The 440,000-nt window shown below is 38.4% G+C and overlaps 32 protein-coding genes, 7 long non-coding RNA genes and 10 pseudogenes across 79 annotated transcripts in view; 30 read left to right on the top strand and 19 right to left on the bottom strand.

The window, feature by feature from the left end:
- LOC111329993 (uncharacterized) overlaps positions 1-17,163 on the top strand; it is a 17,274-nt gene extending 111 nt beyond the window's left edge. The window contains exons 1-11 of the mRNA XM_088746842.1: positions 1-73; positions 2,153-2,217; positions 2,775-3,008; positions 3,552-3,796; positions 8,072-8,088; positions 12,731-12,792; positions 13,132-13,365; positions 14,146-14,404; positions 14,789-14,841; positions 15,239-15,469; positions 15,774-17,163. The exon at positions 1-73 is cut by the window's left edge and continues 111 nt beyond it. Of these exons, the coding sequence (XP_088602968.1) occupies positions 16-73; positions 2,153-2,217; positions 2,775-3,008; positions 3,552-3,796; positions 8,072-8,088; positions 12,731-12,792; positions 13,132-13,365; positions 14,146-14,404; positions 14,789-14,841; positions 15,239-15,469; positions 15,774-16,103 (1,788 nt within the window). The 5' untranslated portion in view covers positions 1-15 and the 3' untranslated portion in view covers positions 16,104-17,163. The remainder of the gene's footprint in view (positions 74-2,152; positions 2,218-2,774; positions 3,009-3,551; positions 3,797-8,071; positions 8,089-12,730; positions 12,793-13,131; positions 13,366-14,145; positions 14,405-14,788; positions 14,842-15,238; positions 15,470-15,773) is intronic.
- Positions 17,164-17,889: 726 nt separating this feature from the next.
- On the top strand, positions 17,890-21,040 carry LOC111329986 (Golgi-associated plant pathogenesis-related protein 1). Its single transcript, XM_022934764.2, has 4 exons — positions 17,890-18,249; positions 19,656-19,717; positions 20,133-20,366; positions 20,463-21,040. The coding sequence occupies exons 1-4, from the start codon at positions 18,177-18,179 to the stop codon at positions 20,799-20,801; spliced, it is 708 nt and encodes a 235-aa protein (XP_022790499.1). The 5' UTR covers positions 17,890-18,176; the 3' UTR covers positions 20,802-21,040.
- Positions 21,041-30,819: 9,779 nt separating this feature from the next.
- LOC111330010 (somatostatin receptor type 5-like) lies at positions 30,820-32,747 on the top strand. The gene has a single exon (XM_022934789.2). It carries the CDS (start codon positions 31,010-31,012, stop codon positions 32,036-32,038), a length of 1,029 nt encoding a protein of 342 aa, XP_022790524.1. The 5' UTR covers positions 30,820-31,009; the 3' UTR covers positions 32,039-32,747.
- Positions 32,748-42,293: 9,546 nt separating this feature from the next.
- LOC111330009 (nematocyst expressed protein 6-like) lies at positions 42,294-50,984 on the bottom strand. 5 transcript variants are annotated; one of them, XM_088746854.1, is made up of 12 exons: positions 49,799-49,832; positions 49,463-49,669; positions 49,164-49,284; positions 48,556-48,618; positions 47,176-47,300; positions 46,353-46,571; positions 45,677-45,709; positions 45,179-45,223; positions 45,029-45,073; positions 44,529-44,597; positions 44,178-44,221; positions 42,295-43,379 (listed from the first exon to the last, which is right to left on the bottom strand). In XM_088746854.1, the coding sequence occupies exons 1-12, from the start codon at positions 49,815-49,817 to the stop codon at positions 43,353-43,355; spliced, it is 1,017 nt and encodes a 338-aa protein (XP_088602980.1). In that variant the 5' UTR covers positions 49,818-49,832; the 3' UTR covers positions 42,295-43,352. The 5 variants fall into 5 exon arrangements, with proteins under 5 accessions (XP_088602981.1, XP_088602980.1, XP_088602978.1 ...); XM_088746851.1 differs by lacking the exon at positions 49,799-49,832 and adding an exon at positions 50,523-50,984 and having other exon boundaries at positions 42,296-43,379; XM_088746855.1 differs by lacking the exon at positions 49,799-49,832 and having other exon boundaries at positions 42,294-43,379; positions 49,388-49,526.
- Positions 50,985-53,409: 2,425 nt separating this feature from the next.
- On the top strand, positions 53,410-55,760 carry LOC148741815 (uncharacterized; annotated as a pseudogene). Its single transcript, XR_015993477.1, has 3 exons — positions 53,410-53,477; positions 53,899-54,040; positions 54,167-55,760. The product of XR_015993477.1 is annotated as an uncharacterized LOC148741815 (transcript).
- Positions 55,761-57,435: 1,675 nt separating this feature from the next.
- On the top strand, positions 57,436-60,483 carry LOC111330001 (uncharacterized). The gene is made up of 2 exons (XM_022934781.2): positions 57,436-57,871; positions 58,797-60,483. The coding sequence occupies exon 2, from the start codon at positions 58,874-58,876 to the stop codon at positions 59,555-59,557; it is 684 nt and encodes a 227-aa protein (XP_022790516.1). The 5' UTR covers positions 57,436-57,871; positions 58,797-58,873; the 3' UTR covers positions 59,558-60,483.
- Positions 60,484-66,739: 6,256 nt separating this feature from the next.
- LOC148741816 (uncharacterized) lies at positions 66,740-87,360 on the top strand. Of its 3 annotated transcripts, XM_088746850.1 has the most exons (11): positions 66,740-67,131; positions 69,672-69,783; positions 81,710-82,915; positions 83,210-83,487; positions 83,771-83,860; positions 84,042-84,161; positions 84,293-84,437; positions 84,705-84,837; positions 85,395-85,519; positions 85,986-86,102; positions 86,637-87,360. In XM_088746850.1, the coding sequence occupies exons 3-11, from the start codon at positions 81,766-81,768 to the stop codon at positions 86,744-86,746; spliced, it is 2,268 nt and encodes a 755-aa protein (XP_088602976.1). In that variant the 5' UTR covers positions 66,740-67,131; positions 69,672-69,783; positions 81,710-81,765; the 3' UTR covers positions 86,747-87,360. The 3 variants fall into 3 exon arrangements, with proteins under 3 accessions (XP_088602976.1, XP_088602974.1, XP_088602975.1); XM_088746848.1 differs by lacking the exon at positions 69,672-69,783 and having other exon boundaries at positions 66,886-67,131; XM_088746849.1 differs by lacking the exons at positions 66,740-67,131; positions 69,672-69,783 and adding an exon at positions 79,168-79,349.
- LOC148741817 (uncharacterized) lies at positions 71,593-78,184 on the bottom strand. Of its 3 annotated transcripts, none has more exons than XM_088746846.1 (2): positions 77,188-78,184; positions 71,593-77,074 (listed from the first exon to the last, which is right to left on the bottom strand). In XM_088746846.1, exon 2 carries the CDS (start codon positions 76,922-76,924, stop codon positions 72,518-72,520), a length of 4,407 nt encoding a protein of 1,468 aa, XP_088602972.1. In that variant the 5' UTR covers positions 76,925-77,074; positions 77,188-78,184; the 3' UTR covers positions 71,593-72,517. The 3 variants fall into 3 exon arrangements, with proteins under 3 accessions (XP_088602972.1, XP_088602973.1, XP_088602971.1); XM_088746847.1 differs by having other exon boundaries at positions 71,593-74,450; positions 75,105-78,184; XM_088746845.1 differs by having other exon boundaries at positions 71,593-72,943; positions 73,088-78,184.
- A 1,567-nt stretch (positions 87,361-88,927) lies between the features above and the next one.
- Positions 88,928-91,088, bottom strand: LOC148741818 (nematocyst expressed protein 6-like; annotated as a pseudogene). Its single transcript, XR_015993504.1, has 4 exons — positions 90,930-91,088; positions 90,097-90,367; positions 89,789-89,909; positions 88,928-89,261 (listed from the first exon to the last, which is right to left on the bottom strand). The product of XR_015993504.1 is annotated as a nematocyst expressed protein 6-like (transcript).
- Positions 91,089-92,598: 1,510 nt separating this feature from the next.
- On the top strand, positions 92,599-96,155 carry LOC148741819 (uncharacterized; annotated as a pseudogene). The gene is made up of 2 exons (XR_015995984.1): positions 92,599-93,445; positions 94,371-96,155. The product of XR_015995984.1 is annotated as an uncharacterized LOC148741819 (transcript).
- Positions 96,156-102,425: 6,270 nt separating this feature from the next.
- LOC148741820 (uncharacterized) lies at positions 102,426-139,286 on the top strand. Of its 4 annotated transcripts, none has more exons than XM_088746859.1 (10): positions 102,426-102,565; positions 111,015-112,220; positions 112,515-112,792; positions 113,076-113,165; positions 113,347-113,466; positions 113,598-113,742; positions 114,010-114,142; positions 114,701-114,825; positions 115,297-115,413; positions 115,949-116,676. In XM_088746859.1, the coding sequence occupies exons 1-10, from the start codon at positions 102,499-102,501 to the stop codon at positions 116,056-116,058; spliced, it is 2,391 nt and encodes a 796-aa protein (XP_088602985.1). In that variant the 5' UTR covers positions 102,426-102,498; the 3' UTR covers positions 116,059-116,676. The 4 variants fall into 4 exon arrangements, with proteins under 4 accessions (XP_088602985.1, XP_088602986.1, XP_088602987.1 ...); XM_088746860.1 differs by lacking the exons at positions 111,015-112,220; positions 112,515-112,792; positions 113,076-113,165; ... (4 more) ...; positions 115,297-115,413; positions 115,949-116,676 and adding exons at positions 133,634-134,839; positions 135,126-135,403; positions 135,688-135,777; ... (4 more) ...; positions 137,913-138,029; positions 138,564-139,286 and having other exon boundaries at positions 102,436-102,565; XM_088746861.1 differs by lacking the exon at positions 102,426-102,565 and adding an exon at positions 108,708-108,857.
- On the bottom strand, positions 107,213-109,755 carry LOC148741821 (uncharacterized). Its single transcript, XR_015995985.1, has 2 exons — positions 109,581-109,755; positions 107,213-107,628 (listed from the first exon to the last, which is right to left on the bottom strand). It is a non-coding gene; the product is annotated as an uncharacterized LOC148741821 (long non-coding RNA).
- Positions 116,213-120,313, bottom strand: LOC148741822 (nematocyst expressed protein 6-like; annotated as a pseudogene).
- On the top strand, positions 122,400-125,844 carry LOC148741823 (uncharacterized). 2 transcript variants are annotated; one of them, XM_088746857.1, is made up of 3 exons: positions 122,400-122,596; positions 122,713-122,763; positions 123,688-125,844. In XM_088746857.1, exon 3 carries the CDS (start codon positions 123,761-123,763, stop codon positions 124,442-124,444), a length of 684 nt encoding a protein of 227 aa, XP_088602983.1. In that variant the 5' UTR covers positions 122,400-122,596; positions 122,713-122,763; positions 123,688-123,760; the 3' UTR covers positions 124,445-125,844. The 2 variants fall into 2 exon arrangements, with proteins under 2 accessions (XP_088602983.1, XP_088602982.1); XM_088746856.1 differs by having other exon boundaries at positions 122,400-122,763.
- On the bottom strand, positions 139,265-143,606 carry LOC148741824 (nematocyst expressed protein 6-like; annotated as a pseudogene).
- Positions 143,607-146,056: 2,450 nt separating this feature from the next.
- On the top strand, positions 146,057-148,427 carry LOC148741825 (uncharacterized; annotated as a pseudogene). The gene is made up of 2 exons (XR_015995986.1): positions 146,057-146,501; positions 147,426-148,427. The product of XR_015995986.1 is annotated as an uncharacterized LOC148741825 (transcript).
- Positions 148,428-155,701: 7,274 nt separating this feature from the next.
- On the top strand, positions 155,702-169,466 carry LOC111329994 (uncharacterized). Of its 2 annotated transcripts, none has more exons than XM_088746866.1 (10): positions 155,702-155,861; positions 163,631-164,836; positions 165,131-165,408; positions 165,692-165,781; positions 165,976-166,095; positions 166,227-166,371; positions 166,640-166,772; positions 167,336-167,460; positions 167,927-168,043; positions 168,578-169,466. In XM_088746866.1, the coding sequence occupies exons 1-10, from the start codon at positions 155,795-155,797 to the stop codon at positions 168,685-168,687; spliced, it is 2,391 nt and encodes a 796-aa protein (XP_088602992.1). In that variant the 5' UTR covers positions 155,702-155,794; the 3' UTR covers positions 168,688-169,466. The 2 variants fall into 2 exon arrangements, with proteins under 2 accessions (XP_088602992.1, XP_088602993.1); XM_088746867.1 differs by lacking the exon at positions 155,702-155,861 and adding an exon at positions 161,125-161,275.
- Positions 169,441-174,124, bottom strand: LOC148741826 (nematocyst expressed protein 6-like; annotated as a pseudogene).
- A 1,053-nt stretch (positions 174,125-175,177) lies between these two features.
- On the top strand, positions 175,178-179,047 carry LOC148741827 (uncharacterized). 3 transcript variants are annotated; one of them, XM_088746864.1, is made up of 3 exons: positions 175,179-175,370; positions 175,484-175,534; positions 176,458-179,047. In XM_088746864.1, the coding sequence occupies exon 3, from the start codon at positions 176,531-176,533 to the stop codon at positions 177,212-177,214; it is 684 nt and encodes a 227-aa protein (XP_088602990.1). In that variant the 5' UTR covers positions 175,179-175,370; positions 175,484-175,534; positions 176,458-176,530; the 3' UTR covers positions 177,215-179,047. The 3 variants fall into 3 exon arrangements, with proteins under 3 accessions (XP_088602989.1, XP_088602990.1, XP_088602988.1); XM_088746863.1 differs by having other exon boundaries at positions 175,178-175,559; XM_088746862.1 differs by lacking the exons at positions 175,179-175,370; positions 175,484-175,534 and adding an exon at positions 175,927-176,159.
- Positions 179,048-181,691: 2,644 nt separating this feature from the next.
- Positions 181,692-184,908, bottom strand: LOC148741828 (uncharacterized). Its single transcript, XR_015991277.1, has 3 exons — positions 184,182-184,908; positions 182,889-183,133; positions 181,692-182,666 (listed from the first exon to the last, which is right to left on the bottom strand). It is a non-coding gene; the product is annotated as an uncharacterized LOC148741828 (long non-coding RNA).
- Positions 184,909-186,035: 1,127 nt separating this feature from the next.
- On the top strand, positions 186,036-193,779 carry LOC148741829 (uncharacterized). Its single transcript, XM_088739866.1, has 11 exons — positions 186,036-186,125; positions 186,377-187,610; positions 187,897-188,072; positions 189,783-189,893; positions 190,178-190,267; positions 190,462-190,581; positions 190,713-190,857; positions 191,125-191,257; positions 191,814-191,938; positions 192,405-192,521; positions 193,056-193,779. Exons 1-11 carry the CDS (start codon positions 186,036-186,038, stop codon positions 193,163-193,165), a joined length of 2,451 nt encoding a protein of 816 aa, XP_088595992.1. The 3' UTR covers positions 193,166-193,779.
- Positions 193,780-199,132: 5,353 nt separating this feature from the next.
- On the top strand, positions 199,133-202,571 carry LOC148741830 (uncharacterized). The gene is made up of 2 exons (XM_088746865.1): positions 199,133-199,861; positions 200,786-202,571. Exon 2 carries the CDS (start codon positions 200,859-200,861, stop codon positions 201,540-201,542), a length of 684 nt encoding a protein of 227 aa, XP_088602991.1. The 5' UTR covers positions 199,133-199,861; positions 200,786-200,858; the 3' UTR covers positions 201,543-202,571.
- A 6,456-nt stretch (positions 202,572-209,027) lies between these two features.
- LOC111345088 (uncharacterized) lies at positions 209,028-224,450 on the top strand. Of its 3 annotated transcripts, XM_088746873.1 has the most exons (11): positions 216,433-216,630; positions 217,704-217,863; positions 218,121-219,326; positions 219,626-219,903; positions 220,186-220,275; positions 220,470-220,589; positions 220,721-220,865; positions 221,134-221,266; positions 222,500-222,624; positions 223,117-223,233; positions 223,769-224,450. In XM_088746873.1, exons 3-11 carry the CDS (start codon positions 218,177-218,179, stop codon positions 223,876-223,878), a joined length of 2,268 nt encoding a protein of 755 aa, XP_088602999.1. In that variant the 5' UTR covers positions 216,433-216,630; positions 217,704-217,863; positions 218,121-218,176; the 3' UTR covers positions 223,879-224,450. The 3 variants fall into 3 exon arrangements, with proteins under 3 accessions (XP_088602998.1, XP_088602997.1, XP_088602999.1); XM_088746872.1 differs by lacking the exons at positions 216,433-216,630; positions 217,704-217,863 and adding an exon at positions 209,028-209,185; XM_088746871.1 differs by lacking the exon at positions 217,704-217,863 and having other exon boundaries at positions 216,432-216,630.
- Positions 213,367-217,681, bottom strand: LOC148741831 (uncharacterized). Of its 2 annotated transcripts, none has more exons than XR_015995991.1 (3): positions 217,301-217,681; positions 214,556-214,843; positions 213,367-214,379 (listed from the first exon to the last, which is right to left on the bottom strand). It is a non-coding gene; the product is annotated as an uncharacterized LOC148741831 (long non-coding RNA). The 2 variants fall into 2 exon arrangements; XR_015995990.1 differs by having other exon boundaries at positions 217,278-217,681.
- Positions 224,451-225,750: 1,300 nt separating the features above from the next.
- Positions 225,751-228,260, top strand: LOC148741832 (uncharacterized; annotated as a pseudogene).
- Positions 228,261-230,514: 2,254 nt separating this feature from the next.
- On the bottom strand, positions 230,515-235,816 carry LOC148741833 (uncharacterized). The gene is made up of 2 exons (XR_015995993.1): positions 233,811-235,816; positions 230,515-233,287 (listed from the first exon to the last, which is right to left on the bottom strand). It is a non-coding gene; the product is annotated as an uncharacterized LOC148741833 (long non-coding RNA).
- On the top strand, positions 232,924-251,492 carry LOC111345086 (uncharacterized). Of its 3 annotated transcripts, none has more exons than XM_022952345.2 (10): positions 232,930-233,131; positions 235,795-237,000; positions 237,267-237,544; positions 237,818-237,907; positions 238,107-238,226; positions 238,356-238,500; positions 238,770-238,902; positions 246,500-246,624; positions 249,941-250,057; positions 250,609-251,492. In XM_022952345.2, the coding sequence occupies exons 1-10, from the start codon at positions 232,978-232,980 to the stop codon at positions 250,716-250,718; spliced, it is 2,478 nt and encodes an 825-aa protein (XP_022808080.2). In that variant the 5' UTR covers positions 232,930-232,977; the 3' UTR covers positions 250,719-251,492. The 3 variants fall into 3 exon arrangements, 2 of the variants coding, with proteins under 2 accessions (XP_022808080.2, XP_088602996.1); XM_088746870.1 differs by lacking the exon at positions 232,930-233,131 and having other exon boundaries at positions 236,257-236,459; positions 236,681-237,000; XR_015995987.1 differs by lacking the exons at positions 249,941-250,057; positions 250,609-251,492 and adding an exon at positions 243,673-243,881 and having other exon boundaries at positions 232,924-233,131; positions 246,500-246,539.
- On the top strand, positions 238,910-243,004 carry LOC148741834 (uncharacterized; annotated as a pseudogene). Its single transcript, XR_015995988.1, has 3 exons — positions 238,910-239,935; positions 240,295-240,480; positions 241,349-243,004. The product of XR_015995988.1 is annotated as an uncharacterized LOC148741834 (transcript).
- On the top strand, positions 241,970-243,004 carry LOC148741835 (uncharacterized). The gene has a single exon (XM_088746882.1). The coding sequence runs from the start codon at positions 241,970-241,972 to the stop codon at positions 242,609-242,611; it is 642 nt and encodes a 213-aa protein (XP_088603008.1). The 3' UTR covers positions 242,612-243,004.
- Positions 242,681-245,624, bottom strand: LOC148741836 (uncharacterized). Its single transcript, XM_088746883.1, has 2 exons — positions 244,483-245,624; positions 242,681-244,259 (listed from the first exon to the last, which is right to left on the bottom strand). Exons 1-2 carry the CDS (start codon positions 244,775-244,777, stop codon positions 244,096-244,098), a joined length of 459 nt encoding a protein of 152 aa, XP_088603009.1. The 5' UTR covers positions 244,778-245,624; the 3' UTR covers positions 242,681-244,095.
- Positions 251,493-251,549: 57 nt separating the features above from the next.
- Positions 251,550-279,687, top strand: LOC111345087 (uncharacterized). 3 transcript variants are annotated; one of them, XM_022952347.2, is made up of 10 exons: positions 251,550-251,751; positions 269,852-271,078; positions 271,726-272,006; positions 272,146-272,235; positions 272,595-272,714; positions 273,011-273,155; positions 274,025-274,157; positions 274,846-274,970; positions 276,547-276,627; positions 276,740-279,687. In XM_022952347.2, exons 1-10 carry the CDS (start codon positions 251,694-251,696, stop codon positions 276,886-276,888), a joined length of 2,409 nt encoding a protein of 802 aa, XP_022808082.1. In that variant the 5' UTR covers positions 251,550-251,693; the 3' UTR covers positions 276,889-279,687. The 3 variants fall into 3 exon arrangements, with proteins under 3 accessions (XP_022808082.1, XP_022808083.1, XP_022808084.1); XM_022952348.2 differs by having other exon boundaries at positions 276,770-279,687; XM_022952349.2 differs by having other exon boundaries at positions 276,800-279,687.
- On the top strand, positions 251,772-256,582 carry LOC148741837 (uncharacterized). The gene is made up of 2 exons (XM_088746877.1): positions 251,772-254,359; positions 254,511-256,582. The coding sequence occupies exon 2, from the start codon at positions 254,623-254,625 to the stop codon at positions 256,270-256,272; it is 1,650 nt and encodes a 549-aa protein (XP_088603003.1). The 5' UTR covers positions 251,772-254,359; positions 254,511-254,622; the 3' UTR covers positions 256,273-256,582.
- On the top strand, positions 260,581-264,992 carry LOC111341247 (uncharacterized). 2 transcript variants are annotated; one of them, XM_088746868.1, is made up of 4 exons: positions 260,581-260,748; positions 261,180-262,194; positions 262,686-262,889; positions 263,327-264,992. In XM_088746868.1, the coding sequence occupies exons 1-4, from the start codon at positions 260,581-260,583 to the stop codon at positions 264,817-264,819; spliced, it is 2,880 nt and encodes a 959-aa protein (XP_088602994.1). In that variant the 3' UTR covers positions 264,820-264,992. The 2 variants fall into 2 exon arrangements, with proteins under 2 accessions (XP_088602994.1, XP_088602995.1); XM_088746869.1 differs by having other exon boundaries at positions 262,776-262,889.
- Positions 265,241-268,014, top strand: LOC148741838 (putative serine/threonine-protein kinase DDB_G0281745). The gene is made up of 2 exons (XM_088746884.1): positions 265,241-265,783; positions 266,504-268,014. Exons 1-2 carry the CDS (start codon positions 265,475-265,477, stop codon positions 267,326-267,328), a joined length of 1,134 nt encoding a protein of 377 aa, XP_088603010.1. The 5' UTR covers positions 265,241-265,474; the 3' UTR covers positions 267,329-268,014.
- On the bottom strand, positions 266,604-268,720 carry LOC148741839 (uncharacterized). The gene is made up of 2 exons (XR_015995989.1): positions 268,179-268,720; positions 266,604-267,855 (listed from the first exon to the last, which is right to left on the bottom strand). It is a non-coding gene; the product is annotated as an uncharacterized LOC148741839 (long non-coding RNA).
- Positions 279,688-283,544: 3,857 nt separating the features above from the next.
- Positions 283,545-286,595, bottom strand: LOC148741840 (uncharacterized). The gene is made up of 2 exons (XR_015995992.1): positions 286,381-286,595; positions 283,545-284,691 (listed from the first exon to the last, which is right to left on the bottom strand). It is a non-coding gene; the product is annotated as an uncharacterized LOC148741840 (long non-coding RNA).
- A 2,051-nt stretch (positions 286,596-288,646) lies between these two features.
- Positions 288,647-309,202, top strand: LOC111345091 (organic cation transporter-like protein). Of its 5 annotated transcripts, none has more exons than XM_022952352.2 (10): positions 288,647-288,796; positions 303,074-303,396; positions 303,736-303,964; positions 304,379-304,577; positions 304,997-305,206; positions 305,470-305,604; positions 306,246-306,340; positions 307,141-307,252; positions 307,633-307,705; positions 308,070-309,202. In XM_022952352.2, exons 2-10 carry the CDS (start codon positions 303,109-303,111, stop codon positions 308,298-308,300), a joined length of 1,572 nt encoding a protein of 523 aa, XP_022808087.1. In that variant the 5' UTR covers positions 288,647-288,796; positions 303,074-303,108; the 3' UTR covers positions 308,301-309,202. The 5 variants fall into 5 exon arrangements, with proteins under 5 accessions (XP_022808087.1, XP_088603005.1, XP_088603004.1 ...); XM_088746879.1 differs by lacking the exon at positions 288,647-288,796 and adding an exon at positions 294,328-294,466; XM_088746878.1 differs by lacking the exon at positions 288,647-288,796 and adding an exon at positions 295,544-295,564.
- A 659-nt stretch (positions 309,203-309,861) lies between these two features.
- Positions 309,862-328,534, bottom strand: LOC111320592 (DNA-directed RNA polymerase II subunit RPB2). The gene is made up of 23 exons (XM_022923251.2): positions 328,372-328,534; positions 328,030-328,256; positions 327,255-327,367; positions 326,245-326,788; positions 325,462-325,658; positions 321,172-321,291; positions 320,978-321,041; positions 320,368-320,774; positions 319,811-319,922; positions 319,259-319,413; positions 317,569-317,767; positions 316,739-316,907; positions 316,070-316,166; positions 315,486-315,580; positions 314,338-314,459; positions 314,113-314,193; positions 313,940-313,987; positions 313,610-313,699; positions 312,983-313,090; positions 312,705-312,818; positions 312,140-312,300; positions 311,282-311,477; positions 309,862-311,012 (listed from the first exon to the last, which is right to left on the bottom strand). The coding sequence occupies exons 1-23, from the start codon at positions 328,388-328,390 to the stop codon at positions 310,911-310,913; spliced, it is 3,540 nt and encodes a 1,179-aa protein (XP_022778986.1). The 5' UTR covers positions 328,391-328,534; the 3' UTR covers positions 309,862-310,910.
- A 23-nt stretch (positions 328,535-328,557) lies between these two features.
- LOC111320656 (uncharacterized) lies at positions 328,558-334,890 on the top strand. The gene is made up of 2 exons (XM_022923310.2): positions 328,558-328,711; positions 331,548-334,890. The coding sequence occupies exon 2, from the start codon at positions 331,574-331,576 to the stop codon at positions 332,876-332,878; it is 1,305 nt and encodes a 434-aa protein (XP_022779045.1). The 5' UTR covers positions 328,558-328,711; positions 331,548-331,573; the 3' UTR covers positions 332,879-334,890.
- A 1,110-nt stretch (positions 334,891-336,000) lies between these two features.
- LOC111320667 (uncharacterized) lies at positions 336,001-339,859 on the bottom strand. Of its 3 annotated transcripts, none has more exons than XM_022923328.2 (4): positions 339,720-339,859; positions 339,503-339,587; positions 338,266-338,306; positions 336,001-336,921 (listed from the first exon to the last, which is right to left on the bottom strand). In XM_022923328.2, the coding sequence occupies exons 1-4, from the start codon at positions 339,738-339,740 to the stop codon at positions 336,181-336,183; spliced, it is 888 nt and encodes a 295-aa protein (XP_022779063.1). In that variant the 5' UTR covers positions 339,741-339,859; the 3' UTR covers positions 336,001-336,180. The 3 variants fall into 3 exon arrangements, with proteins under 3 accessions (XP_022779063.1, XP_088603007.1, XP_022779064.1); XM_088746881.1 differs by having other exon boundaries at positions 338,899-339,587; positions 339,720-339,783; XM_022923329.2 differs by having other exon boundaries at positions 338,266-339,199; positions 339,720-339,772.
- On the top strand, positions 339,834-353,589 carry LOC111320644 (uncharacterized). The gene is made up of 3 exons (XR_002693885.2): positions 339,834-339,970; positions 340,687-340,766; positions 353,000-353,589. It is a non-coding gene; the product is annotated as an uncharacterized LOC111320644 (long non-coding RNA).
- LOC111320642 (SCO-spondin) lies at positions 340,637-355,459 on the bottom strand. 3 transcript variants are annotated; one of them, XM_022923297.2, is made up of 2 exons: positions 355,111-355,459; positions 340,637-345,895 (listed from the first exon to the last, which is right to left on the bottom strand). In XM_022923297.2, exon 2 carries the CDS (start codon positions 345,813-345,815, stop codon positions 341,454-341,456), a length of 4,362 nt encoding a protein of 1,453 aa, XP_022779032.1. In that variant the 5' UTR covers positions 345,816-345,895; positions 355,111-355,459; the 3' UTR covers positions 340,637-341,453. The 3 variants fall into 3 exon arrangements, with proteins under 3 accessions (XP_022779032.1, XP_022779031.1, XP_022779030.1); XM_022923296.2 differs by lacking the exon at positions 355,111-355,459 and adding an exon at positions 351,948-352,074; XM_022923295.2 differs by lacking the exon at positions 355,111-355,459 and adding an exon at positions 346,485-346,610.
- Positions 355,460-357,268: 1,809 nt separating this feature from the next.
- Positions 357,269-362,240, bottom strand: LOC111320680 (RING finger protein 37). Of its 2 annotated transcripts, none has more exons than XM_088746875.1 (3): positions 360,914-362,240; positions 359,412-359,613; positions 357,269-358,198 (listed from the first exon to the last, which is right to left on the bottom strand). In XM_088746875.1, the coding sequence occupies exons 1-3, from the start codon at positions 362,198-362,200 to the stop codon at positions 357,939-357,941; spliced, it is 1,749 nt and encodes a 582-aa protein (XP_088603001.1). In that variant the 5' UTR covers positions 362,201-362,240; the 3' UTR covers positions 357,269-357,938. The 2 variants fall into 2 exon arrangements, with proteins under 2 accessions (XP_088603001.1, XP_022779076.1); XM_022923341.2 differs by having other exon boundaries at positions 359,412-359,564; positions 360,823-362,239.
- Positions 362,241-362,254: 14 nt separating this feature from the next.
- Positions 362,255-364,370, top strand: LOC111320655 (F-box only protein 22). Its single transcript, XM_022923309.2, has 2 exons — positions 362,255-362,923; positions 363,528-364,370. The coding sequence occupies exons 1-2, from the start codon at positions 362,285-362,287 to the stop codon at positions 363,963-363,965; spliced, it is 1,077 nt and encodes a 358-aa protein (XP_022779044.1). The 5' UTR covers positions 362,255-362,284; the 3' UTR covers positions 363,966-364,370.
- A 1,103-nt stretch (positions 364,371-365,473) lies between these two features.
- On the top strand, positions 365,474-367,880 carry LOC111320649 (RING finger and CHY zinc finger domain-containing protein 1 pseudogene; annotated as a pseudogene).
- Positions 367,881-371,257: 3,377 nt separating this feature from the next.
- LOC111320638 (uncharacterized) lies at positions 371,258-379,670 on the top strand. The gene is made up of 4 exons (XM_022923287.2): positions 371,258-372,287; positions 372,951-373,198; positions 374,766-374,891; positions 376,976-379,670. Exons 1-4 carry the CDS (start codon positions 371,261-371,263, stop codon positions 379,283-379,285), a joined length of 3,711 nt encoding a protein of 1,236 aa, XP_022779022.2. The 5' UTR covers positions 371,258-371,260; the 3' UTR covers positions 379,286-379,670.
- On the bottom strand, positions 379,573-387,731 carry LOC111320639 (uncharacterized). Its single transcript, XM_022923290.2, has 5 exons — positions 387,545-387,731; positions 386,589-387,421; positions 383,669-383,916; positions 383,063-383,188; positions 379,573-382,477 (listed from the first exon to the last, which is right to left on the bottom strand). Exons 2-5 carry the CDS (start codon positions 387,202-387,204, stop codon positions 380,990-380,992), a joined length of 2,478 nt encoding a protein of 825 aa, XP_022779025.1. The 5' UTR covers positions 387,205-387,421; positions 387,545-387,731; the 3' UTR covers positions 379,573-380,989.
- A 217-nt stretch (positions 387,732-387,948) lies between these two features.
- LOC111320652 (putative ATP-dependent RNA helicase DDX56) lies at positions 387,949-407,282 on the top strand. Of its 2 annotated transcripts, none has more exons than XM_088746876.1 (26): positions 387,949-388,132; positions 388,347-388,388; positions 388,513-388,589; positions 392,220-392,262; positions 392,359-392,442; positions 392,793-392,863; positions 393,162-393,234; positions 393,860-393,957; positions 396,876-396,927; positions 397,415-397,453; positions 397,818-397,882; positions 398,709-398,759; positions 398,874-398,927; positions 399,093-399,164; positions 400,643-400,734; positions 401,189-401,210; positions 401,727-401,776; positions 402,159-402,225; positions 402,902-403,005; positions 403,125-403,198; positions 403,564-403,594; positions 403,918-403,976; positions 405,003-405,108; positions 405,191-405,288; positions 406,011-406,073; positions 406,635-407,282. In XM_088746876.1, the coding sequence occupies exons 4-26, from the start codon at positions 392,233-392,235 to the stop codon at positions 406,659-406,661; spliced, it is 1,482 nt and encodes a 493-aa protein (XP_088603002.1). In that variant the 5' UTR covers positions 387,949-388,132; positions 388,347-388,388; positions 388,513-388,589; positions 392,220-392,232; the 3' UTR covers positions 406,662-407,282. The 2 variants fall into 2 exon arrangements, with proteins under 2 accessions (XP_088603002.1, XP_022779041.1); XM_022923306.2 differs by lacking the exon at positions 387,949-388,132 and adding an exon at positions 388,172-388,268.
- An 11,064-nt stretch (positions 407,283-418,346) lies between these two features.
- On the bottom strand, positions 418,347-431,595 carry LOC111320585 (alpha-L-fucosidase-like). Of its 3 annotated transcripts, XM_088746886.1 has the most exons (10): positions 431,500-431,580; positions 426,528-426,654; positions 425,792-426,148; positions 424,556-424,662; positions 424,349-424,479; positions 422,613-422,743; positions 421,908-422,008; positions 420,394-420,526; positions 419,996-420,166; positions 418,347-419,516 (listed from the first exon to the last, which is right to left on the bottom strand). In XM_088746886.1, exons 3-10 carry the CDS (start codon positions 426,127-426,129, stop codon positions 419,273-419,275), a joined length of 1,356 nt encoding a protein of 451 aa, XP_088603012.1. In that variant the 5' UTR covers positions 426,130-426,148; positions 426,528-426,654; positions 431,500-431,580; the 3' UTR covers positions 418,347-419,272. The 3 variants fall into 3 exon arrangements, with proteins under 3 accessions (XP_088603012.1, XP_088603011.1, XP_088603013.1); XM_088746885.1 differs by lacking the exon at positions 426,528-426,654 and having other exon boundaries at positions 431,500-431,595; XM_088746887.1 differs by lacking the exons at positions 426,528-426,654; positions 431,500-431,580 and adding an exon at positions 430,934-430,956.
- Between the last annotated feature and the right edge of the window lie 8,405 nt (positions 431,596-440,000).

The following is a 440,000-nucleotide window of genomic DNA, read 5'->3' on the forward strand; positions in this document are numbered from 1 at the left end:
TCCTGATAATCAACAATGGAGATTCACAACGTTATGCTTCTCTTTATGGCAGCTGGCTTGACAACAACCACAGGTATGCCCGAAAATTTCATGCGTTACCTATTCTGCGTTATGTTATCAAATGACTTAAATATAATTCGCTGATCGACAAAAAAATGCTCAACGAAAATTTTATTTGTGACGTATTCTACGTTATGTTTTCAAACGACTTCAATATAATTCGCTGATGACAAATGAAATGCCCGACGAAAATGTGAGATTGACTATCAGACCGTCTCGATTTTATGGGTCGCTGTGCGGCTAAATTGCTGAGGAAGTAACTATACTAGTAGTTCAAACAGGTGACCACCTTTAGTCTTCGCTGAGATTTCGATGCCGCGGGCTTTCGATCTGTGATGTGTTTTTATCGAAAGTACCGAATGTGTACATGGCTTCCAATAAAATTTTACATGAACTGTCTAATCTGGCAGGAAACCGAATGACCTGGAATCATTTGCATCATTAAGTGAAAGCGATCGACAGAACTCGAAAAAAAGCCTTTAGAGGTAGCCTATTTTGTCTGGGAACTTTTCAATTCATTGCAACCCACAAATTAAGAAAATATTTTTGTTTGACTGGTGATCAAACACAAGAAAAATAAAGAAAATGTTTAAGTCGTGTTATGGTTGAGTAGGCAACTGAATATTTAATGTGAGCATGAACAATAATGATAATAGAGTCTTTATTCCATCATAAGATAAAACTACATATCTTATGTTACATTGAATCCGAAAAAACTACAATAGAGATCTACATACACATTATGAATTAAAAAGTATGTCATTACAATAAATGGAGCTTAATAATCAACCTATTTACAAAGGTGTTCATAAAGCGCTGTGTATTAATTTTCGGGCGTGCGCAGCCTTTTTCCTAAGATTGTGTACATAGGTCTTCTGGAAAACATTTACATATACGGAAACATTTGGTAGAAACATTAATTCTGTCTAAAATAAGCTACTGTGACATTGTTTTTTATCCACCACCAAAGTTCCTCTCAGCTAGACTACAAAGGCTCCAGTTCGCTATGACTAGTTTCATCACTTGTAAATATGTAAACAGTATATCTACCATTTCGGATCTTGGCTGGCTACCTATCCTGGAGCTAAGGGACTACTCACTACTAAAGACTATTTTTAAAGCGCTGTATTCTGATAACTGGCCCTCCCATTTAAATTTGCAAATCGTTAAACCCGTTAGGCATCTCCGTTCCAGTGTTGCTCCAAGGCTTTATGTTCCATTTGTACAGGGCACCTTTCAGCATTCAGCAGCCATGATTTTTAACGAATTGCCAGCAAATATAAGGAATTGCACAGATTTTAAAGAATACTGCAGGCTCTGCAAGGCGTTCTTGAAGGCGCGCGCTTTGTCTTCCTTGTAAAGATATAGAAACAACCACCACCACCAACCAATATATTCTGCATATTTACTTTCATGTATAGTTTTTATTACAATTTAGTTAGTCATTATAAATTAGTTTTAATATTAAATTTTAGTATCGTAGGCCTTCACAGATGAAGAGCCACACCTTTTTATATGGATATACTGTGAATAAACCGTTATTATTATTATTATAATTATAATTAAAACGTTCTTGATAAAAACTGGAAATGAGATAAAACGGCGTTTATGACATCGGTCTAAAATATTTTGTGCAACCGTAAGATCGGACTCAGATGCCATAGACTGAAAGCGCATAGCTAAAATTAGGCAAAACAATGGATGTAAACAGATGATCAATCTCTGCCTGAGAGTACTGTTCCTTTCTTAATATTCGTAGGACGTGTAAACACTTGTTTGCTTTGACAAGCTTAGTTCTTACATGCTCGTCAAATTTTCCGTCACTCTGCAAAGTCACTCCTAGTAAAACGAAGCCATTACATTGGGGAATATTCAGGGCCGTAACTAGCATGAGGCAAGACGAGGAAATTGCCTCGTCTTGATTTTGGCCTTTTTTAAATTTTTTTTCTTGAAGATTGACTTTTCTGAAGAAAAATGCCACGAAAAATTCTTGAAAGAGCATCAAGTTTTAAATTAGTTTCCATAGATTACAGTATCTATAGTCATTATTATTGTTTGAGCGTCACTCATATACAAAACTGTTTCATTGCAGCCAGCACAATGCCATTTAAAGATCAGTGCCTGTACTGGCACAACTATTTCCGCGCACTTCATCAGGTAAATGCACTTCCCTGAGCATATTCAACATACTCGCTCCAAAGTGTGTCTGTCGTTCCTCAGTCAGTTTTGAAGTCCCAAAAGTAGAGAACGAATTTTTCACGAACCGCCATTTGCCACCATCATAGATAGTCCCCTGCTACCTTTGACATTGGAGCACCTCCGATTAAAGTTTCCACTAAGGAGATGACATGTAGATCTCTCGTCCTCTCCATAGACCTCATGTTAAACTCAAGAGCCCGCTTCAGAAGGGTTTTGAAGAGGGAGGGAGGGGTAGAGATCCTAGGACGAATGTGAATCCCTCCCCCTGGCTGCCCCTCTTTGTCAAAGACAGTACACAATGACGAGAAAACCTTTTCAACGCCCATTACCAATCGGGATCGATTCTGGAAAATCCCGCAGCTCTGAAGCTTAATAATTTGCAGAAATGTAATAATTCCTAAAGTTCCCCATTGTGAAATACATTTTGTGTAAACCTTATCCATAAAACCGCCTTATTAATTTGAGACTCATGGACCAAGCATTTTTTCACAAATGGTCTATGTATATCTTAACAGGTTCCCCCTGTTACGTGGTCAACGGATCTTCAAAAGGAAGCGGAAGACTGGGTAAAGTATCTTGCAGAAAACAACAAATTTCACCACAGTAAAAAGAATCCTGGGAACTTGTACTTGTCAGCAAACAAACCTAAGGAGTATTGTACTGATGCTATTCAGTGGTTCCATTCGGAGGAGAAGTTTTATGATTACAGCAATCCCAAATACTACAAAGCAGCTGGACATTTTACGCAGGTACGCTCTGGAGCCAATGATATACTAGTAGAAATACAGAGGTATTCGAGGCTTCATTTGTAATGTGATGCAGTGAAGTCAAAATAAAGTTGCATACTATATGGAAGTTGTAAAGTGCGTCTGGAGAGTTGTGCAGAAACCCTCTACTTTCGAAAATAGGTATTTCTTTCTTAGCTCAGCTACTTCCCTATGTTATATCAGGTTTGTTTTTCTTTAAAACGTTTTCATTTTGATCTGGAATTCTTGTTTACCAAGCTTTTCTTTTGGGAAAAGGGATTATGTGCAATGCAAATCATAATCGGAATCACTCCAAGGAACAGGGGGGAGGAAAACGGGGAGGGGGCATATGCGCATGTGCTATTCAAATAAAGAACATTCTCGTGTGAACAGGTGGATCTACGGGATCTTTCTTTCAAGGTAAAAATTAGGCATACGCCAAAATTGCCGTTGCTTGCATCAGTTTCCCGCTGAAAATGATTGTTTCTTATCAGAAATATATATTTATACGTATACTTGTTTAATTTTTTGTTTGCCATTTGTCAGGTGATATGGAAAAACTCAAGAGAAATTGGAGCTGCTTGGGCTATTCGAAAAGACAAGAGGCTTGTTATATCAATCAAGTACAGAACAGGAGGTAATGTCATTGGCTATTTTGGTAAAAATGTGTTTCCTCCAACCGCTGCTCTCCAGGGAAAGGAATGGACGCGGCTTCCGAAGTTTACTAGGTGTCCGAGTTTGATGCCCACAACTCCGCCAGACGCAGTGATCGCGGCATCAGAAAGGACCATGTCAAATATTGTTAACTTTACTGGTTCTCTTGTCCTTGCAGTGTTAATTTCTTGATATTCTTTATACTTTGTAAACGGGTGTGCAGATGGATAGGTACCCCAGTTTCAAGTACTTTTAGTTGGTAACCCTGTGATTTTGGATAGATGGTTTACGAGTAACACATCCCCGTGTAATGAACTGTTATTTATGCAATTCAACTATCCTTCGGTATATAAAAAAACTTTACAACGCCAGGTAGCCACTGTAAACGAAATATTTTAAGTTCTAAGTTCCTGATCGAAAATTATGCAAAGATGCTGAAATGCGTATGCAAGGCCGAACAAGATTCAGTAATACAAATATTGTTCACATCTAAACACAAAAAAATCACATGTTCCATATAAATGTGAATCATGTTGATATGGTATGGATAAACACAAGGTGAACACAGTTCAGTAGAACGACTCATAAATGAGATTCGCAAGTACAATGATTTAAAACGACTTCCACGGCGCGCTACGGTAATTTTCTTGCAATAAAGTCAGGTGTTGGGGAAAAAACCTGTAACTTAAAAGAAAATTTAAGGCTTTGTGCATGAAGATACTGCTTGGGAATATTTTCAGCCGTCTGTTCCAACGTGTAATGCGAAGGAACCTTAAAACATTAGGATGGAGAAAACTCGGCGCGGATTGAAAACGAAAAACTTGAGAACTTGAGGCTTAGCTTTGCTTTATTCATTCTCAAACAGCGGGGTAGCGTCCTTGAGGAATGTTGACCAACAAATGTTGACTAATCTCGTGTCATGCATGGCCATGTACAAATTAAACACAATAAACAAGTGATGCACTGTTCCGATGTACAGGAAAAACTGGATACATCGGGAAGTACATTTTTACTGGACGTTTATGATGATATTTGAAAAGCTCCATTACATGTAAAGAGATGAAAAAAAAATACATCTTTATAATGGATCAATAAATTAATTTTCATTGATACACAGATTTTGTGTGATTGATGAGATGGACGTAAATGAAGTGACCAGCTCTTCCACTTCCGGGGTGTTCATCAATTTCCCTTTCCCAAAATTTCAAGGCTGTCATACACCTCACGCACTCATGCTCCTACGCATCCCCCTCCATTCTTCACAGTATTACGTCACCAATGTAATATGTATCGTTCTAAAAATTGATTGGCCTATATATTTCGCTGGTAACTGTACATATGTTATGGTCTGATCTAGTGCCTAATGCTGCAGCCTATCACGTTCAAATACATTCCGCCTTAAACATAAGCCAGAAATCATGGTAATGTTCTTACCAGGTCATCCTAAAATTCTTTGACCGGATTCAAACAACAGCTACAACATGTATATCGGGCTGAAGAACAAGCACAGGGCCACTCAACACCAACTGACTGTCTTTGTAACTAAGAGAGGGCACGGTTAGTGCTGACGGTTTTAAGGTGGCGCTCCTGTATAATGTAGTAAATTTGAAAGATTCAATGTGGTTTAAGGTGATTTTTTATTGCATTGCGCATCCTGTACTGCGCATAAAAATCGCGTAATCGGGCAAATAAGCGCGCGCGCATTCTAAGAACGTGGTAATGTTTTTTAATCAATAGCTCAGGTAAAAAGTGATGGTCTTTAGCTCTTGAACTAGCTCGGTGACCTATATTTTTTATTGCATAATTCTGGTCAACCAATTATCCCCTTTACATCGGAGAAATTAAAAAAAGTCCTCAAAGGGAAAAAAAAAAGGGAAAGTGTGTACGAAGCCCGTTACTCTATGATTCGAAGTATGACCTTGAAAGCAACGACTCGAGGAACGTTTTGAGTCAAAGTCGTTTAAAATTCCTTCATTTTCCACAAATTATATATCAAATTGTTTCATACCCTCAAGACTTTCGACTTATCAAGTTTTTTTCAAAGGTTACTTTAAAATCCTTGCTCGTAATTATATTAGTGCCAGTGCAAGCATAAATGGGGCAAAACTGGCCCGTCATATCTCTTAAACAAGCACCGTTTACCATTTTTTATTGTATTTTTCGAAACAGGCATTGTTAGGAAACATTAAAGAAAAGTTGAAAAAAAGTTTTCGATAACTTTTTTTCCAAGACCTAGAGATATATTATCAATCAGCACTTTATTCGGGTCTAGGTGAATCAGTGCTATATTGCCGATGCGAGCGCAAAGCTGGGCTTAAGGTGTTCAAATGACTGGGGGAGGTTGGACCGAGGCAGCTCATTTTTGAGACGCGAATAGTGGTAAGAGGTCGAGTGATTTTTTTTTTCCGCGGTGCTCGCTGAAATATTTCTTCTTTCGCTAACCAAGTCTTTCTCGCTGATCGAGTAACGCCAAAGATCGTTATAAGTTGTTGTATTCGCTCTTTGGCTACTGTTCGCGTCTTAGTGAGGTCTGCGCTCATGCGCTAAATAGATAATTGAATTGAATTTTTTGCTGTCGGCCATCCCTTTTAATACGCCAAGTAGTATTAGGACCCAATAATACTTCTTTTCTTCAAATCGTTCCAGGGTAGGTAAGATCTAACTGTGATAATGACCTTCGCCGTCAAGAGTTATGAAGAAGTTGGTTCAAATTGTTGGAAAGTTTTTTGAAAACAATTCCACAAACATAATTCGTCGAACACATCGTTCTATGTCCCAAATACTTTGTGCGGATTGAATTATTACTAATCCAACATTCGGATTGTTAAAACTTTATTAACAGTATTGATCCTATTAGAACTTTATAAGCCTGCTTCCCGAACTGACTAATATCAAAAATTGCCTTTATCCAAAGCAATAATAAACAATTATAGCCCACAGAGGTGAATTTGACCTCGGTGCTCATACAAATCCTTCACTGGATATGTTTGGGGTAACATTTTCACCTACCATGATAAATCTGAACTGAACCATAAAATCAGTACAACTATGGTCCTCCCTATGCGGAATATTTGTTAGTGGGGTGTACTCTGTCCGGCGTCCCCTTCCCCTCGCTAAATTGAAAAAAAATTTCGGGTACACCTTACGATTTGTGCTTTCCCCGAATAGTTTGACCACTCGCTAGTGGCAGAAACGTTGAAAAATTAGCTTCTTGCTACTATTATTTTGTTCTTCGTATCGCCGGATAGCTTAGCTTCCCTCTATCTGTTTAAGAGTTCTGCATTTGGCACCATGTTCAGATTGTATCATGTTCAGATTGTATCATCGGTGCGACTAATTATTAGTCGGAGATTTACTCCTATTTTCCATTTTTTTTTTTCTACACTTATCCAATTCCTCGATAATGTCAAGAACGTTGAGCTCTTTGTTCATATTGACACGCTTCATAACTATGATAAGGGGGGCTTAACTTTCTTTATTGCTTTTTAAGAGTATTAATATTCTCCACGAGCATTCTCATTCAAGAGATTAATTAAAATCTTTGCATGAAATGTTGCAACACTTGTCTGCACCAGTCGTACATGAGACTTAGATGTCACGAGTAATTTTTGCGGTGTCTTCGCTCCGAAAGTTATCTTACGGTTCTGCCAAAACGCGTAACCTGAAAGGCCACACGCACATATCAAATTGGATACTTAAATCATTCCGGCTTTTCTTTGGCGAAATATAATGTACAAAGTACTAACAAGCGCTATATAATGGTATCTAATTGCCCTGTACAAAACCTTCGTTCATTTTTCTAAGACGATTTTTACAGATGAGTTTCTAAGAATATTTAAGCTGCAGATTTAATTTTTTAGGGTCTTATACTTTTTATAACAGGAGGAACTGAGTACAGTATTGATACAGTCAACAAAGTCTCGCCATACCGTGATTTCAACGTCAATTACTGCAGTCCGGCACTATATTATTTCCCATGCCGGGGATTGGACACGTTCTTTTAGTTTAGTTGATGGAGGGGGCAACTAGATGCCATACTTGTACCATATGGTAAATGCGTGCGTATCTTAGTGGTAAGGACACTTTTTAACTTTATATATCTTCTTATCAATACTGGATTGTCATGCCCAGGCTTGACCCTTTCCCAAGATGCATAATCAAGTTCCTTATTTGCAGAGTTATTTGTTATTTAACATACACTAAATCGTGGAAATGCGAAACCATATCTTTCCTTCTGCTTTCGAGCATTTTGGGACTAAAACAATCCAACAAAGACCCATCAAGCCCGCAAAGGCGTTCTCAGCTTATTGTAGTGTCCAACATACCCCCGGGTATATTTCCGGTCACACGTTATTGTTAATATATAACCTTTCTACAAATCTGCTTGAAACTTAATGTGATATGCATACAAGGATCGAATTAACTTGCGGTGACATCTCGCTCAATATTATTCCTGACGCAGCTGCGGCATTCATTCGGACGTTTCAGTCGTCGTTCAGTCATACAAACAAGAAACCGATGAAGATATTACAGGTCATAAGTGTGGTGATTCCGTTTACAGGCCTCTTGACTTTATGTTCAGGTATTTATCTGTCCTTTACGTTTCTTGTGTACGTGTGTACATTGTGTCTGTATAAAATATATGACATAAGTACATGATACTATCAGAAAGGATACGAAAGTGGTAGCGAGTAGTTAATCTGGAAGATTGGATACTTTTTAACGGAAAAATGATTGAATATAGCAAGAATCTTCTCTTCAGTTCAAACTAAGTGGAATCATGTCGGCGATTTCCGCATGATATGGTAATTTGCATGAGTAGAAAAACAAAAGTCTTGCACGATTGGTGAGCGAAGTGCAACAGCTGCGTGGAAAGCCACTAAAATTCGCTGCGATAAAATTTATAATACTTTGATTAGGCTGTACTAAGAGAAGGAGTCAGTCTTTGGTCTCAAAATCCAAGAGCAAAAATTCATCCGAAATAAATCCGTTTTAACATAGTGATTACTCCAAATCACAGGTCACCGCAATAAGACGTAATTACTCACGAGAGAGATGAAGCAGGCGATAGAAACAAATAATTTGAATCATTGCGCGCAAAATGAACCGCAATTGAACTTTTGTTTCTCTTTTAAGAATAGAGATTCGCTTGACTGATTTTAATTCCGTTGCCAACACTTAGGAGAGTTCAATATAGACTGCAAGCTCCGGTATTTTTCAAAGTAAGTTTTATGTCTGCAAAGCATCGTGGGTATCCGTATTTATTTTCTCGAAACCTGACTGGCATGCCGTGTATGGAAGAACTTGCAAATGCAAACTATGCTTGATATAAATTATCACAAGGGTCCTCTCCATTTTATTTGCTTGTCCATACACGTTATACTTTGTCTTTGAGTCTTTCGTGCTTTCTTTCTTCGATGAGATACAAATGATTGACAGTATGCTCGTTCTGAGGCAATGTGTGTAAATAATGGTGTTCCTAAGTTCATCATTTCATCATGTTAAGTCCATTTTACTTGCTAATAGTATCTCTTTGCTCATTTCGTGAGTCTAAACTGAGAGATAAATTCCATTGAACTTTTTCCCTCAGGTATGTTTGACCTTCTGAAACTGAATAAGACTCGTTTGACACCTATATTAAACTCGATGACACTTCGAGTACATAAGTGCGACTGGGTGAAATATCTCGGCCATAACGTTGTATAAAGACTGATAGGGTGAAGTTTTTTCTCTAAATATGAACGCATTTTTGTGCCAGTCTGTCAGAAAATGTATCAACACAGACAGAGCAGAGTTGATTACCTTAGCCTAATCCCATTTCCTCCACTAAAACTATTGTTACCCGTACTTGAGTCTGTTCCCCATTGTGGAGCCGTTCTAAGATTTTGACGAGATCATAACTTTAAGCATTGTAAATGAAACCCCGGTTGATCGTCTTTGCCGTTCACATTTGTTTTTCAATCAAATGCTTGCTATTTGTAAGCAAGTAAGTAAACCTAAACTTTTTCTTAGAAAAAAACCTTTTATGGATTAAACGTTTTGAAAATTAATGAAAAGCCTAATTGGCTCAGACCTGTTTAGGAGGATTTCATCATGTGCAGGTATATTCTTGCTAAGACTTCAAAGTGATCCTGATAAGCCTATGTGAAACAATTGTCTGTGTTGCAAAGACGAAATTCTGAATAACCAGGAGGACACCTTCCTATTAAACTTCTTTAGATCAGATCGGTCTATTATTATTTGATCTACTAGCTTTAGACAGAGCAAAAACTTGAACCCTATGTTCAATGGACCCCTGCCGAGTCGTGTTATAACTTTCTGGTGTACTTAGCATTAACAGCTTTGAGGGTTTAAGTCAGTAACACAGAGTAACACAGAAGAATGAGCTAAACGAATCAAAACGAAGAGGGAAATATTAGGTTGTAGGTCTCATCCTGAACAATTCCACCCAACGAGACGAACTCGACGTAGAGTTGTGGTTTTGTCAAACAAAGATTAAAGGGGGTAAGTTTCTAAAATAAACTGTGGTGCTGCGTCGGTAGGAGTAATTAGGTAATTTTGGTTTCATTAACTGAGTTTATAAAGTAAATTGGCCACCGTAAAGAGTTTCAAAGCTGACGTTTCGAGCGTTAGCCCTTCGTCAGACTGCGTATTGGGCTAAAACAGAAAGTGCGAGGATTCCATTTACGGTGGCCAATTTACATTATAACTCAGTAGATAAAACCATAAATAAAGGTTTGTCGTCTTAGCAAATGTATCCTGCCTTTTGAGGAAGTCGTTGAAAAAATTAATTTCGAATTCTGTTGTGACGCTATCAGGGCCTCCTGAGAACGTCCTTCTTGCTAGAGGAACCGAATTTCTCTGAGTTTCAGGTGACGAAATTCGAGATAAATTTTATTCTTATGTACGCAGTTGATTTTGGTCGATGATAACAAGTCTAATGGTTCACCACGTCTCAATGCAATTGTTTATTCTTAGATAACATTTTTTCTGCTCGGTGTTCATACATGTAAGTTATCTCATGAAAACAATGCTGTGAATATTCCTTGATGAGACGTGATAAAAGTGGTTTACAGCATAGTTATGGTAAACATATTTGATCTAACCAAGTCCTTGACCTCTTGCTGACTAAACTTATAGTGAAAAAAAAAAAGGGAATCAATTCATTAAAAAGAAAGGTTTCATATACTTAATGCATGAGAAAACGGTAAAAGAACTGAAGCGGAAAGTGTGACATTCGGTTTCCTTTATCCCAGAACCTGATGAATCGACAAGTGGTATAATCTAGTAAAGATCACAAGATCAGTTTGAGTCAAGTTTCTAGTGTCATAGTATGTCATCATCTGCCGATGGAAGTACGTCACTAAGGCCTAAATTAAGTTTTGGTAAAAGCTTTAACAACCAGACTGAAATCGATACGTTCAAACTTGAATCGGGAGCGTGAGAGAAAGGGCTCTTAGATTTCTTGCATAAATTTATCGGCCCAAAAAGGGGTCTGTACGATTCAACATGTTGGGTGAGGCCATGCAAAATATTTTATTAGTGACCTCCTTAGCTGCCATTCTGCCAATAGCAACAGGTATGTGTGAGTAATATCTTGTGCATCGTCGTTATTTTCTACTCTGGCCGGCTTGTCTGCAACTCATATAAGATCTTTCTCAAGACATTATTCCGAATTAGAGTTTTGCTTCGTCGGCGTTCAGTAAATTATATCAAAGTTGACTAAACAATCTAAGATTGGAAACAGAATGGAAGAGTAATTATAGATTTTCTGCATCAAGTGAAGCATCGCTACCAGTGCAAAAATGCGTATACGGCTGCGTGAGTTCCTTGAAGGTACAACAAGGGAAGCTCGAAAGTAAAGCCGCTTGACAGTCGTTTTTTCAATCTTTCCTACGGATTATTATTTCTAGACCTCAACCCTTTCATGACAAGTTATAAATTAGTTATGAAGGCTGTAGACTTCTGATTGTGCAATACAACGACATTTTCCTCAGCTTCGACTCACCCAGTTTAAAGAGTCACCTATAATTTGCCTCTGTGTCTATGATTTCCACTCTTTGAAACAATAAAAGAGAGGGGTCGGATAATTTCCATTGGCAAGAGTTTGCAATTGTGTTTACTCCGTACCGTTTCCTATATCAATGGAATCGGAAACCAAACAAATAAGTGCTGAGCTGATTTGAACTTGGTTAATCCTTTGAAATATGCTGAGATAATTCTTGTCGGTCACCTATGTTGAGCCGGACAGGAAGTTTTTACAACCCGTGTAAGACTTAGCGTACAGTCAGAGTCACAACGATAGGCTAATGATGTGCTTTTGCTCAACCTGTTTGACTGTGTCTGCTGATTTTATTGTTATGTTTACTTCTTCTGTTTACTTACTTCGAGGAATGTTTTTTTTTCTTACTTTCACCTTAACTCGGAAGATCTTATTCAAAGACCAAATCACTCCCAGCAGTACGGAGAAATTGAGAGTTGCGCCTTTGGCTATCATTTCTCTGATTTCGTGAGGTGGTGTTTTTGTGTTCATTCTAAATAACTTAAGTCTTAGTCGACTTAAGAGCGAAGGGGTTAAAAAAATACAAACGAGGATAATGAACAGAAATGACACACTTCGTTGTTTGAATTCTTCTTTTTATAAATCAATAAAGAATAACTATCTTATGAACCTTACAGTTGCTATTATTCAAAATGATTGGGTTAAAAAAACTTATATTACCTAGAAAGCGAACCAATCAGATACAAGGCTTATCGTAACTTTTCACGAGTCAGGCGTTCTCCACCCTTTCACAGTTAACTCTTTCTAGTTTTGTTGGCCCGGCCATTCTTTTTCACTGTTGTCTTCGTATGTTTTGACTGGCTACTGTGATATTTTCTTTGGTCTCAAGTTCGTACTCGTTAGGATTAAAAGGTTTTTAGAGAACCAAAGTTGCTTCGTAAAGTTTGAGAACAATAGAAAAGGTTTCGGGACAATTAATTTCATTAAAATTTAAATAGGGACGCCTCTTTTCTAACTGTGTTTTCTTTGCTGATTTGTTATATCAATTTCATAACAACCATGATTGCAGAAGCGATGACATTTAAAGAGCAGTGTATTTATTGGCACAACTATTTTCGGACACTTCATCAGGTAAGTAAATATACAGAGGGAACTAGATTGACATGTGAATGACATTTAGTACAATCATTTTCTGATTTGAGTCAATTCCTTTACCATCAGAAGTTTGACCCTTGTAATTACTGTTTCAAATATGATCACGCAGGTGTTCATAGGAGTCAGTTTTCGAATTGCAGTTTCATCGCTTCATACAAAACGACATAATAAGCTAAATCACAACAATAAATGACGTAAAACAAAAAATCCGGAGGTAAAGGGTCATTAGACAAGAAATAACGCAATATTCAATTCTTAAAGGCTTATTGAACACTGACAAATGCCTTTTCAAGTGAAACGTTTGGACTGTTTTAGGTTCAGAATGTCACGTGGTCGATGAGTCTGCAAAAAGAAGCGGAAGACTGGGTGAAGTATCTTGCAGAAAACAACAAATTTCACCACAGTAGAAAGAATCCTGGGAACTTGTACTTGTCAGCATACAAACCTAAGGAGTATTGTACTGATGCTATTCAGTGGTTCCACTGGGAAGAGAAGTTTTATAATTATAGCAATCCCAAATTCTACAAGGCAGCTGGACATTTTACACAGGTGATTCAAGGGCAGGGGAGAAAATGAGTCAAAACAGCCGAAATGTTTCCAATTTCTACGCCCTGGATGGCCCACTTCGTTCAGTTGGTCTCTCGGATATTTGTTTTCTGACAATAAGAGCGTGATGAATGTCTTACCCTGAAGACTTTGAGTGGTCGGGGAAAGCTTTTTGTAAAGCCTATCCAAATTTTTGTTTCCTATATCAATCTTCCTTTAGAACCTCTTTAGTTTTATCCATGATAGAAAACTAGCCCCACTTCGTTCAGTTGATCACTCAGATCATGATTTGTTTTCTGACGATAACAACGTGACGGATATAGTGCCCTGAAGACTGAAGAGTGGTCACGGAAAGCTTTCTGAACTGAATGCTTATCCACATTTTGTTTTCTATATCATTCTTCCTGTAGAGCCTCTTTTGTTTTATCCAACAGAAAACTAGCTCCTTTCGATTTGTTGTCGTAGCACGAGTGGATCTAAGCTAAGATGTGAGAAACACAGTCATTTTTCTCGAAGATACCGGACTGGCAGAAAGTGTCCTTCTGCCCGTTTTACAAAAAAATAGTAAAGTGAAAAAGAAGTTACGATTATTTTTAACAAGGAATTCGTACCAAAAGAACTGACTCTGATTGTGTCTATTTTGAGGATGCATTCGGTTACATGTGTTTGTACAGGGATAGATCAATATTGCAGCCAGCACACCTCTCTGAGGCCCTTTGCTTGGTTATCATAATTAAATATGTTTTACTGTTTAACCTTGACATCTTGCTTGTCATATTTCAGCTAATTTGGATGAACTCAAAGGAAATCGGAGCTGCTTGGGCCATTCGAAAAGACAAAAGACTTGTTATATCGATCAAGTACAGAACAGGCGGTAATTTCATCGGCTACTTTCGTAAAAATGTCAAACCACCAACAGCAGCTATTCTACCTAACTGGCCGCATACTCCTCCTAAATTTACCAGATGTCCGATTGGAACTACACCGGAACCTACCCCCCAACCGACTACCACAGCCACTCCTGCCAAGCCTTATACAGGAGGTAATGCATGATGATTATTCATATCACGAGTATAACAAGCGCAGTTATGTAACATAATCTAAGTAGGATTATTCCAAAACTGACGTCAATTTTGAGTCAATGTTTTTCAAAGTCTCTCTATTCCCCTCTAACCAATCTCACAGTTTACCATCACTGACTCTTTACCTTATAAGTGTTCATGGCAGCCGATCCCTTCAGGCTTACTGCTCGCTTTACGCATGCGATGTTCTTCTCCTTTTTAACTCAGCTTACGTGGCACGCATTTATTTCCAGTGTGGCTGTCTCTATACAGGAGCGCGCATAATTAACTTTGGGTTGAAGGACACCTCAAAATGACTTTCGAATTGTGTTCCGGTCTAACATTCATTTTCTCTACTATTCTAGCATTTAGAGATCAGTGCCTTTACTGGCACAATTACTTCCGGGCACTTCATGAGGTAAATATATGTTATTATATAAAGCGAATTTTCCAAGAAGAAAACAGTTAATAGCATTAGGACTAATATATAGATTTAGCCAAGCCTAAAAGCGGAGCTCCCAAGTTCGTAATATTAATGATAACATAAAAGATGTGCATTTGCCAAGACTCGCCTGAGACACCCCTCCCTTCGTTTTGATAGTCACACCTACCCTACACGTGCAATCTGAAGGCACATGCGTACGTACGCACGGTCAGTCACGTGAGAAACAAACGAAAAGAGGTTATTGACTGCAGTCCACTTAGAAGTGGTGATTATTTTTATCGTAATTCATAAATCTGGTGCAATAGATTTTGTTATCACCCAATTACAACGCGTTCATAAACTTTGCCATTTTGTGTTTCAAATGTTTAAGGTTCCTTTCGTCACTTGGTCGTTAAGCCTTGAAAAAGAGGCTAAGGACTGGGTTAAGTATCTAGCAGATAACAACAAGCTTGAGTTCAAGAATAATTCTGGCAACTTGTATTTGTCCACGGAAGAACCGAGAGAGTACTGTAGTCAAGCCATATGGTGGTTCCATAGCCAAGAGAGGTATTATGATTACATTAATCCTCGTTACGTCAAAGCAGCACGAAACTTTACTCAGGTGAGTCAATAATAATAAAAAAAAGGGTTTCGAATCGCATTTTTATGATCCAAACGTCTCCCTATCCATGACCGTGTCAAACCCAATGACGTCAAGGCAATTTTTTTTACTTTCATAAAATATTGATAGCAAGTATGATTTGGCAACCTGTGTCTGAGAATAAGTCACACCCTGGAATGTGAAAAAAACATTTATTTTGATACGAAGAACACCTCAGCTCCTCGCCTCTCGCTTCCAGCATCATCATATTCATAAACCATAGCCTAAACAGCATTACTCAACTCTTGTCTTAATTGAATTTTAGCTTATTTGGAAAAGCACGAAACAAATCGGCGCTGCCTGGGCGATCCGCAAGGACGGAAAGCTTATTGTGGCTATCATGTACGACTTGGACGGCGGGAACGAGAAGGGTAATTTTGAAGAGAATGTTTTCCCTCCCATTGCGGAAACTTTGGGGCCAGCTTGGTTGAGGGCCCCTCCTAAATTTTCGAGGTGTCCAAGAGGAAACATTGTGACTCGTCCCACTAATGAGTCAGTTATCTCAACAAGACCACAAGTGAGAGCAGCGGCGAGAAGATCTTGCATTAGCTTGGACCTCTTCATTGCATTTGTCATAGTTGCGACCTATTTTTGATAAACGGAAACAAATTCAGCGGAATATCTAAAAAGGTTTCCCTTTTGCCCACTACTGAAGACTTCAGTGCCTACAAATACGAATCGAATTTTATCTTAAAAACTGACGGTTCTCCAAGTTTTGTGGTGGAGTTGTTTGTTTTCGAAGGAGAGCAGAAGCAGAGCCAATCTGCAGATTCCTGACTCGGAAATATTGAGCTTCCATTGTAAATATTAGTTAGTTGCCGGTGAATATTTCGGCTATTTATTGAAAATGACACTGAATGTGAGGTGTACGAATGCGATTTTTAATACTGGTAATGATTGGCCTCGGTACATGCATGTCCCATTTTCCCCTATGGTAAATTATTAATGTAAAGTGATAATTACAATTGTATAATTATAACTATTAAAGTCGATATGCGTTGCACCACAAGAGATACGATAAAAAGACTGATTTGCTAGCTCGAGTAAGGTATCCTAGCGAAATACTCTTGTGTGAATAACTACCAAAATTTGTCGGTAAGGGGAGGGGGGGGAAGGGGAGTTGTGGGATCCATTCTTCCGTGAAAGGACTTTCAAGTAAACTCACAACAAGAGCACAATTATTGCAAAATCACAATTCTGGAATAGGAAGGACCAGTGATTAACCTTTTAACTTCTATGATCTGACTATTAATTTTCCCTGTAGCTGCTCCACATTTCCTTTTAAATTAATTACGAGAATTTAGTGTTGATCAAGATAACAACTACTACCTGATAAGTTTTGAGTACTCTCATTACCTTAATACTGGATTATGTGAGGAGATTATAGGGAGAAGTTACATGTTAATCACTTCTGGAAGGGTTGACGTAGCAAAAAGTGTTTTAAAGAGAAAGCACTTGTGCGTTTTCTTTTCAGTATGACGTGGACAAATACAAATAAAAGTGTAACGACCGTCAAGTGATGGGAATATTCTATCAAACAGTAATTACAGTGATTTTCTTAACAAGTAAGATGATAAAGAACACTTAGGATGACTTAAACCTACTTTGTAAATTATGATGAAATATCAAGCAATAAAATTTATACTAATTAAAAATATTTGTTCCAAATTAAGCCGGATGATCAAAGTGTCTAAAACTTTGACGTTTGTACATAGATGTGCTTGACGTGCGAGGGACCCTGATTGGAAGGCTTTCACAAATACTCCGAATATGCACCTTTTACAAAGAGTGCTGGAGGTGTTTGTTTACTCTTAAAGCATATGCTCCTCCTTATTTGATATACGCCCTGTGTATATGCCATATTTGGATCTGGAAGAAACAGGGATGGTTACTAACTTCCTCCCCTATACTCATATTTTAAAATGTAGCAGAACATCAGTGACGTGTAAGAAACAATGCGTAGCATATTCAATTGTCGAAATTTTGTGGAGGTTGTCCCTCCAGAATTACCCTTCTTTCCAAATTCTGACTTTTATCATGGACCGCAGTGTGTCAATTTACATCTCGGTCATGGATCTAACGTCCCACTCTTAACCGCCTACAGTCCTGTAGGTATCTCAAGACTCCGTGGGAACCCAATTGTCTTATCCCACTTAATTAACAAACTGCTGAGTATTTTATCTCCGGTTTCCTCCCCTTCGCGTTAGATAAAGGGAGATATGCATTAGCCACAACTCTTTCGGGTACTTAGCGACTACATCTTTGATCGTGAAGGAGGGTGCGGTGGAGTTTTTTCAAAGAATAAACGCCATTTGATTACAGAGCTGGCAGAACTTGCTGCATCTTGTACCGCTACATCTTTGGCATTATAATCTACTGGTTATGAAGTGACGCTGGGGAGGAGTGTGGACGTGATTGTAACCAATCGTCGCATCAGTTTCTAAATGTCGAAAACTCAGAAAGCACTCTTGACAACATTCCAATGTCAACACTGAAACAAAATAACAAAACGTAATGAAAGTGACTTTAACAAAAGCTTGATAAAACGGACGTGTGTAAATTAGCAAATTAATTATTGTCGAGCTATCAGTTTCAGCATGTCTTAATTACCACTAACTAAGAACAGAGAGAGGAACACAGATTTTTGCGCAGGGCGATAACCGCACATATGATAACTTCGAGTCGGCGTTTTGGTTTTCTTTGTAGCCTGGTGGTATCTTCATCTGTGTTTACGAATGTAGGTGAGTGATATGGCACATTTACGTCAATTTTTATCAGTTCAAAGGATTACGTATTAAAGTAGCTTGACGACACTGTTGAGAAGTCTCCAGGAATGTATCAATAAAGTAACGTACAGAACAGTTGATCGACTGCATTACTGAGTAAGCAGTAAGGCTGGAAATCTAACTGTAAAAGTATACTAAGCCATAGCTATATATTCAAAACTTGTGGTTTTAAATATAGCATTTTTAATGGACTGTTAATGAATGGAATAATTTACCGAATCCGTAGAGAGTCAAAAAGTATTTCAGCCTTTATAAGGAATGCTTTAAGTTTTATCAATGATAGTTAGAACTTTTGTATTTATATTTCTATATAGTTATAATTTTCGTACACCTTAATTAGTGGGACATCCTTAGCGTGGTGCGTCAACGCTCTAGGTTGACTCCTTCTCTAAAACGTTTCTTAATTGTGGTGATAAATTTAATTTCATCTATTGTAGATATCTTTTGTAATCTTACGGAGTGAATCTGAAATGAATGAAATACTCAGGATTGATTAGGTTATCAGGTATTTATAGTGTCCGCTTGGAATTAAAAGCTAACTGAAGAAAACATTCGTATCACTGTTTTCGATCCATCAAATATTTTTTTCGTAATTTGCATTTTTAAGATTACTATTTTGACTCAAAACAAAGAAATTCATCTTAAAAAGAGTAAACAAGCTTAAATTATGTCCAACAGATTGACTCTCTAATTACATGTTTTGACACTTAATTAACTCCCTGCTTCGCATAGGCAAATAGGTCCAAAATCTCTTAAACTGTCTCTTTCTCAAGAACATTGAGAAGCTTCATAAGAGGATGTAAGAGATATTCATAGCCCTTGCTTAAATTTTCTTACATCAACTGAATTCAAACACTTAAAGCCGCCAGAGTCAATAAAGGAACAAATTCCACAATTGTCAAAGTCTGATTCATTCAGAAAGCATCTTGACTGGTTTGGCAACTGCACCCGGCTTCTTTAAGAAGACGGGCGTGTCATGCACGCTTTTTCTATTTTTCTGATCCAAAGCAACAGTCTTGGAGATCTTTGTTGTGAATCGAATACCCTTTTTTTCTTTATTGCAGACGGAAATAAGAGTTTCTACGATGAATGGATGTGGTTGCCGTCACTCAAACAACTTTCACTCAGTCAATCAGTTGATCAGACCATCAGTCAAAGAGTCAGTTTGACAGACAAAAGCTCATTTAGTCAGTCAGTCAGTCAGTCAGTTTTTCTCACAACCATTTAATATCCACAAATTCATCCATCCGTTAATTCATTCAATTATTTATTTACAGTGATTTAATCAATCATTTGATTGATCAATCAGTCATTGTCTTGACCGGTGATAATCTTTTTTTATACAATTAATTTGTACACAGGCTCTTTGAACTGCAGACAACAGTCGCTGCTATGGCATAATTACTACAGAAGAATTCACCAGGTTAGCGCTACTGTTCACGATTAAGGTTTCTGTATAAATTGGCAACTCGCCTATTTCTGGAAACGGTGGATGGACTTGGGAGGGCAAGGGAAAAACTCGGACAGGGGACACAAGTGTTCCCCCACGAACCCTTAACACCCTAGCATCAGTATGCATATTCTCCATACTGTTCTCTATGCATTTTCTAAGGTACTGAAATGGACAATTTGTCTAACATTCTGAAGAGTTTTTTTTAACTGATGATCATTTCCTCTGATTTAGTTAACCTTAATGTTTGATTCAGGGGTGATATTGTAAGGAGAAATTAGATGCTAGTCACTCTTAGGAGTCAAAGTGATTTATAAAACTACGCTAACTCAACCTAATCCCAATCATGGGCTGTTGTTCTGACATATTACTGATTTTTTCCCATTAGGTACCTAATGTATCATGGTCATGGGGTTTGAGGAAAAAGGCTAAGGACTGGGCGGATTATTTGGCCGAAAAAAATTTATTCGTTCACGAAAAAAAGGATCCAGGAAATCTTTTCTTGTCTGCAGGAAAACCTGCTGAGCCCTGTACCGCTGCGGTGAAAGCATTTTACACTGAGGAGAAATTGTACGATTACAGGAAGCCGGAGCAATTTAAAGGCGCTGGACACTTTACTCAGGTAAAAATGAACCAGTTGCGTAAGAGTGTTTTAGACCGTTTCTGCTCAGTGGCGGCTGTACTATACATCTGTTATTGTATTTCTCGTTTATCTTAGGTTGTTTGGAAAAACACAAAGTACATCGGCGCTTTCTACAAAACTAGAAGTGACGGCAAAACTGTTGTGGTGATGAAATATTCTCCCGGTGGTAATGTTCGAGGTTACTTTGCTAAAAATGTCTTTCCTCCGAGAAAACCGATCATCGTGACAAGCCCTTGGAAGTTCACTGGCGTGACAACAGCAGATCGGACTTCAACTGGTAACGCAACATTCAGAAATCTCACAACACTGGAACCGAAACGAGACGTCACAGCAGGTGCTACAAGTCTCAGAGTCTGGATAGGGATGCACTTCGCCTTTCAGTGCTTTTTTGTGGGTTTCCGATTCCTGTGTTAGATCACTAGAGGCGAATATGATAACGGATAATAAATTAAACATGGAGTCGTGTTTTCTATTGGTAGAATGATTCCAGTTAGGTCCGAGGGGTACTGGAATAGAACGAAAATAATCAACTGTACTACATGTGAAATAATTGATAAATCTGAAAATATCTCCATTCCTGATTCAAAGATGTAAAAATAAATGAACTCAGAAACAATTTTTTAAGTAAAATAAAAACCTTACATAGTACAATAGTACATGTATCCTGAACCCGTTCGGCCAACCTTGAAGATTAGTAGAGGACGTACAAGATAGCACTGTGATCAAGATAGCATGAAACAGAATTTTAAAAAAATCTGTGCGAGATTTTCAGCAAATGCATCTTTTCGGACGCGACTTTAAGGGTAAAAATGTTCGATAAAACTTCTCACCAGTAACTAGTGCACAACCTCGTTCCCAGGGCCTTTTCCCTTAGCTGGGGGTGGGGCCCACAACTAAGGGAAAAGGTCCGTGTTGTCAAAAAAGCTATCGTTCAGTTTGGTTCGCTTTGTGGTATTTTTGTGGTTTTCCCGGATTTCGGCCACTGTCTATATCTTACACCGCCTCTATTCTTGCAACTGTCCCGTTTAATCGCTTTAAAATGTCTTCTTGTTTCATATGAAAACGCTCTGAATCAATTTGCTTGCGGCCGTCGACTATCAACTCATTCGATCTGGTCAATTCCTCCAGGGTTGAAGTAAGCAAAGAAAGAGAGCGCCTAAATCATCCAAAACTGAATCAAAGTCACTTCGTTCCAGTTTACCAAACTTTTTTCCCACGAAGCACTTGCTCACAATGTTATGTAGTTCAGAAACTTTCTCCTCCTGTCTCCGGCTTTGTTCTTCTTCTTCCGAGAAAACTGCAATATAATCGTTTTCTTTGGGACTAAAGTTCTCTCGAATATACTCTCTATAGCGCCTCACTCTCTTCTCTGAAACGTCCATCTCCAAATCTTGAAGAAGTCGAGCCCGCTGTAGGGCAGCTGTCGCGTTTGCGTTGTCGTAAACCCTTCGGAACGTGTTGAACCACAGGCAGCCCAAGCTCACTACTAGAAAAGCGGACGTGACTCTTACCGTGTTGCGCAACGTTATATAGTTATAAAGGTTTGTATGGGATGTCACCGGTTTGCCTTAAAAGAGAGGAAAACATGTCTTGTTTTGAAATAAAATGGACTTACCTTACTGCCTTGTTGTTTTCTTTGTTGATTCCTAGCGTCTCAGGCCATTTTGAAGCGTTTTCGGCGAGTTAGCGCTATCTTGGTGTTCAACTATATTGGTGGATTCAACGTGTCCGTGGATTCTCCGAACCCGTCTAATTAACGCGCTTAAAATCACGTTAGTTATTGCGGCAAAAAAAGGAAAAAAAGCCCTAATACGCAAGAATAAGAGACCTCTCATTATTTATGTTTTCTAATGATTTGTCCTCATGGGTTCTCAATTTTTTATCATAGTCCCCTCTTTATGCTCTGTGTATGGCAACGATTGACCCTCCCTCCTTCTTTCCCCATGAAAATTGTGTGATCCGCTTTAAATACTCCAGCCTTTCCCCAACCCCTCCCCAGGCGATAATTAGTTGCTGGCGAGCCCTAGCGAGGCAGTGGCCTATTCTTTACAATAGCGAGAAAAAAACCAAAATTTTTCGGATGTAAGATCGGAAACATGCACTATCGATTGCGTTTTTTTCTATCCAAGGTGCTAGTGATGACATCACATAAAATGCAAGCGGAAATATCTATCGATTTCGAGCAATAGCTGTGTAGAGCCGTCCCGCTCTGCTAGAAATCAAGAACACGATAAACGAGATCAGTTTTTAATAGAGCTGTCTTTAATTGCTTGTGGAAGTATTCATCAAACTCATGAACAGTTTAGTGATGACTCTCGAGGAAAACAAGATATTTTTATGTGTTTGGCTGCTCTAACATGTGAGAAATTTTTGGCGATTCACGAATGGAGGTGCCAAGATATCGATCAAGTCCTACTTCATGGAGATCATTTTTTTTCCTCAGTGCATTCAGCAGCAGTGAAGTGTTAGGCAAAAATGCTTCCATTCGGAGTAAACTGCCGACTGCAGCTTGCTGGTCTCGGGAGAAAAGAGAGGAAGGTGTGAAGCCAACCTGCTTTATGCAAAAAGCGACTTCGGTACTGCAGGCAAATCATTCACAGTATTCTCAGCCCGTTGAGGCGTTAAATTAGATCGTTGGGTCAAACTCTCTGCCCGTAAATAATTCGACCATTGAGTTACATTTGCCCGCTGAGGCGAAAGAAAAGCTTGCAATCATCGCTCGTTGAAGCTAACCGTTCAACAAAATGTTAATCGTTCGTTAAAGCTAACCATTCAACTGCAAACATAAATGACTGTCTGGGCTTTGAGACAAATTCTGAGCCGATTTCATTAATGAAATTGGTCAGTCCAATTGTTTATCAACCTTCAAGTCAAAAGAAAACTTCTCGAGCACGACCGATTAAATTGTCGTTTGCTGTTGTTGTTTCACAAAAGCCCTTTAAAACTAAACTAGTTCGAAAAATCCTAATTCCGCTCTTTTAAAAAGCCACATCAACCCGTAACATACCGTTTATTTCAAATCGTATTATCAGTATTTCCTTCAAGCTCTGACGCCAGCTCTAACTTTCACATTGAAATTGCTAGTAACTAGTCCTTAAACGTTTACTTTTGAAGCCGGCAACAAAGCACCTCAAAACACCTGCAGTGGAGTACGGAGTTTGTAGTCTCTAGCATCGATATCAGCACCACAAACAAGCAGAATCTTTACACACTGAACGGCCTCATTCTTCGCGGCATAATGTAACGGAGTCTGGTCCTCACCTGTAGTCTTCATATCAATATCAGCACCATTATCGATAAGAAATCTGACCTTCTTAGTATAATCAGCCGAGGCTGCCACATGTAGAGGTGTTCTACCATAATCATCGGTTTTGTTGATGTCAGCCCCTGAAAACGAACGCTAATTTGTTACTGACTAAGAATATTATGATAAAACATTGGTTGCGAGCTTAGTTTCATCAATTTTTACAAGACAAAAGCGCAGCCCTTAGAGTATTAAAACAGGGGGAGTGTATCAAAGCCCTAATGTGCATACATACCACTTGAAGGCACAAGTGCGCGCCACCTGGAACAGAGTTGCGCATAATTACTCAGTGGGGGGTATTACAAGATAGGGTTTCTAGAGGAGTCGTTTCTTGCGTTAGCCCTTCGTCAGAGCGAACGAGGGGCTAACACTGAAGAGCTAATGAAACCAAATACTCAAAATAAGAATTAATAAATACATTGGCGATGACTCCCTGGCGGATGTTACTAAAAGTGGTAACGGTGAACGGGGAACGGGGAACGGGAAACGGAAAACAGGAAAAGGGAAACGGAGAACGGGAAACGGGAAACGGGAAACGGGAAACGGGAAACGGGGAACGGGTGTACAGCGGTAACCCACCTGAGAATTCAAAATGGCGGAGTAAACAATGTTTACAAACACTGATTTTATCGCTAGGTCACCGCTTGCAGCGAAATTAGACGACTCACTTCTATTTAACTATTGCCCAGGCGAAGCCACGAAGCCTAGTATTCCGAGGCGAGAATTCTAAGTCAACGTTTCTGCAATGGCTGCTACCATTTGTTCTGACGTCTCTCTTCGTTTTTCCTTCCTGAAATCTGCATCTTTTGGCAGAGTTTGGGTATGTTGGTTGTTTGCATTGCCCAACAGCATTTTTTGCAGATAAGTAGCAAGGAGGTAATATCTTAGATTAACAGAAATGAGCTAGGAAACATAATAACCAGCCTAGTTACTAAAATTACTACATGCAGATATCTGCTTACCTTACCGCAAAATAACATCAGGAACATATCTTTGTATCGACCCATAAATTTCCATGTAAACAATAGAGAAATCAAACATTGACAGAACTTTTAATAACATTTAATTTAACAGGAAAACATCATTTATGTCTTCAAGAATGTAGGTGTATGAATTCACATTCATGCTAATGCTTACAATAATATTTACACTGTATTGATCTTATTCAAGAGAAAGTGATTCCCATAATGGGCGTGAAAGTCATTCAGCTGTTTGCTTTACAACATTATTGACATTGCTAGGTTGTAACGGTGAAGATATTGGAGGTAAACTTCACTACCTTGCAGTACAATTACTCTATGAATATAAGAATAAATGTCGCGAGCTTGTAGTTCTGAGTTGACTGTTCAAATGTTGTGCATGAATTGTAAGATACTCACCTCTCCGAGGATTAGATTTCTATGAAACCTGCAATGTGTGCCAGACAAAAACTAAATTTATGAGGCATTCAACATTTCAAAGTAAAATCCTTCAATAAAACCTACACTTACCGTCCATGCTTTTTACTCTGACGATCGCGTTCGAAGAGCACGTATTACTAAATGCCAGACCCTTTCAGTTCCCTTTACTCCGCCATTTTGAATTCTCAGGCGGGTTACCGCTGTACACCCGTTCCCCGTTCCCCGTTCCCCGTTCCCCGTTCCCCGTTCCCGTTCCCCGTTCCCCGTTCCCCGTTCCCCGTTCCCCGTTCCCCGTTCCCCGTTCCCCGTTCCCCGTTCCCCGTTCCCCGTTCCCCGTTCCCCGTTCCCCGTTCCCCGTTGGGAACAGTGCCAAACTGCCGAGGGTCGACCTTAGCGAGTACAGCTGGTTTAACATAACGATCAACCACAAAGTCCTCAGCCAACTTGGAAAAGAACAGGTGTAAGTGAAATTGGTCTCAGGTGTTTGTTAACGTCATAAACAGGGGTCTGCTTAGGAATAGGGACGACGTTGGCGAGCTTCCAGGACTGGGGGAGACGAGCCTCCAAGTATGAGCTATTAAGAATATCAGTAACCACAGGAGCCAATAGATCCGCGTTCTCTTTCAGAAGCCAGGCGGGCACGCCGTCAGGCCCAGAAGCTTTGGCAGGATTAAGAGCGATGAGCTTCTTCAAGACACTGAACTCAGTAACCTTTGGCGTGTCGGTGTATTGCACAGCAAACGAGAATCCAGAATCCAATGGAGTAAAAGAGTTCATTGGAGCAAGAAAGGCATTGTTAATGACTTTAGCAAGGGCCGAACGACTAGAGTCAGGCCCTGTATCAATATGCTTCAGGACAGAGGTAGGATCTGTGCGCGTAGCTGATTGCATCCCACCAAGTGATTTAACTTCTTTCCACCACCTACGCGGTTCGTAATCCCTCAAATGTTCGACTTTGGACTCATAGTATTTAGCACGACAAGACTTCCGCAAGCGATTAACACGGTTCCGAAGGCGGCGGAAGCAATCTTTATCGCCACGAGCAAGGGCTATTTGACGCTCGTGAATTAAAGATTTCAATTGTTTGCTAATCCATGGTGGTTCGTTGGCAATGATCGTCTTGGATTTAAGGGGGAGAACAGAATCCAAGCCCGTCTTGATTATGGTTTCAAGCGCGAGTGTTTTCTCTTCGCATGACTCTTTGCATCTTACCAGACGACCAAGGTCGACTTCATCGAGGTAAGTCCACATGGCCAGACGACTTGTTGTCCGCAAGTCTCTGGATTTCAGCAGGATTTTGTTCCTCGGACCATGCCATCTAGCCAGAGGCTGTACTTCCACAGTATCGTGGTCTGAGAGCCCAAAAGGAGGAAAATTTTTGGGCACATCGTAAAAGGCGCCGAGATTGGTGAAGACAAGATCTAATTTACTTTGCCCACGAGTTGGAAAGGGGACAATTTTGCGGAGATCGAAGGCGTTCCTCACACGAGAGCAATTTAACTTGTTAAAATCCCCCAAAAGAAAGAGGCCACAGTCAGGAAAAATGGCTTCGATTTTTGATAGTGACTCGTACAGGTAATTTAAAATCAAGGAGTCGGTTGCACTCGGCGGATGATAAATAGTTCCAACAATAATAGATGTTATGCCCCTAGGCTGAGCCATTTGGGGTGGATTTTAACCCATAAAACTTCAAAATTCTCGTCCATAAGGTCGGATAGAACATCAAATCGGATAGAATCGTGGAAGTACATACAAATGCCTCCATGATCACTAGTTACCCGGTCTCTGCGGATGATATTGTAGCCCGGAACCAACACGAAATTTTCATCAATGTGGTTTTTGAGCCATGTTTCTGTGATGCAAATGAAGTCCAGATTTGCATTGAAAATGGTCACTCGAACTTCGTCAATCTTTGGTGAGAGAGACATAACATTTGAGAGAATAAAAGCCGGCACAAACGAGTAAGCAGAGCCAGATTCCAAGGGGGCTTCGAGACGAATAACCTTGCAGTTAGCAGGAATATGTCCCGAACTGGAAGCCGTGAATTTAGTTTTACGGCTCACTGGTCTTGACTTTGTAATGGTGGTTATAATATGGCGCTTGTAAGTTTCTCGTTCTTTAACTTGCTTGCCTGCTCGCTTTCCTCGGTAACGGGGCCAAACTTTCTCCTCTAGAACATCATTGTTAGGAAAAGATGAGGCTTGCATCATGTCGATGAGGTAAAATAGCAAAATAAAGATAAACAGTTTAAAAATATGTGGAGAGAAGAGTTTTAAACTTCCACCCCAGAAAGAACCTCCCCCGCTACCCCCTTCAGAAGAATTGAAAAAGACTCACGACCCCGAAAGCCATACCTCAGTTGGTGTCACATACCTTTTTAGGCGAAATTGAGGGAGTAACCGGGTTCTCTCCGGAGAATATCGCCAAATTGTGTTTATAAAACAGGCTAACTACCTATCAAATTGTCTCTCCTTAAGAAATGGGTTAAGGAATGACCGCGAGCAGTCCGTGCCGAAGAAAAGTAGAGATGGCATTTTCATCACCCCTGAGATGTAGCTGCTAACGCTGCGGAGAGAGCATCACACTCAACACATTTTTTGCGACTTCGACGAAGCCTGCCGGGATTGTTATTACGTGATAGCTGATGTTTGGCAAAACTACAAATGCTGTGAATTCGCTTCTAGAGCTGAAACGTGTCTCGTTATATAAGAATCTGGTTAGTTTGTTAATTAAAGGGGAAAGGGCATTACCGGTAAACTTAAGTAAAGAAAAAAGAGGATGTAAGAAGCCTAAAAAGGGCCCGCCAACAGAAAAATATTCTTTTGAGCTTTTTAAATAATACGGAAATGTTTGTCTATGCTACAGCTTATCTATTAATGAAGGAATCAACCAGACGAAAAGGCATTAGACGGGCCATTCCATATCTAACAAATGCACTACAATTCAAGCTTTGTATACTCTTGTTACGGGAAATTTAGTGATTTTTCCATGTGTTTTGGAACATATTTACCCGTAACCCACAACCCTTAGACTTTCACATTTAACCATTTCCAATTTATGCAAGTTCTCTCTTATAGTACTTCAAAAATAAAAAAAAAAAGCCCTAGTAGAATAGTCAACTGATAAATTTTGCTTTGTTACTTACCTTTATTGTACACCTCTGTGTCGGTACTGAGTTGACCATAAATATTGAAATCGCAGGTAAATATAAGTGTTAATGATCTTTCTGGAAAATTGGTTCTTACGGTCATTTGGCAGCTGAGTTTGTGCTCGTAAGTTCGCTTTCCTTTATTTTCCTAGCTGTTCCACCACAATTGAGATAGGTATTTTTAATTTCTGAGGTTTGAATTTTGACTTAAAGGTTGCTCTTTTTAATGGCCAAGAGCCTTCTGTACCTTCTACCTTGGTTTTGAAATTCTTTCCGTCGTAGAAACAGCTGGAACATTTAAGTAGGAATAACTTCCAAAGAGACACTTTTCCGCTCTTTTGTGACACTATTAAAATATTCTCGATAGTACTTACGGAAGAACATTTTAAAGCTTTTTTTATTTCATTTTGCGCTTACATTCTGCGATTACGAAGCCGAGTATACTAGCAATCATGTCGGTTGTCGGCATGAACTGAAATAAAGTTACTGTTGAAAAAAAAAAATTTTTCCGGCACTCATCCCAGCCATGGAGATAAATTTTCATGTCTTCTTTGACGTGTCTAATGATCACATGGACATTTTTTCTTTCTATTTGATGTGAATACTGTTTTTCTGAAGAACTGTGTTAAAAAAATTTCCGATACAATAAAAGAAGCAACCGCAAGAAAAACAAAAACTGCAATACTTGTTTACATAAGCATGGTACAGTTTAATGAAGAATAACTGCGCATCATGACCAAAGAACAGAACATGTAATTGCTCATCACAAAGAGCACTGGGGGAGCCCCGTTTTCGACTCAAAATTTAGGATGTTGTGAGATACAGAAAGAAATGCAAAAGTTTGACTGCGGCTGGCATCAAGGCAGGTTCTATTTCAGAGTATGGTAACGTTTTACTGTGCGCAGTTAAGGGTTATTATGATTGATTTTCACCGTTTTCTCGAATAAATACTCGAGTTCCGTCTGATATACAGGTCTTTTTCCCAACTAGCGATTGATAGGGTACTATTTACCTTATTGCTACTTATTTCGCGGGTACTTAATTTCGCAATTTAATTTTTGCGAGACGGTATTTCGCGGGTTTTTTTTTCTCGATTTCATGCCGCAAATGTGAAAAAAAAAAAAAAAAAAAAAAGGCCTTAAATTTCGCGATTTAAACTTTCTCAATTTCATTTCATTTTTCAAAATGTCTTCGTTATTTTTTGACGACTGTATGAAAGGACCTTGCACCAATCTAGCCGGGATTCAAATAAAAATGGTAACTGGATTCTCTAGCTTTGCTCGATGTGCGAAATGTGTGCAAATTAACGTCATTTCACAACAGAAAATACAAAATAAAACCGTTACCAGCTATAAAGACCAGTTTGTAATCTGTGTACTTGTCGAAAACATCCGGTATATGTTGTTCAAGTTACTACGTGTTAATCATTTTTTTCGTTATAGGGACCAAGTTTCGCGAGGGTTTTAATGCGTGGGTCTTTAATTTCGCAGGTTTCTTTATTATCGTAGAAACGCTAATTTAAAGACCCGCGAAATTAAATAACAACAAGGGAATACAGGAGTGTTATTATATTTTTACGGGCAATCTAGGACATTGTGCAGAGCCAAATATTGCTTGACCAAACCAGGTGTTTTTAGCTACTAAATTTATAAAAGACGCAGCTTAGAGCTAATTTCCTTACTTTACCTCAACAATTTAAGCATATTTCCGAAAATGAAAAACCCGCTTCCGAAATACGGCAGAACGTTATAATGCTTCATTAACGTTGACTTATTCGGTCTGATTTTCCTACTTCAATTTTTAGCAAAAAATAAAATAACACACACATATATCTTAAAATTGTTGATGTTTTCTCTAGAAGCTGGCATCAATTATATTTCTTCTTACTCAAACTGCAAAGCGCATCTGTTATTTATACAAAGTTTAGCCGTTGCTCAACAAAATTGCGTCCTAAGCCATCTCAGTGTCAAGAGGACCAAAAGCTATTAGTAAAATTTCGATTATCTAATTCAATCAACCCTCTTGTAGAGAATACTTGAGGCCCACGGCTTGCGTAAATCCGCGGTTTGGGTTAGACCTTGGGTAAATAACCGGCCCATTCTTTCCATGGTATACGCGAAGACAACGAAAACTTGTTAAAAAAGCATAACTAAGTTCATTAACGATATATGGACACGGGGTTGAGCGATTATGATTTTGTTTTTCCCCTCGCACTGTCACCTGCGTTTATATGTTAATGACTGTATTAGAAAGGCTGTCACTTGTAAAGAACAAAATGCAAATGTTTCTATCAGAAAACACAAAGGTTCATGTTTAATATCTTACATGTACTTTGCCGTCATTGCTGAGTTGTAAGTTTATGAAGATATTGAGTGGGTAAGAAAGAAAAAACACTGAATAAAACTCTAAAGGATTTTCGAAATTAAAAAAGAGGATGTTCCGATGATTGCGTATTATCCAAGCTGCTAAATGGTGTTTTTCAGAAGGTAAACATGACGGGAAGGCAGAAGTAAATGAAATCACTGACGTCATAACCAGTGTTGTGTGATATTTTATATTACTAATTTAACCCACAGCGGCGTTAATTTAACGCAAAACGAAAGCTGTTTTGGCAGAGGCTGAGTGAGAGTGAAACGTAAGGTCATCATTAAGACTTAAAAAAGTTTGGACCGGCCATATTCAAAGTGTTCTATTCAACGCTTCGAAATATCAAACTACGGGGAGCTGTCATTTCTTTAAATATTTCTTTAGTCACTGCTTGTTAAGGAAAATGCCGGGGAACTTTTCTGCTCACACGAGCCTCTACAGTTCAGCATCATCTTTCAATGTAACGTTGGTTGTTCTTTACGTAACGATAGTACTTGTAGGCTTGATAGGGAACAGTTTAGTCGTCGCCATAGTATTTAAAACAAGGTCTATGTTCACTTCGACAAATATTTTACTGGCCAATGTTGCTGTTGCCGACATCGTGTCTCTGTTGTGGTGTCCGATTCCTCTGATAGCAGGCCTTTGCAAAGTACGAATATCTCCAGAAACTGCACACTATCTGTGTAAATTTTTCACAAGCTACTCAGTTACCGGTTTGACTGTTTCAGTGACATATCAGAGTTTGGTGGTGTTGGCTGTGGAGAGGTACCATGCGATTGTTAAACCATTCAGCAATACACTCATGCTAACTAATCATCGTATGTTCTGTGCTCTTTTAGCTATCTGGATCGTAGCTATCATTTGTTCCCTGCCTGGATTTATTTTCAGCGAGTACGATGAAAAGCTTGGACGGTGCCTGGATCCCTGGACTCTTGAGAAAGCTGGCACGTTGAGGTGGATCGCCATCACAACTCTCACTGCATCTGTTTTCTTCTTTGGTGCTTTGTTTTACTGCTATTTTCAGATTTTAAGAGGAATCTTTGTGAATAAAACTGTTTGCTCAACAGAGGTTGCCTCAATGAGGCAATCTAACTTGAAAGACAAGCGAAGACTTGCTATAATTTCCTTGACTGTAACGGTGGCATACCACTTGTGTTATCTGCCTTTCTTGATTTTTGAGCTGTACATAACCTTTCAAAGTCAACTGAAAATATTGGAGAACTACGAAGAGCTGTATAAAGTATATCGAATAGTTGGGTTTATCATGTACGTGAACTCAATGCTGAATCCGTTTGTTTATGGCTTTCAGAGTTCGAATTACCGAAATAATTTCAGAAGACTTTTCTTCAGAGGATCTCCCAGGGTAGATGTCAGAATGACTTCGAATTTCGGGCAAAACCCGCCTTCGACGGTGTTTTCCGCAGAAAAATGATTCATTCTCCTCCTTAAAAAGGCTTTGATCGACCACAACATCTTAATGACTGAGTTGCGAAAACTAGAGGTTGATCCAGCGCTCATCAGTTGGATCGCGACGTCAGGCTAACCGACAGACAGCAAGCTGTAAGAATAGGTACAACACTATCAGATTGGAAATTCCTCAAGGGAGGTGTGCCGCAGGGAACTAAATTACGAGTGATACTTTTCACAATAATGACAAACAATCTTTTAGCTGATTGGCACTTGAGAGTCAAGTTTGTGAATGACACGTCTGCCATAGAAATACTACCCAGGAACTCTATCAGTCTGCTCAATACGATCGTTTCTTGTATCTTTACAGAAACGTTACTACCTGTAGAACGAAGCGCACCGAAGACTTTTTAACTTTTAAGTATTTTTAACAAATGTGATGTATGTTCCGTGTGGTGTATATAACTTGTACTTAATGTATACAGAAATGTACATAGTCGTTGTTATTAAGTTTTCATTGTATCATAACTCGTTAATTCAGTAAGTTACTGCAAGAGAGTTTAATAAACTATTATTATTATTATTATTATCATTATTATTATTATTATCAATGCATACGAAAGAAAGCTTTTGCATCACTATTGTTATCTTGTTATATATGGCCTCGAAAATGACCTGACTGATTCAAAGGAAATTAAAAGCGTGCATGAACTGCCTGTTGGATCTACAAAGCATCCACGCCTTACAGAATTTCAGCTTAATTCGTGATACTGCCGGCCAGTGAGTTCAAAGATAATTACTATAACGGAAAACAGCAACAGCAGCTAGATGGTTGAACATTTTCTGAAGCCAGTTAGACCAAGTAGCAAGATAGATCAAATCGAAACCAGTCCTTCAAAGGAAAGATGATGTAAACCTGACCTGTTGTTGTTATGAATTGCCGAACAAATTTAGAAAGTGACGGAATAGGTGTGTTGAAGGCATTGACGCATCAAAAACGTTTGTCATAGGCCATTCACGTATACACAGCTGCCTGATCAACCTATGAGAATTCAAAACTTCAGTCGTTGAACGCCTTCAAAATTTCAATACGACGCCAAAGGAGCCTTTGAGCTCTTGACGTAAGGGTTTCGTAAATTCAAATACATTTTTCTTTCAAGTTGATTCGTGAGAAGATCGTGCACTGTATAGGCTCCATGTGAGAGTGTAGTGAATAAAAGTTAAATTCAGTAATAGTAGGAATATCATTGTTATGCTCTTAATGAGTGTTTATTTATCGACTGGGCACAGAAGACATACGATGTTTATGAAGGCATTAATAGTTATCGATTTATGCCAATCAAGGCCCTGACATTTTTGGCGCAAGTTCTAATATCATGCAAAGAAATCCTCTTCGCAAAATAAAATAACTGCCTAAATACACGCTGATGAACTGAGAATAGATTAGAAATGGTTAGCGTGCAGCGTGCAACCATCGAGTTATAGATGCACGCGGGAGGTTGCTATGCACGAAAGAAGCGTAAGAGTCATACGAGGCGATAGCCGAGTGCGACTCTAGCTTCTTGAGTACTTAGCAAACCTCCCAATTGCATCCATAACTCGATGGTTGCACGCTGCACTCTAACCATTTCTTTTATAACATTGAGACTTTCAAACACCTTTCATTTTGGGTATGAATATTTAATTGTCACCGGCAACCAGCTGATTAAGCTCCTGCTCGCTCAAGTTCGCAAAACTCGAGCTCTAAGCTGGAGCTCGAAGTTCGGCAGCTCACAAGAATTATCATCCTTATCTTCGGAAAAATCGCCAAATTTGTCCATATTTCACGAGTTAAATACACACAAAAAACAGGAATTATGTTGTGTGTAGTGGCAACATGACGAAAAAGTTGCCATGAAAAAAAAAAGCAAAACAAGCTGACGTCAGCGTGCAACCCACGGGCAAATAGATCGAGCGTATGAGCGAATCAGAGCGCGCGCTTTTTTAAAGCCATGTTATAATATATTTTTTCTCGACACGTGCACAAGTATTTATTTGCCGGGAACGCCTTGATCGACCTGATTTAACTTACTTAAGTTTTATCCCTTAAAAGAGAAAAAACACATAATTTTTGTAACAAGTAACACTGGAAAGCAATCGCTAAACGCAATTGATTACGTAATTGATTGCTAAAGTAGTCAACTGCAGCTGCAGTATGATATTACTCGGGGGCTAATACTCGCCAAGTCACGTAATAAAAAATATGCTAAATTTGGCCACTAGAGGGCAGATTTCTAAGATCGACTTATGACTTAATCCCACCAACCCAAAGGTATTCGAACGTGCAAATAAGACACAGATTTGATCTTGTAAATATTGATCATCATCAGCATCATATGATAGAGCGACATCTACTCTTAGTATCTGATAGGAAACATTAAGTTATTGCATTTTTATCTCTGCCCCTCTCAGTAATCAGGCTGAGAAAACAAATAATTGTGAATTCAATATCGGGACAATTGTGTGGGCAGCGCACGTGAGTTGAATTTCATTCATGGTTAAAGTTAACAGATTTAGCGTATGATTCTCCTATATAATTCGAGGATGCTGTGTGCTGCGAGAGACATCCCCTTTTGCACGTTCTCGAAATAATTTTATTCATTCATTCATCTCATCTATTATTAACTCTGTTCCCACGTTTCAGGTTTCCTTTGAATTCACTTGCGTCTAAGAAAGGAAGGCAATAAGGAGTTAGTAAACAGCTTGGAGATACTCAGATAGGGTCCCCCCTATAAAATACTTGTTAAAGTAAATGAAAGAGATCAAAATGGACAAGAATGCTATCATCACATATTGGAAAAACAATACAATAGTAAAGAGTGGCTTATCTTTCTATAGCTCTATTCTAGTGGGCTGCCATTATCAATGGGTGGGAAAATATGATAATGCAAAAGGGGGAAGACCTCGTCAAAAAGCCATTTAAGCCAAATAAAATGAAAGAAAAATCCCGAAAGAAATTTAAATGTTAGATAGGCTTTCCTCCCTCGAAAAAGTCGTCGGTATTTTTTTCTGTTTAGTGTTCTAACCTACGTATATCTATATTTAAATTAAAGAAATGGACAGGATATCGATGATTACCCTGAATGATTTTATGAAAAAGAAAATTTATCGCAGCAATTTGGATGAGCCATTAAATCTAAAACCTAGTTCTCCCAAAGTAAAATGACAGAACGAAGAGGTATGAAAAAGGTTACGAGGAGAGATTAGTCACCTGATTCGGCCCAGAGAATCAATTTCGCGCTCTAGTTACCAATAAACAGGGACTGGCCTGGCCGCCTGTCTTACGGTTTTAGAAATACAAACTTAGACAGTTCGGCAAAGATCTATCAAGATGGAACTGTTCTTCCCGCACCCTCCCGATGCTACCAACCAATCATATAACAGGGACATATAAAAATAAAGTTCAAGCTAAAGCCTCAACAGGCAGTTTATATTCATCCACTGCCATAACCTTCAAGACTGACCTGTGTTGTGCTTGTTGTTTTGTCATTACCGGGATTCTTGCAGACTACAAGCAGAAAAAAGAGTGTTTAACCATGATTTACCTTCCAGGATCCAATTGGTAACTCTCTAGTATTACTTTTATTCGACAATGGGACAAGGTAATTTGCTGTTGCATCAACATAACACCATTAAGCTGACAAGCTTGTCTGTTCTCATAACCTGATTTCAAACAAAACAGTGGAATCGCGAGGAGAAGATGCATGTCAATCACCTCTGGGAGTTAGACTCCGGGGTTAAGAAAAGTAGAAGATAAGAATCCCGGACCGGATCCAAGGAGGAATTATACAAATAATCAAATCTTCTCCGCTTACTTGTGATGATTTTTCGTAATCTTCCAAACTTTTCTTCTTTTGTGACACAAATACCCTTGGGTCGACCACCTTCAAAATGCCATGAGAGGAGTAGAGTTAGTTTTCAATTTTTCATGTTGTTCGACAATTGTAGTTTTCTCGTGTCGATGGAACTGAAAGGTTGTGGTTCGTTCAACTTATATCCCTACTGAGCTGCATAAAAAAACGAACCAGAGCTTTAAATTCGTGACCATGCTCAGAAATCTCAAATTGTGTGATCGAAAAAATAAAGTTAATAATTTTCCATACCAATTCTTGACAGAAAAAGACACAACATTTATATATTATCATCAATTATACTAGTTATTTGCTGGCGTAACACCAGCATCTCTCCAGAGTAGCTTCACGCCAGGGTTGATGTACCGACAAAGTCACGTGAACTTACCATCGTAGCCGTACATAAGTTTTGCTTGCTTTATGTCACCTTTACTGGGGCTTTTACGCCGACCAATTTCTGCATTGGGATCCTTAGCCTCTATCGTCATAACACCAGGGCGATTATTGCCGGAGAACTTGGAATAGTGCATGATCGATCCGTAGTCATATGGCTGCCCTCGACTGTCGATTATATTTTCTTCAGTCTTTGCAAAGTTTCTGTCTGCTCCTAAAGGGAACCAAGAAAATGGACCATGTCGTTGTATTGATTAACACAATAAGTATTAGAACAGCGCGCAGCTGCAGTTTTCTCTATATTGATTTGATGACATCTCCGTCCGCCAACTCCTCTCTAGCATGTGCTCCAGTTTAGACTTAGCAAATCATACTGAGGTATGGATGGAAATTTATCACAGCTTTACGATTACATTGTACCTCGACCTTATTATGACTTTTTGTAGAATAGATGTAACTGTTGGTTCAAAATCCATCACGAAAACTGATACAGAAAACCTCATATAACGTGGCTCGCTCACTCAATTGAACACAATTCAACGCGCTCTGTGCTAAGTTGTTCCTTCTGATCTGTTTGACGATATACGTGTTTCGGTTTTTTTTCACATCAAGGAAAAAATAGAAACTGAGGCGAAAATTAATCTTGGCGACCTATAAAATCAAATCATTTTACCGCTGTGTTTATTGTAAAGGCAAATGTGTCCGGTACGAGCGTACAGTTATCATGAAAAATGGAAATGCAAAATGGAATCTTTTCCTTAATTACGAACCCATTTTCTCCACATAAAGTCATAATACGTATGTATGTATGTATGTATGTATGTCCGCTGACCAGTAGTCATCCCTGTCAGGTCGATTCTGTTCATGAAAAAATCCGATGGCGTGTCCTAACTCGTGAGTGATTGATCCTTGCACACAGGGAGGATCCCTTTAACAATTTTAAAACCATATTCTAGTTTGAACATTTTACTTTTCTTCAAAACTTATCAGTCAGGGTTACGCAAGTTAATTTATAGTGTTGCGGGCAATTGCGTTTTTTCCGTGAATTGAGAGTTATGATCTCAAACTCCACTTCCTTCAAATATGAAGCGAGGAAGATTTCTGGGCATCACAATTAACTCTTTCTCACAAACTAAGTTAAACGTTTCAAACTCGGGCCCCGAAAGTTTCAATACCCAAGGTAACCTGTTTTTATTTTATTTTCTCCCTGACAAAAAAATCCCGTTTTGACGTCTCCATACCTTTCCCTCACATTTCTAGATTCTATCAATTAATTTCATATTGATTTCAGTGAATTTTTAAGTCCATTTAGTACATGCTAAAACTCCGTAAAATCGAGTGAACTCAGTAGCCCCTCCGGCTACTGCGATGATCCAAAGCAAATCATGCGCAGAGACTAACAAACAATCAGAGCTCTCAGCCGATCGTCCTTTTTACAGTTGTGGGCTTGGTGGCCAAGCCTTTGAACAGGAGTGAGGCTAAGGGTGACTCTGTTAAGATAGAGACCTGTATCTAGTTAGCATGATAACAAAGAAATTTGCATTTGAAAAGCAGCAACATCTCTATCATAACAAGGTCACCCTTGGCCTCACTCCTGTTGAAAGGCTTGGCCACAAAGCCCACAAGTGTAAAAAGGACTATTGAAATGCTGTATGTTGAACCAGAAACCGGAAGTACTGATTTAATAACGGGGAAATTAACCCTCTAACTCGCAAGATCAAATTGTTAATTCTCTCATCTAGCTGCTACACATTTCCTTGTGAGTTACCCATGAGAATTTGGTGTTAGATAGCGATAACAACTTCTACCTGATAAGTTTAAGTACTCTCATTACCTGTTTGCCTGATAAAGTATGGATATTATAGGGAGAAGTTTCCTGTTAATCACTTCTAGGAGTTAAGGTTGAGATGATGATCAACGAATGTAGAATGGCAAAAACAGACTCTGTAGTTTTGATCCCAGTCTCTGTATGAGGGACTGAAAGTCAGCGAAGCAGTCTTTCCGTAAATTTTTCATGAGCGAGAGTGTAGTAAGTGTTTCTTCTATGTGATACGCGGATAAACAATACATAAAATTGCTAAGAAGTTCCAATCAGACTTAGCTCAACTAGGGGAAATGGAAACTTAGCACGATCTCCTTTCAATATTAATTGGACCTGTTTAGAGGGATTTATCTAAATCGCAAATATCAGTTACATAATGTGGATACATCTTAATTACGCACGCCTCTTTTTAATTTACTCCGTAAACCGTCCAATGGAGACTTCCTGACGTCCACCCACGTGACCAACATAAGATCAGCAGCTATTGAAAGTAAAGAATACAACGAGAAATTACAATTTTAATTTACTGTTTATCCATTAAACGATAGGTTCTTTTACTTCAAGTTGTAAATACATACATACATACGTTACTTGACCACTCCCGGCATGGGGGCTTTTTAAGGCCAACTCCAATCCATCCCACCCCAGGGGAGGACATCCACTACACAGTAATCGCGTGCGTAGGAAATTAACTTCTCCTACCCCTAACCCTGCAGGAGACGGGCCTACGGTTTATTCGTCCTTATCCGAGAAGACTATAATATCTATCCATTTTTTGATTATAGAAAGGTAGCAAATTCTCCTCACTTATTTTAAGACCATGAGTATCGGTCCGGCCGGAGCTCGAACCCTCGACCTCCCGCACAGCACAATCCGGCGCTCTAAGCAATTGAGCCAATCGGGAGGCGGTAAATAACAATATTTTGAAAAGAAATATACTCAAACTGTCAAAAGTAGCGGTTATGTCTTGAGCTACTTTCGTAATGATAATTTCACCCTCCACTTACCCAGTCTTGTAAACAAACTCGATGTATCCACTCTCTTGCCCTCTCTTTTTAAATTGGAGACAGGGAACATGATCTTCCCAATACTTTATCGAGTTTCTCATCAGTTGCCTTCCTCTATCGTCTGTTTATTTGACGGAAACTGTAAACAAAGCCAAATATTAGAATGATTCATGTGTTAAATGACGTAAAAGGCAACGCGAAGGACAAAAAGGTTTCGTCTACGATTCATTACCGCAAATGCAACCATGAATACATGTATGAGGCTTTAGACTAGAGTCTGAAGAAAGAAAAGTAAATGATCAGGTACCGATTTATGGATTTATTTCAAACGGTATAATTCCGTTTGGCCAGAGTTGATGTATATTCCTTATGGCGCCTCTTGTTTGAGCTTCTTGGTTCCAGTCTGCTACCTTGTTGAAGATTGGTCGTGACAGCTTAAGAATGTGGACCTGTTGTTTAGTTAATGCCATGTCCCCCTCGTACAGTTCGGGTACATCATCTTTGTAGTCGGGTACTGAAAAATAAACATCAATGAGATGCTGCATTTTTTTTTAAATAAGACACCCAAACTAATTTCCCTGAATTTTTAGTTAATTGACTGCAGCTCAAGTTTGCGACTTGTACTTAATGTTGGAAAACAAACAAACAAACTCCTCTACAGCTTGTGAGTGATGAAGAGAAACGCACTGAATAACTGAAACTTGGGAGTGTACTACGAAGAAAAAAACTAAGGTTACTTCATTTAGATTGGAGAAGAGGATAAATATTCGGGTGACTTGCTTATTTATTCCACCATTTGACCTTTTGGATTACAATAAGCAACCGTTATTAATGGGTTGGTCGGGTAATATTGGATATCGACCCATAGTTTGGTTCGATTTAATTTCGACTTAATCATTCTCTGTTATCGCTGAGGAAGATCTTTACGAAATTATTAGCACATGCATGCAATAATATTGCGGTTTTTAACGGAAATGAAAGCTTAAAATTGGAATCTTTGAAAAGCTCCTTTTACCTCACCAGCCACCTGTTCTTTTAAATAATAGGACGATCTTTTTTCTATCCTTGCGGGACAGTTTTCGTCAACAATACCATTCGTCTGGCCAAAATTACTTGTAGTTCGAAGGGTTATCTTAGGAACTTAAGAGAAAACTGTTATCATAACTTGAAATTTGGCGTTCATTTCAATGATTTTCTGTCACGTACCGGAGTGGAAGCTGTCGCCTGCCAAGCACACCGAAAGACTTGTCTCTGTTATTTTGTTTTATATACATTGTTAGTGTTATTTCTTGTTGATTCCATTGATAATACAGTAAACAGAAAAAAGGAACAAATAGGGAAAACAAAGACAAACCTTTCGGCCGAGCGTGTGCAAGGAATATCCCTAGAGGTAGCATCAGCCATTGCTTTAAAAGCAAAAGCCATCTCGCTTATCTTAACGTCATGCAAAATTCATGCCTTTAAATTTAACACCGTTACCTTTTTAGCCGAGTATCACGAGGAAAGGTCAAGATCAGAACTTGACTTGGGAAATGAGGCCCTATCCGCACTAGCAGACAAAACTAAAATTGTGCGGACAAAATCAAAGGACAAATTTTGTACTGACAAAATTTTGTCGCCTCTGTTGCATCCGCACTGAAAAAGGCGATACTGTTAAATCTGTCAAATTCGGTTAACAGCCAAAAATAGCACTGATACTGTAATTCACTGTGATTTTATTTAATTTAGCTTTTCCTTTCCCTTTGCCTTGAGTGGGCTCTTCTGAATCTTGTGCCACATCTACTGTTTCATGGTGGGACTCATGAAATGGCGACCGGAAAATCACTCCACCGTTGTATCGTGCCCGGCTGCATCCAGCGCCTGACCTGCTCATAAGACTGGCCGCTATAATTTGCCTATGGATCCAAACTCCAATTACCAGGATTCATCTTAAGTTGTTTGAAGTTGTAAAATCCGCGAGTTTCCCAAGGAATGACAATTGCTGCAATCTTTTGGTAAACTGAACTTAGTTCAATTACCACTGGTGGCGTACACGGGAAACAGATCGACAATTTTAGCATGGTTTTTGTTTATTTAGTCGATTTTGCCAAGGTTTTACCCGGGACAAATTTTTTCGGCGGTGCGTTTGAAAATTTGTCCGCTTCGGCCAAAATTTGTCAAGTCGCGACAAACCATCTGACATTTGTAAAGTGTTGACGACAGAAAATTTGTTTAAATAAACGTATGTCTGCACATCTTATTACTTTAAAGAGCATCATGATAGATGTGTATTGTGTGTTACATAAAGGAATTATCTGAGTGCTTTATTGCTAGTATCTATTTGACCTTTAGGACTAACCCTTTTTTTTAGATAACCGTGGCACATTTACATTGTCGATTCTGACCCCCGGGTCTCAGTAACCTATATTTTTCCGGCCACTAATCTGTTGTGGTTTACGATATAATTCGACAGCAATCCATGTTTTTTTCTGGCATCCCCTATATGTAGTCTTCTTCGCAGCCGTTGTTTGGGCTCGTTACGCAACGCTCACTCACCCACCAGCCACTGGTGGGGGAGGGAGCGCTGCGTGACGAGCCCAAACAACGGCAGCGAAGGAGACTACTCCATATGAAGACTCATTAAAAACCTACCGACCCCTACAGACTCAACTTCCATGAAAGCGTGTATCACTCTCTTAAGATGTGGTTGCTGATTCACCTTTCTCAGTACCGTACATTTGAACGTATGATAGATTGTAAAACAACATGAAATTACTATGCATTGAAAGAATTGTACCATATTAACGAAAGCGTTACTAGGGTAAGAAAACAGGAAAATATCTTATTTTTCAATAACGTGATCTAATTTTCTGTAGCCGGTATTCATGTACACTCTCAGTGAAACATTGTCGACTTTATCGCATCCTTTTATGGATTTAAGGGAAGTTCCACTCAGGGGCTTATTTGTGACTAGCAAACGTCTCCCTTGAAGTTTAACGGGACATCTTTTCACAGTGGGGATTAAAGTTTTTTGACTCATAGCTGGTGGTTAGGTTGATCTGCAGTGATGCAAAGGAATTCCGAAGATTTCCGCCGTTTTTTCGTGCTCCATTCGGATTGAAAAGGTCCTTGAGCACGATGAAGGGCGGTCTTTCCGCGAGAATCTAAGATTACGAAGACTTCTTTTATAACATTGAGACTTTCAAACATCTTTCATTTTGGGTATGAATATTTAATTGTCACCGGCAACCAGCTGATTAAGCTCCTGCTCGCTCAAGTTCGCAAAACTCGAGCTCTAAGCTGGAGGCCCGACAAAAACATTGAGTTCGAAGTTCGGCGGCTCACAAGTATTATCATCCTTATCTTCGGAAAAATCGCCAAATTTGTCCATATTTCACGAGTAAAATACCCACAAAAAACAGGATTTATGTTGTGTGTAGTGGTAACATGACGAAAAAGTTGCCATGAAAAAAAAAAGCAAAACAAGCTGACGTCAGCGTGCAACACACGGGCAAATGGATCGAGCGTATGAGCCAATCAGAGCGCGCGCTTTTTTAAAGCCATGTTATAATATATTTTTTCTCGACACGTGCACAAGTATTTATTTGCCGGGAACGCCTTGATCGACCTGATTTAACTTACTAAAGTTTTATCCCTTAAAAGAGAAAAAACATAATTTGTGTAACAAGTAACACTGGGAAGCAATCGCTAAACGCAATTGATTACGTATTTGATTGCTAAAGTAGTCAACTGCAGCTGCAGTATGATATTACTCGGGGGCTAATACTCGCCAAGTCACGTAATAAAAAATATGCTAACTTTGGCCACTAGAGGGCAGACTTTTAAGATCGACTTATGATTTAATCCCACCAACCCATAGGTATTCGAACGTGCAAATAAGACACAGATTTGATCTCGTAAATATTGATCATCATCAGCATCATATGATTGAGCGATATCTACTCTTAGTATCTGATAGGAAACATTAAGTTATTGCATTTTTATCTCTGCCCCTCTCAGTAACCAGGCTGAGAAAACAAATAATTGTGAATTCAATATCGGGACAATTGTGTGGGCAGCGCACGTGAATAGAATCTCATTCATGGTTAAAGTTAACAGATTTAGCGTATGATTCTCCTATATAATTCGAGGATGCTGTGTGCTGCGAGAGACATCCCCTTTTGCACGTTCTCGAAATGATTTTATTCATTCATTCATCTCATCTATTATTAACTCTATTCCCACGTTTCAGGTTTCCTTTGAATTCACTTGCGTCTAAGAAAGGAAGGCAATAAGGAGTTAGTAAACAGCTTGGAAACACTCAGATAGGGTCCCCCATACAAAATACTTGTTAAAGTAAATGAAAGAGATCAAAATGGAAAAGAATTCTATCATCACATATTGGAAAAACAATACAATAGTAAAGAGTGGCTTATCTTTCTATAGCTCTATTCTAGTGGGCTGCCATTATCAATGGGTGGAAAAATATGATAATGGAAAAGGGGGAAGACCTCGTCAAAAAGCCATTTAAGTCAAATAAAATGAAAGAAAAATCCCGAAAGAAATTTAAATGTTAGATAGGCTTTCCTCCCTCGAAAAAGTCGTCGGTATTTTTTTCTGTTTAGTGTTCTAACCTACGTATATCTATATTTAAATTAAAGAAATGGACAGGATATCGATGATTTCCCTGAATGATTTTTATGAAAAAGAAAATTTATCGCAGCAATTTGGATGAGCCATTAAATCTAGAACCTAGTTCTCCCAAAGTAAAATGACAGAACGAAGAGGTATGAAAAAGGTTACGAGAAGAGATTAGTCACCTGATTCGGCCCAGAGAATCAATTTGGCGCTCTAGTTACCAATAAACAGGGACTGGCCTGGCCGCCTGTCTTACGGTTTTAGAAATACAAACTTAGACAGTTCGGCAAAGATCTATCAAGATGGAACTGTTCTTCCCGCACCCTTCCGACGCTACCAACCAATCATATAACAGGGACATTTAAAAATAAAGTTCAAGCTAAAGCCTCAACAGGCAGTTTATATTCATCCACTGCCATAACCTTCAAGACTGACCTGTGTTGTGCTTGTTGTTTTGTCATTACCGGGATTCTTGCAGACTACAAGCAGAAAAAAGAGTGTTTTACCATGATTTACCTTCCAGGATCCAATTGGTAACTCTCTAGTACTACTTTTATTCGACAATGGGACAAGGTAATTTGGTGTTGGATCAACATAACACCATTAAGCTGACAAGCTTGTCTGTTCTCATAACCTGATTTCAAACAAAACAGTGGAATCGCGAGGAGAAGATGCATGTCAATCACCTCTGGGAGTTAGACTCCGGGGTTAAGAAAAGTAGAAGATAAGAATCCCGGACCGGATCCAAGGAGGAATTATACAAATAATCAAATCTTCTCCGCTTACTTGTGATGATTTTTCGTAATCTTCCAAACTTTTCTTCTTTTGTGACACAAATACCCTTGGGTCGACCACCTTCAAAATGCCATGAGAGGAGTAGAGTTAGTTTTCAATTTTTCATGTTGTCCGACAATTATAGTTTTCTCGTGTCGAGGGAACTGAAAGGTTGTGGTTCGTTCAACTTATATCCCTGAGCTGCTTTTTGGTAATTACTCTTCTCGCCGTTTTCGAATATCAACGGTTTTTCATTTCGCTATCTGATTGGTTAAAAGGGTCCCAAGTCTTCTAGACCAATTGGAAAGCAAGGTAAGACATGCAAAACCAGTGCAATTCAGGATTACTTTCACTAATCAATTAGAAATTTCACCGATTGTGACAGCGATGAAAGATACCCAAAGCCCCCTCAGACCTCCTCGAAACCTCACTAGACATCCCAAGTTAGTTTTTATTGTTTTTAGCGGATGTCCGACATGAAAGCCAATTACTTGAAATCGTTACAAACTAACCAGGTTGGGGAAGGCCAAGGCCGGGAGATGGAGATTGTGGTGCCGCTGTGAAAAGATGAGAAAAATAATTATCAAGCCACGTCTGTTACATCAAGCATTGAGTGGATGTCCGACATGAAAGCCGATTACTTGAGAACGTTACATACTAACCAGGTTGGGGAAGGCCAAGGCCGGGAGATGGAGATTGTGGTGCCCCTGTGAAAAAATGAGAAAAGAATTTATTGAGCCATGTCTGTTGCATCGAGCATTGAGTGGATGTTCGACATGAAAGCCAATTACTTGAAATCATTACAAACTAACTAGGTCGGGGACGGCCAAAGCCAGGAGATTGAAATGAAGGTGAAAAAATGAGAAAAGAATCATAATTGAGCCACGTCCGTTGCACTGAGCTAACGAGACACTGAATCTAATCCGTTCTTAGAATTTTCCATTCTTCTTACAGCGACATGCGACTCGGATGAAGCTATTACCCTGCAACCGCGTTGCTAACCCTTACACCCAGACAGAAAGATACACCCAGTCAAAACCAATTTCAATCTCAATGTAACGCGGCAAGGTGACGAAAACTTTTCATTCACTTAAGGTTGAATTGATTTAAGAGGGGATTACTCTAAAAATCTAGGTGAGATACTCAAGCTTGTAACTGACCCGGCTCAGGTACCGTATTTCCAGCCTTAATTCCTGTAAAAACAGAATTAAAGGTGAAGTCAGCAATATATATGTGAAACGTTAAAAGCGAGCAAATTAAGTAGACAAAGGCGAGCTAAATCCGTCAAAACTATATATAGTTATTACTTAATTGTAACGATGACCGCTCGCATGGGGCGTAAATATAAATTTTTAATGGAAACAGGAGGGATAGTTTCAGACGCTAACGTTGCACCTACAACAGAGTGTACCAATGGTTTATTGTGAATTACACATAGACATAGGCTCACGTGGGAAGTACATGTACAGGTACGAGTGACTCGAATTTCCAATTCTTGTGCTCTTTAATGCAGCATAGGCAAATTCAACGCTTGACTCTATAAACTTTCGCGCTACATCGACAGAAATTAAAAATATAATGACTAATGAACTTACGAGGAAGTAATCGTAAAAAAAACCAACCAGAGCTTTAAATTCGTGACCATGCTCAGAAATCTCAAATCGTGTGACCGAAAAAACAAAGTTATTAATTTTCCATACCAATTCTTGACAGAAAAAGACACAACATTTATATATCATCATCAATTATACTAGGTATTTGCTGGCGTAACACCAACATCTCTCCAGAGTAGCTTCACGCCAGGGTTGATGTACCGACAAAGTCACGTGAACTTACCATCGCAGCCGTACATAAGCTTTGCTTGCTTTATGTCACCTTTACTGGGGCTTTTACGCTGACCAATTTCTGCATTGGGATCCTTAGCCTCTATCGTCATAACACCAGGGCGATTATTCCCGGAGAACTTGGAATAGTGCATGATCGATCCGTAGTCATATGGCTGCCCTCGACTGTCGATTATATTTTCTTCAGTCTTTGCAAAGTTTCTGTCTGCTCCTAAAGGGAAACAAGAAAATGGACCATGTCGTTGTATTGATTAACACAATAAGTATTAGAACAGCGCGCAGCTGCAGTTTTCTCTATATTAATTTGATGACATCTCCGTCCGCCAACTCCTCTCTAGCATGTGCTCCAGTTTAGACTTAACAAATCATACTGAGGTATGGATGGAAATTTATCACAGCTTTACGATTACATTGTACCTCGACCTTATTATGACTTTTTGTAGAATAGATGTAACTGTTGGTTCAAAATCCATCATGAAAACTGATACAGAAAACTTCATATAACGTGGCTCGCTCACTCAATTGAACACAATTCAACGCGCTTTGTGCTAAATTGTTCCTTCTGATCTGTTTGAGGTTATGCGTTTTCGGTTTTTATTCACATCAAGGAAAAAATAGAAACTGAGGCGAAAATTAATCTTGGCGACCTGTAAAATCAAATCATTTTACCATTGTGTTTATTGTAAAGGCAAATATGTCTGTACGAGCGTACAGTTATCATGAAAAATGGAAATGCAAAATGGAATCTTTTCCTTAATTATGAACCCATTTTCTCCACATAAAGTCATACAATGATTAAACTTGTTCATACTGACCACTCACGATATTTTCCCAGTTGATTTTAACGTAGTCATCCCTGTCAGGTCGATTCTGTTCATGGAAAAATCCGATGGCGTGTCCTAACTCGTGAGTGATTGATCCTTGCACACAGGGAGGATCCCTTTAACAATTTTAAAACCATATTCTGGTTTGAACATTTTACTTTTCTTCAAAACTTATCAGTCAGGGTTACAGAAGCTAATTCATAGTGTTGGGGGTAATTTCGTTGTTTCCGTAAATTGAGAGTTATGATCTTCAAACTGCAGTTCCTTCAAATATGAAGCAAGGAAGATTTCTGGGCATCACAAATAACTCTTTCTCACAAACTCAGTTAAACGTTTCAAACTCGGGCCTCGTAAGTCTCAATACCCAGGGCAACCTATTTTATTTTATTTTCTCCCTGAGAAAAAAATTCTCGTTTTGACGTCTCCATACCTTTCCCTCACATTTCTAGATTCTATCAATTAATTTCATATTGATTTCAGTGAATTTTTATGTCCATTTAGTACATGCTAAAACTCCGTAAAATTGAGTGAACTCAGTAGCTCCTCCGTCTACTGCGATGATCCAAAGCAAATCATGCGCAGAGACTAACAAACAATCAGAGCTCTCAGCCGATCGGTTTGCAATAGTCCTTTTTACAGTTTTGGGCTTGGTGGCCAAGCCTTTGAACAGGAGTGAGGCTAAGGGTGACCTTGTTGTGATAGAGACCTGTATCTAGTTAGCATGATAACAAAGAAGTTTGCATTTGAAAAGCAGCAACATCTCTATCATAACAAGGTCACCCTTAGCCTCACTCCTGTTCATAGGCTTCGCCACCAAGCCCACAAGTGTAAAAAGGACTATTGAGATGCTCTGTGCTGAACCAGAAACCGGAAGTACTGATTTAATAACAGAAAATTAACCCTCTAACTCGCAAGATCAAATTGATAACAACTTCTACCTGATAAGTTTGAGTATTCTCATTACCTGTTTGCCTGATAAAGTATGGATATTATAGGGAGAAGTTTCGTGTTAATCACTTCTAGGAGTTAAAGGTTGAGATGATGATCAACGAATGTAGAATGGCAAAAACAGACACTGTAGTTTTGATCCCAGTCTCAGTATGAGGGGCTGAAAGTCAGCGAAGCAGTGTGTCCGTAAATTTTTCATGAGCGAGAGTGTAGTAAGTGTTTCCTCTATGTGTTACGCGGATAAACAATACATAAAATTGCTAATGAGTTCCCATCAGACTTAACTGAACTAGGGGAAAAGGAAACTTAGCACGATCTCCTTTCAATATTAATTGAACCTGTTTAGAGGGATTTATGTAAATCGCAAACATTAGTTACATAATGTGGATACATCTTAATTACGCACGCCTCTTTATAACTTACTCTGTGAACCGTCCAATGGAGACTTCCTGACGTCCACCAACGTGACCAACATAAGACCAGCAGCTATTGAAAGTAAAGAAAACAACGTGAAATTACAATTTTAATTTACTGTTTATCCATTAAACGATAGGTTCTTTTACTTCAAGTTGTAAATACATACATACATACGTTACTTGACCACTCCCGGCATGGGGGCTTTTCAAGGCCAACTCCAACCCATCCCACCCCAGGGGAGGACATCCACTACACAGTAATCGCGTGCGTGGGAAATTAACTTCTCCTACCCCTAACCCTGCAGGAGACGGGCCTACGGTTTATTCGTCCTTATCCGAGAAGACTATAATATCTATCCATTTTTTGATTATAGAGAGGTAGCAAATTCCCCTCACTTATTTTAAGACCATGAGTATCGGTCCGGCCGGAGCTCGAACCCTCGACCTCCCGCACAGCACAATCCGGCGCTCTAAGCAATTGAGCCAACCGGGAGGCGGTTAGCCAACCGGGAGGCGGTAAATAACAATATTTTGAGAAGAAATATACTCAAACTGTCAAAAGTAGCGGCTATGCCTTAAGCTACTTTCGTAATGTTAATTTCACCCTCCACTTACCCCGTCTTGTAAACAAACTCGATGTATCCACTCTCTTGCCCTCTCTTTTTAAATTGGAGACAGGGAACATGATCTTCCCAATCTTTCATCGAGTTTCTGATCAGTTGCCTTCCTCTGTCGTCTGTGTATTTGAAGAAAAAATGTAAACTAAGCCAAATATTAGAATGATTCATGAAGTAAAAGGCGACGCGAAGGACAAAAAGGTTTCGGCTACGATTCATTACCTCAAATGCAACTATGAATACATGTATGAGGCTCTAGACTTGAGTCTGAAGAAAGAAAAGTAAATGATCAGGTACCGATTTGTGGATTTATTTCAAACGGTATAATTCCGTTTGGCCAGAGTTGACGTATATTCCTTATGGCGCCTCTTGTTTGAGCTTCTTGGTTCCAGTCTGCTGCCTTGTTGAAGGTTGGTCGTGACAGCTTAAGAATGTGGACCTGTTGTTTAGTTAATGCCATGTCCCCCTCGTACAGTTCGGGTACATCATCTTTGTAGTCGGGTACTGAAAAATAAACATGAATGAGATGCTGCAGTTTTTTTCTAATAAGACACCCAAACTGATTTCCCTGAATTTTTAGTCAATTGACTGCAGCTCAAGTTTGCAACTTGTACTTAATGTTGGAAAACAAACCAAAAAACAAACCGCTCATCTACGGCTTGTGAGTGATGAAGGAAAACGCACTGAATAAGTGAAAATTGGGAGTGTACTACAAAGAAAAAAACTAAGGTTACTTCATTTAGATTGGAGAAGAGGATAAATATTCGGGTGACTTGCTTATTTATTCAACCATTTGACCTTTTCGATTGCAACAAGCAACCGTTATTAATGCGTTGGTCGGGTAACATTGGATATCGACCTATAGTTTGGTTCGATTTAATTTCGACTTAAATCATTCTCTGTTATCGCTGAGGAAGATCTATATACGAAATCATTTAGCACATGCATGCAGTAATTGTGCGTTTTTTTTACGGAAATAAAAGCTGAAAATTGGAATCTTTGAAATACTCCTTTTACCTCACCAGCCACCTGTTGTTTTAAATAATAGGACGATCTTTTTTTCTATCCTTGCGGGACAGTTTTCGTCAATAATACCATTCGTCTGGCCAAAATTACTTGTAGTTCGAAGGGTTATCTTAGGAACTTAAGAAAAAACTGTTATCATAACTTGAAATGTGGCGTTCATTTCAATGATTTTCTGTCACGTACTGAGTGGAAGCTGTCGCCTGCCGAGCACACCTTAAGACTTGTCTCTGTTATTTTGTTTTATATACATTGTTAGTGTTATTTCTTGTTGATTCTATTGATAATACAGTAAACAGAAAAAAAGGAGCAAATAGGGAAAACAAAGACAAACCTTTCGGCCGAGCGTGTGCAAGGAATATCCCTAGAGGTAGTATCAGCCATTGCTTTAAAAGCAAAGCCATCTCGCCTTATCTCAACGTCATGCAAAATTCATGCCTTTAAATTTAACACCGTAACCTTTTTAGCCGACTTTCACGAGGAAAGGTCAAGATCAGAACTTGACTTGGGAAATAAGGCCCTATCCGCACTAGCAGACAAAACTAAACTTTTGCGGACAAAATCAAAGGACAAATTTTGTACTGGCAAAATTTTGTCTCCTCTGTTGCATCCGCACTGAAAAAGGAGATACTGTTAAGGTGGCTCGTACCAGTTTTCATCTTTTTCATGGTTTGTAACTTTGAAAGAACACAACAGAAAGACTGACCAAGGCCAGTTGAACACTTTTACGGGGTTGAATTACATAATAATTGGTTATCCAAAAATAAGTGTCATTTCGTCACTAGCAGTTTCCATGGCAACGCTTTGATAGGCTTATTCAGACGCATTTTTTAGCTTGTGGCTCAAATAATTCGAAAACTAACCCGCTGACCCCCTGATTTTTTTCAGTGATTGCTTTTGGCACTTGAAAAGGAAAATGCACAAAGATTTTTAAAAAATTCTACGAAGCGGAATTTCAGAAAATCTACAAAAAGAGCAATTTTCACACATCGCAAATTTCCTTCCGTAGAATTTTCTTTTTTTTTTTTCTGATGATTCCTTTCGATGTTATTATCATATTGGAACAATAAAAAGAAGAGGTCACCTGACTTGTTTTCATGCAATAGCTCTCGTGAGTTTAGCAATTTCCACGCGCGTTCTCGCGCATTTAAAAATCTGGATTCTATAAGATCGACATTTGCTCATGGTCTGTTTTAGTCACCGCTGACAATTGCGTGTGCTCGCGCGAGCACCTACGATCTGATGTTTACAGACGTTTACTGCTAAGAAAATCATTAAACAGCCGTCAAAGACAGCCTCCCGAGCTCATCTTAAAAATCCTACACATGACTTCTGGCTATATCATATTATTTTCCTTGAAGTTTCAAAGTCTTCTTCCACTTCAGGTAGATTATCCTTCACTTGAGTTCCTCTTTTTCGCCGTCGCAAGATTTCATATCGGTTGAATATTTCTTTTAAATGTGAAGTGAAGCAACCTTTACTTCTCCGAAAATCGTCTTCGTTATCTTAGTTTCTATCTCCTGCATTCACAGTGGCCGCTCAACACATCAAATACAAGCTCTTAGGTAAACTTCTCACAAAAGTAGAAAAAATTCCACACGCCGCTATCTTTGTTTTGAATTTTCATCTTTTGATCTCGCTCTTCTTTCGCACGTTTCTCTCGCGCGCGTCACGCAAGAGTAACCTTTTCCCCGCGCGAGGAAACTGGTGCGAGCCACCTTAAATCTGTCAAGTTCGGTTAACAGCCAAAAATAGCACTGATACTGTAATCCACTGTGATTTTATTTGATTTAGCTTTTCCTTTCCCCTTGCCTTGAGTGGACACTTCTGAATCTTGTGCCACATCTACTGTTTCCGAGATAATGCAAGTTACCAGACCATCAAGGTACCCAAATTGTGTACCGTTCCAACAGATTTGCACCCTGAATGACACATACAAATATTCCTTCTACCCCAGAACTATCAGAACTTGGAACAATATGAACTTACCTCAAATCCCTAACTCTCTAGATGATTTCAAGGCAATGTGTCCTTTTATATTTAAAGACAGTGGAGCTTTTATTTATGCGGTGTATATTAATTTTAATTATTTATTTTAGAAATATTTTTGTGTTATAATCAATGTTATTATTTAATGTTATTGTCATCACTATTTTAATACTTTTAAATATACTTATAAGTTATATACTGTAAAAACTCCTCGTATAGTTTTAACTGTTTTAGGAGTAAACCTATTAAAGCATTAAAGCATTCATTGTTGGACTGATGAAGTGGCGACCGGAAAATCACTCCACCGTTCTATCGTGCCCGGCTGCATCCAGCGCCTGACCAGCTCATAAGACTGGCCGCTATAATTTGCCTATGGATCCAAACTCCAATTACCAGGATTCATCTTAAGTTGTTTGAAGTTGTAAAATCCGCGAGTTTCGTAACGAAAGACAGTTACTGCAATCTTTTGGTAAACTAAACTTAGGTCAATTATCACACTGGTGGCGTACACGGCAAACAGATCGACAATTTTAGCGCGGTTTTTGTTTATTTAGTCGATTTTGCCAAGGTTTTACCCGGGACAAATTTTGCCGGCGGTGCGTTTGAAAATTTGTCCGCTTCGGCCAAAATTTGTCAAGTCGCGACAAACCATCTTACATTTGTAAGGTGTTGACGAAAGAAAATTTATTTAAATAAACATATGTCTGCACATCTTATTACTTTAAAGAGTATCATGATAGATGTGTATTGTCTGTTACATAAAGGAATTATCTGAGTGCTTTATTGCTAGTATCTATTTGAGCTTTAGGACTTAACCTTTCTTTTTTAGATAACCGTGGCACATTTACATTGTCGATTCAGACCCCCGGGTCTCAGTAACCTATATTTTTCCGGCCACTAATCGGTTGTGGTTTACGATATAATTTGACAGCAATCCATGTTTTTTTCTGGCTTCCCTGTTTGTAGTCTTCTTCACAGCCATTGTTTGGGCTCGTCACGCAACGCTCCCTCCCCCACCAACCACTGGTGGGGGAGGGAGCGTTGCGTGACGAGCCCAAACAACGGCTGCGAAGGAGACTACCTCAGATGAAGACTCTGAAAACCTACCAACCCCTACAGACTCAACTTCCATTAAAGCGTGTATCACTCTCTTAAGATGTGGTTGCTGATTCACCTTTCTCAGTGCCCTACATTTGAAAGTATGATAGATTGTAAAACAACATGAAATTACCATGCATGCATTGAAAGAATGGGCTCCTTGCACTAAGAAGTCACGTGATCTTCTCCGCCATGTTGGAGGGCAAACAAATCGGTTGCAACGGGAAACTGTGACTGCCTCGTGCAGTCACGAAAGGCCAATTACACAAATATTTGCACTATTGGCTTCTTTATTTTGGAACAAAACGACCTTTATCCACTCGTCAAATTTGCATAATGCCTAAAGAGCTTCTGTGATCGAGCATTTGTATTCACTTTTACTTCTAACGCGTTGGGAACGAACGAATGGCGGGCGAAAGTTTATTTAAGCTTGATAATTAAGCTAAGCCTATCTACTGATTGATTGATTGATTCCTTTATTCGATATTTCGCAAGAGTTTTGCTCTTGCTTTGGGTTAGGTAAAGATTGTCAAGAATTGTAGTCTAGTTGCATGTCTACAAAATGCGAAACTTACCGAAGGTTGACGCTATTTAGCTTTGTTTGATTCGACTGATTTCCTCAGTAATCCAACTGTGGACCCTCACGTTTACCGAGTATAACCTTCACCGAAGTAGAGAAATATGCAAGACGTTCAACGGGGTGCAAAAGCACTGCAAAAGCTTACAAATATTTTGCAGAACCAGGATATCTCCATAACATCAAAAGTAAGTGCACTGGTAAATAAATTGGTGTAGTCTCCTGAAAGTTGCTGATGTTTTCGCCTTTCATGTTATTAAACCATTCCTTAAAATGTGGTAAAGACTGATCCTAATTAATTTTAAAAATTTCAGTTACATATAGTGACTCGGAGGCATTTGTTTTGGCCAGATGCTACAGATCGATGAAGAAAAATGAAACACCACATTCCCTTCGAGTGATAACTGGTATGGATCAAACAACAGTTCTGGAAATTGTTCTTGTGTAGCAGGTGTTGGAGGGATTTGTCACCATGTTGTGGGCCTTACTTTTTACTTGTCACACTGTAAGCAACTTGGACTAAAGAGCTTACCTGATGATCTGACATGTACTATGATGGTACAGCGATGGAGCGTTCCCAGAGGGAAACGCATAAATCCTCAATGTGTGGACACCTTCATGGTGAAGAAGCCTCAGGAGGGTGCAAACTATAATAAATTCATTAAAACCACTCTGTACTCACCAGCATCCCAGTATCATATTCTGCGCCCTGATCAAAAAGCTAAAATCAAAAATCTAAATCCTGAGCCTTTGCCGTGGAGTTTGTTACCAGATCCAGAAAACTTCCCAAGCTCACATCTTCCTTCTGTACAAACCAAATTTGGAATGGTGCCAAAGGGGTCTGTAATATCTTACCAACAAAGGCTCCCAGAAAAATGTCATAAATTTTTATGCCCACACCTCATTCCCCAAGCTACCCCTTCCAAATGCAGGTTAAAGGTTTAAGAACAATGTTTGAACAACAAAAAATCAGCAAAGTTAGAGTCACTGTCAGTCACTTTAGAGATAGCACACGCTTTAGAAGAAAAAATGAGAGAAAAGGATGAAAGTGACCTTTCGCATTCATTAAGAAAAAAAAGAATCACTGCAAACAAGTTTGGAACAGTGGCAAAGAGAATTTCTAATTTTGATACTCTTGGTAAACAACTTCAGCCATCTAGGCTTGTACAGACAGCTGCTATGAACCCGCTATAGAAATGGGGGGAAGAGCAGCATCCATATATGCCACTAAAGCAAAGAAAGGGATGGTAAACTTGCACTCAAGTGGTCTGGTAATAAATCCAAAATGCCCCTGGCTTGGAATTGGAAGTTCCTCAGACAGGAAGGTTTATAATATTGAGGCAGCTCAAAATGGTTCATGAAGTCCCTATGGCTTGTTTGAGACAAAGGTTGTCCAGGAATGAACAACCAGCTTAGATGATGTGGCTTACCCCAAGCGTGAACCCATTTCAAATGAATTGACCCTAAACAAGAAACATGCCTATTATTTACAAGTACAATGCCAATTAGGTACTTCTGGTCTGAATTGGTGTGACTTTTTCAGTTACATCAATGATGATTTGTTTTTTTGCCAAAGAACAGTGGTATTTGATCATATTTTTTTCCAAGAATGTAAGGATAAGGTTGACATGTTTTATTTTAACTATTTTTTGTGAGAACACTTTCATCACTGTAATATTTATAATGAGAACACCCTGTGACACCTGCTAAGACAAATTATTTTTCAAAATTAATGGTCCCTGAAAATTTACAAGCAAACATCCCACTGTCCGCATCTGATTGACAGCGCCCAAAAGTGACAAAGGAATTTCATTGTCGAAAGATGATACTCTTTAATTCGGCGTATGGCCCTCTCCACATGAATCTGAACTTTGGCTATGGTTTTGGTTTCTTTGACTTCCTCTGGTGAAAACTGTACATGGTTTAAAGGATATGGTGGAAGTTTTAGCTTTACCCCTTTACTGCATAATAGATCATCAATATTAAAACCCTTATCAGCCATCACACTATTATTAGGCTCCAAAAGATCTAAAATTCCACAACACTTTATAATCTCTTTATCTTAAATAGAACCAGTATATAGTGAGGATACGAGTAAACAAACTTATTTTTCTCACCTTCACTCAGAAATGTTTAATTCGCTACCATTCTAGAGAACTACATTGACTCGACTATCATCACCTAACAATATCAACTTAGAAAATAGACAAAACCGGCGTTGAAAGGGAGTTAAAAAAAATGATATGACGTACCAGTTGGCAAAGTGCAGATTATACGAACGCGAAAACACAAGCAAATACGGAGCTTTCCGACAAATCAAAAACATCAGTAGGTCTACAACTATTACAGTCGCTCTTTTTTAGAGTTCTCAGTGGATAAAGATCGTTTTGTTCCGAAACAAAGAAGCAAGTAGAGCAAATATTTGCGTAACTCACCCTTCGTCATCTCATGAGGCAGCCACTGTTTCCCGTAGCAACCGACTTGTTTCCCCTTTAACATGGCGGAAACGATCACGTGACTTCTTAGTGCAAGGAGCCTATTGTACCATATTAACGAAAGCGTTACTAAGGTAAGAAAACAGGAAAATATCTTATTTTTTAACAACGTGATCTAATTTTCTTTAGCCAGTTTTTTCAATTTATGTACACTCTCAGTCAAACATTGTCAACTTTATCGCATCCTTTTATGAATTTAAGGGAAGTTCCACTCAGGGGCTTATTTGTGACTAGCAAACGTCTCCCTTGAAGTTTAACGGGACATCTTTTCACAGTGGGGATTAAAGTTTTTTGACTCATAGATGGTGGTTAGGTTGATCATCGCAGTGATGCAAAGGAATTCCGAAGATTTCCGCCGTTTTTTCGTGCTTCATTCGGATTGAAAAGGTCCTTGAGCACGATGAACGGCGGTCTTTCCGTGAGAATCTAAGATTACGAAGACTTGGATACCTGTACCCGCTCTGGTCGAAACCAAGTTCAGTTTGGTCGGCGGGAAAACATTATGTAAACAAAATAAACACACAAGGTTAAAAAGCTTGATTCCACAAATTGAGAACAGCGATATGATCTGGTATTCATGGACATTAGATTTTTTAAAAAGCATTTACCTGCAACCGTCAAAAGATTGAAACAACAGTGGAACCTTATATTTGGACAACCCTTTTCAGAGGACACCTAGGCGGACAAATAACTGCTTGATGGTTATGAGAATGAAGAAAGAGATAAACTACGGGTATTGTCTTGATATAGCGACCACAAAAATCTCAGAAATAATCAATCAGTGAAGTGAATTTATTTCAGTCGGAGGGGAGATGAGAGTTTTCAAAATTAGTCTAAGCTTTCTCATCTCATATATCTCAATACATCTTTGCGTTTATATCCATAGTTCTTTCCTCGCCATTTTCAGTCGTTTCCTTCATATTTTCTGGTAGACACGTCTCCTCCGGTATGTTTTCCTTTAATTACAAACATGCTAGCTTTAAGAAAAGCTTTTTGTTTAACTTTTACACACATTAGGCCATTTGATCAATGACAGGTTCTCACGACCATTTGAATATAAAGAGAAAGGTTTATTTTGGCCATATTTTTTAATGATCCTACCAAACTGAGACCAACTTCTAAAAAAAATATTAGCTAACCAACGGAAACGTAATATAGGACTAAAGAATGTAAACACCGACGGATGCTATCACCCAAATGTTGCAAATCATGGGACGAAATTAGAAACTCTTCAAAGCTTTTTGTAGCAGACTTCAACGGCTGTCAATATCACCTAGTGCAGGCAGAGTAAAAACCGCTTTTGAGAATCACAGTGTTAATAATTCATATAGCCCGTAAGACGAAGGAAACGTTAAAAATCGAGGTCACTTTTAGACTTTTGATCGATATTTCTGACTGCGTTAATTTTTGAGGTTTCTTAAACATGCTAAAATTGTCTTGTTCTTGTTTTTCTTTGACGTATCAAAATACAAGAGATGCATAATCAAATATTCAAAAGAGGGGATTGTGGCTTTGCTCTCTCAGGTAAGAAGTTCCGTGTATTATTAAGGTAAACTCCCGACGAATCTGTAGTCTTTTATGCTAGTTTCTGTCTGTTGTAAGTCTTAGTTAAGCAACTAATGTTGTGTTTATGTAAAAGTTTGGCTTTAATACTTCTCCAGTCGATCGTCATCGCAATAGAGTGAAAGTCTTTCGACGAATCACGCTATTCAATTACAGCGACAATCAGAGCATACAAATGCATTAGAACATCGCTGTTGCAATTTATAATGCATCACATTCCTCAAACTATTATGTAAAACTAACGGAACATACTAAAGAATATTTTTTCATTTTTACTAGTTCATCGTTTTGATGTTGTCGGAACTATGTTTTGATGTTGGACACATGAATTTTAATTTAACGCACAGTGGTCGAGAACATAACAATTACAGGTTGACATGTTCAGAAAAGATGTTTGGTCAGTGTATTATTTCAGCCGTCTCGTTTTCTTCAGTTTTAATTAAATCGAATTTGCTGTTAAAATGATTCATTCTCGAAATGTTTCACACGTACATAAAATTTTCAGGGAGCAAAGACCAGTGGAAAACTAGAATGATTATCAAGCATAGCAGTAGTTGTATTTCATCGTTAGAAAAAACCGCACAGGTCTATCAAATTTTCGATTGAACATTAATTGTCGTAACATGTGGTAGGGTTTAATCAATTCTCTGATAACATTTTCGTTGACTTCGTTATCCGGCCGCACGTTCGGTTCATTGAATAAAAAACTGTTATCTAAAATAGAGCAACTAAATAATTATATTACGCAGATCATACTGGTGTATTAGCCTGGAACTATAGATCTTAAAACAGTCACAATACTGGAACAAGCTGGAATAAAATAATAACATGTAGCCAACGGCTATTCAGTGTTGACGTAGATATATTTTTGTTTTATTCTAAACAGGCAGCCGTATTCCAAAGCAAGTATAGAATTTTCTGAGTATAGTAAGCATCCCAGTATTTCTTTTGGATCCGACCCAAATGAATGTTTGTCGGCCGCTAAAAGCTGAACTCGTCAAGAAAGTGACACGCGTAGCCAAAGGAATCCTTGTGACTTCAGTCTTGTCTCTACTCCTCGTTTTGGTTCTGGTTACCCTTCCAAAAATCGAAAGTTCAAAATTTAAATTGGGAGGCTGTACTGTCACGGCGACAAAGCTAATCACAACTCACGACAAGAGACTTCAATGCGACTGTATCAAACGGAACAGCAATTCAAAATGCACAATTTATTATCCTTGTTTGCAAATTTATGTGTCCTTCAACAATCGATCAGAACACGATGCTTTAGCCGTGAAAGACCGTCGGCAAATTACTAAAGAGTGTTCTTATATACTCAGAGACTCCGAATGTGGAACAACTGAAGAAGTTTACAGAAATGTGAACGGTTTCCTTGAACGATGGGGCTTGGTAAATTCGTCTTACAAATGTTATCATAACTCAAGGATTCAAGATCGGGTGATTTTAACAAACAATGCATTGGATACTGTTTTGGCTGTAGCCTTGACTCTAATTTCTTCTGTTGGAGTAGCCATTGGTTTGGCTTTGTTTTGTTTGAAAAAACAGATTAGTTTGATCATACTGAAGCGCGCCAGGAGACTCAGAATAAATGAACAGTTGGATTCCCTTGCCCAGGGTTCAGCGAGTGATGACGAAATGGAATATTAAACTATTCCATTTCGTCATCAGTCGCTGAACCCTAATGAGAGACAAAGCACAATGGTGTTTACGAGCTAGCAAGGCTCGGTGGTTGATGAAGGGAACCAGCTACACTCCTTGTAGTGCTCTCATCTCTCACAAACTTATGAATATGATCATGATGCGCAAAGTTTAACTTGAATTCACCTCTGTGATATTAATAAACTAAATCCAAGTTCTGAAAACCCGACTGTTGCTCGGTATCCAACGAAAAACGTATTAAAAAGCCTAAAAATATGGACAGCGGACTCCATCCGACCTCTGTCACGTGGTAGCAAATTACTGTTCGAAATTAGAAACTTCAAAACTTATTGTGGTAGACCTCAAGCTTTCAATGTCACCTTGTGTGTTGACGGGCCAGCATTCAAGTGTAGTTGAAAGGGAATTTATATGAAAATTATAAGGGTGCCTAAGACAAACAGAATGATTGGCTTCCCAACTCGGAGTCTTATACCCACCTTTTGGAAATTCTCGTTTATCTGGGGTAAATGTTTCAACTGGCAAGGCCTATCAAAAATACAGTCCTGGTCTGTATGTACCTAGAATTTGACGCAGGAAGAATGGTGATAAATTGCTGATAATTTGTTTATTGAAATAGCAGTGAATATGACTTACGACATCTTGCAAACAAGACATCACTGACGACGTCAAACGATGTTTTGCTATATTTTGTCCAAATGTACGTAGAGCTTCACGCAGGAAGCATGGAAATGAATAATTGGTAGTAATTTGTTTATCAAAACAGTCATAAACTTACGACACCTTGCATACAAAGCAGCATTAAAGACGTCAGTCAATATTTTAAGTTTGATTTGTCTGTATCAATGTACGTAGAGCTTCACGTAGTAAGAATGGTAATAAATAACTAGTAATTTGTTTACTAAAATTGCCACCAACTTACGACATCTTACAGCTTGGACATCATTGAAGACGTCAAACGCTGTTTGAGGTCAGCTTTTGCCTTGTATTGTCGTCATTCGTGAAATTGAAGTATCGACATCTTTATCAAAACGAACAATCACCTTACTTCCGTAATAGTACCCTTTTGCAATTCACGTCTCGCGCCGCATGAAACTAAAAATTCAAGCATTTAGAAGTCGTACAGCCGGTAGGATATCAATCGACCCCTTTCAAAGCTTACGGCCACTGTTAGATATTTACGAATGCAGAAATAGGATATAAATTTGCAGACACGAAGCTTATTAACCCGTAAATCCAAAGTTCGTAACTTGTAATTTTTGTGCGGGGTTTCAGTCGAATGCAGCGCTTGAAATCAACAAGATACCCATAATATAAAAAAAAATGACAGCTTTTTTTGTTTACCACTACATAATGATTTATCGGGGTGTAGAGGGTTACCAACCCTTACCGCCCAGCTGGGGCTAGGTATCTTTGAGGTTCAATGAACAAAGAAGGTTAAAAGAATAAATAAGCAGAAGGCTGAGATTCGTAGACTCTAAAGCTCTTAAAAATAAACTTGGACTGAATGGCGAAAACGTGCTTCACGGTGTATTTTATGTACCGAAAGTTTTTCGTTGAAGGCATTTCAGGAAGAACTGAAGAAGCAAGATTAGTTCAAGTGATGTTTTCTTGCAACTAGAGATACCGTTTCATGGGGAGGGGAAGGGGGGATAAGGCTCCTTTTACTAACATATCCATCTCTGACGCATAATTTTTTTATGCTAAACAAAACAATTAAAAACTAATTAGTTGATCAGACTTTGATCATACGAAATGCTGAAATACTATGTCAGTGGCATTTGACATGACGTGCCTAAATCTTCAAAATCAACGCAAATCAAAAGCAATCAGAGAAACTACGAGAAGTGTTCTAACATAATGTAACTATGATAGTAATGATAACAGTAGTTGTAATAACATTAATGATTATTTTGAGCCCATGCGCCTGTAGTAAACAGCTACACTGTCTATACCAGGCTAAGTCGTACATTCGCGTGCTTCATCGTGGCTCTAGTTTCACAAAATATGTCAATAATGAAAAAAAACAAAACATTAACACACTCAGGCAATCCTTTTACAATAGATACCAAATTTAAGCTGAGAGTTATAATTTGGCTCAGTATTGAGCACCAATCTATCTAAAGAACGTCAAGGTCACTGAGCGCAAGTCACGTTTTTTCCATCTTATTCTGTTATCATCATTAAGACATTGAAATATTGACATCTTAGTCTGTTATTGAAAAGAGAACGACCTACTTTAATATCTACGCTCTGCTACAATTCAAGTACAACTGGAAGTAATTTACGAGAATTATCGACTTTAGAGGGCTGATATCGCAAGGGTATGCACTGTAAAGATCTTCAAATACAACTTTTAAACACGGTTCCCATTTTTTTTTTTTTTTGTACTTCTACTGTCTCTCCTGACTAATGAACGATTTCGTATAAAGTTACTGAACTCAAGAACAACGTAAACATATCCATGATAAAAAATGATACAACCGTTTCAGTCACACAATTGAAGTCTAGGGTTCAAATAATATATTGTTCCATTAACGTCTATTCCACTCGCACTATGACGCAGGAAAGATCAACAACCAACAAAAAACGAAAACAGTTTATGGTAAAGAGCGTCATCATTTGCCCACACGACTAGATAATTACTAATACGTGTTCACGTGAACTTTGACCTAGGAAGAGTTGTAACAAACAAAGTAATGAGTAAATTGCTAATCCTCTGACGCATATACAGTAGGCTAGACTGTGAAGAAAGCGAAAAAAAAAATTAAGAAGAAAATATGCAGCGAGTGTCGCATTCTATCTTTTCTGAAACCGAAGAATCACATTACTCAGGCGTACAATTTGTTTCGAACAGTGTAAGGTCAAAGATCAGTCAAGAACTTCAGTAGAACCCCGCCAACTCGAAAACGGTCATTTCGAACGCCCCGCTAACTCGAGCAAGATTCCATTTCTCTTGGGTTTGACCCTATTTTCCAGTCATTTACTATCGGCTAACTCATACTCGGTCATCTCGAACTTCCAGTTAACTCGTTTAATTTTACTGTCATGGCTCAAGTTTAGTATGATTACTCGAACTTTAATCAGAAGAGTCGGTCGATAAACGTCAAAGTGTCACAACATTGCGATTGATACGAAAGTATAAACATTTATAAAAAACATTTAGCTAAACTTCTCAAACAAAACGTTCTTATAAGAAAAAGAAACTCTTATAGAACAAAATGTACGAAAATGACTGTTGATCGCGGGAAAATGGTAAAAACATGATTCCTTATTTTGAGTTGAAATTCAATCATTACCAACTCCGATAAATCGAAGTCCCGCTAACACAAACCATGTTTCGTTTCCCTTTGGAATTCGAATAAGCGGGGTTCTGCTTTGAGTATCTCGGTCCAAAGAAGCATTTAACAGGGCAGAACTTCACCTATTGAGTTCAGACGATTAGCTCCGTGTTTTTTAGCAAAGTTGGAACCTAACAGAATGCTCTATCATTGATAATAGATCAGGTTGATAAACTTGGGAAGTCAATATATATATATATATATATATACTCAAAGATACAGTCGAATCTCTATAAGCGATCACCCACGAGAATGTTAAAGTTGTTTTATATAAGAAATGCCATTTTATGCCATAGTTGGCCACTAAAAGTACAAAGGCTCACCCAAAAATATTACTAACACTTTTTTTAGGGTATAAACATGGATCACATGCATGAAAGCTTGTTCTTAGTTTCATGGTTCCGCTTTAAGTGCCCGTTCAATACAGGTGGAAGACGTTACAAACAGGTCGTTGGGGCTTTATATGTAAAGGGTGGCCGCGACCGCTAAATAGTGGTCACCGCTTACTAAGGTGAAAATTACAGTGTTTAAGGGGAAATATATCTAAGAATTTCGCCATTTACATCGACAAGGCCATAATCAGTAAACGAAGAGCTTAAGTAGAACCATTTATGACTGTAATAATGGAGAAAGATCGACTCAAAGGCAAATATCGATCGCAGTAACTGGTTGACATTATAACATGATACCGGATTTATCTATCAGTTTGATAGAGTCACAACAAAAACTTCTAAGGTACAGAATAAATACTTTCCACAATGTTTTGTGTGATTCACTCACATCACATAATGATATAGTCGAAGTCCGATAACCCTGAAACCCTAGCTACTGAACTCAAACCAAAATCGATTTACTTTGGATTTCCTGCTAATTATACTACTGGTAACTCAAACTCCGACGCGATTAGGAGAATAAAAGCACATTATAGTAAGATATCCAAGGATATCCGGTCTCCTAACGGTTCCGTGATCTTGAATTGATTTTTCTTTTGTAGTTCAGTGCAGCTTCTGCTCTGAGTGACAATCACCACTGATGACGTTAAGTTTTAAGAGAGTCTGACGAAATGCTTTCAACTTTATTCGAACTCATCGAAATTCTCGATCTTAAATCCTCAAATCAGGTTGCTCTAAAGACGTTGACTTGCGGCGTCCCTCAAGGGACCATTCTCGGTCCATTATTGTTCTTATTATATATCAACGATCTTCCAAATTGCTTATCAAATTGTAAACCGAGAATGTATGCCGATGACACGCACCTCACATATGCGGGAAGCAATCTTGAGAACGTTCAGTTTTGTCTAAATGAAGACCTAGAAAACGTCTTCAACTGGCTACAAGCGAACAAACTCACGTTGAACATGACTAAAACCGAATTCATGCTAATAGGGTCGAGGCAGAGACTGAATACTCTCACAGCTTCACCAACAATTAGAATGAATAATACTCAAGTGAGCCAGGTTTCAGCTACAAAATCGCTTGGTGTAATAATAGACGATAAACTCGATTGGCATAGTCACATCAAAAAACTAACGAAAAAGATCGCCTCTGGTATCGGGGCCCTAAAGCGAATTAGGCACCTGATCCCAGCATCAACCTTACATCTCATCTACCAAGCTTTAGTAAAACCTCACTTTGATTACTGTGACATTGTTTGGGGTAGCTGTGGGAAAACGCTACGAGACAAACTGCAGAAATTGCAGAATAGAGCAGCCCGTGTGTTGACATTCTCTAACTATGATGCTGATGCAACTGAGCTACTCGAGTTTTTAGGGTGGAAAAATCTTGCACGCCAGCAGGAAATCCATAAAGCCACCATGATGTTTAGATGTCTGCACGGGCTAGCTCCAAGGTATCTATATTCAAAGTTTACGTGGCGTGACTCTGCTTATGACCTCAGGGACTCTGAAAATAAGCTTAATGTTCCACTACCGCGCACTAATTATTACAGAAAAAGCTTTAGCTACAATGGCGCCACATTATGGAACAGTTTACCACGCGATATAAGGAACACAGAGTCTCTGGGGTTATTTAAACGTAAGATCAATGACATTTTTTAAGTCTAACGCACGGCATTCACGGAAAACAGCTTTAGTGTTATAGTATGTAGTTTTAATTTTAAATATCTTAGCGTATGTGATAAGTATTTTTATAGGCTGATGAATTGATCGTGTCTAAATAAAGATTACAATACAATACAATACGTTTTTAAGGTCATCAAATGCGGAAGAAAGTTAAAAACGTTGACGTAAAAGCTCCATTCCCACAAAGCTGAGTCACCATTTCTCAAATTTTTACGAACAATGTGTACACTTAAGAATCGTCGTGGTGGTTTCGTCTGCGTGTTTTTTTTTTTTTTTTTATTATTGTCTTTACAAATCTACTCGGATGCGGTTGTTTTGATATTGATGCAGTTATGTCATTGTGACACAAGCGTACACAGTCCACGAAACATAGCCTTGACATTAAATAGAGAGAAATGTTTTTTAAGTTCGAAGGGAACATGATTCTCACTTTTGAGCTAAAGGTCGTGCACGCATGGTGAAAGCTTTTTTAAAAAGGCTAAAACAGATCTAAAAAGACGGAACGTACGCCGAGAGATAACGGAAGAGTAAATTGTTACTTTTTTTTTCCTTGTCCTGTCTGAGTTCAAACCCTCAGTGAATCAGACATGATTCCTGGTTTTTCGTGCCAAGGCAAGGAAGCCTCCAGACTTCCGGTCGCGATTTTTTACTTGCTGAATATGAACACAGTTGATATTGCTCCACACCACAATTTATCGACATTTTTCGCGCTCCCCACATCCTAGTTTTGTGGTCGTATTCCGCAAACCTCTGCCCGTTATCTCACAACTCATTAAAGTTATATTTAAAATAAATATAAATATAAAACAAGTAGGAAGTTTAGTAACAGCGGCGCAACCCTTTGGAACACCTTGCTCTGTAACATTAGAGAGTCTGGTTCATGAAATCAATTTAAACGTCTTCTCTAGAAAAGTTTTTGAATAAGGCATTCATGGAAGTCAGGTTTTCTAATTAGCATACTGTAAGATAATATAATGTTAGGATAAGGATTTTTAGGTTTTAGGATGTTAGTCCGTTTTAGAATTTACTGTACCTGGTGAATTTTTTTACCGTATATAAATAAATGTATTAGAATGAACTATTATAAAATGCCGTTTATGAGCAACACGTTATATAGCATTCTGTCTACCTTTAACCAGGACCTTTGTATCGATTTGACTGATAAGTTGAAGTAAGAGAAAGGGATACACAAAGTTTGGTATGGTTTAGCTAGAATACATAGGCATGTGTCGAATTCAAACGATTTGTACACCTCAGAATACTTCCTGTCATTTTACAAAGCCGGCATCCTAGCGTTTAGGATTATTTGGATATACTTGCATCCGTTGCCGAGAAACTCAAGCCCAAAGATGTCTCTTCCTTTAATGGTTAATACACAGTTTATCAACTAGAAATGCGTTTAAAACTCAGAAAACGAGAAATAAAATTACTAGGGAGAGATGAATTCTATTTTATTGTTTTGTCAACTTGAAATGATGGTAACACTGACTTTCGTGGCTGTTAAATAAACATCTTCAAGTTAAAGAACTGATCTGAATCTATCGATTAATTCGTCTTTCTTAGAATTTACCTCCCAAAAAAGAGAAAATTGGGCCAAACTCGATCACCCTGGATGATTAATTAAAGGGACTAGCGATTGAAGCCTTTGAGCCTCTTTTTCATCTGCTTTGGCCAGTGATTTCTCGTTTCGTCTTTCTGAGCTCTAGATATTGTCAGGGATTTAATCCATCAAGAAACAATCAAATAACCCTAAGTTAAGTTTGTTTTTTCCTCGTTCATGAGATCGTGTACAGGAAGGCACTAATGGCTGTTTTTGCTTTCGCAAAATGACGAAAAAATCCTACACTCAATGACATCAATTGGTGAAACGAGTTGATTGACGTCTAAGGTTTTTTTCATTGACAAATGTTCCCTAAGGCAACGAATAGCAAGGAAGGTGCGTGGTAAACTCTCCTGACGATTAATTCAGCTGACTCAATGAGAGACAAGTATATAAGTAGTACCCGCTTGTTTGACAAATTCACTTTGATTCGCTGATCGAGTTGAGATTGAACCTGCTTAGCACAAGAACTGAACCATGGGCGCTTCCTCCAGTATGTCTGCTATATCCATCACCCAATATTTCATCATCCTCCTTTACACAGGTAAGCCTCCAACCAAGGTTTAGGAGCTATCTTCTTAAACCATCAAAACCCATTTACAAACCCTTACTCGTAGCTAACGCAAGCTCCAATCACGTATTCGTCGCACGGATTTCAGCGAAACAATGGCAAAGATAAAACCAGTCATAACTTCATCATTCGCGTTTTCCGCGCTTCAAGCAGCTTTCCCTACACGGTTTCTTTGAATTATCATCTGTTCTGTGTTTTCCCTCTTCATTCTGATCGGCTGTTGCACATTATACGTGTGAAAAAGCTTTAAATACCACTATGATAATTATGTAATGATATCTGAAAAGTTAGATAGCGGTTTGAAGTTTAAGGGTGAAGGATTTAAGTTGACAAAGGTCAACGAGACAGCGGGAGTTTCGGAAGGCGAAATATGGCAAAAGGGAAATGTTCGAAAAAAAGGCAATTCAATTTTTTCCTTTAATTAAAAACTTAACATGGGCATCCTGTCCAACCATCCAACATAAACTTTAACATTATTAAAACCCCCTAAACCTCAGTAAAATGGATATGTAATTGCAAAAGTTTGATAAAAAATTCACTACAGCCCATTGCGAAAAGAGAATAAATCGACCTAATCGAACGCTGAGGTATGACGAATGCAGAATTGGTTAATTACGCAATAAGAAAAAAAAACCCTCACACTGGCACACAAAAGAGCGAGCCAACATCAAAACTGTGTGGTTTGTTCTTAAACGAGGTGTTTGGGATAAGGGGGAATCGATCAAAGGCTGACGCAAATCCCTGATAACGTTACGCAAGTAACAACCGAAAACTTTATCTGAAAAATTAAGTTATCATGATTGACAGAGATCATGGCAATGCTAGTCTCGACCTGGAAATTTATTTAAGCAAATTGCAAAAGGAAATCTTGAAGTCTATTGATTACAACTAGAAAAAAAAAAAAAAAAAAAAAAAAAAAAAAAAAAAAGCAGAAAATTATCAGGCCTGGGGCCCTTTCCCTGACAATTGAAGTTTATCAAACCTCTCGATTTGAATATACAGCCTGAACATAATTGACCTCGCGATTTGAATATACAGCCTGAACATAATTGACGTAGTTGCTTCAAACAGAGTTTTTCGTTTTGCTTAATTGTCATAATAAATCATTGTTAGATATTAAATAATTCTTCAATTCCTTGTAACGAAACTCTTCAGAGATCAATCGTGATCGCTGCAAAGAGTTCTTTTTTATTATCATCAACGATCTGGTTTTTTTTTAAGTACCAAGTCAGGAGAGAATTCTCAACGGGCTGGAAATGAACTCCTCCTCCTGTACACAACCATTTGGTTCACATCAAGTTGTACCAAAGGAATATACAGATACAAACATAGGCATCTTTCCTAACAAATCACCTTTGCGGATGCTGATGCTAGAAAAAAACATCACATACGTTAAAGAAAAGTAATGCAGCTGAAAATTCTGGTGACTTACAAACTAAGCTTTCAAGTTGGACTGTTAACTATCACCGTTTCTTCGGTCTTTCAGTGGAAACGGTATGTGCACAATGAACAGGGCTAAGACTTTCAAGGCTGTCAGAATTTCATTCGGCCGAGTGACGTTTTCGCTTAAAAAAGCGAGGACGGAATGATTGAATGGATCAACGCGCAACGTTACGGCTCATAAACTGCTTTTAGATAAGAAACGGCAAATAATAATCATATATTGACGCTCAGCCTGTGACAAAGGGGCTCTCGAGAGGACCTTGAGGCATTCTTTCCTTCAATAGACTTTACTCGATACTTTTTGTGACACTTTCGACTAGAAGGTCGACGACAAAGCAGGAAATAATGGGAAAAGTCTTAGAGCCAATACGAAGAAATAAGTACCAATTTAAAATAAACAACAATCACCAAAATTGCTGTTCTTTCATCATTAAAACCGCGCGGCTAATTTGTATCTTCACGCACGATCAGTTACTTTCAACAAACTAATGAAAGATGTCAATCAGGGTGCGTCACCATTTTAAATCACCTGATGTGTGTTTACTTTAAACACGTTTCCAGCGTTAGCCCTTCCTCAGAGCGAAACTGATATGTTAACACAAATAGGGTAACGGTAGAACAGCAAATAAACAAATTGCCAACGTAATGCCATAGTTTCGTATCCGACAACCCAGGTCTTTCAGGCGTACAATGTAATTTTTTGGCACAGTATATCAGCATTGTATAAGACTGGCCTTAGTTATGTCTGTATGTAATATATCGTATGTTGGATACAAATGCAAGTTTCGTATCCTGTGTTGGTACAGTGATCAGATCCACTGGAATTTTTTTGAAATAACAGTTCTCGTTTATTATCCAAGTATTCAATGCATATCTGAAAAATACAACAGTGTACACATTCAGAATTAAACCGTTTTATCAGTTATGGCTAGATGTGTGTTCATGCACGCTTCACGCGGGCCCAAATTAAACCCCGTCGAATTCCGAATTGTTTTTTAAGCTTCTGTTTCTGCAAATTTCCTTAATCGCGTTTCATTTTATATTTTCCAGTTAGTTTTTTTTTGTTGCAGCAAGGTGAATCATTACCTTTGAGAATTGCTCGATCTGGATTCCTGAACTCCGTTCAAGCCTTTACAACTTCATTGAAAATTCAAGTAAAATCGACAACAACCCTGACTAATAGTAAGTGATATTTTCGAACCCTCAAGCGAAGTAGAGAGCTGAAGCAAGTTTTAGATTCATCAATAGATAGAACGCAAACTGATCTAATGCATGGGTAAATTTAACTATTTCTTAATTCAAATCATTGAAATTGATCGATCAAACCAGGTACCAACTTGGCCTACCATATAAATATTCGTGAATATGCGGAAAATAATTACGACGCTTTAGTGTATATTTTATTTTTAACAAAGCTGACTCACTTTCCTTCACCTCCTTTGAACAAAGAAAAAACGGTAAAACGTGCTACATTGGTCAAATAAACTCGCAGAATGCGGCCAATTTTGACATCTATGAACAATTCGTGGATGACATGAGTAGCGTGCTTGATCGAGACACAGTCCACTAAACACGAGCATAGCTTCACAAGGATAGCAAGGCAACCAAACCGACTCTAACATTTTGTTACAAAAAATATCGTTACATATAAAATTTTTAAGCATTTGTAGTCAGCATGCTAGCCGGTTGTTCAAAAGACTGACTTGCGTAAAAGAGGAGACGGTGCCGAGTTAGACGACAGTCGGAAATCCAAAAACGTGATCGCGAAACAGTGACGTCAGTCAAAAGAACAATTCGTGAAGCGTATAATCTCATCATTTTATTTGATTTACGAGACTTATGTGTTTCATACGTACTTTTCTTTTGTCAATGATTTGAGGCACATTTGCCTCCCGCAACAAATAGGAACAATTTATCCCTCTAGTTTCCTTGCCTCATTCAGTTATGCGAAATCATTGCCGGTGCTTTTCACATTGAGTGGACCATATTCCGTCGGCCTTTCAGTATTTGAATGGGACACTCATTGACCACTTTCATAAATGGCTGCGGATTAATATTCTTTTGTTTAAATTTAAATTAGCCCTCTGGCCTCGTTCTCCAGTACAAAATTCAAAAGAATACATTATCTCAAGCGATGCTAGTAGGGCTAATTTAAATTTAAACAAAAGAATATTTATACGGTAGCCATTTATGAAAGTGGTCTATACTTTGGTTAAACGGGAGCATTTTAGTGTCACTCGTTCTCTCTGTCTCTCCATTTAAATTCTCTTTCTCACAAAACCTGTAACAGGAACTTTCGTCATTTTTCAAGAAACGAAATGATAGCTCTATTTCTTGTTACAATATCTTCCCTCCTTCAAGCCTTTCCATTTCAGTGACAAATTACAGGAAACTGCTCTAGCAAAAAAACCGCATGACAGTATTTATTTCTTTACTTGACAGAAGTCTGGAATATCTTTAATTCATACATAGCTTCAGGCATAAATATGAAAGATAGCCTTGAAATTCAGTTTTTTAATGTTTAACATAGCGTTGGAGCGCGTTTACTATGATAAAAAATTAAATCGCAAACCTGCAGACCTGGCCCTACGAAACGCTTGATATTTCACCCTAAGTAGGCTTGCTTGTGGTTCAAAGAGTGGCTTCAAGTAGGCCCGGTTTAAGGGGAAGATCACGCGAACTCCCGAGGGACTTGTTTACTGCTGAGATAAAATTCAGTTGAACGCTTCCTCAAACTGAAATAAATGCCGTGTCTTTGGGAACTCAGTCTAGGAATAGTTGTGTTTCGATGAATATTGATGGACTGTTTCTAGAGACGGACTGATCTATGAAAAAAAAAAAAAAAAGAAAAAAGAAAGAAAAGAAGAAGTTTTGGTAAAAAACATTGAAAATATGTGACGAATCCGCGCCACAAAGGTGGGTGCCCCCTAACACAAACAAAACACAGAACATAAACGAGCCCGAGAACACACGCCACAATACAACTAAACGTAGGCCTAGAGATATTTATTATGCTAATTACAACAATAAAGCGACTAACAATAACGATAATACAATGATCTAATTAATTTACAGGAATACGCTAACTTAAACTACAGTACACTAAAACTATTTACAAGATTATTACTATTAAGATAAAAAAAAGGTTTTTTTTTTTTAGTTCAGTTCGGTTGGGTTTCACCTTACGCCCGTGTTCTTATCTTGTCCCCAAATCACCACGCTCCACCAACAAACGACTGACAAACCAAATTCACAATTCACAAACCGAACTCACGTTTAACCCAGCTAAACGTAGAAGTTTCCAACCTCACGTAATTCGGTCTTCGCTCAGATCTTTCTTGACTCAGTTGTCTTCACTGGCTTACTGTCTAACAGAAGATAATCTTCTCCTTTTCCTTCAAGTTCTGCGCTTTAATTTCTTCGGCCAGCTTCTCGGCACACATGTGCTCCCCGACAAATGGATCTTTTGTCGTGTAAAGGAACGGTTTTGCTGAATGACTCTTCAGTGATTAAAACGTGCTCTGATCCGAACGAGTCTTGGTAACTTTCAAACCTTCACCGCCGGTGACCTTCTCTCAAAACAAAACCACCCCGTATCAAACCACCCAAATCCTTAAATACACATGGACGCAAGGTGTCCGAAAAGAATGAAGAAAACTATTTGATATACACAATAAAGGTTAATTACACAACAGTTTACACAAGTGAAGAATAAAAATTACGTAACAGATACAAATAATCACGAACTACACTGATCCTAAGAGAATACAAAAAAATAATTTACATTTAATAAATAAATTCCTAACACTTCCATGACACCTCCCCCCTTAAATAGCTATTTTTTGGGGACATGGAAACACAAAAATAGTGCTTAATTAAAGATTACATTAATATACTGTAGAGCAATATGAGGTATTTACGCCCTACTAAGGGCATCTACGTTACAATTTTGCTTACCACTCTTATGTTCTATTTTCATGTCGTACTCCTGTAAGGTAATGCTCCACCTTAATAGTTTCCTACTCTTGTCGCGAACCTGATTTAACCACACAAGGGGATTGTGATCCGTTTGCAGCTTAAAAGGGCGGCCATATAAATAATAGCGAAATAGCTCAACAGCCCAAACAATTCCTAAACATTCTTTTTCTGTGGTAGACAACTTTTCCTCTCTAGGCTGTAACTTTCTACTAGCATATGCTATGGGGTGTTCCTCCCCGTCCTGATCTTTCTGACTTAAGATGGCCCCAAGACCTCTATTTGACGCATCTACTTGCAAAATGAACTCGTCATTCCAGTGTGGTGGCCTCAAAACAGGGGGAGTCTGCATTGCAACTTTCAAATCCTGAAAAGCTGATTCATGATTAGTACTCCATTGAACCTTAGAGGGATTTTTACCCTTAGTGAGGTCGGTAAGGACAGCAGCCCGTTCCGAAAAATTTGGGATAAATTTCCTATAATACCCGATTAAGCCAAGAAAAGATCTTACCTGCTTCTTAGTTTCTGGTCTGGGATATTCTTTAATGGCTTGAACCAAAGCTGTGCGGGGCTGAATTCTATCACCTCCAACTCTGTGACCAACAAAATCGACCGTTGACATCGCGATCTTACATTTGGACGGCCTAGCATTCAGTTTGCACTCTCGTAAACGTTGTAAAACCTGTTGGAGCTCAAAAAGGTGTTGGGGAAAAGATGTTGACGTGTCAACCTCGACATCATCAATGTAGGCATCTGCAAAATCTAACCCCTGCAAGACTTTCTCAGACATCATCCTCTGAAAGGATGCTGGAGCTGTTTTCATACCAAATGGCATAACTAAGAACTCATACAAGCCTTTGGTAGTAATAAATGCGGACTTTTCGATGGTAGAGGTCTCCAAGGGAATCTGCCAGTAACCTTTTGTGAGATCAATTGTACTAATGTACTTAGCAGAGGCAATCTTCTCAATCATACGTTCCATGGAGGGAATAGGATAAGCATCCATCTTTGTGACAGAATTCATTTTTCTGTAATCAACACACAGTCGTATTGTACCATCTGGTTTGGGAACAATGACAACAGGGGCCGCCCATGGACTAGTAGAATGGCGTATTATGCCCATTTCCAGCATATTTTCAATCTCTTTGTTAACCTCCTCCTCAAGTTTTTGAGGGACCTTATAAGGGGCGCACCTAATGGGTGGGGAATCACCCGTGTCGATTTTATGCACCGCTACATTGGTTAAATTTGGTTTTCCTGAAAATACATCAGAATACTCATGTAGCAAGTTTTTTACCTGTCGTCTTTGATCTTCCGTCAAATTATCAGAGATCACTACATCTTTACAAGTCTCATCGTGACCAAATGGGAAAACGTTGCTTTCGTGCGGCAGTGGCATCTCTGGGGACTCCGCCATTACTAAAGCAGCCATTTCATCACGGCTCTGCCATTTGCTAAGCAAATTAATGTGATAAGTGCGATGCTGTTTGTACATCTTGCCTGTATCAAGCTCATAATTCAATCCGTCCTCTAGTGCTCTAGTGACTTTGAAGGGTCCTTGCCATCTCATTTCTAATTTACTCCCAGGGGTGGGAAGCAAAACTAAGGCTTTGTCTCCAACTTCTAAGTGTCGTTTTGAACTATGAATATCATACAACCGTTTCTGCTTACCTTGGGCTTGCTTCAAGTTTTCTTGAACAACTTGTTGCATCGTTGCAAGTCTTCTTCGGATCTCAAGGACATGAGTTATCAGATTGTCTTCTAACGATGATCCTTCCGACCAAGTCTCCTTGATAACGGCGAGGGGTCCTCTCACCGTATGTCCATAAAGTAATTCAAAGGGCGAGTAACCAGTGGACTCACAAGGAATCTCTCTATAAGCAAAGAGTAAGTATGGGAGATACTTGTCCCAGGTTTGAACCCGCTCTCGAACAAACTTCCTCAGCATACTCTTTAAAGTGCCGTTGAAACGCTCCACTAACCCATTTGCCTGGGGGTGGTACACTGATGTCTTAATCTTAGTTATGCCTAATTGCTCATACAGCTGGGCCATAAGCTTACTCATGAAATTGGAGCCCTGGTCAGACACTATCTTATCGGGGATACCCACCCTAGAGAAATACTGAATCAATGCATCTGCGACCGCTTTTGAGCTCGTTGACCGTAAAGGAATGGCCTCTGGGTACCGTGTAGCATAATCTACGATTGTTAAAATGTACCTGTAACCCGTTGTTGTCCTGGGTAATTCTCCTACAATGTCGATGGCAATTTTCTTAAAGGGTTCAGTAACAATATCTACAGGCCTCAAGGGTGCCCTTTTTGACTTCAGCTTCCTGGCTACCACCTGACATTGCGGGCAAGTTGCGCAATATTTGCGAACATCAAAGCTTAGACCAGGCCAGAAAAAATGTGCGGTTATGCGTTCAACTGTCTTCTTGCTACCCATATGACCTGACAAGGGGATTGTGTGACCAACACGCAGGATTTCATTCCTATAGGATTCTGGTACTACAATTCGATCAACAAACCTTGTTCCATTATGTTCTTCGGGAAGATATTTACGGTGCATCAGGAGGTCGTTAGTGAAGAAGTACCCATCCGATTCTTGTGGTGCCATTTTGGATGCTTCCTTGCGTACTTTCTCGAGAGTCACGTCTGACTTCTGATCCGCTATCAGCTGGTTTCTGTCTCTATCTAGGATGTTTACTGGATGTTTAACTTTACTAGGTTCTATTATCAAAGTATCACTCTCAGGATTCTTCTTACTTGTCTCTTCCTGTGCCATGCCCTCAAATAACCTTTGCAAATCTCCTTCCTCTGGAGCTTCAGGCTTTATTTCTTTCTTCGCTAAACTCTTGACGGCGAGTGAATTTTCCCTGTCAATTAGCTCGTCTGCTTTCAATTGGGCTTCTTGTAATGCTTTCTGTCTCCTAGTCATCACGAAGGCCTCATCTCCACCAATGTCATCAGCTAGAACATTTCTCTCCCATTGGTCCAAAACATTTTGTCTCGACAGTGTTCTTCCAAAAGACGACCTGCCAAGTAAGCAATCTACGGGTAGCCTCTCCAACACTCCTACTAATTCTATGTGTTTACCTTCTTTGCTGTCAAATTCAACGTTTGCAAGTGGGACTGTAAGACGTTCTCCCGCAGCTGTTAATACTGTGATATTCTCCCCTGTGAAGGCTGTATTGTTTACATATCTTTTCTGGACTAGAGTCCTAGTACAACCAGAATCAATGACCATTTCTGCAATTTTCCCGTTTATTTTACCTCTAACATTGCAAGGAGGGAACTGAGATTGTTCTGACGTTAGGGGTGTCATACACAGGAGGTATCCCTGTGAAGGCTTCCCACGGCCCTTTCCACAGTTGAACGACATGTGACCTGGTTTACCACATCTGTAACATTTAATTTCAGGCCTCGTGGTTCTACGGGCTGGAGGGGAGGATGGTTTGGAGGGTCTTACATGGTATTGGTCTTGTTTCTGTTCAGACAATAAGTTATCCGCCTTAACATCTGGCCTCTTCTTTTTCCCAAATTTCTCATAACTAGCGGTTGACATATACTTACCATCAACAAGTGGCCCTTTCCTAGATTGAACATGTAAATTAGCAAGGTTGCCAAGTTCTTCAGCAGTTTTGGGCTTTTGCTCCTTTAACCAAGCTCTAAGCTCAGGACTTACCGCATCAAGAAGTCGCTCCATCAATACCTGTTCAATTATCTTATCCGCATCACCAGTAGCCTCGGCAACAGCTATCCAGCGGCTGAGATACCTTCGGGTTCTGTTTCCCCACTGGACGAAGTCCTCGTCGGGCTTTTTCTCTGAGGTTCGAAACCTATATCTATAGTGATCTGCGGTTAACTGGTAGGCTTTAATAATGCTTGCCTTACTCTCGTGGTAATCCTGGCATGCAGGGTCTGGGATTTCTAAATAAATAGACTTAGCCTTTTCAGTGAGCTTGGGTACTAAATTACCAACCCATTCCCCCTCGGGTAAGAATTGCGCCCTTGCAGTCATTTCAAAAATCCGGAAAAAATCATCTATATCTTCACTCTCCCTCATTTCCCTGATTTTGATAAACTTGGGCCTTTTAACCTCATTGTCACTTACCTGTTTCCTTTCAAACTCCCTTATAGCAAATTCTTCCTTTTCAGCTCTAAGGTTTCTGAGTCTCTCCTCCTCTCGTACCAAACGCCTTTCTTCTTCTTGGGCTTTTTGAGTTTCAAACTCCCTTCTCTCCCTCTCTAATTCCCTTTCAGCCTGACGCCTTTCTCTCTCCACCTCCCTTTCTAACTCCCTCATTTCTCTGTGTTCCTGACTAATTCTCTTCCGCAGTTCTAACATCTGCAGCTCACGCTCTTGTAACTGTAATCTCTGCTCAAAACTAAGACCAGTCTCCAAAGTTTCCTCCGCAAGGTTTTCTTCTGGTGCATCGAAACTCTGACCTATGCGATCTGAAGTTCTGAGTTTGCTCGCTAAAGTCTTAACACCATCCTTAGGAGAAAAATGAATACCTCGTTTGATAGCCTCAGCTCTAAGATCTTTAAGGACCCAGGAATCATAGCCGATCGCTGCAGTAGCCATATTAAATAATCGTATACTATTACCTTGCGTGTCTCCTGTTGAGCTGTTTATGTAAACTGTTAAGGAGCGATCCCACTCCTGACACCAAAAATATGTGACGAATCCGCGCCACAAAGGTGGGTGCCCCCTAACACAAACAAAACACAGAACATAAACGAGCCCGAGAACACACGCCACAATACAACTAAACGTAGGCCTAGAGATATTTATTATGCTAATTACAACAATAAAGCGACTAACAATAACGATAATACAATGATCTAATTAATTTACAGGAATACGCTAACTTAAACTACAGTACACTAAAACTATTTACAAGATTATTACTATTAAGATAAAAAAAAGGTTTTTTTTTTTTAGTTCAGTTCGGTTGGGTTTCACCTTACGCCCGTGTTCTTATCTTGTCCCCAAATCACCACGCTCCACCAACAAACGACTGACAAACCAAATTCACAATTCACAAACCGAACTCACGTTTAACCCAGCTAAACGTAGAAGTTTCCAACCTCACGTAATTCGGTCTTCGCTCAGATCTTTCTTGACTCAGTTGTCTTCACTGGCTTACTGTCTAACAGAAGATAATCTTCTCCTTTTCCTTCAAGTTCTGCGCTTTAATTTCTTCGGCCAGCTTCTCGGCACACATGTGCTCCCCGACAAATGGATCTTTTGTCGTGTAAAGGAACGGTTTTGCTGAATGACTCTTCAGTGATTAAAACGTGCTCTGATCCGAACGAGTCTTGGTAACTTTCAAACCTTCACCGCCGGTGACCTTCTCTCAAAACAAAACCACCCCGTATCAAACCACCCAAATCCTTAAATACACATGGACGCAAGGTGCCCGAAAAGAATGAAGAAAACTATTTGATATACACAATAAAGGTTAATTACACAACAGTTTACACAAGTGAAGAATAAAAATTACGTAACAGATACAAATAATCACGAACTACACTGATCCTAAGAGAATACAAAAAAATAATTTACATTTAATAAATAAATTCCTAACACTTCCATGACAAACTGGAAAAATCTCACTAATTGACAAAATGAATATGCTCAGAAATTAATTCTCTCATTTACGTCAAGCCCTTCAAATCTCATAAATTGGCATTTCCAATTGGGTGATACTTTAAACATTGGACCGCTTTCAATTCAAAGAAGCTGCAGGAAAGCGAAATTTGTTGAATAGGCTAATTAAACAGAAGTAAAAATAAAACATGATCTGTCGTTTGTTCATTGCCGGAGACTTATTTGCCTATAGTTTTCGTGAATATTGGACTTTTCCCTGTTAGAGTTGAAAAACAAACCCTAAACCGTGATTTCCTTGACAGTCTATGTCTTTTGCTTCGATTTTAACACTCATTTTTATATCCCTGGGCACTTTGCTACAAGATTAAGTGATACTTTCATAATGCTTCAAATATTGCGCAAATATTTTAGTTCTGTAGAGTGCTTGGGTTAAGTCTGATGGTGATACTGCTTAGATGGTGCAAATGGTTAGTCAGTCTTTTTTTTTATCAAGTTTCCTGGGTAATTTATTCGGTTGCTTAAATCTCAAGGTTTTTCTCATATAAGAATGTTGAAACCCCTATCAGATAACTATTCCATGGCGGTAGCTCATCACAGTTTTCACTATTTTCTTGGCTGAGTTGGCACGTCTACTGAAGAGTTATATTTGCGGTCATACTGACTCTCCCCTGCAATCTTGACGAAAAAGATTACTTCATTAAGAAATGAAGGATGTCCATCTATAGTCTATTACAAGTCAATACGGGAAACTTTCAATCAATATGTACATTGTCGTAGCTTTTTCAAGTTTCATACACGACACACATTAATTTCGTTTCACTAACGCAATTCAGCTTCAGCATTGCCGGAAAAATTAATGCGCTAAAAAAAGCCGTATGACGTAACTTTTAGGCATTACAAAGGAAATGGCAATTTACTTTTTAATGGTAATTACCCCCTCAAGGTAAAAAATTTCCCAGCTTTGTTCAATCTGAAATAATAATTAGCAAACGGCTCAAAAGCAGTGCACTCTCTCACGTCAAAAGCAGTTAATTTGAGGACGCAAAAGCTGATGAACCTGCAAACTTTCTAGCTTCATTGTACCACAAGCCCCAATTGAGTTCCACTATGCCTTTTACATTGATAACGACGTATCTGATCGTACTTTTGTCCACTGGTGAGTACACCTTATCATCAAATTTATTCTCGCTTTTACACAATGGTGGATACGTTTTTTTTTTGTTTTGTTTTTGTTTTGATTTGTTTTTTGTTTTTTTTCAATTTTCCTCTGCTTTTCTGCGGTTATGCTTTCTTGGTAACCAGCGTGTTCTTGTCTCAACTTGTCGAAAGACACAAAAGGCGGGAAGTTAGCAGAGCCTATGGCGGAGCGACAGAATATTCACCAACACTAACCTTTGCCCAATTTGGGATCCAAAAAGGGTTTAATTTAAGAAATAGGTATAGGCTCTCACTATTAAGCTTTCTTCATTTGAATTCCATTCATTCCAGTTACGAAAAAAAGATTATGCAAGTACAGCGTGTTAAAGTAGTTCAAAAACCATTTCCAGAAAGTTATGCCCTTTTTACCGCTCCATTTAAATCGACAGGTTACTCAATAAGTTAGTTAAAAACAATCAGTGAGAGATAGAAGAGACTTATCTAAAATTCACGACACTAAATGTGCACTACAGTTGAGGCAGTGTTTTCAAAACTGATTACACTCTAGAAGTTTTTAGCGATTGTTTGCCGTAGGTATATATATTTAGACGTAGAGCGTTATAATCAAACTTCTTTCGGACTCAATATAACACAAGTTTTAACAAGATATATTTTTTTTAGCTTGCAGATGAGTATTTTGATCATTTTGTCATTACTAAAATGCTTTAAAAAATACTTACATCCAGTCAATCGTTCAGCAAAGTCTTAGACGACATGAGGTTAATCTTTTGTAAAATTGGGATCCGTTCCCAATCAGATCTGGCTTTGATTTATTCCATACGATCATTTTGTACTCAGCGTCAGCCTAAAAGTTCCTGCTATAAAGAAATTGATCTAACATATGCAAATATGCACCTTGGGGTTACTTTTGTTTCATCTGTACTTGAACAGCGAAATTTGCATACTGTACTGTTTTAACACGGAAATGCTGACCTCGCAGACTTAAAGACAAAAAGAAACACTTGAAACCCTTATCAGTGAAACAAGAAAGCAAATTATTTCGTTTGCATATGCATTTCGTTTTTTATATCGTGATATATCTAGTCAGATGATTTAGGAATTAGTGTGAATGCCTTGTGATTGAGCATCTTTTGCAAAGGACGTAAATATAGGCTTTCGCGCCCTTTGTCACGGCATAGGAATTTCTTTCTTTCGGGGAAGCTGACCGGAAACGTTTGCAGTTAAGAAGCTCCACTATTTTTTTTTCTCTAATTTGAATATAATCTAGAAGCTCGAGATGTTTCAATCATTCTCTAATCAATTACAAAACTCCTTCGGATCGAGCAGACTTTATCATGTTCATGAGAGTTTTATGGCCGGACTACGTCTTCCTTCCACAGGAAAAAATTCAAGATAGAGTCTGTCAAGGCGAATAACTTTTGTTTGTCCGGTATTTTAGAATGGTTCCCATTTAATGACTCCTTGAGGTCGAGTTCAAACAAACTAATCAGTGGTGCGATTGATCATAGTCTTGCCTGATACACGTTCTCTAAATTACCTTATATCTTGTAATTGGTAGAGTTAAGCATGATTATTGGCGGTCATAAAAACTGTTGGTCGTCCTTCCTCGTCTATTTGGGGCTCATTTATTTATTTATATATTAACTCATTAATTCATATCCATTAACCATTTAGTTACATATGTCTATCTATTAACTACATAATCATTCTTTACATTTCTCTTGCTAAAAGGACAGGATCAGACACGATACTATAAACTGATTAATTATCTGTCACAAAATTGAAATTCTTTTGCGTAAAGTTCTTTCGGAAGCCAGAGACCCCCACCGAGGAACACTCATTATTCAAAATAGAGAAATAATATTGACAACAACTATTTTTCCCCCACGGACCGACAACGATAACTCATTACCCTCTACCTTTCACCTCTATTTCGCGTGCAGGGATGAACTTAACTCAGACGAGGCCGCGTGATAATCGCGCTCCACAAAGCCACTTTCATCGTTGACAAACAACAAACCGTTTAGAATGATCAATCAGCATGTATGGATTTGGGTCTTTCAGTAAACGATACTTACGACTGATAACATCCTAAAAAAAGTATGCGTAGATGTATGAGTTTCTATGACAGAAAAAAGACTAAAAGTCAACAACACGTTTCTTCTTTTCCAAGCCTTTTCTGACATCATAGATCTGACGGTGTTTTTGAGTTAGAAATTAGATCGATTTCGGCATGTTAAAAAATACATAGGAACAATCCAGACAAAACCCGAGCATAACTGAAATATATTCAACACACAAAATGAAAACATTGTTGATTAGTGTACTAGATTATTTAAAATACTATTTGCTTTACAGGATGTATCCTTCAGTCTGCAGTGGCCTCTGAACATCAGCTTAAAGCGGTTTTCAGTATGAGCGGAATAAAAGGTTACGTGATATTTTCGCCATCACAACATGAAGGCTCAACAAGTGTCACGGTTAACTTAACAGGCATTGACGAGACTCTAGCATGGCGCATTCATGAACTGCCTATGATCTACGACGGTAATGCGGCTATGAGCTGCAGTGGATCTGCATTGGGAGCTGTCTTCGATCCTAGAATGGCCATGGAAGCCGGAGACTACAACAGTTCGTGCAGTTTACAAAGTGCAGCAAGGTTTAGAGCATGCGCAATTGGAGACCTGACGGGATTACTTGGATATCTTGACCCTGATTCAACACAGCAAAATTTCACAAACCTAAGTTTGATCATTCCTATAAAAGGTCCACACAGCATTCTGGGTAGGACACTTGTGTTATACAGCGGTGAAACACCCAAAGCATGCGCCCTCATTACTCCAACAAGGCCCATGTTAACAGCTGTAGCTGCTTTCAAGGCTCCTGTAGCGGGTGTTGTGTACTTGAGACAAGCAGATGTAAACTCGGACACTAATGTCTATGTCAATCTATTCTACGTCAATGACGCCACATCCGAAGAGGTATTTACTTGGAAAATTCAAGATTCAGCTTCTTGTGGAACGGTAAGCGCCACATTCAACCCTTATGGCACAGATAACAGCAACTGCAGCCAGATGATGCACAACTATTGTTCCATTGGCGATTTGACGTCCAAACATGGCAACATCACACTATCTATGGCGACGAAGAACCAATCCAAAACCAAGGCTGCCCTTATAGACTCCAACCTTCCCCTTAGTGGTGCTAAAGGTGTTATCGGTAAAGTAATTGCCTTGTTCTCCAGGAGTGACACGCTGAAGCCTTTCGCCTGCGCCAAAATCATGAAAGTGAAACCAAAGGTTGTCAGAGCTTCGTTCGATCCAAACATCCATGATGGTGTAGGAGGATATCTTAGGATTACTCAGCCGTCTCCTTTTGATCCTTCCATAACAGAAGTCAACCTTACTGGTCTAAGAAAAGAGTCCCAGGGATATCACGTGCACAACTATCCCAGTCCATGGCAGATGCAGTACACCGGTATGGAATCTTGTGCTGGAGGATACCTGGGTGGCCACTGGAATCCCTTTGGTATTAACACTAGTTCCAGTCCGCCTCCAGGAATTGGTATGTTTTACTTCGACTCATTCTATACTTCAGCATGCTTATCGCGGTAATTACCCGGCATCATATTGTGTTCACGTTACTAGATTCTTCAGCTATGTTTTAATAATAACTTTAGAATTTCAGTGTATTTCATTATTTACTCTATTGTTTGGTAACTGCCAAAATATTGCCTCCTTAAGGTTTACAACGTACCTTCTGTTTATGTCAGGTTTGTGTATTTTTGTAATAGACAATATCCTAACCACCCACAAAGCACACTCATCAATTTTCTTTCTCCACTAACCTAACTCCTAGGCACCAATGATGAATACGAGATCGGAGACCTGAGTGGAAAATACGGATCGCTATTAAACTTGACGAGTTACGAAGGAGAACACATTGACTTCAATCTGCCATTATTTGGGAAAAACAGCATCCACGGCCGTTCTATTGTAATCCACAAAATGAAGACGATGGGAGGCTTGAGATGGGTGTGTGCCGATGTGCGCCAGGTAATGGAAGGGGACAACATGTTTGCAATGAAAACAAAGATAACTTTCACAGGGCCTGCTCTTAAAGGATACATACTATTGGTAAGTCATTTCTTCAAAAAATAATAAATATTTAAGAATCATTTTTTGCGGCTCTACACTCTCGTTTTCAGCAAGAGAATACGACGGCACAAGTATCCTAGTCTATCCTCCTATGTCTACAATAAAACTGCATGCTATCCAGGAACCAGTTCACCTGGAAAGAACAGCCAATCAGACATTTCACAAACGGTTCTTTCATTGAATGCTATGTCAGCCTATCATTTTTACAAATCTCGGTTTTATCCCAATAATAACAAGCACAACTTCCATTGCTTCCATTCAGATCCAATACAAGGAGAATGACAACACTATGATGCCAGAGGAAACCTCAATTTACGTTGATCTCAAATACGTTTCAAACTCCAGCCAAAAGGTATATCTTGATACATACAGATATCATTTGATTCATTCGCTGATGAGTATTCACAATGCAACCAACTTATTTCCCTGATTTTCAAGAACAATGACTTGAAGGAATTTCAAATTGTAGCTGCAATGTTGAAATCTTATCAAGCCTCAGATTAACATGGCTGATTGTTTCTTTTACTAATCAGAGCCTGAATCACAAGTGGCACGTCCATGTAAAGCCTGAAGGGGGTGACACTTATGCAGCCATGGGTGAAAGGTGTAAAAGTTTGGGAGGACATTACAACCCTTATGAAGTAGATTTGAAAGTAAGTATATTTGTCAAAGACAGCATTTCTAAACAGTAGCATCTCAGATCAGAAGTTCACTTAATGGCTAAATAGTTCCCAAATCAGTACTCAAGTAACAAAGTATTTCCTTCTTCTTTCCCATTTTCCAGGGAACTTACAAGTCAACATGCTTCTCTAGTAATATGCTGAGGTGTGAAGTCGGCGACCTTTCCGGCAAACATGCGATGCTGAACGTTGGAACAGGACAGAGTTTCTACACCGATCCTGACCTTCCCTTATTTGGAGAAATGTCAGGTAAAAAACCATACTTTTCACAATTTAAAAAGAGACTTGGCTTTGAGTTATCAAACCAGCATGAGTCAAACCTGGCAAAATTCTATCGATTTTAGTTTTTCTGTTTCAGAAACTGAACAAATTAAAGCGTGAGAACGCGAAACTGGTTTTCCTTTAGAGTGCGCCTTCAACCTCTTTGCCTTCTGTCCGAAAAACTATATTCAATGAGGAACCCCTCAAATGACAAAAACGATCTCTTAACTAGTAAGGTCTATATTTCATTCATAGTTATTGGTCGTGGAGTTGTGGTACATGCAGAAGACGCTGGGACTGCCCGCTTGGCTTGTGCTTCCATTACACCAGTTCCTTCGTTGTACATTGAGAAAACACTGAAGTACGTCAAGGGAGCTAAATTTTCCAAGTAAGGCGAAAGTATGCATTGGGATTAAATACCAAACATCCTCAGCTCAGTGATATAAAATCAAAGCTTTTTTTTTTCTTTCCACGCATTTTCTTGAAAAACACATGATGAGTATGCACAGTAAAAACTAAGCGTTTCGACAAATAACACTTTATCACTTGCGAATCACGAAAGTGGTCTGGGTCAAAAGATCATGGAACGGTGAAAACTAGGGAAAAATAAATTAAATGACAAAATAAATATAAAGGTTAACTAAAGACTACGGACAAAAATTTACTCACATTGTGTACCATATGGAGTAGAAGAAGACGCTTTCCCGAACAATTTTAATGCAGCCTTCAAAGACACGTGTGAGAAACTCTGGCATTTTGGTCATGTGACCAAGAAACAGAATTATGTAAGAGGGCACAAGGTGTCCTAAAGCAAAACAACCTAAAAAACAACCACAACGTAACCAAAAAAAAAGCCACATCCTAGTTTTAGACTAAACAACACAGACTTTGTCTCATTCAACAGGAAAGAAGTGAAATGAAAGGTTTCCTTTGCTTTTTCCTCAGAGTCACCTTCACAAAGACAATTAGCGCTGCACTTAAAATCCCATCATGGCGGTTGTTTTATATCCGAACAGAGGGCAGTCAAGTTCAAGACTGTGTCACAGTCAAATTTGGGATCATTGGAAATGGTAAGAACTTGAGTGAGACTTTTGACTGAATAGATTTCTCTGCTGCCTTTGAATTTCTTCTGAGTCCGTTCGTTCTTCTTACCTGTCTTATTCTAAAGCATACATCATCCATGATACGTTTGCTACATCTTGATCAACCCTTTTACACGCAATATATCGCTTGTAATTTTCCTTACTGTCCGCAATGCAATTCTTGTGTTGCTAGTTGAGAGAATTTGGTATTGGATTAACTAGTAATCCCCTTATTACTGATCTTAATTTTTATATTCTCAATACTTGTGTGCTTGATATTGTAAGAAGAAATTATCTCTTGATCACTCATGGGAGTTACAGGGTTAAAGATTGAGAAAGTGTTTACTAATAACCCTGGAGAGCTGATTGTTCCTGAAAGATGCCTGAATGGAGAAAAGTTTAAAAGTTCATGTTTAAAAGAATTAATACTTTCTCTTTTCTTCATTAATTATAGAGAGACAAGTCAGTGAACCATCCCAAACTTTTGACTTCATTATGGAACGCTCTCCAGCAAAACTAGGAGAATTTCGGCCAACAAAGAGTTGTAATGTCCCCACAAGTAACCCTACAGGTAAGGAACATCAATGATTTGCCTTTAACTAAACCACTCAAGAAACTACTCTCATAAAGCATGGGGCCCCAGCTAGAAGGAAACAGTGGTTGACCTTACAAGAGAAATAAACACCAGATGCCCTTCTCTCACTTTATCGGCCAAAACCGAGGTTAACGCAGTCATGATGTATAATAACGTTCTAAATGAGAATGTTTTCTCCAGAGTATCCCCCTCATCATCTAATTCTACCCTCAACAATTCAGTCAGATTCTTTATCATCCCTCCTTGGTCCAACTGCTGTTTTATCACACCTTCAACCTTCCCTTCTGATGAATCTGTCTCTTAATTAAGCTGTTTGCTGAATGATATAGAAATGTTGCAATGAGAAGTTAAATGCTAATACATTTTTGAAGTTAAAAGGTTACATATATATCATGGTTTGGATCTGCTTTTCAAATACTCTGTACATAGATCCAAGCATGAGGATTATGAAGGAGCCTAAGTAGTAGCAGAAAAGTGGCGGACCCAATATAATTATGCTTTTTTTTTTAGTTTCTGATGGACTCACACCTACAACAAGTGGAACACCTATCAATGGCATGAAAATATTTCTGATGCTTGGCTTGATTTTACTGGCAGCACATGCAAATCTAAGAGCATGAATTTCAGTGAAGTGCCATGATTACGGCATCTCCTATCCAAAGGTCACCACAACAATAAGACCATCCAGCTTCAGCTGGTGGGAAGAGGACAATTGTTATCAATCAAGCGATTAATCAAGCGACATGAAAGCCAATTACTTGAAATCGTTACAAAGTAACCAGGTTGGGGAAGGCTAAGGCCGGGAGATGGAGATTGTAGTGCCGCTGTGAAAAAAATGAGAAAAAGAATTTATTGAGCCACGTCTGTTGCATCGAGCATTGAGTGGATGTTCGACATGAAAGCCAAATCACTCAATTGAACACAATTCAACGCGCTCTGTGCTAAGTTGTTCCTTCTGACCTGTTTGAGGTTATACGTGTTTCGGGTTTTTTCCACATCAAGGGAAAAATAAAAACTGAGGCGAAAATTCATCTTGGCGACCTGTAAAATCAAATGAATCTATTTGATTTATGGAAATCATTTTACCGCTGTGTTTATTGTAAAAGCAAATGTGTCTGTACAAGTGTACAGTTATCATGAAAAATGGAAATGCAAAATGAAATCTTTTCCTTAATTATGAACCCATTTTCTCCACATAAAGTCATAATCTGATTAAACTTGTTCACACCGACCACTCACGATATTTTCCCAGTTGATTTTAACGTAGTCCGCCTCCCGGTTGGCTCAATTGATTAGAGCGCCGGATTGTATTGTGCGGGAGGTCGAGGGTTCGAGCCCCGGCCGGACCGATACTCATGGTCTTAAAATAAGCGAGGAGAATTTGCAACCTTTCTATAATCAAGAAATGGATAGATATTCTAGTCTTCTCGGATAAGGACGAATAAACCGTAGGCCCCGTCTCCTTCAGGGTTAGGGGTAGGTGACGTTAATTTCCCACGCACGAGATTACTGTGTGGTGGATGTCCTCCCCTGGGGTGGGATGGGTGGGTGTTGGTCCTGAAAAGCACCCATGGGGAGTGGTCAACTAACGTTTGTATGTATGTATGTCCGCTGACCACTACGTATGTATGCATGTATGTATGTATGTCCGCTGACCAGTAGTCATCCCTGTCACGTCGATTCTGTTCATGGAAAAATCCGATGGCGTATCCTAACTCGTGAGTGATTGATCCTTGCACACAGGGAGGATCCCTTTAACAATTTTAAAACCATATTCTGATTTGAACATTTTACTTTTCTTCAAAACTTATCAGTCAGGGTTACAGAAGTTAATTCATAGTGTTGCGGGTAATTTCGTTGTTTCCGTAAATTGAGAGTTATGATCTTCAAACTGCAGTTCCTTCAAATATGAAGCAAGGAAGATTTCTGGGCATCACAAATAACTCTCTCACAAACTCAGTTAAACGTTTCAAACTCGGGCCTCGTAAGTTTCAATACCCAGGGCAACCTATTTTATTTTATTTTCTCCCTGAGAAAAAATCCCGTTTTGACGTCTCCATACCTTTCCCTCACATTTCTAGATTCTATCAATTAATTTCATATTGATTTCAGTGAATTTTTATGTCCATTTAGTACATGCTAAAACTCCGTAAAATCGAGTGAACTCAGTAGCTCCTCCGGCTACTTCGATGATCCAAAGCAAATCATGCACAGAGACTAACCAACAATCAGAGCTCTAAGCTGATCGGTTTGCAATAGTCCTTTTTGGAGTTGTGGACTTGGTGGCCAAGCCTTTCAACAGGAGTGAGGCTAAGGGTGACCCTGTTGTGATAGGGACCTGTATCTAGTTAGCATGATAACAAAGAAATTTGCATTTGAAAAGCAGCAACATCTCTATCATAACAAGGTCACCCTTAGCATCACTCCTGTACAAAGGCTTGGCCACCAAGCCCACAACTGTAAAAAGGACTATTGAGATGCTCTGTGCTGAACCAGAAACCAGAAGTACTGATTTAATAACAGGAAATTAACCCTCTAACTCGCAAGATCTAATTGTTAATTCTCTCCTCTAGCTGCTACACATTTCCTTGTGAATTCCTCATGAGAATTTGGTGTTAGATAGCGATAACAAGTTCTACCTGATAAGTTTAAGTATTCTCATTACCTGTTTGCCTGATAGAGTATGGATATTATAGGGAGAAGTTTCGTGTTAATCACTTCTAGGAGTTAAAGGTTGAGATGATGATCAACGAATGTAGAATGGCAAAAGCAGACACTGTAGTTTTGATCCGAGTCTCAGTATGAGGGGCTGAAAGTCAGCGAAGCAGTGTTTTCGTAAATTTTTCATGAGCGAGAGTGTAGTAAGCGTTTCTGCTATGTGATACGCGGATGAACAATACATAAAATTGCTAAAGAGTTCCAATCCGACTTAACTGAACTAGGGGAAAAGGAAACTTATCACGATCTCCTTTCAATATTAAATAGACATGTTTAGAGGGATTTATGTAAATCGCAAACATTAGTTATATAATGTGAATACATGTTAATTACGCACACTTCTTTATAACTTACTCCGTGAACCGTCCAATGGAGAATTCCTGATGTCCACCAATGTGACCAACATAAGACCAGCAGCTATTGAAAGTAAAGACAACACCGTGAAATTACAATTTCAATTTACTGTTTATCCATTAAACGATACGTTCATTTACCTCAAGTTGTAAATACATACATACATACGTTACTTGACCACTCCCTGCATGGGGGCTTTTCAAGGCCAATTCCCACCCATCCCACCCCAGGGGAGGACATCCATTACACAGTAATCGCGTGCGTGGGAAATTATCGTCTCCTACCCCTAACCCTGCAGGAGTCGGGGCCTACGGTTTATTCGTCCTTATCCGAGAAGGCTAGAATATCTATCCATTTTTTGATTATAGAAAGGTAGCAAATTCTCCTCGCTTATTTTAAGACCATGAGTGTCGGTGAGGCCGGAGCTCGAACCCTCGACCTCCAGCACAACACAATCCGGCGCTCTAAGCAATTGAGCCAACCGGGAGGCGGTAAATAACTATATTTTGAAAAGAAATATACTCAAACTGTCAAAAGTAGCGGTTATGCCTTGAGCTACTTTCATAATGTTAATTTCACCCTCCACTTACCCAGTCTTGTAAACTAACTCGATGTATCCACTCTCTTGCCCTCTCTTTTTAAATTGGAGACAGGGAACATGATCTTCCCAATCCTTCATCGAGTTTCTGATCAGTTGCCTTCCTCTATCGTCTGTTTATTTGAAGGAAAAATGTAAACAAAGCCAAATATTAGAATGATTCATGTGTTAAATGAAGTAAAAGGCAACGCGAAGGACAAAAAGGTTTCGTCTACGATTCATTACCGCAAATGCAACCATGAATACATGTATGAGGCTTTAGACTAGAGTCTGATGAGGGAAAAGTAAATGATCAGGTACCGATTTATGGATTTATTTCAAACGGTATAATTCCGTTTGGCCAGAGTTGACGTATATTCCTTATGGCGCCTCTTGTTTGAGCTTCTTGGTTCCAGTCTGCTGCCTTGTTGAAGGTTGGACGTGACAGCTTAAGAATGTGGACCTGTTGTTTAGTTAATGCCATGTCCCCCTCGTACAGTTCGGGTACATCATCTTTGTAGTCGGGTACTGAAAAATACACATCTGTGAGATGCTGCAGTTTTTTTTTAATAAGACACCCAAACTGATTTCCCTGAATTTAATAGTTAATTGACTGCAGCTCAAGTTTGCAACTTGTACTTAATGTTGGAAAACAAACAAACAAACTCCTCTACACCTTGTGAGTGATGAAGAGAAACGCACTGAATAACTGAATCTTGGGAGTGTACTACGAAGAAAAAAACTAAGGTTACTTCATTTAGATTGGAGAAGAGGATAAATATTCGGGTGACTTGCTTATTTATTCAACCATTTGACCTTTTGGATTACAACAAGCAACCGTTATTAATGCGTTGGTCGGGTAATATTGGATATCGACCCATCGTTTGGTTCGATTTAATTTCGACTTAATCATTCTCTGTTATCGCTGAGGAAGATCTTTACGAAATTATTTAGCACATGCATGAACTTGACTGGGGAAATAAGGCCCTATCCGCACTAGCAGACAAACCAAAAATTTTGCGGACAAAATCAAAGGAAAATTTTGTACTGACAATTTTTTGTCTCCTCTGTTGCATCCGCACTGAAAAAGGCGATACTGTTAAATCTGTCAAATTCGGTTAACAGCCAAAAATAGCACTGATACTATAATTCACTGTGATTTTATTTGATTTAGCTTTTCCTTTCCCTTTGCCTTGAGTGGGCACTTCTGAATCTTGTGCCACATCTACTGTTTCATGGTTGGACTGATGAAGTGGCGACCAGAAAATCACTCCACCTTTGTATCGTGCCCGGCTGCATCCAGCGCCTGACATGCTCATAAGAATGGCCGCTATAATTTGCCTATGGATCCAAACTCCAATTACCAGGATTCATCTTAAGTTGTTTGAAGTTGTAAAATCCGCGAGTTTCGCAACGAAAGACAATTACTGCACTCTTTTGGTTAACTAAACTTAGTTCAATTACCACACTGGTGGCGTACACGGCAAACAGATCGACAATTTTAGCGCGGTTTTTGTTTATTTAGTCGATTTTGCCAAGGTTTTACCCGGGACAAATTTTGTCGGCGGTGCGTTTGAAAATTTCTCCGCTTCGGCCAAAATTTGTCAAGCCGCGACAAATCATCCGACATTTGTAAAGTGATGATAACAGAAAATTTGTTTAAATAAACTGAATTTTGTCGCTAGCGCGGATAGGCCCTAAGTCTACATATGTCTGCACATCTTCATTTTAAAGAGCATCATGATAGACGGTTTTGTCTGTTACATAAAGGAATTATCTGAGTGCTTTATTGCTAGTATCTATTTGAGCTTTAGGACTAAACCTTTTTTTTTAGATAACCGTGGCACATTTACATCGTCGATTCTGATCACCGGATCTCAGTAACCTATATTTTTCCGGCCACTAATCGGTTGTGGTTTACGATATAATTCGACAGCAATCCATGTTTTTTTCTGGCTTCCCCTATATGAAGTCTCCTTCGCAGCCGTTGTTTGGGCTCGTCACGCAACGCTCCCTCCCCTACCAACCATTAGTGGGGGAGGGAGCGTTGCGTGACGAGCCCAAACAAAGGCTGCGAAGGAGACTACCCCTGATGAAGACTCTTTAAAAACCTACCAACCCCTAGAGACTCAACTTTCATTAAAGCGTGTATCACTCTCTTAAGATGTGGTTGCTGATTCACCTTTCTCATTGCCGTACATCTGAACGAATGATAGATTGTAAAACAGGAAATTGCCATGCATTGAAAGAATTGCACCATATTAACGAAAGCGTTACTAAGGTAAGAAAACAGGAAAATAACTTATTTTTCAATAGCGTGATCTAATTTTCTTTAGCCGGTATTCATGTACACTCTCAGTCAAACATTGTCGACTTTATCGCATCCTTTTATGGATTTAAGGGACGTTCCACTCAGGGGCTTATTTGTGACTAGCAAACGTCTCCCTTGAAGTTTAACGGGACATCTTTTCACAGTGGGGATTAAAGTTTTTTTACTCATAGATGGTGGTTAGGTTGATCATCGCAGTGATGCAAAGGAATTCCGAAGATTTCCGCCGTTTTTTCGTGCTCCATTCGGATTGAAAAGGTCCTTGAGCACGATGAACGGCGGTCTTTCCGTGAGAATCTAAGATTACGAAGACTTGGATACCTGTACCCGCTCTGGTCGAAACCAAGTTACAGTTTGGTCGGCGGGAAAACATTATGTAAACAAAATAAACACACAAGGTTAAAAAGCTTGATTCCACAAATTGAGAACAGCGATATGATCTGGTATTCATGGACATTAGATTTCTTAAAAAGCATTTACCTGCAACCGTCAAAATATTGAAACAACAGTGGAACCTTATATTTGGACAACCCTTTTCAGAGGACACCTAGGCGGACAAATAACTGCTTGATGGTTATAAAAATGAAGAAAGAGATAAACTACGGGTATTGTCTTGATATAGCGACCACAAAAATCTCAGAAATAATCAATAAGTGAAGTGACTTTTATTTCAGTCTTTTATTTATAGTTTTTTCCTCGCCATTTTTAGTCGTTTTCTTCATATTTTCCTTAAATGTCTGGTAGACACGTCTCTTCCGCTATGTTTTCCTTAAATTACGAACATGCTAGTTTTAACCAAAGCTTTTTGTTTATAACTTTTACACACCTTAGGCTATTTGATCAATGACAGGTTCTCACGACCATTTGAATATAAAGAGAAAGGCTTATTTTGGCCATATTTTTTTAATGATCCTACTAAACTGACACCAACTTCTAAAAAAATATTAGGTAACCAACGGAAACGCAATAAAGGACTAAAGAATGTAAACACCGACGGACGCTATCACCTATATGTTGCAAATCGTGGACCGAAATTAGAAACTCTTCAAAGCTTATTGTGGCAGACTCCAAAGGCTGTCAATATCACGTAGTGCTGGCAGAGTAAAAACCGCTTTTGAGAATCCCAGTGTTAATAATTCATAGAGCCCGTAAGACGAAGGAAACGTTACAAATCGAGGTCACTTTTAGACTTTTGATCAATATTTCTGACTGCATTAATTTTTGAGGTTTCTTAAACATGCTAAAATTGTCTTGTTCTTGTTTTTCTTTGATGTATCGTCAAAATACAAGAGATGCACAATCAAATATTTAAAAGAGGGGATTGTGGCTTTGCTCTCTCAGGTAAGAAGTTCCGTGTATTACTAAGGTAAACTCCCAACGAATCTGTAGTCTTTTATAGTAGTTTCTGTCTGTTGTAAGTCTTAGTTAAGCAACTAATGTTGTGTTTATGTAAAAATTTGGCTTTAATACTTCTCCAGTCGATCGTCATCACAGTAGAGTGAAAGTCTTTCGACGAATCACGCTATTCAATTACAGCGACAATCCGCAGAGCATACAAATGCATAAGATCATCGCTGTTGCAATTTAGAATGCATCACATTACTCAAACTATTATGTAAAACTAACGGAACATGCTAAAGAATATTTTTTTCATTTTTACTAGTTCATCGTTTAGATGTTGTCGTAACTATGTTTTGATGTTGGACACATGAATTTTCATTTAACGCACAGTGGTCGAGAACATAACAATTACAGGTTGACATGTTCAGGAAAGATGTTTGGTCAATGTATTATTTCAGCCGTCTCGTTTTCTTCAGTTTTAATTAAATCGAATTTGCTATTAAAATGATTCACTCTCGAAATGTTTCACACGTACATAAAATTTTCAGGGAGCAGAGACCAATGGAAAACTAGAATGATTATCAAGCATAACAATAGTTGTATTTCATCGTTAGAAAAACCGCACAGGTCTATCAAATTTTCGATTGAAAATTAATGGTCGTAACATGTGGTAGGGTTTAATCAATTCTCTGATAACATTTTCGTTGACCTCGTTATCCGGCCGCACGTTCGGCTTATTGAATAAAAACCTGTTATCTAAAATAGAGCAACTAAATAATTATAATAAGCAAATCATACTAGTGTATTAGCCTGAAGCTATAGATCTTAAAACAGTCACAATGCTGCAACAAACTGGAATAAAATAACATGTAGCAAACAGCTATTCAGTGTTGACGTATATATATTTTTGTTTTATTCTAAACAGGCAGCCGTATTCCAAAGCAAGTATAGAATTTACTGAGTATCGTAAGCATCTATTTCTTTTGGGTCCAACCCAAATGAATGTTCGTCGGTCGCAACAAGCTAAACTCGTCAAGAAAGTGACACGGGTAGCCAAAGGAATCCTTGTGACTTCAGTCTTGTCTCTACTCCTCGTTTTGGTTCTGGTTACCCTTCCAAAGATCGAAAGTTCAAAATTTAAATTGGGAGGCTGTACTGTCACGGCGACAAAGTTAATCACAACTCACGACAAGAGACTTCGATGCGACTGTATCAAACGGAACAGCAATTCAAAATGCACAATTTATTATCCTTGTTTGCAAATTTATGTGTCCTTCAACAATCGATCAGAACATGATGCTTTAGCCGTGAAAGACCGTCAGCAAATTACTAGAGAGTGTTCTTATATACTTAGAGACTCCGAATGTGGAACAACTGAAGAAGTTTACAGAAATGTCAACGATTTCCTTGAACGGTGGGGCTCGGTAAATTCCTCTTACAAATGTTATCATAACTCAAGGATTCAAGATCGGGTCATTTTAACAAACAATGCATTGGATACTGTCTTGGCTGTAACCTTGACTCTAATTTCTTCCTTGGAGTAGCCATTGGTTTGGCTTTGTTTTGTTTGAAAAAACAGATTAGTTTGATAATATTGAAACGCGCCAGGAGACTCAGAAGAAATGAACAGTTGTATTCCCTTGCCCACGGTTCAGCGACTGATGACGAAATGGAATATTAAAGAGGCTAATGAGAGACAAAGCACACCGTGAATGGTGTTTACGAGCTAGCAAGGCTTAGTTGTTGATGAACGGAACTAACTACACTCCTTGTAGTGCTCTCATCTCTCACAAACTTATGACTATGATGAGCAAAGTTGAACTTGAACTCATCCCTGTGATACTAATAAACTAAATCCAAGTTCTGAAAACCCGACTCTTGCTCGGTATCCAACGAAAAACGTATTAAAAAGCCTAAAAATGCCAATATGGACAGACTCCATCAGCTGTTTCACGTCGTAGCAAATTACTGTTCGAAATTAGAAACTTCAAAACTTATTGTAGTAGACCTCAAGCTTTCAATATCACCTTGTGTTGACGAGCCAGCATGCAAGTGTAGTTGAAAGGGAATTTATAGGAAAATTTTAAGGGTTCCTAAGACAAACTGAATGATTGGCTTCCCAGTTCGGAGTCTTATACCCACCTTTTGCAAATTCTCCCTTATCATAACACAGGCAGAAACGAGCTTCCCTTAACTTGTTCATTCTTACTCAGGAAACACTCTTGAAATCATGGTTTAGCTAGAATATAACTATCACAAAAAAAAAACTATCCTCATGCTTTGTCTAAACTGTAACTTGTCCCTGCATACAACAGATTATCTAAGAATAGTCTATTTGTCTTAAATTTTCAAGTTATATGATTCGCAAGAAATACATCTTATCCCATTAGACGTGTCACCCAGACTTGTGAAAAGAACTTTTCCACTGGTCTTGTTTTACCTTCAGGACAGGCGCTATTTTTTCATGCACTTTTCATTTGAGCGGAAGCAAGCGCTATACAAGTGTATTTTACAAGGACGATTTACCCTCTCTCTCTTAGGTATAACTTGTCCTTAGCACCTGCCTAAGTTAGCTTGAAAAACAGAATGAACAGTGCTTGTGTGTGGATTAGACATGTTCCCCTCATGAGAGCCGGCTTTGATACCTAGAAGTGTTTGACAAGTGGATGTAAAGCGTTTATCTGGGGTAAATGTTTCAACTGGCAAGGCCTATCAAAAATACAGTCCTGGTCTGTATGTACGTAGAATTTGACGCAAGAAGAATGGTGATAAATTGCTGATAATTTGTTTATTGAAATAGCAGTGAATATGACTTACGACATCTTCCAAACAAGATATCACTGACGACGTCAAACGATGTTTTGCTATATTTTGTCCATATGTACGTAGAGCTTCACGCAGGAAGCATAGAAATGAATAATTGGTGGTTTGTTTATCAAAACAGCCATAAACTTACGACACCTTGCATACAAAGCAGCATTAAAGAGGTCAGTAAATATTTTAAGTTTGATTTGTCTGTATCAATGTGCGTAGAGCTTCACGCAGTAAGAATGGTAATAAATAACTAGTAATTTGTTTACTAAAATTGCCACTAACTTATGACATCTTACAGCTTGGACATCATTGAAGACGTCAAACGCTGTTTGAGGTCAGTTTTCGCCTTATATTGTCGTCATTCGTGAAATTGAAGTATCGACATCTTTGTTCATTGTGAAAACGAACAACCACCTTACTTCCGTAATAGTACCCTTTCGCAATTCACGTCACGCGCCGCATGAAACTAACAATTCAAGCATTTAGAAGTCGTACAGCCCGTAGGATATCAATCGACCCCTTTCAAAGCTTACGGCCACTGTTAGATATTTACGAATGCAGAAATAGGATATAAATTTGTAGACACGAAGCTTATTAACCCGTAAATCCAAAGTTCGTAACTTGTAACCTTTGTGCGGGGTTTTAGTCGGAATGCGGCGCTTGAAATCAACGAGATACCCATAATATAAAACAAAATGACAGCTTTTTGTGTCGAGAGGGCAAACTACGGTTTTAATCACCGTCCCAAGGCTTATCAAATGTAGTCGGAATTAAATGGTAAGAGATGGGAGCATAATGATCCATCTCAAAAACATGTTACGCTTTTGAGCTCTGCCGGATATTAAAACCTTATTATGATCGAAAGTTCGAGGTTACCGGTTTCTTCCTATTTCCCGGCCCACGCACTGAAATGAGATCATACAAAAAATAAACGTCAATGTTTTTATATGACGCAAGAAGAATACAAACCAATTTTGAACCATTGACCCTGGATCAATTAATGGCTTTCAAACAACCCATTATGGGTTGGGTAGGTTACCATTTAAAGATTAGGATTGGGTAGGTTACCATTTAAGCAGATGAGTAGCAGCGAAACATGTACGCCGTGTTTACCACTACATAATGATTTATCGGGGTGTAGAGGGTTAGCAGCCGTTACCGCCCAGCTGGGGCTAGGTATCTTTGAGGTTCAATGGACAAAGAAGGGTGAAAGAATAAATAATCAGAAGGCTGAGATTCGTAGACTCTAAAGCTCTTAGAAAAAAACTTGGACTGAATGGCGAAAACGTGCTTCACGGTGTATTTTATGTACAGAAAGTTTTTGGTTGAAGGCATTTCAGGAAGAACTGAAGAAGCAAGATTAGTTCAAGTCATGATTTCTTGCAACTAGAGATACCGTTTCATGAGGGGGAGGGAAGGGGGGACAAGGCTCCTTTTACTAACATATCCATCTCAGACGCATAAATTTTTATGCTAAACAAAAATATTAAAAACTAATTAGTTGATCAAACTTTGATCATACGAAATGCTGAAATACTATGTCAGTGGCATTTGACATGACGTGACTAAATCTTCTCAAATCAACACAAATCAACAGCAATTATAGAAACTGCGAGAAGTGCTCTGACATATGTAACTATGATAGTAATGATAACAGTAGCTGTAATAACATTAATGATTATTTTAAGCCCATGCACCTGTAGTAAACAACTACACTGTCTATACTACGCTGAGTCGTACATTTATTTGCGTGCTTCATCGTGGCTCTAGTTTCACAAAATATGTCAATAACTGATGAAAAAAAACATTAACACACTCAGGGAATCCTTTTACGATTGACACCAAATTTATGCTGAGAGTTATAATCTGGCTGAGTATTGAGCACCAATCTATCCAAAGAATGTCAACGTCACTGAGCGCAAGTCACGTTTTTTCCATCTTATTCTGTTATCATCATTAAGACATTGAAATATTGACATCTTAGTCTGTTATTGAAAAGAGAACAACCTACTTTAATATCTACGCTCTGCTGCAATTAAAGTACAACTGGTAGTAATTTACGAGAATTATCGACTTTAGAGGGCTGATATCGCAAGGGTATGCACCGTAAAGATCTTCAAATACAACTATTAAACACGGTTCCCATTTTTTTTTTTGTTTTTTACTTCTACTGTCTGTCCTGACTAATGAACGATTTCGTATAAAGTAACTGTACTCAAGAAAAACGTAAAAATAAAAAAAAGATACAACCGTTTTTCACACAAATGAAGTCTAGGGTTCAAATAGTATATTCGGTACCTTTTTCTAAAAACACGTTTGTTCCATTAACGTCTATTCCACTCGCACTATGACGCAGGAAAGATCAACAAGCATCAAAAAACGAAAACAGTTTATGGTAAAGAGCGTCATTATTTGCCCACACGACGAGATAATTACTAATACGTGTTCACGTGAACTTTGACCTAGGAACTGAGTTGTAACAAACAGAGTAATGAGTAAATTGCTAATACTCTGACGCATATACAGTAGGCTAGACTGTGAAGAAAGCGAAAAAAAAAAATTAAGAAGAAAATATGCAGCGAGTGTCGCATTCTATCTTTTCTGAAACCGAAGAATCACATTACTCAGGCGTACAATTTGTTTCGAACAGTGTAAGGTCAAAGATCAGTCAAGAACTTCAGTAGAACCCCGCCAACTCGAAAACGGTCATTTCGAACGCCCCGCTAACTCGAGCAAGATTCCATTTCTCTTGGGTTTGACCCTATTTTCCAGTCATTTACTATCGGCTAACTCATACTCGGTCATCTCGAACTTCCAGTTAACTCGTTTAATTTTACTATGTCTTGGTTCAAATTTAGTATGATTACTCGAACTTTAATCAAAAGCGTCGGTCGATAAACGTCAAAGTGTCACAACATTGCGATTGATACGAAAGTATAAACATTTATAAAAAACATTTAGCTAAACTTCTCAAACAAAACGTTCTTATAAGAAAAAGAAGCTCTTATAGAACAAAATGTAAGAAAATGACTGTTGATCGCGGGAAAATGGTAAAATCATGATTCCTTATTTTGAGTTGAAATTCAATCATTACCAACTCCGATAAATCGAAGTCCCGCTAACACAAACCATGCCTTTCCTTTCCCCTTGGAATTCGAATTAACGGGGTTCTGCTCTGAGTATCTCGGTCCAAAGAAGCATTTAACAGGGCAGAACTTCATCTATTGAGTTCAGATGATTAGCTCCGTGTTTTGTAGCAAAGTTGGAACCTAACAGAATGCTCTATCATTGATAATAGATCAGGTTGATAAACTTGGGAAGTCAATATATATATATATATATATATATATATACTCAAAGATACAGTCGAATCTCTATAAGCGATCACCCACGAGAATGTTAAAGTTGTTTTATATAAGAAATGCCATTTTATGCCATAGTTGGCCACTAAAAGTACAAAGGCTCACCTAAAAATATTACTAACACTTTTTTTAGGGTAAAAACATGGATCACATGCATGAAGGCTTCTTCTTAGTTTCATGGTTCCGCTTTAAGTGACCGTTCAATACAGGTGGAAGACGTTACAAACAGGTCGTCGGGGCTTTTTTTGTAAAGGGTGGCCGCGACCGCTAAATAGTGGTCACGGCTTACTAAGGTGAAAATTACAGTGTTTAAGGGGAAATACACCTAAGAATTTCGCCATTTACATCGACAAGGCCATAATCAGTAATGGAAGAGCTTAAGTAGAACCATTTATGACTGTAATAATGGAGAAAGATCGACTCAAAGGCAAATATCGATCGCAATAACTGGTTGACATTATAACATGATACCGGATTTATCTATCAGTTTGATAGAGTCACAACAAAAACTACTAAGGTACAGAATATATACTTTGCACAATGTTTTGTCTGATTCACTCACATCACATAATGATATAGTCGAAGTCCGATAACCTTGAAAACCTCTCTAACTCAAACCAAAATCGATTTACTTTGGATTTCCTGCTAATTATACTACTGGTAACTCAAACTCTGACGCAGTTAGGAGAATAAAAGCACATTATAGTAAGATATCCAAGGATATCCGGTCTCCTAACGGTTCCGTGATCTTGAATTGATTTTTCTTTTGTAGTTCAGTACAGCTTCTGCTCTGAGTGACAATCACCACTGATGACGTTAAGTTTTAAGAGAGTCTGACGAAATGCTTTCAACTTTATTCGAACTCATCGAAATTCTCGATCTTAAATCCTGAAATCAGGTTGCTCTAAAGACGTTTTTAAGGTCATCAAATGCGGAAGAAAGTTAAAAACGTTGACGTAAAAGCTCCATTCCCACAAAGCTGAGTCACCATTTCTCAAATTTTTGCGAACAATGTGTACACTTAAGAATCGTCGTGGTGGTTTCGTCTGCGTGTTTTTTTGTTTTTTTTTATTGTCTTTGCAAATCTACTCGGATGCGGTTGTTTTGATATTGATGCAGTTATGTCATTGTGACACAAGCGCACACAGTCCACGAAACATAGCCTTGACATTAAATAGAGAGAAATGTTCTTTAAGTTCGAAGGGAACATGATTCTCACTTTTGAGCTAAAGGTCGTGCACGCATGGTGAAAGCTTTTTTAAAAAGGCTAAAACAGATCTAAAAAGACGGAACGTACGCCGAGAGATAACGGAAGAGTAAATTGTTACTTTTTTTTTCCTTGTCCTGTCTGAGTTCAAACCCTTAGTGAATCAGACATGATTCCTGGTTTTTCGTGCCAAGACAAGCAAGCCTCCAGACTTCCGGTCGCGATTTTTTACGTGCTGAATATGAACACAGTTGATATTGCTCCACACCACAATTTATCGATATTTTTCGCGCTCGCCACATCCTAGTTTTGTGGTCGTATTCCGCAAACCTCTGCCCGTTATCTCAAAACTCATTAAAGTTATATTTAAAATAAATATAAATATAAAACAAGTAGGAAGTTTAGTAACAGCGGTGCAACCCTTTGGAACACCTTGCTCTGTAACATTAGAGAGTCTGGTTCATGAAATCAATTTAAACGTCTTCTCTAGAAAAGTTTTTAAACACGGCATTCATGGAAGTCAGGTTCTAATTAGCATACTGTAAGATAATATAATGTTAGGATAAGGATTTTTAGGTTTTAGGATGTTAGTCCGTTTTAGAATTTACTGTACCTGGTGAATTTTTTTACAGTATATTAATAAATGAATTACAATAAACTATTATAAAATGCCGTTTATGAGCAACACGTTATATAGCATTCTGTCTACCTTTAACCAGGACCTTTGTATCGATTTGACTGATAAGTTGAAGTAAGAGAAAGGGATACACAAAGTTTGGTATGGTTTAGCTAGAATACATAGGCATGTGTCGAATTCAAACGATTTGTACACCTCAGAATGCTTCCTGTCATTTTACAAAGCCGGCATCCTAGCGTTTAGGATTATTTGGATATACTTGCATCTGTTGCCGAGAAACTCAAGCCCGAAGATGTCTCATCCTTTAATGGTTAATACACAGTTTATCGACTAGAAATGCGTTTAAAACTCAGAAAACGAGAAATAAAATTACTAGGGAGAGATGAATTCTATTTTATTGTTTTGTCAACTTGAAATGATGGTAACACTGACTTTCGTGGCTGTTAAATAAACATCTTCAACTTTAAGAACTGATCTGAACCTATCGATTAATTCGTCTTCCTTAGAATTTACCCCCCCCCCCCCCCCACAAAAAAAAAAAAAGGAAATTGGGCAATTCGATCACCCTGGATGATTAATTAAAGGGACTAGCGATTGAAGCCTTTGAGCCTCTTTTTCATTTGCTTTGGCCAGTGATTTCTCGTTTCGTCTTTCTGGGTTCTAGATATTGTTAGGGATTTAATCCATCAAGAAACAATCAAATAACCCTAAGTTAAGTTTGTTTTTTCCTCGTTGATGAGATCGTGTACGGGAAGGCACTAATGGCTGTGTTTGCTTTCGCAAAATGAACTCCATCCTACACTCAATGACGTCAATTTCGGAAACGAGTTGATTGACGTCTAAGGTTTTTTTCATTGACAAATGTTCCCTAAAGCAACGAATAGCAAAGAAGGTGCGTGGTAAACTCTCCTGAAGATTAATTAAGCTGACTCAATGAGAGACAAGTATATAAGTAGTACCCGCTTGTTTGACAAATTCACTTTGATTCGCTGATCGAATTGAGATTGAACCTGCTTAGCACAAGAAGTGAACCATGGGCGCGTCCTCCAGTATGTCTGCTATATCCATCACCCAATATTTCATCATCCTCCTTTACACAGGTAAGCCTCCAACCAAGGTTTAGGAGCTATCTTCTTAAACCATCAAAACCATTTACAAACCCTTAATCGTAGCTAACGCAAGCTCTAATCACGAATTTGTCGCACGGATTTCAGCGAAACAATGGCAAAGATAAAACCGGTCATAACTTCATCATTCGCGTTTTCCGCGCTTCAAGCAGTTTTCCCTACGCGGTTTCTTTGAATTATCATCTGTTCTGTGTCTTCCCTCTTAATTCTGATCGGCTGTTGCACACTATATGTGTGAAAAAGCTTTAAATACTATAATTATGTAATGATAGCTGAAAAGTTAGATAGTGGTTGAAAGTTTAAGGGTGAAGGATTTAAGTTGACAAAGGTCAACGAGACAGCAGGAGTTTCGGAAGGCGCAATATGGCGAAAGGGAAATGTTCGAAGAAAAAGGCAATTCAATTTTTTACTTTTTTCCTTTTGGGCATCCTGTCCAACCATCCAACATAAACTTTAACATTATCAAAATCCCCTAAACCTCAGTAAAATGGATATGTAATTGAAAAAGTTTGATAAAAAAGTCACTACCGCCTGTTGCGAAACGAGAATAAACGCTGAGGTATGACGAATGCAGAATTGGCTACGCAATAAGAAAAAAACCCTAACACTAGCACAAAAAAGAGCGAGCCAACATCAAAACTGTGTGGTTTTTTCTTAAACGAGGTGTTTGGGATAAGGGGAAATCGATCAAAGGCTGACGCAAATCCCTGATAACGTTACGCAAGTAACAACCGAAAACTTTATCTGAAAAATTAAGTTATCATGATTGACAGAGATCATGGCAATGCTAGTCTCGACCTGGAAATTTATTTAAGCAAATTACAAAAGGAAATCTTGAAGTCTACTGATTACAACCAGGAAAAAAAAAACAGAACATTATCAGGCTTGGGGCCCTTTTCCTGACAATTGAAGTTTATCAAACCTTTCGGTTTGAATATACAGCCTGAGCATAATTGACGTAGTTGCTTCAAACAGAGTCTTTCGTTTTGCCTAATTGTCATAATAAATCATTGTTAGATATTAAATAATTCTTCAATTCCTTGTAACGAAACTCTTCAGAGATCAATCGTGATCGCTGCAAAGAGTTCTTCTTTATTATCATCAACGATCTGGTTTTTTTTATAAGTACTAAGTCAGGAGAGAATTCTCAACGGGCTGGAAATGAACTCCTCCACCTGCACACAACCATTTGGTTCACATCAATTTGTACCAAAGGAATATATAGATACAAACATAGGCCTCTTTCCTAACAAATCACCTTTGCGGATGCTGATGCTAGAAAAAAACATCACATACGTTAAAGAAAAGTAATGCACCTGAAAATTCTGGTGACTTACAAACTAAGCTTTCAAGTTCGACTGTTAACTATCACCCTTTCTTCGGTCTTTCAGTGGAAACGGTATGTGCACAATGAAAAGGGCTAAGACTTTTAAGGCTGTCAGAATTTCATTCGGCCAAATGAAGTTTTCGCTTAAAAAAGCGAGGATGGGATGATTGGATTGATCAACGCACAACATGTTACGGTTCATAAACTGCTTTTACATAAGAAACTGCAAATAATAATCATATATTGATGCACGGCCTGTGACAAAGGGGCTCTTAAGAGGACCTTGAGGCATTCTTTCCTTTCATACACTTTACTCAATACTTTTTGTGACACTTTCGACTAAAAGGTCGACGACAAAGCAGGAAAATAATGGAAAAAGTCTTAGAACCAATACGACGAAATAATTACCAATTAAAAATAAACAACAATCACCAAAATTGCTGTTCTTTCATCATTAAAACCTCGCTGCTAATTTGTAGCCTCACGCACGATCAGTTATTTTGAACAAACTAATGAAAGATGTCAATCAGGGTACGTCACCATTTTAAATCACCTGATGTGTGTTTCCTGTAAACACGTTTCCAGCGTTAGCTCTTCCTCAGAGCGAAACTGATATGTTAACACAAATAGGGTAACGGTAGAACAGCAAATAAACAAATTGCCAACGTAATGCCATAGTTTCCCATCCGACAACCCAGGTCTTTCAGGCGTACAATGTAATTTTTGGCACTGTATATCAGCATTGTATAAGACTGGCCTTAGTTATGTTTGTATGTAATATATCATATGTTGGATACAAATGCAACTTTGGTATCCTGTGTTGGTACAGTGTTCAGATCCACTGGAATTTTTTTTAAAATAACAGTTCTCGTTTATTATCCAAGTATTCAATGCATATCTGAAAGATACAACAGTGTACACATTCAGAATTAAACCGTTTTATCAGTTATGGCTAGATGTGTGTTCATGCACGCTTCACGCGGGCCCAAATTAAACCCCGTCGAATTCCGGATTGTTTTTTAAGCTTCCGTTTCTGCAAATTTCCTCAATCGCGTTTCATTTTATATTTTCCAGTTAGTTTTTTTCGTTGCAGCTAGGTGAATCATTACCTTTGAGAATTGTTCGATCTGGATTCCTGAACTCCGTTCAAGCCTTTACAACTTCATTGAAAATTCAAGTAAAATCGACAACAACCCTGACTAATAGTAAGTGATATTTTCGAACCCTCAAGCGAAGTAGAGAGCTGAAGCAAGTTTTAGATTCATCAATAGATAGAACGCAAAGTGATCTAATGCATGGGTAAATTTAACTATTTCTTAATTCAAATCATTGAAATTGATCGATCAAACCAGGTACCAACTTGGCCTACCATATAAATATTCGTGAATATGCGGAAAATAATTACGACGCTTTAGCGTATATTTTATTTTTAACAAAGCTGACTCACTTTCCTTCACCTCCTTTGAACAAAGAAAAAACGGTCAAACGTGCTACATTGGTCAAATAAACTCGCAGAATGCGGCCAATTTTGACATCGATGAACAATTCGTGGATGACATGAGTAGCGTGCATGATCGAGACACAATCCACTAAACACGAGCATAGCTTCACAAGGATAGCAAGGCAACCAAACCGACTCTAACATTTTGTTACAGAAAATATCGTTACATATAAAATTTTTAAGCATTTGTAGTCAGCATGCTAGCCGGTTGTTCAAAAGACTGACTTGCGTAAAAGAGGAGACGGTGCCGAGTTAGACGACAGTCGGAAATCCAAAAACGTGATCGCGAAACAGTGACGTCAGTCAAAAGAACAATTCGTGAAGCGTATAATCTCATCATTTTATTTGATTTACGAGACTTGTGTTTCATATGTACTTTTCTTTTGTCAATGATTTAAGGCACATTTGCCTCCCGCAAAACATAGGAACAATTTATCCCTCTAGTTTCCTGGCCTCATTCAGTTATGCGAAATCATTGCCGGTGCTTTTCACATTGAGTGGACCATATCCTGCTGACGTGATAGTACAATTCTGCTGAATTTCGTGAACTTATTAGATAACTCACTTAGATAAGATTTCGTTCGGTGCTAGAGCTGCGAACATGGGCGCGGCCATGCAAACACCGTAAAAAATTTTTCCGCATTCTGAAAGTAATTAAAACGGTAATACTTACGTTGAGTAAACCACATCCTAGCTATGCGGTTTTATAACGGATGTATTCAGAATAGTGCGAAAGAGTAATTTATCCTTATTCATAAAATAGGAGAAAAAAAATCCTTCGCCCAGACATTTACTTGGAAGTTCAATAAATGTTAGCCTAGAGTAAGGAACCTGGTAGAAAGCATAAGTTGTCTGTATCATGACTTGTGTGGCCCCCGCACACGTTTGCAGAATACCACTGGAGAAAAATCCAGAAAAATTGGTGACAGGTATGTAACTAGACCAAGTTCAATTCTAAGAATTGAGTTTACTCACAATTAGTAAAATTTGTCAAGTAGTAGCCTAAATGTAATTCTAAAATGCCCCTGATTGAAATGATTGTCTTTCTAAGCAAGGAGAAATTCTAAATGGAAAGATTACAGCTATAGATATTCCTAGGCACTCTCTTTTCATCACTAAAAGTGGATCGCTCGGTGCTATATCTAAGTTGTCTGATCATGAAAGGTTGTGAATACGAGCAATGAGTGGTCAAAACGTGATCACAACAACAACAACGAGCCCTATGTACCTCTAATGGATTGTGCAAAATGCAAAACTGGCGCACCACAATATTTACTATCCTCGTTAGAGGTTTTTGTGTATGATAATTTTATTGATACACAAAAATAAATCGACAAATTACTCTGGACTCTTCTTCTCTAGAAATTTAAAATGTCGGCCTTTCAGTGTTTGAATGGGACACTCATTGACCACTTTCATAAATGGCTGCCGGATTAATATTCTTTTGTTTAAATTTAAATTAGCCCTCTGGCCTCGTTCTCCATTACAAAATTCAAAAGAATACATTATCTCAAGCGATGCCAGTAGGGCTAATTTAAATTTAAACAAAAGAATATTAATACGGCAGCCATTTATGAAAGTGGTCTATAATTTGGTTTAACGGGAGCATTTTGGTGTCACTCGTTCTCTCTGTCTCTCCATTTAAATACTCTTTCTCACGAAACCTGTAACAGGAACTTTCGTCATTTTTCAAGAAACGAAATGATAGCTCTATTTCTCGTTACAATATCTTCCCTCCTTCAAGCCTTTCCATTTCTGTGACAAATTACAGGAAACTGCTCTAGCAAAAAAACCGCATAACATTATTTATTCCTTTACTTGACACAAGTCTAGAATATCTTTAATTCATACATAGCTTCAGGCATAAATATGAAAGATAGCCTTGAAATTCAGTTTTTTAATGTTTAACATAGCGTTGGAGCGCGTTTACTATGATAAAAAATTAAATCGCAAACCTGCAGACCTGGCCCTACGAAACGCTTGATATTTCACCCTAATTAGGCTTGCTTGTGGTTCAAAGAGTGGCTTCAAGTAGACCCGGTTTAAGGGGAAGATCACGCAAACTCCCGAGGGACTTGTTTACTGCTGAGATAAAATTCAGTTCAACGCTTCCTCAAACTGAAATAAATGCCGTGTCTTTGAGAACTCAGTCTAGGAATAGTTGTGTTTCGATGAATATTGATGAGCTGTTTCTAGAGACGGACTGATCTATGAAAGAAAAAAAAAAAAAAAGAAAAGAAAAAGTTTCGGTAAAAAACATTGAAACTGGAAAAATCTCTCTAATTGACAAAATGAATATGCTCAGAAATTAATTCTCTCATTTACGTCAAGCCCATCAAATGTCATAAATCGGCATTTCCAATTGGGTGATACTTTAAACATTGGACCGCTTTCAATTCAAAGAAGCTGCAGGAAAGCGGAATTTGTTGAATAGGCTAATTAAACAGAAGTAAAAATAAAACATGATCTGTCGTTTGTTCATTGCCAGAGACTTATTTGGTTATAGTTTTGGTGAATATTGGACTTTGCCCTGTTAGAGTTGAAAAACAAACCCTTAACCGTGATTTACTTGACAGTCTGTGTCTTTTGCTTCGATTGATATTTTAACACTCATTTTTATATCCCTGGGCACTTTGCTACAAGATTAAGTGATACTTTCACAATGCTTCAAATACTGAGCAAATATTTTAGTTCTGTAGAGTGCTTGGGTTAAGTCTGATGGTGATACTGCTTAGTTGGTACAAATGGTTAGTCAGTCTTTTTTTTATATCAAGTTTGCTGGGTAATTTATTCGGTTGCTTAAATCTCGAGGTTTTTCTCATATAAAAATGTTGAAACCCCTATCAGATAACTATTCCATGGCGGTAGCTCATCACAGTTTTCACTATTTTCTTGGCTGAGTTGGCACGTCAACTGAAGAGTTATATTTGCGGTCATACTGACTCTCCCCTGCAATCTTCACGAAAAAGATTACTTCCTTAAGAAATGAAGGATGTCCATCTATAGTCTATTACAAGTCAATACGGGAAACTTTCAATCAATATGTACATTGTCGTAGCTTTTTCAAGTTTCATACACGACACACATTAATTTTGTTTCACTAACGTAATTCAGCTTCAGCATTACCGGAAAAATTAATGCGCTAAAAAAAGCCGTATGACGTAACTTTTAGGCATTACAAAGGAAATGGCAATTTACTTTTTAATGGTAATTACCCCCTCAAGGTAATAAATTTCCCAGCTTTGTTCAATCTGAAATAATAATTAGCAAACGGCTCAAAAGCAGTGCACTCTCTCACGTCAAAAGCAGTTAATTTGAGGACGCAAAAGCTGATGAACCTGCAAACTTTCTAGCTTCATTGTACCACAAGCCCCAATTGAGTTCCACTATGCCTTTTACATTGATAACGACGTATCTGATCGTACTTTTGTCCACTGGTGAGTACACCTTATCATCAAATTTATTCTCGCTTTTACACAATGGTGGATACGTTTTTTTTTTTGTTTTGTTTTGTTTTGATTTGTTTTTTGTTTGTTTTTTTTCAATTTTCCTCTGCTTTTCTGCGGTTATGCTTTCTTGGTAACCAGCGTGTTCTTGTCTCAACTTGTCGAAAGACACAAAAGACGGGAAGTTAGCAGAGCCTATGGCGGAGCGACAGAATATTCACCAACACTAACCTTTGCCCAATTTGGGATCCAAAAAGGGTTTAATTTAAGAAATAGGTATAGGTTCTCACTATTATGCTTTCTTCATTTGAATTCCATTCATTCCAGTTACGAAAAAAAGATCATGCAAGTACGGCGTGTTAAAGTAGTTCAAAAACCATTTCCAGAAAGTTATGCCCTTTTACCGCTCCATTTAAATCGACAGGTTACTCAATAAGTTAGTTAAAAACAATCAGTGAGAGATAGAAGAGACTTATCTAAAATTCACGACACTAAATGTGCACTACAGTTGAGGCAGTGTTTTCAAAACTGATTACACTCTAGAAGTTTTTAGCGATTGTTTGCCGTAGGTATATATATTTAGACGTAAAGCGTTATAATCAAACTTCTTTCGGACTCAATATAACACAAGTTTTAACAAGATATATTTTTTTAGCTTACAGATGAGTATTTTGATCATTTTGTCATTACTAAAATGCTTTAAAAAATACTTACATCCAGTCAATCGTTCAGCAAAGTCTTAGACGACACGAGGTTAATCTTTTGTAAAATTGGGATCCGTTCGCAATCAAATCTGGCTTTGATTTATTCCATGCGATCATTTTGTACTCAACGTCAGCCTAAAAGTTCCTGCTATAAAGAAATTGATCTAACATATGCAAATATGCACCTTGGGGTTACTTTTGTTTCATCTGTACTTGAACAGCGAAATTTGCATACTGTTTTAACACGGAAATGCTGACATCGCAGACTTACAGACAAAAAGAAGCACTTGAAACCCTTATCAGTGAAACAGGAAAGCAAATTATTTCGTTTGCATATGCATTTCGTTTTTTATATCGTGATATATCTAGTCAGATTCATTCTCTAATCAGTTACAAAACTCCTTCGGATCGAGCAGACTTTATCATGTTCATGAGAGTTTTATGGCCGGACTACGTCTTCCTTCCACAGGAAAAAATTCAAGATAGAGTCTGTCAAGGCGAATAACTTTTGTTTGTCTGGTATTTTAGAATGGTTCCCATTTAATGACTCCTTGAGGTCGAGTTCAAACAAACTAATCAGTGGTGCGATTGATCATAGTCTTACCTGATACACGTTCTATAAATTACCTTATATCTTGTAATTGGCAGACTTAAGCATGATTATTGGTGGTCATAAAAATTGTTGGTCGTCCTTCCTCGTCTATTTGGGGCTCATTTATTTATTTATTAACTCATTAATTCATATCCATTAACCATTTAGTTACATATGTCTATCTATTAGCTACATAATCATTCTTTACATTTTTCTTGCTAAAAGGACAGGATCAGATACGATACTATAAACTGATTAATTATCTGTCACAAAATTGAAATTCTTTTGCGTAAAGTTCTTTCGGAAGCCATAGACCCCCACCGAGGAACACTCATTATTCAAAATAGAGAAATAATATTGACAACAACTATTTTTCTCCCACGGACCGACAACGATAACTCATTACCCTCTACCTTTCACCTCTATTTCGCGTGCAGGGATGAACTTAACTCAGACGAGGCCGCGTGATAATCGCGCTCCACAAAGCCACTTTCATCGTTGACAAACAACAAACCGTTTAGAATGATCAATCAGCATGTATGGATTTGGGTCTTTCAGTAAACGATACTTACGACTGATAACATCCTAAAAAAAGTATGCGTAGATGTATGAGTTTCTATGACAGAAAAAAGACTAAAAGTCAACAACACGCTTCTTCTTTTCCAACCCTTTTCTGACATCATAGATCTGACCATGTTTTTGAGTTAGAAATTAGATTGATTTCGGCATGTTAAAAAATACATAGGAACAATCCAGACAAAACCCGAGCATAACTGAAATATATTCAACACACAAAATGAAAACATTGTTGATTAGTGTACTAGATTATTTAAAATACTATTTGCTTTACAGGATGTATCCTTCAGTCCGCAGTGGCCTCTGAACATCAGCTTAAAGCGGTTTTCAGTATGAGCGGAATAAAAGGTTACGTGATATTTTCGCCATCACAACATGAAGGCTCAACAAGTGTCACGGTTAACTTAACAGGCATTGACGAGACTCTAGCATGGCGCATTCATGAACTGCCTATGATCTACGACGGTAATGCGGCTATGAGCTGCAGTGGATCTGCATTGGGAGCTGTCTTCGATCCTAGAATGGCCATGGAAGCCGGAGACTACAACAGTTCGTGCAGTTTACAAAGTGCAGCAAGGTTTAGAGCATGCGCAATTGGAGACCTGACGGGATTACTTGGATATCTTGACCCTGATTCATCACAGCAAAATTTCACAAACCTAAGTTTGATCATTCCTATAAAAGGTCCACACAGCATCATGGGTAGGACACTTGTGTTATACAGCGGTGAAACACCCAAAGCATGCGCCCTCATTACTCCAACAAGGCCCATGTTAACAGCTGTAGCTGCTTTCAAGGCTCCTGTAGCGGGTGTTGTGTACTTGAGACAAGCAGATGTAAACTCGGACACTAATGTCTATGTCAATCTATTCTACGTCAATGACGCCACATCCGAAGAGGTATTTACTTGGAAAATTCAAGATTCAGCTTCTTGTGGAACGGTAAGCGCCACATTCAACCCTTATGGCACAGATAACAGCAACTGCAGCCAGATGATGCACAACAATTGTTCCATTGGCGATTTGACGTCCAAACATGGCAACATCACACTATCTATGGCGACGAAGAACCAATCCAAAACCAAGGCTGCCCTTATAGACTCCAACCTTCCCCTTAGTGGTGCTAAAGGTGTTATCGGTAAAGTAATTGCCTTGTTCTCCAGGAGTGACACGCTGAAGCCTTTCGCCTGCGCCAAAATCATGAAAGTGAAACCAAAGGTTGTCAGAGCTTCGTTCGATCCAAACATCCATGATGGTGTAGGAGGATATCTTAGGATTACTCAGCCGTCTCCTTTTGATCCTTCCATAACAGAAGTCAACCTTACTGGTCTAAGAAAAGAGTCCCAGGGATATCACGTGCACAACTATCCCAGTCCATGGCAGATGCAGTACACCGGTATGGAATCTTGTGCTGGAGGATACCTGGGTGGCCACTGGAATCCCTTTGGTATTAACACTAGTTCCAGTCCGCCTCCAGGAATTGGTATGTTTTACTTCGACTCATTCTATACTTCAGCATGCTTATCGCGGTAATTACCCGGCACCATATTGTGTTCACGTTACTAGATTCTTCAGCTATGTTTTAATAATAACTTTAGAATTTCAGTGTATTTCATTATTTACTCTATTGTTTGGTAACTGCCAAAATATTGCCTCCTTAAGGTTTACAACGTACCTTCTGTTTATGTCAGGTTTGTGTATTTTTGTAATAGACAATATCCTAACCACCCACAAAGCACACTCATCAATTTTCTTTCTCCACTAACCTAACTCCTAGGCACCAATGATGAATACGAGATCGGAGACCTGAGTGGAAAATACGGATCGCTATTAAACTTGACGAGTTACAAAGGAGAACACATTGACTTCAATCTGCCATTATTTGGGAAAAACAGCATCCACGGCCGTTCTATTGTAATCCACAAAATGAAGACGATGGGAGGCTTGAGATGGGTGTGTGCCGATGTGCGCCAGGTAATGGAAGGGGACAACATGTTTGCAATGAAAACAAAGATAACTTTCACAGGGCCTGCTCTTAAAGGATACATTCTATTGGTAAGTCATTTCTTCAAAAAATAATAAATATTTAAGAATCATTTTTTGCGGCTCTACACTCTCGTTTTCAGCAAGAGAATACGACGGCACTAGTATCCTAGTCTATCCTCCTATGTCTACAATAAAACTGCATGCTATCCAGGAACCAGTTCACCTGGAAAGAACAGCCAATCAGACATTTCACAAACGGTTCTTTCATTGAATGCTATGTCAGCCTATCATTTTTACAAATCTCGGTTTTATCCCAATAATAACAAGCACAACTTCCATTGCTTCCATTCAGATCCAATACAAGGAGAATGACAACACTATGATGCCAGAGGAAACCTCAATTTACGTTGATCTCAAATACGTTTCTAACTCCAGCCAAAAGGTATGTCTTGATACATACAGATATCATTTGATTCATTCGCTGATGAGTATTCACAATGCAACCAACTTATTTCCCTGATTTTCAAGAACAATGACTTGAAGGAATTTCAAATTGTAGCTGCAATGTTGAAATCTTATCAAGCCTCAGATTAACATGGCTGATTGTTTCTTTTACTAATCAGAGCCTGAATCACAAGTGGCACGTCCATGTAAAGCCTGAAGGGGGTGACACTTATGCAGCCATGGGTGAAAGGTGTAAAAGTTTGGGAGGACATTACAACCCTTATGAAGTAGATTTGAAAGTAAGTATATTTGTCAAAGACAGCATTTCTAAACAGTAGCATCTCAGATCAGAAGTTCACTTAATGGCTAAATAGCTCCCAAATCAGTACTCAAGTAACAAAGTATTTCCTTCTTCTTTCCCATTTTCCAGGGAACTTACAAGTCAACATGCTTCTCTAGTAATATGCTGAGGTGTGAAGTCGGCGACCTTTCCGGCAAACATGCGATGCTGAACGTTGGAACAGGACAGAGTTTCTACACCGATCCTGACCTTCCCTTATTTGGAGAAATGTCAGGTAAAAAACCATACTTTTCACAATTTAAAAAGAGACTTGGCTTTGAGTTATCAAACCAGCATGAGTCAAACCTGGCAAAATTCTATCGATTTTAGTTTTTCTGTTTCAGAAACTGAACAAATTAAAGCGTGAGAACGCGAAACTGGTTTTCCTTTAGAGTGCGCCTTCAACCTCTTTGCCTTCTGTCCGAAAAACTATATTCAATGAGGAACCCCTCAAATGACAAAAACGATCTCTTAACTAGTAAGGTCTATATTTCATTCATAGTTATTGGTCGTGGAGTTGTGGTACATGCAGAAGACGCTGGGGCTGCCCGCTTGGCTTGTGCTTCCATTACACCAGTTCCTTCGTTGTACATTGAGAAAACACTGAAGTACGTCAAGGGAGCTACATTTTCCAAGTAAGGCGAAAGTATGTATTGGGATTAAATACCAAACATCCTCAGCTCAGTGATATAAAATCAAAGCTTTTTTTTTTCTTTCCACGCATTTTCTTGAAAAACACATGATGAGTATGCACAGTAAAAACTAAGCGTTTCGACAAATAACACTTTATCACTTGCGAATCACGAAAGTGGTCTGGGTCAAAAGGTCATGGAGCGGTGAAAACTAGGGAAAAATAAATTAAATGACAAAATAAATATAAAGGTTAACTAAAGACTACGGACAAAAATTTACTCACATTGTGTACCATATGGAGTAGAAGAAGACGCTTTCCCGAACAATTTTAATGCAGCCTTCAAAGACACGTGTGAGAAACTCTGGCATTTTGGTCATGTGACCAAGAAACAGTATTATGTAAGAGGGCACAGGGTGTCCTAAAGCAAAACAACCTAAAAAACAACCACAACGTAACCAAAAAAAAAAGCCACATCCTAGTTTTAGACTAAACAACACAGACTTTGTCTCATTCAACAGGAAAGAAGTGAAATGAAAGGTTTCCTTTGCTTTTTCCTCAGAGTCACCTTCACAAAGACAATTAGCGCTGCACTTAAAATCCCATCATGGCGGTTGTTTTATATCCGAACAGAGGGCAGTGAAGTTCAAGACTGTGTCACAGTCAAATTTGGGATCATTGGAAATGGTAAGAACTTGAGTGAGACTTTTGACTGAATAGATTTCTCTGTTGCCTTTGAATTTCTTCTGAGTCCGTTCGTTCTTCTTACCTGTCATATTCTAAAGCATACATCATCCACTGCATGATACGTTTGCTACAGCTTGATCAACCCTTTTACACGCAATATCTCGCTTGTAATTTTCCTTACTGTCCGCAAAGCAATTCTTATGTTGTTAGTTCAGAGAATTTGGCATTGGATTAACTAGTAATCCCATTATTAATGATCTTAATTTTTATATTCTCAATACTTGTTTGCTTGATATTGTAAGAAGAAATTATCTCTTGATCACTCATGGGAGTTACAGGGTTAAAGATTGAGAAAGTGTTTACTAATAACCCTGGAGAGCTGGTTGTTCCTGAAAGATGCCTGAATGGAGAAAAGTTTAAAAGTTCATGTTTAAAACAATTAATAATCTCTCTTTTCTTCGTTAATTATAGAGAGACAGGTCAGTGAACCATCCCAAACTTTTGACTTCATTATGGAACGCTCTCCAGCAAAACTAGGAGAATTTCGGCCAACAAAGAGTTGCCATGTCCCCACAAGTAACCCTACAGGTAAGGAACATCAATGATTTGCCTTTAACTAAACCACTCAAGAAACTACTCTGATAAAGCATGGGGCCCCAGCTAGAAGGAAACACTGTTTGATCTTACAAGACAACCAAACACCAGATGCCCTTCTCTCACTTTATCGGCCAAAACCGAGGTTACCGCACTCATAATGTATAATAACGTTCTAAATGAGAATGTTTTCTCCAGAGTATCCCCCTCATCGTCTAATTGTACCCGCAACAATTCAGTCAGATTCTTTATCATCCCTCCTTGGTCCAACTGCTGTTTTATAACAGCTTTAACCTTCCCTTCTGATGAATCTGTCTCTTAATTAAGCTGTTTGCTGAATGATATAGAAATGTTGCAATGAGAAGTTAAATGCTAATACATTTTTGAAGTTAAAAGGTTACATATATATCATGGTTTGGATCTGCTTTTCAAATACTCTGTACATAGATCCAAGCATGAGGATTATGAAGGAGCCTAGGTAGTAGCAGAAAAGTCGCGGACCCAATATAATTATGCTTTTTTTTTTTAGTTTCTGATGGACTCACACCTACAACAAGTGGAACACCTATCAATGGCATGAAAATATTTCTAATGCTTGGCTTGATTTTACTGGCAGCACATGCAAATCTAAGAGCATGAATTTCAGTGAAGTACCATGATTACGGTATCTCCTATCCAAAGGTCACCACAACAATAAGACCATCCAGCTTCAGCTGGTGGGAAGAGGACAATTGTTATCAATCAAGCGATTAATCAAGCGACATGAAAGCCAATTACTTGAAATCGTTACAAACTAACCAGGTTGGGGAAGGCCAAGGCCGGGAGATGGAGATTGTGGTGCCGCTGTGAAAAAAATGAGAAAAAGAATTTATTGAGCCACGTCTGTTGCACCGAGCATTGAGTGGATGTTCGACATGAAAGCCAAATCACTCAATTGAACACAATTCAACGCGCTCTGTGCTAAGTTGTTCCTTCTGACCTGTTTGAGGTTATACGTGTTTCGGGTTTTTTCCACATCAAGGAAAAAATAAAAACTGAGGCGAAAATTTATCTTGGCGACCTGTAAAATCAAATGAATCTATTTGATTTATGGAAATCATTTTACCGCTGTGTTTATTGTAAAAGCAAATGTGTCTGTACGAGTGTACAGTTATCATGAAAAATGGAAATGCACAATGAAATCTTTTCCTTAATTATGAACCCATTTTCTCCACATAAAGTCATAATCTGATTAAACTTGTTCACACTGACCACTCACGATATTTTCCCAGTTGATTTTAACGTAGTCCGCCTCCCGGTTGGCTCAATTGATTTGAGCGCCGGATTGTATTGTGCGGGAGGTCGAGGGTTCGAGCCCCGGCCGGACCGATACTCATGGTCTTAAAATAAGCGAGGAGAATTTGCCACCTTTCTATAATCAAGAAATGGATAGATATTCTAGTCTTCTCGGATAAGGACGAATAAACCGTAGGCCCCGTCTCCTCCAGGGTTAGGGGTAGGTGACGTTAATTTCCCACGCACGAGATTACTGTGTGGTGGATGTCCTCCCCTGGGGTGGGATGGGTGGGTGTTGGCCCTGAAAAGCACCCATGGGGAGTGGTCAACTAACGTTTGTATGTATGTATGTCCGCTGACCACTACGTATGTATGCATGTATGTATGTATGTCCGCTGACCAGTAGTCATCCCTGTCACGTCAATTCTGTTGATGGAAAAATCCGATGGCGTATCCTAACTCGTGAGTGATTGATCCTTGCACACAGGGAGGATCCCTTTAACAATTTTAAAACCATATTCTGGTTTGAACATTTTACTTTTCTTCAAAACTTATCAGTCAGGGTTACAGAAGTTAATTCATAGTGTTGCGGGTAATTTCGTTGTTTCCGTAAATTGAGAGTTATGATCTTCAAACTGCAGTTCCTTCAAATATGAAGCAAGGAAGATTTCTGAGCATCACAAATAACTCTTTCTCACAAACTCAGTTAAACGTTTCAAACTCGGGCCTCGTAAGTTTCAATACCCAGGGCAACCTATTTTATTTTATTTTCTCCCTGAGAAAAAATCCCGTTTTGACGTCTCCATACCTTTCCCTCACATTTCTAGATTCTATCAATTAATTTCATATTGATTTCAGTAAATTTTTATGTCTATTTAGTACATGCTAAAACTCCGTAAAATCGAGTGAACTCAGTAGCTCCTCCGGCTACTTCGATGATCCAAAGCAAATCATGCACAGAGACTAACCAACAATCAGAGCTCTAAGCCGATCGGTTTGCAATAGTCCTTTTTAGAGTTGTGGACTTGGTGGCCAAGCCTTTGAACAGGAGTGAGGCTAAGGTTGACCCTGTTGTGATATAGACCTGTATCTAGTTAGCATGATAACAAAGAAATTTGCATTTGAAAAGCAGCAACATCTCTATCATAACAAGGTCACCCTTAGCATCACTCCTGTACAAAGGCTTGGCCACCAAGCCCACAACTGTAAAAAGGACTATTGAGATGCTCTGTGCTGAACCAGAAACCAGAAGTACTGATTTAATAACAGGAAATTAACCCTCTAACTCGCAAGATCTAATTGTTAATTCTCTCCTCTAGCTGCTACACATTTCCTTGTGAATTCCTCATGAGAATTTGGTGTTAGATAGCGATAACAAGTTCTACCTGATAAGTTTAAGTATTCTCATTACCTGTTTGCCTGATAAAGTATGGATATTATAGGGAGAAGTTTCGTGTTAATCACCTCTAGGAGTTAAAGGTTGAGATGATGAGCAACGAATGTAGAATGGCAAAAACAGACACTGTAGTTTTGATCCGAGTCTCAGTATGAGGGGCTGAAAGTCAGCGAGGCAGTCTTTTCGTAAATTTTTCATGAGCGAGAGTGTAGTAAGTGTTTCTGCTATGTGATACGCGGATGAACAATACATAAAATTGCTAAAGAGTTCCAATCCGACTTAACTGAACTAGGGGAAAAGGAAACTTATCACGATCTCCTTTCAATATTAAATAGACATGTTTAGAGGGATTTATGTAAATCGCAAACATCAGTTATATAATGTGAATACATGTTAATTACGCACACCTCTTTATAACTTACTCCGTGAACCGTCCAATGGAGAATTCCGGACGTCCACCAATGTGACCAACATAAGACCAGCAGCTATTGAAAGTAAAGACAACACCGTGAAATTACAATTTTAATTTACTGTTTATCCATTAAACGATACGTTCATTTACCTCAAGTTGTAAATACATACATACATACGTTACTTGACCACTCCCGGCATGGGGGCTTTTCAAGGCCAATTCCCACCCATCCCACCCCAGGGGAGGACATCCATTACACAGTAATCGCGTGCGTGGGAAATTATCGTCTCCTACCCCTAACCCTGCAGGAGACGGGGCCTACGGTTTATTCGTCCTTATCCGAGAAGACTAGAATATCTATCCATTTTTTGATTATAGAAAGGTAGCAAATTCTCCTCACTTATTTTAAGACCATGAGTATCGGTCCGGCCGGAGCTCAAACCCTCGACCTCCAGCACAACACAATCCGGCGCTCTAAGCAATTGAGCCAACCGGGAGGCGGTAAATAACTATATTTTGAAAACAAATATACTCAAACTGTCAAAAGTAGCGGTTATGCCTTGAGCTACTTTCGTAATGTTAATTTCACCCTCCACTTACCCAGTCTTGTAAACAAACTCGATGTATCCACTCTCTTGCCCTCTCTTTTTAAATTGGAGACAGGGAACATGAGTTTCCCAGTCCTTCATCGAGTTTCTGATCAGTTGCCTTCCTCTATCGTCTGTTTATTTTAAGGAAAAATGTAAACAAAGCCAAATATTAGAATGATTCATGTGTTAAATGAAGTAAAAGGCAACGAGAAGGACAAAAAGGTTTCGTCTACCATTCATTACCGCAAATGCAACCATGAGTACATGTATGAGGCTTTAGACTAGAGTCTGATGAGGGAAAAGTAAATGATCAGGTACCGATTTATGGATTTATTTCAAACGGTATCATTCCGTTTGGCCAGAGTTGACGTATATTCCTTATGGCGTATCTTGTTTGAGCTTCTTGGTTCCAGTCTGCTACCTTGTTCAAGGTTGGACGTGACAGCTTAAGAATGTGGACCTGTTGTTTAGTTAATGCCATGTCCCCCTCGTACAGTTCGGGTACATCATCTTTGTAGTCGGGTACTGAAAAATAAACATCAATGAGATGCTGCAGTTTTTTTTTAATAAGACACCCAAACTGATTTCCCTGAATTTTTAGTTAATTCACTGCAGCTCAAGTTTGCAACTTGTACTTAATGTTGGAAAACAAACAAACAAACTCCTCTACAGCTTGTGAGTGATGAAGAGAAACGCACTGAATAACTGAAAGTTGGGAGTGTACTACGAAGAAAAAAACTAAGGTTACTTCATTTAGATTGGAGAAGAGGTTAAATATTCGGGTGACTTGCTTATTTATTCAACCATTTGACCTTCTGGATTACAACAAGTAACCGTTATTGATGCGTTGGTCGGGTACTATTGGATATCGACCCATAGTTTGGTTCGATTTAATTTCGACTTAATCATTCTCTGTTATCGCTGAGGAAGATCTTTACGAAATTATTTAGCACATGTATGAACTTGACTGGGGAGATAAGGCCCTATCCGCACTAGCAGACAAACCAAAAATTTTGCGGACAAAATCAAAGGACAAATTTGTACTGACAAAATTTTGTCTCCTCTGTTGCATCCGCACTGAAAAAGGCGTTACTATTAAATCTGTCAAATTCGATTAACAGCCAAAAATAGCACTGATACTGTAATTCACTGTGATTTTATTTAATTTACCTTTTCCTTTCCCTTTGCCTTGAGTGGGCACTTCTGAATCTTGTGCCACATCTACTGTTTCATGGTGGGACTCATGAAATGGCGACCGGAAAATCACTCCACCGTTGTATCGTGCCCGGCTGCATCCAGCGCCTGACCTGCTCTCAAGACTGGCCGCTATAATTTGCCTATGGATCCAAACTCCAATTACCAGGATTCATCTTAAGTTGTTTGAAGTTGTAAAATCCGCGAGTTTCGCAACGAAAGACAATTACTGAAATCTTTTGGTAAACTAAACTTAGTTCAATTACCACACTGGTGGCGTACACGGCAAACAGATCGACATTTTAGCGCGGTTTTTGTTTATTTAGTCGATTTTGCCAAGGTTTTACCCGCGACAAATTTTGTCGGCGGTGCGTTTGAAAATTTGTCCGCTTCGGCCAAAATTTGTCAAGCCGCGACAAATCATCCGACATTTGTAAAGTGATGATAACAGAAAATTTGTTTAAATAAACTGAATTTTGTCGCTAGTGCGGATAGGCCCTAGGTCTACATATGTCTCCACATCTTCATTTTAAAGAGCATCATGATAGACGGTTTTGTCTGTTACATAAAGGAATTATCTGAGTGCTTTATTGCTAGTATCTATTTGAGCTTTAGGACTAAACCTTTTTTTTTTAGATAACCGTGGCACATTTACATTGTCGATTCTGATCACCGGGTCTAAGTAACTTATATTTTTCCGGCCACTAATCGGTTGTGGTTTACGATATAATTCGACAGCAATCCATGTTTTTTTCTGGCTTCCCCTATATGAAGTCTCCTTCGCAGCCGTTGTTTTGGCTCGTCACGCAACGCTCCCTCCCCTACCAACCATTGGTAGGGGAGGGAGCGTTGCGTGACGAGCCCAAACAACGGCTGCGAAGGAGACTACCCCGGATGAAGACTCTTTAAAAACCTACCAACCCCTAGAGACTCAACTTTCATTAAAGCGTGTATCACTCTCTTAAGATGTGGTTGCTGATTCACCTTTCTCAGTGCCGTACATTTGAACGTATGATAGATTGCCATGCCAGGAAATTGCCATGCATTGAAAGAATTGTACCATATTAACGAAAACGTTACTAAGGTAAGAAAACAGGAAAATATCTTATTTTTCAATAACGTGATCTAATTTTCTTTAGCCGGTATTCATGTACACTCTCAGTCAAACATTGTCGACTTTGTCGCATCCTTTTATGGATTTAAGGGGAGTTCCACGCAGGGGCTTATTTGTGACTAGCAAACGTCTCCCTTGAAGTTTAACGGGACATCTTTTCACAGTGGGGATTAAAGTTTTTTTGACTCATAGATGGTGGTTAGGTTGATCATCGCAGTAATGCAAAGGAATTTCGAAGATTTCCGCCGTTTTTTCGTGCTCCATTCAGATTGAAAAGGTCCTTGAGCACGATGAACGGCGGTCTTTCCGTGAGAATCTAAGATTACGAAGACCTGGATACCTGTACCCGCTCTGGTCGAAACCAAGTTACAGTTTGGTCGGCGGGAAAACATTATGCAAACAAAATAAACACACAAGGTTAAAAGGCTTGATTCCAAAAATTGAGAACAGCGATATGATTTGGTATTCATGGACATTAGATTTTTTAAAAAGCATTTACCTGCAACCGTCAAAACATTGAAACAACAGTGGAACCTTATATTTGGACAACTCTTTTCAGAGGACACCTAGGCGGACAAATAACTGCTTGATGGTTATAAGAATGAAGAAAGAGATAAACTACGGGTATTGTCTTGATATAGCGACCACAAAGAACTCAGAAATAATCAATAAGTGAAGTGACTTTTATTTCAGTCTTTTATTTATAGTTTTTTCCTCGCCATTTTTAGTCGTTTTCTTCATATTTTCCTTTAATGTCTGGTAGACACGTCTCTTCCGCTATGTTTTCCTTAAATTACGAACATGCTAGCTTTAAGCAAAGCTTTTTGTTTATAACTTTTACACACCTTAGGCTATTTGATCAATGACAGGTTCTCACGACCATTTGAATATAAAGAGAAAGGCTTATTTTGGCCATATTTTTTTAATGATCCTACTAAACTGAGGCCAACTTCTAAAAAAATATTAGGTAACCAACGGAAACGCAATAAAGGACTAAAGAATGTAAACACCGACGGACGCTATCACCTATATGTTGCAAATCATGGACCGAAATTAGAAACTCTTCAAAGCTTATTGGGGCAGACTCCAAAGGCTGTCAATATCACGTAGTGCTGGCAGAGTAAAAACCGCTTTTGAGAATCCCAGTGTTAATAATTCATAGAGCCCGTAAGACGAAGGAAACGTTACAAATCGAGGTCACTTTTAGACTTTTGATCAATATTTCTGACTGCATTAATTTTTGAGGTTTCTTAAACATGCTAAAATTGTCTTGTTCTTGTTTTTTTTTTTTGATGTATCATCAAAATACAAGAGATGCATAATCAAATATTCAAAAGAGGGGATTGTGGCTTTGCTCTCTCAGGTAAGAAGTTCCGTGTATTACTAAGGTAAACTCCCAACGAATCTGTAGTCTTTTATAGTAGTTTCTGTCTGTTGTAAGTCTTAGTTAAGCAACTAATGTTGTGTTTACGTAAAAATTTGGCTTTAATACTTCTCCAGTCGATCGTCATCACAGTAGAGTGAAAGTCTTTCGACGAATCACGCTATTCAATTACAGCGACAATCCGCAGAGCATACAAATGCATAAGATCATCGCTGTTGCAATTTAGAATGCATCACATTACTCAAACTATTACGTAAAACTAACGGAACATGCTAAAGAATATTTTTTCATTTTTACTAGTTCATCGTTTTGATGTTGTCGTAACTATGTTTTGATGTTGGACACATGAATTTTAATTTAACGCACAATAGTCGAGAACATAACAATTACAGGTTGACATGTTCAGGAAAGATGTTTGGTCAATGTATTATTTCAGCCGTCTCGTTTTCTTCAGTTTTAATTAAATCGAATTTGCTATTAAAATGATTCACTCTCGAAATGTTTCACACGTACATAAAATTTTCAGGGAGCAGAGACCAATGGAAAACTAGAATGATTATCAAGCATAACAATAGTTGTATTTCATCGTTAGAAAAACCGCACAGGTCTATCAAATTTTCGATTGAAAATTAATGGTCGTAACATGTGGTAGGGTTTAATCAATTCTCTGATAACATTTTCGTTGACTTCGTTATCCGGCCGCACGTTCGGTTTATTGAATAAAAACCTGTTATCTAAAATAGAGCAACTAAATAAGTATAATAAGCAAATCATACTAGTGTATTAGCCTGAAGCTATAGATCTTAAAACAGTCACAATGCTGGAACAAACTGGAATAAAATAACATGTAGCCAACGGCTATTCAGTGTTGACGTATATATATTTTTGTTTTATTCTAAACAGGCAGCCGTATTCCAAAGCAAGTATAGAATTTACTGAGTATCGTAAGCATCTATTTCTTTTGGGTCCAACCCAAATGAATGTTCGTCGGTCGCAACAAGCTAAACTCGTCAAGAAAGTGACACGGGTAGCCAAAGGAATCCTTGTGACTTCAGTCTTGTCTCTACTCCTCGTTTTGGTTCTGGTTACCCTTCCAAAGATTGAAAGTTCAAAATTTAAATTGGGATGCTGTATTGTCACGGCGACAAAGTTAATCACAACTCACGACAAGAGACTTCGATGCGACTGTATCAAACGGAACAGCAATTCAAAATGCACAATTTATTATCCTTGTTTGCAAGTTTATGTGTCCTTCAACCATCGATCAGAACATGATGCTTTAGCCGTGAAAGACCGTCGGCAAATTACTAGAGAGTGTTCTTATATACTTAGAGACTCCGAATGTGGAACAACTGAAGAAGTTGACAGAAATGTCAACGGTTTCCTTGAACGGTGGGGCTCGGTAAATTCCTCTTACAAATGTTATCATAACTCAAGGATTCAAGATCGGGTGATTTTAACAAACAATGCATTGGATACTGTCTTGGCTGTAACCTTGACTCTAATTTCTTCCGTTGGAGTAGCCATTGGTTTGGCTTTGTTTTGTTTGAAAAAACAGATTAGTTTGATAATATTGAAACGCGCCAGGAGACTCAGAAAAAATGAACAGTTGGATTCCCTTGCCCACGGTTCAGCGACTGATGACGAAATGGAATATTAAAGAGGCTAATGAGAGACAAAGCACAATGGTGTTTACGAGCTAGCAAGGCTCAGTGGTTGACGAAGGGAACCAGCTACACTCCTTGTAGTGCTCTCATCTCTCACAAACGTATGAATATGATGAGCAAAGTTGAACTTGAACTCATCTCTGTGATACTAATAAACTAAATCCAAGGTATCCAACGAAAAACGTCTTAAAAAGCCTAAAAATGCCAATATGGACAGACTCCATCAGCTGTTTCACGTCGTAGCAAATTACTGTTCGAAATTAGAAACTTCAAAACTTATTGTAGTAGACCTCAAGCTTTCAATGTCACCTCGTGTGTTGACGAGCCAGCATGCAAGTGTAGTTGAAAGGGAATTTATATGAAAATTGTAAGGGTACCTAAGACAAACTGAATGATTGGCTTCCCAATTCGGAGTCTTAACCCACCTTTTGCCAATTCTCCCTTATCATAACACAGGCAGAAACGAGTTTCCCTTAACTTGTTCGTTTTTACTCAGCAAACACTCTTCAAACCATGGTTTAGCTAGAATATAACTATCACAAAAAAACTATCCTCATGCTTTGTCTAAACTATAACTTCTCCCTGCATACAACAGATTATGTACGAATAGCCTGTTTGTCTGAACTTTTCAAGTTATATTCACAAGAAATACATCTTACTCCATTAGACGTGTCACCCAAACTGGTGAAAAGTACTTTTCCACTGGTCTTATTTTACCTTCGTGACAGGCGCTATTCTTTCATGCACTTTTCATTTGAGCGGAGGTAAGGGCTATACAAGTGTATTTTATAAGGACGATTTACCCTCTCTCTCTTACTGAGGTATAACTTGTCCTTAACACCCGCCTAAGATAGCTTGAAAAACAGAATGAACAATGCTTGTCTGTGTATTGGTCTTGTTCCCCTCCTGTTCGCATGAGAGCCGGCTTTGATACCTAGAAGTGTTTGACAAGTGGATGTAAAGCGTTTATCTGGGGTAAATGTTTCAACTGGCAAGGCCTATCAAAAATACAGTCCTGCTCTGTATGTACGTAGAATTTGACGCAGGAAGAATGGTCATAAATTGGTGATAATTTTTTTATTGAAATAGCAGTGAATATGACTTACGACATCTTGCAAACAAGACATCACTGACGAAGTCAAACGATGTTTTGCTATATTTTGTCCATATGTACGTAGAGCTTCACGCAGGAAGCATGGAAATGAATAATTGGTAGTTTTTTTTTATCAAAACAGCCATAAACTTACCAAACCTTGCATACAAAGCAGCATTAACGACGTCAGTCAATATTTTAAGTTTGATTTGTCTGTATCAATGTACGTAGAGCTTCACGCAGTAAGAATGGTAATAAATAACTAGTAATTTGTTTACTAAAATTGCCACCAACATACAACATCTTACAGCTTGGACATCATTGAAGACGTCAAACTCTGCTTGAGGTCAGCTTTTGCCTTATATTGTCATCATTCGTGAAATTGAAGTATCGGCATCTTTGTTCATTGTGAAAACGAACAACCACCTTACTTCCGTAATAGTACCCTTTCGCAATTCACGTCACGCGCCGCATGAAACAAAACTAAAAATTCAAACATTTAGAAGTCGTACAGCCGGTAGGATATCAATCGACCCCTTTCAAAGCCTACGGCCACTGTTAGATATTTACGAATGCAGAAATAGGATATAAATTTGTAGACACGAAGCTTATTAACCCGTAAATCCAAAGTTCGTAACTTGTAATCTTTGTGGGGGGTTTCAGTCGAATGCGGCACTTGAAATCAACGAGATACCCATAATATAAAACAAAATGACAGCTTTTTGTGTCGAGAGGCCAACTACGGTTTTAATTCCCGTCCCAAGCCTTATCAAATGTAGTCGGAAGTAAATCATAAGAGATGGGAGCACAATGATCCATCTCAAAAACATGTTACGCTTTTGAGCTCTGCCGGATGTTAAAACCTAATCATGATCGAAAGTTCGAGGTTACCGTGTTCTTCCTGTTTCCCGGCCCACGCACTGAAAAGAGATCATACAAAAAATAAACGTCAATGTTTTTATATTGCGCAAGAAGAATACAAATCAATTTTGAACCATTGACCCTGGATCAATTAATGGCTTTCAAACAACCCATTATGGGCAAAGGACTAGGATTGGGTAGGTTACCATTTAAGCAGATGAGTATCAGCGAAACATGTACGCCGTGTTTACCACTACATAATGATTTATCGGGGTGTAGAGGGTTACCAACCGTTACCGCCCAGCTGGGTCTAGGTATCTTTGAGGTTCAATGGACAAAGAAGTGTAAAAGAATAAATAATCAGAAGGCTGAGATTCGCAGACTCTAAAGCTCTTAAATAAAATTTGGACTGAACGGCGAAAACGTGCTTCACGGTGTATTTTATGAACAGAAATTGTTTGGTTGAAGGCATTTCAGGAAGAACTGAAGAAGCAAGATTAGTTCAAGTGATGTTTTCTTGCAAATAGAGATACCGTTTCATGGGGGGGGGGAGGGGGGATAAGGCTCCTTTTACTAACATGTCCATCTCTGACGCATGAATTTTTTCTGCTAAACAACACAATTAAAAACTAATTAGTTGATCAGACTTTGATCATACAAAATGCTGAAATACTAAATCTTCACAAATCAAAGCAAATCAACAGCAATTATAGAAACTGCGAGAAGTGCTCTGACATATGTAACTATGATAGTAACGATAACAGTAGCTGTAATAACATTAATGATTATTTTGAGCCCACGCACTTGTAGTAAACAACTACACTGTCTATACTACGCTGAGTCGTACATTTGCGTGCTTCATCGTGGCTCTAGTTTCACAAAATATGTCAATAATAAAAAAAAAACATTAACACACTCAGGGGATCCTTTTACGATTGACACCAAATTTAAGCTGAGAGTTATAATCTGGCTGAGTATTGAGCACCAGTCTATCTAAAGAACGTCAAGGTCACTGAGCGCAAGTCACGTTTTTTCCATCTTATTCTGTTATCATCATTAAGACATTGTAATATTGGCATCTTAGTCTGTTATTCAAAAGAGAACAACCTACTTTAATATCTACACTCTGCTGCAATTCAAGTACAACTGGAAGTAATTTACGAGAATTATCGACTTTAGAGAGACAGTCCACCAAACACGAGCATAGCTTCACAAGGATAGCAAGGCAACCAAACCGACTCTAACATTTTGTTACAGAAAATACCGTTGCATTAAAATTTTTAAGCATTTGTAGTCAGCATGCTAGCCGGTTGTTCAAAAGACTAACTTATGTAAAAGAGGAGACTTCTTTCGTGCCGACTTAGACGACAGTCGGAAATCCAAAAACGTGATCGCGTATTGACGTCAGTCAATATAACAATTCGTGAAGCGTATAATCTCATCATTTTATTTGATTTACGAGGCTTACATGTTTCATATGTATTTTTCTTTTGTCCATGATTTAAGGCACATTTGCCTCCCGCAAAAAATAGGAACAATTTATCCCTCTAGTTTCCTTGCCTCATTCAGTTATGCGAAATCGTTGCCGGTGATTTTCACAGAGTGGACCATATCCTGCTGACGTGATTGTACAATTTTGCCGAATTTCGTAAACTGATTAGATAACTCACTTAAGTAAGATTTCGTTCGGTGTTCGAGCTGCGAACATGGGCGCGGCCATGCAAACACCACAAAATTTTTTTCCGTATTCTAAAAGTAATTAAAACGGTGATGCTTACGTCGGGTAAACCGCATCCTAGCTATGCGGTTTTATAACGGATGTATTCAGAATAGTGACAAAGAGTAATTTATCCTTATCCATAAAATAGGAGAAAAAAATCCCTCGCCCAGACATTTACTTGGAAGTTAAATAAATGTTAGCCTAGAGTCAGGAACTTGATAGAAAGCATAAGTTGTCTGTATCATGACTTGTGTAGCCCCCGCACACGTTTGCAGAATACCACTGGAGAAAAATCCACGTACGAGGGCTAAACGCGATGCGCGAGCAGGGCCGGAAAAGCCGTAGGGTCCTGAGCGAGGTGCCAATTGACCGAGTTGGCTCTCTGTCGTGGAGAGTGGACCTCGCTGTAAGTGCTGCTCTCCCACCCAGTTAATATAAATAAAAAATGTTTATCTGGGTAGCAAATAACGAGGTTCGTTGATGTTTCGAGTGCACAAGGCTCCATAAGCACACAATCTTTCACGTTATTCATTGAGACGAGGTAGCAATAACTGGGAGTGAGAAGTTAATGCGTAACCATGGTTACACTGGCTCCTATGTTCATAACCGTCCTATTTTACACAGGTGAGCTTCTCCCTGTTAGCGTTAGTAACTGATTATAGATGAATACTGCTTTTTTTTTTCCATCAGAAGCATCCAAAATATAATCAGGTGATCTCTTGCTCATCGCCAACACAGCTAAACTCTTAAATTAGCCTCATGGATTTGATTGCGAAGATTTAACGGTCTCATTAATCAAACTCGTTCATACTTCTGTAGTAGGAAACCCTTAGAACCAAAGATAACTCACAGTAGTCTCTTTTTCGTGGCGGTTTACAGATACCCAGAATTAGTTAAAGAGCATGACATAAAGGCAAAAAAAAAAAAACGGAAAAAAAAAACGCAGAAGCATTTCAAGAGATGCAGACTGGCTATCAGAAAATGTTGGCAAAAAAATACACAATTGCCCACTTTTTGCTGAAATTAAAACTCAAAAGGGAAATCTTTTTCGGCTATTCAAACCTCTGTATTAAACTAAATAATCATTAGCCAAATTGGTGACAGGTATGTAACTAGACCAAGTTCAATTCTAAGAATTGAGTTTACTCACAATTAGTAAAATCTGTCAAGTAGTAGCCTAAATGTAATTCTAAAATGTCCGTGATTGAAATGATTGTGTTTCTAAGCAAGGAGAGATTCTAAATGGAAAGATTACGGCTATAGAGATTCCTTGGCATTCTCTTTTCATCACTAAAAGTGGATCGCTCGGTGCTATATCTAAATCGTCTGATCATCAAAGGTTGTGAATAGAAGCAATAAGTGGTCAAAATGTGATCACAACAACAAAAACGAGCCCTATGTACCTGGCTAATGGATTGTGCAAAATGCAAAACTGGCGCACCACAATATTTACTATCCTCGTTACAGGTTTTTGTATATGATAATTTTATTTATACACAAAAATAAATCGACAAATTACTCTGGACTCTTGTTCTCTAGAAATTTAAAACGTCGGCCTTTCATTGTTTGAATGGGGCACTCGTACTTTGGTTAAACGGGAGCATTTAAGTGTCACTCGTTCTCTCTGTCTCTCCATTTAAATTCTCTTGCTCACGAACCCTTTAACAGGAGCTTTCGTCATTTTTCGAGAAACGAAATGATAGCTCTCTTTCTCGATACAATATCTTCCTCTTTCAAGCCTTTCCATTTCTGTGACAAATTACAGCAAACGGCTCTGGAAAAAAAAAACAACATGACATTATTAATTTCTTTATTTGACACAACTCGATAATATTTTTAATTCATACATAGCTTCAGGCATAAATATGAAAGATAGCCTTGAAATTCAGTTTTTTAATGTTTAACATAGAGTTGGAGCACGTTTACTATCATGGTAAAAAATTAAATCGCCAACCTGCAGACCTGGCCCTACGAAACGCTTCATATTCACCCTTACTTCGCGTTGACGTAGCAAGAACTCTTGTCAACTTTCTAGGCTTGCTTGTGGTTCAAAGAGTGGCTTCAAGTAGGCCCGGTTAAGGGGAGGATCACGCGAACTCCCGAGGGACTTGTTTACTGCTGAGATAAAATTCAGTTGAACGCTCCTCAAACTGAAATAAAAGCCGTGTCTTTGGGAACTCACTCCTGGAATAGTGGTGTTTCGATGAATATTGATGGGCTTTTTCTAGAGACGGACTGATCTATTAGAAAAAAAAAAAGAAAAAAAGGAAAAGAAAAAGTTTCGATAAAAAACATTGAAACTGGAAAAATCTCTCTAATTGACAAAATGAATATGCTCCGAAATTAATTCTCTCATTTGCGTCAAGCCCTTCAAATGTCATAAATCGGCATTTCCAATTGGGTGATACTTTAAAAATTGGACCGCTTTCAATTCAAAGAAGCTGCAGGAAAGCGGAATTTGTTGAATAGGCTAATTAAACAGAAGTAAAAATAAAACATGATCTGTCGTTTGTTCATTGCCGGAGGCTTATTTGCCTATAGTTTTCGTGAATATTGGACTTTGCCCTGTTAGAGTTAAAAAACAAACCCTAAAACGTGATTTACTTGACAGTCTGTGTCTTTATTTTCCTTCGATTTTAACACTCATTTTTATATCCCTGGGCACTTTGCTACAAGATTAAGTGATTCTTTCACAATGCTTCAAATACTGAGCAAATATTTTAGTTCTGTAAAGTGCTTGAGTTAAGTCTGATAATGATACTGCTTAGTTGGTACAAATGGTTAGTCAGTCTTTTTTTTATCAAGTTTGCTGGGTAATTTATGCGGTTGCTTAAATCTCAAGGTTTTTGTCATATAAGAATGTTGAAACCCTATCAGATAACTATTCCATGGCGGTAGCTTATCACAGTTTTCACTATTTTCTTGGCTGAGTTGGAACGTGAACTGAAGCGTTACATTTGCGGTCATACTGACTCTCGTCTGCAATCTTGACGAAAAAGATTACTTCCTTAAGAAATGAAGGATGTCCATCTAAAGTCCATTAAAAGTCAATACGGGAAACTTTCAATCAGTATGTGCATTGTCATAGCTTTTTAAAGTTTTATACACGACACAGATTTCAATTCTCTCATTTCGTTTAGCTCAGCCCCCAGGGTCATTCATGCAGCACTCTATTTAGTGCACAAATAACGTGATCCGATTTTAGTCCACGTGAGATTTAATTAGACCAGTAGGAAAATCAGGTGAATTTCAAAATTTTCACTAACATTGTTACCTAAGATAGTTCTACCTTTATAAATCAGTGTATTTTACACAAACAAGAAGCAAATGTACATCTTTGATCTCCCCTAGAAGTTTCCAGGAATTTGCTGCATTTTCTTAGAAAACAATCAAACAACCACAAATTAATTTTTGAAGAACCAACATGACATAATCCAGTGCCAACTCAACTCACTTTTCTTCTTAGGGAGGATATAAAAACAATTGACAACCAAATCATTTTCTTCTCTACTCTATGCTAATATAGAGGCACCCTGTCGCTTCCTTCAGTAATTCTGCGAGCTGTTTAACGTTTTACTCTAAGAGAAAAAACCATTTGCGAAGTACCAACAAATAGTAAGAATTACTAGATTGCGTGTTTGTTTCTTCTTTGTTTTTTTCATCCCAAACGATATTGGAATGCAGAGCCTATTAATTTTGTTTCACTAACGTAATTCAGCTTCAGCATTGCCGGAAAAATAAATGCGCTAAAAAAAGCCGTATGACGTCACTGCTTTGACTGTCTTAAATGGTAATTTCCTTTTGTAAGAAAATTACCGCTCAGGGTAATAAATTTCTCAGCTTTGTTCGAACTGAAATAATGATTAGCAAACGACTCAAAAGTAGTGCACACTGTCATGTCAAAGGCAGTTCATTTGAGGAAGCAAAAGGTGATGAACCTGCAGACTAAGTTTGTAACTTCAATGTACCACAAACCCCTTTTGAGTTCAACTATGCCTTCTACACTGATAACGACGTATCTGATCCTACTTTTGTCCACTGGTGAGTGCACCTTATCATCAAATTTATTCTCCTTTTACACAATGGTGGACACGTTTTTTTTTTGTTTGATTTTTTCCAATTTTCCTCTGCTTTTCTGCGGTTATGCTGTCTCGGTAACCAGCGTGTTCTTGTCTCAACTTGTCCGGAAAGACACAAAAGACGGGAAGTTAGCAGAGCCTAGGGCGGAACGACAGAATATTCACCAACACTAACCTTTGACCAATTTGGGATCCAAAAAGGGTTTAATTTAAGAAATAGGTATAGGTTCTCACTGATATGCTTTCTTCGTTTGAATTCCATTCATAGGAATTTCTTTCCCTTAACATCGGGGAAGCTGACCGGAAACGTTTGCATTTCAGGAGCTCCACTATTCTTTTTTTCTCTAATTTGAATAAAATCTAAGTGCTCGAGATGTTTCAATCATTCTCTAATTAATTACAACACTCCTTCGGATCGAGCAGACTTTATCATGTTCACGAGAGTTTTATGGCCGGACTACGTCTTCCACAGGAAAAAATTCAAGATAGAGTCTGTCAAGACCAATAACTTTCGTTTGTTCGATATTTTAGAATGGTTCCCATTTATTGACTCCTTCAAGTCGAGTTCTAATAAACTAATCAGTGGAGCGATTGATCATAGTCTTACCTGATACACGTTCTCTAAATACCTTATATCTTGTAATTGGCAGACTTAAGCATGATTATTGGTGGTCATAAAAACTGTTGGTCGTCTTTCATCGTCTACTTGGGGCTCATTTATCTACTTATTAACTCATTAATTCATATCTATTAACTATTTAGTTACATATGTCTATCTATTAAATACATAATCATTCTTCACATTTCTCTTGCTAAAAGGACAAGATCAGATACGGCACCGTTAACTGATTAATTATCTGTCACAAAATAAAGTTCTTTTGCCTAAAGTTCTTTCGGAAGCCATAGACCCCCACTATGGAACACTCATTATTCGAAATAGAGAAACAATATTGACAACAACTATTTGTCCCCCACGGACCGACAACGATAACTCATTACCCTCTACCTTTCACCTCTATTTCACGTGCAGGGATGAACTTAACTCAGACGAGGCCGCGTGACGATCGCGCACCACAAAGGCAGTTTCTTCATTGACAAACAAAAAACCGTTCAGCATGATCAGTCAGCATGTATGAATTTGCTTCTTTCGGTAAACGATACTTACGACTAAAAACATTCTTAAAAAAAAGTATGCGCAGTAGAAAAAGGACTAATAGTCAACAACACGCTTCTTCTTTTCCTAGCCTTTTCTGACGTCATAGATCTGACCATGTTTTTGAGTTAGAAATTAGAGTTATTTTGGCATGTCAAAAATACATAGATACAATCCAGATGAAAACCCAAGCATAACTGAAAGATATTCAACACACAAAATGAAAACATTGTTGATTAGTGTACTAGATTATTTTAAATACTATTTGCTTTACAGGATGTATCCTTCAGTCTGCAGTGGCCTCTGAACATCAGCTTAAAGCGGTTTTCAGTATGAGCGGAATAAAAGGTTACGTGATATTTTCGCCATCACAACATGATGGCTCCACAAGTGTCACGGTTAACTTAACAGGTATTGACGAGTCTCTAGCATGGCGTATTCATGAACTGCCTATGATCTACGACGGTAATGCGACTATGAGCTGCAGTGGATCTGCAGTGGGAGCTGTTTTCGATCCTAGAATGGCCATGGAAGCCGGAGACTACAACAGTTCGTGCAGTTTACAAAGTGCAACAAGGTTTGGAACATGCGCCATTGGAGACCTGACGGGATTACTTGGAAATCTTGACCCTGACTCAACACAGCAAAATTTCATAAACCTAAGTTTGATCATTCCAATAAAAGGTCCACACAGCATCATGGGTAGGACACTTGTGTTATACAGCGGTGAAACACCCAAAGCATGCGCTCTCATTACTCCAACAAGGCCCATGTTAACAGCTGTAGCTGCTTTCAAGGCTCCTGTAGCGGGTGTTGTGTACTTGAGACAAGCAGATGTAAACTCGGTCACCAATGTCTTTGTCAATCTTTTCTACGTCAATGACGCCACATCCGAAGAGGTATTTACTTGGAAAATTCAAGATTCAGCTTCTTGTGGAACGATAAGTGCCACATTCAACCCTTATGGCACAGATAACAGCAACTGCAGCCAGATGATGCACAACAATTGCTCCATTGGCGATTTGACGTCCAAACATGGCAACATCACACTATCTATGGCGACGAAGAACCAATCCAAAACCAAGGCTGCCCTTATAGACTCCAATCTTCCCCTTAGTGGTGCTAAAGGTGTTATCGGAAAAGTAATTGCCTTGTTCTCCAGTAATGACACGCTGAAGCCTTTCGCCTGCGCCAAAATCATGAAAGTGAAACCAAAGGTTGTCAGAGCTTCGTTCGATCCAAACATCCATGATGGTGTGGGAGGATACGTTAAGATTACTCAGCCGTCTCCTTTTGATCCTTCTATAACAGAAGTCAACCTTACTGGTCTAAGAAAAGAGTCCCAGGGATATCACGTGCACAACTATCCCAGTCCATGGCAGATGCAGTACACCGGTATGGAATCTTGTGCTGGAGGATACCTGGGTGGCCACTGGAATCCCTTTGGCATTAACACTAGTTCCAGTCCGCCTCCAGGAATTGGTATGTTTTACTTCGACTCATTCTATACTTCAGCATGCTTATCGCGGTAATTACCCGGCACCATATTGTGTTCACGTTTCTAGATTCCTCAGCTATGTTTTAATAATAACTTTCGAATTTCAGTGTATTTCATTATTTACTCTATTGTTTGGTAACTGCCAAAAAATTAAGGTTTACAACGTTCCTTCTGTTTATGTCAGGTTTGTGTATTTTTGTAATAGACAATATCCTAACCACCCACAAAACACACTCATCAATTTTCCTTCTCCACAAACCTAACTCCTAGGCACCAATGATGAATACGAGATCGGAGACCTGAGTGGAAAATACGGATCGCTATTAAACTTGACGAGTTACATAGGAGAGCACATTGACTTCAATCTGCCCTTATTTGGGAAAAACAGCATCCACGGCCGTTCTATTGTAATCCACAAAATGAAGACGATGGGAGGCTTGAGATGGGTGTGTGCAGATGTGCGCCAGGTAATGGAAGGGGACAACATGTTTGCAATGAAAACAAAGATAACTTTCACAGGACCTGCTCTTATAGGATACATTCTCTTGGTAAGTCATTTCTTCAAAAAAATAATAAATATTTAAGAATCATTTTTTGCGGCTCTACACTCTCGTTTTCAGCAAGAGAATACGACGGCACAAGTATCCTAGTCTATCCTCCTATGTCTACAATAAAACTGCATGCTATCCAGGAACCAGTTCACCTGGAAAGAACAGCCAATCAGACATTTCACAAACGGTTCTTTCATTGAATGCTATGTCAGCCTATCATTTTTACAAATCTCGGTTTTATCCCAATAATAACAAGCACAACTTCCATTGCTTCCATTCAGATCCAATACAAGGAGAATGACAACACTATGATGCCAGAGGAAACCTCAATTTACGTTGATCTCAAATACGTTTCAAACTCCAGCCAAAAGGTATGTCTTGATACATACAGATATCATTTGATTCATTCGCTGATGAGTATTCACAATGCAACCAACTTATTTCCCTGATTTTCAAGAACAATGACTTGAAGGAATTTCAAATTGTAGCTGCAATGTTGAAATGTTATCAAGCCTCAGATTTGTTATTAACGATCACATGGCTGATTGTTTCTTTTACTAATCAGAGCCTGAATCACAAGTGGCACGTCCATGTAAAGCCTGAAGGGGGTGACACTTATGCAGCCATGGGTGAAAGGTGTAAAAGTTTGGGAGGACATTACAACCCTTATGAAGTAGATTTGAAAGTAAGTATATTTGTGAAAGACCGCATTTCTAAACAGTAGCATCTCAGATCAGAAGTTCACTTAAGGGCTAAATAGTTCCCAAATCAGTACTCAAGTAACAAAGTATTTCCTTCTTCTTTCCCATTTTCCAGGTAACTTACAAGTCAACATGCTTCTCTAGTAATATGTTGAGGTGTGAAGTCGGTGACCTTTCCGGCAAACATGCGATGCTGAACGTTGGGACAGGACAGAGTTTCTACACTGATCCTGACCTTCCCTTATTTGGAGAAATGTCAGGTAAGAAACCATACTTGTCACAATTTAAAGAGACTTGGCTTTGAGTTATCAAATCAGCATGAGTCAAACCTGGCAAAATTCTATCGATTTTGGTTTTTCTGTTTTAGAAACTGAACAAATTAAAGCGTGAGAACGCGAAACTGGTTTTCCTTTAGAGTGCGCCTTCAACCTCCTTGCCTTCTGTCCGAAAAACTATATTCAACGAGGAACACCTCAAATGACAAAAACGATCTCTTAACTAGTACGGTCTATATTTCATTCATAGTTATTGGTCGTGGAGTTGTGGTGCATGCAGAAGAAGCTGGGGCTGCCCGCTTGGCTTGTGCTTCCATTACACCAGTTCCTTCGTTGTACATTGAGAAAACACTGAAGTACGTCAATGGAGCTACATTTTCCAAGTAAGGCGAAAGTATGCATTGGGATTAAATACCAAACATCCTCAGCTCAGTGATATAAAATCAAAGCTTTTTTTTTTCTTTCCACGCATTTTCTTGAAAAACACATGATGAGTATGCACAGTAAAAACTAAGCGTTTCGACAAATAACACTTTATCACTTGCGAATCACGAAAGTGGTCTGGGTCAAAAGGTCATGGAGCGGTGAAAACTAGGGAAAAATAAATTAAATGACAAAATAAATATGAAGGTTAACTAAAGACTACGGACAAAAATTTATTCACATTGTGTACCATATGGAGTAGAAGAAGACGCTTTCCCGAACAATTTTAAAGCAGCCTTCAAAGACACGTGTGAGAAACTCTGGCATTTTGGTCATGTGACCAAGAAACAGAATTATGTTAGAGGGCGCAGGGTGTCCTAAAGCAAAACAACCTAAAAAAGAACCACAACGTAGCCAAAAAAAAGCCACATCCTAGTTTTAGACTAAACAACACAGACTTTGTCTCATTCAACAGGAAAGAAGTGAAATGAAAGGTTTCCTTTGCTTTTTCCTCAGAGTCACCTTCACAAAGACAATTAGCGCTGCACTTAAAATCCCATCATGGCGGTTGTTTTATATCCGAACAGAGGGCAGTAAAGTTCAAGACTGTGTCACAGTCAAATTTGGGATCATTGGAAATGGTAAGAACTTGAGTGAGACTTTTGACTGAATAGATTTCTCTGCTGCCTTTCAATTTCTTCTGAGTCCATTCGTTCTTCTTACCTGTCTTATTCTAAAGCATACATCATCCATGATACGTTTGCTACATCTTGATCAACCCTTTTACACGCAATATCTCGCTTGCAATTTTCCTCATTGCCCGCAATGCAATTCTTATGTTGTTAGTTGAGAGAATTTGGTATCGGATTAACTAGTAATCCCCTTATTACTGATCTTAATTTTTATATTCTCAATACTTGTGTGCTTGATACGGTAAGAAGAAATTATCTCTTGATCACTCATGGGAGTTACAGGGTTAAAGATTGAGAAAGTGTTTACTAATAACCCTGGAGAGCTGATTGTTCCTGAAAGATGCCTGAATGGAGAAAAGTTTAAAAGTTCATGTTTAAAAGAATTAATACTTTCTCTTTTCTTCATTAATTATAGAGAGACAAGTCAGTGAACCATCCCAAACTTTTGACTTCATTATGGAACGCTCTCCAGCAAAACTAGGAGAATTTCGGCCAACAAAGAGTTGCCATGTCCCCACAAGTAACCCTACAGGTAAGGAACATCAATGATTTGCCTTTAACTAAACCACTCAAGAAACTACTCTCATAAAGCATGGGGCCCCAGCTAGAAGGAAACAGTGGTTGACCTTACAAGAGAAATAAACACCAGATGCCCTTCTCTCACTTTATCGGCCAAAACCGAGGTTAACGCAGTCTTGATGTATAATAACGTTCTAAATGAGAATGTTTTCTCCAGAGTATCCCCCTCATCATCTAATTCTACCCTCAACAATTCAGTCAGATTCTTTATCATCCCTCCTTGGTCCAACTGCTGTTTTATCACACCTTCAACCTTCCCTTCTGCTGAATCTGTCTCTTAATTAAGCTGTTTGCTGAATGATATAGAAATGTTGCAATGAGAAGTTAAATGCTAATACATTTTTGAAGTTAAAAGGTTACATATATATCATGGTTTGGATCTGCTTTTCAAATACTCTGTACATAGATCCAAGCATGAGGATTATGAAGGAGCCTAAGTAGTAGCAGAAAAGTGGCGGACCCAATATAATTATGCTTTTTTTTTTAGTTTCTGATGGACTCACACCTACAACAAGTGGAACACCTATCAATGGCATGAAAATATTTCTGATGCTTGGCTTGATTTTACTGGCAGCACATGCAAATCTAAGAGCATGAATTTCAGTGAAGTGCCATGATACGGCATCTCCTATCCAAAGGTCACCACAACAATAAGACCATCCAGCTTCAGCTGGTGGGAAGAGGACAATTGTTATCAATCAAGCGATTAATCAAGCGACATGAAAGCCAATTACTTGAAATCGTTACAAAGTAACCAGGTTGGGGAAGGCTAAGGCCGGGAGATGGAGATTGTAGTGCCGCTGTGAAAAAAATGAGAAAAAGAATTTATTGAGCCACGTCTGTTGCATCGAGCATTGAGTGGATGTTCGACATGAAAGCCAAATCACTCAATTGAACACAATTCAACGCGCTCTGTGCTAAGTTGTTCCTTCTGACCTGTTTGAGGTTATACGTGTTTCGGGTTTTTTCCACATCAAGGGAAAAATAAAAACTGAGGCGAAAATTCATCTTGGCGACCTGTAAAATCAAATGAATCTATTTGATTTATGGAAATCATTTTACCGCTGTGTTTATTGTAAAAGCAAATGTGTCTGTACAAGTGTACAGTTATCATGAAAAATGGAAATGCAAAATGAAATCTTTTCCTTAATTATGAACCCATTTTCTCCACATAAAGTCATAATCTGATTAAACTTGTTCACACCGACCACTCACGATATTTTCCCAGTTGATTTTAACGTAGTCCGCCTCCCGGTTGGCTCAATTGATTAGAGCGCCGGATTGTATTGTGCGGGAGGTCGAGGGTTCGAGCCCCGGCCGGACCGATACTCATGGTCTTAAAATAAGCGAGGAGAATTTGCAACCTTTCTATAATCAAGAAATGGATAGATATTCTAGTCTTCTCGGATAAGGACGAATAAACCGTAGGCCCCGTCTCCTTCAGGGTTAGGGGTAGGTGACGTTAATTTCCCACGCACGAGATTACTGTGTGGTGGATGTCCTCCCCTGGGGTGGGATGGGTGGGTGTTGGCCCTGAAAAGCACCCATGGGGAGTGGTCAACTAACGTTTGTATGTATGTATGTCCGCTGACCACTACGTATGTATGCATGTATGTATGTATGTCCGCTGACCAGTAGTCATCCCTGTCACGTCGATTCTGTTCATGGAAAAATCCGATGGCGTATCCTAACTCGTGAGTGATTGATCCTTGCACACAGGGAGGATCCCTTTAACAATTTTAAAACCATATTCTGGTTTGAACATTTTACTTTTCTTCAAAACTTATCAGTCAGGGTTACAGAAGTTAATTCATAGTGTTGCGGGTAATTTCGTTGTTTCCGTAAATTGAGAGTTATGATCTTCAAACTGCAGTTCCTTCAAATATGAAGCAAGGAAGATTTCTGGGCATCACAAATAACTCTTTCTCACAAACTCAGTTAAACGTTTCAAACTCGGGCCTCGTAAGTTTCAATACCCAGGGCAACCTATTTTATTTTATTTTCTCCCTGAGAAAAAAATCCCGTTTTGACGTCTCCATACCTTTCCCTCACACCTCTAGATTCTATCAATACATTTCATATTGATTTCAGTAAATTTTTATGCCCATTTAGTACATGCTAAAACTCCGTAAAATCGAGTGAACTCAGTAGCTCCTCCGGCTACTGCGATGATCCAAAGCAAATCATGCACAGAGACTAACCAACAATCAGAGCTCTAAGCCGATTGGTTTACAATAGTCCTTTTTAGAGTTGTGGACTTGGTGGCCAAGCCTTTGAACAGGAGTGAGGCTAAGGGTGACCCTGTTGTGATATAGACCTGTATCTAGTTAGCATGATAACAAAGAAATTTGCATTTGAAAAGCAGCAACATCTCTATCATAACCAGGTCACCCTTAGCCTCACTCCTGTACAAAGGCTTGGCCACCAAGCCCACAACTGTAAAAAGGACTATTGAGATGCTGTGTGCTGAACCAGAAACCAGAAGTACTGATTTAATAACAGGAAATTAATCCTCTAACTCGCAAGATCTAATTGTTAATTCTCTCCTCTAGCTGCTACACATTTCCTTGTGAATTCCTGATGAGAATTTGGTGTTAGATAGCGATAACAAGTTCTACCTGATAAGTTTAAGTATTCTCATTACCTGTTTGCCTGATAAAGTATGGATATTATAGGGAGAAGTTTCGTGTTAATCACTTCTAAGAGTTAAAGGTTGAGATGATGATCAACGAATGTAGAATGGCAAAAACAGACACTGTAGTTTTGATCCGAGTCTCAGTATGAGGGGCTGAAAGTCAGCGAAGCAGTCTTTCCGTAAATTTTTCATGAGCGAGAGTGTAGTAAGTGTTTCTGCTATGTGATACGTGGATGAACAATACATAAAATTGCTAAAGAGTTCCAATCCGACTAACTGAACTAGGGGAAAAGGAAACTTATCACGATCTCCTTTCAATATTAATTAGACATGTTTAGAGGGATTTATGTAAATCGCAAACATTAGTTATATAATGTGAATACATGTTAATTACGCACACCTCTTTATAACTTACTCCGTGAACCGTCCAATGGAGAATTCCTGACGTCCACCAATGTGACCAACATAAGACCAGCAGCTATTGAAAGTAAATACAACACCGTGAAATTACAATTTTAATTTACTGTTTATCCATTAAACGATACGTTCATTTACTTCAAGTTGTAAATACATACATCTATACGTTACTTGACCACTCCCGGCATGGGGGCTTTTCAAGGCCAACTCCAACCCATCCCACCCCAGGGGAGGACATCCATTACACAGTAATCGCGTGCGTGGGAAATCATCGTCTCCTACCCCTAACCCTGTAGGAGACGGGGCCTACGGTTTATTCGTCCTTATCCGAGAAAACTAGAATATCTATCCATTTTTTTATTATAGAAAGGTAGCAAATTCTCCTCGCTTATTTTAAGACCATGAGTATCGGTCCGGCCGGAGCTCGAACCCTCGACCTCCAGCACAACACAATCCGGCGCTCTAAGCAATTGAGCCAACCGGGAGGCGGTAAATAACTATATTTTGAAAACAAATATACTCAAACTGTCAAAAGTAGCGGTTATGCCTTGAGCTACTTTCGTAATGTTAATTTCAACCTCCACTTACCCAGTCTTGCAAACTAACCCGATGTATCCACTCTCTTGCCCTCTCTTTTTAAATTGGAGACAGGGAACATGATCTTCCCAATCCTTCATCGAGTTTCTGATCAGTTGCCTTATACACACTTTATTTTTCTTTTTCTTACAAAATAATTTAGATTATGTTGACCCGCAGATAGCAAATTTGCTATTCGAGGCGGGTCAATCATCAACAAACATTATTTACAATATATAAAGAAAATTAAAAACTAAATAATTAGATATTGTTAAATTATAGAAAGAAGCATAGCTGGCAAATACATCAATAGTTGTTCAATAAAGTATAGAAACAAATACATTAGTACTGAAAGCAATCGGATCAATTTGTTTTAATTATGCAGTCCTTAAGTTTAGAGGAGATCTTTTCAACATCAAGATAAGAATCTTCATTATCTAGTATCTGAAGTAAAGACGTTTTAATTTGTTTATTAAAGGAATGTTTTGATAACGTTTTGAATTCTTTCGGTATCTTATTCCAAATTTTGACACCAACACGCGAGAAAGCCTTTTTTTGTAGGTTAAGTCTAGAGTACTTTGTACTAAAGAGCTGCGATTTGGATGATCGAGTATTGTAGGTATGAATATGAGATGTTTTAGTAAATAGTTTCAAAATATTAATGGGAGCCCTCTGGTTGTGCACGTCAAACATAAGTTTACTTACGGCTTCATAATATAGGAACGTAACAGGCAGAATTTTTGCTTTGGCTTTGGCCTTCCTCTATCGTCTGTTTATTTGAAGGAAAAATGTAAACAAAGCCAAATATTAGAATGATTCATGTGTTAAATGAAGTAAAAGGCAACGCGAAGGACAAAAAGGTTTCGTCTACGATTCATTACCTCAAATGCAACCATGAATACATGTATGAGGCTTTAGACTAGAGTCTGATGAGGGAAAAGTAAATGATCAGGTACCGATTTATGGATTTATTTCAAACGGTATAATTCCGTTTGGCCAGAGTTGACGTATACTCCATATGGCGTATCTTGTTTGAGCTTCTTGGTTCCAGTCTGCTACCTTGTTGAAGGTTGGACGTGACAGCTTAAGAATGTGGACCTGTTGTTTAGTTAATGCCATGTCCCCCTCGTACAGTTCGGGTACATCATCTTTGTAGTCGGGTACTGAAAAATAAACATCAATGAGATGCTGCAGTTTTTTTTTAATAAGACACCCAAACTGATTTCCCTGAATTTTTAGTTAATTGACTGCAGCTCAAGTTTGCAACTTGTACTTAATGTTGGAAAACAAACAAACAAACTCCTCTACAGCTTGTGAGTGATGAAGAGAAACGCACTGAATAACTGAAACTTGCGAGTGTACTACGAAGAAAAAAACTAAGGTTACTTCATTTAGATTGGAGAAGAGGATAAATATTCGGGTGACTTGCTTATTTATTCAACCATTTGACCTTTTTGATTACAACAACCAACCGTTATTAATGCGTTGGTCGGGTAATATTGGATATCGACCCATAGTTTGGTTCGATTTAATTTCGACTTAATCATTCTCTGTTATCGCTGAGGAAGATCTTTACGAAATTACTTAGCACATGCATGAACTTGACTGGGGAAATAAGGCCCTATCCGCACTAGCAGACAAACCAAAAATTTTGCGGACAAAATCAAAGGACAAATTTTGTACTGACAAAATTTTGTCTCCTCTGTTGCATCCGCACTGAAAAAGGCGATACTGTTGTAGAGCGTTTTCAAGGCTTGATATTTCAAGCATTGTTAGGTTTACGTTTTGTTTTATTAAGTCTCGCCTTTTCGCCCCTACGAGCTATTTTGATGAATCTACAGTTTTGATCATTTATTTTTAGTGTGCGCTTGAACTTGGCTCAGCACTTACCGTGCTAGACATTTTAATCTCTTGTTATGATTGAGGATAACTAGTTTGCTAGTTGGTCATGTTTGAGTTGGTAAAACTGACCTTGAGTCTTACCCACACTGAACATCCTGTTTTGGAAATTCCCACGGTTAGCTAACCCAAACATGTCTGTGATTTTTGTATTTAATACTGGAGCACTCCTTGCTGAAAGTAGTAGAAAATAAGCAGTGGAACAGGAGAGAGAAAATTAGCTGTAGTAGAAGCAGCAGTTTAGGAGAATAAAGAAGAAAATTACAGAGTCTCAGTACCTCTAGTTAATTCGCCAAGCGAGTGGTAAAACCCCCACAACAATACTTTTAAATCTGTCAAATTCGGTTAACAGCCAAAAATAGCACTGATACTGTAATTCACTGTGATTTTATTTAATTTAGCTTTTCCTTTCCCTTTGCCTTGAGTGGGCACTTCTGAATCTTGTGCCACATCTACTGTTTCATGGTTGGACTCATGAAATGGCGACCGGAAAATCACTCCACCTTTGTATCGTGCCCGGCTGCATCCAGCGCCTGACCTGCTCATAAGAATGGCCGCTATAATTTGCCTATGGATCCAAACTCCAATTACCAGGATTCATCTTAAGTTGTTTGAAGTTGTAAAATCCGCGAGTTTCGCAACGAAAGACAATTACTGCAATCTTTTGGTTAACTAAACTTAGTTCAATTACCACACTGGTGGCGTACACGGCAAACAGATCGACAATTTTAGCGCGGTTTTTGTTTATTTAGTCGATTTTGCCAAGGTTTTACCCGGGACAAATTTTGTCGGCGGTGCGTTTGAAAATTTGTCCGCGTCGGCCAAAATTTGTCAAGCCGCGACAAATCATCCGACATTTGTAAAGTGATGATAACAGAAAATTTGTTTAAATAAACTGAAATTTGTCGCTAGTGCGGATAGGCCTTAAGTCTACATATGTCTGCACATCTTCATTTTAAAGAGCATCATGATAGACGGTTTTGTCTGTTACATAAAGGAATTCTCTGAGTGCTTTATTGCTAGTATCTATTTGAGCTTTAGGACTAAACCTTTTTTTTTTAGATAACCGTGGCACATTTACATTGTCGATTCTGATCACCGGGTCTCAGTAGCCTATATTTTTCCGGCCACTAATCGGTTGTGGTTTACCATATAATTCGACAGCAATCCATGTTTTCTTCTGGCTTCCCCTATTTGAAGTCTCCTTCGCAGCCGTTGTTTGGGCTCGTCACGCAACGCTCCCTCCCCTACCAACCATTGGTGGGGGAGAGAGCGTTGCGTGACGAGTCCAGACAACGGCTGCGAAGGAGACTACCCCAGATGAAGACTCTTTAAAAACCTACCAACCCCTAGAGACTCAACTTTCATTAAAGCGTGTATCACTCTCTTGAGATGTGGTTGCTGATTCACCTTTCTCAGTGCCGTACATTTGAACGTATGATAGATTGTAAAACAGGAAATTGCCATGCATTGAAAGAATTGTACCATATTAACGAAAGCGTTACTAAGGTAAGAAAACAGGAAAATATCTTATTTTTCAATAACGTGATCTAATTTTCTTTAGCCGGTTTTCATGTACACTCTTAGTCAAACATTGTCGACTTTATCGCATCCTTTTATGGATTTAAGGGAAGTTCCACTCAGGGGCTTATTTGTGACTAGCAAACGTCTCCCTTGAAGTTTAACGGGACATCTTTTCACAGTGGGGATTAAAGTTTTTTGACTCATAGATGGTGGTTAGGTTGATCATCGCAGTGATGCAAAGGAATTCCGAAGATTTCCGCCGTTTTTTCGTGCTCCATTCGGATTGAAAAGGTCCTTGAGCACGATGAACGGCGGTCTTTCCGTGAGAATCTAAGATTACGAAGACTTGGATACCTGTACCCGCTCTGGTCGAAACCAAGTTACAGTTTGGTCGGCGGGAAAACATTGTGTAAACAAAATCAACACACAAGGTTAAAAAGCTTGATTCCAAAAATTGAGAACAGCGATATGATCTGGTATTCATGGACATTAGATTTTTTAAAAAGCATTTACCTACAACCGTCAAAATATTGAAACAACAGTGGAACCTTATATTTGGACAACCCTTTTCAGAGGACACCTAGGCGGACAAATAACTGCTTGATGGTTATAAAAACGAAGAAAGAGATAAACTACGGGTATTGTCTTGATATAGCGACCACAAAAATCTCAGAAATAATCAATAAGTGAAGTGACTTTTATTTCAGTCTTTTATTTATAGTTTTTTCCTCGACATTTTTAGTCGTTTTCTTCATATTTTCCTTAAATGTCTGGTAGACACGTCTCTTCCGCTATGTTTTCCTTAAATTACGAACATGCTAGCTTTAAGCAAAGCTTTTTGTTTGTAACTTTTACACACCTTAGGCTATTTGATCAATGACAGGTTCTCACGACCATTTGAATATAAAGAGAATGGCTTATTTTGGCTATATTTTTTTAATGATCCTACTAAACTGAGACCAACTTCTAAAAAAATATTAGGTAACCAACGGAAACGCAATAAAGGACTAAAGAATGTAAACACCGACGGACGCTATCACCTATATGTTGCAAATCATGGACCGAAATTAGAAACTCTTCAAAGCTTATTGGGGCAGACTCCAAAGGCTGTCAATATCACGTAGTGCTGGCAGAGTAAAAACCGCTTTTGAGAATCCCAGTGTTAATAATTCATAGAGCCCGTAAGACGAAGGAAACGTTACAAATCGAGGTCACTTTTAGACTTTTGATCAATATTTCTGACTGCACTAATTTTTGAGGTTTCTTAAACATGCTAAAATTGTCTTGTTCTTGTTTTTCTTTGATGTATCATCAAAATACAAGAGATGCATAATCAAATATTCAAAAGAGGGGATTGTGGCTTTGCTCCCTCGGGTAAGAAGTTCCGTGTATTACTAGGGTAAACTCCCAACGAATCTGTAGTCTTTTATAGTAGTTTCTGTCTGTTGTAAGTCTTAGTTAAGCAACTAATGTTGTGTTTATGTAAAAATTTGGCTTTACTACTTCTCCAGTCGATCGTCATCACAGTAGAGTGAAAGTCTTTCGACGAATCACGCTATTCAATTACAGCGACAATCCGCAGAGCATACAAATGCATAAGATCATCGCTGTTGCAATTTATAACGCATCACATTACTCAAACTATTATGTAAAACTAAAGGAACATGCTAAAGAATATTATTTCATTTTTACTAGTTCATCGTTTTGATGTTGTCGGAACTATGTTTTGATGTTGGACACATGAATTTTAATTTAACGCACAGTGGTCGAGAACATAACAATTACAGGTTGACATGTTCAGGAAAGATGTTTGGTCAATGTTTTATTTCAGCCGTCTCGTTTTCTTCAGTTTTAATTAAATCGAATTTGCTATTAAAATGATTCACTCTCGAAATGTTTCACACGTACATAAAATTTTCAGGGAGCAGAGACCAATGGAAAACTAGAATGATTATCAAGCATAACAATAGTTGTATTTCATCGTTAGAAAAACCGCACAGGTCTATCAAATTTTCGATTGAAAATTAATGGTCGTAACATGTGGTAGGGTTTAATCAATTCTTTGATAACATTTTCGTTGACCTCGTTATCCGGCCGCACGTTCGGCTTATTGAATAAAAACATGTTATCTAAAATAGAGCAACTAAATAATTATAATAAGCAAATCATACTAGTGTATTAGCCTGAAGCTATAGATCTTAAAACAGTCACAATGCTGGAACAAACTGGAATAAAATAACATGTAGCCAACGGCTATTCAGTGTTGACGTATATATATTTTTGTTTTATTCTAAACAGGCAGCCGTATTCCAAAGCAAGTATAGAATTTATTGAGTATCGTAAGCATCTATTTCTTTTGGGTCCAACCCAAATGAATGTTCGTCGGTCGCAACAAGCTAAACTCGCCAAGAAAGTGACACGGGTAGCCAAAGGAATCCTTGTGACTTCAGTCTTGTCTCTACTCCTCGTTCTGGTTCTGGTTACCCTTCCAAAGATCGAAAGTTCAAAATTTAAATTGGGAGGCTGAACTGTCACGGCGACAAAGTTAATCACAACTCACGACAAGAGACTTCAATGCGACTGTATCAAACGGAACAGCAATTCAAAATGCACAGTTTATTATCCTTGTTTGCAAATTTATGTGTCCTTCAACAATCGATCAGAACATGATGCTTTAGCCGTGAAAGACCGTCGGCAAATTACTAGAGAGTGTTCTTATATACTTAGAGACTCGGAATGTGGAACAACTGAAGAAGTTTACAGAAATGTCAACGGTTTCCTTGAACGATGGGCCTCGGTAAATTCCTCTTACAAATGTTATCATAACTCAAGGATTCAAGATCGGGTGATTTTAACAAACAATGCATTGGATATTGTCTTGGCTGTAACCTTGACTCTAATCTCTTCCGTTGGAGTAGCCATTGGTTTGGCTTTGTTTTGTTTGAAAAAACAGATTAGTTTGATAATATTGAAACGCGCCAGGAGACTCAGAAGAAATGAACAGTTGGATTCCCTTGCCCACGGTTCAGCGACTGATGACGAAATGGAATATTAAAGAGGCTAATGAGAGACAAAGCACACCGTGAATGGTGTTTACGAGCTAGCAAGGCTTAGTTGTTGATGAACGGAACTAACTACACTCCTTGTAGTGCTCTCATCTCTCACAAACTTATGAATATGATGAGCAAAGTTGAACTTGAACTCATCTCTGTGATACTAATAAACTAAATCCAAGTTCTGAAAACCCAACTCTTGCTCGGTATCCAACGAAAAACGTATTAAAAAGCCTAAAAATGCCAATATCGACAGACTCCATCAGCTGTTTCACGTCGTAGCAAATTACTGTTCGAAATTAGAAACTTCAAAACTTATTGTAGTAGACCTCAAGCTTTCAATATCACCTTGTGTTGACGAGCCAGCATGCAAGTGTAGTTGAAAGGGAATTTATATGAAAATTTTAAGGGTGCCTAAGACAAACTGAATGATTGGCTTCCCAGTTCGGAGTCTTATACCCACCTTTTGCAAATTCTCCCTTATCATAACACAGGCAGAAACGAGCTTCCCTTAACTTGTTCATTCTTACTCAGGAAACACTCTTGAAATCATGGTTTAGCTAGAATATAACTATCACAAAAAAAAACTATCCTCATGCTTTGTCTAAACTGTAACTTGTCCCTCCATACAACAGATTATCTAAGAATAATTTGGATATATCAACAAAGTTGAAATGGTAAATTGGCCACCGTAATGATTACAAAAGCTGACGTTTCGAGCGTTAGCCCTTCGCTCCGACGAAGGACTAACGCTCGAAACGTCAGCTTTTGTAATCATTACGGTGGCCAATTTACCATTTCAACTTTGTTGATATATCCAAATTATTTCGTTACTCCCACCGACGCAGCCCCAAACAGTTTCTTTCGAAACTATCAGCCTTTATCTAAGAATAGTCTGTTTGTCTGAAATTTTCAAGTTTTATTCGCAAGAAATACATCTTATCCCATTAGACGTGTCACTCAGACTTGTGAAAAGAACTTTTCCACTGATCTTGTTTTACCTTCGGGACAGGCGCTATTTTTTCATGCACTTTTCATTTGAGCGGAAGCAAGCGCTTTACAAGTGTATTTTACAAGGACGATTTACCCTCTTTCTCTTAGGTATAACTTGTCCTTAGCACCCGCCTAAGTTAGCTTGAAAAACAGAATGAACAGTGCTTGTGTGTGGATTACACTTGTTCCCCTCATGAGAGCCGGCTTTGATACCTAGAAGTGTTTGACAAGTGGATGTAAAGCGTTTATCTGGGGTAAATGTTTCAACTGGCAAGGCCTATCAAAAATACAGTCCTGGTCTGTATGTACGTAGAATTTGACGCAGGAAGAATGGTGATAAATTGCTTATAATTTGTTTATTGAAATAGCAGTGAATATGACTTACGACATCTTGCAAAGAAGATATCACTGACGACGTCAAACGATGTTTTGCCATATTTTGTTCATATGTGCGTAGAGCTTCACGCAGGAAGCATAGAAATGAATAATTGGTAGTTTGTTTATCAAAACAGCCATAAACTTACGACACCTTGCATACAAAGCAGCATTAAAGACGTCAGTCAATATTTTAAGTTTGATTTGTCTGTATCAATGTACGTAGAGCTTCACGCAGTAAGAATGGTAATAAATAACTAGAAATTTGTCTACTAAAATTGCCACTAACTTACGACATCTTACAGCTTGGTCATCACTGAAGACGTCAAACGCTGTTTGAGGTCAGCTTTCGCCTTATATTGTCGTCATTCGTGAAATTGAACTATCGACATCTTTGTTCATTGTGAAAACGAACAACCACCTTACTTCCGTAATAGTACCCTTTCGCAATTCACGTCACGCACCGCATGAAACTAACAATTCAAGCATTTAGAAGTCGTACAGCCGGTAGGATATCAATCGACCCCTTTCAAAGCTTACGGCCACTATTAGATATTTACGAATGCAGAAATAGTATATAAATTTGTAGACACGAAGCTTATTAACCCGTAAATCCAAAGTTCCTAACTTGTAATCTTTGTGCGGGGTTTCAGTCGGAATGCGGCGCTTGAAATCAACGAGGTACCCATAATATAAAACAAAATGACAGCTTTTTGTGTCGAGAGGGCAAACTACGGTTTTAATCACCGTCCCAAGGCTTATCAAATGTAGTCGGAATTAAATGGTAAGAGATGGGAGCACAATGATCCATCTCAAAAACATGTTACGCTTTTGAGCTCTGCCGGATGTTAAAACCTTATCATGATCGAAAGTTCGAGGTTACCGGTTTCTTCCTATTTCCCGGCCCACCCACTGAAATGAGATCATACAAAAAATAAACGTCAATGTTTTTATATGACGCAAGAAGAATACAAACCAATTTTGAACCATTGACCCTAGATCAATTAATGGCTTTCAAACAACCCATTATGGGTTGGGTAGGTTACCATTTAAAGATTAGGATTGGGTAGGTTATCATTTAAGCAGATGAGTATCAGCGAAAATGTACGCCGTGTTTACCACAACATAATGATTTATCGGGGTGTAGAGGGTTAGCAACCGTTACCGCCCAGCTGGGGCTAGGTATCTTTGAGGTTCAATGGACAAAGAAGGGTAAAAGAATAAATAAGCAGAAGGCTGAGATTCGTGGACTCTAAAGCTCTTAGAAAAAAACTTGGACTGAATGGCGAAAACGTGCTTCACGGTGTAATATATGTACAGAAAGTTTTTGGTTGAAGGCATTTCAGGAAGAACTGAAGAAGCAAGATTAGTTCAAGTGATGATTTCTTGCAACTAGAGACACCGTTTCATGAGGGGGGGAAAGGGGGTACAAGGCTACTTTTACTAACATATCCATCTCTGACGCATAAATTTTTTATGCTAAACAAAACAATTAAAAACTAACTAGTTGATCAGACTTTGATCATACGAAATGCTGAAATACTATGTCAATGGCATTTGACATGACGTGACTAAATCTTCACAAATCAACGCAAATCAACAGCAATTATAGAAACTGCGAGAAGTGCTCTAACATATGTAACTATGATAGTAATGATAACAGTAGCTGTAATAAAATTAATGATTATTTAAGCCCATGCACATGTAGTAAACGACTTTACTGTCTATACTACGCTGAGTCGTACATTTATTTGCGTGCTTCATCGTGGCTCTAGTTTCACAAAATATGTCAATAACTGATGAAAAAAAAACATTAACACACTCAGGGAATCCTTTTACGATTGACACCAAATTTATGCTGAGAGTTATAATCTGGCTGAGTATTGAGCACCAATCTATCTGAAGAACGTCAAGGTCACTGAGCGCAAGTCACGCTTTTTCCATCTTATTCTGTTATCATCATTAAGACATTCAAATATTGACATCTTAGTCTGTTATTGAAAAGAGAATAACCTACTTTAATATCTACGCTCTGCTGCAAGTCAAGTACAACTGGAAGTAATTTACGAGAATTATCGACTTTAGAGGGCTGATATCGCAAGGTTATGCACTGTAAAGATCTTCAAATACAACTATTAGACACGGTTCCCATTTTTTTTTTTTTTTTTTTTTACTTCTACTGTCTGTCCTGAATAATGAACGATTTCGTATAAAGTTACTGAACTCAAGAACAACGTAAAAATATCCATGATAAAAAATGATACAACCGTTTTTCACACAATTGAAGTCTAGGGTTCAAATAGTCTATTCGGTACCTTTTTTTAAAAACACGTTTGTTCCATTAACGTCTATTCCACTCGCATTATGACGGAGGAAAGATCAACAAACAACAAAAAACGAAAACAGTTTATGGTAAAGAGCGTCATTATTTGCCCACACGACGAGATAATTACTAATACGTGTTCACGTGAACTTTGACCTAGGAACTGAGCTGTAACAAACAAATTAATGAGTAAATTGTTAATCCCCTGACGCTTATACAGTAGGCTAGACTGTGAAGAAAGCGAAAAAAAAATTAAGAAGAAAATATGCAGCGAGTGTCGCATTCTATCTTTTCTGAAACCGAAGAATCACATTACTCAGGCGTACAATTTGTTTCGAACAGTGTAAGGTCAAAGATCAGTCAAGAACTTCAGTAGAACCCCGCCAACTCGAAAACGGTCATTTCGAACGCCCCGCTAACTCGAGCACGATTCCATTTCTCTTGGGTTTAACCCTATATTCCAGTCATTTACTATCAGCTAACTCATACTCGGTCATCTCAAACTTCCAGTTAACTCGTTTAATTTTACTGTCATGGCTCAAATTTAGTATGATTACTCGAACTTTAATCAGAAGCGTCGGTCGATAAACGTCAAAGTGTCACAACATTGTGATTGATACGAAAGTATAAACATTTATGAAAAACATTTAGCTAAACTTCTCAAACAAAACGTTCTTATAAGAAAAAGAAACTCTTATAGTACGAAATGTACGAAGATGACTGTTGATCGCGGGAAAATGGTAAAAACATGATTCCTTATTTTGAGTTGAAATTCAATCATTACCAACTCCGATAAATCGAAGTCCCGCTAACACAAACCATGCCTTTCCTTTCCCCTTGGAATTCGAATTAACCGGGTTCTGCTCAAAGTATCTCGGTCCAAAGAAGCATTTAACAGGGCAGAACTTCATCTATTGAGTTCAGATGATTAGCTCCGTGTTTTGTAGCAAAGTTGGAACCTAACAGAATGCTCTATCATTGATAATAGATCACGTTGATAAACTTGGGAAGTCAATATATATATATACTCAAAAATACAGTCGAATCTCTATAAGCGATCACCCACGAGAATGTTAAAGTGGTTTTTATAAAAGAAATGCCATTTTATGCCATAGTTGGCCACTAAAAGTACAAAGGCTCACCTAAAAATCTTACTAACACTTTTTTTAGGGTATAAACATGGATCACATGCATGAAAGGTTCTTCTTAGTTTCATGGTTCCGCTTTAAGTGACCGTTCAATACAGGTGGAAAACGTTACAAACAGGTCGTTGGGGCTTTTTTTGTAAAGGGTGGCCGCGACCGCTAAATAGTGGTCACCGCTTACTAAGGTGAAAATTACAGTGTTTAAGGGGAAATACACCTAAGAATTTCGCCATTTACATCGACAAGGCCATAATCAGTAAACGAAAAGAGCTTAAGTCAGGAACCATTTATGACTGTAATAATGGAGAAAGATCTATTCAGAGGAAAATATCGATCGCCATAACTGGTTAACATTATAACATGATACCGGATTTATCTATCAGTTTGATAGAGTCACAACAAAAACTACTAAGGTACAGAATATATACTTTCCACAATGTTTTGTCTGATTCACTCACATCACATAATGATACAGTCGAAGTCCGATAACCCTGAAACCCTCGCTACTGAACTCAAACCAAAATCGATTTACTTTGGATTTCCTGCTAATTATACTACTGGTAACTCAAACTCTGACGCGATTAGGAGAATAAAAGAACATAATAGTAAGATATCCAAGGATATCCGGTCTCCTAACGGTTCCGTGATCTTGAATTGATTTTTCTTTTGTAGTTCAGTGCAGCTTCTGCTCTGAGTAACAATCACCACTGATGACGTTAAGTTTTAAGAGAGTCTGACGAAATGCTTTCAACTTTATTCGAACTCATCGAAATTCTCGATCTTAAATCCTCAAATCAAGTTGCTCTAAAGACGTTTTTAAGATCATGAAAAGCGGAAGAAAGTTAAAAACGTTGAGGGAAAAGCTCCATTCCCACAAAGCTGAGTCACCATTTCTCAAATTTTTACGAACAATGTATACACTTAAGAATCGTCGTGGTGGTTTCGTCTGCGTGTTTTTTTTGTTTTTTTTTTTTGTTGTCTTTACAAATCTACTCGGATGCGGTTCTTTTGATATTGGTGCAGTTATGTCATTGTGACACAAGCGCACACAGTCCACGAAACATAGCCTTGACATTAAATAGAGAGAAACTTTTCTTTAAGTTCGAAGGTGATTCTCACTTTTGAGCTACAGGTCGTGCACGCATGGTGAAAGCTTTTTTAAAAAGGCTAAAACAGATCTAAAAAGACGGAACGTACGCCGAGAGATAACGGAAGAATAAATTGTTACTTTTTTTTTTTCCTTGTCCTGTCTGAGTTCAAACCCTCAGTGAATCAGACATGATTCCTGGTTTTTCGTGCTAAGACAAGGAAGCCTCCAGACTTCCGGTCGCGATTTTTTACTTGCTGAATATGAACACAGTTGATATTGCTCCATACCATAATTTATCGATATTTTATGCGCTCCCCACATCCTAGGTTTGTGGTCGTATTCCGCAAACCTCTGCCCACTATCTCACAACTCATTTAAGTTATATTTAAAATATATATAAATATAAAACAAGTCGGAAGTTTAGTAACAGCGACGCAACCTTTTAGAACAGCTTGCTCTTTAACATTAGAGAGTTTGGTTCATGAAATCAATTTAAACTTCTTCTCTAGAAAAAATTTTAAACACGGCATTCATGGAAATCAGGTTTTCTAATTAGCATATTGTAAGATAATATAATGTTAGGATTAGGATTTTTAGGTTTTAGGATGTCAGTCCGTTTTAGAATTTATTGTACCTGATGAATTTTTTTACCGTATATAAATAAATGAATTACAATAAACTACTTTAAAATGCCGTTTATGAGAAACACGTTATATAGCACTCTGTCTACTTTTAACCAGGACCTTTGTATCGATTTGACTGATACGGTTGAAGTAAGAGAGAGGGACAAACAAAGTTTGATATGGTTTAGCTAGAATACATAGACATGTGTCGAATTCAAACGATTTGTACACCTCAGAATACTTCCTGTCATTTACAAAGCCGGCATCCTAACGTTTAGGATTATTTGGATATACTTCCATCCTTGCCGAAAAACTCAAGCGCAAAGATGTCTCTTCCTTTAATGGGAAATACACAGTTTATCAACTAGAAATGCGTTTAAAACTCAGAAAACGAAAAATAAAATCACTAGGGAGAGATGAATTCTATTTTATTGTTTTGTCAACTTGAAATGATGGTAACACTGACTTTCGTGGCTGTTAAATAAACATCTTCAACTTTAAGAACTGATCTGAACCTATCGATTAATTCGTCTTGCTTAGAATTTACCCCCCCCCCCCCCCCCACAAAAAAAAAAAGGAAATTGGGCAATTCGATCACCCTGGATGATTAATTAAAGGGACTAGCGATTGAAGCCTTTGAGCCTCTTTTTCATTTGCTTTGGCCAGTGATTTCTCGTTTCGTCTTTCTGGGTTCTAGATATTGTTTGGGATTTAATCCATCAAGAAACAATCAAATAACCCTAAGTTAAGTTTGTTTTTTCCTCGTTGATGAGATCGTGTACGGGAAGGCACTAATGGCTGTGTTTGCTTTCGCAAAATGAACTCCATCCTACACTCAATGACGTCAATTTCGGAAACGAGTTGATTGACGTCTAAGGTTTTTTCATTGACAAATGTTCCCTAAAGCAACGAATAGCAAAGAAGGTGCGTGGTAAACTCTCCTGAAGATTAATTAAGCTGACTCAATGAGAGACAAGTATATAAGCAGTACCCGCTTGTTTGACAAATTCAGTTTGATTCGCTGATCGAATTGAGATTGAACCTGCTTAGCACAAGAAGTGAACCATGGGCGCGTCCTCCAGTATGTCTGCTATATCCATCACCCAATATTTCATCATCCTCCTTTACACAGGTAAGCCTCCAACCAAGGTTTAGGAGCTATCTTCTTAAACCATCAAAACCATTTACAAACCCTTAATCGTAGCTAACGCAAGCTCTAATCACGAATTTGTCGCACGGATTTCAGCGAAACAATGGCAAAGATAAAAGCGGTCATAACTTCATCATTCGCGTTTTCCGCGCTTCAACCAGTTTTCCCTACGCGGTTTCTTTGAATTATCATCTGTTCTGTGTCTTCCCTCTTAATTCTGATCGGCTGTTGCACACTATATGTGTGAAAAAGCTTTAAATACTATAATTATGTAATGATAGCTGAAAAGTTAGATAGCGGTTGAAAGTTTAAGGGTGAAGGATTTAAGTTGACAAAGGTCAACGAGACAGCAGGAGTTTCGGAAGGCGCAATATGGCGAAAGGGAAATGTTCGAAGAAAAAGGCAATTCAATTTTTTACTTTTTTCCTTTTGGGCATCCTGTCCAACCATCCAACATAAACTTTAACATTATCAAAATCCCCTAAACCTCAGTAAAATGGATATGTAATTGAAAAAGTTTGATAAAAAAGTCACTACCGCCTGTTGCGAAACGAGAATAAACGCTGAGGTATGACGAATGCAGAATTGGTTACGCAATAAGAAAAAACCCTAACACTGGCACAAAAAAGAGCGAGCCAACATCAAAACTGTGTGGTTTTTTCTTAAACGAGGTGTTTGGGATAAGGGGAAATCGATCAAAGGCTGACGCAAATCCCTGATAACGTTACGCAAGTAACAACCGAAAACTTTATCTGAAAAATTAAGTTATCATAATTGACAGAGATCATGGCAATGCTAGTCTCGACCTGGAAATTTATTTAAGCAAATTACAAAAGAAAATCTTGAAGTCTACTGATTACAACCAGGAAAAAAAAAAAACAGAAAATTATCAGGCTTGGGGCCCTTTTCCTGACAATTGAAGTTTATCAAACCTCGCGGTTTGAATAGACAGCCTGAGCATAATTAACGTAGTTGCTTCAAACAGTCTTTCGTTTTGCCTAATTGTCATAATAAATCATTGTTAGATATTAAATAATTCTTCAATTCCTTGTAACGAAACTCTTCAGAGATCAATCGTGATCGCTGCAAAGAGTTCTTCTTTATTATCATCAACGATCTGGTTTTTTTTATAAGTACTAAGTCAGGAGAGAATTCTCAACGGGCTGGAAATGAACTCCTCCACCTGCACACAACCATTTGGTTCACATCAAGTTGTACCAAAGGAATATACAGATACAAACATAGGCCTCTTTCCTAACAAATCACCTTTGCGGATGCTGATGCTAGAAAAAAACATCACATACGTTAAAGAAAAGTAATGCAGCTGAAAATTCTGGTGACTTACAAACTAAGCTTTCAAGTTCGACTGTTAACTATCCCCTTTTCTTCGGTCTTTCAGTGGAAACGGTATGTGCACAATGAAAAGGGCTAAGCCTTTTAAGGCTGTCAGAATTTCATTCGGCCAAATGAAGTTTTCGCTTAAAAAAGCGAGGATGGGATGATTGAATTGATCAACGCACAACATGTTACGGTTCATAAACTGCTTTTAGATAAGAAACTGCAAATAATAATCATATATTGATGCTCGGCCTGTGACAAAGGGGCTCTTAAGAGGACCTTGAGGCATTCTTTCCTTTCATACACTTTACTCAATACTTTTTGTGACACTTTCGACTAAAAGGTCGACGACAAAGCAGGAAAATAATGGGAAAAGTCTTAGAACCAATACGACGAAATAATTACCAATTAAAAATAAACAACAATCACCAAAATTGCTGTTCTTTCATCATTAAAACCTCGCTGCTAATTTGTATCCTCACGCACGATCAGTTATTTTGAACAAACTAATGAAAGATGTCAATCAGGGTACGTCACCATTTTAAATCACCTGATGTGTGTTTCCTGTAAACACGTTTCCAGCGTTAGCTCTTCCTCAGAGCGAAACTGATATGTTAACACAAATAGGGTAACGGTAGAACAGCAAATAAACAAATTGCCAACGTAATGCCATAGTTTCCTATCCGACAACCCAGGTCTTTCAGGCGTACAATGTAATTTTTTGGCACTGTATATCAGCATTGTATAAGACTGGCCTTAGTTATGTTTGTATGTAATATATCATATGTTGGATACAAATGCAACTTTGGTATCCTGTGTTGGTACAGTGTTCAGATCCACTGGAATTTTTTTTAAAATAACAGTTCTCGTTTATTATCCAAGTATTCAATGCATATCTGAAAGATACAACAGTGTACACATTCAGAATTAAACCGTTTTATCAGTTATGGCTAGATGTGTGTTCATGTACGCTTCACGCGGGCCCAAATTAAACCCCGTCGAATTCCGAATTTTTTTTAAGCTTCCGTTTCTGCAAATTTCCTCAATCGCGTTTCACTTTATATTTTCCAGTTAGTTTTTTTTTTCCAGCTATGAGAATCATTACCGTTGAGAATTGCTCGATCTAGATTCCTGAACTCCGTTCAAGCCTTTACAACTTCAATGAAAATTGAACTGAGTAAAATCGACAACAACCCTGACTAATAGTAAGTGATATTTTCGAACCCTCAAGCGAAGTAGAGAGCTGAAGCAAGTTTTAGATTCATCAATAGATAGAACGCAAAGTGATCTAATGCATGGGTAAATTTAACTATTTCTTAATTCAAATCATTGAAATTGATCGATCAAACCAGGTACCAACCTGGCCTACCATATAAATATTCGTGAATATGCGGAAAATAATTACTACGCTTTAGCGTATATTTTATTTTTAACAAAGCTGACCCACTTTCCTTCACCTCCTTTGAACAAAGAAAAAACGGTCAAACGTGCTACATTGGTCAAATAAACTCGCAGAATGCGGCCAATTTTGACATCGATGAACAATTCTTGGATGACATGAGTAGCGTGCATGATCGAGACACAGTCCACTAAACACGAGCATAGCTTCACAAGGATAGCAAGGCAACTAAACCGACTCTAACATTTTGTTACAGAAAATATCGTTACATATAAAATTTTTAAGCATTTGTAGTCAGCATGCTAGCCGGTTGTTCAAAAGACTGACTTGCGTAAAAGAGGTGACGGTGCCGAGTTAGACGACAGTCGGAAATCCAAAAACGTGATCGCGAAACAGTGACGTCAGTCAAAAGAACAATTCGTGAAGCGTATAATCTCATCATTTTATTTGATTTACGAGACTTATGTGTTTCATACGTACTTTTCTTTTGTCAATGATTTAAGGCACATTTGCCTCCCGCAACAAATAGGAACAATTTATCCCTCTAGTTTCCTTGCCTCATTCAGTTATGCGAAATCATTGCCGGTGCTTTTCACATTGAGTGGACCATATTCCGTCGGCCTTTCAGTATTTGAATGGGACACTCATTGACCACTTTCATAAATGGCTGCGTATTAATATTCTTTTGTTTAAATTTAAATTAGCCCTCTGGCCTCGTTCTCCAGTACAAAATTCAAAAGAATACATTATCTCAAGCGATGCTAGTAGGGCTAATTTAAATTTAAACAAAAGAATATTTATACGGTAGCTATTTATGAAAGTGGTCTATACTTTGGTTAAACGGGAGCATTTTAGTGTCACTCGTTCTCTCTGTCTCTCCATTTAAATTCTCTTTCTCACAAAACCTGTAACAGGAACTTTCGTCATTTTTCAAGAAACGAAATGATAGCTCTATTTCTTGTTACAATATCTTCCCTCCTTCAAGCCTTTCCATTTCAGTGACAAATTACAGGAAACTGCTCTAGCAAAAAAACCGCATGACATTATTTATTTCTTTACTTGACAGAAGTCTGGAATATCTTTAATTCATACATAGCTTCAGGCATAAATATGAAAGATAGCCTTGAAATTCAGTTTTTTAATGTTTAACATAGCGTTGGAGCGCGTTTACTATGATAAAAAATTAAATCGCAAACCTGCAGACCTGGCCCTACGAAACGCTTGATATTTCACCCTAAGTAGGCTTGCTTGTGGTTCAAAGAGTGGCTTCAAGTAGGCCCGGTTTAAGGGGAAGATCACGCGAACTCCCGAGGGACTTGCTTTTGAACGCTTCCTCAAACTGAAATAAATGCCGTGTCTTTGGGAACTCAGTCTAGGAATAGTTGTGTTTCGATGAATATTGATGGGCTGTTTCTAGAGACGGACTGATCTATGAAAAAAAAAAAAAAAAGAAAAAAGAAAGAAAAGAAGAAGTTTTGGTAAAAAGCATTGAAACTGGAAAAATCTCTCTAATTGACAAAATGAATATGCTCAGAAATTAATTCTCTCATTTACGTCAAGCCCTTCAAATCTCATAAATTGGCATTTCCAATTGGGTGATACTTTAAACATTGGACCGCTTTCAATTCAAAGAAGCTGCAGGAAAGGGAAATTTGTTGAATAGGCTAATTCAACAGAAGTAAAACAAAAACATGATCTGTGGTTTGTTCATTGCCGGAGACTTATTTGCCTATAGTTTTCGTGAATATTGGACTTTTCCCTGTTAGAGTTGAAAAACAAACCCTAAACCGTGATTTCCTTGACAGTCTGTGTCTTTTGCTTCGATTTTAAGACTCATTTTTATATCCCTGGGCACTTTGCTACAAGATTAAGTGATACTTTCACAATGCTTCAAATATTGCGCAAATATTTTAGTTCTGTAGAGTGCTTGGGTTAAGTCTGATGGTGATACTGCTTAGATGGTGCAAATGGTTAGTCAGTCTTTTTTTTTATCAAGTTTGCTGGGTAATTTATTCGGTTGCTTAAATCTCAAGGTTTTTCTCATATGAGAATGTTGAAACCCCTATCAGATAACTATTCCATGGCGGTAGCTCATCACAGTTTTCACTATTTTCTTGGCTGAGTTGGCACGTGAACTGAAGAGTTATATTTGCGGTCATACTGACTCTCCCCTGCAATCTTGACGAAAAAGATTACTTCATTAAGAAATGAAGGATGTCCATCTATAGTCTATTACAAGTCAATACGGGAAACTTTCAATCAATATGTACATTGTCGTAGCTTTTTCAAGTTTCATACACGACACACATTAATTTCGTTTCACTAACGCAATTCAGCTTCAGCATTGCCGGAAAAATTAATGCGCTAAAAAAAGCCGTATGACGTAGCTTTTAAGCATTACAAAGGAAATAGCAATTTACTTTTTAATGGTAATTACCCCCTCAAGATAATAAATTTCCCAGCTTTGTTCAATCTGAAATAATAATTAGCAAACGGCTCAAAAGTAGTGCACTCTCTCACGTCAAAAGCAGTTAATTTGAGGAAGCAAAAGGTGATGAACCTGCAGACTTTGTAGCTTCATTGTACCACAAGCCCCAGTTGAGTTCCACTATGCCTTCTACATTGATAACGACGTATCTGATCGTACTTTTGTCCACTGGTGAGTACACCTTATCATCAAATTTATTCTCGCTTTTACACAATGGTGGATAGTTTTTTTTGTTTTGTTTTTGTTTTGATTTGTTTTTTGTTTTTTTTCAATTTTCCTCTGCTTTTCTGCGGTTATGCTTTCTTGGTAACCAGCGTGTTCTTGTCTCAACTTGTCGAAAGACACAAAAGACGGGAAGTTAGCAGAGCCTATGGCGGAGCGACAGAATATTCACCAACACTAACCTTTGCCCAATTTGGGATCCAAAAAGGGTTTAATTTAAGAAATAGGTATAGGCTCTCACTATTATGCTTTCTTCATTTGAATTCCATTCATGCAGTTACGAAAAAAAGATTATGCAAGTACAGCGTGTTAAAGTAGTTCAAAAACCATTTCCAGAAAGTTATGCCCTTTTTACCGCTCCATTTAAATCGACAGGTTACTCAATAAGTTAGTTAAAAACAATCAGTGAGAGATAGAAGAGACTTATCTAAAATTCACGACACTAAATGTGCACTACAGTTGAGGCAGTGTTTTCAAAACTGATTACACTCTAGAAGTTTTTAGCGATTGTTTGCCGTAGGTATATATATTTAGACGTAGAGCGTTATAATCAAACTTCTTTCGGACTCAATATAACACAAGTTTTACCAAGATATATTTTTTTTAGCTTGCAGATGAGTATTTTGATCATTTTGTCATTACTAAAATGCTTTAAAAAATACTTACATCCAGTCAATCGTTCAGCAAAGTCTTAGACGACATGAGGTTAATCTTTTGTAAAATTGGGATCCGTTCCCAATCAGATCTGGCTTTGATTTATTCCATACGATCATTTTGTACTCAGCGTCAGCCTAAAAGTTCCTGCTATAAAGAAATTGATCTAACATATGCAAATATGCACCTTGGGGTTACTTTTGTTTCATCTGTACTTGAACAGCGAAATTTGCATACTGTTTTAACACGGAAATGCTGACCTCGCAGACTTAAAGACAAAAAGAAGCACTTGAAACCCTTATCAGTGAAACAAGAAAGCAAATTATTTCGTTTGCATATGCATTTCGTTTTTTATATCGTGATATATCTAGTCAGATGATTTAGGAATTAGTGTGAATGCCTTGTGATTGAGCATCTTTTGCAAAGGACGTAAATATAGGCTTTCGCGCCCTTTGTCACGGCATAGGAATTTCTTTCGCTTAAGATCGGGGAAGCTGACCGGAAACGTTTGCAGTTAAGAAGCTCCACTATTTTTTTTTCTCTAATTTGAATATAATCTAGATGCTCGAGATGTTTCAATCATTCTCCAATCAATTACAACACTCCTTCGTATCGAGCAGACTTTATCATGTTCATGAGAGTTTTATGGCCGGACTACGTCTTCCTTCCACAGGAAAAATTTCAAGATAGAGTCTGTCACGGCGAATAACTTTTGTTTGTCCGGTATTTTAGAATGGCTCCCATTTAATGACTCCTTGAGGTCGAGTTCAAACAAACTAATCAGTGGTGCGATTGATCATAGTCTTACCTGATACACGTTCTCTAAATTACCTTATATTTTGTAATGGACAGAGTTAAGCATGATTATTGGTGGTCATAAAAACTGTTGGTCGTCCTTCCTCGTCTATTTGGGGCTCATTTATTTATTTATTAACTCATTAATTCATATCCATTAACCATTTAGTTAAATATGTCTATCTATTAGCTACATAATCATTCTTTACATTTCTCTTGCTAAAAGGACAGGATCAGATACGATACTATAAACTGATTAATTATCTGTCACAAAATTGAAACTCTTTTGCGTATAGTTCTTTCGGAAGCCATAGACCCCCACCGAGGAACACCCATTATTCAAAATAGAGAAACAATATTGACCACAACTATTTTTCCCCCACGGACCGACAACGATAACTTATTACCCTCTACCTTTCACCTCTATTTCACGTGCAGGGATGAACTTAACTCAGACGAGGCCGCATGATAATCGCGCACCACAAAGCCAGTTTCTTCGTTGGCAAACAACAAACCGTTTAGAATGATCAATCAGCATGTATGGATTTGGGTCTTTCAGTAAACGATACTTACGACTGACAACATCCTTAAAAAAAAGTATGCGCAGATGTATGAGTTTCTATGACAGAAAAAAGACTAAAAGTCAACAACACGCTTCTTCTTTTCCAACCCTTTTCTGACATCATAGATCTGACCATGTTTTTGAGTTAGAAATTAGATTGATTTCGGCATGTTAAAAAATACATAGGTACAATCCAGACGAAACCCGAGCATAACTGAAATATATTCAACACACAAAATGAAAACATTGTTGATTAGTGTACTAGATTATTTAAAATACTATTTGCTTTACAGGATGTATCCTTCAGTCTGCAGTGGCCTCTGAACATCAGCTTAAAGCGGTTTTCAGTATGAGCGGACTAAAAGGTTACGCGATATTTTCGACATCACAACATGATGGCTCCACAAGTGTCACGGTTAACTTAACAGGCATTGACGAGACTCTAGCATGGCGCATTCATGAACTGCCTATGATCTACGACGGTAATGCGGCAATGAGCTGCAGTGGATCTGCAGTGGGAGCTGTTTTCGATCCTAGAATGGCCATGGAAGCCGGAGACTACAACAGTTCGTGCAGTTTACAAAGTGCAGCAAGGTTTGGAGCATGCGCAATTGGAGACCTGACGGGATTACTTGGATATCTTGACCCTGATTCAACACAGCAAAATTTCACAAACCTAAGTTTCATCATTCCTATAAAAGGTCCACACAGCATCATGGGTAGGACACTTGTGTTATACAGCGGTGAAACACCCAAGGCATGCGCCCTCATTACTCCAACAAGGCCCATGTTAACAGCTGTAGCTGCTTTCAAGGCTCCTGTAGCGGGTGTTGTGTACTTGAGACAAGCAGATGTAAACTCGGACACTAATGTCTATGTCAATCTATTCTACGTCAATGACGCCACATCCGAAGAGGTATTTACTTGGAAAATTCAAGATTCAGCTTCTTGTGGAACGGTAAGCGCCATATTCAACCCTTATGGCACAGATAACAGCAACTGCAGCCAGATGATGCACAACAATTGTTCCATTGGCGATTTGACGTCCAAACATGGCAACATCACACTATCTATGGCGACGAAAAACCAATCCAAAACCAAGGCTGCCCTTATAGACTCCAATCTTCCCCTTAGTGGTGCTAAAGGTGTTATCGGAAAAGTAATTGCCTTGTTTTCCAGTAATGACACGCTGAAGCCTTTCGCCTGCGCCAAAATCATGAAAGTGAAACCAAAGGTTGTCAGAGCTTCGTTCGATCCAAACATCCATGATGGTGTAGGAGGACATCTTAGGATTACTCAGCCGTCTCCTTTTGATCCTTCTATAACAGAAGTCAACCTTACTGGTCTAAGAAAAGAGTCCCAGGGATATCACGTGCACAACTATCCCAGTCCATGGCAGATGCAGTACACCGGTATGGAATCTTGTGCTGGAGGATACCTGGGTGGCCACTGGAATCCCTTTGGAATTAACACTAGTTCCAGTCCGCCTCCAGGAAGTGGTATGTTTTACTTCGACTCATTCTATACTTCAGCATGCTTATCGCGGTAATTACCCGGCACCATATTGCGTTCACGTTACTAGATTCTTCAGCTATGTTTTAATAATAACTTTCGAATTTCAGTGTATTTCATTATTTACTCTATTGTTTGGTAACTGCAAAAATATTGCCTCCTTAAGGTCTACAACGTTCCTTCTGTTTATGTCAGGTTTGTGTATTTTTGTAATAGACAATATCCTAACCACCCACAAAGCACAGTAATCAATTTTCTTTCTCCACAAACCTAACTCCTAGGCACCAATGATGAATACGAGATCGGAGACCTGAGTGGAAAATACGGATCGCTATTAAACTTGACGAGTTACAAAGGAGAACACATTGACTTCAATCTGCCATTATTTGGGAAAAACAGCATCCACGGCCGTTCTATTGTAATCCACAAAATGAAGACGATGGGAGGCTTGAGATGGGTGTGTGCAGATGTGCGCCAGGTAATGGAAGGGGACAACATGTTTGCAATGAAAACAAAGATAACTTTCACAGGGCCTGCTCTTAAAGGATACATTCTATTGGTAAGTCATTTCTTCAAAAAATAATAAATATTTAAGAATCATTTTTTGCAGCTCTACACTCTCGTTTTCAGCAAGAGACTACGACGGCACCAGTATCCTAGTCTATCCTCCTATGTCTACCATAAAACTGCATGCTATCCAGGAACCAGTTCACCTGGAAAGAACAGCCAATCAGAAATTTCACAAACGGTTCTTTCGTTGAATGCTATGTCAGCCTATCATTTTTACAAATCTCGGTTTTATCCCAATAATAACAAGCACAACTTCCATTGCTTCCATTCAGATCCAATACAAGGAGAATGACAACACTATGATGCCAGAGGAAACCTCAATTTACGTTGATCTCAAATACGTTTCAAACTCCAGCCAAAAGGTATGTCTTGATACATACCGATATCATTTGATTCATTCGCTGACGAGTATTCACAATGCAACCAACTTATTTCCCTGATTTTCAAGAACAATGACTTGAAGGAATTTCAAATTGTAGCTGCAATGTTGAAATGTTATCAAGCCTCAGATTTGTTATTAACGATCACATGGCTGATTGTTTCTTTTACTAATCAGAGCCTGAATCACAAGTGGCACGTCCATGTAAACCCTGAAGGGGGTGACACTTATGCAGCCATGGGTGAAAGGTGTAAAAGTTTGGGAGGACATTACAACCCTTATGAAGTAGATTTGAAAGTAAGTATATTTGTGAAAGACAGCATTTCTAAACAGTAGCATCTCAGATCAAAAGTTCACTCAATGGCTAAATAGTTCCCAAATCAGTACTCAAGTAATAAAGTATTTCCTTCTTCTTTCCCATTTACCAGGGAACTTACAAGTCAACATGCTTCTCTAGTAATATGCTGAGGTGTGAAGTCGGCGACCTTTCCGGCAAACATGCGATGCTGAACGTTGGAACAGGAAAGAGTTTCTACACTGATCCTGACCTTCCCTTATTTGGAGAAATGTCAGGTAAGAAACCATACTTGTCACAATTTAAAAAGAGACTTGGCTTTGAGTTATCAAATCAGCATGAGTCAAACCTGGCAAAATTGTATCGATTTTAGTTTTTCTGTTTTAGAAACTGAACAAATTAAAGCGTGAGAACGCGAAACTGGTTTTCCCCTTAGAGTGCGCCTTCAACCTCCTTGCCTTCTGTCCGAAAAACTATATTCAATGAGGAACACCTCAAACGACGAAAACGATCTCTTAACTAGTACGGTATATATTTCATTCATAGTTATTGGTCGTGGAGTTGTGGTACATGCAGAAAACGCTGGGGCTGCCCGCTTGGCTTGTGCTTCCATTACACCAGTTCCTTCGTTGTACATTGAGAAAACACTGAAGTATGTCAAGGGAGCTACATTTTCCAAGTAAGGCGAAAGTATGCATTGGGATTAAATACCAAACATCCTCAGCTCAGTGATATAAAATCAAAGGTTTTTTTTTTTCTTTCCATGCATTTTCTTGAATAACACATGATGAGTATGCACAGTAAAAACTAAGCGTTTCGACAAATAACACTTTATCACTTGCGAATCACGAAAGTGGTCTGGGTCAAAAGGTCATGCAGCGGTGAAAACTAGGGAAAAATAAATTAAATGACAAAATAAATATGAAGGTCAACTAAAGAAAAACTACGGACAAAAATTTACTCACATTGTGTACCATATGAAGTAGAAGAAGACGCTTTCCCGAACAATTTTAATGCAGCCTTCAAAGACACGTGTGAGAAACTCTGGCATTTTGGTCATGTGACCAAGAAACAGAATTATGTAAGAGGTCACAGGGTGTCCTAAAGCAAAACAACCTAAAAAACAACCACAACGTAACCAAAAATAAAAGCCAAATCCTAGTTTTAGACTAAACAACACAGACTTTGTCTCATTCAACAGGAAAGAAGTGAAATGAAAGGTTTCCTTTGCTTTTTCCTCAGAGTCACCTTCACAAAGACAATTAGCGCTGCACTTAAAATCCCATCATGGCGGTTGTTTTATATCCGAACAGAGGGCAGTGAAGTTCAAGACTGTGTCACAGTCAAATTTGGGATCATTGGAAATGGTAAGTACTTGAGTGAAACTTTTGACTGAATAGATTTCTCTGTTGCCTTTGAGTTTCTTCTGAGTCCATTCGTTCTTCTTACCTGTCTTATTCTAAAGCATACATCATCCATGATACGTTTGCTACATCTTGATCAACCCTTTTACACGCAATATCTCGCTTGTAATTTTCCTTACTGTCCGCAATGCAATTCTTATGTTGCTAGTTGAGAGAATTCGGTATTGGATTAACTAGTAATCCCCTTATTACTGATCTTAATTTTTATATTCTCAATACTTGTGTGCTTGATACTGTAAGAAGAAATTATCTCTTGATCACTCATGCGAGTTACAGGGTTAAAGATTGAGAAAGTGTTTCCCAATAACCCTGGAGAGCTGATTGTTCCTGAAAGATGCCTGAATGGAGAAAAGTTTAAAAGTTCATGTTTAAAAGAATTAATAATCTCTCTTTTCTTCATTAATTATAGAGAGACAAGTCAGGGAACCATCCCAAACTTTCGACTTCATTATGGAACGCTCTCCAGCAAAACTAGGAGAATTTCGGCCAACCAAGAGTTGCCATGTCCCCACAAGTAACCCTACAGGTAAGGCACATCAATGATTTGCCTTTAACTAAACCACTCAAGAAACTACTCTGATAAAGCATGGGGCCCCAGCTAGAAGGAAACAGTGGTTGATCTTACAAGAGAAATAAACACCAGATGCCCTTCTCTCACTTTATCGGCCAAAACCGAGGTTACCGCACTCATGATGTATAATAACGTTCTAAATGAAAATGTTTTCTCCAGAGTATCCCCCTCATCATTTAATTGTACCCTCAATAATTCAGTCAGATTCTTTATCATCCCTCCTTGGTCCAACTGCTGTTTTATAACACCTTCAACCTTACCTTCTGATGAATCTGTCTCTTGATTAAGCTGTTTGCTGAATGATATAGAAATGTTGCAATGAGAAGTTAAATGCTAATACATTTTTGAAGTTAAAAGGTTACATATATATCATGGTTTGGATCTGCTTTTCAAATACTCTGTACATAGATCCAAGCATGAGGATTATGAAGGAGCCTAAGTAGTAGCAGAAAAGTGGCGGACCCAACTTAATTATGCTTTTTTTTTTAGTTTCTGATGGACTCACACCTACAACAAGTGGAACACCTATCAATGGCATGAAAATATTTCTAATGCTTGGCTTGATTTTACTGGCAGCACATGCAAATCTAAGAGCATAAATTTCAATGAAGTGCCATAATTACGGCATCTCCTATCCAAAGGCCACCACAACAATGAGACCATCCAGCCTCAGTTGGTGGGAAGAGGACAATTGCTATCAATCAAGCGATTAATCAAGCGATTAATCAAGCGACATGAAAGCCAATTACTTGAAATCGTTACGAACTAAACAGGTTGGGGAAGGCCAAGGCCGGGAGATGGAGATTGTGGTGCCACTTTGAAAAGATGAGAAAAATAATTATCGAGCCACGTTTATTGCATTGAGCTTTGAGTGGATGTCCTACATGAAAGCCGATTACTTGAGAACGTTACATACTAACCAGGTTGGGGAAGGCCAAGGCCGGGAGATGGAGATTGTGGTGCCGCTGTGAAAAAATGAGAAAAAGAAATTATTGAGCCACGTCTGTTGCATCGAGCATTGAGTGAATGTTCGACATGAAAGCCAAATCACTCAATTGAACACAATTCAACGCGCTCTGCGCTAACTTGTTCCTTCTGATCTGTTTGAGGTTATACGTGTTTCGGGTTTTTTGCACATCAAGGGAAAAATAAAAACTGAGGCGAAAATTCATCTTGGCGACCTGTAAAATCAAACAAATCTATTTGTTTCATGGAAATCATTTTACCGCTGTGTTTATTGTAAAAGCAAATGTGTCTGTACGAGCGTACAGTTATCATGAAAAATGGAAATGCAAAATGGATTCTTTCCCTTAATTATGAACCCATTTTCTCCACATAAAGTCATAATCTGATTAAACTTGTTCACACTGACCACTCACGATATTTTCCCAGTTGATTTTAACGTAGTCCGCCTCCCAGTTGGCTCAATTGGTTAGAGCGTCGGATTGTGTTGTGCGGGAGGTCGAGGGTTCGAGCCCCGGCCGGACCGATACTCATGGTCTTAAAATAAGCGAGGAGAATTTGCTACCTTTCTATAATCAAGAAATGGATAGATATTCTAGTCTTCTCAGATAAGGACGAATAAACCGTAGGCCCCGTCTCCTCCAGGGTTAGGGGTTGGTGACGTTAATTTCCCACGCACCAGATTACTGTGTGGTGGATGTCCTCCCCTGGGGTAGGATGACTGGGTGTTGGCCCTGAAAAGCACCCATGGGGAGTGGTCAACTAACGTTTGTATGTATGTATGTCCGCTGACCACTACGTATGTATGTAAGTATGTATGTATGTCCGCTGACCAGTAGTCATCCCTGTCATGTCGATTCTGTTCATGGAAAAATCCAATGGCGTATCCTAACTCGTGAGTGATTGATCCTTGCACACAGGAAGGATCCCTTTAGCAATTTTAAAACCATATTCTGGTTTGAACATTTTACTTTTCTTCAAAACTTATCAGTCAGGGTTACAGAAGTTAATTCATAGTGTTGCGGGTAATTTCGTTGTTTCCGTAAATTGAGAGTTATGATCTTCAAACTGCAGTTCCTTCAAATATGAAGCAAGGAAGATTTCTGGGCATCACAAATAACTCTTTCTCACAAACTCAGTTAAACGTTTCAAACTCGGGCCTCGTAAGTTTCAATACTCAGCGCAACCTATTTTATTTTATTTTCTCCCTGAGAAAAAAATCCCGTTTTGACGTCTCCATGACACTTCTAGATTCTATCAATTAATTTCATATTGATTTCAGTGAATTTTTATGCCCATTTAGTACATGCTAAAACTCCGTAAAATCGAGTGAACTCAGTAGCTCCTCCGGCTACTGCGATGATCCAAAGCAATTCATGCACAGAGACTAACCAACAATCAGAGCTCTAAGCCGATCGGTTTACAATACTCCTTTTTAGAGTTGTGGACTTGGTGGCCAAGCCTTTGAACAGGAGTGAGGCTAAGGGTGACCCTGTTGTGATATAGACCTGTATCTAGTTAGCATGATAACAAAGAAATTTGCATTTGAAAAGCAGCAACATCTCTATCATAACGAGGTCACCCTTAGCCTCACTCCTGTACAAAGGCTTGGCCACCAAGCCCACAACTGTAAAAAGGACTATTGAGATGCTCTGTGATGAACCAGAAACCAGAAGTACTGATTTAATAACAGGAAATTAACCCTCTAACTCGCAAGATCTAATTGTTAATTCTCTCCTCTAGCTGCTACACATTTCCTTGTGAATTCCTCATGAGAATTTGGTGTTAGATAGCGATAACAAGTTCTACCTGATAAGTTTAAGTATTCTCATTACCTGTTTGCCTGATAAAGTATGGATATTATAGGGAGAAGTTTCGTGTTAATCACTTCTACGAGTTAAAGGTTGAGATGATGATCAACGAATGTAGAATGGCAAAAACAGACACTGTAGTTTTGATCTCAGTCTCAGTATGAGGGGCTGAAAGTCAGCGAAGCAGTCTTTCCGTAAATTTTTCATGAGCGAGTGTAGTAAGTGTTTCTGCTATGTGATACGCGGATGAACAATACATAAAATTGCTAAAGAGTTCCAATCCGACTTAAGTGAACTAGGGGAAAAGGAAACTTATCACGATCTCCTTTCAATATTAATTGGACATGTTTAGAGGGATTTATGTAAATCGCAAACATTAGTTATATAATGTGAATACATGTTAATTACGCACACCTCTTTATAACTTACTCCGTGAACCGTCCAATGGAGAATTCCTGACGTCCACCATTATGACCAACATAAGACCAGCAGCTATAGAAAGTAAAGACAACACCGTGAAATTACAATTTTAATTTACTGTTTATCCATTAAACGATACGTTCATTTACTTCAAGTTGTAAATACATACATACATACGTTACTTGACCACTCCCGGCATGGGGCTTTTCAAGGCCAATTCCCACCCATCCCACCCTAGGGGAGGACATCCATTACACAGTAATCGCGTGCGTGGGAAATTATCGTCTCCTACCCCTAACCCTGCAGGACACGGGGCCTACGGTTTATTCGTCCTTATCCGAGAAAACTAGAATATCTATCCATTTTTTGATTATAGAAAGGTAGCAAATTCTCCTCGCTTATTTTAAGACCATGAGTATCGGTCCGGCCGGAGCTCGAACCCTCGACCTCCAGCACAACACAATCCGGCGCTCTAAGCAATTGAGCAAACCGGGAGGCAGTAAATAACTATATTTTGAAAAGAAATATATTCAAACTGTCAAAAGTAGCGGTTATGCCTTGAGCTACTTTCGTAATGTTAATTTCACCCTTCACTTACCCCGTCTTGTAAACTAACTCGATGTATCCACTCTCTTGCCCTCTCTTTTTAAATTGGAGACAGGGAACATGATCTTCCCAATCCTTCATCGAGTTTCTGATCAGTTGCCTTCCTCTATCGTCTGTTTATTTGAAGGAAAACTGTAAACAAAGCCAAATATTAGAATCATTCATGTGTTAAATGAAGTAAAAGGCAACGGGAAGGACAAAAAGGTTTCGTCTACGATTCATTACCGCAAATGCAACCATGAATACATGTGTGAGGCTTTAGACTAGAGTCTGATGAGGGAAAAGTAAATGATCAGGTACCGATTTATGGATTTATTTCAAACGGTATCATTCCGTTTGGCCAGAGTTGACGTATATTCCTTATGGTGTATCTTGTTTGAGCTTCTTGGTTCCAGTCTGCTACATTGTTGAAGATTGGACGTGACAGCTTAAGAATGTGGACCTGTTGTTTAGTAAATGCCATGTCCCCCTCGTACAATTCGGGTACATCATCTTTGTAGTCGGGTACTGAAAAATAAACACCAATGAGACGCTGCAGTTTTTTTTTTTAATAGACACCCAAACTGATTTCCCTGAATTTTTAGTTAATTGACTACAGCTCAAGTTTGCAACTTGTACTTGATGTTGGAAAACAAACAAACAAACTCCTCTACAGCTTGTGAGTGATGAAGAGAAACGCACTGAATAACTGAATCTTGGGAGTGTACTACGAAGAAAAAAACTAAGGTTACTTCATTTAGATTGGAGAAGAGGATAAATATTCGGGTGACTTGCTTATTTGTTCAACCATTTGACCTTTTGGATTACAACAAGCAACCGTTATTAATGCGTTGGTCGGGTAATATTGGATATCGACCCATAGTTTGGTTCGATTTAATTTCAACTTAATCATTCTCTGTTATCGCTGAGGAAGATCTTTACGAAATTATTTAGCACATGCATGAACTTGACTGGGGAAATAAGGCCCTATCCGCACTAGCAGACAAACCAAAAATTTTGCGGACAAAATCAAAGGAAAATTTTGTACTGACAATTTTTTGTCTCCTCTGTTGCATCCGCACTGAAAAAGGCGATACTGTTAAATCTGTCAAATTCGGTTAACAGCCAAAAAAAGCACTGATACTGTAATTCACTGTGATTTTATTTAATTTAGCTTTTCCTTTCCCTTTGCCTTGAGTGGGCACTTCTGAATCTTGTGCCACATCTACTGTTTCATGGTTGGACTCATGAAGTGACGACCGGAAAATCACTCCGCCGTTGTATCATGCCCGGCTGCATCCAGCGCCTGACCTGCTCATAAGACTGGCCGCTATAATTTGCCTATGGATCCAAACTCCAATTACCACGATTCATCTTAAGTTGTTTGAAGTTGTAAAATCCGCGAGTTTCGCAACGAAAGACAATTACTGCACTCTTTTGGTTAACTAAACTTAGTTCAATTACCACACTGGTGGCGTACACGGCAAACAGATCGACAATTTTAGCGCGGTTTTTGTTTATTTAGTCGATTTTGCCAAGGTTTTACCCGGAACAAATTTTGTCGGCGGTGCGTTTGAAAATTTGTCCGCTTCGACCAAAATTTGTTAAGCCGCGACAAATCATCCGACATTTCTAAAGTGATGATAACAGAAAATTTGTTTAAATAAATTGAATTTTGTCGCTAGTGCGGATAGGCCCTAAGTCTACATATGTCTCCACATCTTCATTTTAAAGAGCATCATGATAGACGGTTTTGTCTGTTACATAAAGGAATTATCTGAGTGCTTTATTGCTAGTATCTATTTGAGCTTTAGGACTAAGCCTTTTTTTTTTTAGATAACCGTGGCACATTTACATTGTCGATTCTGATCACCGGGTCTCAGTAACCTATATTTTTCCGGCCACTAATCGGTTGTGGTTTACCATATAATTCGACAGCAATCCTTGTTTTTTTCTGGCTTCCCCTATATGAAGTCTCCTTCGCAGCCGTTGTTTGGGCTCGTCACGCAACGCTCCCTCCCTTACCAACCATTGGTGGGGGAGGGAGCGTTGCGTGACGAGCCCAAACAACGGCTGGAGACCACCCCAGATGAAGACTCTTTAAAAACCTACCAACCCCTAGAGACTCAACTTTCATTAAAGCGTGTATCACTCTCTTGAGATGTGGTTGCTGATTCACCTTTCTCAGTGCCGTACATTTGAACGTATGATAGATTGTAAAACGGGAAATTGCCATGCATTGAAAGAATTGTACCATATTAACGAAAGCGTTACCAAGGTAAGAAAACAGGAAAATATCTTATTTTTCAATAACGTGATCTAATTTTCTTTAGCCGGTTTTCATGTACACTCTCAGTCAAACATTGTCGACTTTATCGCATCCTTTTATGGATTTAAGGGAAGTTCCACTCAGGGGCTTATTTGTGACTAGCAAACGTCTCCCTTGAAGTTTAACGGGAGATCTTTTCACAGTGAGGATTAAAGTTTTTTGACTCGTAGATGGTGGTTAGGTTGATCATCGCAGTGATGCAAAGGAATTCCGAAGATTTCCGCCGTTTTTTCGTGCTCCATTCGGATTGAAAAGGTCCTTGAGCACGATGAACGGCGGTCTTTCCGTGAGAATCTAAGATTACGAAGACTTGGATACCTGTACCCGCTCTGGTCGAAACCAAGTTACAGTTTGGTCGGCGGGAAAACATTGTGTAAACAAAATAAACACACAAGGTTAAAAAGCTTGATTCCAAAAATTGAGAACAGCGATATGATCTGGTATTCATGGACATTAGATTTTTTAAAAAGCATTTACCTGCAACCGTCAAAATATTGAAACAACAGTGGAACCTTATATTTGGACAACCCTTTTCAGAGGACACCTAGGCGGACAAATAACTGCTTGATGGTTATAAGAATGAAGAAAGAGATAAACTACGGGTATTGTCTTGATATAGCGACCACAAAAATCTCAGAAATAATCAATAAGTGAAGTGACTTTTATTTCAGTCTTTTATTTATAGTTTTTTCCTTGCCATTTTTAGTCGTTTTCTTCATATTTTCCTTAAATGTCTGGTAGACACGTCTCTTCCGCTATGTTTTCCTTATATTACGAACATGCTAGCTTTAAGCAAAGCTTTTTGTTTGTAACTTTTACACACCTTAGGCTATTTGATCAATGACAGGTTCTCACCACCATTTGAATATAAAGAGAATCGCTTATTTTGGCCATATTTTTTTAATGATCCTACTAAACTGAGACCAACTTCTAAAAAAATATTAGGTAACCAACGGAAACGCAATAAAGGACTAAAGAATGTAAACACCGACGGACGCTATCACCTATATGTTGCAAATCATGGACCGAAATTAGAAACTCTTCAAAGCTTATTGGGGCAGACTCCAAAGGCTGTCAATATCACGTAGTGCTGGCAGAGTAAAAACCGCTTTTGAGAATCCCAGTGTTAATAATTCATAGAGCCCGTAAGACGAAGGAAACGTTACAAATCGAGGTCACTTTTAGACTTTTGATCAATATTTCTGACTGCATTAATTTTTGAGGTTTCTTAAACATGCTAAAATTGTCTTGTTCTTGTTTTTTTTTTATGTATTATCAAAATACAAGAGATGCATAATCAAATATTCAAAAGAGGGGATTGTGGCTTTGCTCTCTCAGGTAAGAAGTTCCGTGTATTACTAAGGTAAACTCCCAACGAATCTGTAGTCTTTTATAGTAGTTTCTGTCTGTTGTAAGTCTTAGTTAAGCAACTAATGTTGTGTTTATGTAAAAATTTGGCTTTAATACTTCTCCAGTCGATCGTCATCACAGTAGAGTGAAAGTCTTTCGACGAATCACGCTATTCAATTACAGCGACAATCCGCAGAGCATACAAATGCATAAGATCATCGCTGTTGCAATTTAGAATGCATCACATTACTCAAACTATTATGTAAAACTAACGGAACATGCTAAAGAATATTTTTTCATTTTTACTAGTTCATCGTTTTGATGTTGTCGAAACTATGTTTTGATGTTGGACACATGAATTTTATTTAACGCACAGTGGTCGAGAACATAACAATTACAGGTTGACATGTTCAGGAAAGATGTTTGGTCAATGTATTATTTCAGCCGTCTCGTTTTCTTCAGTTTTAATTAAATCGAATTTGCTGTTAAAATGATTCACTCTCGAAATGTTTCACACGTACATAAAATTTTCAGGGAGCAGAGACCAGTGGAAAACTAGAATGATTATCAAGCATAACAATGGTTGTATTTTATCGTTAGAAAAACCGCACAGGTCTATCAAATTTTCGATTGAAAATTAATGGTCGTAACATGTGGTAGGGTTTAATCAATTCTCTGATAACATTTTCGTTGACCTCGTTATCCGGCCGCACGTTCGGTTTATTGAATAAAAACCTGTTATCTAAAATAGAGCAACTAAATAATTATAATAAGCAAATCATACTAGTGTCTTAGCCTGAAGCTATAGATCTTAAAACAGTCACAATGCTGGAACAAACTGGAATAAAATAACATGTAGCCAACGGCTATTCAGTGTTGACGTATATATATTTTTGTTTTATTCTAAACAGGCAGCCGTATTCCGAAGCAAGTATAGAATTTACTGAGTATCGTAAGCATCTATTTCTTTTGGGTCCAACCCAAATGAATGTTCGTCGGTCGCAACAAGCTAAACTCGTTAAGAAAGTGACACGGGTAGCCAAAGGAATCCTTGTGACTTCAATCTTGTCTCTACTCCTCGTTTTGGTTCTGGTTACCCTTCCAAAGATCGAAAGTTCAAAATTTAAATTGGGAGGCTGTATTGTCACGGCGACAAAGTTAATCACAACTCACGACAAGAGACTTCGATGCGACTGTATCAAACGGAACAGCAATTCAAAATGCACAATTTATTATCCTTGTTTGCAAATTTATGTGTCCTTCAACAATCGATCAGAACATGATGCTTTAGCCGTGAAAGACCGTCGGCAAATTACTAGAGAGTGTTCTTATATACTTAGAGACTCCAAATGTGGAACAACTGAAGAAGTTTACAGAAATGTCAACGATTTCCTTGAACGGTGGGGCTCGGTAAATTCCTCTTACAAATGTTATCATAACTCGAGGATTCAAGATTGGGTGATTTTAACAAACAATGCATTGGATACTGTCTTGGCTGTAACCTTGACTCTAATTTCTTCCTTTGGAGTAGCCATTGGTTTGACTTTGTGTTGTTTGAAAAAACAGATTAGTTTGATAATATTGAAACGCGCTAAGAGACTCAGAAGAAATGAACAGTTGGATTCCCTTGCCCAGGGTTCAGCGACCGATGACGAAATGGAATATTAAAGAGGCTAATGAGAGACAAAGCACAATGGTGTTTACGAGCTAGCAAGGCTCATTGGTTGACGAACGGAACCAGCTACACTCCTTGTAGTGCTCTCATCTCTCACAAACGTATGAATATGATGAGCAAAGTTTAACTTGAACTCATCTCTGTGATACTAATAAACTAAATCCAAGGTATCCAACGAAAAACATATTAAAAAGCTTAAAAATGCCAATATGGACAGACTCCATCAGCTGTTTCACGTCGTAGCAAATTACTGTTCGAAATTAGAAACTTCAAAACTTATTGTAGTAGACCTCAAGCTTTCAATGTCACCTCGTGTGTTGACGAGCCAGCATGCAAGTGTAGTTGAAAGGGAATTTATATGAAAATTGTAAGGGTGCCTAAGACAAACTGATTGATTGGCTTCCCAATTCGGAGTCTTAACTCACCTTTTGCCAATTCTCCCTTATCATAACACAGGCAGAAACGAGCTTCCCTTAACTTGTTCGTTCTTACTCAGCAAACACTCTTCAAATCATGGTTTAGCTAGAATATAACTATCATAAAAAAACTATCCTCATGCTTTGTCTAAACTATAACTTCTCCCTGTATACAACAGATTATGTAAGAATAGCCTGTTTGTCTGAACTTTTCAAGTTATATTCACAAGAAATACATCTCACTCCATTAGACGTGTCACCCAAACTGGTGAAAAGTACTTTTCCACTGGTCTTGTTTTACCTTCGTGACAGGCGCTATTTTTTCATGCACTTTTCATTTGAGCGGAGGTAAGGGCTATACAAGTGTATTTTAAAAGGACGATTTACCCTCTCTCTCTTACTGAGGTATAGCTTGTCCTTAACACCCGCCTAAGATAGCTTGAAAAACAGAATGGACAATGCTTGTCTGTGTATTGGTCTTGTTCCCCTCCTGTTCGCATGAGAGCCGGCTTTGATACCTAGAAGTGTTTGACAAGTGGATGTAAAGCGTTTATCTGGGGTAAATGTTTCAACTGGCAAGGCCTATCAAAAATACAGTCCTGCTCTGTATGTACGAAGAATTTGACGCAGGAAGAATGGTCATAAATTCGTGATAATTTGTTTATTGAAATAGCAGTGAATATGACTTACGACATCTTGCAAACAAGACATCACTGACGAAGTCAAACGATGTTTCGCTATATTTTGTCCATATGTACGTAGAGCTTAACGCAGGAAGCATGGAAATGAATAATTGGTAGTTTTTTTTATCAAAACAGCCATAAACTTACGAAACCTTGCATACAAAGTAGCATTAACAACGTCAGTCAATATTTTAAGTTTGATTTGTCTGTATCAATGTACGTAGAGCTTCACGCAGTAAGAATGGTAATAAATAACTAGTAATTTGTTTACTAAAATTGCCACCAACATACAACATCTTACAGCTTGGACATCATTGAAGACGTCAAACGCTGTTTGAGGTCAGCTTTTGCCTTATATTGTCATCATTCGTGAAATTGAAGTATCGGCATCTTTGTTCATTGTGAAAACGAACAACCACCTTACTTCCGTAATAGTACCCTTTCGCAATTCACGTCACGCGCCGCATGAAACAAAACTAACAATTCAAACATTTAGAAGTCGTACAGCCGGTAGGATATCAATCGACCCCTTTCAAAGCCTACGGCCACTGTTAGATGTTTACGAATGCAGAAATAGGATATAAATTTGTAGACACGAAGCTTATTAACCCGTAAATCCAAAGTTAGTAACTTGTAATCTTTGTGGGGGGTTTCAGTCGAATGCGGCGCTTGAAATCAATGAGATACCCATAATATAAAACAAAATGACAGCTTTTTGTGTCGAGAGGCCAACTACGGTTTTAATCCCCGTCCCAAGGCTTATCAAATGTAGTCGGAAGTAAATCATAAGAGATGGGAGCACAATGATCCATCTCAAAAACGTGTTACGCTTTTGAGCTCTGCCGGATGTTAAAACCTAATCATGATCGAAAGTTCGAGGTTACCGTGTTCTTCCTGTTTCCCGGCCCACGCACTGAAATGGGATGATACAAAAAATAAACGTCAATGATTTTATATTGCGCAAGAAGAATACAAATCAATTTTGAACCATTGACCCTGGATCAATTAATGGCTTTCAAACAACCCATTATGGGCAAAGGACTAGGATTGGGTAGGTTACCATTTAAGCAGATGAGTATCAGCGAAACATGTACGCCGTGTTTACCTCTACATAATGATTTATCGGGGTGTAGAGGGTTAGCAACCGTTACCTCCCAGCTGGGGCTAGGTATCTTTGAGGTTCAATGAACAAAGAAGGGTAAAAGAATAAATAATCAGAATGCTGAGATTCGTAGACTCTAAAGCTCTTAAAAAAAATTTGGACTGAATGGCGAAAACGTGCTTCACGGTGTATTTTATGAACAGAAATTGTTTGGTTGAAGGCATTTCAGGAAGAACTGAAGAAGCAAGATTAGTTCAAGTGATGTTTTCTTGCAACTAGAGATACCGTTTCATGGGGAGGGGGAGGGGGGATAAGGCTCCTTTTACAAACATGTCCATCACTGACGCATAAATTTTTTCTGCTAAACAACACAATTAAAAACTAATTAGTTGATCAGACTTTGATCATACAAAATGCTGAAATACTAAATCTTCACAAATCAAAGCAAATCAACAGCAATTATAGAAACTGCGAGAAGTGCTCTGACATATGTAACTATGATAGTAACGATAACAGTAGCTGTAATAACATTAATGATTATTTTGAGCCCACGCACTTGTAGTAAACAACTACACTGTCTATACTACGCTGAGTCGTACATTTGCGTGCTTCATCGTGGCTCTAGTTTCACAAAATATGTCAATAATAAAAAAAAAACATTAACACACTCAGGGGATCCTTTTACGATTGACACCAAATTTAAGCTGAGAGTTATAATCTGGCTGAGTATTGAGCACCAGTCTATCTAAAGAACGTCAAGGTCACTGAGCGCAAGTCACGTTTTTTCCATCTTATTCTGTTATCATCATTAAGACATTGTAATATTGGCATCTTAGTCTGTTATTCAAAAGAGAACAACCTACTTTAATATCTACACTCTGCTGCAATTCAAGTACAACTGGAAGTAATTTACGAGAATTATCGACTTTAGAGAGACAGTCCACCAAACACGAGCATAGCTTCACAAGGATAGCAAGGCAACCAAACCGACTCTAACATTTTGTTACAGAAAATACCGTTGCATTAAAATTTTTAAGCATTTGTAGTCAGCATGCTAGCCGGTTGTTCAAAAGACTAACTTGTGTAAAAGAGGAGACTTCTTTCGTGCCGACTTAGACGACAGGCGGAAATCCAAAAACGTGATCGCGTATTGACGTCAGTCAATATAACAATTCGTGAAGCGTATAATCTCATCATTTTATTTGATTTACGAGGCTTACATGTTTCATATGTATTTTTCTTTTGTCCATGATTTAAGGCACATTTGCCTCCCGCAAAAAATAGGAACAATTTATCCCTCTAGTTTCCTTGCCTCATTCAGTTATGCGAAATCGTTGCCGGTGATTTTCACAGAGTGAACCATATCCTGCTGACGTGATTGTACAATTTTGCCGAATTTCGTAAACTGATTAGATAACTCACTTAAGTAAGATTTCGTTCGGTGTTCGAGCTGCGAACATGGGCGCGGCCATGCAAACACCACAAAATTTTTTTCCGTATACTAAAAGTAATTAAAACGGTGATGCTTACGTCGGGTAAACAGCATCCTAGCTATGCGGTTTTATAACAGATGTATTCAGAATAGTGACAAAGAGTAATTTATCCTTAACCATAAAATAGGAGAAAAAAATCCCTCGCCCAGACATTTACTTGGAAGTTAAATAAATGTTAGCCTAGAGTCAGGAACTTGGTAGAAAGCATAAGTTGTCTGTATCATGACTTGTGTAGCCCCCGCACACGTTTGCAGAATACCACTGGAGAAAAATCCACGTACGAGGGCTAAACGCGATGCGAGAGCAGGGCCGGAAAAGCCGTAGGGTCCTGAGCGAGGTGCCAATTGACCGAGTTGGCTCTCTGTCGTGGAGAGTGGACCTCGCTGTAAGTGCTGCTCTCTCACCCAGTTAATATAAATAAAAAATGTTTATCTGGGTAGCAAATAACGAGGTTCGTTGATGTTTCGAGTGCACAAGGCTCCATAAGCACACAATCTTTCACGTTATTCATTGAGACGAGGTAGCAATAACTGGGAGTGAGAAGTTAGTGCGTAACCATGGTTACACTGGCTCCTATGTTCATAACCGTCCTATTTTACACAGGTGAGCTTCTCCCTGTTAGCGTTAGTAACTGATTATAGATGAATACTGCTTTTTTTTTCCATCAGAAGCACCCAAAATATAATCAGGTGATCTCTTGCTCATCGCCAACACAGCTAAACTCTTAAATTAGCCTCATGGATTTGATTGCGAAGATTTAACTCTCATTAATCAAACTCGTTCATACTTCTGTAGTAGGAAACCCTTAGAACCAAAGATAACTCACAGTAGTCTCTTTTTCGTGGCGGTTTACAGATACCCAGAATTAGTTAAAGAGCATGACATAAAGGCAAAAAAAAAAAAAACGGAAAAAAAAAACGCAGAAGCATTTCAAGAGATGCAGACTGGCTATCAGAAAATGTTGGCAAAAAAATACACAATTGCCCACTTTTTGCTGAAATTAAAACTCAAAAGGGAAATCGTTTTCGGCTATTCAAACCTCTGTATTAAACTAAATAATCATTAGCCAAATTGGTGACAGGTATGTAACTAGACCAAGTTCAATTCTAAGAATTGAGTTTACTCACAATTAGTAAAATTTGTCAAGTAGTAGCCTAAATGTAATTCTAAAATGCCCGTGATTGAAATGATTGTGTTTCTAAGCAACGAGAGATTCTAAATGGAAAGATTACGGCTATAGAGATTCCTTGGCATTCTCTTTTCATCACTAAAAGTGGATCGCTCGGTGCTATATCTAAATCGTCTGATCATCAAAGGTTGTGAATAGAAGCAATAAGTGGTCAAAATGTGATCACAACAACAAAAACGAGCCCTATGTACCTGGCTAATGGATTGTGCAAAATGCAAAACTGGCGCACCACAATATTTACTATCCTCGTTACAGGTTTTTGTATATGATAATTTTATTTATACACAAAAATAAATCGACAAATTACTCTGGACTCTTGTTCTCTAGAAATTTAAAACGTCGGCCTTTCATTGTTTGAATGGGGCACTCGTACTTTGGTTAAACGGGAGCATTTAAGTGTCACTCGTTCTCTCTGTCTCTCCATTTAAATTCTCTTGCTCACGAACCCTTTAACAGGAGCTTTCGTCATTTTTCGAGAAACGAAATGATAGCTCTCTTTCTCGATACAATATCTTCCTCTTTCAAGCCTTTCCATTTCTGTGACAAATTACAGCAAACGGCTCTGGAAAAAAAAAACCACATGACATTATTAACTTCTTTATTTGACACAACTCGATAATATTTTTAATTCATACATAGCTTCAGGCATAAATATGAAAGATAGCCTTGAAATTCAGTTTTTTAATGTTTAACATAGAGTTGGAGCACGTTTACTATCATGGTAAAAAATTAAATCGCCAACCTGCAGACCTGGCCCTACAAAACGCTTCATATTCACCCTTACTTGGCGTTGACGTAGCAAGAACTCTTGTCAACTTTCTAGGCTTGCTTGTGGTTCAAAGAGTGGCTTCAAGTAGGCCCGGTTTAAGGGGAAGATCACGCGAACTCCCGAGGGACTTGTTTACTGCTGAGATAAAATTCAGTTGAACGCTCCTCAAACTGAAATTAAAGCCGTGTCTTTGGGAACTCACTCCTGGAATAGTGGTGTTTCGATGAATATTGATGGGCTTTTTCTAGAGACGGACTGATCTATTAGAAAAAAAAAAAAGAAAAAAAGGAAAAGAAAAAGTTTCGGTAAAAAACATTGAAACTGGAAAAATCTCTCTAATTGACAAAATGAATATGCTCCGAAATTAATTCTCTCATTTGCGTCAAGCCCTTCAAATGTCATAAATCGGCATTTCCAATTGGGTGATACTTTAAAAATTGGACCGCTTTCAATTCAAAGAAGCTGCAGGAAAGCGGAATTTGTTGAATAGGCTAATTAAACAGAAGTAAAAATAAAACATGATCTGTCGTTTGTTCATTGCCGGAAGCTTATTTGCCTATAGTTTTCGTGAATATTGGACTTTGCCCTGTTAGAGTTAAAAAACAAACCCTAAAACGTGATTTACTTGACAGTCTGTCTTTATTTTCCTTCGATTTTAACACTCGTTTTTATATCCCTGGGCACTTTGCTACAAGATTAAGTGATTCTTTCACAATGCTTCAAATACTGAGCAAATATTTTAGTTCTGTAAAGTGCTTGAGTTAAGTCTGATAATGATACTGCTTAGTTGGTACAAATGGTTAGTCAGTCTTTTTTTTATCAAGTTTGCTGGGTAATTTATGCGGTTGCTTAAATCTCAAGGTTTTTGTCATATAAGAATGTTGAAACCTTATCAGATAACTATTCCATGGCGGTAGCTTATCACAGTTTTCACTATTTTCTTGGCTGAGTTGGAACGTGAACTGAAGCGTTACATTTGCGGTCATACTGACTCTCGTCTGCAATCTTGACGAAAAAGATTACTTCCTTAAGAAATGAAGGATGTCCATCTAAAGTCCATTAAAAGTCAATACGGGAAACTTTCAATCAGTATGTGCATTGTCATAGCTTTTTTAAGTTTTATACACGACACAGATTTCAATTCTCTCATTTCGTTTAGCTCAGCCCCCAGGGTCATTCATGCAGCACTCTATTTAGTGCACAAATAACGTGATCCGATTTTAGTCCACGTGAGATTTAATTAGACCAGTAGGAAAATCAGGTGGAGTTCAAAATTTTCACTAACATTGTTACCTAAGATAGTTCTACCTTTATAAATCAGTGTATTTTACACAAACAAGAAGCAAATGTACATCTTTGATCTCCCCTAGAAGTTTCCAGGAATTTGCTGCATTTTCTTAGAAAACAATCAAACAACCACAAATTAATTTTTGAAGAACCAACATGACATAATCCAGTGCCAACTCAACTCACTTTTCTTCTTAGGGAGGAAATAAAAACAATTGACAACCAAATCATTTTCTTCTCTACTCTATGCTAATATAGAGGCACCCTGTCGCTTCTTTCAGTAATTCTGCGAGCTGTTTAACGTTTTACTCTAAGAGAAAAAACCATTTGCGAAGTACCAACAAATAGTAAGAATTACTAGATTGCGTGTTTGTTTCTTCTTTGTTTTTTTCATCCCAAACGATATTGGAATGCAGAGCTTATTAATTTTGTTTCACTAACGTAATTCAGCTTCAGCATTGCCGGAAAAATAAATGCGCTAAAAAAAGCCGTATGACGTCACTGCTTTGACTGTCTTAAATGATAATTTCCTTTTGTAAGAAAATTACCGCTCAGGGTAATAAATTTCCCAGCTTTGTTCGAACTGAAATAATGATTAGCAAACGACTCAAAAGTAGTGCACACTGTCATGTCAAAGGCAGTTAATTTGAGGAAGCAAAAGGTGATGAACCTGCAGACTAAGTTTGTAACTTCAATGTACCACAAACCCCTTTTGAGTTCAACTATGCCTTCTACACTGATAACGACGTATCTGATCCTACTTTTGTCCACTGGTGAGTGCACCTTATCATCAAATTTATTCTCCTTTTACACAATGGTGGACACGTTTTTTTTTTGTTTGATTTTTTCCAATTTTCCTCTGCTTTTCTGCGGTTATGCTGTCTCGGTAACCAGCGTGTTCTTGTCTCAACTTGTCCGGAAAGACACAAAAGACGGGAGGTTAGCAGAGCCTAGGGCGGAACGACAGAATATTCACCAACACTAACCTTTGACCAATTTGGGATCCAAAAAGGGTTTAATTTAAGAAATAGGTATAGGTTCTCACTGATATGCTTTCTTCATTTGAATTCCATTCATAGGAATTTCTTTCCCTTAACATCGGGGAAGCTGACCGGAAACGTTTGCATTTGAGGAGCTCCACTATTCTTTTTTTCTCTAATTTGAATAAAATCTAAGTGCTCGAGATGTTTCAATCATTCTCTAATTAATTACAACACTCCTTCGGATCGAGCAGACTTTATCATGTTCACGAGAGTTTTATGGCCGGACTACGTCTTCCTTCCACAGGAAAAAATTCAAGATAGAGTCTGTCAACACCAATAACTTTCGTTTGTTCGATATTTTAGAATGGTTCCCATTTATTGACTCCTTCAAGTCGAGTTCTAATAAACTAATCAGTGGAGCGATTAATCATAGTCTTACCTGATACACGTTCTCTAAATACCTTATATCTTGTAATTGGCAGACTTAAGCATGATTATTGGTGGTCATAAAAACTGTTGGTCGTCTTTCATCGTCTACTTGGGGCTCATTTATCTACTTATTAACTCATTAATTCATATCTATTAACTATTTAGTTACATATGTCTATCTATTAAATACATAATCATTCTTCACATTTCTCTTGCTAAAAGGACAAGATCAGATACGGCACCGTTAACTGATTAATTATCTGTCACAAAATAAAGTTCTTTTGCCTAAAGTTCTTTCGGAAGCCATAGACCCCCACTATGGAACACTCATTATTCGAAATAGAGAAACAATATTGACAACAACTATTTGTCCCCCACGGACCGACAACGATAACTCATTACCCTCTACCTTTCACCTCTATTTCACGTGCAGGGATGAACTTAACTCAGACGAGGCCGCGTGATGATCGCGCACCACAAAGGCAGTTTCTTCATTGACAAACAAAAAGCCGTTCAGCATGATCAGTCAGCATGTATAAATTTGCTTCTTTCGGTAAACGATACTTACGACTAACAACATTCTTAAAAAAAAGTATGCGCAGCAGAAAAAGGACTAATAGTCAACAACACGCTTCTTCTTTTCCTAGCCTTTTCTGACGTCATAGATCTGACCATGTTTTTGAGTTAGAAATTAGAGTTATTTTGGCATGTCAAAAATACATAGATACAATTCAGATGAAAACCCAAGCATAACTGAAAGATATTCAACACACAAAATGAAAACATTGTTGATTAGTGTACTAGATTATTTTAAATACTATTTGCTTTACAGGATGTATCCTTCAGTCTGCGGTGGCCTCTGAACATCAGCTTAAAGCGGTTTTCAGTATGAGCGGAATAAAAGGTTACGTGATATTTTCGCCATCACAACATGATGGCTCCACAAGTGTCACGGTTAACTTAACAGGTATTGACGAGTCTCTAGCATGGCGTATTCATGAACTGCCTATGATCTACGACGGTAATGCGGCTATGAGCTGCAGTGGATCTGCAGTGAGAGCTGTTTTCGATCCTAGAATGGCCATGGAAGCCGGAGACTACAACAGTTCGTGCAGTTTACAAAGTGCAACAAGGTTTGGAACATGCGCCATTGGAGACCTGACGGGATTACTTGGAAATCTTGACCCTGACTCAACACAGCAAAATTTCATAAACCTAAGTTTGATCATTCCAATAAAAGGTCCACACAGCATCATGGGTAGGACACTTGTGTTATACAGCGGTGAAACACCCAAAGCATGCGCTCTCATTACTCCAACAAGGCCCATGTTAACAGCTGTAGCTGCTTTCAAGGCTCCTGTAGCGGGTGTTGTGTACTTGAGACAAGCAGATGTAAACTCGGTCACCAATGTCTTTGTCAATCTTTTCTACGTCAATGACGCCACATCCGAAGAGGTATTTACTTGGAAAATTCAAGATTCAGCTTCTTGTGGAACGATAAGTGCCACATTCAACCCATATGGCACAGATAACGGCAACTGCAGCCAGATGATGCACAACAATTGCTCCATTGGCGATTTGACTTCCAAACATGGCAACATCACACTATCTATGGCGACGAAACACCAATCCAAAACCAAGGCTGCCCTTATAGACTCCAACCTTCCCCTTAGTGGTGCTAAAGGTGTTATCGGAAAAGTAATTGCCTTGTTCTCCAGTAATGACACGCTGAAGCCTTTCGCCTGCGCCAAAATCATGAAAGTGAAACCAAAGGTTGTCAGAGCTTCGTTCGATCCAAACATTCATGATGGTGTGGGAGGATACGTTAAGATTACTCAGCCGTCTCCTTTTGATCCTTCTATAACAGAAGTCAACCTTACTGGTCTAAGAAAAGAGTCCCAGGGATATCACGTGCACAACTATCCCAGTCCATGGCAGATGCAGTACACCGGTATGGAATCTTGTGCTGGAGGATACCTGGGTGGCCACTGGAATCCCTTTGGTATTAACACTAGTTCCAGTCCGCCTCCAGGAATTGGTATGTTTTACTTCGACTCATTCTATACTTCAGCATGCTTATCGCGGTAATTACCCGGCACCATATTGTGTTCACGTTTCTAGATTCCTCAGCTATGTTTTAATAATAACTTTCCAATTTCAGTGTATTTCATTATTTACTCTATTGTTTGGTAACTGCCAAAAAATTAAGGTTTACAACGTTCCTTCTGTTTATGTCAGGTTTGTGTATTTTTGTAATAGACAATATCCTAACCACCCACAAAACACACTCATCAATTTTCCTTCTCCACAAACCTAACTCCTAGGCACCAATGATGAATACGAGATCGGAGACCTGAGTGGAAAATACGGATCGCTATTAAACTTGACGAGTTACATAGGAGAGCACATTGACTTCAATCTGCCCTTATTTGGGAAAAACAGCATCCACGGCCGTTCTATTGTAATCCACAAAATGAAGACGATGGGAGGCTTGAGATGGGTGTCATCCTCGGAGACCCAGGGGCTGTGAGTCGATTTCAAGTTAAAGGCAAAAGAGCCCCTGGGGACATTGTCTTACAAGACTAGTTCCAAACGGTCGCACTCGTTCTGGCATCTGATTGGTGCCAGAAAATCTTTGTGTTTTTCTGCCCAATCAGAGTGAAGTGTCCTTTGGAGTCCTTTCGTGTGTTTTAACACGCACATATACAACAAGCTCTGTTGCTCGCTATGTTTGTTTGGGCCGTGCGACGAAGCTTTGCCCGAGGTGAAAAGTTTCAGTCTCAGCACACAATGTAAGAGAAATCGATCAGATTGTCCGCGAAATCTTACCGGAAAATTATACTGAATACTTTCGCAGGTATCAGAAGAGAACGTGTTTAAAAGTTTGCGGGGTTCGTGTAAAACATAATAGTTGCAGGCATTGATATGTCGCTTTAAACGTTAGATGAGATGTAAGCCTAAATCTTTCAAGATTTTTTGTACAATTTGTTGTGACTGAAACTTTTCCAATCCCGTGAAGCCATTTCGTCGCACGGGCCACGCAGGTATGTCAAACAACTGGCGCTTACGCTTACGTAGCTTTCTGTGCGCGCCAAATTCCAATCGTTGCTTTGTAGTAAAGTCTTTCGCAATATGGCCAAAGTTGCAGAGAACGTGAAGTACGTGGACGACCTCCAGCAAGCGATTAAAGAAAGCTTAGCTGTGTTTTCGATTAGCTAATTAAAATCTTAACAAAAACTAATCATCGAGAACATCGTGGAAAGGAGATGTGTTTCGGACAGTTACCGAAGGGGTTTGGAAAAAGTTTAATCTTTCAGCTGCTGTGTACAGTGTTCAAATTCTTGAGCTCGAAAGGCCACGGATTCTCTTCTAGTCCCTTGGTCATTGTCATTTCACCTCATTTGTCGATTGTTGAAGACCAAGTTAATTACCTTTGATCATTGGGAATCGATGCTGCTTTCATTGGGGAAAACAAAACCAAAGACCAAGAAATATTAGATGGAAAGGGCGGGCTTCCTTTATTGTAAATGTCAGCTTAGTACAGGGTTATCTACCCACATCTAATAAACAAAAGTTTGCACGTTTAGCTTTTTTTTTTTTTTCAAGCGAAGATTACATTAGATTTTGGTCAGGCGTGCACAAAAGGTTGCGTAAGCGCCAGTTGATCGACATACCTGCGTGGCCCGTGCGACGAAATAGCTTCACGGGATTGGAAAAGCTTCAGTTACAGCAAATTAAACAAAAAATCTTGAGAGATTTAGGCTTACATCTCATCTTACGTTTAAAGCGACATATCAATGCTTGCAACAATTATGTTTTATACGAACCTCGCAAACTTTTAAACACGTTCTCTTCTGATACCTGCGAAAGTATTCAGTATAATTTTCCGGTAAGATCTCGCGGACAATCTGATCGATTTCTCTTACATTGTGTGCTGAGACTGAAACTTTTCACCTCGGGCAAAGCTTCGTCGCACGGCCCAAACAAACATAGCGAGCAACAGAGCTTGTTGTATATGTGCGTGTTAAAACACACGAAAGGACTCCAAAGGACACTTCACTCTGATTGGGCAGAAAAACACAAAGATTTTCTGGCACCAATCAGATGCCAGAACGAGTGCGACCGTTTGGAACTAGTCTTGTAAGACAATGTCCCCAGGGGCTCTTTTGCCCTTAACTTGAAATCGACTCACAGCCCCTGGGTCTCCGAGGATGGATGGGTGTGTGCAGATGTGCGCCAGGTAATGGAAGGGGACAACATGTTTGCAATGAAAACAAAGATAACTTTCACAGGACCTGCTCTTATAGGATACATTCTCTTGGTAAGTCATTTCTTCAAAAAAATAATAAATATTTAAGAATCATTTTTTGCGGCTCTACACTCTCGTTTTCAGCAAGAGAATACGACGGCACAAGTATCCTAGTCTATCCTCCTATGTCTACAATAAAACTGCATGCTATCCAGGAACCAGTTCACCTGGAAAGAACAGCCAATCAGACATTTCACAAACGGTTCTTTCATTGAATGCTATGTCAGCCTATCATTTTTACAAATCTCGGTTATATCCCAATAATAACAAGCACAACTTCCATTGCTTCCATTCAGATCCAATACAAGGAGAATGACAACACTATGATGCCAGAGGAAACCTCAATTTACGTTGATCTCAAATACGTTTCAAACTCCAGCCAAAAGGTATGTCTTGATACATACAGATATCATTTGATTCATTCGCTGATGAGTATTCACAATGCAACCAACTTATTTCCCTGATTTTCAAGAACAATGACTTGAAGGAATTTCAAATTGTAGCTGCAATGTTGAAATGTTATCAAGCCTCAGATTTGTTATTAACGATCACATGGCTGATTGTTTCTTTTACTAATCAGAGCCTGAATCACAAGTGGCACGTCCATGTAAAGCCTGAAGGGGGTGACACTTATGCAGCCATGGGTGAAAGGTGTAAAAGTTTGGGAGGACATTACAACCCTTATGAAGTAGATTTGAAAGTAAGTATATTTGTGAAAGACCGCATTTCTAAACAGTAGCATCTCAGATCAGAAGTTCACTTAAGGGCTAAATAGTTCCCAAATCAGTACTCAAGTAATAAAGTATTTCCTTCTTCTTTCCCATTTTCAAGGTAACTTACAAGTCAACATGCTTCTCTAGTAATATGCTGAGGTGTGAAGTCGGCGACCTTTCCGGCAAACATGCGATGCTGAACGTTGGGACAGGACAGAGTTTCTACACTGATCCTGACCTTCCCTTATTTGGAGAAATGTCAGGTAAGAAACCATACTTGTCACAATTTAAAAAGAGACTTGGCTTTGAGTTATCAAATCAGCATGAGTCAAACCTGGCAAAATTCTATCGATTTTGGTTTTTCTGTTTTAGAAACTGAACAAATTAAAGCGTGAGAACGCGAAACTGGTTTTCCTTTAGAGTGCGCCTTCAACCTCCTTGCCTTCTGTCCGAAAAACTATATTCAACGAGGAACACCTCAAATGACAAAAACGATCTCTTAACTAGTACGGTCTATATTTCATTCATAGTTATTGGTCGTGGAGTTGTGGTACATGCAGAAGACGCTGGGGCTGCCCGCTTGGCTTGTGCTTCCATTACACCAGTTCCTTCGTTGTACATTGAGAAAACACTGAAGTACGTCAATGGAGCTACATTTTCCAAGTAAGGCGAAAGTATGCATTGGGATTAAGTACCAAACATCCTCAGCTCAGTGATATAAAACCAAAGCTTTTTTTTTTCTTTCCATGCATTTTCTTGAAAAACACATGATGAGTATGCACAGTAAAAACTAAGCGTTTCGACAAATAACACTTTATCACTTGCGAATCACGAAAGTGGTCTGGGTCAAAAGGTCATGGAGCGGTGAAAACTAGGGAAAAATAAATTAAATGACAAAATAAATATAAAGGTTAACTAAAGACTACGGACAAAAATTTATTCACATTGTGTACCATATGGAGTAGAAGAAGACGCTTTCCCGAACAATTTTAAAGCAGCCTTCAAAGACACGTGTGAGAAACTCTGGCATTTTGGTCATGTGACCAAGAAACAGAATTATGTTAGAGGGCGCAGGGTGTCCTAAAGCAAAACAACCTAAAAAAGAACCACAACGTAGCCAAAAAAAAGCCACATCCTAGTTTTAGACTAAACAACACAGACTTTGTCTCATTCAACAGGAAAGAAGTGAAATGAAAGGTTTCCTTTGCTTTTTCCTCAGAGTCACCTTCACAAAGACAATTAGCGCTGCACTTAAAATCCCATCATGGCGGTTGTTTTATATCCGAACAGAGGGCAGTGAAGTTCAAGACTGTGTCACAGTCAAATTTGGGATCATTGGAAATGGTAAGAACTTGAGTGAGACTTTTGACTGAATAGATTTCTCTGCTGCCTTTGAATTTCTTCTGAGTCCATTCGTTCTTCTTACCTGTCTTATTCTAAAGCATACATCATCCATGATACGTTTGCTACATCTTGATCAACCCTTTTACACGCAATATCTCGCTTACAATTTTCCTCACTGCCCGCAATGCAATTCTTGTGTTGCTAGTTGAGAGAATTTGGTATTGGATTAACTAATAATCCCCTTATTACTGATCTTAATTTTTATATTCTCAATACTTGTGTGCTTGATACGGTAACAAGAAATTATCTCTTGATCACTCATGGGAGTTACAGGGTTAAAGATTGAGAAAGTGTTTACTAATAACCCTGGAGAGCTGATTGTTCCTGAAAGATGCCTGAATGGAGAAAAGTTTAAAAGTTCATGTTTAAAAGAATTAATACTTTCTCTTTTCTTCATTAATTATAGAGAGACAAGTCAGTGAACCATCCCAAACTTTTGACTTCATTATGGAACGCTCTCCAGCAAAACTAGGAGAATTTCGGCCAACAAAGAGTTGCCATGTCCCCACAAGTAACCCTACAGGTAAGGAACATCAATGATTTGCCTTTAACTAAACCACTCAAGAAACTACTCTCATAAAGCATGGGGCCCCAGCTAGAAGGAAACAGTGGTTGACCTTACAAGAGAAATAAACACCAGATGCCCTTCTCTCACTTTATCGGCCAAAACCGAGGTTAACGCACTCATGATGTATAATAACGTTCTAAATGAGAATGTTTTCTCCAGAGTATCCCCCTCATCATCTAATTGTACCCTCAACAATTCAGTCAGATTCTTTATCATCCCTCCTTGGTCCAACTGCTGTTTTATCACACCTTCAACCTTCCCTTCTGATGAATCTGTCTCTTAATTAAGCTGTTTGCTGAATGATATAGAAATGTTGCAATGAGAAGTTAAATGCTAATACATTTTTGAAGTTAAAAGGTTACATATATATCATGGTTTGGATCTGCTTTTCAAATACTCTGTACATAGATCCAAGCATGAGGATTATGAAGGAGCCTAAGTAGTAGCAGAAAAGTGGCGGACCCAATATAATTATGCTTTTTTTTTTAGTTTCTGATGGACTCACACCTACAACAAGTGGAACACCTATCAATGGCATGAAAATATTTCTGATGCTTGGCTTGATTTTACTGGCAGCACATGCAAATCTAAGAGCATGAATTTCAGTGAAGTGCCATGATTACGGCATCTCCTATCCAAAGGTCACCACAACAATAAGACCATCCAGCTTCAGCTGGTGGGAAGAGGACAATTGTTATCAATCAAGCGATTAATCAAGCGACATGAAAGCCAATTACTTGAAATCGTTACAAACTAACCAGGTTGGGGAAGGCTAAGGCCGGGAGATGGAGATTGTAGTGCCGCTGTGAAAAAAATGAGAAAAAGAATTTATTGAGCCACGTCTGTTGCATCGAGCATTGAGTGGATGTTCGACATGAAAGCCAAATCACTCAATTGAACACAATTCAACGCGCTCTGTGCTAAGTTGTTCCTTCTGACCTGTTTGAGGTTATACGTGTTTCGGGTTTTTTCCACATCAAGGGAAAAATAAAAACTGAGGCGAAAATTCATCTTGGCGACCTGTAAAATCAAATGAATCTATTTGATTTATGGAAATCATTTTACCGCTGTGTTTATTGTAAAAGCAAATGTGTCTGTACAAGTGTACAGTTATCATGAAAAATGGAAATGCAAAATGAAATCTTTTCCTTAATTATGAACCCATTTTCTCCACATAAAGTCATAATCTGATTAAACTTGTTCACACCGACCACTCACGATATTTTCCCAGTTGATTTTAACGTAGTCCGCCTCCCGGTTGGCTCAATTGATTAGAGCGCCGGATTGTATTGTGCGGGAGGTCGAGGGTTCGAGCCCCGGCCGGACCGATACTCATGGTCTTAAAATAAGCGAGGAGAATTTGCAACCTTTCTATAATCAAGAAATGGATAGATATTCTAGTCTTCTCGGATAAGGACGAATAAACCGTAGGCCCCGTCTCCTTCAGGGTTAGGGGTAGGTGACGTTAATTTCCCACGCACGAGATTACTGTGTGGTGGATGTCCTCCCCTGGGGTGGGATGGGTGGGTGTTGGCCCTGAAAAGCACCCATGGGGAGTGGTCAACTAACGTTTGTATGTATGTATGTCCGCTGACCACTACGTATGTATGCATGTATGTATGTATGTCCGCTGACCAGTAGTCATCCCTGTCACGTCGATTCTGTTCATGGAAAAATCCGATGGCGTATCCTAACTCGTGAGTGATTGATCCTTGCACACAGGGAGGATCCCTTTAACAATTTTAAAACCATATTCTGATTTGAACATTTTACTTTTCTTCAAAACTTATCAGTCAGGGTTACAGAAGTTAATTCATAGTGTTGCGGGTAATTTCGTTGTTTCCGTAAATTGAGAGTTATGATCTTCAAACTGCAGTTCCTTCAAATATGAAGCAAGGAAGATTTCTGGGCATCACAAATAACTCTCTCACAAACTCAGTTAAACGTTTCAAACTCGGGCCTCGTAAGTTTCAATACCCAGGGCAACCTATTTTATTTTATTTTCTCCCTGAGAAAAAATCCCGTTTTGACGTCTCCATACCTTTCCCTCACATTTCTAGATTCTATCAATTAATTTCATATTGATTTCAGTGAATTTTTATGTCCATTTAGTACATGCTAAAACTCCGTAAAATCGAGTGAACTCAGTAGCTCCTCCGGCTACTTCGATGATCCAAAGCAATTCATGCACAGAGACTAACCAACAATCAGAGCTCTAAGCTGATCGGTTTGCAATAGTCCTTTTTAGAGTTGTGGACTTGGTGGCCAAGCCTTTCAACAGGAGTGAGGCTAAGGGTGACCCTGTTGTGATAGGGACCTGTATCTAGTTAGCATGATAACAAAGAAATTTGCATTTGAAAAGCAGCAACATCTCTATCATAACAAGGTCACCCTTAGCATCACTCCTGTACAAAGGCTTGGCCACCAAGCCCACAACTGTAAAAAGGACTATTGAGATGCTCTGTGATGAACCAGAAACCAGAAGTACTGATTTAATAACAGGAAATTAACCCTCTAACTCGCAAGATCTAATTGTTAATTCTCTCCTCTAGCTGCTACACATTTCCTTGTGAATTTCTCATGAGAATTTGGTGTTAGATAGCGATAACAAGTTCTACCTGATAAGTTTAAGTATTCTCATTACCTGTTTGCCTGATAAAGTATGGATATTATAGGGAGAAGTTTCGTGTTAATCACTTCTAGGAGTTAAAGGTTGAGATGATGATCAACGAATGTAGAATGGCAAAAGCAGACACTGTAGTTTTGATCCGAGTCTCAGTATGAGGGGCTGAAAGTCAGCGAAGCAGTCTTTTCGTAAATTTTTCATGAGCGAGAGTGTAGTAAGCGTTTCTGCTATGTGATACGCGGATGAACAATACATAAAATTGCTAAAGAGTTCCAATCCGACTTAACTGAACTAGGGGAAAAGGAAACTTATCACGATCTCCTTTCAATATTAAATAGACATGTTTAGAGGGATTTATGTAAATCGCAAACATTAGTTATATAATGTGAATACATGTTAATTACGCACACCTCTTTATAACTTACTCCGTGAACCGTCCAATGGAGAATTCCGGACGTCCACCAATGTGACCAACATAAGACCAGCAGCTATTGAAAGTAAAGACAACACCGTGAAATTACAATTTCAATTTACTGTTTATCCATTAAACGATACGTTCATTTACCTCAAGTTGTAAATACATACATACAAACGTTACTTGACCACTCCCGGCATGGGGCTTTTCAAGGCCAATTCCCACCCATCCCACCCCAGGGGAGGACATCCATTACACAGTAATCGCGTGCGTGGGAAATTATCGTCTCCTACCCCTAACCCTGCAGGAGTCGGGGCCTACGGTTTATTCGTCCTTATCCGAGAAGACTAGAATATCTATCCATTTTTTGATTATAGAAAGGTAGCAAATTCTCCTCGCTTATTTTAAGACCATGAGTGTCGGTCAGGCCGGAGCTCGAACCCTCGACCTCCAGCACAACACAATCCGGCGCTCTAAGCAATTGAGCCAACCGAGAGGCGGTAAATAACTATATTTTGAAAAGAAATATACTCAAACTGTCAAAAGTAGCGGTTATGCCTTGAGCTACTTTCATAATGTTAATTTCACCCTCCACTTACCCAGTCTTGTAAACTAACTCGATGTATCCACTCTCTTGCCCTCTCTTTTTAAATTGGAGACAGGGAACATGATCTTCCCAATCCTTCATCGAGTTTCTGATCAGTTGCCTTCCTCTATCGTCTGTTTATTTGAAGGAAAATGTAAACAAAGCCAAATATTAGAATGATTCATGTGTTAAATGACGTAAAAGGCAACGCGAAGGACAAAAAGGTTTCGTCTACGATTCATTACCGCAAATGCAACCATGAATACATGTATGAGGCTTTAGACTAGAGTCTGATGAGGGAAAAGTAAATGATCAGGTACCGATTTATGGATTTATTTCAAACGGTATAATTCCGTTTGGCCAGAGTTGACGTATATTCCTTATGGCGCCTCTTGTTTGAGCTTCTTGGTTCCAGTCTGCTGCCTTGTTGAAGGTTGGACGTGACAGCTTAAGAATGTGGACCTGTTGTTTAGTTAATGCCATGTCCCCCTCGTACAGTTCGGGTACATCATCTTTGTAGTCGGGTACTGAAAAATACACATCAATGAGATGCTGCAGTTTTTTTTTAATAAGACACCCAAACTGATTTCCCTGAATTTTTAGTTAATTGACTGCAGCTCAAGTTTGCAACTTGTACTTAATGTTGGAAAACAAACAAACAAACTCCTCTACACCTTGTGAGTGATGAAGAGAAACGCACTGAATAACTGAATCTTGGGAGTGTACTACGAAGAAAAAAACTAAGGTTACTTCATTTAGATTGGAGAAGAGGATAAATATTCGGGTGACTTGCTTATTTATTCAACCATTTGACCTTTTGGATTACAACAAGCAACCGTTATTAATGCGTTGGTCGGGTAATATTGGATATCGACCCATCGTTTGGTTCGATTTAATTTCGACTTAATCATTCTCTGTTATCGCTGAGGAAGATCTTTACGAAATTATTTAGCACATGCATGAACTTGACTGGGGAAATAAGGCCCTATCCGCATTAGCAGACAAACCAAAAATTTTGCGGACAAAATCAAAGGAAAATTTTGTACTGACAATTTTTTGTCTCCTCTGTTGCATCCGCACTGAAAAAGGCGATACTGTTAAATCTGTCAAATTCGGTTAACAGCCAAAAATAGCACTGATACTATAATTCACTGTGATTTTATTTGATTTAGCTTTTCCTTTCCCTTTGCCTTGAGTGGGCACTTCTGAATCTTGTGCCACATCTACTGTTTCATGGTTGGACTGATGAAGTGGCGACCAGAAAATCACTCCACCTTTGTATCGTGCCCGGCTGCATCCAGCGCCTGACATGCTCATAAGAATGGCCGCTATAATTTGCCTATGGATCCAAACTCCAATTACCAGGATTCATCTTAAGTTGTTTGAAGTTGTAAAATCCGCGAGTTTCGCAACGAAAGACAATTACTGCACTCTTTTGGTTAACTAAACTTAGTTCAATTACCACACTGGTGGCGTACACGGCAAACAGATCGACAATTTTAGCGCGGTTTTTGTTTATTTAGTCGATTTTGCCAAGGTTTTACCCGGGACAAATTTTGTCGGCGGTGCGTTTGAAAATTTCTCCGCTTCGGCCAAAATTTGTCAAGCCGCGACAAATCATCCGACATTTGTAAAGTGATGATAACAGAAAATTTGTTTAAATAAACTGAATTTTGTCGCTAGCGCGGATAGGCCCTAAGTCTACATATGTCTGCACATCTTCATTTTAAAGAGCATCATGATAGACGGTTTTGTCTGTTACATAAAGGAATTATCTGAGTGCTTTATTGCTAGTATCTATTTGAGCTTTAGGACTAAACCTTTTTTTTTAGATAACCGTGGCACATTTACATTGTCGATTCTGATCACCGGATCTCAGTAACCTATATTTTTCCGGCCACTAATCGGTTGTGGTTTACGATATAATTCGACAGCAATCCATGTTTTTTTCTGGCTTCCCCTATATGAAGTCTCCTTCGCAGCCGTTGTTTGGGCTCGTCACGCAACGCTCCCTCCCCTACCAACCATTAGTGGGGGAGGGAGCGTTGCGTGACGAGCCCAAACAAAGGCTGCGAAGGAGACTACCCCAGATGAAGACTCTTTAAAAACCTACCAACCCCTAGAGACTCAACTTTCATTAAAGCGTGTATCACTCTCTTAAGATGTGGTTGCTGATTCACCTTTCTCATTGCCGTAGATCTGAACGAATGATAGATTGTAAAACAGGAAATTGCCATGCATTGAAAGAATTGCACCATATTAACGAAAGCGTTACTAAGGTAAGAAAACAGGAAAATAACTTATTTTTGAATAGCGTGATCTAATTTTCTTTAGCCGGTATTCATGTACACTCTCAGTCAAACATTGTCGACTTTATCGCATCCTTTTATGGATTTAAGGGACGTTCCGCTCAGGGCCTTATTTGTGACTAGCAAACGTCTCCCTTGAAGTTTAACGGGACATCTTTTCACAGTGAGGATTAAAGTTTTTTGACTCATAGATGGTGGTTAGGTTGATCATCGCAGTGATGCACAGGTATTCCGAAGATTTCCGCCGTTTTTTCGTGCTCCATTCGGATTGAAAAGGTCCTTGAGCACGATGAACGGCGGTCTTTCCGTGAGAATCTAAGATTACGAAGACTTGGATACCTGTACCCGCTCTGGTCGAAACCAAGTTACAGTTTGGTCGGCGGGAAAACATTATGTAAACAAAATAAACACACAAGGTTAAAAAGCTTGATTCCACAAATTGAGAACAGCGATATGATCTGGTATTCATGGACATTAGATTTCTTAAAAAGCATTTACCTGCAACCGTCAAAATATTGAAACAACAGTGGAACCTTATATTTGGACAACCCTTTTCAGAGGACACCTAGGCGGACAAATAACTGCTTGATGGTTATAAAAATGCAGAAAGAGATAAACTACGGGTATTGTCTTGATATAGCGACCACAAAAATCTCAGAAATAATCAATAAGTGAAGTGACTTTTATTTCAGTCTTTTATTTATAGTTTTTTCCTCGCCATTTTTAGTCGTTTTCTTCATATTTTCCTTAAATGTCTGGTAGACACGTCTCTTCCGCTATGTTTTCCTTAAATTACGAACATGCTAGTTTTAACCAAAGCTTTTTTTTTGTAACTTTTACACACCTTAGGCTATTTGATCAATGACAGGTTCTCACGACCATTTGAATATAAAGAGAAAGGCTTATTTTGGCCATATTTTTTTAATGATCCTACTAAACTGACACCAACTTCTAAAAAAATATTAGGTAACCAACGGAAACGCAATAAAGGACTAAAGAATGTAAACACCGACGGACGCTATCACCTATATGTTGCAAATCGTGGACCGAAATTAGAAACTCTTCAAAGCTTATTGTGGCAGACTCCAAAGGCTGTCAATATCACGTAGTGCTGGCAGAGTAAAAACCGCTTTTGAGAATCCCAGTGTTAATAATTCATAGAGCCCGTAAGACGAAGGAAACGTTACAAATCGAGGTCACTTTTAGACTTTTGATCAATATTTCTGACTGCATTAATTTTTGAGGTTTCTTAAACATGCTAAAATTGTCTTGTTCTTGTTTTTCTTTGATGTATCGTCAAAATACAAGAGATGCATAATCAAATATTTAAAAGAGGGGATTGTGGCTTTGCTCTCTCAGGTAAGAAGTTCCGTGTATTACTAAGGTAAACTCCCAACGAATCTGTAGTCTTTTATAGTAGTTTCTGTCTGTTGTAAGTCTTAGTTAAGCAACTAATGTTGTGTTTATGTAAAAATTTGGCTTTAATACTTCTCCAGTCGATCGTCATCACAGTAGAGTGAAAGTCTTTCGACGAATCACGCTATTCAATTACAGCGACAATCCGCAGAGCATACAAATGCATAAGATCATCGCTGTTGCAATTTAGAATGCATCACATTACTCAAACTATTATGTAAAACTAACGGAACATGCTAAAGAATATTTTTTCATTTTTACTAGTTCATCGTTTAGATGTTGTCGTAACTATGTTTTGATGTTGGACACATGAATTTTCATTTAACGCACAGTGGTCGAGAACATAACAATTACAGGTTGACATGTTCAGGAAAGATGTTTGGTCAATGTATTATTTCAGCCGTCTCGTTTTCTTCAGTTTTAATTAAATCGAATTTGCTATTAAAATGATTCACTCTCGAAATGTTTCACACGTACATAAAATTTTCAGGGAGCAGAGACCAATGGAAAACTAGAATGATTATCAAGCATAACAATAGTTGTATTTCATCGTTAGAAAAACCGCACAGGTCTATCAAATTTTCGATTGAAAATTAATGGTCGTAACATGTGGTAGGGTTTAATCAATTCTCTGATAACATTTTCGTTGACCTCGTTATCCGGCCGCACGTTCGGCTTATTGAATAAAAACCTGTTATCTAAAATAGAGCAACTAAATAATTATGATAAGCAAATCATACTAGTGTATTAGCCTGAAGCTATAGATCTTAAAACAGTCACAATGCTGCAACAAACTGGAATAAAATAACATGTAGCAAACAGCTATTCAGTGTTGACGTATATATATTTTTGTTTTATTCTAAACAGGCAGCCGTATTCCAAAGCAAGTATAGAATTTACTGAGTATCGTAAGCATCTATTTCTTTTGGGTCCAACCCAAATGAATGTTCGTCGGTCGCAACAAGCTAAACTCGTCAAGAAAGTGACACGGGTAGCCAAAGGAATCCTTGTGACTTCAGTCTTGTCTCTACTCCTCGTTTTGGTTCTGGTTACCCTTCCAAAGATCGAAAGTTCAAAATTTAAATCGGGAGGCTGTACTGTCACGGCGACAAAGTTAATCACAACTCACCACAAGAGACTTCGATGCGACTGTATCAAACGGAACAGCAATTCAAAATGCACAATTTATTATCCTTGTTTGCAAATTTATGTGTCCTTCAACAATCGATCAGAACATGATGCTTTAGCCGTGAAAGACCGTCGGCAAATTACTAGAGAGTGTTCTTATGTACTTAGAGACTCCGAATGTGGAACAACTGAAGAAGTTTACAGAAATGTCAACGATTTCCTTGAACGGTGGGGCTCGGTAAATTCCTCTTACAAATGTTATCATAACTCAAGGATTCAAGATCGGGTCATTTTAACAAACAATGCATTGGATACTGTCTTGGCTGTAACCTTGACTCTAATTTCTTCCGTTGGAGTAGCCATTGGTTTGGCTTTGTTTTGTTTGAAAAAACAGATTAGTTTGATAATATTGAAACGCGCCAGGAGACTCAGAAGAAATGAACAGTTGTATTCCCTTGACCACGGTTCAGCGACTGATGACGAAATGGAATATTAAAGAGGCTAATGAGAGACAACGCACACCGTGAATGGTGTTTACGAGCTAGCAAGGCTTAGTTGTTGATGAACGGAACTAACTACACTCCTTGTAGTGCTCTCATCTCTCACAAACTTATGACTATGATGAGCAAAGTTGAACTTGAACTCATCCCTGTGATACTAATAAACTAAATCCAAGTTCTGAAAACCCGACTCTTGCTCGGTATCCAACGAAAAACGTATTAAAAAGCCTAAAAATGCCAATATGGACAGACTCCATCAGCTGTTTCACGTCGTAGCAAATTACTGTTCGAAATTAGAAACTTCAAAACTTATTGTAGTAGACCTCAAGCTTTCAATATCACCTTGTGTTGACGAGCCAGCATGCAAGTGTAGTTGAAAGGGAATTTATAGGAAAATTTTAAGGGTTCCTAAGACAAACTGAATGATTGGCTTCCCAGTTCGGAGTCTTATACCCACCTTTTGCAAATTCTCCCTTATCATAACACAGGCAGAAACGAGCTTCCCTTAACTTGTTCATTCTTACTCAGGAAACACTCTTGAAATCATGGTTTAGCTAGAATATAACTATCACAAAAAAAAAACTATCCTCATGCTTTGTCTAAACTGTAACTTGTCCCTGCATACAACAGATTATCTAAGAATAGTCTATTTGTCTTAAATTTTCAAGTTATATGATTCGCAAGAAATACATCTTATCCCATTAGACGTGTCACCCAGACTTGTGAAAAGAACTTTTCCACTGGTCTTGTTTTACCTTCAGGACAGGCGCTATTTTTTCATGCACTTTTCATTTGAGCGGAAGCAAGCGCTATACAAGTGTATTTTACAAGGACGATTTACCCTCTCTCTCTTAGGTATAACTTGTCCTTAGCACCTGCCTAAGTTAGCTTGAAAAACAGAATGAACAGTGCTTGTGTGTGGATTAGACATGTTCCCCTCATGAGAGCCGGCTTTGATACCTAGAAGTGTTTGACAAGTGGATGTAAAGCGTTTATCTGGGGTAAATGTTTCAACTGGCAAGGCCTATCAAAAATACAGTCCTGGTCTGTATGTACGTAGAATTTGACGCAAGAAGAATGGTGATAAATTGCTGATAATTTGTTTATTGAAATAGCAGTGAATATGACTTACGACATCTTCCAAACAAGATATCACTGACGACGTCAAACGATGTTTTGCTATATTTTGTCCATATGTACGTAGAGCTTCACGCAGGAAGCATAGAATTGAATAATTGGTGGTTTGTTTATCAAAACAGCCATAAACTTACGACACCTTGCATACAAAGCAGCATTAAAGAGGTCAGTAAATATTTTAAGTTTGATTTGTCTGTATCAATGTGCGTAGAGCTTCACGCAGTAAGAATGGTAATAAATAACTAGTAATTTGTTTACTAAAATTGCCACTAACTTATGACATCTTACAGCTTGGACATCATTGAAGACGTCAAACGCTGTTTGAGGTCAGTTTTCGCCTTATATTGTCGTCATTCGTGAAATTGAAGTATCGACATCTTTGTTCATTGTGAAAACGAACAACCACCTTACTTCCGTAATAGTACCCTTTCGCAATTCACGTCACGCGCATCATGAAACTAACAATTCAAGCATTTAGAAGTCGTACAGCCGGTAGGATATCAATCGACCCCTTTCAAAGCTTACGGCCACTGTTAGATATTTACGAATGCAGAAATAGGATATAAATTTGTAGACACGAAGCTTATTAACCCGTAAATCCAAAGTTCGTAGCTTGTAACCTTTGTGCGGGGTTTTAGTCGGAATGCGGCGCTTGAAATCAACGAGATACCCATAATATAAAACAAAATGACAGCTTTTTGTGTCGAGAGGGCAAACTACGGTTTTAATCACCGTCCCAAGGCTTATCAAATGTAGTCGGAATTAAATGGTAAGAGATGGGAGCACAATGATCCATCTCAAAAACATGTTACGCTTTTGAGCTCTGCCGGATATTAAAACCTTATTATGATCGAAAGTTCGAGGTTACCGGTTTCTTCCTATTTCCCGGCCCACGCACTGAAATGAGATCATACAAAAAATAAACGTCAATGTTTTTATATGACGCAAGAAGAATACAAACCAATTTTGAACCATTGACCCTGGATCAATTAATGGCTTTCAAACAACCCATTATGGGTTGGGTAGGTTACCATTTAAAGATTAGGATTGGGTAGGTTACCATTTAAGCAGATGAGTAGCAGCGAAAATGTACGCCGTGTTTACCACAACATAATGATTTATCGGGGTGTAGAGGGTTAGCAACCGTTACCGCCCAGCTGGGGCTAGGTATCTTTGAGGTTCAATGGACAAAGAAGGGTGAAAGAATAAATAAGCAGAAGGCTGAGATTCGTAGACTCTAAAGCTCTTAGAAAAAAACTTGGACTGAATGGCGAAAACGTGCTTCACGGTGTATTTTATGTACAGAAAGTTTTTGGTTGAAGGCATTTCAGGAAGAACTGAAGAAGCAAGATTAGTTCAAGTGATGATTTCTTGCAACTAGAGATACCGTTTCATGAGGGGGGGGAAGGGGGGACAAGGCTCCTTTTACTAACATATCCATCTCAGACGCATAAATTTTTATGCTAAACAAAACAATTAAAAACTAATTAGTTGATCAGACTTTGATCATACGAAATGCTGAAATACTATGTCAGTGGCATTTGACATGACGTGACTAAATCTTCTCAAATCAACACAAATCAACAGCAATTATAGAAACTGCGACAAGTGCTCTGACATATGTAACTATGATAGTAATGATAACAGTAGCTGTAATAACATTAATGATTATTTTAAGCCCATGCACCTGTAGTAAACAACTACACTGTCTATACTACGCTGAGTCGTACATTTATTTGCGTGCTTCATCGTGGCTCTAGTTTCACAAAATATGTCAATAACTGATGAAAAAAAACATTAACACACTCAGGGAATCCTTTTACGATTGACACCAAATTTATGCTGAGAGTTATAATCTGGCTGAGTATTGAGCACCAATCTATCCAAAGAATGTCAACGTCACTGAGCGCAAGTCACGTTTTTTCCATCTTATTCTGTTATCATCATTAAGACATTGAAATATTGACATCTTAGTCTGTTATTGAAAAGAGAACAACCTACTTTAATATCTACGCTCTGCTGCAATTCAAGTACAACTGGTAGTAATTTACGAGAATTATCGACTTTAGAGGGCTGATATCGCAAGGGTATGCACTGTAAAGATCTTCAAATACAACTATTAAACACGGTTCCCATTTTTTTTTTTTTTTTTTACTTCTACTGTCTGTCCTGACTAATGAACGATTTCGTATAAAGTAACTGTACTCAAGAAAAACGTAAAAATAAAAAAAAGATACAACCGTTTTTCACACAAATGAAGTCTAGGGTTCAAATAGTATATTCGGTACCTTTTTCTAAAAACACGTTTGTTCCATTAACGTCTATTCCACTCGCACTATGACGCAGGAAAGATCAACAAGCATCAAAAAACGAAAACAGTTTATGGTAAAGAGCGTCATTATTTGCCCACACGACGAGATAATTACTAATACGTGTTCACGTGAACTTTGACCTAGGAACTGAGTTGTAACAAACAGAGTAATGAGTAAATTGCTAATACTCTGACGCATATACAGTAGGCTAGACTGTGAAGAAAGCGAAAAAAAAAAATTAAGAAGAAAATATGCAGCGAGTGTCGCATTCTATCTTTTCTGAAACCGAAGAATCACATTACTCAGGCGTACAATTTGTTTCGAACAGTGTAAGGTCAAAGATCAGTCAAGAACTTCAGTAGAACCCCGCCAACTCGAAAACGGTCATTTCGAACGCCCCGCTAACTCGAGCACGATTCCATTTCTCTTGGGTTTGACCCTATATTCCAGTCATTTACTATCAGCTAACTCATACTCGGTCATCTCAAACTTCCAGTTAACTCGTTTAATTTTACTATGTCTTGGTTCAAATTTAGTATGATTACTCGAACTTTAATCAAAAGCGTCGGTCGATAAACGTCAAAGTGTCACAACATTGCGATTGATACGAAAGTATAAACATTTATAAAAAACATTTAGCTTAACTTCTCAAACAAAACGTTCTTATAAGAAAAAGAAGCTCTTATAGAACAAAATGTAAGAAAATGACTGTTGATCGCGGGAAAATGGTAAAATCATGATTCCTTATTTTGAGTTGAAATTCAATCATTACCAACACCGATAAATCGAAGTCCCGCTAACACAAACCATGCCTTTCCTTTCCCCTTGGAATTCGAATTAACGGGGTTCTGCTCTGAGTATCTCGGTCCAAAGAAGCATTTAACAGGGCAGAACTTCATCTATTGAGTTCAGATGATTAGCTCCGTGTTTTGTAGCAAAGTTGGAACCTAACAGAATGCTCTATCATTGATCAGGTTGATAAACGTGGGAAGTCAATATATATATATATATATATATATATATATATATGAAGCTCATCACCTTAGTTGTGATTTGAGCACTCTCGCATGGCAACATGTCTGCACTTGGTCCCACAAGTGTAGCGCCCAGGCAATGGTTAATTCCAGAGCTTGGCCCAGTGTCTGCACTGCACTGATGAGACCCACATAGGTCGAAACAGTGTGCACTGTCTGCAGTATATATATATATATATATATATATATATATATATATATACTCAAAGATACAGTCGAATCTCTATAAGCGATCACCCACGAGAATGTTAAAGTTGTTTTATATAAGAAATGCCATTTTATGCCATAGTTGGCCACTAAAAGTACAAAGGCTCACCTAAAAATATTACTAACACTTTTTTTAGGGTAAAAACATGGATCACATGCATGAAGGCTTCTTCTTAGTTTCATGGTTCCGCTTTAAGTGACCGTTCAATACAGGTGGAAGACGTTACAAACAGGTCGTCGGGGCTTTTTTTGTAAAGGGTGGCCGCGACCGCTAAATAGTGGTCACGGCTTACTAAGGTGAAAATTACAGTGTTTAAGGGGAAATACACCTAAGAATTTCGCCATTTACATCGACAAGGCCATAATCAGTAATGGAAGAGCTTAAGTAGAACCATTTATGACTGTAATAATGGAGAAAGATCGACTCAAAGGCAAATATCGATCGCAATAACTGGTTGACATTATAACATGATACCGGATTTATCTATCAGTTTGATAGAGTCACAACAAAAACTACTAAGGTACAGAATATATACTTTGCACAATGTTTTGTCTGATTCACTCACATCACATAATGATATAGTCGAAGTCCGATAACCCTGAAAACCTCGCTAACTCAAACCAAAATCGATTTACTTTGGATTTCCTGCTAATTATACTACTGGTAACTCAAACTCTGACGCAATTAGGAGAATAAAAGCACATTATAGTAAGATATCCAAGGATATCCGGTCTCCTAACGGTTCCGTGATCTTGAATTGATTTTTCTTTTGTAGTTCAGTACAGCTTCTGCTCTGAGTGACAATCACCACTGATGACGTTAAGTTTTAAGAGAGTCTGACGAAATGCTTTCAACTTTATTCGAACTCATCGAAATTCTCGATCTTAAATCCTGAAATCCGGTTGCTCTAAAGACGTTTTTAAGGTCATCAAATGCGGAAGAAAGTTAAAAACGTTGACGTAAAAGCTCCATTCCCACAAAGCTGAGTCACCATTTCTCAAATTTTTGCGAACAATGTGTACTCTTAAGAATCGTCGTGGTGGTTTCGTCTGCGTGTTTTTTTTGTTTTTTTTTATTGTCTTTGCAAATCTACTCGGATGCGGTTGTTTTGATATTGATGCAGTTATGTCATTGTGACACAAGCGCACACAGTCCACGAAACATAGCCTTGACATTAAATAGAGAGAAATGTTCTTTAAGTTCGAAGGGAACATGATTCTCACTTTTGAGCTAAAGGTCGTGCACGCATGGTGAAAGCTTTTTTAAAAAGGCTAAAACATATCTAAAAAGACGGAACGTACGCCGAGAGATAACGGAAGAGTAAATTGTTACTTTTGTTTTCCTTGTCCTGTCTGAGTTCAAACCCTCAGTGAATCAGACATGATTCCTGGTTTTTCGTGCCAAGACAAGCAAGCCTCCAGACTTCCGGTCGCGATTTTTTACGTGCTGAATATGAACACAGTTGATATTGCTCCACACCACAATTTATCGATATTTTTCGCGCTCCCCACATCCTAGTTTTGTGGTCGTATTCCGCAAACCTCTGCCCGTTATCTCAAAACTCATTAAAGTTATATTTAAAATAAATATAAATATAAAACAAGTAGGAAGTTTAGTAACAGCGGTGCAACCCTTTGGAACACCTTGCTCTGTAACATTAGAGAGTCTGGTTCATGAAATCAATTTAAACGTCTTCTCTAGAAAAGTTTTTAAACACGGCATTCATGGAAGTCAGGTTTTCTAATTAGCATACTGTAAGATAATATAATGTTAGGATAAGGATTTTTAGGTTTTAGGATGTTAGTCCGTTTTAGAATTTACTGTACCTGGTGAATTTTTTTACCGTATATAAATAAATGAATTACAATAAACTATTATAAAATGCCGTTTATGAGCAACACGTTATATAGCATTCTGTCTACCTTTAACCAGGACCTTTGTATCGATTTGACTGATAAGTTGAAGTAAGAGAAAAGGATACACAAAGTTTGGTATGGTTTAGCTAGAATACATAGGCATGTGTCGAATTCAAACGATTTGTACACCTCAGAATGCTTCCTGTCATTTTACAAAGCCGGCATCCTAGCGTTTAGGATTATTTGGATATACTTGCATCTGTTGCCGAGAAACTCAAGCCCGAAGATGTCTCATCCTTTAATGGTTAATACACAGTTTATCAACTAGAAATGCGTTTAAAACTCAGAAAACGAGAAATAAAATTACTAGGGAGAGATGAATTCTATTTTATTGTTTTGTCAACTTGAAATGATGGTAACACTGACTTTCGTGGCTGTTAAATAAACATCTTCAACTTTAAGAACTGATCTGAACCTATCGATTAATTCGTCTTGCTTAGAATTTACCCCCCCCCCCCCCACAAAAAAAAAAAAAGGAAATTGGGCAATTCGATCACCCTGGATGATTAATTAAAGGGACTAGCGATTGAAGCCTTTGAGCCTCTTTTTCATTTGCTTTGGCCAGTGATTTCTCGTTTCGTCTTTCTGGGTTCTAGATATTGTTAGGGATTTAATCCATCAAGAAACAATCAAATAACCCTAAGTTAAGTTTGTTTTTTCCTCGTTGATGAGATCGTGTACGGGAAGGCACTAATGGCTGTGTTTGCTTTCGCAAAATGAACTCCATCCTACACTCAATGACGTCAATTTCGGAAACGAGTTGATTGACGTCTAAGGTTTTTTTCATTGACAAATGTTCCCTAAAGCAACGAATAGCAAAGAAGGTGCGTGGTAAACTCTCCTGAAGATTAATTAAGCTGACTCAATGAGAGACAAGTATATAAGCAGTACCCGCTTGTTTGACAAATTCAGTTTGATTCGCTGATCGAATTGAGATTGAACCTGCTTAGCACAAGAAGTGAACCATGGGCGCGTCCTCCAGTATGTCTGCTATATCCATCACCCAATATTTCATCATCCTCCTTTACACAGGTAAGCCTCCAACCAAGGTTTAGGAGCTATCTTCTTAAACCATCAAAACCATTTACAAACCCTTAATCGTAGCTAACGCAAGCTCTAATCACGAATTTGTCGCACGGATTTCAGCGAAACAATGGCAAAGATAAAACCGGTCATAACTTCATCATTCGCGTTTTCCGCGCTTCAAGCAGTTTTCCCTACGCGGTTTCTTTGAATTATCATCTGTTCTGTGTCTTCCCTCTTAATTCTGATCGGCTGTTGCACACTATATGTGTGAAAAAGCTTTAAATACTATAATTATGTAATGATAGCTGAAAAGTTAGATAGTGGTTGAAAGTTTAAGGGTGAAGGATTTAAGTTGAAAAGGTCAACGAGACAGCAGGAGTTTCGGAAGGCGCAATATGGCGAAAGGGAAATGTTCGAAGAAAAAGGCAATTCAATTTTTTACTTTTTTCCTTTTGGGCATCCTGTCCAACCATCCAACATAAACTTTAACATTATCAAAATCCCCTAAACCTCAGTAAAATGGATATGTAATTGAAAAAGTTTGATAAAAAAGTCACTACCGCCTGTTGCGAAACGAGAATAAACGCTGAGGTATGACGAATGCAGAATTGGTTACGCAATAAGAAAAAAACCCTAACACTGGCACAAAAAAGAGCGAGCCAACATCAAAACTGTGTGGTTTTTTCTTAAACGAGGTGTTTGGGATAAGGGGAAATCGATCAAAGGCTGACGCAAATCCCTGATAACGTTACGCAAGTAACAACCGAAAACTTTATCTGAAAAATTAAGTTATCATGATTGACAGAGATCATGGCAATGCTAGTCTCGACCTGGAAATTTATTTAAGCAAATTACAAAAGGAAATCTTGAAGTCTACTGATTACAACCAGGAAAAAAAAAACAGAAAATTATCAGGCTTGGGGCCCTTTTCCTGACAATTGAAGTTTATCAAACCTCGCGGTTTGAATAGACAGCCTGAGCATAATTGACGTAGTTGCTTCAAACAGAGTCTTTCGTTTTGCCTAACGGTCATAATAAATCATTGTTACATATTAAATACTTCTTCAATTCCTTGTAACGAAACTCTTCAGAGATCAATCGTGATCCCTGCAAAGAGTTCTTCTTTATTATCATCAACGATCTGGTTTTTTTTATAAGTACTAAGTCAGGAGAGAATTCTCAACGGGCTGGAAATGAACTCCTCCACCTGCACACAACCATTTGGTTCACATCAAGTTGTACCAAAGGAATATACAGATACAAACATAGGCCTCTTTCCTAACAAATCACCTTTGCGGATGCTGATGCTAGAAAAAAACATCACATACGTTAAAGAAAAGTAATGCACCTGAAAATTCTGGTGACTTACAAACTAAGCTTTCAAGTTCGACTGTTAACTATCACCTTTTCTTCGGTCTTTCAGTGGAAACGGTATGTGCACAATGAAAAGGGCTAAGACTTTTAAGGCTGTCAGAATTTCATTCGGCCAAATGAAGTTTTCGCTTAAAAAAGCGAGGATGGGATGATTGAATTGATCAACGCACAACATGTTACGGTTCATAAACTGCTTTTAGATAAGAAACTGCAAATAATTATCATATATTGATGCTCGGCCTGTGACAAAGGGGCTCTTAAGAGGACCTTGAGGCATTCTTTCCTTTCATACACTTTACTCAATACTTTTTGTGACACTTTCGACTAAAAGGTCGACGACAAAGCAGGAAAATAATGGGAAAAGTCTTAGAACCAATACGACGAAATAATTACCAATTAAAAATAAACAACAATCACCAAAATTGCTGTTCTTTCATCATTAAAACCTCGCTGCTAATTTGTATCCTCACGCACGATCAGTTATTTTGAACAAACTAATGAAAGATGTCAATCAGGGTACGTCACCATTTTAAATCACCTGATGTGTGTTTCCTGTAAACACGTTTCCAGCGTTAGCTCTTCCTCAGAGCGAAACTGATATGTTAACACAAATAGGGTAACGCTAGAACAGCAAATAAACAAATTGCCAACGTAATGCCATAGTTTCGTATCCGACAACCCAGGTCTTTCAGGCGTACAATGTAATTTTTTGGCACTGTATATCAGCATTGTATAAGACTGGCCTTAGTTATGTTTGTATGTAATATATCATATGTTGGATACAAATGCAACTTTGGTATCCTGTGTTGGTACAGTGTTCAGATCCACTGGAATTTTTTTTAAAATAACAGTTCTCGTTTATTATCCAAGTATTCAATGCATATCTGAAAGATACAACAGTGTACACATTCAGAATTAAACCGTTTTATCAGTTATGGCTAGATGTATGTTCATGAACGCTTCACGCGGGCCCAAATTAAACCCCGTCGAATTCCGAATTTTTTTTTAGCTTCCGTTTCTGCAAATTTCCTCAATCGCGTTTCACTTTATATTTTCCAGTTAGTTTTTGTTTTTTTCCAGCTATGTGAATCATAACCTTTGAGAATTGATCGATCTAGATTCCTGAACTCCGTTCAAGCTTTTACAACTTCAATGAAAATTGAACTGAGTAAAATCGACAACAACCCTGACTAATAGTAAGTGATATTTTCGAACCCTCAAGCGAAGTAGAGAGCTGAAGCAAGTTTTCGATTCATCAATAGATAGAACGCAAAGTGATCTAATGCATGGGTAAATTTAACTATTTCTTAATTCAAATCATTGAAATTGATCGATCAAACCAGGTACCAACTTGGCCTACCATATAAATATTCGTGAATATGCGGAAAATAATTACGACGCTTTTGCGTATATTTTATTTTTAACAAAGCTGACCCACTTTCCTTCACCTCCTTTGAAAAAAGAAAAAACGGTCAAACGTGCTACATTGGTCAAATAAACTCGCAGAATGCGGCCAATTTTGACATCGATGAACAATTCTTGGATGACATGAGTAGCGTGCATGATCGAGACACAATCCACTAAACACGAGCATAGCTTCACAAGGATAGCAAGGCAACCAAACCGACTCTAACATTTTGTTACAGAAAATATCGTTACATTTAAAATTTTTAAGCATTTGTAGTCAGCATGCTAGCCGGTTGTTCAAAAGACTGATTGCGTAAAAGAGGAGACTTCTTTCGTGCCGACTTAGACGACAGTCGGAAATCCAAAAACGTGATCGCGAAACAGTGACGTCAGTCAAAAGAACAATTCGTGAAGCGTATAATCTCATCATTTTATTTGATTTACGAGACTTATGTGTTTCATATGTATTTTTCTTTTGTCAATGATTTGAGGCACATTTGCCTCCCGCAAAAAATAGGAACGATTTATCCCTCTAGTTTCCTTGCCTCATTCAGTTATGCGAAACCATTTCCGGTGTTTTTCACATTGAGTGGACCATATTCCGGTGCTCGAGCTGCGAACATGGGCGCGGTCATGCAAACACCATAAAATTTGTTTCCGTGTTATGAAAGTATTAAAACGGTGATACTTACGTTGGGTAAACCGCATCCTAGCTATGCGGTTTTATAACGGATGTATTCAGAATAGTGCAAAAGAGTAATTTATCCTTATTCATATAATAGGAGAAAAAAATCCCTCGCCCAGACATTTACTTGGAAGTTGAATAAATGTTAGCCTAGAGTCAGGAACCTGGTAGAAAGCATAAGTTGTCTGTATCATGACTTGTGTGGCCCCCGCACACGTTTGTAGAATACCACTGGAGAAAAATCCACCTACGAGGGCTAAACGAGATGCGCGAGCAGGGCCGGAAAAGCCGTATTGCCCTGAGCGAGGTGCGAATTGACCGAGTTGGCTCTCTGTCATGGAGAGTGGACCTCGCTGTAAGTCCTACTCTCCCACCCAGTCAATATAAATAAAAAATATTTATTTATCTGGGTAGCAAATAACGAGGTTCGTTGATGTTTCGAGTGCACAAGGTTCCATATGCACACAATCTTTGACGTTATTCATAGAGACGAGGTAGCAATAACTGGGAGTGAGAAGTTAATGCGTAACCATGGTTACACTGGCTCCTATGTTCATAACCGTCCTATTTTACACAGGTGAGCATCTCCCTGTTAGCGTTAGTAACTGATTATAGATGAATACTACTTTTTTTTCCATCAGAAGGATCCAAAATATAACCAGGTAATCTCTTGCTCAACGCCAACACAGCTAAACTCTTAAATTAGCCTCATAGATTTGATTGCGGAGATTTAATGGTCTCATTAATCAAACTCGTTCATACTTCTGTAGTAGAACCAAAGATAAGAACCAAAGATAACTCACAGTAGTCTCTTTTTCGTGGCGGTTTACAGATACCCAGAATTAGTTAAAGAGCATGACATAAAGGCAAAAAAAAAAAAAAAAAGATAAAAAAAAACGCAGAAGCATTTCAAGAGATGCAGACTGGCTATTAGAAAATGTTGGCAAAAAAATACACAATTGCCCACTTTTTGCTGAAATTAAAACTCAAAAGGGAAATCGTTTTCGGCTATTCAAACCTCTGTATTAAACTACATAATCATCAGCCAAATTGGTGACAGGTATGTAACTAGACCAAGTTCAATTCTAAGAATTGAGTTTACTCACAATTAGTAAAATTTGTCGAGTAGTAGCCTAAATGTAATTCTAAAATGCCCGTGATTGAAATGATTGTGTTTCTAAGCAAGGAGAAATTCTCAATGGAAAGATTACGGCTATAGAAATTCCTTGGCATTCTCTTTTCATCACTAAAAGTGGATCGCTCGGTGCTATATCTAAATCGTCTGATCATCAAAGGTTGTGAATAGGAGCAATAAGTGGTCAAAACGTGATCACAACAACAACAACAACGAGCCCTATGTACCTGGCTAATGGATTGTGCAAAATGCAAAACTGGCGCACCACAATATTTACTATCCTCGTTAGAGGTTTTTGTATATGATAATTTCATTTATACACAAAAATAAATCGACAAATTATTCTGGACTCTTGTTCTCTAGAAATTTAAAATGTCGGCCTTTCATTGTTTGAATGGGGCACTCATACTTTGGTTAAACGGGAGCATTTAAGTGTCACTCGTTCTCTCTGTCTCTCCATTTAAATTCTCTTGCTCACGAAACCTGTACCAGGAGCTTTCGTCATTTTTCGAGAAACGAAATGATAGCTCTCTTTCTCGTTACAATATCTTCCCTCCTTCAAGCCTTTCCATTTCTGTGACAAATTACAGCAAACGGCTCTAGAAAAAAAAACCACATGACATTATTTATTTCTTTATTTGACACAACTCTAGAATATTTTTAATTCATACATAGCTTCAGGCATAAATATGAAAGATAGCCTTGAAATTCAGTTTTTTAATGTTTAACATAGAATTGGAGCACGTTTACCATGGTAAAAAATTAAATCGCAAACCTGCAGACCTGGCCCTACGAAACGCTTCGTATTTCACCCTTACTTGGCGTAGACGAAGCAAGAACTCTTGTCAACTTTCTAGGCTTGCTTGTGGTTCAAAGAGTGGCTTCAAGTAGGCCCGATTTAAGGGGACGATCACGCGAACTCCCGAGGGACTTGTTTACTGCCGACATAAAATTCAGTTGAACGCTCCTCAAACCGAAATGAAAGCCGTGTCTTTGGGAACTCACTCCTGGAATAGTGGTGTTTCGATGAATATTGATGGGCTGTTTCTAGAGACGGACTGATCTATTAAAAAAAAAAAAAAAAAAGAAAAGAAAAAGTTTCGGTGAAAAACATTGAAACTGGAAAAATCTCTCTAATTGACAAAATGAATATGCTCAGAAATTAATTCTCTCATTTGCGTCAAGCCCTTCAAATGTCATAAATCGGCATTTCCAATTGGGTGATACTTTAAACATTGGACCGCTTTCAATTCAAAGAAGCTGCAGGAAAGCGGAATTTGCTGAATAGGCTAATTAAAGAGAAGTAAAAATAAAACATGATCTGTCGTTTGTTCATTGCCGGAGGCTTATTTGCTTATAGTTTTCGTGAATATTGGACTTTGCCCTATTAGAGTTAAAAAACAAACCCTATAACGTGATTTACTTGACAGTCTGTGTCTTTATTTTCCTTCGATTTTAACACTCATTTTTATATCCCTGGGCACTTTGCTACAAGATTAAGTGATACTTTCACAATGCTTCAAATACTGCGCAAATATTTTAGTTCTGTAGAGTGCTTGGGTTAATACTGCTTAGTTGGTGCAAATGGTTAGTCAGTCTTTTTTTTTTATCAAGTTTGCTGGGTAATTTATTCGGTTGCTTAAATCTCAAGGTTTTTCTCATATAAGAATGTTGAAACCCTATCAGATAACTATTCCATGGCGGTAGCTTATCACAGTTTTCACTATTTTCTTGGCTGAGTTGGAACGTGAAATGAAGCGTTACATTTGCGGTCATACTGACTCTCGTCTGCAATCTTGACGAAAAAGATTACTTCCTTAAGAAATGAAGGATGTCCATCTAAAGTCTATTAAAAGTCAATACGGGAAACTTTCAATCAATATGTGCATTGTCATAGCTTTTTTAAGTTTCATACGCGACACAGATTTCAATTCTCTCATTTCGTTTACCTCAGCCCCCAGGGTCATTCATGCAGCACTCGATTTAGTGCACAAATAACGTGATCCGATTTTAGTCCACGTGAGATTTAATTAGAGCAGCATGAAAATCAGGTGGAGTTCAAAATTTTCACTAACATTGTTACCTAAGATAGTTCTACCTTTATAAATCAGTGTATTTTACACAAACAAGAAGCAAATGTACAACTTTGATCTCCCCTAGAAGTTTCCAGGAATTTGCTGCACTTTCTTAGAAAACAATCAAACGACCACAAATTATATTTTGAAGAACCAACATGACATAATCCAGTGCCAACTCAACTCACTTTTCTTCTTAGGGAGGAAATAAAAACAATTGACAACCAAATCATTTTCTTCTCTACTCTATGCTAATATAGAGGCACCCTGTCGCTTCCTTCAGTAATTCTGCGAGCTGTTTAACGTTTTACTCTAAGAGAAAAAACCATTTCCGAAGTAGCAACAAATGGTAAGAATTACTAGATTGCGTGTTTGTTTCTTCTTTGTTTTTTTCATCCCAAACGATATTGGAATGGAGAGCCTATTAATTTTGTTTCACTAACGTAATTCAGCTTCAGCATTGCCCGAAAAATAAATGCGCTAAAAAAAGCCGTATGACGTAACTGCTTTGACTGTCTTAAATGGTAATTTCCTTTTGTAAGAAAATTACCGCTCAGGGTAATAAATTTCCCAGCTTTGTTCGATCTGAAATAATAATTAGCAAACGACTCAAAAGTAGTGCACACTGTCATGTCAAAGGCAGTTAATTTGAGGAAGCAAAAGGTGATGAACCTGCAGACTAAGTTTGTAACTTCAATGTACCACAAACCCCTTTTGAGTTCAACTATGCCTTCTACACTGATAACGACGTATCTGATCCTACTTTTGTCCACTGGTGAGTGCACCTTATCATCAAATTTATTCTCTTTTTACTCAATGGTGGACACGTTTTTTTTTTGTTTGATTTTTTCCAATTTTCCTCTGCTTTTCTGTGGTTATGCTGTCTCGGTAACCAGCGTGTTCTTGTCTCAACTTGTCGAAAGACAAAAAAGACGGGAAGTTAGCAGAGCGTAGGGCGGAACGACAGAATATTCACCAACACTAGCCTTTGACCAATTTGGGATCCAAAAAGGGTTTAATTTAAGAAATAGGTATAGGTTCTCACTGCTATGCTTTCTTCATTTGAATTCCATTCATAGGAATTTCTTTCCCTTAAGATCGGGGAAGCTGACCGGAAACGTTTGCAGTTGAGGAGCTCCACTATTCTTTTTTTCTCTAATTTGAATATAATCTAGATGCTCGAGATGTTTCAATCAATCTCTAATCAATTACAACACTCCTTCGGATCGAGCAGACTTTATCATGTTCATGAGAGTTTTATGGCCGGACTACGTCTTCCTTCCACAGGAAAAAATTCAAGATAGAGTCTGTAAAGGCGAATAACTTTCGTTTGTTCGATATTTTAGAATGGTTCCCATTTATTGACTCCTTCAAGTCGAGTTCTAATAAACTAATCAGTGGTGCGATTGATCATAGTCTTACCTGATACACGTTCTCTAAATTACCTTATATCTTGTAATTGGCAGACTTAAGCATGATTATTGGTGGTCATAAAAATTGTTGGTCGTCCTTCCTCGTCTATTTGGGGCTCATTTATCTATTTATTAACTCATCAATTCATATCTACTAACCATTTAGTTACATACGTCTATCTATTAACTACAAAATCATTCTTTACATTTCTCTTGCTAAAAGGACAAGATCAGACACGACACTATTAACTGATTAATTATCTGTCACGAAATAGTTTTTTTTTTCCTGAAACTTCTTTTGGAAGCCATAGACCCCCCACTATGGAACACTCATTATTCAAAATACAGAAACAATATTGACAACAACTATTTCTCCCCCACGGACCGACAACGATAACTCATTACCCTCTACCTTTCACCTCTATTTCACGTGCAGGGATGAACTTAAATCAGACGAGGCCGCGTGATGATCGCGCACCACAAAGCCAGTTTCTTCGTTGACAAACAACAAACCGTTCAGCATGATCAGTCAGCATCTATGAATTTGGGTCTTTCGGTAAACGATACTTACGACTAACAACATCCTTAAAAAAAAAGTATGTGCAGATGTATGAGTTTCTATGACAGAAAAAGGACTAGTAGTCAACAACACGCTTCTTCTTTTCCAAGCCTTTTCTAACTTCATAGATTTGACCATGTTTTTGAGTTAGAAATTAGCGTTATTTTGGCATGTTAAAAATACATAGGTAGAATCCAGACGAAACCCAAGCATAACTGAAAGATATTCAACACACAAAATGCAAACATTGTTGATTAGTGTACTAGATTAATTTAAATACTATTTGCTTTACAGGATGTCTCCTTCAGTCTGCAGTGGCCTCTGAACACCAGCTTAAAGCGGTTTTCAGTATGAGCGGAATAAAAGGTTACGTGATATTTTCACCATCACAATATGATGGCTCCACAAGTGTCACGGTTAACTTAACAGGCATTGACGAGACTCTAGCATGGCGCATTCATGAACTGCCTATGATCTACGACGGTAATGCGGCTATGAGCTGCAGTGGATCTGCAGTGGGAGCTGTTTTCGATCCTAGTATGGCCATGGAAGCCGGAGACTACAACGGTTCGTGCAGTGTACAAAGTCCAACAAGGTTTGGAGCATGCGCAATTGGAGACCTGACGGGATTACTTGGAAATCTTGACCCTGATTCAACACAGCAAAATTTCATAAACCTGAGTTTGATCATTCCAATAAAAGGTCCACACAGCATCATGGGTAGGACACTTGTGTTATACAGCGGCGAAACACCCAAAGCATGCGCTCTCATTACCCCAACAAGGCCCATGTTAACAGCTGTAGCTGCTTTCAAGGCTCCTGTAGCGGGTGTTGTGTACTTTAGACAAGCAGATGCAAACTCGGACACCAATGTCTTTGTCAATCTTTTCTACGTCAATGACGCCACATCCGAAGAGGTATTTACTTGGAAAATTCAAGATTCAGCTTCTTGTGGAACGATAAGCGCCACATTTAACCCTTATGGCACAGATAACAGCAACTGCAGCCAGATGATGCAGAATAATTGCTCCATTGGCGATTTGACGTCCAAACATGGCAACATCACACTATCTATGGCGACGAAAAACCAATCCAAAACGAAGGCTGCCCTTGTAGATTCCAACCTTCCCCTTAGTGGTGCTAAAGGTGTTATCGGTAAAGTAATTGCCTTGTTCTCCAGTAATGACACGCTGAAGCCTTTCGCCTGCGCCAAAATCATGAAAGTGAAACCAAAGGTTGTCAGAGCTTCGTTCGATCCAAACATCCATGATGGTGTGGGAGGATACCTTAGGATTACTCAGCCGTCTCCTTTTGATCCTTCTATAACAGAAGTCAACCTTACTGGTCTGAGAAAAGAGTCCCAGGGATATCACGTGCACAACTATCCCAGTCCATGGCAGATGCAGTACACCGGTATGGAATCTTGTGCTGGAGGATACCTGGGTGGCCACTGGAATCCCTTTGGTATTAATACTAGTTCCAGTCCGCCTCCAGGAATTGGTATGTTTTATTTCGACTCATTCTATACTTCAGCATGTTTATCGCGGTAATTACCCTGCTACCCGCCACCATATTGTGTTCACGTTACCACAATCTCCAGCTATGTCTTAACAATAACTTTCGAATTTCAGTGTATCTCATTATACTCGATTGTTTGGTAACTGCCAAAATATTGCTTCCTTAAGGTCTACAACGTTCCTTCTGTTTTGTCACTTTTTTGTATTTTTGTAATAGACAATATCCTAACCACCCACAAAACACACTCATCAATTTTCTTTCTCCACAAACCTAACTCCTAGGCACTAATGATGAATACGAGATCGGAGACCTGAGTGGAAAATACGGATCGCTATTAAACTTGACTAGTTACATAGGAGAGCACATTGATTACAATCTGCCATTATTTGGGAAAAACAGCATCCACGGCCGTTCTATTGTAATCCACAAAATGAAGACGATGGGAGGCTTGAGATGGGTGTGTGCCGATGTGCGCCAGGTAATGGAAGGGGACAACATGTTTGCAATGAAAACAAAGATAACTTTCACAGGACCTACTCTTAAGGGATACATTCTATTGGTAAGTCATTTCTTCAAAAAAAATTATAAATATTTAAGAATCATTTTTGCGGCTCTTCACTCTCATTTTTAGCAAGAGAATACGACGGCACTAGTATCCTAGTCTATCCTCCTATGTCTATAATAAAACTGCATGCTATCCAGGAACCAGTTCACATGGAAAGAACAGCCAATCAGACATTTCACAAACGGTTGTTTCATTGAATGCTGTCAGCCTATCATTTTTACAAATCTCGGTTTTATCCCATTAATAACAAGCACAACTTCCATTGCTTCCATTCAGATCCAATACAAGGAGAATGACAACACTAAGATGCCAGAGGAAACCTCAATTTACGTTGATCTCAAATACGTTTCAAACTCCAGCCAAAAGGTATGTCTTGATACATACAGATATCATTTGATTCATTCGCTGATGAGTATTCACAATGCAACCAACTTATTTCCCTGATTTTTAAGAACAATGACTTGAAGGAATTTCAAATTGCAGCTGCAATGCTGAAATGTTATCAAGGCTCAAATTTTTTATTAACGATAGCATGACTGGTTCTTTCTTTTACTAATCAGAGCCTGAATCACAAGTGGCACGTCCATGTAAACCCTGAAGGGGGTGACACTTATGCACCCATGGGTGAAAGGTGTAAAAGTCTGGGAGGACATTACAACCCCTATGAAGTAGATTTGAAAGTAAGTATATTTGTCAAAGACAGCATTTCTAAACGGTAGCATCTCAGATCAGAAGTTCACTTAGTTGTTAAATAGTTCCGAAATCAGTACTCAAGTAATAAAGTATTTTCTTCTTCTTTCCCATTTTCCAGGGAACTTACAAGTCAACATGCTTCTCTAGTAATATGCTGAGGTGTGAAGTCGGCGACCTTTCCGGCAAACATGCGATGCTGAACGTTGGAACAGGAAAGAGTTTCTACACCGATCCTGACCTTCCCTTATTTGGAGAAATGTCAGGTAAGAAACCATACTTGTTACAATTTAAAAGGATACTTGGCTTTGAATTATCAAATCAGCATGAGTCAAACCTGGCAAAATTCTATCGATTTTAGTTTTTCTGTTTCAGAAACTGAACAAATTAAAGCGTGAGAACGCGAAACTGGTTTTCCCTTTATAGTGCGTCTTCAACCTCTTCGCCTTCTGTCCGAAAAACTATATTCAATGAGGAACGCCTCAAATAACAAAAACGATCTCTTAACTAGTACGGTATATATTTCATTGATAGTTATTGGTCGTGGAGTTGTGGTGCATGCAGAAAACGCTGGCGCTGCCCGCTTGGCTTGTGCTTCCATTACACCAGTTCCTTCGTTGTACATTGAGAAAACACTGAAGTACGTCAAGGGAGCTACATTTTCCAAGTAAGGCGAAAGTATGCTTTGGGATTAAATACCAAACATCCTCAGCTCAGTGATAAATCAAAGGTTTTTTTTCTTTCTATGTATTTATAAATAAATAATAAAAAATAGATATCGTTTAATCCACTCTTTGCAGTTGAAACTATGTTCAAACTGAATTATCAAGCGGTTATGTGGGCTATACACGCGGACACTTACACACACGCGTGGATGGACATAAACGAAAGGCATCTTCAATGTATAAACATTACCACGAACGGCACAGCGAAGTCCCGAAAGACTTACTGAAACGTTTTAGCATTCTGAAAAAGTGTAGTAACAAGTTAGATTGTTTAGTGAACGAAATGCTTTTCATCAGAGACCGAAAACCCACTCTGAACGTGCAAAGCGATTCAATTCGCGCAAAAGTATTTGTATAATTAGCTCCTAACATATTTATGCTAATTTAGTGTTACATCTTGTCGCAAACTTTGTAATTTTTATTTCTCCTTGACAAGGGCGTCATGATGACACCGAAACGTCGGTTTTTATCGTTGGTTTTTGCTTGTCTTTGCATTTCTAAATCTTTATTGATAAGTATCATTTACAAAATTGTGAAATATAATTAAAGTATAGTAATGTATAGTCAACGTAATAATTAATCTAAAAATCTAAAAGTTATAAAGACATTAGCTAACTTGGTTCTTGCCTCCTGGCGAACGGACTTTTCACGCCCAGATCTAAGGTTATAAGGAACATTATTGAATAACACATATATTGAATAACAACACTGAATAACACATGATGAGTATGCACGGTAAAACTAGGCGTTTCGACAAATAATACCTTATCACTTGCGAATCACGAAATTGGTTTGGGTCAAAAGGTCATAGAGTGGTGAAAACTAGGGAAAATAAATTAAATGACAAAATAAATATAAAGGATAACTAAAGAAAAACTAAGGACGGAAATTTACTCACATTCTGTACCATATGAAGTCGAATAAGACGCTTTCCCGAACAATTTTAATGCACCCTTCAAAGACACGTGCGAGAAACTATGGCATTTTGGTCATGTGACCAAGAAACAGAATTATGTACGAGGACACAGGGTGTCCAAAAGCAAGAAAACCTAAACAATGACAACGCAATCAAAAAAAAAAAAAGTCACATCCTAGTTTTAGACTAAACAACACAGACTTTGTCCCATTCAGCAGGAAAGAAGTGAACTGAAAGGTTTCCTTTGCTTTTTCTTCAGAGTGACCTTCACAAAGACAATTAGCGCTGTACTTAAAATCCCATCATGGCGGTTGTTTTATATCCGAACAGAGGGCAGTGAAGTTCAAGACTGTGTCACAGTCAAATTTGGGATCATTGGAAATGGTAAGTACTTCAGTGAGACTTTTGATTGAATATATTTCCCTGTTGCCTTTGAATTTCTTCTGAGTCCGTTCGTTCTTCTTACCTGTCATATTCTAACGCATACATCATCCATGATACGTTTGCTACATCTTGATCAACCCTTTCACACGCAAGATCTCGCTTGTAATTCTCGTTACTGTCCGCAATGCAATTCTTATATTGTTAGTTCAGAGAATTTTGTATTGGATTAACTAATAATCCCCTTATTACTGATCCTAATTTTTATATTCTCAATACTGCTTGCGTGCTTGATATTGTAAGAAGAAATTATCTCTTGGTCTCTCATGGGCGTTACAGGGTTAAAGGTCTTGAGAAAATGTTCACTAATAACCCTAGGGAGCTGATTGTTTCTGAAAGACGCCTGAATGGAGAAAAGTTTAAAAGATTGTTGAAGGTATAATGAGGTTCATGTTTAAAAGAATTAATAATTTTTCTTTTCTTCATTAATTATAGAGAGGCAAGTCAGTGAACCATCCCAAACTTTTGACTTCATTATGGAACGCTCTCCAGCAAAACTAGGAGAATTTCGGCCAGCAAAGAGTTGCTACGTCTCCACAAGTAACCCTACGGGTAAGCAACATCAATGATTTACCTTTAACTAAACCACTCAAGAAACTACTCTGATAAAGCATGGGGCCCCAGCTAGAAGGAAACAGTGGTTGATCTTACAAGAGAACCAAACACCAGATGCCCTTCTCTCACTTTATCTGCCAAAACCGAGGTTAACGCAGTCATGATGTATAATAACGTTCTAAATGAGAATGTTTTACTCCAGAGTATCCCCCTCATCATCTAATTGTACCCTCAACAATTCAGTCAGATTCTTTATCATCCCTCCCTTGTCCAACTGCTGTTTTATAACACCTTCAACCTTCCCTTCTGATGAATCTGTCTGTTAATTATGCTGTTTGCTGAATGATATAGAAATGTTGCAATGAGAAGTTAAATGCTAAATAAATTTTTGAAGTTGAAAGGTTACATATATATCATTTTGGATCTGCTTTTCAAATACTCTGCACATAGATCCAAACATGCGGATTATGAAGAAGCCTAAGTGGTAACAGAAAAGTGGCGGACCCAATGTAATTATGCTTTTTTTTTTTAGTTTCTGATGGACTCACACCTACAACAAGTGGAACACCCATCAACGGCATGAAAGAATTTCTAATGCTTGGCTTGATTTTACTGGCAGCACTTGCAAATCTAAGAGCATGAATTTCAGTGAAGTGCCATGATTATGACATCTCCTATCCAGAGGTCACCACAACAATAAGACCATCTCGCTTCAGCTGGTGGGAAGAGGATAATTATTATCAATCAAGCGATTACGATAGGATTGGGAGGAGGTGTAAGGCAGTACTCCAACTGAGCCTCAGGAATCTGTCATATGTATCTAATATCAAATTCCTATTCGTTTGAACTATAACTTGTAGTTCTATGTGACAATCACTTGTAATTTAGAAGAACTCAACATAACAAATTCATAACTAAGATACAGTTTTTAATTTTGTCTGTGATAAGGATTGTTGTTTTCAATTTTTTTAATATTGTACCTATTTAGATTGTTCTTTTCTTTAATGATAATCTAAACTATATACGCATATGTTAATTATTTAATATTTGTAGAGTGCCACTGGATTCTTAGTTAAAGTGGAGCTCTAGTAATCCATCATAATTATTATTATTATTATTATTATTATTATTATTTTATAACGCAGTATTTTCTTCAGCCCTGAGTAAATTCATTTTAAAATGCCATTGTAAATAAAATTCGTAATTTATTATAATGAGTCTTTATGAATTGTTTCAAATGTTTGAAATTTCGACCTCTGTTCTTCCTGAATTTTCTTTTCAAAGAGCCGAACGGAAAGAGTTCAAACAAACTTAATGACCGCCATGCCACTTTTCCACTTAAGAGTCGTGCTCTTTTGATTGTTCATAATTTGGTACATAAAATACAACTTTAGACTGAGCAAGAACTGAATAGAAAAAACAACAGTGTAGTAGGAATTAACTGTTACTTTTTTTACCTTGTTAACTCTCAGTTTTGCATTGTAATAGCATGTTTTTGTTCTCATTCTGCTCGGTCAATCTTGCGTGACCGATTGTGAGCGACGCACACATCACGCAACCTTTTATTACTTTATCTGTAACTACCGTTTGCACTTTTACGATGGCAAGAGCTAGAGGATTACCATTATTTGTGGTAGTGAATTTAATCCTGTTTACATATGAGAAACACATGATAGACCAAACAAGGGCTAAACGCGATGCGCGAGCAGGGCCGGAAAAGCCGTAGGGCCATAAGCGATGGTCGAAACGTGATCTCAACGACGTCGATCCTTATGTATGTACGTGGCTACTGGATTATGCAAAATGCAAAACTGGTGCACCTGCGGTGGCTTGTAGGGGCCATCAGAAGTATCACCTTTTTCCTGACTGTGAATAACTGTCGATTGACAGTTATAAGTGTCGATCGACACTTATAACTGTCGATCAACACTTATAACTGTCGATTGAAATTTATGCAAAGATTATAAACCAGTTTGAATCACTACTTATATTTTAATTTATGCCAGGATTTTTCTACTGTTTTTGTAATTACTTTAATTGGATAGAAGCGAGATTTATCGCAGGTCCACATCAGCTTAATGCTGCCAGTAACTAACCTGCGTTACCAAATAAACTATGTATGTATGTATGTATGTATGTATGATCGACACTTATAACTGTCGATCGACACTTAAACTGTCATCGACACTTATAACTGTCGAGCGTCACTGCGCAAGGCGATCTGCACAGACGGTGCACACGTGGCACAGTGTTTCATTCAAGACGACAACGGGCAAGATAAGGATTTGATCGTCTTTTTTTAATCTTCAGCAAGTTAAAATGCTACGATTGTTCTGGAAACCTTCTGACTAAATAAAACTGGAGAACATAAACTTTATTTCCTTTTAATTTTGTTAAATGTCGTTTTAATCCTTATCTTTTTTCAGGCTCAATACGACATTATTAAATCGTACATTCAAGTACGTGACGTGAACGATGGCTCTGATTGCATTAATGATCGGGCTTGTTTTATGTATTTCACCAAAGTGTAGTGTGTTGGCCATACTTTCTTAGAGCGAAGGAGAACATTTCGAGATCGCGATAGTTCAATTGAGATTTATTTTGCGATGGGCTTGAATTATACGGAAAGTCTTTGCTTTCTTATTATGTACCATGAAATCTGTCTCAGTGTGAGGCAGTTAAAAAGAATTCTACGATCGCGCGGTCTCGCGCGTAGGAATCAGCCAAGTCCACCGGATGAAATAGTACATGCAGTCGAAAGTGAACTACAACGGGGAAGCGGCAGCTCAATTGGCTATCGGTTAATGCACCAGAGAATTTGTTCTTCTCATGGACTCGTTGCTGACAGAGAAACAGTGAGACTTCTAATGAAACTTTGGATCCTGATGGTGTACAAAGACGCTCAGAGAACTGCTTGATAAGACGCATATATCACGCCAACGGACCAAACTTCCTCTGGCACATCGATGGCTATGATAAACTTAAGCCTTTGGGTTTTGTATTCGCGATGCCATCGATGGTTTTAGCCGTCGCATCATGTGGCTTGAGGTAGATCATTCCAATAACAACCCAAGTTTTTTAGCAAAGTACTTTTTAAAGACTGTTCGTTGCATAGGAGGAACACCATGAATCGTTAGAGGGGATGACTGCGGTACTGAAAATTGTTACGTTGCGGCTATTCAACGCTTTTTTAGAGAAGGGCACGCGGACGTGTTCCAAGAGGACAAAAGTTTCATGTATGGGCATTCCGTTTCCAATCACAGGATCGAGGCCTGGTGGAGCATGTTGAGAAAATTGAACACAGACTTTAGATAAACTATTTTAAGGATATGAGGGAGATAAGACTATATAATTACGATGATTGCCTTCACGTTGAGTGTCTTAAGTTCTGCTTCATGCCACTGATAAGGGAAGAACTGCATCGAAATGCAGAGTAGTGGAATTTACATAGAATACGACCACAGCCTTCAAACCATGATTCCCCGTCTCGGGCCGACCCGATGTCCTATATTTTTTGCCGCAATTAAATGGCAGAACAAATTATATTCATGATGTCTCGTTGGATGACATAGAAATTGCAGAACAATTGTCTTGTGGTCAAAATACAGCGGACTCTTCCTTTAAACTTTTTGAAGATTTAGCAGAGATGATAATGGCTGATGAAAATCTAACACATCCAATTAACCCAGACGAAGCTTTGGAGTCGTATTCGGATCTACTCGATCACATTAACGGGACAATGTAAGCAAACAGATCGAACTTCTATTCCTGTAAAGTGATTCTCGGGCAAACACGAATAAGATTGTTTTTTCACATGCCTGAAATTGATTGTTCGGCATAAGTACACGCTTTATTACACTGCAATTCAATTGGTGAACCCGACCGTTCGACTTGATGTTACAAAACCAGTTATCTAGTGGTACACTGGGCTTGCCGTCCACTGTTTTATAAGAGAACTATTGGGCAGCACACAGCAACTTGTCTTGTAGAATTGAGTTTATAAATCGACCGGCCTCGTCTCCTCATCAGGATAAAACTAACAAAATATTGGATTGGAACTAATTCACAGTCAGAAACGGCAGGTGATACTTCTGATGGCTCCTACAAGCCACCGTACGCACCACAACATTTACTATCTTCGTTACAGGTTTTTGTATATGACTTAAACAAAGGTGATAAAACGTTTCAGCCTTTCTACCGGGAAATATTTTAACTACGTCTTTATCGATACACAAAAATAAATCGACAAATTACTCTAGCCTCTTCTTCTCTTAGCATTTAAAATGTCGGCTTTTCAGTGTTTGAATGGAGCACTCATACTTTGGTTAAACGGGGGCATTTAAGTTTCACCCGTTCTGTCTCTCCATTTAAATTCTCTTGGTCACGGAACCTGTAACAGGAACTTTCGTCATTTTCAAGTAACGAAATGATAGCTTTATTTCTCGTTACAATATCTTCACTCCTTTCAAGCCTTTCCACTTCTGTGACAAATTATGGCAAACGACTCTAGACAAAAAACCGCATGACGCTATTTATTTCTTTATTCAACACAAGTCTGGAATATCTTTAACTCGTATATAGCTTCAGGCATAAAATTGTTTTGATGTTTTTTAGCAATTAGTCTTATTGCTTTTTTAGTTTTTAATATTGATAAGAAGCAATGCCTAATTAACGTCATCAGACATAACATTTAAATGGAATATCTCGTCTAACAAGAGACTCCTCTTGTTATAATATGTTACTATCATATACTCATGTTTTGTTATTTCTCCTCATTATAAAAAATAAATCAATACGTTGTGTGAAAGAGCATCAAAGTAATGAAACATCTGTAATGAGTTTGCTTACAAACCATGAAAACATTTTCCGAACAATCGAAAGCTCAGTCCTTAAAGTGCCCCTGAGATCAAAATTTTCGTACATCATTTTTTTTCCCTTTTCGTGTTCAGTGTGTCTTCTTCACCTACTCTGCCAAATTTCAGTTTAGACCGAGCACCAGAAATATCTTTTATCGGGCCGTTAAATCCACGATTTCGCGTCCGCCATTATTTGATCATGTTCCGGAAGTTGATCGCAGGACTCAGAGGAAGTGACGTCAAAGGCTCAACGCGAAAATCTCACATGGCAAAATGTCAAGCAAACATAACAGAGTGCTTTACTCTATTCTTACAAAAACTAAACAAAAATGACTGGGCATCAATGCGTAATTCAATGCTGAAGTAACCGTGCAGACCATGCTGCAGGTATTTCTCTCAATCGGAGCCTTGCAAATAGATCAGAGCGGGAAAAACCATGCGATTTGTGCGACCTCGCCGAGTAAACTTGAATCCTACAGAAATATTTGTGATCTACTCCGAACACTTCTCGGAGGACTGTTTCGAGAGATCTGTGTACTTTGAACAGAGTTAATTGATTCTGCTTTGAAGGATCTAGGCGAAGAATTCTGTCGGGTTCAGTGCCTACTGTTCAAGAAGAGAAGGGACGAGAAAAACCGTCCTCAGTACGATCTCGACGCCGGAAAGCGAAGTCTACGAACCTCCACGGATTTTGTCACCTTTACGTATGAGCTGATCAATATCCACCTATAACAAACTCTCTGGCAGAATACCTTACACAAAGGAAAGTACACGGCGAACATTGTAAATAAGAATGATAAAATAGCCGAGTTGAGGATTGAGATTTCTGACCTCAAAGAGCTCACTTTTATTCAAAAGAGATGAAAAATATAGTTGTGTGCTCTGACTCTAAACAAAGCTGGCTTTAATATCAGCGAAAGCAGAACAAACAGCTTAAGACACAGAGCGTAAAAACACTTTAAAATGTAGGCTTGCAGCCAAAATCCGAGAAAATGAAAATTTCTTTAAAAACCTGTCAAACTATCAACCATCTGACAGCCAAGTCAGCGTGCTATCAAAGGGTCTCAAATTCATCCCAACGCCCGTGACAAACAAATTTAAAATCAGGCCAACTTTTGCGAGATTTATTCGCAAGACGAATGCGCCTCCGTTACACCTTTCACGGACAAAACAAAGAACCACTTCTGTTTCATATGAAACTGAATGCCACCGGTTCAGTCTTCTATCGCCCTTCAGAGCTACTTGGAAAATTGTCATAACGCTACTTGCAGACTGCATCTAAGCCAAAAAATACTTTGTAACGCAATGAGGTCACGGCTCTAAAAGAGTTGAAACAAACTCTTCTTTATACCTCACCGAAGCAACACAACAATAGTCATCATGAATAAGACGAAAAAACAAAAGAGGCCAAAGTGCAACTCAACAACAGAGCTCACTTCAAACCTCTCAAAGCACCGATAGTAAAAAACACGCAGGAAAGGGTTAATGAGATCATTGACCAAATCATAGTTAATAGAGGGAACCCCTCTATTAACTATGACCAAATGCATCGGGGAAAACACATTGATGGCTTAGAAATGGCTTTCACAAACTCCCAATATCCGCCTTCGGATACACAATTAGTCATTGCCGAAAACTATTTTTACTAATCACCCGATCAGGAAAATCCCTTACAACAAGCAAAAATACAGTTCGAAGACGATAAAGCGATGCGACCACAAAAGCCACATGGGGAGTCCGTGCCGTTCTGTGTTTATCTTTATTCGCACGGCAAAAATTCATCGTTTCTCGGCGCAAAACTATCCACAGAAGCTTCAGATGATTTCTGGGACAATTCATCGTCTGAAAAAGTCGACATTTCCCGACTGACAACGAAGCAGTTCTCAAAAAAGTAATATGTGTGATTCTCTGTGCAGGGAACAAAGCATGATAAGTTTGATGAGCCTTTGACGTCATAATTATGTTTTTGCGGGCTCGGCTGGAAAAGTTTTCAGCAATGGCGGACGATTTTTGGACGACTTTGAAGCGGTAAAAATTGGTCATCGAAGGTTTTTTTTGAGTTTTTAATGGCAAAAAGGGTCTTAACTCGACCCAATTCAACATTGTGTAAAAAATTTAGGCCAAAATAAAATGGTAAATTTTCGTCTCAGGGGCACTTTAACAAAAATGTCAGTTATTGTGTCGGAGATAATGAGTCAGGGTCACGTTTTGGCCTGCACTATCTACAAAGCAACTAGATTGCTTCCAGCCGTGTCGAATTAGACCAGGGTTGTAAACATTTGAGACGGATCGACATTCCAAGGTAAAACAAAAATCACCACTATTATCATGAGGAATCTAATACTACGTAACGTCTTTCTAGTTGATTAGATCAGGCAATTTTGACGTGGTACTATATTAAATAATCAGACAAGGACCCAAATGATTTTATCTAAAGTTTAATAAAGTACTAACTTCAAAGCTCTGAAAAGAGCATGTAGTTAGGATGGTTTGGTCAACAAAACTATGGCAAATATATTGACACAAAAGGGCCTAAATTCATTGTGTTTATTCTTCCGCCTCATGCATCCCAAATACTGAGCTATCTCTTGCCTTTCCTTGATTTTAACATGAGAAATCTGAAAGTAAGCCCTGAAATTCAGTTTTTGACGTTTCACATATGGTTGGCGCACGCAAACTTGCAGACCTAGCCCTGAGAAACGTTTGATATTTCAGGGTAATTTGGTGATATCAACTAAGTTGAAATTGTAAATTGGCCACAGTAACGAGTTAAAAAGCTGACGTTTCGAGCGTTAGCCCTTCGACATTCGCTCTGACGAAAGGCTAACGCTAGAAACGTCAGCTTTTTAACTCCTTACGGTGGCCAATTTACAATTTCAACTTAGTTGATATTACCAAATTACCATGTTACCCCCACCGACGCAGCACTACGGTTTGTTTAGAAACTTTCACCCTTTATTCACTTGATATTTCACCCTTACTTGGCGTTGACGTAGCAAGAACTATTGTCAACTAATTAGGCTGCTTTCTAGGTTTGCTTGTGGTTTAAAGTCTGGCTTCAAGTATAAGCCCGGTTTAACGGGAAGATCACGTCAACTTCCGGATGACTTGTTTATTGCCGAGATAAAATTCAGTTGAACGCTTCCTCAAACTAAAATAAAAGCCGTGTCGTTGGGAACTCAGTCTAGGAATAGTGATGTTTCGATAAATATTGATGGGGCTGTATCTAGAGACGGACTGATCCATGAAAACAAAAAATAAAGAGTTTTGGTCAAAAACGTTGAAACTCGAAAAATCTCTCAAATCGACAAAATGAAGATTCTCAAAAATAATTCTTTCATTTGCGTAAAGCACTTAAAATGCCATAAATCGGCCTTTCCGATTGCGTGATATTTTAAATATTGGACCGCTATCAATTCAAAGATCTAGAAGCTGCAGGAAAACGGAATTTGTTGAATAGGCTAATTAAACAGAGGTAAAAATAAAACACGACCTGTCGTTTGTTCATTGCCGAAGGCTTATTATTTTGGCTATGGTAGTTTTCATGAATATGAGACTTTCCACTGTTAGAGTTGAAAAACGAACCCTAAAACGTGATTTACTTGGCAGTCAGTACCTTTTGCTTTGATTTTAACACTCATTTTATATCCCTTGGCACTTTGCAACACTCTCACAATACTTCATATATTGCGCAACTAATTTATTTCTGTAGGGTGCTTTGCGTAAGTCTGATAATAATACTACTTCGTTGACGCAAATGGTTGGTCAGTCTTTTTTTAACAAGTTTGCTGGGTAATTTATTCGGTTGCTTAAATCTCTTGGTTTTTCTCATATAAGAATGTTGAAACCCTTTCAGATAACTATTCCATAGCGGTAACTTATCACAGTAGATGAAGGTAAACAGTTTTCATCATTTTCCCGGCTAAGTTGGCGCGTGAACTGGAGCGTTCTATTTGCGGTCATACTGACTCTCGCCTGCAATCTTCACGAAAAAGATTACTTCCTTAAGAAATGACAGATGTCCATATAAAGTCTATTACAAGTCAATACGGGAAACTTTCAATCAATATGTGCATTGTCATAGCTTTTTCAAGTTTCATACACGACACAGATTTCAATTCTCTCATTTAGTTTAGCTCAGCCCCCAGGCTCATTCATGCAGCACTCGGTTAATGCACAAATAACTTGATGCGATTTTCGTCCACGTCAGATTTAATTAGTCCTGTTGGAAAATCAAGTGGAGTCCAATATTTTCACTAAATGTTAACATTGTTACCTAGGATAGTTCTACCTACATAACTGTATTTTACACAAACAAGAAACAACTTTGATCCCGCATTGAAGTTTCCAGAAATTTGCTACACTCATTTTTCTTAGAGAACTATCAAACCGCAAATTATATTTTGAACCAACCAAAATGACATAACTAAGCGCCAACTTAAATCACTTTCTTCTCAGAAAGGAGATAAAAACAATTGAAAGCCAAATCATCTTCTTCTCTTCTCAGTCTATGCCAAATATAGAGGCACCCTGTCGCTTCCTTCAGAACTTCTGCGAGCTGGTTGAAGTTTTATTCTAAGAATAAAACTATTTGCGAAGTAGGAACAAATAGTAAGAATTATTAGATTGCGTGTGTTTTTCTTCTTTTTCAGTTTTCTTTTCATTCCAAACGATATTGGAATGCATTGCCTATTAATTTTGTTTCACTGAAAGATTTCAGCCTCAGCATTGGAGGAAAAATTAATGCTTTAAAAAAACTATATGACGTAATTAGTTTGTCTGTTTTTAATGGTAATTTCCTTTTATAAGAAAATAATCTGTCAGGGTAATGAATTTCCCGGCTTTGTTCAATCTGAAATAATAATTAGCAAACGGCTCAAAAGCAATGCACTCTCTCACGTCAAAGGCAGTTAAATTTGAGGAAGCAATAGGTGATGAACCCGCAGACTTTGTAGCTTCATTGTACCACAAGCCCCTATTGAGTTCCACTATGCCTTCTACATTGATGACGACGTATTTGATCGTACTTTTTTCCACTGGTGAGTACACCTTACCATCAAATGTATTCTCCTTTTTACACAATGGTGGATACTTTTTTTCCCCCAAATTTCCTCTGCTTTTAATTTCTGTGGTTATGCTGGTTATGCTGTCTCAGTAACCTGCGTGTTCTTGTCCCAACGGGAAGGTAGCAAAGCCTAAGGCGGAGTGACAGAATATTTACGAACACCAAGCTTTGCCCAATGTGTGATCCAAAAAGGGTTTAATTCAAAAAATAATTATAGGCTCTCGCTATTACGTTTTCTTCATTTGAATTCCAACCATCCCGATAACGAAAAAAAGATCATGCAAGTACTGCGTGTTAAAGTAGTTCAAAAACTGTTGCAGAAAGTTCTGCCCTTTTTATCGCTCCATTTTAAATCGACAACTGACTCAATGAGCTAGTTACTAACAATCAATGAGAGATGTGAGAGATTTATTTGAGGTTCACGACAATAAATGTGCACTACAGTTAAAGCAGTGTTTTCAAAACTGGTTACACCATAAAATAGAAGGTTTTAGCGATTGTTTGCCGTAGCTATATATATTACGACATAGAGCGTTTAAATCAAACTTCTTTTGGACTCAATATAGCACAAGTTTTAACAAGAGATGTGGATCACCTTGCGGATGAATATTTCAATAATTTTGTCGTTACTTAATGCTTTAAAAAATACTTACATCCAGTCAATCATTCTGCAAAGTCTTAGACGACATGAGGTTAAACTTTGGTAAAACTGGGATCTGTTCCCAAACAAATCTGGCTTTGATTTATTCCATACGATCATTTTGTATTCCACGTCAGCCTAAAAGTTCCTGCTATAAAGAAATTGATCTAACATATGCAAATATGCACCTTATAATTAAGGTTACGTTTGTTTGATCTGTACCTTAAAAGCGAAATTTACCCACTGTTCTAGAACGGATATGATGACTTCGCAGACTTACAGACAAAAGGAAGCACTTGAAACCCTTATGAAACAAGCAAACAAATCATTTCGTTCGCATATACATTTCGTTTTTTATATCGTGATATATCTAGTCAGAGGATTTAGGAATTAGTGTTAATGCCTTGTGATTGAGCATCTTTTGCAAAGGACGTAAATGTAGGCTTTCACGCCCTTTGTCACGGTAGAGGAATTTCTTTCGCTTAAGACCGGAGAAGAAAACGACCGGAAACGTTTGCAATTAAGGAGCTTCACTGTTTTTTTCTCTTATTTGAATATAATATAAGTGCTCGAGATGTTTCCACCATTCTCTGATCGTTTACAACACTCCTTTGGATCGACCAAACTTTATCATGTTTATGAGAGTTCTATGGCTGGACTACGTCTTCCTGCCACAGGAAAAATATCAAGATGGAATCTGTCAAGGCGAATAAATTGTGTTTGTTCGGTATTTTAGAATGGTTCCCATTTAATGACTCCTTGAGGTCGAGTTCTAATAGACTAATCAATGGTGCGATTGGTCATAATCTAACCTGATACACGTTCTCTAAATTACTTTATGTCTTGTAACTGGCAGACTAAGCATAATTATTGGTGGTCATAAATACTGCTTCTCATCCTTCCTCGTCTATTTGGGGCTCATTTATCTATTTATTAACTTATTAATTCATATCCATTAACCATTTAGTTATATATGTCTATCTATTAGCTACATAACCATTATCATTTACATTTCTCTTGCTAAACGGACAAGATCAGACACGACACTATTATCTGATCTGTCACAAAATTGAAATTCTTTTGTGTAAAGGCTTTAAGAAGCTCAAGACCCCCACTGAGGAACACTCATTATTCAAAATAGAGAAACAATAACGACAACAACGATTTGTCCCCACGAACCGACAACGATAACTCACTACCCCCTACTGATGATCACGCACCACAAAGCCAGTTTCTTCGTCGACAAACAACAAACTGCTCAGCATGATCAATCAGCATGTATGAATTTGGGTCTTTCAGTAAACGATACTTAAGACTAACAACATCTTTGTAAAGAGTATGCGCAGATGTATGAGTTTCTATTAAGGAAATGGACTAATAGTCAATAACACGCTTCTTCTTTTCCAACTGATTCGGGGAGAAAAAGGGGGCTTATTAATCCACTGGATGACGCAAACCGTATAAATGATCTCTGGTTTTATTCGATCTATTAAGGAAAACGTTACATAATATTAGATAGGGAAAACTACAGGGCAAACTACAACATAAACTGACGAACTACAGTGATTAATCGCATATCATCGACCACTTACTTCTGTGACGATATCCAGCAGATTATTCCTAATCACTCGTAAACACGGGGTGGCAGTTCAATTGGGCATTCGGTTGGCAAAATCATATGAAACGCCGGTCAGCGAGGGAACAATTTAGCACGGAACGATTCCTTCTAAAATGAACTTTTAACACGTTGCACGATCTTAAGAGGTTACTAATCCCAAGTGTATCATGAACTTAATGAAAAAGGAAATTAATTGTCAATCAATGGTCATAGATCTGACCATGTTTTTGAGTTAGAACTGAATTAGATTGATTTCGGCATGTTAAAAAACACAGAGGTACAATCCAGACGAAACCCGAGCATAACTGAAATACATTCAACACACAAAATGAAAACATTGTTGATTAGTGTACTAGTTAAAATACTATTTGCTTTACAGGATGTATCCTTCAGTCTGCAGTGGCCTCTGAACATCAGCTTAAAGCGGTTTTCAGTATGAGCGGAATAAAAGGTTACGTGATATTTTCGCCATCACAACATGAAGGCTCCACAAGTGTCACGGTTAACTTAACAGGCATTGACGAGACTCTAGCATGGCGCATTCATGAACTGCCTATGATCTACGACGGTAATGCGGCTATGAGCTGCAGTGGATCTGCAGTGGGAGCTGTTTTCGATCCTAGAATGGCCATGGAAGCCGGAGACTACAACAGTTCGTGCAGTTTACAAAGTCCAACAAGGTTTGGAGCATGCGCAATTGGAGACCTGACGGGATTACTTGGAAATCTTGACCCTAATTCAACACAGCAAAATTTCACAAACCTGAGTTTGATCATTCCAATAAAAGGTCCACACAACATCATGGGTAGGACACTTGTGTTATACAGCGGTGAAACACCCAAAGCATGCGCCCTCATAACTCTAAAAAGGCCCATGTTAACAGCTGTAGCTGCCTTCAAGGCTCCTGTAGCGGGTGTTGTGTACTTTAGACAAGCAGATGTAAACTCGGACACCAATATCTTTGTCAATCTTTTCTACGTCAATGACGCCACATCCGAAGAGGTATTTACTTGGAAAATTCAAGATTCATCTTCTTGTGGAAAGGTAAGCGCCACATTCAACCCTTATGGCACAGATAAGAGTAACTGCAGCCAGATTACATACAATAATTGTTCCATTGGCGATTTGACGTCCAAACATGGCAACATCACACTATCTATGGCGACGAAAAACCAATCCAAAACGAAGGCTGCCCTTACAGATTCCAACCTTCCCCTTAGTGGTGCTAAAGGTGTTATCGGTAAAGTAATTACCTTGTTCTCCAGCAATGACACGCTGAGGCCTTTCGCCTGCGCCAAAATCATGAAAGTGAAACCAAAGGTTGTCAGAGCTTCGTTCGATCCAAACATCCATGATGGTGTGGGAGGATACGTTAAGATTACCCAGCCGTCTCCTTTTGATCCTTCCAAAACAGAAGTCAACCTTACTGGTCTAAGAAAAGAGTCCCAGGGATATCACGTGCACAACTATCCCAGTCCATGGCAGATGCAGTACACCGGTATGGAATCTTGTGCTGGAGGATACCTGGGTGGCCACTGGAATCCCTTTGGTATTAACACTAGTTCCAGTCCGCCTCCAGGAAGTGGTATGTTTTATTTCGACTCATTCTATACTTTACCATATTGTGTTCACGATACTAGATTCCCCAGCTATGTCTTAATAATAACTTTCGAATTTCAGTGTATTTCATTATTTACTCAATCGTTTGGTAACTGCCAAAATAGTGCTTCCTTAAGGTCCACAACGCTACTTCTATTTGTGTCAGTTTTGTTTATTTTTGTAATAGACAAAATCCTAACCAACCACAAAACACACTCATCAATTTCTTTTCTCCACAAACCTAACTCCTAGGCACCAATGATGAATACGAGATCGGAGACCTGAGTGGAAAATATGGATCGCTATTAAACTTGACAAGTTACAAAGGAGAGCACATTGACTACAATCTGCCATTATTTGGGAAAAACAGCATCCACGGCCGTTCTATTGTAATCCACAAAATGAAGACGATGGGAGGCTTGAGATGGGTGTGTGCAGATGTGCGCCAGGTGATGGAAGGGGACAACATGTTTGCAATGAAAACAAAGATAACTTTCACAGGACCTACTCTTAAGGGATACATTCTATTGGTAAGTCATTTCTTCAAGAAAATGATAAATATTTAAATCATTTTTTGCGGCTGTGCACTCTCTTTTTCAGTAAGAGAATACGACGGCACCAGTATCCTAGTATCTTCTACAATAAAACTGCATGCTATCCAGAAACCAGTTCACATGGAAAGAACAGCCAATCAGAAATTTCACAAACGGTTGTTTCATTAAATGCTGTGTCAGCCTATCCTTCTACAAATCTCGGTTTTTCCCCAATAATTAACAAGCACAACTTTCATTGCTTCCATTCAGATCCAATACAAGGAGAAAGACGACTCTATGATGCCAGAGGAAACCTCAATTTACGTTGATCTCAAATACGTTTCAAACTCCAGCCAAAAGGTATGTCTTGATACAAACAGATACTATTCGATTCAATTACTGATGAGTATCCACAATGCAAGCAACTTATTATTTTCCCTGATTTTCAAAAACAATGACTTGAAGGAATGTCAAATTGTTAACTCCAATATTGAAATGTTATCAAACCTCAGATTTGTCATTAACAATAGCATGGCTGATTGTTTCTTTTACTAATCAGAGCCTGAATCACAAGTGGCACGTCCATGTAAACCCTGAAGGGGGTGACACTTATGCACCCATGGGTGAAAGGTGTAAAAGTTTGGGAGGACATTACAACCCCTATGAAGTTGATTTGAAAGTAAGTTTATTTGTCAAAGACAGCTTTTCTAAACAGTAGCACCTCAGATCAGAAGTTCACTTAGTGGCTAAACAGTTCCCAAATCAGTACTCAAGGAATAGAGTTTTCCTCTTCTTTCCCATTTTCCAGGGAACTTACAAGTCATCATGCTTCTCTAGTAATATGCTGAGGTGTGAAGTCGGCGACCTTTCCGGCAAACATGCGATGCTAAACGTTGGAACAGGACAGAGTTTCTACACTGATCCTGACCTTCCCTTGTTTGGAGAAATGTCAGGTAAGAAAACCATACTTGTAACACTTTAAAAGAGACTTGGCTTTGAGTAATCAAGTCAGCATGAGTCAAACCTGGCAAAATTCTATCGATTTTAGTTTTTCTGTTTCAGAAACTGAACAAATTAAAGCGTGAGAACGCGAAACTGGTTTTCCCTTTAGAGTGCGTCTTCAACCTCTTTGCCTACTGTCCAAAAAACTGTATTCAAAGAGGAACGCCTCAAATAACAAAAACAAATCTCTTAACTAGTACGGTATATATTTCTTTCATAGTTATTGGTCGTGGAGTTGTGGTGCATGCAGAAAACGCTGGGGCTGCCCGCTTGGCTTGTGCTTCCATTACACCAGTTTCTTCGTTGTACATTGAGAAAACACTGAAGTATGTCAAGGGAGCCACATTTTCCAAGTAAGGCGAAAGTGTGCTTTGGGATTAAATGCCAAACATCCTCAGCTCAGTGATATAAAATCAAAGGTTTTTTTTTTCCCTTTCCATGTATTTTTTTGAATAACACATGATGAGTATACACAGTGAAATATGGCGCGCCTTTCCAGTCAATATTCAAACAACCTTAATATACAATACATCCATTACATTTCTTTGTCATATTTTTTATTTCCTTTCTGTATATTTTTTATTTTGCTTCTTTATTTTCCATTTTCCTTCTATATACTTGAAAATCTCTTCGTATCAATTCACATATACGTGTTTAGCTCATCTACTTTCTATTTTTTCTCTTCATTTTATATGCGTTCTATATTTTTGATATTTATTCCATATCTTTTTTTTCGTTCCGAGTGGGATTTTTTATATTCTTTCTAATTAGTATGCAAACGTCATCACATGACCGCTAGCACTATTTTTTTTCCATTCCGCCATTTTGGCTTTCGGCTACATGGAGGAAGAGCTATCGACTGCATGTCGTGCGGTCGCGGATGCTTTAGAGATTTTAAGTAATTTGAGACCTGGTTTTACGAGAAATGTAATACCTCGGATGAATTCAACGGCAGTCTCTGTGAGTCAGCCGAACAACGGGGATCGTAAGGTAAACAACGAGGAACTTCAGTAGAACGAACGTGCCATTCAGTCCTCGACGTCGCCAGACTCTAACAGTTCTATCCAAGCTCGGCTTGCCACTTTCTTTCCGACAATTGGTTCGAACCGAGCTAGTAGGAAAAGCACTAGTAGAAGACCAGCAAGGTCAAAGCAGACCATTAAGACGACCAAAGGCCGCCCATCCAAGACACTTGTTTTACAAGGATCTAGTCCTTATTCCCAGTCCCAAGATCAACAAAGTACCTACACACACAACCCGACTTCAGTTAGAAGAGAGAGAACTTGTCTGCCACAAGTTTCCCTTTGACAAGAGCTGGGACGCACATTCCTCAAAGCTGCTATATTGAATCGATTTCCAAAGCTTTTGCTATTTGAGTATGTCAAGGTGGGTAACTTTGTGTAATGATATAAGTAAGCTTAAGCATTGTTCTACGTTTAATGCATTAATGATAATATAATTGCTGTTCCGTTCGACATTTGGTGTGGCTGCACTATTTTTAAATACGCATCTATACTATTTTGCCAAAAATTTAACCACATAAGAGGATACCTGCAGTGACGGGAGTAATGGACTTTGAATTTTTTGCAGAATTTGTTGGGCTATTTTAGACTTGCTCTGGTACTGCCCCGCTCCCACCCCTTTCTCCTTACTTGTGACATAAGCTAACTTAACTACTCTTTCATTGAATTCACCCTTGACTTTTGCAAGAAGCGTGCAAGTAATGTGTGTTTTTCTTAACCTAGCCATGCTATGGAAAGCTAATAATTAACTCCTAAGCTGGCTGAAGGCATAACTCTGGATGCAGAAAGAGTGACCAGGATGGCTGGTCAAGGAGCTGTTTATGTTAGATCACCGGTCCCTTTGGAATCTGAAGATGAGGGTGAAACCGAAGAGGAGCTAGAGAATTCAGTATTAGATGACAGTCCAAGGTGAACTTTTTCTTCTGAATTTAAGCATTGAACAAAATAAAAGCTGTATAGATTTCTTCTAGCTTTTTGCCTTACTGCAAAGGTAGCTTCGCAATGCAGACGGATAACCTTATATATGATAGACTGGCTTCCCAGCTCATACAAGTGGGCATGACAATGGCTCTTTGTTGGAAATATTATCCAGTTTGTATAGGTAATCACATGATTTTGAGTGCAATTTGGAATAAATACGCACGAGTAAATTTTTTCAAAGACTAACAAAATTGCATGAGCCCATAGGGCGAGTGCAATTTGTGGTCTTTGAAAAAATTTACAAGTGCTTATTTATTCCAAATTGCACGAGAAAATCATGTGATTATCTATTAATAATATACATGAAAAAATACGAGCTAGTTTCTCATAACTACGCAGAAGAGAAGCGCGCGCAACACGTGCAAAAATAATTTATTCAAACCCTGCAAGTGACATTGACCAGTCATTCTGAACAATTAGAATGTCTGGTTTGTTTCTTTCTTTGCACTGAATTAACCCTCTTCTGCACTGAATTAACTCTCTTCTGCACTGAACTAACTGAAAACTGCATTCATCTTAACCAATCAGAACTGAGAAATTTTTTCATGCATATTATTAGTCTCCAAATAGATTTGTGTATTTTTTTTTATTTTAATGTTTGTTTATTTATTTATTTGTTGGCTCAGATCTTTTTTCAATCGTTTAGCAGGACGGGACATGAATTGATGTGGTATTTTGCAACTCCATGTGATTTTGGATATTTGTACAAAGATGAACCCTTCATAGTCTGTTACATCATTGCCACTTAGTTCACTTTGTTTTTTATGGTTTGTGACAAGTTATTATTTCCTTTTAGTGTTAGTGGAGCACAAAGAAGCTCTGTGTTGCTTTCATTTGGGGAGAGTGATGGGAGGCCAGATGCAGCTGTGGTGCCCCACCCCTGCCAGGATGTTGCACAACCTTATTGTGTCATCACCAATATACAGAAGTTAAAATACATCAAAATACAGAGTTAAATGATATAGAGACAGGCAGCGACTCTGATTTTGTTTATGTATCTGAGCATGTACCTGTGTCTGTATCAGTACCTGTATCTCAGCTGCCACCAAAACGTATCATCCAAGTGCACAGGCTAAATATTTAGAAGGATTTGATTGACTTATTCCGAGATCCATTAATTAAGAGTCAGGACATAGAGATAATTGTTATTGATGGTAGGGGAGTTGAAGAAGTGGGCAGAGGTGTTGGGTTGCTTAGAGATGTTTTCTCTCTTTTTTGGAAAGAAACATATGATTCCCTTTTTGTTGGAGAAAATGAGCGCGTACCATTTGTAAGACATGACTATCAAAGGGATGAATGGGTTGCTGTTGGTAGAATTTTGGTGAAAGGATATTTAACCTGTCAATACCTACCAGTCCTTCTGTCTCAAACGTTCCTTGCTTGTCTTTTTTGAGGGGAATCTGCAGTAACTAGTGCTATGCTGACTCAATCCTTTAGAAATTACATTTCAGTAGATGATAAATGTTTAATTGACAAGTGCCTTGCTGGTGACATGAAGTGGGATGATGAAGACAAAATGTCCCAGCTTTTAGAAGTTTTTGGTAACTATGACTGTCGAATTATGGTAAATTCCGAGAATGTTAGTCAAGTTATTGAAGAAATAGCCCATAAGGAGCTGCTGCAGAAGCCACAGTATATTACAGACTGCTGGAAGGATACAGTTTCTACACTTCTTCGTAGTTTTCCTGATTTTGCAGCAATTTCCAAAAGGTATGAATTGTTAATACCATCCACAAGCAAAATCCTTAGTTGCCTAGAGGCAAACCCTGAGAGTGATGGGGAAAGGGAAAGCCTTAAGTTTCTCAAACGGTATATTAAGGGCCTTGACACGCCTCAGAAATTATCAAAGTTTGTAAGGTTCATCAGTGGGTCTGAGTTAATGCTTTTTGATGCAATCCAAATAAATTTTACCAACTTATCTGGTTTGGGTCGCCGACCAATTGCCCACACTTGTAATGCTGTATTGGAGCTATCCTCAACTTATCAGTCATTTCCTGAACTTAGAGAGGAGTTCAATGCAATACTTGCATCAGATTATTGGGAAATGGATATTGTGTAATATGCCTTGTGACTTAAAGAAGACCATTGTGATGGCAAATGCAAGCTGATTTAAAACAGACTGATAATATCATTTTTGTAGTGAAATTGTGTTTTCTGCCTTGGATAGGTATTTACAGTTTTAAAACATTTAACAACAGTGCACAAATTATTTTCTGGTAAATCATACTGGGAAATCATTAGCTAATGGCTGATTGTAGTATCAAGCTTGTTATCTGTTCAAGTTGACATTTTCAAGTGGGCGCAGCTGTTTAGAACTATTTTGTTGAGATTCTTATGTATTTTTTTCCTTACTGTTGTAAAGGTTAAGTTGCATTAATTTTGTTGTACTATTCTGAGCGATACAATTTAAAGGCAAATAATAAACTTCACACTGTTTGCGTTTTCTATCTGTCATAGTGGTACCTGTTTGATAGACGTTAATTGATCTTAATTCTAGGCCCTATTTTCACTCTCTAACAACGGATTTTAGGTTAGTTGAATGCTGGGAACACCTGTTTTAAAGATTGTTACCACCAAAACGGCCTTATCTCAGCAAAGTTTCTTATATGTTGAACTGATTCCTAAGGATGTCCATGCATCTCAAATATTGAGTTCTACCATGTTCACCATCGTCACTCAAAGGGTGACAGGAGACTTATAATAATAATAGTAATTATATATTTATATTGCGCAAATTAACATGTGGATATGATCAAATGCGCATCACAACACTTTTCGGGGGACTTTTGGCTTGACTTCCAAGATATGCAGTTGTTGTGGTGTCAGCCGAACATCAACAGCTGGTATTGAGACCTGGTAATCGTCGTCGTCTAACGGGATAGGTCCATCTGGATCAAACCCATACAATGGAATTTCATTTGGATGTAGAATACTCTCAACTCCAGAGTATCCAGAGTGCATGTTTTCCAAAATTCCAGAGGCAAAAATTTGTAGGGGTGATAATTGATGTTCACTGGAGACAGGGTGATTGTTCCATTGACTGATGAAGTGTTGCAATGCCCTATTTATCCTTGGTATGTAGACAAAGTGCAATGAAAATAAATGTACTTCATTTAACAGGTCAAGAAGACCCATGTCTTCCATTCCACTAAAGATATTGGCAAAGTGACAAAGGACACCAGCGTAAACATCCTTGTGAGCGCGCTCAACACGGCAGTTGTGGACAGAGCTTCCCGTTATGATACTTCCTCTGTTAAGTCCTCTATTTTTCAACATGTACTTTGCCACTCCAACATTTTCCAGTCCATGATCGCTTCTTACTCTTGAAGGTAAGCCAAACTCTTGTACTCCCTTGATGAAGAGCTCCAACACTGTATCTGCTGGGTTGTTATCAGTTAGGGTGGCATATACAATAACCCTTGAATACCCATCAACACAGCAGTGCACAACAAACCTGTACCTGGTGAGCTTGTGGTTTCCGTCTATGTGCCACAAAGCGTTTGGCGTTGGTACAGAGTACCTCCGACGGTAAACTGGAGTACTTCAGCGAAGTGCTGTCCCAAGCGGGTCTTGTCTACGAAGACAGTAACGAACCCTCCATCGCTGGATTCGAAATCCCCTGGCTCGGAGAGCTCCAAGCAATCTTCGTTGTCCAATGTTTGGAGTAATGCTTCTAATTTCTTTGACAGCGTCTTCAAGCTGAGAATCTGAAAAGAAGTTCTATTTAACGTTTAATTACAAAGTTTGAAGTATCGTACATCATTTTGTGAGATGGGACTTAGGGGAACCTAAAATATTTTGACGAAGGGTATGGCTTCTAAGATTTATTTTACCAGAGATTATATCATCCTTATCCAAACACATTGATAATAAGCTTAAACCAAATAAGCTACTAGTATAGATAATCTCAGTCTGTAAATTACTGCGTACCTGACAATGCAGTCCAGTTTCCGCTGTCATCATCCAAATTTAATTCCCGTCTTCTTCGACGTAAAGTAGTCTCACTGATACCTAACAAACTAGCGATTTTTACCCAGGAGAAATGCAGTTCACGTAAGAATTCGATCTGTTCTCTTTCAATGACGATTACTGGTCTTCCTGCACTTGTTAGTTTAGTGGTAGGACAAGCCAATGAATTTGATATCTTTGCTTCAACGGAATTTCTTTCCTCGTACTTTGTCATTGCATGAAAAACAAAGCGTACTTTTGTCAAAACAGCTTCCATTATTGTCTTGAAATCTTGAAGGACAGAGTCCTCACTTTGCCATACACTATGCAACAGCACCTGTAAAGTTAAAATTGCATCTTCCAGACGCACGTTAGCTTGTTCAAAGTAATCAACGGAGACATCTTGTGTGTTCAAATTCTGAATACCAATCCACAGGGTACGAAGAGACTCCACGAAGTTGTAAAGGCTTCTCTCGTTGCCATCTCTTAAAGTTTAATCCACCATTTTGCTTTTGAAATTGCCGGAAAAGTGCTGGCGGTCATGTGATGACGTTTGCATACTAATTAGAAAGAAAATAAAAAATCCCACTCGGAACGAAAAAAAACATATGGAATAAATATAAAAAATATGAAACGCATTTAAAATGAAGAGAAAAAATAGAAAATAGGTGAGCTAAACACGTATATGTGAATTGATACGAAGAGATTTTTAAGTATATAGAAGGAAAATGGAAAATAAAGAAGCAAAATAAAAAATATACAGAAAGGAAATAAAAAATATGACAAAGAAATGTAATGGATGTATTGTATATTAAGGTTGTTTGAATATTGACTGGAAAGGCGCGCCATAGTAAAAATTAAGCGTTTCGACAAATAACACTTTGTCACTTGCGAATCACCAAAATGGTTTGGGTCAAAAGGTCATAGAGCGGTGAAAAGTAGAGAAAATAAATTAAATGACAAAATAAATATAAAGGATAACTAAAGAAAAGCTAAAGACATAAATCTACTTACATTTTGTGCCATAGGAAGTCGAAGAAGACGATTTCCAAAACTATTTTAATGCACCTTCAATAACACGTGCTAGAAACTCTGACATTTTGGTCATGTGACCAAGAAACAGTATTATGTATATGAGCACGATCCTTCGCAGTAAAGCACTATTTGAGCAATAGTGAAAATCAGACCTGAAAAAAATTTCAGGCCTGTACGGGATTCGAACCACTGACCTCTGCGATACTAGTGCAGCGCTCTACCAATTGAGCTAACAAGCCAACTGGGAGCAGGCCATCAAATTAATTCGACATAAACCCGTAGATGATAAATCAAACAACAACAAACATATGAAACATATGTGTGAACTGCGGTTATGAGACGTATATGAGCACGATCCTTCGCAGTAAAGCACTATTTGAGCAATAGTGAAAATCAGACCTGAAAAAAATTTCAGGCCTGTACGGGATTCGAACCACTGACCTCTGCGATACTAGTGCAGCGCTCTACCAATTGAGCTAACAAGCCAACTGGGAGCAGGCCATCATAACCGCAGTTCACACATATGTTTCATATGTTTGTTGTTGTTTGATTTATCATCTACGGGTTTATGTCGAATTAATTTGATGGCCTGCTCCCAGTTGGCTTGTTAGCTCAATTGGTAGAGCGCCGCACTAGTATCGCAGAGGTCAGTGGTTCGAATCCCGTACAGGCCTGAAATTTTTTTCAGGTCTGATTTTCACTATTGCTCAAATAGTGCTTTACTGCGAAGGATCGTGCTCATATACGTCTCATAACCGCAGTTCACACATATGTTTCATATGTTTGTTGTTGTTTAAACAGTATTATGTAAGAGTTCACAGGGTGTCCAAATGTAAGAATACCTAAACAACGACAACAACGCAACCGAAAAAAAGTGACATTAGTTTTAGACTAAACAACACAGACTTCGTCCCATTCAACAGGAAAGAAGTGAACTGAAAGGTTCCCTTTGCTTTTTCTTCAGAGTGACCTTCACAAAGACAATTAGCGCTGTACTTAAAATCCCATCATGGCGGTTGTTTTATATCCGAACAGAGGGCAGTGAAGTTCAAGACTGTGTCACAGTCAAATTTGGGATCATTGGAAATGGTGAGTACTTTAGTGAGACTTTTAGCTGAATATATTTCTCTGTTGCCTTTGAATTTCTTCTGAGTCGGTTCGTTATTCTTACCTGTCATATTCTAAAGCATACATCATCCATGACACGTTTGCTACATCTTGATTAACCCTTTTACACGCAAGATCTCACTTGTAATTCTCTTTACTGTCCGCAATGCAATTCTCATGTTGTTAGTTGAGAGAATTTGGTATTGGATTAGCTAATAATCCTCTTAGTACTGATCTTAATTTTTATATTCTCCATACTTGCGTGCTTGATATTGTAAGGAGAAATTACGTCATTGCCGCCATGTTGGTGGACGTAAACAATAAATATCTCATTAGCTTCTTTTGTTCGTCCACCAGCATTTGTTTTTTTCACCATTGTTATCTGTGTCTCTAGAGATTGGTTGCAAACTACTTACACCAGTGTCTGCTTGATATTGTATTTGTATTGTAAAGAGAAATTATGTCTTGGTCACTCATGAGAGTTTCAGGGGGAAGTGAAAGATTGACAAAATGTTTGCTAATAACCTTGGAGAGCTGATTGTTCCTGAAAGATGCCTGAATGGAGGAAAGTTTAAAAGATTGTTGAGGATGTCATTTTTGCTCAAAGTAACAATTTGCATGAGGCAACAGCTAGATCTATTGATACACTGAAATCAATTGTAAATAAGCATGCACCCCTAAAACATGTGTCTAGAAGCAAGCAAAAGCAATTACAAAAACCTTGGATCTCAAAGGGAATACTTAAATCCATGAAAACTAAACATGCTATGTATAAAACCCACTGTCTATCTAATGACCCAGTTAAAATCAGTGAATCTAAAAACTACTCAAATAGATTAAACCATCTCAAAAACACTAATAAGAAAGCCTACTTCTGTAAAAAATTTGACTTATGTAAAAATAACTTAAAGGCTACATGGAAGATAACTGGTAATCTAATTAGGAGAAAGACAAAGGGTCAAACCACACCTCAAAGAATAGTTAGGAATAATAAGACCTACACTGGTAATGATGACATCGCTGATCAGTTTGATAAACATTTTGTTAATGTTGGTCCCAGATTAGCCAGAAAAATTGAAGTTAACCAGGAAAACCCTTCACAATATATTTTGTCATCTCCAGCTAATAGTTTTGTTATTTCCCCTGTTACTGAAAGCCAGGTTTTAGATTTGTTTATGACATTAGATTAAAAGCAAATCATTAATTGATATACCAAACAGTTTAATAAAACTAGCTGCTGAACCATTATCAGCACTTTTTACCAAAATTTATAATCAATCAATCCAGATTAGAGTTGTACCAAATATTCTGAAAGTTTCTCAAGTCACTCCAGTTTACAAAAGTGGTGATGTGACTAACCCAGGAAACTACAGACCCATTTAGTAAGCTACTTGAAAAATTAGTTCATAACCAACTAGATTATTTTTTGTAAAATATAACATTTTGTAAAGATATCAGTTTGGTTTTAGGGAAGGGCACTCAACTGAGCAAGCCATTTTTGAGATCACTGACACCCTTAAGCAGGCAGTGGATAAAAGGCTTGTTACTTGTGGTGTTTTCTTAGATTTCTCAAAGGCATTTGATACAGTTAACCATAAGATTCTCTTGTCTAAACTCTACCATTATGGCATATGTGGAATACCCCTCAACTGGTTTGAAAACTATCTTCACAATCGCACTCAGTATGTTAAGATTGGTTGTAGCCAATCTGATGCTGAAACCATTACTTGTGGAATACCACAAGGATCAACTTTGGGTCCTTTACTATTCTTACTTTATATCAATGATCTACCTAACTGCTCAAAAAATCTATCCTTTTTTATTACACGACTCGGGCAGTCAGAGGGCCAATAACTAAAATCAACCAATCAAATTGCTCTATTGTTGGTCAATATTCTCTCAGTATTGACTGCGCACTGTCCCGAATGGTCCCGAATGATACCGCACTTGTGTCCCTTTGAACTTCAGTCGTATAATAAATCTCTTGTTAACCAAGCTTGCTCGGGACCCTACTGGAAGAATATCGGCCCTCAGTCTTTTTTGTATGGACCTCGCTGCGCTCGGTCTGTACTGTCAAGACCTCTGGCCGATGTTCTCCCAGTATCGCTTGGTTAATAAGATATATGTATATTTGCTGATGATACAAATATTTTTTTTTTTTACAAGTGACAACCTGATCCATCTTGAATCCACTATGAATGAGGAATTGAATTCTGTCTTCAAGTATTGTAATATCAACAAACTATCTATAAAATTAATTTTACTAACTAAAGACAACCTATATGGTAATTTCATCTGCAAGATTAAGATCATATATTCATATTCCCAACATTGCCCACAAAACTCAAATTAAGTATTTAAGTATCTACATTGATCAAGACTTATACTGGGGACTGCGGATTCAACACATTAACAATAAATTAATAGCAAAAAATATAGCAATTATTCATAAATTAAGATATTTTGTAGACCAGTTCACACATTGAAACATGCAGTCATATTATTCTTTCATGTATCCATACCTGTCCTATGCAACCATAACTTAGGGTACTTCAAGACTGTATAACTAGATTACGTAGAATCTTAACTAAGCAGAATAAATGTGTGCATAGCATGTTCTTTGCCTATAGCAGAGATAATGCTACACCATATTACAATCTTCTGGAATTCTTAAATTTGAAAATGTGTACAAATTAAGGTTGCTCTTTTTACACATAAAATTCTAAATGGCTCAACAAACATCTCAATTATATTCCCTTACTTGAGCCTCAGAGATACATAACCACAACACCAGATTTGCCTCTGGATTAAATCCTCATAGGCCAAAAGCAACTAATAACTATGGGATCTCTACTTTTGCTTTTGTTTCATCTAAACTTTGGGAAACTATTCCAACAAATATTAAAGACTACCGTACACTTCCTTCTTCAACCAATATAAATTACACCTTTTAAACACTCAAGCTTCTGTATAATCTGTATATAGTTGAACTTTTGTTCTATTTTCTTTTTTTTTTCCTTTGATCTCTATTGTAATTGCCTGATGTGTCATGTCAATTATTTGTACAAGTCAGTGACCAACACGAAAGCCTATGCCACTTTGGTCACAGAGCACATTTTATCTTGGCTGCGTATTGTAATATTTTTTCTCATCAATTGATGGAATTTTTTCCTTTTGTATACACTTTTGATGTTATAAATTGTAAATAGTTTAAAATGAGATTTTAAACTATTTACAATTTAGGAAGAGATCAATGTTTAAAAGAATTAATAATTTCTCTTTTCTTCATTAATCATAGAGAGGCAAGTCAGTGAGCCATCCCAAACATTTGACTTCATTATGGAACGCTCTCCAGCAAAACTAGGAGAATTTTGGCCAACAAAGAGTTGCCATGTCTCCACAAGTAACCCTACAGGTACACCAATGATATGCCTTTAACTAACCCACTCAAGAAACTGCTCTCTGATAAAGCATGGGGCCTCAGCTAGAAGGAAACAGTGGCTGATCTTACAAGAGAACAAGGCACAAGATGCCCTTCTCTCACTTTATCGGCCAAAACTGAGGTTGACACAATCATGATGTATAATTACATTGAATTTCTAAATGAGAATGTTTCCTCCAGAGTATCCCCCTCATCATCTAATTGTACCCTCAACAATTCAGTCAGATTCTGTATCATCCCTCCTTGGTCCACCTGATGTTTTATAACACCTTCAACCATCCCTTTGGATCAATCTGTCTGCTAATTAAGCTGTTTCCTGAATGATATAGAAATGTTGCAGTGAGAAGTTAAATGCCAAAATCTTTTCGAAGTTAAAAGGTTACATATACTGGTATATCATGGTTTGGATCTGCTTTTAAAATACTGTGCACATAGATCCAAATGTGAGGATTATGAAGAAGCTTAAGTAGTAGCAGAAAAGTGGCAGACCCAATGTAATTATATGCCTTTTTTTTTATGTTTAGATTCTGATGGACTCACACCTACAACAAGTGGAACACCTATGAATCACATGAAAGAATTTCTAATGCTTGGCTTGATTTTACTGGCAGCACTTGCAAATCTAAGAGCATGAACTTCAGTGAAGTGCCATTATGACATCTCCTATCCAAGTGTCACTACAACAATAAGACCATCCCGCTTCAGCTGGTGGGAAGAGGATAATTATTATCAATCAAGCAATTATAATAGGATTGAGAGGAGGTGTAAGGCAGTACTCCAACTGAGCCTCAGGAACCTGTCATATGTATCGAATACCATACACCCATTCATTTGAACTAGAATTCATGGTTCTAATGACTTGTTATTTAAAAGAACTTAACATAACAAATTCATAACTAAGATACAGTTTTTAATTTTGTCAATGATAAGGATTGTTGTTTTATTTTTAATAGTGTACATATTTAGATTTTTCTTTTCTTCAATGATTGTCTAAACTATGTACAAATATGTCAATTAAATTCATACTGTAAAATATTTAAAAATTGGAAAGTACCACTGGATTTTTAGTAAAAGTGGAGCTCTAGTAATCCATCATTATTATTCTATTTATTCTATAATGCCGTGTTTTTACGGCTGTTAGTTAGTTTATTTTGTAATGTCATTGTAAATCAAATTCGTAATCTATTGTAATGAGTTGTTATGAATCGTTTCAAATGTTTGAAATTTCGACCTCTCTTCTTGCCGAATTTTCTTCTCAAAGATCCAAATGGAAAGAGTCAAAACAAACTTAATGACCGCCACTTGTCCAATCAAGAGGCGTGCTCTTTTGATTGTTCATAACTTGGTACATGAAATACAACTTTAGACTGAGCAAGAAGTGAATAAAAAAAAAACAGTGTAGTAGAAATTAACTGTTACTTTTCTTTTTAACACAAAACCTTGTTAACTCTTAGTTTTGTATTGTAATAGCGTGTTTATGTTGTCAATCCGCTCGATCAATCTTGCGTGACGGATTGGAGTGACGCACACATAACGCAACCTTTTATTACCACTCACGTCGCAACAAGACGTCTGTTAGTCTGTAACTACCGTTTGCATTTCAATCATTATGGCAAGAGCTGGAGGATTACCATTGTTTGTGGTAGTGAATTTAATCCTGTTCGCAGGTGAGAAGCACATAATAGATCTAATGTAACCAAATTATTCGTGTTTTTAGCAGACCGGCAAATTAGAGATAATTCGTCGCTCGCACAGGTTGGTACGAATTTGAGAGTAATTCTGCTGATTGCATCATCTAGAATTATGTTGAATTGATAGAATATTTACATTGTCATTGAATCGCTATCTGTTGAAGAGAAAAGGTGGTTTTGATACTGTACCGAAGCGATGCGTGATTTTACAAAGGTTATGAAACGGCACAATGATTTCGTTGAAGGCGTACTGTATTTTTATGTCAACTGCTACGTCGAAATTGATCACTTTAAATCGAGCTACTTTCACTTTAATATACTTTTTTCCACCGCATTTGGTTTTATTGCATCGCATTTGGTTTAATGCATTTTAACTAATATCAGAGAAGTCGATGAACCAAGTCGCGTGCTGTACCTTGAATTTACGAGCGGCCATCTGTCGAGCAGTATCATCGAAGTGTTGAAACAAACGGCATTATTAATTCACGATGGGAAGTTGTGCCGTCACGCTGTGAACTTTTCTCAATAAAGCTAAAGTGTTGATTTTCCATCGGAATCTCTGATGCTTTTCGAAGCTTGTAAATTTCCTCAAACTTTTTCAACAGCACCTCGAGGAGTGAAGAACGTTCCACTACTTACAATGTATCATTGTTGACTGAAATGAATCTTAACGCCGAAGCCGAAACGCGGCCTGTAGTGTTTCCCTATATTTAAAATTCGCTTTCTTTCCGTAGCTTCTTGTGGTTGGCGTTGATGCAATTAGTGTAACTCCTAAGGGGTCGGCAAAATTTGTTGTCAAGAAAACACTCAATCTCAAAAATCTTTTAAACCACACTCAATCATGCGACAACGACTTTTTTTCCTGACAAATTTGATGAATGTTCATTTAATCGTAATCAAGTTGAATTAACTCGCGCTTGCGTATAAAAGCCCTGTTTCCTTAACATTACATCTGTCTCATCAACGATTTCACTCGGGAAATTTCGGTAGCAACAATGGCCCTTTCAATCGACAATAGGGAATCAAAAGAATCTGAATCCCCAAGTGCCTAAGGAACACCATAAGAGGAAGTTATGAATTCATGTTTTCTTTAAAAAAAGGAAACCGAACCTTTTTGAAGCCTTAGCTGTATCAAAAGTCGATCAAGTGAAGATAAAATGACTAACATTTGTTTAAAACTCTGAACTAGAAATAGGTGCTATTGTATTTCTTTTGTTCTCCCGACTTTGTTAAAACTTGGTAGTCAAGTGGAACACAAACGTTGTTCACATACCAAATATTTCGGTTGCTTTTCTAAAGACGGAGAGACGAGGAAAGCCTTCGATTATTTGTTCGAAGAGTGTGAAAGTTATTAACGAGGAGCTAATAGCTTACCGGTTTGATGTAGCAATAATTATGTGACAACCCTTTTTCTTGTAGCCAGAAATATGTACATGTGAAGGGAATCTTCAGTGTTGTCATGGTCCGTTTGAGGAACGAAAAGAGTCATTATTTAATTCGTTCTGTTTGTTTTTTCTTTCATTTCTGAAAGCAGCAAAGGACTTCACTACAAACGCACCTGTAAAACAACGACAGTAACTCAAAATGTCAACGATTCGCTCATACGTTTCTTAATAAGTTCGCAAGTAAATGAACCGTATGACTGACAAATTTGCTTTGGTTGCCTTTGGAAATGGACAGTCAGTCTAAATATTCGTTCAGCTGAGACAAAGTGAACGTTTCCTTGAAGGTGTTGTTCGAAGAGATGGTTCCTCGCAAAACATAAGGCTGTCATATAGTAAAACAATTTCCTTTTTTTACAGAGCAAATTACGCTTTGTCTTCGATTGTAACACGTAGATGCAAATGCGTAAAAAAAAAAAAACATTGATGAAGCCGAACAACTCCATCGTTTGCAGTCAACCGAATTCGTTCGATCAAATTTTCACTTTGTATCTAACCGTGAAGTAGTTGAGTCCTTTGTGCGCCTTAGTGTGATGCGAATATTGTACAGAGGACAAACAAAGATGAGGGGGAGAAGGGTGCGTTTATGCAAGCGCGAAGTGGAATCGTTTGAATGCTCTCGAATAAGTTTTTCGTTTTCTTCTTTCGAACTTGTAGACTGTGAAATCTGTGACTGTCAATTACGCACTTAGTGTCCTTCCTATGGAGAGGGATTCTGGACTAAAACGCAATGAGACCATAGCCTTAATTCCATTTTACTGTTTGCTTCATGCCAGTGGATCCTACCATTAGACTTTTAGATCATTTCTCCAGGCCATTAAATCATACCTTCATGTCATTAGATCGTACCTCCGTGCCATTCGAACGTAACTGCATACACCCTATGCATAACGAGAAGAGACTGGGAGCGATAAACGTGAAAACGAGGCTAGTTGGGCCTTGTTAGTTCGTGTTAAAAATATGGCCGCTCATGACTCTGTAAGTAGCCGTCTTTCTCAGATTCTTACAGAGGAAGATATCCCAGGAGCATCGCTTCAAGGAAGAGATCCTACTGCTCTAAAATCAGATGAACTTCGTATTTGGTTAAAATGTCGTGGCGATCCAGCAAAGGGGTTAAAAACAAAGGAACAATTGGCGAAAAGGCAAGTACAGTATTTGTCAGTCGTGCGTGATACTTCTTAGAATTAAACAGATTTTAATATCGTACAAGAAGATCAAAGGATTTTAGGAATTACTTTTCGAAATGAAATGTTGATGAAATGATTAATAGTTTTTCAACTTTTCATTTTAAAGAGTTGTTGAATATGTTGCGTCTGGTCGTGATAAAGATGTTGTGGATCCCGATAAAAATCTGTTATACACGCGTCGGAAGGAGAGACAAGAATAACTCGCTCAAAGTGATGCGATGCCTGAGGAAAGAACTGTTGAATTTCCATCAGCTGGATGGTCTACAAATTTGCAACGCATGCCATTATTCACAAGGGCAGAGATGGATTTACATATTTCTAAATCTGGAAAAAACTTGGACAAAAATAAACAGAACCATGCGGTTCCAACAAGCATGAAAAAGGCAAAAACATTTCTTGTTGATGAATATCTGAAGGACTTAACTTGCGCAAGTGACGACCAGTATTTCTTTTTTAAATGCTTGTGTTACCATAGTTTCAAAAAAAATGAGCCACCCCATAAATTACAAGTTGCACTTTGTTTAGTAACTGGAGCTGTTAAATATGCCTCCTGTACATGTGTAGCAGGCACTGTTGGTTTTTGCAATCATGTGCTGGCTGTTATGATGAAACTCTGTAAGTTCAGCTTGTATTGTTGTCAAGATATCAAGGACTTGGAAAATGACTCTGATATGACACAAGCTAAGGCATGCACTTCAAGTTTACAACTATGGCACAGGCCTGTAAGAGGGGATAAAATCAAGCTCCAACCTGTCATGGAACTTGAGGTAAAAAAGGTGAATTTAGACGCAGAATATAACCCTGATAGTGGAGTAAGGTGCTTGTTGTATGAAGCTAGGAAAAATTTGGGTACACAGGCATCTGATGAGGCTTTGTTAAAAGACAAACTTCAAAAGATCAACCCTAAGTTTTCCCTGTCTCAAATTATGTCTACTGGTTGTACCAACTTACAGGAAACAAAATTTGGAAAATGTCCAAGTGGCTCCTATGCAAGTTACCAGTTACAGTTCACAGAGTCTAATTTTCAAGTTTTCTGTAATATTGACTCAATGCCAAGAGTAGACTGTCATAATGAACAAAATGCTATTTCTGTATATCCTCCATTTCCTTTGCAACAATCTGAGCCATATGAAAAGCCAGATGATTTAATAAGCAGCCAGGAAGCACTCCTGGAACATTTGATTGTTGATGAGGTAAAGCTTAATACCATCGAGAAGAAAACAATTGAACAAGTAGCATCAGAAGAATGGCAGGCAGAAAGAAAATTTCGGTATACAGCATCTAATTTCTATACAATTTTAAAAAGGCAAAGGAATCATGACACTCTAGTAAACAATCTGCTTCATCCCAAACCATTTACTGCCAAACAAACTGCACATGGGAAAACCTACGAGCCTGTAGCCTTAAAGGAGTATAAAAAATATATGTTTTCAACAAGGAATCCAGTTTCAGTGTTCAAAAGTGGTCTTGTTGTCAGTATGGCCTCTCCCTTTTTAGCAGCATCACCAGATGGCAAGGTCATTGACCGAGGCTGTAGCAAGCCTTTTGGGTTGGTAGAGGTTAAATGTCCTTACACAAAATTTCATGTTAGTCCCTTAGAAACATGTGCAGATGAAAGTTTCTTTGCAGAAAATGTAAATGGAAAGCCAAGGCTGAAAAGGGGGCATCAGTACTACTTCCAGATACAGGGTCAACTAGGTATTACAAGAGCAAGTTGGTGTGACTTTGTTATCTATACTAACAAAGGCATAAGTATAGAGAGGATCATAATTGATCCTCAATTCTGGGAAGTATTGAATGAAGGCCTAAGGAACAGCTATTTTGAATATTTCATAGCACCAGCCTCTGTAGAGTTCAGTAAGCACTAGAAGGGTTAACTACCACAATCTAATCTTGACATGAGTAAAGAGAATTGTGTCTCATACCTAACTGGATATGTTTAAACCAACATGGTCTGCATAATAAGATAGCTTTGAGGATAAAGCTTTTGTAAGTTTAGTACCTCTTTATTATTTGATTTTAAGATCTTTGGAACTACATGTAAAACTTACATCTTAAAGTGTTTGGGACTGAAAGCAAGCGAATCACATCCTTAGTTTTAGTTGGTTTAGAAAATAGTTAACCTGAGAGATATCATGAAGTTTACATTTATTAAATTGACTGAAATTCTGTAGTGTACCTCAGAGCTCTGTCTAACTCAGTGTTAAGTGGAAATGAGAGGGTCCTGAATGTTACATAAAAAGGCACAGACACTCCACATTTGGTTTACTACCCCAAACAAACTGAGGGGTACAACACTATCCCATAAGTGAAAATTCTTGATTTTGTTGATAGCCCGTTCAACATGTATTCTAACAGAAGCAATTTCTTGAGTCTTGATAACATCTTGTGCTGTCATTTGGCTATTGGAACCTAAAAAGGGGGGAATGTTTAGGGTTACACCCAGTGGGAGTAGGTCTTCAATTGTAAAACCTTTATCGGCCATCACGGTGTCACCATTGTCAAACTTCAACTTCAGGAAACCACTTCGTTCAACAATTTCACGATCGGAAATGCTTCCACTATACAGCTGACTGATAAAAGTTATAGCTCCACTGGGAGCAATTCCAACTAAGCCTTTTAGAGTTACATGGTTCTTATAGGAGCTGAACAGTTTGGAATTCAACAGAAGGCTGGAAGGCATTTGGCATCTTATTTCCGTACAATCGATTATTACACGGGTGGAAGAGTACTTCTCTTTAAAGCTGTCATGCGTTGTAGCTCTTATGACCTCCCTATTAGGCCATATAGATACTTGACCAAATTTTAAATATATATAATTAATCCAAGAAAGGAAAGTTCTGCTTACTGTCAATTGTGAAATACCAAACAAGTGAGCCAGATGTTTTTCTGAAAATCCTCTTCTCAGTCTGCACAGAACAAGGAAGAACTCCTCTCTGGGTTCTAAGCTTCTTCGTCTACCTATGCTAGTACATCCCTCTGGTTCATCGTTTCCACCATCGTAAAACTCCTTTTGGACAGTTCTTTCTTTTGATGAACAGTACCTGATGTTTTCTCCTTTCGATCCAGTATTTAAAAATTCAAACACAGCATTAAATGTTGCTAAGTTAGGAAATCCAGTATAAAAGGCAATGTCCTCGTCGGTAGTAAAATTGCGTGGTTGAAAAAGGCGGGAATCTTTAAGATTCAACTGGCGTTTTAATACCTCTATTTCAGCCTTTAACTTCGCATTTTCGAGTTCAAAACCTCGAATACTTACAAGTTCTTTAACTTCACCTGTTTGATCTCCACACGAATTTAAGCTGCTTTCCACATCAGGATAACTAATAGCTGCCGATGAAGTACAGGTTTCAAAAATTGCTTTAGCTGCATTTGCAGTTGTTTGACTTTGACTTTGAGATTGTTGCAACTCCTTGTTTGAACACCCTGTTATAGAAGAAATATTGCGACATTTTGGAGGTGCTCTCTTTTTCGGAGAACCTGCTTTGGACCACGAATATCGAGATGGAATTACCCCTGCCTTCACATAAACACGCTGACCTCCAACAGCTTTAACCAAGTCCTCGGGCTTAAAATGACGAGAACAGACCTTCGTGTTTTCGCTGACTCTAAACTCTTTTCCTTCGTCTCGACGAATGGCATGGAGCCAACGCTTTTTTAGGATAGTGTCGTCCGGAAATTTAAAGTAAGAAATTTTCTCCCCACTTTCGGTTCTGTACTTCTTTTTGGTACAGTTTGGCACGCAACAGTTTTGCGGCATTTTCAAAACCTGGCGCCCTTCACATCAGGCGGCCATTTTTATTTACTTGGCCCAACTAGCCTCGTTTTCAAGTTAAACGCATTTCGTTCTGCATAGGGTGTATACCTTTGGATCGTTACTCCAGGTCATTGGATCGTATCTCTATACCCTTCGACCGTACCTGCATTCCTTTTGGTTTCATATTAAACTCACTCAAGTGGATTAAGGCCTGGTTCCCATGTCCATATTCACGGTTTTGACAAAGTTTAACTATAACTTCTTTAAAACGTGGCCAATTTCCATAAAACTTTGCCAAACGTTAGGCCTTCACCTAGTGGATGGAAGTTTATCGTCCGAAAAACGTTATGAAATTTGATACTTGCAAAAACCACTAATTTCGGCGCCAAAAAGCTATGTGCCTTCCACAACAAATTCCCACCACTTGCTCTCACAACAATCACAGAAAAACCTCCGATTCATATCAGTGTAGTGATAAACGCTATTAAACCACTCGGAATGAGCACAATATTTCTATAATATTTAACAGGTAATTGTTCGCGTTTGCTTGAGTCAACTTAAGTACCGATTTCGTGATCTTAACACAAATTTATACGAAACATAAGAAATGTAACTGTAGGTTCTGATTAGAAATAAAGAAAGTGATAGTGGTGGAGTCCAAAATGAATAATACTACAACTAAATAATCTTAACTAGTGGTGGGAAGTTAAGAAACTCGCAGAAAGCGTTTCAAGTGTTCCAGCCGCCATATTTTCACGCGAGGATTCCCCTGGCATAGTTGCCATGGTTTAAATCAACCAATTACTTTTGAGAAATGCGTTTACAAGGCCAGGGTACGAAGCCAAAACATGGCGAACTAAGTTTTAAGGTCGAAAGAAAAGCTTATTTCAAATCCCATAAGATTTGCTATCTTGGGCTTTCGGAAGACAAAAACTCGGAGGAAATGGAGCAAGAATCCTTGCTTAACCTACGTGTTTTTTTCCCTTTAATTTGAAATGGTCTGAAATGGTGAATTACGAGTAGGGCTACAACGACCTGTGGTAAAGGAGAGAAGTCAATAAAAAATAAGGGCTTTTCGTTCTCTTCTCTTAAACCTGCGGGTAAAAAACGCGGTTTTTGTTAAAATAAATTAGTAACTTTATCTCTAATGGTTTTGAATTCGGTAATACTTTATTGGTTTAGGCGCAATTTTCGAAAGTAAAGAGCGCGCGCTCATCCCGTAGCAAGATAAATTGTTCGATACAAGTAAGAAAGGAAGAAGACTTGGCAAGCAAACGATGTCTCTCATATTTAATTGTGGATTTTCAAGAGTTGCCGTTAAAGAAAGTTTCCATAAACCGGGAAGGACGACGAAGGAGGCTGATCCCGTTCAGCGATGGAGAAACTACCAAGAAACGCTAGGTGAATCAGCACAGTCAATTTTCGCCGTTGACAAGTCCACATATCTGAGAAAGGCAAGAATTATTTATGATTCATTTCGAAAAATGAACTCTCGGAGCCGAACTGAATACCTCAAGTACTTTTCGCTTGCAAACTGGAACGGTTTACCCGATTCTCAGAAGTCAGAACACACTATGTCGCACTGTCATGCCTGCCAAGTACATCACTTCGCCATCCAGTCCCTCTTTCCGAACACTGTCAGGTTCACGCCGCAAAAGCTAGTTCAAGAAGCCCTTGTAGAAAATAGGAACGTAGCAAACAAAAAAGTAAAGCCCACCCAAAAAGCAATAAAAACGGCCGCAAAACACATTTACTTAAAAATAAATGGGCACTTTCAGAAAACGTTTAACGTTAGCTTTGCTGAAGCTCAAACTAAAGTATCCGAGCTCGAGTTACAGCAAAAGAAAAGCAAAATACAAAAGAAACGCGAACGTCGACAGCGAGCACGTCAAGAGAAGCAGAAAGTGCAAGAGGAATGGTCCAAACGTGACGCAGATACAATGCTGAGCACGAGGCAGTCTTACAGTCAGCGGGAAAAACAAAGGACCACTCTGTACTTTGAGACAATGGAGGAAGCAGCTGTAAGGGTTGGAAAACGGAAGAGACAGGAAGATCTTGGAGTTAGCAAGAAAAAACGCCATTCTCCACCGCCACATCAGGTCGACTTCGACAAAGAAAACCTCCTGAAAGAAGTAACAAATATGAAAGAAGGAGACAAGGTGAGGTTACTTGCATTTAACACAAACAGTGAAGTTCCTTACATCTACCATAAATACAATAATACAATGTAGATACACATACAAGTACATGGAAATTGTAGGGGGCCCTGGAAAAAATATGGAAGTCTAGTAACAATGCACTGATTCTTTAAAATAAAACAGCCTTAAGATTGCTTATTAGCATACCATAAATTTTTTCCTAGATCAATTATTCGCATCTTGCAAGAAGATATGGTCTGGCAGATCTAAGGCTAGGAAATATGGTGGTAAAAGAGTACCTTGAAAACCAAGGAGTAGACCTAAAGCGTTTCCAGCAGCTGCGAAGAGGTGATCAGTCCCTTCCAAGGCGGAGACTGAACAGGATGGTTGGAGGAGACATCACTGTTCCTGTGCCCAGAACAAACAAAGAAATTAAACACACACTGAAGGTAAATCTTGTCTGACTGAAGTTTAACTAAAAATGTGTTTAAAATCCTTGAGAAAATTATTCAATGCAGCCAGAGAGTCTTTTTTTGTGACTATCAATGATGGTGACCTCTTAGTATTGTAATAATTAATAAATTTTTGTTGGTACTAATGCAGCTATTAAGTACAAAAATATTATGTACTTCTGTCAGTAGTTCACGTGCAGACAATTAAAACAAGTACAATGCTTTCCACAAGTTTACATGTAGTGTATGTGGCCATAAATGTACTCTCCCACCCTCTACATCAAACAAAAAAAGATGTAAACTACCACCAGATTGTTATGCGCTTATTAAGTTATTATGAAGGAAGCAAATTGTAATTAAAATGCTTTTCAAAAAAAATTTAAATACAGGACAGGCACATAGAGTCATTTCACTGTATTTCTCACTAGGACAAACTGGATGCAGGAGAATATACCATTGGTGAGCTGGTTGTTCCTAGGATGTATAAAAAGCTTGTTCTGAAGAGTGATGGCACCCTTCAACAAGTGGAATTTACAGTTTCTGCCAGAAAGATCCCTCTCTCTGAAATCAGAAAGAGAGAGCTTCAGAGATGCGAACAACTTGGCATTGTGCGTGCCTATTCTGATGCTCACTATGAAGACATGTCAGATGAGAAAGTTATAGAATGTCTGATGGAGATTGGTGAATGTGACAAGCATGTCCGGGAGGATTTAACAGCAAGCCAAAGAAAAGAACTGCTCATCAAGTTCCAGAGAACCAGGCATCTCATGATCTGGGGAGACAATTCAACCATTCTGAACCATGGTCACATATTGTACCTTATTCAGTGCCTTTATGATCCTGCCTTCTTCTACACCCCTGAAGAGATGAAGGCCAGAGGGTATGGAGATGTTGATGTAGCAGCAACTGTTGAAAGGCCTCATCTCTATATTCTTGGGAGATGTGGATCAAAAGAGGTTGAGCAGCTTGCATATGTTGAGACCAGACAAGAATGCCTTGATTACCTTCCTTACCAAGTAGAAACCAGTGATGGAGTTAAAGTGAATGATGTAATGCGGTTCTTCCATGGAGATGGCCCAGAGCAGCAGTTTGAGAGTGGAGAGCAGAGGGGAGGAAATGCTGGTTGTAGTGGATGTAGTGGAGATTCACGAAGGTATCGTGACCTTACATACAGTTTTCGACGCCCTCAATTGTCTCTAGCAGATCGGCAAAACATAGTGCTGGCAGGGCCCGCAGGAAAAGCAAAAAGAAATGGTGGAATCAGACCATTCAAAGATATGTCAGTTGCTGAACTGCGGAGGGAATGTAGAGCACGTGGATTGTGTGATGAAGGCTACAAGAAGGATCTGCAGATCATCCTAAAAGAGCATCTTGGTGGTATACAGAGAGTACCAGCAATGTTTACCATGGATCAAGGAAGAAGCATAAAGGATCTTCATTTAGGTATGTAATTAACTCAAATATTTACAGTACTAGCATAACACAAAGTTATTATAAAGTTATCTTTTACCATAAAGGAGAATTACTCTCCTTACTGTATGTTAAATTCATGGACTAGTGGCTCTATGGCTGGTTAATACAAATTAAACAATTTGTACTTTTATGTGCATTTGATCATTAAGGAGAAATCTAATTTTTTGCAAAGCATCATGTGCATGTTGTATCATTTTCTACTCATAGGGACAATAAAAACTTTTATCATTAAATTGAACTTACTGACAAGTATCAAACAATATTGATTGTAAAAGCAAAATTAATTGGTCTGATTCTCCTAACATGGACCAGGACATACTGTACATGTAAAAGCAACACCTCACAATAGCAGTTTAAAAACACTCATATTTCACCCAAGCATATAACCAAATTTATATGTATTTATAAAATCCAGTTAAATTAATTTTCTTTGGTTTTACTTATTTCCTTTCACTATACAGGGATGTATGAGGTCCTTCCCACTGAACCATTACATGATGTGAAGGAAAACATCTCAAACATCATCACTGAAATTTCTGCCCACCTTTCAGATGATGTGAAAAAGTTGTGTGAGGAGACACTGAGCTTAGTTTCTGGAACAAAAGACCAACTGCGTGGTTCAGATTATCGTGAGATCTGTATCGTGCTTGCAAAACAGTTGAGAGGTGAACATTGTTCTACTTTTGAAGTTATATAGACTGAGGTCCTAATTAACTTTATACTTAAAATATTCAATTTGTCCTGACAATAATACTTTTGTTATTATCCCACCTCCCAACACACACCCCTGGTAGGTCAGACCAGTTTGGACTAAAATTGGCAGAAGAATCAGGAAAATGTTATTATAAGTCTCTAAAAATTTCGCATTTTTCACATTACATTGACATCTTATAGATAGTTACTTTTCAAAAGTAACCAGCTGTTGTGCTGTGTGCTTAATTACTGCTGTTCTGCTAAGTTATTTTTATCATCAAGTTGAACAGTTAACAACTGTTAATACATGTTGTACTCCCCACTTACAGAAAGTTGTTCTTTAGTTCTATCAAAATTATTTTTAATCAAGTGTTTTTATAGCTATATTTTATTATTTTCCCCTTCATAGGTTTTGTCGATGAGAAGGTACAGCTCTTGTTGGACACCATGACAGAAATCATGCAAATTCTGTATGCTAAGGTACAAGAGAGATGCCAAAAAAATGTATTAAGGCTTCACAATCAAACCTTTCTTCATGCTATTGCATGTGAGGAGGTTATTGGAAAGCCTATAATACTTACGGAGAAAAAATTCTATGGCCGTTACCTGCACTCACTGGTGTGCCATGCACCCATCCAACATCGCATCATCTGCTCCAGGTCAACCAACACTGAACAACAAGAGCGCCATTTCAACACTTTTGCCAGTATATCCCTGGCAACATCAAGCAGACGACCTGGAGAGATCATCACCCCTGGCCTGATCAGGATGCAAGCAGAAATGAAACAAGGTGAAATCAACCGACGAAGTGCCATTCAAGAGCAGGAGTCACGACTGGGGAAACTATCCAAGTGCTTGCCAAAACCAGAAAATAGTATCATCCCCCACAGAATCATCCTTAAATACCAGAGCGCCTATCAAGCACACCTGGAGCGCATTTCTGACTTCCTATTGTGTGGAGAAGGAGTTTGGTGGAGGCATGTTGCTAAAGGTGTTGAATTCTTTGATGTCACTTCCCCCTGTGAAACTCGAAGAGAAGTGCACACCCTTCCACCTTTACACCACTTTCGCTCCCACACACTGAAGTCAGAGAGTAAATACCTTCAAGAAAACTGGAAGAAGTGTGTATCATCAGCTCATATTCAAATACCTCACCATGCTATCAGAGTATTTGATGAAAGGGGTGAGCTTGACCACATCATTCACACTGGCTTCCTGCAGGATGATGAAGATGAAGACGAAAGTGAAACAGAGAGTGACAGAAATGAAGAATTGAATGGAGTTGGAAGTGAAGATTATGCAGAAGAGAGCAGGCTAATGGATCATGACAGTGAAGATGATGAAGATGAAACTGACAAAAGAGAAGAAAGAGTGATTGCTCTTGTTCAAGTGGGAGAGGACCTTTTGGGCCAGGGTGACCAGAGAAATGGGTTGGAACTAGAGAAAGATCAAGAAGAGACAGGGGTGATTACAGTGCAACCTGAAGAGTTACCAATTACTGGTGAAACCCATGAGACCAGCCACACTTTCAATGAACCCAATTTATCTACATCCTCCTTATACTCGACTATAGCCAAAAATGTGGCTAAAGTTATTGGTGAGACAGAGGATGTAAAGAAACTTGACAGTGCTAGAAACAATCTTCGAAAAAACTTAAACAGTAAGACTCTGCAGGAAAAATATGAATCTCAACTAGCTTATGTGCAGTCGCAAGTCCTTGCAAAGCACTCAGAAGTAACAAAAAAATTTAAAGAATGGGAAAAATTATTCACAACCGGAAATGATTGTTTAGAGCCAACTCTGGATGATATTGAGAAAGATGAGAAAGGATGCAACCTGTACAAGACCCTACGATTGTGTAGACAATTGTTAAAGCACTGGAAGATCACTATACACTTATAACCGTATTTATGTCTCCCTTACCTTACATAAGCACATGTGAGTGTCATCAAACCCAACACAAAATCCCGCAGTCAGAAAAATTATCTGACGGAATAGTTATCAGCATGCTGTCAACAATGAGTAATAAAAATACCCTAGGATTACTTTTTCAGTAAAAATTACGTGTACAATTATGTATGGCTGGTTTAGGTACAGCATAATCATTAATAAGGAGTGGAAGAGGGGAGTTTAACAATAAGAGATAAGCAGAAAAAGAAATTGAAAACAAGTCCAAGCCACAAGAGGGTTTCTATCCCAATCAAACAAAATATAAATAAGACGCGAGCACTTACCTCTCGATGAAAGTTGTCCTCCTGAATTGATTCTGCTTTCTTTCCGTTTCTTTTCTCTTTTTTTTTATTGTTTGTTTTGTTTTCTGTCATCTCTGAACTCTAACTTCGGAAACATTGTTGCAAAGCGAAAATTAGTTTGCTTACCTTTCTGTCACTATGGTAACCCCTGAAGAGTTTCCTTAGAGGATGCGTAATTAGCGGCTACCGCTGACGATAAAGCGAGATTTAACTCGTGACATGACGTGACAAGCTCAAATCAATGCTTTCCCGCCTTCCCGCCAATTTTTAAGTGCATTTTCTGTGCAAACAAATCAAGAACGAATATGGAGGATGTTGCGAATACTAGCAAATTAATTCCCTTTCGATGGCGTCAAAATACCATTGCTGAGCGGCGACGAATGAGAAACGACAGAAAGAAGCGTAAGCGGCTTCAGAGAAAAAAAGTTAAAGAGGATGAAGCAAGGAAGGCAGTTTCCGAACGCATACGTAAGGAAACCATGCAGAAAGATCGATTCCTATACCTTGCAAGGAAATATTACTTGAAGTGGCAACAAATAAACAAGGCCCATAAAAAACTTCAAGAAAAAGCTGGTACCCTATCACCGGTTTCTAGATTTGTAACCAACCCTAGGGTGAGTGGTGCTTCTGAAAACGTACATACACTCAAAAAGTCAGACTGATGTTGTATGTTGGGTTCTAGGAGGGGAGGGGGGTGTGCATTTTGAAATGAGTATGGTGCTTCAAGGAGAAAAGTCAGTGTTGAGTATAAGCTATAGTCTGTCGGATTAAGCGAAAATACAATCACCATTTTGATCAAATTATCTGATAACAACAACCACATAATGCACATTTCTCTCCAGCTCAATGTTGGCAAACTGAAAAAATGTAGTCATAGCATCCCTGAAGTGTTTTATTTCAACAATGAACAGGGGTACAGAGGGGAAGAAGTGAAAAAAATAAACAATTGTATTCACACCACATCTGTAACCCCTATGCCCATCTAAAACAATAGAAATGCTTCCCTATACCATTTTATTTCTCATAATGTGTCAAGCAGGTTCTTATTATAGCTAGTAATTTGCAGATGAACTGTCTGCCCAGATAAAAAACACGATAACCAAACTTTGCCAAAGGATCAAAGGATGTCATGTATCACCATTTCACCATAAGAATAAATGTATCTTTCAAAATAACAAAATGGCTGCAGAATTTGAATAGTACCTAATTTTTGAGACTTGAAAAATTCAAAAGGCACCCAAATGTCTAAAGTGGTGTAGGTAGGGTAAAAATTTACATTTCTTTTTTTAAAATGTCACTTAAAAACTTAAATTAACTGCAATTCATATTTGCAGCTTTTTTCCCCACAAGGTATTATATCTGGCAGACATATACCAGAAATTTCTCCATACCAGTTAAGGGCTCCACAAGATAATGGCAATAAAGACATCACAGTTCACCTTGGTCATGGTGTATTTGGTAGTTGTCAAAAAAAGTATTACAAGGGAATTCCAGTAGCTGTGAAGGAGTACAATAACCTATCTTCTACTAAGGATATTCAACGTGAAGCAGATGTAATGGCAAGATGTTCCCATCCATCTCTTCCTCACATCTTTGGAGTCAATGTAACACAAAAACCTTACTTTCTGGTTTCCTATTTCTATGGTATTAACAACCAGACTTGTACTTTGTACAGTGCATTATACCATCCCACCATACCCTTCACAAAATATTGTGCTGGAAAGATTATGTTTGAACTGTGCCAAGCTCTACAGCACCTTCACATGAAACAACTTCTCCATCGAGATATCAAAAGTGATAATATTCTCCTGACAATTCTGCACACAGGATTTCATCCCATGCTCATTGATTTTGGCAAGTCCATTAAAGTATCTGAAGCTACTTCCAAAAGGAAGAGTCTCAGTGCACATGAACAGGATGGCTACCGTAAAAAGTACAGACACATTGCTCCTGAAATTATTCTTGGCCAGCCACCATCATTTGCTTCCGATTTATTTTCATTTGGTGTAGTCATGTCTGATATCAGTGCCAACATTCCTTGTGAAAATTGCTTTCTTGAAGGAAAAAGGAAATGCTTAGAAGAAGATCCCAAATTAAGATGTTCGATTGCGTACCTTCTCAATCAGCTTGAAAGAAATGTATCCCTTTGCAAAAAGTGAAAGCAGTTCCCAGGTGATAATTATGTATAGTATGGCCAAATTCAATGCTCCATTCATAAGCTATAAAATAGTAATTATGACAGCAGAGACCAGACAGTCGAAATGTTGCAAAGTGCACCTGACAGGCAGTTTCAGTTTGTTATTGTATTCACGCTACTGGGTTTTCAAAGTGCATTCATTTTTCGGAAACTCACTGCAAAGATGTAGTCATCTTTTGGTAGCCAGTGAAAACAATAACATCTACACAAGGCCTTTCACAATAATATGAGGAATGCCTACATGTACAATGTACAATGATCACTTTCCTACAACTACTCAAAGGGTTCACATTTAAAACAAAAACGTACATCATGAATTAAGAATTAAGATAAAAACTGACTAGCAGCTGTTGGACCTTTGTCCAATGGCACTCTTGTGTTGTGTTAGACCCATGAGCCACTCTTTTTGTAACACTTCAAGGGTTATGTGCATGAAGGAGCTCTTATCCATAGAAAAAATCCACTGCCAAAGGATCATCTTCTTGCTATCTAAATAATATCAGTCAAAATGTCCAACCAAATTTAAATTAGTTCAACACAGCAGTGGCACACTGAGATGAGCCTAAAGTAGGTTAATTTACAATCAAAGCCAATAATTTCAACTTTGACCATTCAAGAGAAATTAATAGTTGTTTATATTCTTGCTGAGCACAGTTATTGGTCGTTATTGTCAAAGTGGCCACAAATACTGCATACACATAGCTTACAGGTCCCGCAGCTGATAAGAGAGGAAAAACGTCCTGGGTGAAAATGTCGTGCACATTCTATTAGTGAATGAAACTATTAATTATAGTGAACAGCAATACACTTACGTTCAATGAATTGATTGTTGAGCTCTGAGGTGAACAACAAACGCAAAAACCAAATCGGCAGTGCAAACAGAAATTGAACATCCAGAACGTGGCTGCGTAGGGTATGCGTATCGCTCAAGACTTAAAGAGGCTTTAAAACGTTTACGTGAATGCGTCCCGCACATATATGCAGTTCGCCATGCCACTTACTTTGCGTGTGAAAGATCGAAACGGCCATCCAATGCTACATTATTGATCTTTGTAAGAACAATTTAGGTTTCCGGTCTCGTACACAGAAAGGCCAAAAACTAGCAGCTGTATAAAATACTAAAAATCTTTAACTTGTCTTGACGGAATGGCCCGTATTTAACATAAAAAATCTTGAGAATCCGACGTCCAAACACCTAACACGACAAACGTGGAGTGCTACACGCGACACGTAAGAGAAAGCAGTCATATGACACCACTTTTAACCCCAGTTGCCACGCTACGGGTTAAGAGGTTTCGGGTGTCAGAAGGTCTCAAAAGCGTTTTAGAACCAGGCCTTAATCTACTTGAGCATAGGGGGAGCCAATAGATCATTCTTCTATGCCAATGGATCATACAGAGTACCTCCCTGCCACTGGATTATACCTCCATACCATTACGCCATTAGATTGTTTCTCGATGCTATTCGACCGTATCAACATGCCATTATATAGTTTTGCAATGTCTTGCACTCGCACCACCGTGTGATTCGATCGTATATGTATGCCACTCGATCGTTCCTCGATGCCATTAATCGAGCATAAAATCTGATCGGACCATCGAGAAAACAATGCCATTAGATCGTTAGTTACTCTTGATGGTCCAGTCAGCGGTTAAGTGACAAAAAAATTAGCCTCGATGTCACGTAAATCCTGTGACACATTGAATGAAGGCTTACAATCTAATTGCATGTTAATCCAGAATCATCCCCCATACCTTCCTACCTGCTAATTATCGTACTTTGCGCTTGCATACTAAATGTCTCTTTCTCCTCTCTATTTGGCGGGCAAGCACTGGTTGAACTGTTCTACCATTGTGCAAGGTTAACAGAAGCTGTTTTCTTTCATTCTTTTTCCATCCACGTGTGACGGGATGGATTTTACTTTTATTCGGTTATAACTGATTGGCCTTCTCAGGACAGACTGTGCCTGTTATTTGTATGCTTTGCGGCTCAGTTTCTTTATTATTAATCATCAGTAGGTAAACAAGAGTAATTGAAGTGATGCTCTGTTCTAGCAAAGTATCTGTGTGCTACAACTAAGGGTTAGATCACTCAGTTCTTACGTCATTAAGAGTGTGCATGTCTTTTAGCATGAGGTAAACGATGTTTCGAAAATTAAAAAAAAAGGGGAAAAATGGCACAAGATATAATGAGGACAAAATTCAGTCCACTCGGAAGGCGGCTGTGGCGTGCTGTGTAATCTTTTGGTTTCATGCTGTGTGCAGCGGTTAGGACTACAGTGTTATTGTTCTTTCAGCAAGTTAACGTCGTGGCATCATGGGTGGGTCGCTGTCCTCTGATTTGATGTTTATTGAAAAGATGAGCCACTTTAGCCTCGAGTAGTGGCCTAACTTAACTGAAAAGAAGTCCACATAGGTTTTAACAATAACTAATTCTCTTACAGCTATTGTTACTTCTAATTACAAATCCTTTTATTTAACTGTAGGTCTTGTTGCGTCAGCCGCTGGTACTGATGCTTTAAAGGCGACTTTTAGCATGGGTGGAATTAAGGGTGACGTGACCTTCTCTCAATCTCAAGGGCAGTATTCCTCAGAAGTTATGGTCAACTTAACAGGCGTCTCTGCGACATTAAAATGGAGCATACGACAATTACCTATGATCTACAATGGCAACGCTAATTTGAGCTGTAAAGCAGGCGCAGTGGGAGGTGTGTTTGACCCAAAGATGGCAGAGGCGTCTGCTGACTATGAGACCAACTGCCAATTGAGCAATAGTTTAAGATTTCAATCATGCGCAGTTGGTGCTTTATCCAGAATGCTCGGAAATCTGGACAGCAATAAGCAAGAATACAAATATTCAGACTGGAGGTTGATGATTCCCATCAGTGGCCCGTATAGTGTCATGGGTAAGGCATTAGTCCTGTACGATGGTGACATGCCCAAAGCATGTGCACTGATTGCTCCTACCCAGCCTATGAAAACATTCGTAGCTGTTTTCAAGGGTCCAGTTGCAGGCTTTGTGTACTTCAGACAAGTTGATGAGAACTCGGATACCTCTGTGTTTGTTGATCTCTTCTTTGTCAACGGTACCAATTCTAATAAAGACTTTTCATGGCAAATTAACCAGGGCGTGGTCAGTCATGATGCCTCCGATCCATCTTCCTATTGCAAGAATGTTGGCCAAATTTTTAACCCGAAAAACATGAACGATGCAAGCTGTAGTAAAACCATGCATGGTAAATGCGCCATTGGTGATATGACGTCCAAACATGGAAAAATCGAAGTCTCATTGGCAACCAAAATGCAGTCATCTACAAAAGCGGCATTCACCGACACCAACCTTCCCTTGAGCGGCGATGACTCCGTCCAGGGCGAAACCCTGTTGCTGTTTCCAAGCGACCCAATACAGGCTATTGCCTGTGCGAAGATCGTACGATTAGAGCCGAAAACACTGAAAGTTTCGTTCGATGGAAGTGTTCAGGAAGGTGTGACTGGCCATTTCATGTTTACGCAGTCCTCGCCTTTTGATGCCACGACAGCAGAGATCAAACTGACTGGGCTCAATAAAAAGGCTCAAGGGTACCACATACACGCCTACCCAAGCCCATCGTACATGCACTTATTGCCAAATGAGTCATGCACTGGACTTATTGCCGGAGATCACTGGAATCCTTACAATGTCGATATTAAAACCAGTCCTCCTGCAGGCACAGGTAACTATTCTCCTGTTTTGCTTGGTTTTGTTCAACTAAACTAATTCGAGTTTTAGCGTGGACTTGTTTGTCAGTTTTATCTGGGTAACAAGACTGAAACAGTTGTTAAAGGTAACAACGATAATTTTCAAGAGAAACTTGACCAATCAATTATGTGGATACAAGCATAAATAAATGTTCTTTGAAAAACTCGCTTAAACATCCAATTTCCATCTAAAACTTACAAACTACAACAGAGGTTTCGGCTTCCTAGTTTGCCTCTTCCAATGTTTGAGAAAAAAGGAGCTTTGCAGGGCCCTCGCAATTAATTATTTAGGAGGATGGGGGTATGCTCAGCTCAGCAGGACAATATTTTTCAAATACGTGGGGGAAGCTAACTTCCTCCCAGCCCTTCCCTCTCCGCGGTCTCTGTTTGTTCTTGAGTATTCAACATTGCACGGTAATAGGCCATTCGAAAAACTTGACAAAATCGCGACAAATGTTCAAAAATGTAAACACTACAACGAGGAAATGTTTTACTCTAATCTCATTCTTACATACTGACTGTCGTGTGTGATCAAGGATTGGAGGATCCGTAGAATTTGTATGTACGTGATTTACCCGCCCTAATAGCTACTGCTGCTGATCAGTTTCTTTATTTCTCTCAGGAACAGACGATGAATACGAAGTTGGTGACTTAAGTGGAAAGTATGGGACCTTTTTAAACCGCTCTTCATTCAGCAAAACGGTCAGGGACTACAATCTTCCAATGTTTGGTAGAAACAGCATCCAGGGACGCTCTTTAGTCATCCACAAACTGAAGATTCAGGACAACAATATGCGCTGGGTCTGCAATGACCTCATGCCAGAGGTCGACAAAGGTATCACCTACTTCATGAAAGCCATCGCAAATATCAGCGGACCGGCGGTAAAGGGAATGGTTGTACTGGCAAGTAGTAATAATACTTCTGTAAAACGGATCAGTTCAGTAACAGTTCCTCAAATTTTGGACCGAAGTATATATAGTGATTCCTGTGCATTGAGTCACAGATTTTTCTGGTTGTGATCGCTTTTCCTTCTTTTTCTAGGAACAGTACTTGTCTAGCTCGCCAAATGTGGCTGAGGTCGAATCCACAATTTACATCAACATCGAACACAGCCAAGATTCTGAGTCAACGGTAAATCGATTTACGAGTATTTTTATCCAAAAGGCCGGCCCGGAAGTTCAAAATACATATATGTTGGCGATATGTGTCTTCTACAGGAAAACAACGTTTTATTTGTTTCGGTTCCGCAAATCTCTCATATTTTAAAGCTCTAAGATACATTAGCCTACTGCTATGACTAGTTTAAATTTGATACTTTTAATAAAAATGCTGACGTCCGATCTCAACCTTACGATACTGTTAATCGCGACTGAATATATCCACATAGAAGTCTGCGCTATATAAATGTAAAAATGTAAATGTAAATAAGATTATAGTGGACCATAGTATTGTGCCAGTACCTTAACATTACTCTTCACTTCATCCAACAGAGTGGTCACCGGTATGGTGTACATAAAAATCCTGTAGGCGAAGATGCAAGTTACACAGACGTTAGCAGGAGATGCATGAGTTTGGAAGGGAACTTTAATCCATACGCAGTGTATACTAAGGTAAAATTCACCTGGCTAGTCCATGCTAGAACATCGGATGGAATTTATTTCGCAGGTGCACTCAAATAGAAAGCGTGCTATAGGTTCATCTTTCAGTCTCCTCATGCAGGAATGGTTAAGGATAAAGAAACATGAAGTAACGTGAAGTACAAATGACAAAATTAAAGAGGTTAACTAAATCTTTTAGGTTGCACAACCTGCGACGTGGCTAATAAGATTTAGCTGTGACGTGATTCTCGTGGTTTCTGTTTCTCGCTGCTTTTGAGTGCCTTTTTTCGTTTTTTGCCAATGTCTAGGGAGACTACTCGTCCACCTGTAGTCCAACTAACATGTTGCGCTGTGAATCCGGAGATTTGTCTGGTAAACACGACCCTCTCGAAGTGGGCGACGGCCGTGTGTTTTTCAACGATGTCAATCTTCCGTTATTTGGCATTGACTCCGGTAATAACCATGATGTCTTACACAATTGTGCTCTGTTCTCCTTCGCTTGCAACTGCTATAAATATACCGCTTGTCGCACCTCATTGTTAAGTGTTTGATTCAAGAGAGGTAGCCTTTCGAACATTACTGGTGTTCCTCCAGCACATCAACTGGTATTACGCCATTCATTTGAATAAAAAGATAGAAATTGCGGTGTATTGCATTTGTTAAACAACTACGGGCTGAAAGGTATAGTAACGATATGTTTCTTAGCAATAATAGCGGGCGAAATACCTCAGTTATATTTAACAATTATTCCACGAGCGCGCGTTGGATATGAGATGATAGATAGCCAACGAGGCGCGTAACGCCGAGTTGGCTATAATCATCTCATATCCAACAAGCACGAGTGGAATAATTGTTTTATTAAAAAAACGCCCCCAAGATATTAGGCAAATCTTCTCGACTTCATTTTGTAAGAAGAAACCGGATGTTACAATGTACAGATATTAGATTATGGTATGTTAGCTCGTATACCATAATGGCTAAGCCAATAAAAAGTCTTGAATTGCATTATCCAATGATCCAGTTTTTAATAAAGGGGAATATACCAGAGCTTCGAAATAGCTGGACCAGCCTTAGATATTACAAGTGAAGATACCACTAAATAGTATTTTTTTTTCAAGTTGTTACGTTCTCTTTAAAAGAATCAGTTAAATTATGGTGTTTCGTAAGACAAATTTAATTGGTTTAATTAACGACGAAGCACAAACATGAAAATTGTCAGTTCAATGTGAAAACGAGTGTAGTTTCCCTTACAATGTTGATTTTCTAGTTACAAGCGTTAAAATAAGATAAATTAAAATAACAGTTTCTTTTGTTTTAACAAGTCGCTGGCCATGGCATAGCTGTGAATGCTAAAGATGGAGGTAGTGACCGAATCGGTTGCGCCAATCTCATAGTGGAAGGATCTTTATATGCAGAAAGATCCCTCGAGTTCCCGAAAAAGGCTGCCTTTTCCAGGTGAGAAGAACTTCCATCTCAGGCGTGCAATAACGGTGAACTCTTCCTAAGAGGTCCTTTCCACGTTCTGGAAACTCAACCTTAGTCGTATATTACCAATAATGATAATAATAATAACAATAATAATAGCATTAATTAACAGAGTGGGGGTCTTGAACCCAGGACCACGCGAGCAAGGTCAACCCAGGGAAAACGTTCAAATTAATGAGAAATTTAAAAACATTTGCTCTGCGTCAAGTGGCTGGTCAACATTTTAAAACGGAGCTTTTCATAAAATTTTAAGGCATGATACTCCTGTTGAGAAGTTTATAGCGGGATGATTAGACCTTTACTTCACTTCCAACGGTGGTCGTGGTATGGTGTCGACGGAAATCGTTTATCTGTTTCCCGATGAAGACGGTAAACGTTTGTTGTATTTGAACAATGAAAACGCCGTTTCCTTTTTTTTTTTCCTGGCTTAGTTTAAACGGGGCCTCACTCGGCTTTGCCCTGGTTATCAAAACGCTAATTAAATTAACTACGTGAGAGAGCAACAAGTATTATTTATACAGTATTTACGATAGCATTATGGTGATTATCTGTGTAATCGGTCAGAGTTTCTTAGATGCTATTATGAGGAATTGAGCCATAGTTGGCAGTTTCTTTTTTTTGTTATTACTTTTTCTTTTGTTTTTGCTTTCATTGACAGTTTCCATTTTGCCGATATCATCTCTAAAGCTTTGGGAATTCCAAAGTGGCGACTTTTCATGATTCGCACAGAGGAAGGCAGTGTTTCCGAGTGCATGAAAGTCAAGTTTGCAATAGTCGGCAATGGTACTTCAACCGTACTCTTGTGTTGTATAATAATAGGGACCTCAAGCAGTCAGGACGGCAACGCCAAGGAAGACTTCGATTAAAAAATGAATTTCTACTCTTAGTTAGAATTTAAAAAATAGCTGCATGAGCTTACCGTCTCATATGGCGCCACAGCTCAACTTCAGTATGACGTATAAAAGTAGCGTTGAGTTCCAAATGGAAATTAAAATATTTGCCGTCGCGGTTTCGGCTCGCAGACGACGCAAATTTTGGCGATTTCACGTTGTTGTTTTGCATAGGACGGCTAAGAAAAGTACAAAGTTTCAAAATGCACGTGCTGAGCTATTGTTCTGCCAATTAGATCTCTTGTTTTTCCACGTCCTCGTTGCCGTCGCCGTCGTGGTTGCTTAAGGTCCCTAATGGAACGCGTGGGCCTAATCCTTGTTGAAGAGGTTCTCAATGGGGTTAACCTTTAGCCGTTAAACGGCCAAAAAAATTAGCCGTTAGGCGTAAGAATAGACAAATTTTAACCGTTAGTCGTAAAAGCCATCACCCAATTGAGACCCTCTTAGAACCCCTGCAGTTTTAGTTTTTATGTTAAACATGTAACAAAAGGTTTCGTTCCCATAATGTTTATTTTGGGTTAACCGTGCCGTGACAAAGACAAAATGCCACGTCACGAAGTTTTTCTCGAGCATTTAACAATTTTGATATTGTTAAAATTACTGAGGGGAATTCTTAATGGCTAGCATGATGTGCCTTATTTCTTGACGTTGCAGAAACCAAGATGTGTTTCGGCAGTAATGTGCCTGTAGGTTCGTAAGACTTGACCTTGCGTAAGGAATAAAGGGCTTCCACAGCCACCAACTTTCTTCAGAAATCGGATTTGTTTCTTTGTCGACTGCACTTTCGGCTTTCGGCTTTTTATAAGTTCTGTGCCTTGGCGGTTTGTTCTAGAAAAACATACAATGCCATCGTGAACTCTTACTTTGATCAAGGCCTTACGCGTTTACTATGCGGGACACCGAGGCATACCTCCTTAACTAGATTGCTAAAGGCATTCGTCGGGTTTCACTTTGAAACTTGAACAATATACAGTCGCTGTCGATATTTCCGAATAACGCAAAAGTGGTGATTCCAGATCAGTTATGGTTGACCTCGACAGCGTCACGAGCACCCATTAGCCCCAGGAATGGTGAGGACAACCTCCAAACTTTCAGTCTGAGTTCACCCCTGCACCACTTTGAGGCACCTCCAAAGAGGCGGGGATGAAGACATCCCCAGGTGCTCCGATTTCGCAGGGGAATGTCTGAATAATGCTAGGATAAAAAAATAAGCGAATCCGAGGGACGTTTGTGGGAGAGGCATTTTTGAAATTTTCATACCACTACCAAAGATACTTCCCTAAAAATTTGTAGGTCGGGACGATCCTTTGATCGGAGATTCAAGGATTGTCCTTACATGCAACTTGGGGAAAAATTTACGACAGATTTTGAGCGTCTTCGCAAAACAACTGAAGGGTTAGATGAGCAGTGCGATTGACACTTGATTATTGTTTGAAAATGATTATTATTTTTTTGTATTTTTTTTACAGCGAATCAAGTCATCCAACCTGTCACAAAATTTGACGATCTCAAGCAAAATAATCCTGAAGCGTTCAAACCCTACACATGCAGTGAGTATAAAAAGACGCGAAACACATGTTTGTCAGCGAGGAATTAATGCAAGCCTGCCATAGCATCCACTATTTCCAGTCATCTAACAACGTTTTTTATTATTACTTCCAGACCCCTCGACAACAAGTGGATTACTTCCAGACCCCTCGACAACAAGTGGATTACTTCCAGACCCCTCGACAACAAGTGGAGCACTTTGTTATCACTCAAGCTTCCTACTATCCATCATTGTTGTGGTGGTCGTTGCTTTTATGGGCTAATGCCGATTACGATTACCGTCAGACATACGTCATCACTCTTAATGGAATGATTAAAGTGCTACTGGGACGAAATTTTTGCATTTTATTTTCCAAATTTTCTGGTGTTAACTTCGCAGTTAGACCCTAAACTATAAGAATAAGCGTAAGTTTCTCAAATTTGACAACGTTATTCCTTAAAAACAGCGCCGCGAAGACATTAAAAATTCTTCCGCCATTGCTCGAATAACACAATGGAGAGCCCGCAAAAATAGCATTAAGCGGTTTTAGTTGTGACGTCATCGACTCACTTCGCCACGCGAACAACAACAAAACAACAGAGGGAAACACGCAGTATTCGGCATATCTTCACGCTCAAACTCTCCTGTTTCTTCCGACGACGATTCGGAGTTAAACTTCTCCTTCACTGAAGATCCATCAGACGATAATGGCGAAGGGTATCTTTACGATGACAGTTTAGAGCCCGTTGCGACCGAAGAAGAGGTCGCAGCGTACAAAGAAAGTTCTGCCCATGAAGAAGAGGAACAACAGGAATACCAACGCCGTCGCACTGGTGAAACAAGTGTTAGTACATGGTATGCATTATTCTTACAGCTGTAAATTTACTTTCCTCCTGCTCGTATCTCATTTATTTTCGTGCTTTGTACCCGTAAGACTTCTTATCGTGTTTTCAGCCGGATGACATGTGTATTGTACTTCTCCAAGGTAGCTTACCATTTGAATGTAAAATATTGCGAGAAGCTCGTCGAACAGTTGTTGTGCTTGATAGGTGTAAATGTTCTTTCTGTTCTCTGGAGGCCATAAATAAGCCAGAGGAATGCACTTGCTGCAAAGAAATCGATCGCGTCGGTGAGGTGATGGACCAGTTGGACCTAGAGGATCGATGTATTACCCTCCATCCCGGTTTCCGAGATGTGTGCCCAAACCGTAAAAAACAGATTTATAAGTAAACCATTTTTTTGTAGTATCAATTACACTAAATAACTTCACATGAACATGAGTAACATTACTCGGGTAGCAAAAAGGAATCACGCAAGGTAAGATCTCCCGCTCGATGTGGGGAGAACCAAATAAGTTCAGTGCTACTCACCATGCACTAGTCTCCTTCGCAGCCGTTGTTTGGGCTCGTCACGCAACGCTCCCTCCCCCACCGTTGTTTGGTGGGGGAGGGAGCGTTGCGTGACGAGCCCAAACAACAGCTGCGAAGGCGCCTGACCATGCACGAGCTCGCTTCGAAAGAGTTTCCTCGATCTCTGTTTTTCGAGGTTTTTCCAAATGGTTGGAAAGGAACTTTTCTTTAGCCTTCTAACGGCGCCATCCGCATGGACTGACCTTTCGAAGGAATGTAGCGAAAAGTGGTCAGAACAAACAGCGAAGCGACCATCTGGATTGAAATGTCCACGACGTGTGCCAACGGAAGCTTTCCATTTCGCGCGAAAAGTCTTGTCGATCGGCGACTAATGGATGGAAATTCCGGCCGATATATCGGAAACATTACTGCATCCTTGCACAACACAACGTCGCAAAGGCATGCCTTTACAAGAAATACGCAAAAGAAAGCTGGGGAACAATTCTTTCAAATTTTATTCCTTCTTTCGTGCGGAACCAGTAAAACAACTCTCTCTCAGCATACCAAATTAGCCACGTTTGTTGAGTCGTTGACGTCACTTCCGTTCTCGACCCAGTTTTTTCTTCATCGCGCGGAGTTCTGTAGTTCGAAGAATGGCGGTCGTTTAGATCGTGAATCTACAGGGAAAATAATATTACTTCTCGATGAAGTTTTGCCTTAAGATCTGGCAAATTTGTTACTTAGGGTAAGTACTTTCAACCTCTGAGGAGAAAAGAAAAGGTGCATTTTTGGTCGCAGTAGCACTTTAACCTCAATTACAACTTGAAGCCTTAAACATTTGAACCTAGAGGTCGGTAACCTTTTACGGTAGAGAGCTCTAGGTTAATTACAAATCTTTTTTTGAAAGGTAATTTCTGCATGTTCCTCAATTTTTTTTCTTTTCAACAAAATAGCCAAAGACAAGCAATTTCTTTTTTGCGCAGCACTAAGATATGGGTAGTAAACCACTGAATTTGCGCCAGAACTGTGATGAATGCAGCAATTATTAAATAAAATCATTATCACTGATCAGCAGCCCTAACAGGAATTCTGTTTCTTCGATATGTAGTCGAACTAGTCGATGAAATTGTGACCGTACATTTCACCTATCGAACGTTTCTGTATTTTCCGGTAACAGCTGCGCGGGAAAGCCCAAATGTTAAACGGATGGCCTAACAACTTCTTGAGTTTTTGATCGTTTCTTCTATTCTCTTAACCTTAGTGTTTTATTCAGGGCTTACATGGTGTTGGGAGATACTGGATTCTTGTGTTGTAGAGTATTTTCAAGGATTGATATTTCAAGTATTTTTAGGTTTACCTTTTGTTTTATTTAGTCTCGCCTTTTTGCGTTTACGTTGTTATTTTAGTAGATCTATAGTTTTGATCATTTATTTTTAGTGTGTGCTTGAACTTGGCTCAGTTCTTACCGTGCTAGACATTTCAATCGCTTGTTATGGTTGAGGATAACTAGTTTGCTAGGTGGTCATATTTGGGTTGGTAAAACTGACCTTGAGTTTTACCCACACTGAATATCCTGTTTTGGAAATTCCCACGGTCAGCTAACCCAAACATGTATGTGAATTTTGCATTAAATGAGAGGGCACTCCTCGCTGAAGTTAGAAGAGAAATAGCTGTGGTAGTAGGAGGTAGTAGCAACAATAGAAGAGGAGAGAATAAAAGAAGAAAAATATAGAGTCTTGGTACCTCTTGTTAATTCGCCAAGCGAGTGGTAAAAGCCCACAACACTTGTCACTCAAGAACAACGACTAACATCTCAGTATAACACTGCTCTCATCAAAACCTGAAACAAGTAAAAAAATGTTATCTGACAAAGTTAGTAACACACGGGCCAAGATTACCTCTTCTTATGTTTCTAGGGAATTGCATTAAATTTTTCAACTTTACCATGAATCAACTCACACATTTCTTTCAAAGCTAGACTCCAAAGTCGATGGTGAAGTCCGTCGATATCTGTTTCTTCTTCACTTGCGTTCGAGCTTTCTTCTTCGCCACACTCAGAAAGCGGCTCGTCTTGCTACACTACCAATAACTCTTTCGAAACACTTCAGACTCGAAAGTTTAAAAGAACTCCCCCGGAGAGCCAGTTCGCATCATTCGACTTTTTTTATCAAAAACTGTCGCCACGCTATCAACAAACTTAATTTCAATCGTATTACCAAATTTTCCAATCACTCTTCTGAAGAGTGGTCGGCTCTAAACAGCCTTAGAAAACGCAAAGACATAGTTATGAAAGCGGCCGATAAGGGCGGCTCAGTCGTTGTTTGGCGCACCAACCTCTACCAAAAAGAAGCTTTGCGGTAACTTTCTGACACCTCTTTTTATCAGAAGGTCGACAAAGACCTCATTGCCAGCAATCAAAACACCGTCAAGAATACGATCAACCAACTCATTGTCGGCCACAGCAAAAATTCTCATCATAACCACTCCTAGAACTTCTTGTATTTACTTTTTACCTAAAGATTCACAAACCTAACAACCCGGGGTCGGCCCATTGTCTCGGCTTGCAGTTGCCCTACCGAACTTATCTCCAGCTATCTAGACAAAATTATGGCTCCCATCGTCAAAACTTTACCATCATATATTAAAGACAGCCAACACGCTCTTCAAATTTTTCGCGAATTTAATTTCCTTGGCCAAAACAAACTTCTTTTCACTATGGATATTACGTCTCTTTACACTGTCATTCCTGATGGCGAAGGTCTTCTGGCCCTTAAACATTTTTTTGATCAACGTACTGTTAAGGAACCTAAATCTGAAACACTACCACGCTTAGCCGAACTAGTGCTCACACTCAATTGTTTTTCATTCGGGGACAACTTCTCCAAACAAACCAATGGCGTAGCCATGGGTACCAAATGGGACCTAGCTATGCCAATATTTTTGTAGGTTTTGTCGAACACCAACTTTTCAACCAATACAACGGCTCCAAACCTGAACCCTACGGTCGCTACATCGACGACTGTATCGGCGCTACCTCCTCTACCAGAGAGGAGCTGACTCAATTCATAACCGCAGTCAATTCTTTTCACCCGGCTCTGAAATATGCCTGGGAAATTTCTGACAATTCTTTATCCTTTTTAGACATCAAAGTTTCAATTGAAGGCAACGGTTTGTGCACTAGTGTGTATTACAAACGTACAGACTCGCATAATTACTTGTTGTATTCGTCTTCGCATCCATCTCACATTAAGAATTCCATTCCTTTTTCTCAGTTTCTAAGACTTCGTCGTTTATGTAGTGATGACTCTGATTTCCACCACAAATCAGAGTCAATATGCCAGTTTTTCGATAAACGTGGTTACCCTGTTTCGGTCGTTCAAGCGGGTTACCACCGCGCCCAACTTACCGGCAGTCTAAATCCCACAGGTATCAACGAACGCTTTTCATTCTACTAATTAATTCGTGTTTTCCTCGTTGCCATGTTCCCACCAATAACGTAGCTCCATTTTCTGCCCTTAAAAGCACACACAACCCAGAATTCCTCTATTCGGTCCGACGAAGGGCTAACACTCGAAACGTCAGCTTTTGTAATCGTTACGGTGGCTAATTTACCTTTTCAACTTTGTTGATATATCCAAATTACACCGATAACTCTAGCTATCGGAACTGTCGTTCTGCTCTCAAAGGTCAAACGATTCAGTACTGGACTGGCAATTCATGGGCGTGGTTGAAATGGACGGATTTTGAAACGTACGCATGGTTTCCCCGTAAAACACTTTGTTCGCAGATCAAGCGATCAAACAACTTGACGTCTTAACCTTGTTTCTCACCCACAGTCTCCTGAGACATTTTCAGAAGGAATTGAATTAAGTTTTACATGGAAAAAGCGGTCATAGAAATAAAGTTTTTACACGGGCTTCTGCAGGAAAGCCGGCCCAAGTCTTAAAATGCGAGCCGTTCTTGGTCGCCCAAAAAAGGGGGGGTCATGGTCTCATACGTTCCTTGTGTAAACCGCGGAAACTGGGGATGAGAGTGTGACGGCTTGTGTTACCAGGTACTCGCTCTTTGTAAACAAAATAATTTACCGAATACTGGGCGTAGTGAAGACCGCATTGCAAAGATTCCTGTCTTTTACGCTCATCTCACATACAAACGCAAACGTCGTTCGTGGTAGGCCCACACAAAATGATGTCGAGCGTTCTCAGAATGGGCCGGTCCACGAACTCTAAAGCTTGAATGCTACTCAAATGTGCAAAATTCATACTAGTTCTCACGAGATAACAAATGAGCCATCATCGTGAGTTCAAACTACGAAAATACTGGCAAAACTGTGACAGCCGATTTAACAACAAACTATGATGCTGAGACGAACACTTCACTTGCTGAAAAAATCACGAATGTCCGTGAACAACTTCGAAGGTGGCGCTAACAAATGTGAATTGGATAAGGATACTGACTGAAGCAACTTAGGTTAAATATCTAAGCTTAGCTCTTCTGTTAAATATCCTGTTTCTGTTATTGGTTTTTATTGAGTTCAATACTTGTAAAGTACAATTTATTATTATCCAACCACACCTAGACGAATATAAATAACGCCATAGACGAGTACAAATATCACGCAGTATTTGTACTCGTCTATTGTAGAGTACCGGTTAAACAGGTTTTCTCGCATCGGATGTTACTAAAACGGGGAACGGGAAACGGGAAACGGGAAACGGGAAACGAGAAACGGGAAACGGGAAACGGGAAACGAGGAAAGGGGAACGGGAAATGGGGAACGGGGAACGGCGAACGGGTGTACAGCGGTAACCCACCTGAGAATTCAAAATGGCGGAGTAAACGATGTTTACAAACGGTCAGCATGAGATTCCATCCACCAAAACCACCTCGGTCGAGAGGGACTGAGGTGGAATACTTAACAACTTGCAAATCATAACCGAAGATTCTCGGAAATCCACGCGGAGACATAGCCGAACACACGAAGAACAAACAGAAACAATGGTGTGCCTTTCATAATTTTGGGAAGGAAAGTGTTCGATTGTCAGCACGGCAAAGATAGAAAAGCTGGAGAGAAAAGGAAACGAAAAGACGCAGAAGAAGTAAATGAAATATTGCACTGTAAATACACATATTTTTCTCATCCGCGACATTGATGTTACTACTGTCACCTATGGCTTTTGAACCCGAAAGGTCAGATACACATCGATCACTGGGTCATATGACATTGATCTCAGAATACTTTTATGACAAACGCGATAAGACTTCAATCTCGGCTAAATTGAAGATGGTTTAGAACTTACCGATTATAAAAACCTTTCACTGACGTACGCTGCTGACAAAAGAGAAAATAAACGCAATTCTACGCTTTTTTATTTCTATCAAGCAGTCGTATGTCGGCTCCTTATCTTTCAAAGCATCGCGCAATGACACTTCTGTTTCTTCACATTCCAAAAACTATATAGCTTGAGAAATGTACTATCACTCATCTTACGCTGATATACTTATCTTTTACAGAAGGCTGGTCACAAAGATTTCGTGTTCAAGAAAAGAAGATTTCTCATTCAAGACACGCGGAAGTTTGACTGCAAAGTACAGATAAAAATGCGAGAAATTTTATTTTTTGCAGAGCACAAAGTAGTTCCACTCGTGTATTGACAGAACATTGATAAATCTGATAAGCGTTATCACTGTCCAAAATTCCTGCTACGTAGTCACCGGCTTATTGACTGGAACGAAAGGTGGTCTCGTTTGTGATTATTCAAGACACTTTGAGCTTCCTCATGTTTTTTCTCTGTGCCTGAGACGTTAGTGTGGTCAAACAAAGCTAACACACTGCCAGCACCAAGTTGTCTTTTCATCCACATAAACGCCGTGAATCAATTTTAAAACCTGACAGAAAAGTTGAGTTGAAGCAGCGGGAAAAGCTTATTTGTGCACTGCATCAGAGGTATTCAGTTTACTGTTACAAGGCAACCATTTTTTCCTTCAAATGTATGATTTTTCGTCTTTCAGATTCAAGAAGAGAGAGCAAAAAGAGATGGGAGACTGCGTCTAGAAATTTGCGAAACCTTTACAAGGGATCGCTAAGTACGAAAGAAGGATTTACATTGAACTAACTCTCATTACAGATCAAGGTAACTAAGTGTTCAACACGAATTAATGTAACGGTCAATGAAAAAAGTACGCGGCGGGCAAGCCGGTCAAAGTGTGACATAAAAGTGCCTGTACATTTTTTGCCATGATTTCGTTTTCTTTGTTGTTGTTGAAGTACAATTTTAAACATTCACACAGTACAAAAAATGGCAACGGAGTGAATAACGTATAGGTGTGTATTACTAGGGCGTTCCCACTTGAAATAGCAAGCATTTTCACAGTTCGAGTTTTTTATTTCTATAGGTCGCTGGAGTATCTCAACCCCTTGATGAGAAGATCATCAAGAGGATCCACGAGCTCGTTGCGGAGGGAGTTAAGGAAATATATGAAAAGAGACGGCATTTGAAAATCTTTGTGAAAGAGGTCTTGTTTCGAGATGATCAGCACAACACACAAACCGACGATACTTCCCTAGGACATCTGACCTGCGCACGCACATGTATCGAGCTACCGCAGGTCAAGAATTGACCCGGCAAATGTCCACATAAAGACAGATAAGTGGAGAAAAGTTTACAACACTGATTCCTTTTTCTTTTTTCCCCACTCAGAACAAGTAAACACGCCTATGGAGGTTCCAGTCTGGTCTGAAAATGAAAAAGAAGGCGATCACTGCAAATTGAAGCATTGGGGTTCTTATTTAAAGCGTATTGTTTATGGTATATCTGTGATCTTTGCCCCGCCTTGACGAGACATCCCTTGATTTTACCATACTGCTTTCTTTTGTTGTTGTTGTTGTTATAGATGAGTTGGATGAGGAAGTACGTCTCACTCAAGAGGGGGGAGAACAAGAGTGGGCAATCAACTCAAGGAGAAATGGGACTGACAAAAATGTAAAGATCACAGAATATTAAAACTTCAAAACAGTTTGGTTTAAATATCAAGAAATTAATGTTACGAGTAGCAGCCAGTTATTGTTAGAGTTTTATCAAGTCCATTACATTATTAAATTCAGAGTTACTTTGTTTTGAGAGAAGGAAATTGAGGAGCTGTAATATACTTATCATCATGGCAGGACCACATAGTAAAATTTGTTTATAGAGACTTTTGGAGGAGAGGGGGAAGACTTGTGACAAGCTGGCTGACATATACATGAACTTTACCAAATGGGTTTTTTTTTTTCAAGTTATGTTACACAAAAGAACACAAAAATAATAATTAATGCTTTTGAATATTAGGAGCCTGGCATAAGCAAGAAATCAAAGTTGATTTGGGTAATAAAGTTAATTTGATTTTCCAATGTTCTTTAATTTTAACCACTCATAAAATTTGTCATTTCAATTTATCCCCTCCATTGTTTTGGATGTTGTATGCAAAAAAAAAAACAAACAATCAAACAAAAAACATTCAGCAACAACTGTCCTATATTGTGGTAAATAATTTATCACAAAATACATGGTATATTATGATTTGATTTACCAAAGTGGCAAAGGCCTTTCACTGTCTATCCATAAATTAAAAGGGGAAATAATTTGTAAAATGTAAGCTATTCTACATCTTGAGTGTATAATTAATCATCCATGTGAAATAGGTTACTTGAAATCAATGTGAAAGATTTGTAAGATATTCAGACCCCTGATAACAATTACTGATGTGCTGATTTGTAGTATTTAAAGTAAAGATTTTAGAGGAAGTAGAGGAAGAAACTTCTGGATATGGAATTTTGTTGCAAACATCTGTTAAATCAGTTAAAAACTCTCTCTTATCATATTGCAAGAGTACATGATTGCCACACCAAAACCTTTTGTATTCTACATTGAACACCATGTGATGATTATGGTTTCAATAATAAAAGCTGCTGACTTAAGAACTTTGCAAAAATATCTACGTACAAAGAAATAAATTGTGGTTATTTACTCCAGTAGCAGGTCAAACCATTCCTCTCTAATGGAAGTGACAGAAATTGTCATGGTGGTTTTGGTGGATGGAGAGAGAAACATCCACCAAAACCACTTTAATCTAATTTCATGTCTTATGATGTCATTATGAACGTTTGGTCAGCAATTGTGCATTATAAGAAATAATTAGCCAGAACGTAAACTGCTAATGTTTTGTGGAATATAATTCTTTTGCTTCCTTGAAGGTCTAACATTGGCCATAGATAAAATTAAAAAGGTACTGTTGTTGGTTTTGATCACTGTTTTGGTGGATGTCCACGCCTGACCTCCACCAAAACTACCAAATACCTTGGCACCTTTTGAATATTGGAAGTATCTGTCTAAAAATTGCACGAAACGTTTTATAATACTACCATCAAACAATAAATTAGTACTTACCATTTCTCGGGTGTAAAGCTTTGACGCAATTTTCCAAACAAATATTCCACTCACGTCATCGGGATGAATCGGAATGTTTTCGTAGCTTCATAACTATCTATAAGTACAATACGTCATGAGGTGTCCATCATTCCATCTCAGTCCCTCTCGACCGAGGTGGTTTTGGTGGATGGAATCCAATGCTGACCTTTACAAACACTGATTTTATCGCTAGGTCGCCGCTTGCAGCGAAATTAGACGACTCACTTTTATTTAACTATTGCTCAGGCGAAGCCTAGTATTCCGAGGCGAGAATTCGAAGTCAACATTTCTGCAATGGCTGCCACAATTTGTTCTGACGTCTCTCTTTGTTTTTCCTTCCTGAAATCTGCATCTTTTGGCAGAGTTTAGGTATGTTGGTTGTTTGCATTGTTCAACAACACGTTTTGCAGATAAGTAGCAAGGAGGTAATATTTTATATTTACAGAAATGAGCTAGGAAACGTAATAACCAGCCTAGTTATTAAAATTACTACATGCAGATATCTGCTTACCTTACCGCAAAATAACATCAGGAACATATCTTTGTATCGACCCATAAACTTCCATGTAAACAATAGAGAAATCAAACATTGACAGAACTTTTAATAACATTTAATTTAACAGGAAAACATGAGGTATGTCTTCAAGAATGTAGGTGTATGAATTCACATTCATGCTAATGCTTACAATATTATTTACACTGCGTTGATCATATTCAAGAGAAAGTGATTGCCATAATGGGCGTGAAAGTCATTCAGCTGTTTGCTTTACAACATTATTAACATTACTAGGTTGCCAGGGTGAAGATATTGTAGGTAAACTTCATTACCTTGCAGCACAATTACTCTATGAATATAAGAATAAATGCGTGTTGGATAATACTGAAATAACTTATTAGACGTTTTGTTGTGTAGTATAGCTGAGTATTTTTACTCGTTATTTGTATTTTGACTCGCCCTACGGGCTCGTCAAAGTACGGCACAACTCGTAAAAATACTCAGCGATACTACACAACAAAACGTCTAATAAGATATGTGTATTTCGTACATAATCACTATTATTATTGCAAAAGCGATCGTGAAAGTTGGTTTGCTTTTCGCATGGAGTTGTATGTGCCTAGTAGAAGACATAGTGAGTACTGTGACATACTAGAAAAAGTTGTCAATATGACTAATGTACATGAAAGTAATGATGTTGCAGTGTCAATAAAAGTACAACGATTCAGATCTCGTCATGCTAATTATGTATATTATACTCGGGTTTAGTGTGAATGCCATGGCTATTAAACGAAGCCCGAGTGAACGCTCCTCGAGCGTCTAGTTTATTTTTAACTTTCTCATAGCTTATCATACATATAGGACTGCCAAAAACTGGAAAACATTTTTGTCTCATAAACACTTAAAGGAAATCTCCAGAGGACGGCTAACAGATGCTCAACGCATCGTTCGTTTCGTTTTCTCGTGCAAGACCGGCCATATACAGATAACGAATTTTGAAAGAAAACAGTCACAAAGTTGGTTCCGTGATGGATAGCAACCCCCTCTCAGTGTTTGTGATTTCTGTTGTCTCAAGATCTCCAACGTTCCAGGCATATTTTAGGTTTCACGGCTTTGTAAGTTTAACCGCCTCCTGGCTAACTCAATTGGTTAGAGCGCCGGATTGTGTTGTGCGGGAGGTCGAGGGTTCGAGCCTCGGCCGGACCAATACTCATGGTCTTAAAATAACTGAGGAGAATTTGCTACCTTTTTATAATATCAAGAAATGGATAGATATTTTAGTCTTCTCGGATAAAGATGAATAAACTGTAGGCCCCGTCTACTGCAGGGTTAGGGGTAGGAGACGTTAATTTCCCACGCACGAGATTACTGTGTGATGGATGTCCTCCCCTGGGGTGGGATGTGTGGGGGGAAAGGTGAGGTCGTTACATGAACTAAAGCAGCTGCCAGAGGCGCCTGATAATGCTGACGTCCGATCTCAACCTTAATAACATTGTAAACCTAAGCAATTCAGCCTATGCTGCTATTAAGGTATCGAATAAACCATTCACTTAACCATTCATTCACTTAAGTTTGAATGAAAGTAATACTACCATTTGCGTTCAACCGTGAAGCGTGACCGTCACTTTCGTGCATATTTATTCTTCAAACGAGACAGTTTCTACCCACACTGTGACGATTAGACCAATGAAAATGTTTCGTTTGGAGCACGAAACTATGAATAAACATGCATGGAAAAACATTCACGCTTCACGGTTGAACGCAAATGGTAGTAATAAAGAATTCGGTAGGACCGGACAAATATTTGGGTAAGATAAGACTGTTTGACGAGTTGTCTGTTCTCGAAGTAACAGACCCCAGCACCGCTTGTCCTGCGTAACTTGCAACTTTGAATAGCAGGTAAGTAAAAACGAATGATACAGCAGCTACAGTTAATGTATAAATTATCCTATCTGATATGGATAGGATTTAGGACATGTTCAGTGGAGCGCTCAAAAATCAATTTCGAGTACGGTGGTTAGCAGGTCTCTAAAGCCTAAGATGGATACGAACAAGGGCTAACTGACCATTATTTGAACGCCGATCTCAGTCTGAAAAGAGTGAAAAGAATGGTTTATTTCGCCTTTGGAGAGTATTTATTCACAATCACTTTCGACCGTTGAGCGAAGAACTATGACGTTGTTCGAGGGACGGAGCCCTAATTTAGGGCCTGATTACATGAGCCGGGCTGGCCCGGTTAGCCGGGCTGATTTCTTTTGTTTTGGTGTTCGCCAAAGCGTGAAAACAAAAGAAATCAGCCCGGCTCATGTAATCAGGCCCTTTAGGCAACCGTTGTAGTCTAAGCCGAGGTCATAACTAAATTCCAGAGGAGTCAAGGAATGTTCGGTTGACAAACACTTATTTTTAAATCAAATAGGTAGAACAGTGTCCAAATTTTGCAGATAGTAGAAACCTTTAAAAATTCGAATTCCACGCTCAGTATTGATCGAGGTTAATAAACCTCATCGTGTTTTCTTGCCATCCTTTCCATTTATGAAAAGGAAAATTTCAAGCTGAACTCCCTCGTGAAAACGATTTTAGTTCGTTTCTCATCTGACTTGAATTCTTGTTGAACTGATGTGCTTGATCGTTATCTGCAATTCCTTGAATACCGACTGCATTGATCAAGACAAGTCCAATTTTGACAAATTTTAAGGCGCCTTTTTTTGTCCGGAGAGGTTTTCACCAATATTGCTGATTTTCACGTAACATCATCAAATTCGAAAATCCAAAACTATAGAGCCACGAAAAATTTTATCCTCATCAGTATCGTATTTTCAAATTTCAGTCTCAGCTCAATAACGTGCTTGGTTTGGAATCCAGCGCAGTTTGAAGTTCAGAGTTTGTCGAAGAATATAGACTTATCTGGTGATTTTTAGCCTCTGTAGGAAATTTAGTGTCAGAAAAAGTGTCTTTATACATATCTGTTGGTTTAGTGTAGATAATGAGTGGGCTGAATAGCCAAAATAAGTTCTAGATGTTCTACACTATTTCCGGCCGCCGTGTTGGTGGACAAAAGACATCCACCAACATGGCGGTTCAATACTGGGCTCTGTAAATTTGTACAAAACATTTCGACGAATATCTTAAGTTTGGAGAAACTAAGAGACCTAAAACTTGGTGAAGTGCTTCCTTAACCTATCTCCTATAACACTGCAATTTCTGAACCTTATCCACTGAATTTCGTTCTATCAACGCGTGACAGTGAAACGATCAATTGAGTGCCAGAGACAAATTAATTATCAAGCCATCTTGACCTCACGCATGGTCAATAACGCATATATATGAGACTCCTCGCTCCCTGTGCACTTAAATAAGTGGGACTGAGGTGAAATCAGACAAAATAATTGAGACATACTGGTTAAAAACTCTCTCATCATATTGCAAGAGTACATGATTGCCACACCAAAACCTTTTTTATTCTACATTGAACACCATGTGATGATTATGGTTTCAATAATAAAAGCTGCTGACTAAAGAACTTTGCAAAAATATCTATGTACAAAGAAATAAATTGTGGTTATCAATCATGAGATATTGTTAAGAAAATTGGAGTTCTGTTTCGATGGCACCTCTCGGTGCTTAGTTTTCGTAAAGTGTGCAATAGCGGAAGAGGCAAAAATCCTATGCGCCGAGCGAATAAGAGGTTTGATTCGGGTCGCAACTTGTTCCAAACCAAATAATACAGTCGACCTTTTTTCTCTTCGAACAAATACACCGTAAACACGAACTATCTTAAACTTGAAAGGAGTCAGCTTTTCCTCTAGGCCTATTTTCAGGTATTGGGAAATTCAAACCGTGAGAAGTAATTCTCTAAACTAAGATTTGTTGCAGAATTGGTCGGAAGAAAAGCACAGTTATTGGGGTGGTGGAGTCTTTCTTTACCTCTCTGGTTGCAGTCTTTTTCCAGAGCGATTCGAAAAACACAGGTAAATCTCTTAACGTCATCATCACTTTTTGAAGCGCAAGTTCAAGCGGAGTCACGAAAAAAACTAACCAATTACGTTACATTACATTACATTACGCTACAATTACGGACACGAAAAATGATTGTAGCTAGACTCAGTTCTACCAATCAGTGCTTAGACAAAGAATTTAGATGTAACTCATTGCTTGATTTATCGAGATACGAGTCGTCAGTTTATCCTTTTTGATAAACAAAAACAGCAATAACAACCATATCGAAGGTTATAGGCAGTTATAGTGATGTTTTTGCAATCCATGAGGTAACTATTGATCATTTCACTATCTTGTAAGTACAGGCACGATACTTGTACAGCAAAAGACACGTTTCCTGATATTTCTATGGAAAAACTGTCTCCAATTCTCCCCACTGCCCTCATATTTATGTGGGAATATAGTATTGCTTAATTAATCATAATTGGGCCATCACTCTGTTATTGGAAGGTGGCAAAGAGTTTTTCCGTGACGTATGATGGCCCCAAAATTTACGGCGTGATACATGATTGAACCCAAATTATCCGCGTGACGCGGGACCAGACGTCACAACGTGATGCGTAATTTGCTATTTTACAAGCGCGTGACGCGTGATTAACTAAACTTACTAATTAGATTTCCGTGTGAACGCTCTTTGACTTAGAGGGTAGTCTGAATGTCATACGTCCTCTCCCCCTAACCCACGGGAGATATAGCGATACGAAACCCGAGTAAACGCTCTCGGAACGTCTATTTCAACAAGTAAGTCGTCTTTGATCGTCTAAAAAAAGCAATATGACAAGTGAGAGGCAATTCATCCCAGAATAAATACGTTGAAGGCAAGATAATTTTAAATAATACATCCGATAGGTTGAAATTTCACAGCATTAGCTAAGCGTACTTTCTACCTTTATGACGTGACGCGTAATTGGTAAAAAAAAATTATCCGTGATGCGTGATCTTACAGAAAAATTCAGCGTGATGTGTGATTCGAACCCCCCTTTTCCACCCTCTTATTGAGGTACATTTGTAACAACTGAAGCTCAATAAAAAAAAAACCAGCATACTGGGCAGATACGCGTACGAATAAATTTGTTTTGAATCCCATGGTTCAATTAAAAACACTCGTATGCTTTTAAAATTGTTTTGATCACTAGGGTAGACATTTGCTATAGTTTTATGATAGTCTGGCCAAGCCTTAACTTATTTTTATGCGTACAATCTCCTGTACAAAGTTCTCCATTGGACAGTCTAATGACAAAAGTGTTCTTCGATTGAGTTCCATAAATCCAAAACCTCAGTTATCACAACAGCCAATCAGAAGGAATGTATCACGAGGAGCTAATGAGAACTCAACGGCTAAAAACATATATAACGAAGCAAAAGGAAACCAAAGCAGTCCCGAATTACTAAAGCAAGTATAGAGAACGTCCTTAGCCAAAGATTCCTTTTTAGCGATGTTTCCTTTCCCCGTAATAAAGATATCTGCAAACGCAAATATGTCATTTCTCGCCAAGAAAAACTGTCCATCGGATACGGAAGTTTTAGAAAACGCTTTCAAACTGTATAGATTTGAAAATGCAACCCTATATCTACTGTTAGGCCAACTCTACTGTTACTCTACCCACGAGTTTAAAACCTAGCCCTTGAAAACGCTAGAGCCTGCAAGGCCGTTTACGTCCGACTATCTGCTAAACCATCCGAGTAATAAATTCTGTCCGAAATAAACTTCTCATCGAGGCGAACCGTTTAACAACATAAAAACGTTACACCTATGTAGGTTTAAAAGCTATGCCTATGTATAAAAGCTATGCCTTTTTCCACTACCTACAACTCAGCCACACCGAAACTCGAAAAGTCCTTATGAAACTTTGGCATCTTATTTGAATCAACGCGAACCTCGTTGAAAAATTTTCGGAAGTATACAGGAACAGATTATCGCTTGTCGGAAGGTCAATCGATTGAAAGCTCTCTATTCAGAGCGAAAATTTATTTCTATCAGTAAGACATCAGATGAAGTTATCAGGGGCGGATCAAGGATTTAGTCAAGGGGGGTTCGGAGAATTCATGCTCTCCCGGGAGATTTTGAAAATTAGGTCTTAAGAAACATGACTTCCAGCGTTTTGAAGGAAAATTTAGGGGTTTAGACCGAACCATGCACCCGAACTTCCCCTGTATCCGCCCCAGGTTATCCAGCATAAAGTCTCTGACAACTTTTTGGAACCGATTACAACTGTTATAAAGAGAAAGAACCTTCCGACTACAGGGCATTTAATCCATTTGGGACCGTACACGGCCGCCGGGAATTTAGCCACTATTTTACCAACATATGCCTATTCACATCCTTTTGCTGCACTATATCGTCCCTATCGATCTATATCGTGACAGTGCCAGAGAGTCTCAATGTAATGTAGTTTAACCGCCAGATGTTAACTGAAATGATGAATATTAATCAGTCACCGTCAAAAAAGCAACTCGATGTTACTAAGCCGTCAAACCGGTTTTTTCTTATAAATCTCATCATTTTAACAGTTTGCCACGAATATTTCTAGATCTCGAAGAATCTGTACAAATGGAACCACTCTACAATCATGTTCACTTATCGGTTTCATTCACTAACTTTCGTCTTGACTGACAATTTTAAATATACATATTTAGCTTTTACAAATTTTAATCTTTGAAAAATAATCTTAGTACGTTTATAACTTTTTTCTGAGCATGCCTCACGTCGCCGTTCGACTACTTAAATCAGGAAAACTGAAAATTAAAGTCTAATAATCCATCAATAATCGAGTCGGAGCTTCCAAAAATATTGTTAGGAGAGCGCGAGCTAAATGGCGAGACATATTCTATTTAACAAATAGAGAAGCCTTGACTGTGCTCTGTTCTAGATGTTGTAAAGCACGCGGAAAGCGGCTAGAGCACGAAAAAATGGAACTAAGAGAGCACAGAATAAGCTGTAAACATGTGAGATAAAACCTGGTGCAATCATAAATATCCATAGCCATTTATCTCAAAAATTCATTTCGCGTATCTTTTTTCAAGCGAGGAAGTGTTACGCTGGCTTTTGTGTTCACTATCGGGAAATCCCCCACAGGTCTAATATTGTTCGCGCCCTTCATACTCAGAACAAGAAAAATCAGGTCTATTAAGTTCTGCACAAGTTGTTTACCACGTAATATTAGTCATATGTGATTATTTATGGAATCAACAGCTCACAGAATGAGCCATCAACTCTAAGGTAGTATTTGGTGGAGAGCCGTTTTATCTCTAAAACTGAGCCATATCATTTTTAGCGCTAGCCAGAAGGGGCGAAGTTCATTTCTGGCAAATCCCACTCAGTTCTAAATGCCGTTCGCGCATTGTAAAACAATATGAAGAAATACCTTCTGGAATTATCTATTCCCATTACCATCTTATATCTAAAAGTCGAATATCCTTTTTAGGCGGGAACCAGGGGCTGGCTTGTTTTTTTCACTTTCGCCGTTAAATCCCTCAGAAATATACTATGCTGAGCATACTACACTCAGGACTCGAAGAATCAGGTCCGCAAAGTTTTGCATGGTGTTTGCACCTCTAATATAGGACGCTAAGGTATTGTTTGAAACCACTTATGAATTATCACTAGAAGTCTTAAAAGTAAGCTTTACCTCAATTAGTTAAAGAAAGACTGAATAGGTCTGAATACAGTTTAAAATTCAATTTTAAAAGATACCTTTTAAGATGGGTCGCTCCAGAACGAATTGAGATTCTTCCTATTTCTTTGAGAGAAAAAAAATTGGTACCATCAAATCAGTATGTTTCAACCAAAACTTTACTGATGAGAAGATAAGTCATGATCCCAAATCCATTAAGCCCTGTAGAATAAGAGAAAACAAATTGGTCCTATCAAACCAGTATGTTTCAACCAAAACTTTACTGAGGAGAAGATAAGTCATGATCCCAAATCCATTAAGCCCTGTAGAATAAGAGAAAACAAATTGGTCCTATCAAACCAGTATGTTTCAACCAAAACTTTACTGATGAGAAGACAAGTCATGATCCCAAATCCATTAAGCCCTGTAGAATAAGAGAAAACAAATTAGTCCTATCAAACCAGTATGTTTCAACCAAAACTTTACTGATGAGAAGATGATTCAATCCCAAACGCATTTAGCCCTATAGATTAAAACAAAACATCTCGCGCAAGTTACTAGACAAGAGAGAATTTTAGTATTATCGATTCACTTTTCGCAGGGTTTCCTACGGTGGCAGCATCTTTAGAACACGTGGACTTCTCTTGAATAGAGTTTATTTCCTGCCGTAATTTTAATAAGACATGTCTTCCATAAATTGTTAAAAGCTGAATACAAAGTAACTTGTTTAGCCAAAAAATTAATTGTAAGCCTCCAAGACAGGACTTCGGCTCCTTTTAAGATGTCAGTGCGCCGAACGAAACGCTAAGCACCTCAGTCCCAGAGTTCTACAGGGTGTGCTAACATAATTTTTTTCGTTTCGCTGATTTTCTTTCACCCGCGCGACGGACTTCGCCGAAAAAGAGAGACTGCCTGTAGTCTATACTCAGGTGTATTTTTCTTCCTATCAGAAACAAGAGACGTGGCGACTCAAAAACTGTGGATTTCATTAACAGCACCTCTACAGAGCCATAAGGCATTGGGATGCTTCCTTTGAGCTAACCAAAGAGAAGCTGGGGTAATTACTGCTCAATCAAACATATTCCAACTAACCCTGTCACTCCCCACGATCTTATCAGTAATTCTCCTTACTGTCTGTCATACAATCCTTATGATCTTAGTTCTGAGAATTTGCTATCATGACTAGAATTCCTTAAACACTAGAAACAATGGGAAATCAGTAAAACTACCCAAGGTGAAGTTGGATTTTGCGCGCCGTAGTTTTTATTTCTTAGGTGCTTCGCTTTTTAATTCATTTCCATTACGTTTGAGAAACACAAATTCCAAAGTTTTATTTAGGAAAGCCCTGGACGATTTTTACTTGTGATTTTTTATTGTAGTTTTTAACGGTTTTAGTCTAGTGCATGTCTTCTTTAAATATTTTTGTTTATTCTTATTTATGTTATAATTATGTTGAATATTTTTTTTAACAGCAGGACCCCGTTAATAATAGTACTTGGTACTGAAGGGCTATCCTGGATAAATATTCGATTATTATTATTATTTGGTACAATGAATATATGAAGTTTATATATTTTGAACTGCGGTTGTAGATATGTATGATGCACGATCCTCGCAGTAGAGACCGCTATTTATGCAATAGCGAAAATCAGACCTGAAAAAAATCAGGCCTGTACGGGATTCGAACCACTGACCTCTGCGATACTAGTGCAGCGCTCTACCAATCCTTGGGTTTCACCCACGTGACCAATACCTTAGCAACGGTTAATATCCGCCATCTTGGTGTCCCTCGAGCGTAAACAAACCGTATCTAACGAAGAGTTCATGTGAGAAAGAAGGGATGGTTTTATGCATTATTGTTGGCTGTTCGAGCAAAAGTGGAAAGCATAAAGACTAAGGATTTTTTCGTATAATAATTTAATAATTTTATTATCTCTATAGCGCAAAATTCATTATATATATGATCTAATGCGCTATGCCTAAGATCATCACAAATCAAGGGGAAGAACAGGAGGAACTAGAAGTTGTTGTATGGTTCGAGGCTTGCGGCTGTTGTAGATCCTCGATTTTTTGGTCGAGCTTTTCTTTGAGCTTCTTAGCCGATGAGAAATCGATGTCTTTAGCCCTCGCATACGGCACTTCATTGACCTATGTCGGCAAAATCCATGAGCATTTTACCTGAGTGCAAGTAAGCTTGGGGTGTCACGAAAACTCACACCCCGAAAACTCAGACCTCAGACCTCAGACCCCGAAATCTCAGACTCCTCGAAAATTCAAGAGATAAACTCGACTCATGATCACTCCTGGTAATCCCGCGTGTATTTTGACCTTTTGGGTCTTGATCCAACTGAAGCAGCAAAAGCAAGGCCGCAAGTTGCACGTTTCGCAAAATCGTCCGATGGTTGAGTATCAAAACATTTTAGAGTGACACAAGACTTCATTTAGCTTAGATTTACCTCCATTTTTCCCGTTAATTTTGAACTTTTCATTCACAGTTAACGGGATCAAATGCGCTCGCTCCAACATCAAAGTATTAAAATGTGGCGTGATTTTGACGAGCCGAAAGGGACGTTTGTTTACCTTTTTGTACTTCGTTGCACAGATCCTTGTTGTCGCTCTGTTAAAATTCTTAAATATTTCGCGATAATAATGGATACAAACAGAGACTCGGCCCACCAGTCCCAAAACGAAGACAATTTTGCGACCCTTGGGCTAGAGTTCTTAAATGAGGCAGAAAGAGAAAAACAACGCGAAAGAAGACTCGGCATCAGCGCCGTCACGATTCGCTTCAATGAAGAATCACTCTTGATATTGTTGTCCGTCTTTCGCGTCGGATTTGTTGCATTGTTCCACCGGTTATATTATAAAAAAAATTGGTTCATGCTTTATGCTATGCACTATCGAATTATGGAGCACTTCGAAAGCTTGGAGAACACTTCGAGGGACCTGAGTTTTCGGTGTCTGTGTTTTCGTGACACCCAGCGAGCTTGCCATGAATTCTAGTAGTTGCCTCAAACATAAATAAAACACTTGCGATATGTGAGCATGACTCAGCCAGTCCAGCTTTGCATCCCAAGCAATGGGCTGACAAAATAGTCCCATCGTTTACGGAAATGACCCAAATGTTCACTAATGGATCATTCATATGCTGTGAATGCCAAACTCGAGCTCTCACGGCATACTTGCCGGCGATTACTTTGCCTACAACTGAGGTTACAAATCCCGACACCTTAAACGCCTCTAGACTCTTGAACGCCTGGAACTGCTTCTTGGTGTAGAAGCTGGTCTCAAGAACGCGGTAACTCAGCAAGTCCGACGCTTCCACAGGAGGCAAGCATTTTGGACTGAACTTCTCGGCTGGTATGCTTGCAGGGTCAACCCCAATGACCGAGATCTTTTGCAAACATCTTTCCTTCCAACTCTCTAAGCTTTCGGCATACTCAGAGAGCACTGGGATACCTTAAGATGAATGCCGGATACTTTTATCGCTTTTTTCTGTCTGGATATTCGTGTAGTTGGCGAAATAATACGGCGATAAGAGAGAGGGCTTCACTATAGAAATCGACTAATTATTCATAAATTTGACACCCGAGGGACACCAACATGGCGGACACTAACTTCAGCAAAGCTTGTGACGTCACCTGAAACCCAACCATAGAACTAACAAGCCAACTGGGAGCAGGCCGTTAAGTTGATTCGTAATAAACCCGTGATGATAAATCAGATACAATGAATATATGAAGTTTATATATTTTGAACTGCGGTTGTAGATATGTATGATGCACGATCCTCGCAGTAGAGAGCGCTTTTTATGCAATAGCGAAAATCAAAGTCTGATTTTCGCTATTGCATAAATAGCGCTCTCTACTGCGAGGATCGTGCATCATACATATTATTATTATTATTATTATTATTATTATTATTATTATTATTATTATTATTATTATCATATTCCCTTATTGATATTTTTCTTTATTCTCATCACTTGTCTGCCTGATATTGTATTGGCAATGTGAGGAGAAACTCTATCTTGAGCTTTTACGTCTATCACATTCACAGCCGGGTCTTCTTTTATTGCCATTACATAACGTTTCAGATCTTAAGATCTTAAGATCCATTATGCAACCACGCTATCGTAAAATCGCCAAACAGTGACTTGCAATAGTTCGTTTTGTTTGTTCGTTTGTTTGGTTTTTTCTCTTTTTTTATTGTCCGATACACCTTATATCTGGAACAACTCAAACTGGTGCAAAACAAACATCAAATATCTACACTTGCCTGCCTGCATAATTTGTCGATTTTGCCGATATCTTTTAATTTATGGACATCTCTTTGGTAAAACCTGTGACAGTCAAACATCCGTGACGGAAAAAAATGATAACTTGATACCCGTGTCACTTAGGACCGGTTGTGACAAATACGTGACACGTCTATACGCATAGAGGCAAAGCACGCCACTTAAGAATGATCGGACTTTTCCATAGTCCATTATATCAGTTTAGCACGTAGTTTCCCTCTGTTCGCTTCAATTGCAAGCTGCTTCCTCTTTGAAATACTTGAAAGGATACCGACAAGGTGTATTCGAACAAATCAAAGTTGGGCGAGGCAAGAGCTGACCAGCGCCAGGTAGGTGAACAGGTTGGGTGTTGTAATTTATAGGCGGCTTTATCTATTGCTATGCACGAAGGTGATAGTTAAATAAACTCAGACATAATATAGACTACGAGCAGTCCTTCCTCTTCGGCGAAGACCGCCGCACGAGTCAAAGAAAAATAACTTGAAAGAAAAACATGCATGTCAATGTGGTGCGCTCAGTGCCTTTTTTTGATACACGCGACGGACTTCGCCGATAAAGATGGGCTGCTTAGTCCATCTCAAATAACATAATATATAAACATTTTTACACAGCTGATTTCACCCTTTCAATCGTTGCACTCTTTTTGTTTTGGAGGGGCGTTGGTGAATATTGGCGAATCAACCGTCCTCAACCCTATAAAAGCACTCGAGACAACAAAGGAAACGAAACGTGAATAAACTCTCTATTGATAAAACTGTCAGTTAAACGGATTTCAAAGACAAAAGGTTACAAACTGAAATATTCATGAAATCCTGTCCTCGATTTCTTGAAGGACTTGAAGAAGTGACATCATTTTTTTATTCCATATTTCGGTGAAGTAATCTCACACTGAGGTATCTCATTGAAAATGTGCTTTGTTCAGTTTCGGTGTGCGGTGAAACGAAATCATCTACCTAGTTGTGGTTTCTTGTTTGGTGTTAAATCAATGCTCGACGACCTTCTTCACTATTTTCTGAACTTAAGAGACGAGGAGGTTTCTTGATGACAAAAATTCCATCATATGCCAGAGAACACAATAAAAGGGTTGGGAACTCTTTTTAAAAAGCCTTAAAATATTCATAGTAATAAAAGAAACATGCGAGATGCAAGCAAAAACCTTTTAGAATAAGACCACAACTTTATTCCTAAGTATTATTTAATCATCGGACTGAGTGAAAGGACCGGATATTTGTCTCTAGTGCATGGAAAAACGTACCGAGTGCTTATGCATCGTCAACCTTACACACGATGATGCAATGGTATAGAAATTTTCTTCCCGGAACTACGGTTTACAAAACTTCTCAATGCCCCCATCTTTGAGTAAAGCTAAGATCGACTGTTATAAACCGCGGGTAAATCTATCACCGTGCCAAATGAATGGTATTCCGAAGCCATAAACCCTTAATACTGACTACCTGTGGTCCCCCGCTCCAAACTTGTGCTTTGTCACAATGTGGGTCAGATGATTCTAGAGCGTCTTTGACGCACCCTGTAGTGTTTTCGTACGCCAAGATATGGTAATCACCTTCGCTTTCATTGGTCGAGAAAAGAATATCACTAAAATGCAGATGATAAAAAATTGCAATAAACCAAGTAATTCGCCGACACAAACAACTACATGTTCAGCTACAGAAAATATCCCGGTTGTCCTAAAGCACTTTTCACGCTTACTGGAAAATGCAAGGGAAAAAAGGCTTATGACTGTTTATCATATAATCTAAATAATGGATAAGTTAAATTGTATAGCTTAGGAAGTGATCGTACTTTATCTTTTAAATGCGTATGAAAAGACCATAGAAAAGACTAACCTCTAGGGGGTTGCGCATGATAACAAGTTGAAATTCGATTAATATTTTTCAAGGATTCTGTCGCAAAGTGATTCCTCAGGAGTGATTCCTCAAAGTGATTCATTCCTCAAAGTGATTCCTCAATGCTCTGAACAGATTGAAGAACGTTCTCAGACTACTCAACGTTCGAAGCGTCAACTTTAGCAGCTCTTTAAGGTGGCTGATTTACATTATCAACTCATTCAAAATAAAAAAAAGGTGGCGCCTTAATTGAAATCTGCCATTTGCGCTAAAACGCATAATTTGTCAAAGACTAATTATGCGTTTGAAAGCTGATCAGCTCAGTCATTACCGCTCCTCTTTGCGTCGCACAATTCCCGCCTACTGTCTACTTCTAGGTGTTTAAACAAGTTTCCATACATCAGGTACGTATTTGCTCTCATCTTCAAATCAACTGGAGTCTAACCAATTAACAGGAAAGTCCATATCAGCTAGTTTTAGAGTCGAACACATGATCTACTGCGTATTTCAGTGCAGATTCGCTAAACTAACGTATCAATGGGTATAAATAGCAGATAATCAAAGGGATGAAATTATTTTAAAAGTTGTACATGCACACATTTTTTGTAGAAGACATACCATGTTTAGATTAAATGACCGATGAAAATGTTCAGCTTGTGTTGTTTGAGGAATTTGGTGGTTGAAGAAGTTAGCCGCATTTAATAGTAGCCGAATTCTAATCAACCCATTCAAACAATACAATAACAGACATTAAGGGTTATAGAATGATTTTCAGTGCGCTGCTAAGAAGTAAGGTAAACCAAAGTGGGTTAGAGGGAAAAGTAATACAGAGTCAATGAACTCAAGAGCGGAGCCCGGGAGCGAACAGCACTTAGCCAACTATTTTGGCGGCATGATGGCGGTTCGTTGTTGATTCAACCGTGCTAAAGTGATCATGAGTGTTTACCAAGGAACTAATATAGCTTAAATATTTGTGCAAGTCACACGACAGTGAAACGATTATTATTCGAGGAGCCATGGGAATTGTTACCAACTGATATGTCGAAGAAACTTTGATTTCTTTATTAGTTCAAGGCTCATATTCGATGGGAGCATTCTTGCATAAATCTTGGTCGAATACCTTTGATTCTTAAACCTAAGTGATACCTTTTTTAATCACGAATGCGAAGTACGATTTTGAATTGTACGTATGATGCACGATCCTGGCAGTAGAGAGCGCTATTTATGCAATAGCGAAAATCAGACCTGAAAAAAAAAAAATCAGGCCTGTACGGGATTCGAACCACTGACCTCTGCGATACTAGTGCAGCGCTCTACCAACTGAGCTAACAAGCCAACTGGGAGCAGGTCGTTAAGTTGTTAAGCTCGTTAAGTTGAATCAACTGCTCCCAATTGGCTTGTTAGCTCAATTGGTAGAGCGCTGCACTAGTATCGCAGAGGTCAGTGGTTCGAATCCCGTACAGGCCTGATTTTTTTCAGGTCTGATTTTCGCTATTGCATAAATAGCGCTCTCTACTGCGAGGATCCGTGCATCATACGTATCTAATACCGAAGTTCAAAATATATGAACTTCATATATTCATTGTCTCTGATTTTGAATTGTGCAACTAACTTGCACTTCCTTTAATTTTGAAACTACCGAGTGCAATCTGACGAGGTATGGACAGTTCACACAAGCCTCTCTGTAGATCCAAAAGGCTTATATCTTGCCATGATATTGCACCCCCTTCTTGAAATACTTAATCCTTTAGATCAATTTTCGTAACCAGTGGAGGCGAAATCTATTGAGTCGTAATTCGTAAAGTTTATTCTTGCAGAATTTGCATATTTGCTAACAACACTAACCAGCCAACAGAAATTAAGACTGTACCTCTAACGGAATCAGGAAATCTTCTGTAACGAGTATTTTGAGTCGTGTTATGTGCAAAGGTGTCGAATAGATGCATTCTAAATCCATGTAAACCTCAGAGGTCGAAAAGTTTACTGAAGCGTGAAAAATGTTCCTACCAGCGATCCATATTTTGAGTACTCTCTCCCTTTTGGATCCATGTTATTAGCAGCAGTGCAAAATAGCTGGACAGCAATGATAGCCAAAGAAAAATAACATACTGTAACTAATGATTCCAAGGAGATTTGTTGCCAGTAACTTTACAGGTCATTGTGCGACCACCTTTTGTTATTAGAGCGGTTTTCAATTGAGTTTCGAAAATAATCCTGTTTTTGTTTTACTTTTGATTCAGAGTAATTGGTCCGGAAAACTCGCGCTCCTTTCTCAAAAAATTAGATAAAAGCAAACCCAGTACAACTTGATAAGTCACTCGAGTTTCCTTCAGCCGCAATGACAGTTTCCTTGTTTTTACTTTCAGTTACTTTATCATTTTGTGACATCTTTGTACTGATTCGCTCTTACGATTGTTTTCAGGTTTCTACTTTTTAAAGAAGAGCCACCACGAAATCATGGGTCTGACAATCGATGATTTTCTGGAAAAGATCGGCAGTTTTAGTAGATTTCAGTACAAACTTCTGTTTTTTTGCGGTTTTATGGAGCTATTTGGAGGTGGTCTTCAGATCATGATTCCAACCTTCCTCAGCGCTGAACCTCCATGGCGCTGCAAAGCAAACAGTTCTGCATGTAATCTGACCGGAATTTTCAAGCCAGGAGATGACAAGTACAGCTATCGTTGCTCCGTTCCACGAGATGATTGGGAGTTTGACACCACTGAATTTAATTCTGTTGTGAGCGAGGTAAGATTAACAACTTCGATAAACGCACTAACGGGTTTAGTCAAAGGTTGAACTGAGCTGGAAGTTACAGGAAAATATTTCGGCAACTTCTCACAATTCAGAAAATTCAGTACTTTGTCGCAGTTTTGTTCTAGCTGAGTCTCGTGTGTCTTTTCTATCTTTCAGACCAGGAAATACCTAAACACATAAGCCAAAGCTCAAGTATTACGAGCCCATGATCAACATGGGTTTTAGCCCAGAACACTATTTTTCAGCACTTGAGAGGAGATTGAAAGGTTCTTTTACAGCCATGTCCTTCAGTTTGAGGTGATAATTTTTTTGACTTGTTTTGTCTTTCAGTGGGACCTGGTCTGTGACATATCAGCACTTTCCGCATTGACCAAAGCTGTTATGTTCTTGGGCTATTTCATTGGAGTTGTTGCCGGTGGCGTGTTATCCGACAAATTCGGCCGCAAGCCTGTCATTTATTTCGTGTTCTGTGTGAATAACATTGCTGCCCTAGCTGCATCTTTCGCACAGGCCTATTGGGTTTACGTCCTTCTCAGAGTTACGGTCGGTTTTTGTATTGGTGAGTTGATCAGTATTTCTGAAATGTTTTGCAATTTTGGACAAACGTTAAAAACACTTTGAATCAGTTCGATTTTAAAGAAAATGCATTGTGGAAGACTGTAATATTTAGGCTACGCGATGATGGAGCATGAGTTGCTTCCTCTCGGCCCAGTTCTTATGGACGCTCTTTGTAGTCTTATCGCGACAAAAAAGTCTTATGGGACTAGACGCTGGTCTATATCCCGTTACGTCACTGCTCACGGTACGTTCTATGTCGATGACCCAGCCGAAATTCTTTGAAGCCACTTGTCTATTTTCACTCCAACAGACAGGGACTGGGGAAGAATGCATGAAGACCTCTCAATTTTTTAATTAGAAGTTTGTTTTATGAGCTATGGTTTTCAGTAGCTGATCAATGAATAATTTCCAACAGGTGTCGGAGGTTTGGGCTTGTATGTATTGGTGGTGGAGTACGTGGGAAAACGTCATCGACACGTGGTTGGAACTGCCCTGTTTTACTTCTGGGTACTGTCACTGCTGCTTGTAGCATTGTTAGCTTATCTGATAAGAGACTGGCGAACACTTTCAATTGTGGGAGCAGCTCCAGGCCTTTTGCATATTTTCTTCTGGTGGTGAGTAATGCATCATTTCTATGAAAAGCTGCGATAATCCGATTCTTTCATATTCGAATTTCAAATCAAGCAATGATCTTCGCAGGTGAGCTGCAACGTAAGCGATTGCAAAGAAGCCTGAAAAACATTCAGGCCTCGACGCGATTCCAACCCGTACCTCCATAATATATGTGAATTTATTTTTATGAAATACAAGACTGGTGGTAAGGACTTAATAGAAAAATCACAAAGGATAAAGTAGAAATTTATCAAAATATATAACTAACGATTACCTTCTGAAGAGATAAACAAAACAAAACAAAACAGAATAAACAAAAAACAAAACAAAACAGAACAAAAACAAAAAAACAAAACAAAAAAACAAAACAAAACAAAACAAAAAAACAGAAAAGCTTATGACCAAACTGTTTCGACCCCAGGTTTCTTCCAGAGTCCCCTCGCTGGCTCCTCGCAAATAACAAACCCGAAAAAGCTTTGATAGAACTTACAAAGGTGGCCAAGTTCAACAGACAAGAAATGCCCGCTGGAGACCTGGAAGAGAAAGAAGAGAAACAGAGACAGGGGGATTTCCGGGACCTCTTCAGTACAATGACGATGACTAAAAGAACCCTGATATCGTGGTTTGCTTGGTAAGTTTGCATATTGCTTTGACGGTGCGCCATTTCCGAATAAATCGTTGGCCTCTTTTTTCAAAACGAGGCCTGGTACTCAGCCATTTGCATGAAAATAAGTTTAATTCGCGCTTGAATGAAAATTGGTAATCAGTGATAGGATGAGCATCAGGATTTCCTTTAAAAACGATGCCAAAGGTAATTCGGAAATAGGCGATTCACAATGACCAATACATGTTTGCCTACTCTACTCTATTGGCTTTGGTTTCATTCCTTTTTAGGATGGTTATATCGTTGGTATATTACGCTGTTTCATTCAGTGCTGGAAATTACGGCGGAAATCGTTATCTGGTGTTCTTCTTGACAAGCCTGGTGGAATTTCCTTCCAACTGGACTTGTATTTTCCTTTGCCGCAAGTAAGTAAAGAGATTAGATCAAAATGGACTCTACCTCAACGTTTTTTCACAAATGAACTTCGTCGAACGCAAAATTTCAAAAAGACAAACACAGATGAACTAAAATAGATTTTTATATTTTGATACGATTTAATTTATAACATTACTGTACAGTGGTTTCGAAGTGGTTGTATCAGTGCTGTTTTAGCGAAGACACCCTGACACACTAGGCATTAATTTTTCATTCACCTGGGGGAGACCTGCGTTTTAGGAGTCTATTCTAACGCCTTGATGGGTAACAATGTCAGGGCTTTGATCCTTTTCAGTGTTTCTGACTGGATGTTCGCTCCAGGCGTTTAATAGGAGACCTATATACGGTTTCACTGGTGCATCTGACTAAGAAATGAGATTGAAACGTCAATTTAGAAACAGTGAAGTTTTAAATTGATTAACGTGAACCAAATCCAAATCTCTTCCAATAATTTCCTGGACAATAAAAAAAAAAAAGCTAGGTTACTTGAAAAATGACGTTGATGACCAGTCAAGACATTTTAAAAAAAGTCGAAGCCGAATTAAGTCAAACATGTAAGAAACTGCCTTTTTAGGTCATGAGTAGTTTATATGTGTACAGCGATTGCACACTGAACTGGGATTTGATTTAGGATTGGCCGCAAGAAAACCACTGTTCTTGGACTGATTGTGGCATTCTTAGCCTCAGTGGTTGCAGTTCTTTTCCAACGAGATTTGAAGAACAAAGGTATGTTACCTTTACTTTAGTTTTTTGATTACACTTCGTAACTGAAACTTGTAGGTCTTAATGCCTAACTGAACTTGGAAAGGGAACGAGAGAGAACCGCGAATGAATAACGCCCCTATTCATATCGGATTTTTCACCAACCGTGAAACCAACCGAGTTTGGAGCGATGTTCAGCTATCAGGTTTGAATTGACGCTAGGTGTACGTCAATAGCCAATTTCCGAATTACCTTCGGCCTTTTTACCAAAGCGAGTCCTGGTCCTCATCCTTTCAAATAATTCTAAGTTTTCATTCACATGCAAATTAAAATTATTTTTCTACGAATGGCTATGCGCCAGGCCTCGTTTTGAAAAAGAGGCCAAAGGTAATTCGGAAATAGCCTATTCTGGTTTAGCTGCGCAGAGACTAAAGTGTGAAATAGAGAAGGGATCTGCAGTATGCTTAGAGTGTCAAGTCTTAAAATAATGATGTTGATTTATCTCGTCATGATCACATGCGCAAGTATCAAGAAAGTATCGATCACAATAGGGTCATATTTTAGTTCTTAAAACTATCATTTTCAACTTGAAATGGTTCCGAGTGAAGAACCTTCCTTATAAAATTGGTTTTACTAAAGAGAGAATAAAATTTCATTATCATTGCTTTGTGGGCTAGTTTTAAATGAGAAGCTTGGGGCATCTTGGAAACGGCTCAGTCGAGACTATCGCAAGGCTGGAGTTTCGATGATGCAATGCCTCTAAGTAAAATAATAGAACTTAGTTTGTATACAATTATATACCTAGTCTTCTTCTTAAACCGTAGGTTTCATGGTGGCAAATATTGTCATGTCACAGGTGGTCGCCAAGTTTTTCATCAACATGTCCTTCAGCTCAATCTACGTTTATTCAAGCGAGCTCTTTCCGACTGTTATCAGGTATCCCTGTATCTACTGATTCATCAATTCAGTTTTAGAGTACTCAGTCCGTTCTCTTTTCCCCAACCTGATTGAAGGGCTAGGACGTCTTCACAAGTACAATTCTGTGCGCGGGTGTGACTGATAAATCAAATTCAAACGACTCAAGTAAGGTCTTCATAGACATATTGATGGACTGACTTACTGAAAGACAGGGAGACTTCTAGGCTAGCTAGCTGGCTGTATGGCTTACTGACTGGCTAGCTAGCTGGGGCTGACTAACTGACAGACTGGTTGATACTTTATTGATAAATCCTAACTACTAGTTAAGAACTCTTCTATCGGAAAGGTCACATGTCTTACAATAAATTTAATCATAACGTAAATTTGACGTATTTCAGGAGCTTAGGTGTAGGGACCTCATCTGCCGCAGCTCGGATTGGCTCTATGTCGGCACCATACATCAATTGGTTGGTATGTATCTCGTTTTATTCTTCTGTTCTTTCTGTTAGTGATTCTTGTCATATGAGAAAGAAAAAAAAAACACTGAATTATAACGTTCTTACTATCCGATGGTCGAAGGAAAACATCAGGGGCCCGGACGTGAGCCGCTTAGAAGCAAAGTGTGATCTCGACTTGAAAAAAGGTCCCTCTTTGTATGTGGCCTCCACTTGAGGTATGACTCTAGTTCTTGTTCCCAAGGTGTGCCGCGTATGGGTGTTCCACAACTGTAATCTAATAAAAAATCTAATCTAATCAAAAGGGCAAGCGAACGTATTCCACTCGCTGACATCAAGTGCCAGTTGAAATATTTGACTTTGTACTTCTTTGCCAACAGATAAGTGTTCACATCGTCTTGCCATACACCATTGTGGCAGCGCTCACTTTTATCTCGGCGGGTCTGTGCTTCCTACTTCCTGAAACAAGAGATTCTCCAACTCTTGAGAATATGGATTCCGTTAACAGCTCTTCCGCTGAGGAACCAACCAACGAAAAGCTTCCCCTTGAACCAAGCCAAGAGAAGGAAGGCATGGGAGAATTGCTACTTAATCAGAGCTACCCAGCCTAAATGATTTATACACGACTTATCAGTAGTTAAATAATTTAGTAGATGTTTCCAGGCATGACGCAATTCATCTTTTTAGTCATAATTTGAAATGGATTACAATCGTTTATCCTTTTTCGCTCTGACGAAGGGCTAACGGTCGAACCGTCATCCTTTTAACTCTTTACGGTGGCCAGTTTACAATTTCAACTTAGTTGATATTACCAAATTACCTTGTTACCCCCACCGACGCAACACCACAGTTTCTTTAGAAACTTACCCCCTTTGTCCTTATTTTATCCTTGTTTAATAATTTCAATCTCCCCCGATCGCATCTCATTAACACGGTAGTTTCTTTCACGTATTTGTAATGTCCGGGGGAGTGCAGATTATCTTATTGGCCACACCAAGTTTTTCTTTTCTGCCCCTTTAGTTTAAACAACTTAGTGTGGGTTGAAATTTGTACAAATGGGATCAGCGTCGAATAGGAATCATAAATAGAAATAGGAATACTTAACTAATTACGTTTAATGGCCATTGGGGGATCTAGGAGAGGGTACTCAAGGTTTACCAATGCGCAATGATTGCGCTTGGTTTTTCTTTCATTTCTTCCATGTAGTTGCTTGGTACACTTTGATTAATTCTGAAATAACTTTTAACCCCTAAGTGACTAGCATATAGTTTCTCCCTACGATATCTTCCCTGAGTCAAACATTAAGGTCATGAAAAGAAAGAGACTGATCACCAGCTAAAAAAGCTCTTGATTGTTAAAAAAATTCTTGTCAGCACCTTAGGAAACGTACATGGAACAGTATAAAGAATATGTGCATTGATGTAAGGGCTTAAGGAGTACCATTAAAGTCAACCAGCAAAAGAAACAATATTGTTATCGTGTTTATGCATAAATAAAGAAATACTCTCGTCAAGTAACGTACATCATGCAATATTTGGTAAGCGTAAAGTACCAATGTTTAATCAAGTAGCGGATTTAAAAGGTGTTCTTAACTTGCCTACGCACGAATAGAAATAAAGAATACCATCATATTCGGCCCCGCTTGCAGCTGCATTGAAAAACATTTTAGGAACATCACTCTGGAAGTGAAGCAACCGAGTGGGACAGGAACATAGAGAGCAGCAGTCACGTGACACAAGTCAAATTAACCAAATTAGGTCAGGTCGGTAAAGTGTGAGGCTTCTGGTCACGAGGAAAGGATTTAACTGTATTAGGCTCTCCCACTCAGTCAGTAATTAAAAATTATAATTTTCCACTGTTATTTACGTTGTGGGTGGATTATAACCATTTATTGGAACCAAAACCGAGAACAACACTTATGCATACACGTGAATGAGATCTATAATAACAACACCAACACCGTCACCACACACCTTCCTCTCCCCCCCCCCCCCTCCTCCTCAACCCACCCACAATAGTGTCCTAACATTTAAGATAATGGGATGGGAAAATCAAGCTTTAAATTAAGGCTGTGTAGTGTTAGTGTATGGGGGTATCAGTTGTATTAAAATAATGTTTCAAAAGAGTATATCAGAGGTTGGAAGGGGTTACAAGTGCTGTTACAAATATCCATATCGTATGCAATTTTATTTCAAAAACATCTTTAATTTTCTATACAAAAACAAGCTCAACCTTCTATACAAAGATACTACATTTAACAGCCGAGAGTCCCGTAGGATCTCCACAAGACCGATTTCAGACGAAACCCTCTCAAAAGCGAATTGCTTCTGGTTGAATGTTTTAAGATGAAAAATAACGTTAAAGCGTTGATAGTTGTTCTAACTTTGACATACGATCACAACAGTTCCCCGGTAAACTTCCGTTAAAACGACAACAACAGCAACAACCAAATGAAATAATTTGGATATATCAACAAAGTTGAAATGGTAAATTGGCCACCGTAACGATTACAAAAGCTGACCTTTCGAGCTTTAGCCCTTCGTCGAAATCGTTTTGCGTTGAAAGAAACAAGCCTGGATTTGTGTCAGTCATTTACATCAAAAAAACGATAGGGTGATTTAAAAAACATTCTCCATTCAGCGGACGAAGTTGCTTTTCAGTTTACTTGATTATTTTTATTTCTTTTAAGGGCGTTGGAAGTAGGGTAGTCTAAGAACACATGTATGGAATTTTCGTCCAGTGGAAATTTTGTGATGAAAGTAAGCCACTGGCCTGGGTATGCAAGAGGACCCTCAATGACATCAAAGAATTTAAGGCCAGTTTGTGTCTTTCTTCCTTTAGAGGTCAGGATTTTAATCGTGTTAAATCATTACTGAGTTTTGCCTAAGCGGGGTCACATCAACCCCGAGGACCCTTTTCCTCTCTACGCCTTTAGGACAAAGCAAGAAAGAAGAGTTCTTACCCCATAAGGGCAGTGCACATTTTACGGAGAGTACAGGATCTTAGTTTACAACAGGGGTCATATATACCAGAACTTTCCATTTGGTATGCTGCACTACAAGCTTGCCAAAGGGTTAGCTGTACTGCACTTTTCATCTTCCTCAACTAAGCTGCACAAATATGTTAAGTTAAAGACTCATTTGAGGCAGCTTAAGCTGAACATCAACAGAATGATAACCGGATGCACAAATCCCAGCGTGAAGAGCCAGGATGTACATAGCTCATTTGACTGGATCACACACCATCATTCTGGGAGCAATACTCATGGACATAAGCTCTTGGAAAAGCAGCTTAGCCGCGTACGGCAAACGAATACGGGACACCTGAAAAGAAAAACGAGTTTGGATCTCTAGTCTCAATAAACGGCTGATCAATAACATACAGTTCAAGTTCCAGAGGTCAAGGTGGTTTACGCGGAATGTAATATCCTAGAATCTTTATGTCCTTTGAGCACAAGTGGATCCTCAAACAAAAGCACAACAAGTAAAAAAATGAAAGCGACGTTCTGATAACCTTAAGTGATACAGAGCTGAATAAGGTCCCTGAGTTAGCGGGGCTTCCCATAACGCATCTACAATGTTAGTTCAATTACCTGCGTCTTGTTTTTACAACCTCTACATTCAAAGGTGTTATTGCGCAGGTTCGCTATGGCGATCAATCCACACAGGTTACAAACGTGACAGCTGTATGGATCAGACACTTCAAACAGTCGCTCATTCAGGAACTGTGCGGCACCGTGTGCGATCATACAGTCACGTTCCATCTCACCGAAACGAAGACCACCATCACTGAAAAGCAAGCGATATGAAACTAATATTTTTTTACAACTGGAGAATGGAACACTCGGGGTTTTCATGGGGACAGGTGGGTATCTAGACGGACTGACAGTTTTTCAAAGAACTAAGAATTGCACAAGAGAAGCAGAGGATGGAGGAGGAAGGAAACGTGAAACCTTTTCTCCTAAACACAATTTGTTGGGACACTTGCTGCCTTCCCTGTCCCCCTCTAAGGATCATCTGCAAGCTTACAAGATTCCGAGGGTAATTCGTCAATTAACAATACTGAAATAGGGAAGCGAAGAAGTACATCACGAACACCGCTCTGCAAAAGTGTTGTACTAAGTGTGTCGGGGAAGGTTCTGCTCTCTATGTTAACCAAAATCAAAATTTTTCAGAGCTTTCTGCCTTTTTGTCCCTTTCATATCCTGACTTTGTTACAGGTATATTTCAGCTTTCCAATCCGACACGATGAACTCAAGTTTTATTCTTGACAAACTCAACGCCACTAACACAGATACGGTTCTTCTTCTCTTTATTCACCTTGATATACGCAAAGATTTAATATTTCGATTCCAGTTATCTACTACCGTTCGTAAACAAATATCAACATATAAAACATTGCAGATACCTTGAGCTCTCTTCCCACCCCCTGAGGTTGTACTTTGACTTACCGTGATCTTCCCTCCATAGGCTGTCGAGTAAGAATCTGGACCGGACCTCTGGCCCGAGAGTGGATCTTGTCGTCCACCATGTGCTTCAGACGCTGGTAGTATGTTGGACCCAAGAAAACTTGCGCGTTTAACTTCCGCCCAGTGAAGCCATTGTATAAGACCTACAACCAGCAATACAAGACAATTATGTTGTACCATTCACGTCTTAAGAATATGTAGCCCTAATGTTCACTATTCCTAATTGCGGAAAGATACAAATAAACGCTAAGAGCGTGGGTACAAACTCATTGTAGCAATTTTATTACTCGTGTATAGTAAGTTATTCAGGATTGCACTGGTTGCTCTTTACTTCACCCTATGAGTCTTAAAATTAGCACCTCTCTCACAGACAACTGGCTGCAAAACTAAAACCGGTCGCGCTTCATCACTCGCATTTCCCAGCGTTTCTGGATGTTTCCTTGTTATTACTTTTGATTTCACAGTGGCTTTTGTTATGAATGGTTCTGGACTTGAAACATTGTCAAAAAGAGCTCGGAAGGGGAAATCAAACTCATGCAACCTGTACCTCGTTGCCTCTCAAATGGTATCCATAGTCGTGCAGCAGTTGAGAAACTTTCTGGACGTTAACAGCATCATTGAAGGGTGTGGCATCGCCTATTTCTCCCTTGTTAGCTGACACCTGTCAATCGTGATTAGACATCGATGTTATTCAAGAGATGAATGCAAAACTATACATATCTCAAAGATAACCAAGCCATTCTAGGAGAAAACAAGTATCTAGACTAAAAAGATGCATGTTCAAACTGAGGGTAAATGAGAGATAAAATAATTGTGCACTGTTACCTTTCCTTGCAAACATTCGATCAAGTGTCCGATTGTCATTCTGCTGGGAATAGCATGAGGGTTGATTATCACATCAGGAGTGATCCCTTCACAGGTGAATGGCATGTCCTAACGAAAAAAAAAAACAAACAAAGATTACAAGAATCAATAACAGAGTCAAAGTTCTTAAGATACTATTTAGAAACAAACTGAAGAAAAACGCTGATAAGAACCTTGTGAGATAACCTCACAAGTTTCTTAACCCTTCAAGCCCTAACATCAGTATGCATATTCTCCACACTGTTCTCTATACGGTTAGTAATGCGCTAACAAGGAGAATTTTTTTAACAATCGAGAGCTTCTTCAGTTGGTGATCATTTCCTTTATTCTCATGACCTTAATGTTAGATTCAGGGGTGGTATTGTAAAGAGAAATTAGATGCTAATCACTCTTAGGGGTCAAAGGATTAGTAGAAGTCCTTTCCATGCCCCACTCATTTGAAAAAGCTCTTATTACACAAAGGGGTCAAAGGATTGGTAGAAGTCCTTTCCGTGCCTCACTCATTTGAAAAAGCTCTTATTACACATAGGGTACACAATCATCGCAAACACGACACAACCTCCACAAACGCGTTGGTTTAAGCCTTACCTCTTGACGATACGTTATTCCACAAGTTCCCTTCTGGCCATGCCGACTGGCAAACTTGTCGCCGATTTGAGGAACACGAACGGAACGAACCTGATATATGAACAATATCTCCGTTAGTTTGAGGAGCTCTCCTGGTGAGTTACTTTGATTACATACTCTTGTATTGCATCAAATTATTCTCGTCGCAAAGCGTGAGCGCACACACTGTATTGTTGAAAGGGATTTGATTTTTTTTTTTGAAGAACAGACTGCTGATTTTACCGTTTCTTAATAACCCAAAACATTCAAGTTTGTTTGTTCAGTTGTACATTCATTCATTTCCAATCTTACCTTAATCTTAGTGAACTTGTAACCTTCCTGGTTGATGGTGACCATTACCTTGTGAGAATGAAAAGCCAGAAACACATCATTAGCTACACATAAACTAAGAAATAGTTCATGACGAACACAAGCACAAGCGAGTATTCCTGATCCACAAGCCAAGAGGATTAAAAAAAACTAACCTGATCCACAATCCCTGTCTCACTTGGACGCAAGAATGTGCTAGAGTCTTTCTTGGTGAACCTCCGAGTTGTTCCTTCCAGCTGTAGAAAAAAATCAAATCTAAGCTCTCGTGGAAAGAAGCCAGTGACACTGTCTATTGTAAAATTTCAATAACCACTAGCACCAAGAGCAAGCCACAGGCCAAATTTGTTTTAAATATCTAACATCCAGGAAAACCTATGTACCTCATCATCATTTTCCGGCAGAGTGATAGTCTTTCCTACAATGACATCATCACCACTAACTCTCGTACCAGGTGCTACGAGGCCATCATCGTCAAGTTTATCATACACTGCATGCCTCATACCTACAAAGGAAAAGCTTATGAATTAATACATTTAGACATGGAGAGTACCTTGGGCTTATTCGTCACAGTCTGTTCGCCTGTCTGTCTGTATTAAGGGAGTAATTTTCTGAAGAAACTGTGGTGGTGCGTCAGTGGGGGGGCATTAAAACATAATGTGGTTTTATCATCTGAGTTGATACTGTAAACTAGCCACTGTAACGAGTTTTCTAAAGCTGAAGTCTAGAGCATTATCGCATTATCTCTTCGTCAGAGTGAAGAAGTAAAAAAGGGCTCTGAAAAAGGGTTCTCGTGAAACGTCAGGTTTAGAAACCCTCTACGATATGCAATTTACATTATCAACTCGGTTGATAAAGCTAAGATTTATTTCTGTCTGTCCGTAGCACGCAAACAGTAAAGCTTGTCATAATTATTCCAGATCTCTTCTAACACATCTTTGAAGTGTATATCTTAAATGTTACTACTTTATTCGTGGTAAAATAGCTGTTACTGTTGTCAGTAAAGCAAGAGGGGTTAGGAGTTAGAGGCATTTGTAAACCATTCTTAAATAATTGGTAGAACTGAAAATCTAAAAAACCCCAACTTTAAAGCAAAGAAAAGGGTTAGCAACATCTCTTTTAGCCTAGCAATGACAACCATTTGCATTACTTTACAACAACAAAATAGAATTGCGAGGGCAAATGGAAAACAGGAGGCTCAAAAAAACAGCTGGCACTGAGACAATAGGCTGAGATGAAGAATTGAGGCCACACCCACACCATGCTTGAATGGCTAACCCAGCTTAGGGCAAGGTAGAGAAGGGACATTTTTGATGGTCTATGCTTTATGAGGAGCTGAGGGTGTAACTAACTAACTAACTACGATAAAAGCATCTCAGTGATTAGCACTTGCACTTCTGAAGCTATGGCCAACAAATGACCCATGAGATGTAATAACAATTATAACAAGGTAATTAATAACAATTATAACAAGGTAATTAATAACAATTATAACAAGGTAATTAATAACAATTATAACAAGGTAATTTACCCTGACATGTGTCTCTAGTTGGTTTTTCGAAAGTTTCTTCTTGGTCCATTCCTCTCTTGGATTCTTGATCGCGATATGATCGGTAAAACACAGACCTAGCAAAGTTCAAACCATCACTCTTTTATAACCACTTCACTAAGACCACAATGGTTAAAGAACAGTAAAGGGAAACTTCACAATATTTGCATAATTTTTTGCTAACTCAAGTCACTTTACAGATAGTATTTATATTTCAACCCTCCTACTCGTAAGATCTCATTAGTAATTCTCCATACTGTCTGCTATACAGTTGAAATAATGTTAGATTTGAGAATTTGGTGTTAATCCCCTAACTGATATGTTATTATTTTCATTACTTGTCTTCTCGATAACGTATTGATATTGTAAGAGAAAAATCTGTCTTGGTCACTCGTGAGATTTAAAGAGTTAAAGCAAAAATTGTCCACACAGAAAGCAAGCCGTGAATCAGGGACATTTAGGAGTAAGAAAATGTTTCACCTGGATGTGCCATTACATTACTTGCTGGCCACAAAAAAACATTGCACCTGGCTGTAAAAATCAAACAAAATAATTCTGTTTTTCACCTGTAAAGTCCTCTATCAATAGCTGATGCATTCATGATGACTGAATCTTCTTGATTGTATCCCGTGTATGATGCAATTGCTGCTATAGCATTGATTCCTTGAAGAAAAAAGACAGCAAAGTTTGAAGAAATAAGATGACAGAATCATGGAGCTTCATCGATGAACAAAAGGACTGGTATACCAGTTAAGGCTACATGAATGTGCCAGGGGAGGAAGATTTTGATCACCTAATTTAGCATTAACTTACACTCTTGCACACTGACAATTAAGTCATACAAAAGTCAGACGACCCTGGACTAGAAACAGCTCTTTAAGCCCCTCCCTACCAAAAACTCACCATCAATTCCCCTTCCTGCAAGCCAACATTTCTGACAAATTCAATTTGAGAATTTATTTTCATAAAGCAACAATATCCTCTGACATTTCACTTTCTTTTTGTCACTGTTCTGTTTGACAATGTAATTACAGTAACTGCAAGGCAACATTACTCAGTTTGGGAGTGAAAGGGATACAAAAAATGTTAAATGTTCATGAGTTACTGGTACTCCAGTTTTAAACATTTCACCTCAAAACTGTGTCTCAAGCTAATCAAAAATTTTCTTTAAGTCAGCTTGAAAGCCAAATTCCTTTTCTCCAGACTGCACTTGAAAAAAATGTTTATTTTTTAACCTGCAGGCAGTTCTCTGAATCTGAGATACTCCATAGAACGTGTGGTGACCAGAGGTTTCTGGGGGTAGTACAACACATGAGCCAATGTGTCCATACGTACATGGAAGTTGGTGATGTACACACCCATGGCTTGTTTACCCATAGCAGACTGGTAAGTATTACGAGGAGACTGTAAACAAGAACGAAAGTGAATGAAATGAATGAGGTTATGTTTGAAAGGATGCAGTGAAAAGTGCTTCAAAGGACCTAAGATTACCCTATTATTTGAAAGGAAAGTGTGGATACCCACTATACAAAAGATGTTTAATCAAAGGCCATCTTTACTCAGATTTACCATTTTCCATACTGCATATAGCAAAAACTTGCAAAAAAATAGGATGCTGATATCCACTTAATTTTTTTACCAATAATACAACATGACAAAAAAAGCCAAGTTGACAACACTGTGTCTCAAAACGATTTCTTAAATTTGGGGAAAAACAGTTTTCAAAACAGGTAACAATTAAAATGTGGAAGTTTCTCTAACATACATCAATGCCTTGAGTAAACTAACAATAATAATAATAATAATAGCACCTTTATTTAGACACGATAATGTTTAAAGCTAAACAGCTTGTGGGGTCGTGTATAAATCTAAATAAACTCCAAATTAAATAAATTCAAATGATGATTGTTTTTGAGGAGAGGAGAAAAACCTCTCCTAAACTGACTTTTTCTCTTTGAGTTTAAAGTTTTAAAGCAGCCAGATTAAATGGAAAACTATACAACCACATTAGAGGTGCATGAAAATAGGTGGGTGAATACTTATTAATCTAATGCATTAAAAATACCTGATTATGATCTGGAAATGGAATAATAGAAGCACACACTCCCAGGATCATGGCAGGATGAATTTCACAGTGAGTATATGTAGAACAGTAAGCCTGACCCTTCTCCACCAATTCATCAGGAGTCATGGCTACCATCACTGTCTCTTCTTCATTCACATCAATATACTCTACAATTCCACCTGCCACCAAATCTTGCCAGCTGTAGAAGATAATAAAAATTGACTTTTCTTTGATACAACAAAAATGATTCCCTAAAAAAGAACTACATGTACTGTGTTGCTTTTACAGATCGCCTCCCTTCTCTATTAACTGGGAGGAAAAGTTGCAGCTCACTTTTTTTCCAATGGTTTACCATTTTGAAGAGTTTGCTTGATGAACTACAGTGTAATTACTACACAATGGTTTGCAAACAAATCAACATCTGTGTGGGCAACTTGATAATCAGTTTCAGTGTTCTTGTTCCTAGCTGTACAAGCAATAATTCAGACTTAGAGCTTCTCAGTACAATTCATTGAGGACTGCATGTTTTATTATACTTTGCTTTAAAAAAAAACCTCCATGAACATGAAGCTCAGTTTGTCAACCCTATTCACATTCAAAAAAGTACCCGAGGGGTAGCAATAAAGGTGAAAACACCTGATTGGTAAAAGAACACAAAATCTTTCTGACTGGAGGTTACCGTATTTACCCGTGTATAATGCGGGCCCGTGTATAATACGAATCCCAATTTCAGACCAAATTTTGAGAAAAAAGAAAAATAAACTACTCAACAAGAAGGTAAAATTGTATAACATTATTTATTTCAATTAACTTGGCAAACTAACGAAATGATGGTTACAACATCTTTCACATATCAAATCCTTCAAACTCGGACTCGGAGTCTGACTGGAACAGTTCTCTTGCAAACGAGTCATCGAGCTCGTTGTTGCAGTCATCGTTGGCCTCGTAAACTAGGTCGTCCTCGGATCCATCAAGGCTGTTGGTGATCCCGCATTTTAGAAATGAGGATTCAATCATTTCTTCGGAAATGTCCTGCCCTGCTCCTGCGATCCACGAAAGGATCAGTTCCTCGGATGGTTTCTTTTGGCGGCCACTCGCTGTAAATTCATGGATTCCCTCCGCCATCCACTCCATCCACCTCTTTCTAACACCATCTTTAAACGGCTTGTTTAAAGAGACATCCAGCGGCTGCAAGATCGAGGTTAATCCGCCAGGAATTACTGCTAAGTTCGTGTTTTCTCGTGTCAGTGCTGTTTTCACTCTTTCGGTCACGTGGGCTTCAAACGCGTCACAAACAAGCAGGCTTCTTCTTCTCCCCAGGCCACCTCTCCTCGAACACCAAACTTTGTCGATCCATGTTTTCATTCCTTCACCGTCCATCCAACCTTTCTCTTGAGCGGCGATTACAACTCCGTGCTTGTTGGCAACCTTTGGGAGAGTTTTTCTTTTGAAGATTACCATCGGTCATTGGTAGGTTAGTTTACCCTCAAATTAAAGACCAATTACATCGCACGCTTATGTGTCTTTGTTATTCTAATGTCGCGTCAGCCTAAACAAAGGATTCCGTGTATAATACGCATCTCGAATTTAGGTGTTCATTTCGGGAAAAATAAGTTCGCATTATACACGGGTAAATACGGTACAAGGATTTTATTTTTCTCATAAATTATCCCACTTAACAATACCTCACCTGTACTCGTTGTACTCTCTCTCCTTTAACTGATCAATGTGGTGTTTCTTCAGCAACAATTTTTGGTTCTCAACAATCAACAATGGACGACAAATCCTACCAGCATCTGTGTAAATTCTAATCTCTCGTTCTCTAAAGTCTCTCACCATTGACACCTTAAGAATGAGCAAAAATGACATTCTTTCAAGCAAAATCATACACTTGTTAAATCAATTATTAACAATCCCCAAATGGCATGAGTTCAACTTCTTGCTTTCTTTTTGTAAATAGTGACCTGCTTTGTCTCCTGCCAATTCACATGGGTAAAAATCCCAACCAAGAAAAAAAGTCCATTTAAAAATGAGGGTGGAAATCTTGGATCCAGGATCACTTGATACAAGTCTAACACCCATGCTACTGACCATGCTTGCCTTTCTGACTTTATTATGGGAGCTAAGATAGCTGAACTGATTCTTCCTTGAAGGTAAAATGGATTTATAATTTTTCATTGTCAATTTGGATGACAAACATTTAGAAAATTATTACCATCACCAGGCCATCACCAGGTATTACCTCAGACACAATGATGTCCATCTGCCTCCTCAACTTCCTCAATGTACTCATGAGTTGATCTGGATCTCGATGAATTCCTACCCAGCATCCATTTACAAAAATCTTGGTTGCACTATAAGGAAGAACATTTTTCACAACAGTTAAAGTTTCCAGTTCTACCAGATATTATTTTTAGCACCTAATGCAGTTCTAAGTCCAGAAAACACTCTTCCCATCTATTGATTAACCCTTAGACCCCCGAGAGTGACTAGCATGGAATGTCTCCTTTCAAAACCACCCCTGAAGGGAACATAAAGATCAAAAGAATAAAGGAAATGATCACCAACTCTTGACTGCTAAATAAATCCTCCTTGTCAGCAACTTTGGAAATGTATGGAGAATTTACACACTGATGTTTAGGTGTATGGGGTTAAAACAGAGAATAGAAAAACCTAATTCCCAGGAGTTTGGTTGGAAGATACATGGACTCAACTGTAGGGGTTGCTTTGTCCAGACTAAAAAGTTACCCTGTAGAATTCAATGTCAAAAAGCCACTCAAGAATATTTCCACTTCTCACTTGCTAATGGCAGATGGGGTTATTTCCTCCAAATTCTCCATGGTCCATTCCTCCAAGAACTCCAAGATAGGACTCGGTTGGGAACCAACAGAAATATAAGCCATCAAAGCTAAGTTCTTAACCAGTCCTACAGCATGACCTTCAGGAGTCTCTGCTGGGCAAATCATCCCCCAGTGAGTGTTATGGAGTTGTCGCGGACGTGCAAGCTTTCCCTCTCGACCGATGGGTGAGTTGAGACGACGCAAGTGGGATAGTGTAGAGGCAAAGGTCAGTCGACTGAGTACCTGAGACACTCCTGCACGGGACTGATGAGCCTTCTTCTGATCACCCCAGTTTCCAGTGGCCAGAGAGTATCTCAAACCGTCTGTGATCACTTTAGGTTTCAGAGCCAATTCAATGTTGAAGTCCTACGAATTGAGAGAGCTTTTATTTTGCACTGCAAAGGTAGCTGGAAATCAAAACCACTACTCAAAAGAGTTGGCCATAGAGGTACAAGTGGGTAGTACAAAATCTTCCACTACTCTCTGGCAAGCACTAGTCAGACTAGACCAATGATGACATTTCATTGGTTTGATGCAAAAGCATAATCATCTAGGCATAACATGATTACCTTTCCTCTATCAATAAACTTTTGGGCGTACATTCTGACTTCTTTCATGAGATTTCTGAAGAGTCTAAAAATGAAGCAATAAAAAGTACTTTCTTTGTACTATTTTACAAAAAGGATCTAAATGTGTTAACCAAGACTAAATTCAAAGACATTACCCAATTCAATCAAGACATATGTTTATACAATGATCTTACCCCCTGAAGAGAAAAGCAAGCAATGGTCCTGCAAGATCAAGCCGTTTATTCCCATAATGATCCCGATCATCCAGTTCTCTGCGACCAAGTGCTGCCAGCAGTAGCCTATGCACCATGTATCTGTAAAAACAACAATCCTATTAATGTCATCATCAGACCATTGCCTTTTTGGAATTCATGAGATGTTCACAAAAGTGATCACCTTGCATCTCTATGCCACTTGCATAAAAGACTGTTAAATACTGTAGTTTATTTCTTTATGATCAAATGTCAATCAAACAGTGCTTGCTCCACAAGATGTAAAACGAGTGGCATATTTCCACTCAAATTAAAAAATTCAATAAACAAAATCAACCACTCACTTTCAGATGAAAAGTTAGTCCTTCCTACAAGGATATTCAATCCTGTTTCTTTCACAAAACTTTGGATCAGATGAAGGATGTGCACTTTCATCTGGTACAGCTTGGATTTTGGTTACCCGTAATTTCCGGCCATTTACCCACGCTGGCCGATTATTGCATGCGGCGAGAAAAAAAGTTAACAGATTACCCACACTAGTGGATAACCCGCACCTTAAATACAAAGGAAGTTTGTACAAAAAGGCTCTAGAATTAACAACGTTTCATTCTTGACCGAATGCAAATTCATGGCCACATTTGTGCGAGCGATCGTTCAGCGCCATATTGATTTGTAGCCTGCAGTGCCGGCGTATTTTGGGTGCACGAGTGCACATTTTCGTTTTAGGCCGCCATCTTAGATTTGGTAACTGTGGAGGATTGGGGTGAGGAAATATTTGCTGAGGGAGTAGGTGTTGAGTGGAAAAATGGGCAATGGGGGAGAGGGAGGGGAAGGAAAAAATACACCTGCCCGCAAAGCCTGTGATTTCACAAAACGTCTCCTAATTAGCAGCGCTTGACTGCCTTTCCAGAAATGTGCAAGCAGCCCATGAACATCGATTTTTGCTTTTACCGGATGGAAGCCAAAAATTTACTGCCGACAAAAACATTGACACACGTGTATTTGTCAACTTCGTGCGAAACAGAATCGATCAAGCGAGCGAGTATGTGAGTGAAGTTATGTCAGAAAGACATCCTAACGACAGCTGTAGGATTTGCAAAAGCTCTTTTAAAGTGAAATTTGGAAATATTCTCGGCTAACAAGTGTACTCGTCCTCGGAAAACCTTTTTAGACCATCACAGAGGAAGGACAGCCTTAGAGTTGATTAAGCAAAGGTTTGTAGTCGTGTTGGATTAGTATTGTTGCACGATCCTGCAACATATTCTGATTGTGTTTGCAACCCATGTGGTCGAAAAATTCGCAGTCTTGGCCAGTTGTTCGAGTTTGTCAAACTGAGCTCGACTCCAACGGTAAACTCCGTATCTAAAAGCACGAAATGCACACTGGCAACTCCGGAGAAAGCGAGCCCTTCATGGAGAAAATCAAAACTTAGTAGAGTTAATTCGCCAACAGCCAAGACGCTATCACCACAGTCAGCTAGCAAATCAAGAAAATCTTGTCCACAATTATTGCAGCAAGGTTTTGGTGCAATGGTGAAGTGCTCTTTTTCAGGGAAGAGATAAAAGGCTTCACTAGTATTTCTTCTGCGGTCGCAAATATCAGTTGCTATTTGCCGTTTTCAACATCCTGTAAACCAGCACCAGCAAGGGATGTCGCCGTCAAACCCATTAAAGATGCTTCCGCCAGCTGATCTTGCATGATGCTTTTGAGCGGACAGACAACAATCACACACGCAGCTTTCAACGATAATATTTGCTTCATGTGGATCAACAACTGGACGATGAGGCTTTTACCAAAGCCCGCCGGAAGAACTGTTAGCAAATCCCTTCCATGAACAAGAGAAGAGATGGCTTCCTTTTGTTCCGGGTGTATTTCAAGCGACATACCCAGCTAAGAGAGAAATAAATGCACTTCTGCCAGAATGGCATCAAAGCTTAGCGTATCCACCATTTTCTCTCCAAATCACTCCCACTCCCAATCGTGGAACGACTGGAAGAAAACTCCTTTAGATGACAGGCATCAATCCAGTTTCAACCTACCACACCAATCAGAGGCCCCGTCCATCTGGTGTACGGGTTTTGCGAAATCACAGGCTTTGCAGGCAGGCGTATTTTTTCCTTCCCCTCCCTCTCCCCCATTGCCCATTTTTCCACTTGACACCTACTCCTTCGGCAAATATTTCCTCGCCCCAATCCTCCACAGTAACCAAATCTAAGATGGCGGCCTAATATGAAAATGTGCACTCATGCACCCAAAATACGCCGGCACTGCAGGCTAGTTGATTTGTTGATTTCTCAAAAAAAATCGATATCTCCAGTTCTACTGGGCCTACCAAGTCCCTTAAAACGAGAAAATTCTCCTCAACTAAAGCTAGTGTTAACTGGAAATTTGTTACTGATGTTCTCCTTGGATTATTTTTTGTCACCATCAAGGTTTTGTTTACACACGTGTTGGTAACAATTTGTTCATTGCGTAACTAATTGTGACTCTCCACAGGATTTCCAGCATAATGGTGATGACACGGGCACACTATTTTAGCACTGTACACAAAAGAAATTTTCGTTAACACAGTAGCAGCGTGTCACAATGCACTCCTGATTAAAATTTTCTTTTGTTCCATATAAACAATGAACGTGTTCAGGTTAAACAAAGAAGCGTGTTAAAGGGTGCGAAAACAAAAGCCGTGTTATGCCGTGTCATATTGCACTCTGGTGTGCGAAATATCATTAACCCATTGACACTTACCTGTAACACAATCTAACACATGCCTACGAAAAGTCAAAATTTTGGAGAAAATAAGAAAGCAAAGACAATGCGAAGTAAATTTTTAAAAATCATCTTTTCCAAAAAACAAGCTCCAGTGAAAGAAGACTAATTAAAGAACTTATTTTCGTCGAAAAAAGCGATAGGTGCATATTTCGTTTTCTCTCAAAAATCAAGATAAAAGATAAAAATCGCTAAATATTTTCGCATGTGTGCAAATGAGCCTGTGGATCATATTTCAAACGGGAATATGCAAATTTGTCCGCGAGTGAAGAGATCTCAAGTTCCATGGAATCAATTAATAAGGAAGCAAGCTAAAATGGCCAAGAAATATTTAGAGACGACAGATTTATTCAAAACAATTTTTTGATTTGCTGTTAGAAGCGAAAAACGTACGAATTTCTTATGTGTACAAAGCCCACGTGGTAAAATTTATCATGCTTAGATCGTTGTTTACTTGCCTTCGTGGCCAGAAATTGCACAGCGTTACATTGAAAATTCTGAAAAACTTCGATTTGACGCAAAATCCTCTATTAAACAATACTTTTTGAACACATTGTTGCTCGAACATAATATTTACCGGGCCATCGAATCATCAAACTGTCGCTAGGCCCTGCTTGAAGTCCATACGGTGAAAGCATTATTTGTCTTAGGAAGAACTTTTTACATAAGCAGTCTTTTTGCTTGAAGTCAGCATACGGTGAAAGCATTTGGCTAGGAAGAACTTTTTACATAGGCTGTCTTTTTGCTTGATGTCAGTGTACGGTGAAAGCATTTTGTGCTCGGAAGAACTTTTTACATAAGGCGTCTTTTTCGCTACCATTCTTTCAATGTGCGGTGCAACTTCTAAAACTAAAGGCTCTCTTGCTTGACCTCTTCGGTTGCCTAACAACTCTTTCCGTGCTACTGTGCCATATTCACACGACTTTAACATGCTACGAAGCGTGTCATTTAACACGCTGTTGAAAATAAAAGATTGAGCATGTTAAGACGTGAAAAACAAAAGCTACCGTGACACTCCTGGTTTCCTTGTTAATAAATGCACATATGCGTGTCACATATCACACTTAGTGTGGCATGTCATCGCACGTGTGCCCGTGTTATCACCATTATGCTGGAAATCCCGTGGAGGGTCACAATTGTGCATGAAATAAACTCGAGTTGGCATCATGTTTTCATGCCGCTTTGTGGCACTCTTAATACAATAAAATTCATCTGAGAGGTGGAAATGCAGGTAGGTGACAATTTTTTTCAATGCCACTGCCAGTAGATTTCAAAATTGTCACATAACCCACACCTCCCTATTATCCACAGTGGCGCATGTTTAAAGCAAAATCAACAGATTACCCACGGGTAAACGGCCTGAAAATTACGGTAATTTAATTTTGTAAATTTTGGATTCCACATTTGATTTTTGACTTTTGATTTTCTCAACAGTTTTGATAGGAAATGTATTTAGCAAACCTTGAAACAAATGAAACAAGTTAGCTGAGGAAAAAGTTGTCTCACCCAAGGAAGTAAGCTTTCTTGGTTTCACAGAAGTCACTAACACCAACATGAGGCAGCATTTCCTTCTGAAGGATTTCTTTGGCATATTTGATACGCCTCTCCTTTGTCACACCAGGTCTAGCACCACGAGAGCCAATGAAGTTCAAAGCCACATTCTGCTCTTGTATGACAAATGCCTCATCTAGAGATGGTTTTACCTAAAGATTCAGATAAATGTATTATTTCAATTTTGTCTAGGTTTAAACTTTTTCAAACCAGTTTAACTTTACTGGACGATGAAAAAAGAAAATGAAACTGGTTTCCAAACCCACACACACTACACCAATCACTAGAATGTCTGGATTTACAGATACTATTGCTATGCTAATTTCTTTATTTTGGCATCAAAGACAAACAATAGGTCCTGTAACATCTGAAGCCAGGGAAAGATCCCTGATGTCAACAGTACTTTTTCATCAAAAAAACAACACATTTTCTGAATGAATTAACTTTAAACATCCTAACTGTAGCTCAAAGTAAACATTGCGCAGATTTCTTCTTAATTGCACACTTCAATCCTTATAAAGTATCCTCATACCATACAAAGACATGCAAGTGGCAGTTATGTGAAAGGAACACTATAACAGCGAGGATTTTAATATGTCCAGTAAATTTCAATTACATTTTTAAAGAATACAGTACCACTCAAAAATATGTTAACCAGAAAATGCACACTGAAAGTCTGAATTAGGATAACAACAGAATGAACTGCTGAGAAAAATCATCTTTTGACTCAGTTCTCACCATTTCCATCATTTCTGGATCATCAAAGTCATAAATGATATGTTCTAGAATGTCTCGATCAGCAACAAAACCCAGAGCTCTGAATACAATCATAATGGGGATTTCTTGTCTGATATATGGCAAGGAACCAACAATCCTCTGACCAATAGCACTTTTACGCCCTCCTTGACTTCCCTTAGCTAACATGGATACCCACATGGTGCTTGTTGGCCTTGAAGAATGTTCCAAGCATGATCTGATCTCTGCAGTAAATGAATATTTTGAATCTTTCTTGGAGAATACATAAACTGTATTTGTAGCCATTTTCTCTTGAGCAATCAGCACTTTTTCAGATCCGTTGATAATGAAGTAGCCTCCAGGGTCAAGAGGACACTCGTTAAGTTCTGTCAAGTCACGATCAGTCAGACCACTCAAAAGGCAGTAGGTGGATCGCAACATGATTGGTATTTTTCCAATGAACATTTTGCTATGTTGAGTGACTTGAGGTTCATCATCTTCTCTAGTCATTGTTTTTGTAATGTCAACATATAGAGGGGCTGAATAACTGCAAACAAACAATATCAATAATGACAGCTGCAATACTTGTTCAAAACTATTTCATGTCTTAACTCTTAATTCTTTTTCAGTGTATATAATATATTTTCTCAATTTAACTCCCACAGCATCAGATTTAAACTTGTTCCAGTGTATCTGTCTTTTAATTAATCACAATTAGTCACAAAAGCACAATTTTTCCCATCATCTAGCTGAATCAAACATTTTGGGAGGTGGTAAACAAGATACAATGCAGTGGGAGTTTTACGATTTTTTGTTCTGGAAAGGAACCAATTTCATCTCAGAAAAATATTAATAGATGTGGAGACCTCTCTGTTAACATAAAAGTTCAATGAAGCTCCAATGTGAACACTTTGTTAGGTATTTTCCAACAAACTTTATTCAAATATTTCAGTGGTAGCAAACTCATTCTTGAATAGAAAGGTTTCTTACAAATACAACTCTACAATACTTACGTTAGATTGCGTAGCCTTGCTTCATTTGGCATCATAGGGCTTGGAGCACCATCTTTTTCCCAATGTGTTGGTTTTGACAGGTAAATTTGTTCAAACTTCAGTAAGAATTTTGGCTATAAAAAGAAGTCAATTGGAGAGTAACTCGTACATTTAATGGAATTTTGATGCTTATTTACAACTGTGAGTGAGCTTTAACTCACTAACTTTTTCTTAAGCCATCTCCTGAAAGAAGGATTTTTCCTTAGCAAATCAGCTGTAGAAATATTAGAAGCCCCTTGCAGCTTCTTTGTTTGATATATTTTTTGTATCACTGGCTTGGAGTTTGCTGCATATTCTTTCCTTTTGCCATCATCCCTGTTAAACATTACTTAAAAATATCTTGTTTCTGTTTTACAAGCTCAGCTGCATATGTCACTGACCATGCATTTGACCTCGTCACAGATCTAGCTGCTTTCAACTGTTAGCAGTCCAGGATACAACTTCTTGATTGAATCAAACTTCCAAGGTTGCTTTCATGTAAAAGATTTTTGTGTGCAAACTCACCTTTGGCAGGTACTTCTAGAATTATAATAAAGAAAGCCAATAACATGCATAAGAGTAAACTTTTATTCTTACTTTTTGTTTTAGACAAGCAGTACATAACTTTCAGTTTGTTTTTTACGAGATAGAAAGCCCTGACACCTGTCAATGTCACAGTGGATGTACTCAGTGTGCAAACTCACAACAAGACACATGTAGCCCCTTTACCAGACTCAATCATAATTTGCCAACTTACTGGAGTTTCTGTATCTGCAGTCATGTGAAGTGACTCTGCTTGTAGATCAATTTCTGGAGAGTCTTCTACAATTCTTTGCACAGACATCTGAATAAACTCGTCAAATGAATCCAACTGCTGTCGAACAAGGCCTTTCTCGTCAAAATACGAGCTAATGACGATCCAGCAAGCTTCCTGCCACAAATCTCGAGTAATCTCTTCTCCCTCTTCCTCTCCATACCCAACTTCTGCGAAGAATCAGCGATAATAACTAATGACCGAAACGTCTTGTTCACGCTAGCTGTTTTGTTTTGAAATATTGAAGAGCAAAAATTTAGCCACAAATAAAAGATGGTTTCTCACCGTCGTCTGGGTCATACATGGCTCCTAGGTAATCTGTAGTTAATTATAACTTGTGTTAGGCCTTTTCTTCCGAGGATAGAGGGGAAATGTTAATGATTGAGATGGATTCTGGTGATAGAGACTGCGCATTTATTCGTGTCCGCCATGACAGACGAACTACAACCTCGACCGAGAGGAGCCCAGGTTTTCAAAGGAAACGCAATGCACCATGGGAAGAAGATGACCTCAAGCGCAAAAAGACGCCGAAAGTCATAACAACAAAAGGCGGATTTAATCTTTCGGGACAATCTTGAGTACCTCATGAAAAGTCTACTATGAAACCATAACATCCTATTCAGAGGTAACACAGGTCTTTCTACTTCTCGCATTTTTGTTTAGTTTATTTGCGGTAAATTACTTTGGATGAAGTCTGTAGCTCAATGAACTCTGGGTTTCGATGGTAACCAGCTGTTCTACAAGAAACCATTCTTTCGATAACGAAGCCATAACTTCACTTAGTCGAAATAATTCACCGCTATCTGGTTCTTTATTAATTTATAATAACTGGATCGTTTGTTGCCGGCTAATATAACTCGCTAACTCAGTCGTAATGAAATTCGACACGTACATGCACGTAGTTCTTAAAAAGTTAGTGACTATGGCAAGATCGAAGCTGTGATTTTCATGAGAACACCACCTCACCTAACTTTACCCAAATTTGATCTCATCGTCTACGAGTTAAACCCTAAACATTGACTTTTTTTCGCGATTTTATCTCTCTTCCATACGTTAACTGATGTGCGTTAGAAAACCGGCCGTAATCTTGTAGTTAATAGAAACTTATGGTTTTGGCGCGGTCCATCTGGCCCCGGTTGTTCAAAGGATGGATAACGCTATACACTGGATAAATCTCTATCCCGTGGATAGCGCAGTGCGTTTTGGTAACACTTATCCGCTGGATAGCGATTTATCCGTTGGATAGCGCGGTCCAAATTAATTAGAATCTTGAAGTCCTGTTTGAAACAATTAACATTCCATTCTCGCAGACGACGGTAGTGCAGTTATTATCGGACGATGCGATTAAACTAGTGATCATGTTATGAGTGATGTAAAAAGTGAACTATACCTATCCTAATGTGTTGTGCTCTAATAACGTTTCGCAATTTGAAGTGAGTGTAAACAAATGTAGGAAATCACTCTTACGCGTATTGCAATCGGAAAATTCACGAACGCTTATCAAGATGAATTAACGAAAAGTTTGGAAGATGTAATACTTTAGCTTATTGTATAAATTTGGAGTAGATTAAGGTGATGTGAGATTCATTAAATTCACGTTAAGGTTAGTCATTTGGAAGCACGAAAGTGCAGCTACAGATGTTGAAATGTCGAAAGCGTGTTCTGTAGATTATAACGTTTGAAAGATCTACAAGGAAACAGTGAAACATAGTCTTGAGATCACAATTTCTCTGCTCTCATAAAATTGGAAGAATTCTTGTTCTGGTTTACGGGGATAACATATTCGAGGGCTGTTGTGCGCTGTAGTTTGGAGTTTTAAAATTTCACGCACGTCACTTAATGATGTAAACATGTTTACTGTTGGTAACCGCGGGGTATCTTTTGTGGAGGCAAACTATTGTCTCAAACACATCAAGTTGTCTCTCTTAAGCGGTAATTAGGTTTATTATTTTTAAATTACTTCCACAAAAGTATCTGGGCATTAGGGGTCCAAGATGAATTTTTCCTTAGTCACAATTGGTAGACTCTGTAAAATGGTTGCTAGAATTAGAGTTGTGTTCAGTCACAATTTCTTTATAAACAAATAATTTTTATAACAACAAGTGTCTTGCTTTGACTTTACACTGTAAATACTAAGTGATTAACTCTTTTGTACCCTAAAATCAGCAGCATGTTCTCCATACTGTTCTCTATACATTTCGTATAAAAATGATGATAATGATTGTATGTTTTATTTACATTTCTAGCAATCAACCAACATTGGTTAATTTAACAAAGTTGCTAAAATGTACATGAAAATTACATAATAAAATTTGTTAATATAGAAACAAATCTGTGGTGAGAAAATATAAAAGAAATAGCTGAATAAAAAGCCTTTACTTCACTCTTTAAAGAACTTAGGCATGCTGTAGTCCTTCCTTGGTCTGGTGAAGGGTTCCAGAGTGAGGGAGCAACATCTGAAAAAGTGTATTTTCCATAGTACTCAAGATTATATTTAAGAACTACTAACAATACTTGTATGTTTAATTAAAGGGTCTGTTAAATATTACGTCCTATTCCATGAAACGCTTTAACAGTCAAAATTAAAATCTAGCACTCATTCCTTGCCTTGACAGGCAACCAATGTATTTTTTCCAAAATCTGGAAATATGGTGGTATTTCTTTGAGTAGGTGTGAAGACTGGCTGCAGAATTTTTAACATGAGGTGCTGATAAGGGGATATTTTTAGCAATCAAGAGCTTTGTAAGATGTTGATCATTACCTTAATTTTCATGACTTTTGTGTTTGATTCAGCAGTTATAATTTAGGAGAAACTAGAAACTTGTTACTACTAAGAGTTAAAAGAGTTCAAGGGTTGAAATATTACAGCTTATTACATGAAAGCCAAATACGAGTTCTAAATTGATAATTTTTGTCTCAGATATCATCAGAACACCAGACAGGCTTGAGAGTTGAAAAATGAGAAAGGTTGTGACTTAAAGGGATACTCCAAAATCAGGTGTGGGGGTGAAGACTGGAACCTATTTATTCTTTTTCATATCGTTATTTATAAATAAAATTAATAAATATGCATTTATATGGCGCCATCTTCCATTAATTGTCCATGGTGCTTTACAATACTTTAAAACCGTGAAAATTAAAATCTTAAGAATTAAATACACTATATAATACAATAAGGTTAGAAATAAAAAGTAAAAACTACAAGTAAAAACTATAAATCAAATGCATGCTTAAAAAAGATAAAAAGTCTCAAGATTAGCCTTAAAAACTGCCTCTGATGATGAAAGCTTGGTCTGGAGTGGTAGTTTATTCCAGAGCCTTGGTGCTGCACGGAAAAATAAAAGAAACATAAAAGAATCCAGTCCTTACTCAAAAACCTGAGAGTATCCATTTAGTCATAACCAAATAAAAAAGCAAAATAATTGATATTTACTGACTTTTTTAAATTTACATCATTTTAGAAGAGTACAGAAGGTGTCCAGGAACCATGGGTATTTCCGCAAGTATAGCAAATTCCTCTCGCAAATATCGCACCAATGAAGAATTGCCTCCTGCTCGGAAGTCATCTAAACATTCATCTATTGAAGTTTCTGATGATGGTGATGAAGAATTAAGAAGTGTGCAAAGCTTCAGACAGTCGAGCCCAATGGCACATCAAGATGCAAGGTCCTTTGCTTTTGATAGGACCCACACAAAACAGTATAACCCAAGAAATCAAGTGGACAGGCATAGTTACCATGGCAACCTGGAGCTTGTTCGTCCTGCCAGTAGACGCATATACCATCCTGGCAGTTTAGATCGGGGTTCTAGAAATGGAAATGGTTCATATTCCACATATAGTGCAAGAGAGTCACTCTCAAGAGCTTTGGTTTCACCAAGTACCTCAAGCGTGTATGGGTCACAGCCTAGACCTGCACGAACCATGAGAGATGTCAGAGAGTATTTGTTTCAGCATCCAGAGCTAATAGCTGGTAAGAAGAACAAGCAAATGAGGCAATCTGTTGAGAGTGATCTGTATGGGGTCTCTACCAATCACAAGCAGATGAAAACTAAACAGCATGTTTACATGGGACTCATAAACATTCCCATAATCTATGGAGCTGGTGCTCGACCAGATCATAAGCAGCTAAAGGTTGATCAAAAGTTGTACCTCAACCTTGTTTACCCGACAATGAGACCCAAAGATTACCGCAGTCAGGTCATAAGATCACATCCTCCCCTTAAACAGGAAGGTATGGTTGTTGTGAGAAAAGATGATTCTCTACGGCAGCCTAATGAATATATAAAAAGACCTCTTCCACACATGCTGGTGTCAAGGGTTCCAGAAGCACCTAATGGAAAAAATGTCCCTGGGTCTGTACGGCAAGAAAGAACAATTTCAAGGGCAGAGGCTCCTACTTCCCACAGAGTTAGAAGTCAATCACGAAGTGTAGCAGAGAACATCCCTAAAAGAGCAAGTAATGACTATGTTGATTTTCCTGATGTTGTTAATGAACCACTTACAAGCAGGTCTGTTAGAAGTGAACAACTATTGCTTAGGGACAGTCGACAGATGAATGGTTTTGTCAAGTCTGGGAATTCGCGGCAGAGGACTCCAAGACTTGGAAAAGAAGATGATGAGGTTGTGTTCACCTTCAATGTTGAAGATCTTAATCTCAGGAAAAAGACTGAAATACCTCAGTTTGAACATGACAAGGATACAGGACAAGTGGAACCACTTTACTTCAGGAAGTCTCTTGCTTTCAGCCCAAAGTATGAATATAGTGAAGACCTTCTGTCAAGTCCATTGTGAAGATGTTAAGCTGTCAAAAATATTGCCACCCACATGGCCAGGGCAGTTTACATGTACATCGTGCACAATTTGGTGCAGAGAAGGGTACATTTGTAAGTTTAAAAATTAGTTTAACTGTGGAGATGGACAAAACTGCCAAAAGACAGCCTGTGGGTATAACTTTTCCATGTAGTGTTTGCATGTTGCCTCACATATGTTGTAAGATGTACTTCTACCTTTCTGCTCAAATCTGAGGGCCTCACTAAGAGCAAGCTGTTTAAGTTTTTGGTCACCAACTTAACAATGCCCACAAAAACAAGAGTATGTTTGGAAAAAATTTTCACATGAAAGAAGAATATACGATTGTATCCAAGAAATTAATTGGAAAAGGTGTACGGGTAATTAGTGGAAGTTCAAGGAGTAAAAAAGCAGGGGCAGAAATATACACCACAGGCTTTGATGAAGTAACAATAACAGTACTAATTATGACTGCCTGAAAAACAGGTAGTATCTTTCTTTGTTTTTGAAAAATTATTCATTTCTGGATTTCAAAAAGAAATGTTTATGTTCGATGAATTTGGATGGTTTTCACTTTTAATGCTTTCAAAAGATCTCTTTATGGTCATGGCAGAAAAATTCATAATGGGTGTTAACAATTTTTATATGATTTCTCTTCAAATTTTTACATTTCTGGGATTGCGTTTGAAGAGGTTATTCTACAAAGGAAATATATGGTCAGGTGTGCTAAGCTTTTTGAAGTGTATTAATTATTTATCAAAGATCTACATTTATACTAACTAAAGATAATACCCTAGAAAATTTGAAAAATTACCATGCAAAGTTTACATTTTTGTATCAAACTTGAGATAAAAAAAATAATGAATTGAAGAGACAAATTTTAGGAGAGCATTCCTCTTTTTAGTTTGGAATGACCTTCTTCTTGAAATGTCTTGATTTTTGTGGGAGTCTCCAAGCTTGAAAAAAACTGTGTTCAGTTATTGGGAGTGTTTGATTTCCCAGCCACAGTAACACTATTTTTTCACTGTAAATGGGTAGACTCCCAGAAACTTCCTCTCTACGCAGCGTTTGATTTCATAGTTCTTTTATAGCCCAGACACAAAGTCAAACGTTTTCATTGTTTTCACATTTTAACTATTTTTTAGGGTTTGCATTCTATCGCATATGCATCATAATGATATGATATAAACCAAACAGTGTGACTTGTTGTTTAGCTCAGAGAGTGGATGATATAATTCCTTTTCCGTTACCCAGTAATGCTACTATGAATTATTTTTTCAAGATCTTTTTCTTTACATCTGTGGCTCCTTAGCAGAGCATAGGCCATTTTTGTTTTTTTTTTTTAAAAGATGCTAAGTAATATTTTAATAGGTTTAAGAGTTAATACAAAATACAAAACATGCACCTGTACAGGAGTACTGTATTGGAAGACAGATGATAACTCTTGAATGAGAAATTGACTCAGTATAGCTTGATTTTATCTATATCAGAATTCCAGAATTCTAAGGTTAGAAGCAATCTTTAATTCATTAACTCCATTGATTTTAAGGTTGAAAATTGTAGATGAGAACTTGTTATTTACTTTAAATAATTAATTTATTGCAAAAAATGTAAAAACTTAAGTCCAGCTTTTGAAGGGACACAAAGGGTTCATATGGGTTGTGATAAACCAGTCATGGAACCACTAAGTTTCTAGGCCCGGGAGCAATTATGACATGATTTTGAAAGTGGGTTATATTAAAGGTCATGGCAAATGACTGATTAGGATATTTTGATTGTTCTCACTTTATTTTGGAACCCTTACCTTGATCACAGGCCATAGAGAACATCAAAACAAATCCTTGCAAAGGTCTTGGAAAGTCATGGAATAATGATTTTGAAATACTGTAGGATTCCAGGCCTGACAACACAAAACCGTAACAGTACAGATTACACTGTTATCATTTACCTAGTCATCACTCTTTCTGGTTGACAAAGTGATTATTTTTTAATAATAAATGAAGAATCACAATAAAGGGTTGTGTTGTTTTTCTTCTATTGACCCCAACCTGTTTGATATAGGTTGTAGATTACTAGACTGATATGTGATCCTGTTGTGTTCTTGGGCACCTACACAGTGCCTCTCCGCACCCAGGAGTATAAATGAATACCAGCACATTTTCAGGATAGCTTGATGGAGTGCTGGGTAATGACCTTGTGATGGTTTAGCTTCTCAACTAGGGGGGAGTAGTGATTCTTCAAGTCACGTCATGCTATGGAAACCAGGACAAGCTCTAGCTATGTGGGTCCCTGGGCTTGAGTAGACCTTAACTACCTTTATGTTCATTTGGGATAAAGTTACTTTCAATTGACCAATTTACAAGGAAATTTGTGGCAGTCAGTAGGAAAAATTGTTAATCTGGAGTAAAAGGGTTATGCAGAGCGCATGCTGCACAGATCCCACAGGTACTGCAAACCTGGTGTTGTGGCTTTGTTTATGAGAATGAGGGAAGAAGGAAAATGGCATAAATTATATGCTTTCAACATAGTAGCTTTGGGTCCCGAAGCTGGCCTTGTATGTGGGCTGTGTTTGTCCTGCTCTGGGGGATTTTCTATGGCTCTTGTTTTTGTTCCTGTACAAAAGCCAACAGTAAAAATTCCAATTTATCCAAGAAAGAAAGGAGACACCTGGCCAATGACCACTGCTGACTCCAATTCATCATTTTCATCATGATCATGTTTGTCACTAACCTGGGCTTGCTTTTACAGGACAAGAAGGATGTCAGGTTTCAGAAGATAGACATCCTATGAGGGTTGATGCATTTCTTTCAACAGCTTTAAGCCTTTTCATCTTGCAAATGACTCGTCTCATTTTGCCCATTAGATTATTTTTATCTAAAAAGTTGGCTTTTGTTAAAATGTTTTGTGACTCAGAAAACGTGAATATTTGGATAAAAAAATATAAGAACCACTACAGTAATTCCAGTATACTTAAGCCATACTTAATTAAAAGTGGGAACAAGTTAGCTTTTCTATTTGTATTGATTGGAACCTCACTACACCATAATAGAGTTACTTCTTAATTTGGGTGGTTGAAAAATTGAAGAACACACAGAATTCCAAGGTAGATGAAAAAACAGGACCAATCAATGGAAAGGTTAAGTTTAATGACTTTGTCTTCCTTTGATGTTTGTCTACCTTGGAGAATAATAGCAAAGATTCAAAATGACAGGCCTAAAATATGTGGGCCAAATTATCAATTTTGGCAGACACAATTTCAAATCCTACATTCAAACCCTGGCTATCTTTTCACAAATCAGGCTAAATTAAGTGGTTTCTTCCTGTCCTACTACACTTTCATAGGTAAAGTGCGGTGTCTCTAAAGGTGGAAGAGGTATATCTTCTTCACCATCAGTATTTTCATCAAGTTCTTTAATTGCTTGGTCTGACTCTTTATAATCCTTATCAGACTGAACATATGCAATCCTTTTGTCATTTTCTGCAGGTAGATTTAAGTCAGTATTATGAAAAATTGACTCAGAGTCAGTTTCACTCTGGCTCTTGATAAGATTTGCTGCAAACATTTCATTCTCAAGTTCATAACCAAATTTGAAGCGTATAAATTGTCGCAGATTGTCAAGAGCTTTCCTTAGCCTTGAGTTCTCCCTGTTAGAGTCCTCTAAATCTTGACTAAGGGAGAGAACCTGCATTTGCAATTCACTGACTTGTCCTTCAAGATCTTTGACAACTGATTTCTCATCTCTGGAGGCAGCACAATCAGAAGATGAACTCGTGGATGATACTGAAAAGTTCTCTGCAGATATTACCAAGCTGCTTGATTGTGAACATTCTGTATTTTTTTTCCCATCAACTGATTCAGTAGTCTTTTCCTCTAATTTTGATGAAATTTCACTCCGAACAACTTCCTGATTTTGCCTTTCTTGTAATATTTTGGCCTGCTCCTGTTTTTTCTTCTCTTGCTCAATTTGACATCGCTTCCATTTTTCTTTCAGGATTCTTTGCTGTCTACAATGATTGTTCATCTGTAACTGCAAGGAAACTAGTGCCTAGTTATAGGAGACAAAGTAATGGACTTAAATTAATGTCACGCTGGAAAACTGAATTCATTTACCAAGTCTCAAAGTTCAAATTATCCAAAGTAACCATTTGGCAAAAAAACTTGTTACCACAAAAAAAAACAACAAACAAACAAAGAACAAAATGTCTAGAAATGGTTAGACCATAAGATCTTGTTAAACACCAAGGCTTGGTCATGCTAGGACAGTGATTTTGATACAGTATGTTTCAGGTGGATAGTTTAGAAAAAGCAGGTTGGGACATGCATGTTTGAATGCCTAGAGAGCCTATTGTTCTGTGGGAGGTCATGGCTTCCCCTGGAAATTTTGTAGTTTTATACTAACACCATAGCATTTTCCTGCAGTCTGAGGTCTATAACAAATTTTGTGGCTTTGCTGACATTATAGAACTCAACCGATTTGAACACTTTTGACATAAATTATATGCTTGTTAGGAGTAAAGTGACATTTACAAGTGTAAAAGGTACGAACAGGGAAGCCAGTGTGTTTGAAGCAGGTAGATCTACCCACTATCTGCCTAAGCTGGGAAGAATGCTTAAAGTCCCTATGACACCTATTTTTTTAGCATTAAATTATAAAAACAGAAGTATGTAGAGGGTGTCTGGTAAGATTTGTGGGTGATTCTGATGCACCTTTGTTATTTTACGAGGTGATAAAAGTCCGAAATGGTATCAAACTTAGGCTTCCCGTATCTCTTTGGCCACGTTAAAGAGTACTGGAACCCGTGACGTAACGGTAGTAACACCAAGTTTATCAAAGAAGCAAAGTGAGTGTGGAAACTACTGTTTACAATCTTTTTAGCCAAAAAAATGCCATTTCGATGTGTAGTTTGGGGTTTTTAGAATACCCCTGACTCGATGAAGAATATTTCTCTCCACAAGATTCCTACTGTGATGTCATGGCGCCCAGTCCCTCTTTGCTCAGCCAGACATTTCATCTGCGGATTGAAGAGCTTGATGAAAAATTCAGGAAAGGGCAAAATACCACAAATGTTGCGAAAACATGTTTAAGAGTCATTACATTTTGCCGTAGAAACTTATAGAAAAAAATAAGTGTCATTGGTACTTTAAAGCATCGTTTTTGTTTCTTTACCCTTTCACTCCCAAGATCTTGTTTTCATTTGGTAATTCTCTTTACTGTCTACCATACAATTCTTATCATGTGAGTTTGGAGAATTTGGCATTGGATCAAGTTACAATTCCCTAATTGATATTTTTTCTTTCTTCTCATCACTTGTCTGCTTGACATTGTATTGATATTGTAAGGAGAAATTATCTTGTTACTAATGGGAGTTACTAATGGTTAATTTTTCACCTGTTTCACCTGAGTCATCTTAATAGCTTCCTGGAGGAATTCTAAATTATCATAAAAAACATTCAAAAGAAAACAATTAACACCAAATCTTTCATGTACTCTGCTACATAAAAAATATCAGTTTTGAAAGTATTACCTTTCAGTAACTATCAAAATTAAGCATGATTCATAATCATTCTATCTATTATAATACTAATCAAATAATTGTTGAATCAATAGTCTTTGGTTCAAAAGAGGGAGATCATAGGGATTATTACAAAGATATTGTAAGTCTTCATATTCTGTTCCATTTTCCAATTGACAAAATGTGGTATGAACAAAAAGGTGGCACAAGTGGCCCAGCCAAGTGTGCATACCTGCCATGCAACCCCCAGAGTACAAAAATCTGTAGATGTCTTCATGTAAACTGCGCGCGACAACCTGAACCGCACTTATTTCTATCATGTATTGTGCAATCTGATTGGTTGATTTCCAACCAATTACAATACTCATTAAATGTATATCAATTTGACTGCTCTGTTTTACTTTTTCAGATCGAGAACAGTTTAAATAAGAGCACCAAATCCTTTTTGACATCTCAAAAACAACTAAATTATTGAAAAAAAAATGAAAAAAGCCACGGCAGGTACTTCCCAGGAGATTTGGTGCTCCAACCAGGAGACCGGTAGAGTTGATGAAAAACTTGGACACTCCCACGAAAAGCAGGAGAGTTGGCAGGTATGCTGATGTTCTTGCCACATGTTGACCAAAAACAACTAAATTATTTAAAAAAAAAATGAAAAAAAGCCACGGCAGGTATTTCCCAGGAGATTTGGTGCTCCAACCAGAAGACCGGTAGAGTTAATGAAAAACTTGGAGACTCCCACGAAAACTGGGAGAGTTGGCAGGTATGCTGATGTTCTTTCCACATGTTGACCTCTTCTGTAACCTATCACTATACAGACCCAAAGCAACATGGAATATTAATTTTCTTTATATGAAAACAAACAAAATAAAACAAAATGTTGTGCATGTTGACTTCAACTGTGTCTGTCTTCAAATAGATCTTGACTAAGAGCCAATCAAAATGTATGTATAATTCAAGTTGTCACATAACTCCCATCATTCAACAAGGAATATTGCATTACAGGTAAAAGTGATACACACCCGCTAGGTTGAGCAATGAACATTTGCAAAAGGATAGAGTTGTAATATTTTATCATTCAGTTTATAATCCATTTACCCCCTCAAACCTGACCTAATGCCTTTTGATGACAAGTTATGGCATCTGCAAATTTTCTACGGTTGACCAAAGCCTCGGCTTTTCGGTCCTGTTGATGAGCCTAAAATGGATATAGTACGATGTCAGTTTACATTTGGGACTCAATTAGAAGCAATTTTCGATCGACGTTGATAAGGCAGACCGAAATGGGCCATACTTGGAAGTTTTACCTTCCAATAGAAGCCAACCTTACCCAGTTTAGAGGATAGTCCATAGAAACGATTCTGAGAACTGGAAAGAACCAAGCTCGACAGTCATTTACATGTTAATTAGCCAAAAAATATCATGAACGGAGCTCCCCCATTGTCCCCGACTGTCACTGGTCAGGTAATTATGGTGCGCATGGGCAAATGAATTCTTCCTCTGTTCATAAGGCTTGAGTCAGGTAGTCTTACAAAGGAAGGAACAGAACAGAATGCTGCATTCACAATATTCATGAGATAGGTTGGTAAAAATCTCATTTCTTTTGTTTCATTTATATAAGTGTAATTTACTTCATTGTATGTCCCAAAACACAGCCTTTTTTATTCAAGTCTGTCACATATCTTAAATATAAATAGAATAAATTTTAAGGCATGAAATTTTGCAGTTTTAATTGCTTTCTAAAAGTTTCCATTTATGAATAATGAAGGATTGGTTTTCCTAATGGTAAGGAAGATAATTTTTTTCTGCTCCCTCTACGACTAGCTGGTATTCCTCATATTTTACCTTATTATGGCAAGCTTTAACTGTATCATTTTGAAATTCTATGACTTTATAAAATTTGGACCAAATACCCACTGTATTCTCAAACCAAGAAATGTGATATAAATTTGGATTAAGAAAAAGTTTTTTTTCAACATGGGTGCAAAAGCAGGGAGGGATTATTTTGAAAATAAAAACTTTCGCCTTTTTTATTTCAACTATTCATTAAAATTGGAAATCTTACCCATTTTTGCCATTTTTTTCTTTAATCAAGAAAATTGAAACAAGAAACTGGGACCCCAACACTTGAACTGAAATAAGAAATTTGTCCTTTGTATTAAGAAAGCAGGCTTTGGGAGTGCATATCTGGGTTCATGTTTTACCACTTACAACTATTTCATGTACAGAAAAGACTTGGCCATTAAAAATTGTTGAAAAAATGATATTTTATTTTTTATTTGATAAATATTTCATAGGGAGCAATACTGCTATACAGTTCTTTTGTGCTAAAGTGGAAAGACACGCTAGATACAATTAAGGTTTGAACGAATAAGAGGTGAGGAGTAATGAAAAACAATGGAGCTTTACAGATCTGAAAGGGTATGATAGATTTTCTAGAGTCAATGATGTTGCAGTGAATTGCATCCATTTTTGCTAAATTTGTACCAGTCCTTTATCTTGTATCTTACAAAAATATTTTTCTAAAATGCCTTGAAATTTGTTTACATATACAGTTGATATATGCTAAAATACAATTATTTTATCATTTTTATATGCATTTCTATGAAATTATATCAGACTGGATTTACTTGAATGGACTTAATATGTATTTGGTTATGTTTGGTTATGTCATTGAGAAAAATTCTCCAAAACTTTTAAGTTTTCTCTTAAATCCTGGGTTGTGTTTGAATCAATAATTCAATTTTCAGGAGTTTTTAAGGTTTAGAAAAATACTATTAATAATAGTATTATAGATGTTTCATTATGGGAATTCAGGTAATAAAACCACATTGACAATACTATTTAGGCTTTTATACCAACTTGTGAAATTTTAAAATTATGTACAAAACATTTCTGATGCCTGATGGCAATATTTGTCTATGTGTCAATAAAAACTAAAAACTTGGAAAGCAATGCTTTATTAAGCATTAAAATAGACAAGGTATTTGAAGGAAATGTAGCAGATATTGACAACATTAACACTAAAAAAGAAAGTTGGATGTTCAGCTTTTTAAAATACATTTTAGGTATAAAATACATGATCTTTAATCCATCTTGTAAATCTGCCATTAATATGAGTAAAAACACTGTATTTACCAGGAATTCCACATTTAGGATTACCCCAGCTAATTATCCCTCCCAGGAACCACTTCTTCTTTTTACCTTTTGTATCACGGAATAGAAACCCTCCCCCGCTGTCTCTTTTGCAAGAATCTTTACGGTTACTAGAATACCCTGCACAGAGCATGTTAGATGTAACAAGCCATGTCTCACTCTCATAAGCCTTTTGACAGTTTTTATGAGAGACAACTGGCATGTCAACTTGTTGTAATTCAGTTGTATTCTTTTCTGTATCTGTGACACCCCACCCTAGCATGACACCCATTGTACCAGGAGTTACTTTGCGCCTCTGCTGCTTGCTAGGTAAACACACTGGACGTACATGATCAGTCATATTGGCTCTCCTTCTAAGTTTTATCAAGGCTAAATCCGAGTCAAAACTCCTCCAGTCGAAGTTTGGGTGGGGCACTATTTCTATACTGTCTGTACTTTGGACATGTGGATCCCTTAGTCCATATGTAATATCATGAACTCCAAGATGAATTTTGATACTGGAATAAAGCTTTTTTGTTTGCCTGTGGTATACACAATGAGCAGCAGTTACAACCCAGTTTTCTGCAACAAGAGATCCACCACAGTGAAAACGTTCAGCAACAATCAAAGCTACTTGCCATGGCCACTGACCAGGCATGGCTGTGCCACCTCCAAATATCCTTAAACGGGAATGATGTGTATTGTCATGGCTCAACCTGGAGACTCCACATATGGGAAGACAGAAAGGAACATCATCAGACCAAATACCATCATTTTCACAATGCCTTAGTCTTGGTCCATGGACAAAATAATGCTGCTTACAATGATATGAGACATAGTAAGATCCATATTGTTCAATTTTCTTGAAATAACCATTGTGAGGTTTTTCAGGATCAGGGCATAGACTCGGTGTTCCCAAAGAAATTTTTGCAGGATATGTTATTGGATGAATTGTTGGACATGAATCTGGGTTGCATTCTATGGCTTGTGAATTATTTCCTTCACAAATCATGTCACTATCAAGGCCATTGCATTTTCTAGTTCTCTTTTTTGTGCCACCACCACATGTTTGGCTGCAAGCTCCCCATGGAGACCAGCTACTCCATAATGCACAGGGTTTTACTTCACAGATGTTGCTTTCTACTTGGATGGGTCCTTCCTTGGCATCTGTACAGTTTCCGAGATGAAAGGGACTTAGTCTCCGTCTGCAGTACCTCAAACGGGTCTGATGTCCCTTAGAACAAGTTGTGGAACAGTGGGACCAACTTGTCCAAGAAGACCAGAAAGAATCATTTTGATCACATTGCTTGATAATGCAGCTTTTATACATGACATTTTCACCATGACAACCATCCCCACCAGCTTCTGGTTTGGGGTTGGTGCAGAATCTAAATTTCACCTGGCCTCCAGTACCACAAGATGAGGAACATGTGGTCCAGTTAGACCACATACTCCATCCACCATTCACTGGGCACTCTTTCTCAAAACAAGTTTCCACCTGTACCTTTGAATCTTGGCAACCTTCATAACTTGTATCTCCATTTCCACTACAATTTCTGAATCTATGTTGCTTTCCCAATCCACAACTGACAGAACATTGAGTCCAGCTTGACCATTCATTAGATATGCTTTGATTGGGACAAAGTCCTTGCAAGCAGGTCCTCATTTCAGTCTGATTTCCTCTGCAAGAAACAATGCTTACTCTTTCAACAGCTTCATGAGTTAAATTCTTGCACTGTCGTGTCCTTGTCTGGTGTCCAATATCACAGGATTTACTGCAACTTGTCCAGGTTGACCATTCTGACCATTCTATGTTTACAGAACATGCATGCTGACTACAATACTCAGTTTGGCTATAATTACCAGGACAATTTTTCCCTCCATGTTGTGCTGGGGGATTGTTGCATGTTCTTTTCCTTGACTTTGTACTGTTATGACAGGTCTTAGTGCAATCAGCCCAGTTTGACCACTCACTCCACCCTCCATGAATAGGACACGGTATTTGCTGGCAATTTTCAGTCTGAATAGTGTTTCCATTACAAGGTTGACCCCCATTCTTGGGGGCAGGGTTGTTGCAAGTTCGTACCCTAGACTTTCTACCAGTGGAGCAGCTTTTGCTACACTCAGTCCACTGTGACCAAGCTGCCCATTTTCCAGGAATGGGGCAAGGTGCTTTAGTACATGAAATGATTTCTGTTGCCTCACCAGAGCAATTTCTACCCCCAAATTGTGGAAAGGGATTACTGCAAGTTCTGTTGCGACTTCTTGTCCCATTTGCACACGTTTTGCTGCAGTCACTCCATGATGACCAGGTTGTCCATCCTCCATGGATTGGACATGGACCAAGGTCACAATACTTAAGATTAGAATAATTCCCAGAGCAGTTACGACCTCCATGTTGAGGTTTTGGATCACTGCAACTTCTAAACCTCACATTAGAGCCCTTTGAACATGTCACTGAACAGTGGGACCATGATGACCAGGTTGTCCATCCTCCATGGATAGGACATGGACCAAGGTCACAATTCTGAAGATTAGAGGGATTTCCAGAGCAGTTGCGACCTCCATGTTGTGGTGTTGGGTAACTACAACTCCTAATTCTCACCTGAGAGCCCCTTGAGCATGTCACTGAACAGTGGGACCAATTTGACCAGGCAGTCCATCCTCCATGGGTGGGACATGGCTCTGTATTGCAATTATGTTTTTGGGCTGAATCTCCATTGCAAATCTTCCCACCATACTGAGGAAGGGGGTTGGTACATGTTCTGTTTCTTGTCCTTATACCCCCTGAACATGATGCATTACAGCTTGACCAACTAGACCAGGCCGACCAACCACCATGAATTGGGCAGAAGCCTAAATAACACATTTCTGTGGAAATTTCGATTCCAAGGCATGGTTGTCCCGTGTTTTTGACTTGTGAGTCCTTACACGTTCTGACTCTCATTCTAGTTCCCCAAGAACACGTTACACTACAAGAAGACCATGGACTCCATTCGCCTTTATCTCTGCAGGGCCCTCTAGTACAACTGCGTGTTTCTTGTGAAGGCCCATTACAGGTGTTACTACTCAACCCAGTGAGAGAGTGTCGACAAGAACGAGTCTTTCTTTTCATTCCTGTTGAGCAAGATTTGCTGCATGGACTCCATTCTGACCAGGCCGTCCAGCTCGCTGTACAGGCCCGGCCGTGGCAGCTCTTTGTCTTTGTATCTCTCCCTTTGCAATTCTTTCCTCCCCTCCCTGGCGGAGGATTTGTACAGCGCCTTATCGAGGCTCGTGCACCGGCTCCGCAAGTGCTACTACAAGCACTCCAGGGGCTCCAATTTGTCCATCGACCATTCACGCAGTTGTACTGGTCATTTGCTACGCGCATAACGGACGTTCCTTTTAAATGCTCTGGCTTTGAACACGTTGCACGGAAAGCAGTTGAGGGGATGTATTTTGCTTTGAATCTCAACCAGACTTTTAACCAACGCAATTCGCAGCCACAGTGAAACGGATTATCATTAAGATAAACCTCTATACCTCTCTTCAATCCACCGAAAGCTCCTTCTGGAATTGTAGATATGTTGTTGTTTTGAAGTCGCAGCGTTTGTAGTTCTCTGAGGTCTCTGAATGCGTTTTTCGATATGTTCATGATTCTGTTGTCTCTGATTGTAAGCGTCTTAAGCGAGTTCTGGTAATGAAATGTTCCTATGCTAATGCTTGTTAAGTGGTTATTTGCTAGTGACAGAACTTGTAAAGAGAAAGATCCTCGAAAAGCATTTCCGGGGAACTTCTTGAGTTTATTGCGGTGGAGATCTAATTGCCTCAAGGACGGTAGATCTTGAAACAATTCCTCGGGAATGCTCTCGATGGCGTTATTATCAAGATAAATCTGTTGGAGGTCTCTTAATCCGTGAAAGAGAAGCCCTGGTAGTGACGACAGCTTGTTGAAACCAGCGTTGAAAGATTTGAGTCTCGCCAAGTCACGAAACACTGTCGCCGGAAAATCACGCAATTTGTTCGACCGCAAATTCAAGGTCATCAAATTTGTCAAATTTCTCAAAGCGGTCTCCGGTATCTCTGTAACCATGTTCCTATAAATTGATAAGAATTCCACTTCAAGAGGTATAGAGGATGGAATAGTAGTCAAACTTCCTTTGGAGCCACAGGACATAAAAAATTGGCTCGTAGTGGTACATTCGCATTCTCTCGGGCATTTGCTGCTTTCCCGCTTCAATTCGATGGAGAAAACGATCCAAAATGTTTTTGACAGGATAAGCAAACTCCAAACAACTCTGGAAAACATTGTGTCAGGTACGGCAACCTTCACGGGTTTACTATCAACGCATTAGAATGTCTCGTGAATGAAACTGCTGACCCGAGGAGCTGAAAACAAAAATACAACGTGAGGCACGTGTTATCTTCAGTGTATCGAGCAGGCGTTGTCTTGTTTAACATAAATCTCAACAACCGAAAGCCCCCCACTACTTTTGCAGACTTCAAACATGACCCTCCGGGCTAAGTTTGATAACTAGACAGTTTGGAGTCATTTTGGCTATGAGCCATCAGGCTGGAAGCAAATAAACCTCGTGCTGAAGCCATTAAGCTTGGGTTGAATTCGGAAATCTACATGCTTGTTTACAGAAGACTTGCATTAATGAAGTTTAATGTCAACTTCGTTTACCCTTGAACAAAGTAAAACCACGCTCCACTGGCGTTCTATAGCTCAACGTTTGTCTACAGGGATTTGTTTGATTCTTGTGTCTAGGTCCGGTAACTGCGATCTTCTCTGTGCTTTTGTGCTCAGAGCTGCTGGCGAGTCTCAGTTCACAGTTCCTTCAAGTGTCCTAGTAGTATTGTTAGCGAGTGGGTGACGATGGCAGTCATTTATCATCGAGTGCGAGAATCATGGATTGGTTGCAGCTTACAATAGTGGCATTACATGGCAATTTTACCAAATGATATTATATCTTACCTTTCTAAAACTAACATTCAAACCGGAAAAAGGACAAAAGCTGTTCCGATTAACCGCGATTGTAGTAAAGATATGTTTGTAGGATTCAGTCTAACATCTTATGACCCGATCAGTACGAAAGTCTCATTAATAGAGACAGCACGGTTGATGAATTCCCCATCCAAGGAAAGCAAGCAGCTTTTTTTAGTTTGGTCTGTCGGCTGAGCCTGATAGGCTTTAGCTTTGTTGTTCAAGAAACTGCGTTTCAAAGATGCTTTTGTAATAACAGTCTGCAAAAACTGGCCTGGACGACACAATAGCTTTGCTAATTGCCCACTAACAAAGGCGTTTTGTTATCTTAGATTTAATCTTTCAAGCACAAAAGAGCTTCACTTGGGATTTGATGCACGACTTGTCTAAATAAGAAACTCACAATCTAGTTCCTTGGTCAAATGACAAACAATTTCGTTTGTAAATGAAAACTAAACTCGATGTCTTGATAGTGGTTAGGTGCAGGTCTATTTCATACATACTGCCGTATATCAAAATTCCTGAGCATAAGTTAATTATAATTGCAGGTAGTTTTTTAAACTCAAATCCTAAGAACAACTATTAATTTTATTGTTGCATGTGGCCATTGTTTTAAGTGCCGCTCGGCAAGTCAACGTTATGATGGCAAGGTTTGGACACAAATAAAAGCTTATTAGGTTTAGAACACTATAGCATATATCGGACCGTACTTAAAAACTCTTAAGGCTGATAATAAATTTGTAAAAGGTGCAACAGAGATTTCAAATACGACATTTCTCTATGGGGTGATAGAAAGGGTCCTTTGTGCCAAACTGTCGTTTAGGACCACCCACCACCTCCAGGCAGTTGGTGAAAAACAGGTTACCCGCTACTTATTGCGTTATAATTGTTTGTACTCTTTTAAAACATAATTACCTTGAGGCGTTAATAGTTCTTGTAGGTCGTCACAAAAAAACAATGGTTTATTCATTCCAAGCACGTAGTATCTTTGCTATGGCGCCATTCGTAATTTATAAAGCATTCACATTCCCCGTGTACACGCCTCTAGGTCAAATTTTCATCTTTTTGGCTTGCAACAATGTGGAAATGTTGGTCTGTGCTTCTACTTTAAAATAACCTTATCACTTTTGTCTCACATTTTTTAGTTGTCTTCTTGCCCAGAAAATAGACAAATGAATTAGCATTAATTTTTACGACCTTAGATGTTTTGTCATACTAGTTAGAAGAGTGCTCTCTGTACGCAATAACTCGCAAGGATGTACATTCTTATAGAACTCTTCGCCAAAAAGACTCGCTCATCGCCAAGTACATAATATAGTCATGGGAAGGAGCTTTGAAAATTTATGACTCGGACTTGATACTTCTTGGGTCGTGTCTTTGCGATGTTATATTGCTACCGCTATATGATCAACTCCTTACCGTTTCATTTTCCGTTAGCCATTCAGACACTTGATCTTAGCAAGGAGATATAGACGGCGACACTCTGGCTTGAAATTGAGGGTCCTTCCGTTCTCCAAATAAACCGCAAATTTCAAAGTTTGTTTTTGAAACAACTTTAAAGATTGCTAAACGCCTTACCGCTTTTAACCGTTTCAGTGTTTAGGAAATTATAAGCTTATTCTCCAATTGCATTTGTTTTCAAAAGGCGCAATATTTTGGCCTATTTCTCAGTGTTACACCTCACTTCGGATTGAGCTTAAGAAAACAAGGACTACTTCATCTTAGTGCCTCTAACCGTCTAAGTGGATTATGTCGCCGACAAACCATTTAAGTATGTGGTTCATTGCCTCTAAGAGAATAAAAGTAGCTCAACATTAGACCCATCATTTCAGACGTTTAATATTTTGTCTTCTATACGCGAGAGAGAACTTCCTCCTGGACATTGAATGTTTTCTTTAAATTTGGGCTTCTAATCACTGTTTTTAGTTTGTTTTTCAAATTACGGTACTGGCCTAGTTTCAGTTACTGAAGAAATGATACTTTTTAAAACGGCTCTTCTTACACGCGCACATTGTTTAAGTGCACGCAAAATCCCATACCCTGCCCAGAATAGTTTCCAAAGAAAGTAACGGAACCAATTCGCAGAAATTAGCTCTATGGTGTCCTTTTGCGGCGTTTACCTCATTTACCTCAGTAAAGTCGCTTATAAGGGAGGAAGATTATTGCGGTTGAAAAAATTGAGTAGCACATTGCTGAGCTGTTTAGTTTTTATCCTCTTTTTTACCAGACAAGTGTTATTACTTGTCTCGTGACTTAGTAAATGTGCTTCTGAAAATTCGCTTACTTTCCTTGATTCTGTAACTCAGAGGAACTGAAAACTTTTAGTAACTTCCACCAGATAACCGTTGGAAACGGCCGAGAAGAAGTGCATGTTAAATCAAAATCAGAGGTTCTCATTATAGCGGCGTTTGTATTTGGTACTCAAATGAGAGGTCTACAGAAATAGTTAAGCAATATGTAGCAGGTCATGCGCCATATACTTTGTTCCTCACTTCAGAGAAGTGTAGAACTTTCCGCCCATTCTGTGTTAACTAGACGAGAACGAATAAGAGCGACGTGAGTCGAACGATATCGTTGAAAAATAATTCGTGTTTTGTAAATCCAGGTGATCAATTCGCTTCAGATTAACCTAAAGGAAGTCAAGGATCGCAAAGAAAATGAAGGAAGATGGTTAATTTTTAAGGTCAGTCGTCGAATAAGGGGGTTAAGCATTGATCACGAGCATGAGATAAAAAGTCTGAGTCCCTTACAGCGGTTCGATCGCGGTCATACAAGTCTCTCTAATCTCCCAGATGTTATGGTGAATCTTATCTGCTCCATGACCTTATGCACGCACGTTTTCTGCAGCGCTTGTAGCATAAGTAGTGTTTGATAGTATAGCGTTCTACTTGTTCGCTCTAAGTTTTCTTACATCAGGACTGCTTAATAGAAATAAAGAGGAGATTCTTTTGTCTACCTTTTAGAGTTGCGTTAACGATTTAAGGCTGAAAGCTTGCCCGAAATTTTCAACCAATCGGAACCAAAACTAAAGCCGATTGTGACTTGGTATCTCTTGTTTTCCCGCGCTTTTGGCAGGTTGCTTGTTTAGGTTTGAATTCTCATTTGTTCGTTGTGATATTTCCTTTTGTTCTGATTGGAGGTTGCAAAGATTAACCTGGTTTTGGTCTTACCGCTGACCAACTTACCAGAATTTAAATTTCTAACAGCACGACGAATGTCACACGCATCAACATTTTAATGACAAAGCTCGCCGAAGCTCTGAGAATTTATTCTACAAGAAGACTCGGAGAAGTTTTCTGTGTCCCATGCGAAAAACGTCTGTTGAATTGAACTCCGATTTTCATGTTTGTAATTTGTAACCATAGCGAGTTAATCTTCTTTATTGCCAATCATCCTTGTCTTTCTGTTGTTTATTATTTCCATCAGTTTTAGTGTTTGTCTATCTCTTACCAAACTGATCCTTCAGGGTTTCCTTTAGGTTTTAGTTAAATTTTTCTTTCCTTTTTTGACACGTTGAAGTAAACAAGTTGATATATCGTGACGTTAGGATTTTAAGTTCGTCGACTAAATTTATCTATCAGTACCATTTATAATTTTTGGCAATCGGCTTGTGTGCTATTTGGCCCCTATTGAATGTTGCCACTTAAAGATCATCGCTCTCCCAGTGAGCTCGTTATGAACCACAATAAACAGATTTACCCAACAACCTCGATTCGGTACCTTCGTGACAAATTTTTACGTTAGCTTAGAGTGGCTCACTCAACTGCCTTTTCAGAGCGCTCCCTTTGTAATTTTACATGTAGAATTTGCAGGTAAGTAGGAATAATACAAAGCAGTCAGGTGTAGAAATGAAAAATCATTTATTACCGTTATCGCGTCATGCGAATGTGCTAGAGTCAAATAGATCTCAAGTGTTTGAATGTGTCAATTCCCTTGGTGCAACGAGATATTGTTGTATAGCATTGTTAAGTTGTAAGTGTTTTATAAAATCAACAGAGCAATCAGGCGTTCAGGTGAAAGTTATCCCCTAACTATAGAACATACTTGTGTGGCACGCCTGAGTTGTGCGAGTGTCAAGTGTTTTATGGGTCCAATGGCTAAGGCTTGGTGCAGCGAGATTGTTGTATAATATTGTAAGTGTTTTATAAAAATCAAGAGAGTAATCAGGCGTTCAGTTGAAAGATATCCCTGGCTGTAGACCATACTTGTGTGGTGCGCCTTAATTGTGCGATTGTCAAGTGTCTTATTGGGCCAAATGAAGGCTTGGTGCAACGAAATTGTTGTATCAGATAGTCAGCTTTATTTTGAAAAAATGAAGAGAGTAATCAGCAGAACAAATGAAACATGGCTCTGACTGTACACCATGCGAGTGCAAGTTTTAAATATGGCTTAAAACTGTCTTAATATGCCTATTGCCCCCAGTGCGTCAAGATTGTTTATCAGTTTGTAAGCCGCCTTACTAATACAAGATAAGTTATCTTGTAAAAGATCAAGCATGTGCTTCGAAGAAATGTCCAATACACGCTTTTTACTACAACGCACGATTAGAATTAGGCTAAAAACAGCCGGGAATTAACCCTATGGGGTTAGAACTGATTTGCGGTCGCCACACCTACTTGTTTAAGGAATCCTTGCATCCACAGTGCGATTTACATAAGGGAAGTGCTGAGAGTTCAACTACTTTACGGAAATCAGAAAGCGAGAAACAGTCAAACGAAAGCTGAATACAAAACACTTCGACTTAAACGCACACAGCCGAGCCGGAGAATCATGTGTAGCTGAGCTAATCTTTGCTATTGATTTCACTACATTTTGGCTAGCATATAAATGTATTCTATTTACTAAGAACATGATCGATTCACCACAGTGACCTCTTACGTTTTTGTTTATATAGAAAGCGGCTTTTAAAACAAAATTATTTTGGCGAAAACCATTTCCGCTGTTTTGTTTACAAAAGGATTTGCTTTGCGTAGAATCTGAGAATTTTTAGATTGGAAATATCATGATACCGAAACCACAATCGTAAAACAATTTTGCAGTTTGAAAGAGTACAAGAACGATATCAGAAAAACACAGGTTCCACTTGTGTTGATAAATATTGAGGGTGAAAAAACACAGAATGTAGGAAATCACGAGGAATTCAGAAGACTGTATTTGAAAGCATAAAGCCTCATAAGGGCACAATGTCTTGGTAACGACGGAAACTTTCACTTAATTGAGACTGGCGAATGTTAGGGAAATTTAAAACTCATTCATTGGTTGTTTCACTCTACTCTCTTACTACTAATATCAACAGCTTTTTCAATGAAAAGCGGAGTTGAAAACTACAACCGTCGGAGCAAGTTTTTCTACTAAATTCTCAGTCAGATATGGCCTGCATTGCATTGTTTTTTTATGATGACCCTCAAATTATTTTTGAAAGGTATAGTTTTAAATGTAATCAACATGTCTTACCTAAGTCCTGTTGATAAGGTACAACTGTGTTGCACTTGGTTCGTATCAGGCCGTAGTGCACCGACCAAATTCACTCCGTAACCTCTCAAGGATATTGAAATGGCAACCACTCGACAGTGGATGCTATTTCAATATCCCAAGCTATTTGCTGCAGCTCGAGATGAGCCTAGGTCACATGACTTCCAAATTGCTTAAACGCCGCCGAGTCATACAATATTTATGACACGCGGACTACACCCTATGTCGTGTAAAGACACGCTGACTACACCCTATGTCGTGTAAACACTCCTTTACACCCTAATATCGGTATGTATATTCTCCATCCTGTTCTACTCACATTTCCAAAGGTGTAGCCTGCGTTGCAGCCGGACGTGTCACACAATTCCCGGTATAGTCCGTACTGTCTATACCGGCGGTTTAGACTGTCTGCAACGCAGGCTACAAAGGTGTTGACAGAGAGAATTTTTTCAAAAATCGAGAGCTTCTTTAGTTAGTGATCGTTTCCTCTATTCTCGTGACCTTAATGTTTGATTAAGGGGTGATATTGTAAGGAGAAGTTAGATTCTCGTCACTCTAAGAGGTCAAAGGGTAAACGAGACGCCTTGCTCCACCCAGATCCATTAGGCATTCATGTTACGTTACAGTGCCCATCCTATATCCTTGTTAAAAAGCCTGGACGTGCTGCTACCTTAAAAAGGCGCTGAGATTATTTTTTTCGCTGTGGTTAGCCTACAGATTCGAGCCATTTTGAATTTCTGCACTCGTTTCGGAGAAAACAAAACCACGCTCGAAAGAACAGAGATTTTCATTGGAGTTTTCATGACACACTTGATGATGAATTAGCGTTAAAAATGGTCTCTGCGTCGCGTCCCGGCGAGTTTCCCATCGCCTTATGAAAGGATTTGTCCATCTCAACCCAGAAGGAAAGAAACAGACTAAGACGTCCAGTTTCCGTTCTTTAAACGAGTTCTCTCGTGCACTTCGCGCAAAAATATTTAACTCAAACCAACAATATTGTAGTTATGATACAAATTGTTCTTTGTTTTCTGCAGGAACTTAAAAGACCTAACCTGGAAATGGAGTGATTGGCCAATCGTGTCTTTCGTGGGCTGCAAACGAAATTTGGGGATCCGACTCTGTGTTTAAGAATATTGAAACAATTTGAGCCACCTTGATTATGTCTCTTTAACATAGGGAAGGAAGAGGGAAGACGAAACTTGATCGCTGTTCTGTCAAGACTCTGCCACTCCGTTAGAGAGTTTTAACATCTTTAGCAAATGTCCAACTGCTGAAAATTTCTAAATTATCCGATAGAAATAGAAAATAGAAAAACAGCTTTCCCGAGCACTTCCTTTTTTCTGATTTCTCCCTTTCTCTTAGTTTTTGCAACCGAAATATTTGTTTAGCGCTTTTTGTAAGTAAATGAATTTTGAGAATAGTTGTGGTTAGTGGCCTCTCATCAGTTTATAGGCGTCGTAACTGTCACGAACTCACATGTGCGAAAACATTAGTCAACATGTTGTGTTGCACATTTAGAAAATTTTGAGTGATTAGAGCAAAGAATTCGTGCGAGACAGCAAGTTACGTGAAATGGTCATGTAATGTGATATTAATGAATAAAGGCTGATAGTTTCGAAAGAAACTGTTTGGGGCTGCGTCGGTGGGAGTAACGAAATAATTTGGATATATCAACAAAGTTGAAATGGTAAATTGGCCACCGTAACGATTACAAAAGCTGACGTTTCGAGCGTTTGCCCTTCGTCGGAGCGAATAATCTGATATTAGTTCAATGTGATGGTTTGATGATTGGATTGTAACAAAATGCCCGAGTTTACTACCAGAGACTATTATTTGAAAGAGCTATCTGACTACTTTGCTTGCTTCATCATTTTGTCGGAAAACTGCAGGGTCGTTGGATGGCATTTGTCGTGGCCAAATCGCGTGTAAAGAGCCCCGTGCGGTAATGCTTCGTTTGCTTCTTTTCAGCTCACTAAGAGACCAAGATAGAACGCAATGACGCGATTTGACAGTATGTTAACAATCTTGAATTGCTTATTCCAAAGGAGAATCCTGGCCTTAAAAATGGATTCGAACGATTGGTTCTCTCTTGTAGTAGTCACAACAACTAATTTTTTTTCAACTTTTACTTATCAAAACAAAAGCAAAGTCGACTTTAGCTTTACCTCGTTATTATTTTAACGGGAGATGTGTAGCGAAATAGTTCTAACCATTTCAAGTTCAAGATAACCGCAGCATTCACAACCATGTTTGCTTTCAACGTTCCGGCCAGACTTACGATGTAATATTCAAGGCGTTACTCGCGGCTCTGTCTTTTTGGGGCAACTTAACCACAACAGAACCTCTCCCGTCGATCCATTGACGTCATTGCTGGAAGTTGTTTCTCTCGGGTGGTTTCGCAATATTTTGGTCTCTATCAATTGTGGTTTTAAAACTAAACGTAGTTCGAGGCCCTTAATAATCGGGCTTTTATAGCCGCGGTTCACCTCCAAACACTCGATTTGAAATAAAAAGTCATGTAGAATCTGTGGCTACAACATATCTGTGACTTATTATATTAGCGGGTTAATAAGAATCTATAAGGGTGTCTCTTCTGAAGGATACGAAGAAATATGTAACTTCTGACTTAATTACGATCATTTAATGAGGTTATTTCACTTCCAGTTGGTCAAGAGCAGGCGTCGTTCTTTGTTTTGTCAATTTAGACAAGCCATGCTATGATTTTGTTACAAGACAACTATCTTTTCGGAGCACGTGACTAAGTAGTCATCAATGTTTCCATCGCGATAATGTGCTATTTACAACATATTTCTGACAAGGGGTGCTCCTGGGGACATCCTCTATTACGCGTTGTAGTAATTTCTTATCTTTTATATTTTAACTGAGAGGACCAAAGACATCAGTGAATTAAAAACACTTGCGATTTGCAACTTCATCCATCCTTTCATCATGTAAGAGTATGGCAACTATTCAGAACATAAGAGATTATGGATTCCCCATGTATATCTTCAGTTTTTGAAGTTAATTAACCATAACTGAGTATTCAGTCTCTACACTAATATTAGATAGTAGCGAGGACTGTCGTAAGATAAGCCACTACGCGAATCCTATTTGTCGGGCTAAAACTACAAAACAGTTATCTCACCTTTAATCGATGTTATCAGCAAATTACGGAGATATTCCAAACACAACCAGTACACGAAATCGCCTCTCTTTCGTATTTGATATGCCAATGCTTTCTGAAAGCAATTTAGCTGGCGTCAGTGTTATGTACTACTTACTCGAGAGATAACAGCCGTATCACTTGCAACTGAGGGATGTTGACGACTTAGGAAATGAGAATGTAAAGATAAATTGGGCGCTGCAGCTTATCTTCAACGCCATCTGATATTCTGGAGCACTAATGATATTTCCCGAATTGGCGAGGATAACATGATGGTCAAAATTAAAGGGATCAGGTCGTTATTCCTTCCTAGTGGCGAAGAAAGCGGTACATTTCGCGCTTCTAGGTCACGATTACAAAACAGTTATCAGTCATCACAAAATAGACGCGCGTTCATTGGTTTTCTTTCATGCCAATTGAGAATTAACACTGAATGCGTGCAGCTTGAGACGGAAGTTCCGCGATCTGGAGGAAGCCGGTCATTTATCAATAACCACAATCACGCTAACAAGCTGCAGATTTAACTGAATGCCTGTCTCAGCAGCGAAGAGGACTTAAGTCTTTTTTTAAATATCTTAATTCTAATAATTGGCTTGCAGGAATTGTGATTTATTGAGATTGATTTTGAAGTTATTTTCTTTTTTACATGTTGGTGATCACAAATCAAAGCTAATGATGATCACGACTCCCTTAACAATTTTGGTTAAAACTTTGTCATTAATGTTTTCACAATGGAGCTGCTTTTATTCATTTTCCTTTTTTCGTGTTAAGGCACAACCACACACACTTGAGAACTAAAGACAAGATCTCGTCTTACTGCCAAATCTAACCCTCTGGCAATATAGCAATTATGTTCTCTTGCCTCTGGCTAAGATCCTAAGTGCTCTGTTTCATTGTTCTTCAGAATGTAAACCATCTTCGGCGCACCTTTGTGAGAGTGGAAAGCAATTTCCTCCGCACAAAATTGACGGGCAAATGACCTTGCTTTCCGCAGGCTCGTCAGCATGATCCTAAGTACGAACTAAAGCGCTCTTATTTCTTCCCCTTACATCTCTACCTTGTTCTCCACGATCAAAACAGCCATAATCGAAAGAATCTTCTTCTTTAAAAAATTTGTCTCCTATTAGGTTTGCCTTGATTTCTTGGTATGTCAGAGTAATGATATCTGCTTCTTTGGAGGGGGCACTGGATTTAACACTCTAACAAAGCTGTGAAACTCCCCCGGAACTCACCTAACTGATTGACATGTAACTTCTCCTCACAACATAAATTCATCCAGCAAGTAAGAGAAGAAGATAAATAAACTTATCAGCTAAACTCTCCTGACAAATTTACAGGGAAAATAAAAACGATCCAAAGAGGGAATAAGCATTTATTAGAAGTTGAGCACTTAAAAGAGCTACTTCACGGTTGGTGCATTCTGAAAGATAATTTTAGGCGACATTTTTTTCAAGATGTCATCTGTAATCTTTTCCAATTTTGCCCATTCTTAGTCCTTCTTTGTTAAGTGTTATCTGAGTAATAGTCTTCATGCTTCCCGTATTTATATTGTGTGGTTTTCTTCAATGTGACGATGACTTTGAATGGTGCAGTAATCAGAGCGAAATAAACTGACATACGTATAGGTCTGTGGGGTCTGACAAAAACTATTATTAATCACGCTACCATCAAAAGGGATCAATTAAAGTTAATTATCGCACTGATTTCCTGAGGTGTCTCATTCTTTTTAAGCTTGCAACACAGAACACGTGACTAACAACAGCTTTGTCTAATAACGTCTGGAACATAACCATGCTGTTCATTGCTAGGTCGTACTTCGTTTATTTCATCGTCGAAAGTATAGTCACCACAACTCTACTCTTTATTTTAATTCTTCCGGTCGGATGCGCTTTGATTGGCTCGACTGTAACCTCGTTCCCAGGGTCTCTCATCTTCCCGCCCCGTGGAGCGAGCGAGGGGTCTCTCCTCGCTCGCTCAAGGGGGCGGGAAGATGAGAGACCCTGGGAACGAGATTGGCTTGACTGTAAGTTTCGGCGTAAAAATACAGCTGAGAATGGGCAAGGTCTGTAGCTAACCACACACGAGATCGAAAATATTCAGCAGTTTAACGTACACCTGTTCATAAATCATGACTCAAGTCTGAAACATCTGCTGTCGTTTATTTCCGTCACCCTGACAGAAAATGCGTTACGTATAATGTTGAAGACTACTGCCATGTGTTCATTGATGTAACTTGTTCATCTTACGGTTCATGGCCAGATTCGTCATAGGATATCCTGGTTATCCGTTTCCACACGCGAGGCGAGCTTGTTCCATGCCGGAAAATTTTCGGCTGATCGCTGCGTTCTTTCTACCAACGAAAGGCCACTATCGTTAAAATTCAAAGTCATCACTCGCTGAAACATCTCTGTATCTTTTATCTGGAAGTCTACTTGACAAAATTTCAGTAATGTTTGCTTTGGTAGAAAGAAGTAACAGAGCTATAAGATTCAAAGTGTCTCAACTGTTCTTGTAGAAAGATAGACTTGTAGTTGACAGTACGATAGAGAAAACTATGGGCGTCATCTTAAGTTGGAACTAGTGGACCACATGAAAATGATTCCCTATAGGGTTTCTTTTTTTGTGGGGAGGGGGTTGAAATTTAGAAATTGACTTCTCTGACTGGACAGTTCTGATAAATAACAAAGTATGAAAAATGACCTGTCTGGAAAGTCAGTTTCAAGTCATGGTAAGAACCCTAGGTCCTATCACATAATGCAGCAACCGTTGCATAGTGATCCCTTTAGCAGGGTGTTTAGGGAAACAGAATGTCAAACATGATGAACTCGAACAATATCAGTTTGCCTAAACTTAGTTTTACACAACTTGCATGCACTCTCATTGTCACTTTTTGGTGTTTCTTTCAGAAGACATGATCGGCACATACTGTGCTGACATGGCAAGTGAAATATGGACTGTGATGACAGATCTTGATCACATGACACACATAAAACAGTTGGTTTCTTCTTGATGTGGTTTTTCCAAGTCTCTGAAGTTTCTGGTGCTGTCCTCTTCAGTCTTGCTCTCAAACCTATTCAAGCAGAACACAGTATTAGTGTTATTAGTAAAAATCGAACAGTATTAGTGATCCCAATTTCCACAAGTCAGAGTAATAAAGGGCACTCAGTAGTTTTGGAAGCAATTGAGACATAAACATGTGCTACTAGGGAACACGAGAAAATGGACAAATTTTGAGCTTGGTCATCAATACAGAAAGATGTTTTTAAACACGAAGGCGCACTATAAAAGGAGCCTTAGGTCCCATCGGACCATTTGTGAATCAACCGTCATGTGATGTAGAACTCTTAGAGTCAAGTCAGCTTGAGCTACAGCTACTCCAAAGCAGTGAACAGCAGGCACATTCCTCAAAATTGTTTTATGTCTACATCACAATACAAGAATTTTTGAGATTTGTATAGCCTGTGTACAGCCACCCCACCCCCTTGAAAAAATCGGGGAGGGAGCTCCCCGATTTTTTCGAGGGGATGGGGCGGCTGTACACAGGGTAAGATTTGTATTTCCTTTCTCCAATGGAAACTGTCTTTATTTGTGACGGTAAATTTGAGATCAAACTAGGTGGTTCACATGTTACCTCATGCCACCACGCTGGTGGAGGTAAACAATAGATATCTCATTAGCTCCTTTTGTTCATCTACCAGCATTTGAATTTGACCCGCACACGTCAACAGTGAGTGACAAATGAACCTTGGTCTTCCAAGGGAAGACTTCCTTATATAGCACACCTTCATGTTTAAAACATTGGTCAGAGTATTAGCCATGAAGGTTTGTAACCTGGCCAGTGCTGATTATTTTGACTGCATGTTCCACCAAGTAAGCCACAGAGATCTCATTAGTGATAGTAAGTGCCAAAAGTCTCTGCATGCTGAACTTATGTTTGAATTTCCGTTGCCCCATTTGTTCACAGGAATAGGGGGGACTTTAAGGTAACTCATTAGAGACTAATTTAATTTACAAGACTTCTATTTACTTCAGTTGAGTGGAGTACTGACTAAAGAAGAGGATAAATTCTAAGCTCAGACATTGACAAAAGGAATATGTAAATAATTTGGTCCACACTTCTAACAAAATGTTCATTCAATTTACCTTTCTTGGTCAAAAAACTGCCATCTTTCCTAATGTATTGTTTTATCAACATATCATCATTTTGTATGTTCAGTCAACTTAACATAATTTTCAAATCTGATTCACTCTGTGCAAACAAAATGCTCACTGAAGTATATTACCTTTGCTTAGCTCTTCAGTGGAAGATTGTGTCACTGTTAGCTTTTCATGATTGACTGTTCTATTTCTTGTAAACTTGTGAAGTCCACTGAGTGTCTGAATAACAGCTGAATCAAGACTTCTGGTAACTGCCTCCTCATGTCCAAGTTCCACTTCTACCAAACAAAGAGAAGAAAACAATCCTTTTTGTAATTTTATCTTGTACTATACCCTTTACACCCTACTATCAGTATTTATATTCTTCATACTTTTCTCTAAACATTTCCCTAAGTGCTCACCATGAGAATTTGTATAACAATAAAGAGTTTCTTCATTTGGTGATCATTTCCTTTATTCTCATCATGCTAGTCACTCTTAGAGGTTAAATGGTTCAAATAAGAGATAATTTTATGCTCAAACTAGGTATCTTGCATAAAAATGGTTTCTCATGCAAACCTCATTTTTTATGGGCCATCATAATCACTATTAAATGACAATTAACAATTATTCGCCAGAGGCGAGGAGAATATCTTCGAATAATCCCCAAGATGAAGTCGAGGGGATTATTCGACAATATTCACCAAACCTGAGGCAAATAATTGTTTTAGTATATTTTCAGAGCTGAACAAAAGAGAAATTTCTAAAATCATAACATTTTAGTAACATTTATTACCGGGTAACATTTTATTTTAACATTTTATATAAACCGCATGGAGCGGTTTATATAGCTTCATATAAGGAACCGCTCAACCAATCAGGTTGCTGGAAACTCTTTACTCAGCTCTGAAATTATACTAAAGAAAAATTATAACAACCACCCCATGATTCAGCCCTAGCACTCACTTCACCCAGAAGTGACCAAACTAGTCTCATTACACTTCAAAGTAAGTATCAAAGTAATGAGAAGAAAAAAAATTATTTACTTCTAAGTATTGGCATGATTTTGAGTGAATTTAGAATAAACAACCAAGAAAAGTTACTAGAGGAAAAAAAAAACCATCTAACTGCACCTGTTCAAGGTACATACACTTTGTGCTTACCTGACAAAAATGTGATTCCTTTTTGATAACCATGAAAAAAATTTGATTTAGCTTTTCAATATTATAAAGAAGCAAAGCACTCAAATCACATGCAAAAGTAAGTTATTCAAACCTTACAAATTTCACTACCATATAACTTTTTTAGCTGCAAAAACAAAAAAGCTCAAAGCCCAACTAAACAGTTTTCACCTTCTTTTACCCAGGATTAGCTTTCTCCTGCATTGTGTTACCTACAAACTGCATTTCTTTTGCCAATAAGAATGAAGAAAGCTAACATCAAGCAAAATATAGGACGTACAGGGCAGACCTTCAATCTTTACCACAAAACAAATGGGGAAAGAAAGAGCCAAATGACTCCGTAATTCTATTTTGAAGAGGTTCTTGAAGGAAGTACCTTTTTGTTCCGACTTGAGCTCACAGAGATTTGGAACTCTTTGCTGATATCTTGCACCGAATGAATGTACATCATCACAAACACCTCTGACTTCATTGCTCCCTGAATGGGCTTTTGTAGGACAGTCTTCTGAAGGTCCCTTGTTTGCTTTCAGTAATTTACTCTTAGTTTGATTACTTTCTCTAGGTGACTTAGTCTCCCTTCCAACTGTTCTTCCATGAACAGAATTATTTAGTCCGGATGACAGAAGAAACTGGTCAATCCTTACTTTAAGTGAACTATTTGGTAGTGGCTTGGAAAATTCTGAAAATAATTTTCCAGTAAAGGGGTCAGATGGTAATCGTCCCCAGGTTCTCTCTGCTATAATGTGCTTTTCAAGTGTAACTGAGTCTACATTGTGACCAGATGGGAGTAACAAAGGTACTGTCATGATTTCACATGTAATTGGATCCATGAAGTCATCTGGAATGGGGTTACAGCCACAATTTGTAGCAAGCATTGAACTACAGTGTTTGGAATCTGCCTTTATTATATTTTGATCCTCAGTGGTAGCAGTCTTACCGTGTATTCCTCCTTTAATTTTTTCCTGGACTTGTGATGCGTATTCCAAAACTCCTGGCTGGCAACAAGCAGATGGTTGTCCCCAAATTTCAACTTTGCCAATAGCTGGTACACTTGAGCCACTTAATCGTGCAATCTTTAATGCCACATGAGTAACCTTTCTCAGATAGGATAATCGCTGAAATTCTCCTTGCTGAATGTCTGATCCCCCTACTTGGTGTATCCCTTGAACAGGGAACCTTTCTTGAAACAAACTGTTTTCCAAATGAAATGTTCTACCTTCTCTGTCAGTCAGCCAAGCAACTTGTGAGAAAAAGTGCGAATGCTCACCTTTCACAGATGTAGGAGTAATATTCAGTTCATAATTGTGGTTATGGATAAAAACTTCTTCGGGTGATAGTTTCTGGAAGTTTCTGGCTGTAGTTTGCTGACAATTGTTCCTTTTTTCTGAGCTCAAAGGGAGGCCATTGTTAATGTTAATTCTTTTCTTTTTAGAGAACACAGTCGATTTATGGTTAGTTATGTCGCCTTTCATATGAGGATTGCCTTTTGTTGCGATTCCCGCCACCAGAACAGCTATACCAGATGAAATTTGAGATCCCACTTTGGGCTTGATGATCATTGATTCTACGTGAACTGGGAAAGGAAGTTGAAAGAGTAACAGAGCTGGAGGTTTGATAAAATGAGCAGCCAAAAATCCTTTTGAATTTTCCCTGAAATCTGAGCTTACGAGGTTTTGGACAGTATATCCATCGGAGCTAACTACATCGCAGTCGGCTATGGGCTTAAAAAATGGATGGAGGAAATTAACGTGCATCTTCGAAAGTTTGAGAAATAACAGGTCTTAATTGTGTAACCAAGCCTTTTTAAGTCTGAGTAACCAGGCCATCCAAAATACAAGATGGCGGCAAAAGACAACCCTCTGGAGATAGCTGAAGTTGTGGAAATTGTTCTTCGTTTTCTGTCTGGAAGGTGCGTATCAGTAGCTGCACAGGTTTGTCATCTCTGGCGTGAAACAGTGGAGAGGATCCGAAGATCAAGAAGAAAATGTGCCGTCTATTTATCTCCAATTGGCTCGAGCTTCTCTGAATTTTCCATGGAAGCACTGGATTTTATAAGGCAACATCATGTCGAACCAAGAGCTTTGGTTCTCTTTTCAGGACAGCTTCCTTCATCTAGTGCATCATTTATCAATAACTTTTTACAGTCAGTGCGAAGCTGTCTCCCAGTGAACTGTCCGTTGATTGGCTGTACTGGTCTTGGGGTGATCGGTTCAGATCGGTTCAGGCAATGGGGTCAGCCACGAGAAATAGAGAAGACTGCTGGCTTGTCTCTTTTGATGTTTCCTCGCTGTGATGGTCTTGAGATCCGGGACTTCCATATACCTCTTCGCAACAAGTATAAGAGAATAAGCGGTGTCAAATCGTTTCTTCCTGATACGGACCTGCCGGTTCAGTTGGTGATAGTGTTGGCTCATCCTTTGTCTCTTGGTAAACTCACGCGTTTGACCAGGGCATTGAGGTCGAAGTATGGCGAAGACGTAAGATACACTATCAAAATTTCATTGAGTTAATCGTAGCGATCATTTGTTGTTGTGTTCTTGTAATCTTCATCCGTTACCCTTTAAAGCCCTTCCTCTCCTCTTTCTACGTCCGATCTTTCTACCTACTTCATGAGCCCTCCCTAAAGCTTCCAGTCTTCTTTTTATGCACAAAGCACAGACATTTTTCAGTGTTGCTGTGCTACTATCGCACACCTTTCATTTGAAATTACTTTCATTTGAAATTGCTTTCATTTGAAATTACTTTCATTTGAAATTACTTTCATTTGAAATTACTTTCATTTGAAATTACTTTCATTTGAAATTGCTTTCATTTGAAATTACTTTCATTTGAAATTACTTTCATTTGAAATTTCTTTCATTTGAAATTACTTTCATTTGAAATTACTTTCCTTGCATAGCAAGAAACGGATGATATTTGAATGCTTTACTTTGTAAGAACACATGATGCAAAAGATCATAAAAAACTGAATCCCAAACTGAGAACACGATAAAAATTAGGTCCAACAACAGGCTTAGATGTAAACTGGAACCACTTTTCCCTCGAGGTGTCTTACATATGTGTTATTACGTGACGTTTCAGGTGGTTATTGTTGGAGGCTACAGTGACAGTTATTTATTCTACAACACAGAAGTGACGACTCGAGAGATCATTGGCCTTGTCTTAGCTGGAAATTTACAATCGTCATCTGTAATAATCACAGGAGGCACAAAAATGGAATCTATGGATAATCTCTATGATTCAATTCACAGACTTGAAAGCTCCGTTGTACCGAAAGACGACAGTTTTAGTTTGATGTTTTCATGTTTTTCAAGGGGTATCATGACGTATGGATATGAGAATGCCCAATCGTTGGCATTTAACGACACATTTCCTGCTAAACCTCTCGTAGGATTTTTTGGAACGGCAGCGTTTGGATGTGACAGGGAAAAATTGAAGGCTAGGGGTTTAAAACCCGGAGGTCGAGATTTCTTACACGTAGATGCAACGGTTCTCTGTTTAACTTCACTAGCACCGTAAGGAAAGACTCTTTAAACGAGTGTAGGTTTAGTTCGATTCGTTACGGTTTATTTCAAGTCTTCGTTTGATGAAGTGGTAAAGGGAATACCTTTGGAAGTTGATCCATCCATTACTTTTTCCAACACCTAAGGGTATACTCTTTTTTTCAGACGATGCATGTATTTTTCACTCGACTGATACCACTCTTATCACTTTAAACAGACGCATAGCACTAACTTGCATTTGTACCATGACGCCTGTGCGATTGTCGATATGGCTTATTTTACGGAAGAAGACTTCATCGTCCTTTACCTCTACCCTCTAAATAGGCTTCCGCTGGCGAAGTTTTTCGTTTCGAAAGAAACTGTTGTACTGCGTCATTGTACTTATTTAAATGTCGACAATAAAGGTAGATTGACTGTGTAAGTGCCCTATAGCACGAGTTTCTGTTCACTGTTTGATCTGTCTGATCGTCACGCGCTTCAATATATTTGATAAAAGGCCCTTTGATCAGTTTTTGGTAAGCACTCGTGCTCGTAAGGAAAGAAATTAGGAAGGAAAGGAAGGAAAGGTTCAATTGCTATCAACTCTCGCCAGATCCGGCAATGATGTAAGTTTGATTTACCTGAAGCATTTCTTAATCTATCTGCGTGTCCCTAATTTCTTAAATCAATTTTTAGTTTCACGGTATAATACAATAATAAAGAAGGAGGCGTTCCCAAAGAAGTTTGGTGCGATACGTTGTATTTATCAGTGGATTTTGTGCGGTCCAGCTAGCGGTGGACAAGCGCTGCTATAGACTGCCTTAACGAATTTTGACGCGCAAATGTTTGTTAACCTTTGGTTGGAGCTTCGACCTTTGTAGGATTGTGGGTGGGCTCTGTGTTAATACAGTGGACTTAGGTGACGATGTCTTTCCTGATCTTTTCACTGCATTGGAAAAATGTGAACTGTAAAGCTGAACAGCATCTAGGCTGAGGTGTTGACGGCCTGTCAAGGTTTTTTCCAATCATATAAAAACATTTTTTTTTTTTTTCATTAGTTGCGCCTATTTGTCATCAGATCAGCTCTTCCTCTTTTATCGACGGTGTGTATGCGCCTCGAAAGGGCTCTTCATGCAGTTACACCTCTCTCTAGCTTCTTGGAATGTCGGCTGTCGATGTCCCTGGGTGCAAAATTATCTTAGGAATTGCTTAGTTCTCGGCCAGTTCATTTTTATCTCACTGGAGTTAAAAATATATCGACCAGGACGGGGGGGGGGGGTGTTATTTACCTCTAGAACTTATCTTTGCGATAGTGTGGTACGAACTGCAAGTTTGTTAGAAATTTTTTTCACGCGGTAATCGTCATCGATCCATGTACCAAACAAGAGTAATTTGTCTTATATGAATAAGATATTTAGCTTGAAACTAAAATTGCATTTCCCTCCTCTTTATCAGGCGACAGCTAACCTGAAATCCCCACCCCCCCTCCGCTCCCTAACCAACCGCTTAGCCGGTTGTACTCATCCCCAGTGAAAACAGGAATCCTCCCTGCATAGATGGACGAGGTGAACTGGATGCATTCCAAAACAAACAAGATGGCGGGTTGCGAGCATTATATAAGAAAATGTTCTTTCCTGGCACCGTGTTGTGGCAAGATCTACCCCTGCCGTTTTTGCCATGACAATGCTGAGAAGACCCATGACCTAGAGAGGAAGAGTGTTCAACAGATCAAGTGCAACCAGTGTGGTAAACTGCAAGCTGTGGTCTCGCATTGTTCAGAATGTGGAATCAAGTTCGGATTTTACTTTTGTGAAACTTGCCGTTTATACGACGACCGGGACAAGGGCCAGTTTCACTGCGATCTTTGTGGAATTTGTCGCGTCGGTGGAAAAGAAAACTTCTTCCACTGTTCAATGTGTGATATGTGCTATCCAAACAGTATAAAGAGGTCTCATGTCTGCATTGAGCAAAGCTCGAGAGCGGACTGTCCAATTTGTATGGAGGGCTTACACACCTCTCCTGTCCCTTGCCAGGTGTTGAGATGTGGCCATTTATTACACCAGACGTGTTTTCAAGAGTGTTTAAAGTCACAATTACGGCACTGCCCTCTTTGCTCGACGTCGATGGTTTGAGTTACAGCTGTGTGCATGTTAATTGCAACGTACTGAGTGCATAATTTATGGATCACAACGCACAATAGTTGAGCATAGATGGAAGTGTGGAGCCAAAATAAAACATCCTTCAAGTGCAGTTCACATTTTACCAGTTACGTCTGGGAGCCAAAATTAGCTTTAATGCAGATTCGAGGGAAATATTTCTGAATAACCTTATTCTATTCTAAAAATAGCATTAGTCTCAAAGGTAAACCACAAGCAATGAAGCTAACGAGTTTCAATTGAATTCATTTGGTTAATGCTTATTTTGTATTGTAAATCGTGGAGCTTCTGATTAATTGACAATCAGTTTATTTGGCTTTTTGTTGTATATATATACATACAAATATATCTGTATATTGAAATATTTCTCAAGAAATGTACAGAATATTTTGTTACCCAGTACTTTTTACTGGTTTGTGTGACAACATGCATAAATGCTGACAACAATACCCATTTAATAAAATTAGTCAGTAGTGCAAATTATTTTACCTCATTTATAATTATACTTTTTAAATATTTAGCAGTCTGGTAAAGTCCCCCACACAGTGTTGTAAAGCGCCATGAGCTCAGTATATGAGTGCTATATAAATAGAAGTTATTATTATTATTACTATAAAACTTAAGCCAGTTACTCAATGATCTTTAACCCCTTAACCCTGTGAATCAGTTATGATGATTTGGTGTTACATAAAGACAACAACATTCACCTGATAAGTTTGAGTATTCTCATTACCTGTTTGCTGGATAGTGTATAGGTATTATAGGGAGAAGTTACGTGTTAATCACTTCTAGGAGTAACAGAGTTAAGCCAAGCTTACAACAATTATCTTTATGGGGCTGTTAGTCCTAATGGAAACAATTCTAAGCAAAGAGCAGAAACAAGCAGGTGAAAATGAATCACAGTCACCACTGAATAACAGGGCCTTGAGAATGATTTTAGTAAGATGTCACGCTTTTTTTCAGAGAGGCTTTCTCCTTTAAATGAAAACAACAACATCAACAACAACAACAACAATAACTTGTAACAACTGGAGGCCCAAAAGAGAATGATGCAAACAGGACACTCAGACCCAAGTAAGGCACTCACCTAAGGGAATGCAATTTTGAAAATACACAAATATAAACAAAGTACAAGTTAATGTTAATATAGTGACATGGACAATCCTGCCTCATGATTAAGAACAGCATAAATGCAGCTTGTATTGTGTAGGTCTTGCACTTCACTGCTTGCATATTACTGAAAGGTATAATAGTAATTTCACTACCTAAATTCAAAGAAGGGTATGCATATATACCAAACAAAGGTATGTATATTCTCCTTAGTGTTTTCTTTACAATTCGTATCACGCTGACGAGGAGAAATTGAAAAATCAAGGGTCTCTTTAGTTGGTGATTGTTTCCTTTTATTCTTGTGATTGTAAAGTATGATTTCAGGTGATATTGTGAGGAGAAATTACATGCCAGTCACTGTTAGGAGTGAAAGGGTTAAACAATGAAAAAAAAGCATGGTATTTTGATTGTTTACATTGATGAATAGGTGAATAATTCCCAAGGTAATATTATGTGGTGTTTAAATGACCTCAGTTGTCATCTTATTCATTTTAGCTTTTCTGTATAGAAGCAAGATTTTAACAAATTGCACTGTCTAGCAATAGACAGTTGCTTTCAATTTAAAACAATTTAAATTGAAAGCAACTGAATTTGTTTATTTCAAAAGGACCACAACCATTATAAGCAGCTGCATCAAAATAAATTCCACATTTTAGACTGAATAAAGTGATTTATTTCTGCTTTAATCAGAACTCAAACAGAGGTCATGGTAATTGCTGTCATTGTTGTTGAACTCTATTCTTTGCTTGGTTTGTGTTAAGGGAATTTAAGCTAAGATTACTCCATTCCTCTTGAGCTGAAAATCACAAAGACATGGAACAATTTCATGAAAATAAGATATCTTTTTCCTAAACATGATTTAGGTGAATAGACTAAAAGAGTGCAAAAATAGATTACACTGATCCATTTCCCAGGATGACTATGAAAATTAGGTGATTAATGCAAAACTGTCTGTGCAATGCAAATCAGGTAAATAGATAATTAAACTGCTGGTAACAAGGCAAATCGCTTTTTCACGAAGGATCTCGGCAGGCTGGGATCTAAAATCCATGAATCTGATTGGCAAGGGCATGCTCATGGCCAGCTCATTGTAAGTGGGTTTTTCTTTCTCCAAAAAAAGTCCAATTATCACTTTGACATATTTTTTAACCATTTTCATTATTTTTTATTGATAATTTTCGTTTCTTCGTTTCATTCCTCTGCTTTGTCAAATCATCCTCCCTAAAAAACAACTACAGAAAATGATGCCAGACCCATTTTAGATTGTGTTCTGCTTGTGTGTGTCTGTGTATGTGTTCTTAATTTTTTTTTTTTTTTTTGTCATACGTGGTGAGGAACAAGTTATCACACTTAACACACTGATGAACAGGAAGATGAAGTCAACTCACTAAAACTGCAAAACACCTATATGTGGATATATATACCAGTTAATTGCCATGGAATCACATACTTGATTCAGAATTAGAAGAATTTTGATTAAATGGGCTCATACGATTTTTTCGGGAAATTTTTTTTTGTTCACAGAGAGAACTAAAATTGCCCTTTCTATGTTGTCTATTCTAACTAAGTTAACCAGCAGACTACCGACAAAAGGCATTTCAAAAAAAGGTTAGAACAATACTCAATAAACTCTTTTCTGCTAATATCTGTGCCAGGGACTACTCGTCTTCGCGTTTAAAGAGCATCAGACGTAAAAAACTGGCATTTTTTTACCTATTATTAGTCAGAGGGTCCCCCTTCCTGTTTATGTGTAGCGTCATTTGGCGATTCTTTTCCCGTGAATCGCGATTTGATTTCTTCTTTATTCGTGAATTGTTATTAAAGGTGATAAGATCTTTTCACGTTCACGTGAATTAAATTTTTATATAAACTTGACTCGTAAATGATGAGCTGAATAAAACGTGATTTATGAACCATTTTTTTCTTTTTTTTTTTTTGCGTTATGAGTTATGGTTTTGAAAATGTATTTATTACACGACTCGGGCAGTCAGAGAGCCAATAAATAAAATCAACCAATCAAAATGCTCTATTGCCGGTCAATATTCTCTCAGTATTGGACCGGGCACTGTCCCGAATGGTCCCGAATGATACCGAACTTGGGTCCCTTTGAACTTCAGTCGCAAAATAAATCTCTTATTAACCAAGCTTGCTCGGGACCGTACTGGAAGAATATCGGCCCTCGGTCTTTTTTGTACGGACCTCGCTGCGCTCGGTCCGTACTGTCAAGACCTCGGGCCGATATTCTCCCAGTACGGCCTTCTCGCTTGGTTAATAAGAGATATGTACTGCTCTCGAACGTTTGTGGTAAGGTTTTGACCAGGATTTTGACAGGATGTGGACTTCATAAGGATCGATAAAAGTTATTTAACAGACTACTCATGATCTTTGAACAAATACGATAAGATATTACGTGATGCGCGAAAAGGCCGAATGTTTTTTCATGACTGAGTTTTACAAAGGGGTATAGTGGCCCCTCTAGTAGGATACATCACTTTTAATTGTTCTAGAGAGATCAATCCCCAGGAAGCAGACATTACAAAGGACCGGTTAGACACAGGGGTTCACTTTCCTTTATAAGTGACAAAAAGAAAAAGGTAGAAAGGCGCAGTAGGTGAACGAGACAAAGCGGAAAAAAGAGTTTTGATTTGTCTACGCCTTGTATGTTTTCTAATTATCAATAGATAATAGAGTTCTGCGCGCTATGATTGTTCCATAATAATGTGACTTCTTTGTATGATTACCCTGCGCGATCAAAAGACATTTTTTCAATAATCTTCAAACCATTTTTTTTTTTCTTATTTCATTCATTCTTCTGGCTTTTGTATTCGAAGAGAAAAAAGCAAAAATCTCAAGCACAGTTGGTCTAATAATCTAGATCGGTTGTTATCTGAAGGCTGAGTAAAGTTGATCAAGTGACACCACGATGACAATGTGATTATGGAAGTTTTGTGTAATAAGTCTTGATGTCAGTTTCTACTGCATCGCAGTCTCTTGAATTATCTGTGAACTGACAGACTGAAACTCCCTTTGCAGGCCTAGGAGGACTTAGGAGTATTGGAAAGCCTCCAAATCTGTTATAATTCAATTCATACGTTTAAATATGACTTTACAGTGTTGCCAAGGTGTCTAAAGATCACTTACATAGTAGATCCGGAAAACTGCAGTGATGCTGTAATGGTTACAAAGGAAATTTTAAATAATTGATCGCCAGTTTCACATGAACAAAATTATACAATTTCACTTGATATTTGAATATATGTTTCGATATTTATTGTTTTGAACTAAGTGCTTTATTCAGTCTTCGCCATGTTCTTCAGTTTTCTAACTAATGACTGACTCATATTTTCCTGGAGGCAGCGTATTCATGAAACAACAAACAACGGTCTGCAACAATGACTTTGTGTCTTTCATTAATTCATTCCCCTTTCCAGCTGGTTTCCTCGATTAGTCAGTTAAGAATGCAGAGCGACAATCAACGGCACTCACGCGGATACAGTTTGGCTCAGACATTTTTTGCCCCCTTCGTTTCCACGATTATAAGTAGTGTGAAGCTCTTAAAAAAAGATTGCATCTTTTAACCGTTAAACGTTGCCATGATCAATCAAAATCATGCAACCTAGAGAGTCCCAACTACGGGTCAATATTAACTGACCATTTTCGCATATAAGTTAATTTGTTTGACACAACACTTCTGAATGACACTAAAATCAGCGTTAAGTTGTAATGCTTCAGATTATATGCCCTGTAGAAGCTTAAAGCGAAGTTCACTGCTTTGCACCACTGCCAGTCACCACTGCCAGTCAACTACAATCAACTATTTCGGTGTTTACTTGGAGCAAAATTTATCACGTGAATTTTCCACCTTTACTGACGTCATTCTTTGCGATATTGAGTTATAACAACATTGAAGTTCAAACAAAGCATTGTGGTCAGTTAAGACAGCAAATCTTTAAGGGTCAATCGCGATCTCTTTGTTTGCTTTCGTCATTGTCGCTTTGTTTTTAGATACAGAACACGTTATATGTCAATGACTGGCCATAAAATAAAATCGTGAATGTTCCGCTCCATGGCCATTTTACTCTTTCCGCTAGATGGGAGTATCACGCCATGTCAAGGATGTTTTTCACGAAAAGCGCAAGTAAATAGGTGCGAGTTCCCACGAAGAAAACGTAATTTTGAAAATATGGGAAGTCGTAATAGAGTTTGTCCATTAAAGGAGGATGAGAAATGTGTGATTGAAGAAGATAGCTTACAAGGAACATGTCCTGTTTCAAATGGGTTGGCGAATAGCTTCGCTTCACACTTCTCTGCCGTGGAGTTTTGTGGTCAAATTGCGAGACTTGATTCATCCCTGAGTCACGACCAAAGTGCTTTAGCGGAGGAAAGTACATGTGAAGGTCAACCTGAACCTCCCTCAAGAGTTTCTCCAATGGAAGAGGAAGCAAAGCGAGAAAATGAGCAGAATAGCTCGCAAGAAGCTGCCCATCATGTTTCGAATAGTTCGGCGAATGGCTTTACTTCACAAGTCTCCGCCGTTGAGTTTCGTGGTCAAATTTTGAGAGTTAATTCTTCAATGAGTAAAAGTGCTTTAACGGTGCAAAATGATCTTCCTGCTCGACCTCCCTCATCACCGAGTTCTTACTCGAAGAGAAGGAATAGTGATTTTGTTTATGTTGAGAAAATGCTGAAAGAGATAAATGCCTCTGCAGGCGCTGATACGTCTTCAAGAAGTAGAAAGGAGAGTGTCCCTGCCTATGAGCCCATTTTGGAATTTTCAGTCGATGGGACTACGGGACAGAACGAAGAGGAAAACAGAGGACAAGAGCCGAGCGAGAATGGAGAGGAAAGTGTTGGAGGGAAAAAGAATAAAACCTGCTTACCTGTAGCAGAGGAGCCGAATCAAGCTCTACTGAAATATTTCGTCACGCTATCGAGCTCAAGCGATTGCGATGATAAGCTGGATTTAGGACACATTCAATCGCTATTACTTGAAGGAGCTTGTGTGAACACCTGTGATCGCTTCAGTCAAACGTTGCTCCATGAAGTGTCTAGAAACTGGGGGACCGATGTAGCGCAATTTTTTATCGATAAAGGTAAGTCACATCTGAGGTAAAACCAAAGGATTGCTACTAATTTGAAAGGAATTGTATCATAGATATGCTGGGGAATTTAAAGAAAAGAAACTGTTATCAATCAATATACTCCATACGATTCCTGTAATTACATTTGGCAGTCTTTAACAATCTCATTGTATTTAAATGTTGTTTTTGTATCTCTGCGACTGATGTGGATATAACCCTGCTGTAACCTTGAATCATATCATGACCTTCGTTATTTAAATGCCGTGGAGCCTCTACTTAACCCATCAGTTCACTCTATGGGAACAGCATTCTAGAACCCTCCACAACTTTGATTTGCACTTGAAATTTTTTCAGCATTGAATGTATCTTAGTGACTTCTCACCTTCCGTAAGGTTTCAAAGCCATTTAGTTGTTCTCTTGCAAGAGGTTCAACTGCAAGTAAAAGCAATCTTGTATTTTGTATTTTTAAAAAAGCATACCTTCTTCTGTATGTACTTTCACTGATTAGACTAGTTTCATCAAGTCTAAATCTAGTTTTCATTTAAAGACCTCGTCAGATGATTTCCATCCTGTTAGCATTGTCGCTCTTTAATCACTTCTCTACGAACTTTAATTTTCTTTTCGTTTTTTAATGGGAACAAAAAAAACCAATGTTATTATGGCATTTTGTTTCAGGCGCAGACGTCAATAAGGCTGATGATTTCGGACGAACACCTCTACATGTGGCAGCCTCAGCTGATTATTCTGAGATGGTCAGATTTCTTATCGACAATGGTGCTGATATTGAATTGACAACCAAGGGAGAGAAGCAAACTCCACTTCATTTTGCAGCCAAAAATGAAGCACCACAAAGTGTTAAAATTCTTTTGGCCTATGGTGCAGAGACGGAGGTTCGAGACTATAAACAACGCACCCCACTGCAGGTAGGGTCATTTTTACTTTTAAGCGCAGCTGTTTCAGTTTGTCATTTTCTCTTCTGTTTCGCTTTCCTTTGTTTTGTTTTTGTTTTTATTTTCTTTTGTGTTTCTTTTGTTTTGTACTTCTTTTTCAGTTTTGATTGTTTGTCTAAAATTGTAGGTCGTCTTTTATTTAATTCGTCCTTATTCATTGGTCACCAAACGAACACTTTTTAATCTCCAAGAGAGGTTAAAAAAAATACGTGATTGCGAGATATTTTGTTCCTCAGCTAAAGGCCATCGTACGGAAGGAAAAAATATAGGAAGATTCAGAGGGTGGTAACAAAGCCATCCCAAACCATTTCTGCACCTTTTCGTTGTTGTTTAATATTTTCCTCCATTTCTCTGGAAACTTAGAGGTTTTAAATGGATATTGATGTCTTCTGGTTGTGGAACGAGTTCCACTTTAGCACAATATTTCAGCACTCTCCCTCTGCTAATTCAAATTCTTTGGGTTCGCGACCTGATGAACAAACACCACAGCAGAAATGATTAAAAGCTTCAGATCCGAATCGAAAGAAGTGATACTTACTTACTTACTTACTTACTTACTTACTTACTTACTTACTTACTTACCTACTTACTTACTTACTTACTGCCCATCATGCATGTGTGGCACATAGGGCAGCAACAAAATCCTTCCAACCCTGTCTATCTTTGGCATTTTTTTAATGGTGCTCCAGCTGTAATTGAGCTCTCTTAGTCCCTTCTCTACATTCCTGCGCCAAGTTGTTTTCGGTCGCCCTCTGCTTCGTTTACTTTCAGGTGTCCAGCGCATTGCAATTCTGGGGCTATGTTGTTGCTGGGCGTCCGCATCACATGTCCAATCCACCTCTATCTGAAGAAGAAGAAGATATAAGTCAGTATATACGCCTTTTGCAGCTGAAAATGATATCATTAAAAAGATCACTTCATAAAAATGCAACTTCAAAAGTAAACGTCACCAAAATTACAATAATCATTGCTTTAGTGGTAAAAAAAAAACCCAGACGAAATCAAAATGTTAGGAACTGGAGATAGAAAACCTACAACTTCGTAACTTTGTAGGCCGAGAAAAAGGTGGACAAAAATTTGCAAAATTAAGATAAATTACGTAATAATCGAGTGTATTACATAACACGAAAGAACTTAGCAAAATTCTAGTTTCTGCTTTTCCTTTCCTGCTTTTATTCCCAGATGAAGAGTTAATTCTTCCCTGACGTAGAATAGGTTTGTTAGTACGATATGACTGTAAAGACATCAGTAGAGTATGCGTAGCTAGATTGCGTCAAGTTCAGTCAGGGTCGCGGTTAAGCGAGTCGCCAGCCGTGAAATCTTATTCAAATATTTTTCAGGAGTGAAAAAGATGCTAATCTTTAGATTCTTGGTAAAGTGCATTTCTTCTGTTCAATTTACAAAGCCTTTCTTCCTTTCGGTCAATTTAGGTAAGAAAATAAGATCATGTGAAAGAAAACAAAATTGAGGGGGGGGGGCAGGTGTTTCGCCAAAGATATGTCATACAGCACATACAACAGCTTCTGTGTTTTATTTACAGCTTGCAGCCGAGAGCAACAGCGCTGAAAGTGCAAAACTTTTGCTGGAAGGGGGTGCTACTGCCGGAGCAAGAGACGACAGTGGAATGAGTGCACTTACCCTGATGATCACGAAGATGCCGAGTGTTGTGAGCGGGATTTGTTCTTTGCTATCAAAATTATTTAATCAATTTGCATATCGCTGCTTCTTAACGGAGTATCACAATTAAACAATACCAGGGTTATGCGTTAGACGTGTATTTATAGAACAGTCTGCGAAAATCTAGCCTTCCACTTTTGGCATTAGAAACGGAGTATGTAAGTGATTGGAGAATCAATGCACTAATTGACGCGTCTATTGTAAGAATATTTCCTTTGCGTAAATGGAGGGTAGATGCCTTCGGGGCTTCAAATGTGACAATGCATAGAGCGCTAATGAGACACAGCCCCCTATGGCTTTCCTGATTTAATCAGTTTACTCCCAAACTCTCTTTCTTTTAATTCAGGTACCATTTCATTGCAATTCTTTTGCACCGCGATTGCGTAAAGGCATAGTGTTTCACTCTCAGAAGTAATTAACAGTGGTACCTTCCTCGCACGAGTATGGCATAGGGTAAAATATCGACTGGACAGGACTATTTTTTCGGACCATTTTTTGGACCATTTTTTGGACCATTTTTTGGACCATTTTTTGGACCCTTTTTTTGGATCATTTTTTGGACCATTTTATAAGGGGGAAGCACACCATTAGTACTCAGGGAGGGGTGGGTGCAGTCTATAAGTACAAAGGGAGGGGTGAGAGGCCGACTGTTATCACTCAGGGAGGGGCGGGAGGTGGTTGTAATTGTAAACACTACTGGTTAATGGAGCTTTAACTCGATCGTACAAATCATTTTAATCGGTCTTAAACCGGTTGCTATAGTGATTGAATACGAGTGTTTTGGTTTCGTGCCATTCGATCTTGATGTTCAGATTTAGATCTCCTCGAATTATTGCTTTGCTTCGATAGAATATAAGCAGGCGAAGCCTTTCAACATTTTTTACCGCTTTTTCTCAAGGCAGTGATTGGTATCGCCGAGGGACTTGAAGTTTTGCATTCATGGAATGTGGTACACCGCGAATGTCCATTTCGGCAGCTATATATGGTTTGTCTTGCGCTCAACGTTGGACGTCTGCGCGTGAACCAATGTTCTCATCGAAATGTCGAAAACAAATTTTTCGAGGTTTGCGTTTTCGAGGTCTGCGATTTCGAGGTCTGCGTTTTTGAGGTCTGCGTTTTCGATGTCTGCGTTTTCGAGGTCTGTGTTTTTGAGACACCCGAGAGAAGGTTGTTTTGCACGACTGTACCAACATTGATTTTATACAGTAAACGTATAAACGTTAAAATTGCGATGGCGCTTGTGAATTCTACATGCGGCTAAGTCAAGGGCTAAGGACCGGAAATTCTGTGATCTCGTCTGATAAAATCAATGACAAAGGAAGATAGATAAATCTGGTAATTACATACTGTATACACAAAGGAAAACTGATGGTGCACAAGTCGCCTCGAAAGGTACACGCATAACCTATGCCAGACCGGTAACTCAACAGCGGAGGATCGTAAACGCGATATTTTCAATAAAAATCAAAGTCCAGTGTTTACGTGGCAGTTTCGCTTCCGCATGACAAAAAGATTTAAAGAAACGCCGTGGCCCAGCGCAAAAATTTTGATATACAAAAAGTCAGTCGCAAAACCGATCAAAATAATTTGCACGATCGAGTAAAAGCTCCATTGTGACCAGTAGTGTTTACAATTACAACCACCTCCCTCCCTCCCTCCCTGAATAACACTCTACCTCCCACCCCTCCCTGATTACTAATGATGTGCTTCTCCCCTTATAAAATGGTCCAAAAAATGGTGCAAAAAAGGGTCCAAAAAATGGTCCAAAAATTGGTCCAAAAACTAGTCCAGTCTAGTCCAGTCCATATTTTACCCTATGCCTACAAGTATTGAATAATCCCCGGAAATTGTATGAGTAAAGCAGTGGAAAGCCACTGACGAAATACATCGCCGTTGCTTACGGAAGAAAGATTTCGGTTATTTACATTGGGAAAGTCAGAGAACTCGAAGATGGTACGTTGAAACCACTTGACACAGCTGAACCTTGCTGGCGTTAAGTGCGTTAAAAGAAAACTTATCTAAGAGGCGGTAAACCTCGTTATTTTTTAACGTATTCTTTCTTACTAATGTTAGGCGCTTCGAGCCTTGGACCAGTTCCACGTAACAGACAGATCTCACCGCAAGCAACGGTATTATCTCAACTTCCTGGAACAATGCGACCCAGATACCAAACGTCAATCAGTCAACCTCTCACCCTTGCAAGCGGTCGTGGAAGTCAATTGCTTCGAGCTGATCATGCATCCGATTTTCCAAAGACTAATCGAAGTCAAATGGGGATTCTTTGGTCTGAGAGCTTGGCTGGGGATCTTTCTGAACGTCCTACTTGCTGTGGCCTACACTGTACTCGGAGTGACGCATCCTACAGACGTGGCTAACTATTATTACCCGCTCAGCAAGAGTGCGTGGAAGATACCCCTGGAGGCTGCCGTCGTGCTTCTAACATTCAACGAAATCAGGAAGGAGATAAAAGAATTTTACCAGTCCAAACGAGAAAATAAAGGCTTCATAAGCTGGAGGAAGAAAGAAGTCAAACGCGATTTGCAATATTGTCATCCTCGATGGACACAAGAAAAAAACTTTATCAAACAACACGTGAAACAGATCAAGCACCGAAAAAAGACTTACTTCCAAGACAAGTGGAATTATTTGGATTGGGTGGCGTATCTAATGCTGATCATTGTGATCATACTTCACGTCATCAATGTCGTCGTTGAAAACAATCAGTATAATGGTTATTTCACTCGGATACATGCCTGCACGATTATCATCATTTGGGTCCGCCTACTAAAGTTTGCCAGACCATTCCCAAGTCAGGGCCCTTTTGTAGTCATCCTAGACAACATCCTAGTGGACACAATCAGATGGGGTTTTGTCATAGCCATGTTTTACATCCCTTACGCGGCGGCTTTTTGGATGTTGTTTGGCCCGGGATCCATGCGTGAGCCTGTGAAAGGATACGACAACGTGGGACACTTAGCTTTCACTATCATCCGTTTCCCACTTGTGGATAACTACAACTTCGATGACCTGGAAAAAGAGTACCCGGTCATGTCGCGTGTGCTTTGCGGCTCTTTCCTCATCCTCGCTGCCATCGTATTGATGAACCTATACATTGCGTTGCTGTCGAACACGTTTCAACGTGTTTATGACAACGCTCGTGCCACGGCTGCCATGCAGCGAGCGCGCCTTTTGCAAGATCTTGAATCGTCTGCCTCCGATCATAGAGTGGAGCGATACAGGGATCATGTCCGTAATAGATGCAGCCCAGAGGGGAACGACTTCTTGGTGATCATATCTGACGAAGAAGAACAAAACAGGAAACAAGTAGAGAAAATCGCCTTGGTCCATACCATTGTTAGTGATCGCCTGGGAGGGAAGAAGTTTGGAAAAGTACGAAAGAGCGAGTTTGACACAGTGCTTGAAGATGTTGACTCCTTGAAACGTTCTCAGGGTGAAATGCAGAAATCTATTGATCACCTTCATCTTCGTTTGGAAGAGATTGGAAGCCTTAATTCCCTTATCTATGAAGAAATTGCTAAATTGGTGCAACACGAGAAAGAACAGGTTTCGGCGATTACTGATGTTAACACCGAAGTGACCAGCTTGAACACTAACATGGAGTACAAGGTTGAAAGTCTTTCCAGAGGCGTCGAATCTGGATTCGAAACTGTGGAAATAGAGGCCAAACTGAGGAACAGTGTGCTAGAAGGCAACTTAGGCGCAAGATTTGACCAGCTGCAGACCGAACTCATGGAAATTAGCTCCAAGTGCGATGAACACGAAACACATATCAAACAGTATGAAGAGAACCTCATGGCAAGAGTAGGACATTTGGAGGCCTTTGTAATAAGTATGAAAGATGACAAAACCATGGAGAAACCTAAAGAAAGAAAACTCAGTCCAAGACCTAAATCCAGAGCGACCAGCCCAAGATCATCCCAACTAGTCGATGCAAACAGAGAAGTGGTCAAGGCTGTAGCAACTTCTTCAGGAAGAATCCCTCTCGACGTGGAAACTGCATCTGTCTCGGATTTTCCTAATGGAGATACGGTAGCAGAGAAGCAGAAAAAAAGATCAAACATTATGTCAGGTCAAGCCGCGAGAGACGAGTTTTTGACTCGACTAAAGGAAACACTGACACCGATTTCACCCCCAAATTTAGCTCCGTGTGGAGAGGATAACGAAGCAGACAAAACTGATCTGGATTGTGCCAATGGAGATACGATAGTTGAGAAGCAGAGGAAAAGATCAATTATTATGTCAGGTCAAGCCGCGAGAGACGACTATGTAGCTCGTTTAAAAGGAATATTGGCACCGATTTCGCCCCCAAATTTAGCTCCATGTGCAGGGGAGAGCGAGGAAAACAAAGGAAAAACTGACTGAGCTTCTATCACGGTCGAAACGTGATAACGTATTCCAATATAATATATAATCACTTTGTCATCACCCTTTGTATTTTTTTCGTAGTTCATACGCCGATGAAATTACAGATAGAAAACTAAATAGTTTAATCGGTTCGATGTCTTGAAAGTGGTAATAACGCCAATCAGTTAGATGATTATGGTGACGGCAAGGGCTACAGCGCTTTTAAGCAGAAATAAAGAATGAGGATAGAGATCGCTTTCAGGAAGTTATAATACAAATTGACACATACATTGTAAATAGTCAGATTTTTCTTTAAATTCTCCGTGTAATTAGCGTAAACGTATATCTCCTAGTTAAACGTACATATGGGAAGGACTCCTTGATTAAAAAGCTTCAATAACAATTGAATGAATAATATATCGAGGCATTCACAGTGCACCCCAGAACGGCATTTCTTGAAACAAGATTCAGTAGCTCGATCGTATATGGGCCCGGTCAATCCGCGTATTTCTTTTATGTATGCTTGCATTGATATTGCAGTGGTATTTGTACAGACTTGAAATGATTTGTACGTTAGTTCGTAACAACTGGAAAGCTCCAATGGTTTCGCGTAAATCAATTTTGCCACAGGTTTAGGAGAGCCATCCAAAGTACATAGAAAGTAGCGGTTTTGCTTATATAGAAATCTGCTAGAAATGTCACCTACGATAGCAGTACGCTCTGAAAGCGAACCTCGAAACTAGGTGGGGGATTTCTTTACGCAACACATAACAAACCCCCTCCTTTTTCGCTCTGCTCTACTATCGTGCTCTCTTTACTAAGTGAATATTGGAAATAGGCCAGGCTGCAATGTGCAGCCGCCACGTTTTCTGTATGATAAACTGGTTGAACTTGAATTTGAGATCAATGCAAGATGTATTTTCGTCCTGTCACGAGCGTTGGACAAAGAAAAAATCATGTTGAGTCCTCGTAAGAAATCGAACTTCAGGCCTCCGTGTCCGGCGCTGCGACGCTCTACTACTGAGCCATGGAGACTCTTTGCCATTACAAGGTTCATGTGTAGCACACGGCTTGCCTTTCATGGAACTATGTCCAGTCATTGTCAAACCAGACTCAGCAGTTGCTTACGTATGCCCAATCTACTTTTGCGGCTCTACCTTCTACCTTATCCTATTAGACAAATATCTCTTCCTTCTACATGATAACGAACGTGGACTGCATACTCAGATTTTACTCTTAAGGTAAAATGATTGGTTGCACAATAATCCGCAATACGTACAAAGTTAAAGGTTTTAAGAAAGGTACACTTTAGCTATAAGGATGTAAATCACTGTAAATGTTTAGTTTTCGTCTTACTTTGTTAAGCCAGCAATAAAATGACTGTCTTGGTCGGTTCCATAACAGCTTTACTAAACTATAAAAGGCCCGTGTAATCGTTTAAAAGGTTAAATGGATTACACTGACATGGTTTTCATGTGATTCGCTTTAGCTTTAACCTTTAATCCTCCTGGAAGAGTCAACGATAATAATAATAATAATAATAATAATAATAATGATTTAATAATAATTTAATATTTATTTTGCGCAAATTAACCTGTGGATATGACCAAATGCGAATATGATCAACGATGCCCCCTTATCAACTTCTGTACGCTTCCCAATGTTATGTACAATGTCAAGAGAAATACATTTTCATCACCCTTTTAGGGGTAATAAGGTTGTTCAGTGCTTCTTCTTTTTCCGTTTGCCTAAAGTATGGATAATATCACCCAACATATCTTTGACTTCACCGATTTGATTATGAAACTGCGCTGACAGGGCTCTGTGCTGTTGTTCTAGTTTCTTTAACTCTTCGCGCAACTTGTGGACATCATTCGTGGACGCATTTCCTTTCTTTTTTCTATCATTGTCTTGTTCAGCTATGTAGGAGTAGATATGATCCACCTGCTCCTTTATTTGGTGCGTCATTCTTTGCAGATCTTTCTCTTCCCCCTCCGACAAGTCGTCGTCATAGTAAAGCTCCTCAGGGTTGCATCTTGTGTAGATGAAGTTAGTGAAAGCGCGCCGCTTTGAAGTGGAAAGGCTTTTCTCCAAAGTCAAAATTGTACTGGCTTGCTGCATAACAGCGTTTGCCTTAACATTGTCATAGACTCTTTGAAAAGTGTCAGACATCAAAGCAATAAAAAGATTCAAACAAATCACTCCTGAGATTGCAATGTATGTACCACAGAGAACTTTAGCCATAACAGGCTTTTCTTTTTCGAGTCCATCGTAGTTGTACTCGTCCACAACAGTCATCCTGAACATGCTGTAGAGAAGATCTGTAATGTCGGAATAACCCTCGATTTGATGTCTACTAAACACCATCCAAAACGAGGCAGCGTATGGTATGTAAAATGTGAAGAATAGAAATCCAAATTTAAGTACATCATTGATCACGTGGCCAAGCATGACAACAAAGGGTCCTAACGAAGTGAACGCGCGCGCATACTTCATAAGGCGAATCCACAAAATCACAAGGGTAGCGGATAAAATATTCACGTGTACCATCAGAGCCCATGGGTTACCATAGAGATAAGCGATCAGATTCGTCGCTATAGAGGCAAGGATCATAAAGTATGCCAGCCAGTCGACAAAGTTCCAGGCATCTTTGAAATAAGCTGGTTCCTGATGATGTAACGAGTCAATTTCTTGCATCAAGTATAACCTTTCTCCAGGCCATCTCGGATGACAGAACTCCAAATCTCCTCTCAATTTATCTTCCCGCCACTTCACCCAAAGTCTGTGTTCTCTTTTCGATGAGAAATATTCCATGACCTCTTGTCTGATAAAGTTCAGTGTCATCAGTACCCCTATGATACTCAGGGTAATCCTCCACCATTTCTCCTCGACTGGCTCATAAAGTTCAGCAGCCCTACTTGGTGTGGTGATGCCAAGCACAGTCCAGACTAGCACGAAAAAGAGGTTAATTATGACTTGGATCCAGGCTCCTCGCTTTCCAAAATAATTCCACTTCACCTTAATAAGCCTCTGTATCACTGGATGCATAATCAAATCAAACTGCTTGAGTTGCACAATGACTTCAAGTGCTGTCCTGGCGCATCCACTGCTCATGCAAGTCGGTACTGGGGGCTCAAGGTAGTTTAAGTAAAAGTATTGCTTTCTATTTGCTCGGTCAGTGGAGTAAAACTGATTTAGTGCTTCTTTAGCCTGCAGCGAGAAAGACAAAAGAATCTTAATTAGGGTCAAAATAGCTACCAGAAAACAGTCATCGTATCAGTTAGTTTTCCTTAGCCGGAAGAATAAAATTCATTACCTCCACCTCTCTCTCTCTCTCTCTCTCTCTCTCTCTCTCTCTCACACACACACACACACACACACACTCAGAAACTGCGTCAAATCGTATTGCCCTCTCTCTATGGTAAAGCGCTCCAGTTACATGGTTGTGCAATTTGCAATTGAGTGGCAAAAGCAGTACGAGATTATATTCTTTTTGCTCCACTTCCCTCTTTTCTTGGTCCAGAAAACTTGCATCACCCTCTTTAGCAAATCTAAAATCGATTGTGACTTGGTTATCTGCATTCTCCAGCTCTTGTGGCAGCTTTCATACATTCACTTTGAGATCGCATTGGTCTTCGTAACATTCTCCTTTTTTTCCGATTACACATTTTTATTAGTTTGGCTCCAATTTTACACACTTAGCTAAATGCGCGCAACTCTGCTCTTAAGCATTCTTTCATCGAGTTGAAACATTTCGGCCGTTTATAAATTTGGCTGAAAATCTACTCCACCTACCACACTGGGCATCTTGCTGATCATCATGACAAGTGCTGTCATACCGCTGTCATCGGCCACACTAGCCTCTGCTGACCGCTCTACCAAGCATTTCGCTGTTTCCGAGCGATCCAACTCAGCAGCGACCTAAAGAGATAGTAGATCAGCGGTCATATTCGAAGAACTCATGATTCAAACGCTGCAGGAGAGAGCATCGCCTAATCTTTTCCTTACATTATTTTCGTATTGCGCATTCTCCTAATGCGTATCGAAAATGCAACTTTCAGACATAGTTAGTACAACTTTTAGCCCTCCCCCTCCCCACGCCCATTTCCTCAAGTTTTCTTTTCTCCTCTCCCTATCCCACTGTTTTCCTATTCTCATTCGCAAACTATCTTTCGCAATCTATCAGTATGATTGCCAGGCCCGGTACCGAAGTAACAATCTCTTGCCATGATGTCTTGCGGTGAACACAATAGTGTAAGTTGTACGCCAACTGATGCTGACTTTTGACATGAATTGTATGTTATATATTACCTTATTGATAGCGCACCCACCAACCGAAATTCACCTTTTCTACAAAAATAAATCATCATTGAAAAATTTTCTCCATTTATTAGTGCAGACCTGCAGAGCTGTTCTCTGTTTGAAATCCTTATCAGTTATATCAGCGCCACATTTCATCAGCATCTTTAGTGAAGAAGTTGCATCGTTGCGTGCAGCGAAGTGTATGGGTGTCTGCATTTCTTTGCCTGTCTTGGCATGAATGTCTGCGCCTCGTTGCACCAGAAAATGAACCATTTCAGGATAGTCCACCGCGGCTGCTACGTGTAGAGGGGTGCGGCCGTATTTGTCAGCTTGATTGATAGACGCCCCTGAGTAGGAAGTGATAAATCATTTATTTGAAAAAACTGTTTCCAAGTAACAAGCCCACTACAGTTTCTTCGTCATGATCAAAAAGGAGCTATTGGTGTTGATGTACTTTATGGGTGATAACCTTTATATTGTACTCTATGAGTGGTAAGCTACTGATGGTAACCCTGTGGTCTGGAGCGGATTTCGATTGAGTGTCATAAATCTGACCAAAACCAATGTGATCAAAGCAGCCAATCAGATCGATGGTACGTCTCAATGGGCCAATGAAAGGTCAAAGTAAAAACAAGTGAACTGCCGTGAAACGCGGGAAAATGCGAGTGACCAAGTCGCAGTTGTGTCAGTCTCATTGGTTAAGAAAGTGGTGTGAATTTTCTTGACCAATCACAAACGCTAACTTTTGACCCTCGATTTGAAATTGCTCCAACGTACCAGCCATCTACTTTGTCATCTATTTTCCAAATGAACTAGTGAAATACTGCCGAATTTATAAAAAATGTCCGAGTTTTAATGCTTTAAAACTTTGGCGCATCGCGTGAGAAGTAAAATGTGTGTCCAAATTTTTAAGTGCTCGTACTGCCTTCCATAAAATAAATGTGCATTATGACTGAAGTTTGTAGAAAACAGACCAAAAAGCTAATATGAAATCGAAAATGTTTACATTAGATTGCTATGAGGCGTATTCTAATTGAATTGGGCGCCATAGACAGCCTCTTTGATTGGAATGTTCGGCACACGGAGGTGACGATTTCATTTTCTTTGCACGGTCGGAAATTTTGAATTATTTAAGAAAACGCTCTTCTTTTTTCCACCACATAGTAAAGCCCTCCACGATCTATAGTTTACTTGGGTCTTTCATTCACTTTATGTTCATCAGTCGATATAAATTAAAAAACGAAACTGGTCCATGATCATGATACAACGACTGTTTTGGTGATAAAGTTTCGCCGAAGTCTTTCTTCATCGTATTACTTTTACAGAGTGGTCATGTTTGACGGAGGACGTTTCCATGCGAATAGCTTATACAGCTCTTTGAAAAGGAACTACGCTATGTGTAATCCGACGTACTAACTGATTATTGCCATTAAAATAAACCTTTATGAATCCAATAACGTTCAAGATCCACAGATAATTTGTCTACGAATGATCAAAAACCCTCTCTGAAATATTGTTCTGTACTGGAGACTTAAACGACATTGGGTTTACGTTAGAGATACAACGCTTTTGAAATAGGTAAAACCTAACAACACGAAAACTTTGTTTGTGTGAAGAGTGATTAAGGAATCCCTATACATAGCAAATATTTCCTTTTCCACTTTTAGTATGGGCATGAGTATTTCAAGAGTACTTTTCGTGTCCTAATTTTCTGTTGTTGTTGTTTTACTTCCCTTGAGAAATTTTGGTGAGAACGAAGACATCTGCGATTGCCTGTAGATTACGTTTTCAACGCTTCTAAAAGAGCTAATCAAGTTGTTTTTCTTTTAATGCTATTATAAGCTGCCATATAACCGGCTACCTGTGTATCGTCAATTTAGTTTTTCTTGTAATTAATATTTCAGGAAAAATGGAAAAAGAGATAAACGAAAATTCAAATCTCTAAAAGCAATGAAAACAGAGCAAACCGTACCTGTTCTACGTCAATGTTTACTTTGGAACGTTTGGAATCAGAACGTTTTTGGCAAACTACAGGCTACGCATAGGACTGAATCAGACTTAAAAGAAAAAGTGAATAAGTGCGCGGTACAAATCGCGCCAAAAGGCAAGTGACAGTCAAGTCAATGGGTGACTTAATGCAAAGCTAAGTGAATCGATAAAGTGAGCTATAGTGTATTAAGACAATAAAGACAATAAAAACTGGTCCATGTCAATGTTCGTGAGTTCGATTCGAAATGACCTGCCCCAGTAAACAGATCTAAACTTCTAACAATTTTAGAGCTATCTAATTCTTATTGCCGGCGCAGTTTGCCACTGTCCTTTGCGAAGTTAGAGGTTAACACCATTTTAAAAGAGCATAGATTTTTTAGTTTCAAGTCAAAAAGGATCAAATCGTCAGCCTCGTATCATTTGACATGCTCACCACATACAAGAGTTGGTGCAATTTCTTTCCGCTCGATGCTTATGAAACACAGTCGGTGGTAATAATTCTCATTTCCTAGCATATTTTAGCTTATCATTTGACTAATTCCAATTTACTCAGAATAAATGATAAGATCACGATAAAAAAGGAAAATCTTGTGCATCTTCTCAGTGCTTTGTACATCACGAAAACTGTTTTGTTTGCACCCATACAAATAAGAAAATTTTTGACTTCCTTCTAGCTAAAATTAAAAGCCTTTTCAAGATGCATAGTTGCGCGCGTTTGTGAAAGGAGCTTTTTTGAATGACAATTCCTAAAGTTTTCAGAAAAACTAATCAAATTGCGTCTGAAATAAAGTGCGCTTAAAGGAAAAAAGCTACTGCAATCCAAGCCACAAGTGATTTCAGCGCTGAGATAAAAAGTACAAATGTAACTATATTTACTAAACCAATAATGATTGTACACTGGAATCTAAGCATCTGTCTCCCCATGTTTACGTGTAGTTTTAACGATTAAAAGCGATTTAAAAATTTAGACCTTCGTCCACCAAACTATTACGCGCTGAGTTCAAAACCTATCCAGCCATTTCTCTCTTACCTCGTTCAAGTAGTAACTTAGCAACGGAAAAATCCCACTGCCTCGCAGCCTCATGCATAAGTGTCTGTCCGTGACGATCCGCCGTGTTAACAGATGCGCCATTCTGAATAAGCGTCTCCACGAACTCCAAATCTATCACTTCCTCATCTCGGGTTGACGCGGCCAGCTTGGCAAAATAATACAACAAAGCCCGGCTGGGCGAGCTCACAGCCGTGACCCCGCCATCATTTCTGTGTCCCTGGTGAATGGAAGTTAATTCCACTAGTTCTTCTAAATCACTCAACTGTGCCGCGTTTATCCGTTGATGATTCTGTCTTTGGCTTTCGCGGATTGTCGGAAAGTCGATTCGCGCTTTTTGATGCTCACGCCATGCAGCTACATCGGATCGTCTCCTGGCGTACTTTCGCCATTTTGACACGTTTACCTTAGCTTGCCCAACTGACTTCAAGGGAGAAACCATGCGTATTTTTTTGTATAAGCTAGGGTTTTCCTTTTCTTCAGCGTTCCCAGGCGAACAAGCTTGCGCTCCCGTGTTCTCGTCAACAGTTTCATCTTCCTCTGTCGCGAGTTGAACTGGAATCACCTTGTTCTTATTTACTTTTCCATTTGCCGTCATTTTGTTTCGCTTATCGCTTGAAGTCAGTTTCTGAAACGTCTATGCAAATTATCCTTTTCAATTTCTTCCTTCCTGCATGTGGTGGTTCTTCATCTTACTACTTCTTCAATATTAATAAACAAACGTAACTTCCCAGAACATTTTTTGGTTTATCTGCCCACAAGTGCTGAACTGCGCCAATTTTCAGAAACAGTTTTGATGCTCTTGTTTTATGACGCTGAAAAGAAATATCTATAAAATTAATACTTAATCGCCAGATGCTAACTTGTACAAATATAACCACTAATAAAGGCAAGTTGTAAACATAGAAAAAAAAACCAAAAAATTTTCGTTCCCATACCTGACTTCCTGTCTGTATAGTAGCGACGGACCCATTTACATCGCGTGGCTCCGCGTCAAGGCTTTAAAATCTCAAAAGATGCATTTCGCTTTGCATCTTGCTACCTGCGACTTCTGTCGCTGATGGAAATTCCTCAATGGCGAGAAGTTTTAAATTTATTGTAATCTTCTGGGCGATAAATCAACCATGCGCACATAAGCGACTGTTTGTTTATCTCACCGAAATGAACTCCTCAAAGTGATTGGTCTAATAAGTGCCACCTACTGAGCACAGATAATAATTTCTGAAATATCTCGTCAATACAAATTCACATATTTTTTCCTTCAAACAGTTAACATCCGGTGTAATTTTCGCTGCACTCGATAAGTAGCTAAGTTTATAAGTTGGTTTCTTTCCTCTGCTAAAAATATCGAGAGAAAATTAGTTTTCACATGTTAATTAATCATTCAATTTTTTCCTGTCTAAGATTTTTAAACGTGTAAGTCATTTGTTATTATAGGTATGACTTAAAAGCTCCGCTGCGGTTTGGTGAACCTAATTGAAAGAAGCGACAGGTGGAAAAAGAAACTGGAGCCCGCGATATTACTTGTGAGTGTTACAGTAACTTTGCCGTGGGTTACATGCGCGCACATTTTGCCCCACGTGCAAAATTAACAACATGGCGGATCAAGTTGAAGAAAGTAGCTCTTTTCATGAAATGGGTTTGGACGATCGATTGGTTAAGGTTATAAATATTTTCACGGTTTCATAAGGAGCTAGTTGTATTTAAAACCTTACGATTTCTTCTGTTTTGTCTTATTAGGCGATTGCCAAGCTAAATTGGTCACAACCTTCGCTGATCCAGGTGAAATGCTGTTTATACAATGTTTTAAAAATCTTCATAAGTAACGAGCAGGTATATTGTCTCCTTTCATTCTTCTTTTGTTTTACTGAATAAACTCTCGTAACAAGAAACTTCTATTCGTTAGGAGAAGGCCATCCCTTTGGCCTTGGAAGGCAAAGATATTTTAGCAAGAGCTAAGACAGGGTCAGGAAAAACAGCAGTGTAAGTGAAGTAGTCTAGGCAAGATTTCCGTATAACTCCATGCTTCATTATGCATACAATTCTTGGATAGAAGAAAACAGGCAAAACAACAGATTACCTTTGGGACTTCGGCTTTGTTTTTTACTGGTATTGGGGTTATACGGAAATCTTTCCCTAATATTGTAATAATGCCAAGAAAAGTCTGTAATCATGATCAACACAATGTGACAACTGGCTGGCAGGAGTTCTTAACAAATAGATTCCATGTTGCTGAGAGTATGGTCAGTAATCGATCACAAATTACATCAAAATGTGGTAAGAACATTCATCACTCATCCCAGTGTTTCACTGATGTTCTAATCACATTTTGACATCTTTGTGATTTATTACTGTATTGATCGTTTTTACTGTTAGGCATCAAGAGAAAGCTATTCATTGGATGAGATTAAGAAATTGCAATGTTATAGGAGATAAGTTGAGGAAATGCTTCTCCAAGTTTGAGGTCTCTTTAGTGTCCCAAATTTGAGGTGTTTTGTGCTAGTATGGATCCACCATGTTAGTGGTTATCTTTTCTCCACCAATATAACAGTTGGAAAATAGTGTAAAACATATGGAACTTACTTTGACTATCCAACCCGCTGATCACTGATTATCTAAAGTAAACCAAAAACATGTAAAAAAACTTTTTCTAAAACTTTACTCCCTAAAAAGGCTAAAAATCACTAGATAATTCTATATTTTTTGGTAAATGCAATCAGAACTGTATGTCACTCAACCACCATAACTCTGAACTTCAAACTGCACTGGTTTCCAAACTAAGCGTGCTATTTAGCTGAAAATTTGAAAACAGATACGTCTTAAGACCCCCTTAAGCCTGATAAGGATAAAATTTTTCATGGCTCTTTATTTTTGGATTTTTTTTTTAATTTGAAGATGTCATTTTAAAATCAAGTATAGACCCATGGTAACATGTAACCATTTGTGTTACTCAATGAGAAAACTCAAATACTGTTAATAGGGATATCTTGTACCTAATTTATCAAAACTATAACAAACTTTATGAAACAAAACACGCACAATCCAAATATATTCACTAATGAAATTAGTGCAATCTAATTTTTTCAATTAGAAAATGAACCCAATCATACTTTTAACACTGTGTCAGAATGATGCACACTCTCCAAGTAGAGAAGGATGGTTCCTGAACTGTCTAGTTATAAACATGGAGAGCACACTGTGGTACAAGTAGTGATATTAAGACTGAGTGGAGTCCAAATTTAGTCTCTATTGATAGGGGTGATTTGCAAAATTGGACAACTGTGAAGAGGGAGTTTAGTTTATAGTTTATTAGATTCACCGACAGGCAGGGACGCCGCAACAGCTTGCACCAATTACTGTGGACCCAGTAAACCCACCCACATCCCACCCCAGGGGAGGACATCTATCACACAGTAATCTCATGTGCGGGAAATTAACGTCTCGTACTCCCAACCCTGCAGGAGACGGGACCTCCATTTATTTGTCCCTATCTGAGAAGACTAGAATATCTAACCATTTCTTGATGTGATAGAAAGGTAGCAAATTCTTCTCAAGACCTTGAGTGTTGGTCCGGCTGGAGTTCTAGCCCTCAACCTCCCACACAACAGTCCAGCGCACTATCCATTGGGCTAACTGGGCGGAGTCTGATTTGTTAATTGCAAGTATCATTACAGACAGAATTAGATAACACAAAGTCCCATTACTAATTATAAAAACTATGAGAAAGTGAGAAACAAGAAAGCCCTTAGTGAAAAGTTTTTTTTTAAAAAACAGTAGTTAACCCATTAACGGCCGCAGCTTTTGTGGAAAACTGTGTTTTGAAGCTAGTCCAGCAGATTTGGGGTCACTGTTGGGGTTTTAAAAGCTCGAACTTACCAAAAACCACTTGACAGCTCGTGCACTCGACGGCCTTTCGATCCAAATGCAAAATGACGGCCTGAAAATCTCGGGCACGCGCAGAGAGCAAAATTTGGACATAGTTTTTGGGTTGAAAAGTCACGCCCCACTTACGACTTCTACTTTTCTCTCTTTCTCCTGCCCTTTTTTCCCCCTCTCCTTGCCTAAAGTTTCTCCTCACTTGCTGGAAATTGAGTAGGCTTCATTTTGGTGTAGAGATTTTTCAGAAACTACTCATTTTCAAAGCACATGCTCGGAAAGGTAGGTGGGTAGTGAAACACAATCTTCGTGCAGATTTTCCAGTCAAAGTGACACGGTTTTTTGGCTATTTCTCCAATCTCCTCCACTCAATTGCGCTCATTCTGGTATCGTCTGCAAGATATTTTCAACCCGTTCAAGTACATGCTCAAATTCGTGCTCCAGAGTTAAAATTGATGACGTCACAGGGCGTAGAAAGGGTGTGGGTCCCCATGGGCGCATACGGGCGCACTGGACGTTAATGGGTTAATTTGGCTGACCATGCGACGACAGTGTAGGGCTGCAAATAACAGCCGGTCAATGGACAATGTCCGGTCAAAATTGGGTACTGTGCAGACAAATCCTTGGGTGGCCGGACATCTTGTCTGGTCATCTACTGACTCGTTCAAAGAAATTTTAATTTTTAACTTTTTGATAATCACAAGGGACAACAGTCATGTTTCCGAAAGGAAAAAAAAAACGATCATAAAAGTAGAAAAATTAGTGGTCAAGAAATTCCCGGCAGTCGCAAATTTCCGCAATGTCATCAAGTCCTGTCGCAACCGCAAATCATCATGTCTTCCATTATTTTATCTACTTTATTTAAGTGTTCCCAGTCAGTAGTGGTTTTACCTTTGGCTAGATACCATGATTTACTCTTAAATAAAGTGATTGATTGTTTGACTGATTGAATGATAGGAAAGCACCCTCACAAAGAATATCTTGCTGCATCGAGAATACTCCAAGTAGCATTTGTTGCAAAGTGCAAAAAGCAAGCAAACGGCCCAAAACCTGGAGAATCTGACCACTCTTAAACTAACAAAAATTCACAACTGTAACTTTAAAAATAGGGCTCTGAGTTGTACTGAAAACAAAAAAAGGTCAAGATAAAAGAGAGTTTGTCTTTATTTGTCTGCATGTAGATATTTTCTGTTATTACTAACCTCTGAATTGCATGGTTCACTCAACATTTTTTTTTATTATCCTTTCTTTTTTAGATGAAGGGAACCTTATTTACACTCAAAATATTCTTAACTGTAATGCGTTCGGAATGTACCAGAGTTTGCTTGTAAAAGTGATGTGGTGATTTCCAAAGTGTATTATTGAATTATAAGTGATTTTGCCAGATGTAAAGTAAAACGGACAATTGCGGTTGTGTCTACTCTTGCGTAACCGTTCCACATACTCAATGCGAGGGTGCTTCTGCAGTAAAGAGTAGTAAAATTATTAACTTGTAATTTTTCTTGCCAGACCGACTTGGATTCAGTTGTTTTTTAGTTGTAAAAGGATTACTGTGCAATCTTGGTTCACTATCGCAAGAATTCCGACTGTTAAAATTTGTCCGGCCAAAAAAGGGTAGTGTCCAAGCAAAAGCATGTGTGACCGGCGACTGCTCATTCGTTATTTGCAGCCTTGCAGTGCCCTTGACTTATATATAGTTATGTAGTTCCAGAAACAAGTTTTTTTTAATCAATCTAGATATGCAATACCAATGATACAGAGAATACTACAAGAAAAACAGGTTAGTTGAATTGAACATGAATTTTATATCTGGATTCTATGCTTAGCTAAAATGAACATTCAAGCCACAGGTATAAGAAACTGTTCTCTTTGGCAGGTAAATTCTTCAAATAGTGGCATACGATCTGTTGTACTAGTCCCCACCAAAGAACTTGCAAAGCAAGCTCATCGCAACATCAAGGTATGTACATGTAAAAATGTTTTAACATTACCTGATGGACTAGAAAATTCTGGTTTTTAGTGTTATGATAATAAGTACTTCTAGCAAATGTGTAGGTTCTACTGTGAGAACATTTGCTCAACACTTTACCAAACTTTAATTTTTTTTTAGCTTAACATATATATAGCTTAAAATAGTTGCTGAGACATTTTATCTTCTTTGATTTCTCATACCAAAATGTGTTGTGGTCATTAGTTTAGTGTTCCCTTGAAAACAAGTCAGTGTATTTTTATACAAGGAAAGATTTTGGACAAGAATAAAAACCCCTTTAACTTATATTATTTTTGTTTTTGTTTTTTTTCATATTATAGGAATTATCCTGTTACTGTTCTCGTGAGGTCAAAGTAGCAGATGTTGCACAAGGAAATCTCATCAGTACCAAGTAAGTACGTATTACAAGTATTTTTGCAAAGATTTGCAACATTTATGTCTATCTTTTGCATGGCATGTTGTCCTTTTTCATTGAAATTGAAAACAAGGGTTAAGATTAAGTTGGTAGGGTGGTTGTGTTGTTTATATTCTTGAATGTTATGAAGTCACCCCAGAGTATGGGTCAGTTGAGGAGTATTCACATTATATGAAGCTGTACTTTTATTGAGGAAGACAATGATAATTGTATTGGTGCACATTATGTGAAATTGATTTATGGTTTGTCTGAGTATTGCTCAATTCTCAATCAGGTCACTTTTGATGGAATGCCCTGATATAGTGGTTGCAACACCAAGTGTACTACTGGGTCATGTGCAAGCCAAAGTTAGTGTATTTATTTATAACTTTCAGTAATGACCAATGTTCTCCAGAGATTTTCAGCTCTCAGTCATAAGGACATAGTGGGCAAAGATTAAATTTATTTCAGATCAGGACAGGTTTTGACTGTGTTGGCCATTGTGTTAATTTCTAATCACACCAGGGTAACTACAGTTGATACTCTTTTTATGGCCAAGACATGCTACAGGTGTAATTCTTGCACAATATTGGAAAGAACATTTATTTCCATGGTTATTAATTTTCTTTGCAAAGAATTTTCCAAACTACTCTTCTTGTCTGTTTTATTTTCCCATAAGAGTGATTCTGTTAATCAACTTGTCACCTTTTTGGAGCACACATCAGTAATGATTAATGGACAAGGTTGAATCATATGGGAGTAATAGGCAGATTTGTGTAGTACATCCACCCTTTTGTTTCTTTTGTGAGGAAAAGAAAAACACCGTAGTTTCAGAACAATTTCTTTTATAAGAAAAAATTATTGAACAGCAAAGAAACAAAACCAAAAAACCTTCTGCTGAAAATCAGGGGGCATTTTTGAATGATTTAAAGAACAACTCAAATTCCCATTTTTGAGATATTTTTCCTTCTCTTTGTATAATTGTTATTTCAGAATGTTGACCTTAAAGCCAGTCTACAGATGTTAATCATTGACGAAGCTGACCTCGTCTTCTCGTATGGCTATGAACATGATCTGAAGTCTTTACTGAGGTAGTGGCTACAAACCATGTTCACCATATTATAGTCCAAAGGGGATAATCTTGAAAACATGCCAACGTATAATTATTGTATTATAAAAAATAACAAGGGATGTAATTCTGTAACATGACTTTAAAGGGAAAGTACGGTCTAGAAAAAGTTTATCTCAATTAGAAGACTTTTTCCTCAGGAGTTTGAAAGTAACTGCCATTCTGTCCAGTTTTCTATGTATCAGCGACAAGGGTGCTTTGAAGTTGCCCATTTTTTCAACTTTTGTGGTCAGAAAAACGCCATCTTGGATATTACATCAGTTGTGACGTAGCAATAGTCATACTTTGTTCGGTACTTCGTCCTCGTTGACCAGTTTGACCTTTGTGAAAACAATTTCTAACACTCCTCATAGTTGAAATGAGGTGAACTGTTGTGTGGTTGAATGTCAAAATACACTAAAATTCAAAAGGAAATGGTGTAAGCCTCCACAAGCAACTGGGAAGTGAAATATTAAAGAAAAGTTGGCTGGCAAAAATAACTCGGCGAGGACGGCTTGGCAAACCCTGCAAAACCTGGCAACTGCCAAAACAAAGACTTCCAGTGAGATATACAGGCATGTAAGTTTTCCTTGTTGACCCTCACTTCGAACTGAAAGCCGATGCTTACCTTTCCTGTATTCAACACAAATTTCAGTTATTTATACTATGAACTTTTTCAAACCATTTTACCATAAGCGAATAAATTGAAGATCGAACTGATGGTACACCGTGTGTGGTTAATTCTCTGTTGCCACCCTTTGACAAAGCTGATTTTCAACATCAAGCCCTTTTCCAAGCAGTGTATAAATATATCTTGTCTTTCCTAAAATTGTTACGAGTCCACTGAGTAAATATTCTTTACCCCACCATTCACATTCTCCTGCGAAAAAAAAATGATATTTGATACATTGCCGGCAAGTGATCAAGACACGTTTGCGATAAATTCAAATTATCCTTTGTTAGGCAGGTGCCCAGATTTCACTATACCATGTCGATTAGACACCATAGAGGTAATATGAAAATATTTATGTCTTCCAACCAACTACTTGACATAATTATGCAGTGCTTAGGCTATCAAAAGAATTGAAAATTTCATTTTAGTTTCGGTTATGTTGAGGTAATTTCTAATGTAAACACTGTATGACAGTGGCGACTTTCTGGCGTGCAACGAGAATAACAAAGCTCTACTTTTCACAAATCTCAACATTTCAAACATTTTAGAATGAAAAATACTGCATTGAAGGTAATTCTAAGCAATAAAGATAAAAAAACACCATTGCAAACAAAGGTAAATGCTGAAACAAACAACATTCAATTCGTAACAATTAACCACTGCCTTTTGTCTGCATTAATTTTGGCAACTTAGTGTTTCTAGTCAATTTTGTAAGTGTTGATGCATATGAAGAATGATCTTCAAGTCAATCATTTCTAACTTGTTGCACACCAACTGGGGCTATTCTTAGTTCCAAGTGACTCGTGTTCAGTTATACACAGAAGCTGGGTTGTTGTAACTGCAAAGATAGTTCGTCTCATTCCACGATAGCAATGTAAAATGAATCAGACGCAGGCACTGCAGTCTTCTTTAGCAAAATAACTACCGTTCTACAGCTTGAGTTTTGTTTGAGAAAAAAACCTTTGCCTGTCAAATTGAGTCTGTGTCCTAGTATATTTAATTCTTAGGAGCATACATTCTCATTTTCCTTAGGTTTCTCTTAGCAGTTGCCACCAGAGAACCACTCGTGATTTCCAAGACGTGAGCGACTGAGCGGGTTGGCGTTTCTTCTTGAAACTCATTTTCCTTACTTTCTCTTTCTTTCTTCCCAACAGAGGTATTTCCTTCCCCTGGAGATGAGCATGTTTCGTTTGAAACATAAATGGATGTATCACACCCTTTTGGCTAGAATAAAATCCAAGTTGAGAATTTAATAAGTTGCGCTCTCCTTGCCGCTGTTTTCCTTGTTTACATCCATTTCAGCAGGGAGATAATTTAGCATGCTAGACTATTGCTACACCATAGTTTTGTCATAACAAAGATGGTGGATTTCAATTTGAAAATGCCGATTTTTGGAACGTAATTGTTCGCAACTAAAACGCTTTTAGCTCGAATAGCCAGTTAGGACAATGCAAGCAAGGAACTTTTGATATAAGTAAACTTTTTCTAGACCGTACTTTCTCTTTAAGGTACAGTCTAATGGAATTTTTATGTATGTTCTCCTTTGTTCAACATTTAACACCATTATGATAATCATTAACACAACAAAATTATTTAAATCTAAACTTCATTTGACCCACAACAGATGCATTCAAGCTAAACTGATGTTTTGATGAGTACATTCACCTCAACCCCTTGCCCCATAAGATGAATTGCAGTTTTTTTTACAATTTTCGTCTTTTTTTACTGTAAATCACTGTATTGTACAAGGATACACTATAGAATTAACTCTTAATTTTTTATAGCTACTGCTCACCAAGTATGTGAAAGAAATGATGTGAACATCTAAGGAAGAGGTTTCTTTTCAAAGCAAGACCATTGTTTTTATCTTCAAGTCAACATTATGACGGTGAAACAAGTCCCAATTGGGTGCAAATATGACTTGTTAAATACCCAAATATTTGAACGTGTACTTTCCTTTAGAAAATCTTTGTTAAAAAATTTCCAAAGCCCATGTAAGCACATCCTTTAACAGGTCTGGAATCAATTTCCTGGAAAAAATGTATGATACCCATTCCTATTAATGAAAATGATAGCAAAACTTGCACAGTTACCCTTCAAACTTCATAGTTGTGGTGACCAGACATGTCATGTTTTCACCCAACAAGAACCTGTTTTTCCATGCTAAGATGAAAAATAACAGTTACTGTTCGTACTGATTTGTTGATTGATATTTGTTGTTTTTACAGCCATTTTCCAAAGATTTATCAATCATTCTTGATGTCTGCAACTTTAAGCGAGGTGTGTATCGTACACTGTAGTTCTGGGTCTGCTTATTACTTAGTAGAATATGGTAACAGGATTTTCACTTAAAAGATGTAGTAGCAATAAATAGAGTAAAGTCTTATGGGAGTATTCTCCTGTTGAGTAGAAAATACCCCTCAATTCAGGCCAATAAGATGTCTGGCAAACAAAGTATAGATAAAATATGAAGATTATAAAAATCATATGATGGTAAGCTGGACAAAAATTACAGAATGTATAGCTATAATGACATAAGCACTTTTACTAATTATTACCAGATCGTTAAATAAAATATGTACAGGAGCAAATGAGACTGAATACAGTTCATGCATTGTCATCCAGAGAACTGGATAACAACAAATGTTTAGAATTTATTATAGCAAAGGTGGAGCTTGGAGTACTGAAATGTCAAGTGCCATTGAGAATAATAAATTATCATAATGTTACCCTCTGTGATTAGTATTTTAAAATTTATCTCTATCAGGATGTTACTGCATTGAAGAAGCTTGTCCTTCACAATCCAGTAAGTGTACTTTTTATCCAACCACATTCACTTGAGTACAAATAACCCCTAAGACGAATACAAATATCACATGGTATTTGTACTCCAGAGAACCGGTTAGACAGGTTTTCTCGCATTATGCAAGTGACAAACTGGATTGACAGTGAATGGTGAACAGTTTGAATTATTTTTCGGATGATGAAGAGTCAGAATGGCTGGCAAATATTGATCCAAGTTTATAAGATAGATTGAACGAAGAAAAGCAGTTACTGACAACAAAGAAATTTTATCATTTATTGAAGAAAATAGGAACAGCAACACAACAACCCTGTATGCAAGTTCAGTGTTTTTACAAATTTGTGTACTCTTTTGATGTGTCTGGCAGGTCATTCTCAAGCTTCAAGAGTCACAACTTCCATCAGATGACAAACTTACACAATATTTTATAAAGTATGTTCAATTTAGTGACACAACTTGGTCATGTAACTGCACGAAATCAGAGCTGGACACTAACGGTAGCCCACTGGCCACAGACTAGTAGAAATTCATTTGGATATATCAACAAAGTTGAAATGGTAAATTGGCCACTGTAATGATTACTAAAGCTGACGTTTCGAGCGTTAGCCCTTCGTCAGAGCGTTAGCCATTTGCTCCGACGAAGGGCTAACACTCGAAACGTCAGCTTTTGTAATCGTTACGGTGGCCTATTTACCATTTCAACTTTGTTGATATATCCAAATTATTTTGTTACCCCACCGACGCAGCCCTAAACAGTTTCTTTAGAAACTATCAGCCTTTATTCATTAGTAGAAATTCAGTTTTGGCCAGTGGCTTTTTATTTCCACCAGCCAGTTTGGCTAGTGGAAAAACTGAAATTGTCATAACATCTAAGATATCACTAGACACTTGGTTAGTAAGTTGAAAAGTTACTGTCAAGCCCTGAAAATGTAATCTGGTAATGCAGAGACTATTTTTTAAAGCTTGTAAAGAGGAAAGAGGAGCTGATGTTTTTCAGCACTGAGGGTACAAGGCATGAAAGAGAGGTGTGGTGCCTTTCTCACAAGTTCCTCAAGGACACCTTAGCAAGGTTCACACTAATCATATAATTATATATTTTGCCTTGTACATGTAGTTTGTTAAGGTAGGTAGACCCTCCAGTTTTATAAAAAACTGACATTTCAAGCGTAAGCCCTTCGTCATAGCAAAGTTGGAGATTGTAGGTTGTGTATGTTTTTGACTGAGCTGTTCTTTCTTTTTGTTTTTTTTTTTTTTTCAGATGTGAAATGGAGGAAAAGTTCCTCTTGATATATACCCTGCTCAAATTAAGGTATGATTATTTACCTGGATAGTGGTTGAGATTTTGCCCTTCCAGGATTCTAGTGTAGTTTTTGTACAGAAGTTATATGAAAGCCAGTAATTTATGATTGTCTCCTTTTGATAGGCTTGTCCAAGGGAAGACAATTCTGTTTGTTAATGGTATTGACAGATGTTACAGGTAATTTTTGCATGGAACATCTTTTTTATTACATGTATGTACCAGAAAGTTTTCTGCCTTTTGGTATGTAAAGAAATGTATTAATTACAGATATGATTTTATAAGCAGTAACTTTATTAAGTGGTATGCATGTACTTGTATGCTGACAATGCTCTTGTTTTGCAGACTTAAACTATTTCTTGAACAGTTTTCAATCAAAGCCTGTGTTTTAAATTCTGAGTTACCTCATAATTCAAGGTAAATATGGTTATGTATATGTTTTTATTAGTGGTGTGTTTTACTACTCCAGTTTCAACTGTAACAAACTGGTACTCCTCTGAGATACTCACAAAGAAAAAATTCAAGTCATACAAAATATGATCAACAACAGTAACCCCAGCTCTCAGGTGGCACACCCACAGGGGTTTTTGCAGTTACTGTGAGTTATTTGATTCAAGACTACCAACAGATTAATCCAGTTTTCGCCTGGTAGAATTCAATGTTGGGCATACCTTCACTCACAGTACTTACTTTTGTTGTCATATTTTTAGTTTCTCTTTAATTTGACTCAATTAGAAGCACCCTGGGCTGGGGCCAAAAGGGGTTTAATGTTAGTCTAAGAATAGAAGTTAGGCTTGGCTTTTACTTTCTTGTGCAGAAGAATAGTTATGTTTGGGTTTATCTCAATATGACTTGAAACTAACTGGAAAAAAATCCAAAAGAAAAATCCCCTAGCAAAGCTGTTAAAGAGAATTGGAAATTTACACCAATCCCTAGTTAGGTTAATTGTGTTTTGAACAATATGGCCCCAAACCCTTAACATTAACCCTTTGACCCCTGCGAGTGACTGGCTTTTAATATCTCCTATAAGTTAATTTCAGAGCTGAGCAAAGGGTTTCCAGCAATCTGATTGGTCGAGCAGTTCCTTATATGACACTATATAAGCCGCTCCATGCAGTATATATAAAATGTTAAAATGAAATGTTAATAAATGTTACTAAAATGTTCTAAAATGTTATGATTTTAGAAATTTCTCTGTTGCTTGGCTCTGAAATTATACCAAAACAATTATTTGCCTCAGGTTCGGTGAATGTTGTCGAATAATCCCCTGGACTTCGTCTCGGGGATTATTCAACGATATTCACCTTGCCTTCAGCGAATAATTGTTAAACAGTATCACCCTTGAATAAAATGTAAAGGTTGCGAGAAGAAAGGAAATATTTAAGAAGCTCTTGATTGTCAAACAAATTCTCCTTGTCAGTGTTGTGGGAAATGTATTATGATATTGGTGTTGGGGTGTGAAGAGTTTAACACCATGATTTGTTTGGTACTCCTCCCTTGTAACTGCTTAGTATTTTCTTGTGTATTTTCTTGATCAAGACCACAGCCTCCAGCTGATCAGCCTGTCTATTCTCAATACCTTTTTTCTGAATAATGTGTTGAAATTGGAGGGAGAATTTCATGTCAATCATTCATGGTGGTGAAAGAGATAAATTGTCTACCTTGGGTAAAACATCAAAATTTAAAGCAAACAGTATATTCTCTATGAAAAAATGCAATACATATAGCAAATTTAAATCAGATATCAGTTTGATAACCACCTGATTAATGATCACATGCATACTTGTAAGTATATTCTTATGCAAAAGTGTAGCAAAAAATATGTTTTGAAGAAGAATATGGACAAAACAGCCTTACAATCTAACAAAGACACTTGTATGTTGTGACTCCTTCAGGTTACATATTGTGGAGGAATTCAACAGAGACATTTATGACAACATCATAGCATCTGATGAAAGTGTGTTTGATGCTGTTGCTACACCGTCTGGTATCCTTTTTTAGAAATTAAGTGCTGCAAAATTCATATCAGTGTTAAAAATGTTGATCCTATAATTATTGTTTCTTTAAAATCCAGATTTGCATCACTTTAAAAAAAAATTTTATGAGCAAAAATTTACCTCGTGGGTGTTTGTTTGTTTGTTTTGCAATCCAAAATCAAAACTTTTCAATTGACTTATTGTGAAGTTGGCCCAAAAATTATCAGCCAATTTGTGATTTGCAGTAATTTTAATTTTAGTCAGTCTGCTCTATACTAAGCAAACATTTGCAGTGCATGAATTTTTTACCCCAATTGGCTGGTGTGTAGATATGTTCTCCCACCAGATGTAAGGCTACTGTTTCTCTCAGTCTCAGGGACTGGTTTTCATACTTCAGCTGATATTAAAAAAATGTTGCCTCAAGTGTTCAAGATTGTTTCCTTTGACTTTGAAACCTGTGAACAGCAAATGTAAAGAAAAAGACAAAGTGAGTATACTGATGTGATCATTTGTTAAAGTTTGTATCTCTTTGTTTTAGGAACAGAAGATAGTTTTGATTCTGTCCACAGCTTTTCTTTCGCTTTCAAGCTTTACAGAAATTTAGGACATACTGATACTTGTGATATGGAATTAAAAATTTTTATGTATTCTACTTTTTATGCATATTGAACACCGTTCAAATCAATCCAGTTGAAACTAAATTTTTACTATTTCAAAGTTTATTGGCATGTACTAATTCTTCCCTGATGATTTGATTGAAATATATGTCAATCTCATCAATATATTTGTAGTGCAAAGCCTTTTTTCTTATGTTTTCAAGAGACATTTTGATATGTGCATTTGAGTTTTTTTCTTTTTCATTTTTCATTTTAAAAGTTTTACTTGGCTTTTTAAAAAATTTTGGCTGGTTATTTAACAAAATTAAAGTTCATTTTTCCAAATGAAACTTTTAAATTTGTAACTAATGACTGGAATGTCTCCCGGTATGTTTTTGTTCTTACAGAAGAAAGAAGGACAAAGAGTATGGCGTTTCCCGAGGCGTTGATTTTCAAGGTTTGTATTTAAAATGAAGGACCAAGGCACATTTATTAGCCCCCACCCCCGAAGAGAAACTGGGGTAAGACGTTGGAGATTGGAATCTTGGAGGATTTCCAGGAGGAAAATTTGACCCGTCACTCAGAGTAATCTGCAATGGACTAGCATCCCTTTCTGTTTGTTAAATGAAAAACTTCAGCCAAATCGATGTTGCTCATGCATTTCGTTTTTGAGATTTACTGAGTCAAAATCCCACAACTAAAAGTTTTCCTTTTTTTAATTTTTTTAATCATCTTTTCTGTTTCACAATGTATTGGAGGTGTTATTAAATGAACATGAAATATTGAGCAGGTAAAACTCAGGTCACTAACCTTGTTTCTGGTTGTTTATGCGTTTCTAGGAGTTGAAAATGTAATCAATTTTGACTTCCCTACGGCTGTTGATGCCTACATTCACAGAGTAGGAAGGTAAGTCTCGTTTCATCTGTGAACAAATTCTCTCTCTTTGTGTGGATCGCCTCCATTTTGTGAGGATCTGACCAGGAGCTATTCATTTCAGGTGCTTTTTGAGAAGCTTAACCAGTAGGCAGTTGGCAGTTCTCTCCTGAATTTCCAAATTGGCTACTATGACAATCTTAATAAAGAATATGGCTCACACTTACAGTGTACTTGCTTCTTCATGTTTCCATGTGTTAAGATACAAAATAACATTTTACCTTAAGGGTCCTAACCACTATCTCATTGCTGCGCTGCGCGGTTGCCATGCTAAAAGCAATTAAATTTACGGTTTTCATTTTTCACGCATTTACAGCGTGGTCGACATGAGACCAGCAGATACTTTGTTCGGGGTCACGTAAGGTTGGGCGTATCCTGATGATTTAATCAACGGACGTACACTCACTTTCTACAAAAACTTTCCAATAACAGCAAGATAACGGCGAGTAACAGTCAATTAAATTTACCCCATAGCAACGGTCTGAAATGATAATGGTAAGGGCCCTTAAAAGACAAATTAATGTTGAAATTGAAGTGTCATTGGCAGAACTTAGTAAAAGCTAAGAAGGAATTGATTTCTGTTCTGCTCCATAAATGCAGGAAACATCCGTTGTCTTTTGTACAAGGTTTTATTCTTTCCACATTGTAGGACGGCCCGTGGAGACAATGACGGTACTGCGTTGTCCTTTGTGACAGCGAATGATTACAAAATGCTGAAAAAGGCTGAAGAAGAACTTACGAAGGAGTTTATAGGTACAGACATCTATTATCTGTTTGACGGGAAGTTAAGACGTGAAGTCTATTTAAGTGACGAAGTGAGCGACAATGTTATGGTCATGTAGAGATATTTCTATTTATCCTGAATATTCTAGGAGAGAAAAAAGAAATTTTTAAACCCTATCAGTTTAAAATGGAGGAGATCGAAGGATTCAGGTATCGTGCACAGGTAAGTGCAGTTTATTGTAGCAGGATTTTGCCTTGGTTTAGGAGCTAATTGCAACAGTGTGTTTGTTGGCTGAGGAAATGATAACGAATCTGTAAAGTCAACTTGTTTGCGGACGCATGAATAGAGTTTCAGCTCACTTCCTAGCCGTGCAAAGAGCTACTAACAGGGAGGGTCGTCTGCATCCACACACGCGCCTATCTAAAGTAGTTCGACACGGTACAGTATTCATTGAAATCAATAGATGTTCAAGGAAGAATGTGTCGCTGATGGGTCGGCAGGCGCACTGATAGAATCGGATTAGTTATCATTCCCCTGTCGTTTATATTTTCGCAAAAATTTAATCTTTGCCATGTTATCCTCATCAGGACGCACTCAGGGCTGTCACAAAGTCAGCAGGTAGGTACAGTTGCATGTTTGTGAAATAAACCTCAGTAATAATCCCCTACTTTAGAAATGAAGCTTAACTTCGACGTTTGTTTGGATGTGAGGATGTGGATGAAATGTTATATATAGTTAGTAAGGGTAGAAGTAGAAGGTACAACAACCCAAAAAATTCCAGGGAGGGGTCAGTGATGGAGGGGTCAACGAGGTTTAAAAGGAATAAGTGGGAATTATTTTATTGAGCGCTGGAGTGTTGTTTTCGACTAGACTCAAAGGTAATATCTTTCTTCCATAAATGTTTCTTATTTCACCAGATTTAGTTGTTATTTACTTTTCAGTTAAAGAAGCGCGTCTCAAAGAAATCAAGTCCGAGATACTGAATTCTGAGAAACTGAAGGTAAGAGTCTTTTATTTATTGGCAATACGCTGTTCTTTGCCACACTGCCACGGCTGGTTAGTTTGGTACTAATAATGGTGCAACGAAAACGCGACTTGAACGGCGCCTTTTATGCCTTATTCAACTTGTACGTAAAGGTAGAGAGGGTTGGGTTTCTTTTTCTGTTACATGTTACATGAGTGTCTCAAAACCATCCCTCGCCGGGGGAGAGGTACAGAGCTCCCCAAGGTTTTAAAGATAGGTTTAAGAGTGGCGGTTGTCCAGTCCTCACTTGTTGTTAGATAGATGAAGGTGATAGCCTGTTCAGAATTTTGGGTCGATGTGTGCATTTTCTCATTTGATTACTTTGGGTGGTTCGCTACCTTACCTGCGGGAAAGAGGCTGGCTCCAGTTGTTCGAAGGATGGATAACGCTATCCGGTGGATATATCTCTGTCCGGTGGAAAGCGTTGTACGTTAAGTTAACACCTATGCACTGGATAGTGATTATCCGCCCTTTGAACTACTGCGCTTTGTAGGGGTATACCGCCTAAAAGACTTCTGAGATCTCTAAGACATATGAGACCGTCTGTTTAGCCTGCGTACAGGCTCTCGTGTTTGGGTTTCGGCTCATGGTCCTCTTTTGGGCACAGCCACCAACTACACCAATGACATCCGCTTAAAGAAAAAGGTATTGAAACTCCTGTATTAACCCTTAAACTCTCAGAAGTGATTAATCTCTAACTTCTCCCTGTAATGTCAATACGTTATTCAGTAAACAAGTAATGAGAATACTCAAACTTATCAGGTAGAGGCTATTATCTTGATCTAAAACTAAATTCTCGTAACGAATTTATAAGGAAATGTGTAGCGGCTAGAAGGCAGAATTCACAACCAAATCTTGAGTTAATAGAACCTAGTGCCTCTAGGCCCTATTACTGGCCAATACATATCTCCTTGCAGTGAAAAGAGATATTTGTAAAGTAATTTTATGACCACTTAACATTTGATTTCTTTATGTGATACTTTCGTCCAATGTTTTTTCAAGGCATATTTTGAAGACAACCCCAGAGATCTTCAAGTGCTCAGACATGACAAAGACCTACATCCCACAAGAATTCAACCTCATTTGAAAAACGTTCCCGAATACCTCGGTAAGTTGTCGACAGGCATGAGTTAAGTCATTGTATCAATACTATAAATTCTGTTTCCTAAGTTCTCTATTTTTAATTACAGTTCCTCCCACTCTTCGTCCATCCATGGCAAAATCTTCGAGGAAGAGAAGACGTCCTTTCATATCATCACAAAAAAATCCTCACACCGCACACAGCAAGGTCAGTTTACTTTGTCTTCCAGTAGTCCTTTTGGTCCCATTAGACATTTCTCAACTAAAAGTTGTTGTTAATCACAGGTCACTTGCGTCCCTTCAGGTGAAATAGAACTTAGTCAGGAGAAAATTACTTTGAAAAAATACTCCGATGAGCCTTCTGAGCAGCTTAGAAAGCCTGTACAGAACCGTACGATTTTAGCCCATGAATGGAACGTAACATTTGACTAAACGTAATGGTTCTCATCGGTCAAGCCAGTGTCAGTAGCTTTTAGGGAACAAGAGAACAAGAGATTGTGTCTTAAGATAGAATAAATATATGAAAATCATATATTTTGAACTGCGGTATTTGATACGTATGATGGACGATCCTCGCAGTAGATAGCGCTATTTAAGCAATAGCGAAAATCAGACCTGAAAAAAATCAGGCCTGTACGGGACTCGAACCACTGACCTCTGCGATACTAGAGCGCTGCACTAGTATCGCAGAGGTCAGTGGTTCGAGTCCCGTACAGGCCTGATTTTTTTCAGGTCTGATTTTCGCTATTGCTTAAATAGCGCTATCTACTGCGAGGATCGTGCATCATACGTAGATTGTGTCTTGTTACCCCTCTTGTGTGGAATCTATCGTAAAGTAAAAATATTCATAAAAACTCTACGGTAGATTGGAGATCAAATGTCTATCGTTTTTTGTCTAATATACCCTTTTGTTCTTTTATTTCTTTTTAGAAGAGAAAGATGGATCCGTTGAAGAGCTTTAAATATCAGAGACATCAACCAAAGGGAAGCAAGGTATGGGTATCCCTGTTCAGGATAAACAATAAATTCTTCTTGTTTTAATTCTTTATTTCTTAAGAATTCGTCGTTTCTCTTGTTGTTCTCACCTTATGCTGGAAGAAGTGATTTAGAAGCGTGGCGTGGGTTATACATTCTCTAAACGTAGCGATTTAAAGGAACAATCTCTTGAGATAGAAATTTCAGTGAGAACTGAATAGAATGTTAGAGGTGCTCCTTGTTTGATTTTGTCGCCTGGTGCAGTTCATGTGCTCTACCACTGAATAAAAACATTGCTCAATTGCACACTGCGACACGGGTATCCTAGCAGATTGCAGTATGCTTATCGCACGAATCCAGCCTTATAGTTAAGCTAACACGATTCTTCACGGGTTAAGTGACAGAATATTCGAATTACTGATCGCGAGGTTGTAGGTTTGTCTCTTATTTGGAGCACGTGGAAGTCACCGAATGAGAAGTGTCCGTACCCTTATAACAATGCCCCGTGTGATTTTTTAAAACTAATTCCCCCTGAATATCGAAGCAAGGTATTTCAGCAGGGTCTTTTCGCTTTTTCAGGGACACGGCAAGGGCAAGAGAGGATGAGCAGCTAAGGCTGGACCTCTTCTTTATGTAGAGAACGAATTTCCATGAAGCCCGAGTGGATTTTTGTAAGCTCCTCGTGGAGCATATCGCTCAAACAAAGGACAAGTTTGATGGAAATCAATGAATTCTGTGAGTGGTGAGGTGTAGCTGGCCTGAGTTACGGTACATCCGAGAGTACTTATGAGATAGGAAGAGCCAAGGAGTAGAAAATGATGGGGCTAGTATGGGAATTCTCTTCCAAGCTAGATACAACAAACTCATACTGTTTTGAGGAACTGCGTCGTCTTGGAGGTCTCCCTGCGTATGCAGACTCGTCCTTTCATCTGGAAAAATACAGATACATTTTTGCAACCAAAATCAATCAATCCGTGTGGGAACAGACGCATTGATGCAAAAGGAGTCTTGTTGAAGACTTAGCTTTGGGCGATCTACTCCGACTGTATTTCCGTAATATGAAATTGTTTCACAAACAATGGAACAACAAACAAACTGGAACATTTTCGAAGACTTCATATCGCGAACTAAGGATATTTTATCACCGAGCAGTGTTTCGTAGCCTCTCAGTACAGAAATGTGCAATCAAAACTCGCTGTCAATTTGGAATAAATTATATGAATTTAATTAACCCGTGCAGCTCTTTTCGCGTACCGTTATTTTCCACCAGTAATTTTGCAGTATCGATCATTTGACCTGAATGCGGATATGTTTCGTGTGCAGATACATATAGGCGAATTGAGAACTGGAGGTTCGTAACATAGTTTACTTTTTTGGTCTCCTCGATTTAATTATGAAATATAAGTGCCCTTATCGGATGGGAAGGTTATAAAATAGAGCTGCTCCGTTTTCTGTTATGTGTTTTGTCGACATTGTGGTAGCTTAGAGTACTTAAGAATCCCGCTAAATCGAATTGCTAAGGGAAACGAAAAACATTCTGAGATAACAGGCAGTTCAAGTCAGCTGGTTTTAAAATGATCGGAAAATGATTTTCAAGGGAATTTGTTTTCAAGCTAAAGTTTATCTGCGTTCGAGTTATTTCTTCAATTAAAACAATGTTTGCACCTCTCCCTAAAACTTAACGAAAGTGACCGAAGGGCTCTTTGATAATTTCAAAAAATCAATATTCATATTTTCGACCAGTCTTGCACCTGGGAAGACCTAACGAACTTTGAGAAATGTCAGCGTCTTTTTCAGCTTCTCCGGGGCTAGGAAACCCAGCATTACAACCCCAAGTACCTTGGAAATCTTCCGTTCTGTTGAGACTGGCGATTGTTTCCTCGAAGTTGCTGAAGCAAGGTAAATAGCCTACATATAGATACATTTTGGATAGAAATACCATGCTCGAGTTTCTCTGCGTTGCTCTTGTATAGTTGATTTTAGAGTTTGATATAGTAAGGAAGAGGATATCGCACATAGTTCAGTGTAAGACAAATCTTTTATGCAGCCGCCATGACAGTTCTTGCTGGATCAACGTGACTTCAAGGGTAGCAGCGAGAAACTCAGGTTTTATTGATAGTGCACTGATCACTTATCCACTTTCTTGATTTTATAGTTTAATTTTTTTCTGTACACAGTTTTTTTAATAGCATGTTAGTTGGTTCTCGAACACCGATAATTTCATAAAAACATTTCAAAGAAAAAAGACAACCATAGCAACGATCTACACTCCCAGGCATAGTTAGTGGGGGATACTTCTCCCGATAAACGTGTATGGGCCGGTTATTTAAACAAAGTTTAGCCGTTGTTTAACAAAACCGTTTTCTAAACTGTCTTGAATGTAGCTGAACTTTAATCTGAACATTAATTTTTGGGAACAGTGCCAAGAGGGCCGAAAGCAAGCAGTGGAAGGACATTTATTTCATGAAAACAACCCTCTCATATAGAACACGTAAGGCCCACTGCTTGCGTACAACCGCTGTTTGGTCCGAGGGCTCTCATAAATAACCGGCTTTATGAGGTTATTTTATTCCCCCCCCCCCCTCCCCATTCAATGTTGTTAATTGCCAATTGAGAGGGGCTTGGGGAACAGTACATGTAAGTGACCCAATAAATGTGTCTCGGAGTGTAGCTTGCTGAATCCCCCATGTATTTTAACTCTTTAACTCCCAAGATCTGATTGTTAATTCTCCCCTCTAGTTGCTACACACCTCCTTGTAAATTACTGATGAGAATTTGATGTTAGGTCAAGATAACACTTTCTGCCCAATAAGTTTGAGTATTCTCATTACCTGTTTGCTGGATAATGAGTGGATATCATTGGAAGAAGTTACATGTTAATCCCTTCTGGGAGTTCAAGGGTTAAGGTTGAGTGCTAATAGTCAGAGTGAGTGTGGCAATCCTCGTTTTTTTTTTTTTTTTTGTCAGGCAGCATTTGGTCGTGGAAACGAAATTTCCTGTTGAATCCGTTCAATTAGGGACAACGAAATTGTTAATCCGTGATGTGGTGACTCCAAGGTATTTTTTCGATCCTGAAATTGATCTTCATAAAAAGTACTTACCATAATTTAGGTATGCACATTTTCACGAAATAAATTTTCTATTTTTTCTCTTGTCAGGGTAGCATCAAGCATAGGACGAGGTCACTAAATCAAGAAATTCAAGGAAAGAAAGGAATAAAGGGAAACTTCCAAAAACGTGAGTTATTTAGATTTCTTTTTTCACGAATAATAAGTCTAGTGTTGTGGTGTGTACTCAACGTTTCAACTTGGATTTATCGAATCCCTGCGAATCAAAACGAGTAAGAGTCAATACTGTTGGAAAAACTACGGACAAAGAAATGATTCTTTTTGCTTTTTTTTTTTCTGTAATCACGGTTCTATTTCCGGTGAAACTTTCTTTGATCAAGGTGCTTGATAGTCAGTCGTTTATAGCAGTGGTTGGTTAATGAATCGATACTACCTCGTCAAGTTTGTCGATGGAGAAGTTGATATTTCTCAAATATTTGTCCAGGGTTAAATTTCAGATGTTGAAAAGTTTGATATTTGCATATTTTCTTTTTATGATTGGAACTTGTGTACTTCATTCAATAAAATCCTAGGCGTCTAACTATCGAACGTCTTGAGGCATGAATTTTGTTAAAATTTTTTGCTGGTCTTTTTCAGATCTCTGATACGTTTAGTTTTCAGACACATTTTACCAAAATTAAAACACTTGTGTAATTTAGGAAAATCCTTGGAGCCTTATTGATCTACTGATGTCTTAGTTCTTTAACCTTCAATCAAATTTACGCTCAGAAATTTATATTTCTCGAATTATTTCCTCTAAATCTATTTTAGAACTCTGATAAGGTAAATGTTTTGGTAATTTGTTTTGATAAGTCACAATATTTTTCTTACTTAATAGACCTCTTTACTTTTTCTCAAATAGTTATTTCACTTCGTCATCAACTGATAAAGGCTTGATTTACTTCATTCCTTAACAAAAAAATCTTAAAGGTATATTTTGTTAATGTTTTAGCTTTTTAGGTTAACCAATTACAAATAGTTTAAAAACGAAAAAATGGATATTTTGTTCTGGAAGTGCTTCTTTGGTTAACTATCGAGCGAGGTAAATTTTTTTCACTTAATTTCAGTTCAAAGTCTTGGAGACCGATTGTTACATTCATCGGCTTTTGAAGCTATAACCAAATTCACACAATGTGCCCAAAGACTGAAAATTTATGTCACACTTATTGAAAATTTTTCAAAGAATTCTTTTCTAAATTTCAGAAAAGATCTTAAAATCCTCAATATAGAACATACATGGAGCCTAGTTAGTTCTCGTCATAAAACCAAAATGGAACCAATTTCCTCTTTATAATTGTTAGTTGTATTTCAGGGCACAATTTTAATCTCGAAAAAATGTTCCGTGCGTTGCAGTCTAGTCTACTGCGTTACATACTGAAAACGCGTTTTGAAATTCGCAGTTTAGGGACACTGATTGCATAGAGAGGAAAACCGTCGTCTTGATTAGACACTGCAGTTGTTCTTGAATTTGTAGCGTTTACGATGTGGCTTCTGTTCTAAGGCGGGGTTTATTTAACAATCATATTATTTGAACCATGCATCACTGACCAACAATCACGAAAAATCAATTGCGAATAATATTCAACATTCGACACCGATACTTTTTTAGAATTCCAATGTCTTGCTTTTTTATTCATACAGTATAAACTTCCAATTTTTACTTAACTTGATGTTCCAGTTTATTTCTATTTTAATGTATCAACAAAGCTGAAATGATAAATTGGCCACCGTTAGGATTATAAAAGCTGACGTTTCGAGCGTTATTTTCATTTTCTTCTTCCGCATTCTACTAATTGAGTTCGACGTTTAATCGAGTAAATGCGGTTATATAACTTTCAAAACAAATTGTTTAATATGATTCGGTTTGGTGGTAGCGCTTATTCACCAAAGCACAGAAACCATTATCTGTCTCCTGCCACGTAAATGAAATATCGAAAGCCTTGTGTGACATAGCTTTGCCAAGCCATATTGTGACAAAATATGTGTCATTTTTTTTATTGTTATTAAAATTGTTCACAATTTTCACGTACCGTGTTTGAAATTTATAAGGTGCACGCAGCCAGTCGCTTGGGAAAATTATTGGCTTCTTAGATATTTGTTTTCTTGTGTTAAATGTGAGGAAAAGGGCAGAGTATTTCGTCTCATGTAAGAATTATAAAAACCAAACAGTGATAGAAAATATGAAAACTAGTTGCAGCTAAAGCTCAAATCATACAATTCCTTTACCAGTAGTTACATTTCTGCAAGATGATCTCAGAGGAATAGCTAACGAACATTTACATTTATTACTTGCTGTTGCTTGAATGCAAAATTCTCACCTGTTGACTCAAAACTGTAGAACTCAGTCCTCAAGATTTGAACACAGTTACGAGGAAGGCTAGGATGTAAATTCAACAATTTATGTGAAGATTGTTTTGGTTACCAAATTTAATTTATCGGTAAATCCAGGTTATGTTCACGTTGACGTTCCTTCAGAGTGCCTAGACACTGTATTCTATATATTTGCTTATCCTACATTTCGAAAATTAGCCTTTGTTATAGATAAATGAACGTTAATCGTTTGTCTCGCAATGTGAGAGTCACTTTAATCAATCGTGTATTGATCACGACGTTTCGACTGCTAGACTACTGATCTACGTAGCCGGACAAAGATCAGCAGTGTAGCAGTCGAAACATCGCGATCAATACACGATTAATTAGCCTGGGTTTTGACGCAGCGACCTGAATGCAATAACTGTTTCTTGAAGTAAGATCTGTTGATTTTCTTGCAGATTGACGGGTGAATATCACCGATGCTTCAAGCACGAATCAAGGAGAAAGACAAGATTTATTCTGAGTTACAAAACAGATGAAGCGCACTTCTCTCGAGACTAGGACGAGTCAGAGCCAACACTTATTTTACTAAAATCGTAAAGCAAATGTTGTGTCGCGAATTTATTGGCTTAAATTTTTATTTCTCAGTTTGATAGTCAACCTCAGCGGGTTTAAAAGTTTCAAATTTTCCCGCCAAAAATCTTAGAAAAATACGGTCACGTTTAGTACGCATGCGTCTTTATTTATTCTGTAGTAATCTGTTGAAATATGGCGAATTTTCCCGCCAAAAGACTTAGAAAAATACGGTGCTCAAAAATACGCATGCGCCGTTTCTTTTTTAAAATTTAATATGCTAGTGGTGTGAACAGTAAAGTGATCTGTCTCGTCTATTATTGTCTTCAATATTCACTCAATAAACCACAAGTTTTGATATTCAATGAGCAGTTTATTCATTTTAAATTCTCTCTTAATTAATAATTTTTCAATTAAATCATTAACAAGGTATCAAGGAAAAATTTTCAAAGACTTTTGGCGGGAAAATTTTAACCAATTTGCACAGAGCTTCCCCTGGCAACTTTTTCGGCAAAAATTTTAACGAAGCCTCTTTTGAAACTTCTGCCAAAGTATAATTTGACAGCATCTCGTGCAAAAAAAAATTCGCCTCAAAAATACTGTTTCATCCTTTCCAAAAAAATGCTGACTAGAGTAGTCCTCTTAATCTTCTTTTTTCTTTGCACGAGATACTGTTTGGAAGTCATTTCCAATAAGCTACATAGGTTCAACTAGAAATCCACAATGTTTGTCTTCGTAACCAATATTTTTTGAAAGATTATACCTTGCCATGATGTTTTTCGGAATAAATACCTTTAAAGCAGCCACTTTTCAAATGTAACACAGGACAGGTTGTTAAAGCACCGAAAAAAATAAAAGATTTTGGACTAAAGTTGAGTGAAAAAAGTTATTGGAGCAAACTCTTTGAATTTGATTTAGCTCCAAGAGCTAAAACATTTTATAATTAGGCTCTAAGGTTTTTCAAAGGAAATTCGCGAAGCAATTTAAGAAATAAAATGGCTGTGACTATTGGAGCTTATTCTTTAAATGTTATTTTAGCCACAAGAGCGAAGACATTTTTCAATTAGGCTCCAAGCTTTTTGGCGACGCAGTTCGCGAAATATGATATAAACTGTTGGAGCAAACTTTTAATTCGATTTAAGCCACGGGGATCAAAATATTTCAGAATTGGACTCCCAATTTTTTTAAAAAAAATTGATTCACGAAGGGATCTGATAAATAAAATAATATCAACTATTGGAGCAAATTATTTTAATCTGATTTGATTCTAGCCGAGGGCTAGGACACATCACAATTAGGCTCCAAGTTAATTACGATCACTTTGAACTCCTACAGCAACGTTTAAAGAAGAGATTCGCCTATTTCAATATTTCTTTAATGTTCTATCGCAATTATAAATTGAATCTAAAGATATTTGTCATAATTTTTTTCGTTCCGTATTCCTGTGTTACATCGATTGACTGCACTAAAGATCTTCCTTCCATTTATAATAAGGAGTAACTAGCGGTATCAATTTAAAACCAAATGCCTGGTACGAAGAGCAACAAGGGATTCATTTTATAATAATAATCAACTTTATTTAAAGAGGGTAAAACACAACACTATAAAACTGACAAACCAGTGGCCCTTGACTGCGCCTTTAATTGAATTATCAGAAAAGTTCGTATTGAAGAAAAAAGGTTGTATAAACCAGCAAAAAGACAACTATCGCACTATAGAATTTAAAAAGCGCCAGATTTTTATTAAGAGGGCAGAGTAAAAATCACCTTTCATTCTGCGTTTTTGGTTGCGTTCGCACTTCGGTTTGGTAAAATCAGCGTGCTTTCTCTACAAATTTCAATGCTATTGTATGTTCATAATGTCTTGGATTTCCACGTTGTGTGTGATTGATATGTGAATTCAGCAAGAAAGCAGAACATAACGCCTGTGATTTGGTTAACAATTGAATTAACTGATTCGAACTTACGTATGGAAAAGTGCACGTGCATTGCCAAAATTTCATAAGGTTACGAGTAAATAACAATATTTTCTTTAATTGTCTCGTTCGTTTGAGATTATATGAAAAATTTGTTCTTTCATGAAAACTAACGCAGGGCAATACTCGACTTAATTTTTACCAGCCGAGAGACTGGCTCATATGTTCAAGCTGATCTTCATCCAAACTGTTGTCCATTTTTAACGATTTGCGAAAGAATCTTCGGCATTTGTATCAAATAAAATCTATTCGGAAGTTGCGAGTCTATATTTCGGCGTTAAAAAGAGGAGTCAATTTGAACTGGTTTATACAGCGCAAAATTTCAATTCAACCTTGTTTTAGAATAAGCTCTTGACCAAGCATTAGAGTTTTAAACAAAAAAATTCTGCATTAAAACCAACACCAGTTGAGTGCAATGCAAAGAAATTAACACAGGAGCTAAGATGGCACCGTATTAGTTTTTTCTTTCATGAATGACAAAACAAGTGCTTCTTTTTTTTTTTTTTGACAAAAGTATTTAAATTTCCAGTTTAATCAGTTCCTGCCGAAAATACAATCAATTGAAGGAAAAATGTTTTGGGCCAATGTTTCTCCTGGTAGCATTTCGTATTTCATTGTAAAGTCAATCGTGTAGTGCGCTCGTTCAGTAGAGTGTAGTCCTGAAGAGGATTGTCGCCTAAGTTAGCGACTGGCCTGAGCAGAAGCTAGCCTTAGAGTCAAGTGAAGAGTGTTTTTTTTTTAAGTCGAACGGTACAACGTTCGTAAAACTAATTGATCAGTTTTGTTGCTCGTAAAGTTAGTGGCTGTCAGACTAAAATGATGTTCGTCCGTTTCTTAGTCATAGTAAGGTAAAGTCTGTTATTGTCATTTGTCGAACAGTCTTCTTAAGGTTACTTAATTAGCTTTTGAAAGTCAGTCTTTGAAGGATTCGCATCTTGCAACGTACCAGTCAATGATGAGGTTTGACTGTGTCGGCAATTTTTGAAATAAATTGAATAGACAAGATTTATCTCAGTCTTCAACATATCTGAATTTTTAAAAACTTTTATAGTTTGTCTGATTCTTTTGTGCCACCTTAACAAGTGTCACCTTTGTGCGAAATCGACTGGGATGTATCAGTGATACCAACTATTAAGCAAACAAAAAAGAGCGACCAGAGCTCGGAAATCAACGATGTAAATTTCAGTTTTCTGTAGCAGGTTTGAATCAATTTCCAATTGTCTCATTTGTGATTTCATTGTTATGAGATCATGCGAGATAAATTGCACAAAGTTATCGTTTAAATCAATTATACAATCGCTCAAGGTCTGCATAACAATCGGTATCATAAACTAGTCCAAAAATGGTGGCTAATTGAGAACCATTCGCTCACCAAGTAACGCCTTTTATCCATTCCACGACAGCTGATGAGTGGATGAAGTCTTCTCAAAATAACTAGACATTTAAAGAGCCACCATTTTTGCTACTATTACTCAAAACTTTAAAAGTCCTTATCTTTGCAGAATCCGCTAACAATCCAGTCATTCCAGAGTCTTATCTTGACCAAAATCCTTGTTCTTCCATCCTTCTTACGGCTTCTCCTAAAAATATGAATTATGAATGTGATCAGGGAATGCTTTCTCTCTCAAAAAGAAGGCATATTCTCGGTAGCGTAAAATTTAAGTTCTTCGTTATTTCTTTGCTCTATAGCACAAATGTAGCATTAACGGAACACACCAAAACTTTCCAAAATGTAATTGAGTCACAATGAAGCACAGGCTTCGGATTATTTGAAGGGTAGTAGTAACATATCCACGTGGCCGCGTTTTTACCTTCAGAATGTACTTCTTAAAATTTTCATTTCAGTGTTTCGCCAAATAATATAGCCGTGAGATTCTCTCCCCAATTTCTTTTAAGTCATTGGTTCTGTCATTTTTTCCCGAACGGCAAACACCCTAATTCAAGCAAGTTTCGAGTTGAAGAGCCGCTCAGACCATGCAACCGACTCACGTAAACTCGTTTGACTGAAATGATACGACTTGCTTACCTGTCTGGAGGATTTAAAACAAATATTTTCCCAAGGAAATGCTCACCTTATGTTGTAGTAGCTTAAGAGTGCCTCCGTTGCTCTACTTTATTTACAGTTCCGCTGTCTTCTTCCCTTCAGAATGCAACTTAAAATTCAGCCTTACGGACAGCGTGGATTGCTGAAAATTCTATAATTTCTGATGAATATGGATTAACAACAGGATCCAATAATCCGCTGCTCCGTCGCTAATTAGGTGCAGTGTGTTGTTTGCACGCCTGGGAGCTGATCGAGAATCAAGAGGAACGAGGGGCATCATTTGAGATGAATAGCCCCTTTGCGAATTACCCTTGGCCTCATTTTCAAAACGAGTCCTCGTGCTCAACCATTCTTGTGAAAATGAGTTTAATTTGCATGTGAATGGAAACTTATTAGGATTAGCACGAGGACTCGTTTTGAAAATGAGGCCAAGGGTAATTAGCAAATGGGCTATTGGAAAGCGAGAAGAGGGGAAAAAATTACTCTTACTTTACTTCTGTAACATCGAATGAGTAAACAGTTTATTAACAACTAATCAATGAACGGTCTTAAACAAATTGTTGGAACATAGAGGTCAACTTTATATTTCAAATATTTCAAAGGACGGCGCTCAAAAAAAAAGTCAAGAAATGAAGCCATGTTTTGACAGTGCTTTGATAAATAAACTAATCCCGGGGAGGATCTAAGAGGGCCTCGAGGACCTAAGAGAGCGAAGAACTAGAGGGAAGGTCTCATCGTTAGACAATCTCTCCCCCTCCCTTCCCTGCTGCGGCACCCTTTCCTTCTTTCTTTTTATCGTGACAATCTCCCCCTCCCTTCCCCTCTTGCGGCACCCTTTCCTTCTTTCTTTTTATCGTGTCGACGAAATCAGGGGAAACATGGAAAGGCTGTGACCGTTATTTTCTGTCTTAGCATTTAGGCAATGTACGGTATATTTAGAAAAATTCCCGTAGTGATAATAGAGTTAAAAGTTACTCCAACTGGGGAAAAGTTACTTTGACCCTGTCTTGTTTTGATATCTCTGCGCGAGTTGCTGATAATAGTGAGGTACTCATGATCATTACAAAGAAGTTCGATGTTTCAGTGAAAATCACCAAAATAATTCTAAAACATACAGTAATTCTCCTCAGGCTAGGAGGACATTTTGAACGATGCTCTCGACCTTATCTAGAGGATTTGACTAAAAAAAATCAAGTATCTTCGGTCGTGCTCGATTGGTTTAAGCACGTCACGTGACCAATGTGCGATAAAATGTGATGGTCCCAATTGTCAAACCTTACGTCTATCAAGATGAAAGTCCGCTTGAAAGTTCCTTCAAGAGGAGAGATCAGAATATCATCGTTGGGAGAGAAAACGTAATTTTTCATCTTGAAAGTTGCTCTGAAATCTAAACTTCTTCTTCTTTTTTATTTTAAAATTAATATGCACGTATATTTTCCCTTAGAAGTTATCCGCACCTCAAAGCTCGCAGTTTTACAGGAGTGAAGCTCGCGTAATACGTTCGCTTTTCGGAACGGTTAATATTCGCCGAGAATTTCGCACCAAATCGAGGCTATTGGTTGAATTTTTACTTTTTCTCGCAGAATAATCGATCCTTTAGTTAACCTTTTACACCCCAAAATCAGTATGCATATTCCCCATACTCATCTTTCAAACCGGCAGTCTAAATCCCACAGGTATCAAAGAACGCTTTTCATTCCACTAATTTATTCGTGTTTTTCTCGTTGCCATGTTCCCACCAATCACGTAGCTCCATTTTCTGCCTTTAAAAGCACACACAACCCACAATTCCTCTATTCGCTCCGACGAAGGGCTAACCTTCGAAACGTCAGGTTTTTATAATCGTAACGGTGGCCAATTTACCATTTCAACTTTGTTGATATATTGAAATTATTGCCCATACTGTTCACCACACATTTCCTAAAGTGCTAACAGGGAGAATTTGTTTAACAATCAAGAACTTCTTTATTTGATGATCTTTTCCTGAACATGACAAGAGAGAATACCAGCTCTTTCATATGCTGGCTCATGAAAATACTTTTCAATTTTTCAACTGGTCTTATCACGAGGTTCCACTTGTTTCTGCCCGAAAGGAATTTGAGCTGATATTGTGTACTATGTGATAAAAGGATCGAATCTAAATCATAAAGCATTACAACACCGTCTCATCTTTCAAATGAAAATCCATTCCTTTCAAGAAACCGAGAAACTGAAAAAAGTTAGACTTAGCGTGAATCTAATGCGCATCCTACATACATAAACATTACTTCAATACCATCAACAACAGAAGCCGATTTTATTAAATTTTTTTCAAAATCATTTTTCCTTTACCTTTACCTTACAACAATCATTTAGAGCCTCATTTTTAAAACACCTCTGAGGAACTAAGAGAAAAATTATGGCTATCAAAGAAACAGTTATCGTGAAATATTTCCAGTAAGTGAACATGAAGTACAAAAACTTCGAGTTTCAAATGAAACAAAAACTACTTACAAAGAAGTTCAAAAGTGAACCAGGCCATTTGTTAGCTCCTAAGTTCAATTAATTATACCTTTGCAAACTAAAGTTGTCATTATTGTACTACAAAATATGCTCAGTTCTACTAAAGACTTGTTTAAAAAATTCCTTTCAAATTCCTCGGAAGTGTAAGTAACTTAGTAATTTTGGTTTTATCAACTTAGTTGACAATGTAAATTGGCCACCGTAAAGAGTTTCAAAGCTGACGTTTCGAGCGTTAGCACTTCATCAGAGCGAATGGCGAAGGGCTAACGCTTGAAACGTCAATTTACATTATAAATTCAGTTGATAACATCAAAATTACCCTGTTACCCCCACCGACGCAGTACCACAGTTTCTTTAGAATCTTTCCCCTTCATTTAATTGTAAGTCAGGCCCGGTTCAGACGCCGATCTTTTCATGAGCCGAACCTTATTCCTTCAATTAAGTACATAAAAAGATCGGCATCTGAATCAATTTGGAACGGCTCACCCGTTCTTCCCGCCTGGCTTGACCGAGAATTTCGCCTTTAGAACTACTTTAATTCAGATGCCGTACTTTTCATGTGCCGATCCTAATGCATAAATTGTTATAATGTATTTTGCAAGCAGTTTGACTGGTTTTAGTTAAAAGTAATAAAAAATGACTAGTAATTATCAATGGAACTATGCGACTTGCTCATGTCAGCATTGCTCGATAGAAGATGGATTCACTTGATGTTTTCCAATTTTAAAACCCAGGCCCATTCAGAAGGGATCTTGTTTATAGCAATGGGAGGGAAATCAATGACCATGCCACCTTTTGCACTGGCGGGCTCCCAAAGAAATTTTCCATCATAACCTAACATTGTGACTTGAGTGTCTTCAGTAGAATTTGGAGCTCCGAGGTTCAGATGATCCGTCGAAGGCCATTCAAGGACAATGGCATAAACGGTCTCATTTTTCAACGTGTACCTGGTGATCAAAAAGATAAATGATTTAATAAAGGTATTTCACCATGATGATACACAAAACGGGGACATTAATCGACCAGAAACAAATTTAAATAAATAAATCGTGTCAACTCTAGTTTAGTAAAAGTCGACAAAAAATATCTAACCGAAAGATCTAACATTTAAATGAAACCCAAGTTGGCACACATGCATCACCCACCAAAATACCGCCAAACCTAACTCTTAACCTTTTACACCCAAACGTCAGCATTCATATTCTCCATATTCTTCTCCATACATTTCCTTAGGTACTAACAAGGAGAATTCGTTTAACAATCAAAGCTTCTTGATCACTCTTTGGGTTTAAAGTGTTTACGTGTTGCTACAAAAATGACATGGAGTTGTAAGGGTGTAAGACCCGAAACCTATTAAAGCGTAACAACTTAGTGCTAGGTTTCTTTACTATCAAGCATTACTTAAGTCGATTAAATTTGTGCCTACCAAACATCCTTGTTGACAGTGTCATTCTGAGCTCTCCAAGGTTTGGTCCCATAAATAGCTTCACCATTTACAGACAGCCACTGTCCCATCTGAAGTAATCTCTCCTCAAAGGCAGGTATAATGCGACCGTCTGCAGTTGGGCCGACATTCAACAACATGTTCCCCCCGCAGCTAACAAAAGGAAGGGAAAGATTGAGAAAAAAGTTATTCCAGAGTAACGCTGGCATATAGAAAGTTGTGAATGAAGAATTTTAAGAGAGGGGGTTCTTCTTTTAAACAACAAAAAGAAGCTTCTCCTCCAAACTTAAACTGTGCAATCACAAACAACAACTTTCACATGGTTTACTAACAATACAGAATTCTGATCAGATTTCACAATTTGCGCTGTAGATCCTTACCTAACAGTTGATGCCAACTGATAAATCAGTTGATTGATGCTCAGATAAGAGCCAATGTCCACATTACGTCTGTAGCCCCATGAACCTTTGTCCACAGTCAGTGCATTCTCCCATTTGTGATTTTGCAATTTGCCTTTTTTTAACATAAAAAATCATTAACGTAATTATCAATATCTATCATATTTTATTAAAAACTACATCATTGGATAATGCAATTCAAGACTTTTTATTGGCTTAGCCATTATGGTATATCAGCCAATATACCTTAATCTACAAATATGGTAAGCGTACAGGTCAGCTTAAAATTAAAAGAGAGCTAAAAATTTAATAAAATTTAATAATTTAATTTAACGTTTTTAATAAAACAATTATTCCACACGCGCTTGTTGGATATGAGATGATTATGGCCAACTCGGCGCTACGCGCCTCGTTGGCTATCTATCATCTCGTATCCAACGCGCACTCGTGGAATAATTGTTAAATAACCTAACACAGTCAACTCTTGCTGGATTGAATGAAATCCAGGCTATATCACTTAAGATGTTTAGCTGATTGCATACGAATCAGTATTAACACACAGTGTCAATAATTGTAAATCCCTAATACCAGGAACTTCATATGCAAAGTGAAAATTTGTGACAAATCGATCTTCACAGGTAAACAGCCATTCAAATTTCTTAAATAGAAGCCAGGCTTAAGCCAATGGCTCCTAGAAACTGGGTGGATGCTACTCGCAACTGAATGACAAACTGAGAAAGCTAGCTATGATATGACATCACATCCAAGCTGTGGGTGTTAGGTGATAAAATGAACCTTGCAGGAAAACTGTAATTAAAGAAATTGAAGAAATTGGAAGAGGGGTTCACGAAATGGCTCCAAAAGAATTGTTAGGTGCTAGTACCAACTGGGCAAGGTAGCCACCCAGCCATACAAAGATTAAATCATATAATTTTGAGTTGTAAACAGTAGGTGATAAAATAATCCTTGTTGGCAAATTGCAATAAAGGAGTGGCAGAAATTGAAGCCTGAAAAAAAAATTCAGGCTTAAATGTACTTCCACAGGGGTTGTAGTCATGCCTCCCATATAACCCCTAAAATTGAATGAAATGTGAACTATTAGAAAATACTGGATAAAAAATAAGATTTAATAGAAGTGTCATCGACAAAATTTTTCTACTTCCCCTGTTTCCAGGTGGGATTCCAAGTTCGAGTCTTAGTTTTTGTAGAGGGAAGAAAACTTAAGAACCCAAGAAACCCCTGGAGCATCAAGAACAAACTCAACCTTTACTTTAATCTGGGAATGGCCAGTGCTCTAACTACAGTGTCACCCCCTACCCTTCTTTCACCAACTAATTCAAAGAAAGATTACTTAGATCAAATTTTAACATAAAACCAGGTGGTACTGAGGGCCATGATTTGGCACAGGGAATTAGTCCATCCATCACTCTTCATCTATTGTTAACTACTCATCGGGTAAATAACTTTATATCTAATAAAACAATATTACAATTCACCTGGATTATAGCGATCATGACAAGTGTACACCCCACCATGATGGCAGAGACATCCATTGTCACACCATCGATCATTTGTCAGAACAGTATCTTTAACAGGGCTTGTACAAAGAAAAGAAAACATATCAGATGTCAAAAGACTGTTCTATCATACTTTGTCCATCCTGTTCTTAATAGATGTGGTAGCCAAAAATGTTCAAGCCCCTTTGCAATTTTACCCCAATAGTAATAAGATCTCCCTCACCAAATAAATAAAATGTTTCCCATAATCACTGTATAGATGTTTCTGGCCTTCCCTTACTGCAATTCTTTCCACACTAACAAATATTTGATAAAAAATTCACAGTAAAACATCCACATTAAGGCCTTCAAAAAACTGTTAAGACTAAGAATGTGAAAACCACAATTTGCCTTCTTCCCAAAGGAATAAACAGTTGAGATCAAAACTGAAAGAAAATTATTATTTCCAGCCACATAAGAATAGCTTTAATTTTCTCTCACTTTCAAAATATTAATTTTCCCTGACTCAAACATCCCAGTCATTAAAAAATCCTTTCCCTGCTTATTTACTATATACAGAACTGTAGCAACCATAACTATTGTTTCATTAATATAAATGGCAGAAACTTGCAAATAATTTCTTAATAAGTAACAGTATCAAAGCAGAATTATATCCTTTGAAGTTCCATACAAGAGTTATCTTACCTCTCATTATAAAGCCAAGCAAGAAACTTTGTGCTCTCCCAGTAAGTGTCGGGTCCACTTGCACCATCTGACCATAGATATTCAGGTTTATATGTGTTAATCAGGTCGTACAACTCTGGCATCAAAACTTGCTGCAAAAAAATTATAAGATTTAATTCTACAACAGTTGAAGTGTAGTTTGTATAATTACATAAACTAAACAATTTCACTCTTTTGATATACTGCTGCAAATAAACCTCTTTGCTGAATTTATTACAACTTTTGAATAAATGTGACTAATGTTTAAAGAGCCTGTGAAGAAATCACTGTTAATTTGTTGCACATTAACAAGAAGTTGTTTATTACATTATGATCATACTTGCTCATATTGGTTTAGTCTGGCATGTACTGTTTTTTTTTTTTAAACCTTGTCCCATAATTTTTTTTTTTTTAATTCTTGTTACAATTATCATCTTGTTTCACACCTGCCTAACTGGCTCTTCTTGTTTGCTTGACACTTAAGTAAGCTTATTAAGTTTGATACTGGTCTTGTAATAAGACCTGTTCAAAATATCACATTTTATTCCCTGTTTCTTTTTTGTGTAATTCTTGTGTACTCATATTTCAAGTTGGGAAGATGTTCTCTGGAGTTGTTATCTTGTAATATTTTCTTCAATTATTAGTAGGTAAAGGTTTTTGGTTTTTAAAGTCAAATATCTTATGACTGAGTTCTTTTCAGAAACTGGTACATCAGTACACCAGATTTACTTGATGAAAACCAAAATTCAAAATTGGGTAATCAAATATAATACAACATGAAAAGATATAGACATCAATGTATATATATATATATATAATTATACTTCAAGATTTAGGTTACTTGAACTTTTACTGCAACTCTGAGTTTCATGCCTCTTGCCAAGATTAATGAAAGAGGCATGAAAGATTAATGAAAGAGGCAAGAGACATGAAACTTAGAGTTGCAGTAAAAGTTCAAGTAACCTAAATCTTGAAGTATAATTATCCAGAGCTCTAGCCCTGCTATTGAGCATTTTTTAGTACATGATGATCTCATTCCACTATTTTGGTTATATATATATATATATATATATATATCTGACTTTAATTTTCCTTGAATTTGTGAATCTCAATTTCCCTTAACTCAAGATGACATTCCCTGACTCAGGCTGTAGCAACCATACTTGTTTCATTAATCTTAATGCTGGAAATTTACAAACTATTTCTTTAAGAATTAATTCCTAATAGAGGGGGGCATTGGAATTTCCAGTTTTGTAGTTTGGCCATTTTTTAGATCAGTTTTTCTGTGCCAACAACCATCACTTTGTTGGCTTTGGTGTCCACTGTAGTTTGCTGATTTTCCATTGTTCAGCATTTGCTTACAATGGTTTTCATCAAAAATACAAATGGTTTTTGGATTTGGCTTTCAATTTTTGGTATTCAGTTTCTTTTTTTTTTAAGCTCTTCCTATTTGGGTTCCAGTTTTTAATAATGCTCCACTTGTTACCACTGAACAATTTTGTATGCAGATTTAAGTTTTTATCAAATGTTTTAGTGGTTTTGTAGCTATGGATGATTTTTTCCTATTGTTTTGCAGTTTCTTAAGTAGACCCCAAAGCCCTCTTCCTAGTATCACTGAAAATAGAATCATATGTAAACCCACATAGGTATTCAAATATAAAGAGATCACAACATGAAAAGATACACAATAATTTTATGTAATACCAAATTGAATGTACCTCAACATAATCCTGTGTCTCAAAATGGTTGGCACTATCTTTCAAATAAAGAGGATTAAACCATTCATAGAGTGAATGATACAATCCAAATGTGATGTTGGTTTTTGTTCTAATAGATGTTGCCAGTTCCCCTGCGAATTAAAAAAAAGGTGAGATCTTGTAATATTTATTTCCACGTGGATTTACATAGCTGTAAATTTTCCCTACCCACAAGATCCCTGTGTGGGCCATTGTCAACAGAGTTCCAGTTCCATGATACATTTGATCTCCAGTTTGTCCAACCTTCATGATGCTTACTGGTCAGAACAAAATATCTAAGAAACAGGATGGACAAAATATCCTTAGTGGCAAAGAGATGATTGGTCCATAGCCAACAGCTGAGGTAAATAAATCTTAAAAGAGCATCATATTTTATAATAAATTAAAACAAATGTTTTACCTTTCAATTATCAAGGTTCCACTCCCCTTTTTCATAACTTTTATATGTAATAAATAACTTTCAGACAGCTTGCGGATACTACCTGCCATTTTCCACAAATGAGGATGGATACAACTATGCCAGAACAACATATCATTTGCAGTTCAGCATAGAAGGTAGCAACCATGAGCAGGTCAATATTTGTAGAAAGTTATATGCAAATACATGGTTGGTTTGAAGTCAAACTTTTAATTTACTACTCAGGCAGACCAAACTGCTTCTGGTATTAACCCTTTACACCTTAAGATTAGTCTGCATATTCTCTGTACCATTCCCTCTACATTTCCTAAAGTGATGATCGACAAACAGAATTTTTTTGACAAAATCATCTTAAGTTGGTGATCATTTCTGTTATCCTTGTGACCTTAATGTGTGATTCTTTTTGTATTTGTATGTTTGTATTTTTTTATTTTTATTTTCGCCATTTCATCAATTAAAACCTTATAAATGATTACCAACAAAAGAAAGAAAATGGAGAAGGGCATTAAATAAAGCAAGCTAATTCGATGGCTGTTGTGTTATATTTATATTTTTTATTTATACAGTTAGACAAATCCGATACAAATATATGAGGGGGAAAGAGGAATCACACCTTAAACAACAGATAAATAAATAGGAAGACATTGACTAGTACTGAGAAAAGTAATACATGAAAAGTGCACTTTCAAATAGTTTTCTAGTAGGCTTCTCCTGTATTGATATTGGAATATCAATCCAATATAGTAGCATCTAATAACTGTATTTACTAAGAACGGCTACAACGATGTACTCCTAGTGGTATAATCATGGTTCTCAAATACAAAAGACAGTGCAAAATTAGATTGCTTTTCATCTACAACATAAATCATGAAGTAGTTGACACCTAGTAGACTTAATATAACGTGTGATCCAGGAGTGATTTGTAAAGAGAAAGTAGATGCAAAAGTTTAAAACTATAAAACAAACCATGAATTGTCCATACCCACCTTGCACCCGACTTTGTTAAAAGATCTGCCCAAGCATCTGGATCAAAGAATTCTGCATGAAACATTGGGGCAAAGTCTTGATACTGAAAGTCAGGTGGAAAGTTATTCTTCATGAATTCCACGAAAGTTGGATCCTGGTCATGTTTCCATCTGTACCAGAACCACTCTGTTCCAAAACTTGGTACTGAGTACACTCCCCAGTGCATGAATATACCAAACTTGGCCTCATCATACCAAGGGGGGAGGGGACGGGAGTCTAGTGATTCCCATGTTGGATCATATTTACTTGCCACAAAGGAGAGGAGGGTTAGGATAAAAATAACTTGTGTGAATCTCATCTTCAAGAGACTATAAAGTCTGCAACAAAACATGCATTACAGTTCAGTACAATATCATTAGTTATAACCTGTAATTTATTCTCTCTTATTTTGGGATGAGTATAGACACCTCTCTAGCCCTGCTTAAACTGTCTTCCATTATTATAATAAACTAAAATGTATACACAATTCGACTGGGCCCAGTTTTTCAAAGGCCAATTAGTGCTAACCCTGGGTTAAATTCAAATCCAGGTTTCTATACTTCTCTGTTCAAAAGCCTTTTTGGGATAATTTACCCAATTCTTTTTAGAGCATTCAATCATTAAATTGTAGACAAATGGAATTACACTGCATTTTTTTTTTAAAGGTTTCAGATCTGAAATCAAATTTCACACTAACCCCGAGTTATCCTAACTCACCTTTCGACAACCCAGCCTTGGTTCTTATTTATGCTCTAATGGAGGATAGATGCACTGATGATGTCACCATTAAAAACATTTTTATTTTTCATAATTTGAAACAAATATTATCCACATCGCTGGGGGTCTGTACAATAAGAGATCACAGAAGATGTCAAGATGCAGTAAGAATATCAGTGACACACAATGGATAGTGCGCTGGACTGTTGTGCGGGAGGTAGAGGGTTTGAGCCCCAGCCGGACCAACACTCAAAGTCTTAAAATAATTGAGAAGAATTTGCTACCTTTCTATAACATCAAGAAATGGTTAGATATTTTAGTCTTCTCGGATAGGGACGAATAAATGGAGGTCCCATCTCCTGCAGGGTTAGGGTTAGGAGACAATAATTTCCCACACATGAAATTACTGTGTGATGGATGTCCTCCCCTGGGGTGGGATGGGCGGGTTTACTGGGCCCGCAGTAACTGGCGCAAGCTGTTGCGGTGTCCCCGCCTGTCGGCGAATCTAATCAATTATAAATTAAATTAAATTACACTCGATGTCATCTGCAATCTATAATTAATGCAATTGAAATACAGCAACAGGAATGGAATCTATTCCTTAAATAATGTTCCAATCAAGTTGTATTTGTTAAAATGCATCAAGAAAGGAGGTGACATGGATGTGCCTGGTTACAAAATAGTTGCATTAATAGCTCAACTTTTTCCAAATGGAATCCAGCTCAAGTATCATGCAGCTCACATCTATGTAACAGATTTTTTATGTTCAGTCAGCTATTTTATCCTTCTTTGCTAATCTCCCAGCAATGAAAAAATGACAGTTTAAAAATGAAAATATGAAGGCCCAACTCATTTAAGCCCACAAGATAGATCTAGAGGGAAAGTTCAAAGTTTTCTTGCACGGAATCAGCTTCACCTAAAATAACAGTGTTCCCAAAGGACTAATAAACAATCAGGAACACAGGTGTCCTTATCTGGGTGTTACGAAAACGAAGACCCTCGAAAACGAAGACCTAAGACCCTGTTAACAGAAAACCATAGAAATTACAACTTAAACACACATTAAACAGCAACGACGCTTAGTAATATAATTCATTACACTTCACGCGTTTCTTCCCCTTATTATACTGCCCGTATTATTATACTGCCTGTATTATTATACTGCCCGTATTATTATGCTGCCCGTATTATTATGCTGCCCGTATTATTATATGGCCCGTCTTGTCTGTTCTGTTTCGCTATGCGTGCCAATTTGGTGTTGATATTCTCGAGGGTTTCCTCGGGTAAACTTACCACATATATTATTATTCTGGAACAGCAGGCAGAATTCCATCGCCAGCCGCCTTTGATTTATAGTTAGCATTGTGTGACAGAATAACAGAGAAAGCATTCTGTACAGGATATAATGACTCTTGGGTTCTGTCAATAAATAATTGATTTCTACTGTATTTTGTAGCTAAAATAGATTCTGACGGTCGTTAAGCTTTCTCTGCTGGACAATTCTCGTTAAAAAATAAGCAATTCTTTTGGCTGATGCAGGGTCTTCGTTTTCGTAGTACGAAAACGAAGACGTCTTATAAAAAGCAGACAATCCTTTGAAAGTACGATTGTATAAGTACCCCGAGCACTAGTAATTGTTATTTCAGCTTTTGATATGTTAAGACAGTTCGTGAGTGGTTTTTCTTGGTCTTTCTTCAGCCACCACTGCTTTCGGCTCTTGGATTTGTTTTTCTATGCATTGAGTCCAAGTTTGGAACTGACATCCCTGTTGAAGGAGGGATCGGAACATTTTAGGGCCTCAATAAGGTTAAGCAGGCTTTATTCGGGCACGTACTCTCTTTTTCGGCCTAGTGCGCATTGCATGACGGACGTGTACAGTGAGAGAACAAGATCTTGTTGTTGATGGTGCTCCATCACCTGCATTGGCTTCCTGTCTCATTTCGTATTAATTTTAAGGTTCTACTTTTAACTTTCAAAGCCATTCGCAAATCCGCACCGTCCTATATCAATGATCTTGTCAAAATTAAGCCTTTAAATTCAAGATATGGACTGTATTCTAATGACGGAATACTGCTATCTTACCCGAATTTAAAACTTTAAAAACCCTAGGCGACCGTGCTTTCGTTGCTTCGGCGCCAAAACTCTGGAATGATTTACCTTCGGTAATTAGAATGGCTAAATCTGTCGACACTTTTAAAAAACTCTTAAAGACGCATTTCTTTAGTAAGGCTTTTTATTCTTAGTTAGCTTAGCTTTTAATATTTTATACTACACATGATGTAACTGGCATCTATTACAAAGCATTGTTGTAATGATGTAATTAGTATTCATTTCATGCATTGTTGTAATGATGTAATTAGTATTTATTCCATGCATTATTGTAATGCGCAGTTGATCATCCCGTCATGGAAACAGCGCAATATAAATCCACAATTTTATTTATTTATATTATGGTGTGACAAAACAGTGGCTTCCTTTAAACAATTCTACAATCACCTTCCTCACTTTGAAATGTATAAGACATGGACGTCCCCCGCCCCCAAGTTAAAACTACAGCATTTTTTTAACGGCAACGGTATGACACTTCCTGTCTCCTGAACGTTTGTATTCGGTTGTGTAAACATCTCCAAAGGAACCTTTTCCTATTCTCTGTTTTACCCGCAATTCACTGCATTTGAAGCGTGGAATCTCTTCTGCAATTTCGCTGCCAGGTGACACTCTTTGTATCAGCTGAGGAAGCTTAAACTTTCGAAAAACCGACATAGTTGAATTTTTTACCGCTACATCTCAACATGTGGCTTAAGTTTCGCGCAAAAATGTTTCCCTCAGCCGCACGTGCGATAGTCGGCCTTCGACCTCAATTGTTCAAAGGAAGCCACTGTTTAGTCACACCACCAAAAAAGAGAGTACGCGCCCGAATAAAGCCTGCTTAACCTTACTGACGCCCTAAAATATTCCAGTCACTCCTTCGACAGGGATTTCTGTTCCAAACCTGGACTCAATGCATAGAAAAACAAATCCAAGAGCCGAAAGCAGTGGTAGCTGAAGAAAGACCAAGAAAAACCACGCGCGAACTGTCTTAACATATCAAAAGCTGAAATAACAATTACTAGTGCTCGGGGTACTTCTACAATCGTACTTTTAAAGGATTGTCTGCTTTTAATAAAGGGTCTTCGTTTTCGTAATACGAAAACGAAGACCGGGGTCTTCGTTTTTGTACTACGAAAACAAAGACCGAGGATCTTCGTTTTCGTACTACGAAAACAAAGACCGGGGGTCTTCGTTTTCGTACTACGAAAACGAAGACCCTGCATTAGCCAAAAGAATTACTTATTTTTTAACGAGAATTGTCCAGCAGAGAAAGCTTAACGACCGTCAGAATCTATTTTAGCTACGAAATAAAGTGGCAGGCTGACTTTTAGGCATAGAGCTGCCATTGCATGGAATTCACTTCCTGATTCGATCAAAAAGTCTTCTAGCTTAGAATGTTTTAAAAAAAGACTTAGATCTAGTAAGGACTTAATTAATTCTATAAGTTATAATAAGGAATCTTCCATGATAAGAAATAGGAATGAGGAATTTCTTTATTAATCTCATCTTAATCAAATCATACCTAAATTTTTAAAACTTTGACAATTATTTTACCTAGTTCTTAACTATATTCTTAAATTGTAGTTCATAGTCCTATCTATTTATATTTGTACTATTATTATTACTTATTGTTTAATTTCTGTTGACTTTCTATTTATTCACATGTATACACCTTAGTTTTTAAATAGTAGATAGGCAGGTCCACATCGGGACTTCAGTCTTGCGTTTTCTGTAACCTGCGTCATCAAATAAACTATGTATGTATGTATGTATGTATGTATGTATTATTTATTGACAGAACCCAAAACTCATTTTTCCTGTACAGAACGCTTTCTCTGTTATTCTGTCACGCAATGCTAAGTATAAATCAAAGGCGGCTGGCGATAGAATTCTGCCTGCTGTTCCAGAATAATAATATGTGTGGTAAGTTTACGCGAGGAAACCCTCAAGAATATCAACACCAAATTGGCTCGCATAGCTAAACAGAACAGACAAGACGGGCCGTATAATACGGGCAGTATAATAATGGGAAGAAACGCGTGAAGTGTAATGTATTATATTACTAGGTGTTGTTACTGTTTAATGTGCGTTTAACTTCTAATTTCTACGGTTTTCTGTTTACAGGGTCTTCGTTTTCGTACTACGAAAACGAAAACCGGGTCTTAGGTCTTCGTTTTCGAGGGTATTTGTTTTCGTAACTCCCGTCCTTATCTAGTCTATTATATTACACACCAAATGAGGAACAATGTACTCCATTCACGGGCTAGTGTATTTGTTTCATAAAATTAAGTGAAAACGATTTAAATCAAACAAACCATTTTCTGTAAAACGAGCAATTTCTACGCTGTAATGTACTCCGCAGAACGAGTGTGCGTGCTAATCATGTGATCGGTAAAACGATGTACAGGAACTTCCTGAAACTTCTAAACAGTCCCAATCATTTATACATAATGTGTTCAGAGCATAGCATGTATAGAGCAAAGAGGAGGCTTTGAAGAATGAGGCATAACACAATAGACGCTATTCTTATTCAATGACATGGAAATGATGTGGCCGGGTATTCTGAAGTTTAGCCGCAAAGGGAGCAAGGAGCAACACAATCGACGCTATTCTCATTCAATGACATGGAAATGATGTGGCCGGGTATTCTGAAGTTTAGCCGCAAAGAGAAATCCTGCTTGAAAATGTGGTGAGAGGGCAGAGACAGGTTATTTTTTTTAGGAGTTCGATGATTGTGGGTAAAACTTCTTCAAAACAATAGTGCTGTCGCAAACCTCACTTCAAGTCGGTTGTGTGCTATAGATCGCTGGCAAATCATGACGGGATAATTCGCGTTTCGAATGAAAACCTCATCTGATCAATTTAACCTAGCATTACTTACCGGACAAAACTGAAATTGCTTCACGGCGCTCCAGCGCCGTTCGTATACTCTTGCATATGCTGTGTTATGTCACATGAAACGACAAAGCGAGATGGCCTGGAACGAGATACATCCTGTACGATTTCTCGCATGCTCGACGCGAAAGGGACTCGCTTTACCCGCAGTGCAGACCTAACTACGAGGTTTTCCCTCGTATGGTCCAGAGCCCCACTCTTTTCTTAGGTATTCTATTTACAGAACAGCAAGGATGAGATCATTTACTACTACTGCGAAGAGGAGAGGGAGGGGACCTTCAAACTGGACAACTCTGAGTCATAAGGGGTTGAGTACAGACAACAGATATGTATTAGACCGTATTAGGCCTCTTATTAAGGACAGGGCCGGTTTGGAATGGATTGGACTAGTTGGACAGGCCTAAATTCCAGCAGCTAAAGGTAGGTTTAATTTGGACTGGATAGCAGCAAATATTTGATTGAATTCAATTGGACTGCGGTATTAGCTTGGGTTCCACAAGTTCAAATCCTACTAAATTACACCTAAATGAAGCGTAATTTAGACGGACATGACAGGGTAACAAGACTTTACATCTAAATCATTTTGGACAAGTCTTGGACTCGTTTCTTCACGCAATGGCAAGTCTGTTTGTTTCACTTGTGTGTAAACAACAACCCATTCCTTAAGAGTTTTATACAACGAGTATCAGGTGAGATAAGGCTATGGGGTTTCCACTGCTAATATTAAACCCATCAGGAATAAACAATCACGTCCAACGTTTTCAGAATCCAAGTATCCAGTCCGCGGAGGAAATCAATACCAGACTCAAGAGAAAACAATGTTAATTTATTACCTTTATCTGGTTAACACTTGCTGTATTTGGTAAAGCTTCAACGCCGCTCTCCGTTACAGATGGCCATCTCTTTATCTCTTTAGCTACTTTACTACAGGTATCACCTCTACGGGTTAATACGAGCACTAATTTTTAATTAGTGCTTGTATTAATGCCCTACATGTTGACAGTTACGTGAAATTAAACCATCTTCACGATCGCCTCTACCATCTTGCCGATACCATCGTGTATCTCATGGACTTTCGTTTCGCACATGAATGCTGGAGTTGTAACAACCTTGTTCTGTTGGTCCACATGAATTTCTTTTGAGAAGTTAAGGGAAAAAATTACCTTCAATATCGGTTATCCTTTAAATTCAATTACCATTATTTATTGCTGCGTTACCTTGCAGTGCCCTCTGTTTTCTCTACGATTTACACCAGTGATACAGCACTCTATTCGGAGTTTGGTTGTTACGTTGGTTATTTTCGCACCCTTTTCTGTCTAATAGGTACGATAGAGACTCGCGCACTCTTTTTTACGATTCATTTGCAAGTTGGTTTCTCTCGCTCTCTCATTTACCTTTGTTTGTTTCACAAATGACTTGTCACCCTAATCCTTGTTTCACTTTTACGATGGCTACTCTCAGACTTTGTTGTTTTTCATTGTTACGTAGCGGACAAACGCATTCAACACTTAAACGAATTCTATGTTGAATTTAACTGTGCTTTATTTCTGCGTTAGCGGTTACTTAGGGGTCTGTCTTCTGTTTGACTTTAGTTTTAGCGACTCGCGCTCCTTTTTGGTGTTAAGTCATTACGTTTGTTACTCTTGCACTCTGTAATGTTATCAAGGAACTCATGCACTTTGCCTTGTCTGAATGTTTCGTTAGTACCTCGCGCATTCCATATTTAACTTGCTTCCTATGTTAGTGACTCGTACGCTCTGATTTGTCCGAAATTTTTGTGTTAAGAACTCGAAAATTCGCCTTTACTGTTTAACTTTTATGTCGGTAACTCGCACATTGTGTTTAATGTTTGATTACTAAGTTTAACTAAGTGACTTGAACACTCTATCTCCTGTTTGATTGCTACGTTAGTGACAAGCGCACTGTTCTTCGTTTCATTCTTATGTTGGTAACTCGCAAAACCTGTTTTTCTGCGTACCATTATTACGTAGGTAACTCGCGCATTCTGTTTTCCATGTGATCACTACGTTGGTAACTCGCGCAATCTCAGTGTTTTCTGATCACTCGCACATTCTGTTTTTTGTGTCATTGTTGGGTTGATAACTCAGGCGCGCATTCTGTTTTCTGTGATTGTTACGTTAGTAAATCGCGCATTCTGTTTTCGGTTTGATCATTACGTAAGTAACGAGGGCAATCTCAGTGTTTTCTGTGCAGTATTTAGATTGTTAACTGGTGCATTCTGTTTTCTGTAAGATTATTAGGTTGGTAACTCGCGCATTCTGTTTTCTGTGAAGTTGGTACGTTGTTAACTCGCGCATTCTGTCTTCTGTCTTGATTATGGTGTTGGTAACTCGCGCATTCTGCTTTCTGTGTGATTATTATGTTGGAAATTCGCGCATTCTGTCTTCTGTCTTGACTATCACGTTGGTAACTCGCCTCGCACATTCTGTTTTCTGTGAAGATGTTACGTAAGTAACTCGCGCATTCTGTTTTCTGTGTGATTATTACGTTGGTAACTAGCACATTCTATTTTCGGTGTGATTATTACGTTGGTAAGTTGAGGAATCTCTGTGTTTTCTGCGAGGTTGTTACATTGGTAACGCGCATTCTGTTTTCTGTGATTATTACGTTGGTAACTTGCGCATTCTGTTTTCTGTTTGATTATCATGTTAACTCGCGCATTCTGTTTTCTATGTAATTATTACGTTGGTAACTTGCGCATTCTGTTTTCTGTGTGATTATTACGTTGGTAACTTGCGCATTCTGTTTTCTGTTTGATTATCATGTTAACTCGCGCATTCTGTTTTCTATGTGATTATTACGTTGGTAGCTTGCGCATTCTGTTTTCTGTGTGATTATTACGTTGGTAACTCGCGCATTCTATTTTCTGTGTGATTATTACGTTGGTAAGTCGCGCATTCTGTCTTCTGTCTTGATCCTAACGTTGGTAACTCACCAATTCTGTCTAATATCTGACTGTTAATTTAGTAACCCTCGCGTCCTGATTTCTTCGTACTTCTTACATTGGTAAATAGTGCATTCTGTTTTCTGTGTGATTATTACGTTGGTAACTAGCACATTCTGTTTTCGGTGTGATTATTACGTTGGTAAGTTGTGCAATCTCTGTGTATTCTGCGAGGTTGTTACCTTGGTAACACGCGCATTCTGTTTTCTGTGTGATTATTACGTTGGTAACTTGCGCATTCTGTTTTCTGTTTGATTATCATGTTGTTAACTCGCGTAGTCTGTTTTCTATGTGATTAATACGTTGGTAACTTGCGCATTCTATTTTCTGTGTGATTATTACGTTGGTAACTCGCGCATTCTATTTTCTGTGTGATTATTACGTTGGTAACTCGCGCATTCTGTCTTCTTCTGTCTTGAACACAACGTTGGTAACTCACCCATTTTGTCTAATGTCTGACTGTTAATTTAGCAATCCGCGCATCCGGATTTCTTCGTACTTCTTACATTGGTAACTCGCGCATTCAGTTTTCCGTGTGATTATTACGTTGGTAACTCGCACATTCTGTTTTCGATGTGATTATTTACGTTGGTAAGTTGTGCAATCTCTGTGTTTTCTGCGAGGTTGTTACATTGGTAAGACGCGTGTTCTGTTTTCTGTGTGATTATTACGTTGGTAACTTGCGCATTCCGTTTTCTGTTTGATTATCACGTTGTTAACTTGCGCATTCTGTTTTCTGTGTGATTATTACGTTGGTAACTCGCGCATTCTGTTTTCTGTGTGATTATTGCGTTGGTAAGTCGCGCATTGTCTTCTTCTGTCTTGATCATTACTTTGGTAACTCACCCATTCTGCCTAATGTCTGACTGTTAATTTAGTAACCCGCGCATCCTGATTTCTTCGTACTTCTTATATTGGTAACTCGCGCATTGTTTTCTGTTCGATTGTTACGTAAGTGACTAGCGCATTTTCTTTTTTTCCCAGTTGAAGCCTACGTAAGTAACTTGCGCATTCTGTTTTCTGTTTGATTGTTACGTAAGCGATACATGCATTCTATTTTTTTTGTCATCGCTATGTAAATGTTTCCCGCATTCTGTTCTCGGTTTGATTGTTACGTAAGCAACCAGCGCGATTTTTGTTTATTGTTAACTTTATGACCAGCGCATTCTGTCTTCTGTTTGACTGTTGGGTAAGCAACTAGCGTATTCTGTCTTCTGTTGGGTATTCTGACTGTTGGGTAAGCAACTAGCGTATTCTGTTATTTTGCTTGATTGTTAAATAAGTGACTCGCGAATTCTGTTTGATTGTTCAGTAAGTGAGTAGCACAATCTGTCTTATGTTTGATTAAATACAATGAATATATGAAGTTCATATATTCATTTGATTTATCATCACGGGTTTATTACGAATCAACTTAACGGCCTGCTCCCAGTTGGCTTGTTAGCTCAATTGGTAGAGCGCTGCACAAGAATCGCAGAGGTCAGTGGTTCGAATTCCGTACAGGCCTGACTTTTTTCAGGTCTGATTTTCGCTATTGCATAAATAGCGCTCTCTACTGCGAGGATCGTGTATCATACTTATGTTTGATTATTAAGTGGCTAGTGCATTCTCTTTTCTGTTTGATTGTTACGTTAGCGACTAGCACAATCTGTTTTGTGTTTGACTGTTACATAAGTGACTCGAGCGCTCTTTTTTGAGTTTGATTGTTACATAAGTGACTCGCACACTCTGTTTTGTGTTTGATTGTTACATAAGTGACTCGCGCGCTCTTTTTCTGAGATTGATTGTTACGTTAGTGACTCGCGCACTGTTTTGTGTTTGATTGTTACATAAGTGACTCGCGCACTCTGTTTTGTGTTTGATTGTCACGTTACTGACTCGCACACTCTTTTCTGTCAGATACAATGCTATATACTGCGGTATTAGATACATATGATACACGATCCTCGCAGTAGATAGCGCTATTTAAGCAATAGCGAAAATCAGACCTGAAAAAACTCAGGCCTGTACGGGACTCGAACCACTGACCTCTGCGATACTAGTGCAGCGCTCTACCAATTGAGCTAACAAGCCAACTGGGAGCAGGCAGTTGAGTTTATTCGTAATAAACCCGTGAAAGTGATAAATCAGATACAATGATATGAAGAATGAAGATATGAAGATATGAAGATATGAAGTTCATATATTTTGAACTGCGGTATTAGATACATATGATAGCTCAATTGGTAGAGCGCTGCACTAGTATCGCAGAGGTCAGTGGTTCCAATCCCGTACAGGCCTGATTTTTTTCAGGTCTGATTTTCGCTATTGCTTAAATAGCGCTATCTACTGCGAGGATCGTGCATCATATGTACTTATTTTACTAAAATCGTAAAGCAAATGTTGTGTCGCGAATTTATTGGCTTAAATTTTTATTTCTCAGTTTGACAGTGAACCTCAGCGGGTTTAAAAGTTTCAAATTTTCCCGCCAAAAATCTTAGAAAAATACGGTCACGTTTAGTACGCATGCCTCTTTATTTATTCTGTTGAAATATGGCGAATTTTCCCGCCAAAAGACTTAGAAAAATACGGAGCTCAAAAATACGCATGCGCCGTTTTTTTTTAAATTTAATATGCTAGTGGTATGAACAGTAAAGTGATCAGTCTCGTCTATTATTGTCTTCAATATTCACTCAATAAATCACAGGTTTTGATATTCAATGAGCAGTTTATTCATTTTAAATTCTCTCTTAATTAATGAAGTATTTTTCAATTAAATCATTAATAAGGCATGAAGGAAAAATTTTCGTATATATACTAAGACTTTTGGCGAGAAAATTTGAACCAATTTGCACAGAGCTTCCCCTGGCAACTTTTTCGGCAAAAATTTTAACGAAGCCTCTTTTGAAACTTCTGCCAAAGTATAATTTAACAGCATCTCGTGCAAAAAAAAATTCGCCTCAAAAATACTGTTTCATCCTTTTCAAAGAAATGCTGACTATACTAGTCCTCTTAATCTTCTTTTTTCTTTGCACGAGATACTGTTTGGAAGTTATTTCCAATGAGCTACATAGGTTCAACTAGAAATCCACAAAGTTTGTCTTCGTAACCAATATTTTTTGAAAGATTATACCTCGCCATGATGTTTTTCGGAATAAATACCTTTAAAGCAGCCACTTTTCAAATGTAACACAGGACAGGTTGTTAAAGTACCGAAAAAAATAAAAGATTTTGGACTAAAGTTGAGTGAAAAAAGTTATTGGAGCAAACTCTTTGAATTTGATTTAGCTCCAAGAGCTAAAACATTTTATAATTAGGCTCTAAGGTTTTTCAAAGGAAATTCGCGAAGCAATTTAAGAAATAAAATGGCTGTAACTATTGGAGCTTATTCTTTAAATGTTATTTTAGCCACAAGAGCGAAGACATTTTTCAATTAGGCTCCAAGCTTTTTGGCGACGCAGTTCGCGAAATATGATATGCACTGTTGGAGCAAACTTTTAATTCGATTTAAGCCGCGGGGATCAAAATTTTTCAGAATTGGACTCCCAATTTTTTAAAAAAAAAATTGATTCACGAATCGATCTGATAAATAAAATAATATCAACTATTGGAGCAAATTATTTTAATCTGATTTGATTCTAGCCGAGGTCTAGGACACATCACAATTAGGCTCCAAGTTAATTACGATCACTTTGAATTCCTACAGCAACGTTTAAAAAAGAGATTCGCCTTTTTCAATATTTCTTTAATGTTCTATTTCAATTATAAATTGAATCTAAAGATATTTGTCATAATTTTTTTCGTTCCGTATTCCTGTTTTACATCAATTGACTGCACTAAAGATCTTCCTTCCATTTATAATAAGGAGTAACTATCGGTATCACTTTAAAACCAAATGCCTGGTACGAAGAGCAACAAGGGATTCATTTTCTTGACTGCGCCTTTAATTGAATTATCCGAAAAGTTCATATTGAAGAAAAAAGGTTGTATAAACCAGCAAAAAGACAACTATCGCGCTACAGAATTTAAAAAGCGCCAGATTTTTATTAAGAGGACAGAGTAAAAGTCATCTTTCATTCTACGTTTTTGGTTACGTTCGCACTTCGGTTTGGTAAAATCAGCATGCTTTCTCTACAAATTTCAATTCTATTGTATGTTCATAATGTCTTGGATTTCCACGTTGTGTGTGATTGATATGTGAATTCAGCAAGAAAGCCGAACATAACGCCTGTGATTTGGTTAACAATTGAATTAACTGATTTGAACTTACGTATGGAAAAGTGCACGTGCCTTGCCAAAATTTCATAAGGTTACGAGTAAATAACAATATTTTCTTTAATTGTCTCGTTCGTTTGAGATTATATGAAAAATTTGTTCTTTCATGAAAACTAACGTAGGGCAATACTCGACTTAATTTTTATCAGCCGAAAGACTGGCTCATATGTTCAAGCTGATCTTCATCCAAACTGTTGACCATTTTTTAACGATTTGCGAAAGAATCTTCGGCATTTGTATCAAATAAAATCTATTCGGAAGTTGCGAGTCTATATTCCGGCGTTGAAAAGAGGAGTCAATTTGAACTGGTTTATACAGCGCAAAATTTCAATTCAACCATGTTTTAGAACAATTAAGCTCTTGACCAGGCATTAGAGTTTTAAACAAAAAAACTTCTTCTTTAAAACCAACACCGGTTGAGTGCACGGAAAAGAAATTAACACAGGAGCTAAGATGGCACCGTATTAGTTTTTTCTTTCATGAATGACAAAACAAGTGCTTCTTTTTTTTTTTATTTTTGACAAAAGTATTTAAACTTCCAGTTTAATCAGTTCCTGCCGAGAATACAATCAATTGAAGGAATAATGTTTTGGGCCAATGTTTCTCTTGGTAGCATTTCGTATTTAATTGTAAAGTCAATCGTGTAGTGCGATCGTTCAGTAGAGTGTAGTCCTGAAGAGGACTGTCGCCTAAGTTAGCGACTGGCCTGAGCAGAAGCTAGCCTTAGAGTCAAGTGAAGAGTTGTTTTTAAGTCGAACGTTACAACGTTCGTAAAACTAATTGATCAGTTTTGTTGCTCGTAAAGTTAGTGGCTGTCAGACTAAAATGATGTTCGTCCGTTTCTTAGTCATAGTAAGGTAAATTCTGTTATATATATCTTATTAACCAAGCGCAAGGGCCGTACTGGGAGAATATCGGCCCGAGGTCTTGACAGTACGGACCTCGCTGCGCTCGGTCCGTACATTAAAGACCGAGGGTCGATATTCTTCCAGTACGGTCCCGAGCAAGCTTGGTTAATAAAAGATTTATTATACGACTGAAGTTCAAAGGGACACAAATGTGGTATCATTTGCTACTATTACTCAAAACTTTAACAGTTCTTATCTTTGCAGAATCCGCTAACAATCCAGTCATTCCAGAGTCTTATCTTGACCAAAATCCTTGTTCTTCCATCCTTCTTACGGCTTCTCCTAAAAATATGAATTATGAATGTGATCAGGGAATGTTTTCTCTCTCAAAAAGAAGGCATATTCTTGGTAGCGTAAAAT

The sequence above is a fragment of the Stylophora pistillata genome, chromosome 1, assembly GCF_964205215.1.
Source record: "Stylophora pistillata chromosome 1, jaStyPist1.2, whole genome shotgun sequence".
Lineage (NCBI taxonomy): Eukaryota > Metazoa > Cnidaria > Anthozoa > Scleractinia > Pocilloporidae > Stylophora > Stylophora pistillata.

Excerpts from the sequence above, each read along its gene's own strand:
- LOC111329986 (XM_022934764.2), top strand. The coding sequence starts at position 18,177 with ATGATAACTTCGAGTCGGCGTTTTGGTTTTCTTTGTAGCCTGGTGGTA. Across the intron at positions 18,250-19,655 it reads ATCTGTGTTTACGAATGTAG|GCTCTTTGAACTGCAGACAA; the intron begins GTGAGTGATATG and ends ATTTGTACACAG. Across the intron at positions 19,718-20,132 it reads ACTACAGAAGAATTCACCAG|GTACCTAATGTATCATGGTC; the intron begins GTTAGCGCTACT and ends TTTTCCCATTAG.
- LOC111330010 (XM_022934789.2), top strand. The coding sequence starts at position 31,010 with ATGCCGGGGAACTTTTCTGCTCACACGAGCCTCTACAGTTCAGCATCA.
- LOC111330009 (XM_088746851.1), bottom strand. The coding sequence starts at position 50,592 with ATGGCTTTGCTTTTAAAGCAATGGCTGATACTACCTCTAGGGATATTC. Across the intron at positions 49,670-50,522 it reads TGCACACGCTCGGCCGAAAG|TACCCGACTACAAAGATGAT; the intron begins GTTTGTCTTTGT and ends TTTATTTTTCAG. Across the intron at positions 45,074-45,178 it reads CCTTGGCCTTCCCCAACCTG|CGGCACCACAATCTCCATCT; the intron begins GTTAGTATGTAA and ends ATCTTTTCACAG.
- LOC111330001 (XM_022934781.2), top strand. The coding sequence starts at position 58,874 with ATGAATGTTTGTCGGCCGCTAAAAGCTGAACTCGTCAAGAAAGTGACA.
- LOC148741816 (XM_088746848.1), top strand. The coding sequence starts at position 67,065 with ATGGGCGCTTCCTCCAGTATGTCTGCTATATCCATCACCCAATATTTC. Across the intron at positions 67,132-81,709 it reads CATCATCCTCCTTTACACAG|GATGTATCCTTCAGTCTGCA; the intron begins GTAAGCCTCCAA and ends TTTGCTTTACAG. Across the intron at positions 82,916-83,209 it reads CAGTCCGCCTCCAGGAATTG|GCACCAATGATGAATACGAG; the intron begins GTATGTTTTACT and ends CCTAACTCCTAG.
- LOC148741817 (XM_088746845.1), bottom strand. The coding sequence starts at position 77,164 with ATGGCTACTGCAGCGATCGGCTATGATTCCTGGGTCCTTAAAGATCTT. Across the intron at positions 72,944-73,087 it reads GACCAGAAACTAAGAAGCAG|GATTTGAAAGTTGCAATGCA; the intron begins GTAAGATCTTTT and ends TCAGCTTTTCAG.
- LOC148741823 (XM_088746856.1), top strand. The coding sequence starts at position 123,761 with ATGAATGTTCGTCGGTCGCAACAAGCTAAACTCGTCAAGAAAGTGACA.
- LOC148741820 (XM_088746858.1), top strand. The coding sequence starts at position 132,022 with ATGTCAAAGGCAGTTCATTTGAGGAAGCAAAAGGTGATGAACCTGCAG. Across the intron at positions 132,167-133,633 it reads GATCCTACTTTTGTCCACTG|GATGTATCCTTCAGTCTGCA; the intron begins GTGAGTGCACCT and ends TTTGCTTTACAG. Across the intron at positions 134,840-135,125 it reads CAGTCCGCCTCCAGGAATTG|GCACCAATGATGAATACGAG; the intron begins GTATGTTTTACT and ends CCTAACTCCTAG.
- LOC111329994 (XM_088746866.1), top strand. The coding sequence starts at position 155,795 with ATGGGCGCGTCCTCCAGTATGTCTGCTATATCCATCACCCAATATTTC. Across the intron at positions 166,372-166,639 it reads CTTATTTGGAGAAATGTCAG|TTATTGGTCGTGGAGTTGTG; the intron begins GTAAGAAACCAT and ends TTTCATTCATAG. Across the intron at positions 168,044-168,577 it reads CCCCACAAGTAACCCTACAG|TTTCTGATGGACTCACACCT; the intron begins GTAAGGCACATC and ends TTTTTTTTTTAG.
- LOC148741827 (XM_088746862.1), top strand. The coding sequence starts at position 176,053 with ATGTTTCACACGTACATAAAATTTTCAGGGAGCAGAGACCAGTGGAAA. Across the intron at positions 176,160-176,457 it reads TCGTTAGAAAAACCGCACAG|GCAGCCGTATTCCGAAGCAA; the intron begins GTCTATCAAATT and ends TATTCTAAACAG.
- LOC148741829 (XM_088739866.1), top strand. The coding sequence starts at position 186,036 with ATGATCGCGCACCACAAAGGCAGTTTCTTCATTGACAAACAAAAAGCC. Across the intron at positions 190,582-190,712 it reads CTTATGAAGTAGATTTGAAA|GTAACTTACAAGTCAACATG; the intron begins GTAAGTATATTT and ends CCCATTTTCAAG. Across the intron at positions 192,522-193,055 it reads CCCCACAAGTAACCCTACAG|TTTCTGATGGACTCACACCT; the intron begins GTAAGGAACATC and ends TTTTTTTTTTAG.
- LOC148741830 (XM_088746865.1), top strand. The coding sequence starts at position 200,859 with ATGAATGTTCGTCGGTCGCAACAAGCTAAACTCGTCAAGAAAGTGACA.
- LOC111345088 (XM_088746871.1), top strand. The coding sequence starts at position 216,486 with ATGTCAAAGGCAGTTAATTTGAGGAAGCAAAAGGTGATGAACCTGCAG. Across the intron at positions 221,267-222,499 it reads AAGGGAGCTACATTTTCCAA|AGTGACCTTCACAAAGACAA; the intron begins GTAAGGCGAAAG and ends CTTTTTCTTCAG. Across the intron at positions 223,234-223,768 it reads CTCCACAAGTAACCCTACGG|TTTCTGATGGACTCACACCT; the intron begins GTAAGCAACATC and ends TTTTTTTTTTAG.
- LOC111345086 (XM_022952345.2), top strand. The coding sequence starts at position 232,978 with ATGCACTCTCTCACGTCAAAGGCAGTTAAATTTGAGGAAGCAATAGGT. Across the intron at positions 246,625-249,940 it reads ATTTGGGATCATTGGAAATG|AGAGGCAAGTCAGTGAGCCA; the intron begins GTGAGTACTTTA and ends CATTAATCATAG. Across the intron at positions 250,058-250,608 it reads CTCCACAAGTAACCCTACAG|ATTCTGATGGACTCACACCT; the intron begins GTACACCAATGA and ends TTTTATGTTTAG.
- LOC148741835 (XM_088746882.1), top strand. The coding sequence starts at position 241,970 with ATGCTGACTCAATCCTTTAGAAATTACATTTCAGTAGATGATAAATGT.
- LOC148741836 (XM_088746883.1), bottom strand. The coding sequence starts at position 244,777 with ATGGAAGCTGTTTTGACAAAAGTACGCTTTGTTTTTCATGCAATGACA. Across the intron at positions 244,260-244,482 it reads AAACTGGACTGCATTGTCAG|ATTCTCAGCTTGAAGACGCT; the intron begins GTACGCAGTAAT and ends ACTTCTTTTCAG.
- LOC111345087 (XM_022952347.2), top strand. The coding sequence starts at position 251,694 with ATGGCAAGAGCTGGAGGATTACCATTGTTTGTGGTAGTGAATTTAATC. Across the intron at positions 251,752-269,851 it reads GAATTTAATCCTGTTCGCAG|GTCTTGTTGCGTCAGCCGCT; the intron begins GTGAGAAGCACA and ends ATTTAACTGTAG. Across the intron at positions 271,079-271,725 it reads CAGTCCTCCTGCAGGCACAG|GAACAGACGATGAATACGAA; the intron begins GTAACTATTCTC and ends TATTTCTCTCAG.
- LOC148741837 (XM_088746877.1), top strand. The coding sequence starts at position 254,623 with ATGCCTGAGGAAAGAACTGTTGAATTTCCATCAGCTGGATGGTCTACA.
- LOC111341247 (XM_088746868.1), top strand. The coding sequence starts at position 260,581 with ATGGTGGTAAAAGAGTACCTTGAAAACCAAGGAGTAGACCTAAAGCGT. Across the intron at positions 260,749-261,179 it reads AAATTAAACACACACTGAAG|GACAAACTGGATGCAGGAGA; the intron begins GTAAATCTTGTC and ends ATTTCTCACTAG. Across the intron at positions 262,890-263,326 it reads GCTTGCAAAACAGTTGAGAG|GTTTTGTCGATGAGAAGGTA; the intron begins GTGAACATTGTT and ends TCCCCTTCATAG.
- LOC148741838 (XM_088746884.1), top strand. The coding sequence starts at position 265,475 with ATGGAGGATGTTGCGAATACTAGCAAATTAATTCCCTTTCGATGGCGT. Across the intron at positions 265,784-266,503 it reads GATTTGTAACCAACCCTAGG|CTTTTTTCCCCACAAGGTAT; the intron begins GTGAGTGGTGCT and ends TCATATTTGCAG.
- LOC111345091 (XM_022952352.2), top strand. The coding sequence starts at position 303,109 with ATGGGTCTGACAATCGATGATTTTCTGGAAAAGATCGGCAGTTTTAGT. Across the intron at positions 304,578-304,996 it reads TTGCATATTTTCTTCTGGTG|GTTTCTTCCAGAGTCCCCTC; the intron begins GTGAGTAATGCA and ends TTTCGACCCCAG. Across the intron at positions 305,207-305,469 it reads CTGATATCGTGGTTTGCTTG|GATGGTTATATCGTTGGTAT; the intron begins GTAAGTTTGCAT and ends ATTCCTTTTTAG.
- LOC111320592 (XM_022923251.2), bottom strand. Across the intron at positions 315,581-316,069 it reads ATTGATAGAGGACTTTACAG|GTCTGTGTTTTACCGATCAT; the intron begins GTGAAAAACAGA and ends GAACTTTGCTAG. Across the intron at positions 311,013-311,281 it reads GTTGTAAAAACAAGACGCAG|GTGTCCCGTATTCGTTTGCC; the intron begins GTAATTGAACTA and ends TTTTCTTTTCAG.
- LOC111320656 (XM_022923310.2), top strand. The coding sequence starts at position 331,574 with ATGGGTATTTCCGCAAGTATAGCAAATTCCTCTCGCAAATATCGCACC.
- LOC111320667 (XM_022923328.2), bottom strand. The coding sequence starts at position 339,740 with ATGGACTATCCTCTAAACTGG. Across the intron at positions 339,588-339,719 it reads TGGACTATCCTCTAAACTGG|GCTCATCAACAGGACCGAAA; the intron begins GTAAGGTTGGCT and ends TATCCATTTTAG. Across the intron at positions 338,307-339,502 it reads TTGTCATCAAAAGGCATTAG|AATTCCTCCAGGAAGCTATT; the intron begins GTCAGGTTTGAG and ends ATGATAATTTAG.
- LOC111320642 (XM_022923297.2), bottom strand. The coding sequence starts at position 345,815 with ATGTTTTCCAGAGTTGTTTGGAGTTTGCTTATCCTGTCAAAAACATTT.
- LOC111320680 (XM_022923341.2), bottom strand. The coding sequence starts at position 362,200 with ATGCACGTTAATTTCCTCCATCCATTTTTTAAGCCCATAGCCGACTGC. Across the intron at positions 359,565-360,822 it reads GCTCAAGTCGGAACAAAAAG|AAGTGGAACTTGGACATGAG; the intron begins GTACTTCCTTCA and ends TTTGTTTGGTAG. Across the intron at positions 358,199-359,411 it reads CACTGAAGAGCTAAGCAAAG|GTTTGAGAGCAAGACTGAAG; the intron begins GTAATATACTTC and ends CTGCTTGAATAG.
- LOC111320655 (XM_022923309.2), top strand. The coding sequence starts at position 362,285 with ATGGCGGCAAAAGACAACCCTCTGGAGATAGCTGAAGTTGTGGAAATT. Across the intron at positions 362,924-363,527 it reads GGTCGAAGTATGGCGAAGAC|GTGGTTATTGTTGGAGGCTA; the intron begins GTAAGATACACT and ends GTGACGTTTCAG.
- LOC111320638 (XM_022923287.2), top strand. The coding sequence starts at position 371,261 with ATGGCCATTTTACTCTTTCCGCTAGATGGGAGTATCACGCCATGTCAA. Across the intron at positions 372,288-372,950 it reads GCAATTTTTTATCGATAAAG|GCGCAGACGTCAATAAGGCT; the intron begins GTAAGTCACATC and ends ATTTTGTTTCAG. Across the intron at positions 374,892-376,975 it reads TCACGAAGATGCCGAGTGTT|GCGCTTCGAGCCTTGGACCA; the intron begins GTGAGCGGGATT and ends TACTAATGTTAG.
- LOC111320639 (XM_022923290.2), bottom strand. The coding sequence starts at position 387,204 with ATGACGGCAAATGGAAAAGTAAATAAGAACAAGGTGATTCCAGTTCAA. Across the intron at positions 383,917-386,588 it reads TAAGTTACTACTTGAACGAG|GGGCGTCTATCAATCAAGCT; the intron begins GTAAGAGAGAAA and ends CTTCCTACTCAG. Across the intron at positions 382,478-383,062 it reads TCAGCAAGATGCCCAGTGTG|GCTAAAGAAGCACTAAATCA; the intron begins GTAGGTGGAGTA and ends TTCTCGCTGCAG.
- LOC111320652 (XM_022923306.2), top strand. The coding sequence starts at position 388,203 with ATGGCGGATCAAGTTGAAGAAAGTAGCTCTTTTCATGAAATGGGTTTG. Across the intron at positions 388,389-388,512 it reads CACAACCTTCGCTGATCCAG|GAGAAGGCCATCCCTTTGGC; the intron begins GTGAAATGCTGT and ends TCTATTCGTTAG. Across the intron at positions 396,928-397,414 it reads TGTCTGCAACTTTAAGCGAG|GATGTTACTGCATTGAAGAA; the intron begins GTGTGTATCGTA and ends TATCTCTATCAG.
- LOC111320585 (XM_088746885.1), bottom strand. The coding sequence starts at position 426,129 with ATGAGATTCACACAAGTTATTTTTATCCTAACCCTCCTCTCCTTTGTG. Across the intron at positions 424,480-424,555 it reads CCCACACAGGGATCTTGTGG|GGGAACTGGCAACATCTATT; the intron begins GTAGGGAAAATT and ends TTTAATTCGCAG. Across the intron at positions 422,744-424,348 it reads AGACACAGGATTATGTTGAG|CAAGTTTTGATGCCAGAGTT; the intron begins GTACATTCAATT and ends ATTTTTTTGCAG.